Genomic DNA, 415609 nt, shown 5'->3' with positions numbered 1-415609 from the left:
AAGTAGAGGAAGATGAGCACGGATGTTAGCTCAGGGTCAGTCTTCCTCAGCAAAAAGAGGAGGATTGGCAGATGTTAGCTCAGGGCCAATCTTCCTCAAAAAAAATTTTTTCTGTGGCAGGAGTCTCATGCCCTGGCCTCCAAAGAATGACTGGCTCCATATTCATTGTTTAACTCAGTGACCCTATAATCTAACATTCTTTTAGATCAGGAATATCAAATCTGCAAGTTTTTTCTGTCAAGAGCAGAACACCGAGAAAACATTGAGTTGAGAAGGGCAGGTCTTGTTCAAATAGGAGTGTCTTTGTTCATGTTCTCAGGTTCTGAGAGGTTGGCAGCAAATTTTGACGCTGTCCTTTTTGTGTTGGATTGGCTTGTGACCTCCTACAGCCTTTGCTATTTACTAGACCTTTGGAGCCAGGAAGTCTTTTGTCTCTATCTGAAGTAATTCAAAGGGGTAGGGCACTGCTTTTGCATTCAGATAAACCACATCTCCTAAATGCGTAGGAATTCAGCATACATTCTTATGGAACTTAACACCATCCATTCCAGAGTCTTCAAAAGTGCCAAAAAATCTTAAGAACTTTCTCTGACAAGTCTGAATTATAACAAAATTCCAAATTGGTAAAGAGCTCCCCTCTCTCAGTGCTCTCCAGGTATTTACTACCCATTCCCTGAACTTACCCTGACATTCCAACCTCCAACTCTTTGCTCCTATTGTACCTAGAAGCCACCTATTCTACTCTTTTGAAGACCATCTCAGCCTCCTCTGAGAGTAAATGTCCAGGTAAAATTAAACTCTCATATTTGTTTTATTTTCTATCATAGTACTTTGGTATTTTATATGAGCTGATGTGACAATAAGGTCTGCCACATTCCTTGACTATCAGACCTATTTGATTAGACTAATCTGCCTGGCTGGACCACAGTCCCCTTCTCTTCTCACTTTTAACGTGTATTTTATATCAAAATTATTTATGTTACCAGCTTTCTCCTACAGAGCTCTTCCAGGTTAGAGTTGCCAATCTAGCAAATTAATTTAAGCTAACTCTTTAACGATGATGCATACTTCTTGGATAGCCTCTTTTACACAACATTTACATTTATAGGAGCCTCTAATGCTGATAGCCAAAATAATTTCACAAAATATGGCAGGTCTAAAAATATTATTTTGGGGTGAGATAGTCCATTAATAGCCTTCAAAAATTCATCAACTACCTAGCCTCTTTAATCTGCTTACTTCAAAGTCAAATACATCTTGATGTTCTGCTGAGTGTCGCCCGAATTTCAGCTCCTCTGAAACTGAACTAAGTTAGTGTCAAATGCTATATTCATTCTCCATTTTGATATAATTTATATAGTCTTAATCAGTACTTATTTATACATGAGCACATAAAGAGTCTGGGATATGGGTTGTACTTGGTGGGAGGCAGAGGGTGGCGGAAACTGTGGGCGTGAGACTGGTCATTGCCAGCTAACAACAGGTGCTAATGCTGCTCTTTAAATTTAGCCATTGCACTTGGCATCTTGTCTCTCAGCCGTCACTTACGGCAACCACTGCTGATTTGGAAAGGATCAAGGAAAGAATGACAAAGACACATTTATTAAAAGGCAGAGAAAAACAGAGTTTTGTTCTCTTTTATTTAATAAAAACTAGCCTAAGGAATAAAAAACAGCATGAGACTTGGAAAGTGTAAAGACAGCTTAAAAGAGTGAAATGAGAAGGAAATTATTCAAAGAGATAATAATCATTAACAGATCATTCTTAATTAGGTGCGTTAAAAGCCATTCCAGCTACCAAAACTTGGGAGCAAAAGTATCTAAAATTTGGGTGGAGACTCAGAAAGTAATGACTACTAACTGAGAGGTGGGATAAGAGAAGGGGACAAAACGTGGATGAGTATAATATATTTATTCATTCAATCAATCAGTCAAGAAAAATATATTCAATGACTATTATATGCCAGGTAATATATGCTAGAAGAAATATTCCAAAATTCACATTTTCTGCATCATGTATTTCTTTTTCTAAAATGCTCATTTATCCCTCCTAACATTGAAATGGGATCAATTCCAGCTTTGCAGTCCAACATTTATATATCACTCAAAAAAATTACTAAAGATCCCCTGAGTTATCTCAGAGCATCAATATAGCATAAATTTAAAACATACTACTAATGTAATAATCGCCCCACTCAACATTACTAAGAAAACATATGAAGAAATTGTAGTTGTTTGCTTCAATGTGTAGTAGGGTACAATTCTACTTAAATAGTTTCTAACTTTTTCATTGCCTAGAGTATAAACAAAATTTCAATCTCAGAGAATTATAAGAATACATTGTGTTCCTTTCTTCATGCCTCACTTTGTTGCTAAGTATATATTAGATTGAAACAGCCCTTTGGCTTATCCAGCATCAGAGGGAATAACTTGTTAAAATTTAAGCAAGATTTATAGCATATATAGATGCAACTACTTTAGGTCCGAAAGCAATTAGACCTATTATCTATTCAATCAAAACATGATTATTATCAAGAAGAGGAAAATTTTACATAATACTACTAGATTATAAACACAGGGTAGCATGTGAAAGGGTCCTAACTCAGAATCTTGTTAATTTGGAAATACAATTATATTAATTCTCATGATGTAGAACTCAAGAAGATGTAAGAAAGATTTGATGTTCTTTCAAAATTGGCCGTTGCTGATTTCTCATCAATTTTGTGTTTTGGAAGGTGAAAAAATATAAACATAAACAAATAACTTTCTGTTTGCCAACATGGGTCCTTCTCCCAGAAATAGTCCTGGGAAATGAATGACTCTTGTTAAATCAGATTTTACATATAGGTTCATAGTAAGCAGGCCAATTTTGAAAAATAAAATCCTAGTCAGTCATTTCTGGAATACATCCCTTAGAATGGTAATTCTCAATCTTTGTTCCATCTTGGCAGATAAATTTTTAACATATGCTCATCACAAACAATAGCTCACTAAGCACATCTGAATAAATAAGACAGACTTTGGCTTATACTAAATTCCAAGTGTGTTAGTTCTAACTACATTGTGCCCAGATATCTCTTTGTATTAAAGGATCTGAAATATTTCTTAAATATAATTTTTAAAAAAAGTTTCTTCTGTAACTGCAGTAATGGCTATCCCTGATCCCCAGGAAATTCATTCATTGTTTCAATAAATAATGTGATTTGTTAGTTGAATTACCACAGCTAACAAAATATAGGTTCTGGCGTCACAAAGTTTACCATATAATAATAAGAGGTAAGGGAAGCAGGAGAATATTGTAGGAGGGCATCTAACCCATTTTTGAGGATCTGAGAAGGGATCCCAGGAGAAGTAATATTTGGTGAGACCTGAAGGATTAGTAGGAGTAAATGCCAGAGGGAGAATAGTGAGATTTGATACCAGAGAGGCAATAGGAACAGGTTACATAGGACCTTACAAACCATATTAAGGAATTTGGACTTTATCCAAAGAGTAAAGGTAAGTCTTGAAGGATTTTAGAAATGGGAGAGATTAGAGAATAGATTGGAGACTAGAAAAACTGAAGGCAGGAAAACAAATTAGGAGATCTAGGCAAGAAATGCCAGTGGTACGGTTTATAGTATTGGCCATGGGGAAAAAAATAGACTAATTTGAGAGAGATTGTGTATAAGAAGTTGAATCAAAAGGTATTGGTAATTGGTAGGATATTAGGGGGTGGGAATGAAGGAGAGTAAGGCATCAAGGGAGATTTCTAGGTGTGTCACTTGGGCAACTGGCTAATGCCATTCACTGAAAGAGGAAATATAGAAAAGATTTGTTGGGGGAAGATGAGTTCAGTTTTGAAAACGTTGTGTGTCAGGTGCCTTGAGACATCCAAGCAACAATATTCATCAGACAGTTGGTTATTTGATTCTTAGACTTACAAAGGACATCTGGGCTATAGAAATAGATGTGGGAGTCATCAACATATACATAGTTAGTAATCAAAGCCATGGGAGTAGAATGTTACCACCCAGGATAAGTATGAAGAAGAAAAGAAGATCTAAGAAATTAGTTTCCATTTAATGTGCTTCCATAATATGTGCTTAACAGATATTTGATTTGAGTGAATGAATGAACAAATAAAAACATGAGTCTTAAAATCTAGAATGAACTTTAATCATTTGCACAGGACTTTTTCAGATAGCTAATATCCACTGGCCTCAGATAGTTAGTGGCTATAAGCTGTTTGGTTTTCCAAAACATTCCATTCTGGGTTCTTGAAGAATTTTTTTAATCTACTGCAAGATTCTTATTTTATTACAGTGACAATATGTGTAAAGTCCCCAAGCTGAGTCCTAATACTTCAGAAAAAAGCAAACTTACATACTTGACATCGTTCCTTGCACATAATTATGCTCAGTAATCATGTGTTCAAAGAGATTTGTGGAATGAATGAATAAAAAGCATATTCCTATCTTCTCACAATAGAGAAAGTTATAGTACCACCACTCCACTGCTCTTATGTTTGTTGAGCTACTACAATAAGAACAACATAGTAATTCAGTTCCTAGGGCCATTTAATCAAAGGAAGCACATCTGAACTGATAAGGCTGCCTGGGCATATTGCCAGAGAGCTGAGGTGATATATTTAACAAAGAACTCATGTCCAAAATGTACAAAGAACTCTCACAAATCAATAAGAAAAAGGCAGCAACCCAACAGAAAAATGGGAAAAAGACTTGAACAGATAATTTACAAAAGAGGAGATCAAAATAACCAGTAAACAAATGGAAAGGTGCTTGATTTCATCCCCCATGAATGAAACACAAATTAAAAATCACAGTGCAATAGTGTTGTGGTTTTTAATTTCATGCTTGTTTGAAATTAAAGTGGGCCTACTTGAAGCCCACTTCAAGCCCACAGAATAGTTAAAATGAAAAAGGTGAAAAATACCACGTTTTGGAAAGGATATGGAACAATCTCAACCCTCATATGTTGCTGGTAGGAGTATAAATTTGTGCAACCACTGTTATCAGTCATATTACATTTAGGAGACAGAACCTCACCAATTACCTGAATGGCGACAATTTAGTATACATAATTGTTAATAAGGGCCTCTTCTCTAAGTTTTAATAATTCTAATCATTTTCCTTTGTTTTCTCAGCCTTATGCATTGTAGATGCTTCCTAAAGTTGCTACCTCATGATTCACTCGAGTTTTCTTTTTACCCTTAAAGTAACTTAGTTAATATCTTTGTACCTAGTTAACAATGATTTATATGAAATTATCTCTGTTCAAGTAACTGGCATGGTTTTTGTCTCCCAACTGGTACAGAATTTGTACCGGGAGTGATCAAGAAAACAGACCCTCAAATATGCGATTTAAGGATTGTTGTGAGCAAGTCTTTGGGCTTAATTAAACACAGTGCTGAGCTCCTTGCCAACAAGAAACATGATTCTAGTAATCCATGGCTTGCAGTATATTCACATTTAATCAAATCATCACCTGTGGGTGAATGTGATTAATTGCCTACTGAGACAAATGTCTTGGGGGCCTAAGTGACTTCTGCACTTTACCAATATGGCAATAATGATGACTTCTAGGACTGTCCTGTGGCCTGGGACCCAGTTACCTAAAGACGTAGGCTCTCATGTTACAAGGAGCAGAGGTACAGCTGAAAGGGTTTTAAGATTAAAATTATAAAACTCAGGGGCTGGCCCGGTGGCTGAGCGGTTTAAGTTCGTGCACTCTGCTGCAGGCGGCCCAGTGTTTCGTTGGTTCGAATCCTGGGTGCGGACATGGCACAGCTCATCAAACCACGCTGAGGCAGCGTCCCACATGCCACAACTAGAAGGACCCACAACGAAGAATATACAACTATGTACCCGGGGGCTTTGGGGAGAAAAAGGAAAAAAATAAAATCTTTAAAAAAAAAAATTATAAAACTCATATCCTGGTAACCAGGGATGCTCCTCTCACACACTATGAGAGTAGTTCAGATTTGGGGATCTTTCTGGGAAACTACTCTGTGCACTAAATTCAAAACTTGCCAAATATCTAAAACAAAAGTTTCTATTACAAACATAAAAAGATAGAGATTGAAAGGTGGAAATAGAGAGCACCTTGGAAATAAACTAGTCCTAGTCTCTGATTGGAAAAAATAAATAAAAGAGACTCAGAGAGGTGAATGACTTGGCCAATCAAGAATTAATTTAGTAGCAGAGCTAGGATGAATAATGCCACTGAAGCTGGTACCTGAGGGTTACTGTAAATATTCAACAAGATTACCTTTTGACCTTGTTATGAAAAGAAGTTAATCTTGTCAATTTGCTATTTTCTTGTTTAACCTGAGGAGTGACTCAAAGGTCAGAAGGATTTATGAGCTTGTTTCACAGAAGAAAAAGAATGCCTTCAAGGATCACCAGATAACCAGCCCTCAGCTGCAGTTGACGCCCAGAAGTCAGATTGCCCAGGGACTTTTTGAGAGCCAAAGAAACACAGATTATCCCTTTGTTTCTCCAAAACTCCTCCTGCCAAGCCCCTTAGCTCTATAAAACTCCTTGCTTTCTTCTCTTGTTAAGGTGGATTTGAGAGAACCTATCCTCCTACCTTCTCCTTTTGGCCAATTCAAATAAACCTTTCTCCATCTCCAAGCACAATGTCTAAGTGATTGGCTTATGTGCATCAGGCACACAAACTTGAGATTAACAGGTTCAATATCACCATCACCAAGTGTCATCCAGGGAAGTCCCTAAAACATTTTCCATGTCTAATGCTTTTTTTTTTTTTTAAGTTGTGCTTGCTTATAGGAACCAAGGCAAAACATTGCCAGGTGGCCAAACAGCAGAACCAGTCCAAACCAGAAAGGTCCAAGATAGCCATGCCCCAAAGGAAACGTTTGCAAAAGGTGCCATGCACCTGAAGGGAAGATCTGTGTGTGCCCAAATGTCCCCGCCCCAGAGTGATCATCTGGACCCTCCTCACCCATTCACATCCTATAAGAAACCTGCTCACCTTCCCTTCAGAGAGAAGGTGTTTCAGAGCATGAGCTCTGCCTCCTCCATTCATTGATCAGCGAATAATGTTTCTGCTCTGCTATTGCAAACCAGCTCGCATTCTATTGGTGCAAGTGACCCTAGGCAAAAAGACCCACTTGCAAGTCATTGTCCCTTATGGCTCCATAACACAAAAACTGAGGACTTACTAGGTCTCAGGCACGTGCTGAGTGATTTTATATGTATTAGCTCATTTAATCTTCTCACTAACATTATGAGACAGGTATTAGTATTCCTCTTTTACAGATGAAGAAATTGAGGTTAAATAATTTGTGCAAATTCAGTACTCAAACCCAGGAATGAAAGACGTCATCCCTTACACTCTTAATCATTAATGTAATCTGCTTCTCTGGAAGCCAGTGATCCATTTTGTTTGTTTGTTTGTTTTTAGTTTTGTTTTTCTTTTGGTGAGGAAGATTGTCACTGAGCTAACATCTGTTGCCAATCTTCCTCTATTTTGTGTGTGGGATGCTGCCACAAGATGGCTTGATGAGCAGTGTGTAGGTCCGTGCAGAGGATCTGAACCTACAAACTCCAGGCTGCCAAAGCAGAGTCCGTGAACTTAACCACTACACCACCGGCTGGCCGCCTCTCCTTTTTTCTGTTTTTGCTGAGGAAGATACGCCCTGAGCTAACATCCACTGCCCATCTTCCTCTTTTTGTATGTGGGCTGCCGCCACAGCATGACCACTGATAGACAAGTGGTATAGGTCTGCTCCTGGAACCCAATCCGGACTACCAAAGCAGAGCACGCTAAACTTAACCAGTAGGCCACCAGAGCTGACCCACCAGCACTCTTGATATGCAATTCAATATAATACTCTTTAAGCTACAATTCAGCATTGCTTTGTTTCCCCCTGGGCTATTCAGTTTGCAATGGGAAAAAAGCAACATAGAAGGTTAGACCTGAAAAAGATTTGACAAGTTCTCTAATTCAGTCTCTCAGTCCACAGTGAAGTCATTGAAGTCTAAGCATGTAACTGACTTTCCCAAGGCCACAAAACTATTTAGTGGTGGAGGCAGAACTATAATCCATGCTTTATGACTCTCAAAGCAGTTCTCTTTTCACTATACTTCAAATTTTGCCCCTCCCATATCCTCCTCTTTCAGAGGTCATTATGGGTATAGGGGCCAAAGTTCTTGTTGACTTTTTAAATGGAATGAGTGATGTAGGGTAGGCAGGATTATTTATTAAGTGTACACAGCTTCTACTTCCTGGTCTGTATTCAATGCCACCTCCAGTTTTATACATAAGTAGAGTGGGCAGCTACTATGTGCTGTGCTGTAAAGTCTCTTCTCTTTTCTTTGCTTTTTGTTGTTGTTTTGAGGAAGATTAGCCCTGAGCTAACATCTGCCGCCAATCCTCCTCTTTTTGCTCGGGAAGATTGGCCTTGAGCTAACATCCGTGCCCACCTTCCTCTATTTTTATATGTGGGACACCTCCCACAGCATGGCTTGATAAGTGGTGCTAACTCGGTGCCTGGGTTCCGGGCCAGCAAACCCTGGGCCTCCAAAGTGGAGCGTGCAAACTTAACTGCTGTGCCACTGGGCCGGTTCCCCCTCTCTTTTCAAACTGATTCTCTACATTACCTTTGCCCTGATACTTCAAACCCTCACATTGTTTGTTCCTTTGGGTCAAAACATTGGAAACCTTTATTAAAATGCCAATGGGCAGTATAACTAAAGGAAAGTCTTATTGATTCCTTAGCTAGAACTAGTTTATGCAATTAACACTCCTCTCTTAAAAGAGTCCTGAAGGAGTGGGACTCTGGAGAAATTATGATTTTCATGGCAGGATAAAATGGTATAGGATGACCTGAGAGGTGTGAGGTAGATAATAGTGGGAACTGCCATGACTGGGTTGTGGCCATATGAAGTCACTGAGCACCTGGGGAAGGTGGGAAGGTGGGAAGGAAGTAGTACAGAAACGAGGTGGAGAATGGAGCACCTGTGTACACTGGAAAAAGAAGCCCCTTCTGCATATCTTGGAGAATGGAGCAAAGATGAGATTTCTGCCCCCACGGGCCCCCTTGTACACTGAACGACCATTTGTGACAGACTTATGTAAATCACACCCATCATAGTGTTGCTGAGCGGCTGCCCTGCCCGTCACCCCTGCTTTTCTACTCTTTTTCCCAAGGTAGCCACAGAAAAAGAGAAGGGAGAACTAACATTCACAGTGCATGGCTGCAGCCCTCAAAGAATTCACTGAACCCCAACTCGGCGTAGTCACTGTCTCCACAAAAAATTCAGTGAATTAGGTATTATTTTCCCAACTTCACAGATGAGAAAAATAATGGCCCAAAGAGCTAAAGGAATTTCCCTAAGGCATATAACTAAGAAATCATTCAAAGAGGCTAAGTATTGTGTGCAGATCTGAATCAAATTGAGGTCTGACTCATGCTTATCTTTGTCTCACTACATCATGCCCCTTCACAGAAAACTCCTTCCTGGCGTTTGTGTAGTTGTACATTTTCAGTTATGCCAACCTTATTCTTTACTACACTGTGTTAACCTTCAGTGGCCTAATTTAAAACAGGTAAGCCCACAGGTTTCTCATTTGTAAGTCGACCATCTGGCAGGCAGCATATGGAAGCAGACTCTTTGACAAGGACATAAGAAGGTTAATTAAGTCTAGATTTAAAAGTATTTTTTTACTCTGAAAGAAAGAAATACTATATTGAGTACCAGCTTTTAGCAAGGTGTTGTGCTGTGCTATCTAAATGTTACATTACAGCATCTTGTTTAATCCTCATAATATCCCTGTGAGGAAAATACTATACTAGGCTTCATTTTTCAGATGAGAAAAATGTGACATTGAGAAGCAACTTGGTAAAGATCACCTGGCTGGTAAGTAGTGGGGCCAAGATATGAATCCAGGATATCTGACACCAGAGTGCACACACTTAACTTACTCCTCTGTACTACTTCCCCTGGTAGAGAATGGTTCAGGACATGACGAAGATTTCAGAGAAAATCCTGTAGAACCTTACACTGTTAGCTCAAAAGTAATCACTCTGAGCCCATAGAGGGTCGCACATGATAAAAACAGAAACAAAAGGAGATTTTGTGTTTTTTAAATAATTTCTCTGCTACATCAATATCTTTTGTATGTTTCAGTGTCCTAGATGGTCAGCACCTTTTGGGTAAATGTCATATCTTTGACTTTTTTTGTTTCCTTCACACAATCATTATTGAATCATTTTTTAATGATGTTGAGCTTTTACTATGGAGAAGGCACTACTGTGCCTGACACTGAGCTTGGTGCATAATGGAGAATACTCAAATATTTGTTGAACGATTGGATGGAGAAGGCAGAGATTTTACCTAAGTTCTCTAGATATAGTCCCATTGGAATTAATCATCAATGATTTTGAGAGTTTCATCACCAAATTGCTAAGACAATATTCCACTGAGTAGAGGTCAAGTTAGAATCTATGTTTATTGTAACAACTTGTGAATTGGTGGTAGTCAGCAAATGCTCAGTAATTATAACCTTTCTAGGAAGTAAGTAAATTGAAAATAATACTTGTTTGCTTTCTCCCTAAAATTTTAAAGGCTTTCTGATATCTCATATTAGGTTACACTAATGTCAAAAGTTTGTAGCTTAGTTTATTAACTAGAGTCCTCTACCTTGTCTTAGAAAGTATAAGAAATCCTTTATTTGTAGCAAGTCAACTCACAGTTCTCTGTGACTTCAAGACTCTGCCTGCATCCATCAAGTTTGATTTATAGTCCCTTTGTGAACCCAAAACAAACAGGCATATGATGCCCAGACACTTTTTAGCAAATGCATTTCTACCTTACTGTAAGGTTTCGGAGACCTAGATTCTAAACCCAGGTCTAACTACTTTTATTGTGTGTGGCCTTGGGCAAGACACTTAACCTCTGCTTCCTCATCTGTAAATAATATTTTCCTCTCTAGGTTATTATAAAGTTTAAAACAACAACAACAAAAAGATATTGTACATAAAGCTATGTGGCACCGTAAAAAATGTTAGTTTAATTAAAACCAGAAATACTATGTTAAAGATGTTTCATTTCTTCTTCATTTTTTAAAACAGGAGAAAAACAAACAGAAGTTTAATTACATGTATATCTCCTGTACACATGGGAGATACTCAGGGAAACTGAGTAAGTCCAAAGATGTTTCTTCATCTACTAATTTGTGGTAAAAAACTAAGAAAAGAATTATGCAGAAATAAAGTCTTTGTTCACTTGGCCCCTACCTTTCTGGAGTTCTGACTTATGCGAAGAGTTTCACCATTGAGGAAGTCTACGTGAGCTTTATATGCCTTCCAGGAGGGCAAAATGCCCATACATGAGAAGAGTAGCATGTGTCAGCTCATAGAATGAAAATTCATCTTACTGTATTGCATCTCTTAGAATCTTTTTCATTTGGTGAAAAGTTTCTTGATTTCTGAATTATGACTGGTCTCATTCATCCGAATTTACAAGGTTAAACAACAGATGTCTCAAATGTAGTGCAAAAGATGACCCCCTCCTTCTCTTCCACTTTTTCCTATCTTCCCCTGGCCTATTCTCAGAGATTGGAAGGGACTGCATTACCCCTCAGACTGACACAATGAACTAGCAAACCCATTGAAAAATTGAGCTCTCCAGCTTGCTGATTCACTCCTTCTTTAAGCAAAGAGATGATTGTTTTTAATTTGTAAAGTCTTTTTTTCTGACTCCTAATGAGCTTCAGTCAACCAAGATCCTTTTTACATCACACAAGTAAATACTTAAATTACAGAAGAAATTAAGATGACCAAAAAGAATTTCAATTTGAGATTGTTTTCCCTTAGGTAAGCCAAAATATGAATTATTCTGCCCATCTAAAATGAAAAGTTAACTGAACTAGTGCTGGTTAGTCTCTAATAGCATTCAGCTGCAACTTTTTGATGAATCCAGTTATTTAGTCCTGCAGCTGAACGGCAGGATCAATGGACAGGGACTTAGAAGACGTGGACTATAGTCTATTTTCAGTTCTAGCTCAGGCTCATTACCATTACTTTGTCCTGACCATCTTCTATTATTACTTGGAATCTCAATTATATTAGCAATGCAGAACGATCTGGAAAGACCACCTTGTAAGCTAATAACTAAGAGGATGCAGCAGTCCTATTTCTGCAATTGATGTACCATTGTTGTCTCAGGCAAGAAATTGTCTAACTTGGTGCCTCAGTTTCTTTATGTGTAAAAACATGATAAATTATTTGCTCTTCTTTCCCCTCAGTTCCCTCACAAAAATGCAGTAATGGAAACGGTATCAATGATAGAAAAGATTTTTGATCTCTCTAGACTGTTGCTACTAAAAGAGAAATATCCTTTTTATTATTTCTACTGGCATTTTTAGGTAACTTAGTGCTCCCTAAGTTTGAGCCATATCAATTCTATTTGGAAAAGATGACTATTTATACTGTCATTCCTTGCTGAACCTTTGCAGAGATAAAATAGGCTATGGAGATTATGCTTTAAGAAGACAAAAATTAGGGGCTGGCCTAGTGGCGTAGTGGTTAAGTTCCCACGTTCCACTTCGGTGCCCTGGGGTTTTCAAGCCCAGATCCTGGGTATGGACCCAGTACTGCTCATCAAGCCAGGCTGTGGCAGCATCCCACATAAAATAGAGGAAGACTGGCACAGATGTTAGCTCAGCGACAATCTTCCTTGGCAAAAAGAAGGGGTTTGGGGGCCAGCCCGGTGGTGCAGTGGCTAAGTGTGCATGTTCTGCTTCGGCGGCCCAGGGTTCGCAGGATCGGATTCCGTGTGCAGACATGGCACTGCTCAGTAACCATGCTGTGGTAGGCATCCCACATATAAAGTAGAGGCAGATGAGCACAGATGTTAGCTCAGGGCCAGTCTTCCTCAGCCAAAAAAAAAAGAGGGGGATTGGCAGCAGATGTTAGCTCAGGGCTAATCTTCCTCAAAAAAAAAAAAGAAAAGAGGAGGCTGGGCAACAGATGTTAGCTAAGGGCCAATCTTCTTCACAAAAACAAAACAAAATGAAACAAAATTATTCCACAAAATTTGTAACTGTTGGCAGTCAAACATTCTTCTGATTCACATTACTGCCCTTAATTATTTTAACTTGAGGGAGATAGCTTATTGATGCAGAACTGTCTATAGCTGTGTTTTCTAGGTAGTAAATACCAGCTAACAAATGAGGATACCGCTGAGTTGACCCTAGTTATTCAAGGATTTTTGTAAAGTGCCTGAGAAAAGTATGTAGGTAGTGAGGGATCTTAAAACCTAACAATAGTTGACAGACAGCTTCTAATCTGTTTAGTTTTATGTGTGTCAAACTTAAGAATTTTATAGCGATATTCACCTATCTCATGCAGATAATAGGAGAGTTGATAGATAATAAGTAATATTCCATCTAATTTCTAAAAGAATCATAGTTCTTACAATGCCCATTTTAATTTTTAAAGATTGTGATGATAGCGTATTTTGTTATACAATCTCTTTATCACGTTGGAGTATTATCAGATCCATAACTCAGACAGTGAAGAAAAAAATTCTCAGACTGAGACATAAAATCATATTAATTCAAAGGTAGGTCTGAAACTGAAAGAACAATTTATGAGGTAAAAGGAATAGAGGAACATAAGTACCAAAAATTTCAGCCAAGAAAGACCCAAGATGTAGAGTGGGCTGGTAACTGACAGAGATCCTAGCAGGCAGGTCAGACCTGTAGATGCCTGGCAACAAGTATTGGGGATTAACCACCAGGAAACTGGAGTTCAAAGGCAGGAAATCCAGTTACTTTGGTTACAAAACACACACACAGAAAACCTATAAACTCTTTGAGGACAGATCTTCATTCATTCATTCAAATAAACATATTAAGCACCTATGTATGCCAGACATTATTCTAGACAATGAGGAATCAGCAGTGAACAAAACAAAGTTCACTGACTTTGTGCAGCTTATATTCTAGTTATGGGGGTGAGGAGGGCAGACAATAAATAAATAAGTAAAATATATAGTATGTCAATAGAAATAAGTCTATAGAGGAAATCTAAGCAGAGAATGCTGGGGGTAGGAAAACAGGGTGGTAGAGAAGCCCTCACTGAGAAGATGGCATATGAGCAAAGACTTGGACAAGACAAGAGGGAAGGAGAGAGTCATTCAGATATCTAAAGAGAGTGTTCTAGGCAGAGAAAACAGCAAATGCAAAGACCTTGAGGCAGGCTCCTGCCCAGTGCCTGGTGGAAAATTAAGGAAGCCATCATAGTTGGAGCAGAGTGAGGAAGGGGGAAGAGTAGTAGATGATGTCAGAGAAGTAAGGAGAGAGATATCAATTATATTGGGCCCTGAAGATCATTGTGAGGACTCTGGCTTTTACTCTTGAGTGAGATGAGAAACTATCAGAGAGTATTGAGCAGAGGAAAAGCACAACATGACTTACAGTTTAAAAGGATCACTCTGACTATTGTTTTGAGACAAGATCATAGAGGGGCAAGGATGGAAGCAAGACCATTTAGGATACTATTCTAATAATCCAAGTAAGAAAAGATGGTAGCTCAGAGAGGCTGGGATGGTTGGAGGGGTGAAAAGTGATTGGAATATGGATATATTTTGAAGGTAGAGCCATCAGAATGTGCTAATGAACTTGAAATAGGATATGAGAGAAAGAGAGGAGTCAAAGATGATACCAAGATTTTAGGCCTGAAAAACTGAAAAATGGAGATGCTACTTATTGACATGTGGAAGATTGTGGGAAGTCTTGACTTTCTTTGCATCCTCATGGCCTAGCACAATGCCAGCACATGGGAATGTTCAGTGAATACTAACATTCTGAATCTAGTTTCTGTGTATTTGAGATCAGACTTGTTCTAGATACAAGACTGACTTGTTGGAGTTATTAAACTAGGCCTTGTTTCTAGATTGTGGGGCAAGGTTAAAACTAATGGTGTGCTGGAGCTAACTAATACTAGCTAGTAAGGGCCAAGTTCTAAATTTTCAGGATATTGCAAGCCTGGTGTTAAACATGGCTATTATTTAAAATTAAGTTGTATATACCTACAGCTGGTAAATTATATTAAAAACAAAGGTAAAAGTACTTGAAACTCATCACTTCCTAATTAATTATTTTACCACCATCTATGCTCTCGAGGTTATGTTTATTGTATCTGTATGATAGAAATACTATATAATGGTATGCTACTGTGCATCTCTTCCCAGCTCTGTTCAATGATATTATGCAGGTAGCTTTAAATTGGCCATACATGGTGTGAGTATTGAAAATACAGAAATTGGCAAATGCTACAAATGAGGTCTCCCCTCCCGCCAGTATCCCCCACCCCTGGAGCTGGTTAAATCTATAAGTGGGGATTTAGTTGTACCAGCTTTGAAGGCAATGATAGGGGATGAGCAAACTGTTAAATATTTTGTAAATTATACACATGGACAAGCACTGCAAGGTGTTATAGTATGGTTATATAGGAGGTCTTCCCTGTTCAAATGAGGGAGGGTTGGGGACTAAGGAAACTGTGCTAGGAGACAGACACACAAGGAATTCCACAAAAGGAAAGAAAGTCCTTGATTATTGACCAAACCGGAAATTGCTAAAAGAGATTAGCATCTACATTCAATCAACGCCTTAATAGAATTAAACCTGGAACAAATTACAAACTGTTAACAAGGGAGATTAACAGCTTTGGACTACTTATTTGTACATCTGATATTGTAGGAGATGAGGAGAAAATGAGGACTAGTCAATGCCATGAGTAGTGACTGCAAATTTGTGAGAGTCTCCTGCACCAGGAATCTTACATTATCTTGTTAGGCCTTGTAAAAAAGAAACATCAAGGATACTAAAGACACTGTCAAATTATTCTTGTGAGATAGCCAGAAAAACAGTACAGTTTAGTTTTATTGTTTCTATTTTACAAAGAAGGAAGCTGAATCCAAGGAATATGAATGAGTTGTTGAGGATAACATAATGAGTGAGACAATTGGAGGGGGAGTATATGTGTGCGTATATATATATATATATATATATATATATATATATAATATATGATATGTATATATACAATGAAATATTATTCAGCCTTAAAAAAGAGGGAAATCTTGCCATTTGTGACAATATGGATGAACCTGGAGGACATTATATTTAGTGAAATAAGCCGGATGCAGAAAGAAATACTGCACCACCTTAGTTATATGTGGAATCTAAAATAGTCAAACTCATAGAAATAGAACGTAGAATGGTAGTTGTCAGGGGCTAGTGAGATGGGGAAATGGGGAGATGTTGGTCAGGAGGAACAAAGTTTCAGTTATGCAAGATGAATAAGTTCTGAAGATCTAATGTATAACAATGTAACTATACTTAACAACATTATATTTTTGAAATTTGCTAAGAGGGTAAACCTCAAGTGTTGTCACCATAGAAAAAGGTAATTAGGTGAGGTGATGGATATATTAATTACCTTGATTGTGGTGATTATTTCACAGTGTATATGTATAGCAAATCATTAGGTTGTACACCTTAAATAGATACAATTTTTAAATTGTCAATTATACCTCAATAAAGCTGGAAAAAAATGAAAATTAAATTCCATTGTCCTCACATGAACTACTAAGAGTTTTACACTTTTAGATGGGTCTCTACAGGGCTCCACTATGTCATCTTCTCTTTAATAAATGAGAATAACTCAGATGAAAGGTAGCAGAAACATTCAATTTCAAGTATTTTCCTAAGAGTCTATGGAAATGCTTTAGAGTCTTACCTACAGTTGTTACTAACAATACCTAAAGTTCTTTATTATGTGACAAAGGCGTTAGCTCTCCAAAAATAACCAGGAAACTGGACTTGCCTGATAGCAACAGAGCTGTTCTTTGTAAATGAGAGGCATAAGGCGTGAGTGGGAACTCACAAAAAGAAGCTTCATGTATCCCACATCACTTTTTCAAAATGAGTCTCTCAAAGATATTTCGTTATAATATTGGTTTCCATCATAATTGGCTCCCATTTCAAAAAAGCTAGCCATGTTGGAAAAGAATAGCAAGAATGTCCAAGAATTATTAATTTATATGTTCCATTTTTTCATTTATAAAGTCTTTGAGGTATGATTTCATTTTCTCATCTTGTTTTTACAAGCTCTTGCTTACAATACATTTATCCTCCATTTTTGATTTGTCATATTTCTTTAAACTGAATATTGATACATTTTCTAGGTCTCTGTAATTACTTGATTTCCTGTTGCAGAGCCTTGGTTTGTTATCTTAATAAAGCATAAATGGCGTTTGCTGTGGAACTGGGTTTACTGATGCCATTGAACAACCACACCCTCATAATTAGAAATTTGGTAGTCATTCAAAGAGTGGTACAGTCAGCACCAAAATATTATGCCACAGGCATTTATGTAAATTCTATTTTCTAATGAATCCAGAAACTAGCCAAGAGATTCCCTAAATGCTAGGGACATGATGCCTACTCTTCATCTCTATGAAATTAATAAGCTTAAAATTTGGTAGAAAGATCTCATGGTTACAAAAGTATTACTTTCTATGCGTTCAACAGCTTAAAAAAGTATGCTTCCTCCTCCCCCACCCCAACCAATAACCTGCAACCGTTTGAATTATGTCAGGAAAACTTAGAATAGGGGATTTCTGAGGGGAAAGTGATAAGCAGTCAGTCAATGTAAGATTTAGTGCTTTTTCAGAAAACAACCCAGAGCTTTTAAGAGCTATCTGCAACAACAGGAGTGGTTAGGTAAACTATAATTAATTTATTTACACAGTGGAATATTATACAGCTGTTAAAAACTATATAAATCTGTCTTTATTGACATGGAAAGATATTCATGATACATAAATTGATAAAAGCGCTTACAAAAAACATGATCTCACTTTTGCTTAAAATAAGGAAAAGATATTACTTGTGTGTATGCGTGGGAAGACATGTACTACAAAGGTAGTTTGTGGCTGTTGAACTCAATATAACTTTAATTTTCTTCATACCTTTTGTATTTTCTGCATTTTTTACAATGAACGCTTATGTATTTATCCATAATCAGAAAAAACAAGAAGGATGTTTATAGTTTTTACGAAGAGTATATGTGAGTTGTTTGGTGATGAGAAAACAGGTTCTCTCACTCTCTCTTTTAATTCTGCTTGTCTCTGGTTTGCTTACTACCACATGCAAGTTCACTACCACATACAGGCTCTAGTCCCAAAGTGGGAAAGATGACTGCCGCTTGCTCCAGACTCCAAAATTATATTCACAATTAATTCCAGCAGATAGAGACAATTTTTCCTATTAGCTCCAGCACAGAAGTCACAGGGCAGACTGATTGTCTCGACTTGGATTAGGAATCAAAATGTGGAGGGGAGTGAGTCAGGGTAGAGAGGGGATGTAATTTTCTCATGGGACACATCTGTCTTGGTCACATTATACCCGCTATGGTCAAGGAGAGGGAGTCTGCACTGAGTTGGTTCCCAATAGGAGAGAGTAGTTTTATCATCTGAAGAAGGGAGGAAGTGATGCTGAAGAGGCTAAAACAACAGATATCCATTACAATATTCATTCTAGACTCTCATAATAATAATAATAATAATGAAGTTCTTAAAGGAGTTCCCACAGAGTTTTTCAGTGTTTGGTAATTGGAAACCACCATTCGCTACCTAAACCACAATACTTATTCATTTGATAAATATTCCTCAAGTATCTACTATGTGTTCAGTAGTCTACATCCTACTGGAATGAGCAGTAAACAACAACAACAACAACAAAATATCTCTGCCCTCACGGATCTTACATTTTCAGACAGCAGTAGCAACACTAAAAAATGAGTGTGAAATTGGCCTCTGGCTGGAAATTTTATTGCAGTAGTTGACATAAAAGAAAACGTAATTTGGCCTTCATATAATTATTCTTTTTTACCTCTCTGTGAATACCACAGTAACATCCTATGAAAGAAACCAAGCTGAGATGAGTCATGAGATTTACAGGCAGGTGAGAATAGCACTGGCTTGTGTGCCTTGTTATTAATGGAAAATTGGGTTATCTAGACACACCCCAAGGTGTTCTGCAGCATCCTTGAGCTTTAACTTCTGTGTTACCTGACCTGCTCTTAGAGTGACACTGGGCAAACCAATCTTGTGGTGCATATTTAATTTCAAGCAAAAAATCTTTTTATAGTTGAATTAGATAGCAGTGAGCAAACTTCCTCCTTCAGGTCAATAGGTTAAGGTATACGGAACAGAACAAGATGTACATTTTGTGTTTTGTTAGTGTTTATCTGCTACATACTAAATTTTGTGTCCTCCCCAAAATTCGTATTTTGAAACCTAATTTCCAACAGTATCATAGTTTTTCAGGGTGAGGCCTTTAGGAGGTGATGAGGTCATGAGGGTGGAGTCCTCATGAATGAGATTAGTGCCCTTATAAAAGAGACCCCAGAAAGCTCCCTTGCTCCTTCTGCCATGTGAGGACACAGTGAAAAGATGGCTGTAGATGAACCAGGAAGTAGTTTTCACCAGACACAGAATCTGCCGATGCCTTGGTCTGCAACTTCCCAACCTCCAGAACTATGAGAAATAAATCTTTGTTGTTTAAGAAATACCTATGGTATTTCTGTTATAGCAGATTTAACAGACTAAGACATTATCCTTGGTACAGCAAACACCTGACACCGAATTTAAAAAGCTTTGGAAGGAGAAAGCAAGCATTGGCAAATGCATCTTTATGCTTGTCCTTTTTTTTTTAAAGATTAGCACCTGAGCTAACATCTGTTGCCAATCTCCTTTTTTTGTTTGTTTTTTTGCTGCTTCTTCTCCCCAAAGCCCCCCAGTACATAGTTGTGTATTCTAGCTGTAGGTCCTTCTGGTTGTGCTATATGGGACAGCGCCTCAGCATGGCCTGATGAGCAGTGCCGTGTCTGTGCCCAGGATCCCAACCAGTGAAACCCGGGGCCGCTGAAGCAGAGCACCTGAACTTAACCACTAAGCCACAGGGCCAGCCCCCTCCATTTTTTTTTTTTTTAACCTTGAAGAACATAGCAATTATAATTCCCTAACACAGTGATTCTCAGCTTTGGCTACACATTAGAATCACCTTTTTAAAAATACTGGAATGGGGTTAAGGGTGGGGACTGAGCATTGATATCCTTTAAAAAGTACTATAGGTGATTTTTAATATGCAGCTAGTGTTGAGAACTACTTAAAGAATAAGACATACCACTAGAGGGGGGGAAAAGCTGGATATTTTTAGTTTAGAACACTTGGGTATGTTCATTTTATTGCCAGTCTGTCATCAAGGAATCACTTTAACTCTGATCGTGTATCCACCTTTAAAAGAGGGATAAATGATCCCACATCCATTGACCCATACATCTTCCTTCCTTTTATTCTTATTCTTTTTCTTTTTCTCTTTCTCATTCATTCATTCAATCACTCATTCATTAAACAAGCAATTAATGGAGTTTCAGTACTGTGCTAGATCCTAAGGATACAGAAATAAAAGTCAAACTTTCATTCAAGTATTACAGTATTAACAAGGTAGCACATATAAATTACTCATCCTGAGAGTCTCAAGTAAAGTTTAATTTCCTAAAAATAGCTCCAAAAAATATACACCAATCTTTCCCTTGCTTGATTTATTTTGCAAAAAATGTGTTGAAACTTGACTTGTTGTGTTAGGCAAACATCAACATTCCTGACCTATTGTGTTTTCAATGAGTCATATAGTAAGCTATCCATCTGCCACAGTGTAATTTTCAATCTTTCATATTTTGAATGAAAGGATGTAAATGCCTATAATTCATTAGGTTCTAAATAAGAAAAGATTCAGATGTACTATCAGCTTTAACTGGGAATTATTCTAATTTAAGACTCTTCAGATGACTTTGGAATACTCTGTAAAGTTCTGTTATTTCTGGTACACCAAATCCCATCTGGAGTCCAGCAGTGTAGCTTGATCTTTGGCTCCTATCCAGTTCCCAAATCAGGTTACTTTGTAGATGAAGTCAGAACTCTACATTACTTAAAGGTAAGCAGACACCTTCCTCTGGACCATTCCTGCCATTTTCCCCATTTTTTTTACTATTTATTTTTTTATTTTATTTTTGAGGAAGATTAGCCCTGAGCTAACTACTGCCAATCCTCCTCTTTTTTTTTGCTGAGGAAGACTGGCCCTGAGCTAACATCCATCCCCATCTTCCTCTATTTTATACGTGGGACGCCTACCACAGCATGGCTTTTTGCCAAGCGGTGACATGTCGTCACCTGGGATCCGAACCTGCGAACCCCGGGCCGCCAAAAAGCAGAACGTGTGAACTTAACCACTGCACCACCAGGCTGGCCCCTTTTTTCCCCATTTTTAAGCTCCAAGTTGCAGCTTGGCAGCTGGTCAAAATCCCACTTCAGTGGCCAACTCCGAGACTAGGACTGCTAGATTCCTCCTGGGAAGTTGGATATTATCATACTATTGAAGTTTTACTGACACATATGTAAAGCTAAGAACAAATGCAGGGTCAACTCACCCACAGAAGCACTGCAATCATTTCTGATGCAGTAGGACACCCACCTAACACCACAAGATAAAACAGAAATATTTTGAATTAAAATCAACATCAGTAAGAAAATAGCAATGGGGTATAAGGAGAACACTCTTCTTGCCAAGAACAGATTCAAAGCTAACAGGTTCTAAGAGAGCAAACTTTATCTATAGCATAAAATTCCCTGTAACCAGGAATTTGATATTGCTACTAACATATAATTATAGTTATTATGAAGCGTGAGTTTGCTCACAAGAAAAAAATAAAATCAAAGGAGAAAAAGGAGAATCAATATGAAGAGAATAAAGTAATTCCAGACCTGGGGGCAGATGGATTTATATTTTTGAGATATATAACCATTCAGTACTCTCCATGAATAAATCATTGTGGCCTAACAATATTATTACTAGTAATAGCAATAACAACTAACAATTCCTGACCACTTTATGCCAGGCACTGTTAGTGCTTTACATGTGTTACCTAATTTAATCCTCTCAACAACCCTGTTTACTAGTATTCCCATTTTCCAGAAGAGAACGATGAAGTTCAGAGAATTTATGTACCTTGTTTAAGGTAACACAGCTTAAAAATACTCAGGCTGGGGGCTGGCCCCATGGCCGAGTGGTTAAGTTAGCACTCCGCTTCCTGCAGCCCAGGGTTCTGATCCTGGGTGTGGACATGGCACCACTCATCAGGCCATGTTGAGGCAGCGTCCCACATCCCACAACTAGAAGGACTCACAACTAAAAATTCACAACTATGTGCCGGGGAGACTTGGGGAGAAAAAAGCAGGAAAAAAAAAAAGAGGATTGGCAACAGTTGTTAGCTCAGGTGACAATCTTTAAAAAAAAAACACTCAGGCTGGAATTTGAGACCTAGACCTGCCTGACTCCAAAACCCATGATCTCAACCATTATACGATTCACTGTCCTATTTACAACTAGAGATTATATAGCTACAGGCATGTGGCTCAAAGGGGCTTAGAGTACTTTTAAGACTTCTGTACTTTTTGCAACTACTCTGGGCCTTTTGTAATGTATCTGTCACCGGTAATAGACAAATCTCTAATGGTAATACAGTACGCTAGCAGATAGTTGCAAATAGGAAGGAATTTGCAACTGCTGAGTGTACACTGCACTCAGGAGTTTCAATGCTCTAGTGGGTACAAAAGTGAAACAGAAAGCAAAACCCATCAATATATATTGTAGTAACTAATTACAAAAAAAGTATATTGCTAAGACTAATTGTTCCTCTTTAAAATAAAAAGAAGAGTTGCAGGTTTAAAAAACTATTTGTTTTCCGTTTGCATTGAAAAGTAGTAAATACACACACACACAAATACACACACACAGTGTCCAGATTGTCTTGGACATTGTTAGCTTAAGGGAGATATTAGGTATGTTGAGCTGAAGTAGCAGCTTAAGCCTCTATTAGGGGAAATTATGCTAGTAATATGATAGAGAAGCAATTGATTTTCAGGGAATTTTCTTAAAATGAAGATTCTTTGGCAAGACCAACTCCTTTATATTGCACCAAATGGAATGAGCTGACTTCATTATGAGTTAAGCGTGGGTTGCTAAGGACAGGTTTTGGCTCATGATATACATGTCTATATGCTTTGAACAGCCTACACACATGCAATGTGGGTCTCTATTCAACCTCTGAATTTTAAAACTTTTTTGTATTTTATAATTCACCACCCATAACCTTTCGTTTAACATATTTCCACGATACTTAACTTCCATGCATATATTGGAAGGTTAAAAAAATCACTAAATCAGGAAAAGAGGAAAATAATTTCTGGTAATAAGCTTCAGGAGATACATCAAATATGCAGATGTGTTACTTTGTTAACCTCTTGAAGTGTATATACATGAACATTTCTAATAAATATAGTTACAGGCTGCATATCTTGAATTGGCCATAGTGTCAGAAAATCTAAGGTCACAACCCCAAAGTTGACATTGCTGCTGGTGCCCCAGTAGGGTAGTTGAATCTAAGGGTGGGGATACAGAAATATGACAGCTTAACAGGGGTTTCTAGCAACCGCAAGTGATTTAGTGCAGTGCTTCTCACACTTTATGAGGCATAAGAACTACCTCCAGAGCTTGTTAAAGCAGATTACCAGTCCTTACCCCCAAAATTCTGATTCTGAAGCTGTGGTGTGGGAAAATCTGTATTTCTGATAAGCACTTAGGTGAGACAGAGCCGCCTATCCAAGGACCATGCATTGAGTAGTACTGATCTAAAAGTATCTGCGAATAAAAAGTTCACATGGGGGGTGGCCCGGTGGCTCAGAGGTTAAGTGCGTACATTCCGCTTCAGCGGCCCAGGGTTCACTGGTTCGGATCCTGGGTGGAGACATGGCACCACTTGGCAAGCCATGCTGTGGTAGGTATCCCACATATAAAGTAGAGGAAGATGGGCACGGATGTTAGCTCAGGGCCAGTCTTCCTCAGCAAAAAAGAGGATTGGCAGCAGCTGTTAGCTCAGGGCCAGTCTTCCTCAAAAAAAACCAAGTTCACAAATTCTGAACTTTAATCACATTCCTGACTGAGTGCCAATCTGATGGCTGTAGAAGGTAGACTCTGGAGAAAGTAGAAACCGGCAAAAGGTGTGTATCTTTTGCCTGGATAGAATCATGATTCTTAGAAAAGTAAAAATCTACAAGTATTCAATAGAAGTTCTCCTTGAAAAAATTAAGAAAGGCCCTTTTGCTATATGATGATGCTGGGATGGTGTATACAGAAATAAATGGGAGTGTTTGTAGAGTTGATGGGTTTAACCATAAATTAGAGAAATAATTCAGCTTGAAGCAAATATCGTGATTCTAAGCCCTTCACAGTTGTAATTTGATGCTCCTGGATCAGTTGTTGCTAGACCAGCAGCATCAGCATCATCAGAGTTTGTTGGAAATGGGACTGGCCTGGTGGTGTCGTAGTTAAGTTTGCACACTCTGCTTTGGCAGCCCAGGGTTTACAGGTTTGGACCCTGGGTGCAGATCTTACGCACCACTCATTAAGCCATGCTGTGGTGGCATCCCACGTACAAACTAGAGGAAGATTGGCACAGACATTAGCTCAGGGCCAGTTTCCTCACAACAAAAAGAATTTGTTATAACTGAAACTCTTGGGCTCCACCCTAGACTTACTGAATTAGAAACTCTGGGAGTGAGGTCCAGCAACACATGTTTTAACAAGCTCTGCAGGTGATTCTAATGTATGCTAAAGTCTGAGAATCACTGCCAGACCAGAGGTTCTCAAATTTAGTGTGCATCAGAGTCAGAATAACCTGGGAGTACTTGTTTAAAATACAAATGCCCATTCCTTCCTCTATGTGGGTCTAATTTTTTAAACACTTTTGGGGATTACAATGTAGACAACATTTTGGGAAACAGTGTCCTAAACCAGGGGCTTTCAAACTTTTTTGACCAGGACCTACATTTTATACCAAGACTCAGTAAATATAAACATTTATAACTAAAACAAGAGTTTCACAAAACAATACTTACTCTTATACATGCAATACACTCTGATATTTTCTGTCCTATTTCATTTAGAAAATGCTGGTGACAGAACCACTAAATTGATTTCATGAACCACTAATGGCCTACAACCGCAACTTGAAAGCACACCCTGCATCAGTGCTTCTCAAACTGTACAGTATGTTTAAATTATCTGCAAATATCATTATAAAGCAAGTTCTGATTCAGTAAGATTGAGATTGGGCTTGAGATTTGCATTTCTAACAAGCTTCGAAGTGTTGCTAATCCACATATTATACCTCTAATGGCAAGGCCTGGACCACAACAGTGCAAGAAGGTAAAAGCAAACTTCATGCCTCTCCCTGTCATGAACTTACCTCTCTTTATAGTAGAAGAAGAAATAGAAGAAAATTGCAACTAGACTAGTGATAATAGCCTGCCCAGATATAGCGGACAATAAATTGCCCTTAACATCATTGCCAGTATTTATGCAGTAAAACTCTGAACCTATGTGGATGCAAGTAGGCACTGATTCTCAATAGTTTGTGTCAGATTAGTGCATTCATAGAACCCAACAGGAGATTTCTGTATTTTATCATCCGCCTAATTTAACACCAGAATTGAAAAAATAAAAGACTAGGATCATTTAGTTCTGGAACAATGATATGTGTGTCTCGTGTCCCACTATTAAAATATCTCTTCATATACAGGTGAGGAAGTTCAAAGGAGAAGGTGGTACATAGGTCGGGGTATTGCCGAGGCAAAGCTGGCTGACCTACCTCTGACGGGTGGGCACCACCTGGGTGAATTCAAAGGCTAGAATCTGGCCCTCAATTTTGAATGCTCAGAGGTTTGATATATCATCCACAAAATGGTGTCAAAACTCTCAGAGGGCTGACTGACATTAACCTAGCTCATAGAAACTAATATATCAAATTAGAATGCTGGATTGTTTATTCTACAATGAAAAGTATAACTGCCAAAAGAACTGATCCTTGTGTCTTTAGGCTTGTGTCCTTTCTCTTTATATGGTTACTGCATACAATTATAGGTTTTTTATCTGCCACACAAGAGGGGTCAAATAAAAACTGGAACGCCAGGCTTATGGCAAAGAAAGAGTTTTTTATTTCGGGTGATGTCAGTCAGGAGACGAGAATGAGGCCTCAAATTTGTCTTGTCTCCCCGAAAGATGGGAGGCAAGGGGTTTTAAAGGTTGAAAGGAATGTGGCTGCTTGTAGGGATGGGGAGCCCATGGCCTTGCTAGTTGGCGCTTTCCCACCAGCCTGCCTTGGACCTTCTGAGGGTGCTTGTAGGCAGGGGGATGGCAAAATAAAGGAATCAGCAGGTGGCTATCCTTGGTTGTCTGCCTCCATGGAGGATAGTGGATTCTGGTGCCAGGAAGCCAAGGAGTAAGCAGGGAAACGGGATGAGTGCTTTGATTTTTAACCCCATATATGCTGGGTTTAGTGCAGGGGAACTGATATCAAGGCCAGTATCAATCTAGGGAGGCAAATTATAATTACAAGGTTGCTGGGTGAGCATGGAATCAGAGAAAAAGAAGTTTATAACTATTTCAAATGTTTATGCATCATCTCTAGAGTAGAGAATTTATTTGCTACAGGACACCTTTTCACTTGGCCAGCCTTGTGTCTGTCTCTGAGAGCCTCTGTCTTCTAGAATTTTGCAGCTGACTGATCCACATTCTGAGCGAATCTTTCTTTAACCACATTAGCACGTTTACTCTGTACATCAAGTATTCTGTATCTTTTAAATGTTTCTGCATATTTCTGCTCTAACCCACAATTACATTTATTTATGTGGTCTCTCAGAGAGGAATTTACTTTCCATTTTTTTGAGGGACATCTCATTTGTTCCCTTTTATTAACTACAATAGGTTTAACCATTAGACTAAGTGTTAAGGAAATATCACTCTCCCCATTTTAGTCTAAATATTTCCCTTTTAAAAAAAATATTTTACTTTATTTTATTTTATTTTTTTTTAAGGACGATTAGCCCTGACCTAATATCTGCTGCCAATCCTCCTCTTTTTGCTGAGGAAGACTGACCCTGAGCTCACATCTGTCCCCATCTTCCTCCACTTTATACATGGGATGCCTGCCACAGCATGGCTCGCCAAGTGGTGCCTTGTCCGCACCCAGGATCCGAATCCTCAAACCCCGGGCCGCCGAAGCAGAATGTGTGCACTTAACCGCTGTGCCACTAGGCTGGCCCCCAAAATTTTATTTTTTATCAAATTAATATTTTGTACAGATTTAAAGGCCATAATGCTAAAATGATTATAAGAAAAAGCAGTGGAACACTGTCCTTTCTCTCCAAACACTTTCCCTGTAACTAGCTACCCAGAGGCAGTCATTTTCAACTTGTAAAAAGTATTTCTGCTGGCACTTACCCCCATCCATGTTTCTAAATAATATCTTTATGCTGTTATTTCTCAAGTTTTCTATTTTAGACATTATTTACTGACTTCTTTCTATGGAAGGTGAGGATTTGGAAATCTTACACCTACACATTTACTTCTCCTCTTTCTAAACTCCCAATTTAATTATATCACAATATTTTATTAAGTTAATAATATTTCATTATTAGGATTATGTAAATATTATTCACTGCTGAGCCATGAGGTATACTATGAGAGCATTTCCTTTCTTGTATAAGTTCTTGGCTTTTCTAGAGTTAACGATTGCCTTCCCTCCTCCCCCAGTAAGCTCTTTAAAAAACAAACAAATAAATAAAACTTAGAACTGTTTTACATTTACAGAAAAATTGTAAATATAGTGCAGAGGGTTCTAATATACCCCATACCCAGTTTCTCCTGTTATTAACATCTTACATTAATATGGTACATTTGTTACAATTAATGAACCAATATCGATAGATTATTAATGAAAGTTCAGATTTCCTTCATTTTTACCTATTCCCCTTTTTCTGTTTCAAGATAACATTCTATTTGGTACTCGTGTCTCCTAGGGTTCCTCTTGGCTATGACAGTTTCTCAGACTTCCCTGTTTTTGATGATCTTGACCATTTTGAGGAGTTCTGGTCAGGTATTTTGTACAAAGTCCCTCAATTGGGATCTGTCTGATATCCTTCTTATGGTTGGACTGGGGTTATATGTTTTTGGGAGAAAGACCACAGAGGTAAAGTGCCATTTTCATCACCTTTCAATCTGGTCACTGTATCTGTTTTGATTTTTTGCCTTCTGGAGGCATTTCTTCTAGAACCTTCTGCTCTGCTCCAATTTGGACTTGGTGTTCTATCTAGGCCTAACTGCCATCCTGAGATTTACCTTCACAGTTTTCCTTGAGATTTTCTTCACATTCCTTCCACATAGGATTTCCTGGATCTCTTTTCTTCTCTTCTGGTTTAGTTTATCATTTGGGTATCCTCTAGTAGGCTCCTGAGAAAGAGTATATAGGAGATAAATTTTTTTTGAGTCCTTGCATTCTGATAATTTTATTGTATTATTTATCTAATAATTCCTTCCACTGCGTTTTCTCTGTTCGTGCATATATTGAACCTCCTGGATTGATCTTTCCATTTTCTTATCTTTCCTCTCCCATTGTTCATCTATGACTTCTTGTGTTACTTTCTAGGAAATTCCTTTAAATTGTTAACTTTATCATATGTTTAATTTACCAGAGTTATTTATTGTTCTTTAAGTGTTTTTTAAAAGCACCTGTTCCTATTTCATGTGTGAAATATCTTCTTTTATCTGAGGACATTAATTCTTAAAAACATTTTCTTCAGCTCCCTGCTCTGTCTCCTCCAAGTTCCTTTTCTCTGCTTCTGTCTCTGCCTTTCTTGTTAACAGAGTTTCTTCACTCTTCTGGTGATCCTTCACTGTCCATTCATATTTAAGAGTGAGAGACTGAAATACCCGATTGCAAGTTCATTGTGTATGACTGAGGCTTGATGCCTGGTGGGCATTTCTATAAAGGGAGAGGTTGGTCAGAAGATTCTCCCTGGGGACTATCTGATTGGTTGCTAACATTCCAGGAGCTGAGTTGGGGGAGAGGAAAAGGGAGGGGACAGTCTCAGTCTTCAGGAGACTCACTTAATCCTCTTAAATTTTACGTTTCATCCCTGTTTCTACCTTGCCTGAAAATCTGACCTCAAGACCTTTCTAGTTCAGTTCCAGGGGATATTGCTAGAGTGGAGAAGGGATACTTGGTGACTCTGCCAGAGGGGCAGAGGGCATCTGTGAGTGTCACACTCTTTGTACGTATAGGCTATCAACCTACTCACCTGTTTTCAGCTCACTCCTCAGCTTCTGATACACCTGGTAACTCCAATTACTGAGCTTTTCAGCTTCTGCAACATAATCAGTTTGCTTCTTGTTGGCTTCTCCTTTGGCAAGACAGATTTCAATTTCTCTTTCTCTGTTTTACCAAATTAGTGACTAGTCTTCTATTTTGCATCATCTTGGTCTCCTTCCTTTCCATCTTCATTCACATCTAATAGGTCATCAGAACCTTTTGATTCTCTCTCTTAAATATCAATGAAATTCACCCCCCATCTCTCCACTCCCATTGTCATTGTTCTAGTTTAGGCCCTCATCATTTCTCTCCTATACTGTTACAATAAAAGTTCTCTGTGTTTTTAATCTTTTTCCATCTCCACTGCTCCCCTAATTTTCTTTCTAAAACATAAATCTGATTTTTTCACTTCTCTGTTTAAAATTCCTTGAAGGGTTTCCTGTTACTTACTAGAATCAGTTCCAAACTCTTCATATGCAACCTCGCTTCAAAATCTGGACCCTGCATACCTTTTCTAGTCTCATTGCTTGCCACCATCCCCAATGTGGTACTGTATATTGCAAAGCAAATCCTCTGTCATTTTCTGACACATCTTCAGGACTTTTCATAATTCCTATCCTCTTCCTAAACATCCTTCCCTTTTCCTATTTTCTTTCTTTTTTTTGCTAAGGAAGACTTGCCCTGAGCTAACATCTGTGCCAATCCTACTCTGTTTTGTATGTGGGTTGCCACCAAAGCATGGCTGCCAATGAGTGGTATAGGTCTGTGCCCAGGAACTGAAGGTGGGCTGCTGAAGCAGAACGTGCTGAACTTAACCACTAGACCACAAAGTCGGCCTACCTTCTTTTCTTTTTCTAGCAAAGCATTACTCGTCCATCTAAGCTCAGATCAAGCATTATCTCCAAGAAGACTTTCCCAATCCCCCAAATGAATTAGTCATTCTCTCTTCTGTACTGCACTGTCACAGCACTTCTCAGAAACCTCTATTATAGCCTTTTTATATTGTGTGGTGATTGTTTATGACTCTATTTCTCACATGGCTTGTCCTACTCATTTTTGTACCTCCTTTCCCTACCTACCCTCCATCACTAAGCCTATAGCATGATATCTGAAAAATAGTAACAGGCTAGGCTACTATCTTCTAGAATTTATTGACCACTTATGCCCTTAATAAGAATAAAAGGCAACACATGAGAGATTTGAGGAAGTCTGAGAGTTCCTGCCCTTAGGATTGCCTGAGGTCCTAATTATAGGGGTTTACACAAAAATATACATGCAGGTGCAAGTTTGCATTTTCTTAATTGTGACTAATGACAAGACAAGCATATAAATTTCAAACAGGCAAGGCTATAACTTATGCAGGCCTGACTGTAAGGCATTTTGAAACTGGCTAGAATGTAATCTCCAGAAAGTAGGAAATTTTCTCTCTTTGTTTACTGATACATCATCTTGTATTAGTCAGGGTATCAACAAGAAACAGATGGCACACTCAAAATAAGATAATTTGAGGAGAGATCCTTTATAAAGGTGGAGGTGGAGTGTAGGGGAACCACAAAGGATAGTGAAGTATGTAACAAATATAGCTGTTACCACAACCCTAGGTCTAAAGGGAGAGGTTATGTAGAGCAGGCTACCCGGCCTTGAGAAGAGAAGAACAATGACCATCAGTCACAGCCACCTGATTGCTGAATGGTCAGCCCTTGAGGGTAACCTTAGTCCAAATCACAATGTTCAAAAGCATGTGGAAAAACTCAGGCTTATTGGCTGGCATTAATGCATAAGGACTCTAATCTAGCATGGGAATCAAGCAGCAGGAATCTCTGAGCCAAGGCTGGCAAATGTGGGGCATACATGCCACCACCCCTCCCTTCCACATTCCCCAATCTGGCCCCCAAGGCAGACTTTCTTGGTCAGTTACAGTTCTCTTTCCTACTCCACCATTCAATACTTCAAGGCCCTTCAATACTTCTCAACACAGTGCTCCAGGCAGTGACTACCAGTAATTGCTGTTACCTGGTTTGAAGCCTATTTGCCAAACTAACTCTAGTCAAATAAGGATACAAGTAGGACTAGTAGGGTCTTTCCAGTTTGAAGTAGTCCCCTAGCCATCAGCTACAGATACAGAGGTTGGGTCAGCTCCAGGGAGAAGAGACTAAGCATATTTTTGGGGGGACCCAAACAGGCAGACGAGGGTTCAAGTTACGATTCTGATCCTAAGGAAAGAAACAGTGCAAATCAGCAATCAAAATAAAAATTCTACAGACTCGTCCAAAACAGTGAGAGTTGAGGGAAGACATACAGTAGGTATATAGGAGATGTTTATCAGAGCAAGATTGATTTCAGACATGTGCTGGTGGAAGTGATATAATACAATATTAGGCATAGTGTGGATTGACTCAAATTTGGTATGACTGAATTCACAACAGTTAGAACATCTTAGGTACTTGCAGCTAAGCAGGCCAAGATAGAGAATGTAATAATAAGCTACTTTTTAAGTTTTTCTTCTCCTCACCATTAAAAAAATTTCTCTGAATTAAGCCAAAAGCTTTTGCTGTGAATGCTTAATTGAAACAAGCATGTAAGATTATAATAACTAACACTTACTGAGTATCTACTATGTTTTATGCTTTAGATACGTTCTCATTAACATGCCTAACAACTCTATAAGGTAGATATAGTTATATTTACTTTACAGATGAGGAAATGGAAGTTTAGAGTAAGAAAGCAAATAAGTTGCAGCTTTAGGATTTCGATACAAGCTTATTTGGCTTTAAAACCTATATTATTTCTGATACTTGAGCTGCCTATGCTACCCTGTTGAGACCATGATTTCAATCAACCTCAAGTCTTGGATTCCTCAGGGACATCATAAATGATAAGGACAAACAAGCTTTATTTTTTGAGGAAGATTAGCCCTGAGCTAACATCTTCTGGCAATCCTCCTCTTTTCACTGAGGAAGACTGGCCCTGAGCTAACATCCGTGCCCATCTTTCTCCACTTTATATGTGGAATGCCTACCACAGCATGGTTTGCCAAGTGGTGCCATGTCTGCACCCGGGATCTGAACCAGCAAACCCCTGACCGCCGAAGTGGAATGTGTGCACTTAACCGCTGCGCCACTGGGCTGGCCCCAGGACAAGCAAGCTTAATGTGCTAAGGCCTGAGGAGGATACATATTAGTACATTAGCAAATAGTAGCATAGCATGGTTAAGAATAATCAGACTACTTTATTTACCTTTAAATATTTTCAGGTCAATTATTGTACCTGCCACACTCAAAATACTTTCTAAGAGAAACCACCTCTCTCATGGTTCCTGATTGATATGGCAACCCGTGTATTGTATTGTTACCTTTTTCTTTCATACTTCTCTCCAGGTGTGTGGCCCAGGGACAAGCACCTGTCCTAAGAGCTGCCAGTCCTTAGGCTAGCCTATGACCTCCCACACAGCTTAGATTTTCTTACTTAGATATTGGAATTTCCCAATACAGAGAATGTCAGGTAATGGTAGAATTGAAGCCATGGTAGATCATGGTGAACTGAAGCAGAAGCTGTGAGATAAAAAACAAAAAACAGATAAACAAGTATGTAACTCAGGGTCCTAACAAGAAACATGTGAGGATGAATTGAGGCAAGTCTACAAAGAAACTAATTACAAATGTGTGGCCTAGGTATAGGAGGATCCTCACAGGGGTAGTGTAGGAAACCAGTCAAGGAAGCAAAAGGGTTATTACCATCTCTAGAGCTGAAGGGACAGGGGAAGAAGAGGTTGGAAGGAGAAAGTTGTGTAGAGTGAGTCATCTTGAGAGGAGCAGTTATCTTTGGTTGAGGGATACAGTCTGCCTAAAGTGACCATGTAGGGAGGGAGCCAGGAGAATAAATACACTGACCTCATTCTGTTGATACAATCTATACAGGCCAGGCTTCCAGGAAAGAGCCTGTGGAGAAGGATGAAGAGTAGATCTGGATGGGCAAAGTGAAGATATTTTAGGCACAGCAATATAAAAAGAATAAAACAATGAGTAGAGGGAGGAGAACAGAGTGGACATGTAGAGAGAAAAAGGTGCTATAAAAAAAAAAGAAGAGAGATCTCATCAAGATGGAGGCGTAGGCAGACTCTGAACTCATCTCTTCCCACGAACACAACCAGGTTACAACTATTTTTGGAAAAATTACCCTGGATAGAAAACTGAAAACAGGATAAAAAGAACCCCCACAACAAGGGATAGTCCTGACTAAGGCAGAAGAGGTAAAAGAGAAAGAAAAAGAGAAAAAAAAAGAGAATATGCAGTCCACAAGAAAGACTGAAAGGGTAGCTAATTCCTGGAGTTGCCTAGGATCCTGATGACTTTCCAGTTTGAAATCCAGTTCCAATTTTAGTCTCAGTGTAGCTTTACAATAGACTCTCTTCCTTCAAAACTGTCTATGAGTAATTCTCTGTTTCTTGCAACTCCAAGGTTAATAAGATGCTGGGTACAATGAGAATAGTTTATTCCTCTTAGAAATCCTGTAAGCAAAGACATTTGAGACAGTAGGCCACTTACTGAGAAAGAACCATAACACTGTCCTCAGCTTTTTATAAACTGTCCAAATTTAAAAATAAAGGTGTGAGCGTCATGAAAACTACTTACTGTCAAAATTGAGAAATTATAAAACTGACCTTTAATGAACTCGAATTATGGACAACATAGGCTGCTCTTTGAAAGAATCACGGACCATTCTACAGCAAATGAAAACAACAGTCAATTTTTTCTTTAATTGCCACCCCCCACACTTTATTGATTTATTGATATACTAAACTGCACATACTTAAAGTGTACAATTTGATCAGTTTTGACATATGTATTCATCACCACAGTCAAAATAACAATTCCATCAACTCCTAAATTTCTTCACAGTTCTTTGCCATCTCTCCCTCCCTCTACTCGCATCCCCTAATCTACTTTCTGTCACTATAGATTAGTTTGCATTTTCTAGAATTTTATATAAATGGATCAAACAATAGATATTCTTTTTTTCTGCCTTTTTTTCACTCTGCATAATTATTCTGAGATTCATCTGTGTTGTGTGTATCGATCATTCTTTCTTTTTTATTGCTGAATAGTTTTCCTTGTCTAGATATACCTCAATTTGTCCATTCATGTATTGATGAACATTTGGGTTGTTTCCAGTTTTAGCTATTACACAACTGTCAATATTAAGGTAGGAATAGGAATGATAATTTTCTGGAAGACCAACAGATATGAGAAGCAATTGCTTCAGTAAATGGAAATTCAACACTAGGCCCTGAGTTAGAAGATCTGGGTTGGTCATTTATTGACTATGGGAGTTGGGACCAATAACTTTAAACTTGCTGAGGCTTGATTCCCTCATTTGAAAAAGATGATTAATAATACCTGCCGTGAAGGGTTTTGTGAGGATTTAATAAAATAGTTCAGACATTTAACCTTTTATTTAAATATTAACTTTGATGATTATGAAAGCAAAGAGAAGAACATCGAGAAGTGAGGAAACAACTCTTTTTATTTTTCTAAGCCTCTTTGTGGATTTCTGTATCGAGGACAAAAAGACACTATCAAATATCCTAACTCTGAACAAAAAGATAAAATATGTTGGTCAGTGCCTCTTTCTCCTTCATCGTCCACCTTCTCCTCCCCATCCCCCTCTTCCCTTTCCTCTTCCCTATCCCACCCCTCCCCCTTCTCCTAGCTATTTGTTATTGTTGTAGGGTAACTTTTTCTTCTTGAGGGCAAGATGCATTTTTTCCCCTCTGCTTTCATATTATTTACTATGTTATTCTTATATCAGGAACTCCATGATTACTTGTTGAGGTATTACTAAGTACTAATATAGTGTTTCATAGATTACAATGCATTTTCAGATACATTATCTCACTCTGACCTTCAAAATTCCCCAGGGAAGTAGGCATAGCAGGTAATATTATCCCCATTATCAGATGAGGAAACTAAAGCTCAGAGAGGTTAAAAACTACCTGAGATAACAACCTTCTCTTCTAATGCCAGCTCAGAGTGCCTTTCACCTAGGCACACTGCTTACTAATATTCTTGGCAGGATTCAGGTGGGTGCTTTAGCTTCATTAATAGTAACATATAAAATCTCTGCAGGATAAAAGATAACTTTATTTTTAGAAAACTAACAGTTGGTGGCATTTTGATGCTTACATTGCAATATATACCTTTACAGGGAACCACAGGAGATCTGAAAATTTCAGAATATAGCGTTAGAACTGTAACTATTTGTAAAATTTGAGATAGATAGAACTATTACTCTCCTTCCTCCTAAATACAATTCTGAGGAAAATAAGAATTTAAAGTTACTATAAGTATGCCATACCGGTTAAAAGTAATCTTTTTCTAGAATACTGTTTCTGATTTAACCAGTATACTAAACATTGCCTGAGGATTAATTATTTTCAAGTTTTTCTTTTTTCCTTTTATCTAATCTTACTTAGAACAGTTTTTTGACCTATTGCAAAGGTATAATAATTGACAGCACATAGTACAATATTTTGCATTTTTATCTGTGTAGGAAAACCAGGGTTTTCATTATCTTTTGGGCTAATCTTCCCTCCCCTAACTCTCTCTTTAAAGAGAATTTTTTTTCCCTATAGATAAAAGAACAAGAAACGGTTGGGAAAGTTTCTTAAATAATCACTTTGTATTTCTATGGCTTGGTCTTAAATTAGATGTTATCTCATAGGATCTAAATTGGTATTTTTTATAGTTAGCACATGACAAAGGGCTTAGCAAATGTATCCTGATATGGGATAAGCTGGACTACATAGTCTTCTTTTCATAGTTAAAGTTGTTGATATTATTACTGTAAATTCTTATTTTGAAAATATAATAAGAACTATTTATTTATAAATAGGGACTTTAGCTGGATTGCAATAATTCTAGCTCCTCTAATAAAAGTGAATTGTTAAAGAAATATAAAAAAGTCTATAAAGACTTGGGCAAATTTTTTTTTATTCATTTTCAAATAAATGATATTTCATATTTCATAAAGTCTGAGTTTCTAACAAGGCTTGTAATATATTAAATTTTCCTCAAAACCTAGACATGCTGTAAAGCTAATGTTAACTTTTGATTAGTTTGATACTAAATACTCCATTAATTAAAGAATGCTAATAGTTTTCAACTCCATGAGAATTACTGGCTGTATTTTAAATGCACTAGATAATGCACCCGTCTTGTTCTAGAGATTGATAACACTCCTACAATACTTTAGCCTAGTGAAATTTAAAATTTATTGTACTAAAATTGATAAATTAAGAAAGAAAGACCTAAATATATTATTTAAAATTATAAAAGTAACTACCAGAACAAAACAACAAAAACTGAAGGGAAGAGGAGATAAGAAAAAGTGAGAAGTAATTTAAGAGTGCTGAATTTTGTAACTTTCGTAATTAGCACTAAATAGATATTGTTGACAGTTGATAAATTAAGAAATGGATATATCTTTATTTTTATTTTATACCTTGCAGTACTGTTTAAACATTTTTAAAATTAAATAATTAAAACACAGCATAGTACTATTTTTTTCAATGTGAATTAGCTAGAGTAAGTTCTTTTTTTTTTTAAAGATTGGCACCTGAGCTAACATCTGTTGCCAATCTTCTTGTTTTTTCTTCTTCTTCTTCCTCTTCCTCCTCCTCCCCCACCCCCTCCTTCTCCTCCTCCCCCTCCTTCTTCTTCTTCCCAAAGCCCCCCAGTACATAGTTGTATATTCTAGTTGTAGGGCCTTCTGGTTGTGCTATGTGAGATGCCACCTCAGCATGGCTTGATGAGTGGTGCCATGTCCTCGCCCAGGATCCGAACCAGTGAAACCCTGGGCCCCTGAAGCAGAGTGCGCGAACTCAACCACTCGGCCCCTAGAGTAAGTATTTTAAACTCCAATTCTCCATCCTTAAACTGATTCAGGAGATAGGAAGGCAGCTTCCCTGGGTATGTGGCTGTACTTTAATTGCTACTCAGAACAAAGCCTATCTAGGCTGTGGAGTTGTGTTCATATTCCTCACTGAGAAATTAAAGTAAGTGAACTCTTCCTACCTAGGGCATAATGGTGGTAGGCAAGGGGACAAAAAGAGGTGATTTGCCAGTCCCTGGTCAAGTAGTAATAGTCCTTTGGAAGAGAAATATTTAATGTGCTTATGGAGAAATAGAACATACAAAGGTTGGAGTCCCTATCTGTATATCATTAGTATTATTGACTAAATGCTTTAGCTTAGAAAGAAATTAAATTTTGAAGAGGCTGGAACCCTAGCACAGCATTTTACACGTAGTGAGCATTTAGTAATTTTCTACTGAATTGAGAGAGGAATGTGTAATGATATGTAATGATACTAATACTAATACTGGGCTCATCCTCATGAATCCAAAGCCATTTGAACTGAGAAGCCAGCCTGGGAAAAAAAAAGGGGGTTGTGGGGAGCCACACCACTTGTTGGATTGGAAGGAGAACCCTCTAACATATAAGGTGCCCAGAGTGCTTAATCTTTGTTAATTCCTTTATTTTTATGAAATTTCCTTCTGATATATTCTGACTAGCATCGTGGCTGTCCAGTAAATAGATTTCCCAAGCATCTGGATGGAAGCTCAAGCCTAGTGAAGTATGACACATCTGTAAGGTATATCACAGTTCCATGACTACCTTTGACCCATGAGTCATTACTATATCATCATGTTGGTATGTGTTCTTGTGTGTATTTACACTGTGTTCATTCTTGGAAACATGTCATCAAAATTTCAGTACAAGTAAATTAATTACTGGTAAAGGAAATTACATCAGTCTCATTTTAGAGTAAAGAGCTGTATGAAAGGAAGTTAAGTTTACTATGTCGCAAAGTATGCAGTTGAGTACATCATGATTAAACAACCCTTCATTTATGAATGAAGAGATTGAGTAGAGGTGAGGATATCCTAATGCTTAATTGCCCTTGTTTGAGTTCCCCTATAATCATACCAGAGAAGATTAAAATGCAAGTAGTTTATTTGGGAGGGTAGGGGAATGGGGAAGTAAGACAGAAGAAGGAAGGCAGTCAATATAGAGTGCATTATCAAGGTGGCCACGGAGGTAATGTGGGAGGGGCACCAACAGATAGCAAGACTAAATCTACTAGCTTTCAGAATGGGGCTATGATTTTATTTTAAAAAAACTAAAGTATCATTTTTTGTGCATTCAAGTTTGTTGAGAGAGATTCATACCCATTTAGTTCACCATCGATAGCTGATATTTGTTACTATTATTTAGCTTAGAAAGAAATTAAGTTTTGAAGAAGCTGGAACCCTAGTACAGTATTTTGCACATAGTGAGCATTTAGTAATTTTCTACTGAATTGAGAGAGGAATGCATAATGATATATAATGATTCTAATACTGGGCCCATCCCCATGAATCCAAAGTTATGCGAATTGAGAAGCCAGCCTGGAAAAAAAAGGTGCGGGGTGGGGAGCCCCACTCTATAAGAATTAGTCTAGACTTTATGATTCTGGATTGCATTTCAGGATCATCTTACTAAGTATGTTAACCAGATTTATGGCAAAATATTTGAGTATGTGGGTTTTTTTTTCATTTTTACTTCAAGTATTTCTTCCTATCAATGTTTAACATTATGAAATATATCAAACGTATGGAAATTAGTATAACTGACTATACATTCACCATGCAGATTTTACTTTATTTGTTTCAGTTTTTTTGATAAACAAAAAGCTCTAGATAATTTAAAGCCTTGCCTTTTCAACTCTTTCTCCTTTTTTTCATGATAATGACTATCTTCAAGGTGGTATGTATGCTTCCTATGTTTGTTTTTATACTTCTACCTTATGTGTATCCATTAAAGATATAGTTTTTGGGTTGGCCCCATGGAGTAGTGGTTACGTTCGGCCCATTCCACTTTGGCAGCCTGGGTTTGCAGGTTTGGATCTTGGGCGCAAACCTACATTGCTCATAGGCCATCCTGTGGCATCGGCCCACATATAAAGTGGAGGAAGACTGGCACAGATGTTAGCTCAGGGCTAATCTTCTTCAAGCAAATAAAGAGAAAGATTGGCAATAGATATTAACTCAGGGTGAATCTTCCTCACCAAAAAATATGTATATAGATTTTTATGTGTTTTAAACATGATATAACTGGCATAATATTTTATATTATCTTTTGAAATTTAACACATCGTATTTTAGAGATTTATCTATGTCATCACATTTAGTGTGTATGGATTTATATAGCATGAATAAATCACACTGGTTGTGTTCTTCTCCTAGTGGATAATAGTTGTTTCCAATTTTTGCTATTGCGAAAAAATGCTGTAGGGGCTGGCCTGGTGGCATAGTAATTAAGTTTGCGTGCTCCACTTTGGTGGCCTGGGGTTCGTGAGTTCAGATCCCGGGTGTGGACCTACACACTGCTCATCAAGCCATTCTGTGGCGGCATCCCATGTACAAAAAATAGAGGAAGATTGACACAGATGTTAGCTCAGGGCCAATCTTCCTAACCAAAAAAAAAAAAAAAAAAAGCTGTAATGCACATGTGCTCAGTTTTCTCTAGGGTATCTACATAGAAATGGCTTGTCTTTTCATGTAGTTTATAATTTTGCAATATGGAAGTTTTTACTTTTAGGTCTTTAATCTAGTTGGAATTTATTTTTGTGCATGCTATGAGGTAGGGATCTAATTTCATCTTTTTCCATATGGAAGAAATATGAAAATTCCATTTTTTTCACATTAAACTTGAATATTTTGGGTATGTATCTCTCTAACAGATAAAGACTTAAAAAAAACCTCATGGCCACAATGCCAGTATCGCACCTAATAAATTAACAATAATTCCTTAATATTATTTAATCTCTCATTCATGTTTAAATTTTCCCAAATATCTTTTACAGTTAACTTCTTTGAATTGGGATTCAAATAAGGTCAATACATTACATTTGGTTGACACATCTTTTATGTCTTTAGTCTGAGTTCCTCTTCTCCCAATTTTTTTGTGCCATTTATTTAAGAAACAAGGTCATTTGTAAAAATCCCACATTCTGGATTTGGTTGATTGCATCCTGTGGCATGGTTTAACATAGTCATCTATCTACCACATTTTCTGTAAGCTGGTAATTCGAGCTGGATGCTTGATTAGATTCCAGGTTCAATCCTTTTGGCAGGAATACTTCCTAGGTGGCTCTATGTACTTCCGATTTCATTACATCAGGAGGAACATAATATCTGGTTGTACAATTTTTTTTATTAATAGACTTTATTTTTTAGAACTGTTTTAGATTTACAGAAAAGCTGCGCAGATACTACAGAGTTCCTGTATTTACCCCACCTCCACAACCGTTTCTCCTATTACTAACATCTTGCATTAGTGTGGTATATTTGTTGCAATTAATGAACTAATATTGAGACCTTATTTTTAACTGAAGTTCATAGTTTATTCAGATTTCCTGAGGTTTTATCTAATGTCCTTTTTCTGTTCCAGGATTGCAACCAGGATACCAAGGCTGTCTCACTTTTAAAGGTGTTAATTTTGACCAGTGGGTTCAAGTGTTTTCAGGTAGATGGATCGATTATAAAGTTCTCCATTCAACCTTTCCCTTAATGGTTTTAGCGTTTATTAGTAATCATTGCCTAGGTCCATTATTTCATTAGGAGTTGCAAAATTGAGATTTTAAAAAGTCTATGATTTCTTCTGCAATTATCAGCTAGAATTCTCCTATGAAGAAGAACTTTCCCTTTTCAGCTATTTGGTTACTTTTGAAATACTGTACAATTTATCTTGCATAGATGTTAATGATTCAACATGTTTTTGGGCAGTCTGCATAAATGCAGAAATTACTTAGAGGAAGTTGCAAGCCACAGCTTTTGACTAGCAGTATAAAACATTTTCTTTGTACTTTTGTGCAAATAATTTAAATTTAAAAGTAATTGGCGGGCTGGCCCCGTGGCCGCGTGGTTAAGTTTACGCACTCCACTTCTGTGGCCCAGGGTTTCACCAGTTTGGATCCTGGGCATGGACATGGCACCGCTCATCAGGCCATGCTGAGCTGGTGTCCCACATAGCACAACCAGAGGCATTCACAACTACAACACACAACTGTGTCCTGGGGGGCTTTGGGGAGAAGAAGGAGGAGAAGGAGAAGAAAAGACGATTGGCGACAGATGTTAGCTCAGACGCCAATCTACAAAACAAAAAAAAGTAATTGAAATTTCTCACACATATCCAATGGGTATATTAGAATCATTACTATTTAGAATCATTAACATCTTTTTTTAAAATTTTCTTTTTAAAGATTTTATTTTTCCTTTTTTTCTCCCCAAAGTCCCCTGGTACATAGTTGTGTATTTTCAGTTTTAGGTCCTTCCAGTTGTGGCAAATTTGAAATGATAGTTTTTCTGATGAGTTTGAACATATTAAGAGAAAAGATATTCATTTACAATAAATACTTATTGAGTGACCACCTTGAGCTGCAAACATTACTACTCTCCTGGAGCTTTCATTCTACCAGAGAGAGTAAGATAATAAACATAATAAATAAATTCTATATTAGAAGGCAATAAAAGCTATGAAAAAAGAAAAAGTAAAGCAGGGCAAGGAGGATTAAAATTGCTCTAGGTGAAGAGGGGGTAGGGTGTATATTACAATTTAAAATAGGATGGTGAGGCTAGACCTCATTGTAAAGTGACATTCAGCCAAGACCTGAGAGTAATTAGGGAACTAGTCATGTGACTATCTGGCAGAAGAAATTTCCAGGCAGAGGGAACTGCCAGTGGGAGTGGAGAAATGTGAGAGGGAGAGATGCTGGAGCAACAATAGGAAATGAGGTCAGAGAGGTACAGGGTGGGTGATATGTTATGCAGGGTCTGGTAGGTCACTGTAAGAAACTGACTTTTCTCTGAAGGAAATGGAGATCCATTGTAGGAGTGAAATGATTGGGTTACATTTTAAAAGGGTCACTCTGGCTTCCACGTGACAATAGCCAATAGACAGATAAGGGTGGAAACAGGAAGATAATAAGGAGGCAATTATCCCAATAATTCAGGAAAGAGATGCTGGTAGCACAGACCACAGTGATATATGTGTTAAAGGCTTGAAAGAGGAATTAGTGATAGACACGTAGAAAGCTAGGCAAGGTTAAGAAATGAGCAAATTATTAACTATAGGAAAAACAGAAATGGTATAAGGAATGGTAATCATAACAGTCCACACGACTCAGTTATGAATAACGTTTCTATAGTCATAATCATGTAAACACAAAGTGTAAATTTAACCAAATATTATCCTATGGTTATATTGGGAGGGATGTGGTGAGAGTATGGCTAGTTTCTCTAACATTAAGTTGCTACTCCCAGAGAATTTTAATGAAGCCAAGCGCATTGGATTCACTATGTATATGACTTTTATAGCATGGCTTGCCTTCATTCCAAAATTTTTTGGCACTGCTCAGTCAGCGGAAAAGGTAAGTGAAAATGCACACCACACCACACATTTAAAAAATGTATTTGTTTTTGAAAATATTGAAACAAAATTGATTCTATAGAGTGAGAGGTTTTATATATGCAGAATGGTATTCCCAAGAGTAGAGAAATCCTGCATTTATAGGCATCAATGCTGCAGAAGTCTAAAACCTGCAGTGAACTGTGCTACATTTACTCCACTGGAAACCAACCAGAGGTACGTTTTCAGGTTAATTTATTATAGAATTATTCAACGTAGCAAGAGATTATCCAGTATAAAATTATCTAATCTATTGTCCTATTCATTCATTCCCCACTCTATTTACATACATATTTCTTTGGGATAGGAGAAGAGGGCCACAGTCCCTTATCCTCTAGAATAAGGATGGTCATTACTAGCTCTGTCTCTCTCTTCTGAGTGGCTATCTAGGCTGTCATTGTGGATTGGATCTAGTACACCAGCTATACAACATATTAGAGTTGCCCAATTGCATATATATATATATATATGTGTGTGTGTGTGTGTGTGGGTGTGTGTGTGGGTGTGTGTATGAGTGACTATAGGAGAGGTTTGGTTATCATTCTACCCTAGGCTCCCTACAACTAGATGTACATTAATCCCCTCAGGGGATTAGATTCAGAGTGATACTTTCCAGCAGAAGGAGGAACAGTATGTAGTAGAGCAAGTGTTATCAAGCTGTGAAAGTTCAAAGTTTTCAAAATTAATAGGCCCTAATGTTAGTCACAGATATGGTTAGTGCACATGCTCCCCCATATAGTTTTAAGTTTTTATGAATCTGTAAATTAGGCAGCTCAAATGTGTTGATTCTTAATGCAATTAATATATGTCTAGCCGTAGGTTTGACATGCATGTGAAGTAGGCAATGCTAAGGTGTTGATTCTAGACATGATTCACACACATCTACATTTCTATACTCACCCCATCTGGCTATAGTTTTGTTATACGCAAATTGGGCAATCCTAATATGTTCATCTTAATAAGGTGTGGTTTCTTTCAGTCAATGAAGGCAGCTCTGACATGTCGGACGGCTAAAGCTAGAACTGAGACCAAGACTCCTAAGTGGAACACTCTATAGGAGAGAGCATAGCTATAGCTTGATAAGCAGTTAGGACACTGGGGATCTAGCCTGATTCCATGTTACTTTGGAGAAGTCTCTTAAACATTCAAGGACTTAGTGCCCTAAATGGGGAAAACAAGGATTGAAGTAGGGATGTCTACAAATTCACAAATCTGTGCTCCTAGGAATTAGTTGAATCTGATGTTTTCATTGTTATTTCTGTTCTCTGTATAATCATATAAAGGATTAATGGCATTTGGCTGGTTTTCCAACTAAAAAAATGTCTTTTATCTAAATTGTTTGCTTCAGAGGCTATAAGTTTAGACTGTGTTTAAGAAAAAATAGTGAATATTTCATGAAACCACACAGAATTCTAAAACCAAGGACAAGTGAATGGTTCTAGATTATGATTTTAGTCACAAAGTGTCTTAGAGGAAGTTCTTCTAAAATATACACTCAACGAGCATAGTATGTTTCATAATTCATGTTTACTGTCTATGAAACCAACTGAATTTCATCTTATTGCTTCTAACTATCCTTGGGCCAAGGGAATAGTAAAATATGAGTTAGGGTAGTGAAATGCAATAGAGAGAAGAAAAAAAATTCTCCAAATGTGTGCTGTTAAGTTGATAACCATTGAACATTTCATGGGGAATAACGTGCATTATCAGAACTTATGGAGGTAATAATTATTTTGTTATCAAAACAAACACAATTCCCCATGCAACAGGTTAAAACATTAAGTTCTTTTCTGGTCAATATGAAATATGAAAGGCAGGAATAATTGCTGTTGTTTTATAGACGAGCCTTGTAATGCATATTTGACAATACATGTCTCTCTCATTTCATTTGTCATTTCTAGCCATTTCTATTCACGACTGTGAATCTTTTCAATAAAGTCAGGGGTATAATTTACTCATTTAAAAACCTGAAAAAAAAAAGAGTTGCTACATATCACTTAAAAAAAATCAACCCAATAGGGAAATGTGCAAAGGATATAAACAGACAGTTCAAAGAAAAAAAAAAAAGGACAAATGGACCTTAAACTTATAAAAAGAAGTTCAACTTCCCTCAAAATAAAAGAAAGGAAAATTAAAAATACACTGAGATGCCATATTCCACTTAATCAGATTGGCAAAGATCCAGAAGTTTGATGACACTCTGTTGAGGAGGATGTGGGTAAAGAGACATTCTTAGACATTGCTGATGAGAGTACAAACTGGTATAGCAATTTGGCAAAATCTACCAATGTTACAAAATGTAGATACCCTTTTGGGCTGGACGTGGAGATGGGCCACCCAGATATCTCCCTTCAAGGAAGGTCTTGTTGTCCCAGCTGCTGGAAGTTCTGTCAGCAGACAATCTTCAACTGTCAGCCTCTTCAAGTTTTGCCTCAGCTGCAAAGAGCTTTCTTACCCAGGGTCAATGCCTCCCTGGGGCAGCCCACGTCTAGTGACTAACAGAGGAGGGGGTATAAAGGCCCAGCCACTTCCACCCAACGTGGGTTGATTCTGATAGGTCATTTCAGCTCCATAGCTTCCCTGTGGGGTTGGCTGAGGCTACAGAGGGAGCCTCAAAGCTCAGCTTCTCCTGCTCAATCCCACATCCTCCTCCTTTCCACAGCTGTTGAACCCAAGGGCACTCCCTAATAAACATTCTGTACTCTAAATTTCTGCCCCAGAGTTTGCTTCCCAGAAAACCTAACCTGTGAAATTTTTGACCCACAACTCCACTTCTAGAATTTATTCCACAGATTACTCACATATAGGCAAAATTATGCATATTCAAGATTATTCATAGCAGATTATTTGTAAAAGCAAAAATTGGAAGCATCTTAAATGTCTGATTAAATAAGTCAAGTGATTGATTAAACACAGGCATGTCTATACAATACAAGACCATGTAGCTATATAAAAAACTGAGGAAGCTCTTCGTATAATGATAGGAAAAGATCTTCAAAGTGCACGTATGGAGGATGCATAAAAACCAATGTCATTTATTGCCTTTGAGTAGATTTGGGTGTCTCAGGGACAGAGGCGCAAGGGAGATTTTTCCAAAGTGTAGACATTTGTACTTTTTGAATTTTAAACCATGTGAATGTGTTATATAATAATTAGAAACAATTTTTGCTAGCTGAATTATTTGACTTCAAAAACTACATATAAAAAACTATATATGCACAGCTTTTATAAAAGAAAAATTAGATTTAAAAAGATTTACCGTTAAGTAAGAAGTAGAAGAACAAATTGTACAGAATGATTTCCATTGTTTAAAAAACTGTATACACATTCAGACAATGAATAATACAAGCACTGAAAAAAGTCTAGAAGGATACAAAAACCTAGTGGTTTTCCCTTTTATCATTATATACTGTCCCTCTTTATCTTTCTTTATCTGTTTTGCTTTGAAATCTACCTTGTCTGATATTAGTATAGCGACACCTGCTTTCTTTTGTTCATTATTAGCTTGGAGTATTGTTCTCCATCCCTTCACTCTGAGTCTGTGTTTGTCTTTGGGGCTGAGGTGTGTTTCCTGGAGGCAGCATATTGTTGGATCTTGTTCTTTGATCCATCCTGCCACTCTGTGTCTTTTGATTGGGGAGTTCAATCCATTTACATTTAGAGTGATTATTGAGACGTGGGGGCCTACCACTCCCATTTTGTGTCTTGTTTTCCGGTTTTCTTCAGTTTCCTTTGTTTCTCGTCCCATGGTTTAATCTGTTCTGATGTAGAGCTGCTACTCTCTGTTGTTGTCCTTCTACTTATCTCCTCTGCTCTTGGTTTTGTAGCCTCTTTCCTTTTTTGGATTTTTCAGGAATGAGGGTTTTCCTGAGGATTTCCTGAAGAGGAGGTTTTGTGGCAATGAACTCCCTTAATTTTTGTTTATCTGGGAAAGTTTTTATTTCTCCATCGTATTTGAAGGATATTTTCGCTGGGTAGAGAATTCTCGGCTGTAGATTTTTGTCCTTCAGATTTTTGAATATATCATTCCACTCTCTTCTAGCCTGTAAAGTTTCTGCTGAGAAATCTGCTGATAGCCTGATGGGGGTTCCTTTGTAGGTTAGTTTCTTTTGCCTGGCTGTCCTTAATATTTTCTCCTTGTCGTTGACTTTTGCTAGCTTCACTACTATATGCCGTGGAGTTGGTCTTCTTGCATTGATAAAGTTTGGAGATCTATTGGCTTCTGTCACCTGAAGATCCATCTCCCTCACCAGATTTGGGAAGTTCTCAGCCATTATTTCTTTGAATAGGTTTTCTGCCCCTTTCTCCTTCTCTTCTCCCTCTGGTATACCTATAATCCTTACGTTGCATCTCCTAATTGTGTCTGATAATTCTCGGAGAGTTTCTTCATTTCTTTTAAGTCTTGCTTCTCTCTCCTCCTCTGCCTGCAACAATTCTATATTGCCATCTTCCAAATTGCTAATTCTTTCCTCCATATTATCGGCCCTACTGTTCAGAGCATCTAGATTTTTCTTAATCTCCTCTATTGTGTTCTTCATTTCCAATATTTCTGTTTGGTTCTTCTTTATCGTATCAAACTCTTTTGTGACATAGCTCCTGAACTCGTTGAGTTGTCGGTCAGAATTCTCTCTTAACTCATTGAGAATCTTAATGATGGCTGTTTTGAAGTCATCGTCATTTAGGTTATATATCTCATTTTCTTTGGGATTGTTTTCTGTGTATTTGTTGCTTTCTTTCTGTTCTGGAGATTTAATGTATTTTTTCATATTGCTTGATGTTGTTGATTTGTGCCTCCGCATGGAGATAGAGTTTAGTTGCTCCTTTCACTTGTTTCAGCTGCTGCGGTGGGGGGAGCAGCTGTTTATACTTCACCAACCAGGAACCCTGTCCGTAGTTGCTAACTGGGCCTGGGCCCCTCTTCGTAGCCACAGTGGCCCTTTGGATTCCCTCCTCTGCCGTGGGGGCCGTCACAGGGGGGCTTCAGGCTGCAGGTGCCTACTGTTGCAGCCCACCTAGATGTGCTCTCTCCTTGGGGTCTGCAACGGTGTTATGGGCTTTTCCAGCGGCCAGGGGTGGGATCACTTATATTTGTCGCTCCGTTGCTGTCGGCACCCACCAAATCTCACTTGTCCTCTATGGGTCGCAGGAGAGCTATTGGCATCTTCTACAGTCTGTGGTTAGTACACCTAGCTATGCTGCTTTTGCCCTGGGGTCTTTCAGCCTTGTGGCTGGCGGCTGGGTGCCTTCTACTGGTGCTGTGCAGAGGCTTTCCCTAAGGCTGCTGTGAGCCTGTAGGGTTTCCCCCTAGGCTACTAAGCTGGGTCTCTGGAACTCTCTCCAGCCCCAGTCCTCTCCGAGATCTCTGGCAATCCCTAGCCCCACGGGGCTGGCAACGGCAGCTGGGGGTCGCCCCGCCCTCTGGGATTCTCTCCGGGCCTCTCCCGGAGCCGTGAATGCTCAGCGTGGCCCCTCTGCTAATGGCAGACAGAGAGTTTTGTCTGCTGCCCGGGCGGAGCTCCGGCGCTTCCCCTCCAGGTCACAGAACCAGCCTTTGAAAGTTTCCCCCGCCCCGGTCCTCTCCGAGATCTCCGGCAATCCCTAGACCCATGGGGCGGGCAACGGCAGCTGGGGGTTGCCCCGCCCTCAGGGCTTCTCTCCGGGCCTCTGCCGGAGCCGTGAATGCTCAGCGTGGCCCCTCTGCTAACGGCAGACAGAGAGTTTTGTCTGCTGCCCGGGCGGAGCCCCGGCGCTTCCCCTCCGGGTCGCAGAACCGGCCCCCGAAAATTCCCCCGGCCCCGGTCCTCTCTGAGATCTCCAGCAATCCCTAGTCCCACGGGGCGGGCAACGGCAGCTGGGAGATCTCTGTGCCCTCCGTGTCTCTCTCTGGGACCCTCCGGGCGCCCCGAGCACCAGGCTGGGTCTCCCCGCCAATGGCGGGGAGAGACTCTCCCCGCGGGCTCAGGTGTGCAACTCCAAAGTTTCCCTCTGCGTTTAGGAGTAATTGCAGGGGGTTTAGGTAGGGTTCTGGTCACCTGTTTCCACCGTCGCTCCTCTGTTGTGTTCTCGCTCCTGCCCTAGATGTGTGTCCCTAGTGGTTTTCTTTGTGGGTAACATTAGAGTGGAGAGGAAGACATTTTTTATTTCACATGCTTCTCAATTGTTTGAACTTAAGGGCATGCATACCTTTGTAATTAGAAAATAATATTTAAAAATTGTGAGACAAACTAAAATTTTAAAAAAGGAAAAACGCAATTTATCAATTATTTTAGAGGAAACTTTAGATGATGCTTATCGGAAGTAAAAAAATTAATTATCTAAAATAATTTAAGGAAACTGGAACAAGAGTATTAACTTTGCTTTTTCTCCCTTGTTTAACCTTGACTCATCTGAATAATTGTCTCAATTAATCAATTTCTTGAAATATCTAGAATCAAATTTTAGTTGCAAATATAAAAAGTTCCTGTAACTGGGATTAGGACATTTTTTTCTCTTTTGTAAATTCAGCTGCTTTTCTTCTTATTGGCGGTATATAATCAACTAAAATTATAAAAGATAACTACCACCTGACTAATAATAATAGTGGAAATAAAATGACAAAATAAAAGATTGATGATGAACATTCTTGCCCATTTTGGAATGAAGTCTAAGAGAGAAATTGGAGAGCCCTTAGCTTTTTTCTTTTTAAAAACTATTTAAACTTACAGAAAAATTGCAAGAATAGAATTCTTGAATATAATTTATTCAAGTTCACCAAGTTTTAACGTTTTGCTGCATTTACTTTACCATTCTCTCTTTCTAGATACTTTGCTTTATTTTTTCTGAACCATTTGAAAATAGATCATATACATCATGCCCCTTTACCTCTTCATACATTAGTGTGTGTTTACTAAGAAAAAAGATATTCCTTTCTATAATCACCACACAGTTATCAAAGGTGGGAGCTATTTTTATCTAATCTATGGTCCATATTCCAATTTTCTCAATTGTTCCAATAAATCTTTCATAGGATTTCCCCGCTCTGGTACAAGTTCCAGTTTAGGATCATGTATTGCCTTTAATTGTCAAGTCTTTTCAGTCCCTTTTAATACGGAACAGTTAGTTCCTCAGCCTTGCTTTTTTCCTTTTTTGGTCTTTCATGATGGTTCTTTCATAGAACGATCCTCACTATGGGTTTGGTTGATGTTTCCTTATGATTACATTTAAACGATGTTATGTCCTTCTTAGGTATAACATCGGGAGGCTCATGATCACTGATCAAAGTGTTGCCTAGTTTCTCCACTGTATAGTCACTATTTTCCTCTTCCAACAAATGTACAATCTGTGGGGAAATACTTTGAAAACATGAAAATATGCTGCTTCTCATCAAACTTTCCCCTCTAGATTTAGAATCCCTTGATAATGTTTCCCCAAACCAATCTTTTCTATGCTAACTGCAAAATGGTGATTTTACAACTCTACTATTTTCTGTATTTATCACTGGGCATTCTCTTTTAAGGAATAGCTTTCTGGGGCCAGCCCCAAGGCCTAGTGGTTAAGTTCGGCATACTTTGCTTCAGTGGCCAGGGTTTGGTTCCCAGGTATGGACCCACACCACTCATTGGCAGTCATGCTGTGGTGGTGACCCACACACAAAATAGAGGAAGATTGGCAACATGTGTTAGCTCAGGGTGAATCTTCCTCAGCAAAAAAGAAAAAAAAAAAGGAATTGCTTTCCCTTTTCCATCCATTCCCCCCCCGTCTCTTTCATTAGTCTAGACTAACAGATTCTTATTTTATTCAATGGATCATAATTCATTATTGTTCTTATTTAGATACTCATCCCAGGATTGGCCAATGAGAGGCACTTCAAGCTGGCTCCTGTTGACATAACCCCATTTTTTATTTCTGGCACAACAAGATCAGGTTATTTTGTACTGCCCTGCTTTAGTCCTTTCCCCAAGAAGCCCTGGTTCCTTTTCATGGAGAAAGGTATTTAGAAATCAAGATCTGGGCAGCTATCCTTTAGTTTTTTTATTAAGGTTTTTTTTTTTTTTTTTTTTGTGAGGAAGGTTGGCCCCAAGCTAACATCTGTGCCAACCCTCCTCTATTTTGTATGTGGGATGCCGCCACAGCATGGCTTGATGAGTGGTGTGTAGGTCTGCGCTGGGGATCTGAACCCACAAACCCTGGGCTGCCAAAGGAGAGCATGCAAACTTAACCATTACACCATGGAGTTGGCCCCTAGGGAGCCTTCAATTCTGAAATTAGTTTCAATAATAAAATCAAGGGGAATATATATCAATTTTTATAAATCATCATATTTATGGCTGATTTAGCTATTTCTTTTTTTTTCCCTTTGTAGTAAGAAAGAAGGAAATTTTAAGACTTTTTAAAAAATTTTTATTTACTTGAATATAAGTAATTCTGGCTACAATTATCAGCAAAGAACACTCACCACAACAGCAACTATGGATCGTAAGTCTCTAGATAGCTACTCGAACATAATATAGCTTCAAAAGAAATTTGTGGTGATAGACTGCATAGGTTTTGAAATACTATAAGGTAATCAGTGGAACACTGAAGGTAAGTGTAATGAAACACAGGACATCTCACTGAATTCATTTTAAAGAAATTGAATCAAAGCTCTGGTAAATAACACTTTTTGCAGTCAGATGCTTGCTGCAAGAGATGTTTTGCTTTTTACAGTGGTGTGATATGTTGGAAACTGCTGTGGTAACATCTCATTATTATTTTTATGGGATAAAGTCAGATGAACTACAAAATGTTTGAAATAAATGCATCAATTTCTATTTTAACTGAATGAAATTAAATATATACTGTCTCTTGATAACACAGATCTTTCAACAGTGATATACTTTTGAAATATTGAAGATGAAATAAAGAGATCATATTTTATGTGAGATAGTGCTAGAGGCAAAGAACAAATCCATTTCTCTGTTTCATGTGCTTCGCATTTATTCCCAAACCCATCATTACATGGGAATCACCTGGGTCACTTTTTCTTTTTTAAAGATTTTATTTTTTCCTTTTTCTCCCCAAAGCCCTCTGGTACATAGTTGTATATTCTTCGTTGTGGGTCCTTCTAGTTGTGGCATGTGGGACGCTGCCTCAGCGTGGCCTGAAGAGCGGTGCCATGTCTGCGCCCAGGATTCAAACCAACGAAACACTGGGCCGCCTGCAGCTGAGCACGCGAACTTAACCACTCGGCCACGGGGCCAGCCCCAACCTCGCTCACCTTTTGAACGTCTAAATTCCTAGTGGCTGGCCCCGGGCCAAGTAGTTAAGTTCGCGCGCTCCGCTGCAGCAGCCCAGGGTTTCACTGGTTCGGATCCTGGGCGCGGACATGGCACCGCTCGTCAGGCCACGCTGAGGCAGTGTCCCACATGCCACAACTAGAAGGACCCATAACTAAAATATGCAACTATGTACTGGTGGTGGTTTGGGGAGAAAAAGCAGAAAAAAAAAAAAAGGAGATTGGCAACAAATGTTAGCTCAGGTGCCAATCTTAAAAAATAAGTAAATAAATAAAATAAAATAAATATAAGTCTAAATTCCTGAGCACCACTCTGGTTAAACAGCATATGTCATGATCCAGAAATCTGTATTTTTAAATTCTCCCTAGATAATTCTGAGACATTTGATCATCAAACTGACTTGGGAACTATTGAACATGGAAAAAATACACTTATACTAGAGTGTGTCTCATTATATATAAGTTGCCCAAGGGCAGGAACTGTGCTTATAAATTTTTATAAGCCTAGCACCTATTATGAGACTTGCATGCAGTAGGCATTTAACACATGCTTATGAAAAGAATTCTGACTTCAAATTTTATTGGGGTCTTAGTATTAGCTTGTGAAGGGGATACAAACCCACTTTAGTGATATCATATATTCACGTGGCAGGAACCACCTTCCACAGCAGTCTGAAAGACAATATTGCATTGGTGGGCCAATTTTCAGTGCAGAATGTTCTTGTGTACAGTTATGACCCTGAATTCTGCTGACTTACTCTATGCTTATGAAAAATCAGGAAAGAATACTCACATTTATAAGACTGATCCAGTCTGTAAATTGTCTCTATCTTGTTCCTCTTTCCACTAAATGTTCTACTGGATTCCAAAATGGTTAGACAAAAAATACATTAGTAGCTAACATTTGTTTGGTTTAAAATAGTGCTTCTGAAAGTGTGGTCCAAGGACTCAAGGGGGTTCCTGAAAATTTTCTGGTGATCTATAAGGTCAAAACATTTTTCCTAATAATAATAAGCTGTTATTTGCCTTTATCAATTTCATTTTCTGAGTGTATAGTGGAGTGTTCCAGTTATCACATGATGTGTGATACTGAAACAGATCAATGAAGAAAAGATATGAGAATCAGCTGTCTCCAATAAGCTGGACATTAAAGAAATTTACAAGAATGTAAAACCAGGCTGCTTTTCTATTTTGGGGGGAAATATAGTTATTGTTCATAAAAATATGTTATTTATGTCAACAGATACTGGGGTTTTTTAAATGACTAAACAAAAAAATTTCAGTTTTAATTTCTAATATGGTAGGTATTGATAGGTATAACACACACAAACAAAAGTTGTTTGTAGTCCTCAATAATTTTTAAGAGTATAAAAAGGTCCGGAGATCAAAAGGTTTGAGAATCAGTGATTTATGTTTTCACATGCTATTTAATAATTAGCTCAACTGGTTATTTAGTTTTATATGGACAAATATTGCCTAAAACCAAGATTGAACTTCACCAATTCTCAAAAATTGATTTTTGTTCAACACTTGTGTATCCATGATTTAACTTTCTTTTTTTTGTGTTCTGAGAAACAGGTGACATAGCTACTATTTAAAGTTCTACAAGGGGCTGGCCCGGTGGCCGAGTGGTTAAGTTCCCGCCTTCCGCATCACCAGCCCAGGGTTTTGCCGGCTCGGATCCTGGGCGCGGACATGGAGCCGCTCACCAGTCCACGCTGGGGCGGCCTCCCACATAGCACAACCAGAAGGATCTACAACTATGTACTGGGGGGATTTTGGGAGAAAAGGCAGGAAAAAAAAAAAAAAGATTGGCAACAGTTGTTAGGTTAGGTGCCAATCTTTAAGAAAAAAATAAAGTTCTATGAGGGTCCAAAGTGTTCCATGGCAACCTATAACACAACTCGAAATTCCCGTTATCAGAGCTCATGGACATGCTGCCTGGGAAGGAGACTATGCTAAGTGCCTACTAATAAATGGGGAAGGATTGCTTTATCAGATTTCTCATTTAATAGACAACAGGCTCTAAATGGAAAGAGTCACAGAAAAGGCACATTTTGACAGCAGAGAAGCAAATCGGCAAAGAATCCTAACTCCCGCGGCAGGGAGATCCAGGGGAGCACAGACTGAAGAACATTGCTTAAGAGTCCAGACCTTTGTGTCTTCCTGATTAGCTCTGTCTTCCAGCTCCAGAATTTACTGCGCTACTTTAAGGGGCTTATGCTGCCTCCCCACCTGCAATGGAATAAAAACGGTATCCATCCCACAGAGGGGTTAGAAACAAATACTGGGTTGTATGTGAAGCGCTAGCAACGTGGCATAAACACAATCTGTTGCTCTTAGATTAGTGGGGAGGGAGGGTCCTCAGAAGAAATGGAGAGAATAGTTGTTTTGCTTGCTTCACAATTGAACCCAGTGATAGTTCTGTCTGCCTCCTTTTGTTTTCACGGGTGTAGCCTTTTCAACAGCTCGGCTAAGGAAATTCCTGAAGGGGAAATTTCTATTTGAAAGTTCTCTGGTATCCTAATCAAAATATTTTCATTTTATTTCCATAGCAGGAGAGACGATCTTTCTCTATCCCCACTTCTGAGAGCAACATCTTTGGAGAAAAATACGTTCTTAATATCTTAGGGATTAAACTCTCCAATAGTATCAGTTTGCAAAGAGAACGTTGAAAAACTCACTGAGTAGAGGAAGTGGTGAAGTTTCTAAACTCAAAGAAGCTTCAAGGTCAGGAAAGAGGGAAATTTCACCAGAAGCCTAAACCTAAACGCAGTTCGAAAGCAACAATTTCCAACTCACTGTGGTCCAGTTTTCTTTTCACTCATTCTTTTTTACTTAGCCAGCACGTAAACGGGTACCAATGAGGCGGCAGTAGGCACAATAAACCTCCTAACAGGCTCCTATACCCGTTGGGAGTGTGTCGTGGGGAGGGGCACCAGAGGAAAAGCCCAAGAGTTTCTGAGAGCCCTCCGACTTTCCCGCCTAAACACGGAGGGGGCGGACCCGAGGCCGGGGGCAGGTTGCTTTCTTGGCCCCGCCCCACTCCTTTTCCTCCCTGCCCCTCCCACACGCATTTCGCCACGATCCCGACAGGCCCAGCGGCTGGGAGAGTCACGTGAGGGTGGGCGGTGGAGGTGGAGGCTGTCTCTGCTGTTTTTTCGTCTCTATGGTTGTGAGAGGTGGGCGGTTTTGGCTCAGAAGCGGCTGAAGCTCGAGCGTGGACGGGTGAGTCCTGGACTCTGAGTCGTCTGAGGAGATACCAAGTTAGGGAGGTCGAAAGGGAACGAGGCGTGAAATAGCTTTAGGGACCTGACCTCTGCGGCTGGCCGTTTGTCTGCTCTGGGCTCCGGCGATTTCTCAGGTCTGGAGGGACAGCTGTCTTCCCTGATGCTCTCAGCTCAGGGGTTTGAGAGGAGTTCTTAGTCCTGTCTACTTCCCGTCCTCCGCTTTCCTTCACCTCACTCCGTCCCTTTTCCCTGGCCCTGGAGAACTTCTCCCAATGCCGAGTTCCCAGCCGCAGGGTTCACTTGGGCGCCAACGTCCCTCTCCTTACGGGCGACCAAGGATACACGAGTAGACTTTCCTGGTTTCCCTGGGCTTTGTGGATGTGGTTGGAAGTGGCTAGTGGAGTTTACAGCTAGATCTCTGATGGGGAGAAGTATAATCATTGAAACGAAAGAAGTGGAAAATCAGTGGGGACCCGGAGGAGCAAAGCAAAGTGCAGGCTTCTTGGACTGTTCAGTTTTTATCTTTTCCAGCGCCTTCCTGTTCTCATTCTCTCATTCCATCCTGGCTTGCCATACGATGCCTTGAGAACGAGCCGGGTGTTACTGACTCTGTGAATATTGGGAGAAGATTTTAAAACAGACTGTTCTTTAAGTTGCCATCTCTGTCATCTTATGATTTATGGTTTCTTTTCCTTCCCTTTCAGTTGCCTAAAAAGTATTGTAGGTATTTGTAAATATAAGCAGTATAACCATTTTATAGCTAAAGGGCTAGAGTAAAATGTTTTATTCTACCTGTAGTACCTGGAAAGGCCTATTTTCTTTCTGTTATTTTACAGATAGATGTGTCCGTCACAGTTTTTGGGGTGGCTTCTCTGATATACCTTTTTTTAAGTTAAAGCATCCCTTTGGGTCACATGTGCAAGTGATCTAGCAGTAGAAAAAAAGGAGTTTGCAGATAAAGTGAAACAGTTTGGGCTTGATAGCAGTAGGAGAGTTTAGGTTTCATTAAACCGTATGACAAATTAATAAAATGTCAGCATCTTGAGACATAGGTGTTGGCCTGGGATGACCAACCCGCTCTCTTTCTGGTGTTGCACAAGGTAATGAACTTACTGAATATTGCTTTATCCTAAAAACTTTTTAGAACCTACTGCCACTTGTCTGTGAGAAGGTAGTTTTGCCTCCAGTTACTCTTTATCATCATCCTTGATAGGTGATTCTCTCTTCCGCTTAAGAACATCACTATGGCCCCTAATTATGTCAAGAAAGTGTCATTAACACCTTCTAAGAGTCTTTATTGCGGATTATAAAACACAAAATAATACTAACAAAAAGCAAAGATTCAGGAGTGGGTTGTGTGCCTGGAGAGAAAGGGAAAGAGTGATAGAAACTAATAAAAGCAAATAGAAGCAAGAGAAAAAAAGTGTATATTGCTATCTTCCTTTATAATCTATAGAACATTTACTATATTCAGTAGACTTTTTATATTCCCAAGGGGTGCATCTTGAGACTGACTTTCCTATATTTCAGAATAAAGCAATGGTATATAATTTCTCTCATACTGCAATGTTATATAAAATAATTCATTACTGAAAGATTTAACTACCCTTTGGATCTTATTCAGAATTATAGAACTAAAGTAGTTGATAAAGTTATTAAACCTAATTTGGCCAAGTTTAATCTTTAGTTTTAACTCGAGCAGTTTTTATAGTGGCTGCAACAGTTATTGAACGTTAATAATTTTTTCCTTATAGAGTTGTTTAACATATCCCTTTTTAAAAGAGAACCAATTTTTTAAAAAAGTTTACTCACAACTTTTTTTCCCCACTCTAAGCGAAAATCACTTGATTTTGTGCTCAGGGAAAAAGTTGATTCTTTTTAAATAGATGTTGTACTTGCTTTCATAAATTATGAGAAAATTGTTAATACTTTTAAGACATTAAATATTGGTATCTGAGCATATTTGAGAAGAAAACACAGGGGCAGTATTTTTTATGTTTTATATTTTCTATTATCAAAGCAATACATACTTATTTTTGAAAAATGGAAACATTATAGAAAATATAACATTGAAAGTCGAATTCCTAATTTATCTTTTTCCCTGCCACCAGGTAACCACTAGTTACCACTGCATATTTGGAAATCAGTGTGGAAAAGTTAGAGTCTGGAGTCAGACTCCCTGGGAAAGATGGTACTAATAGCACTAGGCTTACATCCTATAACCTTAGAAACCCCAGAAGAGAGCTTCCCTTTGTTTATGATTCCAGCAAACTACTGTATGGGAATCTCGTTGGGCTGATTTGGGTCATTGCCCATCCTAGAGGCAATCTCTGTGGCCAGAGTGATGGAATGCTTTGCGTGGCCAGGATTGGATCTCCTTCCCACCCTGGAGTGGGGCCTAGAGGGAGACAGTTTCAAACACATGAATTAAGGGTAGGTGACATATAGTTCCTAAAGGAAAATTCAAGAGTCATTTCCTGGAGAAGGGAGAAGGGTTGCTGGACAGGTAAAAACAACAGATGTTCACTAAAATAATTTTACATGTATTTGTTTTCTTAAGAGAACTTGCTTTCCTTCCCCAATATAAATTGTTTTACAGTTTCTATGTTGATTTTTCCTTTTTTCATGTTTATTATTTTATTATCTTAGAGAACTTGAAATTTAAACTCTTTGAGTGCATATATTTATACTGTAACTACATATATAGTACCTGTACTCTGGAGTAGTCAGCCTTTCTAACTTTAAATATATTGAATATTTGGCCAGTTTGTTAAAATTGATTATTGATAAATATTTTTATTACTGTGTACAGTTTATAAATAGTAAATAAAAATGTTTTAAGTGTTTAAGTGTATGTAATCAATATGATTAATGCTTGATTCCTTTAATTATTCCATGTTTCAAAATCTATTAGTGTAGAAATCACTTCATTGTGAGCATTGTATGAAAAAAAATCACTGTAATTATTGCTAACTGCTCTCACTGGGTGTTAACTTTAAAATTATAGTTAACATTAGTGTCTGGTTTTATATCTTTATGGATTATTCTGATGGTTCGTTATATTTGAAGAGAAAATATAATTGAAGCAACATATTGGTTACCCCCACTGTCTTGTTTTCGTTTAAAAGAAATGTTAGTGGTTCAATTCAGTGGACATTTGAACTTTAATTGCTAACATTGGTGGCATCGGCTTTAGTTTAAATAGATCTAATTCTAAAACCCGACTCCATCACTTCTTGAAGTTGGGCAAGTTACTTAATCTCTCTGAACTTGAGTTTATTCCATTTGTGAAGTAGAAGTGATAATACCTATCTCATAGAGGTCTTGTGAGGATTAATTTAATTAATGTATTCCAAGTGTCTGGGATGTAATAGGTTCTCATTAAGTGTAATTTCTAATAATAACAAGAACAAAGAACAATGTCTAAAACGATTTTATTTTTCAAATTTCAGAATGTTTAGCCCTGGGAAGTTTAAAATATGTAGGTGTATGAGGAGTTAACTAGATTGTTCTTCATTCAGTTTGTCTTGATTTTAGCAGGTTTTTAAATTCCATGTTGCATATATAGCAATAAACTAGAAAACTTTGTTTAAACTACGTGATTGTTAGTGAACAGCTCAAGTATTTGAAGATTGCCTAATCCAAGTATGATAGCTGGCACCCTGGGGGAATATATTGAGAGAATTGTACACAAACTCTGAGCTCAATAAAGTTTAATATTAAGTGGAAGATAGCATGCTCCTTCTCTATACAAGGGGAGCTAGGCGTTGAGCACCTTGGAATTTTAGCTCAGAAATTTATATTGACTTTTGGTAATAGGCAGAATGATAAAAGTAGATTTGTCTTTATTTTTAAGGATACGTTTAGGGTAATACTCCTGTGACAAAGTGCTGTTTTGAGAATGTGATATGCTGGACACCTGCAAGTGGAAGAGAGAAGAGTTTAGAATGTTGCTTGAAAACCCAAAAAAGGCAACTGTGTAATTGAATAACTGTGAGAAGTGGTTGATGTTAAATATAATCAATGATCTGGCATTGGGAAGTTAAATATTGCCACATTGAGAGGACAGGTGTTTTAGCCCTGTTTATGAAAAAAGAAACAACTAGAAATGGATTAATTTTTTTCCCCAAACAGAGCAGTCAGTTTTTGCAAATTGTGGACAATCCCTAGGCTAACTAATAATAAATTTAAGATGGGTTTTACTAACTATGAAAAAATTGAAACTTCAGTGAAACATTTCCTCATCATTCATGTCAGGTATACAAATAATGTTTACATTTCTCTTCAAAGTGATTTAATGCTGGTCATTTGAAACTTAAAGTGCCTATCCTAATAACGTTGCTTGTTCAGAGTTGGACAGTTACTTGGTGTCTATTTATAAGCACTACTTATAATTTATAATTTAGATTTTGCTTTTTAGAGTTCATTAAGTATTGAAATTAAATCGGCAAGCTATTTTTTTCTTTTTAAAAAATAAACACCATAGCTTTTCTTGTCTACTATCCTAGTAGGATTAAGTGAGCAGTCTATAGCATAGTGTTTAAAGGGCATGAGAATCTAGCTCTAATAGGTCTTTCTGGTTTAGCTCTTAAGTCTTTACCTTCCCTTCTTATTCCTTCCCCCATGTTCCAGTCATAGTGAACTACCTTTTGCCCCCACTACAAGCCATACCTTTCTGTGTCTTTATGCCTTTGCATAGGCTGTTTGTTGTACTTGGAATGCCTCTCCACCATCCTGCCATCTTCCAACTGGTGAGCTACCATTCATCTTTAAACTAGATTAATGAGTCATTCTTCAATTTGTAAAACTTCCCTCCACCTTCAGGTGGCTATTTTCCTTGGTGGTTCCTATAATAATATTTTTTTTTTTATTTTTTTAAGATTGGCACCTGAGCTAACAACTGTTGCCAATCTTTTATTTTTTTCTGCTTTTTCTCCCCAAATGCCCCCAGTACATAGTTGTACATTTTTAGTTGTGGGTCCTTCTAGTTGTGGCATGTGGGACGCCACCTCACCATGGCCTGATGAGCTGTGCCATGTCCGTGCCCAGGATCCAAACCAGCAAAACCCTGGGCTGCTGAAGCAGAACGTGCGAACTTAACAACTTGGCCCCAAGGCCGGCCCCTATAATAATTATTTTTACCTTAAAAAAACATTCTTATTTTGTGGATCAATTGTATGTATTTCATATGAGACTGAGTGATTCTTGATACCAGAAACACATCTTAATTCGTCGTCATACTCTGAGCCCTCAACAGAGTGCACGTCATATATACAAGCTCAGAACATTTCTGGTGAACAAATGAGTCATTAAGATTTTTCATCTGCTTTAAAAATCAGAATAGAAATAGGATATAATCCAATATATTAAGCCTGTACTCTGTAACCTTTATCAGTCTGATGCATTTAGAGAACTTACTTGGACACGTCTAGAAAATTCCATCCACACATTTGACCAGGAATCAATAAACATGTTTTATCTGTCTAATATGTACCAAGGCACTGGAGAGAGAGGAAAACATATTCCATTCATCAAGGAGCTCACAGTGGTGGAGACAGTGAATTGATAATTACAACTTAAATTTATGCTAATTAAAGTTAAAAATTCAGTTTATCAGTTTCACTAGACACATTTCAGGTGCTCGACAGCCACATATGGCTAGTGGTTTCTGTATTGAACAGTGCAGATATAAAACACTTCTATCACCACAACGTGTTCTATTTGACACAGCTGTTGTAGAACATTATAAATACACTTGAATCTACATTCTCTAGTTTCAGATGATAGTCAATTTTCATTTCAATCATGTTCCCTTGCTTGTTCAAATAAAACTTGCTTTTAGATTTGGAAATTGTATTTTTAAGAATTATCAAGTGGAGTCTATTGTAATATATTTCAAATAAAGCAGTATTGCTAATTTTCTCAGGTTTTGATCTGTGATAGCATTTGAGTTAAGTAGTTTCAGATTTTGATTTTCAACTTCAGTATTGATATCATCTGACTTTCTATCCTAATAATTCCCAAGATAATGAAGCATAATGGTTAAGAGCAATAGCTTTGGGATTAGAGAGACGTTCCTCTGCCATCTACTGGTTATAACCTTAGGCACATTTCTTAAAGTGTTAAGCTTTGACGTCCTTCTCAGTAAAATAGGAGTAATAATAATACTTACCTCAAGGATTGTTGAGGATTAAAAAGGTAATGGATATCAAGCATTTAGCATAGTACCCCTGACAGAGTGTAGTGTTTGTTAAATGCTAGCATTAAAGAGAATTTGAATAACCAGTTTAAAAGAAAAAAGTTTCTTTTGAGAAAGTTGGGGAAATTGGAATATGGACTGGGTATTAGATCATACCAAGGAATTATTGTTAAATTTATAAAGGGTACAAGTGACATGATTATGTGGAAAGAAAGTCCATATTTTTGGAGAGACATGCCAAAATAAATAGCAGTGAAATGATACAATGTCTGAGAGTTGCTTTAAAATAATTTGCAAAGACAGTGAGGAATAAAAGGGACAGAAAAATTGGTCTTAACTTCCATTTCTGGTCAAGAAGGAATAACGGAGACCATATTTACCCTCCTGCCTGAAACAGCTAAAAAGACAGACGAAATATATGAAATAGTGGTTTCCTAGATTTTGGACATAACGCAGCAAAGAAGGGTGATCCCTGAGAGATGGGAAACAAATGAAGTGAACTCTGCTTTGGCTTGCTGCCTGAAGAGAGTTTCCCCGCTGCAGAGCAGGGAGGGGAACACAGTGATCTCCCTGATTTGGGAGAGTCTGGGGAGGCCAAGGCAGCTGGAGTTTGCAGGCATGACTAGTAATGTTGAGCATCTTTTCATGTGCTCATTGACCATTTGTATATCTTCCTTGGAGACATGTCTGTTCAAGTCCTTTGCCTACTTTTGAATTGGGTTGTTTTTTTTTTTCTTGTTGGACTAGATAGTTTTTGAGTCAAAATACAACGTTTCTTAGAAACGACAAAGTGATTCCATGGATTCGAAATGATATTTAGGTTAGAAGAAAAGGAACAAAAATGTCTGTTTCCTTGATTAGAATAGCAAGGATAGATAATAGGTAAGTTTATTATTAGAGTCTTACTTTGCATTTTAATTAAATGTTTACATTAAAAGGAGATATTTAAATGTTATATATTTATGCACCCTTTCAGTGAGATTTATATTACACAATAGATATTACCTTCCAAACAAACATTTGTTCATACTTTACTGTGTGTTAGGCACTGTGCTCAGCTTTTTACAAGCATTGTCTCATTTAATCCTCCTCAATCATTTGCAGCAAGTGTTACTATCCCTTTTTTATGGAAGCACAAAATTGCCAAGTCAGGAATCAAACATAGGCCTGACTGACTTCAAAATTAATGGCCAGTAAGAGAACAAGTTAGTAAGGTCTAATTAATTAATTAACTAGATTACCTTGAGTAAGACACTTAGCTTGCTGGGCCACGGTTTATTAAAACAAAACGAAATATACAACAACAGTACAAACTTATCTACACGCTCAGTAGAACTTTAATTTGTGATGTTCTAATTTTTCTGTAGCTAAATCCTAAAGTTTAAAACAATATCTTCAAGTAAGCAAGGGAAAGTCTTAGAAAAAAAAAAAAAGTACCTGAGTAAGTAGAAGTTGGAGTAAAGGTAAAAAAGGCAGGAAGATAGCCTGTGAAATATCTTATACTGCTGTCAACCTAGCAGGATCCTTTCTAGAGAGAACATAAATATAGACAGATTGTTATAAAAGGGTATATGTAAAGATATCTGTTGCTGTGAACTCTAAAAAAAAAAATTCCATTGAAATTGTTATTTATGTAGAAAGAGACTTCCTTTAGCAGAAATATATATTATTATTATAGATTGGCCTGTAGTACAAATCAAGTCTTTGCTGCTGAATGAGACTCTGAGTAACATGTCAAGGAGTTGAGTTCTGACATGGAATTGTTAATACATTTTAATATAGGTGCCCCCTTTTCCATGTCTGGAAATTGATTATAGTGTAAATCAAAGAGTATTCATTGGACCACTTATAAAATATAGAGTTCTCTGCAAATGCAAGGTGACTCTTATTAAATATTGATTCCTTCATTCCATCTTCACATATAGCTATATCACAGTAGGATTTAGAGCTTTTAATTTAATAGGGAAGCCCATAAAGTATTCTAACTGTGTGTTCTATGGTGCATATAATGTATTATTGTTGGTTAATGTTTTACATTTTCCTTATTTTTAAAAAAATTTACTCTTCCTAGGGTCATTCTCAGACTTTTGTAGAGTTGGGCTTCGTCAGCCAGTACTTTTGCTATACGTTCCCATGTTAAAGCTTTATGGACAAAGCAAACAGGCTTAGCAATGAATAAATTAGCTAATTAGCAAATTAAAAATGAGGATATGGCTGTAGGTTTACATAGGCCATTTAGGTTTGTTCTGTTGTGTGATTAGATTCACTCAACCTATTAACAGTTTTTTGAATGGTTGGGTGTCATTAAAAATGAATTTTGCCAAAGATAGAACAAAGCTGGAGTTATTACTCTCCCTGATTTCAAACTATACTACAAAGCTATAGGATTCAAAACAGTATGGTACTGGCACAAAAACAGACACGTAGATCAGTGGAACAGAATAAACAGCCAAGAAATCAACCCATGCTTATATGGTCAGTTAATCTACACCAAAGGAGTCAAGAATATACAATGGTGAAAAGAGAGTCTCTTCAATAAATGGTGTTGGGAAAACGGAACCACTTTCTTAAACTATAATACAAAAATAAACTCAAATGGATTAAAGACTTAAATGTGAGACCTGAAACCGTAAAACTCCTAGAAGACAGCATAGGCAGTAAACTCTTTGACATCAGTCTTAGCAATATTTTTCTGGATTGATCTCCTCAGGCAAGGACAATAAAAGCAAAAAAAAAAAAAAAAAATATATATATATATATATATATATATATATACACAATGGAATATTACTCAGCCACCAGAAACAATGTAATCTTGCCATTTGCAACAACATGGATGGACCTAGAAGATATTATGCTAAGTGAAATAAGTCAGACAGAAAAAGACAAATATCATATTATTTCATTTATATATGGAATCTAAAAAACAAAACAAATAAGCGACACAAAACAGAGACAGACTCATAGATACAGAGAACAAACTGGTAGTTGCCATAAGGGAGGAGGGTGAGGGGAGTTGGGCAAAATAGGTGAAGAGGATTAAGAAGTACAAACTTCCAGTAATAAAATAAGTTACAGGGATATAATATGCAGCATAGGGAATAGAGTCAGTAATACTGTAATAACTTTATATGGTGACAAATGGTTACTAGACTTATTGTGGTGATCATTTCATAATGTATATAAATGTTGAATCGCTATGTTATACACCTAAAACTAGCATAATATTGTATTTCAACTAAAATATAAAAAAGAATTTCATCATATATATATAGCATATATAAAGAAGACTACATGAAACATGTATGTATACTTCAAAGAATAGTTACAGAAGTAAACCATGTAGGTAACAATCAACCAAGCCAAAAAAGGACGTTTTTATCACCCCTAAGTCCCCCATGTGCTCCTTCCTGATCACAGTCCTCTTCTCCTCGGGAGATTACTGTCTGGCATTTTGATGATAATCATGATTATGTGTATCACTAAACAATTAGTTTTCTTGTTTTTGAACTTTATATAGATGAAGTCTAACCATACATATTCTTTTATGATTTGCATCTTTACTCAGCATTATATTTGTGAGACTTACCGTGTGTTACTTGTAAAGCATTTGGGGGGGATGTAAATATTCATAAAATCAATTTTGTAATTCGCTATCTTCTTTTTTAAAAATGTTTTATCTTGAAGCAAAATGTATAAAAGTAAAGGTACACTATAATGAATAATTATAAAGTGAATCCTTGTTTATTTGTTATCCAGATTAGGAATTAGGACATTGCCAGCCCCTGAGACTCTTCCACCCCCACTGCCATGTATTATGTTCCTATCACAATTCTCTCCTTTCCTTCAGAGATAACCCTATTATGACTTTTATGATTATGCATTTCTTGGTTTTCTATTTTTTAATATTCCTAAACAGTATGGTTTAATATCATCTTTTTTAATTCATAAAAATTGAATACAGGTGTATGTTTTCTTTTGTGTCTTGCTTCTTTTATTCAGCATTATGTTTGTAAGATTTATCTTTGTTGTGTATAGTGTACTTTGTTTTTCTTACCATATAGAATTCCATTATGTGAATATTCTATTATTTTATCCATTTGACTCTCGTTGGACATTTGGGGTGTTACTAGTTTTTTGATTATTACAGAAAATGTTGGTATGAACATTCCTGTACATATCTCTTAGACTGTTTGAATTTTTCTACAGTAAAATTGCAGAGTTAAAGGTAGTCACATCTTCAATTTGTCAAGATAATATCAAGTGTTTCTAAAGTGATTGAGCCAGTTTATACTTGCAACATCAAGTATGAGAGTTGCCATTGCTCTACATCTTTGCTAATATGTAGTATTACTGGACTTTTTAATTTTACGTCTGTAAGCTGTGAAATGGTATTTAATAAAAATTTCAGACCCACAACTAAAATATACAACTGTGTACTGGGGGGATTTGGGGAGAAAAAAGCAGAAAAAAGAAATCCCAGACTCACTCCTTTGGAGATGTTTAAAAATTTTTTTTCTTAATTTGTATATCTTGAGAATACTGTTGAACATATTTTCAAATGTTTAATAGCCATTTGGATTTCTCTTTTGTTCATTTTTCCCTTTGATTTTTTTCTTTCTTTCCTAAGAACTATTAATATTGTCTGGCTGTTAGTCTTTTGACAGTTATATGAATAGCAACTATTTTGTCCCTCTCTGGACTTTTCACTTTCTTTGTAGTACCTTTTGATGCCTTTTATGTTTTTTTTATGGTCACTCTTAGTATAATATACCTTATCAGTCTTTTATATTTAATTTTTTGAGAGATCTTTTCCTACTGTGATGTCATAAAAACGTTCTCTTATATCATCAGCTAAAAGCTTTGCATTTTTCCTTTTACACCAAAGTGTTTAATCTACTTACAGTTCATATTTGTATATTGTGAGTCCATTTTAATTCTTTCCTTATGCATACTTGATGTCCTAGCTCCGTTTATTGAGAAGTCTTCCTTTTCCTACTGATTTGCTATCCCACCTCTGTCATACATGAAATATCTGTATTTATGTGGATCTGCCTTGGGGCTTTTAAATATTTTCCATTGTTTTATTTGTTCTCTGTGCCAATACCACGTTGTCGTAAGTGCTAAGATTTGTAATGAGTTTTAATGTTAAAGCAGGTTCTCCTACCTGGTTTTTTTTTGGGCACTTTTTCAAGCATGTCTTGGCTTTTCTTGGCCCTTTGTACTTTTGTATTCATTTTAGGGTCAGTTTGTCAAGGTTCACTAAAATCCCATTGGGATTTTCATTGGGATTGCATTGATTTTGTAGTTTAGTTTGGAGGAGAATTGCCATCTTTACAGAATTTTGTTTTTCAGTTTATTTACATGGTATATCTCTATACTTATTTAGGTCTCCTTTAAAGAAGTCTTTCAATAAAGTCTTGTAATTGTCTCTATAAATTTTTGCACATCTTTTATTAGACTTATTCCGGGGTCCTTTATCTTTCTGCTTTTTCTTCTTTCTACTTTAAAAATTTTTATTTTGTTGAGATGCATCTTTAATTTATTTTGTTCTTTCTTTTCTAGTAAGTGCATTTAGAGCTAAGCATTTTCTTTTAAATAGTGCATCCCACAAGTTTTTTTTTTTTTTAAGATTGGCGCCTGAGCTGACAACTGTTGCCAATCTTTTTTTTTCCTGCTTTATTCCCCCAAATCTCCCTAGTACATAGTTGTATATCTTAGTTGCACGTCCTTCTAGTTGTGTCATGTGGGACGCTGCCTCAACGTGGTGTGAAGAGCAGTGCCATGTCCATGCCCAGGATCCGAACTGGTGAAACCCTGGGCTGCCACAGCACAGCGCGTGGACTTAACCACTCGGCCACGGGGCTGGCCCCCCACAAGTATTTTTTAAAAGCAATTGTATTGAGGGTTATTGAAGTATATAGTTTACTTACAATAAAATTTACCCCTTTTTTTATACTCTAAGAATTGATAAACATAGTCATGTATTCACAGCTATAGTCAAGATATAGAGCAGTTCTTTTACCCCCAGAGATTGGCTTATGCTCCTTTGTAGTCAGCTTCTTCCCTTCACCCCCAAACCCTGGCAACCATTAATCTGTTTTCTGTTGCTATGATTTTGTCTTTTCTGCAATGTCATATGAATGGAATCATAGAGTACATAACCTGGCTTTTTAAACTGCTTTAAAATTATCATACAATAAAAGTGACTTTTTTTTCTTTTGGTGTACAGTTCTATGAAATTTTATACATGAATTTTAATAATATAGATTCATTTTAATACCACCACAGATTACAAAAGAGTTCTCAAACACGCTCATGCTATCCTTTTATAGTCACACCCTCTTCCACCTCTGTTCCTTGACAACCATTGATAAGTTCTCCGCTACTAGTTTTTTCTTTTCAAGAATATATGAATGGAAATATATAATATGTAACCTTTGAGACTGGCTTTTTTCACTCAGTGTAATTCCTTTGGGATTCATCCAAGTTGTTGCATGTATTGAGTTTATTCCTTTTATTGTGGTTGTATTCCATTGCATGGGTATACCACAGTTTATCCATTCACCTGTTGAAACACATTTGAATTGTTTCTAGTTTTCAGCAGTTATAAATAGAGCTTCTGTAAACATTCATGAAAACAGATTTTATGTGAAGATAAGTTTTCATTTCTGTAGGGTAAATAGTCAGGAGTGGATTGTTGGGTCATATGGTAAATATATGTTAACCTTTATGAGAAAATGTCAAACTGTTTTCCAGAGTGGCTGTACCATTTTGCATTCCTACCAGCAATGTATGAAAGTTTCACTTGTTTTACATTCTTGCTGCACTTAGTATTGTCAGTAATTTTTCTTTTAGACAAATAGGTATGTACTGGTATCTCACTGTGGTTTTAATTTGTGTTTTGCTAATGGCTAATGATGTTGAACACCTTTTTTTTTTTTTGAGGAAGATCAGCCCTGAGCTAACATCTGCTGCCAGTCCTCCTCTTTTTGCTGAGGAAGATTGGCCCTGAGCCAACATCTGTGACCATCTTCCTCTACTTTATATGTGGGACGCCTACCACAGCCTGGTTTGTCAACAGTGCCATGTCTGCACTGGGGATCCGAACGGGCAAACTTTGGGCTGCCAAAGCAGAATGTACGAACTTAACTGCTGCGCGGCCGGGCCGGCCCCTGAACGCCTTTCTTTGTGCTTATTTGTTTATGAATAGAACTGCTGTGAACATTCATTTACAGGTTTTTCTGTGAACATGTTTTCATTTCTCTAGGATAATTACCTAAAATTCAGCTAGAATTTTTTATAAATTGCTAAAGACCAACTTTGAGTTAGAGTATAGAATCTCTAGAAACCATAGACACAAGGAAAATTCACACCCACAGGCTCTTCTCAATTGATCTCAACCAGAAGCTTACCAATAAGATCAGGGAAGAGCAGGAGACAGAGAAAGCCCTTCCCGAGAATTCAGCCTATAGTAGGGGAGCATCTGCCACAATGAGAAAAGCAAAAAGCTCATTTCAGACCCTTTTCCCCTAAATAACAAAAGCTCTAAGCCAGGGGGAAGGATAGCAAACTTTGTCACCTCAGAGCATAGGTGAAAATCCATTGAGTCTAGAGGAGGGGAAAAGGAAAATAAATCCTAAGCCTCTGTGGGAGAGGCAGGAAACTCTCAGAAGCCCAGATCATCAGAAGTCTACAACTGAGGAGAGACAGGGCCCCTGGGAAAACCCCAGGCACGAGAGCTGGTGGTGACACAAGGGCTCTGCTGAAAATTGTGGCTGCACCGGGACAACAGAGAACCCATCGCTACCAAGCTAGCACACACCAAGTAGCAAGCACTCTGAGGAAAGATGACTTATTAGATACAAAGGAACAAAGATAAGAACTGTAGCAAACCTCTCAGAAAAGATGAAAGTCGTTTTCTATTGCTCTCCCCTCCTTCCTGAATTTCCAACTTTCCCTCCAGCATTTTTTTTTCCATTTGAAGAAGTTTTAGTAGTTTTTTAGAGCAGGTCTGCAGGCAAAGAATTCTCTGAGAATATCATGTTTCAACACAACAGATCTTGTTTAAATCCTATGAAGAATATTGGAGGGTTTTTTTGCTTTAGCAGTCAGTTGACTTAGGTTCAGGGCACAAATTTTGACCCACCTTGTTGGGTTGTGGTTCTAGTGTCAGTTCAGTTTTCATAGCCCTTGCAGTACTATCCAGATTTGTCCCTTGTGTGCACTGCACAGTGGCCGGTCTTAGACTGTGGTGGTGGTCTACTGTATATTTTAGTTCACAAATCCTTTGTTATACTGCTTAGGGTAGGATCCACACATGTGCACCTTGGAAGTGAGCTCAGAAGATCATACTGAACCTTATGGTTTCACTTTATTGAGCTTCTCTTCTCTGTTATATCCCCAACACTTACTCCCAAGCACTTACCTTCTTTTGACTCAGACCTGGAATTTTCCTTTCCCTACTCTGTCACATAATTTGACTACATCAGCCTCCTGTGTCTAGTGACCAGAGGATAGAAAAGAATCAAAAGAGATCCCCCGGTGTTCTTAGAGCACAGTTCCCCTGGTCAGAGAGAATTTTTCCCTTCTGATTTTAGATGCCTTCCCAGCTGCTGGTTCCTCTGCACTACTATAGGAGTGCTTCGTTGTTGGGGTGGGAGAAAATAAAAAACACGCACACACACACACATCTCCAGGGCATTTTTCCCACTCTGTCTTACTCATAGAAGCTGCTTTTCCTACTTGTCAAATCAGAAATAAATGGTTCTTCTTGGAGATCTTTCCGTCTATATCTAGTGCACATGTCTGGTATCAGGCTAACATTCTTTTAAGCTGTTATGGAAGTTAACATTTAAGAACTTTAGGACTAAATATGATAAACATATTATTTGTCTGATACATTGTTATCATGCCAGTATATTACATATTTGAGTTCTAGCTTGAAAATCTTAAAGGCCTGAGAAGTGCTTTTTCTCTTTTGACAATAGCCATGCAAATGGGTGTGAAGTGGTATCTCATTGTTTTGCTTTGCCTTTCTGTAATGACTTATGATATTGAGCAGCTTTTCACACACTTCTTGGCCATTTGTGTATTTTCTTTGGAGAAATGTCTATTCAAGTCCTTTGCCTATTTTTAAATTATATTTTTATGTTGAGATGTGGGAACTCTTTATGTATTTTGGATATTAATTCCTTATCAGATATATGGTTTGCAGATATTTTCTCCCCTTCTGTGGGTTGTCTTTTTATTCTCTTGATACTGTCTTTTGATGCACAAAAGATTTTTGTTTTGATAAAGTCAGTTTGTTTTTTCTTTTGTTGCTTGTGCTTTTGTTGTTCAAGAAGTCATTGCCAAGTCTAATGTCATAAAGATTTCCGCTATGTTTTCTTCTGAGTTTTATAGTTTTAACTCTTATCTTTAAGTCTATGGTCAATTTTGAGTTAATTTTTGTATATGGTGTAAGGTAAGAGTCCAACTTCATTCTTTTGCATGTGGACTTACAGTTTTCCCAGCACCATTGTTGAAAAGAAGTCCTTTTCCCATGGAATGGTCTTGGCACCTTTGCTGAAAATTAATTGACCATGTATATGAAGGTTTACTTCTGGGCGCTCTATTTTATTCCATTGGACTATGTGTCTGTTTTTATTCCAACACCACCCTGCTTTGATTGCTGTAGCTTTGTAGTAAGTTTTGAAATCAGGAAATGGGATTCCTCCAACTTTGTTCTTCTTTTTCAAGATTGTTTTGGCTATTTGGGGTCCCTTGGGATTCTATATGAATTTTTTTAAAAGACTTTATTTTTTTTAGAGCTGTTTTGTGTTCACAGGAAAATTTAGGGGAAGGTTAAAGAGATTTCCCATATACTCTCTGCCCTTACACATGCATAGCCTCCACCATCATTAACATCCCCCATGGGAGTAGCACATTTGTTAAAGTTGATAAACCTACTAACAAATTCATAATCGCCCCAAGTCCATAGTTTACATTATGGTTCACTTTTGGTGGTGTGTGTTCTATGGATTTGGACAAGTGTATCCATCATTATGGTATCATACAAAGTGTTTTTACTGCCCTGAAAATGTCTGTGCCGCAGTATTTATCCCTCCTGCTGCCCCAACCCTTGGCAACTTCTAATCTTTTTACTGTCTCCATAGTTTTCGCTCTTTCAAAATGTTGTATACATAGTTGGAATTAACAACATGTGGCCTTTTCAGATTGGCTTCTTTTGCTTAGTATTATGCATTTAAAGTTGCCTCATGTCTTTTTTTTTTTTTTAAAGATTGGCACCTAGGCTAACAACTGTTGCCAATCTTCCCTTTTTTTTTTTAAGGATTGGCACCTGGGCTAACAACTGTTGCCAATCTTTTTTTTTTTTTCCTCTGCTTTATTTCCCAAACCCCCCTGATACATAGTTGTATATCTTAGTTGCCGGTCCTTCTAGTTGTGGGATGTGGGACACCGCCTCAATGTGGCCTGAGGAGTGGTGCCGTGTCCGCGCCCAGGATCCGAACCCTGGGCCGCCGCGGTGGAGCACGTGAACTTAACCACTCGGCCACGGAGCTAGCCCCTCCCTCATGTCTTTTAATGAGTTGATAGCTCATTTCTTTTTAGTGCTGAAGAATATTCCATTGTCTGGATGTACCACATTTTATTAATCCATTCACCTACAGAAGGACGTCTTGGTTGATTCCAGGTTTTAGCAATTATGAATAAAGCTGCTGTAAACAGCCACATGCAGGTTTTTATGTGGATATAAGTTTTCAGCTCCTTTGGGTAGATACTGAGGAGTGCAATTGCTGGATCACATGGTAAGAGTATATTTAGTTTTGTAAGAAACCACCAAACTGTTTTCCAAAGTGATTGTACCCTCATGTATTCCTGTCAACAATGAATGAGAGTTCCTGTTGCTCCATATCCTCTTCAGCATTTGGTGTTGTCAGTGTTCCAGGTTTTGGCCATTGTAATAGGTGTATATTACGGTTGTATTGCATATCCCTGATGACTTGATGTGGAGCATCTTTTCATATGTTTATTTGCCATCTGTGTATCTTCTTTGGTGAGATCTCAAATCCATATGAATTTTGGGATGCGTTTTTGGTCTCTTTTAAATTCTAGAAGTTGAGTTTTTGAAAGAAGCAACTATATCCATCCCTATCTCAAATTCTCTTCTTTATCTGCATTAAGGAAATCTTTTTTTCTTGTTCAGATTTTTAAATTTTCTGCCAATTAACACCAGTGTTTTAATGTTTCGATTTTGTAATTTTTTTATTTATGCTATTTTTAAAAATATTTATTTATTTATTCACTTACTTATTTTTTTGGTGGGGAAGAGTGGTCCTGAGCTAACATCAATTGCCAATCTTCCTCTTTTTGCATGAGGAAGATTGTAACTGAGCTAACATCTGTGCCAGTCTCCTTCCATTTTCTGTGTGAGATGCCACCACAGCATGGTATGATGAGTGGTGTGTAGCTCTGTGCCCAGGATCTGAACCTGTTGACTCCAGGCTGCCAAAGTGGAGCATGCAAACTTAACCACCATGCCAGTGAGCCAGCCCCTTATTTATGCTATTTGATTTTGTGATGAATACATTTCTATTATATTGCTTGCTTTTCTTGTCTTTTTTTTTTTTAAGTTAAATCAGGAAATACAGATTTCTAGAAAGACGAATCTATGGGATTTAATCGAGAGATTAAAATATTTGGAGTGCCTGGGGCTGGCCCCATGGCCGAGTGGTTAAGTTCGCGCGCTCCGCTTCAACAGCCCACGTTTTGCTGGTTTGGATCCTGGGCAGGGGCCTAGCACCACTCATCAAGCCATGCTGAGGTGGCATCCCACAGAGCAGAACTAGAAGGAGCTATAACTAGAATATACAACTATGTACTCTGGGGCTTTAGGGAGAAGGAAAAAGAAAAAAGATTGGCAACAGATGTTAGCTCAGGGCCCATCTTTAAAAAAAGAATGTTTGGAGAGGATAATGAAATCTGATGAGTGCTTTCTCACATTATCATGTAAGGTGACAGCAGGAGGTCACTTGTTAAAGTTACTAGGCAAACACATCAAAGGTGGAAGGAAAAATAACTATTTATACGTCTTGTTTACACCTTAAATATCAAGTGTTAAATTCCGAATCATGGATTTAAACTTTTAATATTTGAAGTTTCATAAAAATGAAGAAAATGAGGAAGCCGCATTGTATTGTGTGATTGATAAAGTAAAGTGAAGTGGAAAATATTTGAGGCAACAAAGAGCATACGCTTGGAAGGTAGAATATCCTGGTTTTTAATCTCAATTTAGTTACTTAGGAAAATTATGTGATTTGATTTTCATTTTTTATAACAGCTTTATTGAGCTATAACTCACATACTGTATAATACAGCTATTTAAAGTATACAGCTCAGTGGCTTTTAGTATATTCACAGAGGTGTGCAACTATCACCAGAATCAATTTTAGAACATTTTCATTATCCAAGAAAGAACTCTTTACCCTTTAGTACTCTTTACTCATATCCTCCTGACTTCCCCACTGCCTACTGATCTACTTTGTGTCTCTGTAGATCTGTCTATTCTGGACATTTCTGATTTGCATTTTTAAAAGATTGCTCTAGCTAATGTAAAGAATGAAAGCAAGGAGTCCACTTAGGAGACTGTTGCAGAAATCCAAGCTTGATAGGGTGGTAGTGTGTACTTGGTTGTTAACAGTGGAGATAGAAATTTATGGGTTAGCGTTTTGTTTAGAAAACAATGACTTTTTAATAAATAGTTTTAAAATAGTTTATTTTGATAGAAGAATATGGAGTTTATATAGAGAGACCGTAATAGCCAAAGTAATGATTTTATTCTTAATAAAAGTCTTCAGATGCTTACAAGGAAGGCTAGAAAAGCTTTACATCCAGTATGAGAGGAAATGTTTATTATTGAAATATGTATTGGATTTTCAAAACTCTGAAGCTGACAGTGTAGTGTGGCTTTACCCGTTCATGTCACATTAGGCCTGCTTTCAAAAAAGTCTAAAGTGGTGAATTGTTTACTAGTTTACTTCCCAGTAGATTAGACTATATATTTACTTTTAATGATTGATATTATTTACACTTTCTGGCTTAAACAAGGTAGAACCAACATCCAAGGTCAAAATAAATTGATGATTAAGAAATACGTAAAAATTACCTCATTTATAAGACTCTCTGGAAATAATTTGTAATTAGTTTTCTAAATGACATCTGCTTTCTATTTATAAGAATAAAAAAAAAAGAGCTGTGGACTTAGACATGGGTTCCAGTCTGGCCTTTACCTTTTATTGTGTGTTTTTGGAGCCACTTAAACTTTCCTAACTGCATTTTCATCACCTGAAATGGATAGAAGTAGAGAGTTTAAAGCAATCACCATGGGAGAAACTGAAACATTTTGTAAGGAATTACTTCACCAAAAAAAAAGTGGTTACATTAAATGATTTAACAGATGCGCTAGACAAAGAAACAGATTATTTTTATACTATTTTAAACTGCCTAGAGCTTAGCAAGAGAATTGATGCTTTACTACAATATTTAAATTTTATTTTAAGCAAAACTTGACAGAGATGAGAAAAATAAAAGACGACAGTCTATAGTAAATTTAGATGCAGAAATCTGAAATGAAATAGAATTTTAAAATGTATATTAAAAAATTCATATACAGTAAAATTGACTTGTTTTTTGCTGTGCAGTTTAATGAGTTTTAGCACATGTGTAGATTTGTGTGACCATCATCACAGTCAGGATATGGAGTATCACCCTAAAAATCTGTCTGGTTCCATTGCAGTCAAATCATCTACCTACCTATAGCCTCTGGCAATCTGATGTGTTCTCCATCACTACAGTTTATTTTCAGAAAGTCATATAACAGTATGTAACCTTTTGAAACTGGCTTCTTTCATCATCAGCATAATACCTTTGAGATTCTTGTTGAGTATGTCAATAATTCATTCCTTATTGGTTGATTGCTATTGTATTCCATTATATGGATATACTGGAGTTTGTTTATCCATTCAGCTGTTGAAACATCGTTTAGGTTATTTCCAGTTTTGGTGATTATGAATAAAACTGCTATAAACATTCGTGTGCAGGTTTTGTGTGAACACAAGGTTTCATTTCTAGGTTAAATACCTAGGAGTGTATCATCATGCATTCTTGCCAACAGTGTATGCGTGTTACAGTTGCTCTGCATCTTTCATATTGTCAGGTATTATTGATTTTAGTATTGTCATGTTTTTTGTTTGTTTTTTCTTTTTAGCCATTCTAATAGGTGTATAGTGCTATCTCATTGTGGTTTTCATGTTTATTTCTCTAATAGCTAATTATAATTTATCTTTTTATCTGCTTATTTGCCATTTATATATTTTCTTTGATGAAGTGTTTATTCAAATCTCTGTTCACTCTTTAATTGGGTTGTCTGTATGTACTCTATGATTATAGAAAATTCTAGAAATTGCAAACTCATCTGTAGGGCAGTGGTAGCACTGGTGCTATGCAGGCATTTAAAAGTCTGAGAGAGGGAAACTCTTCTTTCTGACCAAAGGAACTGTGGTTCTGAGAATGTGGGGAGAATTCTGGTTTTTTATTTCCTAAAAAATTATTTTATTGGGGTCATATTGGCTTACAACATTGTGTAAATTTCACGAGTACATTACTCTATTTCAGTTTCTGTATAGACTGCATTGTGTTCACCGCCAACAGTCCAGTTTTTATTTGTCACCATATGTATGTGCCCCTTTACCCCTTTTACCCTCCCCCAACCCCCTTCTCCTCTAGTAATTATCAATCTAGTCCCCTTATCTGTGTGTTTGTTTATCTTCCACAAATGAGTGAAATCATATGGCATTTGTCTTTCTCTGTTTGACTTATTTCTCTCAGCATAATACCCTCAAGGTCTTCCCATGTTGTCACAGATGTCACAGTTTTGTTCTTTTTTATGACTGAGTAGTACTCCACTGTATATATATACCACATCTTTATCCATTCATCCATGGATGGACACTTGGGTTGCTTCCATGTCTTGGCTATTGTGAGTAATGCTGCAGTGAACGTAGGGGTGTGTATATCTTCTGGAATTATTGTTTTCATGTTCTTTGGGTAAATACCCAGTAGTGGAATAGCTGGATCATATGGTATTTCTATTTTTAATGTTTTGAGAAATCTCCATACTGTTTTCCATAGTGGCTGCACCAGTTTAAATTCCCACCAGCAGTGTGTGAGAGTTCCCATTTCTCCGTATCCTTTCCAACACTTTTTATCTCTTGTTATTTATAGCCATTCTGATGGGTATGAGGTGATATCTCATTGTAGTTTTGATTAGTAGTTCCCTAATAATTAGTGATGTGGAACATCTTTTCATGTGCCTGTTAGCCATCTGTATATCTTCTTTGGAAAAATGTCAGTTCATATCCTCTGCCCATTGTTTGATCACGTATTTCATGTTTTTGTTGTTGAGTTGTATGAGTTCTTTATATATTTTGAAAATTAACCCCTTGTTGGATATATGATTTGCAAATATTTTCTCCAAGTCGGGGGTTTGTCTTTTTGTTTTGTTGATGGTTTTGTTTGCTGTGCAGAAACTTTTTAGTCTGATGTAGTCCCATTTGTTTATTTTTTCTTTTGTTTCCCTTGCCTGAGTAGACATGGTATTCCAAAAGATACTGCTAAGACCAATGTCACAGAGTGTACTGCCTCATTTTGTTCTAGGAGTTTTATGGTTTCAGGTCTTACATTCAAGTCTTCAATCTATTTTGAGTTCATTTTTGTGTATGGTGTAAGATAATAGTCTACTTCCATTCTTTTGCAGGTGGCTGTCCAGTTTTATGTCCAGCACCATTTATTGAAGAGAATTTCCTTTGTCCATTGTATGTTCTTGGCTCCTTTGTCAAAGTTTAGCTGTCCATAGATGTGTGGTTTTGTTTCTGGGCTCTCTATCCTGTTCCATTGATCTCTGGGTCTGTTTTTGTGCCAGTACCATGCTGTTTTGATTACTGTTGCTTTGTAGTATATTTTAAAGTCGGAGAGTGTGATACACCAGCTTTGTTCTTTTTTCTCAGGATTGGTTTGGTCCTATGGCTTTTTTCCTTTCTATCTTCCAGCATAGTAGTTTTCAACTGGGCCCAATTTTGCCCCCCAGGGAACATTTGGCAATATGTGGAGGCATTTTTAGTTGTCACAACCAAAATGTGGAGGAGGGTTCTACTAGTAACTAGTAGCACCTATTCAGATAAATGGAGAAGAAATTTTGGGTTAGAGGAGAAAAATGAAATAAGTGAAGAAGAACTGAATACTTTGAGAATTTTTGGCTTCTGAGAAGTTTCGGGAGGTGATTTGATATTTTTGTGAATCTTTGATCTTTTCATCATGGAATCATGGAATGTTAGATAGAAAAGAATCTTGGAGACCATGTAACCCTGTTCCCTGAATTTTATGGATATGAGCACTGAGACCAGATAGTATCCAGGGTTTAAATTTGAGTAGCTGGGATTTGAATTTTAGATTTCTAAGTCCTATATACTTTGCTTTTTTACACATCATTGCTCCCTTCTTTCTTTTTGTGTTTAGGAATAGTTTCTGTTTACAAGAAGGCCAAAGTGAGAGCTGCATGCTAGGGAAAGATGAAGGGAGACATTTAGATTACTGTCTACTTTGGCTTGCCAAGCAGAAGCTCTTTCTGGGGATAAAGATTGGGCATTTGGTGTTTCCTTTGTGCTCTGACTTAGAAACCTGACCATGGGTGCTGAAACAGGAAGCTAAATTTTTCAGATACGTTAATATCTGTCTTGAGACACTCTCAGTGAGGCTAAAAGTGCCTTGGAAAGACTTGCAGGCTTAAGGTATGAATAAAAGAGAAAAAGGAAGAAAAGCAATAAGGAGAAAGTAAAGAGGGAATAGGGTGGCATTTCAGGGGGCTGGTGGAATGCTCTGAAACACTTGTTTCAGATCCTAATGTATTTACAAATAAATTTTAAGGTGGTATTATTTATTTATTTATTTATTTTTTTGTGAGGAATATTGGCCCTGAGCTAGCATCTGTTGCCAGTCTTCCTCTTTTTGCCTGAGGAAGATTGTTGCTGAGCTAACATCTGTGCCAATCTTTTTCTGTTTTATGTGGGATGCCGCCACAGCATTGCTTGATGAGCAGTACTAGGTTGGTGCCCAGGATCCAAACCTGTGAACCCTGGGCCACAGAAGCAGAGCACATGAACTTAACCACTACGCCACCAGGCTGGCTCCCAAGGTGGTATTATTTTAATATTTTATTTTTTAAGAGCATCTTGTTTTGAATTTGGGCAGGATAATCCTGGCCTCTTCTCATAGCCACCATCAGGATTTTAGTATACTCACATTCTCTTGTAGTGATTGTATACATATCAGGAAAATACCAGTGGTTATTCTCTGTTTATGGATACATTTGGTTAAACTGATCTATAGGGTTTAGTAGAGACAGCTTAAGAAGATATTTTGAAAGATGAACATTAAGTAGTTCCTTTACCTGTCTTACTCCAGTGTTCCATGTATGTTTTTTATTTTGTTAGCTCCTCTATTGTCTGTACAAAATATGGATATGATTAAATAATAGTATTAGCCTCTCTTAATACTATAAGTAAGTTCTGGTTAGTTTTCCATATATCTTACAGTTTTTCTCAACAAGGTTCCTTATCTGAACCACAGAACAAAGAAAATTATTTCAGTGATTATTTTCTCAATTCTCCTCCTATTGGTACAAAACTACTACTGTGCTGGATGTATAGGAGAAAAGTTAATTCATTGCCCATTGGATGCCTTAATTCTCTCATGAAACACCTGTTGATAAAGTCTGCAAGAAGTCAGTAACTATGCTTTGTTGTTAACTCCCCACCATTTCTACATAGAGATAAAGTAGATTGCCACTGATGAAAGAGTGCAAGTAGGATGGATTGTGGGAATTTTTATCTATTTTATCCTGTTTGGAGAAATATTGTGAGTAGTCATAGGTGTAATTGAGTATTTCCTCAAGGAATATAAAACATAAATAGTCATTGTGATTGAATCTAGGTAACTGATGTTTACAAATGGAAAAAGCCTTACAGTAGGAAATTTTTTTTTAATTAGCAGATTACTTTTTTTAGCAGCTTTATGTGCAGAGAAAAATTGGAATGACACAGAGTTCCCTTATACCCCTTAACTCTGTCCCCCAGTTTTCCGTATTTTTTTAATTAAGATTATGATAGTTTACAACCTTCTGAAATTTCAGTTGTACATTATTGTCATTCATGTTGTACGTACATCCCTTCACCCTTTGTGCCCTACCCCCTTTCCCCTGGTAACCACCAATCAGTTCTCTTTGTCTATATGTTAACTTCCACCTATGAGTGGAGTCATACAGAGTTCATCTTTCTTTGTCTGGCTTATTTCACTTAACATAATACCCTCAAAGTCCATCCATGTTGTTGTGAATGGAACGATTTTGTCCTTTTTTATGGCTGAGTAGTATTCCATTGTATATATATATATATGCACCATATCTTTTTTATCCAGTCATCTGTTGATGGGCACTTAGGTTGCTTCCACGTCTTGGCTATTGTAAATAATGCTGCGATGAACATAGGGGTGCATGGGACTTTTGGAATTGCTGATTTCAGGCTCTTAGGACAGATACCCAGTAGTGGGATGGCTGGGTCATAAGGTATTTCTATTTTTAACTTTCTGAGAAGTCTCCATACTATTTTCCATAGTGTCTGCACCAGTTTGCATTCCCACCAACAGTGTATGAGGGTTCCTTTTTCTCCACAACCTCTCCAACATTTGTCACTCTTGGTTTTGGATATTTTTGTCATTCTAACAGGTGTAAGGTGATATCTTAGTGTAGTTTTGATTTGCATTTCCCTCATGATTAGTGATGATGAGCATCTTTTCATGTGTCTATTGGCCATCTGTATATCTTCTTTGGAGACATGTCTGTTCATGTCCCCTGCCCATTTTCAGTTTTCCCTATTTTTAACATCTTGCATTAGTGTGATATATTTATTACAATTGATGAGCCAATATTGATACATTATTAACTAAAGTCTTTAGTTTACCTTAGGGTTCACTCTATGTGTTGTATACTCTGTCTTTTTCTTTTTTTATTATGGTGAAAAACACATAAAATTAAATTTATCATCTTAACCATTTTTAAGTGTACAGTTCAGTAGTGTTAAGTATATTCACATATATATATTTTCAAAAGTCTCTATAGGAAAGAGAGCTGACCAGTGGTAGTGTAGGAGATCATCTTTTTTAGAAATTTGTGCATCTTTCTTGAGTTTGACTAGGTCTTTGTGACCTGGTCTTTGTGTCTACTGTGTGGGTATGGTTAAAGATAGCATAATGTTTAATGCTCCTGTAGAAGGAACAAGGCCGTTGGTTTTGTGATGGTAGTGGTTAGAAAGGTGGAAGAAGTGGTGGTTTACGTTGGTATGGATCAGATAACATTATTAGCCATTTCCCCAGATTCTGCCAATATTTCTGCTTATCATCTTGGCATTATTCCTCCAAATACTGCTCTTATCTTAGATGTGTATGGTCTTATAAAATTGGAATGACAGGCATGATGTAGTCCCCAGGTAGCTCTCTATACTTGGATTTGACACAGGGAGGAATATAGAGCTTCAGCCTTAAGAAGAGTTCTCATACTTTCAACAAAGTGGGGTATAGAGGGAACATGCCTCAACTTAATAAAAGCCATATATGACAAGCTTACAGCTAACATCGTACTCAATGTGGAAAAGCTGAAAATTTTTCCTCTAAGATCAGGAACAAGACAAGGATGCCCACCCTAGCCAGAGCAATTAGGCAAGACAAAGAAATAAAAGGCATCCAAATCGGAAAGAAAGAAGTAAAACTGTCACAATTTGCAGATGATGTGATATTATACATAGCAAACTCTAAGACTTCACCAAAAAGGTAGTATAACTAGTAAATGAATTCAGCAAAGTTGCTGGATACAAAATCAATATACAAAAGTCTGTTGTGTTTCTATACACTAATATGAACTATCAGAAAGATAAATTAAGAAAAAATCCCATTTATGATTGTACAAAAAAGAATAAAATACCTAGGAATAAATTTAATCAAGGAGCTGAAAGACCTGTACACTGAAAACTGTAAGACTTTAATGAAAGAAATTGAAGAAGACACAAATAAATGGAAAGATATTCTATGCTCGTGGATTAAAAAAATTAATATTGTTAAAACATCCATACTACTCAAAGCAATTTACAGATTCAGTGCAATCCCTATCAAAATTTCAATTGCATTTTTCACAGAAATAGAGCAAACAATCCTAAAATTTTTATGGAACCACGAAAGACCCCAAATAGCTAAAGAAATCTTGAGAAAGAAGGACAAAGCTGGAAACATCATGGTCCCTGATTTCAAACTATATTACAAAGCTATAGTAATCAAAACAGTATGATATTGGCATAAAAACAGGTGCATAGATCAAAGGGACAGAATAGAGATCCCAAAAATAAGCCCACACATATATAGTCAATTGATTTACAGCAAAGAAGCCAAGAATATACAATGGGGAAAGGATAGTCTCTTCAATAAATGGTGTTTGGAAAACTGGACAGCTACATGCAAAAGAAGGAACATACCATACCCAAAAATTAACTCAAAAAGGATTAAAGACTTAAATGTAAGATGTGAAACCGTAAAACTCCTAGAAGAAAACAGGGACGGTAAGCTCCTTGACATCAGTTTTGGTGATGACTTTTTGGATCTGACTATGGAAGCAAAGGCAACAAGAGCAAAAATAAATAAATGGGGCTACATGAAGCTAAAAAGCTTCTGCACAGCAAAGGAAACCATCAACAAAATGAAAAGTCAGCCTATGGAATGGGAGAAAATATTTGCAAAGCATGTATCTGATAAAGAGTTAATATCCAAAATATATAAAGAACTCATACAACTCAATAGCAAAAAACTCCAAAACAATCTGATTTAAAAATGGGCAGAAGATCTGAATAGATGTTTTTCCAAAGAAAATATACAGATGACTAACAAATATGTGAAAAGGTGCTCAGCATCACTAATCATCAGGGAAATGCAAATCAAAATCACAATGAGATATCACCTCACACGTTAGAATGGCTATTATCAAAAAGAGAAGAAATAACACATGTTGGCAAGGATGTGGAGAAAAGAGAACCGCTCTGCGCTGTTGGTTGGGAATGGAAAGTGGTGCAGCCACCATGGAAAACAGTATGGAGATTCTTCGGAATATTAAAAATAGAACTACCATAAGATCCAGCAGTCTTAATTCTGGGTATATTTACAGAGGAAATGAATTCAGTATCCTGAAGCCATATCTGCCTCCTGTGTTGCACAATTGCTGCAGATTGTTTTCAACAAATGCCCTGGGGATAGGAATATTTGCACTGAGTGAGCTCTGAATTAGATAAAGAGAAGACTTAAGTGGAGCTTTTCAGTGAGCTGCCAGGCAGATCAAATAATTATCTGGGGAATGGGGCTTTTGGGTTGCTCCAAACCTGTTCTTACCCCTCCAGTGACAGTTGGGCTTTTGTTTTTTATAGTTATCATAGTTTTGAAGTTGTTTATTTTTAAGGCTACTTTGGAGTTGGGGGTGAGATGAGGGTAAATTAAAACTCCATAAAGCTTAATGTAAAAGTCGCTAGGAAAATAGATCTTAAATGTTCTCATCACAAGAAAAAAAAATTTGTAACTATGTGTGGTGATGGATGTTAACTATAAATAATGGTGCCTAAAGACTTGGTCAACACAGGGTTGCCACAAACCTTCAATTTGTAAAAAACAAAATTATCTGTGAAGCACAATAAAGGAAAGTGTAATATGCCTGTATCAGGATATGCATGTGAAGCAGTGATCAGGGTAAAATGCACAGAACTTAATACTTTTCTCAGTTAGAATTGAAAGAATGAAAATATATGAATTAAATTCTAGGCTGAACAAAAGAAAGAACAATCAAATCAAAAGACAGTACAAGGAAAGGAATAATAAAGATAAAATCATAAATAAGTAAGGTAGAGAAGAGAAAAGCAGTACAATTTATAAATTAAAGTCCTGTTTTTTTAAAAAATAAATCATTAGCCAACTTAATCAAGAAAAAAGAGGGAGGGTGCATAAATATACAAACGGAAATAACTTTTGAAACTGAAGAAATTTTAAATGTCATGAGACTACTTTGCAGATCTCTATGCAAATAAATTTGAAAATCTAGGTAAAGTAGAAATTACCTAGAGGTAATAAAGATGAACAAAATTGACCTCATTAGGGTTATAAAGCATATAGGCAAATTCACATAGAGAAAGTCATTACTGAACTACTCCATAAAAAAGCCTAAGGCCCTCAGGTCTTCAAAGGGAAATTCTAACAAGCTTTCAAAGAGTAAATAGTCCCAAACATTCAAAATGAAGCAAAACTTCTCAAATCCTTTTACAAAGCAAGTATAAGAATGACACCTAACCCTGATAAAATACAGTACAAAAAGAAAAAACCACATAGCAAAGTCACTAATGAACATTGTTGAAAAATATGAAATTAGAGATCTGCAAACAGAATCTAATAGCACATTAAAAGAATAAACCATAATAAAGTAGGATGTATTCCAGAAATAAAAGATTTTTTCAAAATTAGGAATAGTGTTAATAACATACACCACATTAACAGATCTAAGGGGAAAAATCACATAATCATCTTCCATAGATGCTGAAAAAGACTTCAAAATTCACTCCCCACTCCTTCAACACATGATGTAAGGACAATTGAATAGCCATGTGCAAAAAGATGAACCTTGACTCTGACTGCAAAGCATATATAAAAATTTACTTGAAATGGATCATAGACCTAAAAGTAAAACATAAAATCATAAAACTTATGTAAGGAAAGAGGAAAATATTAGTGACCTCACTTTTGGCAAACATTTCTTGAATACAACACAGGAACAAATGACAGCAAAATGAACAAAGTATAAAAGAAAAAGACGATAAATTGGATTAGATGAAAATTAAAATCTTTTGCTCTTAAAAGACAATGTTACAAAATTAAACGATGAGCCACAGACTGGGAGAAATTATTTGCAAAACATCTGTCTGACAAAGGACTTTTTACAGAATATATAAAGAACTTTTATAACTTGATAAGAAAAACCCAATTTTTAAAAAAATGGACAAAAGGCTTACAATAGACACTTTTCCATAAAAGATAAATGAATGGCAAATAAATAAAAGAAAGGTGTCGCTTAAACCTGAATAAAAGAAAAAGACATGAAAAGGGGCTCAACACCAGGCATGAGTGAAATGCAAACTAAAACCAAAATGAGATGCCAATACACACCCACGTGAAGGGCAAAAATTTACAGCTCTGAACATATGAACTGTTCGTGAGCATATGGAGCAACTAGGACTCTCATACACTGCTGGTGGGAGGGTAAAATGGTACAACCATTTTGGTAAACAGTTTGGCAGTTTCTCAAAATGTTAAACAGAGTTAACATATGACCCAGACATTCTACTCTTAGTTAATGCCCAAAAGAAATGAACACCTATGTTCCCACAAAAACCTGTATGCAAATTGTTGACAGCAGCTTTATTTATAATAACCCGAAACTGGAAATAATCCAAAGGTTCATCAATAGGTGAATGGATAAACAAATTGTGGTATATCCATACAGTAGAATACTATCCAACAAGAAAAAAGAAGTGAATTTTGATACATACAAAACATGGAAATATTTCACAATAATTATTTTGAGCAGGAGATCAAAAAAGAGTACATTCAGTATGATTCCTTTCATTTAAAATTTTAGGAAATTCCAAGCAATTTATAGTGACAGAAAGCAAAACAGTGGTTTCTTAGGGCTAGAGGCAAAGAAATGGACTGCAAAGGAGCACAAGGAAACTTTGGGGCAACAAGAATGTTATCTTGATCATGGAGATGGTTTCATGTACGTATACATATGTCAAAACTCACCAAATTGCACACTTGAACATTTGCACTTTATTGTGTGCCACTTATACCTAAATAAAGCTGTTTTTTAAAAAAATTATCACCTAACACACTGATGAATAAAACAAAACATGGAAGAGAACAGAAGTTGAGGCTACTTTCATAATATGATAAAGTGAATATATTTTAGTCCTAAAGCCAGTGTCTTCTTTAATGGGGAAATATCAGAGGCATTTCGACTAAGAATAGGAACAATACAAGAATATCCACTATTTCCGGTACTGTTCATCACAGTACAATAGAAATTAATGCGATTAGATAAGAAAATGCAATTACTCATAAGAATTGGTAGAGAAGAAGTAAAATTATTTCTGTTTGGAAATGATATGATAGACTATCTGGAAAGAGCACAGTTACCCAGATCGTGGCACTATTGACATTTTGGTGACATAAATCTTTATTTTTTTAAGATTTAATTTTTCCTTTTTCTCCCCCAAGCCCCCTGGTACAAAGTTATGTATTTTTAGTTGTGGGTCCTTTTAGTTGTGGCATGTGGTATGCCGCCTCAGCATGGCTTGAGGAGCAGTGCCATGTCTGTGCCCAGGATCTGAACTGGCGAAACCCTGGGCCGCTGAAGCAGAGTGCACGAACTTAACCACTCGGCCATGCAGCCAGCCCCAAGGGGGACATAAATTTTGATTTAGGGGACTGTCTTATGCCTTATAGGATGCTTAACAGCCTGGCTTTTACACTCTAGGTGCCACTAGCAGCTTCCTCATCCACTTAGGAAAACCAAAAATGTCTCCAGACATTAACAAATGTCCTTAGGAGGTAAAATCAGCCTAGGTTGAGAACCACTGACTTCAACGATTAATGATAAAACTAACTCAAACAATAAAAAATTCACTAAGGCAGCAGGTCATGAAATTAACATACAGAAATCAATAGCCTTCATATACGCAAACAATAACCAGTTAAAGGACCTAATGATAGCACAAACCTCAATTATAATAGCAATAAAGAAGATTAAACAGGAATAAACAAGAAGTATGCAAAAAGGAAATGAGGAAAACCTTAAAACAACTTCTGAAGACCCAAATAAAGGCTTTCCATTTGACTTACATAAGGCAACCAAATATAATGAATGTGCTAGTTCTAAGTTAATTTATAAATTTAACATAATCTCCATAAAAATACCAATATGCTTTATTTGTTATGGCGTTAGACAAGTTTATATGAAAAACAAACAGGGAAAACAGCCAGAAAACATTGAAAAATGAAAACTTAAGAGGATGGGGATGGAGACTAGCCCTGTAACACTCAAACGTATGATAAGGCCTTATAATTAAAGACTGGGGCTCTCTGCTTTGGTAGTTATGAATACAAAGTAGCCCAATGGACTAGAGTAGAAAGACCAGAAACAGACCCAAGATGTGTGAGATTTAATATATGATAAAAACCACAGGGTAAAGATGGACTTTTTAAAATAGCAGCTTGAGATATAATTCACATACCATAAAACTTATCCTCTTAAAAGCATCATTCAGAGAAGCACTTCTAGAATGGTGGGGTAAGGACCTCTGAAAATCTACTTCTCCATAAAAACAATGAGAATGCTGGCAGAAATTGTCAAAATTCACTTTTTCAGAACTCTAGAAATTAACCAAAGGCTTCCAACAACTCAACCAGCACTTATTCAAGAAAAAGGGCTCAATCTTGGTGATAACATCAAGCTTTTTTATTTTTTTGACAATTTTCATCTCTTTTTATTGAGATATACTTGATATATAACGTTGTTAGTTTCAGGTATACAAGATAATGATTTATTATTTATATATAGTGTGAAATGATCATCACTATTTCAAACTTTTTCATTATTATTACATTTGTTATGGTGGTCTGTGATCAGTGATATTTGATGTTACTTTTGTAATTGATTTGGGACACCACAAACTGTGCCTGTATAAGACGGCAAACTTAATCGATGAATGTTGTGTGTTCTGACTGCTCCACTGACTGGCTGTTCTCCCATACCTCTTCCTCTCCTCAGGCTGTTCCCCATCCTTCTCCCTTTCCTATTCCCTGAGACACAATAATATTGAAATTAGGCCAACTAATAACTCTACAGTGGCCTTTAAGTATTCCAATGACAGGAAAAGTCACACATTTCTCACTTTAAATCAAAAATTAGAAATTATTAAGCTTAGTGAGGAAGGCATGTTAGAAACCAAGATAGGGAGAAAGCTAGGCCTCTTGTGCCAAACAGTTAGCTAAGTTTTGTGAATGCAAAGGAAAAGTTCTTGAAGGAAACTAAAAATGCTACTTCTGTGAACACACAAATGATAAGAAAGCGAATCAGCCTTATTGCTGATATGGAGAAAATTTTAGTGGTCTGGATAGAAGATTAAACCAGCCACAGCATTCCCTTAAGCCAAAGCCTAGTCCAGAGCAAGGCCCTAACTCTCTTCAATTCTGTAAAGGCTGAGAGAGGTGAGGAGCTGCAGAAGAAAAGTTTGAAGCTAGCAGAGGTTGGTTCATGAGGTTTAAGGAAAGAAGCCATCTCCATAACATGAAAGTGCAAGGCGATGTAGAAGCTGCAGCAGGTTATCCAGAAGATCCAGCTGAGATAATTAACGAAGGTGACTAAACTAAACATCAGATTTTCAATGTAGACAAAACAGTCTTATATTGGAAGAAGATGCCATCTAGAACTTTGATAGCTAGAGAGGAGAAGTCAGTGCCTGGCTTCAAAGCTTCCAAGGACAGGCTGACTCTCTTGTTAGGGGCTAATATAACTGATGACTTTCAGTTGAACCCAATGCGTATTTACCATTCTGAAAATCCTAGAGCACTTAAGAATTACACTAAATCTCCTCTGCCTGTGCTCTGTAAATGGAACAACAAAGCCTGGATGACAGCACATGTGTTTATAACATGGTTTACTGAATATTTTAAGCCCACTCTTGAGACCTGCTCAGGAAAAAAGATTTCTTTCAAAATGTTATTGCTCCTTGACAAAGCACCTGGTCACTAAGAGCCCTGATGGAGATGTACAGTGAGATTAATGTTGTTTTCATGCCTGGTAACACAAGATCCACTTGGAAAACCTTTTGGAAAGGATTCACTGTTCTAGATGCCATTAAGAACATTTATGATTCATGGGAAGAGGTCAAAATATCACCATTAACAGGGGTTTGGAAGAAGTTGATTCCAACCCTCATGAATGACTTTGAGGGGTTCAAGACTTCAGTGGAGGAAATAACTGCAGATGTGGTGGAAATAGCAAGAAAACTAGAATTAGAAGAGGAACCTAAAGATGTGACTGAATTGCTGCAGTCTCATGATAAAACTTTAACAGATTAGGAGTTCCTTCTTATGGATGAGCAAAGAAAGTGGTTTCTTGAGATGTAATTTACTCCTGGTGAAGATGCTGTGAAGATTGTTGCAATGACAACAAAGGATTTAGACTATTACATAAACTTAGTTGATAAGGCTGTGGCAAGGTTTAAGAGGATTGACTCCAATTTTGAAAGAAGCTCTACTGTGGGTAAAATGCTATCTAATAGCATTGCATGCTACAGAGAAATCGTTTGTGAAAGGAAGAGTCAATCAATGTGGCACACTTCACTGTTGTCTTATTTTAAGAAATTGCCACAGCTGCCCCAGCCTTCAGCAACCATCACCCTGATCAGTAAGCAGCTGTCAACATCAAGGCAAGACCCTCCCTCAGCAAAAAGACTATGACTCACTGAAGGCTCAGATGATGGTTAGCGTTTTTTTAGCCATAAAGTATTTTTAAAATTAAAGTATGTACATTGTTTATTATGACATAATTCTAGTGTACACTTAATAGACTACAGTATAGTGTAAACATAGCTCTTACATGCACTGGCAAATGAAAAAATTCATGTGACTTGCTTAAATGCGATATTCACTTTATTGTGGTGGTCTGGAACCAAACCCGTGATATCTCCGAGGTATGCCTATAATTAGTGTCTTCATTATCATTTTTAAAGTAAATTCTTTTTCCAATTAAGGTATAATTGATACATATATTACTTTCAGGTGTACAACATAATGATTCGATATTTGTATATGCTGCAAAATGATTACTGCAATAAGTCTAGTTAACATCCCTCACCACACAGTTACAAATTTTTTTTCTTGTGATGAGAACTTTCAAGATCTACTCTCTTAGCAACTTTCAAATATACAATACAATGTTATTAACTATAGTCACCATGCTGTATATTGCATCTCTAGGACCTATTTATCACTGGAATGTTATAGCTTTTGACTACCTTTACCCATTTGCCCACCTCCCACCTCTGACAACCACCAATCTGGTCTCTATCTTTTTTTTTTTTTTTGAGATTCCACATATAAGTGAGATCGTACAGTATTTGTCTCTCTCTGACATATTTCACTTAGCATAATGTTCTCAAGGTCCATCCATGTTGTCACAAATGGGAAGATTGCCTTCTTTTTTATGGCTGAATAATATTCTAGTATATATACGTGCCACATTTTCTATATCCATTCAGTCATCAGTGAACACTTAGGTAGCTTCCATGTTTTGGCTATTGTAAATAATGCTGCAGTGAATGTGGAAGTGCAGATATCTTTTCAAGTTACTGCTTTCATTTCATATAAATAGCCAGAAATGGAATTGTTGGATCGTATGGTAGTTCTGTTTTTAATTTTTTTTTTTTTTGAGGAAGATTAGCCCTGAACTAACATCTACTGCCAATCCTCTTTTTGCTGAGGAAGGCTGGCCCTGAGCTAACATCCGTGCCCATTTTCCTCTACTTTATATGTGGACCCCTACCACAGCATGGCTTGCCAAGCAGTTCCATGTCTGCACCTGTGATCTGAACTAGCGAACCCCAGGCCCCCAAAGTGGAATGTGCACACTTAACTGCTGCGCCACCTGGCTGGCCCCTATTTTTAATTTTTTGAGGAACTTCCATGCTGTTTTCCATAGTTGCTGTTCCAGTTTACATTCCCACTTAAAGTAAGTTCTCTAATTTCAGTTTATATTTCCTCCTTTCTCCAAGTGTTAATAGTTGTTTTCTTTTTATTTGTAGGTGGTAGGACCTTTTTGTTGTTGTTATTAATGTCTAGTTTATTGTATTGTTTTTAGAAAGTGTTTGTTTTATTTCTGCTTTTATGTTTTCTTGTGACCTAATATTGATCTACTTTTGTTAAAGATTTATGGGCACTTCAGAAAAAGGTGTATCCTCTGTTACCAGTGTGTATTGTTTGGTGTGTAGCCCATAAGATATACCTTACTAACTATGTTGCTTAGGTTGTTTTCCTCTAGAAATTACAAGTTTTGAAAACAACCTTTTCAAATCACATGTCCTTTTAATTTTAAGTCCCTTCTCTGTAGTCCTTACTCTCATCTAGCCAGACACTTTTTTTTAAAGTATTTTTCAGGCTTAGTGTGGACTTAGATCACTTCGTGTATCTTAAGATCAACCTTAGGCCCTATTGCTAGTTCTTTTCTTTGCTCTTCCTGGTACGCTTTCTCCATTGGCCTTTTCCCACTGCAAAGCCTTGAGGCAGAGCAGGGGTCAGGGAGGAGCACACAAGGTAAAACAGTGGGATTTGGTACTTTTTTTCTTTTCACTTAGCATTATTTTGAAGTTTAGGCATTCTGTCTTCAAGTTAAGCTGAGGATGTGGTTTTCATGCAGTTATTTTCCTCTTGTTGTTCTGCATTGTTTTTCAAGAAAATGTTGGGAGACAGGGACATAGGCGTCTGCTGTTGTCTTCATTGACCCCTGTTTGTTGTCTTTAAATCACATATACATCATAGCAAACCTTAACCTAACACTTTATACTTTGGTTTGAACATAAAGATTAAGGTTTATATTCTGTGGAAATTTAGGTTTAGAAAATCCTAAGTGAATAATTAAATATTGGTTAATAGCTCCTTATTGGATTAACCTTATAATAAGAGTTGTTTAAACAGAGACATTTTAACTGAAATTTTATATTATATACTAAGATTTTGTGACTGCTGATGTTACTACAAAATATAGCAAAGTGACCATAAAATCTTTGAGTCTTAAATAGGGCTTGAAATTGAAATATGTCTTAGTTCTGGTTAGAAAAATTAACGTAAAGTAAAGCTGTTTTGGGGAAATGGAAAGTGAAAAATGGTTTTCCATCTTGAGACTATTCCTCTTCCTCCTCACTTTTATGTACCCTGACCTTTGCCTTGGACAAGTCAGTACTTTTTTAGCACTAATTTCTTTTGGAGCAGTGCTTAAATTTTCCTTGTTAATAGGTGATTTTTTTTCATTCTTTAGTTTTCTAATGGTTCTTAAGTAAATTAACAGTATTTATTAACCATTAAAACTCTATAGCTACCTAATTTCTAAGATTTGAATTGAAAGTTGGAGATGTTGTTTTATGGAAATCTTAAATATTGAAAGCTTACTCATGATCTGAACACATTAGCACATCTTATAGGTTTTAGAAAATTTATATTGGTCATCATTCTTTCTGTAGTTTCCTGGATGGTTTGTTTGTTTTTGTTTTAAATAGAGTGTTTCTTTGGTTAATTCATTTTTTCTTTTCCTTCTTCACACTTTGTTTTTCTGTACAGCTATTTGAGAAGGGAAATTGCCACTCTTCACTTCTCATTCTTCCTCCTTCAGACATAAGTTCCAGGTTTTATTATTGCAGTAAAAAGACTCTGTGGTGCGTGTTTGTGTTTGTATTTGTGTGTTTTGAGAATGTGAACAATGGAGATCCTTGATGGATGAAGGAATGTTTCACAGAGTATCAGAAGGTTGAGTACTATAGGATATTGACCTGCTTTTTCCATAGTATCTTCATTTAGCAAGAATATGTACAAAAGTTCAGTGTCAAACCTAACATTTCTGTGAGATGGTTCTTGTTCCTACAGTTATCATTTTTTACTGTTAGAGACATTTATGACTTAAATTAACTTTACATTCTCATCCAGATCATTTAAAATAGGTTTTTCTCTGCTGTTGGAAAACACTCACTTCTCAGAACAGAGTTAGCTGCAGTGTGAGTTTTCCTCATTTGTTCTGTCAGTTATATCACTTTGACATATGAAAATGCATCTGTTCTAGACGTGAGCGTTAATCTCTACTGTATTTTGGCAGTCATCCTGGTGTCTTCAATGCAGAACTTTCAATATGATTCATTTCATCTAAGAAGAAATATATAGAGATATTTTAAAAATTATTTGGCATAATTAAAATCTAATATGTTTTTGCATTTTTAGAAGCACCATAGTTGTACAGTAAAGATTATATTTCCGATAGCATATTTCATTCCTCAAATAAAATGACAAAGCAATAAAATGGTAAAGGCCTCTAAGATAATGCATTCAGCTCTTTTGTAAAGAATGCTTAGCTTTTTCCTACCCTAAGTAAATCTTCCTTGGAGCCTTTCTTGAGCCTTTTTCACTTCCCAACCTAATGTGATTTTTCCTTTTTTTAGTTCCTGTTAATATGTTTTCATAGCCCTCACTTTTTTCCTGCCTTACATTATGGTTATTTGAGTAGTTATTTTATGTCTACTGCCTCATTATAAGGTGTTTGTGGCCAGAGACTGTGTCTTGCTCATCTTTGTGTCTCTTTCAGTGCCCTCGCAATACCTTGCTCAATAAACAGCTAATGACTTGAATGAAGTAATGGCAATTGGATATCTTGGATTATGTGAAACTTGCTTAAACCAGTGAGGCTAATGTAGGATGTTATCTCATGAATAACTATTTAGGATGGCTTTCCTCTTCCAAAAAGTCCAAAATACCTCTACATTTTGTTTTTCTGAAATGAACTCTTAAATCCAGAAAGGATTTAGAAATGAGTACCACCTCTGCCCTGCATCTCCTAGAATACAGTCCTAGAGAGGATAGGACTTTTCTGGTCATATAGCTGGCTAGTAGTAGAGCTAGAAAGAGAACCTAAGTTTTCTGTACCTACTCTAGTGTATTTGAACAGTAATACTTGTTGTAACTCTTAGTAATAACTTCAAATTCATTAATTGGCACTGAGGATACTAAGAAGCCTAAAACATACTTTTTGTATTTTTAGATTTGCAATCTCCTTGGAAAGTTGACAGGTATACATTAAAATGATTTAATAACCAAGGTACCATAATAGTGGTACAGAATGTTAATTCTACAGGAATTTAGAGGAAGAAATCAAGAGTGTAATGAGTTTACATAACTTTTATAGATGAGGGGGGATTTCATTTGGGCCTCAGGAAGGGCTGGTCTGAGGAATAGTATGGAAATAGTTTGTTATATTAAGACATGCATTTAGAAACAATGATAAAACCAAGCCAGAAACTTGAATATCCTTATTTCCAGTCTAATAGCCTACCTATTATATAGTCATCATATGTATAATTATTTAGGATTATTCAACTTACTATTTTTCTATTTAAATCAATAAACATTTGAATGTGTTTAATGCCTAAAGTATTATATTAATCTTTGTGTGTTGTTTTAGACATAGTACTCATGTTTCAGCTTTCATGCAGGTAGATAAGCCCAGTTAAGTGAGCTCTATGGGTGTATAAACTCTATGAAATCAATTATGAAAATATATGAATTATAATAATTTTTGTAGTCTGCACAGGGAATAACTTGGCCACCTAATCTCAGGCTCCTTAAATCTGCCCTTAGAAGTTCATAAATCTTAAATAGAGTATAGCAGATTCTCATTTATTCCTGGTATTTATTCTCCTGGGTTCGTGGTGACTACTGTTTTAATAGGTTGCACGTGTTTTGGGGACAACAGACATCCTTTGCCAAGAAGCAGCATTGCAAATATCAGTGAAATAAATACACTTGTTTATGTTTGCACTACTGCCTAGTGTATGTTTAACAAGTTGTTCTAGGTTGTAACTTTACTAAAATAGGTTAAGAAAAAGTGCATTCATTTGTGTTGTGAAACAGAGGTAGTTATGTCACTATACTTCAGTTGAGTTGGGCATGCTGTAATTTTTAGTATGGATTTTGGTATGTTGTTTACCATTACAACTCATTCAGAATTTCAGTTGTCTTTTTTTTTTTCTCGTTGCTTAAATATGATGCCAGAATGATGTGTAATCTTGTTTTCCAGTATTGTGTGAAGATGAAACACTTGTGGGATATTTTTGAGAACTTTGTTACTGTTTGGATTAAATCATTCTTTTCAGTAAGGTAATGATGGATCATCTATTGAAGTATTTTGAAAGTATAACCAGCCCTTAGAAAGCAAAATCTTGGATGGAAAAATTCTTCCCAGTTAGATCTGGTGGAGCTCAGTCAGATTGAATTGGAAGAGTGTTGAAATGGTTTGGATTAAGAAAGTTTTAGCCTTTTTAAAAAATTGTTTAATAAAAACAACGTTTTACTTAAAAATAGCATTGGATGGAATAGCATTAATATTACATCTGACCTAAACATTATTTTTTATGTAAAACAAATCTAGATGGAGATAATGCTCCTTTTTTACAAGGAAGATAAGATGCAGCCTCAGGGCTGGGAATATGACTAGAACAAAAGAAAAATACAGCTTAATATGCTGATAGCCCTCCAAACAACAATGATGAACTTTTGTAAAGTAAAGCTTATCAAACTTATTTATTATAGAAAATATACAAATTAAATTAAATGTCATTTTTTTATCCATCATATAAATGGAAAAGATTGATAATAGCAAATACGAGGAAAGGAGTACACTCATACACTGCTAGTGGGTGTGTAAATTGGAATGTCAATATTGAAGGGTAATTTGGCAGTATCTAACAAGTTAAAAATGATCCTTTTTTTTTTTTTCGTGAGGAAGATTTGCTCTAAGCTAACGTCTATTGCCAATCTTCCTTCCCTGCTCTCCCTCTTTGAGGAAGCTCAGCCCTGAGCTAACATCTGTGCCTATCTTCCTCTAGTTTTGTATGTAGGATGCCTCCACAGTATGGCTGATGAGCTGGAGTAGGTCTGTGCCAGGATTTGAACCTGTGAACTCGGTCCACTGAAGCAGAGAGGGCAGAACTTTAACAACTCAGCTGTGGGGCCGGCCCCATGATTACGCTGCTTTTAACCCAGCAGTTTCAGTTGTAGATATCTGCCCCACAGGTATACTTGAGTAAAAATGAATTAAAAAATGCACAGCAAAAAAAGTTTCTCCAGCTGTGTTTGTAATAGCAAAGTATGGAAGTAATCTTACTGTATTAATTGTCAAATTGTTAAATTGTGAAACAGTCATACAATGAAGTACTCTGTAGTGGTTAAAAAGAAAGAGGTAGATCCATATATCCCTTGATGGAATGATTTTATGTTGTATTGTTTTTAAAAATTGCAAATGCATGTGTATGATTCTGTTATATAAAAAATGTAAAGCATCCCAAACACCAAATATGTGCATATACTTATGTATACATTATTATTGTTATTTTTATGTAAACATATTATATTTATATTTATATGTAAACAGAACAATTTCAGGAAAGACACATTCAGACTTGTTTCTGAGGTTACTTCTAGAGAGAGTGGTGGAATTTCAGACATATGAAAAAGAAGACATAGTTTATGTACTTCTGCACAACCTTTTCAACAATAGAAATGCATTCTTATATTAGTATTTGTAACAAAAATGCAAGTAGTCTTGCCTATTCCACACAAAAATGTGTAGCTTTTCCAGCAAATCAATATTTCTATCGTTTTCCCTTCTTTAGACTCTTCATGTATTGTCTTTCCCTAACTCAGTTACACCAGGCCTGAAGAAAAGTGAGTGTAATTCTGTGATTTTGTTCAGTGACTCTGGCCACACAAAACTTTTTGGAAATTAACACTGGCACCTGTTCCAAGGGTAGAAGTTTAAATGAAATGGGAAGGCAGAGGGGCAAGATGTCACCATGGTCCAAGGTCTGGCACTTGAAGCTTGAAATTCCCCAAGCTGGATTTTATCAGTGCCTTGGAATTGATAGAATTCAGAGAAGCTTCTTTAGGCTGACTAAGATCATGAGAGGTTAAAATTATAAACTAAATTGCCAATTTATTAATTTTTCATGAGAAATATAGCTGGCATGAGAACTAGAAACTCCCGTCTTCTGATCAGCACGTTCTCTCTTTGAAGGCAATCTACATAGGAAGCCGAATTATAATAAAGTTACTTAGTGAACATGGAAGTAGAATAAAGGAGAGTTAAGTACATGATTCAGATACTTAATGGCTGAGGTTCTGATGGCCTATACTGAATCCAGTTCTATGGTTAGTAAATAGCTGCCACAGGGGTGAATATGGTGAATCCATGTGGGCACCCCAGATAGTGCTGATTTTACAATGTAGTTCTCAGAGAGCAACTGTATTTCCAGGTTCATAGAGTGTACTGAGCCATCACCTGCATATACTAGCTATGCCACATGCTGTATTAGATTCTGGAAATACAGATATAAAGGACACTCAGTTCTTGTTTTCTCAAGCTCTTAGTTCATGTAAACTAAACACTTCGGAACCTTGAAGTTTTTTTAAGTGAGGTCTAAGTTAAGTGAGGCCAAATTTAGGTAGATCTCAGAAATTTATCTTGGTGTGTATAATTTCACAGATGTACAAGTATATCAGTAGAGTGTTTTATCAGAAGTGAAATGGCTGGGTCAATGTATGCAGTTTATATGGGTGATTTCGATGGGTATTGCCAAATTGCCCTCCATAGACTCCCCTAATTTATACATTCCTCAACACTGCCATTTTTACAGCATTGCCAACAAGTGTGTTTTCAAACTTTTGGATTTTTGCTAGCTTGCTGAGTGAAAAGCAGCATCTCAGTATAGTTTTAATTTGCATTTACTTATTATGAGTGAGATTAAGTATCTTTTCACTGTTTTCAGAGCCATTTTTACTTCTTTTTCTGTCTTTTTATATTTGTAGCCAACTTCCCATTGGTTTGTAAAATAATATTCATAATTATAATTTTTAACATTTACATAAATATTAGTTTTTATTTACATAAATATTAAGTATAAATATTTAATAATTAATATTTACATTGTATTATGTTATTACACCATGGTTTAGCTTTCTGTAGTTGGGCATTTGATCTCCTTTTGGAGTGTGGCTATTATATTTATTTTGCTGAGAACAGTTCTTAAAAAGTTTTTTCCTTTTTAGATGATTTATTTTAAAATCAAGAGTTCTAGGATCTATTGTAGGTGTTTGACTAATTAGCTATGAATAAAGCACTTATCTGGATCTCCATTCCTTCATCTGTAAAATAAAGATGTTGAATTAAATGATTTCCTGGTTCTGTGACCTTTTGAAATTTACCAAAAGCAATACATTAAGCTTAATAGGCTTAATGTAATAGATATAGAAACATAATAATGATATACTGTTACAGGTTAAAAAAAACAACTTGTTCTAACTGTTTCTTGTTGGGTACATAATGCTTTTCTTTGGTAACAAAATTATCTTTCATTTGTCTCCTTTGACTTTTTCTTGCTTAGAAATACCTCTTCATCTTTTTTCAATTCATATTAAAGCTATTTTTTACAGGCATGCCTTTTTTTGAGGGGCGGGAGACTGTTAGGGAAGAAAAATACACTGCTTTTTATTTTATTTATTCTACGTAATACATTTGCACGTTAATCTTCATTATTGTATAACTACTGCCACTTGGCCTGCTTAGTTTTCCTGACTCAATTGGAAAGCTGATCTCCTTAAATCTGTTTAAATGGTCTCTCATCAAAAATTAACACATTCAATTAGTTACACTATTTCTTCACTACAAAGATAGGGATTAAATTATAGTAGAGCCTGTTCTCAGTCTTTTTTTTTTTTTCCTATTTATTTGGCATCTATGAAAATTCCACTAGAGAAGATGAGTAAACACATCTTTTGCTGTGTGTTTTGGGGAATGAGATTAAAACTAGTGGTGATCGCTTCTCGGCCTTTTGGCTAAGATCAAGTGTAGTATCTATTCTTATCAGTTTAAAACTAGTGGTGAAATGAGATGTAGACAGTAACATTTGAATTACAACATCAAAATGTAAGTGGAATGTTAGTGAAAATCAGAACTTCCAGAGTTTAAAATCCACTAGAGTCATAGCATAGAGACATGGATTCTCAAAACTAGTAAACCTTGAAAGATGCTATGCTTTTAGTCCCTCCACCTAAGGGAAATAGACTAGATTTTGTGATACAACTTTTCACCAGCGATATGAGAGCATTAAAGAGATAAAAGAAATCCTAAAGCTCATCTAGGCATTTCTCTCACTTTATCAATGGTTACATGCTTCCCTAAGGAGGGAGATGAGCTTCCTTTCTGCACAACTGTTTAGTAGTAGAGTTGAGACTAGATCTTGAGTCACTGGGTTCCTAATCCATTTCACTTTCTATCATACTACTTAGTGTTGTTATTTTGAATTCTTTCCCTGTTTTATCTTCCACATCTCCTCTGCAGTTAGATAGTGATATGTGTTGGACACCGATATCCGATGGTTTTGTTTCTCTTTGGAAATTTTTAAATTTTATTTTTGGTTTCTATTTATTTTGGTTTCTTACCTAGGCACTCATCACCCAGTACCCAGGTTATTAGTTGCCTTCTGGCTGTACTCACTACCTCCCTATTAGCTCTCTCTGCTTTTGGTTCTTTGCAGTTTATTCCATTCACTGCTGGTAGATAGACTGATATTCTTTAAACAATGTTTTCATCATGTTCTTTTCCTATTTAAGGACTTCAGTGACTTCCTATTGTGTATGTGATCAGAATTCTCAGTTCAGCATTCAAAGAGCTTCTCAAGAGATTGTGGCTTACCTATTTGATCCTATGTCTGTTTATTCTCTATGTCTGATCAGATGTTGAAAACTCCCAGCCTTACACACCCCTTGCCTGTTCCAGCTTTTGAATTGGTTATGTTGTCTTTCACATTAAAAACTTCTGAGTGCCCCCTTCTTTCTGTTGTCAGTGATGAATAATGTTTTCTCCAGCTATATATGTTTTAATTGTGCTCATTTTTGTTATAGACAAAAGCGATGCTATGTATGTGAATGCACTTGTGAGTTTAAAAAATGTTAATTTAAGAATGAATCAGAAGTTGACACACAGGAAGAAAATATAATGGACAGTCTCCTTGGTGCTGGATTTTGCTAGAGTATGTGCAATAAAATGACATGATTTCTGGGATTGGGGAGGGTTGTAACAGTTTTGTTGCTGAACTGAAGCTTAATTCATAGGAAATAGGAGAAAAATTATTTCCCCACTTTGTTTATAAGAGTAGGACTTTGAAATTGGACCTAAGTTGAATGAAGGAGGCTAGGAGAAAGGTTTACTTAAGAGATTATAGGTATAGATCCCACGGTAGAGGCAGTAACTGGCTCCGTGATGTTAGGAGACAACTAAGTAGTCTAACTAGACTTGAACCCAAGCAATAAAAGACAGTTTTCTTAGTATATTGGGGCTGAGAGGTACACTTACATGTTAGGAGACAGTACCTGTATAATTTGTACCTTGACGTTTTTCATGTGAAAGTAAAATAGTTAAATATTTTAAGCACCTATAATGTAACAGGCCCTGTGCTAGACTATGCATTTATAAAGAGGAAGAAAATAATTTTGGCCCTGAAGGAAGCTCAGAGCCAAGTGAGGGAGGCAAACTTATATATGAATGAATATTTTAATTGCCATAAGAAGATATGTAAAAAATGTGAGATAATTTAAATTAGGAAGCAGTGAACTATGCTTTGAGAAAGTCAAAGGAGAGGTGCATGGATACTTTGTGTGATTTGAGTGAATTGCCCCTACAAAAAGTCATGTAACTAGGAATGAATGCCTCTTTCTTTTTCAGTCTGCCTGATTGAATAAAAGAATGAGGGACTATACTCTGGCCTTAAGATCATTGTCTAGAGGAAAAAAATTGTTTTCCATTAATTCTCTGTATAGAGGTGCCAGAAATGATCCTAAGTTTTTTGGGGTATCCTTGACATTTCTATCACTTGATCAAAATTTTACACCATTCTGAGGCTCAAGACTAAACAAAAGCCTTTGCTGACTAACACAGTCTTACCCTGGTCCTTTAAAAAAATTTTAATGCTCTAACATCTGTACCCTAATATTTTAATATTTTTTCAAGATACCATTTTAGAAATGTATCACTTAAAAAATGTTTCATGTGTATCTTGCCTAATTAGAATGTAAAATTTTTTTTGGCCTTTTAGGTCTCATAAAGGGCTGGATAATATGAACTTAATACATTTTTGTTGAATGAGAACTTCCCAGTAATTCTCTTAGATGCTGAATTAGTTAGCTTTTGCTGTGACAACAAACAACCCCCAAATTTTAGTGGCTTACAATAACAAGTATTTATTTCTCACGAGCATTCTGCAGATCGGCTCTGCTCAGCTGGCTTAGCTGGTCTTGACTGTGCCTGGCTCCAGGCTGAATCTATTCATTATGGAACCCAGGTTGAAGGATCAGTGTCTACCTGGGGCATGATCTTCTCTTGGTAGAGTGCAGGAGCACAAGAAGGCTAACAACAATACTTCTTAAAAGCATTTTCTGGAACTGGCCCAATCCCATTGGTCAAAGCAAGGCAAACGACAAGATAGACACCCAAAATGAAAAGAATGGGAAAGTAGTATTGCCTATGGGGTGGGGAATGGGAGAATGAATGTTTATTGAATAAATAGTATGCTGTAATACAGGTGTTTCTGATATAAGATAAAAAATTAAAGGAGAAGGTGAAGTTAAAAGTATGAAATAAAGGAATCTGCTGGGGAGGAGGGCTTCCAAGGGCCTGGAGTGAGAAAGATTTTATTAAAACCTAAATTACTGTAGCAAAAGCAATATCAGCTTTACAAGGTAGGGGACAGCAAAGTATCCTAGTTAAAAATTTGGGCTCTGGAGTCATTCCACTCTTGGTTCAGATTCTAGACCCACTACTCCCTAGCTGCTTACTCTTGAGCAAATCACTGAATCTGAGTTTCCACATCTGTAAAATGGATGTGCCATTTGTCCAACTATTGCTTTTCAGCTCCAAATCCCTCTTTCATTGTCCTGTTTGTGATACTGGAAATTTCTCCCTGCTAGCTTTTGTTAAGCTTTGTCAGTAGAAGGATTAGAGGGGGAGACTGGAGAAAGAAGGGGTGTTTCTTCCTGATCTTGGTGTGCTGTTTGCTGCTTGCTCCTGTAGCATGCCGTGGCCAGCAGCACCTGGGAGACCCAGTGGCGTTGCAGCCCTAGTGAGTTTTACTGGCTGCGTTCCCACAATGCAGTTTCCCAGTGAGTTCCCTACTACGGCATCTCCCCATGGGCACCTTCCCAACGACCTCCACTGGCATGAGTTCTCCTAGTAGATGGCTTGACAGTGAGTTCTGCTGGCATGGCACGTTATGTTACATAAATTTCTTAGACATTCATGGCTCTGTCCTTTCCACAAAGTCTGGATTTCAGTCCTGTTGGGAGTGGCCCCTTTGCAGATTTATTCCTTTCTTGTTGCTCTGTATCAGCCCTCAAAGTAGTGGCTACTCCCAGTATCAGCTGTCTCTTTACCCCTTAGTACTTAGTCCCCTATTGTAATTAATAATGCTTCCTATTAAATTTGCCCTGTTCAAATTACCGTGTGGTTTCTTGTCTTCTCCCATTCAAGTACTACCCAGGCCCGACCCTACTTAGCTTCCAAGATCAGACGAGATCGGGTGCATTCAGGGTGGTATGGCCATGGAATCTTGTCTTCTAATTGTACTTTCACTGATATATCAGGTTTATAAGTAATACTTTTCTCATACAATTGTTCTGAGGATTAAATGGGACAATACATGCAAAATGTTCAGAATAGTGTCTGCCATTGAGTAAGTACCTAATGTTTATTGGTGATGTTGATAGTATCATCACTATCATCACTGTCACTACCACTAGTTAAGAATAATGTTTCTACTTTTTATCCACAGGATGTTTCGTCTTAACTCACTTTCTGCATTGGCAGAACTGGCTGTGAGCTCTCGATGGTACCATGGAGGATCACAGCCCACCCAGATGAAGCGACGAGTAATGATGGTGGCTTTCCTGGGAGCATCTGCAGTAACTGCAAGTACTGGTCTCTTATGGAAGAGGTGAGTGTTATCTGAGCATTTTGTTCCTGCATGTTCTTTTATTCTTCTGGTTGTCTCTGTTATCTAAAAGGAATTGATTTCTGGCTTAACTATGTATCAAAATTTCTTGCCCAAATTACTTGGCATTGATAATATTTGTCTGAAATAAGATGTTTCAAAGAATTCAGCTATCATATCAAAGCAACAAATAGGAAATATATTCTGCTTCAGGGTCTGCCTGTCTCCTCTGCTGGGCATTTTAAATAATTTACCAACTTAATAAGTTTATAGTAAATATTAAATATAATATATAATAAATGAGTAAATTTAATAATTGACCAATTTAACACATACTTTTCAGTAGTTTTTAGTATATTCACAAAGTTGTGCAGCCTTCACTGCTATCTAATTCATGAAAATTTTCATTGCTCCATAAAGAAACGCCATACCATTTAGCAGTCACCTCCCACTTTCTCCATCCTCCTCAGCCCAAGGCAACCACTAATGTACTTTCTGTCTGTAGATTTGCCTATTTTGGACATTTCATATAAATGGAATCATACAATATATGGTCTTTGTGACTGGCCTCATTCACTTAGCATAATGCTTTCGAGGTTCGTCTATATTGTACCAAAAATTAGTACTTCATTCTTTTTTGTGGCCAAATAATATTCCATTGTATGGAATGGACACTACATTTTATTTGTTCATTTATCTATTGATGACTGTTTAGCTTATTTCTCTTTTTTGGCTATTATAAGTAGTATTGCTGTGAACATTTGTGTATAAGTTTTTGAGTGGAATATGTTTTCATTTCTCATGGGTACATACCTAGAAGTAAAATTGCTGGATCATATGGTAACTCTATGTTTAACATTTTGAGGAAATGCTGGACTGTTTTCCCTTCCCACCAGCAATGTGTGTATGCTTGTGACTGTGTGCCTGTGTGTGTGCTTAGATTTCCTCATCTATAAAATGGGGATAATGATGTACCTATCTCAAAGGGTTGTTATGAAGATTAAATGAGCTTTTATTTGTTAAATGCTTAGAACAGTGCCTGGCACATAACTTTGTAAAAATAAATGTCTGGTGTAGAAAGTACTTGGCACATAGTAAGCCATCAATAAGTGTTAGCTGTTATTATCAGGTATAACATGAGGGTGAAGGTGAAGAAAGAAGGAGACAGAATATTAGCTGAAAAGACTGGCTTTCCAAAAAAAAAAAAGCTGGGGTCGTGATATAAAGCATCTTATATACTGTGCTAAGGTGTTGAGATTTTAATTTCTAGGCAGTGGTGAGCTAAGAGATTTTGAAGGAAGAGACTAATAATAGATAAGTTTTAAGAGAAATTAATATAGCCACAACAGTGGGATAAACTGGACTGGGGAGAAGCTACTGACAGACATTAATATTAGTTTGAGATGATAATGAGGGTAGAGGACTCTTAGAAAGGAATGGATGGGCTTAGAAAACTTTCCAGGTAAAATGACAGGAAGAGAGAGAGAGAGAAGGATCTAGACTGAGGGACAAAGAGGGAAGGATAAAGAGAGGGAGGCAAGAAAGGAGAGGAGGAGTAGGAAATGCATTCTTTGTCCTTTAGCTGTAATAAATAGTAAATGCTTAGCAATTTCTTGAGGGATGCTTTCCTACAATGGAATTATCATGCAGGTGCATTTAGAATTGCCTTTTGGCTTAGTCTAACATCAAAGAAGACAACAGACTGTATTTGAAAAAGTTGAGAAATTGTTTGATGGTTTGAATGTTTAAGGAGTTATTACTCTTTTTTCCCCCAGAGTTAATTTGTTTGTACTATTCAGATTAAACGCTGATGAACAAGTTAGGTTATTTTATTTTTCTTAATTTGTGTTTTGCTGCTTTTTGTGCTTACTCTGAGAAAAAGAATAAGAAGGTGGTTTTGGAGTGTTAGGTAAAGGAAACATTCACATTTTTGTTGGTATAGCTTCTATAATTTTTGAACACCAAAACATCCAAAAGCAGAAAATCTACATGTCATCAGCATATCCTCAATATTACGATTTTTCTAATGCATATATTTTTGTCACAGGTTATAATTTCTTGAGTGTTTCAAAATCATAAATATAATAAGTACTAGAATTTTAGGGCTCCAGGATTGTTAGTCTTATGCCTTTGCTGTGCCATGTAAGAAGATATAAAGAAATGAAATGTAATTATTCTCAAGTTTTGAAACAAAAAATAAAACTTGTTGAAATTTTCATGCTTATACTGAGATCAAGATCAATAGCAAAGACTCTCTAAAATACATATGAGTTACCTTGTTAGAGGATATAGACAGAAGGTTTACCATCTAATTTTTGTCTTTTTTCTATCCTCGTTTTGAATTGTTAAATGAGCAGAAATAACTTAATGTTCTTTTAAAAAGAGGGTATTATATAATTTTTAATTTTTATAAAAATTAAAACTTTAAAATTCGTAATTTAAATTATAGAAGAGCAACATGTTTCATCTTGAAAAGTCTAAAACAAAAGTGAAGAATAAAAATCTCTTTTCAAATGCACGTGAAACATTCTCCAGGATTGATCACATATTAGGTGGCAAAACAAGCCTCAATAAAGTTAAGAAGATTGAAATAATACCAAGCATCTTCTCTGACCACAATGGTATGAAACTAGAAATTAACTACAGGAAGAAAAGCCACAAATATGTGGAGACTAAACAAAATGCTACTGAACAATGACTGGGTCACTGAAGAAATCGAAGGGGAAATCAAAAAAATACCTGGAGACAAATGAAAATGAAAATACAACATGCCAAAATTTATGGGATACAGCAAAAGTGGTTCTGAGAGGGAAATTTATAGCAATACAGGCCTACCTTGACAAGTAACAAGAGAAAATTTAATAAATGTTGGAGAGGATGTGGAGAAAAGAGAATCCTTATACACTGCTGGTGGGAGTGCAAACTGATGCAGCCCCTATGGAAAACACTATGGAGATTCCTCAAAAAATACCATATGGTCCAGCTGTTCCACTACAGGGTGTTTATCCACAGAACATGAAATCAACAATCCAAAGAGATTTATGCATCCCTATCTTCATTACAGCATTACTCACAATAACCAAGACATGGAAGCAACCCAGGTGCCCTTCTAAGGATGAATGGATAAAGACGATGTGGTATATATATACACTGGAATATTACTCAGCCATAAAAAAGAACAAAACTTCCCATTTGCAACAGCATAGATGGACCTTGAGGGTGTGATGTTAAGTGAACTAAGCCACACAGAGAAAGACAAATACAGCCCGATTTTACTCATATGTGGAAGATAAACACATGGACAAAGAGAACATGTTAGTGGTTACCAGAAGGGAAAGGGGTTGGGGAGGTGGACAAAAGGGGTGAAGGGGCACATATGTATGGTGATGGATAAAAATTAGACTACTGGTGGTGAACATGATGACATCTATATAGAAATTAATAAATAGTAGTGTACACTCCAAATTACACAATGTTATAAACCATTATGAGCTCAACAAAATAATTGGAAGAAGAATAACTAAATGAAAATAGGTACTAAAGAAAAAAAAATCTCTTTCTCTTCCCCAATCCCTTTTCCTTAACAACCAAAAAAATTCTTTTCCCTTAATAACAACAACAAAATGTTTAGTGTGTAGTGTTATAAATAGTTCTGAAATATATAGGTAAATAGCAAAATAAACAATTTGGAATGTTTGCTGGCAAACAAAAATGAATGTCTTCTGTGTTATGCAATTAGATTTGTGTAAAGACTGGGTATACTACCTGAATTCACTAACGTGAATTGACTTAAATAAACCATATTAGATTACTGTTAGAGAAAGAACGTTTGTCACAATTTTAGGTTGCTTTTACTTCCTCAGTCTCAAAAAAGACACTGAGATATAGCAGCAAGGATTCAGGGTTTGGAGTCTGAATACCTGGGTTCAAACTGGCTGTGTCATGTAGCTAATGTAATTCTTCGTCCACCTGAAGTACTTCCCTTACTAGGAGTGCTTGTCTGCTGCGGATGGATCCTGTCAGCTTTTGTCTGGAAATATCTTTATTTTGCCTTTACTTTTTTTTTTCTTTTTTTAAGATTTTACTTTTCCTTTTTCTCCCAAAGCCCCCTGGTACATAGTTGGTATTTTTAGTTGTGGGTCCTGCCAGTTGTGGCATGTGGGACACCGCCTTAGCATGGCTTGACAAGCACTGCCATGTCTGAACTGGTGAAGCCTGGGCCACTGAAGCAGAGCACATGAATTTAACCACTTGGCCCCGGGGCCAGCCCCTGTGTTTATTCTGTTTAAGCTTTATCGATTTTCTTGGACTGTGAATTGATACTTTTCATGAAATTCGAACAATTCTTGTCCATTGTTTATTCATTAAGTTTTTCTGTCTTCATCTCTACCCACACACACATCCTTTCTGGGACTTCAATTCACAGATGTGCTAGACTGTTTGATGTTGTCCCATCGATATCCAGTATTACCAAGGTTCTGTTTATGTTTTGTACAGCTGTTTTTCTCTCTGCTTCAGTTTTGGAAGTTTTTATTGTTGTCTCTTCAAGGTCACTGATCTCTTTCTCTGCAGTATCTTATCTGCTAAGTCTATCTAGTGATTTTTAAAAAATTTTAGACATTGTATTTTTAATCTCTAGAAGTACCATTTTGAAATTATCATTTATCTTTATGGACCAGCCCAGCGACTTAAGTGGTTAGGTTTGGATGCTCTGCTTTGGTGGCTCGGTGTTCACAGGTTCAGATCCTAGGCGTGGACCTACATGCTGCTCATCAAGCCATGCTGTGGCAGCATCCCACATATAAAGCAGAGGAAGATCGGCACAGATGTTAGCTCAGGGCATTCTTCCTTACCAAAAAATAAACAAATAAAAATAAAAATATCTTTTATCTTTCATGTTCATATTTTCCTTTAAATGCTTTAACATATATATAATCATCCTTTTAAAGTCCATTTCAGCTTATTCTATCATCTCTATCATTTCTCAGTCTATTTCTCTTGACTGATTTTCTTCTAATTATCGGTCTCATTTTTCTGTCTTTTTTTGTCTAATAGTTTTTTTAAGTGGCTGCTGCTTTTTTTTTATTGTGGCAAAATATATGTAACATGAGATTTACCGTTTTAAGTGTACACTTCAATGATATTAAGTACATTAGCCTTGTACAACCATTTCCACTCTCTGTCTCCTGAACTTTTTCATCTTCCTAAATTCAAACTGTACCCATTAAGCAGTAAGTCCCCTTGTCTCCCTCTCCGTTGCCCCTGGTGACCATTTTCTGTTATGTCTCTATGGATTTGACTACTCTACATTCCTCCTATAGGTGGAACATTCATATGTTTTGCTTATTTCACTTAGTATAATGTCTTCAAGTTTCATCCATGTTTGTAGCATGTTTCAGAATTTCCTTCTTCAAGACTGAATAATATTCTGTTGTATGTGTATGTCTTAGTTTGTTTGGACAGCTGTAACAAAAATACCATAAACTGGATGGCTTATAAACAATAAACATTTATTTCTTACAGTTCTGGAGTCTTGGAAGTCCGAGATCGTGTTACTGGCAGATTCAATGTATGGTGATGGTCAGCTTCCTCATTGATGGCTGTTGTTTCTCTGTAACCTTACTTGGTAGAAGGGGGTAAAGGAGCTCTCTCAGGCCTCTTTTATAAGGGCACTAATACCATTCATGAGAGCTCTGCCCTTATAACCTAATCATCTCCTGAAGGACCCACTTCTTAATATAGGCATAGCTCATTTTATTGTACTTTATTTTATTGCACTTTGCAGATATTGCATGTTTTTACAAGACCTTCCACCAGCAAAAAGATTACAACTCACTGGAGGCTCAGTTGATGGTTAGCCTCTCAGTGTGGATTTCTTTGGGTTTTTCCTATTGGGAATCCATTGGGCTTCTTGAGTCTAGATGTCCGTTAACGTCCCAAGATTTGGGGGTTTTGGCCATAATTTCTTTAATCTTTCTACTCCTTCCTCTGTCTCCTTTCTCCTTCTGAAACTTCCGTAATGGGTGTATTGGTCTTCTTGACCATGTCTCATAAGTCCCATAGGCTTTCTTCACTTTCTTTTGTATTTTGTTCCTCTGATTGGATAATAGCAAATCATCTATCTTTGAGTTTTCCAGTTCTTTCCTCTGCTTGATCAGGTCTGCTGTTGAATCCTCCTAGTGAATTTTTCAGGTCAGTAATTGTATTCTTCAGCTCCAGAATTTCTGTTTGCTTCTTTTTAATATTTTTGTCTCTCCTGATGCTCATTTTTTGATGCATTGTTTTCTTGAGCTTATAGAGCATCTTTATGATGGATATTTTAAATTCTTTTTCAGGTAATTAACATTCCTCTGTTTCTTCTTTTTCTTTTTTTGGTGAGGAAGATTCATTCTGAGCCAACATCTGTTGCCAATCTTCCTCTTTTTTTACTTGAGGAAGATTAGCCCTGAACTAACACCTGTGCCAGTCTTCCCCTATTTTGTTTATGGGTTGCTGCCACAACATGGCCTGATGAGTGGTGTAGGTCTGCACCTGGGATCCAAACCCATGTACCTTGGCTGCCAAAGCAGAATGCACTGGACCCAACCACTATGCCATGGGGCTGGCCCCTCCTCTGTTTCTTTAGGATCAGTTTCTGGAGATTTATTTCATCCCTTTGTTTGGGCCACATTTCTCTCTTTCTTCATGTGTCTTGTAACTTTATGTTGAGATCCAAGTTTTTGAAGAATCAGCCCATATCTGAGTCTTTATGGACCAGCTTTATACAGGTGAAGACCCTATATAAATCAGCCTAACTGTAGATATTGGGTGCCTCTGAAACTTTTTGGGGGAGGATACAGCTTCTCTGAGTCTGTGTGGCCAATTTCTCAGTTAGAGAGGCTTGCCAATTTCTTTTTCAGGAGCTTGTAATTTCTTGCTCTCTCTGGTGTTTGTCTGTGACACTGCAAGTTCTCTGGTCTACAGCAGCAAGCTGCCCTACTCTCTCTTCTCATCAGCCACCAGGCATCCAAATTATGCCAGCTCCCCATCAGCACCTCAAGTCAGGTGAGACAGATACTAGTCCTTCAGGCAGCCTTCTGAAAAGCTAGAATGCCAGATACACATTCCATTTTTTTCCCTCCCTCCTGAGGGATAATCCTCGAGTTGTGCACCTTTTCCCAGTTGCTTCAGGCTGTGCCAGCTGCAGCAAGCTGTCTCCTGCTGTTTGTTCTCAGTGGTCCCCAGGCATGCAAACTGTGCCGCTTCCATCAGTACTCCAAGTGTGGTGAGCAGAAACCAGTTCCATGGGCAGCCTTCTGAATAGCCAGAAGATTGGACACTCATTCCATTCTTCTCTTTCCTCTTTGAGGAAGAAGTTGCTATCTGGGGTATTCTCTCCCAGTGCTGAGCTGTGGCTGCTTGGAGGAGGGGCTGACATGGGTAAAGTGAAATTTCTTCTCTCACTCATTTCAGTATGTCTGTTCTTGGCATTGTGCTTGCCAGATGTACTACAGCTTCTTAACTGGACTTGGGAAATGTCAGATTTTTTTTTTCATTATTTCTTGATTCATTTATTAAAATTACCATTTTATGCATTCTTTTGATGTAGCTCACAGCCCTTAAATTGTACTAATTTATACTGACAATTTGGGATATCAAGAATATTGATCTCGTCTCTGCCTCTCTTGCTTCTCCCATCAGCCAACATACATATAACTGAAACACACATTAAATGTTCACACAGTTGTGAATTACAAGCTTTGACACTACAGTAAAACCAACATAGCTACAGTGGCCACTTGGGTTAAGCCTTCAATGGACCATAATAATTTCCTGTTTGTTTGTTTCTTAATTCAAAAGAAATACTTTTAATGAACATGACACTGTCTTTCCCCTCTACCTTTTAGAAAGATATTTTGATCTTATGTTGTTGTTAAATTGGTGTTTCTGTGGGAAGTAAAGACTGAGACTGCCTATTCTGCCATCATGCTGACATCTGTCTAATAATTATTTTATTAGATATTCTACATTTTGAATGTTCTATGTTGTTGAGTGTCTGGATTTTGTTGTTTTCCCTTAAAAGTGGTGGTGTTCATGTTGGCAAGCAATTTATTGAAGAACCTCCTTGATCTTCCAAGCTTGTTTTTTTTTTTTTTTAAGGAAGATTGTCCCTGAGCTAACATCTGCCAATCCTCCTCTTTTTTGCTGAGGAAGACTGGCCCTGAGCCAACATCCATGCCTATCTTTTTCTACTTTATATGTGGGACGCCTACCACAGCATGGCTTGCCAAGCAGTGCCATGTCTGCACCCGGGATCCGAACTGGCGAACCCCAGGCCGCTGAAGTGGAACGTGAGCACTTAACCGCTGCGCCACTGTGCCAGCCCCCAACCTTGTTTTTAAGCATTTTTTTAAGGCATGGTTTAGAATATCCTTTGTTCTAGGGATAATTTAGCCCTACTAATAAGATATGACCCTTCTGCAGTGTTTATAAGTGTCTTGGGTGTTCAGTGATTTGTCACAACCTGAACATTTCCTGCTTGTGAGTTTTAGAAATTATTTGGGTTACAGCTCCTTGGTAATTATCCTTTGCCCAGTTTTGGATAGTTTAACCCTAAGAATGCACCACTTAATCTTAGCTCAGGGATACCTCATGTAGATTCATGAAACTTTTCTGTGTATTACTTCTTCCTCTCTTGTCTTCCTCCCTACCAATCCAGCCGCCTCAGCCTCTCCAAACTTGGATCTCTGTTTTCTCAACTTAACATGATGACTGTATTTTGCTTGGGATCCTGCTTATGATCTGGAAAATGTGTCCACGCAGAACTTCAGGGCAATTAAAGGCGTCACTTTTCTCAGAGAGTGGCTGTCTATTGTGCAGTATTTGAAAATATTTTTTTGTATATTTTAATTTTCTTTATCTTTCCCCTCTGTATAAAGGCAAGTCTAGTACAGCTACTCTGTTGTCATTGGAAGCAGAAATCCTCTTTCTGTACATCATTGTATTTCATCAGTTCTGTAATGTTTAATCACTATATTATTACTGCAATGACTTTAACTATCAGGAATAAAATAGATAAAAAACAAACGGACTCTTGTAAACATGCAACTCCTAAGGTGGTAAAAATTGTATGGATGTAATAGGGTGTAACCCATCTATTATACATGAGCAGTGTTCAGAGTATCACAGATAATAGCCTGTAAGTTTTTCAGAAAAAATTATAAATGCTCTTTAGTTAATTGAACTGAATAAAGCAGTATGGTTAGGAGAGTTTCTGTTCTACCCGATGATGTTGAATTGTCTATAGATTTTCTTTTTTAGAACTTTAGGTTTTCCAGAAGTGAGCTCATGAATCACTCTTTCCAGGAGGCTTTTCCTGACCCTTTTCTCTGTCCTTATATGTTCCTTTATCTGTTTATTTGTCTATTTTCCCTATTGGCTGTGAACTTTAAGGACAGAGATAGTCTTATTCATATTCATCTTAGCAACTAGTGTAGCTCATAAGCTCTTGAGTGATGAATGGAATGAATGCTGTCTCTTTTCTTCATGGATAAATAGCTTGGGTCTCCACATTACCAGTAATGAAATGATCCAGTACATCACTTGGTCAAGGTTTAGAAGAAATTTGAGCTAAAGTCAAAAGGTCACTTTTGAACCAAAGTTGGAAAAAGGCTTAAGTCAGTGTGGTAGTTTACTGTTGCTTTTTTAAAACTTGTTTATTTTTAGGTGTTAGCCTTTAAAAAATCAATTATTATTCTTGCTTCAAATTCAGATAATCCTTTGCCTTTGTTGGTATTTAGAAAATATTATTTGCAGGTAAATGAAATAAAAACTATTTAAATCATCTCTGAATAGTCATGTGAAAGGAATACATCAAGAATTTTCTCACATCGCAGTATCTTAATCCCAGGGTATTTTTTTCCAACCCCTTTTCTGGTCAACATGAAGACTTCCATTTGTGTTCCTTAATCAGCCACAGACACATTGCACTGGGTTAGGAACTCTAGATACTTCAAAGAAAAGAATACAGTGTCCATTCTCTTCTTGATGACCTTATCTATTAGGTTGAATTTTATGACACTGCTGATACTTGAAAGTTTTTGATTTGTCAAAACAACAATGTCATTTGAGTCCACCTAATAGTTTAAGGGCAAGATAGATTCTGGAAAACATAAATAACCATGCAGAGCACTAAATTACATGTTATGGTCCAGTCACTAAATGGTGTAGGATTTTGAAGGAATAGAGTCATTACTTTGGATGAGGAAGTTGGAAAAATCTTCATAGAATAGATTGTCAATTTCAGCCTCTAATCAGCCAGGGGCTTCTACTGAACATTCAGTTTTTTCTTGCTGTTGATAATTGAATGAATCTGGAAAGCCCATCAGATCAGTTGTCTTCGTGTAGAATTTTTTTTCCAGGTACAAGTTTTTCTTTGAATATCTGTTTTTGATTCTTTTGGTCCCATGTTTCTTCTTTCAATGCATTTTTTTGTTGTAAAAGAAAACCGGTAAAATTTTCCATCCTAACCATTTTTAAGTGTCTGGTTTAGTAGTGTTAAGTATATTCACACTGTTGTCAAAGAGATCTCCAGAACTTTTTCGTCTTGGCAAAATTGAAACTCTATACCCCTTAACCAGCTAGTCCCAATTCCTGCAGTGTCTGGTTACCACCATTCTATTTTTCTGTTTCTGTGAAATAGACTATGTTAGATACCTCATATAAGTGGAATCATACAGTATTTGTCTTTTTGTCAGTATTTGTCTTAACATTATGCTAAGTGTCTTCAAGATTCATCCATGTCATAGCATGTGACAGAATTTCCTTTCCTTTTTTGGATTTTCTCAGTTTCCTTTAAAAAAAATTTTTTTTGACATATAAAAAACTGCACATAATTAATGCATACAACTTGATGAGTTGGAGATACGTATACACCCATGAGTCATCACCACAATCTATGCCGTAAACCTCTCCATCACCTCCAAAAGTTTCCTCCTACCCTCTTATTTATTATTATTGTGGGGTTTTTTTGTGATAAAGCACTTAACATAAGACCTACTCTCAGCAAATTTTAAGTAAACAATACAGTATTAACTATAGGCACTGCTGTACAGTAGATCTCTAGGACTTACTATCTTGTATAACCGAAACTTTATACCCTTTGACTCGTACTTCCCCACTTCTCCCTCCCATAGCCCCTGGAAACGACCATTCCATTCTCTACCTCTATTAGTTTGTTTTATATTTGTCATATAAGTGGTATAATGTAGTATTTATCCTTCTGTGTCTGGCTTATTTCACTTAGCCTAGTGTCCTGTAGGTTGTTCTACATTGTTGCAAATAGCAGGATTTCCATATTTTTTAATGCTAAATAATATTCCATTTTGTGTGTTTGTGTGTGTGTGTGTACATATATAAATGACATTTTCTTTGTCTGTTTTCCATTGATAGACATTTAGGTTGCTTCCATGTCTTTGTTACTGTGAATAATGCTGCAGTGAACATGGGAGTGTGGGTACCTCTGTGAGATCCTGATTTCACTTCCTTTGGATATATACCCAGAAGTGGAATTACTGAATCTTATGGTAGTTCTATTGTTAGTTTTTTGAGGATCCTCCATACTTTTTTCTGTAGTGGCTGTACCAATTTACATTCCCACCTACAGTGTACCAGGGGATCTCTTTTCTCCACATCCTCACCTACTTATTATCTTTTATTTTTTTTGAGAAAAACCATCCTACCAGGTGTGAGGTGATATCTCATTGATGTTTGATTTGCATTTTCCTGGTGATTATTGATGTTGAGCACCTTTTCATATACATGTTGGCCATTTGTGTATCTTCTTCGGAGAAATGTCTATTCATTTCCTTTGCCCATTTTTTAATCAGATTTTTTGTGTTTTTCCTATTGTGTTGTAAGAGTTCCTTAAACATTTTAAATAGTATCCCCTTATTAGATATATGGTTTGCAAATATTTTCTTCCATTCCTTGGGTTGCCTTTCATTTTGCTGATTGTTTCCCTGCTATGCTGAAGCTTTTTAGTTTCACGTAATCCTGCTTATCTATTTTTGCTTTTGTTGCCTGTTCTTTTGGGGTCATATCTTTTATTATTAAGACTGAATATTATTCTATTCTGTGTGTATACCACATTTTCTTTATCCAGTCATCTATTGATGGACATATGGATTGCTTCCATGTTTTAACTAGTGTGAATAATGCTGCTATTAACGTGAGTGTACAAAAATTTCTTCATCACCCTGCTTTCCGTTCTTTTGGATATATAACCAGAAGTGAGATCGCTGGATTATATGGTAGTCCTATTTTTAATTTTGAGGAACCTCTTCGTGTAGAACTTTTCACAAATTTCATTGCTATTGTTCCTGTTAAAGCTGTATGTGAAAATCCTTTTAATTAATATGATGGACCTTCTTGATTAATACAGATTTCTTTTTTTGCATATCCAGGGCTCTTGCAGAAGCTCCACCATCTGTAAACAACCTAAAGAGTGAACTTGGTGATAAAGGGAAGAATAAAGATGAAGGGGAAGTTCATAACCATGAAAAAAAGGCTGCAGATAGTTACCTTGAGCCTTGTACAGAAGAGAAAAAGAAGAAGCGTTCTGGATTCAGAGACAGAAAAGTATGGAACACAATGTTATAAATTAATCAGAACAAATATTTAATCCGAAATTAGAATAATGCAGTTGAGTCTCTTTTATCTTGTATTTCAGGTAGTTCATATTCACTTTGAAGTTATTCACCTCTGCTATTTTTCATCATGTTCTAAGGCAAATGTATTCTTAGAATATGAAGTTAATGGGGGTAGTGAAAAGGATCTAGAATTGGTAATCAGGATCAGCATATATATTTTTTCTTTTGTTCGGTTCAGCTATCTAAGGTGATTTTTGCTTTCTGGATCTTCCTGCTGCTGAGTGTTCTCATATATGTTAAATTGAGTATTTGTGGTATTACTGATCTATGATGCCAAGTTGTAAAGGCAGAATAAAATCTCTTTGGGAATATATAAATATTTCCAGAAAATCAACTTATTTTGAGGACAGCATAACTTTAAATGACTTCAGAATTTATGTCTTTAACACAACCTACTCTTATGTAGCTCTACCTCAGAGAACTTGCAGTTCCGCTATAATAATGTCTATGATATTGGGCAGTTGACTTCAGCAGGCATGAATGATGAAAAGTGAAAAGAGTGAATCTGTTAGACATTTTGCATGTTAATGTTAAAATTTAGGGAATTGCCTTTGCTCACTAAAATATAACAAATCAATCCAAGATAATTTGAGTTATTTCTTGTGTTGTGTATGTGTGATATATATTTGCAAGAAGAGTTTCTTTGAGAAATTTGGACCTTCTGTTTGTCTGTCTGGTTAAAGTTATTAAATACGTCTTTTCATTTCCCAAATCCATTTCTGATTGAGGTGAATTTGAATAAAAGTTATGTATGACAAACTAGTTGTCAACTATCCAGTGTTTCCACAATGATACATTTATTTAATCTTTTGCCCTGAGTGAATTTCAGAAAAGTTCAAATTTACCTTGTGCCAGCAGTTTCGATTACAGTCAAACTTTCCATTTTACAAAGTAAAGCTAAGATGACCCAAATAAACATTTATTTTTGAAACTTCCATTTTCTACTCTCACTTTCTGCTCAAGAGATGACCATACTTTACATTTCACAGAAAAAATTAAAGCTGTCGGTATAATTTACTTAATTTTAATTCCCATAGTATAAAACCTTTCTAATCCATGTCTGAAATGGTTCTTATGTCTTTCTCTAAAGTCTCTTTGGAAGAGCTGTGTTTTCCCTGTTCAAAGATACCATTCCACGTCAGCCTGTCTCCCCAAGAACCTATTTCAACACTTAGTCTTTCTCTGTCCTGTTTTGCCACTCTTCATCTATACATTCTTTTACATAGTCTACATGGTCATGTTAAAGATTCTTCTATCTTTAAATGACAAACTGCATTAAAAAAATTTTTTTTTATTGTGGTAACATTGGTTTATAACATTGTATAAATTTCAGATGTATATCATTATATTTCCGTTTCTATGTAGATTATATCATGTTCACCACCCAATGACTAATTACTATCCATTACCATACACATGTGCCTAATCACCCCTTTTGCCCTCCTCTCTCTTCCCTTCCCCTCTGGTAACCACCAATCCAATCTCCATCTCTACGTGATTGTTTGTTGTTGTTTTTGTCTTCTACTTATGAATGAGATCATACAGTTTTTTACTTTCTTCCTTTGACTTATTTCGTTTGGCATAATACCCTTAAGCTCCATCCATGTTGTCACAAATGGCTGGATTTCATCATTTCTTATGGCCGAGTAGTATTCCATTGTGTATATATACCACATCTTCTTTATCCATTTGTCCCTTGATGGGCACCTAGGTTGCTTCCAAGTCTTGGCTATGGTACATAATACTGTGATGAACATAGGGATGCATGTATCTTTATGCATTTATGTTTTCAGGTTCTTTGGCTAAATACCGAGCAGTAGAATAGCTGGATCATGTGGTAGATCTATTCTTAATTTTCTAAGGAAACTCCATACTGTTTTCCATAATGGCTGTGCCAGTTTGCAGTCCCACCAGCAGTGTACAAGGGTTCCCTTCTCTCCTCATCCTTTCCAACACTTGTTTCCTATCTTGTTAATTATAGCCATTCTGATGGGAGTGAGATATCTCATTGTAGTTTTGATTTGCATTTCCCTGATAGTTAATGATGTTGAACATCTTTTCATGTGCCTGTTGGTTATCTGTATATTTTCTTTGGAGAAATCTCTGTTCAGATCTTTTGCCTATTTTTCATTTGGGTTGTTGGTTTTTTGTTGTTGAGATGTATGAGATCTTGTATATTTTGGATATTGACCCCTTATCTGATATATGGTTTGCAAATACCTTCTCCCAATTGTTAGGTTGTCTTTTTGTTTTGTTGATGGTTTCCTTTGCTGTGCAGAAGCTTTTTAGTTTCATGTAGTGCCATTTATTTATTTTTTCTATTGTTTCCCTTGCCTGGTCAGACACGCTATTTGAAAAAATGTTGCTAAGACCCATGTCAAAGAGCATACTGCCTATGTTTTTTTCTAGAAGTTTCATGATTTTGGGGCTTACATTCAAGTCTTTAATCCATTTTGAATTGATTTTTGTGCATGGTGTAAGATAATAGTCTGTTTTCATTCTTTTGCATGTGGCTGTCCGGTTTTCCCAATACCATTTATTGAAGACACTCTTCTTTCTCCATTGTATGTTCTTGGCTCCCTCGTCAAAAATTAGCTGTCCATGTATGTGTGGGTTTACTTCTGGGCTCTCTATTCTGTTCCATTGATCTGTGTGTCTGCTGTTGTGCCAGTACCATGCTGTTTTGTCACTATAGGTTTGTAGTATATTTTGAAATTAGTGTGATACCTCCAGCTTTGTTCTTTTTTCTCAGGAATCCTTTGGCTATTCGGGGTCTTTGGTTTTTCCATATAAGTTTTAGAATTCTTCTATTTCTGTGAAAAATGTTGTTGAAACTTTGATGGGGATTGCATTGAATCTATAAATTGCTTTAGGAAGTATGGACATTTTAACTGTTAATTCTTCCAATCCAAGAGCACAGAATATCTTTCCATTTCTTTGTGTCGTCTTCAGTTTCTTTCAAAAATGTTTTATACTTTTCAGTGTACAGATCTTTCACCTCCTTGTTTAAGTTTATTCCTAGCTATTCTATTCTTTTTGTTGCAGTTATAAATGAGGTTGTATTCTTAATTTCTCTTTCTGCTACTTTGTTGTTAGTGTATAGAAACACAACTGATTTCTCTATGTTCATTTTGTACCCTGCAACTTGGCTGTTGCGGAGAATTCACTGGGGAAGCCGTCTGGTCCTGGACTTTTATTTTTTGGTAGGTTTTTGCTTACTGTTTTAATCTCCTTACTGGTGATTGGTCTATTCAAATTCTCTATTTCTTCAGGATTAAGCTTAGGAAGGTAATATGATTCTAAGAATTTATCCATTTCTTCTAGATTATCTAATTTGTTGACATATAGCTTTTCATAGTATTCTTTTATAATCTTCTGTATTTCTGAGGTGTCCATTATAATTTCTCCTCTTTCATTCCTGATTTTATTTGAGCCTTCTCTCTTTTTTCCTTCAGGAGTCTAGCTAAAGGTTTGTCAGTTTTGTTTATCTTTTCAAAGAACCAGCTCTTGGTTTCACTGATTTTTTTCTATTGTTTCTTTAGTCTTCATTTTATTTATTTCTGCTCTAATTTTTATTATTTCCTTCCTTTTGCTGATTTGGGGCTCTATTCTTCTTTTTCCAGTTCCTTTAGGTGCACTGTTAAATTGTTTATTTGAGATTTTTCTTTTTTGTTGAAGTAGGCCTGTACTGCTATAAACTTCCTTCTTAGAACCACTTTTGCTGTATCCCCTAATTTTTCGCATGTCGTGTTTTCATTTTCATTTGTCTCCAGATATTTTTTGATTTCTCCTTTGATTTCTTCATTGACCCACTCGTTGTTCAGTAGCATTTTGTTTAATCTCCACATTTTTGTGGCTCTCATGATTTTCTTCCTGTAGTTGATTTCTAGTTTCATACTGTTGTGGTCAGAAAAGATGCTTGGTTTTATTTCAGTCTTCTTAAATTTATTGAGACTTGTTTTGTGGCTTTAATATGTGATCAGTCCTGGAGAATGTTCCATGTGCATTTAAAATCATGTGTATTCTGCAGTTTGGGGATGGAATGTTCTGTATATAAGTCCACATGGTCTAATATGTTGTTTAAGGCCAGTCTTTCCTTATTGATCTTCTGTTTGGATGATCTATCCATTGGTCTAAGTGGAGTGTTAAAGTCCCCTACTAGTATTGTGTTACTGTCTGTTGCTTCTTTTATATCTATTAATAGTTGCTTTATATGTTTAGGTGCTCCTCTGTTGGGGACATAGATTTTTACAAGTGTTATATCCTCTTGTTGGGTTGTTCCCTTTATCATTATATAGTGCCCTTCTTTGTCTCTTGTTACAGTTTTCTTTGGCGTGTATTTTGTCTGATATAAGTATTGCTGCCCCAGCTTTCTTTTCATTGCCGTTTGCATGGAGTATCTTTTTCAATCCCTTCACTTTCAGTTTGTGAGTGTCTTTAGGTCTGAAGTGTGTCTCTTGTATGCAGCATATATATGCATCTTGTTTTTTTATCCAGTCAGCCACCCTATGTCTTTTGATTGGAGCATTTAGTTCATTAACATTTAAATAGCTATTGATTAGTATGTACTTATTGCCATTTTGTTACTCTTTTTCTGGGTGTTTAGTAGTTCTTCTCTGTTCCTGTCTTCTCCTACACTCTTCCCTTGTGGTTTGATGGCTTTCTTTAGCATTATGTTTGTGTTCCTTTCTCTTATTTATTTATTATAGGTTTCTGTCTTGTGATTACCATGAGGTTCATGTATAATAACCTACATATATAGCAATCTGTATCAAGTTGGTGGTCTCTTTTGTTTGACTTCTTTCTAAAAGCTCTATGCCTCTACTCCCCTCCTATTTTATGTTTTTGATATCATATCTAACCTCTTTGTGTGTGTGTGTATCCATTACCCTTATCATGGAAATAGGTGATTTTAGTGCTTTTGTCTTTTAACCTTCATATTATCTTCATTGGTGGTTGATCTGCTACCTTTACTGTATTTTTGCCTTTACCAGTGATTTTATTGCCTTTTTTTTTTTTTTTGATAATTTTCTTGTTCCTATTTGTGGTCTTCTCTTTCCAACTTAAATAAATCCTTCTAGCATTTCTTGTAAGACTGGTTTCTTGGTGATAAACTCCTTTCATTTTTGCTTGTCTAGGAGATTCTTTATCTCTCCTTCCATTCTGAATGTTAACCTTGCTGTGTAGAGTTTTCTTCGCTGTAGGTTTTTCCTTTCAGCACTTTAAATATATCCTGCCACTCCCTTTTTGCCTATAAGATTTTCTGCTGAGAAGTCAACTGATAGCCTTATGGGGTTCCCTTTGTATGTCACTTGTTGCCTTTCTCTTGCAGCTTTTAGGATTCTCTCTTTATCTTTAATTTTGGACATTTTAATTATAATGTGTCTTGGTGGGGGCCTCTTTGGGTTTATCTTGTTTTGTACTCTCTGTGCTTCCGGTACTTGGATGTCTGTTTCCTTCCTTAGGTTAGGAAAGTTTTCAGCTATTATTTCTTCAAATTGATTCTCTGCCTCTTTGTCTCTCTCTTCTTCTTCTGGGACACCTATAATACTAGTGTTAGTGCACTTGATATTGTCCCAGAGGTCCCTTAGACTATTTTTATTCTTTTTAATTCTTTTTTCTTTTTATCTGTTCAGCTTGAGGGATTTCCTCTAGTCTTTCATCCAGCTCAGTGATCCATTCTTCTATATCATCTACTTTGTTATTGAGTCCCTCTAGTGAATTTTTCATTTCCAGTATTGTATTCTTCATTTCTGTTTGGTTCTTTTTTGTATTTTCTAATTCTTTGTTGATGTTCTCACTGTGTTCATCTAGTCTTCTCCCAAGATCAGTGAAGCATCCTTAGGACTTTTTGTTTGAACTCTTTGTTAGATAGATTGTTTATTTCTGTTTCATTTAGTTCTTTTTCTAGAGTTTTCTACTGTTCCCTTACTTGGAACATATTCCTTTGCCTCTCGTTTTGCTTCTTTCTCTGTGGTTATATCTGTGTATTAGGTGGGTCAGCTATGTCTCCTGATCTTAGAGAGGTGGGCTTATGTAAGAGATGCCTTATGAGGCCAAGAAGTATGCTTCCCTCTCGTCACCAGTTCCAAATGTTCCAGGAGTGACCCTTGTGCGGGCTACGAGTGTCCTTCTGATGTGGCAGGGTTCCTCTTGCTGCAGGTGCCCAGGGAATCTAGGCTGTCATCCTGGCCACCTGGTTGTAATGCTCAGCAGTGTGTAGCTGCTATGGACCCTTCAGTCACTTTTTCAGACATGGGGAACCCTAGCACAGTTGGCTGCAAGGTCTAATAACACATTCTGTTGCAGCTTTTCTGTTAAGTGAGTAGGCCCTCAGCATGGCTGGTTGCTAGGCTCAGGGGCTTACAATTGCTGCAGGCCTTTGCCATGCAAGGCTGTTGTCAGCTCTTGAGGATTGGAGTTGTGTGGGGCTGGTCCCAGGCATGAGAGCACCCAGTTGTTTCAGGCTTTGGAAGGTGGGGTTGATCGACTATGTTGCTGTTTGAGAAGAACAAGTCTTCTGCAGCTGACAAGCCCCACTGCCCACAGGGCCACACACACCATCAAGATAGTTCTGTTCGTATGCATGCTGACCCTGTGAAGTGGACCATGTCACCCCACTGCAAAGGCTCCACACACTCCATCAATGCCCCAAACACTCCACTTTCTCCTCTTGCACTCCCTGCCCCACAGAGGCAGACCCACTTGCCCAGCTGCAGAGGATCCAGGCACCCAGCCTATCCAGGCCCACAAGTTGCCTAAGGGCTTTCTGTTGGGTGGGGCCAGTCCCTAGGACAGGCTGTGTGCCTTGGCTAAGCTGGATTAAATTGGTTCTCTAGTGGGTGGGGCAGACCCTGGACTAACAGGCTACAGGAAGAACTCCAATGGAATCTGCTAGGGTCTGTGTCAGCACACCTGTACTAGGTCACAATAATAGCTCCTGCCAATGTGTTAGTTTCTGGAGAGATCTCACCTCTCACCAAGATGCACCCAGCGCCTCTCAGGTCAGTCTCTTTTCACCAAAGTACTGTGCACCTTTCTTTCTGGTGATTTTAGGTTGCTGTCTGAAATGGGTGAATTTGTGCATGGGCCCTTTAAGAGCTGGCTGTTTTTGACTTTTGTCAGATAGCTTTTCTGGGGGTGTTCCCTGTTGTTGTTAGTAGTCAGCAAGTCAGATACTATGACACTAATCTTGATCATGCTGAGTCCAAAAGATGCTTTTCGCAGTCACACCCCTTTCTGCTCAGGTTCCCCACTTGTCCAGGGGCTGTGTGCCTTAGGCTTGCTCCTGGCTGGCCATGAAGCACAGCAGCTTGTGAAGATGGCTTTTTTCCTCTCCAGAAAGGAATTCTGCCTCTTCCACCTCAGTCAGGACTGTCCCTTGTTGTGGGAGTTCTTTTTATCCAGTATTCAGTTCACTCAGGGGTAATTGTTCCAAGAGTAGTTGTAAGTTTTTTGTCTCTGTGGGAGGAGGTGGATTCAGTCTGCCTACACCGCCATCTTAAGACCAACTGCCAAAACTCAAAAACAGCATTTTTAATGAAGCATCTTTTTCTAGCTGCTTCCCGTTCACATTCTTTTCCTACAATATCAAACTGCTCCAGTGTCTACATGCTGTCTTTGACATCCTCACTTTTCATTTAAGTTTTTTGCTTTTGTTCTTTTATGTTTGCTTGATTTTTATGTAATATTTCAAATACGTAGAGGAAAAATATAGAGACTACTATAATGAACATACATGCGCCCAATACTTATTTTTGTCAAGTTTTAACATTCTGCTGTATTTGCTTCCGTTTTTCAAAGAAGAAATGAAATGTTTTTTTTTTTTTGAGGAAGACTAGCCCTGAGCTAACATCTGCTGCCAATCCTCCTCTTTTCTTTTTTTTGCTGAGGAAGACGGCCCCTGAGCTAACATCTGTGCCCATCTTCCTCTACTTTTTATGTTTGGGATACCTGCCACAGCATGGCTTGCCAAACAGTGTGTTGTCCACACCCGGGATCCAAACCAGCGAACCCCAGGCTGCCGCAATGGAATATGCAAACTTAACCACTGCACCACCAGGCCGGCCCCTGAAATAAATTAAAAAAAGAAACATTACTGTATACTCTCCGCAATCCCATTTTGCTCTCTTCTGCTTCAGAAGTAAACCAGTGTCCTGAATTTAGTATGGGGCATGGCCTCATTATTTTGTGTTTTATTTTAATTAAAAAAAAGTTCTCAAGTGAAAAGAGGATACTCATTTCACTTAGTTCCTGACAGATTGTTTGTTAGTTTATGCATGCTTCTTTATTTAATTTTATTTAAATTTATTTCATTTATTTTTAAAATTATTTTAATTTTATTTTAAATTTGTTAAATTTAATTATTAAATTTAACTTAATTTTAATTTTATTTATTTAATTTCATTTATTATTTATTTAAACTTATTTCGTTAATTTTTTGTATTTTTATTTTTAAGTTTATTGTCCCTTCTGAAACTTGGTTCTCAATTCTGGAAAATTCCCACACGTTGCTTCAGTATTGCTTCACTGTCATTTCTTTTCTCTTGGAACTCCTGTTAAATGTATGCTGTATCCTCACAACCTATCCTCCATATGTTTTAACTGCTCTTTCATATTTTTTCTGATTAGTTCTTCACCCACTCCCCCAGAGTCTCTCTTTTTCTTCCAATTTTTTTTTTTTGTGAGGAGGATTGGCCCTGAGCTAACATCTGTTGCCAATCCTCCTCTTGATAGACAATCCACTGAGCTAACATCTGTGCCAATCTTCCTTTATTTTGTATGTGGGATCCTACCACAACATGACTTCATGAGCAGTGTGTAGGTCCATGCCTGGGATCCACACCTGTGAACCCTGTGCTGCTAAAGCAGAGCGTGCACACTTAACCTCTACGCCACCAGGCTGGCCCGCTCCAATTTATTTTATTGTGGTAAAATACATATAACATTTACCATCTTAACCATTTTTCAGTGGTATTAAATGCATTCATAATATTGTGCAACCATCACCACCATCCATTTCTGTAACTGTTTTCATCTTATAAAACTGAAAATCTGTACCTGTTAAACAATAACTCCCTACTACCCCTTTCCCCCAGTGCCTAGCAACCACCATTCTACCTTCTGTCTCTATGATTTTGAATATGAAGGAAACTGATACAAGTGAAATCATACAGTATTGGTATTTTTGTGACTGGCTTATTGTATGTAGTATAATGTCCTCAAAGTTCATCATGTTGTAGCATATGTCAGAATTTCCTTCCTTTTTAGAGCTGAATAATATTCCATTGTATGTATGGATCACATTTTGCTCATCTGTTCATCTGTTGATGGACCCTTGTGTTGCTTCCACATTTTAGCTACTGTGAATAATGCTGCTTTGAACATAGATATACAAATACCTCTTTGAGACTCTACTTTCTAGTCTTTTGGATATATACACCCAGAAGTAAATATGCTGGATCATATGGTAATTCTATTTATAAATTTTTTTATGGTTCCACCATACTTTTTTCCACAGTGCTGTACCATTTTGCAGTACCACCAGCAGTTCACAAGGGTTCCCCTTTTTCCACATCGTTGCCAACCCTTGTTGTATTCTGTTGTTTTGATATTAGCTTTCTTAAGGGATATGAGTTGGTATCTCAGTGTAGTTTTCATTTGCATTTCCTTAATGATCACTGCTGTTGCACATCTTTTCACATGCTTCTTGGCCGTTTGATATCATCTTTGGAGAAATGTCTGTTCATATCCTTTGCCTATTTTAAGCTTGATCTTGGAATTTTTTATTGTTGAGTTTTAGGAGTTCTTTATATAATCTTATTGTTAATTCCTTATCAGATAAATGATTTATGATTATTTATTCTCATTCTGTGGGTTTCCTTTTTATTCTGGTGACACTATCTTTTTGTTGTTGTTGAGGAAGATTGTCCCTGAGCTAACATCTGTGGCAATATTTCTCTATTTTGTATGTAGGATGCCACCACAGCATGACTTGGTCAGCAGTCTATAGGTCCGAGCCTATAGGTCCAAACCTGCGAACCCTGTGCTACCGAAGTGGAGCATGGGAACTTAACCAGTATGCCACCGGGCTGACCCCGACATTGTCTTTTGATGTACAAAATTTTAAAAATTATATGACGTTCATGTCATCTTTTTTTCCCATTGTGACTTGTGCCTTTGGTGTCATAGGAAAAGAAATTGCCAAATCCACTATCGTGAAGTTTTCTCCTATTTTTTCTAAGAGTTTATAGCTTTAGGTCTTTCATTTTGGTCTGTGATCAATTTTGAGTTAATTTTCTTTTAATGGAGTTCATAATAATTTACATCAATGTGAGATTTCAGTTGTATATTATTTCTTGTCTGTCACCACATAAGTGCACCCCTTCACCCCCTGTGCCCATCCTCCACCCCCTTCCCCTGGTAACCACGGAAATGGTTTTTTTGGTCCGTGTATTTGTTTATATTCCACATATGAGTGAAATCATCTGGTGTTTCTCTTTCTCAGACTGGCTTATTTTGCTTAACATAATTCCCTCCAGGTCAATCCATGTTATTGCAAATGGGATAAATTTGTCTTTTTTTCCGGGTGAGTAGTATTCCATTGTATATATATACCACAGCTTCTTTATCCAATCATCCATCAATGGACACTTGGATTGTTTCCATGTCTTGGCTATTGTGAATAGTGCTGCGATGAACATAGGGGTACATATGTTACTTTGGATTGTTGATTTCAAGTTGTTTGGGGAGATACCCACGAGTGGGATAGCTGGGTCATACGGTAGTTCTATTTTTAGTTTTTTGAGGAATCTCCATACTGTTTCCCATAGTGGCTGCACCAGTTTGCACTCCCACCAGCAGTGTATGAGGGTTCCCTTCTCTCCACACCCTCTCCAACATTTCTTATTTTTAGTCTTAGTGATTATAGCCATTTTAACAGGCCTAAGGTGGTATCTTAGTGTAGTTTTGATTTGCATTTCCCAGATGATTAGTGATGTTGAACACCTTTTCACGTGTTTATTGACCATCTGTACATCTTCTTTGGAAAAATGTCTGTTCATATCCTCTGTCCATTTTTTGATCAGGCTGTTTGGTTTTTTTGTTGTTCAGTTGTGTGAGTTCCTTATATATTATGGAGATTGACCCCTTATTGGATATATGATTTGCAAAAATTTTCTTGCAATTGGTGGGTTGTCTTTTGGTTTTGATTCTAGTTTCTTTTGCCTTGCAGAAGCTCATTAGTCTGATGAACTCCCACTTTTTTTTTCTTTTGTTTCCCTTGTCTGAGAAGATGTGGTTTTCAAAAAGATCCTTTTAAGTTTGATGTCAAATAGTGACCTACCTATATTTTCTATCAGGAGTTTTATGGTTTCAGGACTTATCTTCAAGTCTTTGATCCATTTTGAGTTTATTTTTGTGTCGGGCATGAGATAATGGTCTACTTTCATTCTTTTGCATGTGGTTGTCCAGTTTTCCCAACACCATTTATTGAAGAGACTTATCTTTTCTCGAGTGTATGTTCCTGGCACCTTTGTCAACGATTAGCTGTACGTAGATGTGTGGCTTTATTTCTGGGCTTTCATTTCTGTCCCATCGATCTGTGTGCCTGTTTTTGTACTAGTACAATGCCATTTTGATCACTTTGGCTTTGTAGTACATTTTGAAGTCAGGGATTGTGATACCTCCAGCTTTGTTCTTTTTTCTCAGGATTGCCTTAGTAATTTGGAGTCATTAGTTGCCTCATATGAATTTTAGGATTCTTTGCTCTATTTCCATGAAAAATGTCATTGGGTTTCTGATTGGGATTGCATTGAATCTGTATATTCTTTTGGGTAGTATGGACATTTTAACTGTGTTTATTCCTCCAATCCATGAGCAAGGAATCTCTTTCCATCTCTTTATGTCATTATTAGTATATTTCAGTAATGTCTTATAATTTTCATTGTATAAGTCCTTCACCTCCTTGGTTAAATTTATTCCTAGGTACTTTATTCTTTTAGTTGCAATTGCAAATAGAGTTATATTCTTGAGTCCTCTTTCTGTTACTTCATTATTAGAGTATAGAAATGCAACTAATTTTTGTAAGTTGATTTTGTACTGTGCAATTTTACTGTAGTTGTTAATTATATCTAATAGTTTTCCAATGGATCCTGTAGGGTTTTCTAGATATAAGATCATGTCATCTGCCAACAGTGAGAGTTTCACTCTTCACTCCCTATTTGGATTCGTTTTATTTCTTTTTCTTGCCTAATTGCTCTAGCTGAAACCTCCAGTACTATGTTGAATAAGAGTGGTGATAGTGAGCATCCTTGTCTTGTTCCTGTTCTCAAGGGGATGTTATTCAGTTTTTGCCATTGAGTTTAATGTTGGCTGTGGGTTTATCATATATGGCCTTTATTATGTTGAAGTAATTTCCTTCTATCTCCATTTTGTTAAGAGTTTTTATTATAAATGGCTGTTGGATCTTCTCAAGTGATTTCTCTCTGTCTATTGAGATAATCATGTGGCTTTTATTCCTCAATTTGTTGATGTGGTGTATCACGTTGATTGATTTGTGGATGTTGAACCATCCCTGTGTCCGTTGAATAAATCCCACTTGATGGTGATATATGATCCTTTTGATGTATTGCTAAATTGGGGTTGCCAAAATTTTGTTGAGGATTTTTGCATCTATGTTCATCAGTGATATTGGCCTGTAGTTTTCCTTTTCTGTGGTATCCTTGTCAGGCTTTAGTACCAGTGATGTTGGCCTCATAGAATGTGTTAGGAAGTGTTCCGTACTCCCTAATTTTTTGGAATCACTTGAGAAGGATAGGTATTAAGTCTTCTCTGAAAGTTTGGTAAAATTCACCAGGAAAGCCATCTGGTCCTGGGGTTTTATTTTTTAGGATGCTTTTGATTACTGTTTCAATCTCTTTCCTTATGATTGGTCTATTCAGATTGTCTGTTTCTTCTTGACTCAGCTTTGGGAGGTTGTAAGAGTCCAAGAATTTATCTGTTTTCTCTAGGTTATCCATTTTGTTGAGATATAGATATTTGTAGTATTCTCTTACAATCCATTGTATTTCTGTGGAGTCTGTTGTTATTTCTCCTCTTTCATTTCTGATTTTATTTATCTGAGCTGTCTCTCTTTTTTTCTTTGTGAGTCTGGCTAGGGATTTGTCAATTTTATTTATCTTCTCAAAGAACCTGCTGTTTGTTTCATTGATCCTTTCTACTGCCTTTTTTGTTTCAATAGCATTTATTTCTGCTCTGATTTTTATTATTTCTCTCCTTCTGCTGACGTTGGGTTTCGTTTGTTCTTCTTTGTCTAATCCACTTGGATGTAATTTGAGATTCCTTATTTGGGATTTTTCTTGTTTGTTAAGGTGTGCCTGTATTGTGATGAATTTCTCTCTTAATACGGCTTTTGCTGCATCCCATGTGAGTTGGTATGGTACGTTATCATTTTTATTTGTCTCCATATATTTTTTTATTTCTCCTGTAATTTCTTCAATGATTCATTGCTTGTTCAATAGCATGTTGTTTAGTCTCTACATCTGTGTCTCTTTCTCAGCTTTTTTCTTGTAATTAATTTCTAGCTTTATAGCATTATAATCAGAAAAACTGCTTGTTATTGCTTCAATATTATTAAATATATTGAGGCTTGCCTTGTTTCCCAACATATGGTCTATCCTTGAGAATGTTCCTTGTGCACTTGAGAAGAATAGGTACTTTGCTGTTTTTGGATGGAGTGTTCTATATATGTCTATTCAGTCCAACTGGTTTAGCTTTCATTTAATTCCTCTGTTTCCTTATTGATTTTCTGTCTGGATAATCTATCCATTGATGTGAGTAGGGTGTTGAGGTCCTCTACTATTATTGTGTTATTATTAATATCTTCTTTCAGGTTTTTTAATAGTTGCCTTATGAACTTCGGTGCTCCTGTGTTGGATTTATTTATAAGCATTAGATATTTATAAGTGTAGATGCTTATAAGTGTTATTTCTTCTTGATGGAGTGTCCCTTTGATCATTATATACTGCTCCTCTTTGTCTCTATTTACCTGTCTTGTCTTGAAGTCTACTTTGTCTGGTGTAAGTATTGCTACAGCTGCTTTCTTTTGTTTGCCATTAGCTTTTAGTATTGTCTTCCACCCCTTCACTCTGAGCCTCTCTTTGTCATTGGAGCTGAGATGTGTTTCCTGGAGGTAGCAAATTGTTGGGTCTTGTTCTTTAATCCATCTCGCCACTCTGTGTCTTTTTATTGGAGAATTCAATCCATTTATGTTTAGCGTGATTATTGATGTATGAGGGCTTAATGCTGTCATTCTGCCACTTGTTTTCCAGTTTTCCTGCATTTCCTTTGTTTCTCGACCTGTGTGTTTTGGTCTACCCGTTGAATTATATAGTTTTTTATGATATGTTTCTTTATTTTTTCCTCATTTACTTTTTGTGTCTCTGTTGTGCTGTTTTGTTTAGTGGTTACCCTGAAGTTTGTATCCAGGATGTCATGTATAAGATACTCTATTTTCTTTATTTTTTAATTTTTTTTAAAGATTGGCATCTGAGCTAACAACTGTTGCCAATCTCTTTTTTCTTTTTTCTTTTGTTTTTTTTTTTTGCTTTATCTCCCCAACCCCCCCTCCCCCCCCATACACAGTTGTATGTCTTAGTTGCAGGTCCTTCTAGTTGTGGGTTGTTGTGGACGCCGCCTCAATGTGGCCTGATGAGCGGTGCCATGTCCACGCCCAGGATCTGAACCCTGGGCCGCCGCAGCGGAGCGTGTGAACTTAACCACTCAGCCACAGAGCCAGCCCCAAGATACTCTATTTTCTGATGGCCTCTGATTTCCTTAGTCTAAACCGATTCAGTCCCTTTCCTCCTCCCTTCCTAAGTTGTTTTTCTCATATCTTATTCCAACTTGTGTTGTGATTTTGTGGTTAAAGTGACAAGATTGTCTTTGTTTTTGGTGTTTTCCTTCCTTTTAGCCTTTTGCTATCCTATTCTGATTCTTTCTACCTATTTTTCTCCTTGCTCTGTGTTTTGTGACCCCTTTCTCCCTTTTTTTATTTTTTTATGTATGAGGGCCTTCTTGAGAATTGCTTGGGGGGGGGGTGGTCTCGTGGCTATGAAGTCCCTTAGCTTTTGTTTGTCTGGGAAAGATTTAATTTCTCCCTCATATCTGAAGGATATTTTTACTGGATAGACTATTCTTGGCTGAAGATTCTTGTCTTTGAAAGTTTTGAATATGTTGTTCCATTCTCTCCTAGGTTGTAAGGTTTCTGCAGAGAAATCCTCTGAAAGCCTGATAGGGGTTACTTTGTAGCTCATTTTCTTCTGCCTTGCTGTCCTTAGTATTTTTTCTTTGTCATTCATTTTTGCCAGTTTTACTACTATATGCCTTGCAGTAGGTCTTTTTACATTGACAAATCTGGAAGATCTGGAAGCCTCCTACACATGTATTTCCCTCTCTTTCCCTAGATTTGGGAAGTTCTGTGCTATTATTTCTTTGAACATGCTTTCTGCCCCATTCTCCTTCTCTTCACCTTCTGAAGACCTATAATTCTTATGTTTCATTTTCTCATTGAGTCAGATATTTCTCAGAGACTTTCTTCATTTCTTTTTAGTCTTAGTTCTCTCTCCTCCTCTTTCTGGAGCATTTCAACTTGTCTGTCTTCGATTATGCTGATAACCTCTTGTATGATGTCCACTCGAGCATTCAGGGAATCTGTATTTTATCTCTTCCATTGTCTCTTTCATCTCTAATATTTCTGATTGATTCTTCTTTATAGTTTCAATTTCTTTTGTGAAGTAGCTCCTGGACTCGTTGAATTGTTTCTCTACATTCTCTTTTATCCATTGACTTTTTTATGATAGCTATTTTGAATTCATTGTTGTTTAGTTTACATATTTCTGTGTCCTCAGGACTGAGTTCTGGTTGCTTGTCGTTTTTCTCTGGTCTGGAGATTTGATGTAGTGTCTCATGTTGGAAGGTCGGGTCTTTCTCATTGTGATATTTGGTTGCAGTTACAGCCTGTCACCACTGGGTGTGGGTGGAGAGCCACTTATTCTGAGCCCTCTGCCTTCAGCTTTGATCCCAGGCACTGGAGCCTGGGGCACTGGGGGAGTTGGGGGAGTGGCTCTTTCTCCTGCATGCACTCCAGGATTTCTCAATCATCTCTTGCTGTCTGGTCTCCTGGGGTCTTGGCTTGATGGGGTCACCCCCAACAAAAGCTTTTGTCCGGTTAGAGGGCTTTCCTCTAGGCTGCAAGGGCCTGTGTGAGTCCTGGGTGATCCCACCAACAAAGGTCCCCTCCCTTGCTCCTTCTCTCACAGAACTCCTATGGTGGCAATCACAGTCTTTAGGGGATGGAGCGCAGTTCCATCTTACCCCCTTCCATCTCCTCTGAAGGGGCTCTAGCCTCTCTGCCCTCTGTTGTGTGGCTGCATGTCTCTCCGAAGTTTTTGTGTTATTAGGATGTCTTCTGTTAGAGTATGGATGCCCCTTTTTGTTGTATGTTGGAGGGGAGAGAGTCCCGGGCAAGTTCACTCTGCCGTGATGCTGATGTCACTCCAAATTTGAGTTAATTTTTAACATGGAGTTAGATAAGGGTCCAACTTCATTCTTTTGCATAGGGATATTCAGTTTTCCCAGCACAATTTGTTGAAAAGACTGTAATTTCTCCATTGAATGATTATGACACCCTTGACAGACTCATTTAACCATACATGAGGGCTTATTTCTAGGCTCTATTCTATTCCATTGGTCTGTATGTCTATATTTATGCCAGTACCACATCTTTTTGATGACTGTAGCTTTGTAATAAGTTTTGAAATTAGGAACTGGGAGTCCTTCAACTTTGTTCTTATTTTTGAAAATTGTTTTGGCTTTTTGGAGTCCCTTGAAATTCCATGTCAGACACTTAGGTTGTTTCCATGTCTTGGCTATTATGAATAATGCTGCTATGGACTTGGGAGTATAGATATCCCTTTGAAATACTGATTTCGTTTTCTTTGGATATATACCCAGAAGTGGGATTGCTGGATCATATGGTAGTTCTATTTTTAAGTTCTTGAGGAACCTCCATACTGTTTTTCATAGTGGCTGAACCAATTTACATTCCCACCAACAGTGCAAAAGTGTTCCCTTTTCTCCACATCCTCGCCTACACTCATTTCTTATTTTTTGATGATAACCATTCTAACATGTGTAGGATGATATCTCGTGGTTTTGATTTGTATTTCCTTAGTTATTAGTGATTTTGAGCACCTTTCCATGTACCTGATGGCCATTTGGGTGTCTTTTTTGGGAAAATATCAATTCAGGTCCTCTGCCCATTTTTTAAATTGGACTGTTTGGTTTTCTGCTGTTGAATTGTATGGGTTCTTAATGTATTTTGAATAGTAAGTCCTTACCCAATATAGGGTTTGCAAATATTTTCTCCTATTCCATAGATTGACTTTCAATTTTGTTGATGGTTTCCTTTGCTGTGCAGAAGCTGTTTAATTTGATGTAGTCCCACTTGTTGATTTTTGCTTTTTTTGCCTTTGCTTTTAGTGTTAAATCTGAAAAATCATTGCCAAGACTGATGCAAGGAGCTTACTGCTTATTTTTTCTTCCAGGACTTTTATAGTTTCAGGGGATATATTCAAGTCTTTAATCCATTTGGAGTTGATTTTTGTGTAAAGTATAACATAGTGGTACAGTTTCATTGTTTTGCCTCATGTTATCCAGTTATCCCAGCACCATCTTTTAAAGAGATTATCCTTTTCCCATTGCATATTCTTGGCTCCTTTGTCATAAATTGTCTGACTATCAATGCATGGGTTTCTTTCTGACATCTCTACTCTGTTTCATTGATCTATGCCTCTGTTTTAATGCCAGTACCGTACTGTTGTGACTACTATAACTTTATAATATAGTTTATAATCAGAAAGTGTGATACCTCCAGCTTTCTTCTTTCTTAAGATTACTTTGGCTATTTGGGGTCTTTTATGGTTCCATACATACTTAGAGGATTGCTTTTTCTATTTCTATGAAAAATACCATTGGAACTTTGGTAGGGATTGCATTGAATCTGTAGATCACTTTGGGTACTATGAACATTTTAAAAATATTAATTCCTCCAATCCATGAGTAAGGAATATTTTTCCATTTATTTTTGTTGTCTTCAACTTTTTTTAAATCAATATGTTATTATTTTTAAGTACAGATGTTTCATCTCCTTGGTTAAATTTATTCTTGAATGTTTTATTCTTTTTGATGCTATTGTAAATGGGATTTCTATAATTTCTTTTCCTGATATTTTGTTGTTACTGTACAGAAACACAACTCCTATCTGCATATTGATTTTGTATCCTGCACCTTTACTGAATTCATTTATTAGTTTAGTAGTTTTTGGTGGAGTCTTTATGGTTTTTCTATATATAATATCATGTCATCTGCAAATAATGCCAGCATTACTTCTTCCTTTCTGATTTCGATGCCGTTTATTTTTTTTCTTACCAAATTACTCTTGCTAGGATGTCCAGTACCATGTTGAATAAAAGTGGCAACAGAGGACATCCTTGTCTTGTTCTTGATTTTAGAGGAAAAGCTTTCAGCTTTTCCCTATTGAGTATAATGTTAGCTGTGATCTTCTCATAAAAGGCCTTTATTATGTTAAGGTGCATTCCCTCTATACCCAGTTTGTTGAGTTTTTGTCATGAAAGGATGTTGATTTTTATCAAAGCTTTTTCTGCATCTATTGAGATGATCATGTGATTTTTATCCTTCATTTACTTAATGTGATTTATGACATTGCTTGATCTATGGATGTTGAACCATCCTTGCATGCCTGGAATCCCACTAGATCATGGTGTATGATCTTATTAATGTACTGTTGAATTCACTTTGTTAATATTTTCTTTGAGGATTGGACATGTATGTTCATTAGGAATAGTAGCCCATAATTTTCTTTTCTTGTAGTGTCCTTGTATGATTTTGCTATCAGAGTAATGTGGCCTTGTAAAATGAGTTTGGAAGTGTTTTATTCTGTTTTAGTTTTGGAAGAGTTTGAGCAGGATTTGTACTAATTCTTCTTTACGTGTTTGGTGGAATTCACTAGTGAAGCCATCTTGTCCTGGAGTTTTGTTTGTTGGGAAGTTTTTCATTAGTGATTCAATCTCCTTACTAGTAATTAGTCTGTTCAGATTTTCTATTTCTTCATGATTCAGTCTTGGTAGGTTGTATGTTTCTAGAAATTTATCCATGTCTTCTAGGTTGTTCTGCTTGTCCCATATAATTCTTCATAGTAGTCCCTTTTGATCCTTTCAAGTGTGTGGTATCAGGTGTAATGTCTCCTCTCATCAATGATTTTATTTATATGTCTCTTGTTTCTTTTTTAAAATCAATGATTAAAATTTAAAAATATCATACAACTCACAACCTTTTAATTCTTATTACCATTTTTACTATACATGTCTTTTTAAAATTGAGATATAATTGACATATAACTGTGTAAGTTTAGGATGTACAATGAATTGATTTGATGCATTTATATATTGCAGTATGATTACCACCATAGCATTAGCTTACACTTCTATTGTGTCACATAATTATTCTTTCTTTTTTTTGAGGAAGATTAGCCCTGAGCTAACATCTGCTGCCAATCCTCCTGTTTTTTGCTGAGGAAGACTGGCCCTGAGCTAACATCCATGCCCATCTTCCTCTGCTTTATATGTGGGAAACCTGCCACAGGGTGCCTTGACAAGCATTACGTAGGTCTGCACCTGGGACCTCAACTGGCGAACCCTGGTCTACCGAAGCAGAATGTACAAACTTAACCACTGCACCACTGGGCTGGCCCCATATTGTTTCTTTTTAAATGAAAACAATTCAGATGTAGTCTCTTAGCAGCTTCAAAGTTTGTAATACAGTATTGTTGACTGTAATCACTATACTGGGCATTAGATCTCCAGAACTTATATATCTACTAGTTGCAAATTTGTACCCTTAAACAACATCTCCCCAGTTTCCCTACTCCTCAGTCCCTGGTTACCAGCACACTACTCACTGTTTTCATGAGTTCTTGTTTTTTAGATTCTACATATAAGTGATAATCCTACAGTATTTGTCTTTCTTTGTCTGACTTATTTCACTTAGCATAATGTCCCCAAGGTCCATCCATGTAGTCCCAAACTGCAGGATGTTCTACTTTCTCATGGCTGAATAATATGCCATTGTGTGTGTGTGTGTGTGTGTAAGAGAGAGAGAGAGTCACATCTTCTTTATCCATTTGTGTGTGTGTGTGTATGTGTGTGTGTATGTGAGAGTCACATCTTCTTTATCCATTTGTCCATTGACAGATAGGTCATTTCCATATATTGCTTATTGTGAAGAATGCTGCAACAAACCTGGAGTACAGACATCTTGACATCCTGTTTTTGTTTCCTTTGGATATATACCCTTTCTAAATAGGAAAGGAAGAAGTAAAATTGTTATTTGCAGATGATATGATACTGTATACAGAAAATCCTAAAGACGCAATAAAAAAACTGTTGCAGCTAGTCAATGAATGCAGTAAAATTGCAGGATATAAAATCAAGATACAGAAATTTGTTGTTTCTACACACTAACATTGTCTTATATGAAAAAGAAATAAAGATAACTATCCCATTCACAATAGCTTCAAAAACAATAAAATACTAGGAATCAGTTTAACCAGGGAAGTGATGAAAAATCACTACAATGAAAACTACAACACTTTGGTGAAAGAAATTGAAGAAGACACAAACAAATGGAATGATATCTTGTGTTCATGGATCAGAAGAATTAATATTGTTAAAATGTCCATCCTACCCATAGCCATGTATAGATTCAATACAATAAGTATCAAAATCCCAATTGTATTTTTCACAGAAATTTTTTTTAAATCCTAAAATTTGTATGGAACTGCAAAAGACCCTGACTAGCCAAAGCAATCCTGAGAAAGAAGAGCAAAGCTGGAGGCATCCCACTTCCTGATTTCAAACTCTACTACAAAGCTGTATTAATCAAAACAGTATGATATTAGGGAAAAAATAGGCACATATACCAATGGAACAGATTAGAGATCCCAGAAATAAATCCCCGCATACGCAATCAATCAGTATTTGATAAGGGAGCCAAGAATAGTCTATGGAGCAAAAATAAAACATTTTGTATTTATGACAGTGTATTTTAAGCTGATAATGATTTAACTTCTAACATATACAAAAGCCCTACGTTTATACACTCCTTCCACAGTTTATGTTTTTGATAGCACAATTTACATCTTTTTATGTTGTATATCCATTTACAAATTATTGTAGTTATAGTCGTTTTTGATACTTTTTTCTTTTAACCTTCATACTAGAGTTAGAAGCGATTTACCCACCACCGTTATAAGATTAGAGTATTCCGAATGTAACTATATGTTTACCTTTACTGTTGAGTTTTATATTTTGATATGTTTTCCTGTTACTCATGAACATCTTTGTGTTTCAGTTTAATGAATTACCTTTGAGATTTCTTGTAAGATTGGTCTAGTGTTGAACTCTTTCAGCTTTTTCTTGTCTGGAAAACTCTCCTTCAATGCTGAAGGATAATTTTGCTGGTACAGTTTTCATGGTTGTCAATTCTTTTTTCTTTAGCACTCTGTATATATCATGTTCTTCCATTATGGCTGCAAAGTTTTTGCTGAAAAATCTGTTGATAGTCTTATTGGGGTTCCCTTGAATCTAACAAGTTGCTTTTCTCTTTTATGATTCTGTCCTTTAACTTTTGACAGTTTAATTAGTGTGTGTCTCAGTGTGCATTTCTTTGGATTCATCTTGTTTATAACTCTCTGGGCTTCTTGGATCTTGATGTCTATTTCTTTCCCCAGAGTAGGGATATTTTCAGCCATTATTTCTTTGAATAAGCTTTCTGCCCCTTTCTCTCATTCTCTCTGCTTCTGGAACTCCTACAATGTGTATTTTGATCCACTTGTGTCCCATAACTCCTTTAAGCTATCTTCACTCTTCTTTATTCTCTTTTCTTTTTGCTCATCTGATTAAATGAATTCCACTGCCTGTCTTTGAATTCACCAGTACTTTCTTCCATGTGATCTAGTCTGCTGTTGAACCCTTCTGTTGAATTCTTCAGTTTAATCGTTGTATTCTTCAGCTCTATGATTTCTGTTTGGTATATTTTTATATTTTCTGACTCTTGTGTTTTAATTCTCACTTTGTTCATGCATTTTTCTCCTGACCTTGGTAAGTGTCTGTATAAGTGTTATTTTGAACTCTAAATCAGATAAATCACTTAATCTGCATTTTATTAAGGTCTAGTTTTTATTTTAATATTTATTTTAATATTTATTATTATATTTAATATTTATTAGATTATTTAGTAAAATAAGAAGGTAATATTTATTGTTTATTAAAATTATTTATTAATTATTAATGTATTTAATACTTAATATTTATTAATTACTTTAAGGTCTATTTTTTATTTTAATATTATTTTATTAAGGTCTATTTATTATTTATTAAAGTCTACTTTATCAAGGTCTAACAAGTTTTAACTTGTTATTTTTTGAGAACATATTCCTTTGTTTCCTCTTTTTTCTTGACTCTCTATGTTGCTTTCTGTGCATTAGATAAAACAGCCACCCTTCCTAGTCTTGACAGAATGGTCTTGTGTAAGAGATGAACTTCATCAATCAGCCTGGCCCAAACTCTTGATTGTTTCTAAAACCTTTGTAATTATGAAAGTAACTTCTTTGTTCTTGATGCCTCGCAATAGTTGAGCTCATGTGCCAAGATCACAGTCAGCACCTAGATGCATGTTGCATGGAAGCTGGCTTCTTGGATAGCAGCGGGGAAAGTATGTAGTTAAGGCCCCTTCCGGGGAGAAACTGGGAGTTGGGCATTTTTGCCTCCTTTCCCTGTGTATAGTCATGGGGTTGTGCTCCTACACCCATTATAAACTGCTTCTTTGTTTGTTACAATCCTATGATAATCATGAATGCAAGCCCTGTTGATTTTCAGAGCCAGGTGATCCAGGGGCTTGTACCTTGGGTAGAAATCTCTAAAGGTAGGGTGTGGATGTGTGTACAAGCTCCTTCTAGGGAGATTTTGGTGATTTGAAGTGGTCTAGATAGGTTGGAGGAGCCATCCTTTGTCTTCCCCAGTCTCTGTGGAGGATGTCAGTCAGCCTTTAGATATGTGCTAAATAGAAAGCCTGACATTCAGGCAGCAGCTTTTAATGTATGCCAATAAACCCTTTTCTGGGGATGACCAGGAGGTGGATATTTTTTGTTTTCTCCCTCTACATTGATCTCAGGGTGGGATAGCCACTGCAAATCCTCTAGAGCCCATTAAGAACTGTTTCTTTGTTTCCTATGGTCTTGTTAGTCTCATGCATGGAAGTCCCATTGGCTTTTAGAGCTAGTTGTTTTAAGGACCCATCCCTCAGGTCTTAAAAGTTGGGGCGCTAGATGTGGTGTCCAAACTCTTCGCTTCTCACAGAGAAGCTGAAAGTTGAAAGTTTTCTCCCAATTGTATGGTGCTGTGCCAGAGGTGGGGTTTATGATGAGAGTGTGTCTCAGCCTTTCCTACCTGTTTTGATGTGGGTATTGACCCATTTATCCAACATGTAGGCATTGTTAAGCTTGTTTATGGCTTTCTTTCAGAAGGAATTGCTTGTGTGTAGCTGTACATTTGGTGCATCCATGGGAGGAGGGGAGTTTAGGAACCTCCTATGTTGCAGTATCTTGGACTAGAACGGCATCCGCCTATCAAGAAGCCAAATTATTTGGTTCAGTACAGTTGTAAATTCTTTGAAATTGATTGATAGGAAAACACGACTAATAACATATGTAAAATATGTGATATGCACCAGACAAAATTCTAAGGAAATTAGTCAGGTGACTAGAAAACCCAAGTAGATTAACTTATTACACAAATAACAGAATGGATAAAAAAGAGAAACAAAAGTAACATTTATTGAACATTTTTTGTCTGCCAGGCATAATATATAGTTATGTACCTACATATGCATACATATATATGTGTTTATGTTTGTGTATATATGTATGTGTCTGTATACATACGTATATATACACATATACACACACATGCTTGTATTGTATATACGTAATGCTTGAAATAATTGAGTAACTTGCCTAAAGTAATATAGCTGATTACTTATAGAGGAAGGAATCAAATGTAAATCTAACCCCAACACCCTTGCTCTTTCATCTGCTTCTTCTAATGTAACATGTTTTGGTTACAAAATTTTGCTCACAGTGTTAACTAACCCTGGGTCCGTTAACATCATGCCGTTTTAGGTCCTGATCAGGTGATCCTGAGCCCTGATTTCTCATTTTATCTGTTTTAATGGAGATTACTAGTTTGCTGGTTGTCCAGTGAATGGAAGTGATGTGAGCCGCTTCTAGACCTGGCTCGTAAAGTTTCCCACAGTGTTTTTCAATGTTATTTTCTCCTTTCCTGAGGGCTGGAATGGTCATGACTAGAATTGATCTTGGAAGCCACATATTGGCTACTTTCAGCTTTTTAAATTTTTTTTAGTTCTGTTCTGTTTTCTTTTCAGGAGATATAGTTCCCAGGGCTGTGAGCTGTGGAATAGAGAGAGGCCTGTCTCCCACCTTGAGCATATACTGGGGGTGAACTGGGGCCTATTCTTCCTAGGTTGGTCTGAACCCTTGCATGGGGTTTTCTGGGCTTTCCAAGAGGCTCCAGAAAGAGGCCACAGCCCACCTCCAACTTCCCTTCGTGTGTACTCCCAGGCTAGCAGAAGAAGTTGATGAAAGATGGGGGACAGGAGAGGACCCATCCAAACAGACCCAGAGTGGAGGCAGGTCAGAGCCCATGATAGGAGTGGCAGTCTTGGATGCAGTGAAATAAGCTGGGCAGATGGTGCAAGACTGACCGGATTTCACAGCCCCAGGGTAGGGTCACTAGGCACAGATTGGGGGTGTGGTGGGGGTTTTGATTGACTGGTGGAAGGTGCAGAGCCAGGAAGTGTCCACCACCCAGCCCATCCACCCTGCCACCTCATGGATGGCCCCTCCACTGCAGGGCTGGGCCCACAGCCTCAACCTACCGCTATCACCATAGGGACCCAAGACTTCCCTCTCAGTTGAGTTCTTGAAGGACCTCTGGCTTCCTGACAACCTAGAACATGCACCCTGGGCTCTACTTAAGTGGGAAATACTTTTATTTTATAAGAGCAATTGCATTTGTAGTCTATTTGTAGTGGCATTTTAACCTATCCTAATTAATATGCTTGTTTTAATAGAGTAGTCGAATGTCAAGGTGATTAGGCCACAGAGATTTTTCAACATGAGCAAAATATACAGGGGAAGAAATTTTCATAAACTCTTTTACTCTCAATAAGACACGATAAATGAAAAAACTAGTTTTTTTAGTTATATTGGGACTTATCTTGAGTAACATTTAAGATTATCAGTTTAGGAACTCTTATTATGTATTATTAATTTTGCTGCCAAAAATTAATTTGCCTTTTATCCAATGAGACTAGTGTCATAGAACTTGGAATTGCATAGAACTTTAAGAAATCATCCTATGATAGATGATTGTTATTATGAATGGCCAAAAATTCACTAGAGAAAAAAAGAGAGGGAGTCCCTAACATGGAGGACAACTGATGGGGTACAGATTGGGTGTTATAAATCACCTCTTGAGAGAAAGTGTGCCAGTCACATAATTTATTTACGAAGTCTTTCTGTCAGCTACCTTTTCCAAAGTCTGGCCGCAGTCTGCATTCTAAGCCTATGGATTATTTCTGACATCAGGGCCTACAGGGATTCACCATCACTTGCATTCTCTTGGACTCAAATCTCCTTGATTTTTCTTAGGCATTATACCAAAATTAAACCGTAAGACTGGTGTGAGGACCAATGGAAGATCTGTCCCTTATAACAATAGAAAGAGCTCATTTTTCCCCCATCCTCCAACTCACTTTTGTAGACCAGTTGTATCAAACAACAAAACGTACAGGCTTTTGAATCAGAGGCTTGTGCTTTGGGTACAATGAACTAAAAAGCAAGTAGAGGCACCAGCTCCTCATCTTATCTAATCTCCCACCAACGGTTAAAAGATAGATACTCCCTTGGCAATAGGAGCACTATTAGTCACTCCTCTTGGACCATGTATTAGCTGCTTCTAGACCCACAAATCAGCAGCTCATTCAATGCAGAAGCCAAGAAGTAGAGTCTTAAAGTACCATCTGATTAAGTGAGATATTCATCACAATCCCTAGTAACAACTTGGTACTAAGGGCCTTTTTATATTCTTTTTCCTTGTGTCTGCCATTAAAAAGAGAGGAGAAGTATCATTCATCATTGGTCATGTCTCTTAAAGTTGTCAAATCACAGTCAGAAAATATTTACTTTGTTCTTCCTAAAGCATTTTCTTGAGGTTACCAAATTTTACTTTTCCTTCCTAAAACTCAACTCTGAAGCAGGGGCTTATTTTTTATTGGTTCAGCTGGTTTTTGTTTGTTTGTTTTGTGAGGTAAAGTTAAATAACAGTAAACTACAGGATGACAGAGTTTGTTAAATACAGGGTTTCAGTTTAGTTGTTTTATGATCCTCACATCCCTATTTCTGTAATCATAATCATGATCTTACTTTGCTTATTCATCTTTCACTTACATACCTCCTATGCTGGGGAACTCTCTGTCTCGTTTTGGAATACGGTTACTGTTAGAAGCTCTTCTTTATTTGGCCGAAATCTTGTCTGTAACTTTTATCAGTGAGTCTAGTTCTGCTATTCAGCATCACATAGAACGTCCAAATTTTTAAAAATAATTTTTTTACTGTAAAATAATACACAGATATGGGAATCCACTAAATGGATTTTCATTGTAATCATTTTCTTTCTTTCTTTATAGTTTTATCACCCAAATTTGCATCCCTAGACATATAGTTTAATCTTGCCTATTTTGTTTTGATGATATGTCTTTTAAGTCTTTTGATCTACAGGTAGCAGAACCCAGGCCATTTTATCTATAGGACTTCCTATTGGCTAGATTTTACTGATGCTCATTCTCAGTGAAATTCAACACATTCCTCTGTTCTCTGTATTACCTGAATATTGACAACTGGATTCTGAGGCTTGATCAGATTCAGATTTGATCCTTGGTGGCAAGATTGTGTTGTGTTACTGTGGTGGTATTGTGCTCTTTTATCAGGAGGCACCTAATGTCTAGTTGCTTTTCTTTTTGTGTTATTAGCAGATATTGATGTTTAATGACTAGATCTGTTAATTTCATTGGGTTTGCAAAATGGTGATATTCTAATTTTATCATGTCTTTTACATTTATTAATTGGAACACTTTGTAAAGAGACACTTTCCCTCATCTACTATTTGGTTACAACTACTTTGGCTACTCTCTGGTGCAGTGCATATAGGAAATATAATGCTAAATTTTGATCCAATTAAATCTGGCAGTTTTATTGAAGACAACTGTCTTAACATCATGATACTCAAAAATGTTTTAATTAAATAAGTGAATGTAACTGCCGTAATTCCCTTAGTAAATCTTTTCTCCAGGCTAAACATTCCAAAATCCTTCAATGATTTGCCATATATCTTAGCTTCCAGCCTTCATTATCTTGGATGCTATATTCTGAGCCCTTTATATAATAGTTTGTTAATGTTGCTTTTAACAGGACCACTTAAAAGGAGGCATCTTCATATCAATTGATATGCAGTGATCTCCAAGATACATTGCTAAGTGAAAAAAAGCAAAATATATACTGCATTTTATGTCCAGAATAAACTCTACCAATGCAAGAATACAAAAAGTATGTTCCTTTCCTTGACTTATTGTTTCAAACTAAAACTATTAATAATATTCAGCAGCATAATTTAGTGACTTTCGTAACAAAGAAGGCATCTGATTTTCAGTCTGAAAATCATTTGCCTTTAAGTTGTTATCTTTCTACTTTATCTTGTATTTCATTGATGTAACTTTGTAGTTCACAAAGCCATCTTTGGCAGGAGCTATAGCTTATACCCTAAATTTTGCTAACTGATTATTTTTTGTTGTTGTTGTTGAGAAGAACAAGAATACAGATGACCTAAAAAAAGTCATTTCTTCTGTGGCTAGTATTACCCAACAGATAGTTATAGTTTAATATAAAATGCCTTTTATTTAAGACTTGTAACTGAGTCTCAAGGCTGCTAAGGGGTTGAAAAGCTTCTTAGTGTGTTTGCCACATGCCACATCTTTTGATAAAATCTCCTCTGAAATCAGTATTCCAATCTTAATGCAAATTAGCATTGGAGAGATTCCTGTCATGTATAGTTACAAGTTAGTGGTCCTTTCTTAGTTGCTGAAAGCACATCTGATAGTGGAATTAAGACCATTGTTAAACAGCTGTTGTCAGTGACCTCAAAATGACCATCTAACCAGGACTGACAGTTATAGTGATAGCTGTGTTAACATAGCAAATTAAAAACATTACTAATGTTTTTCTTTTTTTTTTTACCTCCCCAAAGCCCCAGCACATAGTTGTACGTTCTGGTTCTAAGTCCTTCTAGTTCTATGTGAGCTGCCGCCATAGCATGGCTACTGACAGGCAAATGGTGTGGTTCTGCACCTGGGAACTGAACCCATGCTACCAAAGCCAATCGCACTGAACTTTAACTGCTAGGCCATCAGGGCTGTCTCTAATGTTTTTCTTAATATTAGTGAATTGCTTTATAGACATTGAACTGATGGGTTTTTATATCATATTGCTCTGACACATTTTCTAACTAGTTATTTATAAGATACTATTTATTATTGGCTATCTCAGCTTAGAAATTCAGATATAAAAGAAATCTTTGTACTATTTTGTACAAGAAGTACTGTATAGTTGGTGTTTTGGCGAAAAAGATTTCTCTCATACCTGAATTTGTAAAAGAATATTATGCAGTAGATACGGTATTTTGTATGTTGCATGCACAGAAGGAGGGCTTTCATATTAACGTTACATTCTTTTAGTTAAATGTATGCATATTTGATTTTCTTCCTATTCAAATATTTGCTTGTGTTCTTCCCAACTCTGCTCTTTTCTAATTATGCTATATAAAGAGTTTCAGGCACTTTGCTCAATTTTATAGTCAAAAGTGAAAGTCTTGTTTCTTCAGACCTGTTAATAATTGTTTCCATGATATGTATTTTTTTATGCTATCACTTAATGTATTTTGTGTTTGAAAGACTATTAGCTGTTCAAACTTGTGAAGTCCTAAGTCTGTTTTGTTTTAGGATTCAGAAAATTACATAGAAGTAAAAACTGTAAAATCAATCCCTTACTAAAAACTTGGTATTTAAGAACCTCTAGGCTGCCATATATATGGGATTATACTCTGTTACTGAGACTTTTTGATTTCTTGTGTGACATCTTTCAGTTTTGCTGGCTTTCAGTGATTTAAGAAATTAGAAAATTCTTCAGAAAAAATTGTAAACAAAAGTTCCACGAGTATTGCCTCAACTGGAATATGAATGGTATGTTGGAAAAAAGAGGTTCAAAAACTTTGAAATTCAAGTTTATTTCTAATATAAAAAATCCAGTATGCAAAAAAAAGATAAAATTTTCCAAAAAATAAGATAGAAAATATATAAAATGAGAATTGCTTAATATAGTAACACTTTCTGAATTTCTAATTTTAGGTGATGGAATATGAGAATAGGATTCGCGCATATTCCACACCAGACAAAATCTTCCGATATTTTGCCACCTTGAAAGTAATTAATGAGCCTGGTGAATCTGAAGTGTTTATGACTCCACAAGATTTTGTTCGATCTATAACACCCAATGAAAAACAGCCAGAACGTAAGTTGCTAAAGTGAAAAATAAGATTGTAATATTTATTTTGTTATACTACTTTGTTTCTTTCTATGTATTGTCTAAACTTTATATGTCCATGCAATAATTGTAATTCACGGTCTAGCTACTGAATGTCAGGCATTATCATGCTCAGCTTTAGGAGTAATATGGAGGAGGATACAGTCTTAATGTGGCAATCCTCAACTACGGTAAAGGGTTGAGGAGATTGTACCCCTCTGGCTGAGATTCATTGACTGAATGAGAATTTTCCTGAAGACAATGCATTACACGTGACTTCTATCAGGTTACTCTTTAGTGAGAGAGAAAGAGACAGTAATGGATAATTTCAGGAATGTGATGATTTGTTAAAGGACAGAAGACATTGTGGCAGTATATAGAAGGGACACTTAGCTCAGTCTGTAAGTTTGGAGAATGGTTCCTAGAGAATACATCTAAGTTTGAATAAAAGTTAGACAAACAGACAATAGCAGAAAGGATGACTCATGTAGAGGAAACATCCTGAACAAACGAGATGTGAGGAAAGAAAATAAATGGCTTAGTACCTTTAAGTTAAATGTAATAATTTACAAATGTATATGGGAGATATCATGGGAAAAAAGATGGAGTAGGGAACTCCAAGAATCAGTTCTTCCACTAAACAAGCATTAAGCTACCAAAAATGGACAGAATAAACTTTTTCAGAACTTTGGAACCTAATCAAAAGCTTACAAACAGGGGAGTATTTAATGAAGAAAGAGGCTGCTAAATTTTGGTAAGAAAGTGTTGTGGCCTTTTGCTTACCTACCTACCGTGGGGACGGCAGCCTACATTCCTAGTGTGGCTTACTGGAGATGGGGAGTTCAGTGGGGGGCAATATAGACTTTTTTCTCCAAAATTGTGGTTGTGCTCCCAAAGGGAACAGCACAAAGACTTGCCTTTGTTTTGCCCACCTCAAGCTAGAGTGGCTTCCCAGGTGTCGTCTACTAAAAACATTTAAAGACATGTAATACCCATAGCCAATGGGCCAAGGGAGGGCAGATGGGACAAGTAGCAGACAGGCTGAAAAGCCTAGGAAGGAGGAGGCTGAGGAGGAAGACTTTTCAGGGAATAAGAGCTTTGAAAGGCTACTGCATATACTGTGGAATCTGGAGTGCAACATGCATGCTCAGGGCCGGACATATGCTTGGAAAAGACTTGAGTGGGCTCATACCTCTTGCTGATCTTTGTGCTCTGTGCAAGAAGGTGAAAGTTAAGGTGAAGTTGTAGGAGGTCAAGCTAAACATCGAAGGAGGGCCCCAGCTCAGAACCAATCTGCAAATACTAGGAGAGTGGGGTGTTTTTGTTTTGTCTTATCCATTCTTTTTACCTCCAACATTTAAAGAAATCTCTGTCAGGTCACTTGCTGACTGCTTAGATAATAGAACAGAAACTTCAGTGATGACGTATGACAAGGAATACAATCTTTGCAGAAATAGCTTGGAAAAATCACCAAACAAAGTGATGACTGTGGTCCTCAACAAGTTACAACACCCAATTCTGGGAAAGAGGGAGAATCTGATTTCCAGAATTACCACATTGTAATATTCAAACTGTCCAATTTTCAATAAAAAATTGCATGGCATACCAATAATCAGGAATGTATGACCCATTAACAGAAAAAAAGAAATTCACAGAAACCATCCCTGAGGAAGCCCAGGCATTGCACTTCCTAGATAGAGACTTTAAATCGGCTATCTTAAATATGCTCAAAGAGCCAAAGGAAACCATAGACCAAGAACTGTAGGAAACAAGGAGAACAATGTATTAATAAGTAGAGAATATCCATGAAGAAATAGAAATGATAAAAAGGAACTAAGTAGAAATTCTTGAGCTGAAAAATACAATAGCTGAAATAAAAAATTCTCTGCAAAAGTTCAACTGAGGATTTGAGCAGGCAGATAAAACTATCATAGAACTTAAAGATAGGTCAATTGATATTGTCCTGACTGAGGAGCAGAAGGTAAAAAGAATGAATAAAAATTAGCAGAGCCTAAGATACTTGTGGGACACCGTCCGATGTCCCAACATGTGCATAATGGAGTCCCAGAAGGAGGAATTCAGACATTCCAGGTAATCAGAAGCTGAGGAAGTTTCTTGCTGGTAGACCTTCGCTACCAGAAATGCTAAATTAGAGTCTTTTAGGCTGAAATGAAAGGGTACTAGATAGTAACTCAAAGCCATACAAAGAAATAAAAAAAATAATAAAGACCAGCAAAGGTAACTGCATAGGGAAATATAAAAGCCACTATTGTTTTATTTTTGGTTTGTAACTCCTTTTTGTTTCCTATGTGATTTAAAAGACAAATTCGTAAACAATTATAAATATGTTAATGTTTATTCATACTAGATTATTATCAATTTAAGGCATTAATTGTAATTTCCAGGTTAACCAGTAAGAAAATAACTGAAAAATATACAGAAAAGGAAATGAGGAAGGATTATAAATGGTACACTAGGAAAAATCAGTCAAACACAAAAGAGGGCAAGATTGGAGGAATCAAGGGACAAAAAGGTATAAGACATATAGAAAACAAGATGACAGAAGCAAGTCCTTTCTAGTCAGTAATCACTTTAAATGTAAATGAATTAAACTCACTAGTTAAAAGATAAAGATTAACAGGAGAAAAAATATGCCCTAACTATGTGCTGTTTCCGAAAGACTGACTTTAGATCCAGAGACATAAATAGGTTGAAAGTGAAAGGGTACAAATAATAATCAAAAGAGAGCTGAAGTGACTATACTAATATCAGACAAAATAGACTAAGTAAAACATTGTTATAAGAGACAAAGAAGGACATTGTTTATTGATAAAAGGGTCAGTTTATCAAAAAGATATAATAATTATAAATATGTACAACCAAATGACAGACCACAAGATATATGAAGGAGACATTGACAGAATTGGAGGCAGAAATAGTTCTACAATAATAGTTGGAGACTTCAGTACCCTTGTTTCAATAATAGAACATGTAGACAGAATGTCAGTAACAAAATAGAGGACTTAACACTATAAATCAACTAGACCATAACAGACATTCACGAAACACTCCACTCAAGAGCAGCAGAATATGCATTCTTTGCAAGTGCACATCAGACATTCCTCAGAATAGAGCAGATACATCATATATTAGGCTGCAAAACAAATGTTAATAAATTTTAAGAGATTAAAATCATACACTGTCTCTTTTCTGATAACAGTAGAATTAAACTGTCAGTGACAGAAGGAAAACTAGAAAATTCATAAATATGTGGAAATTAAACAACACACTCTTAAACAACTAATGGATCAAGGAAGAAATCACAAGAGAAATTAGAAGATGCTTTGAAATGAATGAAAAGCAAAACAGAACTTACAAAAACTTATGTAATCTGGCAAAAGCAGTGCTCAGAGGGAAACTTACACCTGTAAAACACCTCCATTGAAAAAGAAGAAAGATTTCAAATTAATTTCCTAACATTACACCTTATGGAACTAAAAAAAAGAAGAGCAAACTAGACCCAAAGATAACTGAAATAAGGAAATAAAAATTAGAACAGAGAGAAAACGAAATGAAGAATAGAAAAACAGTAGGGAGAATCAATGAAACAAAGTTGGTTCTTTGAAAAAATTGATAAAATTGACAAACCTTTAGCTAGACTGACTAAGAAAAAAAGAGAGAAGCAAAGAACTAAAGAAGCCAAGTAACTGGAGAAGCAAATACAAATAACTAAAATCAGAAATGAAAATGAAGACAGTCCTACCTATTTTACAGAAATAAAAAGAATTATAAGAGAATACTATGAACAATTGTATGCTAACAAATTGGATTACCTACATGAAATGGACAAATTACTAGAAACACAGAAACTACGAAAAGTGAAAAAGAACTCTTATAACTCAACAAAAAGATAAACAACCCAATTAGCAAATGGATAAAGGACTTGAATAAAATTTTCTCTAAATAAGATATACAGGTGGTCAATAAGTACATGAAAAGATGCTTAATGTCATTGATCATGAGGAAAATGCAAATCAAAACCACAATATACCTCCTCACACCCTCTAGACTGCCTATAATTTAAAAATGAACAAGTGTTGGTGAAGATGTGGAGAAATTGAAGCTCTTATATGTTGTTGGTAAGAATGCAAAATGGTGCAACCACTGTGAAAAACAGTTTGGCTATTTCCCAGAAACTTAAACACAGAATTACCATATGACCCAACAATTCCGTTACTAGTATAAACCCAAAAGAATTGAAAACAGATACTCAAACAAGTAGTATCTGTACATGAATGTTCATAGCAGTACTATTCACAATACCCAAAAGGTGGAAACAACCTAAATGTCCTTTAACAGATGAATGGATAAACAAATTATGGTATATATATCTATATCCAATGGAATATTAAACTCAGATATGAATGAACCTGAAAACATTATGCTAAATGAAATAAGCCAGACACAAAGGGCCCACATAGCATGTGATTTCACCTATATGAAGTATCCAATATAGATAAATCCATAGAGACAGACAGCAGGTTGTTGGTTAATAGCGGCTGGGTTGGGGAGACGGGGACTGATTGTTTAATGGGTATGAGGTTTTCTTTTAGAGTGATGAAAATGTTTTGACACTAGGTAGAGATGATTATGACACAGCACTATGAATGTAATAAGTACCACTGAACTGGACACTTTAGAATGGTTATTTTGTGTTATTTGAATTTTATCTCAATTTTAAAAAGGGGAAAAAAGAGTGTACAGTCAATCTTCATTATTTGCAGATTTTGTATTTGTAAATTTGCGTACTCACTAAAATTTAGTTGTAGCCACATAATCAATATTCATGGTGCTTTTGTGGTCATCTGTGGATATGTATGGAGCAGCGAAAAATTTGAGTCACCTGTTGCACATGTTCCCAGCTGAGGTCAAACAAAGTAATGCTCTGCCTTTTTATTTTAGCTTTCAGACTTCAAACGTGTGCTTTCCATGGTCTATTTAGTGCCATGTTTTTCACATTTATGTGCTTTGTCTTAGTGATTTCACTGTCTCCACTCCCGCCCCAGGTAGTATTGAAGTGCTGTCTAGTGTTCCTAAGCACAAGAAGGCTGTGATGTGCCTTAAGAAGAAAAGGCATGTGCTTTATTCAGACATGAGTTCTAGTGCTGTTGGCCATGGGTTCAATGTTAATGAATCAAATATGTGTGTGTGTATATATATGGGAGAGAATGAATCATATATTTATATATATAGAGAGAGAGAAAGAGAGTGAATAAGGTATTTTTAAACAGAAACACGCATAAAACAAGGTTATGTATTGATTGGTTAACAAAAATCCTGTGACCAAAGGTTCACAGGAACCTAAGTCTGTATTTCCTCCAGGAGCAATACATCAGTATTCCCCAATTCATTTTTCATGGCAACTTTATAGAACATACCTGCCATAATTAGCAAGAATCAATTGTATATGGCACAGGAATAGGATATGAAAAAGAAACTATTTCTTTAGAGGATATCTTGTAAAAGAGGCATCCTAAAGGGAGTGGCCTTGAGTTGAGTTTTGAAAAATGAATAATAATTCATCACATATATGAGAAGGAAAAGGCATCACTCAGAGTGAGTAAATTGTATGATCAAAATACTAACGTGAAATACCAGAGTGAGCTTAGGGAACCAAAAACAATTATGGCATTTTCTAACCAGGGAGTTTATCATGTTTTGCTTATGTTTATTAACATTCATACATCTCTAGGCCAAATAAAAACTCTAGATAGAACTATCACCTCCCAGAGGTGCATGAAATTTGCTAGATATTTAAAGTTTTTTGTTCTGGAAATTTTCAAATGTAGAAGTAGAGAGAATGATATAATCAACCCATGTGTGCCCATAACTTAGCTTCAACAATTACCAACACATGGCTAATCTTATTTCATCTATAACCTTCTTACTTCTTCTTCTCACCCCAGATTGTTTTAAAGCCAATCCAAGACATCATATCATTTTAGCCTATAAGTGCTTCTGTATGTGTCTCTAAAAGATAAGCACTAATAAAACCCCAATAATACCAATAATTATTAAATGTTACATTTAAAAAAAAGTAGCAATCACTTCATTTTTTTATTTAAACTTTTTTCTGTGCTTTTTTCTTTTTTTAAATTGAGTTCATAATAGTTTAAATCATTGTGAAATTTCAGTTGTACATTTTTTCTTATCTGTCACAACATAAGTGCTCCCCTTCACCCTCTGTGCCCACCTCCAATCCCCCTTCCCCTGGTAACCACTAAACTGTTTTCTTTGTCCATGTGTTTGTTTATATTCCACATATGAGTGAAATCATCTGGTGTTTGTCTTTCTCAGTCTGGCTTATTTTGCTTAGCATAATACCTTCCAGGTCCATCCATGTTGTTGCAAATGGGATGATTTTGCCCTTTTTTTATGGGTCAGTAGTATTCCATTGTATATATGTACCACATCAGCTTTATCCAATCATCAGTCAATGGATACTTGGATTGTTTCCATGTCTTGGCTATTGTGAATAGTGCTGCGATGAACCTAGGGGTATATATGTTACTTTGGATTGTTGATTTCAAGTTCTTTGGATAAATACCCAGTAGTGGGATAGCTGGGTCATATGGTAGTTCTATTTTTAGTTTTTTGAGGAATCTCCATACTGTTTTCCATAGTGGCTGCACCAGTTTGCACTCCCACCAGCAGTGTTTGAGGGTTCCCTTTTCTCCACACCCTCTCCAACATTTCTTATTTTTAGTCTTAGTGATTATAGCCATTTTAACAGGCCTAAGGTAGTATCTTAGTGTAGTTTTGATTTGCATTTCCCTGATGATTAGTGATATTGAACATCTTTTCATGTGTTTATGGGCCATCTGTATATCTTCTTTGGAAAAATATCTTTTCATATCCTCTGCTCACTTTTTGATTGGGTTGTTTTTTTTTTATTGTTCAGTTGTGTGAGTTCCTTATATATTATGGTGATTAACCCCTTGTCAGATATATGATTTTCAAATATTTTCTCCCAGTTGATGGGTTGTCTGTTTGTTTTGATCCTCGTTTCTTTTGCCTTGCAGAAGCTCATTAGTCTGATGAACTCCCACTTGTTTATTTTTTCTTTTGTTTCCCTTGTCCGAGAAGACGTGATATTCAAAAAAATCCTTTTAAGTTCAATGTCAAAGAGTGTACTACCATTATTATCTTCCAGGAGTTTTATGGTTTCAGGACTTATCTTCAAGTTTTCGATCCATTTTGAGTTTATTTTTGTGTATGGCATGAGATAGTGGTCTACTTTCATTCATTTGCTTGTGGCTATCCACTTTTCCCAACACCATTTATTGAAGAGACTATCTTTACTTCATTGTATGTTCTTGGCACCTTTGTAGAAGATTAGCTATCTGTAGATGTGCGGTTTTATTTCTGGGCTTTCAGTTCTGTTACATTGATCTATGTACCTGTTTTTGTACCAGTACCATGCTGTTTTGATCACTATGGCCTTGTAGTACATTTTGAAGTCAGGGATTATGATGCCTCCAGCTTTGTTCTTTTTTCTCAGTATTGCCTTAGCAATTCGGGGTCTTTGGTTGCCCATGGGGAGTGTTTTTAAAGTAGCATGTAGAAAAACTTAAGCTTTTGTCAGAGTAGAGCATACTTGAATTCTGGTCAGAGCAAAGAGGATCCCTGTTTCCTTTCCTCCATATCCCTCTGGCTGGACCTATTCATCTTGATCTAATTTAGTCCACATAGAAGAAGAAAACGGTGTGAAAAGGGAAAACACAGATCATACTGTGATTTGCTTGTCCTGGACTCCATAATCTCTCTAGGATAACCATTCATGCCCTTAATGATAATCTTACCTAGAACACTTTTAGTTTGAGACACATAATTTTATACTTCATTATAGAGGAGTGACATCAGCATCATGGTGGTGTGGGCGCTCCCTGTAAAGTCTCCCCTCTAAGATACAATAAAAATGACATTCATATTCTAACAGAGGACAGCCACACAACACAAAAGACATCTGAGAGACCCACACAGCCATACATTGGAAGGTGGAGGTGCTGGAGCCCTCCCCTCGTACCCCCAGAGGAAGTGGCATGAGGTAAGAGAAAGCCTCTCTTCCTCCCTGAAGGACAGCGACCCAGGGATTGCCCATAACCTCCAAGAGAAAAGTGGGGAGGGGGGGGCTGCCCTCCATGGGAACACCATAGACCTCCAAGGTCCCTCACAGCCTGAGGAAAGCCCCCAACAGAGGTGACTAGCTATTGCAAGGGTGTTTTCATCAAGCCAACACCCCAGGAGAGCAGATAGCAAGGGCAGAGCATGAAGTCCCCAAGATCATGTGGAAGAAGGAAAGCACCCCTCCCCCCATGCTGGTACCCCAGCCCAGCACCTGGGAGCTGTCCTGTGGATCACAGAATGCTCAGAATATGCAGTTATTGACCCCATCCAGTGGTGACAAGTGGAAGCAGTGATCAAATACTACCACAATTCAGAAGCACAAATCCACGCCATCTAGCAGCATGAAAAAATATATTAAATCTCCAATCCTGAAGGAAAATGATAGGTATCCAGAAATCAATGCTGAAGACACAGAAATCTATAACCTAAGTGGCAGAGAATTCAAAATAGCTATCATCAAAAAAACTCAGTGGGTTAAAAGAGAGTGCAGATAGACAATTCACCGAATTTGGGAGCTGCTTCACAAGAGATTGAAACTTTTATAAAGAAGAACCACTACTTCTCCACAGCAAAGGAAACCATCAACAAAGCAAAAAGACAGCTTAACAATTGGGAGAAGATATTTGCAAACCATATATCAGATAAGGGGTTAATATCCAAAATATAGAAAGAACTCATACATCTCAACAACCAAAAAACCCAACAACCCAATTAAAAAATGGGCAAAAGATGTGAACAGAGATTTCTCCAAAGAAGATACACAGATGGGCAACAGGCATATGAAATGATGCTCAGCATCATTAGCTGTTAGGGAAATGCAAATCAAACCTACAATGAGATATCACTTCACTCCAGTCAGAATGGCTATAATTAACAGGACAGGAAACAAGTGTTGGAGAGGATGTGGAGAGAAGGGAACCCTTGTACACTGCTGGTGGAAGTGCAAACTGGTGCAGCCACTATGGAAGACAGTATGGCGTATTGTCAGAAAACTGAGAATAGATCTCCCATATGATCCAGCTATTCCACTGCTAGATATTTATCCAAAGAACTTGAAAACACCAACGTGTAAAGATACATGCACCCCTATGTTCATTGCAGCATTATTCACAATAGCCAAGACTTGGAAGCAACCTAGGTGCCCATTAAGGGATGAATGAATAAAGAAGATGTGGTGTATATACACAATGGCATACTACTCAGCCATAAGAAATGATGAAATCTGGCCATTTTTGACAACATGGATAGAGCTTGAGGGTATGATGCGAAGTGAAATAAGTCAGAAGGGGAAGGTCATATACCATATGATCTCACTCATAAGTAGAAGATAAAAACAACGACAAACAAACACATAGCAACAGAGATTGGATTGGTGGTTACCTTAGGGGAAGAGGGGAGGGGGGAAGGCAAAAGGGGTGATCAGGTTGACTTCTGAGGTGATGGACTATAATTAGTTTTTGGATGGTGAACATGATGTAATCTACACAGAATGTGAAATATATTATGATGTACATCTGAAAGCTATATAATGTTATAATCCAATGTTACTGCAGTAAAAAAATTTTCAAAAAAGAAGAACCAGTCAGAAATATTGGAGATGAAAAACAGAATGGATGAGATAAAGTAGAATATAGATTCCCTGAACAATAGAGCTGATATCATGGAGGAACAAATCAGCAACATTGAGGACAGAAATATAGAAATGCTTCAGATGGAGAAAAGAGAACTAAGACTAAAAAGAAATGAAGATAGTCTCTGAGAAATATCCGACTCAATGAGGAAATGCAACATAAGAATTATAGGCATTCAAGGGGTAGAAGAGAAGGAGAATGGATCAGAAAGCCTGTTCAAAGAAATAATAGCAGAGAACTTCCCCAACCTATGGAATGAGATGTCAGTCCATGTGGAAGAGGCTACCAGATCTCCTAAACATGTCGATGTATAAAGACCTACACCCAGGCATATAGTAGTGAAAGTGCCAAAAGTAAATGACAAAAAATACTAAGGGCAGCAAGGCAGAAGAAAATAAGCTACAAATGAACCCCTGTCAGGCTTTCAGCAGATTTCTCAGCAGAAACCTTATAGGCTAGGAGAGACTGGAATGACATATTCAAATCTTTGAAGGACAGAAACTTTTGGCCAAGAATACTCTATCCAGAGAAAATATCCTTCAGATATGATGGAGAAATAAAAACTTTCCCAGATAAACAAAAGCTAAGGGAGTTTGTAGCCATGAGACTCCCCCCGCTACAAGAAGTGCTCAAGAAGGCCCTCATACCTGAAAAGAAAAAGGGAGAAAGGGTTTACAAAGCCCTGAGTAAGAAGATAAATAGGTAGACAAAATCAGAAAATTGTAGCTATACCTCAGAACAGGTTAGCAAATACTCAAGTAAAACATTAAAGGTAAAGGGAGGGAAAACACCAAACACAAAGATAATCTTGTCATCTTAACCAGTAACTCACAACACAAGATGGAATAAGATGTAAGAAGAACAACTTAGGAGGGGAAGAGTAAGGGGACTGAATCAGCTTAGTCTAAGGAAATGAGGCCATCAGAAAATGGACTATCTTATCTACAAGATTTTGAATACAAACCTTATGGTAACCACTAAACAAAAAAGTAGAACAGAGACACAAATAATAATTAAGGAGAAAACTAAGAAAGCCAGCATAAAAAACTACCTAAACAAATTGATAGTCCAAAATACACAGGACAAGAAACAAAGTAAATGCAGGAGAACCAGAAACCAGTGATAAAATGGCAGTATTAAGCCCTCATATATTGATAATCACTCTAAACGTAAATGGGTTAAATTCTCCAATAAATACGCAGAGTGGCAAGATGGATTAAAGAAGAAGACCTAACAATATGCTGCCTACAGGACACATCTCAGCTCCAAAAATAAACACGGCTCAGAGTGAAGGGATGGAAGACGATACTCCAAGCTAATGGCAAAGAGAAAAAAGCAGGTATTTCAATACTTATGCTTGATTATACACAATGGGTTCTGGTTCAAGATGGTAAGATAAAGAGGTTCCTGAACTCACTTCCTCCCGTGGACACACCAAATCTGTAGCTACATATGAAACAGTTTCATCTGAAAGAAACCCGAAAACCTGATGAGCAACTCCTAAACATTGGGCAAATGAGAAAAAACCCACATGGAAATGGGCTGGAGAGACCAAGACACAATCTCACCATAAACCCCAACCCTGGGACAACAACCAGTGGTGGAGAGGGAATTCAAAGCCCTGAGCTTCTACCTAAGGAGTGGGGGTGGGGGGTGGAGTTTGAACCCCACATCTGGCACCCCAGCTTCTGAGATCTGCACCTGAGAGAGCTCCTAGAACATGTAGCTTTGAAAGCCAAGGGGACTTGCATCTACAAGACCCACAAGGCAATAGTGAACTGAGACACTGTTCTTAAAGGGCTCATGCAGACTCGCCTGGCTACCCTACAGGGCCCAGCACAGAGGCAGCTGACTGAAAGTGCCCAATCTTTCTGTGAAAGAGGCCTATTTGCTTATCTTAAAGTTTCAGCCTGAGAGGCAGGCATCTAATTTAACACACATCTAGAGACCTACTGAAATACTCTTCAAAGACAGAGGCCAGTGGGCTCCATATTTGTGCTCTCCCTTTGCCTCTCTCTGGTCACCAGTATCTCCCAGAAAGGAGCTTATGCACATGTCTAGTGCCCTGGTTTTTGCAGCTGCTGCGCAGAGCATGCCCCTTGATTGCCTGCTTCTGGTGGCCAGAGGGGTTTACATTCGTGGGTTCCATAGGACTATGACAAAGAGAGAAACAGTTCTTAAATGGCTACTACTCATGGGGCATAATACAGAAACAGAAGACTGAAACACACTCCTAGTCTTTCTATGAAAGAGGCCTATTTGCTTGTCTTGAAGCTTCAGCCTGAGGGACAGGCTTCTGTTTTTTGGGTTTTTTTTTTTTTTTAAGATTTTATTCTTTTCCTTTTTCTCCCCAAAGCCCCCTACTACATAGATGTGGGTCCATCTAGTAGTGGCATGTGGGATGCTGCCTCAGCCTGGCCTGATGAGCAGTGCCATGTCTGTGCCCAGGATCCGAACTGGTGAAACTCTGGGCCACCACAGCAGAGTGCATGAACTTAACCACTTGGCCACGGGGCCAGCCCCCAGGCTTCTGTTTTAGCAAACATCTGGAAGCCTTCTGAAATATTCTCCAATGACCATGGAGGCCAGTGGAAGCCATCTTCACACTCTCCCTCTTCTTCGTTCTAGGTTGCTGGTATCTCCCAGAAGGGAACTTGTGCACCACATCTGTCAACCCAGTTTTTGCAGCTGCTGCGCAAGGCATACCCCTTGATTGCCTGGCTCTGATGGCCAGCCAGGCTTATGTTCACGGTTCCCATATGCCTTGAATAAATGGAGAAATGGTTCTTAACCAGCTACCTTCCCTCACCCCGCCCCCACCAGGGCACAGCACAGAGAGCGCAGACTCAAACACACCCCAGTCTTCCTGTGAAAGAGGCTTATTAGCTTATATTTATAGATGTGGCCTGAGGGGGCAGATTTCTAATTAAACACATATCTAGGTGCTGAGTGCAATCCTCTCCAGAGACTGGGGAGACTGGGTGTGCCATCTTCCTACTCTCCCTCCACCCTGCCCCAGGTTGCTGGTGTGTCTGAGAAAGGAGCTTGTGTATGCATCTGGCTCCCCAGCTTTTGTGGCTGCCACCCAGAGGGCACAACCCTTGATAGCCTGTCTCTGGTAACCAGCAGAGTTTGTGTTCATGGGTTCAGCAAATGGTAGCAAACAAAGAAATACTTCTTAACTGGCTATCACCTCAGGGCTCAGTACAGAGGAAGCAAACAGAAAAACCCATCTCCCCATCTTTCCATGAGAGAGGTGTATTTACATACTTTAAAAGCTATTGCCTGAGGGTCTCGCTTCCAATCAGCCTGAATCTAGGTGCCAACTGAAATCCTCCCCTTTAGGACACTGACTGGTCTTGGTACACCCTCAGTACTGGGAGTCTCTAGGAATAAAGTAATCCGCTTGGACAATCACAAAGTTTTGAGAGACAACCAAGAGTTAGGTCAAGGTTCGACAATCAGATTCAACTTCTACACGAGGCCATTCCTTCAAGACTGGGAGAGGTGTCTATTTTATCCAATGTATAGAAACCAATACAGAGAGTCGAGGAAAATGAAGAAATAGAGGAATATGTTCCAAGCAAAAGAATATGATAAAACCTCAGAAAAAGACCTTAATGAAATGGAGATAAGTGATTTACTGTCCAAAGAGTTCAAAATAATGGCCATAAAGATGCTCACTGAGCTCAGGAGAACAATATTTGAATAACATGAGAATTTCCACAAAGAGATAGAAAATAGAAGAAAGTACCAAATAGATGTCACAGAGCTGAAGAATACAGTAAGTGAACTGAAAAATATAATAGAGGGGTTCAACAGCAGGCTAGATGAAGCAGAAGAAGGAATCAGTGAACTCAAAGACATGGCATTGTAAGTCATCAAATCATAAGAGCAAAAAGAAAAAATAATGAAAATGAATGAAGATAGCTTAAGGGACTTTTGGGGCAACATCAGTGGACCAACATTTACATTATAGGGGTCCTAGAAGGGGAAAAGAGATAGGGGCAGAAAACTTATGTGAAGGAATATTGTCTGAAAACTTCCTTGGGGAAGGAAACAGACATTCAGATCCAGGAGTCCAGAGAGTTCCAAAGAAGATGAAAACAAAGAGACCCACACCAAGACACATTATAATTATGTAAGTGTTAAAAGTTAAAGACTCGGAGAGAATCTTAAAAGCAGCAAGAGAAAAACAACTTGTTACATATAGGGAACCCCCCCCCCATAAGACTATTAGCAGAATTTTCAGCAGAAACTTGGCAAGCTGGAAAGGAGTGGCACAATATAGTCAAAGTGCTGAAAGGGAAAAACTGGCAACCAAAATACTCTAACCGGCAAAGTTGTCCTCCAGAATTGAATGAAAGAGAAAGAGTTTTCTAGACAAGCAAAAGCTGAACTTCATCACCACTAGACCAGCCTTAGAAGAAGTGTTAAAGGGACTTCTTTAAACTGAAATGAAAGGACACTAATTAGTAACAGGAAAACATATAGAACTATATACAATGAATATATTTTTGAAACATTTTTATGCTAATGTTTTCTCCTCCACAAGGTAAGTTCCTTCAATACAAGAACCTTTTCTCCTTTTATTTTTAATTCCCTGCATTGCTGCTGAGTATAGAGCAGGTGTTGGTCAGCTATAACAAACTGCCTATTTTTGTACAGCCCTATTTTGTACACGGGCAGAGAATGGTTTTTACATTTTTAAATGGATTAAAAAAGTCAAAATAAAAATATTTTGTGACATTTGAAAATTATATGAAATTCAGATTGCAGTGTCCATGAAAAGAGTTTTATTGGAACACATTCACATTCATTCGTTATGTATTTGTTCATGGCAGCTTTCGTGCTACAATAGCAGAGCTGATTAGTTGCGACAGAGACCATATGTGGCCAGAAAGCCTAAAGTATTTGGTATCTGGCCTTTTATAGAAAAAATTTGCTAAACTCCGTGTGAAGTAATAAGAAACATATGTATTGGTCTCTGCCCCTAGTTCATGACACAGAACTCTTAACCTTTGTAAGTAGGGTGCTAGGAGCTACCCAGGATATAGTCTTCTCATAGTGATAGCAGAAGTGCAAGAAAGCAAGCCAACCTCAGAAGTCCTTCCCCCTCCCCTCCCCTTGTGTATTCTTTCCTCCCTCCTTTATATTCTGTCCCTGAGGTGGAACCAACTTATGTAGAGGTATTAAATTGGATTTAGAATTTTCTTCTAGTATATAGAGAACATAGAAAATAATAGAGAATACTCTTATAGCCATTACTTGGTTTTCTCAAATTTTAACATTGACTCATTTATTTCAAATCTTCCCTTTTAATTATTTTGGAAATAAAACTTTACAGTTACAGTTGAAAACTCCATGTATCTGTCTCAAACTTCATTTCACTCCATTTCTTAGAAATAATCACTGCCTTTAATTTGGTGTTTATCATTCCAGTTGAAGATTATAACATTCTCATATATCCAATGTCCTTCTCTAGGGGATGATTATATTCATTCTCTAGCATTGACATTGGACTTAGCCAGGTGACTTCCTTTGACCAATGAAATGACAGCAGAAATGATATCCATTATGTTCAAGCAAAATCGTTGAGTCAGTTTGTAGTTTGCTATGTTCTTTTTTACCTCTGCTATGTTCCAGATTGCCCCAACAGCCTGAACCCGATTCAATGTCATGTGGAGTAGAGGTGCAGCCAATATGTGATAGATAGGTAGCATGAACAATATATAAACCTTCCTTGTTGTAAGCCACTGAGATTTTAAGGTTATTACTATAGCATAACCTACCCTATTTTGGCTGTTATATTTTCCATGCTTTTTTAATGTTAAATATTATATTTATATATGTATATTTGTTGATACAGCTAGCTCTTCTTTTATTTTCACTGCTATGTAGTTGTGTATACTATTTTATAAATTGGTATAAATATGCCAGTTCATAAATAAATAATTAATTTATCTATGTTCATGTAGATGGACATTTACCTTGTTTCCAATTTTATCAGTCGGCTACTGCTGTGTAACAGACAACCACAAAATGTCAGTGGCCTAGGGGCCAGCCCAGTGGTGTAGTAGTTAAGTTCACTCACTCCACTTTGGCGGCCCAGGGTTTGTGGGTTCAGATCCCAGGCGCAGACCTACCCACTGCTCATTATACCCGTGTCGCAGAGCTTGACATGCTCGTCAAGCCATGCTGTGGCAGCATCCCACATATAAAACAGGAAGATTGGCACAGATGTTAGCTCAGAGACTTTTTCCCTCAAGCAAAAAAGAGGAAGATTGACAATAAGCTGTTAGCTCAGGCACAATCTTCCTCACCAAAAAAAAAAACCAGTGGCATAAAACAGGAAGCATTTATTTAGCTCATGCATCTGCAGGTCACATGAAGTATATATACTCTGCTGACCTCAGCTGGCCTTGCTTTGTAGATAGGCTAGAAGTTAGTTAATCTAGGCTAGGGCAGCTCTGCTTCCTGGTTTTGTAAGCGGAGTTGTCAGTCTGCTCTATATGTTTCTCATCCTTTTTATACCACTTGGCTATACAGGATATATTTTTCTTATAGTGTTGGCAGAGGTGCAAGAAAGCAAGCCAAACTCAGAAGTCCATTTTAAGCATCTATTTATGTCATAACTGCTAATATCCCATTGGCCAAAGCAAGTCATGTGGCTAGACAAGTCACGTAGCTAAGCCTAAAGTCAAGGGATTTTCCATGGAAGTCAAGGAGAAGGGAGGGAGTATTTGAGAACAATAATTTAACATGCCAATATTTTTTTTTTTTAAGATTTTATTTTTCCTTTTTCTCCCCAAAGCCCCCCAGTACATAGTTGTATATTCTTCGTTGTGGGTCCTTCTAGTTGTGGCATGTGGGACGCTGACTCAGCGTGGTTTGATGAGCAGTGCCGTGTCCGCGCCCAGGATTCGAACCAACGAAACACTGGGCCGCCTGCAGTGGAGCGCGCGAACTTAACCACTCGGCCACGGGGCCAGCCCCAACATGCCAATATTTTTACTATTACAAATCATACTGCAGTGAACATTCTTCCATATGTCTCCTGGTGCATATTTGCAAGAAGTTGTTTTTAGCATATACCTGAAAATGGACTTGCTGGCCCATCAGATACATTCCTCTTCAAATTTGCTAAACATTGCCATTGATTTCCAGAGTAGTTACAATAATTTATATTCTCTCCAAGAATATATGTCTTCTCCTCTGCATCCCTGCAACACAGGGATGACTTAAACTTTTAGCGATCTGATGGGAATGAATTATTATCTTTGTGGTTTTATTTTGCCTTTCACTAGCAACTAGTGAGGCTAGTGCCTCTGAATGTTTATTGGCTATTCACATTGCCATTTCTATGACTTGCTGATTTATCTTCTCTGCTCACTTTTCTTCTTTTAAATTATTTTATAGAAGTCACATTGGTTTAAAACATTGTGTAAATTTCAGATGTACATTATTATATTTCAGCTTCTGAAAAGACTGCATTGGTTCAGCACCAATAGTCTAGATTTTCTCTGTCACCATACATTTGTGCCCCTTTATCCTTTTTGTCCTGCCCGCACCGCCTTCCCCTCTGGTAATGACCAATCTGTTCTCCTTATCTATGTGCTTGTTTGTTTATCTTTCACACCTGGGTGAAATCATATGGTATTTCTCTTTCTCTGACTGATTTCGCTTAGTGTAATACCCTCAAGGTCCATCCATGTGGTCGCAAATGGCATGATTTTGTCTTTTTATGGCTGAGTAGTATTCCATTGTGTATATTTTTATACACATATATACACCACATCTTCTTTATCCATTTATCTATTGATGGGCACTTGGGTTGCTTCCAAGTCTTGGCTATTGTAAACAATGCTGCAGTGAACATAGGAGTGTATATAACTTTTTGAATTAGTGTTCTCATGTTCATTGGATAAATGCCCAGAAGTGGAATAGCTGGATCATATGGTATTTCTATTTTTAATTTTTGAGAAATCTTCATACTGTTTTCTGTAGTGGCTGTACTAGCAGTGTTTAAGTTCCTTTTTCTCCATATCTTCTCCAACACTTGTTATTTCTTGTCTTTTTAATAATATCTGCTCACGGGCCTACAATGGAGAAAAGAAAGTCTCTTCAACAAATGGTGCTGGGAAAACTGGACAGCCACATGCAAAAGATTGAAAATTGACCATTCTTTTTCACCACACACCAAAATAAACTCAAAATGGATCAAAGACCTAAAGATTAGGCCTGAGACAATAAGTCTTTTGGAAGAGAATATAGGCAGTACACTCTTTGACATCAGTTTCAAAAGAATCTTTTCGAACACTGTAACTCCTCAGTTGAGGGAAACAATAGAAAGAATAAACAAATGGGACTTCATCAGACTAAAGAGCTTCTTCAAGGCAAGGGAAAAAAGAATTGAAACAAAAAAACAGCTCACTAATTGGGAAAAAATATTTACAAGCCACTTATCCGACAAAGGGTTAATCTCCATAATATACAAAGAACTCACACTGCTTAACAACAAAAAAACAAACAACCCGATCAAAAAATGGGCAGAGGACATGAACAGACATTTCTCAAAAGAAGATATGAATATGGCCAATAGACACATGAAAAGATGTTCATCATCGCTAATCATCAGGGAAATGCAAATCAAAACTACACTAAGATATCACCTTACCCCCGTTAGATTGGCAAAAACATCCAAAACCAAGAAGGACAAATGTTGGAGAGGTTGTGGAGAAAGAGGAACCCTCATACACTGTTGGTGGGAATGCAAACTGGTACAGCCACTATGGAAAACAGTATGGAGATTTCTCAAAAAGTTAAAAATAGAAATACCCTATGACCCAGCCATGCCATTACTGGGTATCTATCCTAAGAACCTGATATCAGATATCTCAAGAGTCCGTTGCACCCCTATGTTCATCGCAGCATTATTTACAATAGCCAAGACGTGGAACCAGCCTACATGCCCAGAAACTGATGATTGGATAAAGAAGATGTGGTATATATACACAATGGAATACTACTCAGCCATAAAAAAAAGACGAAATTGGCCCATTCACAACAATGTGGATGGACCTCGAGGGCATTATGTTAAGCGAAATAAGTCAGTCAGAGAAAGACGAACTCTATATGACTCCACTCATAGGTGGAAATTAGTATATTGAGAAGGAGATCTGATCGGTGGTTACCAGGGAAAAGGGGGGGTGGGGGGAGGGTACGGAGGGGGAAGTGGTGTACCCACAACATGACTAACAAAAATGTACAACTGAAATTTCACAAGCTTGTAATCCATCATAACATTAATAAAAAAAAATAATAATAATAATATCTGCTCACTTTTCTATTTGATGTCTTTTTGATTAGTAAAAGTACTTTATATATTCTCTATTGAAATCTGTCATAAATATTGCAGGTATCTTCTAGTCTGTGGCCTGTCTTTTTATTTTGTTTATGGTAATTTTAATATACAAAAGTTGCTAGTATTTTCAAATGTATCAGTCTTCCCCTTGATGGTTTGTACTGTTCCTTTTTAACTGTTTTATTGAGGTATAGTTTACATAGAATAAAAAGTACATATTTTAAGTGTTTGAGGAGTCTGGACATACTAGTCACGTGTATATACTCATGAAGCCATCAGCACAGTCAATATTATGAACATATTCATCATCCCCAAAAGTTTCTTCATACTCATTTGTAGTCCTTCCTTCCCACTTTTTCCTGCTCTCTCAAGTCCTAGGCAACCACTTTATCTGCTATCTGCCTTCCAAATCCTTACTGATTTTCTGTGTCTACTTTCTCTGTCAATTATTGAAAGAGGAATGTTGATCTTCAACTTTAATTGTGTGTTTGTCTATTCATCCTTTCAATTTTATCAGTTTTTGCTTCAAATATCTTGAAGTGCTCTTACTAGGTGCATACACTTTTATGATTATTCTGCCTGGGTGAATTCACTCTCATATGATTATATAATTAACTCTATCCCTGCTAATATTTTTTTTCTCTGAAGTCCACATAGTCTAATATTTATGTAGCCACTCTTTCTTTTGATTAGTTTTTCATGATATCTTTTGCTATCCTGTTACTTTTAACCTACATATATCATCTTTAAAATGAGTTTCTTATAGACAAGTTGGATCTTGTTTTTTTATCCAATATGTTAGTTTCTACCTTTTAATTAATGTTTAGATGATTTATATTTAATGTAATTGTTGATATGTTTGGATTTAGGTCTACTGTTTTATCATTTGTTTTCTCTTTTTTCCCCCTCTCTGTGTTCCTCTTCTACCCCTTTCCTGCCTTCTTCTTGGATTATTTGTATTTTTTAAATATTTCATTTTAATTGATCATTTGGGTTTTGGTACTATATTTCTTTGTATGTCTTTAGTGATTGCTGTAGGGATTTTAATATACATAATTAACTTTTCACAGTGAGGGGGACTAAAAGTGGCCACCCCAAGATATGTCTCTTTGGTGTGAGGATTATTTTGGGCTGGTTACTTTTTTTTTTTAATTGCAGTAACATTTGATTATAACATTATATAGCTTTCAGATGTACATCATAATGTATTTCGAATTCTGTGTAGATTACATCATGTTCACCACCCAAAAACCAGTTATAATCCATCCCCTCACTTGTGAACCTAATCACCCCTTTTGCCTTCCTCTGCTTCCCGTCTGGTAAACACCAATCCAATCTCCATTGCTATGTGTTTGTTTGTCGTTGTTTTTATCTTCTACTTATGAGTGAGATCATACAGTATTTGACTTTCTCCCTCTGACTAATTTCACTCAGCATAATACTCTCAAGGACCATCCATGTTGTCACAAATGGCCAGATTTCATCATTTCTTATGGCTGAGTAGTATTCCATTGTGTATAAATACTATATCTTCTTTATCCATTCGTCCCTTGATGGGCACCTAGGTTGCTTCCAAGTCTTGGCTATTGTGTATAATGCTGCAATGAACGTAGGGGGTACATGTATCTTTCTGAAGCCTTTGTTTGCGTTTTCAAGTTCTTTGGATAAGTACCCAGCAGTGGGATAGCTGGATCATATGGTAGATCTATTCTTAATTTTCTGAGGATACTCCATGCTGCTTTCCATAGTGGCTGCACAAGTTTGCACTTCCTGGGCTGGTTACTTTTAAAAACTGCAGACAGGAAAGAAACTCTGAGAAGTAGAATTTACTTACCCTTTGTTAAGATACATTTACGTTTGTAAAGGAATTCTCCATCTGTAAAGGTGTTTCCCTCTCTGTACCAGGAAGAGGAGGGGATGACCTTATCTCTAGAAACTCTTAATCAATGCAGAAGGCAAGGACTTAAATCTGCATGATAACCTTACTCTTGTTTACTGTGCTTTTCTGGTGATCTCCCATAACTGGCTCCCCCCCACCCCCAACATCCTCCTTTGTCTTTAGCTGAGGGTGGTATTTAAGCAGAGAGCTTCTGCCATTTTGTGAGTTGCTCAGTTTGCCTGAGCCTCTCCCATGTATACATCTTCTAAAGCTTTGTTTAATTTTCTCCTGTTATTCTATCATGTGAATTTAATTCATTGTCCAGCCAGAAGGACCCAGAGTGGGTAGAGGAACTCTCTTCCTCCCCTACAACAGTTTACTGAGAATTTATATTTTATTGCTTCAAGTGGAATATAGGTATCTTACCACTGTATAGGTCCCTCCTCAGTTTATGGTTTAGTGTCATATGTATTACATCTATATACATTGTAAACTCCACCAAACATTGAGTTTTTATTTCAGCCATCATACATAAAAAACTTAAGAGGAGAAAATAGTGTGTTATATATATATAGATAGTAACTATTTCTATTGCTCTTTCTTTATTCCCTAAGTTCCACATTTCCATCTGGTGTCATTTCCTTCACCCTGAATGATAGAACACATCTTAGAGCAGGTCTACTGGTCATGAGTTCTTTAAGTTTTCCTTGATCTGAGAGTGTGTTTATTTTCTCTTCATTCTTGAAGAATATTTTCACTAGATAAAGAATTCTGTGTTGAAGTTCTTTTCTTTCAGCACTTTAAACTGGCTGTTTCAGAGAGATTTTCCTTTGCCTTTGGTTTTCAGCAGTTTGATTTCCTTTTTTTTTTTTTTCATTTGTCTTGTTCTGGGTTTACCAGGCATCTTGAATCTGTAATGAAATTGCTGAAGACAGCATAAAGTGAGATGAGGTGGTATCTGGGGAGGAATTCTAAGAAGTACGTATATTTAGGAGACAGCAGGATAACCATCAAAGGAGTTTAAGAAGGTGTTAGCAAGAATATTTGAAGATAATTGGGAGAAAGTTGAAATGTAGATCTTAAGCAAATTATTTAACATCTCTAAATCTTAGTTTTCTCATTTGTAAAATTAGGATAACAGTAGCAACTAATTTGTAGGGTTATGAAAATTAAATAATATATGTAAAGCACATGTTACAGTACCTAGAAAAAAGGCTCAATAAATAGTAAGTTATTGCAGTGATTATTAATACAAAAGATAAAACCAAGTGACTACACTCTCTCTTATATCTGATGAACTAGAACTATACTTTCTTTTGCTGGCTTATATTAGCTTGCATTGCTGAAAAATATCATTTTAATGAATTTTTAGGATAAATTTAAATATTAAACTGAAAAATGAATCTCTCAGTTTTTGAGAGGGAGCTGGGACTTCTCAACTAAAATTATTTGGTTTCCATTTACCTAAGCTCTAAGTTATAGATCTTGAAATGATATACTTGATTCAGTTGCACTTTTGTCTTTTGACAAAATTGAGTTGCTATCATCTTTAAAACAATCTCCTTTTAAATGTTCACTCTGAGGTTTAAACTGAGACTATTCTTACACTATTTCTGCACTTTATTTTTGGTGTGAATGCAAGAAGAGAGGGTACTGCCACAATTAAAAGATTGTTAGACTTAAAATCAGAAAACAATCATATAATCTTTCTGGGCATCAGCTTTCTCATTAGTAAAACGGGGAAGTAGTGTTCATATCAAACTGTGAGCATCAAATAACTGAAAGTTCTTTGAAAAAAAGTCTAAGAATTGTAGGAAGCCCCCTAGGAAAAAGAGCATAACATCCAGTCTTTCTAAGCTGGGACCCAAAGAACGAGGGTGGAGAAATGGAAGGAAACCATGTCATATGGGAGTCATCAGAGCATCATTTTCAAACTACACTTGCTCTGTTTCTTCTTTCATTCTTTATACTGTCCCCCTACCCCCAATAATTAGGCCTATTAGAATCTCTAGAGAAATAGTGAGTAAGGATAGTTGGAATTATTTCATACATCTGCGTTTCCCACACTTCACCCCTAACCATGTTAAGAACATCTGATCTAACCATCTGTTTTCATTTGACAGGTAAAGAAATGAAAATATAACAAGATGAAATAATCATTTCTTCCAACTTAAAATTATGAATCTCTTGGCCTGCTTTATGTCTGTATTTGCTTATAAATGACAAGAATTCTCAGTACGTGCCAGGCTGTCTTTTTATACCCCTCCATTTTTTGCAAATGCACATAGTAAAATATTTTCCAAACTTCAATAAAGAACATTCAATGAAAAACACCAATCTGTTCTATCTTCTCAAACCACCCCCTCCAGTTCATATCACAGAAGCAATCACTTTTAAAATTTTAAGTTAACTTTTGAGTTCTTTTGGGTATTACCCTAATAACTTGAAATGTGGCATTTGAATTGAAATGTGCTATAATTGTAAAATACATACCAGAGTTTGAAAATTTAGTATAAAAAAAGGTAAAATATCTCAATAATTTTTATATTGATTACATGTTTAAATGATGCTATTTTGGATATATTTTAGTTAAATATGGTACATTATTGGAATTAACTTTACCTGTTTCTTTTTACTTTTTAAAAAGTGACTATTAGAAAATTTTAAATTATACACATGGCTTACCTTTGTTGCTCACATTATATTTTTGTTGAACAGTGCTGCTCTAATTAGTAAGCGTATTATTTCCCTTAGTTCATATACCAAGTTTTGCTCATGAGATATCTGATTCTAGTCTGATTCTCATTCCCTTGTAAAGGACTAAGAAGGGTTTTTTCTGGAACCTTTAGGGTTTTCTTATTCTTGATATTCTGAAATTTCACAAGCATACACTTAGTTGTAGGTAGTTTTTGTTCATTTTGCTTAGAATACTTGGTAGGACATTTTAGTTTGTGTCACTCTTCAGCTCTGAGAAATCTTCTGCTAACAATTTTTGGATTATTTCCTCCCTGTTTCTGAGTGAGAAAGGGTCTTATATATTAGATCTCTTGGATTGAGTCTCTGTTTTTCTATAATTCTCTCTAGTATTTTCTGTTTTCCATCCTGTTGTCTTTTTGGCAGTGGTCTTGGGAAGTGACCTTATCCTAATATTTTGACTGTATATTAAAAAATAGAGGAAGATAGGCAATCATAGCTTTAATTGTCTACAACTCTTTCTTGTTCTCTGTGCTTTTATCATAGAAGTGTGTTCTGCCTTTATGATTGTGATATCTTCCCGACTATGTGAGATTTCAAATTGGATTTGTTCTTCAAATTTCCTTCTGTTTCCTAACTTATCTCTTTCTTTTGTAGTCAGTGGTTCATTTTGTTCAGGGCAGGCTTCTAGAAGGTGAAGCACATTTTAAATAAGGAGAATGTATAACCAAATTTGTAGAAGCAGAAATGCAGAAATGCAAAAATCTCCTCTGGGAGCAGTGATAATCCAATCATTGTAATACTGGGGGCATAATGAGATAAGGGCCTGAACTAGCGTGAATATAGTGAGAACTAAAAGAAAAGAACTGAGTAATTATAGAAGTAAAATAAATATAATTGGGAATTGATTTTTCTCCTCTGAGGAACTCCTACAGAACCCTCTTATTGAATTAATTGTACACCCCTTTCTAACTAAATTGTGGCTTCAAGGAAGGGATTGTATCTTACTCATTCATTTTTTTTTATAGATATTTGTTGATCAAGCACTATTCCAAGTGCTGGGCTAAAGCAATAGGCAAAGACAAAACATCTCTGCCCTCAAGGGCACTTAATGTATTTACTTATGTCTTTCACAGTTCTTAGAATTCAATACTAAGTATTCCCAAGGTAAATATTTATTGTTTAACCCAACTTTAAATGGTAATATCAAGATGGTCTATTTGTATCTGTTTAGATGTGTACAAAATTTCTTTTGATATTAAACTCTTCCCTTTTTAAGTTAGTACAAAAAAAATTTTATGCATTCAGATTAAACTAATATCCCTCACCTTATTTAGAGGTAATATAGCACCTTGATGTAATGAAAAGAGTACCACCCTGGGAAGAGTCTAGGGTTCCGGTTTGGCTCTGCTGTTGAATAGGTTTGCACATGAACTTTTACCTTCTTTATCCTCTCAGAACCTCACTTTCTCATATGTAAAATAAAAAGTTCTCTCTTAGCACTGACACTTTGAATCTGAAAGTGGAACAAAATTTTCATTCCTGTGACCTTTGAATAATATGGCTAAACCATCTAGTATGTTTAATTGAATGACTGAAAACAAAACTAAGGGTGTCGTTTTGTATGTTTCACTTGAGTTGTAATCAGTGACAAAATATTGTTTTTTTCTCTTACAGACTTGGGGCTGGATCAATATATAGTAAAACGATTTGATGGAAAGGTGAGAAAACTATGACACATGTATGTCCTGTTGTTTACTAAGAACTTTTTAAGGTTCCTCTAGAATTATGTGTGAGAGAGTTCTGAATACCTGTTTTCTTATCAAAAAAGCATGTGTTTAGGTTGGGAGACCTGTAAGTGCCTTCAGGCGCTTCTACAGAAAGAACCAAGCAGAAGGTTCTTCTATATTTTTCCATATAAGGTAATACATGGGTTGCCTTCTGCATATGTTAATGGCTAATTCAGTATATGTTGACTTCTGAATTTTAATTCAATAGCTGCCATAAAGGTTAACAAGCCCCTCAATGTTACATTTGCATTTCTTATAAAAACACCTATGTCCATGCAAATAATCCATGACCAATCTATAAATGAAAATTTGGGTGACTTTATTCTGAGCCAAAATGTGAGGACCATAGCCCAGGGCCTTCCTTCCCGAAGGAAGGAAGGGCACCAAAGAAGTGGGGTGTATAGAGTGGTTATATACCCTCAAAGAGGATGTTTCACATATGATTGAAATGTCCCTTTTACAATAGTCACAAGACTGCTCTGTCAGCACAGCGATTGATGGACACAGCAGGCGGTAGGTTTGCTGCCTCGATGGACACAGAAGGGTGGCAGGTCTGTTGTCTCGAGCTAGGTGGTCACAGGTGAGCACAGCAGTCAATTCCTAGCCTAGGGAGAGATGCTTATCCTTAAGGAAATGCCAGTGTTGGGGGAAGTTCTACTTTTATCTTAAGGGCATTTGTTCTTGCCATAGGAAATGTTTAAAGCAGAAATACAATGCCTGCTCAATGACCATGTCAGGCCCCTTTGGAAAAACAAAGTCAGGCCGAATTAGTTTTGCACCAAATGTCTTCCTCATATACTCCAATATATCCTATTGCTTGCCATTTCTATTTGTCGCCTATCTGATTTGACCTTCCTCAAACTTTGAAAGTATGTATATAGCAATAATCCTAACTACAAAATCACAGAAGTCCTTACTAGTGCTTTTATAATAATTATGAAGACCACCCCAAATTTGCATTATACTTACTTACAGTTCTTTATTTTATGCCTGAATTATTCGTCTAATAAACATTCTTAAGTACAGAAAATGAAATTTTCAGTTTTATAATCTCAAAGCAGTCAGTTAAACATGTTTTTCCCTTTCAGGCTGAATTCTCCAAAAAGGAAAAGAAAATATTACACAGGGTCATAAAGAAAAGGAAAAGGTCAATTTTAAAGAGGAGGAAGAAAGTACCTCAGAAAGAAGAAAGAGCCAGGAATGTCTCTACAAAGCTTAAGGAGAAGGAAATCAGAAAGAAAATCATGAAGTGGCTGGAAAAGGCAGGATCACAAAAGAGAGTCTAGATGGGTAGAGTTCAGGGCTAGTAGAAACTGATCTTGCAGGAATGTGTCCATTCTGCATCATTACATAAAATTCCATATAATGGTAAGGTGAAGGTAGAAGTGCTAAGGTCTTTTGCACAAGTAGAAAGAATGAGGGGCTGCCTTAACAGTTAAGAGATCTCAGTCAAGGCTTCCTGCCTAAAAATTACCTTTCCCATTCAGGTGGCACAGTGCCTCTATCTGTGGGTGTTCTCTTTTTAAAGTCACATATTCTAAAGTAAAGAATGATCAAAAAGAAAGGGCATTGAACTAGATGTTAGGAGACCTAGATTCAGAGTCTTGGCTCTGCTTTGGAACAGCCTCATCTCTGATCCTTGGTATCTCTGCTTTATGTAAAGTACCGTATCTATGTGAGGGGTTACTGCAGACACTGATGTCGGGGTCTGATTTCAGAGTCTCTGGCAGGTCAGGGCCCTGTCTCATCTGTATTTGTGTCACTAGAGTCTGGCATATGCCTGACATATAGGAGGTAACCAATAAATGTTTAATGACTTGGAAAAAATCAACAAGTCAATCGCATATTCCTTGGAGATATGACTCATTGAGCCAATGATATCTTATAGCAAAATCAGTTTAACAAATCACTTTTTTTGCTCATGGAAGGAATCCAGAGTAGCATGAGAATTCAGTCCTCTATTGTTCTATGTATGTAAACCTGAAAACATGTAAACAAGTTAAATATATGCAAGTTGAACAGCAAATTTACAAGTTATGAGGAGAATTTTTATTCCTAGAGACCGCCCAAATATAAAACCTCTAATAGTAACGTTTCACACATACTCTTTAAATTTTTCCTGTTTTGGCCAGTAACAATCCACTTGATGCTAAAAATTTACAGCTTCTGGCATAACTGATGAGCTCCACTTTTGTTTCAATTATATTAAATTTATGAGCTCTGCATTTCTTATCATTAGTGTCATTTGTATTTTTCTGATTTCCACTTATTTTTATAAAATAGCAAGAGTAAAATGCAATAAAACATTAAGGTTTTGAGTACCCACCTTTCTGTGGAGAGAAAAATGGCAGTACTTCTGTGTTTAGAAGGCAAACTTAACAGATTGTAGTTGCAAATGTTTGTGCACTAGAGCATAAAATTCTGAAATCAGAGGAGGAAAGGCAAGATTTAGGGATATCAATCTATAATATTTGAAAGTAAGACTTTTACGAAAGTCAGGCACGTGAAAGTTGATTTTATGGTACGAGGGCAACAGGTTCTGAAAGAGAATAGAGGAATGGAAGACTTGCATACGGAGGTATGGAACTGAGCTTGTGGCCCTGAGCCCGCCAGCTTATCCCCTAGCAAAGAGTGCAGAGATTTTTCTTTCCTCTATGTTATGAGATGCATATTTTATCCATTTGCCAAATTCTTCATTTAAATCCTGTATTAATTTCCATGGAATATACTCTTACGATCTTGTTTTGGAGTGAAGGTTATGCTTCTTGAATAGGATTTTTAAACTGAGTTCACCTCTGGTTTATTTCTTTATTAATTGTCTTTTCTTTCATATGAAGTTTAAGAAGGTAATTTCTATGCTGTTTTTAAACCTTATGTAATGAACAATGAAAAATTCATTCAGTGTTTAATCAGTGCATAAGTTTTTCCAGGAATTTTTGCCATGTATGAAGTCCTTCGCTTGATAATTATGATAAGGATCAATGCTTATGCAACTGTTGATCTTATTATTTTCTTTTGGATCTTCATTATTCTTTTGTTCTCTCAATCAGAAAATCTTAAATCTTAAGTAGCAGTTTCCAGAGTATATAAATCCCAAGGCAATTTCCTGTTGAAAAAACAGATTTTTGTGGTAATTATAGTAAATTTCATGTATGATAGCCAGAAATTTATTAGAAAGCTAATACCCTAGGGGAATTTCCTTTTGAACTTGCTTTGATTTTTAAATGAGTAATTTTCTCTCTCTCTCTCTTTTTTTTTTAACTTGGAAGATAAACTAGTTACGAACTACTTAGAGAAAGAAATATTTACTCCTATCCTCTTATCCCCCATTGTTTTAACACACTATTTAATAAAGTCTGTTATTGACCAGTAAGAAACACTAACTTATTTTATTGCCTTCTAATTAAATTGTACTTCAGGCTTTTTGTCATTGAAAGCAAGAACAAATGTAGAAATAGTATCATTTTCCTGGGATGTTTTATCATTTCTACTTGAATTTCATACAACCTCTAGATGCAAAGTAGAAAAGAATGGCCCAACAAATATTGACAAATAATTGGATAGTTATTTCTTGCTTTGATACCAATCATCTTTCTCCTCTTCTGTTTGACTAGAAAATTCCCTTCAGTAAACAAAACATTCCTGTTTCAACTGATAGTTAATAAAACTGAATTTGATTAAGCAGTTTTTTAATTTTTGGGAAGATCTTTTCCCAGAGCCTATCACTACCTTGTGTTAATGTACATTAATCCCTTACTCTTAGGATACTAGCAATTTCCTTGTAGAAAGTCATGAAATACATTATTATTGGCACTTGCATCATTTATGCCTTTCAAAATTATCTACTAACACAGGCATTATATAAAGAAGCTACAGTCAATGGCCTTTGGTTTTAAGAATATGTTTTGTAAATAAGTGATATTTTTAAAGTATTTAGACTAGGTTTAAAAGTTTAAAAACCTCAGAGCTTGAAAGAATTCAGATTTTGTCTTAGAGGATATTTGAAAATCATAATAAATAGCATATTAACACTATCATACAGATGGAAATCCAAAATATGGTCTGGCTTTTGTTTTAGTGTAATATGTCCAGTTAAAAAAAAACACACCCTCCCTCCACAATGTCCATGCGTTTTCCCTGTGATTTATTAATGCAGTTATATCATAAATTTTGGATTATTTCTTTAATGAAAACTATACTTTTCCTGGGTTTAATTTTTTATCATCTAATAATTAGTCTATAAAATGAAGCATCATTTCTAAGTAGAGCCTTTATATTACATAATCATCAAATATTTCTTTCGTTTAATCATTTAGTTGCTGTCTTTTATTGGTGTGGTTTATCTCAAGTGGTTTATACCTTTCGTTTCCCATCTCTTGTACCCCTCATCTTTTTCCTCAGCATACCAAGGAGAAAAATTGTGTCTTGTATCTTCTGTTCCCATTGCATGTAATAGACAATTTTCTCCAGATCAAACACCACCATGTTTTTTAAAAAGTTACGGTAGAAAGCTGCATGATCTAGGTAAAATTGTTTCTTAAGCAAAGAATACCAATAGTCCAGAGTTTTGATATAGTCCTTTTCTCTCTTCTAAAAACTTTAAAGTTCATACTCTTTTTTCAAGTAACAACAAATTGCCCATTGAAACTAATTGTCCATTATTATCATTCTGCCATGTATTTCTTTGTCAGAAAATAGATTTTTTAATCTTTCCTCCCTTCCAGGTTCCCTTTTCCCCCAACCTCTCCCTGAACATTTCAGAAATCATGCCTCTGGATTGAGTTTTTTTCATTATTTGTAATTACAGTCCCCTTAGAATCTCTCCAATTTGGAAGAAAGAATTAACATGTATTTTATTCCATTCCCTTTACAATACCTACAAGAATATTTGTTCACATGGAACAGGAAAACATTGTACATCAAATTAAAATGAAATATTGTCCACATTCAGGTGAAAGAGATAAAAATATGGTCAAAGCCTAGAAACAGAAATGCTGATTACAGTGTTTATAACAGAAAAGTTGATCAGCAGGAAAAAAGATGGGAGCCATAGTTAAAGACCAAAGCTTTAATAAAACCACATGCTTTTAATTGCTTGCCAGGTGAAAGTTCTTTTAAAAATATTGATAAATGAACTTTAAAATGCCATTCCCTTTAGGGGAAAGTCTTGGTTCCCCGAGAGGAGTGTGGGCACATTTTTTCCTGTAATGTAATACTTGGTGCATTATTCGAGTTGTAATTATTTACTTCATATCATAGATAAAATATGAGTCTGGAATAAAATTAAGTATAATATTACTTCTTGACATATACAGTGAGTTAAGTAAGGGATTTCCTGTCTTCTAAGAGTGAATTGTATTGCAGATCAAGAAAATGTAAATTAGGAGAGGGAGGGATGAAATTCTCATGGGGCAGAGTTTGGTGAATCTTCACATTTATTTGAGCTGCTTCAATTCTGCTCTCATTTATATAGAAGGTTACGATGTCCTTATGACTTCTCTGTTGTTAGTTAGGCACATCTCTCTCTCTCTCTCTTTCTTTTGGCTTCCAGAGACTTGAAACCAGTCAAGCCTGAATTCTTGGTGAATTGATATATTTATTCAGGGTTTTCTGTTGATAAATATGAATATGTAGACAGAATTTTATTGTTTTTGCTTCATATTTTTTTTGATCCATGTTTCTATTTGCCATTCCAATCCCATCTTTAAAGTAGAGTGTATCACTTGTGTTCTCTTTCTTTCATAATAGGGAAATTCTTACTTTAAAAAAACTATAACAGATTCCAAGAGAATGCATAAAGTATGTCAATTCCTTGAAGACTGAAGTTCTCCACAAATATTTCATTGTCATATATTATTTTAGGAGTGATGATTTATCGCTTTTAAAAAACTCTTTTAACATATTCACTCATTGGTTGTCAGTGGTTTATTTTTCCAGTTTAAAGTGAATCTCTAAATGAAAAATGCTTGACTCTATTTGTCTCTTGAGGGGATTATTACCAATAATAATATGAAAAAGAAGAATAGTTGAGGCTTTTTGAGTGTTTATTATGTGCCAAGCACTGTTCTAAGTACGCATAATAACACATAACTCATTTAATCCACACAACTACTCTTTTAGATAGCTTACTATTTTTATCATTATTTTACAAATAAGAAACTAAAATACATAAAAGTTAAGCAGCTTAACTTTTTTTTTTGACCTAGTATCATATAACTAATAAGCGATAGAGCCAGGATTCCAAATTAGTAGGCTGGCTTCAGAGTTCAGTGTCTTAAGCACTATCCTATGTCATCTTTTATATATCTAAACTATTTGTCTATGTGATCTATTTGTAAATAGAAATTTTTCTTGTCAAATAGTTCTTTTATTTTACTATCTTACTTAATGCCATTTGTGAAGAAAGGAAAACTTGATGTTTCATTTTCTTTTTGCTAATAGTGTTGAAGTTATTTTCTTCTGCTTTAATAAAGTATAGCTAGAAATCCATATTAACCTGAGAAATCACATAGTGTTTCATTTTAAAGAAAGAAAATAGAGGTATACAAATAATACCTGAATTTAGAAGTCAAACTTTCACCTTCACTGTTATTTGCTCTGTTATTTTCTCATATGCAATGAACACCAATTAGCATTTTGAAAAATAGTATGTCTTTTTTTTTTTATTGAAACCCTCACTCTTAAAATGAGTGCTGTCATCTGTATTTGAAAAATTAGATCTTGGCTCATTATAATGAAGATAATAGAGAAACTAATGTTTCCGTTACAAACTAAACTCTATTTACTCTTTCAAATGTTGATTGGTTATGTGTTAAATGTAGCATCATTTGAATGGGGCTACTCATTATGTCAGTCTTTAGATGAGCAAAAGTTTAGAATGTAATTATATTACCAAAGTAAACTCAGGTACTGATTCAGCATTTCAAGAAATCCTTTGGCACCTGTTACAATTTTCTGTTTTGTTTTTAGTCCCAGATTTTTTCATCTTCTTTTCCATCCAAAGTTTTTAAAATAAAGCCATTTTCTCATTTTTCTCTCTTCTTACAAATTAGCAGTTTTCATTCTTTTGTACACAGCACAGCCCTAAGAAAATTTGGCTTTGGTGCCTGAAATATTTTCCAAGGGATTTCCGATTCAAGCATCTCATATTTGACAGCTATATGTAAATGATTAGTAGATGTTATAAGTATGCTTAATTGAGTATGAAAATACAACATTATGGATTTCTGTGCTTGTTAGTGTATAATAGCACAGGATGAAAAGAATGTGACTTTAGATACAGACAGTCGTACCTTCAAATATGGATTTGCCACATACTTGCTAGGTAACCTTGAGCAAGAGACCACTTAATCTCTCTGTCAGTTACCTTCTCAGTAAAATCAGAATAGGTATAGTATCTGGCTCTACAAATTATAGCTATTTTGCATGACTTCGAACTCTTTACTCAATTTATGAAAGAAATTAGCTGCTATCATATATATTATCTTTCTTGGCTTGTATGAAATGCTATAATAGCATACCTTCTGCATAATTGGTCTCTCCGTGGTTCTTTCCCTCCCAGTTAAATCAGCTATAAAAATCTCCTTGTGCTATCTCCATAATGAGCCGTTGACCGGGATTAAATAGCTAGTCCGTGAACTGAAGAGAGACTTTTGGTTTGATTTCTCATATCTAAGCTGTCCTGTGTTCACAATGATTCATCTCACTCCTGCGCTGTAAAATCCTTTGGGCCTCTGTCACATCAGTCCTAGCCTTAGGCTTGTGAATTGCTAATAGCATATATCTTTCAGTCAAGAACTTTTATCATGCTACTAAGCTTGGTTTGAGAAGTATGGTAAGTTCAGGTCAAATTTTATTTCACAACCAGTCAAGTTTATTTGTTGCAAAAATTCTTTGAAACCATTTGATATTTGAAGATATTTTGGAGCGGTTCCCAGCTAAATTAGTTAACCTAAACTGCTTCATCAAATACCAGCCTCCATGATGACTGGCTTTTTATTACTAATGTGAATAGTACTTTATTTAGTGCAACATAATTTTGCAGGAGATCTGTTTCTAAGTAATCATTCTGAACTCTTCCTTTGAGTAGTTACTAATTCTCTGAACTTATCCGAATTTGGTTGCCTTGCCATGAAGTTAAAAAATATTGTATCCTTGAAAGCATAGTGAGACATCCTAATAAGAAGCCTTAATTAAAGAAATGCTTTGACTACCCATGCAAAAAAATGAAATGTTTGCTTTCCCTTTCTTTAAGAAACAGGTAATTATTCATGTGTTTTCTTTTTATAGTAGTATGAAATTTTTCTACAATTGTGTGTTTCATGTTGGGGAGGTTAGGAATTGAGTTCTTGGGGTTTTTATTTTGTTTTATTGTACCTAGCAGATAATATATAAAACATTTCTATGTATTCCTCATTTCCTGTTTCCAGGTGTCCAGTGATTTTATTACAGATCTTAATTTGTCCTTTATGTTTATAATATTTTGTGATATATATATTTGATTTGGGAGTTTTTGTTCATATAATCAAACAATGTCAATTTCTTTTTCTTTTTCTCATCTTCTGATCAGGATTTCTGGCAGGTACTGACTCAGCAGCATGTGCTTTAAATTAATTAATGTTCTGAAATCCATAGTAATGCTTCAGGGACAAAGGTTCAGTGCATGCTCATGTCCTTTCCCTGCTCCCTTCAGAATGATTCAGTTCCTGTCACTTTAAATTAACATATTTTATCTTTAATATGACAGTTCAAACACTGCACAAGTCCTTGAGAATATAGAGCCTAGCATAATTTAAAGGGAAGTTTTAACGTTGTGTATCACACAAAAGGTCAAGAAACTGTTTTAATCCACTATATTATATAAGAAATACTCAATTTTGGGGTCGTTTAAATAGTCTTAGTTGGGATGCCATTTTCCTGGTTGAACTGTAACAGGAATGGTAAGACAACAGTCACTTCAAGTGAAAACTGGTTTCTTCTTTTCAAATTTCTTACATAATAAATACAGATAAGCAGTTGCTTAGTTGATCTTTGCTCAATAAAATGACTTAAGGGGAAACAGATGGAACATTTAGAAAGACTTCATTATTTTGCTTTTTTGAGCTAATCAACAACTTTAACTAGGAAAAACAATCAAATATATGGAGAAAACTATGAAAAAGAGTGTATAGATTGTAGGCTGGCAAAGAAGAATTTCAAGGACATGCCTAAGAAGGACTTTTTAAATTGATCTTTGAAGTCTTAGACCCTTTAATTATAGTTTATAAATTATTAAAGTTTATTCATTTAAAAAATTACTCTTGCATTTCTTAATAAAAGTATAAACTGAATTAGAAAATCTTTGTTTAAAATAATTAATGAAGATCACAGGGTGCTCTTTATTTTTATAAAATATTTTTCCTGTGTTTCCTTGTTTTTAAAATGGGGTATATTTTTAGTAGTTTCCTTACCAAACCCCCAAACCAATCATCCTGTTATTGGTACAATAGATTATCTTACCTTTACCTTTAACTGCATTCTGAAACAAACCATCATACTTAAATAATTGTCAAAATAATTTATTGACAATCCCATTATCAATATTTCTAATCCTGCAGATTGTGTTTTAGAATAGCCATGGTACAGCCTTCATGGAAAGTGCTAAGGAGAGTAAATCGGATGAGATGCTAACACCTGTGATTGAGGAAAGCTACTTCCAGTCTCTAATTATGGCAGGACAGTTTGTAGGAGGCAGCTCAAAATTCTTCCTCTCCTTTGGTAATTGTATGGTTTAAGGCTTGCAGATTTAAAACAACTTGCCTCAGAGAGGTGTCCTTACTAGAGACTGAGTAGAAGAGAAAAGAGGTAGGAATTAATAAGTACTTGGAAGTCTCTGGAATCTGCAGTGTTGAGTAGTCAACTACCATAGTTGACAAAAGAGCAACAATCTTCTTTAAACTTTGACTATTGAATATCTTTTGTTGATCAGGGATTCAAAATCAAGTTTATTCTTAAGGACATCTTGTTAATAAGCTTTTTATATTAAAAATAATAAACATTTTTTCTTAGAACAGTTAGTGGGGGCATTGTTTATCTTATTGGGTTCTATAAATATCACTCATTTTGGTGACACTGGTGTAAATCTCTTAAGCTTCCTAAGGTCCTTGAGCTGTTACTTTATAGAAGAGAGCTTTCTTGCTTGCTTCCTTACAGGGATTTGTCCTTTGCATGCTAAGTTCCTATTGACTGCAGAAAGGCTGGAATCATTTTGATTTTCTGGTAGCATAGAGTGCTGTTCTTCAGATGCAGCTTATGAATGGTGTCAAATACTTATAATACTGCCGTGAGGAGTATCCATAATGTCTCTTTCCAGTCTCTGAGTTCCACCACTACTGAAGGCTATTGGTTTAACTCATGTGTTTGATTATTCAGGTTGAGAAAATAAATGATAATCATTAAGTGCTCCAAAGGAGAGTGTAGTTTACTTGGTTGTCTCAAATATTCAGACTTCTATTAAGATGTCTCTAAGTACAGTTTTATTTTAGATTTTGTTGTGTTTGAATTTGGAGTCAACTGAATCCATTTGATGTATCATTATTTATTTGAAAACATAAACATGACTAGCCATTACATTTCTAACACCTTCATGTTTAGCTTTTCCATCATGAAACAAGATTTGAAATTCATTTTGACATGAGAGGACTTGGTTCCAGACTAAATTTCTTTTTCTTATTATTTTAGCACAAACACTCTAGCATGTTTTAAGGTTATACAGATAAAGTTCTGTGAAAGCTACTCAAAACAATTTATTTCTCCTATTCTGGTAAAAATGGGTTTTCGACTTAGCCTAAACACCTGTTGATGATCTTTGGTTTCAGAGAATGTGTGAGGGTAGTTCTTGCTTTGCATATTTATCTTTGCCATGACGCATTTTTTAAAGTTCTAAACTTAAAAACCTCTCCAATTAGAGATTAATCCAGCATCTATTAATTAAGAAGAGTATAAAAAACCATTACATTCTTGAAGTGATACTCATTTTGGAAATGATTAAAATATGCATTTGAACAAGTTAAGGCATAAAAATATGATGTGCACCTACATCATTAGCTAGACTTTCCTCTTCAAGATAACTGAGCTGATATAAGCTAAGCCCCAAAGTTAATATTTTACAATAGTGAACTATGTTTTGCTCCAAAAATACTTGGTTCCCATTAACAATTTCAGAAATTGCAAACAATATAGATATCTGGTGTGTTTCTGTGTATTTGATATAATATATAATGGTTCATGGCATTGGTTCTGCAATCAGACCATGACCTGTCCTGCCACTATACAGCACTGTCACCTTGGGCTACTTATTTAACTTCTCTAAACCTCAGTTTTCTCATCTGTGAAGGGCAGATAGTTGTATCACCGACCTCATAGAACTGCAGTGAGGACTTAAAAAGATAATGCAAGTGCTTAGCACAGTGCTTGGCAAAGAATATGTAAACTATAATTTTTAAATTCTTGATATGTCTTTAATGATGAGTGGTGTTCAAGGGATACCTGTAAATGTTTGATTTCAAAATGATTTAAAAATTCTTCATCTAAAGGGATTCCTGGGAGATAATAGTTACTAGAACAGTGTAAATCAAGAGTGTGAACCAGGTGATCCTCAAAATGAAACTCTTGTTCTTATGATGCATTTTTTTTCCTTGTAATTTTTCCAAACGGGAGAAGGTGAAATACTATATTGCCTTATTTTTCAAAATTTGTATGTGAGGCTGTTTTTCCATAAAGTGATAGGGAAGCCTTTTATAACCAATGTGACTAAAACCAAGACTGCTGCTGAGCTCAGGACAGTTCTTTTCAGCACTGATTGATTTGGATGGCCAAAGTTCGAAATTAAATTCTTGGATTTAGGTAGCAGATAATCAATAATGGGTAAAACATAGATTCTCCCACCCAGAGCTGCTCTCCCACCCAGAGCTGCTTTGAAGCAAATGTGCAGGCATAATGTGGTAGAAATTAAGAGAGCTGATGATTTCCCCTTTTAGAGTTTTGATTATACCTCAGCAGATAGTAGAGACTGAAATAAATCATTTCAATAAAGTTGTATCGTTTCCTTGAAGTCGATGCTATTTCAGTAGACTTTTTGAATTTTTATCATTGCTTTAATCAGTTCTGCTGCTGTTTTTTTAAGCGTCTTCATTTGTATCCATTTTCTCTATAGCCATCTAGTTAATGAAACAGGAAAACATTTGCATTCTAGATATTCGGAGTTGTTCTCAGAGCTAAAGTGGTTAGAATTGGGACTGAAAAGAGAATGGCTTTCTGGCAGAGTGAACTTTGCAGTGTCTTAAGCATTCACCTTCCAGTTTGTTGCACAGTAATTTATGGGTTTTTGCCTCAAATGTGATAATACCTTTGAAAAGGTTGGAAACTCTGAGTCAAGAGAAGAAATCATAAACTACTCTAAATTAGAAACATCTCAATTTGACTTTTATCTGGCATATCCCCGAATTCTACCTTTCTGCAAGTTCAGGTAGGGGTGTGGGAAGAAGAAGAACACACATTTTAACTGTGCAACATTTTCTGTTTGATTGGCAATAGTGTGATTGTTTAAGATTGATATCTTACTAAGGCTTTGGCATCTATCTATGCACCAACTAAATAATAAAGAAGCATTAATTGCATGGGAAAACTGCTGAGTTTCCTCTTTCTTTCTAACATCCCCCCTCCCTGCCCCATCTCCAACCTTAGGTAGAAATAGTATTTATCATTTGGAAATGATATACCCAAATTGCATTTTCTGAAAGAAGCATATTATTACCATTAATTTGTTTTTGAAGTACAACCTCAGATATTTCTTGAGGGATTTAGATAGACTTTGAAATGTGTTTCAAGAATATAGAGAAATGTTAATATTAAAACAATCCAAATATTTCAGTCTCATAAAGAATGACATCTTAAATAGTAAAGCTGTGTTATCAGATTGTCTATATACCAGAGATGTTTTGAGGTTCTAGATGATATTTTAGCATCTATTTTGCCAGCATAGTCCACTGACTTCTATTTGATAGAAAAAGTTTATTTTGAACTATAGAATTTGAAAAGTAGGTCGTAACTAGAATAATGAGATTAAACTCCTAGATATGATTTTTCTCCTTGGCTTCATCCAGTTGAGACCTAGAGGGCAAAATTATTGGCCCTATTTTGATCATCCCTGTAACAGTTGGGATTCACTGTTTAAGCACAGTGAATATTAATGAATTTGAATCATGGCTGGAAATTCCACTCCTAGAGCTCTTGATAGCACCTGCAACTTTAGATGGATGTTTTATAAGTTTATGTGATTGGTCAGAAACCAGAGTATGGATGCTTTAATACAAAGCCATCCTGGTAAAACAAGTCAGGTTTTAGACTCATTGAGAAGTGTAGCAATTACACATGTATAGGATATGATTTGCTATAAGTTTACTCTTAAATCTTTCTGCTTATCTAAAAAATAAAAGGATTCAAGATGTGGTGCGGTTGAGATCAATACCAGGGCCCTTATGAGGTTAATTATTTATTTGCCTTTACTTGAGGTCGGTAGTAATTTAAATGTTTAGTGATATTGAGTCTATCGCTTTTTTTTAAATTTTGAAACAAATAAGATCTAAGGTTGGGGCATGCAAATAAATAGTGAAACAGTTAAATTTTATTTATTTAAGTCAGTGAGCACATTGCTTTGAAATAATTTGCATAATTCTGTTCTCCAAAAGGGGTAACATTTGTCTGTAAATTGAATAGAAATGCTTTTCTGATCAGTTGACCTTCATTCCGCTTTCACAGCCTTAATTTCAGAGATTCAGGTGATTGGAATCGAGTTTGACATGTAACTTCTAAGATGCGTAAAATAGATAATACTCTGTAAGGTATCTGCAATAACAATCTCTTTTTAAAATACCCAGTTGTGTTTAATTTTCAGCATGTATATGGAAGTACTGCTAGAATCTTACCTCAGGAACTTTAATATAAAACAAGTTTCTCTTAGAGCCTTACTAGAAATTTTTTTACTGATCTGATATCTTAAGATATTACTTAATCTCACATTATATGCCCTTACAACAGAATTGGAATACATTCTATTTCTTTTGACTTTTATATACAGAAATTTCTTCCTTTTAGTGTGTCTCTTAATATTTATATTTAATTAAGTACAAATCCTTATTACAGATTTTCCTAGTAAAAGTATGTATTAATATAAATGTTCGTTAGTAACAAAAAATATAAATACCTCTGAGACAGTGAGAGAAATTGAATATTGTTACCAACCTGTAAGGAAGATTGTTTTCCTTGGACTGTGTCTCCGTATCATCCATGAAGTGTATAAATGGCATTTGCTTAGGAAAAAATGACTTAAAACTTAGTCCAAAATTAAACAATATCCAAAAGATTAAGTGAAGGAACATTTTACTTGACATTCTCAGTTTGGAACATTCAACAGTGGTAAGACTTAAGGAGTAAGAAAAAATAATCAAAAACCTCTCCACTTTCCTTCCTTGAATCTTGATTTTCCATTTCCACCATACTTTGGGTCTTTTAAAAATTTACTCATTATCAAACTCAAATATCTATATTTTTACAGATTCTCTGTGTGCCATGACCAGTTGATTTGAGGATATCATTTATGGTAGAATCAGGCCTTTGATTTCAAAAGATCAGCTAAGGAGCAGCTTTTCAACACAGAATAGTCTAAAAATTGGTTTTCTAGTAAATCCCCTTTCCTCCCCAATTTTGACATATTTATTTGATTCTTCTCCTAGCTTTAAATATTTTGAGGGGTCAAATTTGCTGATTTTATGACAGTTTCAGTGCTTGTGATTAATATATGTCATGAATTTTTTTAAATTGTCTTTGGAGTTTTGGATACTCAAAAACTTACTTATAAATTTGTAGAGTTAATAAATACGTGTATAATCCTAAATGTACCTGTACCACCCTTTGACAAGTAGAAGCCTCAGAAAACATACATGTAACTTCTCTACCCCTGTCCTTCTGCCCTCAGCCCAACTCCAGAAGCATGGGAGAACAATGTAGACCTTTACTAAAGAATTGGATTTATTGCACAGAACACATTGCAAAGCATGGCTAATTTCAAAATCCTCTTTAAATATCTTTCTCACTTTTAAGGAGCTACTGCATAACTCATACATTCTCTGTTTTGTTCTTTCCCTCAAACACATGTGTACACACATATGCACACATGCTTTCTCTTTCCTCTATTTTTCCTGACTTTGATACTTTCTATCCCTTTCTGGTCACATCTCCTTCCCCATTTTTGTTCACCATTCTAGGGTCCTTCCTTCTATATCTTTTCTTCCAGATGTTCTCTTCAACTTTTTCTTACATAGAGCAATTTGGCCTTCTTTTGGTCTCTCCTGCTCCCTATCAGTCTACTCAGTACAGCAGAGGTCTCATAAGTAGACACACAAACAGAAATATTCTCTCCTAGAGGACTGAGGATGCAAACATGGACATACCCTATTTAATGCAGTAGAGGAGGGGATGCCTTCCCAGAGAAAAATACCACTAACTAAATTAGCATTGTAAGGTGTCATTATAATATAGCCCCTATGGAGATATGTTCTGATAGTAATTCTCATCGATATACAGTTGAAGTTCTATTCAGTGACATCTTTGTTATCTCTGCAGACTTTGTAATTGTCCTAATGGGGGAAGTAACTAGGGCTAAACCATGACCCAAAATTCATCTCACGCAGAGTCTCTCAAGCTGTCTTTTTGTGTGTATGTGTGAGGAAGATTGGCCCTGAGCTAACATCTGTTGCCAGTCTTCCTGTTTTTGCTTGAGGAGATTGTCACTGAACTAACGTCTGTTCCAATCTTTCTCTATTTTATGTGGGATACCACCACAGCGTGGCTTGACAAGTGGTGCTAGGTCCACGCCTGGGATCTGAACCTGCAAACCCCGGGCCACCAAAGTGGAGTGCTCGAACTTAACCATTATGCCACTGGGCCGACCCCCTCTCAAGCTGTCTTTTCAACCATTCAGATAATTCCATGTTTATTTACACTTTGGAAGACAATCATACACTTTGCTGCTACTCAAACATGCTTCAATAGAAAATGGGCTATTCAAATCAGAAAATATCATAGAATAATAGATCCACACTTATATGGTAAATTGGTTTTTATAAAGGTGCCAAAATAATTAAATGGGGAAAAGAAGGTGTTTTCAACAAATAGTTTGGAAACAACTCTATATCCATATTTTTAAAAAATATCCATTTAAAAAATGGAAATTTAAAATATCCACTTAAGAAAATATAGATATACAGTTTAAAAACTTTACCCTTACTTGTTATACACAAAACTCACTTCAAATGGATCATAGACCTAAATGTAAAATCAATAACTAACACTTCTAAAAGAAAATATAAGAGAATCTTTTTATGGACTGCAGGTAGGCAAAAATTTATTAGACATCGTATAGAAAGCTATAACCATAAAGGAAAAAATTGATAAATTAAACTTCATGAAAATTAAAAATTTATGGTTGTAAAAATACAATAGAAATTATAAGTAACAGACTAGCAGAAAATATTTTTAATACATATATTTGATTATATTTCTTATTTAATTGCTGAGTAAGAAATAAATCCAAAGCTTAGTGACTTTAAACAATAATAATCATTTCTTGTCTTACATGCTTTCTGTGAATAAGGAATTTGGAAGCAATTTGGCTACATGGCTCTTGCTCAGGCTGTTTCATGAGATTGCAGTCAAATGTTTGTTAGGGCCTTAGTCATTTAGCTTGACTGAGGATGGAAGATTCATTTCTAAAGTGGCTTACTCAAATGACTGATAAGTTAGTACTGACTGTTGTTGGGAGGCCTCAGATCCTCCCTCTGTAGGCTCTCTACAGGCCTCTTGAGTGTTCTGTTCAAATGACAGCTGGTTTCCCTCTAACAGAGCAAGGTGCCTTTTATGGCCTTAGAAGTCACATGTTATCACTTTATCTGTATTCTATTGGTCATACAGACTAACCCTGAGCCAATGTAGGAGGAGACTAGGTCTACCTACAGACGTGAATACCAGGAGGCAGGAATCACTGGGGTCATCTTGGAGTCTGGCTAACACCCTGAAAAGAGTCTCATATCCAGAATATATGATGATTTCTAATAAAAAGACAAACAAGGGCCGGCCTGGTGGTGCAGCAGTTAAGTTTGCACATTCTGCTTCGGCAGCCCAGGGTTTGCTGGTTCAGATCCCAGGTGCAGACATGGCACTGCTTGGCAAGCCATGCTGTGGTAGGCGTCCCACATATAAAGTGGAGGAAGATGGGCACAGATGTTAGCTCAGGGCCAGTCTTCCTCAGGAGAAAAGAGGACGATTGACTGCAGATGTTAGCTCAGGGCTAATCTTCCTCAAAAAAAGAAAAAGAAAAGACAACCCAATTAAAAATGGGCAAAAAACTTGAACAGATACTTCCCAAAGAAAGATATATGATTGCAAATAAACAGATAGCAATCAATAACATTGGTCATCAGGGAAATGCACAGAAAACCCACAGTGAGATACCACTACCTACCCACTCAAATGGCTAAAATTAAAAAGACTGAGGAGATCTCGTCAAGACAGCAGCATAAGCAGACTCTGACCTCGTCTCCTCCCATGAACACATCCAGGTTACAACTATTTTTGGAAAAATTACCCTGGATTGAAAACTGAAAACTGGATAAAAAGAACCCCCACAACAAGGGACAGTCCTGACTAAGGTAGAAGAGGCAGAAATTCCTGCTGGAGAGGCAAAAAGGCACTTTTGGGAATAGCAGAGCTTCGCAGCTGGCCAGGTGGGAGACACCCTAAGGTACGCAGCACTCCCTGGAGGAGCGAGGTCCGGAGTGGGGGCCGATACTGCTATAAGCATCCTTCAGACTCAGCCCAACTGAGACAGGGGTCTTACTGTCTGGCTTTGCTGGCTATTAACTGCAGCGAGGATACCCCCAAAAAAGCTATCAGCCGAAAGCCAAAAAGACCTGGGTCTTAAAGGGCACATGCACAAACTCAATCATTCCAGCACCCTAAAATCACCAGAGAGAAGACTGACCATCCTTTGTTGAAACAACACTCTCCTGGTGGGCTCTGGGGGCTTTTTGGTGAGAGGAGGGACCTCTCCAGAGATTGAGACATTGGTGGGGGCCATTGTTCTGACCTGGTCCAGGCGTGCTGACACGACCCTGGTGGGTGCCATTGAGGTTCATCCCTTGGCCTGTTAGCCCAGGGGCCTGCCACGCCCACTACAGCACAGATTTAATCCGGTTCAGCCAGGGCAGGCAACCTGCCCTAGGGACTGGCCCCACCTAACAGCAAGCCCTCAGGCTACTTTTCAGCCTGCATTGACTGGGTGCCTTGATCCTCTACAGGCAGGCAAGGTTGTTTGCCTCTGTGGGACAGAGCCTGTGTGAGGACCAGGTGAACTGTGGGGAGCATTGGTGGAGATGTGGGAGCCTCTGCAGTGTGGCATCGGGGTACGCTCCAAGGGGTTGGGAAGTGTGCACGGACCAGGACTGTTTTGATGGTGTATGTAGTCCTGTGGGGGGTGAGGCTTAGCAGCAGCAGAAGACCTGTGCTTCACAAATAGCCATAAAAAGGATCAGCCCCACCTTCCAGAGCCTGAAACAATTGAGTGCTCCAGTGCCTAGGGCCATCCCCACTCAGCTGCACTCCTGAGAGACCTGACAACAGCCTTGTAGGCCTGAAGCCATCACAACGGTAAGCCCCTGAGCCTAGCAACCAGCTACACTGGGTACCAACCTAATTAAGAGGAAACCTGCAATAGGAGTGCAGTGATAGACTTTGTAGCCAATGGTGCTGAGACTCCCCAAACTGGATTCACAAACAGCTGGCTGGAGAAGGAAAGACTAGGCTCCTTGGGTACCTGCAGTGGGAACAACCAGCCCACAGCAGAAGGACACAACCCACAAAGGGGTCACTCCTGGATCTTCTGGACTGGTGACGAGAGGGAAGCACACTGCTGGACCTCATAAGGCATCTCCTATGTAAGGCCGCTTCCCCGAGATCAGGAGACATAGCTGACTCACCTAATACATAGAAATAAGCACAGAGAAAGAGGCAAAATGAGGAGACAGAGGAATACTTTCCAAGCAAGGGAACAGGACAATACCCCAGAAAAGGGACAAAATGAAACAGAAACAAACAACCTACTCGACAAAGAGTTCAAACAAAATATCATGAGGATGCTCACAGATATTGGGAGAAGACTGGGTGAACACAGTGAGATCATCAGCAAAGAACTGGTAGATATTTTTAAAAACCAATCAGAAATGAAGAATACAATACTAGAAATGAAAAATTGACTAGAGGGACTCAATAGCAGAGTAGAGGATGCAGAAAAATGGATCTGTGAGCTGTGTGAGAGACTAGAGGAAATCACCCAAGCAGAACAGAAAAAAGAAAAAAGAAGTCGAAGAATGAGAACAGTCTAAGGGAACTTTGGGACAATATCAAGCATGCTAACATTCGGATTATAGGTGTCCCAGAAGAAGAAGAGAGAGACAAAGGGGCAGAAAATTTATTTGAAAAAATAAGAGATGAAAATTTTCCTAACCTGAGGAAGGAAACAGACATCCAAGTTCAGGAAGCACAGACAGCTCCAAACAAGATAAGCCCAAAGAGGCCCACACCAAGACATATTATAATTAAAATGTCCAAAATTAAAGATAAAGAGAGAATCCTAAAAGCAGCAAGAGAAAGGCCACAAGTGACATACAAAGGGAAGCCCATCAGGCTGTCAGCGGACTTCTCAGCCGAGACCCTACAGGCGAGAAGAGAATGGCACAACCTATTTAAAGTGCTAAAAGGAAAAAACCTACAGCCAAGAATACTCTATCCATCAAGGTTCTCATTCAGAATGGAAGGAGAGATAAAGAGCTTCCCAGACAAGCAAAAATTAAAGGAGTTTATCACCAAGAAACCAGTTCTACAAGAAATGCTGAAGGGACTTGTTTAAGGGGCAAAGCAATGACCACAAATAGAGATTAAAAAAAAAAATTATCAAAACAAAACAACAACAAAAAATACCAGGCAATAAAATCACTTGTAAAGGTAAAAATATAGTAAAGGTAGCAGATCAACTACCTGTGAAGATAATATGAAGGTTAAAAGACAAATGTACTAAAATCACCTATTTCAATGATCAGAGGGTAATGGATAGACACACACTAAGCAAGAGACTATATATGATTTGAAAAACATAAAATGTGGGAGGAGGGGAGTGAAAAGTAGAGCTTTTAGAAAGAGGTCAAACTAAAGAGTCTATCAACTTGATATAGACTGTTATATACATAGAATATTAAATGGGATCCTCTTGGTAATCACAAGTCAGAAACCTATAATAAGCAAGAAAAAAAGTAAGACAAAACAAGTCAAACATATTACTAAAGAGAGCCATCAAGCCACAAGGGAAGAGAGCAAGAGAAAAAGACAGGAACAGAGAGGAACTACTAAAACACCCAGAAAAAAAAGTAACAAAATGGCAATAAATACATATTTATCCATAGTTACTTTAAACGTCAGTGGACTAAATGCTCCAGTCAAATGTCATAGGTTGGCCAATTAGATAAGAAAGCAAGACCCATGTATATGCTGCATACAAGAGACACACTTCACACCTAAAGACACTCACAAACTGAAAGTGAAATGATGGGAAAAGATATTCCATGCAAATGGCAAAGAAAAGAAAGTGGGGATAGCAATACTTATATCAGACAAGATAGACTTTAAAACAAAAACTGTAACAAGAGACAAAGATGGGCACTACATAATGATAAAGGGAACAATCCAACAAGAAGATATAACACTTGTAAATATCTATGCACCCAACATAGGAGCACCTAAATATATAAAGCAATTATTAACAGATATAAAAGGAGAAATAGACAGTAACACAATAATAGTGGGGGACTTTAACACTCCACTTACACCAATGGATAGATCATCCAAACAGAAGATCAGTAAGGAAACACTGGCCTTAAAGGACACATTAGACCAGATGGACTTAGTAGATATATACAGAACATTCCATCCAAAAACCACAGAATCCACATTCTTTTCAAATGCACATAGAACATCCTCTAGGATTGATCACATATTAGGCCATGAAACAAGTCTCAATAAATTTAAGAAGATCGAAATAATACCATGCATCTTTTTTGACTTCAAAGGTATGAAACTAGAAATCAACTACAGGAAGAAAACCAGAAAAGCCACAAAAATGTGGAGATTAAACAAAATGCTACTGAACAATGATTGGGTCAATGAAGAAATCAAAGGAGAAATCAAAAAATTCCTGGAGACAAATGAAAATGAAAATACAACATGCCAAACAATATCTGTGGGATACAGCAAAACCAGTTCTAAGAAGGAAGTTTATAGCAATTCAGGCCTACTGGAACAAAGAAGAAAAATCCCAAATAGACAATCTAAAAGCGCATCTAAAGGTACTGGAAAAAGAACAACAAACAAAGCCCAAAATCAGCAGAAGGAAGGAAATAATAAAAATCAGAGCAGAAATAAACGATATCGAGACTAAAAAGAACAATAGAAAAAACTAATGCAACCAAGAGCTGGTTCTATGAAAAGATAAACAAAATGGACAAATCCTTAGCTAGACTCACCAAGAAAAAAAGAGAGAAGTCTCTGATTTTACAGAAATGAAAGAGGAGAGATTACAACGGATACCTCAGAAATACAAAAGATAAGAGAATACTATGAAAAGCTATATGCCAACAAATTGGATAATCTGGAAAAAATAGATAAATTCCTAGAAACATACAACCTTCCAAAACTGGTCTAAGAATAAGCAGAAAATTTGAATAGACTGATCACCAGTAAGGAGACCGAAACAGCAATCAAAAACCTCCCAAAAAATAAAAGTCCAGGACCAGATGGCTTCCCTGGTGAATTCTACCAAATATTCAAAGAAGACTTAATACCTATCCTTCTCAAACTCTTCCAAAAAATTGAAGAGCAGTGGAGGCTTCCTAACTCATTCTACAAAGCCAACATCATCCTGATACCAAAACCAGACAAGGACAACACAAAAACAGAAAATTACAGGCCAATATCACTGATGAACAATGATGCAAAAATCCTCAACGAAATACTAGCAAATCGAATACAACAGTACATTAAAAAGATCATACATCATGATCAAGTCGGTTTCATTCCAGGGATGCAGGGATGGTTCAACATCCACAAATCTATCAACATGATACACCACATTAACAAAGTGAAGAATAGAAATCACATGATCATCTCAATAGATGGCAGAGGAAGCATTTGACAAGATACAGCATCCATTTATGATAAAAATTCTAAATAAAATGGGTATAGAAGAAAAATACCTCAACATAATCAAGGCCATATATGACAAACCCACAGCAAACATCATTCTCAATGGAGAAAAACTGAAAGGTATCCCTCTAAGAACAGGAACCAGACAAGGATGCCCACTGTCACCACTCTTATTTTACATAGTATTGGAAGTCCTAGCCCTAGCAATCAGGCAAGAAAAAGAAAGAAAAGGGATCCACATTGGAAAAGAAGAAGTGAAATTGTCACTCTTTGCAGGTAACATGATTTTATACATAGAAAACCCTAAAGAATCCACTAAAACACTTTTAGAAACAATAAAGGAATACAGTCAAGTTGCGGGATACAAAATCAACATACAAAAATCGGTTGCATTTCTATACACTAACAATGAAGTAGCAGAAAGAGACGTCAAGAATCCAATCCCATTTACAGTTGCAACAAAAAGAATAAAATACCTCAGAATAAACTTAACCAAACAAGTCAAAGATCTCTACACTGAAAAGTATAAAACGTTGAAAGAAATCAAAGGAGACACAAAGAAATGGAAAGATATTCCATGCTCTTGGATTGGAAGAATTAACATCTTTAAAATGTCCAGACTTTCTAAAGCAATCTCTAGATTCAACACAATCCCTATCAAAGTTCCAACAACATTTTTCACAGAAATAGAACAAAGAATCCTAAAATTTATATATAACAAAAAAGACTCCGAATAGCCAAAGGATTCCTGAGAAAAAAGAACAAAGCTGGAGGTATCACACTCCCTGACTTCAAAATATTCTACAAAGCCATAGTAACCAAAACAGCATGGTACTGGCACAAAAACAGACACACAGATCAGTGGAACAGAATAGAGCCCAGAAGTAAACCCACACATTTCTGGACAGCTAATATTCGACAAGGGAACCAACAGCATACGTTAGAGAAAGGAGAGTCCCTTCAATAAATGGTGTTGGGAAAACTGGACAGCCACATGCAAAAGAATGAAAGTAGACCATTCCCTTACACCATGCACAAAAGTCAACTCAAAATGGATTAAAGACTTGAGTGTAAGACCTGAAGCCATGAAACTTCTAGAAGAAAACATAGGCAGTGTTCTCTTTGACATCGGTCTTAGCAGCATGTTTTCAAGTACCATGTCTGTCCAGATGAGGGAAACAAAATTAAAAATGAACAAATGGGACTACATCAAACTAAAAAGCTTCTGCACAGCAGAGGAAACCATCAACAAAACGAAAAGGCAACTTAACAATTGGGAGAAGATATTTGCAAACCATATAACAGATAAGGGGTTAATATCCAAAATATACAAAGAACTCATACAGCTCAACAACAATAAAACCAACAACCCCATTAAAAACTGGGCAAAGGATCTGAACAGAGATTTCTCCAAAGAGGCTATACAGATGGCCAACAGGCATATGAAAAGATGCTCAACATCCTTAGCTATCAGGGAAATGCAAATCAAAACTACAATAGGGTATCACCTGACTCTGGTCAGAATGGCTATAATTAACAAGATGGGAAGCAACAAATGTTGGCGAGGATGTAGAGGGAAGGGAACCCTTGTACACTGTTGGTGGGAGTGCAAACTGGTGCAGCCACCGTGGAAAGCAGTATGGAGTATCCTCAGAAAATTAAGAATAGATCTACCATATGATCCAGCTATCCCACTGCTGGGTATTTATCCAAAGAACTTGAAAACGCAAAGGCATAAAGATACTTGCACCCCTATGTTCATTGCAGCATGATACACGATAGCCAAGACTTGGATGAAACCTAGGTGCCCATCAAGGGACGAATGGATAAAAAAGATATGGTATTTATACACGATGGAATACTACTCAGCCATAAGAAATGATGAAATCTGGCCATTTGTGACAACATGGATGGACCTTGAGGGTATTATGGTGAGTGAAATAAGACAGAGGGAGAAAGTCAAATACTGTATGATGTCACACATAAGTAGAGTATAAAAACGACGACAAACACACACATAGCATTGGAGATTGGATTGGTGGTTACGATAGGGGAAGGGGGCAGTGGGGAGGGCAAAAGGGGTGATTAGGCTCACATGTGAGGGGATGGACTATAATTGGTTTTTGGGTGGTGAACATGATGTAATCTACACAGAAGTCGAAATATCTTATGATGTACATCTGAAAGCTATGTAATATTATGATCCAATGTTACTGCAATTTAAAAAATTTAATAAATAAATAAAAATAAAAAAACTTGCAACACAAATATTGGCAATGATGTGGAGTAACTGGAACTCTCATACACTGATGGTACAGCAACTGTGAGGGATGTCAAAATAGCCAAAAACCAGGGGCCAGCCCAGTGGCACAGCAGTTAAGTTCGTACATTCCACTTTGGTGGCCTGGAGTTCGCTGGTTTGGATCCTGGGTGTCGACATGGCACCGCTTGTCAAGCCATGCTGTAGTAGGCGTCCCACATATAAAGTGGAGGAGGATGGGCACAGATGTTGGCTCAGGGCCAGTCTTCCTCAGCAAAAAGAGGAAGATTGGTGGCAGATGTTAGCTCAGGGCTAATCTTCCTAAAAAAAAAAAAATAGCCAAAAACCGAAAAGAGCCTAAGTGTTTATCAGTAAAGGAATTAAATAAATCATGGTGTTATTTGTGTGCATTATTATACACACAACACTATTGTACACAAAATAAATTGTATAATTTATTGTAATAAATAAAGAGTAATAGACTACTCTGCAATAAAAAGGAACTATTCATAAATACAGTATGAATGAATCTCTCCACAATATTATGCTGAGCCAAAGAAGCTGGATACCAACTAGTATCTACTGGTGGTACCATTTATAGGAGGTTCTAGAACAGGCAAAAAACTATGGTGTAAAAATATGGTGGAGGTAACTGTAGAGGGATATAAAGGAAACATCAGGGGTGATGGAAATGTTCTATATCATGATAGGGATGTGGGTTACTCAAATATATATGTTTATAAGACTCTTTCAATTATACATTAGATTTGTGCGTTTCACCTTAAGTAGATTTTACTTAAGACTAACAAATATCAAACTCTAGATGATATGTTTGTTTTTTGCAGAGATGATTAGCATTTGAGAAACTTCTTTCTGTGTACTCTAAGCTTCAGCAGATGAGTAAAAATATTGAGGATAATGGGAACGAAGTTTCTCCCTGCTGGAGAAGAGAATAACAAGGATGTAAGGGGTAAGACAGATAGCTATGAAATGTAATCATGAGGAAACAGCCTAGTTCAAATTGAAGGATGTTCTACACTATAATTCTCCTGTACTTTCCAAATCTTTCAAGGTCAAGAGTACAAAGAGACCAAAAATGGGAGAGTAGGTAACTCCAAAACTACATCCCTCCACTAAGACAATAATTAAGTTGGCAAAAACTGTAAATCATATCTCTGGAATCTAACTAATCAAAGACTTTAAACAACCAGGGGAGTACTTAAAGAAGAAAGAGGCTGCTGAAATTTGGTAAGAGAATGTTGTGGTGTTTTAACTTTCCTGATGACCATCCCTCACTCCCTAGCATGATGGCAGCCACAAAGATTGTGGCCCCCATTCCTGGTACAGCTCTCTGATGCCAGAGGAAACAGTGCAGACCTTGTTCGTTAAGAAGGTGGATGTGGACATTGACCTGTTTAGTCAATGTGGAATTGGCTTGTGGGCTTTCCTTTGTTTCACCCACCTTGAAGCTTTCTTGGGGCTGGGGTGGCCTCCCAGGTGGCATTTGTCAAAAGCATTTAAAGGCAAATATACTAGCCACAGCAACCTGAGAGAAGCAGGAGACAGACCAAGAAGCCTGGGAAGAAAGAGGCTACAGCAGGAGATGAGAGAACAAGGACTTTGTGATACTCTACCGTATACCACAGTCTCTGGAAGGCCATGTACATGCTCAGGACTGAATGAATACTTACAAGAAACCTTAGCAGACCCTAAGCTTTCACCTCTGGCTGGATTTTAGCTTATGCAGGTAGTGAAGGCAAAGGCAGAATTGTAAACAATTGCTAAACATGAAAAGAATGCCCAACACAGAGCCAATCTGCAAAGACTGGGAGAGTTTTTGTTTTGTTTTGCTGCTTTTTTTGCTCCAAGGATTGAAGGAATTCTGTGTTAGATAACTAACTGACCACTAAGGAAATGCAACAGAGACTTGAGTGATCATGCTTGGCAAAGCATGCAGTATATACAAAAATAATTTAGAAAAGTCACTAAACAAATGACTACAACCCACACATACAGCATCAACCAACCCTGAGGAGGAAGGAGAATCTGATTTCCTGAGTTACCATATGTAATATACAAAATGTTCAGTTTTCAACAAGAAATTATGCTTGCAAAGAAATAATAAACTATGGCCCATTCACAAGGGAAAAAAAGAAAGGAACTATCCTTGAGAAAGCTCAGATACTGCACTTAGTACAAACACATTTTAAATCATCTGTCTTAAGTATACTCAGAGATAAGGAAACTACAGACAACTTAAAGGAAACAAGGGGAGTGATGTATGAACTAACAGTTTCAATAAAAAGAGATACGAATTATAGAAAGGTATCAAGTAGAAATTCTGGAACTGAAAAGTACAATAGCTGAAAGAAAAATTTCACTGAAGGGGTTCAACAACAGATTTGAACAGGCAGAAAAAAGAATCAGTGAACTTGAAGACAGGTCAATTGATATTATCCAGTCAGAGAAGCAGAGAGAAAAAAGAATGAAGATTAATGAACAGAGTTTAACAGACCTTTATGACATCATCAAGTGTACCAACATATGTATAATAGGAATCTCAGAAGGCAAGGAGAGAGAGAAGGAGACAAAAAGAATATTTGAAGAAATAATGGCTGAAAACTTTCCAAATTTAATGAAATACATGAATCTACACATCCAGGAAGCTAGATAAAGTCTAAGAAGATAAGCTCAAAGAGACCCACACTGAGACATGTAATCAAACTGTCAAAAGCTAAAGACAGAATCTTGAAAGCAGCAAGAGAGAAGCAACTCATCTCATACAAAGTATCCATAATAAGATTAGCAACCAATTTCTCATCAGAAATCACGAAGACTAGAAGGCAGTGGGATGACATTTAAAGTGCTAAAAGAAAAAAAAATTTTCAACCAATAATTCTATACCTGCAAAACTATGCAAAAATGAAGGAAATGATAAGCCATTCTCAGATGAATAAAAGCTGAGGGAGTTTGTTGCTAGTAGAGCTACCCTACAAAAAAGGCTAAAGGAAGTCCTTAAGGCTGAACTGAAAGGACACTAGACAATAACTTGAAGCTATGTGAAGAAATAACACCAGTAAAGGTAACAACATAGGTAAATATAAAAGCCAGTGTTCGTGTATATTTGGTTTTTAATTCTTTTTTTCCCTCTGTGATTTAAAAGATAAATCATAAAACAATAATTATAAACATGTGTTAATGGGCTCACTGTATAAAGATATAACTTATGAAAATAACAACATAAAGGAGATGGAGCTCTACAGGAGCAGGGTTTTTTTTAATACTATTGGAGCTAAGTTGATATTAATTCAAACTAGATTTCTCTAAATTTAAGATGTTAATTATAATCTGCAAAGTAACCCCTAAGAAAATAACTGTGTATGGCTCCATTTTTATGAAATATCCAGCAAAAAAGTTAATCCATAGAGACAGAAAGCAGATTAGTGGTTTCCAGGGGCTAGAGGGAGGGGGCATGGGGTGTGACTGCTTAATGGATAAAGGGTTTCCAAATGGGATGATGAAAAAGTTCTGAAACTACATAGTGGTGATGATTTCATAACATTATGAATGTACTTAATGCCACTGAGTTGTACACTTTAAAATAGTAAGTTTTATGTTATGTGCATTTTACCACAATTTTAGAACACCATAACAACATGATCAGTGTGGTACTGCCATAAAGATAGACATATAGATGAATGGAATGAAATTGAAAGTCCAGAAATAAACCCACACATCTGTGGTCAAGTAATTTTCAGCAAGGGTCCCAAGACCGTTCAGTGGTGAAAGAATCTTTTCAACAAATAGTTTAGGGTCAAGTGGCTGTCCACATGTGAAAGAATGAAGTTGGACCCCTACCTCACATTACCTGCAAAAGTTAACTCAAAATGGATCAATTACCTAAATATAAAAGCAAAAAACTACAAAACTGTTGTAGGAAACATAGGGGTAAATCTTCATGACTTTCGATTTGATAATGGGGTCTTAGATATGACATCAAAGGGACAAACAATAAGAAAAAAATAGACAAGTTGAACTTCATCAATATTTAAAATTTTTCTGCATCAAAGCACATTATCAAGAGAGTGGAAAGGCAATGCACAGAATGGGAGAAAATATTTGCAAGTCATATATTTGATATGAGTTTAGTATACAGAATATATAAAGACAAATAACCCAATTCAAAAATGAGCAAAGGATTTAAATAGACATTTCTCCAAAGAAGTTATACAAATGGCCAACAAACACATGAAAAGGTGTTCAACATCATTAGGCACTAGGGAAATGTAAATCAAACCACAATGAGATGTCACTTCACACTCACCAGAATGGCTATAATTTAAAAAAAGAAAAGAAGTGTTGATGAGGATGCAGAGAAATCGAAATGCTTGTACTTTGCTGGTAGTGGTGTAAAATGATGCAGCCTCTGGCAAACAGTTTGGTCATTCCTCAAAAACTTAAACATAGAGTTGTGATATGACCTAGCAATTCCACTCCTAGATATATATCCAAAAGAATTGAAAGCAGATAGTCAAACAAATGCTTGTACATGAATGTGCATAGTAGCACTATTCACAATAGCTGAAAGGTAGAAACACCCCAAATGTCCTTCAATGGATGAATGTATCAGCAAACTGCACTATATGTAATGGAATATTATTTGGCAATAAAAATGAATGACCTACTGATTGATACTACAACATGGATGAACCTAGAAAACATTATGTTACAGGAAAGAAGCCAAACCCAAAAGGCCTACATATTATGGTTAAATGGTTAAAATGGTGAATTTTATGTTATGTGAATTCTACCACAATCAAAAACAATAATAAACTTCCAAAGGAAAAAATAAGGGCAAGAAAGCTGTTCTGGATTAGTGGGGATTAAAGATACTTAACAACTAAATGCCATTTATGATTGAGGATTACATCCTGGACTCGGAGAAAAATAGCTATACAGGAAATTATTGGGACAGTTGACTAAATTTGAAAATAAACTGTGGATTAGATAATAGTATATATCAGTATTAAATATCTTGGTTTTATTACATTTATACTATGGTATGTAAAAGAATGTCTTTGTAGGAAATATATACTGAATTGTTTAAGTGTAAAGGGGCATGTGTCTCCAACTTACTTTCAAAATAGAGCAAAAGAAAACCTTTATCTATATAAAATGATAAAGCAAATAGGGTAATACATAAGCTATTGGTAAATCTCAGTAAAAAGTATATGAGAGTTCCTTATGAGAATATTTCTACTTCTCTGAGTTTGAAATTATGTCACATTCAAAGTTACTAACAAAATTAGATTTGTCTTTTTATCTTCTGAGCAGAAGCGTAGTCCAGATGATTGTAAGAAAAATAATGTTAGATATGCTTCTTTGGCTTAGCTGGCTCATTTCACTCTGTCCTTAGACTTTCGTCTGTTTCTCAACTTCTGGATCCCAATATATTATTTATTTTATTTGCTTATAGCAATCTCTCCATAAGATTATTACATAATTAATAAAAAGTACTCAACTTCTATACACATTTGTTGTTCTGCCTAGTAATGGTATGCCTTTGGGAGCCAATTCTCATTTTGTGTATTTTTTCTTACATGCTTTACTTTTGCATTATCTTGGATAATGTAAGAGATGTAACCATTGGTTTCTTTTATTTTGAGAAATTAAAATATTAATTTCCCAGTGAAAGGCCTTGCTGCTCTAGTTCTCATCCAATAGCTTTTTTGTCTAAAATTCGTGTTTAATCTCTTGGTAGAAGATCAAGTGTGGTATGAGATCTGACCTTAATTTGAACCTATTGGACTATGTGCTCATTTTTGTTGTCGACTCAAAGAAGTAATCTCTAAATGCTGTCCAGCAGGACCGTGCTTTCTGTCCAACACAAATGAGTCAGGGAAGCCGTTTCCTAAGAAGAATCTGCCATCAAAACCTCTTACTGTTTTGTTGGCATTCAAGTATGGATTTTTACCAGTCAGTGGTTACTGTTTCATGTGAACAAGCAAATATCCAGTAAAGGCTATTTTGAGTGGATTTACTAAGAAGATCATGATAATTCATTTGGTACTTGTGTTTTCAATTGGTTAACTAGCTTTCTTTCCTTTGTGGTGTATGATGGGATCTCCACTAGACAGAGGTAACCTATTGGATAGTTGGATACCTGGATGCTGATGTGGTGGTGCTTGTTGGTTTAGTTTTCATGATACTCCTCTTGAGGTTATGCTTGCAATGCTGCTTCTTATTCTGTGCTTGCATGATGTTATTACTGTGGATTGCGCTTTGTTGGTTTGGGTTCTTAAAACCTCCCATTTCTTTTTTTATTATCCAGAATAATTCCTTGAATATCTGGTTGGTTCAGAACTTACAGAAATTAGTTGCAAGTCTAACTCCCTGGTGGATCCTTTTCAGTTTTTGAAAATATCTTCAGTATCACCACTAAGTGTATGGTTTGGCTAGGAATTCAGAAAACGGGGTAGGTTTGCTTCAACACCCAGGAAGAGACCACTTACTAGACAGGCCATTACTGAAGCTGAGAATTAACTCTCTTTGTGACTTTTATAGCTTAAAGAAAATGAATACATTCTTAGAGTAAAAGCTAAGTTTTTGGAGAGTTTTATCAAATATCTGAAATTTGGAATCCTCCACCAAGGTAATAGCAAATATAATTAAATGAAACCATGCCTAAAGCTTGGCGTGCATGTCTAGTTGGCCGTTATATTTCAGAGACGCTGTTTACTCTGCAAACTGTTCTACTTTCCAAAACTAAGGTTCTTGGGGCTCATAAGGTAAAAATTAAAATTACTATTTCAGAAATTAGTTTTCTGAGCAGTTGTATGGGCCTTGGAAATAGTTGCTTGCCTCTTCATTTCTAATCACAAGTAGTATAGTTTTTCTTGGGCAGTTAGAACTGATTTCATTTTAGTTTCTTCATTTTTTTTTTTTTCTGCCTTATATATCTCTATAGAAAAAGGTGGATTGTTTTTAAAACTTAGAAACAATACCAGTCCTGAAGTGGGCCTGTATATGTTAAATGGCAGGAGTTCATAAAATTGAAATTATTTTCCAGTGTTCATATTAAGCCAGTGTTGAAACAAAAAAACAAAGTCATCTTTGTCTTATAATTTTAAATCATCTTGAAAACTGTAAAGGATCCATTAATTTGGAATGGCCGTCAGAGAAATGCTTATGATAAATAGCATAAAACTGTCAGATAAATGATGATTCATCTCTAACTACTTATGTTCTCATTCTGTTATATCTTCTTTTTATCTTTTGGTTGGACTCATACATTTAATAGAAAATTGCCCAGGAACGAGAAAAATTTGCTGATGAAGGCAGTATATTTTACACCCTTGGAGAATGTGGACTCATATCCTTTTCAGACTACATTTTCCTTACAACTGTTCTTTCCAGTAAGTATAAACTTTTCATTTTATTCTTTTATAGGGAGCATACAGGACTATAAAAAGAATTGATCAGAGGGGGAAACAAGTTATGTTTGTAGAGTTAATAAATTGTAAATTACATAAAATTTCGTTTGTTTTGAATTCTCTCTAACTTGTGTATAGAACCACCTGAGAAAGTGGAAGGAAAATAAGTATCAAAGTAAAGTTAAAAAAATAAAGCAACTATGAAGTTACATCTGCCTTTAACTGTTTGAAGCTCTGTATTCTGTCAAGATAAATTGTATATTACCTACTCCTACTGTAGCCTTCATTAATGTTTCTACTTCCCCAATAGAACACAGATTGATCTATCATTTCCTCCACTAAAGAGGAAAATTGGCTCAAGTGTTCTAATTGTGTTAGAATATTCATTTTTGTTTGTTTGTTTTTCTTTTTGGTTTTGGTGAGGAAGATTGGCCTTCAGCTAACATCTGTTACCAATCTTCCTCTTTTTGTTCGAGGAAGATTGTTGCTGAGCTAACATTTGTGGAAGTCTTCCTCTGTTTTGTATGTGGGACGCTACCACCCCGTGGCTTGATGAGCAGTGCCTAGGTCCACACCTGGGATCCAAACCCACAAACTCTGGGCTGCCAAAGCAGAGAACACGAACTTAACCACTATGCCACAGAGCAGGCCCCTTGAATATTCATTTTTCAATCTTAGAGGATTACTTCTTAAGACAAAACTCAAATTTGACTCATTTAGCACACTGATGAGTTTCTAAATTTTTTTAAGCTAAGCAATTTTGTTGATTAGTATGCTGCTCTGTTTCTTAATATTATTTCCCTATATTGTGCCTTTTTTAACCATTCAGAAAAACAAAACAAAATGTATGTTTCTAGTTCTCTGTGTACACTGTATTAAAATCTACCCAAATTGAACCAAAGAGATCTTATTTGTATGTTTGAAAGAGCTGATTCTCAGTTTTTTTCCATCTGGGACATATCAAACAAAAATAACCATCTCTTCCTTCCTTTCTCCAGGCTAGTCATCTGTAAAGATAAAACTATATGACACTTTTTAATAAATGACATACACAGTTCCTGCCATGGCTCTGACCACTTATACCATTCTTTCCTCTGATTAGGACAGGAAAATGAAGAAATATGGACTAATATGCCTTACCACAGCTGTCTTTGGAGTACCAAAGTATTTGAATAAATTTGTGTGGTGGACTTATGCTCTAGCAATGTAAATATACATTGATTTGTTGTGAAGATCCAAAATAGAAAACTAAGTAAAAGCACATTTATGATCTTAAATTGTGTATTGTTAGAGTTAGTTATTATTTTGGTAGGGCATGGGTTTTCAAAACAGACTTCAGTTCAAATCCTGGCCCCGTCACTTCTTAGCTTTGTGATTTGGGGCAAGTCAGTGAACTTGTTCATCTGTTTTGTGTGTAAAATGAAGATGGCAATAATACCAAACCCAAATGATTTATCTGAAGATTGTGAGATCATGTATATAGAGTACCTGGTTCAGTGCCTAGTATTTAGTTGATATGCGATCTGTCTGGGTTTTTATTCTTGATATCCTGTCACAACATGTTATTTCATATTTGATTTTAAGAGATCCCTAAATCTTGTCATAAAAAAAACAGGATTGGTGGGGATTTTTTAAACTTTATTGTGACTTTGGATAGAGTTTACATTAAATAGGCATGATGTGGCAGAAAGAGCACTGCATTAAGTGCAAAGGCCAACGTAGAGAACTGTATTGATGTATAATGTATATTATGGAAGTAGTCCTAGTAAATGTTTGTTTAGCTGAAGTGAGATTTTAAGTTTTTGTCTTCGTGTCATTCTAAGTGTCAGAAGGCCCATAGAGCAGAACCTTCAGAATACCTCATACATTGTGCAGCTCCCTTAATTCAATAATTTAAAAGGAGGTAAAAATAAGTCATATTGACCCTTGAGTTCTGGAAACCCCTTCAAGTAGCTCTGCAGGTCTGGGCATCTTTACTTCTTGGTGCTCAGCTCCTGCTTAGACATGGTGAGTGATTTACAAAATTGCTTAGTATTGTGATGTCATATACTTTCTATATTTGTCAGGAAAGAGAAAATATGATAAGAATCTCATTTTAAGATTTTCTCGTTATCACTGGTTTTAAGCATTTTGATTATTATATGCCTGGAGTGTTTCTCAGCATTAGCACTATTGATGTTTTGGGCAGGATAATTCGTTGTTGTGAAGGCTGTCTTGTGCATTGTAGGATGGTTAACAACATTCCTGGCATCTACACACTAGATGCCATTAGCACACCATCTCTCCTCGCCCCTCTCCCGTTTGTGACAACCAAAAATGTCTTCAGAAATTGCATATGTCCCAGGAGGAGTGGGGATGGGGAGGAATCATCCCTGGTTGAGAACCACTGATGTAGTTTTTGACAGGGTTTTTTGTTGTTATTATGTGGCTTGATGTAGTGGTCTTCATGTTTCTTGTCTTGGAGTTTTTTGGATCTGTGGATTTATAGTTTTCATCAAATTTGGGAAAATTTCAGCCGTTATTTTTTCAAATGCTTTTTCTTTGCTTCCTCATCCTCTCCTTTGGGGACTCTAATTACACATATATTTTCCTCACATCAACACTATAATGTTCATACTATTATAATACTGATTTTATGGATGAGGAAATTGAGGCATACAGATGTTTAAAGAATTTGCCCTGAGTCCCACAGTAAGTAGATAATTTAGGGTTTGATATTTTCTTTTCTTTTTTTTTTTTTGAGGAAGATCAGCCCTGAGCTAACTACTGCCAATCTTCCTCTTTTTGCTAAGGAAGACCGGCCCTGAGTGAACATCTGTACCCATCTTCCTCTCTTTTATATGTGGGACACCTACCACAACATGGCGTTTGCCAAGCAGTGCCACGTCCACACCCAGGATCTGAACTGGTGAACCCTGGGCGGCCTGAGAAACGGAATGTGCGAACTTAACTGCTGCGCCACTGGGCTGGCCCCTGATTTAGGGTTTGAACCCAGGCTGCCTCAGCATCTGAGGTCCTGTCACTTGGCTTTACTGATGTGGTCACATTTTCAGCAGTGATTAGCTGTGGTTTACCTTAGTGACTCTTCTTTCTCTAAGGCTAGGCTGTGGGAAGACTGGTCATAAACTCTTCTGTAGAGAGTTCAAGCATCCTTGCAATCTGAATGTTGCACACTGCATTGTCTACTTTATCTAACAAGCCATGGGGAAAAATATGCCACAGAAATTACACTGAGATCAGTTCTTTCACATGTCCAAATTGCTACTAGGATGAAAGGAAATGAGAGTCAGAGGATCAACTTCCTTGTGGGTAGCAAGGGATCATTACATCTAGATACACTAAATGATGACTAAATCATCCTGCAAGAGTTAGTGCAATTTTTAAACACTAAAAGCCATGCCAGGGAGTGGCTTGGGACTAGGGGAAAGTGCATTAGCATTTGCATTCACCTGTTACTCTGGTGGACAACAGGGACCGTCCTTGAGATTTCCAATGGAAACCCAGCCACAGCAATGCAAACAGCATAACCCAGATAATGCAGGACTGTCATATTTCTGATTAGCTGGGGTTTTTTTCAAAATTAATAGATTCAGTGGTGTTCAAGAAATTGCCAGAAATTGCCATCATTTGAAGAACATGAACACTCTGCCCAAATGGATTGACACTTAGAACCTCAAAGTACCGTAGAAACTCTACATGTTGTCTAAAATAAAATTTGACAACTATATATAGTAAATCATTCGTTTTTTCTCAATTTCTAATTACCTCTCCTAAAAATAAAATTAAGAAAGCTACTTGTCTAAGAAAGCATGTTATGCTATATAATTTCCCCCATTAAATAAATTCTTATTTAAACTTTTTAGAAGCTCGATTTTTAGCTAAACAAGAATTTCTTAGACACATACCCAGAATAACAACCAATTTGGGAGAAATGTCTTGTGTTTATAATAAGCAGTGGCATAAATTTCTCACTCTTCTCTGTATGTACTTTGGATAATGGGGGCCATCTTTGGCAAACCTAAAATTTTAAACACCTTTTATCTTGTCATACACACACACACATACACACCTCCTAAATCCCTTTCCTACTTTAATTTTTCTTCTTGGCATTTATCACTATTTAACATTCTATATAGTTAATGTCTTTATCTTGTTTATTTACATTCTCCCTAGAATGTAAACTGCATGACAGTGATCATAGATTTGTAGTCATATTCACTGCAAATATATCTACTGTATATAAAGTATTGTGGCAAGGTAACAAAGCAAGAATATGAACTTTTTTTTTCAATTTTCTCCAAAAGGAAGTTTAGCAAACATAAGACTTGACTTTTCTGTTTATATCCTAAATTGAGAACAATCCTTGTAGCTGTGGATGTCCTCAATCTGCAGCCAGTACCAGCGGAGTGAGGGAAACATGTTTTTTAATTAATCTATTTCCAAACAAGCTTGGTTGCTTATAATTCAGAATTCATATATTTATATTCCACCCTTATTCCTAATTCTTAAATTCTATTGCTTTATACCCTATCTTTCTGAACAGGTTTGATGGATTAACTTGAAGAATTTTCAGCATAATCCATGGCATCTGTATTAGGTAGAATATTAAATATTTACTAAATAACTTCTCACTAATAAAAGAAATTCAGATTCATCCTAGGCAAGATGAATGGACTGCTAATAATTACTATTAGTAAATAATTTCCAGAGAGCCTCTGATCCTTATAGTATGTTAATAGGAATTGAATGAGAATACAGAAGCATGTGTATTAATGGCTTAATTCTCTGCACTAACCAACTGCAACATTAGCTAATGGTCTTAAATCTTACAATAGAAGTCAGAAATTTTTCTCCATAACTAGGTATAGAAAAAGGTCATCAAGATTTATCTAGAATGCTATATATTATTTATTGATTTGGCTCATTCTTGCTAATGCTAGGATTCAGTAGGTAATGATAATGTAACTTAGAATCTGGATCTTGGCCATTGACAATTGTGAAATATTTATTTTGTGTTCTTTGTCTTCATATGTGTTCTAACTAAAGTGATTAACCATATGGGCTAATACATGAAAATAATTCTAGTTAGATGGAGGAGGCAATAATAAAACGATTAAAAAATTGATTCTTAAGCACCTTCCTTACTATTTACTATTAATCTTTGAAAAGCCACCAGAAAAATCAAAAGCAAAAAATGCTATGGCATGTTCAGTACCTAGGAACACACCTAATGAAAGTCAGGCATGAGTCACTGTATTTTGATTTTGATTCCTTCTTTAGATTTCAGGGAATTGGGAAAAATTGAATTAAGTGGCAGGATTTCATTTACTGACAAACTACATCCTCATTGTGTTGCATGTCTCTCACACACACACAAAACTTTTGAGAAATTACAACAACATTCAAATGAAAGTTTATGTTTTATTTCTCTTGCCATACTAAAGTCAAGAGCAGATCACAAAGTGTGTATGACATGGAGATAGTGATGCTGATCAGTGCTATTTCATCTGATGAAAACGTTATAGAAGTTATAGATGAAAGTAAGTTTTTCAGGTTGAGTGATCTGTTGAAAAATATGAGCAAGGCAACATACTGAGATCTATGAACAGATTTAAGGCAGTTACAAATCTTTTTTATTGGGACATCAGAGTTGTGGCAGTTATAGAGAAAATTTGGCTTAGCTATAAGCTGCATAGTTTTTATGTCTAGGATTATCTGCAGTTGCTAAATTGACATTATGAAGAGTAAGACAAAGAAGATGAAAGGCTGATCTTATTTAGTGTTATTTTAGCCTATAAGAAGTGCTTAGGATTTTGGAAATACTCATTTGCATGGTATAAGGCCAAAACTATCTCATTGTGTTGTTTACCAGTAACTTATTTCTCTAGCATAACCTGTTCTGGTTAATTCATTGATTTTATAATAATACAGCTTCTGTCAAAACAACTAAATAATGCTTTTAAATATATCAAGTATTTATAATATTAAATTCTTTTTGAGCCAGATGTATTTGAGAACACTGCCGTTTCAGTAGCCACCACTGTTACAGACAGTTGAAACGTTTACATCTTTGTATCAACAACCACACAAGAATTTTAGTTCACATGGGCAAGAAATAAGTGGTGTTTGTGTTTAACTCTCTCAAATCTACTTGTGGCTATACTAGAAGATTAAAATATTTTCTTTGTCTGCAAATAGAAGTTTATCCTTTGGGAACAATTGCTTGAGATTTGTCCGAGAGGAGAACAGACTAAAGAAGCAACCTATGGCTTATCACGAAAGTAAGATCTAAATGTATTTTGAATGTATCTTGAGGAAGATTTCATAATTTTACACCTATGAGGGAACCAGTTTTTATTAGCCTTTTCATACTTGTGTTTTGTTAGAATTGATCCCTTTTTATTTTTTGAAAATTCTAATGTTGTAATAATTCTAATAAAATTCTAATACTGACTTAAAATGTTATGGAAATCTAGTTAGGGACACATGATTTCTGTAGCTCTGCCCTTTCAATACAAACAGTCAAGATGGGGCTATGTCCTAAAAAGAGTATTGAATGAGGTTGTCAGGAGTGCTTTCTGTATGTTCTTTGGGCTGATGGTGGCACCAAAATTATGTCTGCATATGCTTTGTTCTCTCTTGAATGGCTTATGTTGGCCTGTAAAGCTTTCTGCTGCTTTTCCATGGAGTGAGTTCTCTACGATACCTGAGATTCACATAGAAGGCCTAGAAGGGAGAGGAGGAGGAGGTCTGCCCTTGGTTTTACTTCTGTGCTTTTTAGGCTCTTGGGAAGGAAGGCCTACCAGGGGAAGCATTTGGTAAATCCAAAGGCTTCCCTCTTTCTTAGGCCTCATTTATCAATGGGAGAAAGTTCATGGAACAAGAAAGTAAAACTCCAAAATAGCCTAAATTCTCTGCCTTCCAGAAAGTGCTCTAACCTATAAAATTATTTCTTTTTCTGCTCTTCAAATCAAAACTATCTTTCTCCTAACATATCTCAAGTAAGATTTTCCTTTTTTAAACAAACTTCAGAATTTAAAAATTTTTTACATTGAATCGTGAATGAATTATGGTGCCTCATAACAGCTCCAGAGATATTTGCAGGAAAATGCTTGTTAACACTAAAGAATCTCTGATTGATGAAAGTTTAGACCATGGATATGGTATCACTAAATAATATCTTGAAGTAGGAACTATGTCATATGGCTTTGTATCCCCAAAGTACCTAACATTGTATCCTACTAATGGTGGTCATTCTAAAAATATTTGAATGAATAATGCCCTTATGAACATTGATGTACATATTTGTGCACTGTTTAAGACTCTGTTTTCAGTTCTTTGGGGTGCATAGCTAGGAGTGGATTTGCTGGACCACATGGTAATTCCATGTTTCAAAAAAAAATATATTTGAATGAAAGGATATTTAGAATGTGGTTTCTCTTAGCCCCTTCTAGGTAGAAAGGAGATCCAGCCACCATCTGTCTTCACACCCTTCATTACAGCATCAAATGGACCTTAGTTTACCTTTCTACCATAGTCTTTCCTTTGTTTACCTAGAACAGATTGGAGAAACTTTTTCAGATTCCAGCCTCTTACAACTCTTCTAACTTCTGTCGTATCCTCTTCAAGCTCTACCCTGTCCTGTTTTTGTTCTGTCGATGGTTGGGATGGCTCTGTAGAAATTCAACCTTCAGTAATTGAGGAGGTTAAAGGTCTTTGCTTATGGTCTATGAGCCCCACTTTTTCACATTGTTTGCTTCTTAGAAACTAGACTGGAATCAAATCTATCTGTCCATCTGTATAGGTGATCTTTCCCTAAAACCCACAACTTAATAGTGTTTGGCTGTGCTTAGACTTCATCATGTGTTGCTTACCTGTTCCTGGAAAAACTTTAGGAAATGCTTATTTGTAGAGCTGGGGAATCTGAGGGTACAAAAAGGAAATCAAGGCAAGAAATAGTGGTTGTCATGGAATGGTTTGCCTAATCACTTCACCTTCTGGAGAAGCTATCCAGCACAGTAGCTGGCACATAATGAGTACTCCATGTATATCTGTTGGCTAAATAAATATCCAAGAACTTTTCCTTATAGTTACTTTAATATACATATTAAAATTTTATATTGCTGCAAATACCCTTATCATCCTGCCTAGTATTTAGAACTTTTAAAATAATAGCTTTTCTCTACGTACAGTCATGCATTGCTTAACAACAGAGACGTGCTGAGAAATCGTTGTTAGGTGGTTTTGTCATTGTGTGAACATCATAGAGTGTACTTACACAAACCTAGATGGTATAGCCTATTACACGCCTAGGCTATATGGTACTAATCTTATGGGACCACCGTCGTATATGCAGTCCTTTGTTGACCAAAACATCATTATACAGCGCATGACTGTATGTATACATGATGAAAGCTAGAAAATTAATTAGAATAGCTAAGTTTTTCTATTTGGATACTAAACTGAAAAATCAAATAGCTTTTCCAAACCAAGTCACATACTGTAAAGAGAGTCCTTCAAATTAACATAAATTATCAAATATCCAGTCTCTTTACTAAAAGCATCTATGCAATAAGTTATATCTTGGCATAAGCTGTCACTTTGGCTATTATTGAACACATGGAGTAGAAGGAAACCACACAGAATGAAATGAAAGTCAAACAGATGATTACCTTTTTAGGTCTCTGAAAATAGAGGTCAGGGTCTGTCACAAGGCATATGTAATTTGGGCATAAAAAATAGTAACATGCATTTGAAGAAAATACATTCCTAAAGTAGAATGTGACCTCAATACAAGGATAAAGCACTGGCATGCCTTTTAGAATCTCTGTCCCAGGAACTCTTAGGGAATCCAAGCTTTTTGACATCTCTGGCATTGAATACTCTTCCTGTAGCATAACTGTCAAAAAACAGTGTAAGGAAGAGCAATTTAAATGAAAGACTGTTTCTGGCAGCTCTCTGAAGGTTCTCCAGTAACTGAGGCTGAGATATAGTTCAAAGATAGGTTGTGTACTTTGAACTAGGAACATGAACTATTTCTTTTCTTCAGGTGTGAAATTATAGATTTTTTTTTTTTTGAGAATCAGGACTGAAATGTATTTTCTAGAAAAAACATAAATGGAAGAAAAGCAGTAGTTAGAAGGAGTGTCTACAGCTGAAGACTTGCTGAAGGAATTCAGAAAAATTTCAGATATTCTTGTGAAGTTTTTAAACTCAGCTTCTTGACATGTAGTGTTTCATATTATTTAGAAAACCTTGCCAATTGACGTTAAATAAGTAAATCACACTGAGATGCAATAAAGAATAAAAAGCTCTCTGCTGCCATTGCAGAGCCTGTATGTAATGATAGCAAGCTCATAGTAACTGTCTCATGTAGTTTCTTTCAATGTCTTAGGATTTTCAAATAAAAGCAAGACTAAGTCAATATGAATTTTAAGTCTGTTCTAAGAATATAGATTAAATTTCTAAGTGTCTTTTCCTTTTGGTCGGAATTTGTTCGAGTAGAATTAGGTCTTCTAACCATATCCTTTTAGTAAGTGCTGCTGGGAATAGCAGCTTGACCCTCTACCCCATATTCGTGGAATCTTGGCTATCCTGTGAGTATAGTAAATCACAGTAAATCCAATAAATCACAAATTGTGGGTTTGTCTAGGAGCTATACAAGGTGTAGGCATCATGGCTGTACCTTGCATCTTGAGGAGCTTTACCCGTTGGTCTGCCCTCCAGTTGAACTAGCTTAGACTTGGGCTTAGTCCTCAGAACTACATGAGGTGAAGTCTTTCCTAAACTTAGATCACTCTCAAAGGTCTGAAGGACTCCAGAAACTAGGATAAAGTTAGGGTTGATTACCTTTTTTGGAGGAGCAATTAGTTTTTCCTCCTCTCATTTGACTACCAAATCTATAGTGTACCCAAAACTATTTATGCCTCAGAATTAACTATTAGAATGACACCTAAATTTAATTGACTATATAGTATTAGAGTATAAATTATTGGCATACATTTTTAGAATCTTGACGATGTTTATCAAACACTTTCATAAATGCTTACCCTTTGGCCCAGCAATTCCAGTCTACAAGTTTAGTCTAAAAGAAGATCGTGTATTGTGATGTTGATGATCAAAAAATACACTGGAAAGGACTCAAATATCAAACAGAATGCTGAACAAATTATGATAAATCTGTGCAATGAAATTCAAAACAGCACTTAATATAATGTATATAATACAGATTTATTGACATAGAAAAATGTTCACAATGTATTGATGGGTCAAAACATACATATTGTATGATTCTGTTTTGGGAAAAGAAAAATACATATGCGTGTGAGTATATATATTTAAAAAAGCAGTCTGAATATTTGTATTTCTGATCTGTCAGCAAATCCTGTCAGCTCTACCTTGACATAATCCAGAATCTCACCATTTTTCACTACACTTACACTACTACCCTTATCTAAAATGCTCTCATAGCTCACTCGGATTATTTCAGTACCTTCCTAATTGGTCACCCTTCTTTCACACTTGGTTCTCTACAGTCCATTCTCAACACAGCAGCCAGAATGATCTTGTTAAATTTAAATAAGATTATGTCATTCCTCTGTTCAAAATCTCTCCCCTCCCCCCCAAAAAATTTCCAATCTCTCTCAGATTTTAATCTCTCAGAATAAAAACTAAAGTCTTTCCAGGGCCCTACAAGGCCCTAAATGCTCTCCCCACCACCATCCCTTTAAAGGAAAACAGATATCAGCAGGCACTAGAATTCTCTACACTTACTGTTTTCCTTTTAGCTACAGTGAAAAAAGGATAGCTACTCTAATTATTGCTAATTAACAATAATAGTTAAGGATGTTTGGGGTGGTAGGTATAGTTTATTAAGCTTCTCTAATGGTTTTGAACTTTCTTTTTTACACCTCATAAAATTAATTATTTTTAGTGCTTGCAAAGCCTGTCTTTCAGTCGTGTCTAAGTTGACTGGTACCATAGAATTCCAAAGGTCCATTTTACTGGTACTTTATTGTAGGGAAATAAAAAGAAAAGATATTAGGTTCTTATAGTGAAAAAGTAGAGGGTTAGAGTACAATTAAATGTATTTATGTACTTAGAATATCTCCATGGGCCAAATACTTTAGATTTCTAATCTGTTATCTAGAATCAAATTAGGTCTGTTAACACTATGAGGCCCCTAGACAGTTATGTAATTAACTTCAGTCTTCCTGTGCCATTCATCTGTCATGGAGTTGCTTTTAAACTGGGTGAATATGAAGCCATGAGAGAGAGGGTATTGGATGGCTAACATTAAGAAAAACAATGATGCAAAATCTAGAGTTATAAAGCAGGAAAATTAAAGGATTATCATTTTCTCCGCGGAAGCAGTCACCGCAATGTTTCTTTAAATAGTTTCTTTTCAAGTGTAAGCTATATGTAAAGTAATATCTAACTATATGTGAGTCTAGTGAAAAGAAATTGTCTTACAGACTTAAGAGGATAATAAATCATATGTTGGGGCTTATTGCACAATAGTACATAATTCAACTTGTTTTAGAACCCAGAGGTGAAAATGTTCAAAACAGAGCATTGTTTTATCCTAACACTGTTCTCACAGATGGGGTCATCTGTCTTGTTGTTTTACGCTGTGTTCATCAGGAAATCCTTCCCTGGCCTCTTATAGGACTAACTCTGCACATAGTTCTGTTTTGTGTTTGGCTCCCTGGGCTCTCCAGTAGTGGAACATTAGTTAGACACAGGGCTTCCCTCTTCCCTGGGTGTTTTCCACAGATGGGAAGAAGCCATTAGATCTGTACCAAGACAAATTGAGGGGAAAAGACTGGTCTTTGGTGAAATGTCAAAGTAGACTAAATTCTCTGCCTTCTAGGAAATTCTTCATCTAAAACAATTACTTTTTCCCCTTTGTTATACAGAGGGTACATGGACACACATACTACTGGTACCATGTAGTCTAAATGTAATCTAAAGTCAAGTCTAGTAGGGAAACTCACAGGCAGAAAAGCAGCAAAATTACCCATCCTCGTGCCATTTAGTAGAAAAGCATGCTTAGTTGGGTCAGACACACCTGGAACACATCATGGAAAGGGCTCTAGGAAAAAGATGCTGCCCTCATAACTCACCCTGTAATTATAAGTACGAGAGGCAGGGAACATCCAGGAGGCTGTCTAACGATGAGAGCGTCCTGGTTGACGAAATGGTCTTGTTAGAAACAGGGAGCTTCCACTCCACAGGTGGTATTAGCCTCTTCTTCCATTGAGCTAATTCAGATCTACAAAGCTAGCTTTTGTTAAGTTACCAAAGGGACATCTGTATTTATCTCCTTAGCCTTCATTCCAGAAAGTCAAATTACCTTTCTCATAATACAACAAATTTAGGTTAAAAAAATTAAATCCTCAGATTAAATGAATTCATACTAAATTATAAATGACCTATAAATTCCCATAATAGTTCTAGAATATTTTCAAGAAGATGCTTGTAAATGCATGATTCCCTAAATAGTGAGGTTCATGCAGTGAATGTTGTAGTAGTATAATAAGATCCTTCAAAATAGAAGTATGACCTGATGTTGAAACCCCAGAAACTTCTTTAAAGATGAATGGAGACCTAGTAGTAGTTTGAGTAGAGTGAGGGTCCCACTTGGTAATGTCACAAAAACGATGGAGTAGGAGACCCCAGCCTCTATCCCCCAACAAAGATCATCAGTTAGACAACTATCCACAAACAAACACAGCTGTAGGAGAGCTCTGGAGTCCACTTAAGAGACTTCAGCAACACAGTGAAACAAATAACTTGAGCATAACCACAAAAAAGGAAGGAAAAACAGCTCTATTTGCCTGTATCATCCCATCCCCCAAGCCGTCATTGCTCAGCACCAAGAGGCAATTCCACATCTAGAAAGAGTTCCCCTTGCTGGAAAAGGAAGAGTAGGGTGACTGACCAGCATTCCCAGCCTTTTAAGGCATCACACAAAAGACTCACGTCAGTTTCACTGCGCTCAGATACCAGCAAAACTGAGACGTTATAGAGATGGCTAGGAATCAGGAAGAAAAGCAAGGATACCAATATCAGCCATGCAATGGGAGCAACTAGTATTTCCAGTGACCTGCTCTGTAGGAGACCCCAGTGGCTTTTGCCACTGAAAACCAATGGACAGCACAGCCACCACAGACTCCCTGCAGATGTCACCAGTTTTCACCCCAACGGTGTCCACATTCACTGATACCAGCCACCTGAGTCCCTCCCTATCCCTAGCCCCACTGGAGCCCAGGACCTGTGCCAGCAGCCACATATTTGTGAATTTCCCAATTTTCCTCCTGTTATTGATTTCTGGTTTCATACCACTGTGGTCAGAAAAGGTGCTCTATATGATTTCATACTTTCCTCTAATATTTTCCCTAGCATTCTCATCTACTTAACATCAAAATCAGGAGTCCAAAGAGAAAACTTGGGGGTAAAACTAATTTGTCTTTTCATTTGGTTTTTTCACCTACATCTTGGTCAGCAAGTAATATATACAAACACATACATATATATTCATGTATATATGCAGAGCAGCTGCAGTCTAATGGAGGCATATAAAATAATGATTGATGTATTTTAAAAGTATATCTTCACTTCTATGTGTAAATGTGTATTATCTCCCTTAAAGTAGTTTTCTTTCCTCCTCACAATTTTGTCCCTCTCTAGATACATACACCATTTAGTCAAGGACTAAAAACAGCTTTACATACTAAATCGAAAGAAGTGAACATTCTTCATTTACCAAAATTGTTCCAACAATGATTGCTTTGGTAAGTTTTTTTTTCCCCCAAGAGGCTAGGAAAGAGGACTTCCCAGTTGTATTTATATACTCTGCCTCTCCCAGATGTGGCTGAAATTTCTCAAATTAGTCATTTTTCTTCCTGTTCTTCAAACTAGTCATTTAGGCATTTCCTATATCATGGTTGTGGTCATATTGATAATCATTTAATTTAATAATTCCTGCCTTTTTGCCTTCATTGAGGATTTGGCATTTAATTCAGATTATTAGAAGAGGGTATAGGGCAGGGACTAGATGAAAGCACTTTAAAACGTGCCTGAAAGTAGAACTAAAAATGAGGGAAGGACTGATGGATCTTAAATGTAAGAATGAATTTTATTTTTAAGAGACAAGTTAGGAAAGTTGTGAGCTACCTAGTCTTACAGTGCCCTTTATAGCAAAGGATACCCCTTGTTAGTTAATTCGGTCTGCTATATGTTTCATCCTGACAGCTATCCATCAGAGTAGAGTCTAGACATACCACTAGGGTTCAGATTCCAGCTCTGCCATTTACCAGTTAGGTGAGCCTCAGTTTCCTCTTCTGTAAAGTGGTGATACCAGTAGTACCTGTCTCATAGGATTGTTATGAGGATTAAATGAGTACTAATTTATAATGAGCAACTTGTAAGTTACTTGGAACAGTACCTGACACATGGTAAGCCCACAGTAAATGCTGGTTATTTTTAAATTCATATTTCCAAAAAGACTAATTGATTATGCATGTGGAGAATAGACCTTTTCATCTATTTTCTGTAGACTTGGGCCTGAACACATCTCAAATTCTAATTCCTCCGTAGGCCTTCTTGATAAATCTATATTTACTTGATCTTTCCTCAAAAAACTTTTCATTTGGGTCATAGAAACTATAGACCAAGAGAGAAGAGGGAAAATTAGGAAGTTGCTGTGTGAGAGCTTATTAGTCATTTTAGTTTCCCAGTTTATAAATCTATTATATATTTATTTTATGACTATACACGTTACTATTATTAGTAGTTCTAAGAGTTTTTGGTTCATTTTCCTGGCATTTTTAGGAGGACATTTATGTAATCTTCAAATAATGATTCTTTTTTCTTTCTTTCTTTCTTTCTTTTTGGTGAGGAAGATTGGCCCTGAGCTAACATCTGTTGCCAATCTTCCTCTTTTTGCTTGAGGAAGATTGTCGCTGAGCTAACATCTGTGCCAATCTTCCTCCATTTTGTTTGTGGGATGCTGCCACAGCATGGCTTGATGAGCAGTATGTAGGTCTGTACCCAGGATCCAAACCTGTGAACCCCAGACTGCCAAAGTGGAGCACAGAAACTTGAACACTATGCCACCAGGCCAGCCCCTTTTTCTTTTTTCTAACATGTAGGCTTTATATTATTTCATTATATATTTGCTTTGACTAGAACTTTCAAAATAATAGTAATAATAGTGAGTGTCCCCACTTTATTATGTTAAAATAAATGTCTTCAGCATTTTTCAATTAGGTATATTGTGAATGTTGGTTTCAGATAAATGTTTTTTACTATATTGAAGAAGTTCCTCCTATTCTATTTTGCAGGGGAAAAAAAAGATTATTAGGAAAACTTTATAATGTGTCAAGTTCTTTTTCAGCATCTAGCCTGATGATCAAAGTGGCTTTATTCCTGTGACCTAGTTTTATTGCATTATAGTCATAAAAATGCTGCATTTACAGTCTCTTCTTTTACTTGTGTTTGTTTTTTGTTTTGTGTGCTTGTGTGTGTATGTGGACTAATATACAATCAATCGTTCTAAATTTCCCTTGAACATTAAAAAAAATATATAGTCTCTGTTTACCAGAAAGCAATGTCCAATATATATCTATTAAATTGAACTTATGGTTTGTATTGTATGAAGTTTCTATGACCTCTTTGAATTTTCCACAAAATATGTCACAGACTGAGGTATTATAGTAATTTTTATAATTGCTCCTTTACATATAACTGTTACATGTTTTGATGCCATATTGTCCTGTACATAAAGATATATATTAGATCTTCATTATGGATGGTACCTATTAATAATATGAAAATAATAGTCCTGCTTTTAGTTCATTTCTGTCTCAGATTAATAATACCACCTCTGCTTTCTTCCTGTTTTGTTTTCCAGTATTTCCTCTTTTTATCTTTCTATATTATTTTGTTTTTGACATATTTCTTGTAAATAACATAATTTGATCCAATCTGAGAGCATTTGTCTTTTTTTATTAAATTTTTTTAATTTGAGTTCATAATAGTTTACATCATTGTGAAATTTCAGTTGTAAATTATTTCTCGTCTGTCACCACATAGGGGGCTCCCCTTCACCCCCTGTACTCACTCCCCACCCCCTTTCCCCTAGGAACCACTTAACTGTTTTCTTTGTCCATGTGCTTATTTATATTCCACGTATGAGTGAAATCATATGGTGTTTGTCTTTCTCCGTCTGGCTTACTTTGCTTAGCTTAATTCCCTCCAGGTCTTTCCATGTTGTTGCAAATGGGATGAATTTGTCCTTTTTTTCTGGATAAGTAGTATTCCTTTGTATATATATACCACATCTTCTTTATCCACTCATCCGTCAATGGGCACTTGGATTGTTTCCATGTCTTGGCTATTGTGAATAGTGCTGCGATGAACATAGGGGTACATATGTTACTTTGGATTGTTGATTTCAAGTTGTTTGGGTAGATACCCACGAGTGGGATAGCTTGGTCATATGGTATTTGTATTTTTAGTTTTTTGAGGAATCTCCATACTGTTTTCCGTAGTGGCTACACCAGTTTGCATTCCCACCAGCAGTGTATGAGGGTTCCCTTCTCTCCACACCCTCTCCAGCATTTCTTATTTTTAGTCTTAGTGATTATAGCCATTTTAACAGGGCTAAGATGGTATCTTCGTGTAGTTTTGACTTGCATTTCCCTGATGATTAGTGATGTTGAACATCTTTTCACGTGTTTATTGGCCATCTGTATATCTTCTTTGGAAAAATGTCTGTTCATATCCTCTGTCCATTTTTTGATCAGGCTGTTTGGTTTTTTTGTTGTTCAGTTGTGTGAGTTCCTTATATATTATGGAGATTGACCCCTAATTGGATATATGATTTGCAAAAATTTTCTCGCAATTGGTGGGTCGTCTTTTGATTTTGATCCTAGTTTCTTTTGCGTTGCAGAAGCTCATTAGTCTGATGAACTCTCACTTGTTTATTTTTTCTTTTGTTTCCCTTGTCTGAGAAGACATGGTATTCAAAAAGATCCTTTTAAGTTCGATGTCAAAGAGTGTACTACCTATATTATCTTCCAGGAGTTTTATGGTTTCAGGACTATCTTCAAGTCTTTGATCCGTTTTGAGTTTATTTTTGTGTAGGGCATGAGATAATGGTCTACTTTCATTCTTTTGCATGTGGCTGTCCAGTTTTCCCAACACCATTTATTGAAGAGACTATCTTTTCTCCGTTGTATGTTCTTGGCACCTTTGTGGAAGATTAGCTCTCCGTATATGTGCGGTTTTATTTCTGGGCTTTCATTTCTGTTCCTTTGATCTGTGTGCCTGTTTTTATACTAGTACCATGCCATTTTGATCACTATGGCTTTGTAGTACATTTTGAAGTCAAGGATTGTGATTCCTCCAGCTTTGTTCTTTTTTCTCAGGATTGCTTTAGTAATTCGGGGTCTCTGATTGCCCCATATGAATTTTAGGATTCTTTGCTCTATTTCCGTGAAGGATGTCATTGGGATTCTGATTGGGATTGCACTGAATCTGCAAGATTGCTTTGGGTAGTATGGACATTTTAACCATGTTTACTCTTCCAATCCGTGTGCATGGAATCTTTTTCCATCTCTTTATGTTGTTATCTATTTCTTTCAATAATGTTTTATAGTTTTCATTGTATAAGTCCTTTGCCTCCTTAGTTAAATTCATTCCTAGGTACCTTATTCTTTTCAATTGTAAATGGAATTGTATTCTTGAGTTCTCTTCCTGTAAGTTTGTTATTATAGTACAGAAATGCAACTAGTTTTTGTAAGTTGATTTTGTACCCCACAACTTTACTGTAGTTGTTAGTTATTTCTAATAGTTTTCTGATGGATTCTTTAGGGTTTTCTATATATAAGGTCATGTTGTCTGCCAAAACTGAGTGTTTCAGTTCTTCACTCTGTATTTGGTTTCCTTTTATTCCTTTCTCTTGCCTAATTGCCCTGACCAAAACCTCCAGTACTGTGTTAGATAATAGTGGTGACAGTGGACATCCTTGTCTTGTTCCTGTTCTCAGAGTGATGTCATTCAGTTTTTCCCCATTGAGTATGATGTTGGCTGTGGGTTTGTCATATATGGCCTTTATTATGTTGAGGTAATTTCCTTCTATACCCATTTTGTTAAGAGTTTTTATCATAAATAGCTGTTGGATCTGTCAAATGCTTTCTCTGCATCTGTTGAGATGATCATGTGGTTTTAATTCCTCATTTTGTTAATGTGGTGTATCACATTGATTGATTTGCAGATGTTGAACCATCCCTGTGTCCCTGGAATAAATCCCACTTGATCATGATGTATGATCTTTTTGATGTATTGCTGTATTCAGGTTGCCAATATTTTGTTGAGGATTTTTGCATCTATCTTCATCAGCGATATTGGCCTGTAGTTTTCCTTTTTTGTGTCGTCCTTGTCAGGCTTTGGTATCAGAGTGATGTTGGCCTTGTAGAATGTGTTAGGAAGCATTCCATCCTCCCTAATTTTTTGGAATAGCTTGAGAAGGATAGGTATTAAATCCTCTCTGAAAGTTTGGTAGAATTCCCCAGGAAAGCCATCTGGTCCTGGGGTTTTGATTTTTGGGATGATTTGATTACTGTTTCAGTCTCTTTCCTTGTGATTGGTCTATTCAGATTCTCTATTTCTTCTTAATTCAGCTTTGGGAGGTTGTATGAGTCTAAGAATTTATCCATTTTTCTCTAGATTGTCCATTTTGTTGGTATATAGTTTTTCATAGTATTCTCTTATAATCCATTGTATTTCTGTGGTATCGGTTGTTATTTCTCCTCTTTCATTTCTAATTTTATTTATCTGAGCTTTCTCTCTTTTTTTTCTTTGTAAGTCTGGCTAGGGGGTTGTCAATTTTATTCATCTTCTCAAAGAACCAGCTCTTTGTTTCATTATTCCTTCCTACTGCCTTTTTTGTTTCAATAGCATTGATTTCTGCTCAGATTTTTATTCTCTCCTTTTACTGACTTTGGGCTTTGTTTGTTCTTTTTCTAATTCACTTAGTTGTAGTTTCAGATTACTTATTTGGGTTTTTTCTTATTTGTTAAGGTGAGCCTGTATTGCAATGAATTTCCATCTTAATATGGCTTTTGCTGCATCCCATATGAGTTGGTATGATATGTTTTCATTTTCATTTGTCTCCAGATATTTTTTGATTCCTCCTTTAATTTCTTCAACAATCCATTGGTCGTTCAGTAGCATGTTGTTTAGTCTCCACGTCTTTGTCCTTTTCTCAGCTCTTTTCTTGTAATTAATTTCTAGCTTTATAGCATTATATTATATTATATTATATTGATCAGAAAAGATGCTTGTTATTATTTGTCCTTTTTTTTAAGTTTTTTTTATTTTTTTCCTTTTTCTCCCCAAAGCCCCCCAGTACATATTTGTATATTCTTCGTTGTGGGTCCTTCTAGTTGTGGCATGTGGGATGCTGCCTCAGCATGGTTTGATGAGCAGTGCCATGTCTGCGCCCAGGATTCCAACCAACAAAACACTGGGCCACCTGCAGCAGAGCATGCAAACTTAACCACTCGGCCACGGGGCCAGCCCCTATTTCAGTCTTCTTAAAGTTATTGAGGCTTGCCTTGTTTCCCAGTATATGGTCTGTCCTTGAGAATGTTCTGTGCACACTTGAGAAGAATGTGTATTCTCCTGTTTTTGGATTGAGTGTTCTCTATATGTCTATTAAGTCTGGTCTAGCTTTTCATTTAATTCCACTGTTTCCTTATTGATTTTCTGCCTGGATGATCTTTCCATTGATGTGAGTGGAGTGTTGAGGTCCCCTACTATTATTGTGTTATTAATGTCTTCTTTTAGGTTTGTTAATAGTTGCTTTATGTACTTTGTTGCTCCTGTGTTGGTTGCATAGATATTTATAAGTGTTATTTCTTCTTGATGGAATGTCCCTTTGATCATTATAACTGCCCTTCTTTTTCTGTCTTTACCTGCCTTATCTTGAAGTCTACTTTTTCTGATATAAGTGTTGCAACACCTGCTTTCGTTTGCCATTAGCTTGGAGTATCATCTTCCATCTCTTCACTGTGAGCCTGTGTTTGTCATTGGAGCTGTGATGTGTTTCCTGGAGGCAGCATATCGTAGGGTCTTGTTCTTTAATCCATCTTGCCACTCTGTGTCTTTTTATTGGAGAATTCAATCCATATACATTTAGGGTGATTATCGATGTATGAGAGCTTAATGCTGCCATTTTATCACTTGTTTTCCAGTTGTCCTGCATTTCCTCTGTTTCTTGTCCTGTGTATTTTGGTCCACCAATCGAGTTCTGTAGTTTTTTATGTTGTGTTTCTTTGTTTTCTTCTTATTTATTATTTGTGTCTCTGTTCTCCTTTTTTGTTTAGTGGTTACCCTGAGGTTTTATTCAAGATCTCGTGGATAAGATAGTCCCTTTTCTGATGGCCTCTAATTTATTAGACTAAACCGATTCAGTCCCTTTCCTCCTCCCCTCCTAAGTTGTTTTTCTCACATCTTATTCCATCTTGTGTTATGAGTTTGTGGTTAGAATGACAAGATTTCCTTTGTTTTTGGTGCTCCTTCCCTTTGTCTTTAATGCTATACTTGAGTATTTGCTGTCCTGCTCTGACTCTATCTATTTAACTCCTTATTCTGTGCTTTGTAACCCTCTTCTCCCTTTTTTTTTTCAGGTATGAGGATTTCTTACAGGGGGGCGTGTCATGGCTACGATCCTTAGCTTGTGTTTGTCTGGGCAAGTTTTTATTTCTCTATCATATTTGAAGGATATTTTCACTGGATAGAGTATCTTTGGCTGAAAGTTTTTGTCCTTCAATGATTTGAATATGTCATTCCAACCTCTCCTAGCCTGTAAGGTTTCTGCAGAGAAAACCACTGAAAGCCTGATGGGAGTTCCTTTGTAGGTTATTTTCTTGCCTTGTTCCCCTTAGTATTCTTTCTTTGTCATCAGTTTTTCCAGTTTCACTACTATATGCCTTACAGTAGGTCTTTTTACATTGACATTTTTAGGACATCTAGCAGCCTCTTCCACATGGATCTCCTTACCTAGGTTTGGGAATTTCTCTGCTATTATTTCTTTGAGCAAGCTCCATTCTCCTCTTCTCCTTCTTGAATACCTATAATTCTTATGTTGCATTTCCTAATTGAGTCGGATATTTCTCAGAGACTTTCTTCATTTCTTTTTAGTCTTAGTTCTGTCTCTTCCTCCATCTGGAACATTTCAATGTGTCTATCTTCAATTATGATGATACGCTCCTATGGTGTCTGCTCGAGCATTCAGGGAATCCATGTTTTGTTTTATTTCTCCCATTGTGTCTTTCATCTCTAGTATTTGCTTGATTCTTTCTTATAGTTTCAATCTCTTTTGTGAAATAGCTCCTTAACTCGTTGAATTGTTTCTCTACATTCTCTTTTACCTCATTGAGTTTTTTGATGATAGCTGTTTTAAATTCTTTGTCATTTAGTTTACATATTTCTGAATCCTCAGGACTGATTTCTGGCTACTTGTCATTTTCTTTCTTGTCTGGAGATCTAATATAGTGTTTGATGTTGCTAGAGGCTCTGTTTTTTCTCATCCTGGTGTTATTAGGTCACAGTTAACACCTATCGCCACTGAGTGGGGTCAAGAGCCAGGTATTCTGAGCCCTCTGCCTTCAGCTGAATTCCCAGGGGCTGGAGCCCTGCTGAGCTGTTTGGAGGAGGGGCACTTTCTCCTGCATGCTCTCGGGGTCTTCTCCCTCTGCTCTCCTGGGGTGTTGGTTTGATGAGGTAACACCCCCCCCCCCAAGTAAGTTTTCACTCAGTAGAGGGCTTCCCTCTAGGCTGCAAGGGCCCTAGGGATTCCTTGAAGTTCCCGCAAACAACTGTACCCTCCCCCGTTCCTTCCTTCTCGGAGGCCTCCCACAGTTCCAATCACAGTGTTTAGGGAAAGGAGTGAAGATTTCTCTTACTCTGTTCCAGCTCATCTGAGGAGGGCTCCAGCCTCTCCCTCCTGTGTCGTATGGCTGCATGGATCTCTCCAAGGTTTTTTGTGTTGAGTTTAGATGTCCCCTCTTGGAGTCTGGATGTTTTTTTCATTGTATATTGGAGGGGGAAGATTTCTGAGAGACCTCACTCCACCATGATGCTGACGTCACTCCTGCATTTGTCTTTTAATAGAGGAGTTTCGTTCATTTAACTTTGTTGTGATTTATTTGGTCTTACTTCTGTCATCTCATGTTATGTTTTCCATGCTTTCTTGCTGTTTTTTTTCTTTTAAGTTTTTGCTTTATTCATTGGGTTTTTTCTCCCAAGTAATTTCAGTGTTCGCCTATTAGTGGTAAACTTCGAATTGAATTAAATGTATGTATGTATATTTATCTGTGGGGGTTAGGGGTGCAACATGGCTTTTTTATCTAGGATGAAGTCTTCCATTTGTTTTGATGTCTTCTATTGGAAGTTGAAAAATTTAACTTCCTTTCGCTTTCTTCTCTGCACTTAGTTTCTACAATTTTAACAATCTCACATTTTTTATTCCAAGTCATTATTTTTAAATAATGTTACATCATATATTTTCTCTTTCAAGGAGTATTTCTCATACTTCATTACTTATAACCATGTTGGTATAATAGCTCAGAGTGCATGCTCTAGTAGACTGCATGTATTTGAATCCTTGCTCTGAGACGCTGGACACACTGTACCTTAGTTTCCTCTTTTTTAACAGGGGTTGAGTATAATAGTACAATGTCACAGAGTGGTTAGGAGGATTAAGGAACTTATATAAAGTGCCTGATAGATAATAAACATTAATAAATGCCAGATACTGTGATTATTATTGTAGTAATAATCATTACTTAAGGTTAACTTTCTCCTACTGATTTTATTGCTCATTTAATTTATTGCCCACTTCCTAATTGATCTCATTTTCCCTGTCTTCATTCCTTCATTTTGAGGTTGGCCCCATTGCTGAGTGGTTAAATTGGCATGCTCAGCTTTGGCGGCCCACGATTTCACCAGTTCAGATCCTGGGCGCAGACATGGCACTGCTCATCAGGCCATGCTGAGGTATCATCCCACATGCCACAACTAGAAGGACCCACAACTAAAATATACAACTAGGTACTGGGGGGATTTGTCAAGAAAACGCAGAAAGAAAACAAAGAAAATTGGCAACAGTTGTTAGCTCAGGTGCCAATCTTTAAAAAAAAAATCTATTCCTTCATTTTGATTGATTTTTGTTGTTGGCTGAAGAATTTCCTTTACTGGGGATTGGCAAACTTCTTCTTAAAGGGTCAGATAAATATTTTATGCTTGCTGTCCATAACGTCTTTGTCACAACTACTCAACTCTGCCCTTGTAGCTCAAAAGCAGCCCTGGACAATATACAAACAAATGGCTAGTCAGCAGGTCATAGTTTACCGACCCTTGCTCAAGACTTCTGTTACTGTTTTTTTTTTTTTTGTGGAATTTTGTTAGGTATGTGGATTATACAATTTCAAAGTCCTTGCATGTCGGAGATTATCTTCTGTTGCTAATGTAAGAAAAAGATGATTTCACTTGTGTGTAATTCTTAGATTACATTTATTTCCCTCAAAATTGTATAGAACTTGCTCTGCAGTGTTCAAGTGTGATGGAGAATTATGATACAACCTTATACTTTCTTCTTAATGATAACTAATTTTTTCCTCCCAAATGGTTGAAGATTTCTTTTTCTTTATCCTTGGCATTCGTCATTTCACCAGGAGAACTTTTTTTTCTATTCTTTGTTAAAAGAGCAAGGCTAAGAAGAAGAGCTAGATTGGTGTATTTACATATCATGAACTTCAACTATTTTTGGCTATTATTATCTTTTTCACCCCTAAGGAAATTTTCTAGATATTCCAAAAGTTAGCAATGAAGATACTTAGTTTATCATTTTGAATTAGACATCATGTGGGAAATGACATTTTCAGTGGTAGAATGTCCACTATTTCATACTGTATAGTTTGGGCTCCCTGTAGTACAGTTTAGTGGACGTGTATGGCTGCACAGCCACAGAAGACATATTCAGGGAAAAGTCTAATTAATTTACCCTTGCTGGAACATATTAAATCACTAAATGGTAAGAAACTAAAAATTGTAGTACAGTCAGAAAGTTATTACAGTGTTTCAAATTCTAATTCTAGCACAATCAACAGAAAAAAACTTTGGTTTTAACTTTATTTCATAATATGATATCATCTATAACCAATTATTGTCCATGTGGATTTTTTTAATTTGCTATTCCAGATCTCACGTTTCAAGAATAATTATTTGCCTGATTTCAGGGCAGAATGCAGTAGTTATCTTCATAATCTCCATCAACTTCAGGTGGCAAGATTAATAGTGGATATTTTGGTCAGTAGATAGTTCTACAAAACAAACATGAGGGCAAGCCTGACTACAAGACTTCTGAGTTGACACAAAAAGTGTAATAGTTAAATTTCTGAGCCACTGATATTATTCACATTATGCCTGCTTCACATAGATATTCCTTTATGCACAGTTAACTGTGTATAAAAATTAAATGTAAAATACATAGCTTTATAAAAAGAAATATTTCTTGTCTTTGTGCTTATCTTTTATCATTCTTTAAGTCTTTTATGTTTTTCAAATACTGACAGCCCTTCTTATTAGCTATAGAGTTAACATGGCACTTATCATGAAACTATTAGAAAATGTTTTAGGCTAACATTATCAAAGAAAATTTATGAAACAGTTACTAACAGAAATGAAATCAGACTTACAAGGCAACTAGGTTGATGAAAAGAAAATTGATCTGCTGTTCTGTGTGTTTAAAATAATTCTTAGGATATTTTCATTTTGTGTAGCACCCTTGTTCTTAAGCTGCATCATCCCAAGGAAATGCTATGGTACAAAAACAACACATCATACCATGGGAACTTTTTCCCTCCACTCTGTGTAAAGGGAAGGAAGATTTCCAGACTGCACGTAGCTATCATACCTTGAAGAATTCAGAACAATTGAGAGAGGGGCACTTTTCTTTCTTTTCAGTTATTTTATTGAGTTGGTTTATAACATTGTGTAATTTCAGGTGTACTTTATTATATATCAGTTTCAGTGTAGACTGCATTGTGCTTACCACCAGTAGTCTAATTTTTATCCATCATCATTCGTGTGTGCCCCTTTACCACTTTCACCCACCCCCTGACCCCCTTCCCCTATGGTAACCACTAATCTATTCTCTTTATCCATGTGTTTGTTTATCTTCTAGATAGGAGTGAAATCATATGATGTTTGTCTTTCTCAGTCTGGCTTATTTCACTTAACATAATACCCTCAAGGTCCATCCATGTTGTTGCAAATGGTATGATTTTTTCTTTTGTTATGGTTGAGTAGTATTCCATTGTATGTATATACCACATCTTCTTTATCCATTCATCAGTTGATGGGCACTTGAGTTGCTTCCACGTCTTGGCTATTATGAATAATGCTGCAATGAACATAGCAGTGCATAGATCTCTTTATATTGTTGATTTCATGTTCTTTGGATAAATATCCAGTAGCGATATAGCTGGATCACATGGCATTTCTATTTTTAATTTTTTAAAAATCTCCATACTGTTTTCCATAGTGGCTGCACCAGTTTGCATTCCCACCAGCAGTGTAGAGGGTTCCCTTTTCTCCACATCGTCTCTAACATTTGTCATTTTTTGTCTTGGTAATTAGAGCTGTAGGGAGGAAGACTTTTCCTCTACCTAATGTGGGTTCATCTGGCCAGAGAACGAATTAAATTCACATGAGACAGAATATCAAGAGAAAATTAAACAAAGCTTTATAACATGTATACATGGGAGAGGTCAGGCAAACTGAGCAACTTGCCAAAATGGCCGAAACCACCACTTAAATATCTAAAGACAATGGAGGATGTTGGGGGTGGAGGGGGAGTCGATCATGGGAGATTACCACACAAGTACAGTAAACAAAATGCAGATTTAAGTCCTTGCCTTTGGCATTGATTAAGAGTTTCTAGAGAGAAGGTCATCTCCCCTTCCTGGTACAGAGAGGGAGATATCTTTACAGATGGAGAGTTCCTTTACAATGTAAATGTCTCTTACAAAGGGTAAGTAAATTCTACTTTTCAGTTGCTTTCCTGTCTGCAAAGTAACTAGCCTCAAATAATCATCATGCCAAAGAGACATATCTTGGGGTGGCCAATTCCAGTCCCCACACAGCCATTCTGACAGGTGTAAGGTGATATCTCATTGTAGTTTTGATTTGTGTTTCTCTAGTAATGAGAGATGTTGAATATCTTTTCATGTGCTTATTGGCCATCTGTATGTCTTCTTTGGAAAAATGTCTGTTCAGATCCTCTGCCCATTTTTTGATCAGGTTGTTTGTTTTTCTAATTATTGAGTTGTGTGAGTTCTTTATATATTTTGGAAATTAACCACTTGTCATGTATATCATTTGCAAATATTTTCTCCCAGTTGGTGAATTGTCTTTTCATTTTCTTCATGGTTTCCTTTGCCTTGAAGAAGCTTTTTGGTCTGATGTAGCCCCATTTGCTTATTTTTTCTTTTGTTCTCCTTGCCTGAGTAGATATGGTATTCAAAGATGTGCTGCTAAGACCGATGTCAAAGTGTGTACTACCCATATGTTCTTCTAGGAGTTGTATGGTTTCAGGTCTTACATTCAAATCTTTAATCCATTTTAAGTTAATTTCTGTGTATGGCGTAAGAGAATGGTCTACTTTCATTCTTTTGCAGGTGGCTGTTCAGTTTTCCCAACACCATTTATTGAAGAGACTTTCCTTTGTCCATTATATGTTCTTGGCTCCTTTGGCAAAGATTAGCTCTCCATGGATGGGTGGTTTTATTTCTGGGCTTTCAATTCTGTTCCATTGATCTGTGTGTCGTTTTTTTGTGCCAGAACCATGCTGTTTTGATTACTGTAGCTTTGTAGTATATTTTGAAGTCAGGGATTGTGATGCCTCCAGCTTTGTTCTTTTTTCTCAGGATTGCCTTGGGTATTCGGGGTCTTTTGTTGTTCCATATAAATTTTAGGATTCTTTGTTCTATATCTGTGAAGAATGTCATTAGGATTCTGATTGGGATTGAATTGAATCTGTAGATTGCTTTAGGCAATATGGACATTTTAACTGTGTTTATTCTCCCAATCCATGAGCATGGAATATCTTTCCATGTCTTTATGTCTTCTTCAATTTCTTTCAAAAATGTCTTATAGTTTTCAGTGTATAGGTCTTTCACCTCTTTGGTTAAATTTATTCCTAGATATTTTATTCTTTTTGTTGCAATTGTAAATGGGATTGGATTCTTGACATCTCTTTCTGCTAGTTCGTTATTAATATATAGAAATGCAACTGATTTTTGTAAATTGATTTTGTACCCTGCAACAATGCCATAGTTGTTGATTATTTCGAGTAGTTTTCTGATGGATTCTTTAGAGTTTTCTATTTATAGAATCACATCATCTACAAACAGTGAGAGTTTCATTTCTTCCTTTCCCGTTTGGATTCCTTTTATTTCTTTTTCTTGCCTAATTGTTCTGGCCAAAACCTCCAGTATTATGTTGAACAGGAGTGGTGAGAGTAGGTACCCTTGTCTTGTTCCTGTTCTCAGAGGGATTGCTTTCTGTTTTTCTCCATTAAGTATGATGTTGGCTGTGGATTTGTCATGTATGGCTTTTATTATTTTGAGGTACTTCCCTTCTATATCCATTTTATTGAGAGTTTTTATCATAAATGGATGTTGGATCTTGTTGATGCTTTCTCTGCGTGTATTGAGATGATCACGTGATCATTATTCCTCGTTTTCTTGGTGTGATGTATCACATTGATTGATTTGCAGATGCTGAACCATCCCTGCGTCCCTTTTATAAATTCCACGTGATCATGGTGTATGATCTTTTTAATGTATTTCTGCATTCAGTTTGCCAGTATTTTGTTGAGGATTTTTGCATCTTTGTTCATCAGCCATACTGACCTGTAATTTTCCTTCTTTGTGTTATCCTTGTCTAGTTTTGGTATTAGGGTAATGTTGGCCTCATAGAATGACTTAGTAAGCTTTCTGTCTTCTTCAATTTTTCAGAATAGTTTGAGAAGGGTAGGTATTAAATTTTCTTTCAAGGTTTGGTAGAATTCTCCAAAGAAGCCATCTGGTTCTGGACTTTTGTTTTGGGGGAGCTTTTTTATTATTGTTTCAATTTCTCTACTTGTGATTAGTCTGTTCAGATTCTCCATTTCTTCTTGATTCAGTTTTGGGACGTTGTATGAATCTAAGAATTTATTTCTTCTAGGTTATCCTATGTGTGGGCATATAGTTTTTCATAGTATTCTCTTATAATCCTTTGTATTTCTGTGGTATCTGTTATAATTTCTCCTCTTCCATTTCTAATTTTATTTATTTGAGCCTTCTTTTTTTCTTGGTGAGTCTAGCTAAGGGTTTGTCAATTTTGTTTATCTTCTCAAAGAACCAGCTCTTAGTTTCATTGATCCTTTTAGTTTTTTTAGTCTCTATTTCCTTTATTTCTGCTCTCTGTTTTATTATTTTCCTCCTTATCCTGACTTTGGGCTTTGTTTGTTATTCTTTTTCTAGTTCTGGTAGATGTAGTTAAGATTACTTATTTGGGATTTTTCCTGTTTGTTGAGGTGGGCCTATACTCCTGTGGATTTCCTCCTTAGTACCACTTTTGCTGCATCCCATAAGAGTTGGTATGTTATGTTTTCATTTTCATCTTTCTTCAAGTATTTTTTGATTTCTCCTTTGATTTCTTCATTGATCCAGTGGTTGTTCAGTAGCTTGTTGTTTAGTCTCCACTTATTTGTGACTTTCCCAGCTTTTTATTGTAGTTGATTTCTAGTTTCATAGCATTGTGGTCAGAAAAGATGCTTGATATGATTTCAATCTTCTTAAATCTGTTAAGGCTTGCCTTGTTTCCCAACATGTGGTCTATTTTTGAGAATGTTCCATGTGCACTTGAGAAGAATGTGTATTCTGCTGGTTTTGGATGAAATGTTCTATATGTATCTATTAAGTCCATCTGGTCTAGTGTTTCATTTAAGGCCATTTCCTTTACTTTCTGTCTGATCTATCCATTGATGTGAGTGGGGTGTTGAGGTCCCCTACTATTATTTTGTTGCTGTCCATTTCTCCCTTTAGGTCTGTTAATAGTTGCTTTATGTACTTTGGTGCTCCTGTGTTAGGTGTATATATTCGTAAGGGTTATGTCCTCTTGGTAGACTGTCCCTTTTACCATTATGTACTGCCCCTTTATGTCTATTATTGTTTTTTTTAATCTTGAAGTCTGCTTTGTCTGATAGGAGTATGGCAACATGTGCTTTCTTTTGTTTGCCATTTGCTTGGAGTATTATCTTCCATCCCTTCACTCTGAGCCTATGTTTGTCTTTAGAGCTGAGATGTGTTTCCTGGAGGCAGCATATTGTTGAGTCATGTTTTTTGGTCAATCCAGCCATGCTGTCTTTTGATTGGAGCATTCAATCTGTTTACATTTAGTGATTATTGATATATGAGAGCTTAATACTGCCATTTTATCTCTTGTTTTCCAGTTGTTCTGTATTTCCATTGTTTATCTTCCCTTGTATTTCTGACTGCCATTTCAGTTTTGTGGTTTTCTGTGATAGTTTTCTCAGTTATCTCTTTATTTATGAGTTGTGGCTCTATTCTGATTCTTTGTTTAGTGGTTACCATGAAGTTTTTATGAAAGATCTCATAGATGAGATAGTCTATTTTCTGATAGTCTCTTATCTCCATTAGCCTAAGCAGGTTCCATCCCTTTCCTCTTCTCCTTCTGAGTTATTGTTGTCACAAATTCTTATTTTTTGTGTTGTGAGTTTGTGACTAAATTGAACTGTTTATAGTTATTTTTGATACTTTCTTTCCCTTTATGTTTTATGTTATAATTAAGTGTTTGCTACCCTGTTCTGAAAGACAGGTGCAGTTTTATGATTTTGTCTGTCTCTTTATCTCCTTGCTCAAAGCTTTGTAAACCTTTGCCTTTTTGTTTCAGGTAGGAGGGCTTTCTTCATCATTTCTTGTAAGTGAGGTCTAATGGCAATGAACTCCCTCAGCTTTTGTTTATCTAGGAAAGCTTTTCTTTCTCCTTCATATCTGAAGGATAGTTTCACTGGATACAGTATTCTTGGCTGAAAGTTTTTATCAGTATTTTGAATATATCATTCCTTTCTCTCCTAGCCTGTAATGTTTCTGCTGAAAAATCTGCTGAAAGCCTGACAGGGATTCCTTTGTAGGTTATTTTCTTCTGCCTTGCTGCCCTTAATATTTTTTCTTTGGCATTGACTTTGCCAGTTTCAGTAGTATATGCCTTGGAGAAGATCTTTTTTCATTGATGTAATTAGGAGTTCTGTTGGCTTCACATACTTGTAAGTCCAGTCTTCCCCAGGTTTGGGAAGTTCTTAGCTATTGTTTCTTTGAACAAGCTCTCTGCTCCTTTTTCCCCCCTTCTCCCCCTGGAATACCCATAATCGTTATATTGCTTTTCTTAATTAAGTTGGATATTTCTTGTAGAATTTCTTCATTGTTTTTTAAATCTTATTTCTCTCTCCTCCTCTACCTGAAACAGTTCTATATTTCTGTCTTCTTATTCATTAATTTTGTTCTCCATAACATCAGCTCTGTTTCTTATGGTTTCTAGATTATTTTTTTTATCTCATTAATTGTTTTCTTCATGTCCAGAATTCCTATTTGGTTTTTATTTTTAGAGTTTCAATCTCTTTGGTGAAGTATTCCTTCTGCTCATTACTTTCATTCCTGAGCTCGTTATTGTCTTTCTGAGTTTTCTTGTAACTCATTGAGTTTCTTTATGACAACTGTTTTGAATTCTCTATCATTTAGGTTGTAAATTTCTATTACTTCAGCATTGGTTTCTGGGGACTTGTCATTTTCCTTCTGCTCTGAAGTGTTACTGTCATTCTTTATGGTGTTTGATTAATTGATCCTTTGCCAGTGCATTTGTGGTAGTTATCGGGTCACAGATTCTACCTGCCCCCCTTAGGGGGAGCAGGAACTGTGTTTTCTGATTCTGCCCATCTGCTGAAAGTTGTGAATGTAGTGCTTCTCTGTGTTTGCCCAGGCTGGCCACAGCTGCTCTGCAGTTTGCGCTCACATGGGCCGAGCCTCTGTGCTCAGCATGTGGGTCAGTCACCATAGGTGGGTCCTCTGTGCTCAGCAGGGGACCAGCTGAGCTGCTGAGTGGTAGGCAGGAGGGGCGCCTACACAGGCGCTGAGCTGCTGCTCGGTGGATCCCATGGACTGCTGTGTTCCACAGATGGGCAAATTCTCACCTGCGCTGTGCTAGAGGGCAGGGGTGTCCACACAGAGGCTGAGGTGCCACACGGTGGGTCCCACGAGCTGCTATGCTCCATAGGCAGGGGCACCTTCTGAGTGGGTGGGGTGCCTTCTCACCTGTGCTGTGCTCAGAGGGCAGGTGCCAACACAGGGGCTGAGCCACCACTCAGTGTAGAGTCTTCCCACCAGTGGGGCCACTGTGGCATGGTGGGCATTCCCACAGGCTGGAGTGCAATTCTAAAAGCCTTCGTGCAGGGCAGGCTGTCCCCACCTCCTCTTTTAGTCATGCTGGGCCACTGTGTGAGGATCTGTGACCTGGCCTGCTGCCACTGGGGAGGGGGAAGAATGCACTCACCTAGTTCCACTACCTCCCAGGCATCCAGTCCACCCACCCTCAGATGCATAGCTGCCTGGATCTCTCAGACGTCCTCTTGTACTCTGCAGGGAATCCTCTGCTGGTTAATGAATGTCCATTTAGTTGCAACTTAAAGGGGAGAGACTAAGGAGAGAACTCACTCCACCATGATGCTGACATCATTCTTGGAGGGACACTTTTTTGAAATCTAACTTGTAGGGTTTTCTCCATTTCCTAAGTCTGATGTTATGTAGAAAACAACATACTAAGCCCTCATATAAAAATAATGTTAGTATACTAGTCTGCAAAGAAGCAGTCCTATTGTTTCTAGAAAGGATAGGTCATTCTAGAATTAACTATATTTAGGATACTGCATTGATGGGAGGCATTGACCATCTAAAGTACCCCACAGGAGGACCATTAGGATGTTGAAGTTTTGGAAGCAAATTCTGAGAAACCTTAGTAGAGACATGATCATAAGTTTTTATGTAATCAGAGGGCCATGACATAGGTGAGAAAGCAGATATATTTTTTTCTTTCTCTAAAAAATTAAACTAGGATAGTTTGTAGGAGTTACACAGAAATAGATTTGATTTCTGCATGAGAAAAATAACTCAATTAGTATGGCCGACAATGATTAGACCTCAGAAGTGGTAACCTCCCTCTCAGAAATAATCAGAGGCTGTCTGATCCTTACAAGTTCAGTAGGTAGGTTCATCATTCAGTAGGGTTCATCATATTCTAAAGTTTTTTTTGTAACTCAGAGTTCTCTGATATTGCATATTAATTACCTCATTTGTTCTACAGCATCATTTTAAAAGAGGAGTGGTGCAGGTAGGAACTTTGTGGCAGGAGAACCAAACCAACAGAAAATAAGAAACTTGTTTAAAATCTAGTCTCTTCATTTTTTTGTTCATTCTGTCAGTACCACCAAAAAATAATTTAAGACATAATGACTCATTATGTTGTTGGAAGAGCCAGAATTAGAGCCCAAGTCTTATGCATTTTCCATTAAAGAACAATAAGCGAAACAGTCATGAAAATCTTGAGAAAGCTAGTATTGTTGCTATCTGATTGTTTGACTTACTATACATAGAAAAAGATGGGGGTTTTTCTTATTAAAGCAAACTATAAAAGTTTACTGTGCCTCAGGGCCGGCCTGGTGGCTCAGCGGTTAAGTTTGCATGTTCTGCTTCAGTGGCCCGGGGTTCACCGGTTCAGATCCCACATGCGGGCATGGCACCACTTGGCTCACCATGCTCACCATGCTGTGGCAGGCGTCCCACATATAAAGTAGAGGAAGATGGGCATGGATATTAGCTCAGGGCCAGTCTTCCTCAGCGAAAAGAGGAGGATTGGTAGCAGTTAGCTCAGGGCTAATCTTCCTCAAAAAAAAAAAAAGTTTACTGTGCCTCAAAGAACATCCTAGAGTTGTTATTATTGTTATCATTATTGTTAATGATAGAATAATATAAAAAATGGATTCTTAACTAGAACAGACCTAATGTATCTCCATTTCCTAGCAGCATATATTGTCATGGAATTCTAAGTAAAAGAAGTATGATAATAAACTTTGTATAGAATCTTATTGTTTTAATCGGTTCCAAGCTATGTTATGATCGTTTTAGAAATCATTATACAAAAAGTAGATTATCCTCTTAGCATGAGGAGAGAAGCTTCACTGTTCACTCTATAAGTAGCCTGGGATTTAAAAGAACTCCCTTCTCAGTACCTATGGAAATAGGTTGTGAGCGTAAATCCCAAACACCTTAAAGCTTTCCTGAACAGCTGTATATAAAAATTACTCTGAAGCCAACATTTAAGGAAAGAATTACCTAATTGCATATTCCTGTGTAGCATGTTTCACTTAGAGCAAGCTGGTTTTTTCTTGTTTGTCTTAAATACTTTGATGTGATCAGCAGATGAAGACTGAATAGGCTGAGAGAACTACTCCTGGAAAAACCTTCCCTGATAGTCTGGTAGGGCTTAAATGAGAATGTGCAGGGCTCCTCCCCTGACTTACCTCGTCAGTGACCAGCATATCGGAGTTCAGCCTCTAGAGTGTCAGCGCATGTACTTTAATAAACACTCTGAGTAACTCCACATGAAGCAAATGCTCTGTTTGAAAGTAAGCCAGGATAAAAAGATATAGATACCTCAAGTAGTACAGGGTGTGCTTTGTTTGGTAAAATGAATTTAACCTTAGTTGTAGGAGGACATATTACTATGATTTGCTAGAATAACTCATTCAGTCATTTAAATGATGACCGGGCATGTGCCTTCACAGAACTCACAGCACGTAAGAATAAAAGATTATGATAAAGCTAAAAATGTAAGCACCCTGTGTAATCTCTGTAAGCTGTGGAGATAGGGATTGGGAGTGCTGCTTTAAATCCCGTGTGACAACATACTGACTGGCTCTTGCCCAATTTTTCCATATTTCTATTCATTTTGACTGTATTCATCCTGGTGTTGTGATGCCACCTCCTCTTACACTGCTTCCTTTCTCTTTCCTCTCACCTTAAATATTGGCTTCCAACTGCATTCTACCCTTTCCTCACCTTTCTCCTCAACCCTCACTTCTCCTTGGGCAAATTCATTTCAGGCTCTTTGCAGCAAACCACATGCTAATGACTCCCAACTTTAACCTCTCTCTTCTAAGCTTTAGACCCATATTTCCAACTATCTCCTGAATATTTTCATCTGGATATGCTGTGGTGCTTGAATTCAGCAGATCCTGTCAGAACTCATTTTGTTTCTCAAACCTTTGACGTTTATTTTATCTCTTGGTTAATGACATGCAAGATACCCAATAGCCTGGGCTAAAAGCCATGCTGTCGGCCTTTTTCACTCTCAACTCAATTAATTATTAAATTGTATAATTTCTGCCTCCTTAAGTTATTTCAAATTTGCTCCCTCCTCTCCATTACCACTCCCGTCACCTCAGTTCACATTTTCAACATTTACAAAAACTTCTATCATCTTCTCTGAAGCTGGTTTTTGTTTTCCAACTCATCCTTCAATGTAAGCAGAGAAGTCCTTCATAAATGCCAATTTGATTGTGTCACTCCCCTACTTAAAACTTTCAGTGGCTTCATATTGTCTGCAGTTGTTAAAATCTGAAGTATCTACAAGGGTTAGGCAAATAATTTATATGAGTGAAGTGGGCCAAGTGTGAGACAATAGGGGAGAATAGGAGAGTGTATTCCTGTCTAAAGAAATTCATATTCAGAATTTTAAAAAACATGTGACAAACCTATCTGAGAATCTAATGTTGCTTATGGGTCTCCAGTTAGTGCAGCCAAGTCTAAACTACTGAGCATGGCATATGCAACGTTTCTTTGATATCAGGTATGTCCTTGAGATGAACAACTTGGAACCCTCAGCTATTGCAGAGACTGACATAACCAGTGAGTCATATTTTGTTGTTTTGTTTCTAGGTCAAAATGTATCAGAATAAAGAGTATGAGTGTATTATTGGAAGTACCACTGCCTTGATTTTGGAGGCCGTGGAGCATAATGGAAAGTCTATGGGCTTTGGAGTCAGCATTGACCTAGGTTCACTTACCAGTTCTGCCACATATTAGCTGTGTGATTTTGAGCTAATCATTTAGTGGCTTTGAGACCAAATTTCCTACTCTGTTTAAAAAATAAAGAAATAAAACCTTTCAGGATTGAGAGTATAAAATCAAATAACGGCTTTAAATTATCCATCTCAATGCTTGGCACGTAGTAACTCTTCAGTAAAAGACAACATCTAGACAGGTAGAAAAAATTTGGGAAGTGGCGATAAGTGTACGAAAATCTAATTCCCCCAGGTACATTCTTCCCAACAATTGTATTTGTGGCCTAAAGAAGAGCAAACCTGTTGGAAGCCATTATCGAGTAAGGCAGGCAATTGGAAGCTGACAGGCAGATGATTCACCCACGTGACTGAAAACCAGGAGCTTACCAGCCTAGCTGGCTGCCTAGCTGAAAATCGAATTTAAGCCTAGAGGGTTGCTATTAACAAATTTATGAATATGGTAATATGGACTCTCTACAACTATGCCTAATGTGCTAAGCCTTTTTTAACTTTTTTGTCTACGTAGAATCTTTAAATTTTTTTTAGTAAAACTGCTATTAACTGAAAATTTAGTTCAATAGTATCAGGATATATAGGATATCTTATTTTGGTTTATTCTCTATGGCTAATAAATTTGAAGCACCAAAGGAAGGAAATGAACAACTTAGTTTTCTTTACCAGAACATTTAGTATGGTAAGGAAGGAAAGCTGTTAGATTTATATTTAATTCTAATGCACAAATATGTTAATTATATTTTGATTGCTCTAGGAACACTAAAGAAGTCTTGAATAACTTTCCTCATTTACTTAAGGGAAAGAAAATACACCATCTTCTCAAGATTTGCATTTTTCATTTTGATTTTTAAAATTCAGCTTGATCTTAACATTTAAGTATGCTTTGCTCAGTAATTTGTGTACCCAGCTGACATGGTTGAAATAGGGGCTAAGTAGCTAACAGTATGCTTTTCTGCCTTACCACAGAGCTATAGCGATAGTGAGTAAACTAGTATAAATAATAACCTGTTGGCAGAATGACATCCACTGAACTCCTGATTGTACTTACCATGGAGAGACTAGAAAGAACAAAGTAGAAAGCTAGCTTGTTTTAAAAGACTTAGGGTTTCAGCTTCTTGCTGTGCAGCAGTATGTCTCACCACAAACAGACTTTTGTGCCCAGATAAATAATACTATAAGTAACAGAGCAACAACGTTAATATTATGTTGTTGCTAAGAGGATGGTTTCTAAAAAGCAAAGCTGAAGTATTTGAGTGTTGAAACACAAAGATAGACAACTGCTGTCTTTAATGGTCATGGTAAAATTCTCTTTTGGTTTTAAGGAGTATTGCTAAAAGATTGATCTGGATAAATATGGTGGCATTCTGTGACTTGATATTACTTTTTAGTGTTTAACCGCCTGTTTTTCTGAAAGGAATGATTTTTTCTTTTTGGTCAATGCCTTCTAAATATTTTCTTTCTCCTCCCTCCCTCTCTTGCTCCTTCCCTCCTACGCTTCCTTCCTTCCTTTCTACTTGCAGCTCCTCAGAGAAATTTTGAAATTGCCTTCAAGATGTTTGACTTGAATGGAGATGGAGAAGTAGACATGGATGAGTTTGAACAGGCAAGTTGTCCTGGAAAGTTCCATTAAGTACATTAATATTTAACACATTTTCACGTGCCTTGGAGTTTCGTTGGCCTTGGTCAATATCCTCAGATACTATCCAGTTCTTGAAGTACCTAATGTGTCATTTTTCAAAAATATCCTTACTTTTAACAGGTGGGTTTTTTTTCTTTGTTTTCACTCTAAATGTAACGAATCATTTGAGTGTATGATTAAGGTCAAGGTTTTGCTTTGATTCCCCAACATGAATTATACTTTAATGCTGAGAGGCTAAGTTATGGCTATTCAATCATATATTCAGTCAACATTTATTAAACAGCTCCTTTGTGCCACACAGTTCCAGAATACAAGGATGAATGACATATGTTCTGAAAAAATTTCTATAAGACAGGGAAAAATGATACCATGCCTTTTGACCATAGCATGTACATAGACATGTACAGTTTCTTCTGAATCCTAGGAAGAGATTACATTTCCATAAAACTCTGTCATTGGAGGGCCATGATACCTCTCCAGATACAATTATTATGATTGTCAGAAGTGGTTTCAAAACAGAAAAAAATATATATATGGGAGAAAGCACTTTCATATTCAAAATGAGAAAAGGAGGGAAAAGAAGTGGGAGAAAGTATCAGGTATAGTATATCTTTAAATAAGAGATGCACAAAGTCAAATATTTCAAAATACCTAGAGACATTTGTTCAAATTTCCATCCTATATCCATCTTAATACCTTCACTTTTCCATAATCCTGCATTTTACTGGTATTTCCAGGTGCTCAAACAATTATAAATAGAACTTGTTTTGATATGTTTTTATTTATTTATTTATTTTATTCTTCTCCCCAAAGCCCCCCATACATAGTTGTAGATTCTAGTTGTAGATCATTTTGGTTGTGGCACGTGGGATGCCACCTCAGCATGGCCCGATGAGTGGTGCCATGTCCATGCCCAGGATCTGAACCGGTGAAACCCTGGGCCACCAAAGCGGAGTGTGTGAACTTAACCACTTGGCCCCAGGGCCAGCCCCTGATATGTTATCTTTTATTTTAGATAGAACTATTTTATTTTTTATTGAGATGTAATGGACATATACCATTGTTTTAGTTTCAGGTGTACAACAATGATTTGATCTATGTATATATTGTGAAATGATTACCATAATAAGTTTAATTAACATCCATCACCAACATAGTTACAAATTTTTTTTTCTTGTGATGAGAACTTTTAAGACCTACTCTCTTTTCAACTTTCAAATATACTGTACTGTTTTGTTAACTGTAGTCACCATGCTGTACATTACATCCCCAGGACTCATTTATCTTAGAACTGGGTACCTTTAGATCACCTTCACCTATTTTCCCACCCACCTACCCCCCACCTCTGGCAACCAACAATCTGTTCTCTGTATCTATAAGTTTGGCTTTTTTTTTAAAGATTCTACATATAAGTGAGATCATACAGTATTTGTCTTTCTCTGTCTGACTTACGTCACTTTACATAATGCCCTCAAGGTCCATCCATGTTGTCACAAATGGCAGGATTTCCTTCTTTTTTATGGCTGAATAATATTTCAGTGTGTGTGTGTGTGTGTGTGTGTGTGTGTATCACATTTTCTTTATCCATATATCCATTGATGGACGCTTACATTGTTTCCATGTCTTGGCTATGATAAATAATGCTGCAGTAAACATGAGGGTTGCAGATATAGCTTCAAGATAGTGATTTTTTTCCTTCTGATAAATATGCAGAAGGGAAATTGCTGGATCATATGGTAGTTCTTTTTTAAAATTTTCGAGGAACCTCCATACTGTTTTCCATAGTGGCTGCACCAATTTACATTCCAGCAACAGTGAACAAGTGTTCCCGTTTCTCCACATCCTCGCCAACACTTGTTATTTTTTGTCTTTTTGATAATAGCCATTCTAACAGGTGTGAGTGATATCTCATTGTGGTTTTGATTTGCATTTCCCTGATAATTAGTAATGTTGACCATCTTTTCACGTACTTCTTGGCCATCTGTATGTCTTCTTTGGAAAAATGTCTATTCAGATCCTCTGCCCATTTTTTAATCAGATTTTTTGGTTGGTTGTTATTGAGTTGTATGAATTCTTTATATATTTTGGATATTAACCCTTTATCAGATATATGATTTGCAAATATTTTCTCTCATTCATGAGGTTGGCTTTTCATTTTGTGGATGGTTTCCTTTGCTGTGCAGAAACTTTTTAGTTTGATGTAGTCCCGTATGTTCATTTTTGCTTTTGTTGCCTTTGCTTTTGGTGTCCAATCCAAAAATCATCACCAAGACTAGGGTCAGGGAGCTTATGGCCTATGTTTTCTTCTAGGAGTTTTACAGTTTCAGGCTTTACATTTAAGTCTCTAATCCATTTTGAGTTAATTTTTGTGTATGATGTAAAATAGGGTCCAGTTTCATTCTTTTGCATGTGGCCGTCCAGTGTTTCCAACACCATTCATTGAAGAGACTATCCTTTTCCCATTGTGTATTCTTGGCTCCTTTGTCAAAATTAATTGACCATATGTATGCATGAGTTTATTTCTAGATTCTCTATTCTGTTCCATTGATCTATGTCTATTTTTATCCCAATACCATACTGTTTTGATTGCTATAGCTTTGTAATATAGTTTGAAATGAGGAAGTGTGATGCCTCCAGTTTTGTTCTTTCTCAAGATTGCTTTGGCTATTTGGGGTATAATTATTTTTTTTATATTTTCAAAGAACCAACTTTTCACTTTGTTAATTTTCTCTATGGTTTTGTTTTCTAATTAATTGATTTCTGCTCTCATTGCTTTCCTTCTATGTATTTTAGGTTTTCCTTGCTCTTTTATGAGTTGCTCAAGACAGTATCTTTGGTCAGCAGTTTGAGAATTTTCTTCTTTTCTAATATAAGGATTTAAAGCTATACATTTTCCTCTAAGCACTGCTATAGCAGCATCCTACAAAATTTGATATATTGTATTTTATCATTTAGTTTGAAATATTTTCTATTTCCCATGTGGTTTCCTTTTTGGTACATGCATTGTTTAGAAGTGTGTTGTTTAATTTCCAAGTATTTGGGGTTTTGTTTTTTAGATCTCTTATTGCTACTAATTTCTAATTTAGTCCCATTGTTCTCAGAAAACATACTCTGCATGATTTAATTCTTTTGAATTTTTTGAGACTGGTTTTATGGAACAGCATATGATCTATCTTGGTAAGCATCAATGTGTCTTTTTAAAGAATGTGTATTTTGCAGTTGTTGAGTATAGTGTTCTATACATGTCAATTCTGTCAAGATGGTTGCTAGTGTCGTTCAGATTCTATATCCTTACTGATTTTTTTAACCTAGTCATTCCAGCATTTGTTGAGAGGGAGTTGTTGAAATCTCCCTCTATAGTTATGCAATTCTTCATTTTACTTTAATTCTGTCCATTTTAGCTTTATGTATTTTGAAGTCCTGTACACATTTCTTTTCTTTCTTTTTTTTTTTAAGATTGCCACCTGAGCTAACATCTATTGCCAATCTTCTTTTCTTTCTTCTTCTTCTTCTCCCCAAAGCCCCCCAGTACATAGTTGTATATTCTAGTTGTAGGTCCTTCTGTCTTTGCTATGTGGGATGCCGCCTCAGCATGGCCTGATGAGTGGTGCCATGTCTGTGCCCAGGATCCGAACTGGTGAAACCCTGGGCCGCTGAAGTGGAGCACATGAACTCAACCACTCGGCCACGGGGCCAGCCCCCTGTGCACATTTCTGATTGTTATGTCTTCCTGATGAATCAATCCTTTTATCATTATGAAGTAACACTCTTTATCTTCAGTGATACTCTTTATCTTAAAGTCTACATTATGTGATATTAACATAGAAACTCCAGCCTTCTCATGCTTACTATTTGCATGATGCATTATTTTTCCATCCATTTGCTTTAAATCTATCAGTGTCTTTATGATTAAAATGCACCTTTTATAGACAGCACATAGTTGGGTCTGTGCTTTTTTATCCATTCTGACAATCTTTGCCTTTTAATTGCAATATTTAGTCCATTAATATTTAACATAATTATTGATTTAATTGTATTTAGATCTACCATTTTGCTATTTGTTTTCTGTTTGTTCTTTCTGTTTTTTGTTCCTCTGTTCTATGTTCCTGCCTTCTTTGGGGTTAAATAACTATTTTTTCAAGAATTATGGTTTAAATTATCTGGCATTTTAGCTATACCTCTTTGCCTTATTTTTATAATAAAAACATACATTCTTAAATGTACACAGTCTACTTAGAATTAATATTGTACTACTTCACATAAAATGTGAGAACCTTGCAACCATGTAGTTTCATTTACCTTCCTCCATCCTTTATGCTATAGTTGTCTTGTGTATTCCATTTACATAAATTATAAACCCCATAATACATTGTTAATTTTGCTTTAATGGTCTTATATATTTTAAAAGAAAATAAGAGAAAAAATATTCTGTATATTCATTCACATATTTACCATTTCTGATGCCCTTCATTCATTCCCAAGATCCTAGTTTCCACCTGGTACCATTTCCCTTCAGTTGGAAAAACTGTCTTTAGCATTTCTTGAAGTGCATATTTCTTGGCAACGAATTAATTTATATCATTGTTAGTTTTTGAAGGAAAAATCTAGATATAGAGTTACAGGTATAGATTTAAAATTCTCTGTTGTTTCACTACTTCTGATTCCTTCTGATGGAAAGTCATTGGTTATTTGAATCATTGTTCCCCTGTGTGTAATATGTTGTTTTTCTCTCTCTGCTTTCCAGATTTTTCTTTATCTTTGGTTTCTAGAAATTTGATTATGATATGCCTCAGTGTGGTTTTCTTTGTATATAGGCTTCTTAGTATTTTATGAACTACTTGTATTTATAAATTTATGATTTTTATCAAATTTGAGAAGTTTCTGGCTATTATTTCTTTTTAAAAAAATGGTTTTTTGGCCCCCATTCTCTCTCACCTCTTTCTCTGGGACCATATGATATTGGCCCACAAATCTCTGAAGCTCTGTTTGTTATTTTTTTCAATCTTTTTTCTCTCTGCTCTTCAGACTGTATAATTTCTATTGATTTATCTTCATGTTCACTGACCCTTTCTTCAGTCATAGCAACTCTGTTACTAGGCTAATCCAGTGAATTTTTACTTCAGACATTGCACTTTTCAGTTCTAGACCTTCCTTTTCATTTTTGATATAGTTTCCTTTCTCATTTGAAGTTTCCTATCTTTTCCTATTTTACAAGCATATTTTATATATTTGAGCACTATTATTATAACTGCTTTAAAATCCTTGTCTGCTAGTTTCTAATATCTAGATCATCTCAGGATTGATCTCCATTGATTTCCTTTTCACTTGAGCCAAATTTTCCCATTTCTTCATATGTCAAGTAATTTTGGATTGTAGACTGGATGTTATGAATGATATGTTGTAGACTCTAGATTTTGTTATATTCACCCGAAGAGTATTAGTGTTTTGTTTTAGCAGGCAATTAGCTCAACTGAATTTGGCTAGACTTTATATATAGAATTTGGGGCTTCCCCTCTTTGGCTTTCTCTTTTTCGGGATTTCCCCTTCACTCTCCAGGGGTTGTGGTTGCTCCAGATTCTGTCCTCAGGTTTTTCAATCCAGAAAAACTGAGGGCGCCAATCCTTCTCATTCAGACTGGGGGCTTCCTTCAGGCTGAAAACTGTATAACGTGAGAAACTCAGCCAGTGCCATTCCCTTCTTCCAAGTCTCAACTCCCCTCCAGGATCTGCCCATGAACACTCTCTGATGCTTTCAAGTAGTTGTTTGGTGTGTTTTGTCTGTATTGTGTAATTGTCATCTGAGGAAAGATTGGCCTGAGAGGAGCTACTCATCCGTTACCAGAAGTGGATTAAGACCTGTTTAGTATTAAATGCTAAGAGTTGGCTTCAGATAGGCCTAAGAAGCAGGAGGGAGAGAAATAAAAGTGGGAGAGGGGGAGAAGGAAGGGAAGAAAGAAAATACAAAAAGAAAAAAATGTAGTTTTGAAATAGCCTTATAAATTACTTAGGGTAGCCCTCAGGAGCAAAATTGCCATAACTTCCCTACTCCTGTTATAGACACTAACGTTCAAACTTTGCTCTGATTTCCCACGTAAACAGGCATTTTCTTGACAGTGTATTTGTCAAGCTTGTAAAAAAAGCTAAACAGAACTAGTATGAGGACTCACACATTCCATTATCATTTATCTTCAAAGTTAAATTGCATAAAGCAAATTAATAGCTAATACTACTCTTTCATTCATCTTTTTCCAAAATCATTTTGATCAAGCATAAGCACAAATTGCTGAAAAGCATTAATCAACTGTAAATAGTTAAGCATGACTTTTCTCTGACCTTTCTATCACACAGATCCTTTTCTTTAACCCATTTCATACAGGATCATGAGACAAAACTAACCCAGAAAAAACATTAAAAAAAAATCTCTTAACTGTTTGGCCTGCATTCACCCAAGGCTGTGACGGAAGTGTTTTTTAGTATTAAAGTATGAGAAGTGATAACTATCAGTTGTGAGACAGAAGAAAAGGAATTAAATTTTATTTCACAGGTTGTATTTTATATTTCTCTTGATTTTCTCCACAGCATGTAGCATATAGTAAGCATTCACATGGCTAGTTGAATTGGTTTGTTTTGATTGATTCTCCTGTTATACCCTTAACAAATTATCTAAATAAAAATATTTTAAGAAAATATTTCCCAACAGAGATACACTAAGAAAACAATGTCTCTCACACATACATGCACAATCTAGTGATATATCCTTTTTTAAAAAAGTTGTTAATGAAAGAACACTTATAGTTAGTAATAGTTTACAAATTGGTAGGGTAATATTTGGACTGTGCTATTATAGCACCAGTTAATTTTCCCTAAAAATACTTCTTTTTCTCAGTCACTTACACACACTTTCTCAGCACTACATTCTTTTTTTTTTAATTTTTAAAAAATTTTTTATTGAGTTAATGATAGGTTACAATCTTGTGAAATTTCAGTTGTACATTATTGTCTGTCATTCGTGTTGTAGGTGCACCACTTCACCCTTTGTGCCCAGCCCCCACCCCACCTTTCCCCTGGTAGCCACTAATCTGTTCTCTTTGTCTACATTTTTGAATTCCTCATATGAGTGGAGTCATACAGAGATTGTCCTTCTCTATCTGGCTTATTTCACTTAACATAATTCCCTCAAGGTCCATCCATGTTGTTGCAAATGGGATGATTTTGTTCTTTTTTACAGCTGAGTAGTATTCCATTGTATATATATACCACATCTTCTTTATCCAGTCATCTGTTGATGGGCACTTAGGTTGCTTCCGCGTCTTGGCTATTGTAAATAATGCTGCAATGAACATAGGAGTGCATGGGACTTTTGGAATTGCTGATTTCAGGTTCTTTGGATAGATACCCAGTAGTGGGATAGCTGGATCGTATGGTAGTTCTATTTTTAATTTTTTGAGGAATCTCCATACTGTTTTCCATAGTGGCTGCACCAGTTTGCATTCCCACCAGCAGTGTATGAGGGTTCCTTTTTCTCCACAACCTCTCCAACATTTGTTACTATTTGTTTTAGTTATTTTTGTCATTCTAATGGGTGTAAGGTGATATCTTAGTGTAGTTTTGATTTGCATTTCCCTGATGATCAGCAATGATGAACATCTTTTCATGTGCCTATTGGCCATCCGTATATCTTCTTTGGAGAAATGTCTGTTCATGTCTCCTGCCCGTTTTTTGATTCGGTTGTTTAATTTTTTGTTGTTGAGTTGTGTGAGTTCTTTATCTATTATGGATATTAAGCCTTTGTCAGATGTATTACTTGCAAATATTTTTTCCCAGTTAGTGGGTTGTTTTTTTGTTTCAATCCTGTTTTCCCTTGCCTTGAAGAAGCTCTTTAGTCTGATGAAGTCCCATTTGTTTATTCTTTCTATTGTTTCCCTTGTCTGAGAAGACATGGTGTCTGAAAAGATCCTTTTAATACTGATATCAAAGAGTGTACTGCCTACATTTTCTTCTAGAAGCCTTATGGTTTCAGGTCTCAGCTTTAGGTCTTTGATCCATTTTGAGTATTTTTTGGTGAATGGTGAAAAAGAATGGTCAATTTTCATTCTTTTACATGTGGCTGTCCAGTTTTCTCAGCAGCGTTTGTTGAAAAGACTTTCTTTTCTCGATTGTAGGCCCTCAGCTCCTTTGTCGAAGATTAGCTGTCCATAGACGTGTGGTTTTATTTCTGGGCTTTCAATTCTGTTCCATTGATCTGTCAGCACTACACTCTTGAAGCGAACATACACAGTTTCCACCAAAGGAAGGATATAAGCTGCAATATTTATAGCCACAGGCAAAATTTAAATCATGGCAGATCCTGACACTGATGCTCAATACTAATTTACTGCTCTTGGAAAATTCTTTAGTTCCCACAATTAGGCAGATAAAATGAATTGCGTATTGCCCTCAAATAGATACTGGTTATCCTGTATTTCAATTTAAAGTCTAAAACTCTTCAACTTCAATAGTTTTAAAACCCATTGTAGGGGCTGGCCCCATGGCGGAGTGGTTAAGTTCACGCGCTCTGCTTCGGGGGCCCAGGGTTTCACCGGTTCGGATCCTGGGCGCAGACATGGCATTGCTCATCAAGCCATGCTGAGGCAGCATCGCACGTGCCACAACTAGAAGGACCCACAACTAAAAATATACAACTATGTACCAGGGGGCTTTGGGGAGAAAAAGGAAAAATAAAATCTTTAAATAAATAATAAAATAAAACCCATTGTACACTTGCCTTTCAAGTCTCCACGTGCATGAGAAACAAATGTCAACTAATCTTATATACATGATAAAACATGAACCCAGAAAAAATCATTATCAAAAGCATTTATGGTATTAACCTAAAGTTGTAAGGAGACTTAGAGATAATGTACTCTAACCATGAACTTTTCCAGTGAGGAAAGTAAGGCCTAAAGAGGCTAAATGACCTGCATAAATTCTGCTTTCACTACAGAGCAGCAGAATTAGAACTCATCTAGTGTCTTTCCATTATACTTTTCCACCCTTTATAGAGCCAGAGACTTTTAAAGTGTCTTAAATAAATCTTTTTTATGGTCATAGATAATAAATAAAGACATTTAACTAAGATAAATTCATTGTTAGAAATCTTAAGTTTTTAAGTATTTTGCTTTTCTAATACAGCAATTTAAAAATTGTCCCCTACAAGGCTTTATGTATTGTTTAAATAACATACCTTTATTATTTATCTTTACATATCCCAGTTTTAATTATTCTGAATAGTTGGTTTTATAGCTTGTAAAGAGGTAGAAAAGACTGCAGGAACTACTTAAAATTTTTAAAAAGCTATAGCGATCATAGACTTGCCTCAAAAACCTCATTTATATAGTTAGGCCATGGTTGCTAGGCCCCAAAATTATCCTTTCTCAGAAAGCTCATTTAAAACTTCTCAGATTGAACTAATTCACCATCTTTTCTTGGAGAAATATTTCACGCCAACTTTGTATTTTATGTATCACTCTAATAAATATGTTATCTCTCTTAGATGTCAACTATTTCCCTATAGCTATGCTGCCTCTTGTCACAACTGGAGAGTCAGTAGTGAGAAGTGTGAAATTTTTAAAAGTCTCCTGAGATATGGAAGGTATTACTGTGAGGTTGATGATTATTTTAGTGTTGTGTGAGAGGTTTTGAGCCTCAAAAACAAATGCATACTCTTTTCTGAAGAGAGATTTTAAAAAGCATCCCAGTTATAAAGGTGTCAGGCATCTGTGTTAGAATCCAAGGCCTGCTATTAATCTTGAGCAGGTCATTTGTGGCATAATACTATGAGCCTCAAATTCCTCATCTATAAATTGAGGACAGTCTTAGGACTTATCTCTTAGGATTGTTGAGAGCATTAAAAGAGAGAATTGTAGCACAGTGCAGTCAAATCATAAACAATCCATAGTCCATTATTGTTCTTACTTTTCTAAGTTTTTCCACTTTGTAATGTTTTTCTGGATCGGGGTTTGCTTCTCTATTAGGTTCAGAGCATCATTCGCTCCCAAACCAGTATGGGTATGCGTCACAGAGATCGTTCTACTACTGGTAACACCCTCAAGTCCGGCTTATGTTCAGCCCTCACCACCTACTTTTTTGGAGCTGATCTCAAGGGGAAGTTGACAATCAAAAACTTCCTTGAATTTCAGCGTAAACTTCAGCATGATGTTCTGAAGCTAGAGGTAGGTATTCCTTGGGCTTCAGGGGACCAGGGCACATATGCACATGGAGCCACTGGGTTGAGAGGGCCTGCACTATTGGCAATCTTTCAATCTACCTCCAACTATGAGAACTGATTGGTTTGAACCTTATCAGTCATCTACAACCTGACAGCAGGTAGGAAGTAGTATATTCTTTGAAAATGTCTTGGAATAAGGTAGTTCTGGGATTGAAAGCCAAAAAGTCTAAATTGAAAATTTTAATGTCTTCAGATACCCAGCTTGAGAAAAAAGAGAGATTCAGAGCATTTCTCAACCTGAGCATGTATCCCCAATTTTGTTTATTGTGTAGAAGGCACAGGAGGTGGAGATGAAGGGAGATGATTAGTAGCTCTTTCTATGAAAGTTTACAAAGGTAATAACAGCTGGAAACACATAATGTCAAAATAAAAATATATCTGCTCAGAGTTACAGAGGTGTCATACTGTGTTTGGGGATTTACTTTTCCACTTAAAGTTTAGACCATCATGCTCTTCAGTTCCTGGACACAACTCGGTAAGAGCATTACCTTTTTCTATGTGTATATTTATTGAATTAAGTGTGTTTTGGGTTAATTGGCTACTGAGTCTACTCAATTCAAAACATTTATTAAATGCCTTCTATATGCATTTTTGTCTGGAGGCGAAAAATGAAGTCTAATTTCTTCAGATTTTTAAAAATTCCCTTACACTGGTGTCTCTCAACCTCTTTTTTTTTTTTTATCATATGCCCTACTTTAATATTCTTTAAATTTTTAAAACATTAAATACTATGACTAAAACCACATACAAGTATTGGAGAAAAGCCCTGCTTTGTTTTTTGTTTTTTTTTTAAAGATTGGCACCTGAGCTAACAACTGTTGCCAATCTTCTTTTTTTTTTTTTTTTTTTATTCTTCTCTCTAAAGCCCCCCAGTACATAGTTGTAGATTCTAGTTGTAAGTGCCTCTGGTTATGCTATGTGGGACACCATCTCAGCATGGCCTGATGAGCGGTGCCATGTCCAGGATCCCAACCGGTGAAACTCCAGGCCGCCGAAGCAGGGCCTGTGAACTTAACCACTCGGCCACAGGGCCAGCCCCAGCACTGCTTTGTTTTTAAACTATGCATATTACTTCTCTATCTGCTCTCCCATTTTTCCCCAAGGTTCTGATATACTACTCCCACCTCTTCCACCCACCTAACTCAATTGAGACAGTCTGCAAAATCACAACTGGATTCCCATTATTGTTAAGAACATTGTTTAATATTCATACTCTAGGATAGAAGCAGAAGTATGGATAATACTAAAAGATCAAACTTTGAAATGTGCTTTTGTACTTGCTTTTTGAAAATGGTCTAATTGATATTCAAAGAATTTACCTCAAAAAAACAAAGTAATTGATCTCCACAATTCAGTCTCCTTAAGGAGGCTCTTGTGGCCCCTATAATAAGTGATAAGTGAGAAAGATATATATATACACACACTATTTATACGTGTATACACACACACACACACACACACACACACTATATACATATATATGTAGTACAGGGGAGGAAAAACTTTATTTCTACCCTTCTAGGGTCTCTGGCTAGGCCTAAGAATTAAATTGACATAAGACAGATTAACAGGAGAAAAACAGAGAGACTTTTTTACACGTACATGGGGACGCCCTAGGAAAATGAAGACCTAAAGAAGTGGCTAGGCCTAAGTGTTTATATAGTAGGTTGAACAAAGAGAGGCAACTTACCTTTATCAAGTTTGTATTCATATCACCAGAAAGGAAAGTCAAAGTCGAGAGTAATCTGTACAAACAAACCTTCTTAGACTAATTCTTACCTTCCTTTAGTCTCCCCATGTATTTTAGTTACTTTTCCACAATTGCCTCTCCTGGTTTCTTTTCTGCTGGTATAAGGAGGACATCTTTCACATGGGAGTTTTATCACCTCCTTTCAGGAGTCCAACAATTTTTGTGTAAGAGTTGGTATGGAATAGGATTCTAGGGCCTTGGCCCCCAGAAAGCATCTTCTTTGGAAACATTATAACATAATCTAGTAATGTAAGTTTTTTAACTTATTAATTATATAATTACAATTTAAGTAGAGATCTGTAAAATGTAGTTAGAGAATAAAGTGCATGCTAGAAGAGTACTTTTAACAAACTTTAAACAACAATAGAGAGTCATCCAGAGCATGGAGCAGATGCCAGACCGACCCCAATCTAGCCTAACACTCAGTAGGAGTCTGAACACACAGTAGGAGTCTGAAGAGACAGAGCATGGAACTTTCGTCTTTATCCTGAGATGCTCTAGAGCTGAAAGCCCGCTAACATATTGTATAGATTTCCAGTGAGTAGAATATTATAAAGCAGATTAGAGATTTCATGCATGTGTACCTGCACATAGCCTACACCCAAATGCAGAAGAAAAGAGACCTAAAAGACAGTTGTATCTAAGATGCTTATTCTAGAAAGTCCTCTTGTATTTGACATTGACTTAAGATCATCTGTAGGCTTTGGGCCAAGACATACCAAAACTGTTCTTGTTTGCCAATCAGCAATTCCTCGTGGAAGGAAACCAATAAACCCAGACTAACATATAATAAGTATTCTATAAATGTTTATTAATCCTGAATCCATTCTTCCCACGTAACGGCACAAGTCCAGCGAACAAGTGTCTCTTTATCAATAACCCACATATTTAAAATTTCATGGATCAGTACTGTGTCTTAACTAGATTGGTAATTCTTTGAGGAAGTGTGAAGAACAGAAAGAGCATAGGCTTTGGTGCTCTCATACTGAGACCTTGGTTAAAATTTTGTTTCCACCACTCACTGGCTATGTGACATTTGAAGAGTAATTTATTCTCTCAGAGCCCAGCTCCTCATTTGTAAAACAGGGTGATGGTTAAGTGAGATAGTGTTTCTTATGGGCTGAATTGTGTCTTCCAGAATTCTTATGTTGAAGCCCTAACCCCCAGTACATCAAATGTGACTGTATTAAGAGATATGGCCTTTAAAGAGGTGAATAAGTTAAAATGTGGCCATTAGGGTGAGCCCCAATCCAGTCTTACTGATGTCCTTATAAGAAGAGGCTTTTTGGACACACAAAGAGACACGAGGGGTACACATGCACAGAGGTACAATCGTGAAGAGACAGCAAGAGGGCAGCCAACTGCAAGCCAAGGAGAGAGGCCTCAGAGGAAACCAACTCTGCCTGTACCTTGATCTTGGACTTCCAGCCTTCAGAAGTATGAAACAATAGATTTCTGTTGTTTGTCACCCAGTCAGTAGTATTTTGTTATGGCAGCCATAGCAAACTAATACAGTCGTATTTGCCTAACACGACCTAGCATGTACTATGCCTTTAATAAATATTCTTTTACCTACTCTTTTATGCCCTCTGCCAATTAGTATGGCAGTTGGCATATAGTAAACTCTTAAACAGGTTATCTCAGATGACTGAAAGGCCTTACTTTCATTTACTATCCAAATAGTTTTCTGATAAAACATCTGGAAAATGGAAGCAAGTTTTGTTTTTATGAAACACTTTTAATTTTACTTTTCAAAGTTGGGGTAATTTCTTCCCTCACTGAGTATGAAATATAACTTCATCATCAATTCCAAGAGGAAAATGGAAATGATTAATAGTATCTTAACTTTCATATAGGTTTTATAATTCCATTCTTCTCTCTATCCATCTCTTACTAGTTTTATTTCATTACTTAGTTACCTACTTTCAAATTTTAGATCAAGGAGATTTTTTATTCCATGTAGTTATTTCTCCTTTTTCTCACCACAGTAGTTTTTTTGAGTGAAGAGAACACTATTTCTCTGTCAAATTTAATTTCCCAAGGGATCAGGGAAGAAAAGTCCATAAACATTTATTGGGTGCCTCCTGTGAGCCAGGCGATTTACATGTATTCCATGCCTTCTTTATTTTAATTCTCACCAACCCTATTGGGTTTAGTGGTGTTATACCCATGGTACAGATAGAGAAGGTAAAGCTCAAAAAGGTAAAGTCACAGAGCTGTTAAATGGTAGACCCAGGATTCCAACTCAGTCTCTCAGACTGAACTATTTTCTATTCTTTATCTGATTCTTATCACTTTTAGTCTAAGATGAGGTTTCTGTGCCTGACATATTTGGAGCTTTAAAGAAAAAGTGTTCTGAATTTTAGGAACAGAAAAAAATTAATTTCTTGAATATCTATAGTCTACCTTCTTCAGCACCATCTTCCTCCAGTTCCTTTGCCCCTCAAGTTGACTCTTATAACTGAGAAGAAATATACTGTTTTTTTGTATTTATAAGATACTACCTAAACTAGCCATTTAATTTCTTTTCATAACAATCATTAGCTTGTTAGATTTTTTTTTTAATATTTTAATACTCTTACTTCTGGTCATATCTGTTTTATTCTACCCTTATTTCTCTATTTGGAAACTCAAAAAACATGGGTTTGAAGGAATGACTTAAGAATACACAGTTTATTTTTTTTTTAAATCTCTTTTAAAGTTATTAAAAATTCCATCTAAGGCTACCAAGAGCTATTGAGTTCAATTCCTTGGAGACAGATGCCAAGTCTAATTCCAGTTAATATATTCATTGATTTCTTGAGGACTACAGCAAGTAGGATGTCAGTCAAAAATGAAAGATAATAGAGAACTCTTTGAAAGATTATGATTAATGTTAATTTGGGGGGAGGGCAAAAAGGAGCTGTCATTATGTCAAAGAAAAGCAAAAACTAATTTATACAAGAAGGAAGAAGCCAACTCCAGAATACACAGCAAGGAAAGTGAAAGTGTATCATCTAATAGAATTCCAATCTGAGTATGATCTTTTCTATAAGTGTTGGGGTTCGCATGCTTATTGCATAACCAATCAGATCATCACATTTTAAGAAGGCGTGAGTATCAATTCTCTGAAGGCAAATTAGATATAGTTCAAAGGATAGCAGTGACTGTCTCATATTTCCAATCTTCAAGAAAAAAATAGTGATGTTAACTAGATTTGTTCAGTCAGAAAGAAAGATAAAAGGGAGACATAAAGAACTATGCTAATTATTCTCATCTGTCAGTAAGAGTAGAGCAAAAAAATGAGAGTTAAGATAAATAGTAAGGAACTTGTTAAAACAAGTTATAACTACAACTACACGATTAAAAGTACCTAAGGAAATTCCAGAATCACCTACCCTTTACATCATCAAGCTGACATCTTTATAGTCATCTCTTTAAAGTGCTAAAGTAGAATTAAATCTATCGTCCCCCCATGCAGAAGACCATATTAAGAGACAAGCCTCAGCTCTTCTCCCCAAATCCCCCAAGTACATAGTTGTATATTTTAGTTGTGGCATGTGGGCTGCAGCCTCAACGTGGGCTAATGAGCAGTGCCATGTCCGCGCCCAGGATCCAAACCGGCAAAACCCTGGGCCGCCAAAGTGAAGCACACGAACTTAACCACTCGGCCACAGGGCCGGCCTCCTGAATCGGACTTTTTAAATTGATCGTTCAAGTGCGGAAAACTGTTAGAGATTGATATTTTTCTTTGACTTGCAGATAACTTTGCAATTCCAAAGTCCATATGTTAGTGATACCTTTGTAATTCTTGGCAACCTCCAGGATTTTCCTATCATCAGATATCTTTAATTTACATTCTAAGTTAATTTTAAACTGGCCAGAAGAAAAAAGGAGCTCATAAACAAATTATAAAGATTTGATCTTCCTCCAGTGGAAATTTTTCCTCAATCTATCATTCAAATAGCCTTATCAACCATTTTTTAGTAGAACACAGGTCTACTCAACTTATGTATGAGCCGTGTACCAATGTATCAAAAGTTCATAGGTCACTTATTTGGAATTCATAATGCAGTAATACTTTTTTTAGTCTCACACATAACAGGATATTTAACTTACAATGTAGTTGAATTCAATACAGTAAAATGACAAGTAGTATGAAAGAAAATCATTGTGAATTTATAGTTTAGTGTTTCATCTATGCGTACTCTTCTAGCTGCCGCAGTCTGTGGATGTAGACCTTGAGCTGTATCAAGTGTTTTAACAAAAGTTTGACCACATATTACATGAGAAAAATACGAGTCAACATTTTTTGAGAGTTTACCATGAGCAAGGCACTATTCTAAATGCTTTATGTACATCATTTCATTTAATCTTCACAACACTATGAGGTTGGTATTATAATTATCTACATTTAACAAATGAGGAAACTGAGGTACAAAGAGGTTAAGTAACTTGCTCAAGGTCTCACATATAATAAGGGAGGAGCTGCGATTTGATTCCAGGCAGTCTACCTCTAGAGTCCACTCTTAACTACTAACTTACATGAGCTCTCCAGGAGCTGCGCTAAATGCTCAAGGTACAAAGATGAACAAAACGTTGTCCCTGCTCCCAAGAAGCTTGTAAAAGTGAGATGAATGAACCAGAAATTCTTGCACAGTGTTGTAAATACAGTACTAGAGATATTTATAATTGTGCAGTGAGAATATAAAAGGGGACATGTAAATCAGTCTGAAATAAGAGAGCAAGAGACTGCTCAGGGAAATTTTCCAAGAGGTCGCAATGTTTGAGTCAGCTCTAACTCTGAAATTCATTCTATCTATAGAATAGGGTGGTTAATTTTCATTCGCTCTTTGTTCTGGATGTAGGATAGATGAGAAGAGGCAAGGGGGCACTGAGTAACACTGGGACTGGAGCCAGGAGAGGGTGACAGAGAAAATGACCTTACCAAATTTGTCCCAACCCAGGCTTAAATTAATATATCTCCTAGGTGTTCGCATGTTGGTAAAGGAACCCTGTGCCCTCAAGTCCGGTCTGCTGAGATCATTAAGAAAAAGATGAACAGCAAGGGGCAGGATAAGGGAAGAGAAACTTTCTCCAGATTCTCCAAGAGCCAGCTGGGCCTATAGGCAAGTTGAATTTGGCCTCTAAATCAGACTTAGGAAGAAGAAATTTAGACTAAATGATGTCTAGGGTATCTGAGTAGATCTTTTCATTTTTATCCCTCTTATAGCCATCTTTAGCTGCAGATGCCTTTCAGAATTATGGTTGAAATTTATGGACATTTTAAAATTAGGTCTTTAAAGAATGACAGCTGTACTAATGAGTGGAAAGATGCTTGTTTGTCCTTTTCTTTTTTCCCTTCTTTTAACTAATTTGACTTCAAATAACTTTCATAGATCTAATTTTTTTCTTTGTTAGAGAAAGACAAGATTTTTTAAAATAGCTTTAGTCTCTAGCCTCCCATTCAGCCTTTGAGGCATCTAAGGAGTCTAGGCAATGTCTTAGGAACCGGAGTCAGCTTTGCAGTGATTTGTGAGTAAATAGTGCATTACAGCCTGTTGAATTCAGACTCAAAGCAAATGCCACTTTAGAGGGTCATATATATTACATGAGATTATATCTTCTGAATTCAGTTAATAGCACAGAAACTTTTTGTCGTCTCTTTCATTTCTCATTATTTTTCTTATTATAATAGAATGCTTTTTCTCCCTCCCACCCACATTCTCCTTATTTGTTTTGTATCTGTCTACCACAACATTAGCAGGAATGATTTTTCTTATTAGAGCTACTTGGACTAATGAAAAATTAACTGCTTCAGTCATTTTTTAGCATTAAAAAAGGCCTCTTCAAATAAAGTAATGCCAAGATATCTTTTGGGGGATGCCCCCCTTTTTTTCTTACCAGTCTTTCCTTGAGATGTAGTAGCCTATCTACCTAACGGAAAAATAAACAAAAGCCAAAATGTAAGACTTGTCTTTTTTTTTTCCTAATAATAAATTAAAATTATTGAGTGTTTAGATATGTGCCAGGCATTGTGTTAGATACTGGATATACAAAAGCAAGTAGACCCTAGTTCCTCAATGTGAGGAGTTACAATCAGACTGGGAAGTTAGACAGTTATTACAGTATAGGAAGAAAAGTACAGTGATGGAAGTGTGTACAGAATAAGTACACAATAAGTGTTTGTCAGAAGACTAATCAGTTTACAGTTATGTCATTTGGATTTTTAAAACATTGATCTGAATTTGAATTTTACCTCTTTGACCTTGGAAGCCTTAATTTCTTCATATGTACAATTGGGATAATATCTCCCTCACAGAGTTGGAAGGAGGACTTCCTGAGATCAGAGAGCACCCAGTGCAATGCCCAGCATACGTTATGCACTCTAAAAGGGTTTATTCATTTACTCATTCATTCATGGCCACCTGTTTGTTGTTTTGGTGCTTAGTGTTAGACTGCTCCACAGAGCACCTAACCAGGCTGCTGGTGTTTCCTGCACTCCTTGTATTATCAGAAAAGGAAATGAGGGAAGAATCAGTGACTTGTGCTTCCTGACATCTCTGTCCAGTGGCCCATCTTTATATTCTTTGCAGTTTTATAGCCTTTATCACTTGAAAAGATTCCAGAAAATTGTTGTATTCACTGTCATTATGTTGATTAGATTTTTAATCCCAAATCAGTGACTCCCAATATATTCAATTAGAAAAATAAGTGAGGTGTATTGAATTCATTGTGCTGGAAGGTATCACTCACTGAGATGTTTGATAATATTTTTCAAATTTCTGTGTAGATACATTATGGAGCATGATACCAGAAATTAAGGAACTAAAGTAGTTTCCTTGAATACAGGATTCATCACTTTCTCTTTATTGAACATAATATAAAGAACCATTAATACAAAGTTATTGCTGTCATCATTGCTAAGAATATTAACATACCATTATTTTCCTTCCAGTATAGAAATAGATTTCATGGATTTTCTGTGCTACTAAGATGGGCAAAGTGCAAACTGAGAAATTCTGGAAGCACCTCATTTGCTCTAGTGGAATTACCTTACCCATCTGGTGGTTTTTCTGTTGTGATGCTAATTGTTGGTTTTTTTCCCAACAATTTGGGATGAATTAATGTTAATGGAGTTAATTTAACAATTGCTCTTGTCCAAGATAATGTATCTGATGCTGCGACACCAGCTCTGATGTTGGTGTTGCTACCACTACTAGTATAGATTCCTGCTCAGGCTCTAGTGGTTCTTCAAAGTAGGAAGATAGTTTGTAACTCCTTCCCTCCAAAATTGGAACATTACAACTCTATATTAGTTAGCTACCCCAAAATGCAGCAGCTTAAAACAACAAACATTTATTATATCCCACAGTTTCTAAGGAACGAGAATCCAGGAGCAGCTTAGCTAGGTGGTTCTGGCTGTCTCTCATGAGGTTGTAGTCACAATATCAGCCAGAACTGCAGTCGTCTAAAAGCCTGACTAAGCTGGAGGAGTCTCTTCCAAGCTTACTCATGGCTGTGAGCAAGAGGCTTTCACTTCCTCACTCTGTGGGTCTCTTTACAGGGCTCTCATGACATGACAGCTGGCTTCCTGCACAGTAAGTGATCCAAAAGAGAAAGTGCGACCAAGGTGGCAGCCACACTGTCTTTTATAACCTAATCTCAGAAATGACAGACCGTCACTTTTGCCGTATTTTGGTCTCACAGACCAATCTTGGCCCATTGTGGGAGGAGACTACACACAAGAGTGAATATCAGGAGGTAGGGAGCATTGGAGGCCACCTGTATACAGGCTACCATATGTATACACTCACCACCTTCCCCAGGGTCTAAGAGGAGCCTTCAGAGGACTCTGTCAAGAACAGTTCCAGTGGAGCCAGCCCTTGATGGCCTAGTGGTTAAAGTTCAGTGCTGTCACCGCTTCAGAGGCCCAGGTTCATTTCCTGGTCATAGAATAACTCCACCCATCTGTCAGTGGCCATGCTGTGGTGGCAGCTCACATAGAAGAACTAGAAAGACTTACAACTAGGATCTACAACCATGCACTGGGGCTTTGGGGAGGAAAAAAAAAAAGAGGAAGATTGGCAACAGATGTTAGCTCAGGGCAAATCTTTCCCTGCAAAAAAAGAAATGAAAGCTGAGGGATTAAGCTCTGTTCCAAGAACAGTTAAAAAAAAAAACAGTGATACGCTATCTCCAATAGTGCTGTCTCGTAGACCTACCACCATCTCTCCCTTTCTCAGCAGTTGACTCATCGTGGAGGCCATCCCACCAGTTTATCTTTCTGCCTCATTGCCTTTCTGTACCACCTGGCACTGCTCAGGGTCACCACAGTCCTCCCCAACATGTTTCCTTAGCTTTGAAGCTAATGAATAGAGTTGCAGCCTTATTCCCTTCCTTTCCAGAAGACACTTGCTTCCTAGTAGTATTCTAGCAGCGTATGTCAATAGTTTCTCTCTGCTTCACGAGACACCCAGCTACATGTTCTTGTGATTTAGACTGTGCAAATCCTCACTGTATTTCTAAGCCAGTCTCTCTCATTTCCAGAGAAATTTGAATTGATGAGGAAGCCTCCTCTAAATCTGTAGGATTCAGTTCATTTTTTTTCAAGTGGTGGGGTTTAGTCCCTTTTATGCTATGCCCCATGGTTTATTGCTCCCATTAGTGGCAGAAGTATTGGACATTTTAAACAAGTGTCATTTTACAGCCAAAACAATGTGGTGTGGTTTAGTTTCCATGCTTGTAATTTGTTCCCACAGTTAAAGGAAAATGTCTAAGATCGCTTTGAAATTCAGTATCCATTCTGAGAGTACTTTGTACTTTTTTCTGTGATATTTTATAATCAGTTTAGGAATTCCCACTGTGACACAATGATAGATTACTTTCTTACTCAAGATTTAAGGAATTTTACTCTCATGATACATAGAATATGATACATATAAAAACCCTTGGTTACTGTATTACTTAGTGATAGCCTTCTGGGTTTCTGAAAATTTTTATTTCTTTGGTCTAATGAACTTTAAACTTTTAAGCAGAAGGTAGCTACTGTTTGGTTATCCTCTTACATAATTCCCAATTATCCACTTAGGTGTAAACTCATCTTACTCGTAGGTGATATTAACTAAAGAAATGGGAACAAACTCTGCTGTCCATCAGGAATTCCTCTATCAACTTAAATTGAACTAGGCTTTTCAGAGAACTCCTAGCATTTCTTGTTAAGTAAATGTGTATCCGGTTGAATTTGATTGAGACTAATTTTAAAATTTGGATCTAAAGTAATGCTGTGATTTTTCTAATGCTTAGGAAACTGTACTGGTTGGTTTACTGATTTTGTCTTATTCTGACTCAAAAGAGCCCACGAGGGCTTTTTCTTTTCTCCACCAGGAAAAGTTAACTAAAACTCTCCTGATATCTCCACAGGTTGTCTTATAGAATGTTATGGTATATTCTGTGCTCGCTGTGGATTTGAATTAAGTTTTTAGCTCACTTTTAATATATATCTTTATGCTCTGATAGGGTTATGATAGCTGGGGGAACAGTCTCTTTGGTTTTCCTCACTTGTGAGTATGTATAACCTCAAATGTGATGTTAATGTGGCTTTGCATTAAATTTCTGCCAGAGAAAAATAATAAATTGTGGAGTTAGTTGATCTGGTGAGTATACTAAATCCATTTACTTGAATTTACAATCATTAGCTCACCAAAGCTAATCAGATTTTATGCATACTTTGTCAACTGTGCCCAGGAGCCTCCTCTGCCTAGTGAGACAGTTAATTTCAAACTGGGATAATGGGGCATAGCCGTCCAGTCCTTTCCAAACCTGCTTTATAGTGGTCATCCAAAAAGACTCACCTTCCCACTCAGGTTTTTCAGTAGTCACCATGTCCATCTACCAGAGGGCTCAACAGGGCAGATCCTCAGAGCAGAGTAAAAGTTATATGATTTTAGTAAATTAACACTGCTAGGCTATATAATTAGTATATGTCAAACCCTAGTTACTATTACCTTCAAATATTTGAAATATCTGCCTCTCTTTGCCAATATTTGCTGGTAAATATTGTTCAGGTAAATATTGTGCTGGTAAATATTTGCTGGTAAATATTGTGATGGAAGAATGTGCAATTTTCTTCATTATGTTATTGTGGTGGCATAATTTTAGGGTATTCAGCTGGTTGGCTCTGATCTAAAATACTGATTAGCTTCCTCTCTGCCTCCATGCTGAAAGCAGTGCACTAATGTTGCATCATGTTTATGTGGTATACAAACTTCTCTGGTATTGCAAAGCCATGGACAACATGTATCCTCCCTAGATAATTTGAGGCTTATTGTTGCCTCCCAGCTGCATGACAGCCAGAGGGGAAGAGGTGGTGTTCGAATTGTAGGAAAGGGATAGAATTGAGAATGACCAACTAATATTAATGTCTTTCATGCCTCCCCCCTGCTTCCCCTACCAGCACCCTCTCCCTTCCTTCCCTTAGCTAATTGGAGCATGAATGGATGCCCCACCCAGGGTGGACCAGTCAGAATTTCTGCCCACTGTGTAGACCCATGAAGCACAGAGGAAGAAAAGCTAACAGAAAACAGAGATTGAAACAGCTGCACAGAAATGAGAGTCCTGGCAACTTCCTAGTCCTGGCTTTCAGTCTTTTCCCATCCATGAGCTGCCTTTGTCTCCTGGGTTTCCTAAATTTCTTTTTTGCTGAAGCTAGCTTGAGTTGATTTCCATTATGTGCAACCATAAATAAGCCTTAACACAACTAGGAAAACTAAAAATAACAACCTCAAAACATGCCCGGACTTTATGGAAGAAGACTCTTTGGTCACTGAACCCATGTAGAAAATGAACTAATTTCAAATGACTTCCATCTGCCTAAAAGGAATCATAGTTTAGATTATTCTAACTGCCATGTTGAAGAACCTATATGCTTAAGCATGAAACATTCTAATTTGCTCTTTTTAAGAACTGAGAGGCTACCACATAATTGAAAAGTATCTTCTATACCCCTTAAGTTGCTTTAAAAAAAAAAACAAAATTAAAAACTAACATTTAAGAAAAACAATCTTAATAAGGAGACAGAATCAGAATAAGATAGCAAGTATTCAACTATAGCATTAGGGTAAAGGAAGGAAAACACCAAAAACAAAGACAATCTTGTCACTTTAACCACAAACAACACAAGTTGGAATAAGATGTGAGAATAATACATAGCAGGGGAGGAGGAAAGGGATGAAATCAGTTTAGACTAAGGAAATAAGAGGCCACCAGGAAATGGACTATGTTATGCATGAGATTCTGAATACAAACTTCAGGGTAGCCACTAAACTAAAAAGTAGAGCAGAGACACAAAAAATAAATAAGGAAAAAACTAAGAAACACAGCATTAAAAAAACTGCATAATTCAATGGGTAGAACAAAACACACAGGACAAGAAACAAAGGAAATGCAGGAAAACTGGAAAACAAGTGATATAATGACAGCATTAAGCCCTTATACATCAATAATCACCGTCAATGTAAACAGATTGAACTATCCAATAAAAAGAAAAACAATCTTAATTAGCTTGGTGACTTAAAAAAAAAAAACAACCAACGCTTCAGTTCTGAGGGATTTAATACATAACCTCAGTTGATGGTTACTCTTTGGTACTCTAAAACACGTAATTGCCAGCCAGGGACAGCTTAACTTATTGTTAACCTAGAATACAGTAGAAATAGAAAGCAAGTTCTCTTTCTGTCTGTTTTTCACCATTGTCATAATAAAAGAATTTAATGACTTTCCTCCATTTCCTTATTCTCAGAGGAGAAACATATTTTCTTTCTTTTTTTAATGAAAGAGAATGAGGGGCCAGCCCGGTGGCGCAGCGGTTAAGTGCGCACATTCTGCTTCTGTGGCCTGGGGTTTGCCAGTTCGGAACCCAGGTGCAGACATAGCACCGCTCATCAAGCCGTGCTGTGGTAGGTGTCCCACGTATAAAGTGGAGGAAGATGGGCACGGATGTTAGCTCAGAGCCAGTCTTCCTCAGCAAAAAGAGGAGGATTGGCGGCGGATGTTAGCTCAGGGCTAATCTTCCTCAAAAAAAAAAAAGAAAGAAAATGATACTGTTGCAGTCTTGCCCATTAGATACTTTGCCTTTCGCCTGCCTGTGTTTGGACTCATCATTTTTTCCTACTTTCTCTGTTAAAGCTTTAGTGAGCTACATGTTTCTAAGCTTCAGTCTCCCAGTCTTCCTTGCATTTGTCCTTGTGCTTGTCAGTCAACTTAACCTGAATTCTAATTTCTGTAGTATATTGTTTCACTTTCTAGCTCTCCACTTTTTCTTCTAAAAAATTGGCAGTTTCCAACATAATTTTTAGTATATTGAAGAATATTAACTAGTTTCGTAGTACCTAATGACCATGAACTCATTGCCTATGCAATGGCTTTCTGAATGGTCCAGAATTAAGAGGGGCAACAAGATTAAGCTAATCAAAAAGGGATGGGTCATTTCAAGAAGTGAGATAAACTGAGATTTAAGCTCTAGATACCAAAGAATAGAATGTGTTACTAATTTTAAAGATAGTACCCTTAAACTGTAGTTTTTTAGTATTTTCCAAGTAAGGTAAAATTTTGAGAATGTGCAATGTAATATTTAGCTCAGTTCATACGGCTGAAAACAGATACAACCTTAACTGATTTATTGTTCTAGGATAATAGACCTGTGTTTCTCTCAGTTAAACTACTAGCTTTTGGGGAACATAGAGAGAGTTGTCATGATGGATTCTTTCAACACAGCTTTTTTCTAACTGAGCCACAATTGATTTTTTCATATTTTGCATCTGTGTCTTTGTTCTGTAGACAACATCAAGCAATTACTATTTTTAATGATGCTGTCTCCTCCTGGGTATAAACTAACAATTTAACTTATAATTACCTAACTACATTTTTTTCATATTTATTAGGACTATGTATACTTATATGATCTTAAAATCAGCATCTAGTCATGGGCTTTTTAAATCACTCACTTGTAGAAATAATATTATATAATTTTACCATGGCTGTAATCATGCCAGTAATACCCATCTGTGTAGAGTGATTTAAAAACCCACCAGACTGTGTTATGGTCTTGGCTTTGTCCCATTAACTCTTCAGATCTCAGGTTCCTCTTATGTAAATAGAGACGGTAACTGTTACACCTATTTCAAAGGTAATCATGAAACTCAAATGAGAGAATAGGAAGCATTTTGTACTTATTATCCTTCAGCCCATTTTGTTTAATTGTGTCTCATATATGGTAACTGCACAGCTTATAGTTTATTCTTACAATTTCTATTTTCATAAATTTTTGCAGAAGTCTAGTGTTTATAGGGAGAGTTTATAATTCAACTTTCCATGTGCTAAGCAAAGTTCTTCTTGCCTATCTCTTTTCCTTTTCTTCTCATAAACATGCAAAATGTTCGTGTGAAGTAGAAATGAGTTAATAAAATTAATTAGTTGTAGTTTTTCTTTCCTTTCTCAATTTTTTTTTCTCTGTTTGTCTTTGTAGAGGACAGAGAGTTTGTTTCCTTTTTTTTTTTTTTTTGAGGAAGATTAGCCCTGAGCTAACATCTGCTGCCTATCCTCTTCTTTTTGCTGAGGAAGACTGGCCCTGAGCGAACACTCGTGCCCATCTTCCTCTACTTTATATGTGGGACGCCCACCACAGCATGGTGTGCCAAGCGGTGCCATGTCCGCACCTGGGATCCAAACCGGGAATCCCGGGCCACCGAAGCGCAACGTGTGCACTTAGCTGCTGCACCACCGGGCCGGCCCCGTTTGTTTTCTTTTAAATGGAGCTGAAGTTAACAGAAGCAAGTGTGACCCAAAAATAATAATATTATTTTTATTATATATAATATTATTTATAATAAAATTATTATTATTGTAGCTAATGTTTATTGTTATTTTAATAATACTGTTATTCATAGCAGTTAACATTTACTGAGCTCTTAGTGTGTGCTAGGCATTGTACTACCATATCTCAGTGAATCTAAAACACAAACATTGGTAAGATGCACCATTAGTTTATGTACCACTAAGAAAGAAAAAAAACGCTCTCAAGTAAACCATGACAAAAATGCTTTCTTTACCCTAGAAATATTTAGTTAATACCTATTAAAATACTTCTTTAGGCTTAGATCATTATTGTATGTCATTCTTGTACCTACATAAAAGGAAATTTTAAGCAAAATAAATTGGTCTAAAACTTCTTCACATTCAGGGTCCAACTCATCTGAATTTCTTTTTGATTCAGAATCATGAACGTTTTTGTTTTTTCCACACAATATTGTCCTTTGAGCCATCAAAATCATTGGTAATGCAGCATTTCTTAACAGAATACTCCAGTGTTATCTGGGATTTTCTTTCAAGGCAGTGACACCCATTCTGCAAGCTCTGACGTGCTTGTACAGGCACTGACAACAGCATCATAGCTGCTGCCTAGCCAACAGCAATTGTAAGAAGCTTATTAATTTCAGAGGTATTAAAATGTAAAAAATATAAATAAGCAAATACATCTTAGAAAAGATTAATTAGGGTGATTGATTCACATGTATTATCTAATTTAACCCTGACAATAATCCCAAGAGGAAAGTACATTATTATACCCATTTTACAAATGAGGGAACCAAGGCTTGGAAAGGTTAGATTGCCCATGAGTTCACAGTTGGTAAGTGACCAAGGAAAACCAAACCCAAGTCAATCTGATTGCAAATCCTATATTCTTGCCCCTGTAATATAGTGGATTCACTTATATTCCACAAATTATCAAGATCTCTGATATGGACGCAGGAAGAATATCTTAATCCTTCCAGAGAACCAGAACAGAGAGTATATAGTGCTGCATAAAGTATTCCTCAGAGGCTACCAAACTAGAATTTTAGCAAAGACTAAGTGAAAAAGACTACTATAAGTATCTTCAGCTGAATATAGATCCTACAATTCAGACTTCTAATTTAGATGGGTGGGTCTCTCTGTGTTTCGATCAAAATATTCCTTTTCCTAATGGACTAATGTGTGACTATAATGATTTTTCAACATCTATCCTGGCTTGAATTTTATGAAAATTGATGATATGGTAGTTTTCTAATATCAAGTGACAGAAGAAGGGAAACTTTACTGATGGGTTTTTGTGGTTTTCATTTGAATGAATAGATGTGCCTGCCATTCTCACCTAATTTATCGTTCCAGCGTAGTTTCAGACTCTGATTACAAATTGCTTTAGCCTACGGAGTCTGACATTGCCTGTCTGATCTGTATCCTCCTGTGTGCTTCTTGATTTACCTACCTGTTTTTATTGTTTCTTTTAGTTTCTTAGATGCAAGTTAAATATTATTGAGAAAATTGATATATAACTGACTCAGATAAAGGAGCAAATGGAACTTCATAGCAGAGCCCACAACTAACCATATCCTTGAAATTCTAGGGGCAACTTTAGGACTTTTTTTCCTGGGAATAATTACCAATTCTAAAGAAAGGGCACAGTCTCTCCGTACGTATTTAAGAGTGTAAGCTAGAAAGTATGTCTTATGCTCCTAGTAGATGGTAAATATGGAATTTGTAGGTGAAGCTTATAAATGAGGAAGAGATTTAATCAGTCGACCAAAATTATTTATTGAGCTCATGCTGTGTGGCCCAGCGCTGGGTATGACAGTAAAAAATACAAGGCATAGATTCTTCCTTCAAAAGGTGTATAATATTATGAGAGAGAAATAGGCACTTTAAAAATAAAGGATAATACAGTGCAAAGCATACTCTTCTATGAGGTCTAGATCTTGCCTGATGTAAGAGCTCAGGAGACTCAGGAAAGTTGAGTGTGCTTTGGAATAATCAGTAGGGTCATGGACAGAAGTTAACTTCAAGAAAGGACAGGCTTTGTTCAAGTAGATAAGAAGGGGGACAACATCTCAGGGAAAATAAAGGAAAACCCAAATGCTTAGCATGAAACAAGTCTTTCTCTAGAGCCATGAGGTATTGCAAGTCCTCAGGAAAGGCTCATTTGGAATACAGAATGTCTAAAATTGATTGGATTCCCCTTGCTATAGAAAGGCTTTATGTTTATATTTTATTGCTGTGAAAAAGCATTAGGCACATGATCAGCACAGCTTGGGGGAGTTTATATTGCAAACTTTAGTGAGTTTACGGCTAATTTGCGTCATTCTGGGGCCTACTAAAAATGTATACCCACCTTGCCTTTATTAGGCAAATTTTGATACTCTGATCATTTGCCAATGATTACTGTCTACTGACTTAGAGAGTTTTCTCCAATAATTGTAATGAGAGAAGTTACCTATATTCTCATATGAAAATGGTAGTAAGAAATTTTTGCCTCTCTCCTCAAGATTGCTTTTAAAAGATATTTGACTTGGTTTTTAGTTTCTTCACTCTCTTCCCCTTTTTTTGATCATGTAGTTTTTTTACCTTAATTCTATTGACATGGTATATTACATTAATTGATTTTCAGATGTTAAACCATTCTTTCATTTATGGGGTAAATTCCACTTGGTCTTGTATAATCCTTTTTATATGTTGCTGGATTTGGTTTGCTAACATCTTGTTAAGACTTTTCTTTTTTTTTATTCAGCCACTTACTAAGATGAGGAAGCAATCAACTATGAGTACATCAAACCCCAAATAAATTGTATATCTTACTTATCATCATTTTTTTTTTAACAGCTTTGCACGCTGGCTGCTACCTTCCACAGTTTGCCACACCTTTAGGTAAAATCAGCACATCAAGCCTTGTGTGGTGGTCATTAGGCGTCAAGTAGAACAAGCTAAATTTCCACCTCTCTCATGAATGCTGACACACTGTCAACAATGCTAGGACAAAGCAATAGGGAGATATGTTGTATTTTCACGTAGACAGTCGATTCCAGAGAGCTAGCTACAGAAATGATGCAGTCAGAGGGAGACAAACTGACACTCAGGGGAGAGAAAATAGCACTTTGCTTTCCTACTATGATAGTTCTTGGTTCTTATCTTCTAAAATTGGAGCTTTTACGTTTTTTTCCAACAGACAGTCTTTCTATTTCCAAAACTCTTGTGATCTTGTGATGAAAAGAAGAATGTCCTTGAACTCTGAATAATATTGGGCCTCAAATATCAAAGGAATATGTAGTGCAAGACTAAGCTTGTTCATGTTACTGTGATTTGAAATAAAATGGCTATTGAAAATAGAAATTGGAAATGATAAGATCTACTGCCTGCTGAAAGAGTTATTTTAAAGTAAAAAATAGCTTGAGACTGACCCTATGTAGCAATTCTACATGGGAGCATTAACTTCACAGATTTATTGGAATATTAAATAGTTAATTTTGCCAGAGTTTAAGTCTTGTTCATATTGATCAAAGTCATATCTTAAGGAAAAATAACCACACAAATTTTGTATAATTCAAAATGCTATGTGAGTTAATGTATGGAATGCACTTAGAACAGGATCTGGCACATAATAAGAGCAATGTAAGTGTTTGCTACTATGATGATAGAATGTGGATTATTCTTTAACAATCTAAAGAATTTTTCAAAGTAAGTATAATCGCCCTTTTAGACTTCTTTCCTTGGAACTTAACTATTTCTTCCTTGCTTTCTCCATTGCTTTATAGCTAATTTTATACCTTTAAACAAAAAAGGAAGTTAACAGGACTGAATTTACTTAAGATTATTCCCTCAATAAGGGAAATCTGGTTAAATTAGGCTTAAATGACCCCAAATTTTAGTCTTAATTCCCATTCAGACTAGTTAAAAAGTCAGCAGACTGGAGCAGACAGTACACATGTTGGAAAAATTGGTCAGTCTCACTAGTAATCAAAGAAATATTAATAAAAATGAATTAGCATTTTTCCTCTAGGAAAGATTTGTTTTATCATCATACTTGATGTTGTCAAGGGCACTGAGAAATGCCCTTGACATTTATATCCTATTGGGATTGCAAATTGATACATCTTCTGGAAATTAATTTGGCAATATATATCAAGGGCATTAAAGTGTTTATACCTACCATTTTTACAGACACTAGATTGGCAAAAAATAAAAAGTCTGACAATACCAATGCTGGTGAAGATGTGAAGCCATGAGAGCTCTTATACATCGCTGATAAAAGTATTGGTGTGATTCTTTTGGAAAATAATTGGATATTACCTTAATTAGCCAGCAGTTCCACTTCTAGATATATACCCTAGCCTTGAAACTCTTGTTCCTGTTTCACCAGGACACTGATACAAAAATGTTCATAACAGAATTGTTTGTAATGGCAAAAAGCTGCCAATAACTTAGATGTCCATTTATAGGAAAACTGATAAATCAGTAGTGGTATTTTCAAACAATAGATATCTATAACAGAGAAAAATGAAAAGCACACTTAAATATATCAACATGTATGTATCTTAGAAATATAACGTTGATTGAAAAAAGCAAATTGCAGGAGAAAAAGTTCAAAAACAAGCAGAAATAAGCAATGTATTGTTTAGGGACAAAAACATATGTTTTAAACTAAAGAAAAAGCCAATAGAAAAAGGAATCCAGATGGCGGTTACCTCTTAGGAGAGGCAGAGGGATGGGCTTCCACTGTTGTGCTGCTGCTTCCTCTCTCAGGTTAAGTGGAGGGTTCCCGGTGGGGTGTTTTATTATTATGCTCCATAACTTATCTATTATGTATATTATTTTGTATAGATCAAGTATTTCACAATAAAAAAATTTTAAAGTGTCTATAGATTTTTTTTCATAATTCCATTTCTAGAGGTGAGCCCAAAAATAATGATGAAAAAATAAGTACAGAAAAAGTTTTTCCCAGTGGTGGTATTTATTGTAACCAAAATTAAAACAACCTAGATGTCTAACACCAATATGTATTTTTTTACTTCTTGGCTTGTTCAAGAAAGGATTTAAGAAAGCCTTAAAAAATATATTCAGGGGCCAGTCCAGTGGCATAGCAGTTAAGTTCACACACTCCACTTCTGCAGCCCAGGGTTTGCCGGTTTGGATCCTGGGCGCGGACCTACCTATCACCTATCAAGCCGTGCTATGGCAGGTGCCCCACAAATAAAGTAGAGGAAGATGGACACGTATATTAGCTCAGGACCAATCTTCCTCAGCAAAAAGAGGAGGATTGGCGGCAGATGTTAGCTCAGGGCTAATCTTCCTCAGAAAAAATTAAATTAAAAATATATATATATATATATACATTCAGTGAGACAAAAGTACATTAAAAATCACTGAGAAATGAAAGTTAAAAGAAAGAAGAGGTTAAGAGAAAGCCAGAAGTAAGGTTATTATGAAAAATATGTCATAAAATCTCCTGTTCTTTTTAGAGGTGGGCCTCAAACTTGACTCTAAGTGTCTAGTAAGTGGGATAAAAAGGGAAACATGATTCATGGTGTCTTTACAATAAGAACAAATCAACTGTTTTAATTGAGACCAGAGAGAAATTCTCCCCAGATTAACTGTGTGAGCAAGTTATTTAACTTCTCTCTGCCTATGTGTCCTTGTCTACAAAATAAAGTAATAATAATACCCATTACAGAGCATTATGAGGATGATATAAGGTAACTTCCTAGGATAACACCTGGCAGGTCGTAAGCACTCAAGTATGTTACTGATTAGCCATAATTAATGACATTCTCAAGAGTATCCTTATCAGTATTGTGGAAGTAAATATTATTAAGGGAGACATGGAGAGGTAGTCCTTGCCTCAGGTAGGAAATCATCTCAACAATAGGACAGAGAGTTGTGAATTATTTTCTGGTATTCTGTCAGTGTTCACTCAATACATATTATTGAGCACCTCCTTCACTGCAAGTTTTCTGTCTGGTAATGTATGGTCAGGGTACAGGACTTATTAAGTTGGTGTGCTGCTTCAGCCAGTCCTGAGTAGTTTAATCTTGAAATCATTCTAATGTGTTGAATAATAAGTAAAATGTGTTGCATTTACTTTTTTCTGCACATCAAATGTGAAAGTAGTGTTCTGTAAACAGAGACTGGGCGAAAGCAATTATGGAAAGAATAGTGAGAACTAGTAATTGAACTTAGTTAATACTCACTAAGAACAGAATAGTCTAGAGGCTTTTAGCTTCCTGGGAAGTGATATCATGGTGATAAAAATATTAATTGCTATGTTTATTGAACCCTAACTATGCACCAAACTCTGCTAATTTCTTTACATGTATTATCCCATTTAATCCTTACAACACTTTGAGGTTGTGAATATTATCTCCATTTTTTTGGTGGAAAGATTTTGAAGCCTTAGAGGGAGTAAGCCACTTGCATAAAGTCACAGCAGTAAGTATGGATTCAAGCCAGAATTCAGACCTACGCCTCGCTGATTCTAAAGCCCATATTCCCAGTCATTTTAATGTATTACCTTCTGTGGAATGAAACCAAAACTGATCAAACCTTGAAACCTTTTGTTCCAGATCTGTAATGTTTTTCCCAACACCCTCAGTCAAATATACCCTGGTTTTTATTATCCCGTAATAAGTTTATGCATCAGTCTTGTTATCTTCCCAATTTTGACTATCAGACTGGAAAGTTAGCCTTTTCTTGGTCTAACTATATGATTGGTACTCATGTCATTTAGTCGGATTTGATCATCAGCGTGAACTTTCTTAAAGTGGAAATAATCCTCAGATTTGAAGAAGAAAATATCTAGCAGCTAGTTTAGTAATCTATAATCTCATGGTCCCAGACTCTAATGGATTGTTTTGGGCCTTGCTGAGGGCACTGAACTATGTTGCCTCTGTTCCAAATTATGGGCCTTCTTACTCAGCCAAAAGACAATCATATTAGTGTTCACAGTGAAGATGCATCTTAGATTTAAAGATCAGGAAAATTTAGGCTCCAGGCAATTTGACTTGGGGCTCTCTGATGTCTCCTGCCAATTTTAGAAATATAAGATTTTACATTCAAACTATGAAATATGTATGTCCTGCTCACTAGGTGGGTTTGCAGTAGAGAACTTTGCCTGTAATCATTTTTCCTTCTGATGGGCATAACAGACAGTGTTCTGAGACTCCAGGTAGTAGCATGGTTAGATCTCAAAAGCCAAATTCTGTCAGATTGAAAAACATAGATGTGTTCAGCTAAGTGGTGTGAGATTACTGTGCATTACTTGAATTGTACAGTTCAGAAACTAGAAAGCCTATCAAGAAAATTATCATTTTGAAATACTTGTATAATGGCAGGATTTACTCTGAGGGATAGATAAAGTCTCTTGGAAGATAATTTTATGAAAGAGAATAAGGTTGAAGTTTAATTTTGTTGGAATATATTAACCTTGAAAGTCCTTAATAAATCAAGACCCACCTGCAGACACTGATTCCTTTTTCCTTTTACTATTTTTCTAATCTTATTTTGGCTTTTGTTCATAATACAGGTTTTCTTCTCTTCCTGGCTTCCTGTCTTCTGTAAATCATTTCATCTAGATATATAGAGACCATCTGTCCTCCCAAAGACTGTTCCTTTTCTCAACAGGGGGCAAGGTGGGAACAAGAGGCACAGTGTTGGTAGAAAGCCAGGAAAATCTTGCGGACAGTTTTTTGGCTCATCTTCTCTGGCCCCTACTTTGCCTGCCCTGCAGCCCCCTGGGGAACAACAGGGAGCCAACAGCTTGTATCCATTTGAGAAAGTGGCACTGGCTTGCAGAAGAGAAAATGCTAGGCTGTTGAGCTCTCTTCCTAGATACAGAAAAACAATGAGGTTAGTGGGTAGTGTGCTGGAATGCACACGTTCTGTGCCATAAGATCAAATAGAATGGAATTTATTAATTGTCATGGAGGTGGAACATAAGAGGCTTTATCAGCATTTGGCTAAGTAAAACACAAGTCAATCATTTGAATTGCTTCCAAATATATAATTAGAAGCTTTCTACATTGTGATAATTTGGTAATAACCTATGTCTTTCCCCAAAGACCCTCTCACGGCCTTGGGGCTTACATTCATAACGCTGCTCCAGGAAGGCACCCATAGGATTGTGTAGGCTTAAGATACACACTTCATCCCTGGAGCTACATGATGTGTAACTATTGCCCTTGAAAAATTAGCCCGAATGGAAGTCCTTGAGAAACTACCTCGGAAGCTCCCTAGCCTTAGCACAGTGGGTATTGAGTTAATAAATGTTGAATGACTAACAGATTAGTTTGGGTCAGTTTTCATTAGCGTTTCTGTGTGTGAAGAGAAACGGCTCTCTCCTACCTCCTCTAGCCATGTTTAAGACCTCAGAAATAAGGCAGTCTTGCCTCAGAAGAGCCTAAAAACCTAAAAGTAGGGATGTTTCCCAAAATCAAATTACAGAGGAGGTAGTAAACTTTGAAGTAGGCCATACAATATGAACTTGATTTTTATAGTTTTTAAGCCCTGTTTCAGGTTCCAATCACATCAAAATAATAACAATAATAATAATAGAAAAATTCTGAGTTTCAGAGAACATTAATAAAAATGCTGATGTGAGCGTTGGAATTGTTACTTGGGGATCTCCACTGGAAACTGTCTTTACTGTCTTTGAAACATAACAGAGGTGAGGCTTTATGTCCCTATGGAAAACAGACAAATACAGGCCTTTCATAAGCCTTGAGCACACTGCTGCTGTTGCCAACATGATAAACAAGAAACATTTCAGCCTTGAATCTATCTTGTGGGATAAAGCTTCAGACTCATCTAATTCAAATATATAAGATTTCTCCACAGCTATGAAATCTCCCAGATAAGGGTAAAATGAGCACCCTAAGTTGTTAAAGCCTAGCCTGGAGAGCAGGGACCACAGCTTTGTTTCTCTTGCCTTGAAGAAGCAGCTCATAGATGAACTACCATGCATCTCCACCTTTTGCCTGGGAATCACATTTCCCTGAAAACCTGATTTAAACCTTGCAGAAACTATGCCTATTTGCAAAAATTTCATCAGTCCTCCATTTTGCTTCAGGATGGTAAACTGAACCATAAATCAAACTTAAATTAAATCCTGAAAACTTTTGGTATTGTCAAAAAATTAATCAGGTCCATAAAAGTGATTGTGTGATAAACATGAAATATTGAGTGGTTTGAGTTATAAAAGAGACCTTCACTTAAAATTGATGATGTTGATTTCTTGGGAAATAGTTTTGCTTGTCATTTAAATATGACTAAGCCCCGTGGCTGTATAAGTTTATCCAAAACAGCGTAGTACTGTCCTGTAGGATGAATATGTACTACTGCTTAGAAGGACAAAATGGTGTTATATTCAGGTGTAGTCTTTGGATCCAGACAGAGCTGAGCTTGAATCCCAGCTCTACCACATGTAACTTCATGTTGCCTCAGTTTTGTCATCTATAGAATGGAGTTGATAATATCTACTCCATAGGGTTGTTACAGTGATTAAATAATAAAATATATGGATCAAGTACCTGGCCCATAGTACATGTTCAGTAAACATTTGCTATTGTAAAAATGTAGTTCTTGTGTCTTGCTCAGTGATACAGTCTCACCTGTGAGGAAACAAATTAAGGTATATATCAACTTACCAAGCTAGAAGAAATGAGAATTGAAAGAGAATTTCACCTTGACTACATGCGTCCTTATTTTGTGTCTCATATGTAAGTCTTATCTCCCTACTAGATGGTGAAGTCCTTAAGGACAGAAACTGAATATTCTCCTTCTTTCCTGTACCCTACAATGACTAACACAGTGCTAGACAACTAGTAGACATTCAGAAAGTGTTTGTTGATGTGACCTTACTTAGCAATGTCTTATGTCTAGGTATACCCCTCTTATGAGAAAAGAATTATGCCCTGCCACATAGAATCTGAGTTTCCTGGTAACTGTTATTTTCCAATAAAACCATGGGGAAATTTTACCATCTTCAAATCATTTCACTTTCTAATTGGTTTCTGGGCCCATCTTTAGCCATTTTATTATTTATGCATTTATACGTATCATTAACACTGCAGCTGGTACTAAGATAACTTTCTTGTCTCTATTTTTAAGTGAAAATCTTAGTTTTCTGATATTACTTGGATTAGCTAGAGGTCCTTTATACTTAACCTTTCCATCTGCATATTTAAATATATTTAGTGGTTTTTCAGTAGCTTTGTGGTAAGTAAGCATATCTAATTAAGGCATCCTACACTATACTTTTTTTTTCAGGCTCTGTTGATGTCCTTGCATTTGATTACCATTTGGGGGGAAACTTGAAAATGCATTGTTGTTCTTTGAAATCCTTAGAGGTCTGAGTGTGTAACAAGATCAAGTACAGATTGAGGAGCTGATATGACTTCACATATATATAATTGATCAAACTTGTAATAATTAACTTTTAAGTCTTCTCTGAGTAGCAGGGACATGGATGATCCAGAGAGCACTTATTACTAATAATATTACTTATGAATTTGAATGGAGTTTTAACATTGTTTTTATCCCACAAGGCTGCTCCTGATCTGTAAGGTATATGGGATGTTATAGCAGCTCTGTTTTATCCATGAGGAAATTGAGGCTCAGCGTAGTTGGGTAACTTTCCTAAAGTCATAAATATTAGTGGCAGAACTGGAATAAGAACCCAGTTCTTCTGTTTCTGATTAATTTTTTCAAATCTTGGAGAGAATTACAGTTCAGAAATACAGTCCCCTCCATTAACTGTTTTCTGCCATTCAACACAGTTGATCATTCCACATTCCATGTCAAAATACTTTAAAATACACCCCAAGAACACTCTTTCTGTTTCCCTCTCAGTTTGAACGCCACGATCCTGTGGATGGGAAAATTTCTGAGAGGCAGTTTGGTGGCATGCTCCTGGCCTACAGTGGGGTACAGTCCAAGAAGCTGACTGCCATGCAGAAGCAGCTGAAGAAGCACTTCAAAGAAGGAAAGGTAGGTATCTTCGCCTAGAGGAAGAAGAGGAACCATGAGAACATATAATTATTGCAAAGGTACTAATATAATCAGAGTGTCCTGAATCAAAGATTATGACTAGTTCATCTCTGATACCTGGAAAAAATAAGCAGTGGATGAGGAAGAGGGCAGAGCCCAGAACCCTAGGTTTCTTGTTCAGACGAAGGATGGCACCATGAATTGAGACTGAGAATTTAAAAAGAGAGGCTGGTTTACAGGGGAAGATAAAGAGTTCAGTTGTAGACATTTTGAGTTTAAGATGCCTGTGGACTATCCAAATAGAGATGATTAGCAAGACAGTTGGAAAGGAGCAAGTGGAGAAGCAAAAAGACTGATACTCAGATTATTAGGGATTTCAGGAAGAGATAATTGACCCTTTTTGAGCAGCAGTGAAATTGGAGACCATGGATTTGTGGTGGTACTGGTCAACGTTGCTCTTGGATACCTTTCAACACCAGCTGCACCTGGTGCAGGAAGAGGCACGTGGTAGAACTGAGTCAGCATCTGGGATTTTGCCAGGGGGTGGGATGGACAAACTGAAGCAGAAACTGGTTAAGAGGTCAGACCTGCTAAGGATCATACACACACATACATGCCCCAATGCTAGGGCCAGATGTTCTCATACTCAGCGCAATACCCTTTCCAGCTGACAGTGATTACTATTTGGCCATGACCAGGAAACTGACCAGGCACTAAAAATGCTCCATGAGAGACTGCCAAGGTAGCGTGGGATGGTAGACATGGAGCTGGAAGACTTGAGTTCAAGTCCTGCCTCAGAGGTTTCCATGGACGTTAGACAAATCTCTCATCCTTTTTGGCCTCACAAATTGAGAGACTTGTCCTAGATGCATGCTGTAAGGGCCCTCCTAGCTTTAAAGATTCAATAACTGAAAATAAGTAATAGGATTGGTAGTGCTTGTCTCAGTTTTCTTAGTTATTAGTCTTTGTGCAGGAAATCTTGCATGAATCGCATTTCCCCAATTTAGTGGAAAGCAGTTCTTATCAGCTAAACTTTTTCCTCCTTGTCTTGGATGTTGAAAAGCTGAAAGGACCTCTGAACCAGGCTATGGACTGCAACTGAGGACAGGCTGGGCTCTGAGAGGAAGTGTCAGCTTCTCTGAGCTCAGTCCAGCCTGTCCCAAGGTGTTCCCTTGGCTATAGGGGAAGACTCATCATTAATTGAAAGTGACAAGAGGACAATACTTCTCTCCCAGAGAGAACTTCTACACAACCCAGTACCCAGCTCATATCTGTTAGAAACTGTAATTTCAGAAAATTGATTACAAATATTTAGGTGGATTTTTTAACCCCTATGCTGGAAGTATAGCATTTGCATTAGGACTTATTTTTAAAGTTTGGTCCAGACATTTCTCTGACATTAAAATAATCACCTATCATGATAGGCTAATTCATGTTTTATTATGAATTTATATTTAAAAGCAATAAATTGGGTATTAGAGACACCTCCCTTGAAGGAATGTTTTAGCTTTGGCAGGAGTTAATTTAGGACCTGAAGACCTTGCAAAAGATCTCTAAAATAAAAGGACAAATTTTCTCAGATGATAAAAATCTGGGGTGCTAAATTGCCTCAGGCCCAGAATTTCTAGCCTGCTTTAGCAAGGAGATTGAGATTGATTGTCCTCTCATGTTGATTAAATAGTTTGTGAACACGGCAGTTAACTAAAATGAGAGTTAATGAAGGGCCTTTGCTCCTAAAGTTACCAGTCCATCTCTCTAGACCATGTCCCGTTAAAGGGCAATCACCATCTGCTTTCTAATTGCTTCTTTTATTCCACTTTGGATTTGTTGATGTGAAAATGTGAGTTTTCATTTGACTGATGTTAATCATTTTCTGTACAAAACATCAAACCAGACCTAAAAGGTCCTAGTGGTGGTATTAAATAAATATTTGCATATTAATGACCATGCAGTGCTTCACAGCCAATTTTTTTTTCTGTCTTTCTAACAGTCTTGTTAGATCTCATTTTGCCTTTGAGAATATAGAGACAGAGAGAAAGAAAATTAATGACCCCCCCAGACCCTGGACTAAAGTCCAAGGCTGCCTATTCCAGATCTTGTCCTTCCATAGCAAAGTTCTATTCTTTTAACAATACTCTTCCTCTAAAGCAGTGCTTCTCCACCCTGATCTCCCAGTAGGATCCCTTGGGGACATTTTGAGAAATGTGGTTGTTGGGGCCCTGTTCAAACTAATTAAATCAGAAGCTCATTGGGTCTAGGCGTCAGTATTGCTTAAAAGGCTCCCCAGGTGATTCTAATGTGCAGTTAGGCATGTGAGCCACTGCTCTGGAGGGGCTGTGCCCCATCAGTCTCTCTCATTGTTTTGTCCCTGAGTAAAAGCTTGAAGAATTGGGAGACTTACTCTGCCTGGAAAAATTACTTTATTCATGTTCTGGGTAACCGCCATGTTTTTTATTTAACGAAGAGTTTTCTTTTCTTTTCTTTTATGGGGAACATGTTTTATTTTGGATTCGTTTTAAAGATTAGTCCCTATTTTCTACCAAGTTTTCCCCATTCCCCTCAATATTCTTTTTCCTATGAATTCTTCTTCTAGGTCAAACCTGACTCAGCTCTAAAATTTCCTTACCTTCCATCCTCAAAATTGTCATCTTCTCCTCATTAAAAGAGTTTTCTGAGACTTGATAAATATAATTCCCAGTGGTGGGTCTATGTGCTTAAAAGTGCAGAAGATGCAAACTTTGATAATTTAGAAAATCCACTTAAAGATAAATTGAAAATTACAGTTCAGTTCAATGCAGACATTGCTATATGCAAAACACTAAGCCAGATGCTGTGAGAAAGATAAAAGATAAACAAAAAACATCACCTATCCTCAAGAAATATATAGTCTGTAATAATCTAGTAAGAAAAAAATATGTATGCAGAGAACTACATCATTTCATATTCAATATTTGTTGAGCACCTACTGTGTTTCAAACATTCTTCTAAATATTGGGAATATAATGAGCAAAATCATGTCTCTGCCCTCACAGAACTTAACATTCCTATTGGAGAGAGACAGATAATAAATAATTATAATACAAGGCAACTCAGTCAACTTTGAGCCTCTTGACAGCAGTGTCTTACTCATCTTTTCCATCCTCAGTATTGTGTTAATAAGCAAATGTTTGTCAAATGCATTGATGAATGTATTAAGTACCCTAATAAAGATATGAGATCTTCTGGGAGCACCAATGAGAAAGATTAGAACCAACTGAAAAGACTGAGTAAGAATTCTTGAAGGAGATAGAATTTGAACTTGGCCTTAAAGGCAGAGTAGGATTTCGACAAGCAGATGTTATAAAGGTATTTGCTTTTGCTATGTGTGTCCTCTTACAGCCCTATCCCTAACAGCCTTCTGTGTATATCACTGCTTATTAATACTGCTACTAGCCATTAAGAAGGGTTAGAACTTATCAAGCAGTTATATTAAGACTATTAGATTATTAACTTTTCATGTTCCCTGTGGATGATATTCATGTGGGCTCTCCTATTCACTTATTCTTGCAGATATTTGAGAATTGAACCACATTATGGGCCTTGTGGAATATCAAGCTCTAGAAACATTGCTAGCATAGCCCTTGAAAAACTCTAGCTCCAATAGTGAGGTACCCACCAAAGTCACTATGTAGTGAAACGTTTGAGGTGCGGCCATTAAACTAAAAAGACTAGGGGCCAGCCCGGTGGCGCAGCAGTTAAGTTCACACGTTCCACTTCTCGGCGGCCTGGGGTTCGCCGGTTCGGATCCCGGGTGCGGACATGGCACCACTTGGCATGCCATGCTGTCGTAGGCGTCCCACGTATAAAATAGAGGAAGATGGGCACAGATGTTAGCTCAGGGCCAGGCTTCCTCAGCAAAAAAGAGGAGGACTGGCATTAGTTAGCTTAGGGCTAATCTTCCTCCAAAAAAAAAACTAAACTAAAAAGACTAAACTTCACCGATTTGCTTTATTCTACTGATTAGCTTTGAAACCTGTGCTTCCCCCAAAGGAAAAATTAACTGTGAGTTACTATTAAGAGATTTAATTTTATGGATTTTTCCCCTTTATATTTCTGGTTTTCCCCCACAGTTAGTTTCATATACTTCAACCTTTCCCCTATTTCCTTTCCCTCAAGGTCCTACACATACCAGAGAAGAGAGTATATTTCAGAGGTTGAGTAAATTCATTTGCCACTGGTTCTATAGCTATAAGCCTGCCAGCTTACTAAAGTCTTTCGACCTTCCACTTACTGAGTATCTTCTATGTACTAGGCATTTTACTTATCTTTTCCCTAATTATCACATCCTGCTTGATGGATCAAACTCCCATTTTTCAGATGAAAAATACTTTTCTCAGCCTTAGTTATTTGTCAGAGATCATACAGTATCTTAAGAGGTGGCACCAGGATTCAAAGCCAGGACCATCTCATTCCAGAGTCCATTATCTTTCTACTGTTTACTGTCTCTCCTTATTCCCATAATTTGAATAAGCACAAGGGTTTTTGGGAAACAAGAAAACCAGTGTTACTAGGCTCTATCCTAGAGGTTCTTAGAGAGATCGCTGGAAAGGTAAGTTACGGAAGCAGATTGTGGAGGACCTTGAATACAAGGCTAAGAATTTTGGGGTTTATCCAGTTGACAGTGGGAAATCACCAATATTTTATGAGCAGGAGGAATGAACTTATGAAGAAAGTGCTGTTTCAGGACAATTAGATACTTATAGAAATGTAAGTAATGGACATGGTGTAATTCCTCCCTGCTGCCAGGCACCAGTTGAAGAGAAGTCTGGGGTTTGCAGTGGGAAGATGCTTTATTGGAGCAAGACAGACACGGTAATACCTCAGAAAGGGTACCCAAGAAATTAGTAACAGTGACCACATGTAGGGAGAGAGACTGGAAGCCAGGGGCAGAGGAAGAATTGCTCTGTACTGTATAACACTTTGTACCATATTCATATAAATATTTATAATTAAATAAAAATAATTAAAATATTTTTAAAAACTAAGCAGGAGATTGAGCAGATAAGATTGGTGAGAGGCATAGCATATAAAGAAGAATGAAGACTTTTATCTTTTGAGTGGGCCATAGAGGGAACTCAGGTAACTGGATTGATTCCTGGTAGATGGATTTGCTACAACTGATTAAAAGACAAGGCAAGAAATCATCCATTACAGTGTGTTTGCACTCGCCCATGGCCTGTCAGCACTTGATATCTGGCTTTACAGCTGACTCCAGAGGAAGCCAGATTTTCCCTACCCCTTTTCATCTGCTACAACTGCTTTTTATTTTTTTAATAGCTTTATTGAGGTATAATTTATATACCACAGAATTCATCCATTTTAAGTGTACAATTCAATGATTTTTAGTAAATTTACAGAGTTATACAGTTATTACTGCCATCCAGTTTTAGAACATTTCCATCAACCCTGAAAGATCATGCTAGTTTTCCATCAATCACCATTTCCCCCCTAGCCCCAGACAACCATAAATCTTTCTGTCTCTATAGATTTGCCTTTTCTGGACATTTCATATAAATGCATTCATATAATAATGTAGTCTTTTGTGTCTGGCTTCTTTTACCTATTATAATATTTTTGAGGTTCATCCATTTGTTGCTTATATTAGTAGTTTACTGCTTTTTATTGCTGAAGAGTAAGTAGTATTCCATTGTATGGATATACTACATTTTGTTTATCCATTCATCAGTTGGTGAACATCTGAATTGTTTCCACTTTTTGACAAGTATGAATAACACTGCTATGGATATTTGCATACAAGTCATTATGTGGACCTATGTTTTCCTTTCAGAAGGAGATTCCTAGGAGTGGAATGGCTGGGTTGTATGGTAAAATTATATTTAACTTTTTTTTTAAAGAAACTGCCAAGCTGTTTTCCAAAGTGGCTGTACCATGTGACATTTCAGGAATGTTACATGTACATTTCATGTTACATGTACAGGAATATATGAGAGTTCTAGTTTCTTCACATACTCATCAAAAGTTCTTATTGTCTGTCTTTTTTATTACAGTCATTCTAATAGGTGTGTAGTGGTGTCTTGTGGTTTTAATTTGCATTTCCCTCATGACTGATTATCCTGAACGCTGTATTTATTAGCCATTCATATATCTTGTTTGGTAAGATGTCTCAAATATTTTTTAATTGGGTTATCATTATCTCATTATTGAGGTGTAAGAGTTCTTTACATAATTCTGGATACAAATCCTTTATCAGATATATGATTTTTAGATATTTTCCCCCAGTCTGTGATTTCTCTATTTTCTCAATATTTCGAAGTACAAAAGTTTTTAATTTTGATGAAGTCTAATTTATCGATTTTGTTCTTTTATGGATTGTGTTTTAGTGTCGTATCTAAGAACTCTTTGCCTCACCCAAGGTCATGAAGATATTTTTGTTTTCTTCTGAACATTTTATCATTTGCTTTTAGTTTTGAAAGATAATTCTATTTGCTTGTTTAACAACCTCCTAATATTAAATTCCTTTTTAAGCAAAATAAAGAAGTGTTTCTGCTGTCCACATAGTACTGTTAATCTTATCTTCTTTTTTTAATCATCTAGAGCCAAGTTTTATATAAGTCCATCTTTCCAAAGGTAAATAGATAACTGATGTGTTGAACAGTTGGTCACAGAATAAAATAACTCCTCCTTCTTCTACTTCCCCATAGTATGTCAAGAAAATCTCTTTGTTGCCAAGCCTAAGAGAAGGATATTTCCTTTTTTTTTTTTGAGGAAGATTAGCACTGAGCTAACATCTGCCAATCCTCCTCTTTTTGCTGAGGAAGACTGGCCCTGAGCTAACATTCGTGCCCATCTTCCTCCACTTTATATGTGAGACACCTGCCACAGCATGGCTTGCCAAGCAGTGCCATGTCCGCACCCGGGATCCAAACCAGCAAACCCCAGGCCCCCGAAGCAGAACGTGCGAACTTAACCACTGTGCCACTGGGCCAGCCCTGCGTATTTCCTTTTGACAATAGATTGTGCATAAGCTATAGCCTACTAGTCTGAACAACTCAACTTGAAAAAGCATATCCTTTCACTTTCCATTCCCAAACTTCAAGTTATAGTGTTATTCTAGTTTGATTCTAATAACACTTTGGATTCTTTACTAAGGTAGTTACTGAGAAATAAGAATTTTGTGACTGGCATCATCTTTTCTTTAGAAGCCTATCTGAATTGTAAGCTCTATAAAATCAAGGCCCATGTCCAATGCAGTTTTATTTTCCTCACTGTTCCTGGCATAGTGCTGAGTTGTTAGTGCTCAATAAATATTTTATATTATATCTATATAATAAAAGGCAAAGTGTTACATACTTTGATTTAATAATGATATAATGTGATTTGTATTCCACTATTTTTCTAAATCATCAAATGAACAACCACTCAATTCAGATTGTTCTCTCCATTGTCCTCAAATAATTCTGAGTGTAAGCACTCTGGTCTCGAGCTGTTGTATTTGATGTTTTGCAATAAATTAACTAACAAACATTAGAGGTTGTTTATCAGAGTAGGAAGCATTTCCTCTACCATGGTTTTCTGTTTTCGATTTTATGTTAACCTTTTAGCCTTAAAAATCCTTTCAATAATTCAGCCCCCTATCCTCCCCTGCCTATGGAAGTCCACACCTTAATAAGAAAAGTAAAAAAGATTTAGCATGTCTTTTTCTTTTAACTGTGGTAAAATATACACAGCAAAATGTACCATTCTAACCATTTTTAAGTGTATAGTTCTGTGGCATTAAGTATATTCACACTGTTGTACAACCATCACCACCATCCATCTCCAGAACTTTTTTCTTCTTCTCAAACTGGAACTCCATACCCATTAAACACTAACTCCCCATTCCCTCCTCCCCCCAGCCCCTGGCAACCACCGTTCTGCTTTCTGTCTCTATGAATTTAACTAGTCTACATACCTCATATAAGTGGAGTCATATAGTATTTGTCCTTTTCTGACTCGCTTATTTCACTTTACATAAGGTCTTCAAGGTTCATCCATGTTGTAGCATGTGTCAGAATTTCCTTCCTTTTCAAGGCTGAATAATATTCCATTATATGTATATACCACATTTTTTTTTATCCACTCATTCATCAGTGGACACTTGGTTTGTTTCCACCTCTGCGTGTCTTTTGATAGAAGGGAAAAGAAGATGGTATTAGTGTATCCATCCACAAGGAGGTGATATTGTAGAACCTGTGCTTCTGGTGCAGTGGGACCAGGTTGATTCTAGCCTAGTACTTACATTAGATAGCATAATATGGCAATCATGTAAGGAAGGAGACCTACCTCTGGGTGCTCTAAGTCAAGGCCAAGAGAATGACCTCCAGTTAGGGAAAAATTACCTAATATAGGCCTTCCAGTTCACTGCCAAAAATTATGGAGCTTGGTACGTAGTAGGTACTCCATAAATGTTTTAATGAATGCTTAAATACAGATGCACCACAGTTAAAAACTGCCAAAAACTGGAAACAGCCAAAAAAAAGTAGATAAACAAATTGTGGTATATTCACACAGTGGAATACTTATAGCAATAAAAATGAGTGAACTGCAGATATGCACAAAAACATGGACAAATCTTAAAGAGAGAAGCCATATATAATAGAGTGCATAGTGCATGATTCCATTTATAAAGTTCAAAAACAGACATAATTAAACTCTTGTTTCTGCTTAAGGATGCATAGATAGCAATGCTGTTTAAAAAAAAAAAAAGGCAAGGAAATGAACCCCCAAAAAGTCAGAGTAGTGATTACCACTGGGAGGAGAAGAGGCTTATGATTGGTTAGGAAGGGCCATGTTGCGGGAAGGGAGGGAGGTTTTGGGGATGCTGATAGTCTGTTTCTTGACTTGAATTGAGGTTTTGGGGGTGTTCATTTTACAACAGTTTGTTAAGTTGTACATTTATGTTTTATGCACCTTTCCATATGGTCATCATATTCCACAATGAAAAGTTTTTTAAGTTCTTATGATTCTAGGAGGAAAAACTACAAAGATCATGTGACATAATCAAACATAGAGTATTTTAGCTCTTAGTCTGATTGATAAAATGAGAAAGATAGGGGCCGGCCCTGTAGCTGAGTGGTTAAGTTCGTGCGCTCTGCTTCTGCGGCCTGGGATTTCGCCGGTTCAGATCCTGGGCGCAGACATGGCACTGCTCGTCAAGCCACACTTAGGTGGCATCCCACATGCCACAACTAGAAGGACCCACAACTAAAAATACACAACTATGTACTGGGGGCTTTGGAGAGAAAAAGGAAAAATAAAACCTTTAAAAAAAATGAGAAAGATACCATTGACCCAGTTTGGAGAGTACCAGGAAAGTACTATAGATTGTCTATATTAAGGTTTCCTTGTTACTGAGTTCCTAATGTGGATTCCTGGGCTCTGTGGTTTGGGGAAATGGAAATCAGAAGAGGAGCAGCACTAAGCAGAAGCTAGTCAACATCTGCAATCCATTAAGGACCTGATGCTTCATTAAAAAGCATTAAAATCAGTGTCTCCCCAGTGTTATTCACTTCTTAGAAATTGTATTCATTTCCATCACAGCATGTTGCGTGAGATGTGGGAAATAGACAAATAGCACAGATCTTCCTCCCTGTCGGGGGAATCCCAAAGCCCCTATTTATAAAACGACTCTATTGAGCCATCATAGAAAGCAGAATTAGAGGTCAGCAAATCTTTGACCATCTCTTGAAAAGAATTTCTTCACAGAGTGTCATCAGATTAAAGTTAAGTATCAAATTGCTTCATTAGTAGGTTTTAAACTGAGATGATGAACAGCTTCCCAAGTGTTTGGGTTCTGCGAACTTCTGAAACCATTCCCCTGTATATCACTGACTTTGGTGATTCTTTAATTAGCTTAAGCCTCAAAAAGCTTAGTTGGCCTATGATTAGATTATTAAAATCAAAGTCCTGACCCTGATCTTACTTGTTAAGATGTGTAACAGATCAAATGGCTACAACTCATTTAGGAAGTGTCATAATAGATAACTGTGACTAATTGGAGGGCACAGTTAGAAATATTTTCATTGAAGATATCCAGCCATCACTGTAAACAGCTTCATGTCAATTTTTTTAATTGAGGTAGCACTGATTTATAACATTATGTAAATTTCAGATGTACATCATTATATTTAGACTTTTATATAGACTATGTCGTGTTACCACCAAAAGTCTAGCTGCCATCCATCACCGTATGAATGTACCCTTTACGCCTTTCACCCTCCCCCACCTCCTTCCCCTCTGTTAACCACCAATCTGTTCTCTGTATCTATGTGTGTGTATGTTTGTGTGTGTGTGTTTATGTTCCACATATGAGTGAAATCATATGGTATTTGTCTTCCTGTAAGGGGAAAGCAATTAGCCAGCTTGCCTTTCTCAGGGTAAAATTCTAGAGTTTTGTTCCCCTGTTGTGTACAAATTTGACATTCCTTGACTAATTTATTCGGTCTCGGCTCTAGACATAGCATAAATTTCTGATTTATAGACATGAATAATTGTCTAGTTTTCTGCATTTTATGCTGCTTTTTGTTAGAGGTTCCTGCCTTACCTTGCTGTCTGTCTTCTTTCAGGGTCTGACATTTCAGGAAGTGGAGAACTTCTTTACTTTCCTAAAGAATATTAACGATGTGGACACTGCATTGAGCTTTTACCATATGGCTGGAGCATCTCTTGATAAAGGTAATGAAACTCAAAAGTTTTTTCTTGAAGGTATAAACACTGAATCTGTAATATATGAGGTGACTATCCTTCCTTAACAGTAATAAGTGAGTTTTTCTTGACATTGTTTTTTTATTTGTTTTGTTTTGAGCCTTGCATTTCACCCTGAGAGGCCAAGCTTGTGCTAAAGGCTATAGTCAAGGCAGATGCCCATCTTTAGATGTTTAGCCTTGGAAAATAGTCATCTAAGCTGAGGCACAGTGCATGAACCTTTAGAACTTCTCTCATTGAGCCAGAGTCATGACATATATAATGTGAAACTAAAGTCACTATGCATTTTAATTCATTCTTTGGTGAGAAGGAATGGTTTGGTTTATTTTTTGTATCAAAGTTTTGCTTTTTTTTATGATAAAATCATGACTCTGAGAATAGTCCCCCCTATTAGCTTACTTCATATAAATTCAGTTGCAGTTTGTACAGGCCAGGTGAGAAAGCATAGGAATTGAAAACACAATTTTTCCCCATCGTTTTATTATGAAAAATTTCAAACAAAACAGTTGAAATAATTATTCAGAGAATATCTGTATATCCAGCTCAATTAACATTTTGCTGTATTTCCCTGATAGGATATCTATGCAAATATTCAACCCTCTAACTATCAATCTCTCTTCTTTTTTGATGCATTCAAAGTAAGTTACAGGCATAAATGCACTTCACTCCTAAACACTTCAGCATGAACATTAACTTAAGTTCACTATTTGTTTAAAGTTCCCTTGTGCCCCTTCACAGTTGATTTCTGCCCTCACTCACCAAGAGGCAAACTTAATTCTGTATTTTTTCACCGTAGATTAATTTTGTTTGTTATAGAACTTCATACAAATGGAATTATACAATGTACACTCTTTCTAAAGTTTCTCCCTGCATGTTTTTGAGATCTATCTATGTTGTTGCATATAGAGTAGTTTGTTCCCTTTTTTATGAAATGTAATCCATTGTGTGAATACTCCATAATTTGTTTATCCATCTTCTACTGGACACCTTGGCTGTTTCCGGTTATTGGCTATCTTAAATAAAGCTGCTATGAACATTCTTCTGTTAGTCTTTTTGAGGACATGTATTTTTATTTCTCTTTGATAAATACCTAGGAGTGCATTGCTGGATCCAGGGGAAGATGAGTTCATTTATAATAGACTGTCAGACTGTTTTTCACAGTGTATCTTTTTATACTCCCAACAATTGGTGGCATCAGTCTTTTTTAATTTTAGAGGTTCTGGAGTATATATAAAGATTTCTCGTTGTGTTCTTAATTTGTATTTCTCTGATGACTTCTGCTATGGAGCAGCTTTTTGTGTTCTTGTCATTCAGATATCTTCTTTGGTGAAGTGTCTGTTCAAATTGTTTGCCCATTTTAATTAGGTTGCCCATTTTTATTAGTTCTTGATATATTCTAGATATAGGTCCTATATCAGATATATTTTGTGAATATTTTCCTAGTCTATGGCTTCCCTATTCGGTTTCTTAATCATGTCTTTTGATTAACAGAAATTTTTTTATTTTGATAAAGTCTAATGTATCAAATTTTGATTTTCTGGTTATTACTTTCTGATCCTAATAAACCTTTATCTATCACCAAACTGTGAAGATATTTCCCCTAGAAGCTTTAGCATTTTAGCCTTATATATCATATATGATCCATCTCAAATTAATTTCTATATATGGTGTGAAGAAAAGGTCAGTATTTCTTTTTTTCTGCATGGATGTCAAGTTGTACCAGCACCATTTGTGGAAAAGGCCCTCCATTGGTTTGCTTTGGTACTTCTATGAAAAATCAGGGGCTGGCCTGGTGGCACTGTGGTTAAGTTTGCACATTCCGCTTTGGTGGCCTGGGGTTCGCCGGTTCAGATCCCAGGTGTGGACATGGCACTACTTGGCAAGCCATGCTGTGGTAGGCGTCCCACATATAAAGTGGAGGAAGATGGGCACAAATGTTAGCGCAGGGCCAGTCTTCCTCAGCAAAAAGAGGAGGATTGGCAGCAGATGTTAGCTCAGGGCTAATCTTCCTCAAAAAATAAATAAATAAAAATGAATCAAATGACCTTTTAAATGTAGATCCATTTGTGAGCTCTCTATTCTGTTACATTTATCTCTGTGTCTGTCTTTATACCCTAACTCACTGTCTTGATTACTGTAGCTTAAAGAAAGTCTTGACATATCAGGTATTATAAATCCTCCCAAACTGATTCTTCTTTTTCAAGATTGCTTTAGATATTTTAGGTCTTTTTTATTTCCATATAAATTTTAAAATCAACTTGTTACTTTCTACATAAAAAAGAGGTGGGATTCTGGGGCTGGCACAGTGGCATAGTGGTTAAGTTCGCGTGCTCTGCTTCGGCAGCCTGGGGTTCACAGGTTTGGATCCTGTGTACAGACCTGCACACTACTCATCAAGCCATGCTGTAGCAGTGTCCCACATACAAAATAGAGGAAGACTGGCACAGATATTAGCTCAGTGACAATCTTCCTCAAGCAAAAAGAGGAAGATTGGCAACAGATATTAGCTCAGGGCCAATCTTTCTCACAAAAAAAAAAAAAATAAGAGGTAGGATTGTGATTACAATAACATAGAATAAACTGATTAATTTGGGGAGAATTGACAATGATAATGAGTCTTCCAATTCATGAGCATATTATCTCTTTCATTTTTTTAGTTCTTCTTCAATTTCTCTCAGCAGTGGCTTTGTAGTTTTAAAGTATACAGGTCTTGCATATATTTTTAAAAACTCGTGCCCAAATATTTTATTTTTTATGCTATTATAAATGGAATTTTTATTTCATTTTCCAATTGTCTACTGCTAGTATTAAAATACAATTGATTTTTTATATTGATCTTCTATTCAGCAATCTTGCTAAATTCACTTGTTCTAGTTGTTTTGTAGATTCCTTAGGTTTTTCTATGTAAGCAATCACATCGTCTGCAAACAGAGATCATTTCACCTCTGCTTTTTTGATATTTATGCCTTTTTTTTCTTGCCTTATTGCACTTCCTCCAACCACCAGTCCAATGTTGAATACAGTGGTGTGAGTGGGCATCCTTAGCTTCTTCCTGATTTTAGGGGGAAGAATTCAATATTTCACCATTAAGTTGGATATTAGATTAGACTGTTCATAGATGGCCATTATCAGATCAAGGAAATTCCTTTCTTTTCCTAATTTAAGAAAGGTTTAAAATATCAATGGCAATTGAATTTTGTCAAATACTTCTTCTATATATAGATATAGAAATGATTTAATGGCTTTTCTCCTTTCTTTTCTTTCCTTTTTTCAGTTATTTTATTGAAATCATAAAGGTTTATAACACTGTGTAATTTCAGGTGTACATTATTATTTATCAATTTCTGTATAAAGTGCATCATGGTCACCACCAATAGTCTAATTTTTATCCATCACCATACATACGTGCCCTTTTACCACTTTTGCCCACCTCCCAGCCCCGTTCCCATCTGGTAACCACTAACCTGTTCTCTTTATCCGTGTGTTTATCTTCCATATATGAGTGAAATCATGCAGTATGTGTCTTTCTCTATCCGGCATATATCGCTTAACATCATACACTCAAGGTCCATCCATACTGTTGCAAATGGAATGATTTTGTCATTTTTTATGTCTGACTAGTATTCCATTGTACCTATATACCACATCTTCTTTATCTGTTCATCCATAGTGGGGCACTTGGGTTGCTTCCACGTCTTGGCTATTGTGAATAATGCTGCAGTGAACATCGGGGTGCATAGATCTCTTTGTATTGTTGATTTCCAGTTCTTTGGATAAATACCCAGTAGTGGGATAGCTGGATCATATAGTATTTCTGTTTTTAATTTTTTGAAAATCTCCATACTGCTTTCCATAGTGGCTGCACCAGTTTGCATTCCCACCGGCAGTGTACGAGTTGCCTTTTATCCACATCCTCTCCAACGTTTATTATTTTTTGTCTTGGTAATTATAGCCATTCTGACAGGAGTAGGATGATATCTCATTGTAGTTTTGATTTGCATTTCCCTAATAATTAGTGATGTTGAACATCTTTTCACGTACTTGTTGGCCATCTGTATATCTTCTTTGAAAAACTATCTGTTCATGTCTCCAGCCCATTTTTTGATTGGGTTGTTTTTCTTTTTATTCTTTTTTTTTTTTTTAAGGTTTTATTTTTCCTTTTTCTCCCCAAAACCCACTGGTACATAGTTGTATATTTTTAGTTGTGGGTCTTTCTAGTTGTGGCATGTGGGACACCACCTCAGCATGGCTTGATGAGCAGTACCACGTCCATGCCCAGGATCTGAACCGGCGAAACCCTGGGCCGTCGAAGTGGAGCGCATGAACTTAACCACTCAGCCACAGGGCTGGTGCCTGTATTTTTATTCTTGAGTTGTGAGTTCTTTATGTATTTTGGATATTAACCCCTTGTTGGATATATGATTTTCAAATATTTTCTCCCAGTTGGTGGATTGTCTTTTCATTTTGTTCATGGTTTCCTTTGCCTTGAAGAAGCTTTGTAGTCTGATGTAGTCCCATTTGTTTATTTTTTCTTTTGTTCCCCTTGTCTGAGTAGACATGGTATTCGAAAAGATGCTGCTAAGACCAATGTCAAAGAATGTACTACCTATATTTTCTTCTAGGAGTTTTATGATTTCAGGTCTTACATTCAAGTCTTTCATCTATTTTGCATTAACTTTTGTGTATGGTGCAAGATAATGGTCTGTTTTCATTCTTTTGCATGTGGCTGCCTTGTTTTCCCAACACTGTTTATTGAAGAGACTTTCTTTCTCCGTTGTATGTTCTTGGCTCCTTTGTGGAAGATTAACTGACCATAGATATGTGGTTTTATTTCTGGGCTTTCAATTCTGTTCCATTGATCTTTGTATCTGTTTTTGCACCAGTACCATGCTGTTTTGATTATTACAGTTTTGTGGTATATTTTGAAGCGAGGGATTGTGATGCCTCCAGCTTTGTTCTTTTTTCTCAGGATTGCCTTGGCTATTTGGGGTCTTTCATTGTCCCATATAAATTTTAAGATTCTTTGTTCTATTTCCATGAAGAATGGCATTGGGATCCTAATTGGGGTTGCATTGAATCTGTAGATTGCCTTAGGTCATATGGACGTTTTACTTATGTTTATTCTTCCAATCCATGAGCATGGAATATCTTTCCATTTCTTTATTGTCTTCTTCAGTTTCTTTCAATAATGTCTTATAGTTTTCAGCATTTAGGTCATTCACCTCTTTGGTTAAATTTATTCCTAGATATTTTATTCTTTTTGTTGTGATTGTAAATGGGATTGTATTCTTAAATTCTCTTTCTTCTTGTTATCACTATATAGAAATGTAACTGGTTTTTGTGACTTGATTTCATACCCTGCAACTTTGCTGTAGTTGTTGATTATTTCTAGTAGTTTTCTGATGGATTCTTTAGGCTTTTCTATATATAGAATCACATCATCTGCAAACAGTGAGAGTTTCATTTCTTCCTTTCCAATTTGGATTCGTTTTATTTCTTTTTCTTGCCTAATTGCTCTGGCCAAAACCTCTAGTACTGTGTTGAATAGTAGTGGTAAGAGTGGGCACCCTTGTCTTGTTCCTGGTCTCAGAGGGGATGGCTTTTAGTTTTTCACCATTAAGTATGATTTGACTGTGGGTTTGTCACATATGGCCTTTATTATATTGAGGTACTTTCTTTCTATGCCCATTTTATTGAGAGTTTTTATCATAAATGGATGTTGGATCTTGTCAGATGCTTTCTCTGCATCTATTGAGATGATCATGTGATTTTTATTCCTCATTCTGTTATTGTGGGTGTATCACATTGATTGATTTTCAGATATTGAACCATCCCTGTGTCCCTGGAATAAAACCTACTTGGTCATGGTGTATGATCCTTTTAATGTATTGCTGTATTTGGTTTGCCAATCTTGTTGAAGATTTTTGTATCTATGTTCATTAGCAATATTGGCCTGTAATTTTCCTTCTTTGTGCTGTCCTTGCCTGGTTTTGGTGTCAGGGTGGTGTTGGCCTCATAGAATGAGTTAAGAAGCATTCCATCTTCTTCAATTTTTTGGAATAGTTTGAGAAGGACAGGTATTAAATCTTCTTTGAATGTTTGGTAGAATTCTCCAGAGAAGCCATCTGGTCCTGGACTTTTGTATTTGGGGAGGTTTTTGATTACTGTTTCAATCTCTTTACTTGTGATTGGTCTATTCAGATTCTCCATTTTTTCTTGATTCAGTTCTGGGAAGTTGTATGAGTCTAAGAATTTATCCATTTCTTCTATGTTAATCCAATGTGTGTGCATATTGTTTTTCATAGTATTCTCTTTTAATCCTTTATATTTCTGTGCTATCAATTGTAATTTGTCTTCTTTCATTTCTAATTTTATTTATTTGAGCCTTCTTTTTTTCTTGTTAACTCTGCCTAATGGTTTGTCAATTTTGTTTGTCTTCTCAAAGAACCAGCTCTTAGTTTGACTGATCCTTTCCACTGTTTTTTCAGTCTCTATTTCAATTATTTGTGCTCTAATTTTTATTGTTTCCTTCTGCTAACTCTGGGCTTTGTTTGTTCTTTTTCTAATTCTGTTAGGTATAGTTTAAAATTACTTATTTGGAAATTTTCCTGTTTGTTGAAGTGGGCCTGTATTGCTATGAATTTCCCTCTTGTAACTGCTTTTGGTGCATCCCACAAGAGTTGGTATGTTGTATTTTCATTTTCATTGTCTCCAGGTATTTTTTTAATTTCTCCTTTCATTTCTTCATTGATCCAGTGGTTGTTCAGTAGCATGTTGTTTAGTCTCCACATATTTGTGACTTTCCCAGCTTTTTTCTAGTAGTTGATTCCTAGTTTCATAGCATTGTGGTCAGAAAAGATGCTTGATATGATTTCATATTTCTTAGATTTATTGAGGCTTATCTTGTTTCCCAACATATCTTCTATCTTTGAGAATGTTCCATGTGCACTTGAGAAGAATGTGTATTCTGCTGTTTTTGGATGGAATGTTCCATATATGTCTATTAAGTCCATCTGGTCTAGTGTTTCATTTAAGGCCACTGTTTTCTTGTTGACTTTCTGTCTGGATGATCTACCCATTGATGTAAGTGAGGTGTTGAGGTCCCCTACTATTATTTTGTTGCTCTTCATTTCTCCCTTTAGGTCTGTTAATAGTTGCTTTGTATACGCTGGTGCTCCTGTGTTAGGTGCATATATATTTATAAGTGTTATGTCCTCTTGGTGGAGTGTCCCTTTTATCATTATATACTGCCCCTCTTCGTCTCTCATTATCTTTTTTATCTTTTTTTCTTCTTCTTCTTCTCCCCAAAGCTCCCCAGTACATAGTTGTATATTCTAGTTGTAGGTCTTTCTGATTGTGCTCTGTGAGATGCCTCCTCAGCATGGCTTGTTGAGCAATACCACGTCTGCTCCCAAGATCTGAACCAGCGAAAGAAACCCTGGGCTGCCAAAGCAGAGCACACAAACCTAAACACTTGGCCACAGGGCCAGCCTGTCTATTTTATCTTGAAGTCTGCTGTGTCTGATATAATTATGGCAATACCTGCTTTCTTTTATGTGCCATTTGCTTGGAGTATTGTCTTCCATCCTTTCACTCTGAGCGTATGTTTGTCTTTAGAGCTCAGACGTGTTTCCTGGAGGTAGCATATTGTTGGGTCTTGTTTTCTAATCCATCCACTCACTCTGTGTCTTTTGATTGAAGAATTCAGTCCATTTACATTTAGAGTGATTATCGATATGAGGGCTTAATACTGCCATTTTATCTCTTGTTTGCTGATTATTCTATATTTCCATTGTTTATCCTTCTTTGTATTTCTGACTGCCATTTCATTTTGGTGGTTTTCTGTGGAGGTTTTCTCAGTTTTCTCTTTTCTTATGAATTGTGGCTCTGCTCTGATTTTTTGTTTAGTGGTTACCAGGAGGTTTGTGTAAAAGATATCATAAATGAGATAGTCCATTTTCTGATAGCCTCTTATCTCCATCAGTCTAAGCAGGTTCCATCCCTTGCCTCTTCCCCTTCTGAGTTATTGTTGTTACAAATTATTCTGTTTTGTGTCGTGAGTTTGTGAGTAAGTCAGTGTTTATAGTTACTTTTGATGCTTTCCTTCCCTTTATCTTTTAAATTATAATATATAATTAAGTTATATATTTGCTACCCTGTTCTGAAAGAGAGCTGCAGTTTTCTGATTTTGTCTGTCTCTTTATCTCCTTGCTCAAAGCTTTGTAAACCTTTGCCTTTTTGTTTCAGGTATGAGGACATCCTTAATCATTTCTTACAGGGGAGGTTAGTGGTGATGAACTCTCTCAGCTTTTGTTTATCTGGGAAAGCTTTTATTTCTCCATTGTATTAAAGCATAGTTTCACTGGATAGAGTATTCTTGGCTGAAAGTTTTCATCTTTCAGTATTTTGAATATATTATTGCATTCTCTCCTAGCCTGTAAGGTTTCTGCCAAGAAATCTGCTGAAAGCTTGATAGGGGTTCCTTTGTAGGTTATTTTCTTCTGCCTTGTTGCCCCTAACATATATATATATATATATACATATATATATAAAATCATTGCATTTTTGCCAGTTTTGCTAATATATGCCTTGGAGAAGATCTTTTTGCATTGATGTCAGTAGGAGTTCTATTAACTTCATGTATTTAAGTCCAGTTCTTTCCCCAGGTTTGGAAAGTTCTCAGCTATTATTTCTTTGAATGAGCTCTTTGCTCCTTTCTCCCTCTGGAATACCTGTAATTCCTATGCTGCTTTTCCTAATTGAGTCAGATATTCTTGAAGAATTCCTTCATTTTTAAAAACTCTTATTTCTCTCTCCTCCACCTGATGCCTTTAATTGTTTCCTCCATAACATCAGCTCTGCTTTTTAAGGATTCCAGATTACTTTTTATCTCATTAATTGTGTTCTTCATGTCTAGAATTTCTGCTTGGTTTTTTAAAATATAGTGTCAATCTCTTTGGTGAAGTATTCCTTCTTCTCATTACTTTTATTCCTGAGCTCTTTGAACTGTCTTTCTGAGTTTTCCTATAACTTGTTGAGTTTCTTCATGACAGCTATTTTGAATTTTTCTGTCATTTAGATTGTAAATTTCTGTGACTTCAGGGTTGGTTTCTGGAGAATTGTCATTTTCCGTCTGTTCTAAATTTTGTTGCTGTATTTTCTCATGGTGTTTGATGAACTAATCTTTTGCCAGCACATTTGTGGTAGTAACAAGGCACAGATTCCACCTGCTACTGCTGGTGGGGCAGAAGCTGTGTCTGTGTTCCCACCCCATCTGTTGGAAGTTGTGCAGGTACAGTGGGTGCTCCCATTGGCCAGGAAAGCATTTGCACACAGGTTCAGGGCTGCTGCCTCACCAAGGCACATTCTCACTTGTGGGGCCACAGCAGTACTATGGGTGCTCATGCCAGCTGGGAAAGCATTCACATGCGTGCATATATCTGCTGCCACCTCTTTTTACAGTCACCCTAGCTGCTGTGCTTGGTGGGTGGCATTTGTTTGCAGGGTCTATGCCTGGGCCATTCATTGGGACCACAGCAGCAGAGTGGGCTCTCCCACCAGCTGGGAAAGCATTCACATTCAGCCCAGGGCTGCCACTGCCCCTTCCCACAGTTGCACCAAGGCGCATTTCCACTTTCAGGGCCACAGCAGTACTTTGGGCGCTTGCTGGCCTGGAAAGAATTTGGGTGCACACACAGGGCTGCCAGGAGAGGGTAGGGGAGTGCTCACCTATCTCCACCACTTCCCGGGGAGCCAGTCCATTCACCTTCAGATGTATAGCTGCATATCTCTCTCAGGCATCCTGTTGTGCTGTGTAGGTATCCTCTGTTGGTCAATGAATGTCCATTTAGTCATAGGTCAAAGGGGGAGAGAGAAAGGGTACACCTCACTCTGCCATGTTGCTGACATTCACTCCTTTATTTTCTTAATATGGTAGATTACATTGATTATCCCTATTGTCCTGAAATAAACCCAACTTCATCATGCTGTATTAGGCTTTTTGTATATTGCTTGATTTCATTTACTAACATTTTTGTTAAATATTGAGGAATATTAGTATGTAATTTTCTGTTTGTAATCTCTTTTCAGGTTTTGTTTCAGAGTATACAAAACTCATAAAATGAGATAGGGAGATTTTTCTTATTTCCTGGAAGAATTTGTGAACGATTGCTGTTCTTTCTTTCTGAATTGTTTGATAGAATTCACCAGTGAAACTATCTGGGCCTGCAGTTTTCTTTGTGGAAATGTTTTGAGAATTTAATTTCTTTAATAAAAATATAGATATCAGAGTTTGTGTTTCCTCTTGTATGAATTTTTATAAGTTGTCTTTTTTTAGAATTTTCCCATTTTATCTAAGGTTTTGAATTTATTGACATAAAGTTGTTCATAATATTCCATTATTATCCTTTTGATGTCTGTATAATCTGTAGAATCTGAAATCCCTTCTTTTACTGGTAACATTGGTGAATTACATCTTCTCTCTCTTTTTTTCTTATTTAATCTACTTAGGGGTTTAGCAATTTTGTTAAACTTTTCAAAGAACCAATTTTTGACTTTGTTAATTTTCCCTATGCTTTTTTTTTATTGCATTGATTTCTGCTCATATTGTTATGATTTCCTTCCTTCTACTTATTTTAAGCATATATTACTTTGCTTTTCTTTTTCTAGCTTCTTAAGATGGAACTTTACCTACCATTTCTAAGATAAGCTTTCAAAGCTATAAATTACCCCTCGAAACACTGCTTTATCTACATCCTACAAATTTTGATATGTTATATTTTCATTATCATCCTGTTTGAAATATTTTCTGATTTTCCTTGTGATTTCTTTGGTGATCCTGTGTTATTTAGATTTATGTTGTTTAATTTCCCAATATTTTGTTTTTTCTAGGTATATTCTTGTTTTTGATTTCTAATTTAATTCCATTGTGGTCAGAGAATACATTCTATAAAATTTCAGTTCTTTAAAATGGATTGAGACTTGTATTATGGCCCAGCATATAGCCAATTTTGATGAATGTTTCATATACATTTGAAAATAATGTGTATTCTGCACTGTTGAGTATAGTGTTATAAAAATGTCAGTTAGGTCAAGGTGGTTGATAGTGTTCAGATTTTTTCTGTTCTTACTAACTTTTTTGTCTAGTTGCTCTATCAGTTAGTGAGAGAGGGATGTTAAAATCTCCAAGTATGATATGTGGATTTGTCTGTTTTTCCCTTTATAATGATGTCAGTCTTTGCTTCATGAATTTTGAGCTCTGGTATTAAGTACGTAAACACTTAATTGATTATTATTATTATGCTTTCCTGATGAATTGGCCCTTTTATCATTATGAAATGTTTCCCCTTTATCTGTAGTAATATGCCTATTCTTGAAGTCTATTTTGTCTGATACTGATATAATTATTCCAGATTTTTTGTGATTATTCTTTGCATGATATGTCTTCTTCTATTCATTTATGTTCAACTTATCTGTGTCTTTAAGTTGCATCTCTTCTAGACATATAGTTGGGTCTAGTGGCCTTATAGCTATGAGTCTTTGCATTGTATATTTTAGTAGTTTCTCTAGAAATTACAACTTTTCATGGTTTACTTAAAGTTAATATTGTACCACTTCAAGTGAAATGTAAGAATCTTGCAATCATATAGTTTCATTTACCATCCCCCCATCCTTTATGCTATAGTTGTCATTTATATTTCATCTGTATATGTTATAATCTCTATAATACAATGTTAGGATTTTTGCTTTCAACAGTTATATTTTCTTAAGAAATAAGAGAAAAAGTAATTTTTATATTTCCTATATTTACCATTTAGTACTCACATTTACCATTTTGAATGCTTTTCATTTATTGCTCAATATCTAAATTTATATCTGGTATCATTCCCATCAGCGTGAAGAACTTCCTTTATCATTCCTTGTGGTACAGATCTGCTAGCAATAAATTCTCTTAGTTTTTGGTTTATCTGACAGTGTCTTTATTTCACCATTGGATACTACAATGTATGATTTTTAAATCTCTCCAAAGCACTGACAGGTTTTATAAACACTATCTTGCTTATTCAACACTTGTTGGTGGATTCCTTAAGATTTTCTAATATAAGATCATGCCATCTGCAAATAGAAATCATTTTACTTCACTTCCTTTTTATTTCATTTTCTTGATGCACATAACTTTTTAAAATAGCAATATTTTGTTTTCTTGTTTGTTTGGTTAAAATAATACCTTCTCTAGGGGCTGACCTGGTGGCGGAGTGGTTAAGTTCGTGCACTCTGTTTCAGTGGCCCAGGGTTGACAGGTTCAGATCCCGGGTGTGGCCCTACACACTGCTCATCAAGCCACTCTGTGGCAGCGTCCCACATACAAAATAGAGCAAGATTGGCACAGATGTTCGCTCAGTGACAATCTTCCTCAAGGAAAAAGAAGAAGATTGGCAATAGATGCTAGCTCAGGGCCAATCATCCTCTCTCTCACACACACACACACATTAATATCATGGAGGTTATTATGCACATGTCTATAGCACCACAGGGTCATTTCTCCAGAGTGGCTTTGGTTATATTGCTCTGTTTCACAAAACAGATTTGACAGCATCTGTAAATCCAAAGATACAAGTTTTGAAGTCATCACTTATTGTAAAAATAAAATTAATAAGCTCCTCTTTATATTTGCATACTTTTTTTTGAAAAGCCCAACTAAAGACAATTGAATCGCTTTAAAGAACAATTATATAGAATGAATCAATGTGTTAAAATTATAGGGTGTACAAAATAGGTTGATTCAGGGTAGTGGTGGCAAAGGAAAGAGCAATCTAGTAGTTGAAAAAAAAAAGACAGTGTTTCTTTCAAATGACTTCAGGACATTTCCTAAGATGTTTAATCTCTATAGTCCATGCCTCATTATCCTTGCTAATAAAAATAATGGTACAAATTATACAGTCATATTTGATAACCAAAAATATGTTTGCTTTGAGATATAAGATCTGTGGCATTTGTTTTGACTTATTAGTTTGTTTCCCTGGATTTGGATTCCCTGAGTGTAAAATGATAGATATCTAGGGGAAACTGGCGTAGATTCATGGTAAGTATCAAGGAAAGGCCAAGGGTATTCATTACCTCGGGCTACTGTAATGAATTACCACAAACATGTTAATTTAAAGCAACAGAAATTTACTCTTTCACCATTCTGAAGGCCACAACTCCGAAATCAAGATGTTGGCAGGGCCACACTCCCTCTGAAGCTCTAGGGGAGAATCCTCTCTTGCCTTTTCCAGCTTCTCGTGGCTCTAGTCATTCCTTGGCTTATGACTGCATAATTCCAATCTCTGCTTCTGTCTTCACATGGCCCTCCCCTCCTTCTCTCTATATGACCTTCTTCTGTTTATCTCTTGTAAGGGCACTTTGTCATTGGATTTAGGGCCCACCTGAGTAATCCTCAACCCAGATTTCATCTCAGGATCCTTAACTTAATTACATTTGCAAAGACCCTTCTTCTAAACAAAGTCACATTCACAAGTTCTAGGGGCTAAGATGTGGACATATCTTTTGAGTGGCCACCATTCAACCCACTATAGCAACCAAGAACTAAATATTACCCATATGTAGTCCACAAAATAAGGCAAAAATAGAAATAAAAAAATCTGAGTTTAATTTACTGTGAGAATATTTGTGTATGTCTCTTTAAAAACTTAATAATTTTTAGAAACCTAATTATGCTCTTTACCTGGGTAACTTCTATTTATCTTTCAAGTCTCAGTTCAAATATCACTTCTTCAGAGAGGCGTTCCCTGACCATTCAATGTAAATTATAAAAAACTAACTATATTTGCTATAGCTTTTATAATATAAAAAAAAGAAGTGTTAACCTAACATCTTCTGCCTTCACTATTGTCATCAATTCCTATCCATAAATTATGGACATAGGCTTGAATTTCCACAAATATAGCTAATCAGGTAGAACAGAGACTACTAACTACAATATTTTGTACATAAATGGTAGAGCCTCAGTAAATACTTACTAATTGAATTATTCCCCATCTATCCAGGACCTCAAACAAACAAAAGTAGGCATTGTCCTTGATTCCTTACTCTCTTACAGACATTTATTTCTTCAATAAATCCTTGACTCTACTTCCAAAACCTGTCCTGCATCTGACTCCATTTCTCCATCTCCCCTACTATAGCCCTGGCTTCTTTACCCAGGCTTACAGGGCTCCATATGGCATGGCCTTGTATGCTCTCTGAGTTCATCAACTATCATTTTCTTTCCAGTTCATTCCATGCCACATTGTTCTTGTTTTATATTCTAAATATACCAAGTTCATTCCTATCTGAAGGCCTTTGTTCTAGCTGTTCCTTCACCTCAAGTGTTCTTTCCCAGGATCTCCATGTGTTTGGCTTCTTGTAATTCAGGTCTCATATAAATCACTTCCTCAGAAAGACCTTCCCATTCCAAAGTTGCTCCATCACCCTGTATCATACCGTTTATCTCTAGCTGATATTTTCTCATATATTTATATGTTTGTTTATTATCTGTCTCTGTTTACTAGAATATTTATCTGTCTTGTTGATGCATATATTCCCTATGGCTAGGACAATATCTGGGATACAGTAAACACTCTATAAATTTTGGTCAATAAATGAATGAGTAAATGAACATCTTGATAGATGTGAACAAGACATAGGATCTCAAGCCAGTAAACCCTGACCTTTCACAGTAGTCTCAAAGAACAAACTCATGTCATGAATTCATTGTGTTCTTCTGTAACCCCTATCTTTTAGACTTGACATATATTTCACCTTCTTCCATGCTTAAAGGGTTGACGATATCAGTAATGTTAACTGTTCATGTACTGGGGTGTGCAGGGAAAGACTAGCATGTGCTCAACTGTCGTTTCCAATTTCCTTCTCTCTGCCAGATGTGCCCATCTTTAGCAGGCTCTCTTTGTACTCTCCCTTTTGATTTTAAACCTTACTGATCCTGACAGCCATACTATTGATTTTTTCTTTGGTTTGAGTTCTATACAAATTCTCCCTCTGGAGAATCATGGAATTTTATTGCTGAGATGAATCTTAGAAGAAAGGAAGAAACTTTCTGCCTTCCTTTAGTGGTTCTCCGTAGTGGTTAAGAATACAGGTTCTGAAATCAACTGTCTAGATTTGAATCTTGGCTCCATCATTTACTAGCTGAGTAGCTTTGGGCAATTTCTGAATTTAGTTTTTATATTTTTAAATCAGGATCATAATACCCACCTCATAGTGTTATTTTGAGGATAAATCTACATAAAGCACTTAACCTTGTGCCTATCATATAGTGAATGTTTAATAAAAGCAGCTGCTTCCATTATGAAGTTGATGATATAAACCCAGACTTGATGTGGTTCATCCATTTATTCAGCCAGCAGGATAGGTACCATGCTGTGCACAGGGTTCTACCCTCAAGAAACTCACAGTCTACTAGGGGAGAAAGATAAGTGTACAAGCTGTTCAAGTTTGGTACGATAAGTGCTAATTAGACATAAGATTAAAAGTGGGGCCTTTGACCTTTAATGGGAGTGGGGAAAGAGTGGGAAGGGGGTGGAGACAGGAGTCTTGTTGTCTGCCTCTTGCTCTCAGTCTTAGCTGCTCTCAGTCTCAGCTGTCTTCATTTTTTCCCAAAAGGTTAGGACCTTCAGAAATTGGCACTTTTTAGACTGGCACTGTCTCTTCTTTGGCTATTTTAGAGCCTGCAAACCTCTCTTTAGACATAATTTAGCACATAATTTCCCAAACAGCATTGTGAAGAACACTATATATTGCAATACATTAATGGTTCTGTGGGTTTAAAACAAACAAAAAAAGTGTTCCATGGTTCAAATAAATTTGGAAAATACCAGGTTATACAGAATTTCTTCCTGCAGCACTGCTCCTGCCAACTTTTAAATATGCTAATGTGCATTATTAATCTCCAAGAGAGCAAAATAGTTCCCAAACTTGATTTGCCCCAAAATGTCTTTTAACAACTTTCAGAGCTAATGTTCCTCAGAACAGTTTGGGCACCCAGGCAGGTGGCAACTGAAGATTTACCATATTACAGCATGATCCAATCCCTTCAGAGTAAAAAGACCAAATTTCATTGAGGCTATTTCTTTAGTTCTACATGGCCCATGTGAGAATGACAACTCTCAGGCAAGAATGAAATGTCTTTCGTGAATTCTGACCATTTGAAAAAAGAACCTTTCTTCATGAAATATTGTATGTTTCCACTATAGGTCGTCTCTTTTGTTTAGCACTTAAGAGGAATTGGTTCTATTGCTTATTCTTACACATCCTGGGCATAAAATTAGATATATTACCTCACAAGGGACTGTCTAAATGATTTACATAGTCTGCTAAAGAAGGTAATGGAAATTGAACATGACTCCTTCCCCGATGGCATCCTGTGATGGAAAAGTTAGAAATTGAGTTGGAACTCTAAAATGAGCTATGGCCCACGTAACTTAGAGTAGTCTTATTTCTGCCAAAAGAATAATTTCCAAGTATAGTAAAGCCCCATTAGAAAGCACATCAGCATATTATAGATTTGGTAAACTTGTAGGTCTAGTTGTGTTGCCTGTGTACTTTGAATTTGAACTATAATACAGGAAAAAAATCACACAAATGTAGTCCATGGCCTTTAGTACTCATGCCCCAGCACAAGCCTACTTAGGTTGAAAATCATGATTTCCAACATGGTTGTAATTCTTTGTAGTCATTCTATATGTACAGTTTACCTTACTCTCTGACAAGCCAAGAGAATAAATAGTAAAACCTGTGGTGTAACTCCTACAGGATGCTCTCTGCAACCCCAAGTATTCTTTCTGAAGTACCAGTCATATCATGCAATAATCTCAGTTTCCTGTATCTCTGAAGTGACATGGATAGCATGGATGACCTTCTAGAACCTTTATGACTTTCAGATTCTTTGAGTCTAATTTTCAGTGAGTAAAGGAGTCTCAGTCTTTTGGCATTTAGGTCCCTACTGAGTTGTTGTGGGAGTCAGAAATTAGTGATGGAGTAATTTCTCGCACACAACAGACTCTTATATTCTGAATAATCATCTTTGACAGACAAGCTGCCACCCTGTCCTGAGCCCTAGGAATCCTACAGAATTGCCCTTTCAAAGACTGTGGGACCATCACACATCTGGAACACTAACAGCAGCTATAATTTCATAGCAGCTTCTACATGTCAGGCATAACACTAAGTGCTTTATGGACATTATCTCTCTTAATTCTCAAAACTTGAAAGGTAGGTGGTATTATCCCCCATATTATGGGTGAGGAAACATAAAATGAAGCAACTTGCTTGTGGTTACCCAGCTAAGCAGTGATGGAGCCAGGATTCAAGCTCAGGTCTCTAATTTCAAAGTCTGTATTCTTTCTACACCATCATGTTGCCTCTCAGTATTTCCCAAAATGCTGCTGGAATTTGAAAATCTTTGCTAAAACACAATCCAGGAGGCAATGCAGGTTCACCATTTTGAAACATGCTTCTCAGTAGCTTAGGGAAGACAGGCTCTAGGCTATTAGCTCCCAGTTCCCTTTGGCTAAGAGTTGACCACTCTTTGGATGAGAATAAAGTCCTTTTGGTAAACTATGATGTTTTGGAGTTAGTGCCCTTCTCTTGAATATGAAATATGACATTTCTCCACCCCCTACAATTGTCTCTCCTGTTCAGGACCAGGTCTATAGCTTAGACACACTCTGACTTCTGTAGTGCATACTTTATAGTAACATAGACTCTTGGAGTTGCTGTCTAATCTAGCTTCTTACCTCACCTAGGAACATCTTAGTAGACACATCTGTGTTCTTCACCTTTCTAACCATATTACTCTTCAGTGAAGAAACTAATGCACAAAAGTCTAAAATCATTTAAATAAGGTCACATAGTAAGGAAAGTTGGTATCCACTTAAAGGAAACCACAGAACAGAAAAAGAGATATGGCTAAGCTTCAGTTTCTCAACATTGAAATATAGGATATACAGCTCCTAATGACCAAGGTGTTCTTCACTACCTCTACTCATTGGTGTGGCAGAGCTTTGTTACACTTTTAGATACTGTTCTATCATCTAGCATTTATTGAGAGTTAACTATATGCAAGAAACTTGTAAGCATAAATTTTTATTTTAAACTCAAACCTGAGTTTGAGTCCCTCCTTCTCACTAGCTTTGTGACTTTGAACAAATTATTTAAGTTCTCAAAGCCTCAGTTTCCTGATCTGTAGAATGGTGATAATAGAATACCTGCTTCAGGGTTATTGTGAAAATTAAATGAAGTAATACTATTACTTCCTTAATTAATATACTAGATTGAAATTCTAACTATACCCAGCTGCCTGTCCTGGTTTTCAACCCCAAGGTATAGACTTTCCTCTGCCTTCTTATTAAGGAGCTAATAGATTAGAAACAACCTATCCCAATATGGGAACTTCGCAAAAAGTTATCTAAAAAATCACCCTAGGAACTGATGAGGCTTACTTTTGTTGTCTTTAGGAAGTAATATCTATTGCTTTTTTCAGTCACTTTTGAGATTCATATTAGTTTAAAAGTTATAAGTTGTTTGTATTTATTAATGAGGAGGATTGGAGCATTTAGCTTCTCCTAAGTTTCATCATTCATCCAAAAATTCTTGGAATCATTGCTTTCAGGAGTCGTTATCATTATTTAAGTTCTCTGTTTCCAGGACTATCTAACTATCTAACCCCTATTAATATCTCTAGTATCCTCAGCATTCAAGGGAGAATTTTCGCATGAACCATGTTTTCCACATCTTTGTGTCCTACTCTGAGCCTAGAACAATTCTTTATATACAGTAGATGTTCAGTTAATGTTGAATAAATGAATGAATGAATTCTAAACATGGTCAGATCCTGGAAAGAATGGTGAAATGCCCTAATAAAAGTCTAGGGTGAGGGGGGAATGATAGGACTATAACATCTTCCCATGTAATTAATTTCCTTAACACCATGGGCAAGTCACAATTTCTCTGACCTGTCATTAGAGTTACATTAAATATCTCCAAGGGTTCTTCCAGATTTGAAATTCTATGACTGTAATTGAATCAGCTTTTTACTTAATGTAGTAATGTTTTAAGGGACATATTATAGCCTAAATTTGTATCCAATTCTGTGTGAAAATGAACTAACTTATAATTTTAGAGCAAGCCTGTTGAATTCCCAAAAGAAGGGTTACGGTTTTAATTTATTTTCTTGTTAAGAAGTTTAAAACTTAATTAGACCTTGGCTAGTGCCTCTATAAGATCTATTTTATGGAGCCTGATATAGTAATTGCAGAAGAGTGACAATTCTATAAAATGTACCTAGAATGAGCATAGTATATATAAAGTATGATTTGAGGAACCTCAAAAGGACATTCCCAACCATAAATACCTTCTCCACTTAGCTTTCTTGCTCATAATAAATTACTACAAATTTAGCAGCTTAAAACACTGCCTGATTATTATCTCAGTTTCTGTAAGTCAGAGTCTGGGCACAGCATAATTGGGTTCTCTGCTCAGTGTCTTAACAAGGCTGAAATCAAGTTAGCAGAGCTGCATTCTCATCTGGTGTTCAGCGTCCTCTTCCAAGCTCATTTGGGTTCTTGGCAGAATTCCGTTGCTTTCAGTAAGACTGAGGTCCCCTTTTTCTTGCTGGCTGTGAGCCAGGGATCACTCTCAGCAGACCTTACCATGTTGCCCGCTCACAATATGCTAACTTCTTCAAAGCCAGAAGGACAATCTCTTTCCCTGGTATGCTGAGGTGGATTCTTTTTTTTTTAAAGATTGTCACCTGAGCTAACAACTGTTGCCAATCTTTTTTTTTTTTTTTCCTGCTTTATCTCCCCAAATCACCCCAGTACATAGTTGTATATCTTAGTTGCAGGTCCTTCTAGTTGTGGCATGTGGGATGCTGCCTCAACGTGGCCTGACAAGCAGTGCCATGTCCGTGCCCAGGATCCGAACCAGCCACCACAGCGGAGCACGCGAACTTAACCACTCGGCCACAGGCCAGCCCCTGAGATGGATTCTTGTATAACTATCATCATGGGAGTGACTATCCCATTACCTTTTCCATATAAAGTAACCTAATCACAGGAATGGTATCACATCATATTCACAGGTCCTGCCCACACTCAAGGAGAGGAGATTATATAGGGTGTGTATACCAGAGGGTGGGCATGTTGGGGACCATCTCAGAATTCTGCCCACCACACCAACCATAATTCCAGAAATTACTACCTTTAGATTTATTCTTTGAGGATTTCTGAAGATATGGACATTTTAACTGATGTAAGCCCTTTTATCTAAATAAATAACAGTGCAACAGTCAAAATTTTATGGCTGGAAGGAAACTTAGAAATCATTTTATTTAAACCCTTTATTGTTTTTAACCTTTTCATTTACACATGAAGGAAAATGACTTGCTCAAATCACAGCTAGTGTGATGCAAAACTGAGGCCAGAGACTCAGGTTCGCTGACTTCCATACATAGCACTGATCTCTTCCTACGTGGCACCCATTGCTGCTAGAAGGACCTAGGGAATTATATAGGGTACTCAGTGCCTTTATGTGAAGGCAGAAATAGGGAAAGGTTCACAGCAAGAACATATGGAAGAGCACCCTCAGATACCCATAGCATGAACGCAGGAGGTAGGAATGTCACAAAGGTGTGTGGGGAAGAGATTATTGAGAAAAAGCTCCAATTTTATAAATTCTTCTAAATTTTGTGGGAGGCAAACCTCTGTGCTTCAGTTCATTATTGAATTTTGTAAAAACATTTATAAGTGAAAAGGAGAGTTGGCTAGGATTTCATTCAAGACAGTCATCAATTTTTAAAGTAAAATTATTCATGATGTAGGCAAGGAAGCTCGAATTCTGAAAGAAATGTTTGCTTTATGAGGCACCCACTTGGTAGAAATCTGGGTTATTTTCTCAAATATAAAGATACTTAGCAATTCTAAAGCTTGATTCTAACTTAAATATGTTGCTTTGAATATCTTGTGGTTTAGTAAAATTACAGCAGTGCCCCAAGGAGGAAGAGAGCTGCTTTAGGGATTCCTGATTGCCACGGGGAGAGAGCGGGGCGAGGGCAGGATAAACTGCCAAAACATCCACATAAATAGAGCAGTAAAGACAAAGTCAGCCAATAATACATCCCACTGAGGAAAGGATCAGAAAGGAATTACAGCAACTGGGGAGGTACAGAGATTAGTATCTACTGCAAGCACTGCTTCTTTGGGGCCTTTAAGGTTTACTCCCTTTGGAAGCCTCTGAAGTTCCGATAAAACACTTGTAAAGGTGAAGAGTATTTAGCCTGTCACATAATTTCAGCAAACTGAGTTTAAATATATCCATTTAAAAAGTGTTCTCATTCCTCAAAAAATTAAAAATAGAACTACCATACGATCCAGCTATCCCACTACTGGGTATCTATCCAAAGAACCTGAAATCAGCAATTCCAAAAGTCCTATGCACCCCTATGTTCATTGCAGCATTATTTACAATAGCCAAGATGTGGAAGCAACCTAAGTGCCCATCAACAGATGATTGGATAAAGACGATGTGGTATATATATACAATGGAATACTACTCAGCCCTAAAAAAGAACAAAATTGTCCCATTTGCAACAACATGGATGGACCTTGAGGGAATTATCTTAAGTGAAATAAGCCAGATGGAGAAGGACAATCTCTGTATGACCTACTCATATGAGGAATTTAAACATGTGGACAAAGAGAAGAGATTAGTGGCTACCAGGGGAAAAGTGGGGTGGGGGGTGGGCACAAAGGGTGAAAGGGTGCATCTACAACACAACTGACAGACAATAATGTACAACTGAAATTTCACAAGATTGTAACCTATCATTAACTCAATAAAAAATAATAATGAAAAAATAAAATAAAATAAATAAAAAGTGTTCTCATTTTAACCATGAGAGATTCAGACTCTGTTGAAGCTAAGAACTGTAGACCGCCAAGGAAGTAATTTTATAAAACAGGGATAAAAGATACTATCTCCTCAAGACTGAGGTTAGAGTAAATGAGGAACTAATTAAATAATGATATATCCTATTGATGGAATACTATGCAGCTGTTAAAAGGGACCTGCTTATGTCCTGGAATAGAATTATTTCTAAGATATGTTGTTAAATGAGTAAAGCAAAACTGTATATTTAGTATACTACCATTTTTATGGGAAGAAACAAAGAATAAATATTTGATTTTATATCCATAAAATATTTCTGGAGAAACTGGAGATATTGGTTGCCTCTGGACAACTAGGTGACTAGGGGGATAAGGTTCGGAGGGAGACTGCAACCCTCATATAACCATTTGAATTTTGAAACAGGTGAATGTATCACCTAATGAAAAAGAACTTTTTTAAACTAAAAAAAATGAAAATTTAAAGAGTCAAAGGGGAAAAAGCAAGTTAATATGGTAAATTGGTCTCCAAATAAGATCTGGCTTTGTTATAAAGGTCTCCTTGCAAGGAGACTTGACTGGCCCTCTGTAAAATCTATCCTGATGCTCTCATTCCCCTTTGCACCTCTGTTCTAGCTCTCTAGTCAGGCGTTAGCATCCCTTCCTGCTTTCAGTACTTTATTCAAACTGACTACTCTACCCCCACTCCATATCACCCACTATCATACATGCACAGATCTGGAGCAGTCTGTCTCTTTAATCCTTTAGAATTCAGATCCAAAATGTGCCTCCTACCAAATACAGATTATTCATCTGTTACCCGTATGTCTGATATTTCTCCTATATATTTCTTGATCTTAATGGTATATATATGGTTTCCCCCACTATACTGTGATCACCACCTGGGTGTGTCAGCTGAAATCACTGACTGCCTAATGGTGCTGGTAGAAATCCTTGCCCTTTGTGGACAAAATATGATGAGGATTTTTAATGAAGCCAGACGCAATACTGGACAATGGCAATAAATCTTACTGTAAATCAGTTTGTACCAGATTAAACACATAAGCACACTGAAGTTGTCATCTGGGATGATGCTCTGAGGTTCAGAAAACGTGACCACAGGTTTGCTCTGTGGCATGTACCAGTATTTACAAGCAAGGACCACCAGCATCACTTCTGACAGGCAGGAGCCTGAGCACACAGCAGGGGTCAACCTGCCTGTGGCTCAAAAGCAATGTGAAGAACAAAGAATTGTGATAATTTTCCTTATTAGTGTACTGCATTGCTTTTGGCTCCTTAAATTGGTAGTTCTCCTAAATGCTGTCCTTTCCCCCCACCCCCAAAATCAGGTTGAAATGTGTGTGTTGTATTAGCCAAAGTATCTTGAAAGAAGATACAAATGAAGGAACAAGTGCTCTTTAGGGGGAAATCCTTCTCCCTGGCCCCTAAAGCCATCTAGAGATGGACTTAAGAAACTAAGTCATCTGCATCATAAGACTTTCCAAGGCTGAAGCAGAAATGTCTCCCCCTCATTTAACCTTGGCAGTCACAAGCCAGCTTTTGATTTTCTCCACTTCACTTCAGGATGGCAGGAGTAATAACATGGCCACACAGCTAGAGACTGTCAGCCCAAACTTGGCATATCACCTTTCCAAACACCTTTCCATTAGGAAGAGACAGGCAGCTCCTAACTGGGTCATGCCGTCCATAGCTGTATCTATGCATCAGAGGCAGCTGTGAGGAAAAGCTCCCAGGGCCACCTTTGTTTCTTATGCTTTTCATTGGGTTGCTGTTCAATAAACCTTTTAAGTTGTCGCTGAAATTGTCAGTGTAAGTTCCAAGAGAATACTAATGTCTTCCACTGTATAATGCAGTCAGATCTGTGGTCAAACTATAATGCTGGCTCCTCACAACCCCCCACCTATTCAGGTATTCATCCCTGCCCACCAGCACTGAGTCTTCCCCAACTTTGCTTTTCTTTCATCTGAGCTCTTTCACTTATTTGGAGTGACAGATCATGGGGGAACGAGTATTGTCCATATAAGGGATAAAGTGGACCTGGTGTGTATAGAGAAAAGAGCCTTGGGCTGGTAGTCAGGAGATCTAGATTCCAGACCCAGCTTTGCTACCAGCTAGCTTTGTGATCCTGGGCCAGTTATTTAAGTTCTCTGGATTTCACATATCCTGTGAGCCCTCTCCCACTTCTAAGATTCTCTTATTCTAAGTAGATATTTGGGCTCTTTTCACTCCAGAACTCTCCTTTCTTCTGTTCAGCTATTCTGGTGAATAAGTTTATGTAATGTAGCTTCTGACATTATAGTCATACAAACTCAGTATGTGTTTCTTTCTGCCTTTGAATTGTTCAGTCACAGACTATGCCAGAGAGTAAACTGGGGACCTGGCACAACTCAGATTCTGCCTGGACTTTTCAAAAAGCCAGATGGTACCACATTTTTGAGTGCCAATTGAGCCTGTTTATACAAATTCTTTCCTATCCCAATCTAGTAGAAATCACCCAATCTTGTGTCCATCTATTGTTCAGGCAGCTGGACCAGATTTGTACAAGAGGAATACATAGGCCTTGGAAAGCTAGGCCATCTCCAGGGTGATTTCATGTTCCATGTAGACATCTTTCAGATTTGAAACTAGAATATCAACCATCCATCAGGAAGCATCATCAAATAGGGGAGGCCCAAATTCCAGTACCAACAACTGGTTTGCATGGAGAAGTGGAGTTCTGAGTGGGAGGGGAAATTGTTCTGTTTACTGTGATTTAATTATGACTTTGTGATTCAGAGATGTGGAAGCAAACATGAATGAGCCAACTCTCAGGACCAGCTGTCAAGCACTTGGCTTGTAATCTGCTGTCATCCCACTTGTCCCAAGTGCTCCCAGCTTGACAGCTCACCAGCTTGTTAAATGTTTGTTTCCTCCACTGCTCTTATTCACACCCTGGGGGCCTTATCTGAGGATCTTAGACTGTGAAAGAGCACCCCAGCTAGGCTGTTTGCTGGCTGGTAATATCCCAGTGGTTTGAGTTACAGGGACTTAGCAGCCCTGGTTTTTTTCTCCTATAGTACAAATGGCATCAGAGCCCTCTCCATGTGAGATGGAATATAATCTGTAACTGTTCTATCAAGAAATGGCATTTGTAATGAGGCTTTCCTGCTGGTGGCCTCCAGAGGTCCCTATTCTACAACTACTTAATACCACTTTAATGAGCTTTTCACTAAAAATTGCCAAGACCTCCGACATCCTTGGATATTATTTAGTTAATGGTTTATTTAGAGGAAAGGGCCCATCTTCATGGAGAGAAGGATGGGCACTTGGAATATCAAGAAGAATTGGCAATTGGCACACTGTCCTGAGAGAATGGAAGAACTGGGAAAGAGAAAAAGAGGATAGTTATCACTTATAACAGAAGTGTAGGATTGACTGAAATGCAGAAAAAGGAATGGTTAACAAAAAGCGTTCATGTTTACCTAATATAAAACAAGTTTTGATCTACTCCTCAGGACTTATTTCTGTGGACGCAGAGAGTAATTCAGTAGGCAATGAAAGCATCCAGTTTCTTCTGATCTGATTCTATTTTCACTGAGCAATCTTCTGAGGTGAATTCAGTTTCCTTAGTAGATATTCCTACTGAGAAGTATAATGACCAGCTGTTATCATTTTAGTTCTCTGAACAGTTACTATTCTCATAATAAATTGGCCTTCTGATTTCTTTTCCTTTCCTGGGCAGTTTAGTTAGCAGGAATCAGTTTTTCCTGGGCCAGCTGAGAAAATCAAGTGCTAAATTTCTAAATCTTAGAACTTCTACAGTCATATAGATTCCCTAACTCCCCTTTCAGCAGTTAACCACATCTCATCACAATAATATCTTTTGCTTAAGTCTTTCAGTTCCAAGGGATGTTGATTCCTCCTTCACCCTAACTCACATCCTGGGAGGAGGGGTGGTATGAACAGTGACTCAGAGCTGCAGGAAGAGGAATTGGCTCTTCCCATCCTCCTCAGCAGTCTAGTCTCCCTCAAGTCAGAGGCTTTGAACACTAAGGCATAGCCCAGCTTGTGGCCAATGTACCTTTCCTCTACCCTTTGCCACACAAGATCCTCAACTATTTCTGTATACCTTCACCCCCATCTCCACCCTCAGATTCCAGAAAATACCAATAAATCATTCTTTGCACTACTAAGCCACCTCAGCAGTTATCTTGTGGCATTCTCTCATCTGAATATGAGAAAATTAAATTTAAAGAGACAAATGACTCCCTCAGAGTCACACAGCAAGTTGGTAGTGGAGCCAGGACTAGAGCTCAGGTCTTGTGACTCCAAGTACAGTTTTCCTACTGCATCACCTTGCTCCTCTGCATTGCTCTGGTATTTGTATCTCAGCAGACAGTGACCTTGGTGGCAATGTGGTGAATATATGGAGGTGAGAGAGGTGAAGTGAAAGATTGATTGCAGAAAAAAATGACAAGAAAGAACTGAAGTTATAGGAATGAAATAAGCAGAGAAGGCACACTGACTCTTAAGTTCACATTGTTTCTGGATTAATCTAATCTGATGTTTATAGAGAACACTTCATTGCTAGTTGATTCATAAATAGAAATTAATCCTTTTCTTTCCTCTGAGTTTTACCTTGCATAAGTGGGCCTATAAGCAATAACATAATTTATAGATGTAGTCAGATCAGGTTTGAGGTTAAACGGGAGAGAAAGCAGTGGAAATTGCCTAGTCCTTCCTGGCTGGTTTCATGAGAACCCACTTCTCACATGATTGCTAGTGTTTAACAGTAAATGTCAGAGAAAGAGAAAATAGCAGTAAAGAAGAGATTTTCTGCTCAGGTCTGGGGAAAAAAAAAAGGCTGCATACTGATCTAGTGAGATTGGGGCCACGCTTACCCAAGAGGCACATTTGGAAAAGACAAAGTGGCTGGTAGAAAACCTGTAGGGAGGATGGGCCAGGAGCTCATCCATGCAGGTCCTTCACTGTCAATCAGTAACTGAAGGGTGCAGCCTTAGTGTACTCAGACAAGCCTCCTTGTTCCCCACCTCCCCTTCCTTTTGCTGCCTGGTTATTTCCTTGACTTTTTGTTATCGTGTTCTTTCCAGTGGGAGGGAAGTGCCAAGGAGACTATAGTAATATCAGGGTTTCTTTTTTTTTTAAGGCATTCGTCTGATATTAATTTATTAGAAAAGCTGCCACTACATGCTCTAGACTATTAGAACCCTATCCTCAAATATTATGTGGATTTTCACTTTTCAAAATTTTATTATGGTAAAATGTATATAATATAAAATGTACTATTTAAACCATTTTTAAGTGTACAAGTCAGGGGCATTAATTACATTCACAATGTTGTACAACCAGTACCACTATCTATTTCCAAAACTTTTCCATCACCCCAAACAGAAAATCTGTACCCATTAACCACTAACTCCCCATTCCCCCTCCCCCCAGGCCCTGGTAACCTCTAATCCACATTCTTTCCCTATGAATCTAATATCAGGCATTCTTACTTAACTATATATGTGCCTCCTAAAGTGTAGCAGCAGTAGAAAAGAATGGAACCTTAGGTGAAAAGGAAAGGGATTATGGATTAAAAACTAAATTATTATTTTCTTAACTATAACTTAAATATACTTGAAAACCTTTTATAATGACTGAGTAGTTTTATCCTCCCATTCAGAGACTGCAAAATGAAAGTCCCTCTGCTATGCTAATTCAGCATCTTTCTTCTTTCAGTTACCATGCAGCAAGTGGCCAGGACAGTGGCTAAAGTGGAACTCTCAGACCATGTGTGTGATGTGGTTTTTGCGCTCTTTGACTGTGATGGTGAGTGGGGCCCTCTGGAGGAAGGCGGGAAAGTGCCCTTGAAGCAGACATAGTTTCTAATGGAGACTTGCAGGCAGCTCCAGTGTACTGGCCTATAGCTCTTCTGCTAACCCCTTTCCCACATTAATAGCTCCAGCCCTCAGCATCATGACATTGAGAAATAAAACCCCTGGTCCTGGTTTGTGTTTTCCATTTCTTCTTGTAATTCCAATTTGCTTGTAGGCCTAAATTAATTTATTCCGTAAGGATCTTAAAAACGGAAACAAAAATATTAGACCCATCTTGCTACTTAGTAGATTAGGAGCACTTGAGTATTTGAATGTCTCTAGGAAGAAGTGGTATTGATCTCTCCACCTCCGTGGTACATTTCAGTCATTCACATTCCATCTTAGGATTGCAGCTCCACACTGTGGCTGTTGTGTCTGTGACTGTTCTGTAGTTTAGCCCATTGCTAACTATGAACCAGGCACTGTGCTAAGCTGCTCATTTAATTCTCTGACACAGGAACTATTATTAACAACATTTTACAGATAAGGAAAACTGAGACTCAGAGAGGTTAAGTAATTTTCTCAGGATCACAGAGGTAGTAGTAGATGGCAAAACCAGGATTTGAACCAAAGCTGTGCTGCCTCCCTCCATCCTACATTACTTCCATTGCTCATCTCACAGACAGGATTCATTGTTCACCTTCTTCTAGGAAGCTAGGCTGATGGAATTCAAAACCAGCTCAAAAGCTCCCACCTATGTGAAACTTTCCATTTTGGTCCCAGCACAATGAATCACTCTGTTTTTTCCATTCCTTAACTTCGTTTGATTTGTCTGCATTACCACCGTACACTTTTATCTCCGTGTATGTGACTTAACTTCCGTACCAAATTGTGTGCGTTTTAAGGGTAGTCCTGTTCACCTTTGGACCACCCCCCATAGGGCCTCAGATAGTACTTTGCACATAAAAGGTGTTCATTAACTTAAGCTATTTGAGTTATTAAGTTAAACTTGAGTTATTTAAATCTCCTGCCTGCACCCACACCCTAAATCTGAGTCAAAGGAAGCCCCAGGGCCAGGACATCCTCAGGTAGGGGTGGGTTACTCTCTAGAGCTGCCCTGTCCAATATGATACTGCTAGTCACTGTGGCTATTTAAATTTAAATTAATTAAAATTAAAAGCAATTTAGAACTCAGTTCCTCTGTCTCTCCAGCCACATATCAAGTGCTCAATAGTCACATGGGGCTAGTGGCTGCTGTATTGAATGGCACAAATGAAAAACATTTCCTTCATCGCAGAGAGTTCTAATGAACAGCACTGCTGTAAGAGATGTTAACTTCCCTCAGATTTGGTTTTTACTCTAATCACTTCTGGAGTTTGAGCTTTTCCCAAAAAACATTATTTTTATAATTTTTGAAGCAGTATCTTAGAGCTGGTCTGTGAAGTGAATATGGGAATAAAGGCAGCCACCCTCACAAGCTCCCCTCTTCTCCTAGGAAGTCCTGGGAAATGTTTTCCAGCCTTTTAGAAGGAGGCTCTGTCAATATCAACTTGAATCACCTTTAGATCATTTAACATCTCTTGGGCTTATTTTCTTAATCTACAGAAAAAGAAAGTATATATTAAATAAAAAGCCATTGTTATTTCTACCAGTACAAGATCTTATGTCAAAATGCCAGAGGACAGACAATTCCGATTTGCCAACAGACTTGTTCCTCACAGAATTTAAAGTTGCTTTCACAGATCACACATGCACACAAATGACGGTCAGTCGTATTCCTGGTTCATAAGTAACAGAAGCTGTTCAGACTGATCCGCCCTGGCCCGAGGGAAGCAGAAAGCAAATGCCATAGTAGTTTGAGTGAAATGGCCTCAGGTTTTTTCATCTTAAGCTTCTTTTTATACAAAATATTAAGAATCTTGTTTAGACCTTTTTTGTTCTTTTAATTACATTCTTTTTTATATACTTTGTTTTTATTGAGGTCACGTTGGTTTGTAACATTATATAAATTTCAGGTGTACATCATTATATTTCAACTTCTGTATGGACTACATTGTGTTCACCACCAAAAGTCCAGTTGTCAACCATCACCATACATGTTCCCCTTTTGCCCCCCCCCCCCTTCCCCTCTGGTAACCACCAATCTGTTCTCTGTATCTATGTGTTTGTTTATCTTCCAGGTATGAGTGAAGTCACTCACTAATTTTCTCTCTTCGTCTTACTTATTTTGCTTAGCATAATACCTTTAATTACATTTTTAATAAGCCGTGTTGTTGATTACTTTCAGCTTAGCCAGGCTACTTCTTAACTTTTTATATTGAAGTATAATATACATACAGAAGCTACAAATATCCTAAGTGTACAGCTTGATAAATTTTTAAAAACCAAACACACCTGTATAAGTCAGCATTATCCAGAAACATCACATAACCAGAACAATGAACCCCCCCAGTGCTGCCTTCCAGTCACTTCCTCTCCCAAGGGTAGCCACTTTCCTGACTTCTAGTACCGTAGATTAGTTTTACCTGTTTTTTGTTTGTCTTAATCTTTTGTGTGTGTGTGTGTGAGGAAGATTGGCTCTGAGCTAATATGTGTTGCCAATCTTCCTCTTTTTGCTTGAGGAAGATTGTTGCTGAGCTAATATCTGTGCCAGTCTTCCTCTGTTTTATATGAGACGCCACCAGAACATGGCCTGACGAGTGGTGCTAGGTCCGCACCCAGGATCCTAACCTACAAACCCTGGGCCGCCAAAGTGGAGCACACGAACTTAACCACTACAGGCCAGCCCTTGTTTGTCTTAATCTTGCTGTGAGGTATATCTGAGGTTTCCCATCCTCTCTTCAGCCAGAAAACATGGGCCAGTTTAGGTTTTCAGGTACTCTCTACAGAAGTGAACCATTTATTCCCTCTGTGTACTCTCCTGCCAGACCGATCATTAGTACAGGTCTGTTTGCTGATTTCCTGTTGTCTTATCACCACCAGTAATGACTGCCATTTTTTTAATCAGCAGATATTTACTCCTGGGCATTGGTCAAAGGATATCTGTCCTCTACTGTTGGAGTGGTAACTGTTCCATGTGGCTTGAGGGGGTACCCTTTGGTTAAACCAGATACTCCAAGTTCTCTTCCAGACCTGAGAGTCTGCCACTGAACAGGGTAGAATGCAAAAACTATGAGAAAATGCACTTAACCCAAAGCTAGATTTTTATTTTGGTTTTCACCATGTAAAGCCTGCATCCTCTCTCACCTGGCCTATTGTAACAGCCTCCTAACTGGCTCCCATACTCTAGTTGTGCCATTCTCCAGTCCATCCCCATATATCCAGCCAGAGAAATCTATCCAAAATGGAAATCTAACTGCATCTTATTCCCCTGCTCCCAGTCCTTTCCTGACGCTTCTCTGCCTAAAAGATAAAGTGTGAACCCTTTAACGAGAATACAAGATCCTTGAGGACCTGTCTCCTGCCTGCCTCTTTAGTTTACTTGCCCACCACTGTGTGTCCAGCAATATCTAATTATTTATAGTTCTCCAGCAGCCATGCTGCTTCCTGCCTGTGCCTTTGCTTATGATACTATCACTACCTAGAATGCCTCCCCCGTCTCTTTCCTCCTTGGTTGGCCAATTCCTGCTCATCCTTTGGGATTCAACTTAGGAGTCCCTCAAAGAAGCCTTTACTGATCCATACTTACACCACCCCAAGCTTGGGTAAGATATGCTTCCTCCCCTAACATCCTCTGGCATTTTCCCCGTCATGGCATTTACCAAACTGGTGAAATAGTGTATTTGTCTCTCCCAAAACCAGGGAGTATTTCAAGGGACAAAATCTTGTTTATCTCTTTATTCTCAACACCTAGCACATGATCTGACAGACAATATAATCTCAGTCGATTTTTGTCACACTGCAGTGAACTATCATTGCGTTGCAGTCAGAAAGATCAAACCAGTTTATTTTAGGCCAAGAGGATTGAATTTGGATGTGAGAGAGCACTGGGTTTTAGAACCCATATTGTGCGAGCAATGGAATTTTCTCAATCTTTGTTGTTGCAAGGTCTTCACTTATCCTTGTTGTGTTTGTCTTCCTCTAGGCAATGGGGAGCTGAGCAATAAGGAATTTGTTTCCATCATGAAGCAACGGCTGATGAGAGGCCTGGAGAAGCCCAAAGACATGGGCTTCACCCGCCTAATGCAGGCTATGTGGAAATGTGCACAGGAAACTGCCTGGGACTTCGCTTTGCCTAAACAGTAACCCAAAACTGCAAGACGGGCCACCTCTCCACCCCAGGCACACTGGCCCCTTGAAAAGAGCCTTCACACAGCCCTTCCTGCTGCTGCTTCTGGAAGTAGTGTCCCCTTCCTCCTGAGAATGATCTCAGGATTCAACCAGTTTCCCTCTCCACCCTTCCATGTCCCAGTGTTCTGCTAGGCTCTGATTCTGCCCAATGATTATCCCCATAGGTTCTCAAAAACATGAACAAATCCTAAAAGGTCAGACCTTTGGCACCTTCCAACAACATTACCCATTCAAGTGGATAGTGTTATGGATAAGGAATGCAGGGAACCATCCACATACTGCCAACCCTGGGAAACATCCCATTGTCAAGTCATCTTTGCTGTGGATTTCTATTAAGAATATTCCTTGCTTTTCCTCCTGCTGGTGTTTTTAAGCTACAAGTTGGCAAAACCTCTGGCAGGCAAAAGGAAGTTTGTGATGAATGATAATGAGGATGATCCAGGCACCCTGAACTGGTGGGAAGCCTAGCCAGAGAGGAAGGATCTGTGTCAATCCCCAGGGTGGTTCTGAGGCCTGCTCCAGGAAGGTGATGTGCACGGTGGGAACAGAGCATGATTCAGAATTTAAAGCAGCTGCTTCACAGCTCTCTCTAATCCCTTCTTTTCCTTTCAGGCTTCCTAAGAGGGAGACTCCCTAAGACTCCACCACAACTCTGTGCTTAACAAGCAGCAGTGATTAAGTTCATGTTCTCTGCAAGTGCCATTTCCCCTCCAGGAGTGTGTCTCTGAGGCTGGGGCCTGACTCAGAGCCTATCTACCTTCTGTCTTAAACACTTGCAGAATGTCACTTTAATTATAACAGTTTGCAGTAAACCCCGCCCCCCCCCCCCCAAAGGCTCTTGTCTCCTTTATTTTAGGATGCCCTGGGGCCCTTTTCATTTGACTTCTCCACTGGGTTTCAGAGCTGACTAGTAGCAGACCTGTTTTCTTTCTACCAGAATCTGGTTCTTCCTTTTGAAAGGCAACTTTATGCACAAACAAAAAGTGAGGGCATTTGGAGGTTAGTGGTGGCAGTGTCCCAGCACAGTTTGGATAGCATTTCATCCTGGGCCAGGGTACACAGTCCCTGATTACTCATGCCCCATGATAAGGAACGAAGATAGGGTGGTGGAGTATAGGAGGAATCATCTAGTATGGTGGACCTAAATGTTAAGAACCATAGCAACCAGTGTTATATATGGACTCAACCTTGCCACTAAATCAGTGTGGCCTTGAGCAAGCAAGTAATTTCCCATCTCTTTCCTCATGTGTAAAATGACAGGTAGGGTTGAGCTTAATAGTCTCTAAGGCATCTTCCAGGTCCAAAAGCCTCTCCTTCAGCTCTCCTCCAGAATTCCTACACCCTCCAGAAGAACCAGGTAATGCCCCCTGGCATGACAGAGGCTCAAGTCTGTGCTTCCTGCAAGTCCTGGCAGTTGGTAAGGAGTGCTTATCAGCCAGAGAAGAGCAGAGGCCTGGGTCTGCACCTGTGGCTCCACAAGAACAGTACCGATCCCCGCATTTTCTCTAAAACAACTGAACAACCTCCTTCTAGCATCCTTTCTGGATGCAGATTAGGTATCTCTAAAAGGAGTTTGCCTTATCTATCTCCCACCCTGTCCTCTCAGGTATGTATGAAGTGTAACCTTTGCCTTGCTCATTGTCCCAGGGCTGAGGCATCAGCAAGATGTGCACTTTTCTTAAATTTGTCCCAGAATCCCAAGATCACTTTTTCCTGATCCTCATTTCTCCAGCCTGAAAGAGAAGTCCCATTCACAGCTTCCATGGGACATTCAACCCAGGCCAATCAGCAGATCTCTTCTTATAGGGGAATGAAAGAAGAGATCTGCTGATTGGCCTGGGTTTTCTGAAGCTGAAAACCAGAGCATAGCAGGAGAGGGTAAGGATCTCACCTGCAACATCCTTGGTCAAGGCACCTATCACAGGTACATGCAACTCCAACTGAACTCCATTAGCTCCTAGGAGTGCCCGGGGAAACAGAGGAGGAACAGGTGCTCAAGAAGACAGGACGGCCACACTTTGGCACAACAGGGTAAATATGTAGGTGAGGTACAAGCTAAGTCACCCACAAGAGGCCAGGGTCCCCCAAGAAGTCCTTTAGCAAAGTGGCCTATGAGGAGGCTGAGAGGATTTTAGTAGGCAGAGTTTAGGGATAGTCTGGGTGCATTTGGGAATACAAAAGTCTGATTTGTGCTTCTCTTTCTATTCAAATTGTCTCTTCTACCTAGATAAAATAACCTTCCTCTCTTCCTTCAAGACTCAGCTCAAACTGCCCCCTCCTTAAGAAGCCCTCCTTGATCGTCTTCCAGACAAGACTAGTAGCCCTTCCTTTGGGACCGTTTGCCCACCCATAATGAAACAGCTGTAATTTGATGTAATTTTTGTGAGATTGTCACCCACAAAGTTCAGACCTAAAGCAGTGACATGATCAAAGAAACAGTCTACCACCAAAAGCTAATTTAACAATAATTCTTGGACAATGAAAAAGTCATACTAGCAGTACCTCAGTAAATTCCTCCCACACACTCACAGCCATTCTCTACTTCTGATGTCATTGTTCTCTACTTCTTTAAAACAAAAATAACTCTTTCTCCTGTTCTAGACCTTAGGCTTTGGGGAGGGAAAGAAACTCAGAGGGGTCAGGCTGCTAGGCTTCCTCACCTTGGGCTCAGCATCATCCACAAGGATAAGCAGGGAGAACCTGAAGAGGGAGTTACTAAAGAAAAGGGGCTTAAGAACATGCACAGTCCTCAAAAATGATCATTCTGATAGTTTTTAGTGTCCTACCTAGTTTTAGCTCTGATTGGAGCATATACACGCTAGAACTGAATCGGACTCTGAGACAAAGGAGAGGTCCAGGTAACAACTGCTACTAGACAAGGAGGAAGGCACAGAAGCATGGTCCCCTAGCCAGAGCATCTTCTCCAAGCCCCACAGCCCAAGCAGGTTATGTGCTCCTGACAAGCAGCTCATGAAAGGAAGGAGCAGAGTCAGAGTTCAGCTTTCAGGCTTCAGGTGCCACCTGCCGGCAAGAAGGCTCAGCGCAGGGACTCACTGGCCTGGAGCAGGGGAGGGGAGGCTGCCAGCCTAGCCCCAGCCCTGCTCTGAAGAATAGGGCTCCCAAGGACCTGAGTGGCATAGGGCAGGCCGAGGTGGGATGAACAGCCAGAGATGGACCATAACCATGAAGAGAGACACTGTGGATATAACTATAATCAAGGGGAGGAGAGGAGCAATGCTTATGTATTGTTCTCTGTGGCTCCAGAATGGCAATTTTTACCAGCAAGTGAGAGGGTATGAGTCACTCTGTTCACTCTACAACTCTTTACTGATCACCTACTGTGTGCCAGGCACTGAACAAGGTCTTGAAGGAATTTGCATTCTAGTGAAGAAAACAGAAAAGAAGCAATACGGTTAGATACAGGCTGCTGGGAGAGCACTTAGACTAACAGAAAGGCCATCTAATCCAGATTTGGAAGTTCAAGGCAGGCTTGCAGAGGAAATGATTTTTTTTAATTAAAAAAATGAGACCTGAGAGTTGAGTAGGAGTTAGCAAAGGGGGAATGAGGAGTGTGCAGGCAGAGGGTACCAAGTGTGCAAAGGTCCAAAGGTCAGAAAAGCACGTTTCATTCCGGGAAGTGAAGTTCTAGGGAGTATCAGTACAGACTGGGGAGTGACTTGGTGACCCAAGAATTAATTAAGATGGCAGTCATTCACAAAAAATAAAAGTAAAAAGTACATTTGGATATTTTAAAACACACATAACTCACAGGTTATAGAAAAAAATCATGGAAATTTTAAAATGCTTAGAACTGAATATGATAATGAAAATATGAGATATTAAAACTTGTGGGACACAGCTACAGGGAAACATAAACTTCTTAACAACTTCTATACTTATTTACAGAAGATGAGCTTATTATTAATTAATAAGCTAAGCATCTGCCTCATAAAGTTGGAAAAAGAACATATTAAAACCCAAACAAAAACATAACAGCAAAAATAAGAAATGTAAAAATGTATATAACTAGATACTACAGCAATTTAAAAAATAATATTGTGAACAACTTTATGCCAATAAATTTGAAATAGTTTTTTAGAAAATATAACTTACCAGACACAAGAAAAAATTAAAAATCTGAATAGACTACATAATACATTGAATCAGTAGTTAAAAACCTACTTATGACAAAAAGTACCAAACCCAGATTTATATGAGGGATAAAGAAAATAAGACCTGTCAGCCCCAATAAGGAGTTTGGACTTCTATCTTACTGGTAATTAGGAGCCATGGGGTTTTAAGCCGGAAAATGACATAATGAGCTTTACATTTTAGAATGATGACTCTGCCTGCAATGCCACAGATGGATTGGAGTGGGATCCAGGTTGGAGACTGCTATAATAACAGGTGTTGGAAGCCAGGATTAGGGGAGTGGCTGCAGAGTTGGAGAGTCACTAACCAACTTGGGAGATGTTTAGGTCAGCCCTGCGGGGTAAGGGTGAGGGCTTAGAAACTGAAGGATGGGAAGAGACAGGGAATAAGGATGAAACCCAGACTGTTTGGGTAACTAGGTGTATGGTAGTGCTCTTCAGTGGGATTGGGAGGCTGAGAGAACCAGGTTTGGATGGGAGATGATGAGGCAATCTTTTGACATGTTGAGGTGCCTGAGAAAAATCCCAGTAGGAGTATCTAGTAGGTAGTTAGATATGAGTCTGGACACAGGCAAGGAGTCTAGGGTGGAGATATGGTTTGGGAATCTCCTAAAAAAACCTGAACTCAGGCCAGTCCTGGTGGCCTAGTGGTTGAGTTCAACACGCTCCGCTTCAGTGGCCCAGGTTTGCTTCCGGGCGGGAACCTACCCCACTCGTCTGTTAGCAGCCATGTTGTGGTGGTGGCTCACATAAAAGGAAAAAAGGGGAAGATTGGCAATGGATGTTAGCTCAGGGCGAATTTTCCTCAGCCCAAAAAAACCAAAAAACCTGGGCTCTCCCAATTTCAAGGCCAACTAACTATGAACACATGAAGTCTGAATCAGTTTCCTAAAACCAGCTCCTTCTCTTCCCCAAGGGAAGCTGGGAATAGAGACCACAAGTGAAAAGACTGAATCAAAGAACCTGTACAAGTTTGTTAGAAAAGGCTGCAAGTGCCCTGTGCCCTTATCTGTCCAGCCTCCAGCTCTGGCCCTCCCCAGGTGTCAAGGTCTCCTCTTCCTCCTCTAGGTAGAAGGAAACAGAGCAAGGGACTGAAGTAGAGATCCAGGGATGCTAAGGGGAAATATTCATGTGTTCACTCAACAAATAATTTATTGAAGCTCAAATTGAAAATTCAATTATCAGTCATTCACATTCTTGGGTGAATTTTCATCATCTTCAATGTGAGGTTTAGGTTTTTGTTTTTTCTTTAATAGGTAAACATTCACATGTTTCCAAAATCAAACACAAAAAAGGCATACATTGGAAAGCCTCATTCCCCACCATTCCCACAGCTGCATGGTATTCTATTGTATATTACTGCTTAATCAATAAGGGTAGTTTCTTCAGGAAGAGATTTTGGAGCCTGGAGCTCTCTGAAAGGGAGGTCTTGGCAGGTCGCCTTTGGAGGCAGCAGGGGACACTGGGGAGCCAGAGAGCAAAAGAGCAAAGGACAGGAGCGGAGGGCGCTCCACTGGCTTGGGAATTCTTCCTGAAGCCTTAGGAAGGAATTTATCCCCCTGGCTAGCTCAGGGAAACTCTGGATAAACTGTTTGGGGAGAGAAAAACCTTCCTCTGGGATTCATTTATTCTATTCTTTTAACAAATATATATTGAGCCACTATTAGGTATCAGGCCTTGTGCTCAGGCCACAGGGAACATGAGAGCAAGATCTCCATCTTGGTTTAGCTGGAGACTGCATGTAAACACATTCACAAGCAAAAGACACCAACTGTGCAGGGCAGTGAAGATGGGTGCCCTGCTTAAGTGCTATGGAAATTCAAAGCAGGGAGAGCTCGTGGAGGAGAAGGCCCTTTCTCAGCCTCAGACCCTGGCTCAGATGTCATCTACCCCAGAAAGCCTTTCCAATTTTACACACAACCAGCAGCTCCCTTTTCTGAGCCTCCTTGAGCTTACATACAATCCCACTGTTGTACGTACCACACTGTCCTCTAATTCTTTTACTAGACTGAGCTCCCTGACATCAGGTTCTGTCCTTTATTCATGGTGCATCTCTGAATCCCTAAAGTTCTGCAGAGTGCCTGGCTTTCAGTATAGACAACAGATGAAATTAATTCTGTCTCTTCACTGAGGAGATAGAGTTTAAGCTGAGCCCTGAAGACGTTAGACTTGGATAGATGGAAAAGATTATTAAGGAGGACAGGCAGATAGACAGGAGCAAGGTGAAACGTATCTTAGTAGAGATGGGGAGGGTACAATGGGAGATTAAAGCATGTTAAGGTCAGACTGAATTCTTGGTGTCCCCAGAGAAGAGAACTCTGGCTGCTGGTGGTCACCTAATGCAAGGGCAGTTTCAGCTCTAGGAGCAAAATGAGAGACGTTGAGATTTATTTGGAGAATCATTTTCCCAGTGACTTGTGGATATCTGTGGAGACAATTAAGGATTTTGTCTCTCTTTTTAAGCCTCATCCTCCCACACATACCCTGATTCCAGCTAGTCAGAATAGAAGTTTCTGATTTTTTCCTTAGATCAATATCATGACATTTTGATTTCAAGAACTCTGAGGGAGAAACTGTAATTTCAGTCAGCCCTAGCATACAAGATCCATTTTTAAACAAAATTTATAGACCAAGGGCTATAATGTTTAACATGTACTGAGCAGGAATGTGCCTCTCTTCCTGGCCTTTGGACTGAGAAAGTACAAAGACCATAGAAAGTCAAATTGCCTCAGGACAAAAAACAAGAGACCCCATTTGACTGAGATCTATAAGAAAGGTAGGGAGTGATAATATGGAGGCTGATTAGACCAGCATTCAGGCTCAGTCTGTGATCCCTTCTGAAACAACAAAGCCTTTCTGAAATAAAACAGTTCAGAGAAAGAGCGCAGCAGCAGAGGGGAGGAAAGGAGAAGACTGCAAAAACAAGGCATAAAGAGGTCCTACCACACACACTCCACCCGCCTCTCCAGATCCTTACTGCTCCAGACCTTGCCAACCAAGCCAAATTACTGACTGCAGACTCAACATTTAAATAAGATTGTGTCATTTATATGCATTGCATGAAAGGAGAGGAGGGCTTACCAGCCAATAGCCAGGAGATCACAGTCCAGTTCCTTAACACAACAAAAGTACAGGCCTTCTTTCATACATGAGTACCCTCTTCACAAAGTGAAGTACCTGTGGTCAGCCCGAGAAGAGGAGTCTTATGATACTCAGGAAATGGAAGAGGAGACCTCATGATATTTAGCAGGAGAGGGGAAGATGGACACTGCAGTCCTAGGTCAACAAACCTCAGAGAGACTACTTAAAAGGCGTCCAAGTATTTATCCATTAACACATACTAAGGACCTATCAATTTGTGAAGACCTTAACTTCCTCTAAGTATACAGCTGTATTATTAGGGAGGGGCTGATTTCTTCACCACCACCTCCCCCCCCAGGATATTCTAACAGGCCAGCTTGGAATCATAAAAGTTTGCACTGGGAAGGGAACAGTGGGAATGGAAAGGAAGGTTGGATGTGAAGAAATTTCCAAGGAGTGAGCATGTAACCAAGAAGGCCATGGGCTTGCTTCTTATTACTCTAAAAAAGTAAAAGCTACCTAAAAAGAACTTCCTCATGTTCCCACTTCCAAATCTACCAGCTGGCCCACAGTACACCTAGCCACACTGCCTTCCCTCCTGAAAATCAATGAGCTGTCCATGCAGCTATCCAAAGCCATCCTCTCACTTGTGCCACAGATCCCGTCTACTCCTGTAAATTGTCTCCTCTCTTTCCTTAATTACCAAAATTTCTTGGCCAATTAAATATTACAGAATGCTATAATATATCCCATCTTAAAGGAAAAAAACACAAAACTTACCCACATCCCTCTCCACTACCAATCCATTTCTTCCTCATTCTCTTAAATCCATTCCTGTCAGGCTTCCACCTCTACTATCCACTGAGAGCAAACTTGTCGAGTTCACCACTGACCTCCAAATTGTAAAACCCATTGGCCATTTCTCAGTCCTCACACTGCTTTGCCAGTGTTTGGCCCCTCCCTGCCTCTTGAAACATTTGCTTTCTTCAGCTTCTGAAATAACTCATTTTCTTACGTTACAAGCTGCTTCTTCATTCTCCCTTCTTGGATTCTTCTCTTCCAGATGCCTAAATATTGGGGTGTCACAGGGCTCAGTAATCAGACTTCTACTCTTCCCTATCTACACTCACTTTGGTGCATTTAGTTCCATAGCTTTAAATACCATTTGTATTCTTTTGCCCATCTAGCCCCACAGCTTTAAATATCATTTATATATGCTGATAATTTCCAAAATTATATTTCCAGCCCCACCTTCTTCCCTAAACAGTACATATATACAGCTTCCTACTCTACATCTCCACTTGACTCTGAAAGGCATCACAAACTTAACACACTCTAAATCAAACATTTAATATTCCCCCACTAAACTGCTCTTCTCACAGGCTTCCTCCAGTTTTCCCAGTTTGGGCAAATGGAAACTCTGTTCTTCCACTTAAATCAGGCCAAAAATCTTGGAATCATCCTTGACTACTCTTTCTCTCACATCCCTCATCCAACACATCTGCAAAATTGGTTTGACTGTACCTTCAAAATATATCCAGAATTCTACTGCTTCACAACACTTCCACCATTGCCCTTATCCAAGTTACCATTAATTCTCACCTGGATTATAATAGTAGCCTTCTAACTCTCACCTGTAGTAGCCTCTTACCAAATCTCACTTGAGAGGCCAAGTAATGTAAGGACTGAGAGATGACGAATGGATTTGGTGATGTGGGTCATTGGTAACCTTGACAAGATTGCTTCACTGGAGTGCTGGGTGTGAAAGGCTGACAGAACTGGATTCCACTCTATACTGAAATCCTACATGCTCCCTATAGTGTATTCTCCTTGTTGATCCTGTAATAACTCACCAAGAAAATTCCCGTTTCAGAGCCCTTGTATCTGCTCTTCCTTCTTCCTGGACCACCCTTCCTCCAGATAGTCACATCTGGAATACCTGCTCTCCTTCCTGAATTCAGATTTGTTAAAGTGACAGCTTCTGAGAGAAGATTTCTCATATCAAGCGATTTAAAATAGCACCTCCCACTCTATCTTTTCTTAATTTTTCTTCACAATATTTACCACTATCTGAATATCTCTCTTTATCGGATGTCTCCCCACCCCCTTGCACACACTAGAATGTAAGCTCGATGAGGGCAGGGGCTTTGTTTGGTTCACCACTGTATACCTAGCCTGGCAAATAGCGGGTACTCAATAAATATCTGTTGAATGAATAAATAAATGACCTTCATCTCAAACGCACAGTTACTACCAAGAACGTGCAAGCATACTCAACTTTAAGACCTCTGAATATGACCCACAGGGCTCCAGGAATGTGGGCATGCACCCTTATTAACACCTCTCTTATACGTCCCCGTCTTCGAAGACATACGGTAGCGCTTCCGCCCTCGCTCGAATCTCACTCAAAACTCGGAAAAGGAGGGGCGAAGGGTTTATGTCATCATTCTGCGCCCGCCTGCCCGCGACGCGCCGGCCGCTGGCGCAGCCCTTCGCTCGCCCGGCCTCCCCCTCCCTGGTTCCGCGCTCTGGTTCCGCCATGGAATCCAACAAAGATGAAGCCGAGCGCTGTATTAGCATCGCCCTCAAGGCCATCCAGAGCAGCCAGCCCGAGCGGGCGCTCCGCTTCTTGGAGAAGGCGCAACGGCTGTACCCGACGCAGCGAGTTCGCAGTGAGTGTGAGGTGCCGGAGAGACAGAAGGGACGTTGGAACTGATGGGGGGAATACGGGAACGGACCGACGGGAGCAGTTGAAGGAGGGGGAGGGGTGGCGAGGCGCGGCTACGCCTGCGCACTGAGACGCGCGGTGGTCGCTGGGACGTGTAGTCTTTCGCTCCCACGCCCCTCCTGGAATGCTGGACGCCTGATGACAGGGGCGACCACGATTTCCAGTTTTCCGGGTACTTGCGGAACCCTCTGAGATTTGGAGTTCCCAAGAATGAGAGGCGCTGGCAGACGGGACGAAGGGAGCTTACCTGGAAGCGAAATCGAACTACTTTTCCCAAGGGGCCATTCGGTGGTCCAGTAGCCGGCCTGGGAAATATTATAGTTAAGGAAAATAAACATAACTCATCTGACGGAGGGAGTGGGTTCTAGAGAGGGAAAGATTTCTGACCTTTGGACGGCTTGGAAAGGCGTCTCCATATCTTCACTCCCTCGCACGTCTCAGGACAAGGACCAGGGACCACCTTCCCAAAACTAGAGCCTGTCTTTTCCCCCGTTCCACACCACCACCTTGGACGGTCTGTCTTGAGACCGGGCTCCTCACTCGCTCCTGGATCCTCTTCACCCGCTTCTGAGATTCAGAGCTCATGGCCTTGGAGACGCTGGCCTCAGCCACCCCCACCCACCCTCGCCCCCAAGAGTCCATCAGTGGCCGGCCATATGGACGGCTGGACAGCACCAGGCTGCTAGGCGGCCCTGGACTGAGGCTGCCAAACGGGGGAGGGAATAGTAAGGTTGTCTCTACTACTCATCATCCCGCTCTACCCAGGAACCCTTTTTTTCTTTAACCTAAATCTTCAAAGAAGTTTTTCAATCCAAACTGGAGAGGGGAAAGAGGTAGTCCACTAAAGATACAGAGTTTGGGGCCGGCCTGGTGGCGCAGCGTTCAGTGCCCACATTCCGCTTCAGCGGCCTGGGGTTTGCCGGTTCAGATCCCGGGTGCGGACGTGGCACCGCTTGGCAAGCCATGCTGTGGTAGGCATCCCGCATATAAAGTAGAGGAAGATGGGCATGGATGTTAGCTCAGGGCCGGTCTTCCTCAGAAAAAAGAGGAGGATTGGCAGCAGTTAGCTCAGGGCTAATCTTCCTCAAAAAAAAAAAAAAAAGATACAGAGTTTGTGCCTGCAATTACCACTTAGTAAACTGTCTGGCATATAGCAGGTACTCAGAATCAGAACACCTGGGTTCTCATTCTGACTCATGTGATGTTTCTGAGCTTGGATTTCCTTATCTGGAATATTGAGGGCACAGATAATGTGAATAACAATAATACCCATAAGCGTTTTCAGTTTAGAAAGCTCTTTCTAATGCATTTTCTAACTTGAGCCTGTATCAGGGAGGAAGAGCAAAGATCGTTATCTTTGTCCGTAGATGAGGAAGTACTTCAGAGGCACGGGACTTGCCCAAGATTACACAGCTAGAAATTGGAAAGTTCTGTGATTCTATAATATTTATGAAAGGAATGAAATGAAGTTGAAGAGTAGCAGTCAGCCTCCTAACCTTCCCTGCCCACATTGTGAAATCAACAAGGGGAACACTGGCGAAAGAGGCGGCCTAGAATACCTGGATTTTCCTCTCTCCTGACTCTGCAGGTTGATCTTTGGCCTATTTGCCTTCTCTTGGAGAGGGTTTCAGTCTGTATTTGCCAGAACTCCTGAGATAACCTGCTCAAGGAGCTGCTCTATGAAATAAATCACACTCTGTAAGAGGGGGGCTTGGTAGGGTGGAGGACTTCCAGCTCTCAGAATTCTGTCTGACTCTGATCCTTCGGGAGGCTCAGGAGCAGGTAGCCAAAAAAGGGTAGTAACAACGTGGCCTGTGGAGATCTTCCTGTCAGCAGGCCTCCTGGGGCAGTTCAAGGGCTTGGACAGATGTCCTTCCTGGGACTCAAGCACTGGAATTTGCTCAGGCAGAAGAGTCACCTGCTGCATATTTGTCATATTCGCGTTGTTCTAGAACGAGTATAGGTCTCATTGCCTCTCTGTAAACTTTCCACCTTGTGCCATCTGCAGCCCTGCACTGAGCTGACAAGGACCTGGGGTTAATTTAGGCCTGGGATAGGGAAATCTTGGTTAAAAAAATATTAGGTAACTGTCTACACTTGATATTTGAGGTTTGCGCTCATTCAATGCAACACTTTTTGTTTTGTTTTGTTTGCAAAGTCCTCTGCTTGGCGCTAAGTGGTATAGCAGGATTGGTAAGACATGATCCTTCACGTCGAGGAGCTTACGGTCTAGTGAAGGAGACAAAGTTACAGTAAAAATAATATTGCAAGCCATAAAACAATAACTGTGATTAAATAAAAATTAAGCACAGTGTTAGATGCTGAGGACTTAAGGATTGATGTGAAAAACCCAGTCCCTGCCCCCCATGGGTTCACAGTCTGGTGAGGTGGAGGGAAGTGCTGAGGGTAGGGAGCATGGAGGATAATCTCCTCAACATTAAATTATTGGCGGTATAGTGAGTGCTGTAGCAAGGACATAAAAATAATGGTAGGTCACAGTGAGGGAAGCCTTCAGGGAGTGAGACAGGAGACAGCATTTGACCTGCACTTCCCAGGAAGGTAAGAGTCTCAGAGAAGGGCATACTGGGAAAAAGACCTGGAGGCTGAAAGCTGTAAGAGGTTTGGGGGAAGGGATTGAGTGTAGCAAGATTTGGAGGCTGTGGAGGTGGTAATTTGAGTATAGAGAGGATTAAGGTTGGAAAGTAGAATGGGGCCAGATTGTGGAAATCTTTTCCTGCCGGACAGTGATATTTTTACTTTATTCTGTAGTTAGTGAAAAAAACCGTTGAAGTTTGGGATAAGATAAGGGTACTGTTCTTAAAAGAGAATATCATGAAGGGTTAATGAGAGGGAAGAGAGACTCAAGGCAGAAACTAGTTGGGAGATAATCCCGTTGAGTAGGTTAGGAGTTATGAGGGCCTGACATAAGGCAATAGGGATGAGGATGAAGTAATTGGAGAGGAAGTAGTACCAGGCCCTCTGTGAGAGAGTGATGCTGAGGAAAAATGGGGACTCAGAATCTAAGCGTGTGTGACCAGGAAGAAACCAAGGCTGAAGAACTTGGGTAGGAACAGATGGGCAGAGCACAAGGTGCTGGTGGGTTGTTCCAAAGAAGCTGTCAGCTTGGAGGTTCCAGCTGAAAGTCTGATAACTTCAGTCTGATGGAGCTCATTGGAGTTGTGCCTGGCTGAGGTCACTGTGGGAAAGTGTGAAACATGTAGGAGAGGATGCTGCAGGCACAACCATGGGCCACAGCTGCCCTTAGCCAATGGGCAAAGACAGAGGAAGCAACAGACTGAGATGGAGCAACAGCAGGAAGAGGCAGTCCCAGGAGAGGGCAGTGGCTGGGTAGCCATGGAGCAGTGCGTCAAGGAGGTAGTAAGCAGCACTGTCAGTTGCTGCAGAGGCCTCCTGGGAAAAGGACAATTCAAGAAATGCAAGGGGAAGGATCAAGAGCGTGGGTGGAGGATTGGTCTTGGAGAAATGGAACGACAGACAGAGGGGAGAATTAGGGGTGAATGGAGGCTCAGAGAAGCCTTAAAGGGCTGAGGAACCTCACAGTACAAAGGATGTGAGGGGACTTAAAACTTGTGCTGCAGGATGTGGGATGGGGAGGCACCAAGGGCTGGACAGTTATAATGTGGAGCAGTAGCTGGGCCCTGTGCTGGGAAGTCACAGGGCAGGGGTAGTGAAGCCAGTCAGTCCCTTTCTGGGATTTTCTGTTCAGCTCCTGGCAGCTTGGTAGCCATTGGCTTTGCCTGGGGCTTAGCAACAATAGTGGAAAGTACCAGGTTTTCCAGGGAGCCGATGAGAACATCTGTAGGCCTCAGTTTCCCAAGCATACAAAGAGAGGGTTGGCCACGGAGGTCAGGTTGGCTGCCTAAGATTCTTTAATAGCACATGGCAGAAGAGACTGACATAGAGTTCAGAATGCGTAGCTGCTAATATCATAACCTGGGTTGATGAACTGGCTGGCCACAGCAGCAGGCTTGGCGGGGAGGTGGGAGGACCCAAGGTGGTGGGGGCCAGGGAGCTCCAAGGCTTAAGAGGGCCAAGTCTCAGCACTCTGCAGGCCTCGGACCCAGTTGTAACCGTGAGATTTCAGGCCATTCCAGACTCCAGGTCCATGTCAAAGGCTGCCTAAGGTTCCATGAAATGGCTGGCTCTGGAATCCAGGCTAAGTCAGGAAGGCCAAGCTAAGAAGGCCAGTACATGGGAGGGGGGAAGATTGGTTGCCGGGAGATTGTGACATTCAAGATCTAGGAGTGAGAGATGTTCTAGTATTGGCAAGGTCTGGGATGGGATTGTCCCTTTAAGTCAGTCAGACTTTATGAGGCCCACTGTGTACTCAATCCCTCCATTCACCTTATCTCACTGAATCTTATTTACCACTCAGAAGAACCCTGTGAGGACAGGGATCATGTCTTCACTGAGGAATTCAATAACTTGACAAGGCCACATGGCTAATTAACAAAGGAGCCCAACTGTCTAGCTCCACCCCCAGGCCCTTTCCCTACTCCAGCCTCCCTGTCCTGACTCACTTTGAGCACTGCAGGTACATAGAGAGAGCCTGGAAATAGAGTAACAGTAACAGATAACACTATTTGCTAGGCACTGTGCTAAGTCCTTTATATGCCTTCACTCGTTTACTCTTTCACCTCTCTTGAGGGAGACACAGTTTTACATGGAGAAGCCAAGTTCACTTGTCCAAGATGACTCTGCTAGCAACAGGCAGAGCCAGGTTTGAACCCAGGCAGTCTGACCCTCCAGTCTGGGTTTGAGGAGGGGCCGCCCCTCGTGGCTTTGGCCATAGAAATGCTCTCACTGCTACCTCAGTTGCCACCTCTCCCACACCAGCTTTGGTCTCTTCCTTCGATTTCCTTCTTTTTAAATGTCTGCCAGCTTTACTAGGAGGGGGCAGAGTCAGGATTGACCCCAGCGATGTCTGTGTAACTCCAGAGCCGCATTAAGCTATTCTGTCTCCTACTCTTGTGACATTTGCCTGTCAGCCACTGTGCCATGAGAGATGTAACAGTGAGTCAGGATGAGGCGGTCACATCCCATGGGCCTGGTGGAGAGGGTTTCCAGGCCCCAAGAGACTTACTTGTCAGCAACCAGAAATCTTGAATTGCCAACTCAAGTAGGAACCTTCTGAGTGACCCAGAGCACATCCATTCCCCTTTGGGCTCTCTCTCTGCATTGTAGGGAAATTAGAGTGGCTGACTCCATGTAACTGCCCTGAAAAGCTTCCAGAATCTGCCCTGAGAGTTACTGGAGAGAGTCCATCACATCCTGGATGATGCGCCTGTGTATCTATGGCAATGGAATAGCTGGTCATGTTGTCCTTAGGGTATGTTAGCTCAGCCTGGGCCACTGGGCCTTCCAGGGAAATTGAAATAAACAACTTCTATAAATGCCCTAGGAAACCAGCAAAACAGCTTCTCCCTCTGTCCCAGCTTGATCTGCATCTCTTCATCTGTTGGTTTCTTCCTTTCACATTCCCTTGGTGCCTGGCATGGACCTGGAGTCTGAAATGGCCTGAAATCTCATAGTTACAACTGGGTCCAGGGCCTGCGGCGTGCTGAGACTTGGCCTTCCTGAGCCCTGGAGCTCCTCAGCCCCCATCATCTTGGGTCCCCTCACCCTTTGGGCCAGCCAGTTCATCAGCCCAGGTCATACTGTTAGCAGCTGCTCATTTTGAACTTTTACTGTATGTCAGTCTGTGTGCCAGGTACTTACACACATTATCTCATTTTATCCTCATATGCCCATTGTGAGGAAACTGAGATTCAGAGATATTTTACAGATCGGCTAGGGTCACACTGTAAGGAAGTGGCTGAGCTGAGATTTGAAACCTGGGTCTTTCTGAATTTAACTTCTCTTCTGTACTTGTAATGACTGTACTGGAAGGGGCTCCCCCTGCCAGACTCGTGTGGTCTGGGAGAGCAGCATAGTTTAGAGTGTGCTTCCGGGATCTGGACATCCTGGGGTTGTGCAGCCACAGGCAAGTTGATCAAACATACAGCTCCTTCCTTATGATGGGGATGGAGGTAATAAGGCCTACCTCTAAGGCCATCATCAGGATTAAATGAGCTAATACATGCAGAGCGCGTTGTCCAGCCCTGCCTAACACATAGTGAGCACTCATTACTATTGCTTCTCTCTAAGCGCCCTCACAGGGTTTGCTGCAGGAGCTCCTCCACCGTCCTCATGCAGGGCAAGCTCAACTGTCAGCTCCTGTTGGGATTTCCCAGCTGCTGATTCAGTGAGATTGTGTGAGTTTACTGCAGTTATCACAGGAGTGGCTCAAGGCACAGTGGTCCACTTGAGCCCCAGTGCTCTACTCCCAGCAAGCCCTGCTCCAGGCCCTTTGGGTAAGACCCAGGTGTGTCGCAGTAGAGCATGTCTGACACCCAGCACAGTACCTTGAGCCGTCAAGCACCTGGCAAGTTTGAAGGAAGCTGGGGACCAGCCGGGCTGTGCTGCTGTCCTTCCTCAGCACAGACATGTCCTGGATCACTACTGTGGTCCAGATGCCTGGTTTCCCAGGCACTGTACCCTAGGCATGACTGAGGGGTTAGGAACTGATTTTGTGCCTATAATAAATGGTCACAGGGGACATCTGCCAGAGATTTGGGCCCTTCCTTATTGAGTCAGCAAGAAACAAGGACTTGAGTTTGAATAACCATGACCCTGTCTGAGGGTGATAGTTAATACCCCATATAGACTCCAGACACTGAAGTAGGACATTTGACATGGCCAGCCATTTGAAAGATGTAAAAAAATAGCAAGTAGTGAGCACAGCAGATGTTTATTCTGAGTCTCACCATCCCTGGTCCTCTGGGGCAAACTCATTGCCCTTGTTCCTCTTCACAGCTAAGCCAAGGCTTCCAGGAAGTCTGCCAGACCAATCCCGGCTAAATCAGATGGTCCTGCTGAGTGGGGTCTTCATTGCAGAGCGATTCACCCACTTCTGCACTCAACAGAAGATATTTGCTGAATGCACTACTTTGGGATTTTAAAAACCTGAAGTGTTAATAGTTTGTTTTTATACTGAGTTTAAATTACCTGTACCTTGCCAACTCCTGAGAATTGTGGATCCTAAGCAAGCAGGCGACTATCCCACTAACCCCCCACAGGCCCAAGTCAGGGAAGGAGCTAGTGGCTTTGCTGGGAGAAGCAGCGTGTGGGATGCGGGGAGCCCTGGCTTCTCCCAGGGCCAGGCAGTGGCCTTGCTGGAGCAGGAGCCCTGAACGGTTTCCTTCCCTTGCACAGCCCTGATCGAGTCTCTCAACCAGAAACCACAGTCTGCCAGTGACCAACCCCAACCCACAGACACAACCCGTGCGACCCATAGGAAAGCAGGTGGAGCCGATGCCCCCTCGGCCAATGGTGAAGCTGGAGGAGGAGAGAGCACCAAAGGCTACACTGCGGAACAAGTAGCAGCGGTGAAAAGGTAGAGGGCTGGGCCAGAGCTGGTGCTGTTGGGAAGTTTTCAAGTCTAGAGAAGGCCTCCCACAACGCGTCCTCCAGCTCACATCTGCTGTGGTCTGGATGGGCCCTGGGATGCTCTTGAAGACGGAGATGGTCCAAGTGATAGGGCTTATCGTACCTTCTCCTTGTGTCCCACCAGGGCCTGGGATAGTGTGGGAGTCAGGGCTCCACGGGCCCCTCCCGCCAAGACAGCCCACAGCAGACGCTGGAAATGCTGACACCGCCTGCTTCCTCCACTGCTGGCTGGGCAGGCCCCACCCTCTTCACACAGCTCTGTTTGTCAGGCAGAGACGGAGCCTGGTCTCCCCCTCCAGATTCTCCCCCAACCCACACCCCCACCCCCAACAAAGACCCTTTGAAAGCAGAGTATGTGGGGGACAGAGTGGAGACAGGAGACAGTTATCCCTCCAAGGCTTGGGCAGGCCCTGCACCGAACAGCTCACTACCAGGCTGATCAGTGCAGATGGCTTCTCAGGAGAAATCTTGGCTGTCATTTCTCCCCTAGTCTCCCCACCAGCTTGCCTCAGGAATCCCGCCAAGGTCATCCCCACATGACTGCTAGCGGAGACACTAGCAAGCTTCAGGACTGGGGTTCAGCCTGTGTGTGTGACCTAGCATGACTAATTTGCCATAAAAGCATGAGCCAAATTGGCATTTTTCTGACCAGACAGGGTTTTGACCAGACAAGCCCATTAGTCGTAGGGAATAGAAACTGATTGTGGGGACTGGGAAAGCCTGGAAAAGGCCAAGAATCAGGAGGTCTTCAAGGCCCTGTGATGGGGTGAGCAGACACCTGCCGTTTCTGGCCTTTTGTTACTACTCAAGACTCAGATTGCCAGGAGCAATCTGACTCCAGCTGGCCGAGCTTAGGACACACCTGCCCTTGGGCAGAGGTCCCTGCTTGACAGACATTGACAGTCCTTCTGAGGTTGCCTCTAGTGAGGGTGCTGTTGGCAAAGGGAAACGGTTCCTGGCCTGGCGAAAACAGCTGCAGCCCCGTCTTAAATCCTGCATATATTCTTTGTTTTTCCACTGGGCCCTGCCGAGCTCCCTGTCCCAGTCAGACCTTATTGAGGTTCCCTTGTCCCCGGCGTCTGACAGCTGACCTGGAGGAGCTGTCAGCCATGCCCTGCTGGTCCCTTTGAGCCTGCTCAGAGCTGTGCCCACGCTGCTTGTTCCTTGCCCAGCTCGCCTCACCGCCCGGGGCCCATGGAGAGCTTCCCCACCACGCTCTTCTCTCTCCCCCAGGGTCAAGCAATGTAAAGATTACTACGAGATCCTGGGAGTGAGCAGAGGGGCCTCAGATGAGGACCTGAAGAAGGCCTACCGCAAACTGGCCCTCAAATTCCACCCAGACAAGAACCACGCACCTGGCGCCACTGAAGCTTTCAAAGGTGAGCCAGCCCTAGTTTCCCAGTGTTTTGGTGTTTTTGTCTCTTGTCCTTGGGAAGGAATAAGGGGCCAAGATAGCTTTTCCAGGAGGTGGCCTTGGACCCAAGTCCCATGGGCTCAGGAGCTGCTTCCTAGGAATAAGGTCCTAGTAGCCACCCCTAACCATACAGAGTCTGTTAGAGCTCAGATAATGCTACTTCTGCCTCCCCTTCCTCCTTCCTCCTTCCTCCTTGTTCCCCAGGGATTACAAGAAGGGAGCTGAGGTGAGAGAAGACCGATGGCTTCTCCAATGTCACACAGTGATTGGAAGTCAGAAGCAGGCCTCCTGATCACCCATATGCACTTCCCCATCTTGGGATCTCAGTAACAGTTTTCCTGTGCTGAGGGGCAGGGCAGCCCCAGGTCAGAGGCCTCTGGTCTGCTGGGTTCCTCCGCAGCAGAAGCCATTGCCAACCCTACCTAAACCCACACTCACACACCACTCAAACACACACACCACGCACACACATTCACACATTCCATCACCCCACACACTCACATATAACACAAACACATGCAACACACACTCACACATCACACACATAAATACACCACCAGGGCCTGCAGTGGGGGGCATGGCAGTCTCTCTGGCCTTAGGATCCACTGGTTCTGGGATGGGTGCTTCAGTTCTGGGTGAAATCATAAGCTGCCCTTTAATCCTTTATATTTTCATTGACCCCATCAGGCATACGTGTTACCGACTCTGCCAGCTCGGTGTTGCTGGGCACTGTAATTCCACATTTCTCCCAGACATCTCTTCTCTTATGCCCACCTTGTACTCCTCGAGACCTTCAAAGTCTTAGGCTCACCTCCCTCTGAGACATAGCATGGCAACTAGCCCCACCTGGTCCAGGAGGGGTGCTGTGCAGTACTGGGGCTGTGACCATAGCCAGGTGAGGAGCCTATGGCAGAGCAGACCCAAAGACCTGGTGTGCTGTCTCCCAGGGCTTGCGCCAGGTGCTCCATCCCAGGCCGCTTGGGGTTGGTCCTGCTTGGGGTGGTCTGCAGGCATCATCCCCCACTGCTGCCTGTCAGCCAGCCCCAGAGAGAAGGAGAATGGGAGTAGGGAGGCAAGGTGGCCATGGTTAGTGTTGCTCCACCTGACCTCTCCTACAGCCTATCCCAGCAGACACTGAGAAGCTGGATCTGGCCTTGGGGCCTGGTCAGAATGGGAGGAGGTCGGGGAGTCTCCTTATTCCCGGTCGTTGCAGGTTCTGAAGCAGATGCAGCTTAGACCCACTCTTTCAAGAGAGTGGGCCACTTAAGAAGGAGCAGGACACTGAGAAGGGCCCAGGTCCGGGGTCCTTGGAGGCACAGGCTTCCTACCTGGGGGCTCTAAAGGAAAGGCCCCGGGACCAGGCAGGGGAACATCAGCTGGGTCCTGGACCACATGGAGGCCAGGGCTCTCCAGGCCACACTACAGCACTGGAGCAATCTCAACTAAACACTGGGATTTGCCCTTCCCAGCAGTTCCTGCTGCTTTCCAGTTTACAACAAGGAAGCATACGTCTGTTCGGCCCCTCTGTCACACCATGACTTCAAGACTACACAGCCTCCAGAAAGGGATCCCCATCCCACTGGGCACCTCAAGAGAGAAGAATCAGGAGCAGGGGTTGGTGGTTTTCATGAAGTTAGAGAACAAACTTGAAGCAAGACACACCTGGGTTTGATCCATGGCTCTGCCACACCAGAGCTGTGTGATCTTACACTTAACCTCTCTGAGCCTCAATTTTCTCATTGGTAAAATGGAGATGGGGTTGCTATTAGGAGCAAATAAGATAATGCCCGTAAAGTGCCTGGTGCATAGAAAAAGCTGGACCATTGTCACGAGGTGGAGAGTGAGGAGCCTGAGTCTTAACCCTCCACCCAGCCCAGGCTTCCCAGACTCACTTAGGGGTATTCCTGCATGCCCCCCTCCCCACACTCGCCCAACAACAGACTGCCCACTGACCCCAAGGACTCCTGCCTCCTAACACACCACTTAAGTATCCGGAGGAAGTGAGCTCTTGGCTGGATGGGAGCCTCCACTTCACTCCCAGCATCTTCAGGCCTGACCTTTTGACCTCCTTTCCAGCCATTGGCACAGCGTATGCAGTACTTAGCAATCCAGAGAAAAGGAAGCAGTATGACCAGTTCGGTGATGACAAGAGCCAAGCAGCCAGGCACGGCCATGGGCATGGGGACTTCCACCGTGGCTTTGAGGCTGACATCTCCCCTGAAGACCTCTTCAACATGTTCTTTGGCAGTGGCTTTCCGTCTAGTAAGTTCGCCCGCTCTCCCCATAGCCATGTCTCCCTGGAGTGTGGTGGGAGACTGGAGTCAGCCTCTCTCTTTCCCAGCAGCCCCACTCCTGACTCAGTCCCTCTGACCTCCAGGTAATGTCCATGTCTACAGCAACGGCCGCATGCGCTATACCTACCAGCAAAGGCAGGACCGCAGGGAGAACCAGGGTGACGTGAGTGAGGAAGGCACTGGGGAGAGCACGGGGAGGGTGCCCGGCCCCACCCCAGGGTGCAGGGCTGCTGGAGGTGGGAGTGACATCCCCAGCTATCTATCCTGGAACAAGCAGTGCCCGATAGCTCTCAGCCAGGGAGAGCGCCCTTGCCATTCTGCTGAGCGACACCAGAGGGAGCCACACTCCACATTGCCCACAGGAAGGTGTGGCGATTAGATGGTCTCTGCTGGGAAATACATTGCAGAAGCTTCTCCACTAAAGACAGGTTCCCGTGTGAATGGCCTTTATGCAATCCATTTGTTCATAAGGCCAGAGTGACATCTTCCAAGCGATGGACAGTGAAACTTCATGGGAGAATTGTAAAGGATGACAACATAGGTGCTGACTCTTCTTCTTTTCTGCGTTCTTAAAATCTGTTTACAAAAGCTATAACAAAACAATGTTTGAACACATGTTGAATGCCACAGATTAAAGAACAGCCAGCTGGCTAAAATTAAAATACTGTAGACAACTGCGGAGCATTTAAAATTATGGCAGACGGAGGGATTCCCTCCTGCTCTAACAGTGTGGCCTTCTGTTTTTATTCATTTTTTAAAACTTTTATTTTGTGGGTATTTAACATACAGAAGAGTTTTTTTAATTGCAAATTATAACACAGTGAATAAATTTATTTTCATTTATAATTTTTTAACCTGGCAGTTTTTAAGTTGGTGACATACTTGTATGGTCCAAAACTCTAGAAGTTGTGTAGAGTGAAAGTTCCCTCCAGCCCTGTCCCCCAGGCTCCTGGAGGCAGCCACTTTTGCTCATTATTTTGGTCTTCTCTCACAAGTAAATGCATGTACCCACTTTCCTCCTGTATTTAACACCAATTGCTATTTTGTTTTTATCTGGGGAAGCTGGCAGGTGGAGGAGCTTCTGTATTTTGGGGACCTATGGGAGGGTAGGGGAGAGAAGGATGTTATGGGCTGTTTAGGTGGCACCTGCCACACCCCCACCCAGGTCCAGCTTGAGTGACCATTGGCTCTTCTCTCCAGGGCGGGCTGGGGGTGTTTGTCCAGCTGATGCCCATCCTCATCCTGATCCTTGTGTCAGCTCTCAGCCAACTCATGGTCTCCAGTCCACCCTACAGTCTGAGCCCAAGGCCGTGAGTACCTTCAGCTGGGGGTGAGGCCAGTGGTGGGCAGATGGGGGCTCTGGAGTCTCAGCCCCCATTGGGGGCCTACCTTCCCCATCCTGCAGTTTCTTGATCACATGCAGAAAACTGGATTAGAATCAAGAAAATATACTTTCTCTGTTGAGCTGAAGTTCTTGATCTTTTTAGGAGCACAGTCCCCTAAGAAAATGCAATGAAAACTGTAGATCTTTTCCCTAGAACACTGCACATGTACACAATTTTGCATATGATTTCACAGGCTTCATGATACTCGCCCCCCATCTTATCTGCTTACCTTGGGACATGAACTTCTGCTCCCCTGTTCTGGTTGGAGGCCCTGGGGCCATAGAGCAGGGGCTCTAGAGTCAGACAGAGCAAGGGTGACTTTGAATCCCAGCTCCTCTACTATCTAAGCAGCTGTGTGACCCTGGACAAGTTACATAACTTCTCTGAGCATTGGTTTCCTCATCTATAAAATGGGAATAACAACATCTACTTGCTTGTGAAAATTAAATGAGTAATACACATAAAATGCCAGGCTCATTAGAAATTGTCAACAATGTTTGTTGAATGAATATATGGTCTCAACTGCCAGTAGTGAACTTGGGCAAGTTATTTGGCCTTTTACAGTGTCAGCTCCTCTCATTTGTTTCCAGCACCTGGCACAGCATCTGATACATAGTGGGTGTTTGGCTTCTGTTGGTGGTAGAAGCCCTCTGCTGCCACCAAGCTGCCTGGCTCTGGCTGGGAGCCTGGCAGCATCCCTCTCAGCCAGCAGGGGACAGAGTCCATCTACCGGCCCCACACCAGCCGGCGCAGGCTCTCCATGGCCTGATGCCAGCTGGCCCTTTTCTCTGCAGCTGGAGAGATGAGAGGGAGCTCTGGGCAGGCAGGGGCTATCTCCCCGGAGCACTGACTCCTGTCTGTGTGTTGAGGCTCTTCCCACAGCCTGCGGAGCCTGCGATTGGAGCTGGCAGATAGAATCCAAGAACCGAAAGGATACAATTCCTTGGAATCCTTCCTGTCATTTTGTTCCTAAGCCTCTAACTCAAGACTGGGAGTTCCTGGATAGGCAGCCAGGTCCTCAGCCATGATTGCCTTGGGGCATGAATGAGGAACGGGAGGCCCAGGGAGCTCAAGTCCCTCAGCTCGTCAGAGGCAGAGCCCAGACCCACTCCAGGCTCCCTTCTTCCCTGGCCAGGGCCTCTCAGAAAGGGGCTTCTCCCCATGGGCCCAGGGTAACAGTGTGGTCAGCAGAGAGCCTGAGGAAGGGCTTGCCATAGTCTGGCCACTCGTATGGGAGGTACACTGTGCCTTTTCTCAAGACCCTCACTTTGGGTAGTGTATGAGTTCCTGCTCTAGTTTGGGAGGGAAGCAGTTCCTCCTGTGACCTGTATGGCACTTCCTGTCGGGGGCCCATCATCCCCCTGGGCCTGGGGACCTGTGCCCACTTTGTGCCTGGTGAATTTCTGGCCAGGTCGGTGGGCCACATCCACAAGCGAGTCACTGACCACCTGAAGGTAATCTACTACGTGGCAGACACCTTCTCTGAGGAGTACACAGGCTCCAGCCTCAAGACGGTTGAACGGAATGTGGAAGATGATTATATCGCCAACCTCCGAAACAACTGCTGGAAGGAGAAGCAGCAGAGTGAGTGTGTGTATTGGGGACAAAGCTTGAGAGCAGGGAGAGAGAAAGCCCTGTTCACCCAGTGATTTGCAGGCCCAGCACCTGGCACTGCCCTGTGCCAGCCACCTCCCAGCTAAGAGCTGGACTCACCCCTGTTTCCTGGGGACTAGGAGCCAGGGCACCTAGGGATTTCCTCCAGGTTCCCCTAAATCACTGTAGTCAGCCTGTCTTTCGGCTGCCAGAGGTGAGTATGTAGAGAGAGACTGGAGCAGATCTCCTGGCCACCCACTGATTGGGCATCCAGCTCTATCTGTGGGACTCCGGGGAGGTCTGACCAGGAGGACAGGTCTCACCTTGGCTGGCCTCACCTACACTCTACAGAAAGGGGCCTCTATCCCTCTCCTAGGGTGGGACCATAGTCTTTGCTCCTCCAGTCTTCTCTAAAGGGAAGCCAGCTCTGCCCCAGCTCCTAGGCCTGTAACTGCCCTCCACCTCTCCCCACCAGCCAGCCAGGCAGCTTAGCGGCCTTTGGGATATGCCCTAACCCTGCCCCATTGCTTTGCAGAGGAAGGCTTGCTGTACCGGGCCCGCTACTTCGGCGACACAGATATGTACCACAAAGCACAGAAGATGGGTACCCCGAGCTGTAACCGACTATCAGAGGTGCAGGCCTCCCTACATGGATAGTCCTGGGCCAGCCACACCACCGAGGTCCAAGTATGAGCCAGGGCCTCCTCTGCCCTGCAACTCCTGGCAGTTCTGGCCCTAGTCATGAGGCAGAGGAGGGTGGGAGGGAGAGAAGGAGGGAGTCTAGTGATTATGGCACAGAATCCTTGTCCCCAGGCTGACCTCCAGCCTGCAGGGTGACGGCAGCTCTGGGATGTGCTTAGAAACCAAGGTCTGATTCAGCCCTCCAGTGCTGCTCTCCACCCATTCTTGCCCTTCTCCTTGGCTGTGCAGCTGTGGTACCCAAGAGCCAGGCAGAAAGGGGAACCAAGGCTGCTGCTAAGAGCAGCTCGTGCCTCCTTGCTGTACTCCAGCCATCAAGTCACTGCAGAATATTGTCTGTGCCCTGGTATTTAGGCCACCAAATATTGCTGGGCCCAAGATAGTTCCCACACATGCTCCCTGCCCAACACGAGGAAGAACTATGTGGAAATGGGTGGGCTAAGAGCCCTTCTAGGCAGGAGGAAGTGGAACAAGATGGATGGGCAGCCCAGCAATGGGCAGGGGGGGCCTGTGCACCCTGACCAGAGCCCCCTGGTGGGATCAGAAGCACTCTCTCCAATCTACTGCACCTGGCAGCCTGGAAGTCAGAGGCATCTCGCCTGTGGTCTGAGGAAGGGCACAGAAGGTCCTGAGTTCAGGATCCAACCCGGAGCCCTCAGCACAGAAGGGATGGGGAAAAATGCTGGTGGCAGTCTCCCTACCTCCTTTACCCCTGCACGTGGGTAGGTGGGCTCAGTTCCCAGCATTTGCCGGAGGGGACAGCTTGGACCAAGCCCAGAGGAGTGTTTGGCAGAGCCTGTCAAGCTTCTTCTTTGTGTTGGTACCCTGCCCACCCTTCCTTTGCCTGTGTCCCCTCATCACGGATCCAGCCACAGACTCTGCTTTGAGGCCATTTGTAGCGCCTCCAGGAGAGTGAACCCGACTGCAGGAGGGAGACTGGGTGGGGCTGAGGCGGGCAGGACAGGGTGAGGAAGTTTGCTTGTTTGGGTGGGCTAAACTGGAGGCTCCGGGCCCATGATCGTTGAGCTAACTGTTACCACTCTCCTCCCCAGACCATGAAATCCCTGGAGAATTTTTGGTGACATGCGCTGAGCCAAGGTGATGGACTGGATATTTAAGGAAAGACATAAAAAGAAAAAAAATTAAAATGGATTGGAGGCCGAACGACACACAACTGCCCTCTCTCTCGCCCAGTAAAAGCAGAAAGCTCTTAGGACACAGACAGGAAAACCTGCCCTGGGGCTGCTTCCCCTCCTCCCAGGCTGGCAGAGGCTCAGGCTTCACACTGGCTCTCTCCTAGGATACAGAAACCATGGCAACGAAAGTAGAATGTAAAACTGGCAGCAAAAGTCTGTGGGAAGGGCTGGAGGAGGGGGCACCCAACTGCCTTTCTTCTTCCTCCCAGGAACCACCACCAGTCACCTCTCAGTGGAAGGCAGTTAGAGGCGTGCTGGCCAAGGATAGAGAGGAGGAGGAGGAAAGACAAGTCTCCATAGAATGTAATTTATAGATGCATGTGTATGTATATATATATCTATTTATATGTAAATAGCATATATAGAGATATATATATATATATAGTCTACTTTTTAAACCATGCAGGGATTTAAGTTGTTTAGCTGATTTCTTCCCTGTTTTAAAAAACGTGGCCTGTTTGAGGAAGGCAACCTGGTCCTTCAAAGACAAGACTTGAGCTGTAGCTGACAGTGGAAGGAAAGTCGGGTCATAGCTTTTAAAGTCCCCCTCGACCCAAGCCTGTTTTTGATGGCAGCAGTAATCATGATAATGTAAATCTGTGGAAAACCTTTGATTGAGTGGCCAGGTTTGTGTTTGAGCTGGAGGGGAGTGGGCTGTGGGGCGAGAAAGTGCCCCAGGGCCAGGTCAGCTCTGAGCCTTGGCAGAGGCCGCAGACAGCCTGCGGGGGGGAGACCACCCACCTCAAGCTTTGCCCAGCTCAGGTGGGCTCTTTGTCCTGGTGCCCAGGAGCCCTGTGACCCCCTGCCACAAAGAACAGCAGGGTTGGAGAGGGCGGCCATGTTCAGCCTGACCACCTCCCCACCTTAGTCCCTAAGTCAGTTTTGCCTTATAGGTGCCACAGGGCACAACTCCATTGTTGCCACTGGTTTTTCCTAAGTCGTGCACCAAGGACTCTAGAAGGCTCTTCCTCCAAGAGTCAACCGGGTGGTGCCCAGGACCCCAGGGCAGCAGCCGACTTGGGAAGAAAGTCCGTGCCTGTGGGCACCTGTCTCCACCCCTCATGGACTTGATGCCACCCAGCCTTCTCTTGCGTGTGGACAAAGGAGGCACCTGAACCAGAAGAGTTTTCTTATCCTCACCTTCAAATGAGGATTTTTCTCAAAACAGCAGTTGCTGTCGGGGGAGGGGAGGGAGGTTTTATTTATTCCCACAGTTTATACTGAGCCTTTTGGAATTACCGTCTTTCCCAAATTTTCCTCTGGTGGTGGGTGTCATTGAGCCTGCCACCTTCCAAAGCCTTACTTCCCCAAGCTGCCAGCCAGGAGGTGATCACCATCCTCCCAAAGTCTCTCTTGGCTCTTTCTTTTAAAAGTCCCCCCACAAATAGGATTCTTGCTGGGAAGGAAAGCTTTGTAAAGAAATGTCAAATCTGGTTTTTTGAACAAGGTCCTGCCCTGTGATGAAGCGGCCACCCCATCCCAGAGAGATGACAAGAACTGGACATGGGCAAGAGTGCCCCACCCACGGTGGCCCTGGCGCTCTGCCTCCACCACCCCAACCGTCTGGTCTCGGTTGATGTCCCTAGACGGGCTGAGCCATGTGCAATAAGAACATAGATCCTAAAGGATCCCCTGAGAAGCTGTATTTCGTGAATTAGAATTCTGAAATTGTACATCTATAAATATGTTTATTATGTGATTGGCTGTGGTGGGTCTTCACTGAGCAAGGGGGCTGGGTGGGCACAAGCACCTGTTGCTGCTGACACTGTCCAGCCTGTACCACAAGGAGCTTTTGGCAAGAAGCCTGAATGTTCCTCTCACCCCTTGTCCCAGCTGACAGCCACTTAGGCCACAAGTGTTCCAAGGCTGACTATCCAGGCAAAGGGTCAGGGGCTTGGGTGGCTGTAGGGGTGCAAGGCCCAATTAGGCCAGGACGATGGGGTCCCTGACACCAGTCCTAGGAGCTAACCCCAGCCATGATCACCAACCTCTCCTTCCCCCGTCCCTGCTCCTTGCCTCCATCCCATGAGGCCTGCTGTGAGCAAAAGGATTCAGAATCTCCCCTCTCCCCAGCCTGGAGCTCAAGCCCACTCCAAGTCCAGAGCAAGGGAAAAGTTCTCTGAGTTTCTTTCCATCACTGGCTGCACAGTCTTGCCAGCCATCCTTCCCACACTGCCCCCACAGCCAGCCCTCCTCTCCCAGGAGATTGGAAAAGTTAAAAATGTGGCAGCTCAAGTAGAGCTTCCCGTGAATGGAGCTGCAGATCTGCCGGGGCCTCCCAGAGACAGGGCCCGGCGTCCCTGACTGGCGGCCTGAGGCCCCTCCCGCTGCTGCTCCAGCCAAAGACAGGCGGGCTGCCCAGTGGTGCCACCGCAGCCCGGGAGCTCATTGGCTGCCCCCGCCCAGGGTCACCACAGCCTGCCCTGCCTGGTCAGCTAGCCGCCACTTGTTAGCTGCAGTTGGCAGAGGCGTCGCCAGCCACCCCCATTTACCCACCCCATCCCCCTGCCCTCAGTGTGTGGCTCAGTGAGCCAGAAGGGGCGGGACAGACTCCATGCAATTGTTTGCAGCAAAAAAGAGCCTTTGAGAAATGTCCCCACCCACTGTCAAGTGGCAAAACGAGCCACTGGTCCATCCAAGCTCCCTGGCAACTAATCTCCTCGTCCCAGGCTGCCCCCAGGTCTCCCGAGGGGAACTCTAGAGGGCAAGGAGCACACACCCCGGCCCGACTATAACATCCCCACCCTGAGCCGCCTGGGCAAAGTCACCTGGCTGTCTAGGGCAGGCACACAGCAGTGCCAAGTCTCGGGTAATAGGCTGTTGACACAGCATCAGTCTGGAGCAACTCAGAATTCCTTACCAGATGTCACATCCTGTGATTTGAGCAAGTCAGCCCATTTCCCAGAGCAGGCAGCTGAGGCTTGGGGGAGGGAAGGCGATGCTCAAGAGTCTCCATGAAGCTGTGCATGTCTTTGGGGTCTCTGTAGTAAAGCAATCATTCTGCAAACATTTGCTGAACCCAGATTCACTGTCCTCAAGGAGATCAAACCTACTCATGCCGAGTGGATTGGTGGGAGACCTGAGCCCAGAAGGGGGAAGGGGGGAGACGCCACGCTAAGGTAAAGGGACTTAATCTGAGAGGCTTGAGCTGGGTGCACTCTGTCTCCCGGTAATGACAAAGGTGTCCACGGGCTGTGCGGGGCAACTTCCCTGAGTTGGCATCACTCCCAAGAGGCGGCACAGGAGATCAGCGTGGACCCCACAGCCCAGCTGCCCAGGCCGGATCCTGGCTCAGCCATTTACCGGCTGGGTGGCCTTGGGAGTGTCACTTAACCTCCCTCTGCCTCAGTGTTCTCATTTTCAAAATAAGAGTAAAAAACCACCCACCTTCTTGGGTTATTGTGAGGAGGAAAAAGGTTATCACATACACAGCACTAACAATGGTGTCTCGTACATAGGAAGCTCTACTTAAGTGTTGTTATTCATCCTTAGTCGACAAAGATTAACTGAGCACCACCTGTCAAATCCCCTGCCAGGAGCTGAAACCACAAAGGTGACTGAGACTTGGCCTGCCCTGAGGAATTGTGGGGAGCCCGTGGGTAAGCCAGAGATCAACAGACCCCAGGTGGGCAGAGGAGGTAGGAACGTGGGCAGGGCTGCGGATGGAGCGGGTACTCTGGCCAGAGCGGACAGTGTGAGCAAGTCCTGGAGCTGGGAAAGTACTGAAGTGACCGGGTTCAGGGAACAGTACATAGGCCAGGCCCCCAATCTCTGATTATCATCTTGCCAGTCACACCCAGTAGCATTAGACAAAGAACTTCACTGGGAATGAATGAAGGAGAGACCTTGCATTTCTCTAATCCTGACTGTCCCCTGTCCACTCAGTTATGCATTCAGCAAGCATCTGTGAGCTTTCTTGGTGCTGGGCCCTGCCCTCAGGGAAGACAACAGGAACAGGCAACCATGTAGAGCCGGTGGGCAGGAGGTGAGGGAGGGAGCAGGGGCAGAGACTGGCAAAGCTGGGGGCCTAGGTTGTGGCATTCCCACCATCACCCCTTCTCCCCAGACTCTTATGGAAGGGTGTTTCCCTAGGAACCAGGCCCAGGCCTCCTGTCACTTCCATAGCCCCACAGCTGTTTGGGCAGGAAATAAAGTTCCAGGGCCCACACAGGACAATGGATGTAAAAGGCAGTCTCTAGGATCCCATGGCCAAGCAGCCCTCCCAGAGCCCAAGAGTTGGGGCTTTGCTTGGAAGAAGAGGGGGGGTCTGACTGCCATACCTTGTCCATGCCCCCCCACCACTCCCCTTTTTCTGATGGACACAATGCCGAGAGAAAGATGTCTGAGCAGCACAGGAGGATGCTGGTGGTCTCTTTTTAGAGATGGGGAAAGTGGAGGTTAGAGGGACGAAGTGAGGTCCTTTTCTTGGCTCCATGTGGCCTGCAGGGCCCTCACACTCTGACTCTGCTCCAATGGAGCCACTTCTCCCGACCCATCCCCAACATGCTGTCGTCTCCTCCAGCCCACAGCCTCCTCGCTGTGCCTCCACCCTCCACTTCCAGGAGGCCTGCCCACGTTCCCTCAGCCTGACCCTGCCCTCTTACGTGGTAATTCTGGAGGTGTTCATGCAGTTCTTGGACAAAGGCTTCCCACCCTGGAATGGCAAGGGCCTGCCTGGGTCCTGTCTGTCACCTTCAGTGCTGCAGCCACAGGACCTGGACACAGTCAGGCCTCCATGAACAGTGCTGAAGGAAGAGATGTGCTCCCTCAGCACTGAGACTCCTTTCTGATGGTCACTTGTGGCTGTCCCTCTGCAGCTATTTCTGCCTCACCAACCCCACCCAGGGTGGTCCTGAAGGTAGCTTTGCAGTCACAAACCCACATAAACCCACACAAACCCAGAAGAAGGACCAGCATCCAGCTGAACATTGGGGGAGGTAACAAGTCTCCTGTGGGATAAGCACTGAGTGGGGCCTTTTCCCTTTTCTCCACCTCCTGGGGGAGGTAGAGTCCTGCTAAAAATGCCCCATGTCTCCTCTCCCTGAGGGAGGGCAGGTATAGCAGGGGCTCGTATGAGAATCATAAACAGTGCTCATCCTTGAGGGGACCTCTGACCCCTATCGGAAGCGGTCGTCAACCCCCATAGGTAGAAGAGGATGCTCTCTCCAGCGCTCAGGCCTATGCCAGGTAGCACTACCCACTCCTGGACTCAAAGCAGTCCTGTTCCTTGGCTGCCCCAGTGCTGCCCTGGCCACAGGTCCCAGGGTTACCTCTGGCAGGCTTTGCTGCTTGCTGGCTGGAGCCCATGGCCCTGGCTGCTGACGACGGCCTCCTGGACCCCACACACCAGACAACCTCCCATCACCACCACAAGACTCCAAGTGCCACATGAGCAGCACCTGTTTCAGTGGCATTCAGGCTTGAGCCCCATGCTTCGTGTGGTACCCAGTGGTGCTCAGAACCACTTCTCTTCTGATGGCCAAGGACCACAGTCTGCCTCTGGTCCCTTCTCAGCATGAAAGCACTGGACACAAAGTCCATGGATCACATTGCAAGCCTCAGCTCTAAAGGACATTTGTATCATTTTTCATTTGTATCATTCAAAAATTTTTGTTTTATTATAATTATCGTCATCCCACAGACATCACCACTTTGGCCTTAATGTCAGCCTCTGTCAACCATGGAGTCTCTAGGCTGCTAGGCTGACCCGGGCAGGCTGTGTACAAGCAGGGCAACCTGGGGGCTGAGGTCCCTCCAGAGCCAGCCTCACTCCATTACTCCAGGACTCACTAGAGGCCGGCTCCCCGCCAGCCTGGAGTTCATGCAGTGGAGGGTTGGATTTGGGCCATGGGATGGAGTTGCGTGACCCACATCTGTTCATGTTATTAGCTCTGGAGCCTGCGAGCCGTGGCTGTAACACGATTCGAGGAACTGTTGACTCACTCAGCTCGTGTTTCCAGCCCAGTGGCTGGGAGGGATGTGTGGAGCAGGGATCACGGGCCTCTGGCCCCTCCTGCCCCAGCGCCTGTCATGAGAGCCAGAGAAGACTACACGAAGACTGCACGTCCCTCCAGGGTGCTGCTGATGTCAATGTGGGAACAGGGGCCTCCAGAAGGCCCTTTGGTGACCCTGGCTCAGCTGCCTGGCCACTGGCATCCTCCCGTACCTGTTTGTGCAGTCCCAGCTTCTGAGGACCTGGCCTCCCCCTCCTCTCCCAGCCTCCCCTCCCGCTCCCTAACCCCTGGCTGACTGAAGCAGGCAAGGTGATGCAAGGTGAAGAGGCAAGGCCTCTCTGGCCAGCTGGGAAGAATGACTGCCCTAGACCCCAAGGCTGAGGAAGAAAGTTTTCCCTCTTTCCTGCCTTCTTCATCAATTCCTACATCCTCTTTCTGTCGTTGGTGCCTATGGGTACCAGCACCCCAGGGATAAGCTAGGGAAAGTCTGAGACTTGTCCAGGTACCCCCGATTGTGGCTCCAAGAAAGGACCAGTATTGCTGGCTAGGTGCCGAGCTCTGCCCCCACAGGTGGGGGACCTCAAGCCAGTCTCTAAGATCCCCGAGCCCCTTTCCTCTCTGTCAAAGGGGAATCTCAGCCCTGTCCTGCAGGCTGTTGGGGGCACATGAGATGAGGTATGTGCAAGAACTTCACAAGCCCAGAAGTGCCCAAACATTAGCTGTGGCACAGAGTATTCTGGTCCCATAACTTCCCTGAGAAGGGACAAGGGGCCTATGGCCCCACTGAATTCTATAACAAAGGCTGAGACAGACCTTAGTGTCAGCAGGAACCAGGAGTTAGAGAATTTGAAGATTTCTACACTTAGTAGAAGGTGCCAGAAGGTGCTAGGCTTGAGGTCTAATTACTGGGCTGCCTAGGGAGGGAAACAAGGACATCCTTGCCCTCGAGGCACAAATAATAGAGTGTTAGAGATGGCAGGCACCCTGAGAAAGGGTTCTCAAACTGTGTTCCCTGGAGCCCTTGGGCCCTGGGGTGTGAGAGAAAGGGCTAGAGGGGGCACAGTGCTCCAGCCCTGCCCGTGTTTCAGTCACTCACTGTTATCTCTTCTGTTTGGTGCAGGCAGAACTTTGACTGGAAAAGAGGTTCCACTACTAAAGTAAATATTTAAAAACCAGAGATCTAACCTCACCCCACAATTTTACCAGTGAGGAAACTGAGGCACAGAATGAGAAGTGTTTGCTTAAGGTCCCCCAGCTCAGTTGTGTCAGAGCTGCTGCCTGGGCCTCTGACCCCTGGTCTGTGGAAAAAGAGCCAATACCCCAAGGATGAGGAGGACAATGGCAAAGGGGGGTGCCCCATCAAGCTCTGGGCCTCAGCCACAGCCCCCCTGATATGACCCCAGAGGTGAGGCCTCAGAGCCAGGAACCATGTTGTCCCAAAGGGGCAGCTGCAGATGCTGATCTGGGGTGGACAGGAGGGCAAAGGCTTCCTCCGTCCACTTCCCTGAGCTGCCGAGAGCTCTGCGGGTCTTCAGCCCCGGCAAGTCCTCTCCGACTACCCAGCCCCAGCTCTCCAGTGTGCTGCCCACTACCCCAGGCATTCTCTCAGATGCCTCACCACATGGATCTGGGGCAGGCAGACAAGTGCTCTCTTCCCAATTTACAGCTGGGGCACTGAGGCACCAGCAGGCAGTGGGCCTGGAATCAAGCCCCTCTGACACAAACCCTGTGCTCTCATCATTATTTCCTACTACCCCAGCTGTTTCCCCCTGCCCCTGCCCTCGGTGAGTAGTTGCCCCCCTCCCCACAACACTAGCTCTGTTTACGCTTGTACACAACCCTAGGCTGACTGGCCCACCTTCCGTTCATTGGCTTTAGCGAGCAGAGCCGCCCCAACCAAGATGCTTCATGGGTCTCTCAGCCAGCCCAGAGCTCCCAGCCCTTCGCACAGCCTGGGCCCGTCTCTCTCCTATTGAGGTGAACAGAACCACCCCCGGATTGCAGAGAGGGCATGGCCAGGAACTTGGTCCTCCAGCCCCAACTAGGTGGGATGAGGCCAGGAAATCCAAACAGCCTCCCCACACCTGCCCCTTCCCTAAGATACAGCCTACAACTCAGAGCCAGGGTAACCTACCTGTCGTGGCTGGCCCAGGACTCTCCTGGTTAGCACAGAAAGTTCCAGGTCCCATGAAACTCCTCATACCTGGGCAAACTGGGACCACTGGTCACCCTACTCAGCACACCCCACACTCCCAAGGTCATCACACCTTCCCCTTCCCCAACTAATCAAGGTCTTTCTTCTGTCCACAACCCTAGTCTCTGCTGAGGCTACTGGGTGGGACCGCAGTCAGTCCCCTCAACCTGTCTGGCCCCATCGACTGGGCTGGGGCCTACCACAGGCCCACAGTATGGTCAGAGGCTTGGAGTCCACTAGGCGGTGAGCAGAGGGTCCACGACCTCTTAAAGGCCCAGTCCTGCCTTAGGCCTGTGAGATAAACAGTGGAGGGAGGTCAAGAAAGACCTAATGGGATCCTAGGCCTCAATCCAAACCCAAATTTATCCTCAGGCTGGAAGGCAGGCCACTTTGGGGTGATCCTAGGCGGAGCAACCCGAGGGCGGGAGCCAACCAGGGCCTGCTTGGGGCTCACAGAGGCTGCCTTTACCTGTCTGAGTTTGAGGTGAGTCATTTCCTCCCTCAGCTGGTATGAGGCTGAGAAGGGAAGGGAGGGGAAGGCATCTAAAAATAGCAGGGCCCAGACTAGGAGATACCCAAAGAGCTTCTCCTTGGGCGAGGGAGGAGCCAGCTTCTCACCCGAGCTGGCACCAGCTGTGGCCCCCAGTTAGATGCCTGCATTAGGCCAAGGAGGAGTGTGGCCCTGAGACCCCTTCCCTTCCCAGGCTCAGCATGGGGCGCTGAGGCATGGAGGAGGCATCCTGAAGGCTGAGACAGGGCAGCAGTGTTGGGGTGGGGTAGGAGCTTGAAGAGAAGAGAGGCCTCCAGCAGACACGGCCTGGGGAGAGGAGGGAGAGTGTGTGACTCGGAAGGCTTGGCCCTCACAGGGGCAGAGGGACAGGATCACCAGCCTGTACTCCCCTCCCACATTGTCTCCACAGAACCATGTTCACTCCCCACCCCTACCCACACACAGAGACGCACACAGGGACACACAGACACAGCCCTCACACTCAGCCTGCCTGTATGAGTCACTTCCCTCCTAATAGGACTCATCTCCCTGCTAAGTGGGACTCGATTTCCCTGGTCAGCAGCATAAAATGAGGACCCACTGTGTGCTTGAGCAACACCCTGGAAGACAAGGAAGCAATGATGATGACTGTCCCTGGCCTTGTGGATACCTTAAGAGGCCCACTCAGGAAAGGGCAGGACAACACCCAGGACAGACAGACAAGAGGCAGGGAGGGCTGTGTGGCAAGACAATCTAGAGTCAGGCAGGCCTAGGTTTTAATCCTGGCTCTGCCACTTTCTGGCCACATGACCTGAGACAAGTTATTTGACCTCTTCCAACCTCAGTTTCCTCATCTATATAATGGGTGTCATATAAAGCCTTCATCACATGTCAGAGACAGTCATGTACACAAAGCCCCCAAGCAAACAGGGCTGTGTCCATCAAAGCTCATGGTATGAGGCTATCAACTTTTAAAAAACAAAAGACCCTGGGGACCTGCCCCATGGCCTCGTGGTTAAGTTCTGCACATTCCCCTTTAGCAGCCTGGGTTTGGTTCCCGGGCGTGGACCTACACCACTTATCAGCGGCCATCCTCGTGGCAGCGACCCACATACAAAATGGAGGAAGATTGGCACAGATGTTAGCTCAGGGCTAATCTTCCTCAGCAAAAAACAAAAACAAAAAGACCCTGAAGATTTCAGTACACGTTTCTATCCCAAAGACCCAAGGTAATGAGATTCTACTTGGCCCCAGCTGTGATAGATAAAGGTTGAGGGGCAGCGGGGAAAAGGACCCGCATTTTACAGCAGCAGCGATGGCTACTATTATGAACACTTTACCTTCAACTCATTGTCTCTTTTCCTCACAATAGCCTTCTAAAGCGGGCATTACTCTCCTCATTTTACATGTGGAAAAAATGGAGGCCCAAAGATATTAAGTAACTTACTCAATATCATGCAGCTAGCACATAGCAGAGCCCGGATTTGGACCCAAATCTGAGGCAAACTCCTTGTGCATTGTGGTCTGTTGTATCCGGAGTTTGATGAGGGTATACTGATCTCTGACTCTTTGGGGAGAGGGCCTTGGACACCAGCCTGGGGCGACCAGAATGTGCCAAGCCTTTCACCAAGGGCCACCTTCCTTCTGTCTCACCTCCCTCACCCTGGGCGCCCACCAGCCCTCAGGGACCCTCCTAGAAGCACAGAATGTGCTATGCCCTCTCTCAGGATTACCACTTTCACTCCTTTCAACAGCCCAGCGAGGGAAATGCCACAACCCCTGCTTGACAGAAAAAGCAGTCACTAACCCGCTGGTGGCCACAGAGCTGGGAGAAGCAGAGCCTGGATGGAGCCCTGGCCTCTGGGACTCCTAAGCTGAGGCTCTGTCCCCACACCCCGGCTGTCTGGTGGGGAGGGGGGATTCCTCTGCTCTCCCTGGCTCCTAACACTTTCCCTGAACCATCCCTGTTCCCACCGCTGGATTACATGAAAAACCCAGACCTTGCATCAGCCAGAGGGGTCCTGGCTCTAGTAAGAGGCTCCTCCCGCTTCTCTGGGCTTCCCCACCGCTATCTGACTCATCCTCTGCCGGCCCCAGGAGACTGCAGAGAGGCAGCCTCTTATCCCTGTGGTACAGATGGAGAGACGGAGGCAGGACGTGACTTACTCTAATGAGTCAAGGGCCAAGCTGGCAGCAGCCCAGGTGGGGAGGCCATAGGTGTAGCTGTCATAGCCTGGGTGATGTTCCTGGGTGCCACACAGTTAAAGAGTTTTTAATCTACAAAGTAGGCACAAACATCAAGAGATTTGCATTGAATGAATGGATGAATGTTGCAGGCCCTGGGTGAAGAAGTGAGGGGGTGAAATTGCAGAAACGAGGAATATGACCCCCCAAAAAAGGATGAATAAAACCCAAAAAACTCAGAAGCCCAGTCTTGCCCCACAGACTCCCTGAGCTTTTAGCTCACGGTTCTTCCCTCTATAAGAATCATCATGGCTACCATCTAGTGGTGAGTCCTAATGACCACCGGGGCTTAACACTTTATAGCCACCATCTTATTCAATCCCTACTACAACGCAATGAGGTTGGTACACACTATCATCATCCCCAATTGACAGGTGATTTATCTGAGGCTCAGAGAGGTTAAGCAACTTCTCCATGGTCAGCCCCTGTTCCAACAGGCATGGGACAACAAATCCAGGGGCTGACTTAGAATAGCTCTCCAAACCCAGTGGGGCAGATGGGCCCCGGCGCGTGCGGCTGCCCAGGTGTGTCTGTGGTTTGGCAACCAGGAACTCGTGTGTCTGTCAGTGCGGGGCGGGGGTGGAGGGACAAGAGAGAACAGAACGGCAATCGCCCAGGGATAATGAGCCACGGCGCCTGGGCGGGAGGGGGGCTTTGGGCAAACCTGCTCCCTGCTCCAGCCGTGTGCCCGCGCCTGCCCGCCCACGTGCGCGCGGCGGCGGGTCAGGCCTGTGCAGGTGCAGTGAGCCTCCAGCACGGCGTCCTCCGTGGAAACCCATCACCAGGGACCCGGAGCTCCAGGGCAGGGGACTAACTGCTGTGGCGGTCCCGCCAGCGCCGGTGGCCCCCTCCCCCGCCGCGCCGGCCGACGGGCTGCGTAGCACGTTGCCAGCGATTGCCCCATCCGGCCGCATCCGCCTGCGTCCTGCACGTTGCGCACACAGCGCCCTGGGAGGGCGGGCTGGCGGGGTCACTCCCTTTCCCCTGGCCCAGACCCGAGCCAGACTGGGTCCCCGGCCGCCCATTAACCCGGCCGCTGCCTGGAGCGCCCTGCCAGACACTTTTGATGGCTGCCCTTTGCTCCGTCTGGTCTGAGCGGACAAAAGAGGGAAATTGAGTAAGCCTGCTCAACAAGACAGGAAACTCCTGGCCGCTTTGTTACTTAGGATTTTTCAGCAACTTTTCGGGGCGGGGGGGGGGGGGGGGGGGGGTGGGTGGAGTCTGGGAGGGGACTCCTGGGGAGCTTTCTCAGGTTAAGGAGGTTGGGAACTAACGCAGTCCTCCAGGGGTGTGAGAGCCCTCCAGGCTGGGCTTACTGGCCTCTGCCTCCTGGCCAGGCACAGTGCTTAACACTAATAAGTGGTCCACAAATTCTTGTTCAAATGCATTTCCTTACCCTCCTCCTGCTTTGAGTGGCTGCCAGAAAGAATCCCCAGGTGAAAGGGGATGGGTTTAGGGCTGGACCTGAGGCTGACATTTGGGGCCTTGAGGTTCTGTCTTTGGCATGGGTTTGCTGTTTCACTTGGGCAAATCCCTTGACCTCTCTGGGCCGCATTTCTGTGGGGGAATCAGTAATAGGGTAACCTAAGTGGCCTTAAGGTTCACAGGAACAGGGCAGACTTTGAACTCCTAGCAAGTAGGAGACAGAACCTTCCATTTGAAGCAGAGATTTCCTCCCGAACATTAATATTCTCCTGGGTCTTTCCAGGCTGGAGCCACAGTATTCTTTGTCTAGACTGGGTGACATGAATGGCTCTCTGTTGCCTGCAGAATCAGGTCCAAATTCCTTGGCTTGGCATTCAAGGCTTTCTCACATTGATTCTACCCTACCTGTCTATCCTCAGCCCCAACCACACTCCCACACTATAGCCTTAGGAGTAACAGACTTCCCCAAACACACCACACAGTGTTCATTCTTCTGTGCCCTTGTTCATGCTGTTCCCTCTGCCAAGAATGCGCTTCCCTACATTCCTTGAGTGATTAGCTTCTTCCCATATAGATCTCCACTTAAATGGCACCACCCAGAGAGGTCTTTCCTGAGTACATAGTCTAAAGCAGAGCCTCTGTTAGTCCCTCTCAGAGCTTCCTGTTCTCTCTCTTCTTAGCTCTTACTGCGTCTTGGGATGCAGTTTCTCTCTCCACTGGACTGAAAGGTCTGTGAGAAATAGACCACGTCCATTTTCTTCATCTCCATATGCCTGGCACTTACCAAGGTACTTGGTACATAGTAACAGCTTAATAAATATTTATGGAAAGGAAGAACAGATGGATGATTGATGAGCAAAAACAATGAGAACAGCCTAAATGTCCACCAGCAAGAGACTGATGTTGTAAGCGATAGCACAGCCGTACAACAGGTACTGTGCAGCCGTTCCATTGATAGACACTGGCGTGGAAAAGTGTTCCAGTGCCTTGAGAAGTGAAGAGAGAAAGTTGGTATCTTTCTAATAAATACTGTCTTTCTAATAAAAAAAATAGAGGGGGTTGGATATAGATAAAGGCATAGATATGTCTGTAGACATAAGAAAAAGTCAAGACAGCATATACCAACCTAAATAGGCCTGAGGAGCAGGATGCAGACATTATCATGGTTTACTGTATGTCTAAAACCTTGCTTAGACATCGTCTTCTCTGGAAGTCTCTGATCCTGCACTTGTGTAAGAGGACCTGCCTCTGAGCATGCAGCCAGTTGCTCCAAAGCAGGGCCTGACACTCCATCCTCAGAGTCCAGTCCAGCAGCATGGAAAGACGACAGCAGCTCCTCTGGGTGCGTGAGTTGGTCCACTTGGTGCAGGTAGAAGCCGAACTGGGGCGGACAATGATGATGAAAGAACTGACAGCCTATCTCCACCTGCCGGGTGACATTGCTGCAGGTGGCCTTGGGCTATCAGCAGAGCCAAAATGTGACAGGAAGCCTGGCCTTAGTGCAAGGCTGGGCCCAGCCTGCTCACTTCCACGTTAGGGACCCTCAGCCTCGGCTGTGGGAGGCGCACAGGGCAGCTTCTCCCTCCCCTCAGGGTGCCTCGAAGTCGAGAAGGGTCAGATGCAATTTGGTGTGAGCAAAAGGCCTCCTGCCCACCTGCCCACTTGCCCGCTGTTTGTCCCACAACAGCCCCCCTGAGACCTGGAACAACACAGTTCAGACCAGGTGGGCCAGGGGAGAAGGGGGAAGAATGGCCAAGGGCTCGGCGTCGGAAGTCGGAGCTTCTGTTCCTACAGATGCTTCTCCTTCTGCTGGTCAGGAAGCAGAAGAGAGTGCAAGCCTTCGCCTTCATTTTAAGTCCCCTGTCTCAATCTGTCTCTCTTCCCCTGCCTGTTTCAGAACAGGTTCCCCACCTGGAAAATCATAGAGTGGTGCAGGGGTGGGCTCTCCATTCTGCAGTTACCCAGTAGTTTCAAGTTCATACTTACCAGCCATGTGACCCTGGACAACTGGCTTTACCCCTCTGTGCCTCAGTTTCCCTAGTAAATTACTTAATGCATGGCAAGTGTTTAGAAGTAGGCCTCATACGCATAAGTGTATCTGTTGGCTATTATCTGTGTGGCCAGGATAGTAACAGTACCTGCTTCTTGCAGCTGTTGTGAGGATTAAATTAGATAATGCATGTGAAGTGTATAGCTATGTTAAGCGTTTACTTGTCTTACTAAAGATAGTAAGAACAGAACTTGGTCCCTGAGATGCTGGAGGATTAGCATGGTAGCTACTGGTAGCTTCCTGGGAATGGAGTACAGGGCCTTCTGTGTCCCAGGCCGCCACGTTGGTTCGATGGGGTTGCCATGCTGGGTGATGCTGAGTGTCTGGTTAGTCAACTGCTTGCTCACTCAAACCCATTTAAACCAGCTTCATCTGGCCTGGCTTTCCCAACACACCATCCTGGCTGGTGTCACAGGCCAGAGCACTGGGCAAAGTGTCAGGCCTCTGCAAAATACATTGGAACTTTATCTGACCCTTGCCAGGGTCAGAAATACATTGACTGGAACTTGCAGCTAAGCTTGAGCAAGCCTGGGGGCTGCAGGAGGAAGGCAGCCTGGGATCACGGACCAGATGTTCCCCGACACATGCCGTCCTTATTGGCCCCCCTTTTTATTTGCACAGTTCTACTAATTAATGCTGTTCCTAGTTGTGAAGTGTTATTTAAAACCCAGGGCAGAATCCTGAGCCGTGGATTTGCAGAGAAGGGAGAGGAAGAGGACCATTCCCCCAAAACTCAGGGACGGTCACAGCGGTGCTGTCCTCTTTTTCTTCCCTCAGGGTCGTCTTGCTGCAGCCTTTTTGGAGGCTGAGACAGTCCTCTGTGCCGCTGTCTGGAATTCCCCAGAAAGAGCCAGTGACGATGACAGCAGTGGCAACCAGGCCAGATTGGAACCTGGCCCAGCTTTGGAGCCGGCAGGGAGGTCACAGGCAAGTGTAGCAGGTCCCAGGCCAACAGGTCTTCCCGCAGGTACCCCTGGAAAGGCCAGTGTCTTAGAATAAAAGGAATTCCAGGAGTGCCCACCCTCAGCGTGCGTTTGAACCTTCAGTAGAGCTAGCTGGCTAATGACAGGAAACAAGGAAAAGAAATGCCCGGAAGAGTTTTAGACATTGGATTACATTTTCGAGAGTTCCAAAATGTCCCATTACACAGGGAATATTGTCAAGACCCTAAGCCTCACAGATTTGGAATTCTTTGGATTCAGAGTTTTTGAAAAATCAGCTTGGTCAAATTTGAGTATGGACTGGATATGAGATGATATTGTGGAATATTGTTAGTTTTCTCAAATGTGAGAATTGCAATGTGGTTATGTAGGAGAACAGTCTTTTCCTAGGAAATTCATACTGAAGTGTTTGGGGGTGAAACATCATGATACCAGCAACTTATTTTCAAATGGTTCACCAGAAAATCTTAATACAGATAAAGCAAATGTGGCAAAAGGTTCACAATCGTTGAATCTAGGTGGAGGGTGTCTAGGTGTTCATTGTGCTGTTCTTACCACTTTTCTGTATGTTTGAAGACTTTCTCAACAAATTATTAAGGGAAAACATTTAAATAAAACAAGCTATTCAGATGCAAAGCAAGACAATATGGAACTCAGCTGGCTCCACCTGAATTTTGCGTCTTCTCCTGGGATAGAAACAGTAGAAGCAAGATGGCATCCAGGATTGCAGAGTTGAGCCAACCAAAGAGAACCAGCTATTTTTAAAAAGTTTATTAAGTACTTGTCTGGAAACAGTACTGATCGTTAAAAATCCTCTTAGTTCATGACCAGGAGAGGACTCACCTTGGAAACTGGGAGATTCCAAGTTTAACACAAGTCAAGAAACACATTTTGAAGACCTTCTATGAGCAAAACCCTGAAACTTCACAAAAGGTGTTTTTTCCCCGGCCTGTAATCTGATCTTGAGTCCGAGGTGGCCACAATTTTTTTTTTATTGTGGTTTGTGTCCTGAGTTGTGTCCCTGCAAAACTCAGAAGTTGAAGTCCTAATCCTCAGGACCTCAGAATGTGACTTTACCTGGGAATAGGGTCATTGCAGATGTCCTTAGCTAAGAAAAAGGCAATAGGGTGGACCCTGATCCAATCTGACTGGTGTCCTTATAAGCAGGGGCAATTTGGGGGGCCGTCCCCGTGGCACAGCAGTTAAGTGCACACGTTCCGCTTTGGTGACCCAGGGTTCTCCAGTTCTGATCCCAGATGCGGACCTATGCACTGCTTATCAAGCCATGCTGTGGCAGGCATCCCACATATAAAGTAGAGGAAGATGGGCATGGATGTGAGCTCAGGGCCAGTCTTCCTCAGCAAAAAGAGGAGGATTGGCAGCACATGTTAGCTCAGGGCTAATCTTCCTCAAAAAAAGGGGGGAGTGCAATTTGGACACACAGAGACACACACACAGGGAGAACACTATGTGAAGATAAAGGCAGACATTGGAGTGAAGCTTCTACAAGCCAAGAACACCAAAGATTGCCAGCAAAGCACCAGAAGTTAGGGGAGGCATGGAATAGATTCTCCCTCACAGAAGGAACCAACCCTACTGATACCTTTATTTGGACTTCTAGCCTCCAGAACTGTGAAACAATACATTTCTGTTGTTTAGGTCACCCAGTTTGTGGTAATTTGTTATAGCAGCCCTAGTAAACTAACACAGTGGTAAAACAAACATACCATCAAATTTTTGTGGTTTTGGTTTGGGTTTTGGTTTTTTTTTTGGTGAGGAAGATTGGCCCTGAGCTAACATCTGTTGCCAATCTTTCTTCTTTTGCTTGAGGAAGATTGTTGCTGAGCTAACATCTGTGCCAACCCTCCTTATTTTGTATGTGGGGGTGCCACCACAGCATGGCTTGATGAGCAGTGTGTAGGTCTGCACCTGGAATCTGAACCCGCCAACCCCAGGCCGCCGAAGCGAGCATGCAAACTTAACCGCTATGCCACTGGGCTGGCCCCCCAAATTACTATTTTAACCATTTTAAATGTGTGCAATTCAGTAACATAAGGTGCATTCACATTGTAGTGCTACCATTTTTTATTTTTAGCCAGGGCAAACCCCCAAATTATGGGAAGGGTGGAAGACCTCATTCCAATCTGCTTCTGCTCAGCTCAGTGGTCTGTGTCACCTTGTGTGCAGTGGAGAGACAGGGCAGACAACTTCCTGCTCAGATGTTATCATTGCCCATATGTGGAGAAATTATAATAGCAATAATAGCTCACAATTTACTGAGCAATTGTTATGTTCCAAGACCATACTAAGGGCTTTACAAGGATTATCTCTTTTAATAATCACAATAACTTTATCAGAGAGGCATCATGAGTCCCATTTTACAGATGGGGGAATTGGGCCTCAAAGAGATTAAGTGCTCAGTTTTGGCAGCCCTGGGATTTGAATGCAGGTCTTAACCACTGTACATACTGCTTTCTAGATCTTTTGGTCACACTGGCCTAGGAGAAAATAAAAAGCATAAAATACTGATCAGATTGACACATCGCTTGTGTTTGTGCCAAGTCAGCCAGCTGCCCTAGAGCCCCCATTGCACATGTTGTCACACCACGAGCCTGGCTCTCCCATAGCCCCATGTCCTGGGGAGGGAGTCTGAAAAGTCCAAGAATTCTAAATTCCAACTTGATTTTCCGGGTTGTTCTGAAGGTGTATTTATGGAGGTAGGAAAATAAAACATTTTATTTGACTGCTTATTAGCTTGATTTGTAAATTTTGAATATTTAGACATGTGGTATATGGGTTTCCATTTGTCCCCAAAGGCTAGAGACAGCCCATTTGCCATGTTTCCCCTGAGCCAACAGCTCTCCAGTGGCCTCCCAGTGGTGGCCAAAGCTTGTAAGTCCCTTGGAGTAAAAGGGAGAAGCCACAACCTCTGAGCATGGACCAGGCTAGGATTTGCCCTCCACCAGTTTCACCTGTTTCCATCAAGGGGCAGGAAGTAAGTGGCCACAGCGTGGGGAGAACTCCAGCTCACTCAAATGGCCTGACTTGATGCTCCACCCACTTCAGAATCTGCTTCTCTGTAACAAGGCACCCACCCGCTCAGCTCAGATTTTTCTCAATCCTCAAATCTCATTTGTTTTCTATCCTTTGCATACATCTCTCTGTTTCCCAGCATAGAAAAGGCTAGAACAGGTTTGCTGGCCATGGAAGAGGAAAGATAGGGTTGAAGAGACAAGACAGGAAGGGTCCTGGAGAAGATTACAGGGTGACGGGGAACACAGGGAAAGGGCTAGGGACCTTTAGCCTCTGGGGGGAAGCGAGGGGCCAGGAGAAGATGGGTAAGCCAGAGGGATCCGCCCTGCAGAGTGGTCCTGCGGGGAAGAGCCGCAGTGCCTGATGGAAGGAATGGTCTGAAGGGCTGAGGCCCCCAGGTGTGGCAGAGATGGGCCAGTGCGGCCTCTTGGGCAGACTGAGCCCCACAACGCAGGCAAACTGAAAACACTGACTCTGCTTAAGGAGGGAACAAGGAGATGAGGGAAGGTGGAAAGCAGCTAACAACGCCCAAGCTTGGCTGCTGCCCCTTCAGATCCCTTTCTTCCACAAGGCCCTGCAGCCGTGCTGGGACTGCTGGGCTTCCAAAGCACCACGGTAACCTCTCCCCTGTGGCCTGCACAGCAAGCCCGTGGGCTTCGCCAGGCAGTCATTACACCCATTTCACCAGTGAGGACGTGAGAAACAGATAGGTGGTGTGCCTTGCTCAAGGTCACACAGCCAAGAAGCTGTGAGCATGAGTGAGGGCAAGGGCCAGGTGTGGGAAAGGAAAACCAATGGCCAGATTCCAGAGAGGATGCAACAGTACTTGTCATCCTCACCATCAGAGCTCTCATTGATTGAGCACTTACTGGATGCCTACTCTCTCACCTAACCCCCGGAGCCTATGGGAAAAACCCTATAAGGCAACTATTACTCCCATTCTACAGGTGAGGCATCTGATGCCCAGAGGGGTTAAGTCAATTGCCCAAGGTCACACAATAGCAAGTGATGAGATTGACAGCCTAGGTCCGAGGGCAGAGTATGTGCTGGCCTGGGCCCACAAGTGTGAGCCTGTGCCATGAGTACACATGAGAAAATCCCACAGAGGACACGTGTCGTGCGAGATGGAGGGCCCAATTCCAAGCAGCAGGCAACAGCTGTGTTGGCAGGAAGGGTTGAGAATGTGTGTGTGAGTACAGCTTTGACAGCGGCAAACAGCGCGTGGGAGTGTTGACGCCAGGGTGTGGGACGGTAGCACCATCACCATGTGTGTTTCTGCTGGCAGCAGAATGTTCTGGTCTGTGTTGATAAACAACAGTTTGGGCTGGAGCAGGGACAGAAGACAAGCACTGAGGGCAGGTGAAGGCAGGAGGGAGGGGACGTGCCTGGGGCTGATGGTGGCCCAGAATGAGGGGCGGCAGGGTGACAGCTGTTGTTATCTCAGCTGACCTCACTGGGTGCGCATGTCTGGGTGTGGATCCCTCTGCAAACCACCTGATGCCCATAAACATGAAAAACAGGAGCGGGGACACACTGTGAGGAAGAGAATGTTCTTCCTGGAATGCTAGTTGCACCAATAGAGGTTTAATCAACAGCTGAAACCAGTGCAAACACATCGTGATTCCCGTGGCCAGGCAGATTCCTCAAAAGTCAGCTTCTTGGAAGAGGCGGCACTCCCCAGACTCATGACTGTAATCGGAGGCGCTGCAGCTCACAGGTGCAAGTCTGCAAGGGCATCTCAACCTGGGAGCCACCACAGGAAAGACTCTCTGGGGCTCAGCTCCCACCCCATCACTCCCCCAGCAGGTCCTCCCATCAGAATGCTCCCTCCACCTGCTCCCTCTCCATTAGCTGAACTCTATGCTACCTCCAAGACCCTGGGTATTTCTCACTTCCTGCTGGAAGTCTTCCAAACCACACCGGGAGGGCCATAGCACTGCCTCCTTCAGCACTCCAACCGCTGTTGTTGCCAGGGCTCCACCCACAGGCCTCACCATGGGGGTGTTGCCCGGACATCTATTCTGTGCAGGACACTGAACTGGGCACAACGGGGGCTATGAAGACCCCTGACGACTAAGTAGCTGCCCTCAAGGATCTTACAGCTCTCAGTTGGGGTACACAGAGGGCAGAAACACCAATAAGGGTGTGAGAAGGGCTGAGTGAGGGTACATGATTAAGGTGGTGGGAAATCAGCAAGGAGCACCGTCACTCCTGATTCGGAAAGGAGAGGGACAGTTCACTCAGGAACAAGGGGGCAGCCTTGCCCAGTGAGTTTCAGCTCCTTGAGTTCAGGGACCTCTTGAAGCCAACACGTGGTATCTGTTAAATCAGTGCCTGTGGTTGCTTGACTGAAGGTCTCCCAACCACCGCCTGCAATCCTTGTTTGGGGCCTGGAGGCTCCCCTGCTCTCCTGCCCTCCTCCCTCTGTGGGGTTGAAGGAAGGAAGCCCTGGCCGGCCGCGCTGGTGGAGGAGGTTGGCGCTGCTCTTTCCTGTTCTGGTGGCTGCTGCCTTCTGATCAAGGGCCTGTTATTCCCCAGGGTTGGGTATCGTGTGCTTGCCTTGCTGCAGTTTCTCAGCCCTTCTTGTCCACCAGAGTTCACAGCTTCTGCTCACCACAAAGGCTAGGGCCAGAGAGAAACCCCTTAGACTGAGGATGATCACAGACACACTCCCCAGAGACGGCTGGCCTCTCGCCTTCCCTGGCTCAGACCAATCCCTCGCACAAGTTTAGCAAAACCATGCCCCTGCTTCTCCTGAGGAGGCCCTGTCAGGAGACAGACCCACTGTCCTTCGTACACCCAAACAGAGTTACTCTTGGCTTTAACATTTTAACAAAACCAACCTTACCACCTTGTGCCATAGCTGGCTGTCTCTGTGTTTGCATTTGAACAATGTCAGAAGGGCCCTTACCCAAAAACGCCTTCCCTACTGGCCCACGGAGGTGTCTGAAGTTGTACTATTAACCCTATCTTCAGGAGGCCCTATAAAAATATGATTTACGTGCACTTAAAAATGGTTAAAATGAAAAATTTTGTTATGTGTATTTTACCACACAAACATTTTTGGAAAGATATGCTACAAGATGTCAACAGCGTTGTTTTTCTAGATGATAAGAATTTGGGTAATTTTACTTTCATTTTTATATTTTTTGAATTTTTGAAGAACTGAGCATGTATTATTTGTATAATCACAAAGGAAGATAATGCTCTTTCTGTTTTGAGAAATAAACACTTTAACTTTCAAGAAAAAAGAACACAATTTGTCCCCTGGAGAGGCAACACCTTAAGTCAGTATGTGTCTACTTCCTAGCTCAGGGAATTTTGAAAAGAATCCCCTGGAAAGGATGGAAGAAGTGCAGGTTCCCTGGCCCAGGTGGCAGAGCAGCCCCAGTGGTTGTGAGGGTGGCCAGGTCTTCAAATCCCAGCCTTGGAGGCCTGGGAGTGGAGCAGCCCAAGCAGTGGGAAGGGAAGCGGGTGAGGGAATGCTCCGGCCACCCCGCCCTGCTCTTGCTGACCACTCCCTGTCAGGGGCAGGGGCCAAGGTAAGGTTTTCCCAGTTCCTTTAGGTTGGAGCCTCCACATGCCTTTCCTTGTCTAATAGATGCTTTGGGGAAATGGCAAGGATGGCCACCTTGATGGCAGGGTGCACCCAATCTTTGGGGCTGGACGAGACCTGGAAAGGTCATTCAGTCCATTCCCCTGCCTCCAGGCAGCACTGGAATTAGCCCAGCTGGGCCAACCTTTATCTTGTTTTGAGGACTTCAGAAGCTGGGCATTCCACACCCTTCCTTGGTCAGTCATTCTCATGTGTAGACGTTTCTAGCCAGGAAGTCCTTCCTCATGTCTAATCCAAACTTGCTTTGCTATGAGTTTCCATCCTGTGGCTCTGATGGGTCTGGTTGGAAACAAAGAAATGCCTCTTGCTTCCCTGGCTTCATCCTAGGTCAGGAGCCACTAGGGCCTTGAACTAGGACCAAAGTCCTAACTCGCTATGTGACCCTTGGCAAGTCACTACTCCTCTTTGAGCTTCAGTTTCCTCATCTGTAAAGTGAGGCCAATGATGTCCATAGGGCAGGAGTTGAGAGGGTCAAATGAGACTGTGAATGTGTGGAAGAGCCACGAAATTTGCTCCTAATGTGAAGCTATAATTATTATTAATAAATAATAACCACCCATCCTGGCTGAACCATTGTATAAGACAGTGCCCAATGTGGTGATACACAAAATAATTTTAGGTGATACAAGAACAAATATTCTAAATTAAAATTTAATGTATATTAGGAAAAAAAATTAGCATATCAAATCCAGGATTTCACAAGTATTATTCCTTAGAACAAGGGCATGTAAAACAACAAAAACTTAACATTGTTTTAAAGGAAAAATATTGAGTAAATAAGACTCCAGGTAGCACAAGACTAGGGCAGAAATTGCGAAGGTGGTTTGAGAAACACTGGCTGAGTGGAGACAACAAAGGGGAAAAAAGGAGGCTGGTTCTTAAGAGTAGGTAAGTGTGGCTGCGTCAGGGGAGGGATGAGAAGCAATGTCCCAAGGACGGGAGGAGACAACTGTTAGTGGCCGTTGAGTGGCCTGCCTGCAGATGAGCCCTCTCTGGGTTGTGGAACAGTCTGTCTCCCCCAGAGCTGGGCTGTTGCCAGCTCCAGCAAGGCAAGTGGGCAAGCAGAGCTGGGCTTTCCTGTTCACATCCGTGGTCCCCAGCGCTGAGAGCCCCCTCTGCATCCAGCTCTCCCATTCCCGAGGGAATTGGACAAGTCTAACCCCACCTTGAATCCGTCCTGCAGTGTCACCCATCTGTGGTTTGTTAGCCTGTGCTGTGGAACGCAGCCAATGACAGGAAACTCGTGCCTTCTCAAACAGATCCCCCTTCTCCACTCTCACTGTGGGACTGGGTAAAGAGGCCCTGGGTAAAAGGCCTCTGAGACCTTCTGTGCGTCAGGCCCCTGGCTAGGCACCGGGGACACAAAGTGAGTGAAAGAGGCCCCTGCCCTCCTGGAACTCACAGCAAGCCGGGGAGACCCACCTCTCATGGCCATCCCAGCTATGATGGAGCTGGGTCTAAGATGGGGGGGGGGGGCAGAGGGCGGAGGTTGGAGGAAATGGTCCCCTCTGCCTAGGAGTCCTCAGCCTCTCAGGAGCAGGCATTCTCCTGGAAGAGGACATTACCTCCCTGTGCCCCAGGAAGAGACTCCAGGCCCCTCGCTTACCCTTCATGCCCCAGCCCCAGCACTGAGCAGTGCAGTCTTCCTCTTGAGCCAGCGTTTCTCAAACCCTGGGCTCTATAGACAGGTTCTCTGGAGCCTGAGTGGTCTCTATGAGACTTTAGAATGTTTGTGTTTTCATTTTGGAATAATCTTTAAAAAAATCAATATCAACATATTTTAGACATCTGAACACTTGGCTTACAGCTGATTATGTGATCACAAAATTTTAGTGTCTCCATTTGCACTGATATTTATGGAAAGCAGTTAACTTTTTTTTTTTAATTTAAGTAGAAACTACATACAGAAAAATACATAAACTTGAAGTATATAGCTGGATGCATTTTCACAAAGAGAACACATCTGTGAAACCAATAGATCAAGAAACCAGAACATTATTACTGCACCCCCAGACACCCTCCTCCAGGCCTTCCACAACCCCCAAAGGTAACCACTACCCTGACTTCTTGCACCATACATCAGTTTTGCCTGTTTTTTGTTTTTTGTTTTTTTTTGCTTTTTCTCCCCAAATCCACCCCAATACCTAGTTGTATATTTTAGTTGTGGGTCCTTCTAGTTGTAGCATGTGGGACACCGCCTCAACGTGGCCTGACAAGAGGTGCCATGTCCGCGCCCAGGATCCAAACCGGCAAAACCCTGGGCCACCAAAGCAGAGTAAGGGAACTTAACCTCTCAGCCACGGGGCCGGTCCCTTGCCTGTTTTGAACTTGATATAACTAGATCATGAAGAATGACTCTTTGGTCCCTGGCCTCTTTCTCTCAACATTACGCTGCGAGATTCATCCATGTTGTCAGGTAGCCCTAGTTGACAGTGGTTAGTTTCCAATACAGTGCTTCTCAAAATGGGATCCTCAGTAGTGGTTCTTGGGGTTCTGTGAACCTACAAGTTGGAGAAAAGCAAATGTGGGTGCCTGCTGGTTCGGAAGGGGCTTGAAGCACCCAACTTCATGGCACACAGTCCTGTCCTGGGCATTCATTCCACAGCCTGGGTCCTGCCATAGTCCCCCTCCTGACTTGCATTTTCCGTGGTGCACCCGTGCTCAGCCATGCCTCTAGGTCTTTGTAGATGCTGTTCCCTCTGCCTGGGATGGCCACTCCTTGCTTGTCTGCCTAGCAAAGGTCTATGTGTCTGGTATCATCTGAAAGGCTGCCTGCTCTGTGAGGTCTCCCATGGGTACCCTGGGCAGATTCGGGTACCCCTGCTCTTATGCTCCCACTGTGCTTTGTCCATGTTGTCCCTGCAGCATTTATCACACTGTGTGATCAGGGCAGGTCTGTCTCCTCATTAGACCGTGGGCTTCTTGAGACCGGGAGTGGGGGGGTGGGGATGCTGGGCTCACTCTGAGAGGAGTGAGGACTGAGTAGGGAGTCTTGCTGCACCCCCCCAGGGCCATCAGAGGCAGGGGCAGGGTTCTCTGTCCTGGCTCACCTTCCCTGTTAAACATGGGGTTCAGTTGGCCCCAAGTCTGTGCCATCAGCAAGGGTGGACAGTGTCAGAACTATGGCATGGGGCTTCCTTGGATAGGCCAACACGCCAGGGATTAAAGGCCTGGAGAGCCCTGCGTGGGCCCAATGCCAGGCCGCAGGGCCCAAGGGTGAGATATATTACCAGGCAGGCATCAGTTTTCTCATCTGTGAAATGGGGACAGTGAACCTGGTCACCTTGCTCTTTCTTGGGAAGAGTGCGAGGTTAATGAATGCTTAGGACCGGATGTGACTATAACTAAGACAGAGTGCAAGCTCCCTTGAGGCAAGGGAACAGCCTTGGTGACCCTTGGTTCTCTCTTCCTGCCCAGGACTGGAGGACACTGTGAGACCCACAATTCAGCTGTGGCTGCTCGTCTTGGTCCCCCACTCTGCCCCGGGTGGGTCTTGGCTTGGAAGCCCTAATCTGCTTGCTAAGCACCTACCCTACTCATTCCTACCCAAATTTGCCCAGCCCAGTGACTTACCCCTGCAATGTTGTGTCCACTCATTGCAGTAAATTACCCAATTTACTTCTGGTAATTTGACTCTTCTAACAGAACCCTAGAACCCTATTCATAGTGTCCCCTGTCTGGGCAGCCTTCTCTTATCACTCTTGGGCATGCTGGGGCTCATCTACACTGTTGCCATTTGTCAAGAGTTTGGATCCTAGACTCCCTCAACTTCTGACCCCCACTCCATCCTGAGGTAGAACTGGGGCCACAGAGTGTGACCTGGCTGGTCCTTGGAAAAGCAGGCTCAGTCCTGTGGGAAAGCAAGATGCAGCTCTCTGTTGCCATGGCAACCAAAAAGCAACCTCCGTGAGCCTTTTCATTGGACAATGAGGTCGAGATCCCGCCTCTACAATCAGAAGGGACCAAACTGAGGCAGACTGCTGGAGGATTAGTGGGTCATCCCGCAGGGAGACCCATGGACACATGATCCCACTTCTCATGGCCACCCTGGCTACGATGGAGCTGTGTCGAAGAGTCAGTGGAGTGGGGGTGGCGGGGGTGGGTGGGAAGCTTCCCGCAGGACGTTTCCTCGGACAGGGCTGGGCAGACGCCGAGCTGAGTAGATGGATGGAGAAGGAAACTGTTTTTTTTCCCAGCAATTCAGGCTGCCAGGGAAGGCAGGCTCCATGGGGCTGCGGCCAAGAGGTCACCGAGGGCCGCGAGGCAGAGGCAAAGGTGTTTCGGGGCAGGGGAGGAGGCTGCGGAGAATTATTAGGAAGTTGGGGGAGGAACCCCACTAACAAGACGACTGAAGCTTCTGGAGGTGGTAAGAGTCTGGGCTCGGAGTCACAGAGTACACGGGTTCGAATTCCCACTCTGCCCTGGCCAGCAGTGTGACCTTCTTGCACACATGCACCTACCTCTCTTTGTTTGGGGGGGAGGGGTCGAACACCTGGTTCTTTGTGCCAATCCCTGTGCGAACACCCTAGGAGTTTTCTCTCCCCGTGCCCTCAAAACGACCGTGAAATAGGTGGGTGCCACTTTACAGATGAAGAAACTGAGGTTCAAGGAGGCTACGTGGGAAAAGCCCAAGGTGAGCTCAATTCCCAGACGGGAGACTGCTCTGGCCCGGTTGGCGGTTGTCTGGAGGGAAGTGGGCGGTGCCGTTCCCACTCCCACCCCCAGGCATCCTGGCCTGCTCGGCAGGAAGGGCCGTGCCAAGCGTGAGACTCGGGTGGTTTCCTTTAGCAAAACTGCGTCAGGCCCTCTCTGGGGGGTAAACCGCTGCTAACTGGTGACAGCGCCTCAACAGCGCCTTGACTACATGAGATCAGAAAGGGGAAACAGGCTTCTCCGGAAAGTTCCCTTTTCAGGAGTCAGCAGATTAAAGAAAATAGAGAGAGCATGCCCTCACCGGAAGGAGGGAGAGAGTGTTTGTAACTCCTTTCTGCCCTTTCAAAACCACCTAAGATTACTTCTGGAAGCCCTCATTTGACAAAATAGGCCCATTTAATTTAGCCTGGTGGAGACTGAGAACTGCAGGGAGCACTCACCCTGGGAAAGTACTGACGTGCTCCGAGAGAGGGGCTGAGCCAGCAGAGTGGACACTGGATTTAGTGGTAGGTTGGACCTAACCTCTGAGCCTCTCATTCCTTGTCTGTGAAATGGGCTTGATTAGATTGTGAGGATCAGGTAGAATAACCATGACATCCACTAGAGCCTTTCTCGGTGCCACCTGTGATCTGGATGGGTCAGGCAGTCCTCAGTGCAGGTATGTTCCCCCCACACACCAGAGTTTCCTGGGACCCCACAGACTAGGGAAGAGGCTTTTGCCCTGATGCCCTTGTCGTTCACTCTGGGGGTCAGAGTCATTAGCAAACACTTAGGCAGTCCCTAAAGGTGGATGTTTTTTGACTGCCTAAGTGTCAGGCTCTATGTTAAGTGTTGGACCCTGATCCGTCTTTTTAATCATCCCCGAATAACCCTTCCTTTCTCCTGAAAAATACCATTACTCTCATCCCCATTTTGCAGAAGGGAAAATTGAAATTTACAGAAAGGTTAAGAGAGGTCACCAGGTGAATTTCAGACTCTTTCTTATGCAAATGACAGAAAACCTGACTCAACCTGGATTATGCTAAGAAGGGAATTTCCTGGCTCAGGAAACTGAAAAATCCAGGCATGGCTTGATCTGGAGACTCAAAAACGTCATAAAGACTGAATCTCTCCACTCTGCCTTAGCCATCTTGGCACCATGTTTGGGTTCCATGGGGTCTTCTGCAGCTCCAGGTTCATATCATCCCAAGTTCTAGTTCAGTAGAAAAGAAGGTCTCTTCTTGGTAATTGTAACACAAACCCCAGGATTTACTCTAATTAAATAGTTGAAGGTCACATGACCACACTGATAAAAGGCATTGCCCTGGAAGATTCAGTGTTGATTGGTGGGTCTGGTCACAGGCCCCATGCCTGCAGCCTCACCTCTACCAATGTGCTGAAAGGGAAGGAGGGAGGAATGTTTCTCCAAAGGAGGAATAGAAGAAATGCGGGATGGCTGCTGGCAGCTAACTTGGCCTGTGTGCTCCACACTGAGGTCACAAGGTCACACGGTTGAAAAGAAGTGAGGCTTGGATTGAACCCTGGCAGTCTGACTCCAGACCCCACTTCCTGAACTCCTCTGTACCTTCTGCTACAGGTGCCAACACAGATGTGGAAGGTGAGGCCCCTGTCCTGAGAGAGAGCCCACCTCTTCCTCACTGGTCCCAGGTCCCTCCTCATCATGTCTGGTGCCCATCTCCACCTCTGGCCCTGGCTCTTGCTCAGAGGGTTGCTAGAACCTTTCTGATTGCTGGGCCTGGGCTATTGCCTGCCATGCTTCAGAAGGCCCTTGGCATGTGGCTGGAATAGGCACTATCCTGGGGTCTAATTGCTTCCTGTTTCTCCAAGCAGAAGGGTTCCTCGGGGACTGGGACTAGGTTCTCCCTTCCCCTGTGTGTGGTGCCTCTCTGGAACCAAGCAGGATTTGTGCAGTAGGCAGCAACTGTGATTTTGAGGGACCCTAGGAAGGCCCCTCTCTACCTCCTATATACCTCCTTTACTTTTTAAAATTCCATCATTAGATGAAATGTCACTCCTTTGATCCCTGTTAAGATTCAAATTTCTCTGAGAGAGGAGGCGTTGTAGGTCTTATCACTCATTCACACTTTAGTGAGAAGTAGTTCACAGAATTCTTCCTAAGGACAGGCTTTATTATCATGGGCACCATTTACTGAGTGCCTACTAGGTGCCCTCCACGGATTCAAGAGCTTCTCATGCATTACCTCACAACTCTGAGGGGTGGGTACTATTATTACCCCTGTTTTACAGATGAGGAAACCGAGGCCCAGAGAGGTTGAGGATCATGCCCAAGGTCTGCAATCAGTGGAGTGGGGTTTTGAATGCAGGAGGTCTGGCTCCAGAGCCTATGCTGCCTATCACTCCACAAAGATAATCCCTGACATGCCTCAATTTACAAATATGTTCAGTGTATTCATATAGACCTTTTGGACTGCCCTACAATTCAGCGAGGTAGTTACTATGATCATCCTCATTTCATAGAGGAGAGCGTCGAGGAGGCTAAGTTCAGTCAACTGGTGAGCGGCAGATCCAGGATTTAGACCCAGTACTCCTATCTCAGATCCATTCTCTTCCCTGGACCCCACACAGCACACAGTGAGAGGAGCCTTGAGTTCACTCACTGGTGTCCTGGGCACAGAGGGAAAGTGTGGTGGGCGTGCAAGCTGGGAGCGCCTAGAACAAAGCTGCTCCTTCCCCCTTCTTCTTCTCCTCCCTCCCTCCTTCTCTTCCTTCCCTCCTTCCTCCCACTGACCCATTCATCCACCTAAGCACACCCTCAGGGTGAGGGCTGTGAGTAAGCAATAGCCAAGACCATGTCCCTCACGCCCTCACAGGACTGATAGTCTAACAAACAAACAAACCCTTGCTAGTTCTTGAGTGTTTCTGGTGAGCTGGGCCCTTTGCTGAGTGCATCATCCTCACAGCTCTCTTTTTCAGGTAGGAGACGGGGGCTTAGGAAGGGCTAAGTGCATCATCTCACTTAATAGGACTCCAGTCTGACTCCAGAGTCCCAACATCTCACCACAAAGCTGGACTGCCTCCCTCTTGGGGTGTAGTGGGGATCCAGTGAGTATTTATGGAACATTGAACAGGCGCGCGCACACACACACACACACACACACAGAGCCCTGGCTCTGTGACCCCAGCACCCGGTACCAGAGCCAGCCATCTCTGCTGTCTCCAGCACCCTCCGTACCACCAGGATGCAGGCCCCATCCCATCCAGGAAGCTGAGTGGGGAAAGGCCATCTCCCAGGGCAGGGACAGCTGGCACACTTCAGGACCTCTGGATGGAAACTCCCAAGGAGATTGAGTGAGAGAGATCTAACCAGACGTCCCAGAAGGAGAAACCAGAGCCTTGCAGTTGAAGGGAGCAGAGGAAGCTCAACTCTGCTCCCTGGGCAGCCCTTTGGCATGACTTCCTTGTGCCTCAGTTTTCCCTTCTTTAAGTGAAGCTGTTCACAAGCTGTGTCTGAAGTTTTATCCATCAGAAACTTCCTCAAACTGGCTGGATGCTTCATCCCCCCTGCTTTCTCACCTTACAGATGTGGAAGCAAGGCTCAGAGAAGCTGAACCACAGCCACACAACGAGTGTTAGAAATGCAGCGAGAACCCAGCTGGGTCTTGAGTCTGTTGCCCCAACAAGTATCTACTAAGCGCTCAACTGGGTGCTAGAATCTGAACCGTGCCCAGGAGATGTAGCAGTGAGCAAGATGGACTTGTCCCACCTCTAGCAGCACCAGTTTTGGTAGGGGGTGACAGACAAGGGAGGAAGTGTTGGAAGTATTGGCAGGACAAGGTGACAAGAGCTAAGAGACTTTTGGGAGGCAGGGGACAGACGTCTGCTTGGGGCTGTCTCAGCTCCTCCACTTGGGAGGACCCAGCAGAGCAAAGCTTTGGGGGCTGGGGGGTTGAAATGGGGAAGGCTGGGGTCCAGGGTCAGTATTCCCGGCTCTAGTGGGGTGCTGACTGGGAGAGGGAGTTGGAGCTGCCCCACCCCCAAAAATACCCGGACCAAGCCCACTTTCAGCCTCTGCCTGCCGCCTCTCAGGCTGTACTCTGCCTGTCTGCAGTTTCTGTCCCATCGGTTTCCTTGCCCTGGGTGAGTTCCACCTGCTTTCCTGGAGCCCAGTTCATCCATCACTCCTGCCAGGCATGTACCACTGTCCCTCTGAGTAGCTCCAAGGACCCAGGGTGACCTCACCTGCTCCTGATTCAGTTTGACTGGCCCTCTGTATTTCTGGAAGGTAGCTCTTGGCTATTCTTACCTCATGCTTGGGCACCCAGGGCCTGTGGGAGGGGCAGGTCCCCCTCCCACTCCTGATGTTAACCAGGTCTGTCTCATGCAGGGGAAGTGAGGGAGCCCTGAGGAGGGAACCCTCATCCACATGGGATTAACTCACTCTCACTTCGGACATGTCCTTTCCAACAATCCTGAACATTCTTCAGTCTACTTTCCTGTTTTTAACAGGAAAAGGACATTATTTAGGAAGAATTACTCTTGTTGTTAATTGATCATTTGCTCTAAGCTAGGCACTTTATAGGCGTCATCAGAGTCTCACAACATTCTATTATTGGTCTTCATTTTCCAGATGAGGAAACCGAAGCTCAGAGAGGGGACTTGACTTGTCTAAGGTCACACAGCAAGGAATTGGCTGAGCTGGATTGGAAGCCAGGTGTGCTTGATTCCGGAGTTGTTTAACCAGGGCCACACACCTGAGCCCTCCTCCAGCTGCCCATGGAGGGGGAGGGAAGAGGGAGATCATCCCACCCACCAAGCTTGAGCCTGCACAGTTCTGGCCTCATGCACCCCCAAGAGCCCTTGTGGGTGTTGGAGGGGACAGAAGCTCTGAAAAAGGCCGCCCAAGGATCTGAGGGCCGTCCCTTCCTTGGTGGGTGGAAGCCCAGACCTACAGAAAGCCCACAGGAGGCCCTTCCCTTGTGACCTGTGCTGCTTAGTGGGAGCCACATGCAGTCATCCCGCCTCATTTTTAGGTGGGCCCAGGCCTGCCCCCTCAGCTTTCCCCCACTTTTTCTCCCACAGCTGGTCTCCAGTCTGCTCCGGATCCCACCCGCTGGGCCTCTCCCACCCACCCTGCCTTCACACCAGGTGAGGACGTATGGCCCAGAGCTATGCTCACCAACACAGTGACCACTAGCCATATGTGGCTGCTGAGCACTTGAAATGTGGCTAGTGCAGCTGAGGAGATTTAAATTTTATTTAATTTTAATCAATATACATTTAAGCTTAAAAACTGATACTCAGTGCAGTTTTCTGAAAACATTTAAGTATGTTGGGAACAACCTGAGTATGTAAATTTACTTCTTCAACTGTGAATTTTATGAAATCTAAGTACAGATCATTTTCTGATGAAAATTTAACAAGAGTTTTAAGGGTAAACTAGACACCAGATTTTGGAGACTTAGTAAAATAAAATGTAAAATATCTCATTAATTTTTTAATATTGATTACCTGTTGAAATGGTAATTTTTTAATATATCAGATTAAATAAAATATATTATTAAAATTAATTTCACCTGCTTATTTTTTTAATGTAGCTACTAGAGAAATTTTCAGTTACCTCTGTGGCTCATATTATATTTCTATCAGAGTGCAATCTAGAGGTTAAATGTGTGGGTTAAAATCCTGGCTCTGTGTGTCCTTGAGCAACTTAACCAACCTCTCTGGACCTCAGTTTACTCACCTATAAAACAGGAATGATAGTAGCACCTCCTTCATAGAGTTATTCAGAGGAATAAATGAGATAATGTTTGTAAAGCATTTAGCATAGTTCCTGGCATATAAGAGTGCTCAGGAAAAGAACAGAAAAAAAATTATTATATGTTTCCTTTTATCCTAACAGTCAAGTGCAGTTCAATTAAACTCAATACTCATTGAGGGCCTGCTACGTGCCAGGATCTGGGGTTTCGATGGAGGACAAGCCGACCACTGCCTCTGCTCTCATGAAGCCCCTGTCCTCTAGGATGGAGGCAACCGCTGAAAGAAGTAGGGTAAGTGCAGGTGGTGCTAAGCGCTGGGGAGAAAATGAAACAGGAGATGAGCTAGAGTGGCTCCAAGACACTCTAGCAGGAGCGGCCCAAGAGGGCTTCTCTGTGGAGCAGGGACATGGGAGCTAAACCTGACCAACAGGGAGCCAACCGGGTGAAGCTCTGAGGGAGCGGCCAGTGCAGAGGCCACAGCGCAAGTCCCTGCGCCGGCCGTCTGTCTTCTCTATTGTACAAGCTGCTTCCACTTCTTGCATCCGGCTCTCTGGGCTACTGCACTGTCCCCTGCTCATGGCAGTCTTTGTACCTCGGGCGCATGTTATTCCCCTTCTCGTCTGTTTTGCCTGCTGCTGTCTGCCTTCGCAAACCTCCCCCCTGCCGCCCCTCCAGCTCAGGTCCCCTGTTCTAGGAAGTTTTCCCTGATGGCTCCTGTCCCCACTCTTCTCTCTGTGGGGTTCTTCTAGACTGAATAATTTGTTCTACACCATCCTACCCTCCTCACCCCTTCGTCTTCCTGGGGCAATCATGCCTCCCCAACAAACTTGCTCCTTTTCCTACGGCAGGCACCAGGACCAAGTCTTACACTCTTAGCCCTGAGCTGAGCAGTTCAATAACACCTGCGGTCTGCCAGAGGCATGTCTGCCCAGGCAGAGTGGAAAATCCCTGACTGGGGGAAGGGCCATGGAAATTTCTTCTTAAAGTTCTCTTTCCAGACTTGGACTCGCCCCAGAAAGCAGTCAAGCATTTGCCCAGTGACCTGCAAGGCTGTTCTGTTCTTTCTCTTCACGCCAGCCCCTACCGGCTCCCCACCCCAGGCTTGAACCCAGGGAGCAGTGAGGGGCGGGGCTGGGGAAAAGCAGCAGAAGCAGCAGCTGGCAGGTGAGCTTTGCCTCAAAGAATCACTCTTGATGTCATCCAGTCCCACCCCCTCAGTTCGAAGATGAGGAAATAGAAGAAATGAAGTAGATGAAGAAAAGGTCAGCGGCAACATCGTACCAGATTGCGGGTCTCCCCACCCCCAGTCCAGGCTCCTTCCACTGGCTCGTGTTCCTGGGTTTCCTCATCTGTAAAATGGGAATGATCATAACAGTACTTTCTTCATAGGACTGGTGATATGTTAGGTGAGTTAAAGACGTAAAGCATTCTCTAATGATGAGCGTCGTCTCCTCTCTGGCCTGAGCCTGCCTCCCTCGCAGCCCCATGGTGGAGTGTGTAGTTCCCCTTCTGCCAGAGGCTGACCTCTGGGTGGGCTTAAATGAGGGCTTGGCGTAATCACTGGGCCAGGCAGGTTCCAATGAGGCCTGTCCCCATGTTTTCTGTAGACTGTATCCACAGCATGTCTGGCCCATATTTGTCCTGCTGCTTTTTCAATGTATGTAGATGCAGTTATAGTGAATAAAATACAAATTCACTTGACAGTGTTACTGAAGTCACAGGTTTATCATATAGTTGCTCCATCAGTGATAGCAAAAGTCAACTAAAATTTTTGGAGATTCAGAATGTGTTGGGGGCCACTGGGACAGGTGCCCAATCCTCAGCCCTCCTCCCCGGGGACAGAGGACAGAGGTTCCTCTCCTGTCCTCTGAGATGTACCAGCCCAAATCAGCTCCTCTTCTCTGTCCCCAGCCCTCAGACTACCCCCCCCCCCCAGAGGGGCTCTGACAGGGAATCGGAATGTGTTGCAGGAGGCCCAGGTGAGAGGACTAGGAGAGCTGCCCTCACATGTTCGGTGCTGAAGTCTCATTCTTCCTCCTCTGAGAACCTGTCCTCGCTGTGTCTGGCTGATGTCCCTCTCTCCTCTGACCTCCTGGAGCATCACAGAATACTGCAGATGGGTAGCCCTCATCCAGCCCTTCACTGCTTCCCACCTGGTAGTCGTGGGTGCGATGGGACATGAAGGTCGGGGTATTTGGGGTTGGCCTGGGATGGAGAGAGGCATAAAAGTGCTTGGAAGTGCTGTGCACTGTTGGTGGGAATGTAAAATGGGGCAGCCACGGTGGAAAACAGTTTGGTGGTTTCTCAAAAAATTAAAAATAGAGTTATCATATTATCCAGCAGTTCTACTTCTGGGTATATACCCAAAAGAAGTGAAAGCAGGGTCTTGAAAAGAGTTTGTACACCCGCATTCATAGCAGCATTATTCATAATAGCCAAAAGATGGAAGCAATCCAAGTATCTATCCATGATAAGCAAAATGTGGTATATGCATACAATGGAATATTATTCAACCTTCAAAAGGAAGGAAATTCTGACACATGCTACAACATGGATGAACCTTGAAGACATTGTACTAATTGAAGTAAGCCAGGCACAATAAGACAAATATTGTATGATTCCACTTATATGAAGTACCTAGAATAGTCAAATTTATAGAGACACAAAGAAGAATGGTGATTGCCAGAGGCTGAGGGGAGGAGGAAAAAGGGAATTATTGCTTAATGGGTATAAAGTTTCTGTTCTGCAAGATGAAAAGATTCTGGAGACTGGTTGCACAACAATGTGAATGTATTTAACACTACTGAACTGTCCACTTAAAAATGGTTAAGATGGTAAATTGTGTGTTATGTGTATTTTACCAGAATGAGAAAAAGAGGCCCAATGGGCCTCTCTAGAAGATGGCTAATTTGAGATGTCATGGGCCTCTCCATCCTTCCTTTCTTCCACACACATTCACTGAGCATTTTCTATGAGCCAGGCAATGTTCTAGGTGCACAAAAAACGTGAGCTGAGCTTCTACTGGCAGAGACAGACAATAAATAAAACTTGAACCAAAATGCTCATGCCTTCTCTTTGCTTTCCTTTTCTTAGTGAAAAATTTGCCATATTTACACTAAACAACCATAATTATGGATCCCCAATTTATGTTTTAAAACTTCTAGAGGGTTGGTCTGGTGGTGTAGTAGTTGAGTTCACACACTCTGCTTTAGTGGCGTGGGGTTTGCAGGTTCAGATCCTGGGTGTGGACCTACACATGGCTCATTAACCCGTGCTGCGGCGGCCTCCTACGTAGAAAAATAGGGGAAGGTTGGCACGGATGTTAGCTCAGGGCCAATCTTCCTCACAAAAAAGAAAAACCTTCTAGAGCTCATTTAATGTACTTTTTTGGAGGTGTTAAAAATTTTTTTAATAGAGGTATAATTTGCATATGGCATAATGCACCTGTTTTTAGGTGTTCAATTCTATGAATTTTGAAAAATGTGTACTTAAAAAAAAGCTTTATTGATGTAATTTATATACTATAAATTTCACCATGTAAAGTGTACAATTTAATAGTTTTTAGGATATTGACAGAGTCCTACAACCACCACCACGATCCATTTTAGAATATTTTCATCACCCCAAGAAGAAACTCTATACCTATTAGCAGTTACCCCCACCACTCCTCAGTCCCCCAGGCATAGGCGACCACTAATCTACTTTCTATCTCTATGACTTGCCTATTCTGGACATTTCATGTAAATGGAATCATACAATATGTGGTCTCTTGTGACTTGCTTCTTTCACTTAGTGTAATGTTTTTGAGCCCATCCATGTTGTAGTATCAGTATTTCATTTCTTTTTGTTGATGAATAATATTTTATTGTATGGATATACCACATGTTGTTTACCCATTCATCTGTTGATGGACATTTGGGTTGCTTCCACTTTGATATTATGAAGAAAGCTGCTATGAACATTCATATATAAGTTTTTGTGTGGATATATGTTTTTTTAAAACAGATTTTATTTTTCCTTTTTCTCCCCAAAGCCTCTCGGTACATAGTTGTATATTTTTAGCTGTGGCATGTGGGATGCCACCTCAGCGTGGCCTGATGAGTGGTGCCATGTCCACGCCCAGGATCCAAACCTGCAAAACCCTAGGCGGCTGAAGCGGAGCACGCAAACTTAACCACTCGGCCACTGGGCCAGCCCCTGTTGGCTTATGTTTTCGTTCCTCTAAGATATATACCTAGAAGTGGAATTGCTGGGTCATATGGTAACTCTATGTTTAATGTTATGAAGAACTGCCAAACAGTTTTCTAAAGTGGCTGCACCATTTTACAATCCCCCCAGCAGTGTCTGAGGATTCCAGTTCCTCCACATCCTTGCCAGTACTTGTTCTTCTGTGTCTCTTTAATTACAGCCATTCTGGTGGCATGAAATGGTATGTCATTGTACTGCTGATTTACATTTCCCTGATGATCAATAGTGTTAAACATCTTTTCATGACTGGCTTATTGGCCATTTGTACATCTTCTTTGGAGAAATGTGTATTCAGACCCCTTGGTCATTTTTAGTTGTTATAAGAATTCTTTATATAATCTAGATGCAAATCACTTATCATATCATACATATGATTTGCAAAATATTTTCTCCCAGTCTGTGGGTTTTCTTTTTATTTTCTTGATTATGTCTTTTGAAACACAAATGTTTTTAATTTGTATAAAGCCCAACTTGGTGATCTCTTTTATCACTTGTATTTTTGGTGTCATATGTAAGAAATCATTGCCTAATCCAACATCATGGAGATTCACTCCTGTATTTTGTTCTAAGAGGTTTATAGTTTAGCTCTTATATATAGGTCTATAATCCACTTTGAGTTAACTTTTGTGTATATATACTTTTTAAAAAACTTTCTGGGGCGGGCCCTGTGGCTGAGTGGGTAAGTTCGCACACTGTGCTTCGGTGGCCCAGGGTTTCGCCGGTTCAAATCCTGGGTGCAGACATGGCACCGCTCGTCAAGCCATGCTGAGGCGGTGTCCCACATGCCACAACTAGAAGGACCCACAACTAAAATGTATGACTATGTACTGGGGGGGATTTGGGGAGAAAAAGCAAAAAACAAAAAGCAAAAAAAACCCACAGGCACAACTGTGTACCAGGGGGGCTTTGGGAGAAAGGGGAAAAATATAATCTTTAAAAAAGATTTTTTCTGGTATTAAGGTATAATTTACATTCAATAAAATTACCAATTTTAAATATACAGTTTAATTAGTTTCATCTTATATACTTTTAGTTATTCTATATCGTTGGGTATTCTTTCCTGAAAAGTTAGAGCTAGGGAAAATGGAATATGTGCCCATTTCCTTTTCCTCTTATGCCCCATAGTTTTGCTTGTAAATGTATGTGATTATTTGTGAGTATGTGTGTGATTATATGCGAATGTGTTTGTGTGTGAGAGAGAGAGAATTTCAATATTGGCTTCTTAAGGGTTCCTGCTTAAATTGGCTTTCTCTTGCAGCTGCCATGGACCCTTTTAATTATATCTAAGTCATATAAGTTGAATGAATGAATGCAGTAATCAAGTGACAGCCCATCAGTATCTGCCTTCAGAGCCATCAGTACCACATGGCCACAGGTGTTTCCATGTAGCTGCCATGGTTGGGATTGAGATGGACACTCCTCAGCTGGGCCCCTGCATGGATGTGCCTGGGTTTAATGGGCTGTTTTCAAATTTGTGATTCCTTCATAAAGAGACCCCCTTCCAGGATAATTACAGAGTCCTGTAATAATCTATTAACTGAACCTGGTTTCTGTGCCTTGTGTTTCCTCAGCCTTCTGCTGGGCTTCCCCAGAAGCAGTTGGCCTTCTCCAGCAGCTTTCCTCTGGCTTCTGTCTGGCCACCCAAGAAAAGGAGCAAGTGTGCTTGCTGCCTCCTGGTCTTGGAGAAGGGTTAGTGCTTACCGCCTTATCCAGCTCTTGCCTCCAAATACCAAGAAAACTGTCTGGCTGATCTGGACACCCTGAGAACCAGGAGATTGAGTGGAAGGCCCGGGAGGGAAGAGGCCACACTTCCCATCTTAGCCCTGCAGCCCCGCTCACTGAGCCCCTCTGCGCCTTTGCATTTCCTTCTGAAGCATGAGGTAGAATTAAAGGAGCCTTATATAGGGGGCTTAATATGTGCCAGGCTTAGAAGAACACAGCTTAGAAGTGAAGCTCTCTGAGCATATTCCCCACAAATGACGTTTTGTATAAGAATTTATTAAGGTAGGGGCTGGCCCCGTGGCCGAGTGGTTAAGTTCGCGTGCTCTGCTGCTGTGGCCCAGGGTTTCGCTGGTTCAGATCCTGGGTGCGGACATGGCAACGCTCGTCAGGCCATGTTGAGGCAGTGTCCCACATGCCACAATTAGAAGGACCTGCAACTAAGATATACAACTATGTACGGGGGGGGATTTGGGGAGATAAAGCAGAAAAAAAAAAAAAGATTGGCAACAGTTGTTAGCTCAGGTGCCAATCTTTGAAAAAAAAAAAAGAAAGAATTTATTAAGGTAATATGTTGACATGACTGTTGTTAAGATGGTGACTTTTGAAAAGGCGTTAGAGGGAAGTAGGACCAGAAGGGAAGGAAGTCCCTATTGCAGGCGCTTGCCCTGCAGCCAGCCCTGCCACGGCTCAGGCCACCACCTCTTGCCCTGCCACTGGCTTCCTCTGCCAAGGCTGGACCTCAGTTATGTCTTGATATACGTAATTTCCTCACCCGTATCCCATTTTACAGATGAGGAAACTGAAGCTTAGAGAGGTAAAGTGACTTGCTCAAGGTCATCGACTAAGAAATGTCTGAGCCAGGATTCAAACCCAGCTTTCACTAACTCTCATGCACAGTAGCCTTAACCACTAAGGACACTACCTCCCTCCCCAGACCGCAGCCTCTAACATTCCTCCACGTTAGGTGGCAGGCATAATAACAACTAAATGTTTCTACCCTGCCCTCCTCTCTCCTTAGTTTGAGGGTCTAAGGCTGGTGGGGGAATTTTGTGTTGTCCGAGCCAAAGAAGAGGAGGACAGCCAGGCCTGAGGGGACCCAAGGGGTATCCCAGAACTTGGATACAAAATGAAGAACATACAATGAGATTAGAAAACTGCTAAATTTTCAACACTGCAATTGTGAAGGATGAGGCAGGAGGAGGCAGAGGGGAGCTATAAAAGGGCTACAACTTGCTCTGGGCCTTAAAGGAAGGGCAGGGTTTGTAGGTAAGAGAGAGGGACCACATCACTGGTAGAAAGCACTGGAATCAGCAGAGTCTGGGGCTAGAGAAGAGGGCAGGCCATACTGACTTGTACCAAAAAAGAGGAGTGGTAAGGAGTAGTGGGCAGTCAGCCTGAGTAGGGTGAATAGGGCCCAATATCAAAGATTTTGAAAGGCATACAGTAGGGGCCGGCCTTGTGGCTGAGTGGTTAAGTTCATGCACTCTGTTTCAGCAGCCCAGGGTTTTGCTAGTTCGAATCCTGGGGGCGGACATGGCACTGCTCATCAGGCCACGCTGAGGTGACGTCCCACATGCCACAACTAGAAGGACCCACAACTAAAAATACACAACTATGTACCGAGGGGCTTTGGGAGAAAAAGGAAAACTAAAAGGAGCCGAGTGTGCTTGCTGCCTCCTGTTCATGGAGAAGGGTTAGGGCTTACCACCTTATCCAGCTTTTGCCTCCAAGTACCGAGAAAACTCTCTGGTCTGGAGCTAGACACTGTCGCTTTCCTTGCCCCTCTTTTGGCACCAGGGAAGCATAGCTGTGAACATAGGCATGGATCTCTAGTCCTGGAAAGTGCCCCTCAGACACCGCCCAAGTGCTGAGCCTGCTTCACTCCCGGCTCCCATCCTGAGGGGCTGAGAGTGGACAGGGGCAGCCATGGTCAGAAGAAGACAGGTGTTCGAGGGCTGGGCCTCTGTTACCTAGTCTGTGAAGCATTACAGCCCCTGTCCCACCTGCCACCCCTCACAGGGTGGCTGTTAGGAGGATGTACCAGGAAAATGAATATGAGGGCTCTCCTGAGACTGCTCCAGGCACCTTCTTATTTGTTATCACCATGTTCAAATTCAGTTCTAACCCAAGTTCATTTATTTTGGGGAACAAAGCAGTTCTACCAAAGAGATGAGAGTCTTCTAAATATCCCAAAGTTGAGGACCCTGTGTGAGAATCTCTGGTGAAAATGCAGATTCCTGGGGCCCTACCTCAGACACACTTAGTCACAATCTTCACCCGGGGCCAAGGGATCTATGTATTAATCGGAGCCCCCAAGAGATTTGACTACACACTCAAGTGGAAGAACTGCTGTTTCACACTTGGGCAAACAAGGCCTGTCTGGGACCAGGAAGAGAAGTGATAACAACCCTCCAGAGGCCAGTGTGGGAGGACTGCCCCACTGTCACAGGGAGGGAGGAGTGGGAAGGGCCTTAGCCCTCATTTGCGCCAACCCTGATTTCACTGATAAGGAAACCGGGGCCCAGAGCCTGATGAGTCCAGTTCACCCCAGGGATTCATGAAGACAGGCCTGCAGTCCCCTTGCTCTCTAAGCCCTCACCACTCTCCTTCCTTCTTTGACCTCCATGTGCCTGGTGCATTCTGCACCTGCCTGGGCCACACCTCCCAGTGGCAGGTCATGCCCTTCTCTGAACCCTAGGTTCCTTGTCCAGTAAGAGGCTTGAACTAAGTCATCTTTTTCAAACTCCATTTCCTAACTCCCTAACCTTTTTGGTCCTGCTCCCTAACCTTTTTGTATCTAGAGATAGAATTTGTAATTTTCATGACTATAGAACAAATACAACTGTGACTTTTTTCACAGAAAGAAAAAAAGTCTCTTGCAGTCCCTTTAGTACCTATGCAGACCTCAGGCTCAGGGGGCCCTTATACACGGCCCTTCTACCCAGGACAGCCAGGTGAGCTCTCCCTGAGACTCTGGCTCTGCAGGAGGTCTGACTCACCCTTCACCTTCCAGCACTTTCTAGCGCTTTCCCCTGGCAGCCTCAGCCAGCATAGAGCCAAGGGAGCCAGGGTTTTGGCAGATGGCACACAGTCCACATACCTCCATTACCAGGCTGGCAGGCAGCCCCAGAAAGGGACAGAGAAACAACACACAGGTAGATGCAAGTCCAGTGAAACCTGCCTTTTACCAGCACCCATCCCCCTCCTCCCTTTTATTTCATGGCACTGATGAGAGACAACCAACTGTTTAACAAACATGTTTTTTTATTAGAAAAGTAAAAAATATTGCATAGGTCTTAATACTTGAACATCAAGTGTATTCATGAACAGCGAGTATCTTCATGTAAACAGTTCTAGATGGAAGACCCAGATGGCACTCCTCTGGGGGTGGGGTTCCAGCCCCCACCCCAAGGCTCTATCCCCTCAGACTCAACTCTTCAAAACACAGCAGGGGATGGGCCACATGCAGCTCCTGGGTGTATTTTTCCTTTGAGTGTCAAAGATCCCCAAGTGATCCCAACACCCGCCCCTTCCTCCTCTCACATTCATGTGTCTGTAAGATAGCTGCCTAGAACAGGTCAGTAGTGGAGCTCTGATCAAAAAGACAAAAGATACAAAAACAAGGAACAAACACCTTTGGCCCCTTCAGACCACAAACACAAATCACCTCCATGACCTCCCCCCTCCCACCAGGACCAGCTCCCCTGAGCACAGCCCTTCTGCAGAGGCCAGTGCAGCCCAGCTGCTCTCCTGGCTGTCACATCACTGTTGTCTTAACTCTTAGTAATAATAAAAATAATAAGGTACATGCTACATACACATCCAGCCAGAAGCCTGGCAGGCCCCGAGCCTTTGTTTCATGCTACAGTGCTGAGGGGCACGTGCCCTCAAGGGGAGCCGTCTGCACACGCCTCAGTGAGCGTCCTAGGAAACACTATGCTCCCCTCACCTAGAGGTTCCTCCCCTCAGGTGGTTGTCAGTTTTCTAACGACAGCCATCAGTCCCTCAGCTCCTGCCTGCCGATGTACATCCCAAAAGTTCAGCTGTCTCTGCCGTGGGGGCAGTGTCAGCCCCCCAGGCCCAAGTTCAACACTCCTCAATGAGCAGCTGCTCAGAGCTGTACAACTTTTTCTTGATGACTCGGAAGCCCGTGCTCAGCGTCAGGGACTGGCTGAAGCCAGGAATGAAGGGAGAGTTGGTGGAGCTAAACAGCCCCTGGATTTTGGGCCAGAGGCGTGAGTCCAGGCGCAGCACGAGGGTCAGCTGGAAGGTGGGCACTAGGCTGGGGTCGAGGGCCAGCTGGCCGACGCTGTGGCAGTTCTTGCCCTGCTCCACGCAGACGTCCAGCAGCGCCCCCCGCAGGCCGCACGGTTCGCTGTAGGCCAGGCGCAATAGTTCTTTGCCCACCTGGCTCACCAGCTGGCCAGGCATTAGCAGGCGAGCCGGGCGCCGCGAGCCCAGCCGTGCCTGGGCCAAGCTCTCCCGCAGCAACTGCATCAGGTTGGCACACAGGTGCTCATCCTCCGGGTCACTGAGCAACTCGAAGTCGGGCAGGGACACCCCATCCAGGTATGCCGAGTCTGGAAGGGAGAGCACACAGAGGAGGGGTGTAAGAGCAGATCCAAAAGGGGGAGGTGCTGTTTCGCTAAGAAACCAGCACTCTTTCCGACTCCGTGCCTGTTTCCGCCCCACACTCGTACCCTATACTCCAATCCCCCTCCCCCACTGCAATCTGGGTTCTGATGGAATAGGAGGCCAAGGTGGCTTTTCCTCCTTCTAGCGCGGCGCGTTCTCACCTCCCCGGCTCCTCGAGTCGCGACTGGCCCCCACCCACCGCTTACCTTCCTCCGGCCCAAAGCCACTGTTGCTGCTGTCCAGGGACTCGCAGTCCGAGCTCTCCAGGCTCGCGCAGCGGCCGAGCCCCTCTTCTCGGGCCGCCGACCCCCAGGCTGAGCGCGGCGGCTGATCTGGGGTGGGAGTTCGGGACAAGGACGAGGACGAAGAGGAGGACGACGAAGAGAAGCGATCCCAAAGGCTAGGCATGGTGAGGACGGACGCCAGAACGTTTGCAGATGAGCTCAGGAGGTGGGAGCGCCGAAGACGCTGTAAGACAAGAGAGGCACGGACGAGACGTCAGTCTGGGGGCTGGACCAGACTTCGAGCGCTGGGACTCGCACGGCTGAGGCCTCCCTGCGCAGGGATCAGCACACACACAAGGGACACTCACCAGCTAGCGCGGTCAGCGGGAACTGCTGGGACAGTGCGTACTGCCGCTTGAATGGATGCGCGAACTGGTGCCAAACCCCGAGCGCTGCCCAGACCTGTCCCTTCTACCCACCCGCGCCTCCCCCTCGGCCTGCGGCGGTCCCTGGCACCAGAGCTGAGAGGCCTATAAGGACTAGCGCGGGAAGCCACGCCCCCTTGGCGCCGCGGCCCAATCCAGACCCGGGAATGTGGCCCGCCTCGGCCAATGGGCTTCCGGCGCACGTTCGCAACGTTCTCTCCTGCCCGGTGACAGCGGTCTGGCCCCGCCCCCGTTGAGCCCCGGAACGCTCCGGGCCGAACCTGGAGCCGCGGCCACGCCCCCTTTCTGGAAGAGATCCTCGGGCGGCTGCAGCTGCCAAGGTCCCCGAGGGCGCTCGCGGCAGGGGAGGATCAAGGAAAGACTTGTTTATTATAGGGTCGTGTTGGTGGGGGAGGGGGCAGCCCCTGACCGCGTGTTGGGAGAGGCAGGGGAACTTGAGGGGGCGGCGGGCAGGGAAAATGGTTGCCCCCAGCGTCTGGGAGCTTGCGAGCTACGGGCACAACTGGGCGCACGGGTGGATGCCCGTGGGACGGCGGAGCGGGGAGCAGTCGTTAACCAGGCCAGCCCTCGCGCACGTATCCCACGCTAACCCTGCCTTACGAAGGTCGGGATATGGGAGTGGGGTCCAAAGACTGGGCAGCCCCAGGCACCGAGCTCCGCCTTTCCCGTGGCCCCACGTGTACACCCTCCCGTTACTCTACAGCCCCAGGGGATGGGTTAATGAGGTCCGCGCCCCCCACTGGAGCCTGGCCCGCAAACCGTGTCCGCTCCCACCCCACAACTGCTCCCGAGGAGAGGGTCTGGGGAGGTTGCTTAGGGGAGTGTTGATGGGCTTGGGTTCCTAGCGCCTAGTCGTGGGGCTGAGAAATGGGACCCATATCAGAGGGACACACTGACCCGCCCGCGGGCCGAACAGACTGTCCGCGGCGCAGCGGTGCCTCCCCCGCCCGCAGCGGCCCCGAGCCGCTGGGCGTCCGCCGGGTCCTAGCACCCCTCTCTCAAAAGCGCTTTGTGTAAAAGAACCGGAGAGTTGCATCAGGACGGAGGACCTAGGTCTCCGGAAAAGCCCGAGAGTGTAATGGCCACCCCCTGTTTCGTCATTCAGGCGGGGCCACAGGAAATCTGGCCTGACGGCAGTGTTCTGAGACAATAACTGCTGAGGGTGGGAGGAGGTTCGGACGAACTCGACCTTTATTTCTTTAAAGGTTTATCAATTTGGGAGACGGGGATCTTGATGGAAGAGGGAACCAAACTTACATCAGCCGCTCCCGCCCCGGGCGGGCAAGAGAAGAACCAGATCCGATAGGCGGGCCTCGCCTGGGGGCAGACTTGCGCGTGACAGATGACACTTCCCAGAGAGGTCAAGCCACTGCCATCCCCATCCCCATTTTTTAAAAAGAAGCTGACCCGTGGGCCATCCGGACAAACCAAGACCTAGAACCAAAAAGGACTGGAACTGAAGCCCTGCACCCCATCCCCATTTCCCGTATAAGGAAAACAAACCCCGGAGACAAATTTATGGATAAAAAAATAAATTAGAGGACTCATTAGGAGATATCTTAAAGACTACTGCAAAATAGAATAGTCTTTTTGGGGCCAGCCTGGTGGCGCAGCAGTTAAGGTCACACATTCTGCTTTGGCAGCCCGGGGTTCGCCAGTTGGGATCCCGGGTGCAGACCTACACACTGTCAAGCCATGCTGTGGCAGGCGTCCCACATAGAAAGCAGGGGAACATGGGCACGGATGTTAGCTCAGGGCCAGTCTTCCTCAGCAAAAAGATGAGGATTAGTGGCAGATGTTAGCTCAGGGCTAATCTTCCTCAAAAGAATAGTCTCTTAGCTGCTGGGGCTTTCAAGGCCTAAACACTGGCCCTTCCTATCCTCCAAGCTTCAGTCACTTACTGGGAGCCTTAAAGGCAACAGGTCAAGACAGTTAGGCCCAGGGCTTGGAGGGCTGGGGGTAGATGACATCCTCTTGAAATCACCCTTTACTGACGTGGGAAGAAAAGAGGAGGGGTGATCTGTGTGGGTTTGGCTTTCTGTCCCAGGAGAGATCAGGGAATTACCATCAGAGGACCCTTCACTCCCCACCAGGCTGACTGGGTCTGGGGGCATCTAAGACTTAGGGTGTTTTTCTTCTTTTTTTCTCTCCCTCTCTTTTTTGGCAAAAAAGAAGGAAATATTTCAGAAAAATGTGGAACACTAATCTAAGAAAAATAGAGATTTTTAAAGACGTGGATATTCATAAGCAAAAGAATCCCCAGCCAGTTTGGAATGGTCAGTTTCCTAGGAATCTTTCATTCATTCAATACATACCTTCAGGGAAGCAGTGTGCTCAGCACCTTTTTCCATTCACTGCCTCATTCTGTTAATAAAACAGCTTTTCCCAAATGGGAAGGGCTGTGTTAATGAGAACTGAGTAATTTTGTTTCTTTTCAAAAGAAATCTATTAAAGATGTTGTCTCGTGTTTTTAAAAAGTGATGATAAAAGGACTTGCAGTTTTACCTCTGGAGGCTTTTCCCAGAGTAGGAGGGAATGGGCTAGGGGTAAGCAACCACCTGCAAGGAGGCCTGGCTGAGGCCTGGAGGGAGAGGGGGCCTCCCAGCTGACGCCCTTCATCTCTGTGGAGGATGGGGCAAAGCCGCATACCATTGTCTGCCAGGAGAACCTTTGGACCTAGAAGGGGTCCCTCTGTGGAGCCAAGGCGAAGGGTCTTGGTTCATCCTGTGAGGTGGAGGGTGGGATCCCTTCCCCCTGGCTCGGGCTGGAAAGACTTGGTTAACACCTCCCACATCCCTCCCTTCATTAAGCAGATGGGGTTGGAGGAACTCCCAAAACAAGGCACTCCTGCGGAGGAGGCAGCTCTCCCTCCTGGCACCTGAGCCAGGCCTCTTCAGAGCCCTAGAAGATTCTATAAACCCTGCGTTCGGTGAGCTGCTCTCCCCATTCTACTCCCCTCAGACCTAGGCTGGCTGCAGGTCAGGCTTGCCTGGACATGTTCCCGCCAGCAGCCTTAAAGACCTAGCTCTGGCATCCCTTCTCCAGGAAGCCTTCTCTAGCACCCCTACCTCAACCCTCCATCCCTTAGGTGCCCCTCCTCAGGTCATCCTTATACCCCATGCATGTCTCTGTTAACGGTTGTTTCCACTTTAGTCTTCCCACTGGACTATGAGCTTCTTGCGGGTAGTGGTCTAATCTTAATTTCCAGTGGCCAGCACATAGTAGAGGCTCAGTGAATATTCCTCTGATGAATAAATGAATGCATGAATAAATGGATGGCTAGATAAAGCAACAAGGTGGATTTTCACAGAATTGCAGACCTATATCTGGATTCCCAGGATGGGGTGGGCCTTCAGAAGGACTTGATGCTACCTTTCCCTCCCCTTTCTGACAAGTGCTGCCAAGAGCCTTGGATATGTCTGAACATTTCCCTTCCTCTTCAGCTCAGGTCTGGAAGGGGGGCTTCAAAGGCAACCTAGTTCTTCCAGTTGGAATATAGTCAGCTGGGGAGTGAGGTGACATTGTTACGAGGACTGACTTGTGGGAAATCTTTTAAAGCAATTAGGACTTTACCTTCAAGTGCCTCAAAACACTTTAAAATGTTTTTTTAATTGAGATGTAATTCACATATAAAATTAACCATTTTAGGGGCCAGCCGTGTGGCCAAGTGGTTAAGTTCTTGCACTCCACTTCGGTGGCCCGGGTTTCGCCGGTTCGGATCCTCAGCACGGACATGGCACCACTCATCAGGCCATGCTGAGGCGGCATCCCACATCCCAAAACTAGAAGGACCCACAACTAAAATATACAACTATGTACTGGGGGGACTTGGGGAGAAAAGGCAGGAAGAAAAGATTGGCAACAGTTGTTAGCTCAGGTGCCAATCTTTAAAAAAAAATTTTTTTAATAAAATTAACCATCTTAAAGTGAACAATTCAGTGTCATTTAGTGCATTCAAAATGTTGTGCAGCTACCACCTTTATCTAATTCCAAAACATCTTTATCATCCCAAAGGAGACGCTGAACCCATTAAGCAGTCACTCTCCTCAAAATACTTTTGAAGTTTATATTCTCTTGTTGGTGGGAGTAGGATTGCCCCCTTTGCGCAACCCCTGAGGGCACCGTTCCCATGAGAGTCTGTGCTTTTACTGTCTTTTGGGGAATTGTGCTCCAGGGAGGACTCGTCACATAGACACAACATGCAACATGGAATCTGCATCAAGACAACCCTGGTGGGGAGACTGGCTGAACTCTGAGCAGGAGTGGGCGAGTGTCATCCCTGGGTGACTCAGGCCTCTGGAGTTGGTAACCAGGCCCCATGTCCCAGACTTTGTGGCCAGAGCCCTGACCATGCAGGTGCTCTGCCTCTTCCCAGCTCTGCTCTGTTCCCGTGGGACCCGCCACAGCCTGCAATTTAAAGTCAATGAGCACTCGCTCCTGGCCACCCACCCCTCCCTGTTCAGGTGGTTTCTGTCCTGCACACCGGTTCCCAGGGCCTTAGTCTAGCGACTTGCCCCAGTCAGGTTTGGGGAGTTAAACCAGATCTTGGGGTGGGGGTGTGATTCTGGGAACCTCAGAATTCATGATGGGATTCCCTGAAGGCCAGCTAGCTTGCCTACACAGCTCTGCTTGGGGCACTCTGTAGCCCTTGGAAACATCTCCTTGTGTGTAGTGGAGGGGGCAGGAGGAGCTGACAGGTCGGGGTGTTGGGGGAGGGCTGAGTGGTGGTAGCAGGTGGGGACAGCGAAGCCAGCAAAAGTGTTCCCAGGACTTCTGTGGCTTTTTTACTTGAAAAACAAAAAACAACTTGGTCAAAATAGCAAGATTGTAAGTGCACCTGCTTTACTAGGAGGGTTGTTGAAAAGCTGTTGACAGCCCAGGACTGCTATTGGAGGGAGAATTAAAAACTCAGTGGGGACTCTCTTTGCAAATGAAGCTACTTTTTGAAATGGAAATACTAACAATACATTGTGTTGTGCAGCCTTTCAAAGAAGTTTTTCAAATGTATTATCTGCTTACACCCTGAAGAATGAATTATAGTGCCATTCTACAGATGAGGACATTGAGGCCCAGAGTAAGAGTCCAGTCATCCTTCCATCAACCAAGGGCTTTCAAACCCGATTGATAATTAGACCATCTGAGGAGTTCATAAACCATAGAATCCCAACTCCCCAACCCTCATTCTAATTTGGTAGGTCTGGATAGGGCCCTTTTGTACAAAAGCTCTCCAGGATGCTGATGCTCATCTTTAGTTGGGATGTCTGCTGACTTTTCAGAAAGAAAGATAGGTCCTGGAAGGAATGCTGGGTTGGCTCCCCAGCCTATCAAAGGGCCTCCTTGTGGGTTAGGGGTGGATTAAGAGCAAGTAAGATGGCATGCAGCTGTGGAGACCAGGGCCACAGTTGATAATAGTGAGCTCACAGCCAGCCAGTTCTGCTCGGCCTCCTAGGTTTCACAAGAAGTCATTTCCTTTGGGGACAAGGCACAGGCAGTGGGAACCCCACAAAGGGCTGGCTTGATAAACCACCATGATAAAGGATGGAGGTTTTGAGAGCTGGGAGGGTAGCCTTAGGATCCTGATAGAGCTTGTTTACCCTGGCAGTGGTAAAAGGCACAGAGGCCTGCCAGACTGCCATTGCTCCCCCACCTCATTTCCCATGCAGCCAGAGTAGTCAAGTGAGCTGTCCTAGGGATCCAGCCAGACTCCAGGGCACTGTCTCTTCTTGCTAACCCATCCCACTGCCTCTCAGGAAGGAATCCCATCTGCTTGGGGCCAGCTTTCGGCCAGGTTCCCAGGATCCCTCTCCCATTCTGGCTTCTGAACCCTTAGAAGGAAAGAAAACAGTGAAGTGGAGGGAAGGCGAAGCAACACTCCACTCCAGGTGGTACCTGAAGCCTAGGCTAAATGGCTCTCATTTTCCAAGGCAAGCCCAGGCCCTATGAGGGGACAGGAGGCAGCTGACCTGAGTTCGGGCTATTTGGCCACTAAGGATGAATAGGGCTCTGGGCTATGACCCAAAGCAGCCTCTAGGAAGCATAACATGTCTTTGAGGTCTAGTATTTTTATTACAAATGATCCAGTCTTGCATTCTATTTTACATTTTATCTGTGTTAATTTTAGTAGCAAATTGTTCAATTACTTGTTAAATTACTTAATTTCTCCTTCCCCCTCCAAAAAAAAAAAAAAGATACATTGCGATTATCCTGGGGTTCATGTAGTGGTGGGATTTTCACGCTCCAGTTTTTTTTTTCTTTTAAGATTGGCACCTGTGGGGCTGGCCTGGTGGCGCAGCGGTCAAGTTCGCACGTTCTGCTTCAGCGGCCTGGGGTTTGCCGGTTCAGATCCTGGGTGCGGACATGGCACCGCTTGGCAAGCCATGCAGTGGCAGGCGTCCCACATATAAAGTAGAGGAAGATGAGCATGGATGTTAGCTCAGGGCCAGCCTCCCTCAGCAAAAAGAGGAGGATTGGCAGTAGATGTTAGCTCAGGGGTAATCTTCCTCAAAAAAAAAAAAAAAAGATTGGCACCTGAGCTAACATCTGTTGCCAAAGCTAACATCTGTTGCCAATCTTCTTTTTTTTTTCTTCTTCTTCTTATTCTCCCCAAAGCCCCCCAGTACATAGTTGTAGATTCTAGTTGTAGGTCCTTCTGGTTGTGCTATGTGGGATGCCGCCTCAGCATGGCCTGATGAGCGGTGCCATGTCTGCACCCAGGATCCGAACTAGCGAAACCCCAGACCACCGAAGTGGAGTGTGCGAACTTAACCACTCGGCCACCAGGCTGGCTCCTTCATACTCCAGTTTTAAAAACCCAGAACTAAAGAATCTCGAAGGCCCCTTCAACCTCCACAAGGATCGTAATGAAGGAAAAGTCATGACGAGCTCCATGGAGCTGCTTTTCTAAAAATCCCAGGCCAGGCAGCCTGTAGTGGGTGGACCATCTGGAGGAGGCCTGCCAGAGGAGGTGGAAACAGACGCTCCAGTTCCAGCGCTTTCAGTGTTCTTGACTTTTGAGGGTTTCCAATTGCCATATATCAAAGGGGGAGGGGGGTCATGGTGGGCTTGTTCATCAAGCTGGGAATGGAGTGGGGTGGGGTGGGGGTAGGGGATGAAAGGATGATCAGGGGCTGCTACAGTGAGGACAGCCTGAATCCAGGCTCACCACCTGCCTGGACAGCAAAATGAAGTCACTTTTTGTTTTTCCAGAGAAGAGAGACCAGCAGGGCTGTCCAGGAGGCTGGGGTGAGTAGGGCTGGCTTAGAGTGCTCAGTAGAGGGAGGAGTCGGTCCTCTCACTGTCAGTGGAATGAACCTTAAAGTCTTTGAATATTAGGGCCAGCAGACCCTGGGAAGGCACCTCTTCCAGTCACTCCATCTCACCCCTTTATGGACAAGGATCTAAGCTGGAGGGTGAGGAGGCTTATGAGGTGCCCATGATCTCCCATTCTCCCGCCAGTCAGGCCTCACTCAATCCTCAGGAACTTTCTTTTCCAGGCTTGCAACCACTTCCTTGTCCCTCTGCCAAGCCTCTAACCTCACTTAGAAGTGTGTGTGTGTTTTTTTTAATCTCCAGTGGCCTTGGTAGCCAAAGGCTTGGGAAACTCAGATCTATGCAAAAGGCAGCCACCCAGTCCAGGGTCTGCATCCTAGGCCTTTTTCTGGAATTCCTATGCTGGCAGGTAAAGGGAGCTGCTAGCCCCACCTGGCAACTTTGCCACCTCTTCACAAAGAGCTTTGACCTTTCTGGAGCTCTTTTTAAAAACACTTGCATATCCTTTATTATTTTCATAACTCTGTCAATAAAAATAACAGCTAATGTCTGTGTAGTGTAAACAGGACAGGCCTCATGAGTGTCACTTTACAGGTAAGAAAACTAAGCTTCAGAAAGGTGCAGTGACTTGCCTAAGGTCACACAGCCAGTCAGCAGACTGGAGCCATACATGACTCTAGGTCTAGGATCATTTCCTTGGCTCCAAAACATCGACACTCTTAGTTGTGAGCCAAAGGGGACTGTATGACTGGAAAGGGGGGTGGCACATGTTGAGGAGAGGTGGTGTATGACAGGTAGACTGAACACCTGGAGTTGTTGACAACAAACTTTCTCTCCTGTGTTGGCTCTCGTTTTATCTGATCAGGTTCTTCTTTCCCTTGCAGAATTTAGCAGGGCCCAGCAGTCCTGACAATGGCAAGGCAGACTGCCACCCAAGGGGTTTCCCTTTAGGTAGACAACCCCAGGCCCAGAAGTGACAGTGATTCTGTCATCACATCCCCCCTCTGAGAATCCTCTCCAAGAGCTCTGCTCTGCTCTAGGAAGGTCAGTCTTGGAAGTGGTGGGCTGAAAGAGGGGCCTCTCCCCACCTTCAGGTGTCCCATTTGTCACCCACAAGGGTACAGCCTTTGGCATAGGAATCCAGGAGCCACTGCTGAATCCTTTTGTATTTATAAAACAAATGCAGAGAAACACAAAATTCTAGATTTCCAGATTCTGCTCTGATAAGAGGTGCACACAAGAGCTGGACATTGGGGCCGGCCCGTGGTGCAGCAGTTAAGTGTGCGCTTCCCAGCAGCCCAGGGTTCGCTGGTTCGGATCCCAGGCGTGGACATGGCACCGCTTGGCAAAAGCCATGCTGTGGTAGGTGTCCCACATATAAAGTAGAGGAGATGGGCACAGATGTTAGCTCAGGGCCAGTCTTCCTCAGCAAAAAGAGGATTTGGCAGTAGTTAATTCAGGGCTAATCTTCCTCAAAAAAAAAAAGAGCTGGACAACTTCCCCCGGGGTCTGCAGAGGAACCGGCCTGATGGGGGATGGACAGAACCCCTGCTCTCCCTGCCCTCCCCGGAGGTGCACCCTCAGGGGTGCCTGGCCGCGGAGGTGACAGATGTGACAAGAGATGCGGGGTGGGGGGGGGAATCTGTCTCCGCGGACCCCCTACCGGAGGGGAGCTAGAACGTGACTTGGAGAACGTGTGTCTGGGGGACTGAGGGGGATGGGGGAGAAGGGCGGGGCTGGCCCGGCCGGGCTCTATCCCGGGCAGCATGAGACTCCTCCCACTGTCCGGGAGGAAAACGGCCCGGCCGCAGAGATGCTGAGCTCAGCGCTTCGGTCGCCTGGCTGCTCGGTGGGGGCAGGGCGGAGGGGCTGGCGCCTTTCTGGTCAGGGCAGGAGAGAGGGAGACGGGGAGGGAGGGAGAGGCAGAGGAGGCCCTCACAACCCTGGGGCTGTAACTCTCCTCCGACCGGGTCTGCTAACAAAGCCGTCTCTGTTGGGGTGGGGGAGGCCTCCTGAATGCGAGCAAAACCTTATGGGGGTGGGCGGGGCACTGTCTGTGAGTCACCACCCTAAACCCTGCCTTAGCCCCAAGAGCCCGCGTCAGAGAGGCCGAACCCTTGTGCCCTCTGACCCCAGGATTTGTTTCCTGGAGGGAGTGCGGGCAGCAGGGCCTGCCCCGTAGGCCTGCAGGCCAGAACTGCCCAGGCCACCTCCAGCTCGTGCGGGAAGGAACTTTTATTTAAGGAAAGATTGAAAAAAGCAGGGAAAATCGGCTTGGGAAGGGAAGGAAGAAAACCCTTTGTACCCACCTGGCACAAATGGTTACCCAGGCCGAATGGGTGGGTGGCTATTTTTGAGCTGACCTACATACCTATTTGCCTCTTTATCTTTTTATTATCACACATGGTTATTATGGGAGCTTTTTGAGCACTTGGTGCAGCTGCTGCATTTGCTGAGGGCTGCACAATGAGGTGTGTTGCCTCACTCTCCCAGGAAGTTTTAAGAGTCTCTGGCCCTGGAAAGAAGGACATCAATAGGCCTGCAGAAGCTTCACCAAGCTCCTTCCCCAAAGGATAGGATCCTAATCCTGATGCACCCACTCCAGAGCTGGTCAGCCCTGGAGGTAAGGAATGACGTGCAGATTTGACAACAATGGGTTTTGCTGAGGTCACTGGGTTTTGGTGAGGCTGGCCTAAAGCCCCATCAGCCTCTGGGCCTCATTGCTTGCCAAAGTTGGCCTTGTGGTCCTGCAACCCCACACTATGGCTGGAGAGACTTCCTTTACAGATGGAGAAAGTGAGGCACAGAGATGAGCTGTTGACAGAACTCTTTTGGGATTTACTGCTCTGATTGTGGCGGCAACTCTGTTTTCTTAAGTAGAAGCAGTGAGAACCTGGAACTTTCTATTGATTTTACCGTTGTTCAGCCTCACTAAGGTCTCCTTCTAGAACCTGTTAATAAATCCCTATTGCATTTAGGGCAAGTTGGGCTCCCTACCTGGGCCTAGCAAGCCTCCAGGGCAGGCCCTTGTCTATCTCTAGATTCATCTCCCTCCCACAGCCCAAGAAGGGAAAATCACAAATGGTTCTAATTACCTCTGAAATGCTCTTAAATTTCCATAAAGTACAGTATGCAAGGCTTTGTGTATACAACTTTGCGCAGTAATATGTATGTAGATATGCAAAATATATTCAGCCATGTACAGTGAATCATAAAGAGGACAATAGTGTAAGCATATAACTTACAGTATTTTTTTTTTGAGGAAGATTAGCCCTGAACTAACTACTGCCAGTCTTCCTCTTCTTGCTGAGGAAGGCTGGCCCTGAGCTAACATCCGTGCCCATCTTCCTCTACTTTATATGTGGGACGCCTACCACAGCAGTGGGACTCCTACCACAGCATGGTGTGCTAAGCAGTGCCATGTCTGCACCCGGGATCCAAACCAGCGAACCCCGGGCCGCCAAGAAGCAGAACGTGCACACTTAACCGCTGTGCCACCGGGCCAGCCCCTAATTTACAGTATTTTTAATCACGCTAAAGAGAAACAGACTCTCAGACCTGGAAGTGAGACTGGCAGAGGTAAGAACAGATTTCTATCTTCTCCCATGTGCTGCCCTCTCTGGGACGTGAAATCTGTGGCCCCAGCAGGAGAAGGGGGACACTTGCGCTCCTTAAAATGTTCTTTTTCGTTCAGGATTTTTTTTTTTTTTTAAAGATTTTATTTTTTCCTTTTTTCTCCCCAAAGCCCCCCGTACATAGTTGTGTATTCTTCGTTGTGGGTTCCTCTAGTTGTGGCATGTGGGACGCTGCCTCAGCATGGTCTGACGAGCAGTGCCATGTCCGCGCCCAGGATTCGAACCGACGAAACACTGGGCCGCCTGCAGCGGAGCGCGCGAACTTAACCACTCGGCCACGGGGCCAGCCCCTCGTTCGGGATTTTTTTCAACACTGGTGTAACTGATGCGGCCCAGGTTCCCCGTGCCCTGTGGGATGCCTTTCCTCCATGGCCTCAAGCACCTTCCCTTCCAGCTTGCTCCTATCTTCACACTGATTACTCTTCCCGGATGTCCTTGTAGCTCCTTCTAGCTCTGCCCAACACTGCAAGCTTGTCTCAAGCTCAGGCCCTTCCAGAAGCCCTCTTTGAACACACTTGGGAAGCTCCATATTCCCCTGCCAGGGAGTGCAGCACAGAGCCCAGCCCAGACCTGCTTGACTTTGCAGCAGTTCACATAGCTGTGGATGAGGTGCTCTCTTCTCACTTGACATTGTATATTGAAATGACCCTTTCCTGGGTCAGATGCCCCATCAGATTGTAAACTCCTTCAGAGGTTGCATATTTTAAATCTTTAAACATCTACCACCACTACCACAACTTCCCCCAACACATACATACACACACCCCTCTATATGTTAGATACATATGGTATTTACTCAGCAAGTATTTGGCCCAGAACTGAACGAAACTAGAGCCCACATGTGACTCAAGGTCAATGAGAAGTCAGTGAGAAGCCTTGCCTGACCCCTCCCAGGCAGTAGGGAACTCTGCTTCCCCTGACCTCTGATAGCATTTATTATTGTCACAGAAAGTTAAAACCAAAAGGGGGATTTCCCTTCTTGTCAGATGAGAAGACTAAAGGGGAAGTGTCCAAAGTGGCCTGGAATGGGAACCAGCTCCCGTGGTCAGCTGGCTTGCACTGGCCCTCTCTCCACTGCACCTCATCACCTCTGCAGAGAGTCTTCTCTGGTGGCCCCATCGCTTCTTTTCCACTGCTCTTTCCTTTCAAAGCACTCATTCCATATGTAATTTTACATGTATTTCTCTGTGCAAGTGCCCAATGCCTGTCTTTTCCACTAAACTGCAAGCTCCAGGAGGCCAGAGTCTGAGTCTGTTTCATCCTGGAGCTCCAGTGCCCTGCACAAAGCCAGGCCCAAAGGGTTCCCAAAAATATACGTGGAAAGAAAGAATGAGTCTCCACGTGGCCTGAGAACCCCCTAACATTTCCCTAGGGCAGCACTGAGATTGGCTCAAAAACTCCAAAGCTGAAAGGCCCAGAGTGCTCCTTGCCAGGAGCTCCAGGGGAAACACTCTGTCTTGAGAAGCTTAAGATCTAGCAGGGGAGATAGGGAATAACCCTAACACAAGGAGGATGGTTGAGCTGGGAATGATAGTCAGGTTGGGTGTTGGAATTGAGCAGGGGTGAGGAGGGCGGATTGGAGGTTTGAGACTGGAGGCAATTAGATAGTGATTGCAAAAACGGAAAACCACCTCAGTGTCTATGGCAGGAAAATGGTTAAATCACTTATAGTATATCCATGTCATGGAATATTATGTGGGTGTTAAAAAGAGTGGAGTAGATTTTGGAAAGATGTCCAAGATATATTGCTAGGTAAAAAGAACAAGTTGCAGAACAATGTGTATGTGATAATCTCATTCTGAAGAAAAAAGAGGACACTCCCCTACAGACACACACTTAAATGTGCAGAGAAATCATCTAGAAGGACCTTGGAAACACTGTTCACAGAGGTTATCTCTGAGGGATGGGGGGAGGGAGAGGTTTTACTTTTTCCCTTTACACCTGTGCACTGTTGAATTTTTTTTTTTTAATTTTTCCTTTTTCTCCCCAAAGCGCCCCCCGGTACATAGCCGTGTCGTTTTTAGTTGTAGGTCCTTCCAGTTGTGGCATGTGGGATGCCGCCTCAGCATGGCCTGATGAGCAGTGCCACATCCGTGCCCAGCATCCGAACTGGCGAAATCCTGGGCCACCGAAGTGGAGGGCGTGAACTTAGCCACTTGGCCGTGGGGCCGGCCCCTACACTGTTGAATTTTTATCGTGAGCTCCTATTACTTTCATAAGAATTTTTTGTTTTTTGTTTTTGCTATTGTAGGATTGGGGGGGATGGTTAAAGAGATGGGGGTGGGGCTGGAGCAGTGGAAACCCAATGAGAAGTACTACAGAATGAGGGGCCACTGACAGGACCTGGGAAGATGGAGGAATGGTCTGAGAAGGCTCTGTGGTTCTAAATGGGGAAAAGTGGGGGTTACTGTGGAGACGGATTGTGGGAAGCACAGTGCAGTGTAGGGGAGGCTCATTCAAGGTGACTGACCTCCATAGTGCCAGTGACCCTGAACAGGGGACAAGGAGCCCAAAGCCAGGAAACCTTGACTTTTAGGAACAAGGGCAATGAAAGGAAGAAGGTCAACCTTTAGGACCCTACGGATTCCTTGGCCATTTCACCATCCTCTGGGTACAGGCTGTTCTGGCTGCAGCCTGGAAACAAACAGAGCAAGGAGGGGCCAAAGCCAAAGCGGGCGGAGAAGGGCTGCCTTCCACAGGCCTTGGTGGCACGGTCTCCGCCCTCCTCCTGCTTGCTCCTGCTTGCTCTTGTGGGCTCATATCCAGGCTGGGGGTGAAAGGCTAGGGCTTCTGGCTCCTTCCAGAGGCAAAGCCCCTTCCCAGGACCAGCATCGAGGAAGCCAGAACAATGCTGTTTGCGGAGAGGTTGGGGGAGAGGGAGCTGAGTAGGGGCAGGAGAAGTTTCTTGGCTCAGATAAGCCAGTAAAAGCCTGGAGAAGGTCAAAGATGAGGAATGTTCTGTGATTTCTAAGACAGCAGCTCATTTATCTCATAAACACTTGCTCTGAGCCTGAGTCCAGTGGTAATACTGCCCCCATGCAAGCTGGATAAGAACCTCCTCGGAGAAACTATGTTTAGAGTCTTCTCCAGACCCTATGAAAGGAAGGAGGGAAATGTCTGCCATGTGCCATGGGCACTTTCACAGGTGTCTGTTAGTCTGCACTACAACCTTCTAAAGGAGGTATTCTTTTACAAAGCAGGAAAGTGAGGCTGGGGAGGATGGTCCCTTGACTATGACCACATGGTTAGGAAGTGTTAAAACTGGGATTCGAACCTGGGTGTGCCTGTGCCCCACTTATAATTTGGTTGCTTGGAGCTCAGAAGACATTTTCGCATCAAAATAATGCTGTAAGTGGTGGTTTGGTTGCCATAATGGCCTGGCTCACCCAGGGTATAGCTGGAATTAATTCTATGTCTCGGTGTGGTTGTGGATGAATCAGGCTTCTGCGGGTTAGCCTGGAAACCCACAGAGAGGGAAAATGCATTTGAGGGTGTGCCCAGCTGGGAACTCTTGCCCTAACTATAGGCCTGATTCAGGGCAAGCAGGGAATATGGTGGCTCAGGGAATGCTTGGCCATTTCTAGAGCTCTTCCAGCAAGCCCTGCTGAGTTCTAACTCTTCACAGGAGTCGGGCAGAGCATTTGGCAGGTTTGGGGTTTATAAGACAGCAAGAATATGCACTAATTTTCCGACTCTGCACATCTTAGTCCTTTCTCTTTCTTCCTTACACTGCCTCTCAATTCCGTGCAGTCATCTTACACCCTCTTCCTCTAGGATGGAGCACTAAAGGCAAGATGTAGGGTTCATTGTCATGACTAAATTTGGTGTCTGCCTATGAAGTGGGTGGGTGATGATGACTGCACAGGGTTAGGAGTGATGGAGATCAAAGCAAGATGGAGAGAAGCAAGGATCCATCGAAGCTTTTAGAGTAACTTCAGGGAGAGCATTCACTCATTCATTCATTTGCTTGTTTACTCGTTCATTCAACAAACGTTTTTTGGGGGTGTGCTGAGCACTGTGCTCCTTCTTTCATGGCACTTCTGCTGCCAAAAGAATCCTGGGCAGGACTGACTGCGGGTCTCAGACCCAGAATCTTAGCATTGGAAGGAATCTTTTTACAGAGGGAAACTGCAGTCATTCATTAATTCAGGAAGGTCCGAGTGTCAGGCTACATACTGAGAATACAGAAAGCATGGAAATTACAGTACACAGAGAGATGAGAAGTGATTTGCCTGGTATCTCAGTCCAGTGTCCCATTGCCTGGACCAGTAGCTGCCTCTTCCAGCCACACCCATGACCTTCCTGCCTCAAGATGTGTCCCAGCCATCTTTTAGGAGTCCTCTGGTTTCCCGAGGAATGGAGTCTAGGGCCTGGGGGAAGGCCACTAAGAAGCAGTAGGATTCCTTTCTCACAGACAATAACAATGCCTCAGCTCTCCCCTGGAGTGAGAACCAGATTTCCTCTTGGTGGAGTTCAGAAGACTTAGAAGACTTTTCTCAGTTCTTTCGATGAGCTACCTGCTCTCTGAATTCCAGGTCTTCACAAGCAGTTACCTCTGCCTGGACCTCCCTTTCCTAACCTCCTTGTCGGGCTAATTCCTACTTCCCTTTGGGTCTCAGCTTAAAGATCTCTTCCTCAAGCACTTTGCTGGGCCCCGGGTCGTCCGCTGTCGTTAGGTCTCCCTGCTCTGTGCTTGCTCCCAGTTCCCTGGACTTCCCCTGGGTTAACCGTGCACCCTTGGGATTGTGCTTGCTTACTGAATGCTTTTCTTTGCACTGGACTGTGATCTCCACGGCTGCCTTCCTTTGCATATCTGTTTTTAGCAATCGTGTGCCCATTATCTCAGTCAATGCTTAGTACACAGTAGGTGCCCAATGTGCAGTTGTTGAATGACTGTGATCCTAAAGGCAAGGCCTTCCAGGGAGTGACCTTCACTCAGGTCTTTCAACAACCGTTTATCAAGGAGCAGCACACACACACACACTGCAAAAATGACCTGGAAAAAGAGGCTTACAATCTAGTAGAGGGATTTATAATCCAGAATCCACTTTAAAAACTGCAAAGATCTCTTCTAACCACAGAGCCTCCATCCCCTCCTGAGTCCCCTCTCCCTCCCTGCTGTCCCACTGGTTCTTGGCTACTTGGGCTGGGTCTCAGCATGTGCCTCTGAGTTCCAGCCCCCTACACAGGAACAGAACAGTTTGGGGCCTGGTGTGGTGCTGCACAGAGGCTCATGGTGGCAGCTGCAGGGAGCTCGTGCACAGGGCAGACGAGATCACTAGGATGAGCCAGGCGCTGGGCAGGGCAGGAGTCAGGCTGTGGCTCCTCTGGACAGCTCTGCACCACATGCCTGAACTTTTGGCTATTTTGGAGAATTCATTAAGAAAGTGCCTTATTCTCAAATTGATCTGGAGAGAAACTTTGAAAGCAAAGGCTCACATTCATTCCAAGTGTTTGAAGTCATGTCTCAAAATCAGTTATCCCTAAAGTCTTAGGAGACCTGGGTCCGAAAACCTTGAATACTGACTTTGGCTGTGCCTCCCTATTTCCCAGAGCCTCAGTTTTGTCATCTGAAGGATGTTTTGTCAAGAGGGACATGAGATGCTATTGTGTGACAGTTCAAGCACATCGAAGATGCTTTGGAAATGCAGGATGAATTGGAATGTAAGTGGTCACACTCTGGTCGCTGGCGGCCTCACTCAGTAGGGAGGACACAAGGGAAATGGCCTCCCAGGGTCCTACAGTGGGCTTCACGCCTGCACTGGTGAGCTCAGGCTGAGGGCAGACGAGAGAGCAGCACTAGGACCCAGGGGCCGAGTCAGCAGCGGCTCCGCCGGGTAAGTTCACAGCCAGAACACAATGTTCTCAGTGTGCCCACAGGAAACCCTGAAGAGGAGAACTGCACATGGCCCTCTGCTGGGTGTGTTCTGGTCCCAGCCTTTTATTCTTTTTCCTAACCTCAGTCCCCACTTTCACATCCTGTAACCTGCAGAGCTGCCTGCCCCACCCCGCTGGGCTGGTCCCAGGCCCCGGGAAAGCAATCAGTGCAGGAAGCCCAAGGCCTTACTGGCCTTCACCATTTTCAAATAAGACCATTTGCCTCTAACCTTGGTTTCCTGAATGGACCCTTTGTGATGGAAACTTTTTCACAGTGCGGAAGCCAGTTGCAGGGGACAAAGCTGAGTTTCTAGCCGAGGTGAGGGTCTTGGCTCAGAGGCAGGGAAACAGCTGATGTCTCTGAACCACCTCCTCCCTTCCTCCCTGAAGGCCAGACCCCACCTGGGACAGGGCGAGGTCCTCCACTGCTGCCGCATAAATCAGGAGCAACTGGGAGCTGCCTGGGGAACCAGGGCCAAGTTTGGAGCAGAACATCCTATGATGTGGTTCCTAGTTTTTATTTCCACGAATGCTATAATATGTTGTCCCACCAAGCTATTTTTATTGAATGAAAAATTTTTTAAAAAGCAAACCTCTGCAAAACCAACAGCCTTCTCTTACAGGGAAGGACAAGGTGAACTTTTCACTTCCTTCCCCACAGCCTATCAACTCATCTGTGGTTTGGTGTCACCCACACTTCTGTGCTATATTCAATCTCAATTTTTGCCTCCTTGTTTTTGAAGCCGCAAGAGCAAGGCTCTTAAACCCATGTTGCTCCTGCAAGTTGCATGAGATTTTCAAAAGAGCCTTCTTAGTGAGTTCTCACAACAGACTGCAAAATGGAGACCTACCAGCCTTCTGGCCAGGTATTCAGGCCTGCTGCCAGCCTCTGGGCAGAGGCAGGCCCGGAGAGTGAACAATGGGAGAGAGCATGTGAGGAGCTAGCACCATGCAGCCGTATTCTGGCTAACTGTGCTTTTGGGGGCTGCAAGTAAGGTGGAAAGCTCTGGATGACAGACTACATATCTGCCTTCTGAAGGAGGGGCCTGGCCATTGAAAATGAACCCCAGTGCTTATATTAAGCTCTGTTAATAGGGCTCCCTCCACTCTGGCATTTCAGAGTCTTTTTCGAAATATTGGTTTGTACGAGAGTTTTAGTGTGTCCTCATCCCAGGTGTATGAAGAGATTCGACTGGGTGCTTCCCAGACTTGTCCAAGCTCAGGGATTTCCTTTTTGGAGAAGAGGCTTCAAAAGCAGACAGTGCTGCTTGCTACTCCTGGAGAAGTCCACTCAAAGCCCAGGGCCCCAAAAGACCTGAGTTCTAGTCTTAGTTTTTTCAATTTGCTGTGTGACCCTGTGCAAGTCACTTTCCCATTCGAAGCTTCAATATCCTTATTTATAAAAGGAGAGGGTTTGGTTAGATATTGCTGTTACAGGTGGAATTGTGTCCCTCCCTGAAATTCATATGTTGAAGTCCTAACCCTGGTACCTCAGACTTTATTTGGAGATAGATCTTGACAGAGGAAATCACATTAAAATGAAGTCAGTAGGGTGGGCTCGAATCCAATAATAACTGGCATCCTTATAAAAAGAGGAAATTTGAACACAGAGTCTTGCATAGAGGGAAGATGGTGTAAAGAGACATTGGGAGAATATGGTCATCTACAAGCCAAGGAAAGAGGCCTGGAACAGATCCCTTCCCTCACAGCTTCCAGAAGGAACCAGCCATGCCAACATCTTGATCTTAGACTTCTAGCCTCCAGAACTGTGAGACAATTAAGTGTCTGTTTTTAAGCCACCCAGTCTGTGTACTTCGTTATGGCAGCTCTCGCCCAAATAGAGTTGCCAAGCCCTTCATCTCTTAGGCTATGGGCTTCTTTCCTGCCATCCCTTGGTGGCTTCCTCTGCCCCATATGGCCTTTCTCTTACCTTCCCCCAGTGTATGAGAAGTGCTTAGCACAATGCCCCACATATGGTAACTCCTCACTATATATTAACCATGATGAACTTTCTGAAGAGTTCCAGTGCCTGGATACCTCTTGTACCTACACTGAGACCCTCTGTGCCAACATGAAAGGTGTGGGTTCTGAGCCTAGGCCCTCATGATCACTCATGCCTTCATTATTGAAGCCTTTCCCATCCCCCTCAGCAGCTTTTAAATCTAAGAGTATTAAACTGGCACCTTCCAGGAGCCTAACTCTTTTTAATGGAAAGCTCATTTTGGTCACAGAGCCAGCAGGACTCAAGAGACTGCAAAGGCTCAGAATGGGAGATTGTTTCTCTGTCCTTGGACTCAATGATCCCCAGGGTCATGAAGGGCTGCAGAACTCTGAAGCTAAGCCTCTGTTTTCCTATTTGCCTAATGAGGACACCCCTTGGCTGGCAGAACACTGGATAAGGCTTAACTACAGGTGGGGTCAGCGCTTGTGCTTCCAGACAGTAAGGCGCTACCTTCCTCCTTGATCCCCTACCCACCTTGTGCTTCTGTTAAGGTTCTTGGTATGAATACTCCTCTGTAACTGAGAGATGGTGTGGGGACGATGGCCTGCTTTCTTCCTGGCTCCTGAGTCCATGGGTCTCTGGTACCCATAGCACTTAGTACTCCAGCTGCAATCTTGGCTGGCTGGGAGAGTCTGATTTTCCTTTTCATTATCAGGAGCGCTTTCAAAAAGCACTCTAGCCTTGAGCATTGAAGCAGGATCACAGAATGAGCCTTGAGCCTTCTCTGGGCAATGACGCTGGTCCAGGATAGTCAAGTCCTAGGTTGTCCTCCAGGCAGTATGCGTTTGTTTGAGAGCTAAGTTGCCCTGATTTCATAGCGTATTCCAGATTTACTATGTTTTGGAGACTCTGCAGAAAGTTAAGTGGGTAGAGTCTGACTTCAGCAGCCCTCAAACATGACCTCTGGGTTTGTTAAACACAAGAAATGCCCATGCAAGTATAGTTTATCTTCAAATATATGCCTGGAGATTTCTGAGAATAAGGAGAGGGAGAAAGCGCGTGGGAGTTCACTTCAGGCTTTCAGGGCCAGGGAAAGGAGGAGGAGAAACCATTTGGGGGAAAAAACATCTCTACACAACGTTCATATACTTTAGATTTGCTCACTTCAGGCTGTCTCTTATCCTGGTTTTTGGCTCAGAGCCCAGAAGGGAGGCTCCTTCAATAATTCTCTCTCAGCTTAGGACGTCTGCCTTTCCCTAAGAGTAAGTCAATAAATACAAATCTGTAAATGCTTAGTTTCTAGTCAGAGCAAAAATACTCTTCACCACCTAGTGGCCTGGAAAGATCAAATCTGATGCATCACAGCAGCGATGGGGCTAACTCTTCCAGGCCCTGTTTTCTAAGTTACTTATTGTGAAAGTCAGGATTCTTTCCCTCTTCTTTTTCTTTGCTTTCTTTTTTTTTTTTTTGAGGAAGATTACCCCTGAGCTAACTACTACCAATCCTCCTCTTTTTGCTGAGGAAGAGTGGCCCTGAGCTAACATCCGTGCTCATCTTCCTCTACTTTATATGTGGGACACCTACCACAGCATGGCTTTTGCCAAGCGGTGCCATGTCCGCACCTGGGATCCGAACCGGCGAACCCCAGGCCGCCGAGAAGCGGAAAGTGCAAACTTAACCACTGTGCCACCAGGCAGGCCCCTCTTTGCCTCTTTCCTAAGTGTACCCTGGCTGTGTCAGAGAAATGCTCTTTTGATGAAAAGTAGAGCATGATGAATGAGGCTTAAAACAATCTTGTTCTTGGTTCCTTCTCCTGAGAGGTCCCACCACTCCTGTTTACACCCTTAGCTCCAGCTACACCAAATAACTTGGAGTTCCAGAGATGGAGCCCTGCCTTTGCACACGCTGTTCCCTGTATTTGGAACGCTTATTTGGCATCTTCCCCTCTTGGCTTGGCTAACTCCAATTCACCAGGCACTGCCTCACCTTCTCTAGGAAAATTTTCCTGTCATCCCCTCATCATTCCCACCTCTAAGACCTTTTGGCTTCCATAGCACCCTGTGCAGACCAGAGTCATGGAGTTATGGCACTATATATATTCCATATGTCTGTTTCCTTGTCTCCTTTTTCCATTGGTTCAAGTGGTTTCCAAACCTGGCCACAGAAGAGTCACATGAGACCCCAGCCTTAGACCTGTTGGACCTGAGGAATGAGGCCCCATAGTCTGTATTTTTATTAAGCTTGATTCTAAGCACAGCCAGGTTTGGGAACGATTGCCCTACCTTTGTGTTTCTGTTTCCCTACATATTACCAGAGACGTAGAAGGCTCTCAACTAATGTTTGACCCTTCTCGTTTCTCTCTGGCAAGCTCTTCTTGTTTTCACTTCCTTCCCTTTCTAGCCCTAGACCAACAATTTGCTTACCCTCTTGCCCTTACTACACAAAATTGTAACCGCCAACTATTCATTTTTTTCCGTTCCTACTACTAGGCTGCTAAGAGCTGCTAGTGCCCTTCCCCAAAGATTGGTGCTACTGCCAATTCAGGAATTCTAACTGCATTGGTCCTAAATGGCTTGGCAATCATCTGACCCTGGTCAGCTCTCTCCCATTCTTCACAGGGACTGTTCCCACTTCCTCCTGCCCCTCACCACAGGCAGTGGACCAACTCACCTCCTCCTTCACAGAGAAAATAGAAGCCATCTGATGGGAATTCCCTCCATTTCCTGCCACCTCACCTACACATTTACCCACATCAGCATTATCCTTTTTTTTTTCTTGGAAGATTAGCCCTGAGCTAACATGTACTGCCAATCCTCCTCTTTTTGCTGAGGAAGACTGGCCCTGAGCTAACATTCGTGCCCATCTTCCTCTACTTTATACGTGGGACACCTACCACAGCATGGCTTGCCAAGTGGTGCCATGTCCGCACCTGGGATCCGAACCAGTGAACCCCAGGCCGCTGAAGCGGAACGTGCAAACTTAACTGCTGCACCACCGGGCCGGCCCCAGCATTATCCTTTTTGCCCTCTCTCCAAGAATAATCGCTCCAACTGGGCTCTGGATCCCATCCCCTCCCACTTCCTCAGGGGCCTTACACCCTCAGTCTCCTTTCTCTTTGACCTCTCCCCTCATAAAAGAAAAAAACAAATGTCTTGACTGTGTGTCCTCCTTTAACTGCCACCCTCTCTGTCCCTGATATTTGCCTCCCCTTCCTGTTGAACTTCTTAAAAGGGTTGCCTAGATTTAGCCCCACGTTTTCACCTTCCACTCACTCTCCCACCCACAGCAGTCTGGCTTTGTCTCCACTACGCCACTAAGACAGCTGCTCTTGAGAAAAGGTCGCCAGCAATCTCCTTGGTAAAATCCAAAGGCCTTCTCCATCCCTCATTTCACTTCATTGCTTGGCTACGCCAGATACTGCTGTTTGTAGTCTCCTTCTCAAACTGTCCTTTCCCTGGTTTCCATAATTCCAGCATCTGGTTTTCTGGCTCTCTCTCTGGTGACTTCCTGCCAGTTGCTTTCCTGGGCTCTCCCTCCCGTGCCTGTCCCTCACATGTTTGGGTTCCTCAGGGATCCCTTCTTGGTCCAATTCTCTTCTCACTCCATGGGCTCTCTCTCGGCAACTCCATCCATACCCCACCATCTCTAGCCTGGTGAGTCCCAAATCTAACTCCAGCCCAGCTCACTCTCCTGAGCTATAGAACCATAGAGTCACCTGCCTATTGGACATCTCCTTGAGCCTGCTCTGCTTTGTGTACCCCTATCTCAGTGAATAGTACCACCAGGCCCTCAGCTACTGACCTAAGAAAACTGGGTGTTCTCCAAGTTTGACCAGTCACCAACTCTTGTATACACTTCTTGCATAATTCTCAAATCAAATCCATCCTCTTACCTCCATACCTTTAATTCAGGTTGCAGTCATCTCTCATCTGGATTTCCACAATAGCTTCCTAAAGGATCTGGATCTTACCGCTACTGACTCGCCATCATTCCCTCCAACTAAAATTTCTGAAGTGAAACCAGATCTTGCCATTCTCCTACTTCAAACCCTTTAATGGTTCCCCTCATGTCCTCTGGTTGAAGTTCAAATTCCTTAGCAAAACCCATCACATCCAATCCTCCGTCTCATCTCTAGATCACCTGGATCTCTAGAATCACCTTATATTCTATGAATCAGCCATAACAAAGCACCTGCAGCCCCACAAAAGCATCCTGTCCTTTCTCACCCTTGGGCCTTTGCAGATTTTATTCCCTCCACCTAGAAGGTCCTTCCTTCTCACCCCACCTACTTGTTCTTCAGGTCTCAGCCTAAACAGCATCCTTCTAGGAAGCCTTCTCTGACCACTTGCTCAGCTGGATTAGCTGTCGTGATTCCACAGTATCTCATGCTTTCTCCTATCAGACAATTGTTACACTTAAAATTACCCTTTTCTCTCTCTTAATATATTTATAAACTTGAGGTTTCTGACTGTGTCTTGTTTGACAGCACATCCTTAGCAACTAGCAGATGCTAGTTACATATTAAATGCTCAATAAATGTCTGTTGAATGAATAAAAGACATTTGGAAAGGAACATCCCCTCTTTTGTTGCTGGTAATAAATTGTACGTTGTTTCATTACTTGCTCTAAAGAGCTTATATGATGAAAATGAAATAAGCTGGTTCCGGAAAACTCCTCTAGGGAAACTTGACAGACTGAGAAAATTAAAGTATCTGGAAGGGTGGAGACTAGCTTGTGGATGCTGACACGTGGCACTACCACCAGCCCATGTGCAGGAACCCATGAAGAGGGCAGGGAGCCATCAGGATCACTCACCTTCATTTACATAAATGGGATCATGTGAGACACGGCTGCTTTGGCACACATTTCCTTTTGTTCCACAGCTTCCACCTGTCAGTGCAGCATTGTGGAGAGCTCTGAGCTGAGATCTGGTTTACAGCCTTGGCTCTGCCCGTGACCTATCTCAATTACCTTAGGCATTACTCCACTATGGATGTTGCACTACAAATAGCTAGCACAGCTTCTAAAACAGGGTAAGCACACAACAAATTAATACATTCCTTCCCTCGATAAATACCCATAATACACCCACTGTGCACTAGGTAGTGTTCTAGGTACTGAGTAGTAAATGAAACAGACAAGGTCTGTGTCCTATCTGTAAATCAGGGATGAATTAGATGAGCTCTAAGGTCTCTTCCAGCTCCAAAATTCTGAGACTCTTTCTTTGACCAGATGCAAAAAAACAAGGCAGGCTAGTGGCCAAGCATTATGCTGCAGCCTCCTTCCCCTGTTCTTTCTTCACCTTTGGTGTCATCTCCATCCCAAACTCAGCTGGGAAACAGCAAAAGGTCTGTACTTTAGGTAAAGTACATTTGTACTTTGCCTGAAACCCAAGATTTAACTTTCCCAAGTATCCGTTATTTAAGCCCTTTCTCTCTTTTGTGGAAAGGCTTTGTCTTGGTTAGAACTTCAGGCAATTACAAGGAGGCCTGGCAAGATATTTTAGGCAGAGTTAGGTGCTTTGGCAAAAGGACAGGGACAGGCACAGTAGCCTTCTCCTCCAAGTGTAGTATCTCTTAGGTTTGCCTGAAAGGGCACCATGTCCTTGAGCAGGTTCTTCCTCTTCCCTCTGGATGACAGGCATCTCCTGGTTCTATCTCTTTTCTTCTGCCTTTGACTTGGCCTTCAAGCCTGAAGTTTCCACCACTTCAGTATCTGGTGTTGATTGGGAATAAGAGATTCAAGGACTCCCAGCCATATGTGGGAAGGGAAGCCACAGGCTGCAAGTAAATGGAGGGAGCCAAGAGAGGTGCTTGGGTGAGGAACTTGATTGAGAGTTCCAGACCACTGTCATTTCAGGTGAGTATCAGGTATAGGATGGCACTAATAAATAACATATTTAAATCTACCAGTGAAAACTCAGGATTTTAATGCTGATCCTGGATAATTAAATGTGAAGTCAAAAAATAACATTTTTGACTATGTAAAAGTAAAACCAGCTTTATTTAAGTTTACTATTTATAACTTATTACCATGACACAAATGGTTATATGGAATTATGTATATCAACATGAACGATTCTTTATTAACAGCAAATTCTGCCTTCAGATTTTCTAATATATGATAAATTAGAAGGCATAGAGCCAAAGATTTGAAAGACCTAGCTCCTTTGCTTATTAACTGTAATCTTGGTTAATAATCTTGGTCCCTTACCTTCTCTGTGCCTGCTTCCACAACTGTGAAATAATATTTGCCTATCTCACAGGGTTGATGTGAGAATCAAGACACGACATGTGTGAAAATGCTTTGTTTTATGCACAGAGGCACCATTACCAACAGCTTTCTTAGGATGGCTGTCTGTGCAGTCCTGGTCATTAGCTGCCATCTGCCCTCCTGCGTTCCTCCTTGCTCATTTAGGTGTCCCTCAAGCATCTAACTACATTTTCACCATACTGAACCTTAAAAAGCTATGTAGACACTAACATATAGCTAATTCCTATCAGTTCCTAAAGGAAGAGGCTGTTCCTTCATTGTGCATGAGACTCCTTGTCACCAAGCACTGGGAGGAAGAAGGGGAGGTAGTGACAAGGCTTATTTCCTCCAGGTAGTTAATTCATTTTATTATTAAAAAAAAACGGTTTTAGGATTTCTCTTTGTACAAGGCACTGGGTTGGGCTCAGGGGGATGCAGCATGGTGCACCTAAAATAATCTTAGCTTTGGAGTCTGGCAGACTCTGAGTTCAAATCCAGACTTGGCCATTTTCTTAGCTATGCAGCCTTGGCAAGTAATGTTTGCTCTCAGCTTCAAGTTCCTCTTGTGTATTAGGGGGTACTACATAACTTGCAGCATTATTGAAAGGATTATAATTAATGCCTGTGAGTGACTGACACATAATGAGTGTACAGGAGATGACAGATGAGCAACAAGGTCCATCTTCAAGCCCAAAACATGGTAATAGGAGTTGTGGATGCTGAGACATAATGACCAACAGAAAGGTGCAGAGAGGGAAGGGCTGTCTTGAAAAACAGTGGTCTTGTTCCTGGCAGCACTCAAGTAGCAACTAAATGATCACTGTGAAAGGTGCTTCAGAAAGCATTTCTGTTTAGGATCTCTTCAATTTCTAAGAACATAAAAAGAAATGTCCAACTTAAAGAGAAAAATACCCTGTAAGTTCAAATACCAAAGGGGAAAGATGAGGGAATACAGTGTCTGTGCTGGACAGTTTCACAGGTGAAACAAACGAAAGAAAGTTAGCGATTGCTTCTAAACTCTCACTGAAAATATGATTTAAAGGTTTACTACAGTCTAGGTATTTTTAATTTTTCCTTTGGTAATCAATCAAGATGGTTGATGCTAAAAAGTACAATGTTAGGAAACTCAATGGCTTTCAAATGTGAAACTTGTTTGGGTTTGAGAAATAACATGGAAATAGATGAGTTTGTGGGCTGGTAATTTTTGTGGTCAGATGTGCTTTATAGAATAGTGGGCTGAATTATCAATCAACTGCAATCTTCTAAGTTCCCAGATTTTCTTCTGCCTGGGCTATGTGACCATGAGCAGGTGTTTAACTTCCTGTGTTCAGAATCCTTACCGACTCAATGAGGTCACCACCTCCTTTCCTGTCAGGTAGTATGTGTTAAACATTTTAAACTCCTGAGATTGAGGCCAATTGCTACTGGGATTATATGTATTCATGATTAAGCAACCCTAAGCAGGTCAGGTACAAGTTATTACTGAGGAGAAACGCAAATGTTGTCTGAGGCAAAATCTGCATACAATCTAATAAATGATTCTCCTAATTGCGCAGTGTGGACCCTGGGGTCCCATGAGGAATAACAAAGGACACCTCTTAGCTTTCTAGGTTTTTCCCTATCATGGTATAAAAACCTACTCAGATATTGTTTTTTTCCCTAAAGATTGGCACCTGAGCTAACAATTTGCCAATCTCTCTCTTTTTTTCTCCCCAAATCCCCCCCCAGTAGATAGTTGTATACTTTTAGTTGTGGATCCTTCTAGTTGTGGCATGTGGGACGCCGCCTCAACATGGCCTG

The 415609-nt window shown here is 39.9% G+C and overlaps 3 protein-coding genes, 1 long non-coding RNA gene and 1 pseudogene across 15 annotated transcripts; 4 read left to right on the top strand and 1 right to left on the bottom strand.

The window, feature by feature from the left end:
* The first annotated feature begins 55146 nt into the window (after positions 1-55146).
* On the top strand, positions 55147-321888 carry MICU1 (mitochondrial calcium uptake 1). 7 transcript variants are annotated; one of them, XM_014840265.3, is made up of 13 exons: positions 55147-55294; positions 102376-102537; positions 114978-115152; positions 144897-145059; positions 170504-170547; positions 179186-179197; positions 202521-202635; positions 239440-239522; positions 249571-249768; positions 276262-276399; positions 287004-287112; positions 314826-314915; positions 318987-321888. In XM_014840265.3, the coding sequence occupies exons 2-13, from the start codon at positions 102377-102379 to the stop codon at positions 319145-319147; spliced, it is 1449 nt and encodes a 482-aa protein (XP_014695751.2). In that variant the 5' UTR covers positions 55147-55294; position 102376; the 3' UTR covers positions 319148-321888. The 7 variants fall into 7 exon arrangements, with proteins under 7 accessions (XP_014695751.2, XP_014695753.2, XP_070346011.1 ...); XM_070489916.1 differs by lacking the exon at positions 179186-179197 and adding an exon at positions 237691-237749 and having other exon boundaries at positions 55190-55294; XM_070489893.1 differs by lacking the exon at positions 55147-55294 and adding an exon at positions 55307-55430.
* Positions 98367-98473, top strand: LOC123283674 (U2 spliceosomal RNA; annotated as a pseudogene).
* Positions 321889-328869: 6981 nt separating the features above from the next.
* DNAJB12 (DnaJ heat shock protein family (Hsp40) member B12) lies at positions 328870-346941 on the top strand. 5 transcript variants are annotated; one of them, XM_014840271.3, is made up of 10 exons: positions 328870-329096; positions 336428-336608; positions 337895-338040; positions 340152-340337; positions 340453-340532; positions 341570-341679; positions 343166-343338; positions 343883-343980; positions 345099-345144; positions 346690-346941. In XM_014840271.3, the coding sequence occupies exons 1-9, from the start codon at positions 328964-328966 to the stop codon at positions 345126-345128; spliced, it is 1137 nt and encodes a 378-aa protein (XP_014695757.2). In that variant the 5' UTR covers positions 328870-328963; the 3' UTR covers positions 345129-345144; positions 346690-346941. The 5 variants fall into 5 exon arrangements, 3 of the variants coding, with proteins under 3 accessions (XP_014695757.2, XP_044612806.2, XP_044612798.2); XR_006518906.2 differs by having other exon boundaries at positions 328871-329096; positions 343883-344028; XR_006518900.2 differs by having other exon boundaries at positions 328871-329096; positions 343883-344034.
* A 24301-nt stretch (positions 346942-371242) lies between these two features.
* LOC106830649 (uncharacterized) lies at positions 371243-382782 on the top strand. 2 transcript variants are annotated; one of them, XR_011495599.1, is made up of 5 exons: positions 371243-372348; positions 376883-376948; positions 377703-377850; positions 378764-378965; positions 379530-382782. It is a non-coding gene; the product is annotated as an uncharacterized lncRNA (long non-coding RNA). The 2 variants fall into 2 exon arrangements; XR_006524018.2 differs by lacking the exon at positions 371243-372348 and having other exon boundaries at positions 375947-376948.
* Positions 382783-386773: 3991 nt separating this feature from the next.
* On the bottom strand, positions 386774-389785 carry DDIT4 (DNA damage inducible transcript 4). The gene is made up of 3 exons (XM_014840276.3): positions 388757-389785; positions 388371-388632; positions 386774-388109 (listed from the first exon to the last, which is right to left on the bottom strand). Exons 2-3 carry the CDS (start codon positions 388570-388572, stop codon positions 387616-387618), a joined length of 696 nt encoding a protein of 231 aa, XP_014695762.1. The 5' UTR covers positions 388573-388632; positions 388757-389785; the 3' UTR covers positions 386774-387615.
* Positions 389786-415609: the final 25824 nt, after the last annotated feature.

The sequence above is a fragment of the Equus asinus genome, chromosome 2 (genome assembly GCF_041296235.1).
Source record: "Equus asinus isolate D_3611 breed Donkey chromosome 2, EquAss-T2T_v2, whole genome shotgun sequence".
Lineage (NCBI taxonomy): Eukaryota > Metazoa > Chordata > Mammalia > Perissodactyla > Equidae > Equus > Equus asinus.
Note: the sequence above shows the minus strand (reverse complement) of the source record. Positions and strands in the feature narration are given on the sequence as shown.

Bases quoted from the DNA above. Each gene is read 5' to 3' on its own strand.
- MICU1 (XM_014840265.3), top strand. From the start codon at position 102,377: ATGTTTCGTCTTAACTCACTTTCTGCATTGGCAGAACTGGCTGTGAGC. The intron at 102,538-114,977 runs GTGAGTGTTATC...TTGCATATCCAG, and splicing joins ACTGGTCTCTTATGGAAGAG to GGCTCTTGCAGAAGCTCCAC. The intron at 287,113-314,825 runs GTAATGAAACTC...TTCTTCTTTCAG, and splicing joins TGGAGCATCTCTTGATAAAG to TTACCATGCAGCAAGTGGCC.
- DNAJB12 (XM_014840271.3), top strand. From the start codon at position 328,964: ATGGAATCCAACAAAGATGAAGCCGAGCGCTGTATTAGCATCGCCCTC. The intron at 329,097-336,427 runs GTGAGTGTGAGG...TCCCTTGCACAG, and splicing joins CCCGACGCAGCGAGTTCGCA to CCCTGATCGAGTCTCTCAAC. The intron at 340,533-341,569 runs GTGAGTGAGGAA...TCTTCTCTCCAG, and splicing joins GCAGGGAGAACCAGGGTGAC to GGCGGGCTGGGGGTGTTTGT.
- DDIT4 (XM_014840276.3), bottom strand. From the start codon at position 388,572: ATGCCTAGCCTTTGGGATCGCTTCTCTTCGTCGTCCTCCTCTTCGTCC. The intron at 388,110-388,370 runs GTAAGCGGTGGG...TCTCCCTTCCAG, and splicing joins TGGCTTTGGGCCGGAGGAAG to ACTCGGCATACCTGGATGGG.